Here is a 532118-nt window from a genome sequence, read left to right on the forward strand (position 1 = left end):
AGAAAAAAAATGTGGGGCTAGGAAGGGTTAATGATTTCTGATTTCTGAGCAACAGGCTCTGCATGGCAAACGCTATTTACTTCCTTCATGCACTCTTCCCCTTCCATATATATATATATATATATATATAATAAAAAGAAATAAAAAATTAAAAATAAGATTAATACGAAGATTTACCGAAAATACACGAATTAATTTAAATATTAAAAAGTACACGAGGATTGGAATGAGACACGAAATTAAGTACATACGTCATGTTTTTAATATGAAAGCTATTTATATTCTAAAGTTTAATGACATATTATGTGATGTGTGTTGAATTTAAAGCTTATAATAAAAAAGTGAGAGAGAGAGGGTTTTAAAAATTCTTTGAAAAGTAAAAATGGTGGTGGAGTGAGTCCCACGTGAGAACCTAAGTGTCGAAGTCTTAGTTGAAAGCTACCATTGTTGCCCATATAGAGTGAAGAAAATTCTATTCGATCAAATTTCTTTTAGATTGGATCGAATGAGATTGAATCAAAATTTGATGTTTACGGCCCTAGATCAAGGGACGTGAGATGTTTTGGCTAACTACAAGTCGACTCGACTTCTCGAGCTTTTGGTTTAACTCACCCATGCTCATTTGAGCCACGGGTATGGACGGCAGGGTTCGAAGTTAGGTTGGAATTGGGCCTGATTGAGCCAATATTTATAAAATAACGAGTATATCAAAACTATCATAATGTAACCAATTAAATTCATCATGTGCAATAATGTATAAAATGACGTTAATTAATTACATTTCAGCAATTAAACACATTTTCCTCGTACTTCAGACTTACACACTTGTATTTATGGATTTTTTTCATCGTACATTTTGCTTATTTGATTTAAATTTATTTAACATCCATTAATTCCATTTTTTGCTAAGGTGAAAAAAAATATATATATATATATATATAACTACCGGGTTGGGTTGGGTCCCAGTGGGGGAATGGGTCTCATTCGTATTAGCTGGCATATGGATGAGGGTAAAGGCAAGTTGCTTTCACCCATAACCAAAATATTTACTCTTTTACTTTAACCGACCGCGGTTGAAAACGATCAAACAATGCAGTAAAAACATCAAAATAAGTACCAAAACGGTGTTCTCGGGTTTGATGGTCGAATTATTTTTTAATTATTTAAAAAAAATCAAATATCAAACATTCACAAATCACAGCTGGTTAGTAGTATTGGTGACCAACGTCAAAAGTTCATAATAATCTTAAAAATAAGTAGGATGAAGTTGTAACTTTATTTTCAGATTGGTTGAATTGACCCAATAAAAAAAAAGTCAACCTACGAATAGACTCGAATTTCAATTTTTTATAAATTCAACCAAAACCAAACTAAAAATAAAAATAGAACCCAACTCAACTTTAGAGTTTGGATTGGTCCGTCTGAATTTGTCTGGTTATCGAATTATATGAACTTCACTAATAGTGAAAAAATATCTCAAAACATAAGAAGCGATTAATTTTTTATGGAATTTTTAAGTTATTTTCTATTTAGTTAAAATTTAAGCAAATATAACAAATTTTCATATTTTCAATTTGTATAAAATATGTCTTTAATTTAAAAATATTTGATAAATCTTGAGTCTTGCAGGTTGCAACAAAGGATCCATTCACTTTGGGCTTCATGTTTTGCCCCACAATCTAATGGGCCCATGTGGAGCCCAAATAATCACAGCTCGGCCCATCTGTAATCTCAAGAGTAATAACGATCTTTTAGAAATAACACATATTTACTATAAATACTATCTGTCTATAAAAATTAAAAATAATAAAAATTAGATTATTGTATTCCCAAAATTAAATTAGGACGTCAAAGAAATTATTAAATTCTAGATTATAAAAAAGAAAATAATTCTCTAAAATTGAGTCTAACTCAACGATAAAAAAAAATTATTAAGAATAAAAATGGTAGGTTAGACATGTCTACAAAATCTAAACCAATTTATAAATTGGTTTATTAATATTTAAATATATATAATTTATATATTTATTGTTGCCCTTTTCCAATCCAATAACAAACGTGACCGCATTTCCTCTCTCAAGTCCTACATTTGCGAGCAAATGATATCTCCACATCATTAATGATAATAACTAGCAAATGAAAAAAAAAAAAAATTAAGACAAAAAGGGTAATTTTTTAAAAGTTATATTAATAAACTTTTATTAGTTAAAAAAAAGGGTAAAAATTATTTTTATAAAAAATAGTTTTAAAAAGTTTTTACCGACGAAAATCGTTTATCTACATCTCATAGATCATTTACTTCTTCAAGTTTAAAGATATTAACGATAATTTTTTTTTTATAAAACTTATTAAGATCGCTTTTGGAAAATATTTTGAGCATATTTAAAATGTGGTATTAACCCTTTGGTTCATATAAAGTATTAATGGAACGGTTGAAATATTTTTGAAATAAAATATTTAAAATTTTGAAAGGGTTAAAAAGTCAAATTATAAAGCACAAAGGTCAACTTGTGAAGAAACAGTTGTGTATGTTTATAAGTGGAAGATTATGATATAACTACCATGGCCCACACTCCCTCCACCTCCATTTTCCCCCCTTATAAATTCTCTCCCTTTCTTTTCCTCTAAGCCCCCCCACCAATTTACAATATTCTCCTCCTCCCCCTTCATTTTCCACAAAATTCATGGAGAAATCTGTCAATTCATCCATCCAGCAATTCCCTCACCCACTCCCTTCCTTCTCCACCTCCTCCGCCGCCACCGCTGTCGAAGAAAGTGCCTGGACTGCCTATTTGGACGATCCCTCCGACGACGCCTACAGCCTCGCCACCTCCTCCTCCTTGCTCTCTGACGCCGCTTCTCACGCCGCTTACAAACTCTCCGCCTCTTCACCGCCTCTCTCCGACCACCTTAAAATCCCCAAAAAATTGTCTCTCAAGCCTAAAGCTCAGTTTTTTGTTGACACTTCTCTTGAAGATACCGCCAGCTCTCCCGATAATAGCCCCAAGGTGAATAAAAACAACAATTATTGTTATTATTTTTTTTTAATTTGGCCTTGAAATCATGTCGTGTGTTCTAGGTTGCTGATTTTGGGCCGTTCGATGGGAATAATTATCGAAGAAAAAGCTCTCTGGTAACGTTCTTTTAATCTTGAACACGACTCTCTGCCATCGTATGATATTGTTCACTTTAAACATAAGCTCTGATGACTTTACTTTTTACTCCGAAAAAGTTTTTTTTTTTTTTTTTTTTTTTTTTTTGACGAAGATTTCTTTGTTTTATGGGACAGGGAAATGGGAGGAAAATGGGAGAGAAATATAGAGATCATGAAATGAAGACTCATGAATATACGGACTTGAAAAAGAGAGGATTATGCTTGGTCCCTTTGTCCATGTTGGCCAATTACTTGGGTTAACCACGATCTTACTCGTACTCGTGTGCAGCCAATTCAAACATAGTTCAACAGATAGATCATCGACTTCCATTTCAAAGATGCGTGGTTCGATCTTTCACTGAAGCTCAAAAAAAAAAAAAAAACCCGTTTGTATATGATAGTGAAAATTATAGTATTTTCGTTGTAATCAACAACTACCCATCTGGGTTTTACAAGCACGGCTTTCTTAGTCGGCTTATATTCAATATGTAAATTTAATTTCATCTTGAATTACTAATTTAGAACTTCAATAGTAAAATTTTAAATTATCAAATGATAAAAAATTAATTTTGTTGGGGAAAAAGATAATTAATATAATTATTTAGGCAAATGGGGTAATTATAAAATTTAGGCTCAATTATAGCCCTATGATGATGGTTGGTCCAAAATTCGAATTAGCGTGAAAGTAAGGTACCAAATTTTAATTAATTTTATTTTTCCAACTAAACGTGGGTCCCATTTCCACGACCAATCAGAGCGTTGAAACTCAGTGTTATGCACGATTCAAATAAAACGCCGTCTGGAATTACCTACCAAATCCCTTTTTATTTATTTATTTATTTATAAAATATTATGAAATTAATTCCGTAATAATAAATAAATAAATAAAATTTTAATATAGACTACTTTTTAAGATTGAAATAAAACAAAATAATATTTAAATGAGAGAGAATATTTATGCAATCCAAGGTAATAATTGCTCGTTTTTTTCTTTAAAATTACTCAATTTATTTATTTTTTAATTAATAAATTGTCGCTGGTTTTATGGAGCGTCAAATACCAAATCGAAATAATAATTCTTTAATAGATTGATTTATTTATTTTCTAATTTTGATTTATACTCAATCTCCTGCAGGCCTAAATATTATTATTATTTTTATTATTTTGTCTATTATCTTCTAATTATAATCATTTTAAATAATTATTTTGGCTCATTTTATTTATAGATTGCATCAAGTAATTAATAAGTCTTTGTTTAACTATTTATTTATTTATTTTATTAACAAAATAAATAATAATTGATTGGAAATACGCAGGCCAAGTAATTAAATGTGGCGTGCTTGTGCATGCATATTTCTTGAATTTAATTAAAAGGAATTAAAAGGAATAACTAACGATCTCGAGATAGTTCGAACCTATTCGAGTACGTGCTAGTAGACAATCAAACTTTTTCGGAGAAAATTAGGTTTTAGCCTCGTTGGTCTCTCATGCTCGTCACAATACGGGTTTCAACAAAGCAGATTTAGTCATTAGTAAAGCGGAAGTTAACCAACGTACTATTGTGAAAGTTATTTAAATGTCGTAACTTAAGACTAATAGTTGGAACCGTTCTATTCGTAGTTCGAGGACTAGTTGGTAGACTTTTTAGTTCTCTTTTTGGGTCTGCTAATATCTCTTAAATTCATATTTATATTTGGTTGGTTAAGTCATTAATTTTGAAAAATTATTCAGGTGGTTGTGTGCTTCGTTTTTAGCTTATAACATTTATTCTTTTAAATTATTTTCAACATATTTTATCGCTCACGTTTTTAAAAATATTTCTCTCAAACATGACTCAATACTCGAGCATACGTCGACGTTGTCTATAAATCCAAAATTCTTACAACTGACTTGTTCACTAGGTTAGAACAAGTGTTACACAATTGATGTTTCGCTGCTTCAAGAGTGCGATTGTGACGATATATATATATATAACTATAACACGATGAATCAAACATGTTTCAAATAATACACACATAAATGTGTCGGTGAAGATTTTAACATAAATAAGTTATGTCGGCAAATCTCATTGATATTAAATCGAAAAGAAAACAATATTTCAAAACTCTACCTTTTTTTCAACTCTTAAACCAACCCGTTTTGAGTTTGAAAATAAATCAAGAGAATTTTGATTGATTTAACTCGAGACGATGACGATGAATTTGGTTGGAAAAAATAAAGCGTCTAGAACGGATTAAGTTAAAAGGCAGCTAGATTTTAGATTTATAAACATTGATCCTGGTTCACTAATGTCACATCAAAGTGTCACAAATGGTTAATATGGTTGCCACTTTTAAGACCATTATTAAATATCAGTTAATCACCAACTTAATTAGATAAGCCCTTTTGTTATCAAGTTTGGTGATCCATCCCTTACTCAGACTTTCAATCACGATGTGATTTATGTTACTTAATCTTTCGATTAGATTAGTTGAAAATCAAGACTTTATTATGTAAAAAGGACGTATGTTGTAATAGTCTAAGTCCATTGTTAATAGATACTGTTCGTTTTGATCTGTTATATATCATCGTTGTCTCTAAATATACGTAATTGACAAATAATTTTTCTATAAGATTAATTATCATAGTTTTTGGATTAGAGAGTTGTGGGAGCCAATCATTAATTAAAGCTTGTCCCTTAATTGTTATATTTATTTCTATAAGATTATTCATAGTCACGCCTTAATTAATACTCCAATTTCTTTTAATCATCTCAATTTCTTTCAAAGCATGAACTATTTAATTAAGTAAATTTGAAATTAAAAAAAATTCAACTAAATTTATTGGTTTAAATAAGGAGTCAACTTAATTTTTAATCTCAAATATGAAAAAAAAAAATTAAAAATATGTCATCAAACCCTTTCATTTTATTTTTAATTGTTTGACTACAAATTATGAACGTTTAACTTTTTAATTAAAAATACACGGCAATAAACGCCAATTATTATTGAGCTCAAGAAGTATATTAATTGGGGTAAAATCAATATTTTTAAATCTATTAAATGGTTGGAAATTATTATTGAGCTATTAATTTGTTTAATATAAATATACGTCGTCACTAAATTATTATTATATTGCAGTGACTTTTTATTTTATTTTATTTTATTTTATATCTTTTCGTTCTCCCTCCTCCATCTATAGTCGACATAATGGCCTTTGTATTTCTTCGTGGAACAAACCGATAGAAACAACAGACCTCGACATTAATATGATATTATCAACTCGATGGAGAAAATCTAAGGTTTTTTTTTTTTTTTTTTCAAAATTTAATTAATAAAGAAATAAAGAATCTAAATAATTGAAACCAACCAACCTCAATTAATTTTTTTTTTATTAACATGCCTAAAAAAATATATCGTAATTTATGGAGTTAAACTTGTAGATTTAATAATAATTTTTAATATATATATATATATATATATATATATATATATATATATATATATATGTTTAGGAAGAATTTAATATTTTAGTGAAAAATAAATTAAAATAGATGTCGGTTGAGCACCGCATTGGGGAAGGAAATTTTGAGCTGCCATGGGAATCTTTCTTTTTTGGCATTTTGGTCGGTATGTCTGTTAATTGACTTTAAAAAAAATTAAAAAATTAAAAAATTAAAAAATTAAAAAATTAAAAAATTAAAAAATTAAAAGAAACCCGTGAGCATATGGCAAGAATTAAGAGGCTAATCATCATTAAACTGCATGGTTAATTTTATTTAAATTTAAAACCCACTATATCCCATGAATTCGGCCTTCCTTTTCTCCCATTATTTATTTAATATTCTTTCTTTTTTAAAAAAAATATATAATGTTTACTAAACCATGTGCTCCTAATTTTAATTATAATGTTCATACATCTTTTTTTTTTTTTTCTTTTGCTTTTTGTATAAACAATTCCTTCGATTCTATTCTTTCCAATTACCCTAATATTTGTTTGTGGTTGTTGAGAGGAATTTCAAAATATATATATATATATATTTATTTATAAATATATTTAAGTATTTTTAAAATATGCTACTTAGCTGTGTTTCAAAAATTTCAATAATATATTTAAATTAAAAAAAATTTTTATTTCAAAAATATCCTTAGACTTTAAAATATTTCATTAATACCAAATTTTTAAAATTTTATGGGTATTTTTTAAATGTGGGTACGAGTATTTTTGAATTTTTTTAAAAAGTATACAAGGATTTTTGAAAAGAAGCTCAATAATTTGAGAATTAGTTATCTTATATATAATAATAAGAGAATTAAATTTATAATTTGGGAATGAGGTTCAGTCCAACCCCTTCCATTAACGAAATTTTCCTAGAATATAAATATTTTAAAGTTATAGAATAAAAGAATAAAATTCTCAAAATAAATAAATAAATAAAAACGCATGAAATGTGACGTCACATATTAAAAAAATATAGTCGTCATTTATAGGTTTTGAAAGAGTTTTGAAGCACCCATTCAAAATAATAATAATAATAATATCTTGGAAAGTCTGATAAATGAATTTAATTATCTAAAGTTTTTTTTTTCTAATTCTTAAAATAATAATTTATTTTTTCCATAATTTATTTATTTATTTAATTTTGATCTCAAAATTGTCTTAGTAGAAAAAAAAAATCTCTTAATTTCTTATTAGTGGAATGGGCAACTTTTTATAAAGTTAAAACTTTAATTTATTATCTCATATTTATTAAATAAAAAATATTTTTATCAATTTAAATGTATTCAACTAATTAATTATTAAAAAAAAAAAAAATTTCCTATTTTCCGGCCCGTTTCCATATCCATGTAAAAGCCCTTTGGGCTTTTACATTCTGAATTTGGGCTGCTGAGTTTTAGGCCCAAATATGTTTTAGAAGACCGTGCCGTACAATTAAGGAAAGTAATAATAAAAAAAAGATTTGTTAAAGAAATTTTGATAGAATTAATATTTTAAACAGATTAATTTTTCTATTATTATTATGACATAGTTTCCAATTGAAATATGTCATTATTTATTTTGCATAAAAGAAAATGTCATTTTTGCTTTCATTTTTTCTTAATTTTGGGATATTATTATAATTTTTTTTATTTCATTTAGAATAATTATAATTTTTTATTTAAACTGTAATTTTTTAAATTCAGTGTTTCGGTAATTAACATTGAGGTGTAATTTAATGATGTAAAATTATACTCGAAATACGTTGATTTTATGAGAACTATTTGAGGGACTCGACCCAACGCCTAGCACGTGGCCCAATCACTAATTGACTAAGTGAAACGACCTGATCGTGCAAGGTCGAAGCCACCCAAACCCAATACGATCTAAACCTTAGTTGTGACTTGGTTCTATTCATTTATGTCGGTTAGGCAGGACCAAACTAGTTCGATTCAGTTTGGTGTACATTTTTCCTGAAATTTGAGTCAAAACACTAAAAACTCTTTGCTAAAATCTTTTGATCGTACCTATGCATTGAAGCGTGTGTGGAAAGCACCTCATGGACATTAGATTTCCATTATTTGATACAGATTCTATTTCAGAAAATATTAGTGAATTATGTGCAAATCAAATAAAATGGACTACCGATTATCTGGTCTTATAATGATAATAGGTACATCCACTATATATATATATATATATAAAAAAGTCACGAATCAAAAGGGTACGAATAACAAACCTGAAAGGTATAAATTGCAGCTTGAACAACAAACCATTGTTCTTGAAGGCCAAATTGCAGAAGAAAAACGAAGCCAGTTCTCGCAAAGGTATAAATGGATTGTAACGTAATCGCTTTCCTCTGTGCTCTGTTCTATCTTCTATCTGTGTGGGGGCTGTCCCTTGCTTGACATCTCTGGCCTGGTATGGTCAAAATAGTAGAAATCAACGTTCAAACATAATAAATTTCTTCCCCAATTTCCCTCCCTTTTCAATCTTTGATTGGTTCAACCATCATTTGCTTCCATTTTGTGATTGTATTGTATACTATTATTGATTGTATTGTATACTTTGATCTCCCCTCCCTATTTCCCTCTTTTTTTCTTTGCGAGGCTGGGATTATGATCGTCATGAACAACTCGATTACGGTAATTTGTTCTTTCATTTGTGTGTTTCCTGTCATTTTTAGGGATTGAATCGAGTGGATTTTGAATCTTTGGGCTCTGTGTTCCATTAGGGCTTTTGGGATTTTGTTTGAGTTTATGATTTTGGTTGTCTCATGTCATAGTTTATTTTCCAGAATTGCAGCTTTTGAGAGGATTTCCACTTTTTCTTTAAATTCGAAAGATTCTCAAATTGATTGGTTCAAATTCTAAAAACTTGTTTCAATCCAGATCTTGTTATTAGTTCTTCTAAATTTAGTTGAAGTTGGTCGACTATTCAACTAATCAAAGATCTTTACTGACATGTTGTCGTGTTCTTTATCTAAGGAACCATTCCTCCGTGATGCCAAATGTCAAGCTTCAGAAGAAACTGATCTTGAGAATGGAACGCAAGTTGTGGAAAGCAATTCTGACTTTGAAATGGAGGCATTCAATAAGCAGGTGTACTCATTGAGTAATTTCATTTTATTTCCCCCTTTGTACAGTCATCCTTCTAGTTTTCACTTCTTTTGCCTACTTTAAATTCAGATTCAAGAGATTGAGATACAAGTAGATAAGCTTTCTGGACGTCTTGTTAACTTAAAGGTACGTACAGTCACCTTGTTTCATAAATCTATGGATTAGGATGAACCGAATGCTTATGACTGCAGAATTTGCTAAGGGATGCTAATGAGGAATCAAAATCTGTTACAAAAGCGTCGGAGATGATAGGTAAATGTTTCTTCTAATCTTAAGTCGAGTACCAGACCAGAGAGCCGGTGAGCTGAACTTTCAAAAGCATAGGAGATAATAGATACTTTTGACTTTTGAAGTTCTTAACTATGAGTTTGGTTCCACTATAACCGTCCAAGCTCATCACTAGCAGATATTGTCCTTTTTGGACTTTTCCTTTCGAGTTTTCCTTCAAAGTTTCTAAAATGTATCTACTAGGGAGAGGTTTTCACACCTTTATAAAAAATGCTTCGATCTCCTCCTCAACCGATGTGGAATCTCACAATTCACCCCCTTCGGGGCCAAGCGCCCTCACCAGTACTCGTTCCCTTCTCCAATCAATGTGGAACTCACCAATCCACCCCATTGATGGCCAGCGTCCTTTCTAGCACACTGCCTCGTTGGCACATCGCCCGTTGTCTAGCTCTGATACCATTTGTAACGGCTCAAGTCTACCGCTAGCAGATATTATCGTCTTTGGGTTTTACCTTTCCTTTTGGGCTTCCCCTCAAGGTTTTTTAAAATGCGTATGGTAAGGACAGGTTTCCACACTCTTATAAAGAATGCTCCGTTCTCCTCCTCAACCGAGGTGGGATCTCACATCCACATTCCACAATTTTAGCTTTTTAGCATATATTTCAATTTTAGTGCCAAATTACATGATCTACTGGCTCTAAGGGTTCTTGTCATTCCAGTTATAAAGAAACGGATGGAGAAGTATATTAATGATGTGGGAAATATTGCACGCAATGTCAACGGGAAGCTACAAGTTATAACTGTAGATGTAATACTGAACTTGCTCCAAGATTTTCCAAATTTGTTATTGTTTTTTGTTGTTGGAGTTTACACTTCGATTTGAATAGCGATATTGATGAATTTTCCTGTCTCCAGATCTTACTCCTTAGGCAGATGCCTGGACGTCAGATGGGAACTGCCTCAGACAGAGCAAGAATGAACATGACAAAGTTCGTTGGCAGTAAAATGTTTTAACCTTGAATGTTTTGGAATGATTATGTTTCTTATTGTAGAGTTTGTTTCTTTGAATGGCAGTGTCTTGACAAAAAAGCTCAAGGAACTGATGATTGAATTCGAGGTACTCACCATTAGTAGATATTATCCGCTTTGGTCCGTTACATATCGCCGTTAGCTTCATGGTTTTAAAACGCGTCTATTAGACAGAGGTTCCTTATTAGGGTGTGGAAATATAATACTATTACAAATGGTATTAGACATCGAGCAATGTGCTAGCGAGGATACTGGGCCCCCAAGGGAGGTGGATTGTGAGATCCCACATCGATTGAGGAGGGGAACGAAACATTCCTTACAAGGGCGTGAAAATTTCTCCCTAGTAGACATGTTTAAAACCGTGAGGTTGACGGCGATACGTAATGGACAAAAGCGAACAATATCTGATAGCGGTGTACTTGAGGCTTTTACACTTGGAATTTCTCCTTGTAATGATCAATATGATATTGATTTCCTTCTCCTCGAATCATGCTTCAGGCCCTTCGTGAAATAGTTCAGGACGAGTATCGTGAAGTCGTAGAAAGACGAGTGATTACAGGTTCAAAATGCTACAGTAACTAGATTGTCAAAATTGCTGGTTATGATTGATTGTGTGCTGAATACTTCCCCTCCATTGATGGCTTAGGCTAACTTTTTTTCTGTTTTGAACTTTGTCATGATGTAACTTAATTGAGCAGTCACGGGTAGCAGTCCAGATGAGTTGGTAAGCTGAACTTTCAAGTCTAAATTTGAAATTTAAGAACAAACCGAAATTTTGTTGTTGCTGACCAGGATTTTAATGACCATATTAGGTGATTGATCACCTTTTAGAAACTGGAATCAGTGAGCAAACGTTCCCGAATGCATTTGAACAAATGAGACAAGGGAAGGTACGCATGATCGAACATTAATATGTACATAGCTTCAAACTTTACAAAAAATGACTGCATTCTTTCAGCTTGTTTGACACTATAGCTACTTGATTGATTAACTATGAGCATTCCTAATTTTCTGATCTGTACACCGAGGCAGGTCGTAAGTACCATGGAAGAAATTCAAGAGCGACTCGATGCAGTGAAGGAGCTTGAGAAAAGGCTCTCGGAATTGCATCAGGTATATATTTTCTCCGGAAGGATAATGCAGGATTCCTCTCAGTAGTCTGATCAGTTTCTCCTTTCTTGGTCAGATTTACCTGAAAACAGCAACTTTAGTGGAGGGTCAAGCTAAACCTTTGGATAACCTAGAAAATCAGGTTGGTTTTGTTCTTCCCTTCCATGCTTCCAACTCCCTTCCTTGTTCTTCCATTTAGAAATGCTTGCTGTTACAGTTTGCTTGCTAGCCACCCCCAACCCAATCTTGATTGTTTGCTACCTCAATTTGATCAGAACTAGAACCTTTATTTGCTCAACATTGCCTTCGTTTACATTAGTTTTCCGTGCACAAGTTTACAAAATTCTAATTGTTTTGAAACCTCAACTCCTTGTGGACATAGGGGAGGAACGCACAAGACCGCTCTCAGTCGAGGATCAAAGCAATCCAGGCGGTAAAGAACTTAGAGAAGGAATCAAGAAAAGGCGTGATGTACATAATCATCACAGTGCTGGTAGTAATAATCTTAAACCTCCTCTCAGCTGATCAGCCATGAAAAGAGTAACCGATGAAGATAACACCAGAAAGTGAACTCAGTTTCATTGCTAGAAGAATGTGGAAAACAAAACCTTCTTTATAAGAGTGTGAAAATCTCTTCCTAGCATATGCGTTTTAAAACTGTGAATCTACTAACGGTGGGCTTGAGCTGTTACAAATGGTATCAAAGCTAGACACTGAACAATATGCCAACGAGGACGCCGGCTCCCAAGGAAGTGGATTGTGAGATCGAAATATTCCTTGTAAAGGTGTGGAAACCTCCCTAATAGACGCATTTAAAGATGACGTTTGAAATTTGGATTATCTTGTCATAAACATGGAGATAGCTTTCTTGCAGAGAGGGAAATTGATCAAAAGGAGCAGTTCATACATATATGATATAAAGAAGCATGGACAGAGAATACAACAAAACAAGAGTGCAAAATGCAGGTACTTCAAATTAAAACTAAGCAGAGTATTGTTTTGGTTTACATTCTGGACTTGGCTACCACCACGTTCCCTCCTTCTCCAAGGTTCACCGCTCCTTCCCTCGTCCATGACTCCTTGAACTGCTCCTCCGTCACCCCTGTAAACTCAAAAAACACACATCAATTAGTTCCTACGAGTCGGAGAAAGTTAGAATTTAGTCCCTTACCTCGTCCCATGGCGGCGGTAGAAGAAATGCCGCCCTGAACTGTCTTCAGATACCGATCGTAGTAGTTAGCCCCAGACCATTTCTGATGAGCCAGTGTATCAACTCCATTGGCTCTCTCTTCCCTTTGAATTCTCTCAACATAAGCCAGCATTCCCCGCCTTGCATAATCTCTAGCAAACGTATCGATCACCAACGCATCCGCATGGAAACCTGCGAGCGTGATGAACTGCCAGCAGAACCCAAGCCTCGCAATCCTTGGAATGAACTCTTCCATCTCCTTGTCGCTCATTCCCGATGCATCCCAGTTGAAAGATGGCGAGAGGTTATAAGCCAACATCAATTCTGGGTGCACCGATTTCACCCCTTTTGCGAAACTGGTGCACTCCACCATGTCGGGGCTTGATGTTTCCATCCAGATTAGGTCCGCATGTGGTGCGAACGCCCAACCACGAACAATCGCCGCCATTACCGACCCTTTGAACCTGTAAAACCCTTCTCTGGTTCTTGGTAAATCCCAGTCCCAGAACAGATTTTTGAGCCCCAATTTCTCAACGATTTCCCTCCCCTGTTCGTTCGACAGGCATTTCTCGTAACTCGAATGGCTCATCCACTCGTCCAGCTTCCTTCTCTTTTCATTCTCTGTTGCGTTCATATTCATGATCGCGTCGGTCACGCATTCTGAGAATGTCTTCAATTGCGCCATGGAAATCCATTGATCTTCAAGCGCTTGAAGTTCCGCCCCTGTTTTTCCAGCCGCCATGGCTTCAGACAATGCCCCAGCTAAGCTCTTCCCTCTCAAATTAGGATTCGTTGCACCCAAAATGAACTGATGATCTCTACTATCGACGTTGGTTTGAATCAAAGTGGCACCGACGGCATCGGTTCGAGCCACGAGAACCGTCTCGACCCCCATCACGTCGAACTGTAATCGAGCTGCGACGAGCCGATTGATATGCTCGCTAACCGCCACCAGCACTTTTCCCGCCATATGCCCGCATTTCTTCGTCACCGAGGATTGATCCTCAATGTGAACACCGGCGGCACCGCGCTCCACAAATAGCTTGCAGAGCTTCACCGTGGCGGTGGTGCCACCGAAGCCGGTGTCCCCGTCGGCGATGATGGGTTTGAGATAGTCAACATAAGGGGTTTTCGCTCTCTCCTCTCGGCTCATACTCATCCTCGCCTCCCTCTGTTTCCGGTCGTGATACTGTTGAGCGAAGAACAGATGCTCGACCTTGTTCGGAACGGTGTCATATGGGTAATCGGCAAGGTCCGGACCTGGTTCGTTGGTGGAGGTATGGGTGGAAGAGCATTGCCAGCCGGAGACATAGATGGTGTCTAAATGCTTAGCCATCATCGTCACTTGAACAGGATCTAGAGCGCCAAATGTTCTCGACGCCGTGCCATTGGCTTGGTGGGTTTTGAGCGTCCGCCATAGCTTCTTGGCCAACTCGTTCGAGGCGTAGCTTTGTCTTAAGCTGCCGCGTAGTGACACCACGTCTTTGGCAGAGTACGGGCGTCGTGTTAGCTTGAACCTCTCTGAATTCCACCATGCCTGTACCTCTGCAACTTCCGCTTCGAATCTCCCTTCTTCTTCCATTATCTGTTCATAAAAAAATGTGGATTGTTAGTCTTAGTTAGAACCTGCATTGGGAATTTGAATCGAAATTGCAACGAACCATTGATGGAACAGAGAAGGATGCAGCCATGGGTAGAATTGAGTTACTCTGCTTTTGTGGGTTTTTCGACAATAACGAGAAGAAGCTTTAGCTGAATGCAAGAGGTTGGATGGAAAGATTGTAGTTATAAGGAGTCTGATCAGATCCGTTTTGAGATCGGTAAAAGTGAAATAATTATCGTTATAGATAAGAAAAAGGAAGCCACGGAAACCAAGAAAGTTTAGGCTCAGCTCAATATGTTTTATCTCTTGTGCCATGTTCTATGGTTGCTTCGAAGTGAACACACATTTTGATTTTGGCTTGATTTTCATTGTTATCTTCTTCAGATGTCGATGAAAACTTGTACATTGTGCGGTGCATTTACAGGGCACGTAGGGATAACCCACCCGATACTAATAAATATTCTTCGATTTGGTTGATTACATATCGTTGTGTCTATTGGAAAAATGTTTCCACACTTTTACAAGACATGTTTTCGTTTTCACTCCAATCAATGTGAGATTTCACAGTCCACCTCCTTAGGGGCCAGCGTACTCGTTGGCACACTGCACGATGTCTAGCTTTATTATCTTTTATAAGAGTCCAAACCCACATTTAGTAGATATTGTCTCCTACGATTTTAAAACGCATTTACTTTGGAGATGATCTAACACTACTCCGACCAATGAAAGAGTCTAGCACTACTCTAACCAATGTCTCGTACTGTCTAGTGACTGGCTCTGATACCATTTATAACAGCTCAAACTCACCACTAGTAGATATTGTTTTTCGCCCTTTATGTTTCGCCGTCAGCCTCACAGCTTTAAAACGTGCATGATAGGGAGAGGTTTTCACATTTTTATAAAAAAAGGTTTCATTCCCCTCTCGAATCTCCTTTGCTCTCCAATTAATACGAGATCTCACTGCACAGACTAGTTTATGGAAAAAATAAAACTACATGCAAGTTTATGTGGGTGTGGAATTGAGAATGGTTAGTGGAATTTCCGAGATGAAATCTAGTGATCCACGTGGTGGATCTATTTATCAACACGTGGATGTGTGATGTGTCGTAACAAGCGTGCAAAGAGGCAACCAATTAAATTTCCTATAATAAAGGCTTACGTTAGCCTAAAATTTGTAAGATTGTGATTTTCTTTTTGAATTAAAAAGTTAAGAATGAAATGGATAAGGTTAAAAAAATTATTGGATTAGGAATGGATAATTGATTAAAAATTAAAAATTAAAAAATTGAAATGGTGACGAGGATGTGGAAGAGGGAGGGTATTATGGGCCTGAGGCCTCGGGAGTTGTGAGAACCGTATTGGGCCCTTCAAATGGGCCCACAAAGTGGGCCATCTCAGATTGGGTTACACTTTTTAGCACTTCGAGGAATTTTTTATTTAATTATATTAATTAATAATATTATGATGTAAATTTTTCTACTTGTTTTAATAATAGCTAAAATTAATTAATTTAAAAGATTTAAATTAATTAATAAAAAAACAAAGATTAGTAAAATTTATGTGATAAATATGTAAAATCTTGAAATATAAAGAATAAATAAAAATTAAGTTAAAATATTATTTCTTTCCTTTTCTAACAAATTTAACTCATTTCCAATAAATTGTTTTTTCATTTAAAAAAATAAATAATAAAAAGCAAAAACAATTGTATAATTTTTGTATTTTTACAATATCAATAAGTTTGGTTCGGTTTAATTCTCGGTCATTCTCTAGCTTTTCAGAAACGGGAAAATAAATGCCGACCGAACCGGTCCAAGTTTTCCTCCTAACTCTGGTTCATTTTGGTGGTTGCCCTCGTCCCTGTCGCGCCTCCTCCTTTTCCCTTTCGATGTCTGGAACTGCAAATCTTCATTTTGATCTCATGATTGATGATTCTGCGACTTAATTCTTTCGAATCGTCTGTTGTTCTTCTCATCCGTTCAAATTTCTGTTCATCGGGCTTCTCTGTTAATTGGTTCCTCTTGTAATAGCACTCACTCCGTTGAATTCGAAGGCTTACTCTACACCCTTCTTGCTATGCGATTGGATTAAGATCTTAATTTATGCCTTCGAGTTTGTGGCTTATCATGCTCCTAAGATTCTGGAAATGTTAAGGCTTGCACCGGGAGAACTATGGCTTTTATGGCTCTTAGAAGGAAGTTGGGTGAGAATGTTGTGCAGGAATTCATGCTTCAGCGATGCTATAGCTCTAAAGTCGACCTTAAGAAGCTCCGTCCGATGATTTTGAAGAGACTTCAAAATCGGGCCAATAACTATCCTATTAAGGGTATGATTCCAGTGGCACAGGAAGTCCTTGAAGCTAGGGCAAAGCTTATTCATGGAGTTTCCACTCTTCTCAAAACTTTTCCGGTTCTCTCTTGCAAGTAAGTCTCTTGGAAACCAATAATTTCTCATCTTTGTGTTATGATTCGTTTTCTTTTCATTTCTTTGTTCATCGTTTTTAATCTAAATTGCATATTGTTTGAACTCATCTATGTATTAGGGGAGTAACATTTTGTCAGAAATGTTGAGCGACCTTGATTTTCAGTAAGCTGAAGTGAGGTCAATGAATTCAGCAATTTACATTATGAGATGCTTATCTTGATATGCATGTTTGTGAACGCTGCTATTAAAACTCCTAGATTCATTGTATGCATCTGTTCTTTATGAAGTTTGCATTTGCCAATCTCAGCTATTAACATGAATACATGTTGTGAATTTTGCTTCTAAGACTTTTTGGGTCATTGTATAATTTCTGTAGATTTTGTCCAGAAGTATATGTTGGTGACAAAGGTCATCTAATACGAAGTTGCGGCGGTTACAAACATGGTGCGAAGAATCGAGTTCATGAATGGATCAGAGGTGATTTGAATGATATCCTTGTCCCTGTAGAATCATTTCACCTCCGTCACATGTTCCAAGATGTTATTAAACACGATGAGAGGTTCGACTTCGATCGTGTTCCAGCAGTTGTTGAGTTATGCTGGCAAGCTGGAGCCAATCCAAATGATGAGAATCTGTCTTCAAGCACTTGGAATTCAGATGGCGATGGCAATGGCAATGGCAGGGACAAACATTTGTCGAGTCATGAACTGATGGTTTTAGCAAATACAACTATCAGGGCATGGGAAACAGTTAGAACAGGCGTGCAAAAACTGTTAATGGTATATCCTACTAAGGTTTGTAAACACTGCTCAGAAGTTCATGTTGGGCCATCAGGACACAAGGCTAGACTTTGTGGAGTTTTCAAATATGAGAGTTGGCGAGGATCCCACTTCTGGGAGAAGGCAGACGTAGATGATTTAGTTCCTCCAAAGAGCGTATGGCATCGGCGAGCACAAGATCCTCCCGTGCTCGTCGATGAAGGGAGGGATTACTATGGACACGCACCAGCAGTGCTGGCTCTTTGCTTACAGGCTGGTGCCATTGCACCCTCTAAGTATCATTGTATGATGAAAGTTCAAGGCTTATCACATCATAGTCAACTCAAGTGGAGCTTGCCCAATTCAGGACCTTCAGGTGATCATGGCTAATTTCCTTTATATTTTCGATTTTTAAAGCATATAGATAGAGAAACATGATATATTATCAAGCATGGAAACTTAAGAAGGTTACTGAAAAGCTTTGTAGCTCACAAAGTTCAATAATTTTGAACCTGAGATTATAGTTGGAACTTCATAAAGAATGTTTTGTAGAATCACCTTCATTCTTTTCATTAGAAACACAAGTAATGGGAGGCACTTTATGGATGAACTGTCTGTAAGATTTCTTAGTAGAAATCTTTGTACTAATCACTACTAAAGAATTCATAGGTCGGATGGAGATTCTGATTAACCCTTCCACAAGTGAGTATTATCTCGATTTAGTTTGGAATTTGGATTCAGTTCTTTGGAATTTAATCTATACCGACAGTTTAGTCATGTGAACTCGACTGATAGTTTTGCACCGTTGAATCTTTATAAGACAAAAAATGTGAAGTATTTTGAGTATATATCAGATGATGATTGTTTAATCATGTAATAGTTGTTATGATGTGATTAGAACTTAAGATGAAACCTTTTGGAGGGTCGAAAGAAGACCAAAAAGTGTTGTTCTTGTTTCTTAACCGTGGGGGTTTTCGTCTTTGTGCAAGTAAAGCTCAAGAGTGGCCGAAATCAATGTTTGGGAGCATGTTCTGCTGGCATAACATCACTTTTACTTTTCTTTTGTCCTTTCTAAATTCGTTCCTCTTTTTCTTTTTATTCCCATGAATGAATAATTTATTTACTATCTTTTCATTTTTAATATCGAGAGACCCATGTGAGCAATTATCCGTCTATAACCAAGTTCATTGTTAACGGATATTAACAACTCAAGCTTACTGCTAACATAGATTATCTACTTTGATCCATTACCCTCACGGTTTTAAAAAACACTTTGGACCCAACTTGTCGTTAACAGACATGAGGTTTCCACACCCCTTTTGGGAGCCCAACTCGGTGTCTGGCTCTGATATTATTTGTAATGCCCAAACCTACCGCTAACATATATTATTCACTTTGGCCCATTACATATCGTCGTTAGCCTCATAGTTTTAAAACGCGTCTGTTAGAGAGAAGTTTTCACGTTCTTACAAGGAATGTTTTCTTCTCCTCTCTAACAGATGCAGAATCTTACAACATGACTTTGAAAGGTTTAAATTTATGATTTCTACTCTAGTATCGTTTTTTTTTTCTTTTGAAAACATACTCTAATATCACATTAAATTACCTTCAAACTAGAAAACTAATGTATAAAGTAGAATGTAAACCATTCTTTATGCATGTTTTTACCGTGACCTTACATATAAGATAATCGTCCCAATATATCGACTGTGTCTCATGTAACGAAGAATATTAAGAATATATTTTTTAAAAAATAATTAACATGTCATATTCCATTAGCTTAGTTTTAGAAAGTAATCTAATGACATATTTAAGTGTGCCCAATTAGTTTATGAAGAAACATCGCCATTTTAAGGAAAAGAATTCAATTATACCAAATCCTACGACTCAATATGCAAGAAATTCCATTGAATATCATCTAGGCTTCAAGGCTTGGAACTACAATATCATTATCTTTCTAGACCTAATCTATTCTAATCAACGTTTCTTTCTTTATTCCATTTCTGGAACCATCTTTTTGTAAGGAAAGAAAGCATTTCTCGAGTTCCGACATAAAGTTATTTTTTCTTCTCAAGCTCACTGCTAGCAAATATTGTCCGCTTTGACCCGTTATTTATCATTGTAAGCCTCACGGTTTTGGAACGTGTCTAGTAGGGAAATGTTTCCATACCGTTATAAAAAATGTTTCGTTTTCCTTTCCAACCGATATGGGATCTTACAATCCACTCTCTTTGAGGTCCTAGCATCCTCGCTGGTACACCGTATGGTATCTAGCTCTAATACTATTTGTAACCGCCCAAACCCACTGCTCGCAAATATTATCCGCTTTGGCCCATTATGAATCGTTGTCAGCCTTACGGTTTTAAAACGCGTCTATTAATGAGAGATTTTCACACTTTTATAAAGAATATTTCGTTCCTCTTTCCAACCGACGTGGGATCTCACATACCTTCTCTTGAAGCACATGCTTTGGTCCTTAATTTTGCTCCGATGCTTCCGAATTCAAAGGTAGGAATCTTTGAGGGAGCTGTTTAATGGCTCATCATCTGCTTTTCCTCTGGTTTTGTATTGGCCACGCATGTGCCTTCCACACTCTTCAACCATTAGAACCAAGTCTAGTAATAATAAAACGATTTCTCTTTTTATGTCATTTGTAAGGCGGACCTCGTTTCTAGCTGCCATGCATAACGCAATTATTGCTTGAAAATTGTCTCATAACGTGTGCCTTGATCCCAGAGCAGGTGAGCCTTCCAAGTCGTTTCTTACTTTTACGCATTGTTTATGGTTGGGGTTGCAAACTTTAGTGACGCCTGCATTCAACAAACCCACCATCAATTATAAAGAAAACATCATTGAGGTTTTGTAATAGTCCAGACTGCTAGCAGATAATTGGCTCGTTATATTATTGCCGTCAGCCTTACAGTTGTAAAACGTGTCTACTAGGGAGAGGTTTCCACACCCTTGTAAGGAATGCTTCGTTCCCCTCTCCAACTGATGTGAGATCTCACAATTCACCCTCTCGGAGGTCCAGCATCTTCGTTGGCACACCGCCCGGTGACTGGCTCTGATACCATTTGTAACAGCTCAAGCCCACTGCTCATAGATATTATCCACCTTAGCCAGCTAATATCGCATCAGCCTCACGATTTCGAAACACGTCTACTAAATAGAGGTTTCAACACACTTATAAATAATGTTTCATTCCCTGTGAGAGCTGAATGCAAAGTTTACCGGGTAAGTAACACATGAAGAGCCAGTTGGTTTTAGTGGTTGTTTTCACATCAATCCCTCAAAAAAGGAGAGGTTCTTTTCTTTTTCTTCTCATTAGTATTTCAAACATGAGTAACCATAAATTTTTGTGAAGAATAATGGATGGATACATGGTGAATGTTATCTAAGAATTTTCTAGACGGGCCCTACATTTAGCTGGATTTAATTGTATGCGTTGAAATCATCTCTCTAAGTGGGCCACTGATCCTTGATTTAACGATAATCTTCGCTAACTACTGCTATTCTGTAAACAATTATATTCAGACTAAACAATGCCATTGCGTTAAGAAAAAGAGAAGGAATTTTGATTCTTTGCTGTGAGCACATTCTACCATTGAACAGTGGCATAATAAAAGGAGCCTGTTCCTGTTGTCCTACAAGGAATGTGCCTAACTAATCAGGTCTAGATTACTCTAAAACTCCACCTAGAATATATTTTAATTGTATTCCAACATTTTGCTCCTTGTCTTGTTTGTTTTGTTAGAGTATATAAGCCTCTTCCCTCTGTTATGGAATGCCAAGTAAACAGGTTGAAGACATACTAACAGAAGTAAATTCTGAGAATGAAAATGGGGCAGCTTACCTCTTTGGTGTTGGCCACTATAGTTTGTCTGATAGGCCTCATAGGCTCCACTCAAGCTCAATTGCAGCTTGGTTTCTATGCCAATAGCTGCTCAAACGCTGAGAACATTGTGCTGGACTTTGTTCATCAGCATATCCATAATGCTCCTTCACTGGCGGCAACTTTCATTAGAATGCACTTCCATGATTGCTTCGTCAGGGTAAGGTTTCTTATCATTTCCATCTTGATCAGAATTCTCTCGTTTTGATGAGTTGCTTAACAGGGTTGTGATGCATCGGTTCTTATTAACACCACCTCAAATAACCAAGCTGAGAAGGATGCTCCTCCAAATCGAACACTCAGAGGCTTTGACTTCATTGATAGAGTTAAAAGCTTACTTGAAGCTGAATGCCCTGGAGTTGTGTCTTGTGCTGATGTTCTTTCCTTGGTTACTAGAGATACCATTGTAGCCACGGTAAGGATCCACACAAACCGATCGAATACTCTTTACTTTTTCAGTGTTCAAGCCTGTTATTACTCTGTTTTCTTGTCGAAAGATGAAAAAGAAAGCGACCCATTTCCCTTGTGTGATAGACATGTTCATCTCAATGTGCAGGGAGGTCCTTACTGGGAAGTTCCAACAGGGCGAAGGGATGGAGTGATCTCAAGGTCATCAGAAGCCACAGCCAACATTCCTCCACCATCTTCAAACTTCTCAAGACTCCAAACCCTTTTCGGAAACCAAGGCCTTGATGTTAAGGACTTAGTATTACTATCTGGTGAGTTAAAACTTGAAAAACTACTCATTTCTTCTCTCAGTACTTTTCTCAAACACCTTGCGTGCACTTATCACTACAGGCGCACACACAATCGGCATAGCCCATTGCTCATCATTCCGCAACCGACTCTACAACTTCACCGGCGTCGGTGACCAAGACCCCTCTCTGGACCCAAGATACGCCGCTAATCTCAAGGCCAACAAATGCAAAACTCCCACCGACAACAGCAAAGTGGAAATGGACCCAGGGAGTCGTAAAACATTTGACCTTAGCTACTACTCTCTTCTTCTCAAACGAAGGGGCCTTTTCCAATCCGATTCTGCTCTCACTAAAGACGCAACTTCATTGGGTCTAGTTCAGAAACTAGTCGAAGGACCCATTGAAGAGTTCTTCGCTGAATTTGCTGCAGCCATGGAGAAAATGGGTCGGATTAACGTGAAGACTGGTACTGAAGGCGAAATCAGAAAGCGATGCGGCGTGGTGAATAGTTAATCGGTTCATGGGTTGATGATCGTCTCTAAATCATAGTTCCTCTGATTTCTTGGCATAAGTTCGTGTGTGATGTGACCTTTGAATGATTTTGATTTAGAACTTTTAAGAGCTTTGGGAGATTTATGAATTGAATAATGGGAATTCCGCTGTAATGTTCCTTATTTTTCTTGTGGTGTTCATAAGATTCTGATTTGAATAAATTATCTGTGCATGAAAACAAACTTCATTATTGTTCTTCTTCGCCTTACCCTTTCCTCCAATGGGAGACGCAGCATTTCTCGCTGTTGCAATTTCTTTTAAAAATTCCTACTTTTAATTGGAAATAAAATAAAATAAATAGATGGTCGAGAATATTGACCTCGTGATGTAGTAGTAGTATGGTAGTTTAGACTCGGACCCTATCTCTTAAAGCTACAACACACCCCACGATCCTCGTATGGAACTTTATTAATTCTGAATTTGACTTCTCTTATATGAATGAATTACCTAAGACTTGTTGGTAAATCATTGAGTTGTGTCTGTCTTTGGTCAGCACGATGAAATTAGTAGGAAAGAAAGAGTAATACACGAGGTTAGAAAGAAGTTCACTGATTAGGGAACAAAGTATGCGGTTCTAGAAAAATGCGATTGTGATTTCTAATTTGCTTCAAGATCCCTAGGACCATCGACTTTTCATATTGACTAGTTGTGTCTCACATCCGTTAGAGAGGGGAATGAAACATTTCTTATAAGGGTGTGAATATCTCTCCCTGCATTAGAAAATTGTGAGACTGACAGCAATACTTAATGGGCCAAAATGGATAATATCCACTAGCGGCGGGTTTGGGCGGTTACAAATGATATCAGAGCTAAACATCGAATGGTGTGCCAGCGAGACGCTGGACCCAAGGGTGACGGAGATACGTAACGGACGGGCAATATTCACTAGCGGTGAGTTTGGGCTATTACAAATTGTATTAGAGCTAAATACCAGGCAGTATACCAATGAGGATGTTGGGCCTCAACGGGTGGATCGTGAGATTCCACATCAGTTGGAGAGAGAAACGAAACATTGCTTATAAGGGTGTAGAAACCTCTCCCTAGTAGATGCGGTTTAAAACTATGAGATTGACGATGAAATGTAACGAGTCAACGCATACAATATCTACTAGCAGTGGGCGTGATCTCGTCTTTTAATCTTAATAGTATTATGCATAGATAATAGTATAACTCTAATCATGCCCGATATTTTCAAATTAGTAGAGATCTTTGTCTGTTTGATTACTCCATGTTTTATTATTGTCACCTCAATTATTTTAAATATTAAGTCAAAATCATAGACTTATTTTAAATATTAAGTGAAATGTTATAGATTCAAATATTTAATAGGAATAAATTCAATGATGATGGTAGTATTATTAGAGCTTCAAATTCAATGCATCCCATTCATTTTATCATAAAGTACACAAATAATTAAGAAAAAATAATTTTATATGTTTAAAAAAATAAATTGAGAATAAACAAGAGCCAATCAAATATTAGGGAGAGGAAAATAAATAATGTAAGCTTTTAATTTGTCACTCAATTATATTACTCAATTTGGGTCCCAACATTAACCACTCATCTTGCAACCTTGTCAATTCCTCTATAGACCAAACATCGCGTGTGTTTGTTCGACATGTGCTTTCAACAATCTTATCCACAGTTAAAATGAAAATGTCTCGAACAATTTTAATAATTATCAACTATTTTCATAGATTCGATTAGGTTTGATGCTCCCTTCCACCTTATAGGGAGGGAAAATATCGATTTTTAGGAGTCGAAAAGAAAGACGTAGTGACCCATCTATAACTCTGAGACGCGTTTTTTGTGCTTGTTAGTTATAGAGCGCGTACTTACCCTTTTTCTTTACGCAACTAATTTATTTAAATATGATACACTGGACCACGAAGGTTTCATTAAAATTAATAGGTTTAAATTTCTACCCATGTTTGAAATTTTGAATAGAGGTGTTATATGATTTGAGAATATGACTAATCGACTAACCAACCCAAATTATAAAGATTAGTTGTGTTAGATTTTTTTTTGGTTTGGTTGGACTGCATTTTTTAAAAATTAAAAAATTCAGGTCGGTTCATGGTTTTTACCGGAAACCCGATCAACTTGAAAATAAAAGCTACAGCTCAATTATGCTTTTAAGATTATTATAAATATTAAGAAACTTTGACTTTTGCGATTGATGTTAGAAATGTGTTGTGATTGAGAAGACGTTTGATATTTGCGTTTTATGATATTTTAGTTATTAATCATTTAACGTCATTTAAAGAATTTTTTAAATAACTAAACAACCCGACAAACCCAACTCCAAATTTGAGTCCGTGGGCCTCTTTTAATGGGCTAAATTACTAATGTTGAGGCCCAGCCCAGCTCGAAGTTGGAATCCATGAGCCTCTTTTAATGGGCTAAATTACTAATGTTGAGGCCCAGCCCAGCTCGAAGTTTGAGTCCATGAGCCTATTTTAATGGGCTAAATTACTAATGTTGAGGCTCAGCCCAGCTCGAAGTTTGAGTCCATGGGCCTCTTTTAATGGGCTAAATTACTAATGTTGAGGCCCAGCCTAGTTCGAAGTTTGAGTCCATGGGCCTATTTTAATGGGCTAAATTACAATTGTTGAGGCCCAGCCCAGCTCGAAGTTTGAGTCCATGGGCCTCTTTTAATGGGCTAAATTACTTATGTTGAGGCCCAGCCCAGTGCTGCGCCGATGAAATCAAGAAAAACCCTAAACTTGCCGATACGGGAAACCCTAATTTCTTAGTCGATGGCCTATAAATTCACCATTGAACCATGTTCATCACATCGTCGATTTCTCCATTGTTCTTTTCCCCACTGCAGTTCGAGTTTCCATTCAAACCGAAGGTCTTAGTGCATATCTTACTTTCTCATTCTGCGTAGTTTTCAAACCTTTGTTCTTTCTCCTTCAACTTCGATGCTCGTTTTCTTTTCATATTTTTTATCTGCGCCGTGGTGCTGTGATGATGCAATTTTCGTGGACTAGAGTTTCTGATCTGGGTCAATTCCTGGGATCTGATTAATATACCCTTGGCTGTCTGAGCACTCTCATGAATTTGGTAGAATCGTAGTTTTGTTTGATAATTTTTTAATTTCGTGTTCGATTATACGGGCTTATGATGATATTTCAAATAATCTTAGCGGATTTCAGTGAGTTTATCAATGATCTGACTGTTACACACACTGAAGCCTGTTTTATATGATTTTGTGTAGATTCGTTTGAATGTTTGTGATAGGCCATTCATTCTTGTAGTATTCATATGCTTCCATTAGACGTATAGTTGATTCTACTGAAGAAGAAGCAATGATGATTTTAAACACTTGGACGTGTTGTGGGCAGTGGCCATAACTTTTGATCGAGTTATTCCGTGAGCCTGTATATTAAACGACTTCTCCTTCCACTGAGCTTCTTTGTTTGATTTAATTTAGATTAGCATTTTGTTTGATATATAGGCATGGAGTTTTTAGGGGTCAGCACAATGCGTCCATTACCAATTCTGGGGGATTTTTTCAGTTCCTCTTGGCATAATGGCTCGGACGCAATATCAGTAATGTGGCCATCCTGATTGATGGTTAGCCTCAATCCCATTCAATCGTGGAAACACCTCAGACATTTTCACTTTAGGAGCTAACCTCTTCGAATCCCATTACTTCACACTTGCATTTTGTTCATCAATATGATCCATTGCTTGAAATTGCTAATTGAATCTGAGTTTTTTTTATAATCTATTTTCCATTTTGGACTGAATGATTTCTCAACGAAGCATGGCAGAGATCGATAATTCATGTAAGATTCAGGTCAAGGATCGTGTCCTCGTTGCAGGCTTTCTTGGTGTCACTCTCGCTGTATCGTGACGTCCTTCTATTTAATTCTCAAGTTTTTGCAATAATTTGTAATTTATAATTTTTATTTATTTCCTCCATTGTAAGGATTATTGTTAATATCTAATAAAATTTATTATTTCTTTTAATTTTTCAACTAATTTTTTTATCAATATTAAATTATAGTAATTAAACTCATAATTTTTAATAATTATGTTTCCAAGCTGTATTGAGATTATTGATAGTTGTCTAGGGACCAAATTAATATAAAAATTTAGCATGTTATTTACTTTTTACTAATATTTTAAAAATTAAATTGTGTTTGAAGAATTATGGAATGTATTATTTTGAAATCTAATATAATTATAAAAAAATCATAAAATTAAATAGTTATTGAATTATCTCAAAACAATTAAAATGGTTATCAACAATAAAATTAAATGCGAGAAATGAGGAAAATATTTTAGATATTAATAAAAATGTCGAACATTTTAGAAAAAAAAAACATTAATTGCATACTATATTAAATGTGGTCATATTGTTCCTTAGGTATTATTACTTGTCTCCTAATATTGTGACTTTCCATGTATTATGACTCGAAAATAATTCAATTTTATTTATTTATTTATGTATATAATTGACCCCAAATTATAATTAAATAAAATATACTTTTTTTGTTCTTTATTATACAATTAATATCAATTTGGAATTATTAAAAATAAAATTGGAAATTCCATTACTAATTAATTCCAAATTGAAAAACTGATTGTCCAAAATAAAAATATATTAATTGTTTTTTACGGCTGATTCGTGGCAAAATAATTGCGTTGGACAACCAATCAGAACGTGACACGCGTGATTTGACACACGAAAAATGTTTTGGCATTTAATTGTATATATATTGAATCTTGAAGTGCGGGTAAGACTAGGTGGCCGAGGTATATGAATCGATTGACTCGTTTTGTAACTCAGCTCAACTCGTTCGAGTCACGATGGTTCTATGAACCCGCCACCGTCAAACCTCATCTCCGCCGTCCTAATCATGCCCTAGCCCTCAAAACCCACCGGCATTTTTCAACTCCACTCAGATTCGGATTTTTCTTGTCCAAAATTTCTGACCCTCCCCGTCGGCCTCCCCGTCTGCCCCAGGCGATGGACCCGGTTCCTCCGGAATCTGATTCCCCTGCTGTGGAAGATTTTGTCCACATCGAGAATCCCGATTTGGAGAGTTTGGTTCAGAGTATTGTTAGTACTACCGATGAACAGATTAATGACGAGGCAGCCTCTGTGATTTTGCCCGAGGCAGCCTCTGTGATTTTGCCCGAGGCCGAAGAGGGTTTGACGGAGCAGAGTAGAGTCCTTCCGGAGGAGCTTTCTAGAAGCGTGGTGGTATTGACTTGCGAGACCGCTGATGAGGGTGGCATTTGTGATGTCTACCTTGTTGGAACAGCACACGTTTCTCAAGTAACCTTTTGATTTTCGATTGTGATTAATTGGCTTGTATTTGTTGCATTTTCATTTTGTAATTTGGAGGGTGTGAGAAGGAAAATATGGATTGGTGTGAGATTGCTAGACCCCTTTCGGAATTTTGTTTGTTGTTAGCTGACAAGATTGATTGGAGTACTCGAGTTAGAGATGAATTAGATCACTTGTATGGGTGCAGGAATCGTGCAGAGAAGTTCAAGCTGTAATCAGTTATTTGAAACCTCAGGTGCTTCCTCTTTTTTTTGAAACTCAGTTATACTAGATTGAAAGATGGGTGATTCTGCAGGTTAGCAGCCCGCTTTCGAAAGGCGTTTTTACATGTTGCATTTGCTTTCGTGTTTGTTCATTGAATGCTTGGCATATGCAGGTTGTCTTCTTGGAATTATGCTCGAGCCGAGTGGCTGTTCTCACACCTCAGAATTTGAAGGTACGGTTGTAATTTGATTGTGGCGATTATTTCTAATTCAATCGAATAGCTTGTTGGTTTAGGGTTCTGAACATGAGTCTTGAATAATCACACTGGTTACTTAATAACATCGATTATACAAATTTGCTGGTGTACAGCATGCGTAGGCTTCTTGTTTAGCTCTCAATTTTTGCTCTTCCTGACCTTTAGTTCACCAGGTTCCAACTATGGGAGAAATGGTTGAAATGTGGAAGAAAAAGCATAACATCTTTGGTATTCTCTACAGTTGGTTTCTTGCCAAGGCATGTTATTTCTTTATGTTCTATATATTTTACACTTCATTTGTTTTACAATTCAATTGAAAGATTGTGTCTTATTCGAATTATACGTCTTGCTTTTATCTTAGGTAGCCAACAAACTTGAAGTTTTTCCTGGTTCTGAGTTTCGTGTAGCCTATGAAGAAGCAATGAAGTATGGTGGTAAGGTCCTTCTTGGTGATCGTCCAGTACAGGTATGATCTTCTTGGTGATGGGATTTCTTGAATAAATTATCCCTTTTAATCATCTTTATTGTTCTTTTACATTTGTTTCAAAAGTCAATTTGATTGTCCCAACTAATCTGCTTCTTTGAGAGTAATAGTCTGTTCTTAAGTCAATTCCTGGTCTTCTCAAGCCTCAAAGCACATTTAAGGGCTTTAATTATCGTATAATGTTCGCTTTAAAGGGGTGTTTTATATTGTGTTGGCCGTTGCATCCATCATTTCCATCTTATTGTCCATCCTCTTTGTGTGCTTTGGTTGGTCCTGCTTTTGTTTGAACGGATAATCATTTGCCAAATGTGCAGTTTTACGATTAGATGACATTCTATTCCTATTGCATTTTTCCTCTGTTAGTTTTTAAGCAGGACTTGTCTCCTTACCTTTTCTTTCTGGTTATTTCGATTTATATCCTTATCTCATATTCTTCAACGAGGTGACTTTCAGTTTGTTATTTTTATATACCCGAATGATCAGTAATATTTTGACGTTTACGCAACAGATTACAATAAGGAGGGCGTGGGCGAAAATGCCACTTTGGCATAAGATAAAATTGCTTTACTCCTTCGTTTTTCAAGCTTTCTTTTTGCCAGGCCCTGAGGAACTAACCAAAATGGTATCATTTCATATACCATCTCTCTCTCTTTTTCCTCACAAGTGCCCATTCTCCTCTATTTCTCTTTTTAATTGTGAGGCATTTAGAAACTGATTCCAAAACAAACCGTACTTTTGTCTTCAGTTGAAGGATATGGACGATGTTGACATGCTCACACTCATAATTCAAGAGATGAGCAAGGAATTTCCCACATTGATGGACACTCTTGTGCATGAGCGAGATCAGTTTGTACATTTACCTTTGTTCTGTTTGATGCTGATTACCCTTTTCCTTTTTCAAAATTCTGCTTTATTGATTATGGATTCAATGGGTTTTCTAAATTCAAACAGGAATAAATTAAGTAGATTTTTAGAAAAACATTTTCTCTGAATGAAGAAGTCTTTTTCTTTTTGTGCATAGAAATTCAACTAGTTACATGTTTGGGTGACATGTATAAAGGCACTTTTTCTTTAGTTTCCTTCGTTTCTTTCTCATGAATTACCATTTTTTAAGAATATATCAAGTTGTTTTCACTATGGAAATTATGATGTTAGCGACTTTTATGCCAAGGCCTCCTATTACAATTCTTAAAATTTGTTCTATTCAACAAATTGTCAAACAATCCCTAAAACTTAGAAGAGACATGATTCTCATTCATGCTTGAGTTGTTTCGTTGGACTAAGAAACATGGTTACAGGTTACATTATAAACTAAAGAATACTGCGTTCCCCCTTGATTTGTATTTCATGGAATTACAGGAAGATTCTTCATGGGATGTCCAACTCTTAAAAAAGTTCTCACCTTACAAATCAAAATCATTTATCTTCTCAATGACTGGTGCTCTGATTTCATATCATATATCCTTCATTATTGTTTGCATTAGGTTTTTTTATTTTTTCGACATCCATTTTTCACATTCTTGACTATTTTTTTGCCCCTATCTATACACGTTTCAGGTACATGTCCACTACGTTGCTAAGAGTCGCCAAGGAGCATCGTTCAGTTGTTGCGGTTGTCGGGAAAGGTCACCTAAATGGAATCAAGAAGAATTGGCAGCAGCCTGTTAAGGTAGGCTAGATTCTCCCATTTTTAAGGAACTCAACGGGGCTACTACCATCGTTCCTCTTTATAGTAATGATTCGAATGCAGCCTCACTCTGCCATGTATATTTTTCTGGAAATTGCAGCTCAAGGATCTTTTGGAAATGCCGGAGCAAAAACGAGTCCCTGTTGTAAAGATCTTTACGTCACTAGGCATTGCAGTTGCTGGAGTTGCAATCATATCTGGCATCTACCTTGCTTGCAGAAAATAACGCCATTGAAGGGGGCTTGGCCAATGACTCACCTGCTGCAATGAATGCTATAAAAATGATCAACAAATATGCAGTTTATACAGAGTCAGCTTCATTATAGAACCATTTTAGACTTGTTAAACGAGTCCACTTTGCTTGAGGTTTTGCTTTAGCAGAATGATTAAACCACAAACTTGCAATAACAAATCAATTTTTCTCATTATTATATTTTCTTTTCTAGGTGTCCGTGCGTGCAAATGTGGAATCATTTGAAAATTTCTACGTCTAAATTCTTGAAACACTTCTGTATAGATGTTTAAAACAGTGAAAGTTCATCATGGAGGCAATGCCACGGGGCTGGCTGGCTGGCTATGAGTTTACCAAGTAAAGTAGGAAGAAACATTTTAGAACACTCATATTAAAAATTATGAGAAAGCAATTCAGTCTCTCATTAATTGATCTCGTCAAGCATAGATTCTTAAGCTTATTTACAATAAGGTTCCTAATCTCAATGTTTTAGATCATACCACCATTTTAAACATGAAGATTATATCAGCTTAGTTTTCGTTGGAAAAGTCCACACTTTCAAGTTTTGTCCAAGAAAAGTGACATAAAGTTGGTGACCCAAATGGCATTTGTCATGCCTGAGAAGATCTAATAAATTACATCAGTTAAACTAGGTATCTATTAATGGGACATAAAGTTGCTCTGCCAAAGACAACACAATATCTTTGCAGAAACACAAAAAAGAAAAAAGCATGGTACACCTATCTTATCTAACACCAGCAACGGCGGCCTAGTGCAAATTGAGCTTGCTTAGTTCCTAAAGAGAACCAAATGCAATAACAATCAACAAGGCCCAAATAAAATGAGAAACTATATTTGAAAGTTAATTCCATTCTTGAACTGGTTTCAAGTCAAATGTTTCCAAAGAACTGTTCCAAGGATGGAGAGCAGTAAACGTTAGAAGCAGCTCGCTCGTGTTTGATTGGAGCTACGTGAAGTTGATATTTGATGAACCTCTGGTGATGAGTAAAGGAAAAATATCAGTGATCACCATGCATTTGCAGGTGCTAGAGAACAATAAAACTTGCTAACATGATGGATGGTTAACTTACAGCTAACTGAGAAATGATATCGTGATTGGAATCTATATGCCAATCGGGTTCCAGTTGACGCACAAAAGATGCTCGCCCGTTCTCCATGCTACAGAAGAGAACCTACAGAAAATCCTCAATTAATTAAAAGCCAAGGAAATTGCCATGTATGGTTGTCCCCTATTTTTCTCCAGGCTTTAACACCAAACAATTCAAAGGAGGATTTGCTTCTAATCAAAGCTTGTGCAATTACCAAGTCAACTACCTTTATGAGAAGTTCCAGTTAAGGGAGTCAGAGATACCAAAAGCTGTCTTCTGTTACATGTTTTAAGGTTGGAAACTGCAGATACCTAAACAAATTCTACCGTTTTTGGTTTTTGAAAATTGTGATTGTTTTCCACATTTTTTTAACATCTTTCTCAAGGAAATATTTGAACCCTAGCCAAATTTAAAAAATAAAACTACTTTTTTATGTTTTGAAAACATTTGTACAAAGTCGATAGGGAAACAAAGAAACTTATTGGCTTAATTGGGTTTATAAGATTAATTTTTATAAATAATAAAAATAAAAAAACAAAAAACTATATAGCTATCAAACGTGCCTAAACTTTACGAACCTTGCCTTTGACTAGACCATCAGATAAGAAAATAAAATAATCAGAATTGTTTCAATATTATCAAAATCAAAACAAGCACAGTTAAGAACCTTGTCTTTGACTAGACCATCAGATGTGAAAACCCCTGCATCTTCGAGTGCCAAAAGAACTCTTTTCTGCATAAATAGTTTATGTCTTAAAATAAAAACGAATAACATATGAGATCAGCAAGAAGAGAAACAACAAGAACAAAATATAACGTATCAAGAACCTATGAGTCTTAAGAAAGCATGTTTCTATGAAATGTCAAAAACAGGAAGAAACACAGTCAACCCCACCCAACCAACACCACAGAACAAGAGTGTTGGCATTAGCAACGCTGATGTGTGCTAGATCATGGGCAAGTAGCCTATATACACATAATTCAATAACTGGGGTGGACTTAGGATGGCCAATGGCATTGCTTAATGTGTGCACGCGCAGTAGTAGGGGGCTACGGTTCACAACTTGAAATGAAACAGACAGTGTGCATAGCATGAGTACGTAGTAAGCAAGGAAGCGGCAAAGGAGGTTTAGCGAGTGAATTAAAGGATGTTTCAGAAAGCAGAATGCCTAGCAAGGAGCAGCATGTGTGGTAAGCGTGTACAGAAATTGTAGTGCACAACATTGCAGGCTGGTGAGCAAAATGCACATACACGACCGGACACTTGAACAAAGTGAGTTTGATTTTTTAAGTTCCCATGTTCAAGGAGTATTCAGTTGGTTTCTAACAATATTGATTATGCCAGTTCGGCCAGTTTGATTAATTTTTCAACCTCTGATTTACACGAGTGGAGGGGAAAAAAAATAGCCTGACATCCTAACCACGAGAAAACATATACAAATCTTAGAATGTCAGAAAAGTAAACGTGAGCGGGAAGAGATTTTGTCTTCAAGGTGAAGCACAATAATCGATCGAATCATACCAAAGCTAACATCAGAAATCATATAAGTTTACCAAGATATTATGATGGAATTAAGAAAAATCATAAAATTCCATAAAGCATTGCACTTACTTCGCTCTCATCATCCAGCACTGTTTCCATGAGATAAAGATCACAATATTTTGTTATCTCCAACAGTACTTCCAACACTGAGGACCTCACAGTGGCTTGTTTCTGATGCAAAACAAAGTAAACGAAATTAGATATTCCCAAAAGCAGTTTCAACCACAAAATTTGTTAAGAGGAAAAGGCTAAATACCTGTAGATCCTCTGGACTGTTTTCCTCGAGAATTATTCCAAGCAAACGACATGTTACCTAGAGATGGAACATTTTCAGTACCAAAACTGACTCTTTCTTGCCTTATATAAGCTTCATACAATTTCATATATTGATATTTCACCAAAATTCCACATAACAAGGTAAAACTTCTGAGAAGATAAAGATGAATAACAAAGGTGGATATTGGTTACCTTTCTTCCGTCACTCAATTTTTGCCTCACTATTTGGCCCAGAGTTGGCTACATGGAAAGGTATGAGAGGAAATCTTAAACACGTGTCATATGAATGGAACAAAATTAAAAAGGTATGAGAAGATATAGGCCATAGTTTGAGCTCTAACCTTGACGGGCTGAAAGAATTCATCAACAACGTTGCGCGCTCTTAAATCCCCTGAAGATGAACAAACTCCAGAAGATATCAATTGTTCACTTGAATTTAACCCAACATTAGAAGTAGAACTACTTGCTGCAGGCGTTTGCCTTTTTGGTTGTCGCCTCTGATGTCCATTAGATGATCCCAACAGCTTCCATGTGAAAATTATTGCAACAGCAACTCCAGCAATAGCCCCAACAGACCGTGAATCCTGATAAAATTTCAAGACTTAGTCAGACACCAAATTACCCTTTTCCCTTATTTGTTGATTAGTATCAAAGGAGAAACAACATAATGTTCTATCAGACAAATCAGAAACGGTCAACACAATAAACATTTACGTTATTTAAGCCAAAACAGAAAATGAACTGAGCTATTGATTTCTATTTAAATTTGAACCAAGCAAGACCAAAAGGCACAAAAACTGAAGCACTTTCCAAACACCCAGACAAAAAGGACCATCAATATTTGAAACAAACTAGACCAGCAAAAGGACTGATTTGGCTCAGACCTTAAGTTTATCTATTTTTTGGATATTATGAACCCAATGAAAAAAAAAAAAAAAAAAAATTCTAATTTCCTAACACAGCTCTATTTCTCAGTCCCTAAAAGATCCAAAGACTAGAGTCCATTAAGAAGATCAAAAGAATCTTCAACATTCTTTTCCTTTTTTCTTTCTGTTTCTCCCAAAGGACTCTGCAATGACCCGACTTTCTATATATGCATCGGTCAATGCCATTACTAAAAACTGGCAATTTTATAAGTTAAAATCAATTAAAATATTCCAAAAATAGATAAGTGAAAACGTGCTCGAGAACCCCTTTAAAATAACTTTAGAATGTATGAAGTTTAACCAAAATAATTCAAAAATTCTAATAGCAATTGAAAGGCACCATCGTTTCAATCTCCCTTAGTTCTCATAAACTAGGAAACTAGGAGTCCTTCAACTACAAATCAAACCAATGAAATAATTCCAGGGTTCCTAACAAGTGGTCTCAGAGTCATGCCCTTAACTTAACCATGACGGTAAAATCCTCGAGAGTCCAACAAAAAAATCATGGATCTCGAATGGTCATAGTAGAGATCTGTGGTAAAGCTCCATCAAAGAGGTGAGAAGGAGCTTGCCTGTTTAAGTGTTAGATGGATAGATGATCTATTTGAGGAGAGACTCGGTGGTACATTATCTAAAGCGAGGATTGTTGAGGCACGGTGGTACTTCGTTCGAAGGGAGGATTGTGGGTGTGACCAAAATCCCATATTACGTTAGCTAAATAAGGAGAAGATCATGAGTATATAAGTGAGGGACATATATCCATAGATATAAGGTCTTTTGAGAAAACCTAAAATAAAGCCATGAGAACGTATGCTCAAAATAAACAATAATACATCATTGTGGAGGTCTCTTGTCCATAACAAGTGGTATCTATCAAATGCTTTATTGCTGTCCTATTCTTTGTGTGGGACAAAGATTTGGGATTAACAATTGGCATGGACCTAAATCTCATAATTGAACACAATATACCATCCTTGAAGCGTAAGTACTGCAGAATAAAAACAATAGTAACTATTCTGGTAAAACATACAACAGCTTCGCCAGGTCTAATAGAATCTACGCCAAGTATGACGAACAGACCTCGTAGCACAAAGCTCCAATTCGAAAGAGAAGTCTTTCCGCATCATTTGTCAGCGTGGTGAATTGTTGAATATCAATTACAGAATCGAAGAACATAAAGTATTAACCGTTGTAATCGTTGAAAAAAGAACAGAATACACACAAAAAAACAAAAAAAAAAAAAAAAAAAAAAAAAAAAAAAAGGCCGGAAAGAAAATTAGGTGATCAAAATATATCAAACATCCAGCGTGAAAAAACCCAGTAGCAGCAACCTAAAGCCGGTCAGATCCATCAAAAAACGAACAAAAGAAGAAAACAGGGTTAGAGATTAGAACCAGATTCTGGGTAGAGATCGGGAAAAAATCAGACATCTTGACAGTGAGATAAGCCCCGAGGCGCTTGATCAGCTGGAGTAAGTCGTCTTTGGAAGAACTTTCAGCCATTGGAGAACTCAAAGACGACCTCGCCTATGAATCTTCTCGTGATTCGAATATCCAATAATACAACCTGCAAATTGGCGCAGAGCAGAAGGAAGCGGATAGAACTGGGGAATTTCAATGCGGAGAATCGAAGTGGAATTGTTGATGCAGTAGAGAGATTTGGAAGAATTGCAGAAGAAATTGCGTCAACGGTGGATACAAGTCCTGAATTATTAACGCCTCGATTTTTCGACTTTTAGTTCCCTATTTTTCCCCGTCGCCCCGCGGAGGAAGAGAGAGGACACGGTGAGCCCGGCAAACGCCACCTCCTCCGTACCATTTATGGGCTTTCCGATACTGGGCTTGCTTAATACGAAATCTTAGACCAAAATAATAATAATAATAACTAAAATATATAATATTAAAAATAAATAGATTTTTTAAATATTAAACCTCCAATCGACTTTTTCTAGACTTTTATAAAATTTTATATTTCATTTTAAATATTAATATTGTATCTGTAATATTATTTAGTTAATTAATTAAATATTTATCTCGACCACATTCTTAGTATATACTAATATTTATAATATGAGCTAGATTTTTCATAATCTCATATGAATCTATACCGACAAAATTGTTACATATCTTATCTTATATATACTAAAAATGTAATTTCTGTCTCCAACTCAGAGTGTTTAATCGAAAAAATATACGTTACAACATAATGAAGTAGCTGAATTAGTGGATTACTAAGGTGGCGAAGAGGAAGCTAGAGTGTCGTCCACAGAAATTTCCGACACGTCGTCCAAGCTATTGGTAGCCATTAACGGTCTTTCAATCCTCTGCAACTCGCCATTACCATTCAACAACATCTCTTTCTCCAAGTGCAAGCAATAGGTTTCGAAAGCCCTAGAGCTAACCGTCACTCCAAAATCCAATAGAAAAAGCAGCTCTAACTCGAGCTTGTTCAGCTCCACTTTATTCACCCCTCCCACCCTCGCGTAAAACGCATTATTATAATGTCTGCAGTTAAATGTGGTATTTATGGTAAACGGTAATGAAAGCTAAATATTCTTAACAAATTTAAAATTTGGAATTTAGAGACTCACACGTCGTCGAGGATCTTAGAGGCAACCATGACGCTCGTGACAAGGAGCCTATGAACGTTCAAGGAGATGACTAGCGAGTTGGGGTGTCGATGGATTAGCCTATCGATGTAAACGAATCCAACCACGAGGCAAGAAGGGCTACAATTGGTGTATTTGTAGATTCTCTCTAAGTACTTCAATATGGAGATGGCGGGCGCTCGGACTCCATGGAAGGCGTTGAAGCTGTTACCGATATGGCTAGTGCCGCAGCTGCTCGACTCCTCGATCTGGTGAGTGATGCCATCTACGATGCGGTCGTTACGGGCCACTAGCCGGTCCAGCACACAGGCTAATATGATGAGCACTCTTGGGGTTGGCTCGGCCACGTTGTCGCCCTCGGCAAGGCCGTTGGCTGGGAAGTCGTTGCCGGTTAGCATTTACAAAGCCACCATATGATCCGGTAGTGGTGAATGGCTCAGAAGTAATGGAATGAGTGAATTGGGATTGGAGGTATTGGAATAATGTTATCGGGCAGGTTTGGACTGGTGACTGACACGTGTACGTACATGCTGGGCTGGCTGAGAAAGCAATAGGACATGGGTCCACCGGCCAAACTGTTTGAATGGGTAGATAAAGTGATATGGATTCTCTCCGAACATCATCAGCCATTCGTGGAGCTGGTGGCTGTGGCTTTCTTGTTTGTAATTGAATTTTGGCACCCCATTCCACTTTGGTACATTCGAATTAGGCCGAAGTCTAATCTAACTCATTGGTCGACTTTTAAAAACAAGAAATAATGGATACAATAGCTTATGAAAAATGATATATCATACGTCATAACAGCCCATATTATTAAAAGTCTTAAACTTTTTATAACGTTTTTTTTATAGCTATAATAGAGTATTTTATATTGTTTATAAAATATAAATGATTGTGACCGAAGAGGATGGGTTGGATTTTATACCACGGATTTAATTTTGATAATAATTTTGATTATTTTAGTTGCAATTTAATATTATCAATTATATTAAAAATTTAAGGTTATTGGTATAATCTTGAACCATTTTCATGGAGGATTATGTTCAAGAAATAACCTAAATTCGTTCGGAAGATTAATATTTCATAATACAACTATATATTATATATGTTAAATACAAAAAAGAAATAAATATATTTAATTTAAAGTATATAAATTAATATTTAATATATTAGATATATTAAATATGAAAGAGATAAATTTACGAAGATTTTATTAGGAAAGTTTTCTATCACGATAAATTTACATCCTTTATTTTAATTCTTAATAAAATTAAATTAAGATCTAAAGCGTTTTGCAAAGGAATAATCCATTCAGAAGAGTGAAGAAGATTGTAAAGAACGATGTAAACAAAACTACAACCGACAATATCGTCAACAGTTAGACACAAACTTAATATGCCCAATTCAGATGTTTGTACTTCAATCCATGACCTAACGATTTCTCATTTTTTATATTTTATCTCACTGTTAAATACTTTCTTAACGAATTCCTTTCATTTATACATGTGCTTCCTTTTTTTGTTCCATACAAATACGTTCATTAAATCACACAAAATTTGTAAAAAATCAAGTCCACCGCTAACAGATATTGTTCGCTTTAATCCATATCACCTTTACTCTAGTGATTTTTAAGAACATGGGATCTCATAATCTACCCATTGGGCGGGGCCCAGCATCCTTGCGGGCACACCATCAAGTATCTAACTTCGATATCATTTGTAACAATTCAAGTCCACCACTAGTCAATATTGTTTGTTTTTGCCTACTTACATATAGCTATCAGTCTCATGATATTAAAATTGTTTCCACACCCTTATTAAAAATGCTTAGTTATACTCTCCACCCATTTTAAAATTGTGAGGCCGACAACAACTATACATAACGAGCTAAAACGAACAATATCTAGGTAGGCTGACACGGTTACGAAATTCATTTTGGTTCATTTTTATTGAAAATTATAATATTTTATAGATTATACGTATTACATTTTCTTTGATTAAACCTTTTTGATTATTTTTCTTGTAAAAAAAAAAAAAAAAAAAGTGAAGGCTCTTTAGGTATAGAGTAGTCATCCCAGAAATATGAATGAAGGCACTTTTTCTGTTGGAAGAATACAACCATAAAGCCGAATTCCCGCCACGAGCTTAAATTCGGTAAAGCCAAGGAATTAAAAAATTAAAAAAATAAAAAATAAAAAATAATGAAAAATAATATATAAAAAAAATTATTATTCAATGATTCAAACGGAAGAGGAGTTAATTATGGAAACTCTCTGCGACTTCTGTGGAATGATGATAGCGGTTGTTTACTGTAAATCCGATTGTGCCCGTCTTTGTTTCACCTGCGATGGCTTCGTCCACTCCGCTAATTCTCTATCACGACGCCATATTCGCTCAGTGCTGTGAGATAAGTGCAACGCTCACCCCGCCATTGCCTGCTGTATGAATCATAAATGTCCGCTCTGTCAGGCCTATGGATGGAACTGCGACCTTTGTTCCTCCATGGGTCCCCCTATTCAGGATCTTCCTTCCTACTCTCCTTGCCCTTCCATCCCTGAGTTTTCACGAATTTGGTCTTCCGTTCTCGACGTCTCTTCCGATGCTCCCTCTCACTGGCCCACCTCCTCCTCCATCAATGCCGATTCCATTTCTTTCTCCGATGTTGATTCTCCTCAATTGCTCCCTGCTAAGTTCAATGACTGCTCTAAGTTTGACCCCTGGATCGCTGCTCCTGCTTCTTCCTTCACTCTGAATCCTTCTTATCACTTGCCTTTGTCCAGACCTCAACCCTCATTTCTCTCCGATGACTCCAATCTTCCCAAGGTAGGGTTTCTTAATTTTGTTTTATCTCTTGCCGATCTGATTAGATCCAAATGTGAATATGATTCTGCGATGTGTTTACTGTTGTAGGGTTGTTCCGATTTGAAGGATGTTGAAACTCATGAGAACAATGATATTTGCGAGGGTCTCAATCTTGGCGATGCTTCACTCAACTTGGAAACTGAGGAAGAGCTGTTTGGCTGTTCGCAAGGTACGATGAAATGCCATTTTGGAGCTGGAGAATTGGAATGTTTTCTAATGGGGAAAAACTTGTCTACTGAATCTAATGGCCCTGTTGAGAATACTGTTGAGAATCCTGTTGAGGTATGTATGTCTGTATGTATGTCTGTATGATATCAATGTTTGGCACATAATGTGGCTCCATCCATCGCATCTAAAAACATTCAACTCTGCTCTCTTGGTTGTGCTAAGCATTCGTTTTAATTTAGGATTCATTATCTGGGCAACAAGATTTTTTGGGATTTCAATCATCTCAAGTCGGTCTTTCCATGAACACGATTCAAAATGGGAATTCAAATTGTATGGTTATGAATCCTAGTTGCAATGGAAACCTCAACATTGGATTTCCTACTACTGCTCAGGTTCATTCAACCATATCACTTTCACTCTCAAATATCACTGGCGAAAGCAGTGGTACAGATTATCAAGACTGCGGTTTATCACCGGGGTTTTTGGGAGAAACGTCATGGGACCCTAGCATGGAAGCTATTGTTCCACAAGTGAAGGATCGAAACAGGGATAAAGCCAAGATGAGATACAATGAAAAGAAGAAAACAAGAACGTAGGTATCTTCTTTTTTAATTTTCTCCATTTTTTTTTTTTTTTTTTGGCATGAATTAGCCTTGCTCGTCTAATTACCATCGTTTTCATTCATCTCTTTAGATAGCATGTTTAGAAGGGTATCTTCATGCATCATCGTGGCTTCTTCCGTTGAGATAAAGATTCTGAATTGTGACAAAGAGAGGTACCTCTTTTGATGATCTTTGCACCTCCTTTATGTTCAGATTTGGAAAGCAAATACGATATGCATCTCGCAAAGCCAGAGCTGATACGAGAAAAAGGGTTAAAGGCCGATTCGTGAAAGCAGGGGAAGCCTATGACTACGATCCTCTCGTGACAAGAAACTTCGAGCCATGACCCATGAACACATCTCAAGGTCTCATTCCCAAAACGGAAGGCATATAGAACAAGGTATGTTTTTTTGCTCAGTACATCATGAAATTCATGTCCTGGAATTTGAATCTCAATGGGTCTCGAACATTTCTGTAGAGGTAAGATCTGTCCATTTGGTACAATCGTAAAAGCAATGTGGTACCACAGTTTCACCTTCACTAATTAAGAGGAAGATCATGAGTTTATATAAGTAAAGAACATTATCTTCGTTGATACTAGTCATATGAGAGCTTATGCTCAAAGTGGAGTACGAGTCATATGAGAGCTTATGCTCGGAAGTGGAGTACGAGTCATATGAGAGCTTATACTCAAAGTAGACGATATCTTCCTTCTCTTCATTTTAGAGGTAAATTAATGAATAGAAAGTAATTAAAACGAGTGGCTGATCATGCAGTGTCCACTAGATGAACAGCATATTTGAATATGAGTGATTTAACAACCATTAACGATGTGTTATGGCTGATAGGTTGTAAATAAAGATGTAGCTATAGCCAGTACAAGCTTCGTAAGCGGCAGACTGTCAGCAATCACTGTCCATAACAGAGGAGTGGTTCTAAATTGCCCGGAAGAGGTTGGGTTATTTTTGTGCTCAAATTGGTTGGTTCTTCGTTTGTTTAACAAGATTTTTGTGTTTCTCTTGATTTGTACAGTAGCAATGGTGAAATATATCCAGTTAGTAAGAGAAAACAGGTGATGAAGACCTTCGTGGGACAACCTTAGTCCATGTGTTTTAGCCTCTTTCCTTTCCACCCACGAAATCATTGCTTATTAGGCAGAGCTACAACATTTTTTTTTTTTTTTTTTTTTTTGGTGTGTGTGTGTTTGTGTTTGTGTTTTATCCCACGTAATCTGTTTTTGTCACTTTTGGCAGAGTTAATAGTGTTCCTGAGAGTGTAATAGCACCAATTTTGCAGCATAATAATACAATTTTCAGTGTCCTTCTATTCACAAAACGAACACCCAAACAGATTCTTGCAAGATGGGAATCAAGATGAATTCATCTTAAAATGATTGATACTAATAAGAATTTGAGACACAGAATCTTTATATCAGAAACATCCAAGAAATCTAAAATGATAAAGATCCTACTGCAAACATCTCAAGCTAGCTTAGATTGAGATGGAGTTTTAATGTCATATGGTTCCAACCAAGTATGCTTGACCTCAATAGTAGCAACAAAAAGATAAAAAAATCAAACATAAAATGATAGCGTGGAAACCTCTAAACCTCTCACTAGACCTTTTTTAAAACTGTAAGACCGGCGATACGTAACTGTCTAAAACGAACAGGGTTTGAGCTACAGACATCAAGGGTGTGCTTACCAAGGATGCTAGCCCCCTACGAGGTGAAATTGTGAGATCCCTTGCTAGCTCTCTAGAAGGTGGAATTGTGAGATGCTACATTAGTTGGAGGAGTAACGAAACATTTTGTATAAGGTTAGAGGGGAAACGAACTTGTATAAGGTGAAGGGGAAACGAACTTGTATAAGGTGAAACGAACCTCTCAAACATGCTTTAAAACCATGAGACGAATAGCTGTACAATAGTCAAAAGAAAAAAAAAAAATTTCACATTTTTTCTGTTCTTTCCTTGAATAAAATCTCATAATTTTACATTTTACCTTTCACCATGGATTGAAAACCCCAAAAATACTCAAAATCTCCGGCAAATCACAAGCTTTGGCCAGTTCTATTTCTTATACTGTTAATGCATGTGAATTAACTCTTCTTCCTTGCAGTCTCTAATGGCGATATCCAATCCTTCACCGCCATTGGAAGGCAATACATCACAGCACTGTCTTCTCGGAGCCTGCAACTGCATATTCATCATCATCAACATCAGTTTCATACCAAAATCACTACTCAAAATCTTACATCTCTGACAATTTCTCTTACCTGTTTGAAATCAAGGTCGAGTTTACGAGACAAAACTCTGACTTCCTCCAATCTTCTAGCCGAGTTAGGACCATAAGAGCAATTCACAAAAGCTTTCTCGTAATTGCTCTCAATTAATCCATTCCAATTAGAAGAAGCACGATCAAAATAGAAAACAATCGGCCGCCGACATGGGTCTTCATGAATTTCTCTCGTGTTCATTGCAAAAGAACCAGGCTCAACCCTCAATTCCCTTTTCCATGGCATGAATGTTCGTTGAACGCTAATGGCATCCGGCAAGAACACATTCCGTTCGTGTATTTGAACGGCGTAACCCCACGACACTGAAATAGTCCATGAGAACCACCGATCGTAGCACACACTCTGTTGCACGATCCTCTGTGAATCGACCTCGACGGCTTCGAAAAGATGTTGGAGTGATTCCTTGACCGTCATGTTGGGGAAAATTGGCTCGATGTGATCTAAATTATGCAATGAAACTAATGGAGTTAATGGGTGTGAAGCCAAAAGTCCAAAAATGTTGCCTTTTAAATCGACCTGATGGAAGCCCTGTTCGTGGGTTAATTTCACTCCGAGCTCTGTCAAACAAGATTGGATCCTCGAATCGCTTCCATAGAGATGTGGGTACCGTTCAATACACGAATCGAATACTTTTCGAAGAATTCTAGCTAAAGATTGGCTAATGGCGAATCCAGCTCCGCCGAATCCCATTTCGTAACCGAATACTCTGTTTTGGTCGGAAGTTTCAGAGTTGCTTCCGATATAGTACCAGAGCTCGTCGTCGTATTTGGACAGTGTCTTCACCAAATTCTCCGGGAAGAAAAACGTGTCATCGTCGCCGAAAACGTACCACCGGACATTTGAATGTCCGACAGCTATCGTTTCCAGCACCACTCGTGCGATCCTTATCGCGGATCGGTAACCGCCTCTGTAAGTATAACGGAACCGGGAAGTGTCGCCGGAGACGTAGACGGCGGGGAGCGAAGAAGCGTCGTGGTTCTTGGGATTTTCGTGTTCCGGAAGCTCGTCGAGGAAAACACAGCCTCGCATTAATCTGGGCTTCCACCAAATCTTGAGATAATCCTTTCGTTTGGGCCATGAGTTCTTGTCGGCGGCGATTCCGAAGACGATTTGATGGAGGGAGAGAGGGGAGGGAGGATGAGTAGAAGAAAGATGGGGCGGAGAGAAAGTTCGCAGCAGGAAAACAGAGGCTAAGAAATAGGCAGTGCATAAAGAGGAGGAGATTAAGAAGAAGAGGGTTATGAGTTTAGAAGAGGGTTGGAGCTTAATGGGTGAATGAAGAATCGCCATTGTTGTGATGAGAAGAAACAGAGGTTTTGAGAGATATAGAGAGGTTGAAAGTGAAAGTGAAGGGCGAAATCGACGGCAAAAGCTAAGTCACGTTGGAAGTTTAGTGTTATTTACTTAACTTCTCCATGATTGTAAAGTTCTTTATGTGAAGAACGTTCCGCTTGGACGGTTACCAACAGTATTAAAGTCAGACACTCGACAATGTCTTAATGAGTACGCTAGGATGATGTAGAATACTGTGACTTGAGAGGTTACAAATGATATCAGAGGCAGACACTGGACGATGTGCTAGCAAGGACACTGAGAGACTTGGACTGTTACAAATGGTATTAGAGTCAGACACCGGATGATATGCTAACGAGGACGCTGGGGACTTGGACGGTTAGAAATGGTATCAGACTCAGACACTAGACGGTGTGCCAGTGAGAACGTTGGAGTTTGAACTGATACAAATGGTATCAAAGCTAGAGATCGGAGAATGTGCTAGCGTGGACACTAGAGCTTGGGGCTATTATAAATGGTATCAAAGTCAAACACTGGATGGTGTGCCAACGAGAGTTTTAAGTTGTTACAAATAGTATCAGAGTCAAACACTAGACAATAGACAATGTGCTAGCGAGGACGCTGGGGTTTAGGCTATTACAAATGGTACAAGAGTTAGACATCTACCAATGTGCTAGCGAGGATGCTGGGACTCAAGGGTAGATTATGAGATGTTGGGCTCCGTCGGGCTACCTTGAATAATATATAATTAAAAATTAAAATGTATTTTTTACCGGGTGTTTTAACTATATCTTTTATTTATTACATTTTTTTTTTTTTTTTTTGTTGTTACATTAATAGTATAAGATATAATGGTCGTAGGTTTATATGTAGAATTGGATGTCATCAATTTAGAAGACCAATTAGAGGAAATATCGGTATAAACCCATACTTTTTTATTTTATTTTATTTTATTTTATTTTATTTTATTTAAATATATTAAGATGGATTATTTATGGAGCAGTCGTAACGAAGACGAAATTGGAAAAAAAGAAAAAAAAAATTAAATAAAAATAAAACAGAATTTTTGAAACGTAAAATTCAGTGGTTTTTCACGTGGAGTCTCCTTAATTACAGGCTCAGTCTTCCGTCCAAATCCATGTGATTTTCTCTTTTTTAAACTACCAATTCCTTTTTTTTAATTAATTAATTAATTAATGTAAATAATTTAAGCACCATTTAATAATAATTTTGTATCTTCGTAATAATTATAATTTATAAAAACAAGTTTTTATTATTGTAAAAATCTTTTTTATTATAATATTTTCGAGTTGAATTGAGTTACCAATTCAATTAACTAAAACTTTTGGGTTAGTTCGAATATTTTTTTTCAACTCAACCCAATTCCGACTAATCTAAAGACACTTTAATAATTATTAACTTGAAATGTTAATTTTCTCATCATTCGATGTCATGTGCAACAATTTTCATTATCTTTTTTTCCCTCGTTTTTTCTTCTTTTCTCTTTTCTTTCCTTCTCTTATATTTTTTTTATACTACGTAGGTCGAAAGGATTTTTTTTGTTGAGAATTATTAAGAGAGAGTCTCACATTGGTTAATTAAGACGATTGTGAGCTTTGAAGTTATTAGAGTCATGCCTTTAACTTATCTATGTTAATAGAATCCTCAAATATTGAACAAAAAACTTGTGAGCTTTGAAGTTGAACATCGAGGGGAGGATTGTCGGCTCTAGATATAGGAGTTAAACCTTAATTAAGGGGAAGCTGTTCAAGGGCTGTATAGTGTATTTTGTTCGAGAGGAGGATTGTTGGGAAGATCATAGATACTATTGTGGAGTTCCGTGATTTCTAACACTCTTTTCCATGCAAAGTTATAAGTAAATTTATTGGGTTTGAAAATTCACGTATTGCCCAAAAGAAAATCTGACACTTTGAAACTAGCCAATCCATAAACAATGAGTTTAAAGGAGCTAAAGAACTATCCCGCTTATTTCACTCCTCCCACATGATTCGCCATGACTTTGCTCACAACAAAACGCCTCGTGCTCGGCACCGCCAGCATCTCCAAAAAAGATGGCAAGTCATGCCTGAGCTGACTCATTCCAAATTGTTGTAGTCATATATGTTAAGAATCACAACTCTTCACAATGATATGATTTTGTCAACTTTGAGCATATGCTCTCACGACTTTGCTTTGACTTTGCTTTGAGCTTCCCACTGGTTTCCACACTCTTATAAAGGGTGTTTCGTTCTCCTTTCCAACCAACGTGGGATTCCCTCCCAACAATCCTCGACAATATATGCGACGAAACTTCGTGTAGAGATACTCAAATCGGGAGCACTACGGGCAAATAGACGATCAAGTGAGGCTGGCAGTGATGAATCAAGAGATCCTGAAATGAAACAGAGTTGGGGCCGTAAAATGTGCCTCGACAGTGCTTGGAGTCCCTGCGCCAAGCTCCAATTACTCAGTCTTTGTGGGTAATGAGTATTATTTATTAGAATTCAATCTTTCAAATGAACATGAAATGATAGCAGTTGGCTCCAGATTGTACCCGTTGACCTGGCCTCATTGATACCAATTTCCACAACGACATGGCCGCCACAACACCCAACACAAATATCAGTACTATGATATTCAAAAGTCTTCCCTTTTACCACTTCATTACGATCTAAACCAATTCCCCACATTAAAAAAACTCAATATACTTGCAGAACTCATCTGGGTTCTGCGAGGTTTCGCCCAAAACCAAATTTTCAATACCAAAAATGGCATCTTTGAATGAGCTAAGTTTGAGTCTGCCTTTCTGTATTAACAACGACTTCAACAATATTTAATATCTTGTTGGACTAATCATCATTAGCACGTCTTTTCCCACTTGAAATATTGATTTGAAAACGTTATATACATACATAAACAGAGATAAAAGGCAGTTCAAGTTCGTCTCTTTGGGTTTGACTTTCTTGCAAGAACAGATCTGCCATCTCTGCTTGAAGATGGCAGCTTCAAGAACGTTAATGGCGTTGGCAATTGCAGCTACATTGGTGGTTGAATTAGCTATGGCGGGGAATTATACAGTCGGAGATTCAGATGGCTGGGAAATAGGCACCGACGTGCAGTCGTGGGCTTCATCTAAAAGCTTCACCGTCGGAGATGTTATAAGTTAGTGCTCTATATATCTTCTTATTATTGTAAGAGTCTAAGTCCACTGTTAGCAAATATGCTCTATTTTCGCAGTCCATTAGTATCACCTCTCCTTAATAGACATACGTTTCGTAATAAGCTTAAATGAACATTTGCTAACGGTGGGCTTCGGCGGTTAGATTTTTGCTGAATTCTGGTGTGAGTAGTTTGTGGTTGAACCATTGACAGGTTTTGTGTATTCGGCGAACCATGATGTGGTTGAAGTGAAAGAGGTGGATTTCGGGTCCTGTTCAGGTAGCAACCCCATTGAGAAGCACACCGGCGGCAACACAGCCATCACGCTTTCGACTGCAGGCAAAAGATTCTTCATTTGTGGGGTGCCTGGCCACTGCACTGCCGGAATGAAGGTTCAAATTGACACCCTTGCAGCTTCGTCGCCACCGCCTTCCTCCACGGATGCACCTCCGTCTCCACCACCGCAAGCCACTCCATCTTCACCGCCACCTGCCTCACCACCGCCTTCCTCCACGGATGCACCTCCGACCCCACCACCGATAGTCGCTCCATCTTCACCGCCGCCTGCTTCTCCTCCAAAATCTGCAACGAAGCCACCCACAAAGTCTCCTCTGGCTCCATCACCTGGTTCTAACGCAAGCCCACCAGCGCCGCCCTTTAAACCAACTCCACCATCATCAGCACCGACACCGGAGCCTCCAATCCCTCCATTTCCATTTGATCAGCCATTGATTCCCTCAGCAGCCCCCACAACTCCACCTCCGCCTCCTTCATCAGCTTACAAATGCAGCTTCATGGTTCATTTCTCTCTTGGATTCAGCTTTGTTGCCATAATTCTTTTGGCCCTCTGAAAATTTTTCATTTTCCGCATACATTTTCCTGTGATCCTACAATATTTTGTTCCAATGCTTTTACTCTACAGGGTTCTTATGAATAAAAGGCCCTTTACCAGCTATCCATTTCAAAATATCTTATAGACATTTCAAATTCTGCTCCCAAATTCAGCAAAATACTTGATTTTATTCTATATAGAGTTAGCAACAACATCGCTAATTTTGAAACAAAGTTTTTACACCATCAGAAGCTTCTTCAACAGTTTAAAACCAAACACATGGTTGAAAAGAAACACAAACATATAAGGAAATTGTTAATAAGAACAGCACAGATAAACGAACCAAATCATTTGTGCTCACTTTTAAGCAACAGGTGGGCGGAGCACATGATCCTGAGATATGTCGACGGCTGCAGGTGGCAGGAATTGCCACATGGCAATGCCAGGATAACCAATGAAAGGCATCAGCTTGTTACCAGCAGCTTGGCCTTGTGCTGTGAATGCAGGTGACAGTGTAGGAGGACGACGGTGGATGTCAGCTGCTCGAGTATTTACCCCTTTGATTTGCAGCTCCAACTTTTCTTTCTCTGCTCTCAACCTTTGCTTCTCATCACGAAGCTCATTTTTCTCAACCTGCATCCATACTGAGCTTAGAGATCAAGGGATAAGTAAATTCCAGTTTGCGTGTGTATCGGATTTAAGTAAACAATTCAACATTGCAGTTATTAGAAGTATTGCTCAAATGCACATGAAAGATTAGATTATTGCAAGAGAAGATCAGATCAAACAAATTCACATTCAAGTTGGAAACAAGCTTGGTGGTGTTGAAGATTATTCTTCTCAAACAAATTCACATTCAAGTTGGAAACAAGCTTGGTGGTGTTGAAGATTATTGGGAGGGAGTCCCACATTAGCTAATTTAGGAATGATCGTGGGTTTATAAGTAAGGAATACATCTCCATTGGTACAAGGCCTTTTGGAGAAGCCCAAAGCAAAGTCACGAGAGTTTATGCTCAAAGTAGACAATATCATACCATTGTGGAGAGTCGTAATTTCTAAAAGGGAGGTCCATTCATTGCTCATCTCACCTTTAATTCTTTGATTTTTGCCTTCAAATCCTCCTTAGATTGTTTCAGCTTCTGGGTTTCACTTTGTAAATCAGTCACCATCCTGATGGCATCGCTCAAGATTGCAACCTTGTCTGTTTTGGGTGGTTTTCCAGGTTCAAGGACAGCAGCCAATTCCAAGAAACTTGGAATCATAGTAGACGGTGAATTAGTAGGAAAAGAAAAAGAAGGATGAAATTAATAGTTGATCAAATATGATACCTCTCATTCAGCTTATCTCTTCTCAATTTCTCTCTGCAAGCTTTGGAGGAAGATGCAGCAGCACCTGTTTCAGTCTTTGGCCTATATAACATTTGAGAATATAATAATTGATTCGTTCTTTTTAGCTCAATAGCTTAAGCTCTTCAATCTAGTGTTTATTCAGTAGAATGTAACTAAATCAGGGAATAAACATAATAACAGGGGAGTTTGGACCCTGTTCTTTGTGTCAAACTGCCACTAACATTGGATGCAAAAAAACACTAACAGTTGAAAGTTACATACTCCTAAAAGAGGTTAACTGACTAAATGCAAGTTCTTATAATAAAATCGGTAAAAACAAACTTTGATATGTCTTCTTCCGGCTTTTCCTTTCGAGCTTTTCCTCAAGGTTTTTAAAATGCGTATGTTAGAGAGAGGTTTTCATATCTTTATAAATAATGTTTTGTTCCCCTCCCCAACCAACATGGGATCTCGCAAAACTACTACTGCCCCACCCCCGGTATTCTTTCATCTTCTATCTTCTGTGTATTAGAGTTATTTGAAAAGTTTTTATCTTCCATGGCTACATGGTTCCAGTCACATATGAAGCTTATCAAGATAGGGCGACTATTTAGAGTGTGGAAACCTCTCCCTAATAGATACGTTTTAAAACAATGAGGCGGACGGCTATACGTAACGGGCCAAACCGTGAAGGCAGACTGTCCATGGTCATTTCTTCTAGTTTGAGTTCGAAGGGATTGGCAACGAGATGATGAAAATAGATTCTATTATAACATTTATGCTCAAGCTGAACTCCTAAAAGTCAATGCTTTCATTTATGCTCAAGACGAAGAATCAGTAGCCCAGTTGACATTGCAGCTCGCAAATAGTTCATAGAAATCTACTTCGCCAAATTTAGCTACCCCAAATAGATTCTTATCTGTTTTAAATCTTCAGTAGTTCTGATAGAAACTTACCGTTTTCGACCCACTTCCTGTAAGCCGTCCTGATCTCCATATGAGCAGTCTACCTCCAAGCTGAAAAAAGTGAATATCCAATGAATAAAAACCAAAATAATAAACTTAATTCATGCATGCAATCTCCTCCAAAGCTCTTACGAACTTTGACAGTTATATGGGATAAAATTTCTTGGCTTTCCTATGCTGCTGTTAAGGTAGCAACTCAACAGATCCAGCCCGTCTTGTCAAGGAAAACACACATAAAAAGAATAAATTGTTCGAAGGTTTATCCTTTTACACATATCATCATCAGCCTTACGGTTTTAAAACGCGTCTACTAGGGAGAGGTTTCCACATCCTTATAAAGAATGTTTCGTTCCCCTCTCCAACAGATGTGGGATCTTACAATCCACCTCCATTCAGGGTCCAGCATCCTCACTAGCACTCGTTTCCCTCTCCAACTGATGTGGGATCTCACACTAAGACCTTAGCTATTTACGAAACAAACGGATGAAGTTAGGCTACTCTACACACTTGAGTCAGCGTTAGCTGGTAACTAATGAAAACAAGAACTCTGAAATAATAATCCTCCCACCGGATCAGCAATTTTTTAATCTTGACCCAAAACAGCATGAATCACACCCCATCTAAGAGGCTCAGTAGCCATTTGATACCTTTGACTGAGCTCTCATTGACGTCATATCACCAAAATCAAACTTAAGAACAATAACATGATCCATAAAGAGACAAATTAAACCATTTCCCAAGCCAACTGAATCAGTATAACCTCTAGTGAATAGTTTATCCAATATCCAAGTTAAAAATAGAACAAGAGAGAGAGAAGAGACTTATAGATCCAACGAGTTCATCAACTAATGTTCAAGTGGGGTTATGGGGAAATGGAATGCTTTGTATCTGCATCAGAAAACAGAACTAATTGATTATAAACTTGGTTGCTAAAAGATTCTCCAGTTAATCACATGCTACAGCATAGTACTGAAGGCCAAACCAAAATTTAATTTGGTTTCCAAAGACCCAACACTGCACACAGTCCCAAAAGGCACAAACCGAGTTGCTCTGTCCCTAAAATGGCATCGCATGGCATTTAAGCAAACAGTTAAGATGCGCAGACGTGTAGAACAGTTGCAACAATCTTATCACAATTCCTTGCAGAAAAAAAAAAGCAATAAAGGGGGAAAGGAAAACCATAGATTAAAGCTGATGGGCTGTCCGGCTTTTGATGAACATAATAACCACAAACAGAGTAATAGAAACAAAGGGTATATAAATTTACCCACCTGTCTTTAGATGAAAAGTTGATGGAGGGATTGGACCAGCTGAAACCAACCGACTGTGGAGGGGAGAAGTTGCCGGCAGCGGCAGCGGCGACGGCGAGATCATCCACTGTAGAGTAATCGAAGAGCCAATTCCAGTTTCCTGCAGAGTAGTCCATCGGTCGTTTTCGAGAGGTTGAAGAAGCTGCATGAACTAAAAAGGCACAGCCACCAAGGATGGAGAATAGAGAGAGGCGACACTTTGTGGGATCGATCAAAAAGCTCCAATGGGACCAGAGTGGGGGCCATTGCGCTGATTTGAGAAAAAAAATTCTGGGTTTTCTCTGTTAAACAATTCGGGGCTAGGTCATTTCCACCCAATATAATAACCATAACCGATTAATTAATCAAAACAAGAGTGTGATTGGAGTTCATTCATCATTAATCATTCATCATTGCCCTAAGTTTTTAGTCATTACAGAAGAAATCTGCGAAGACTTGTTCGCGAATTTCGCATTCCATTATAATCGATCATACCATTTTTCAAATTTGCAACCCCATTTTCGAAACATCCATTAAATATATATTTTTCCGGAGATTTTTTTTTTTTTTTGTTCTTATCACTCGAAAAGCTTGAAATTTATTTACTTGAATAAAAAAAAATTGGGTTATGAGATAAGATTCTATTTGATTCTAATCGTGATAAAGTTAAACATGAGATCCAAATTGAGAGACCTAAAAAAATACATACAATATTCTTAAAAGGGCATTTTGGTAATCTAAATAAGGGGTTTATGTTTTGTCTTATTGTCTATGATTATTTTATTTTATCCATTAAAGATGGAGAAAAGTGAGGCTCCATAACAAGGACGAGTAACAATAATTAAAAATGTAACGTCTCATGTTCATAATTTATATTCAACGACTGAACATGACCACGTTATCTATTTGTTTTAGAGTGAAGTCTAAACATGGCCACGTTTCTAAAAAGATTTTTGAGAGGTCACTCCATAAAAAAAATATGCTTAATTTTGAAGTTCTTATTATGGAGCCACAAAGAATAAAGAAATCAATTCTTTCAGGTGTGATCAAGATAACTCTCATTCAAATGTGTTTTTGGTTGATTCGTCCTTTATTTACGGAGCATTACATGTCTACTAGTTTCTATCTTGGTTCATGTGAGATCCCACATTGGTAGGAGAGGATAACGAATCATTATTTACCCCAAGAGAGGTGGATTGTGAGATTCCACGTTGATTATTGAGGAGAACGAAATATTCCTTATAAGGGTGTGAAAACTTCTTCTTAGTAGACACTTTTTAAAAACTGTGAAACTGACGGCAATACGTAATGAACCAAAGCGGATAATATCTGCTAGTGGTGGGCTTGGGCCATTACAAATGATATCAAAGCCGACACTGTGCGATGTACCAACAAGGACGCTAGCCTCCAAGAGAGGTAGATTGTGAGATCTTATAGTGCTTGGAGAGAGAATGAAGCATTTGCTTACTCCAAGGGGGTGAATTGTGAGATCTCACCGTTCATCCTCGAACCACATTCTATTTAGAGATGTCCTACTCTAATAGCAATAGGATATAGTTCACAAACAAACTATAGCGGAAACTAGTGAACATGTGAAGTTCGAGTAAAGAAGAGGAACAAACATAAATGAACTGAGACCATAATTAATGAAAGTGATATTGAGGACAGGATAGTTTAAAAACACTTAAAAAATATTGATAGTTACTACCGATACCAACTTGGTGCAACTTGTTTATGGATGGTTGAATCATACAAACTTTTATAAAAAAACATTCCTAACAGCAATTCAAGGCGAAAAGATATTTCATTTTAAGCAAGAGAATCCCTTCTCCGTCTCCATTATTGAGCTTAAATGAGCTCCACCCAAGGCCCAAGATAAAAACGTTGCTTCAGCCCAGTCAAATATGAGAAACTGGGCCGAAGAAAGTTCTAAAAAAGAAAGGCCCAAGATAACGACTTTGCTTCAGCCCAGTCAAATTTGAGAAACTGGGCCACCAGAAAGTTTTAAAAAACAAAGGCCCAAGATAACGGCGTTGCTTCAGCCCAGTCAAATATGAGAAACTGGGCCGCCGGAAAGTTTTAAAAAAGTAAGGCCCAAGATAAAACGTTGCTTCAGCCCAGTATAATATGAGCAACTGGGCCACCGGAAAGTTTTAAGAAAGAAAAAGAACGAAAAAATATGGAGATGCGGGGTATCGATCCCCGTACCTCTCGCATGCTAAGCGAGCGCTCTACCATCTGAGCTACATCCCCGGTGTGTGACAAAATAGAATTAATATTTATATTAAATAATAAATAACCCATCTAAATAATAATTCATAAAACATTAAATACATCTTAAAACCTTTTTTTCAATCATTATTAGCGTGTATAATTAAATCATAATTGGCATTTGAATCCACCAAAATTCTAATTAAATTTGTAATTGAATGGAATATGAGCCGTCAAAAGATGAAAACAATATTTAAATTGAGATGGGTTAGTTGTAATTTAGGTTCACCATTAAACTCGAGGCTTTAGTCATAACTCTGATCCAACCTTGGTCTAAAGTCAAAATTTGATTAGCCCAACTCATGGATCGTAAGATTTGACAAGCATGACCCTTTTTGGAATGTTGATTTGACTAACTACAGTTAGTTACAGAGTGGCAGGCGATTAAAATTAATTGATCCATCCTTGCCCAGCCCGGTCTCTAATTAATTACCGACATATTATTTTCACTGGCACGACAGCCACTCATATTTAATTAGCAATTCCATTGGGTTGAAAAGAAAAGAAAAAAAAAAAGTTAAATAAAAAATAAAAAATAAAAAATAAAAATAAAAATAAAAAAGAAGGAAAAAGGAAAAAGGGTTTTCCTCATAGTTCCCGGGACGTCTGTGTTTAACGCAACATTTTTTTCCCTCCCTTTCGGATATCAAGAAAAGATATCTTGGAAATACAACGGGGGGAAAAGAATTCCACTTTTTTGATTTCGAAGGCAAAACCCAGGGGAAATTCTGCTGAGGAGGAACAAAAATATCATCCGCCGGCCAAGGGATTCAACCTCTCAAACCTCGTAATTTCGTCGATTTCACAACAGTTGTGTGCATGAGATTGAAGTAATTCCATCGTAGTGGACGATTGATTCGCACCTTTCAATTCAGGAACCTCTCTGCCTATCCCCAATTCGAACGAATGGGTTTGAGATAAAGAAATTCCTTCGAGTTCGATGAAATGAAAAGAGAAAACTACGGATGGAATGAGGGTTCAGACAGAAATGGAATTGAGAAGACCTGGTTATGTGGTTGTATTTGTGATCCTCCTCAGCGCATTGGCAATTTCCAGTTCAGAGGCCAGAACGAAGACCGTCGAAATGGTTCTCACCACTGCCGGCGATTGCCATTTCGCCTCCTCGGAATTCGAACCATATATGGTAATGCATCTGTTTTCTACAATTTTCTACAGTTTTCTGCATATACATATTTATATATATATATATATATATATATATTGAATGTACAGACAATCTAGAACATTTGAATTCAAACATAGATAATGACATAAAATTGCATGTAGCGTAGAATGGGAGGATGCAATGGTTTTTCTGAATTGCAGGGAATGGTGATTCGTACCTTTTTTGGTTGTTAGCTGCTTTCATTTCCATGGGGGAGATGTTTTTGATTGTTTGAATGCATATATCAGCTTCTCGCCATCTGCAAAAACATAACTAAATTCTGTAAAATAATGTTGGGGTAATAACAGGAAGAAAATCTGGCGTGCATGAAAGAATTGGGAGAGAGGGAATATGAATATGAAGATGAAGAATTGGTTGCTTGCATCCAGAAAGGGAACATGGATGAAGCTATAAGAATTCTGGATCCTGAGATGAAACATGAATTGTTGAATTGTTTAAGAAGGAGAAGTATGTTTTCTCGTGGATCTGAAGAAGCACGTCCTAACTTAATTGATGGGTTTAGAAGGTCAACTGAGTTCATATCCGGAGGCTCCAATATTCACAACAGACGTACAATTCTATCATCCCAAGATTCACCACCATCAGGCCCTGCTGCAGCTCCATCCCCTTCATCAGAATCACCAAACAATTCTCCATCATCATCTCCCAGTAATGCTCCAATGTCATCCCCTACTCATGTCCAACCCAAGTCTCCATTGCCAAAATCGAAATCGAAATCGAAATCGAAGTCGAAATCAAAATCGAAACAGAAACCGGAAGCAGATGACACCGACACCGACACCGACACTGGTAATTCGGATTCTACGGATTCAACAGATTCGCCTTCAGCTTCTGCAGGTCGCTCACCAAGTCTTCCACGTGGTTCTCCCAAGCGTCGCCCTACAATTACGGAGGAGGAAGAAGAAAACCTGATGATTATAATTGCTGGCATTGTAGCAACTGGTGTGGCAGTTGTTTTTACTGTTGCCCTGCTTTTGTTCTGCAGTTGTAGTGATGAGGAAAGTGAGCCTGATCCAAAGTTTAGGCAAAGGGGTGAGAAGCCTCTTCTTGTATCTATGGGCGAAGTACCAGCAGGTACTATCTTTTGGTTATGTTCTTTCATGTTTGCACTCGTGATTTTCATATGAACTTTGTAATTCGTGTACTTTAGGTTCTTCACTGAAGTCTTACAGCCATGGAAATTCAGCTACAAAACAGTTCGGTGCTGATAATGCAACGAAACCACCCTCTTTTGCTGGCAACTTGTCGGTGAATCCTGAAAATGTTACCTCAATGGCTGAGGCTCCAAGATTTGACGGTAAACCATCGGCAATGCCGCCTCTAAAACCCCCTCCTGGAAGATCAGAACCTCCGCCCCCTCCTCCACCAGCACCAGAACCAGAACCAGAACCAGCACCAAAACCAGCACCAGCACAAGCGGCGGCACCGGCACCGGCAGCACCTCCACCGCCACCAGCAACTGCTCCTAGAGCTCCACCTCCTCCTCCCATGAAAGGTGCTCGACCCCCACCTGCCCCACCGGCGGGAATCCCTGGTAAATCTCAAGCAGCGCCTTTGGGGCCAAATCAGCGTGGACCCAGTGGCTCAAATACGAATTCGGATCCAGGAAGCCACAAGACCAAGTTAAAGCCATTCTTCTGGGATAAGGTTCTTGCCAATCCTGGTCAATCCATGGTCTGGCACGAGATTAGTGATGGATCTTTCCAGTAAGCCAACTTAAAACTCTTAAATCTCATTACGGATTTGATGTGTATTACCGGTTTAATCATTATAACATTGGCAGATTCAACGAGGAGATGATGGAGTCTCTGTTTGGGTACAATCCTGCAGAAAATAACAAAGGCAACCGCAAGAAAGATTTAGCTTCAGATTCTTCCAATCAGTACATTCAAATCATCGACGCTAGGAAAGCTCAAAACCTTTCAATTCTCCTACGTGCATTGAATGTAACAACAGCAGAAGTTGTGGATTGCATTCAAGAAGGCACGCTCTCTGTTCTTTTTCTCTCCTTATAACTCGTTTCTATGTCATGCTTGAGATTCGATTAGAGAATAAATCAACAAATTATGTACCAGGAAATCCGGATCTTCCAGCGGAGCTTGTGCAGACATTGTTGAAGATGGCGCCAACAACAGAAGAGGAACTGAAACTGAGATTATTCTCAGGCGACCTTTCTCAGATCGGTCCGGCAGAACGGTTCCTCAAAGTGTTGGTGGAAACTCCTTTCGCTTTCAAACGATTAGAGTGTCTTCTCTTCATGATTTCAATGTCGGAAGACGTCGCTACCGTTAAAGAGTCATTCACAACTCTAGAGGTGACGATTCCAAAATTCAGAAAACAAATTCCATCAGTTCATAAACACACAGCATTTAGTTTACAAGCTACTTGTTAAATGTTAGGTCGCTTGCAACAAACTCAAGAGCAGCAGGCTATTTCTCAAGCTATTAGAAGCAGTTCTCAAAACTGGAAATCGAATGAACGACGGAACGTACCGTGGCGGTGCTCAGGCGTTTAAGCTCGACACGCTCTTGAAACTGGCGGATGTTAAAGGAACCGACGGCAAGACTACTTTCTTACATTTCGTCGTAACGGAGATTATTCGTTCGGAGGGCGTGAGAGCAGCCCGCTCTAGCAGAGAAAGCCAGAGTTTGTCCAGCATAGCCTCCGCCGATATTGTTTTGGATGACTTCACTGACGATTCGGCGGAAAATTATCGAAAATTAGGTCTTCAGGTCGTTTCTAGTTTGAGCACGGAGCTCGTGGACGTTAAAAGAGCGGCAGCCATAGATGCGGATGGGTTAACCAAGATGATAGCGAAACTCGGCCAGTCTCTGATGAAATCCAAAGCATTTATAAATGCCGAAATGAAGAATTTAGACGAAGACAGCAAATTCCGCCAATCGATATTGAAATTTTTGGAAGACGCAGAAACGGATATTACGTGGATTGCAGGGGAAGAAAAGAACATAATGGCGCTGGTGAAGAGCACGGCAGATTACTTCCATGGAAGTTCCGGAAAGGACGAAGGATTGCGATTGTTTACGGTCGTACGCGATTTCCTGATTATGCTAGACAAGACGTGTAAACAGGTTAAAGATGCAGCTGCAGCCAAAGCTGCAGCAGCGGCGGCAGCGGCAGTGGCAGCAGCGGCAACAAACAATGGGAAGAATTCCAAGAAAGAAACTCAGAAGTTGTCGGCTACTTCTAATCAGAGCTCAGAGCTACGGCAACGGCTATTCCCGGCGATTGTAGAACGACGGAAGGGCGAGGATTCAAGTTCTTCGGACGAGGAGGACGGCGACGGCGACGGCGACGGTGACGGTGAGAGTTCATCTTCATCATCCTAGATTCCACTGACTGTATTTTAATTCTACGAATCGGAATCCCTTTTTGTGTGAATGGAAGAAAAATCTTCTCCAATTCTGCAGCGTGACTTCTCAAGCAGATCATCTAACCGAACCTTCTTTGTCTTGACGATTTGTGACTTTATTTTATGACTGATTTATTTCTTAGAACTATATCTTGAATTCAAAATTTTGGTTAACCCTTTACTTTTGTACTCATAAAATTAGTAGAATTCTTACAAGTTTGAATCTAAAACGAAAATTTAATAAGCAGCCGTGGAAGAAACATAATAAGCAACACAAAACAAGCCATGAACGAAACACAAAATCCCTCCCATCGACAGAAAGTGATGGTGCGTTAATCCACAAGAAGTTCTTGATTTACTGTTCGCCAATGCCCCAATCACCAGCAACGACATTCCCACCGCTAGAATTATCCTTCAAAACAAAAACAAAAACACAAATTAAGACTCTTACCGTGATCCCATGACGAAACAAAGGGTGAGAAAATATCAGACTCGTTTTAAAACATTTATGGAAAGTGTAACAACCCACGCCCACCGCGAGCAGATATTGTCTTCTTTGAGATTTTCCTTTCGGGCTTCCCCTCAAGGCTTTAAAACATGTCTGCTAGGTGAAGGTTTTCACACTCTTATTGTGATGTCTCACATTGGTTGGGGAGGAGAGGAGAACAAACCACCATTTATATGGAAACCTTCCCACGCCTTTTAAAGCCTTGAGGGGAAGTCTGAAAGGGAAAGCCCAAAGAGGACAATATCTGCTCGCGGTGGATCTGGGTCGTTACAAATGGTATCAGAGCCAGACACCGGACGATGTGCCAGCCTTCTCGCTGTTCCCCGAAGGGGGGTAGACACGAGGCGGTGTGCCAGTAAGAACGCTGGCCCCCAAAGGGGGGTGGATTTATGGGTGGTCCCACATCGATTGAAGGAAAGAAAGAGTGCCAGCGAGGACACTGGGCCCCGAAGGGGGGTGGATTGTGATGTCTCACATTGGTTGGGGAGGAGAACAAACCACCCTTTAAGGGTGTGGAAACCTTCCCCTTCGCGTAGCAGACGCGTTTTAAAACATGAAAGGGAAAAGCCCAAAGAGGACAATATCTGCTAAGGATGGATCTGGGTCGTTACACTTATAAATGGTGGTTTGTTCTCCTCCGCAACTAAACTAATGTGGGACATCACACAAAGTCTTGAGGAAAAGTTTAAGAAGGACAATATCGTTTTAAAATTCTTACGAGAAAGCCCAAAGAAGACAATATCATTTTAAAACTCTTAAGTGCAAGTCGAAAAAAGACAATATTTGCTAACATTGAACTTGGGCTAGGCTATTACACTTAACCTAACATCTCGTTTCGTAAGCTTAATACGAACAAACTTACCAGGTGAAAACAAGGCATCCGATGGAGATCTGTTTGTTGGGGGGAGATTTCTCAAGCTCTTCCTTAGAGCAAATGCAATTGAAACCCCCCAACAAATTAGCAATTATGTGGGCTAATCCCAGCAGCCCTGCTGCTCCTAGCCCCAATTTGAAAGCCTGCTCACTTGGGTCTCTGCACTCGAATATCCACAGACGCAAGTGCTTTACCTACTCAATAACCACATTACAGAGTTCAAATCATCACCATTCAACTCATGGTTATGCGTTGTTTTCAAATGAGTACCTTGTTTTGTGCAATATCAGCTTCGATGGCGAGCAAGCCAGCCACAATATCCATAGCTACAACCAGCAGACAAGCCAACACGCCAACCAACTTCATAGTATCCTTTTCTTCTTTGTATCAAAGCAAAGGGTGTGGAACAAAAAGGTCTATTTATGGGGTTGAAAAGGCTCCTTTACACACTACAAAGCTTGAATTTTGGTCTTTTTTTCATGTTCCATCTTGGATTCCTTTCATGGGGGAGCAAGGAAAGTAGGGTATAAAAGTATAGAAAGCAGTGCAGATTAGATTATATGGCCCAGTTCATTCGGTGGTATAACCTTAATTCTTGGTTAACTTTTTTGACTTTTAATTACATACCCATACCCATAATGTTATTGGCTGTAAATCCACCAAAACTTATACTCAAAGTGGACAATATCATATCGTTGTACAAGTTCGTAATTCTTAAAAATTACATGTTCAAATGTTCGGTTGTTTTACTCGAGGAATAGGGCAATGCTTTGCTGGAAAATTTTGAGGCTTCTCAGGTACAAAAGGGGATTAATGGAATAGAATCACGGATTTAGAAACTTAATTAATCACTATAGCTATGATTATTCGTGTCTTTTTCCTTTGGGAAGGAAAAAGGTGGATTCTTGAAGGAGGCCATGTGGTTAGGCATCTGGGATTCTATGATGGAAAGAAATTGATATAGAAGGAAAAAAAAAACAAAAAATCCGACTTGCCGGATTCGAACCAGCGACCTAAGGATATCTGAAGGCTTAACCAACTACAGTCCTCCGCTCTACCAACTGAGCTAAAGTCGGATTTGTTCACCGTTCTGCACCTGGATTTATAGATTATATAAAGTAAGGAAAAAATGGAATTAAATTGTTTCATTTGTGGGGTGACTTTATTTGAATTTCAAACTCCCATCACTTTATGCATAAAATGTAATGGCACTTTGAAATAAGAATATGCTTGATTCCACTTTAGCCATAATTAAAATCTTATATCATTACGTAGTTTGAATGTAGATTCTTAGTCAATAATGAAATTTTTTGTTGCTTTCTAAAATTTTAGTTATTCTTTTTTTGGTCGATCATTGGTCATTTAGTAATTATCGTCATAATCATTCTAAGATAATGATATTAATTTTCGTGAAAAAAATACTATGTGGTGCGTACGAATAGCTATCCAATAAGTTCTCTCTAATTTTTTTTTTACTATTTATTTTAAATACTCAATTTTTTTTTCAAAATAAATTTTTAAATAATAGCAAAACAGTGGTTCGAGAGTGACAATTTGTGGTATAAATTTTTTAATTTACTCGTATTGTTTTACTAGTGATAGAGATAATATAGTTTTTGGAGGACATAGTTTAATGACATTTTGGGACCCAAATCATCATCCCATTATATAGATTAAAGTCCTACTCTACTCGAGATTTTTTAGAAAATATTTTTTTAATTACAAATTAAATTAGGTTGTTTTTGAGAATCAATAAAACTATATATTATTAACATAACTACAAAAATAAAAGTTTACTTAATTGATCTTATTTAAAAACAAAATTTAATAATGCATATCAAAATTATGTACGATAATCATAAAAAGGTAGAGGCTAATGTTTATAAATGATAATAATAATAATTTTTTATATATTTGTTGGGCAGATGGAGCTTTTTTTTGTAATAATTGCACCACCACAAATAATAATTTTGAGGAGACATATAATAAATTGAACATTATTATTATTTTTATTAAAATATTAAATACAATTTATTATACCTTTAATAATTTAGTTGCGTGTATATATATATAAATAATAAAAATGTCTGTCCAAAGCTGAACAATATAAGGACGAGTCTCGTGAAAACTGTAGGGATCAGAAACGGTGTCGTTTGGTGCAGAGAGATGATTGGACAATGATTAACAAAATAAAATAAAGTTAATTGCTTATTAGGTGTAATTTTCCCTTATTATCTTACACTAATACAATATATTTAGTATAATTTGTGGATCAAAATTATGTGGGGTCCACAAAAGGGCCCAACCGACATAAACAAAACTTCAATCTTTAAAAATTAAACATCATAAATGATAAGAACATAACAACATATCTATCCTCTTATTTATTTCTGATTATTACAATTAATCTTATCAATTATAATTTGGGACCCACACTGTTAATCTAGTCAATTCATCAAATGGTTCCACGGAGAACACCTTACTAGAGATGTTTATTTAACTTGCGAGATCAGAGTCTCAAAAGAACCTGGACGAGACGAGGATTCTCTATTTAGATGGAGACCCCACTAAAAATATCCATTTAACCTGCAAATTAGAATCTGAAAGGGACCCACCTAAAGAAGCGTGATGATTCTTCGACTAGACGAAAACTCCACTAGAGATATCCATTTAAACTCCACTAGAGATTCTTTGTTTAGACAGACAATAAAGGAGAGAGTGGAGAGAGACTATTTCCGGTCGAATAAACATAAATATATGATATTTAGAGTGTTATTTTTACTCTTAATTGGATTAATTTATTTATGTAGTTATTTTGTTTTTGTCGTATTCGTTTATATGGTTGTTGATTCAACTATTAATTTATTGATCGAAAAAAATAATTACTACTATTTTTCTTAGATTTGAAATCATATATCATAAGAAATTTGGGTCAGATCCTTGAAAAAAAAAATAGAGAATTTTGTGACGAGATGGTGACGAAGAAGAGACCTTTCTTATTCCCGTCCCATTGACACCTCTAACCCCACTTCGGATGGAAGGGTAACCTACTTTTCCCAACAAACTTAATACCATTTATGTCTAAAGTTAATTCTTATTATTATGTGTTTATTAAATAAAATAAAATAAAAACTCATAAATTGACAATATTATAAACTCAAACTCAGTTATATTTTAACATTTTAATTTAATAAAAATATTTTTATTCTTTCAAAAATTATAATAATATATTGGATCATCTCCATTAATTTTTAAAGTACGATTCAAGTAAAGTTAAAAATATATGGTTGACTGATAATAATTTAAAAAATCATCTTGATGAGTAATAAAATTCATATTGTAATAAAATTTTAAAATAATTTTAAAATTTATTTTTTTATGAGGTGTAGAGTGGACTATGAGTTTATTATTATTAACTACTTTTCTTGGGTAAAGATTTATATTTTTTGGGCAGGAATGTCAGTGGTCACACTTTACTTGCACTCATACTTCACCTAACTGTCTCTCTGTCTCTCTCCCTCTGAATTTGTGTGATATATTTGCCTTCCATTTCTATTTTCTTCTGCTTGTTTCTTGCACCACCCTCGAGAATCTCTCAGTTTCCTGAAATTTGTTCATTATTCTGAAGAAACCCAACCTGGATCGTCCCTTTCCGCTTGTCTTCTTCTCCGTTTTCACAATAAACCCCCTCTGTTCTTCCTCTGTTCTTCAATCTTTTACGTTTTGTTCTGGTTTGTGGGGGTTTTCATTTTCTGGGTTATGGAAGTTTGCTGCAATCTTGAAGTGGATGTCAATGGCGAACAGATCTTTTTCGTCGATAAGGTCATTCTCTGTTTTTTTTTGTACTTTAACCATTGATTCTGTTGTTCTTGTGTTTCATCTTCACTATTTGTTTTGACTTTTCTCTAGAGTAATTATTGGGCATGTTTTTTTTTCTGGTCTATTTTGTCTGCTTTGTACTTCCCTTTGCTTTAATTTTTCTTTTTTTGGGTTACTTCTGTAGAAAACTGTAGCATCATACTGTGGCAAGTTGAGCACGTTATTTGGTAGATCAAAGGGTAGTTTAAGGAATTTGAAGGTGATATTCCAGGGCTTTCCTGGTGGGGCTGAGGGATTTGAGTTAATGTTGAAGTTCTGCTACAATAATGGGAATCTGGAAATGAGTCCTTCGAATGTTCCTCTTTTGTATTCTGTAGCAGAATTCATGGAGATGAACTGTTCAATCTCAGGAACCCAGAATTTACAGGAACAAATTGAGAAATTCCTTGAAGATATCAGCGATTGGACTTGGTCTGAGCTTTTGAATGCTTTAAAACGATGTCAAGATTTGTGTAATACCCCTTTAGTTGTGGTTGATAAATGCTTGGATTGTCTTGTTGGAAGGCTGAATTTAGCTGTGGAAGCAAGTTCTTGTCCTTCCACCTCGTCGCCTGATAGCTGGGCCTTGCGGGTTTCTTGTGATACTAAAAGTTCTGAGAGTTTAAAGACAGGATTCTCTAATGGGTTATGGTGGTTTGATGAACTGCTAGTTTTGACTCCTGATTTTGTTAAAATGATAGTGCAGTTCATGCTCAAACGAAGTTTTGATGAAGTTGTTGTTAGTAAGTTTCTTATATATTACCAGAAATCGAAGTTCTCAACCGCGACGAGAGACGAAAAACGAAAGATCGTTGAGGTTGTGATCGAGACGCTTTATGTTCTTGAGCAAAATTCCATTTCCTGCAAGAGTCTATTCAGCATTCTACGAGTTGGGTTGGGTTTGAACATTGATAAATGTATCCGAAACAAGTTGGAGAAGATGATCGGAGCGCGGTTGGATCGAGGGTCGTTAGATAATTTACTACTTCCATCGCCATCCGGGATGAATTATCTATATGATGTGAACCTTGTTCTAAGATTTGTGAAAGCCTTTTTGCATGAAAAAACCAGTAGAACATGTCCAATGTCATTAAGAAGAGTAGCTAGATTAATGGATTTGTACATGGCAGAAGTAGCTCCTGATCCTTGTTTGAAGCCCTCAAAGTTTCTAGCTCTTGCGAAAGCGCTTCCGGAGTATGCTCGAAGCTCCCACGACGATATGTACCGTGCCGTGGATATGTACATAGAGGTAATGACTTGAACCAATATAGCTTGTCTTGTTCATTTGAATAGATAATACAATACAACGTTGGAGTTTAGTTAGGCTTTGAATCATGTTGTATAGGTTCATACGGAAATGACAGAAGAAGAAAAGGTGAAAATTTGTTGTGCATTGAACTATGAGAAGCTGTCAGTGGAAACATCCTTAAATCTTTCAAAAAACACAAGCTTTCCATCCATGTCTTCCTTACAAGCTCTTGTTTCAGAGCAAGTCAAGCTCAAAAGCTTACTTCAAACTGCTAAAAACTCTAAATCCATCACTCGTTCGTGTCATGAACTCGACGAATGTGAAGACAAGAGTACTGATAGAGCTGAAACGGGCAGCCGAGTCGTTCTCTATGCCGAAAAGCTCGATTTTCCAGACGACGATGAGAAGTTGAAAGCACATGTACAAGGAATTCAATGGAGGGTGATGGAATTGGAGCGAGTATGTACAAAACTTGAAGCTCAAATGGGAAAAGTGATGAAATCTAGAGTGACAAGTAGTCATAGTGAGCTGAAATCTCTGCCGTGGCTTTGTTCATAGTTTGGTTTGTTAATTTGAGTACTGTTGATGGTGATTAGGTGCTGTTTTTTCCATTGTAGATTCAAATATTGAGCTGTGTACAGTGATAGAAGATTGGAAAAAGAAAAAGAAGAAAGCTTTTTTTTTCTGATTTTCTCATCTTTTTTGGTTATGATTTGAATCTTTTAACCCTCTAAATGTGCAGTCCTTTTCCTCTCTTAACACTCACATTTCGAGATAATGGAATTTCAATCATAACTCTTTCGGGGAACGAAACATTTCTTATAAGAGTGTCGAAACCTCTTTTCTTAGCAGATACGTTTTAAAATCTTGAAGGGAAGCCTTGAAGGAAAACCCTAATGAGGACAATATTTGTTAGTAGTGGGGGTGTGCTGTTACAAATAGTATTAAAACCAAACAGTAGGCCGTGTGCGAGCGAGAACACTAGGCCCCAAGAGAGTGGATTGTGAGATCCTACGTTGATTGGAGAAGCAAACAAAGCATTTCTTATAAGAGTTTGAAAACCTCTTCCTAGTAGACGCATTTTAAGACCTTAAAGAGGAAGGCCTTGTTCGAGGGAAATAACGAAATTTGCTATTGGAACATTTTAAAAAAAAGTTTGGGAACAAATGGAATTTATCCAAACATGTTTGAAAATTTCACTACAAGACGATGAATATAGCCCCAAGATAAAAATGCAACATTGTGGGCTGGGCCGACTCATTAATACCATCAACGGGCTCTGATCCAAGCGTTTGTATCCCCCATCCCCATCTCTGCCACGTGGGTCGATTAGGGTTCGAACATTTTTTAGACTCATAAAATTTTCTAACTCAAATAATCGAACATAACTTAATTCAATTCAACCATAAAATATTTTAGGTTAGATTGATTAGGGTTATTCAGATGGTTTGTTTAAATTTTATTTTTAATAAAAGTAAAATATTAATCGGTAAAATATCTATTATTTTATTTTTAAATATTTAACATATAATAAATTAGTTATAATTATTATTTTCGAAAAAGAAAAAAAAAGTTATAATTATTATTTTTGAAAAAGAAAAAAGAGTTATAATTATTATTTTTGAAAAAGAAAAAAAAGTTATAATGATTGAGCATAATGTTTTTTCAATATGAATAATTTGTTTGTAGGTTTTTTGAATTTATTTTGTTTTCGTGTAAGTTATGGAAGCCTTGGGATCTGAGGAATACCCATCACAATCCACGACAGCCTGTGCAATTAAAAGAATGGCACGCCGTATTATTTCTCAAATTAAATTTTAAATTTACCCATATCTTACCCACGTGGCTACATCTCATTGGACTGTTAGTAACTTTCGAAAACTGGCGAGTAAGCTTTAACTTTCTAGGTTTCCGTGACTGCCTCATTAATTTTATCCTCACTTTACTTTTATATATATATATATATTTTTTTTTTTTAGTAATTTAAAATATTTCATTTTAACCGGACGTAAAAATAAATCACTTTTAATTTCAATTAAAAATAATAATTTTAATTAGCATTGACATTCGTAGATTGTTTGAAAATTAAATACAAAATTAAATTATACGAGAATTGACCATTTTTAATTATTTATTGAAAGTTATAAGAAAGTAGTAAGAATTTTGACTTTTATTATTGGGTTTAAAATAGAATAAATTTTTATCTCAGAATCAAATTGATTTAAATATCATTATGGCATTTTTATGGTGGGGACCAACTGCCAGCTGGCTCCACAGTCAGCAAAGTAAAACAAAAAACAAAGATGCAAAACTGTAAAAACAAAAGAATATAACCCTGGTCCCACCTCCTCTTGATTTTCTTGTCCTATAAACTACGCGCCTTATGTGGCATTTGGACGAGATTTTGTTAAAAATATCCATTTTATCTACTTGGGGTCCCACGAGATCTACAAACCATGGGAAGGGAATTTCAGTTCAGTGGCTCAGTTAGTCGAGCTTCGCTCTTGCAATTAGGTCGTTGCGATTACAGGTTGGATGTCTAATTGTCTAGGCGATAATGATAGTATCTTGTACTTGAATTCGTGGCTCACTTTTTTTAAGTAATGAGGAAGAAGACCGAAACATGTCAAGACTCTATTGAGACAAAAATGGGCTGTCAAGAACATAGATGAGGTAGGATGGGTAGTTAGTCAGATTTAGTATGGATCGTACATGGATGATAGTTGGAGTCGACAACTCTCTTAGAGTTCCCTTATATGGGATCCCTGTTATATACTCGGGGTCCCACGAGATCTACCCAATATGGGGAGGGATTTCAAATCGAAAATGGAGTAGAAAATATTTTTTTTTTCAATTAGATAAATGGAACTGAAGACATGATTATATTCCTCAATCATTGTCTCTGCCCATTCTCCACTTTATATAAATATATTGAGACTCTAATTATAATTTTTAAACCATTGTTATAATATTAAAATTTGAATTTTTAAAATTTATGTTAGTAATTTTTTTTATAAAATATATTAATTTATTAGGATTTTTCAACAAAATTATAAAATTTTAAAATAACAATTAATTAAAAATTTTACCGATAAAAAATAATATAGGTGACGTTAAAGGTTTGTAGACCACAGCGGGCGAGTGGGATTATTTATATAGTCGCGCGTGGGGCTTTAAAATGAGGCTTTGTGGAGGAAGAATCAAGTGCCTTAGCTAAGGGAAGGGAACCAATAGCTTTATGACTGCTATTCCCAGTGGCAGTGACAACTGGATGCATAAAGAAAACAGCTGTACAAAGCCACGTAGCGATATCCCATTGGTTTAAATTGGACCCCACATTTCAGAACCGGGGACAGCCGGTACCAAGCGCCACTACCACTCACCAAAGCTTCTTCCAGCTGTTCAGGCCAATAGTAACGGCTATATTCCTTTTAAAAAAATAAATACACCTTGGAAATTTAAATCCAACGTGGCATGATATTTGAGCTACGTGGAATGTTCGATTTTGTCTTTTAGTTGGTAATGGGAGAATTTGGGGCTTGTGTAAGAAGCTAAAAGAAAATGGCTATAAATAGGGTATGGTTCTGTAAAGATCGCTACAGAGTTTGCAGAGTAGAAGCTTCACCTTCACTATCCAATAGCTTCTCGTCTTCCATGGCTGCTTCTATGTCTTTTCCTTGTTTCCTTGTCTTCTTTCTTGGTTTTTGTTTGGTGGGTTCCGTTGAATCGAGGGATTTTCACGAGCTCTATCAGCCAAGCTGGGCTTTCGATCATTTCATCTATGAAGGAGAGCTTCTTAAGCTTAGACTCGACAACTCTTCTGGTACCCAGAATACCCAGAAAATCTATTCCTGCTCTTCGTTTTCTAATGGTTTATACTAAGAAATTCGTGTGTTGAATTGTTCAGGTGCTGGGTTTTCATCGAAGAACAAGTACATGTTCGGGAAGGTCACAATCCAAATGAAACTCATAGAGGGTGACTCTGCTGGAACTGTCACCGCATTTTATGTAAGTTTGGTTTATTGATTGTGATCGTCGTTTCTTGTCGGTTATTCTTGCGCTGTGATGATCATATTGTTTTTGATGATACAGATGTCATCAGATGGCCCAAATCACAATGAATTCGACTTCGAGTTTCTGGGGAATACAACAGGGGAGCCGTACTCTGTTCAGACCAACGTGTACGTTAATGGCGTTGGCAACAGAGAGCAGAGATTAAACCTCTGGTTTGACCCAACCAAAGAGTTCCACTCCTATTCCATCCTCTGGACTCGGCGCCATGTCATGTAAGCAATGAATGATCATGAACGTCTCTGTTTTTCTTAGACCAGAACGACTCTGTTCTTGTTAGAGCAGGGCGACTCTGTTTTTGTAATTTTTCATTTGCTCTGTTTTTACTGTTCAGGTTCCTTGTCGATGAAACCCCAATAAGAGTACATTCTAATTTGGAGCACAGAGGCATACCCTTCCCGAAGGACCAAGCGATGGGCGTGTACAGCTCAATATGGAACGCCGATGACTGGGCGACACAGGGGGGTCGGGTGAAGACGAATTGGGCACATGCGCCATTTGTAACGTCGTACAAAGGCTTCGAGATAGACGGCTGCGAGGCCCCGGCGGCGGGTGATGTTGCCCGGAAATGCAGTAGCGATGGGGAGAAGAAGTATTGGTGGGATGAGCCAACCATATCAGAGCTGAATTTGCACCAAAGTCATCAGCTGGTTTGGGTTCGGGCTAAGCATATGGTTTATGACTATTGTACGGACTCCGGTAGGTTCCCTGTTACCCCTGCTGAGTGCGTCCATCACACCCACCGCCATTACTGATGAGGATTGAGCTCCTGCATTTTAGCCATGGAAATGGGTTGTTGTTCACTGTACAAAGAAGCAGAAAGAAACATGGGCTCCATGTTTTTGTTTTCGAAATTTCATGATGGCCAAAATCCATTATCTAATCTGATTAATTAAGATTGATTAGCTTGTTCTAATTATGATCATGATTGATAGCACATTATTAATAACTCAATCATCGTTAATTACTAATTATAAACAGTTCAAACCTTTTAAACTTTATAAACAACAAAATGAAAGATTTAATAATCAATAATCATATCTTGGGTTTAAGCATTAATAATTATGACAATATATTCTAAAAAATTAAAAAAAGATTATTGAAAAATTGGGCCTTGGGTTATATTCGGCCCATAGAATAAATGTGGTGAATATAATTTGTTTAATTAAATTCGAGGTGTGGTGATTTGGGGCCTAGGGTTCTTCCCCGTTCGTCCGCTTTGTTGTCGTCAACGCGATCGTCTTGGTCCATGGGCTCTCTAGAATCGGAATGTCCGTTCTTTGTTTGACGTCGCGAATTTAGGGACTTCTCTTCCCCGCAGAAATGGAGGTATTTTTTTCGCGCTTTTCTAGATAAGATAAGAGCCAGAAAATAGAGGAATTCAAATTCTGTATAGCATGAAAACAGGGGATTTTCCTGTTGACTTTTGTTGTGCGAAATGAAGCCACTGGTATAGTTTGAGATGTATGCATTTTTGTGTCGGGAAGCTAAAAGATTTAGAATCTTCGCTTCCCGGCAGTTTCGCGCTATTTTTGCATTTCCTTACAAGTCAAATGCACGGATTCAACTTATTTAGAGGAAGAAGAACCTGATTGAATGGTGTGTGTTTTCTTTAATTAGTTTGTAAACTTGACTGACTTGATGAACATGTCCTATATCCTGGGCGTCAACGCCAATTTCCACTTGATTGGGAGGGCTTGGCTTTGAGAAATTATAGCTGGGACTGCGATCAGCTTGTTTTATGCCATAGACTCAAAGCACGTTGTTTTTGGTTTTCTTCTACGTAGAGATACCTTGAGCGGAAATTATAGTGTAAAGAGCTGAAGTTGCAGCCTACAGAATTAAACTTAGGAATCACTGTAGGGGCATTGGGCACTGAATGGTTAAGATTCTGTTGGAACCTTAGCCTAAGAATGAGTGCGTGTTCTTGGGCCGTAGAAACACAAATTGTTTTGATGATGGAACAAACAATGAAACTCCATGAGAGCTTTTTCATACATGTTCCTGTTCACTTGCATCACATACACAAGTATTATGTAGTGCATTACTATAGTCATGACGCATGCGTGAGATCCCACGTTGATTGGGGAGGGGAACGAAACATTTTTTATAAGGGTGTGGAAACCTCTCCACAGTAGACGTGTGTTTTAAAACCGTGAGGCCGACGACGATATGTAACGGGCCAAGACGGATAATATCTGTTAGCAGTGGACTTAGACTGTTAAACGCACCTATGGTTTAGAGAATTCTCTGTTTACAGATTTTACTTTATTATTGCATCTGATTGTTCATAGTTTTGATATTGAAATCCTCTTTTAATGGTGACAGTTTTTTTGTGGCCTTTCTGATTTGTTAAGCGCAATACAAACATTTCTTGGATGCCTAAATTAGAAAACTTACAAACTAGACGACCTGGATCCATATCCATGGCGGAGACGCTTGCAAGATGAAAAGATTACAACGATCACCTTGATACATGTAATGATGAGGCTAAACTCCCCCGTAGAGTTCCAGCCAAGGGATCCAAGAAAGGCTGCATGAAAGGTAAGGGAGGGCCAGAGAATTTGAGATGTAATTACAGAGGAGTTAGGTAAAGGACATGGGGGAAGTGGGTTGCCAAAATTCGAGCACCGAATAGGGGAAGTCGACTCTCGTTAGGTACATTCCCATCTACCGTTGATGCCGAGAGCTTACGATGAAGCACAAGGGCCATATATGGAACTTTAGCCTCAATTTTCCCAATATCTCAATCCCAACCTTGCTAAAAGAAAAAGAATCATCAACAAAGGATTCTCGTGAAATCAAGAGGTCCTCATTCTCTTCCTTGGGGTCAACCTCGTTTAGTCCGAGTTCCGAGTCCACAATATCATTGTAATAGCTCAATCCAACCATTAATGATATTGTCCGCTTTTGCCTATTATGTATCGCCGTCAGCCTCACGGTTTTAAAATGTGTCTTTTAAGTAGAGATTTTCACCCTTATAAGAAATGTTTCGCTCCCTTCTCTAACTGATTTATGATCACACACCAGCTTTGACCTTTAACCATTGTAAATCTTGTGAATTGCCCATCTGTGTGCAAGTACAAGTAGAAAATTTGAAATCTAGACTTTTCTAATTGAACCATTTGGTTTTATCTGATGGTAGATTGAACTGTGATACCTGGTGCCACCATATTAGATGCTTGCTGGATCTGAAAGTGATGCTTTTGGTTTAGGGCTGTAGGAGGTGTGGGTCTGCAGAATTAGTGTAAGAAATTCATCTACGAACGATATCTCGGATCATGGAAACCGTTGGCTGATATGCATTGCATCCAAGAAGCCAGACAAGCGTGGGGTTCGTAGTTAATACAACGATCGGCCTGGTTCAACCGCAACCTTGGGCACCATTTCAAGTCGGCTAAGGATTCGATAATTAGACCCCGTTTGATAACTATTAGAGTCAGGTAAAATATTCAAGGAAGGTTTGACTTGGTCTCAGTTTGAGCTGTTTCTGTCCCATGCTTGAAGGTTACATAAATGTCTGACTATTTATAGTTGGCAACTACCCTTTGACTCTTGAGAATTTATTATAATACGCGCTAAAAAGAAATTATTTATCATAATTTTTACTATAAAACAAGCTAAACTTTAATTAAGTGAGTTGATAATGTAAGCTAATAAATAAAAAGCGAACATTTTTGTTCCTATTTATAAATAATAACAATAAAATTCAGGTTTAGCCATCAGTATCTCTCTCTCTATATATAACCCCTTTGCTGTTTCCTTCTCACATAAATCTCCACAAGCTCAACAAATATGGCTGTGGTTCGACATGGTTTGCTGTGTCTGGTTCTTGTTGGGATGTGGTTGAGTCAGCTCACGGCTGCGAGCACCGCCGAGGCACCAACAGTTGCCACTGCGATGCCGTTTTTTGGGGCTGAAATTGGAAAGGAAATGGAGATGGAGAATCAGCAGGGAGTGGCTGCAGGTCCTGAAATCAGAAGGCTGGGAAAGCATCATCTTCATACGTCCATGGCCGGCGGCGGGGTGCTGCTCGGCGGCCTTGCTACTGCTGTTTTTGCTGTTGTGTTTTGCTATATAAGGGTTACTAGAAAACCAGACCCTGTCAAATAATTAACCCTTTCTTCTTTTTTCTTCTCTTTTCTTCTCCTACTTCTGTGGTATTGATTCGTAGTTGTAAATTAGTAGATAATTGATTACTTTTGTCAATGGTTTTGCTGTCAGTGTAGACTCAAGCATCCTGCTAGACTCTTAATAAGGAATGTTTCTATTCTTTTTTCAACCGATTTGGAGTTTTATAATCCACTCTCCTTGAAGGCCTAGCGTCCTCACTGGCACACTGTCCGATGTCTAGCCTTGATATCATTTGTAAGAGCTCAAACTCACCAATAATAGCAGATATTGTTCATTTTGGCTCGTTACGTATCGTCGTCAGCCTTACAGTTTTAAAACACGTCTACTAGGGAGAGGTCTCCACACCCTTATAAGAAATGTTCTGTTCCCTTCTCCAGCCAATGTAGGTTCTCATAGGTATAGGTCATTCATGTACCATTTATTTACTCGAGCATCATATGTCTATTAGCTTTTGCCTTGATTCGTCCCTAATCCACAAGGAGAAGTTTTGCTTTGGTATCATTTGTACTCTCTCATGTCCAAGATTCATACTAGAATTTGAATTTTGAATTCCCTGACATTCTTCTGCATCTCCTATAACATGTTTAAGCTATCTATTTATCTTCAATTACTTCTACGAGTGAAGACTATTGTTACTGACTAACACGAATTATTTTTCTCACTTGCTCACTTCTTAGAAAAATGTGTTAGAGGTAGCTCAATATACCATTGAAACAATTAAAGCCTCCTTAAAACTATGCAATTTTAGTTGTGCATTTCCAATAAATCTTGTCCACAAACCAAAGTGAAATACAATCAACGTATAACTAACCCTTTTATTATATATAAATATACATACATACACATACATGCATGCATATATTTTCATATGAGATCGTGACGTGATTAGAACGTAGAAATAAAACTTGAGAGCATATCCATGGCATAATCAAAACTTTGCATTATCTTGTCCCCATAATTATTAACAGGCGAAGCCTATATTCAATCCAAAACTTCGGATACCTTTTAAGTCATACTTAAATTCAATTCAAATTTTAATTTCAAATTAAAGAAAGAAAATACAAATTATTCATCCGAAAATGGGAGGAATCTTGTTAGATTATTGTAGGACCATAATATCATGTGCTTTTGACTATAACCTCTAGGATGTTAATGTGTTATTATCATAACTTGGCCCAAATCATTAATATCAATTATAAACAATGTAGGCCTTCAAATGCTACTCAATGCTTACAAATATAACCTAATAAAAAAGTTAAATAGTAAAAATGGTTTCGTCTACTAGTTCTTTTGATGGTTGAGACTAGGACGGTATCTGATCGTCTTTAAGCCCTCAACTTTTGTTCTTCATTAATGAAAACATTCTAGGCAGAACCTTCACAGTTGTTCGTCTTTCATAAATCTAAGAATTTCACTTCTAACTATGAAATACGAATGCTCACTGCCCTGTAATCATTATTCCGATTCCAAAGGGTCAACAGAATAAAATCGAAATCCTATGAAGTTTTATGTGTACGAAAAAGTTCAAATGTATTTTTAAAATAAAATATTGACTATTTGTTTAATCTAAAAGGGTATTATTAATATTTTTGAAAGAAAATGCAATGTTTATTAATATTTTTTATATTATGCAAATAATTATTTTGTTGATTATCTCTTTTTTTTTTTAAAAAAAAAAATCTTGGTTTCTCTAATCTAGAGATATTGTTGGAAAGATTATAAATATTATTTAAATTAATAAATAAAGAATTTGAAAATTTAAATAAATTTAAAAATGTTGTTATAAAATATTAGATTCACATTAATGATATTTTGTTAATAGTTATTTGATTTTTTTTTTTTTGAAATAATATTTTAGAAAAAGAAAATAAGGATTAATGAAACAAACTGAAACGACATCCTTATTTCACTGAGATTCACAAAGCCTTTGAAAAGTTCAAACCCTACAAATCTCACTCTCTCCCTCTCTTAACAACAAATCTCTCTCTTTCTTTCTCTCTCTTTCCGATAATGGAGACCAGATCCGCCCGTAGACGACGGCTCTCCAATTCCCACCACCAAACCGGCGTCGACTACATCAGCCACCTCCCCGACGCCGTCCTCCACCACATTCTCACCTTATTGCCCATCAAAACCGTCGCCCAATCCGCCACTCTCTCCTCCCGCTGGCGCTCTCTCTGGTTCACCTTACCGGACCTCGACTTCTCCAATTCCATCTTCAATTCCAATTCCAATTCCAATTCAAACCCAGCCGACATCATCGCCGGAATCCTCAACGCCCGCGACCACAAACACTCCAACGTCCGTCTCCTCCGCTTCTCCGCCACTCTGAGTTTCTCCCGCCTCAACGCTCTGTTCCGCATCGCCGTCCGCCACAAAATCCAACACCTCCACATCCAAGTCTCCACCAACGATTACTTCAATTTCCCACGTGGCATAATCGCCAGTGATTCCTTGAGGGTCTTCAGCCTCCGCTCCATCTACCCCGGGTTCCGATTACCGCCGTCGTCCATCATGAGCTCTGGCTTCCGGCTTCTGAGTTCCCTCTCTCTGGCTCTCATGATTCTAGACCGCCCCTCCTTGGTGGACCTATTCACCGACTCCTCTTTCCCCCTTTTGAAGAAATTGAATCTAGAGAGCTGCTCCGGGCTAATGAATCTCCGAGTTCAGTGCCCGGTGCTGCAGGATTTCAGCCTGGAGGGGTGCTTCCAGCTGCAGGGGCTGGACGTTTTGGGGGGGAAATTGGAGCGGGTGCGGATTTGTAGCTGCTTTGACGCGCATGGCTCGAGCTGGGTTAAGATCGTGGCGCCCAATTTGAAAACCCTGGTTTGGATCTATAATGCTGTAACGGATGAAGTTAATTTGGGGGATTTAAAGTCTCTGAATCAAGCCTCTCTTGGCTTGCTTTGTCAACATTTTTCCAATACCAAGCTCCACAGTGTCTCCGCTCTTCTCTCCGCCATCTCTCCCGCCCACTCTTTAACCTTCGAACCTTCCTTCCTTGATGTAAGTTTCAATTTCTTCCCCTATTTTATCAATATTAAAATTAAATTTCTTATATTTATAATATGATTAAAGGAGAATTTTTTTTTTTTTAATGAATTTTAAATTTTGTTATGGAGTATTCTCATACATATTTATAGCTTTTCTATTTTCAAAAATAAAATTATAAGATTTAACAATATTTTTGTCAAGAATATATATCTTTGAGATTTAAATGAGATAATTGAACTAATTTTATTGTTTTTATTTTTTGAAAAAATAAATATTATAAGGCAGATTCTATCCAGCAATACTTACTTTGCATGTTATTTGCCGGCATTCAACAACGTAAGATGTTTGGAGCTGAAAACAGTATCCAGAAAGCATAATTGCTCGGTGGTAGCAAATATATTCAGAAGTTGTCCCATTCTTCATACGCTCACGATCAAGATCGTTGACGCTAGTAGCAATGGAAGGAAGGTAATTACATTGACTAATTTAGGGAATGATCATGAGTTGTAAAGCTACGAGAGCTTATGCTCAATTGTAGAAATTCGTGATTTCTAACATAAGTAACATTCTGGTTCGTTTTGAATTTTTTTTTTTTTTTTTTTTTTTTTTTTTTTTTTTTTTTTTTTTTTTTTTGTTTAGGATTGGCGTAAGGAAAAGTGGGAAAGGATTGTTTCGGAGGAAGAACATTTCTGGGAAACCCAAATCGAGCCACTCGAATCCTTTCGTCTCCATCTTAAGATAGTAAGAATGGAAGGGTTCATGGAGTGCTTGAATGAAGTTAGCCTCACTCACTTCTTGCTCAAGTATGGGACTTCATTGCAAGAACTCTCCATTTTCACTAACAAAACCAACCATAGAGATTCCCTTAAACGTCGAGCCATTAAGTCTCTTATCATGGGATTCTCTCGAGCTTCTCCTCATGTTAAACTTCGTTATTGTTGACAACAACAACCCTTTTAACGTTTTCGTCGTCGTCTCTAAAAACGCTCACAATTTTATTCCTTTTTCCTTTCACACTCACATATTACTTACATTTCATTTATACACTAAACACGAGGTAAGGTATAAACATAAATACTTATAAAATCATTCCAAACTAGTTGTGTCTTAACTACGCTTCTTCGTGGACCATTCTTTTTGACCAGGGACCCATTTGGGACATCTCGGGCTGAAATAATTGGACACAACGTATGAGTTCAAAAGCTCGAGAATTGGTTCGTGTTTCACGCAACGAGGGGTTTTGTATTGGTTTATGGAAGATCCATGATTGATGGCATAATCCATGAGTTTGTCAAACGTCCCATTCTCGATAATCTTTAGCTCCAAAGGACCAATTGATTTATCCGAAACTCGTCCTTGACGATACACGCTGTTGAGTGATTCCTCGATGGTTAGGCAACAATTTTCAAATACCAAATCGGGAATGGCATTGGTTTCCTTTTGGCTAATTTCCCAATATATGACATAATGTCCTGGAACTGTATGAGTATCGGCGTAGCTCGTGTACTCGAGGAGGCTAGTTTCATATGGGATTAAGTTCTTAGAAGCTTCCATGACTGCGTTTTGAAGCTCAACTTCGTCTACTTTGTCGGAATCGATGCTGAGAATCACATTTTTCCGACATACAAAGTTGAATTGAGGGGCCTTGTTCTTAAATCCTGATACTCGAAGAATGTCACCAACTCGGTATCGATAAAGCCCTGCAATATCAAATAAGATAGGTTATCTTAGATACCTGAACCAAATATTATTCATTCATGTAGGAGTCTGTTGCATATTTATAGCTTATTCAACCATACAGGAAAACTATATACACTGTCATAGACATGAAAACTATACACACTGTCATAGGCATGAAAACTATACACACTGTCATAGGCATGAAAACTATATACACACTGTCATAGGCATGAAAACTATACACACTATCATAGGCATGAAAACTATATACACACTGTCATAGGCATGAAAACTATATACACTGTCATAGGCATGAAAACTATATACACACTGTCATAGGCATGAAAACTATACACACCATCATAAACGGAAAACTATAAACATTTAAATAAGCTATAAATAGGTCGTCTCTATAGGGTACAGGCTAGGGTCTAAACTAGGCAAGCTCTGTAGGGTCTAAACAATTGAGTCTACAGGCTTCGGGTACTGGCTCCGTAGGGTCTAAACAATTGAATCTACAGGCTTCGGGTACTGGCTCCGTAGGGTCTAAACAATTGAGTCTGCAGGCTCCTTAGGGTCTAAACAATTGAATTTACAGGCTTTGGGTATTGGGCTCCCTAGGGTCTAAACAATTGAGTCTACATGCTCCATAGGGTCTAAACAATTGAGTCTAACCGTTGTAACAATTGAATAAGCTATAAATAGGCAGAATACCCATAAACGCTCTATATCCCAACAAAAACATACCTGAATAAGTAGTGATAACGAGCTCATATTCTTTTCCCAGTTCAACGTCCACAAGATCAACCAATTCTTCACTCATCTCCCTATCAAGAGGTAAGAATTCAAAATATGCCATGGTGGGAATGAGCGTGTAAGAGACCTCATTTGGGTTACACAAAGGGTTTAGATTAACCCCAAAGTAGCACTCAGAAGAAGCATACATAGTGCAAACAAGAGGGAGGCCATTGCTATAGTAATCCAAAGTTGGGATATACTGTGACATAGTACCTGTCACAATAACATCAATATACTTTGTATTTGGCCACAGCCTAGGTATGATACCTGCCCACGTCCCTTTGCTGCACTCAAATTCAATCAAATCAGCCAGCACAGGGTCAGGTTTCAGAATGTTCATGACTGATTGTCTCACTAATGGGTCGCTGATTCTAGGGTTTATGGTTCCTGTTCTGATATCATTAGCCAAAAGGACCCAATGGGTTTCAAGGAATTTGATGGCCCGAATGAACCCAGATGCGAAAACTGAACCAACTCTAAGGACTTGCTGGCTCAGACATAACCCACAAAGGAATTGAGAGTACATGCTTTGATATGAGTCTGTGCAAAGAATTGTTTGGTTAGGGCTGGTGTAATCAGTGTAGAGATCATATGGGCGGTCCTTAAAGTGTGAGCTTTTGTAGTAGCTAGTGAGAACTGGTCGAGCTGGTAGTCCTCCAGGAGTTGTGGATTCGGATTTTACGAACAAAAAGTACATTCCTTTCCCTCTGTTCAAGCCTGGAATGAATTGGTTCATTACAGGCATCAAAAGGGAGTAAAGAAATGATCTTCTCTTCAGCTCTTCTTCGGTTGTCGGCATTAATTTCCGCTCCCCTCCCGATGTTCCCGAACTAGAATAGAAAAACACAAACAACAATTGAATTCAAACACAATTGGGAGGGGAGTACCACATCGGCTAATTGAGGGGTTGATCATCGGCTAAGTATGATGTCTTTTGGAGAAACCAAAAGCAAAGCCACGAGAGCTTATTCTCAAAGTGGACAATATCATACTATTGTAGAGAGTTGTAGTTCATAACATGGTATCAGAGTCATGCCCTTAACTTAACCATGTCAATAGAATCCTCAAATGTCGAACAAAGAAACTGTGAGCCTCGAAAGTGTAGTCAAAAGTGACTAAAGGGGTTTACTTTGTTCAAAAGCTCTAGAGGAGTCGAGCCTTGATTAAGGGGATGTTGTTCGAAGGCTCCGTAGGCCTCAGGGGAGACTCTATGGTGTACTTTGTTCAAAGGGTTTACTTTGTTCAAAACCATGAGAGCTTATACTGAAAGTAGACAATATCATACGATTGTGGATAGTCGTAGTTTCTAACAAGAATAACTACAATGGATTTGCTTACACTCACCTGGTTAAGAATTCCGATACGGGTTCGGAACATAGAACTGGAGAAGCATCGCCGTTAGCAATTCGATCAATATATGGCTTTAAATTCTCATAAGAAACAACGGGAACTATGTTCTTGAATGCCATCCTATCCATACACCCATCAAGCCCTTGTTGTTGTAGGTACTCAACATGGGCGTTGCGGGAGAGAATTTCAGTAAGAACCCTTCGTTGAACTTGATCAGCATGAGTTGTAATCTCTTCAATATGCTGCAATATTGCACCTTCATCTCTCTCCGGCATCTCTATGAGCTCTAGCTAACAACTCAAGCCAACCCAAATTGATGAAGCTGTATGCAAGTCTTGGTTATTTATATAGGGTTTAGGGTGCCGTCTAAGAAAACTCAATTTAATATAATGCTGCTGAAATTTGGAGCCAATGGTATTATTGAACTATGCATATAAAGCTTTCGTCACCTTGCAGGCACTTGAAATTCACTCCATATGTGGAATTTTATGCTTTTGTTGCTCCAAAAATCAAGGTGGTAGCCCTTTTAACCAATGAATTCCTTGACATCTTCTCAATCATCAATAATCTAATTAGCCATTCTATAAAGACACTAATTCCTCACTATCTTCATCTTCAAGTTTGATTGAGCGTAGAAGCTATCTAAATCTTCATTGTATTTTAATTCGATAACGTTTTGATTTTTGGTTGAGCGTATATGTCTAAACAAGTTAAATTATGGACTAGAGAGCGGAGAATTTGAAGGTTGACTTGTTTTTTTTGAAGGACTATACCCAAAGGGTTTGGGAGGCGTGTGAAGATGTGAGTGTTGGGTGTGGTTTAGGAGACAAGCGGAGGCAAAGTCGGGATGGGACTTCTAAGGTCAACTCCTTTGATTTGTTTATATTATCTCTTTCTCTCTCTTTGGTGGTGCAATGCTTTATCATCTCTCTATACATGCATGCATACATACATACATATATTGAAAACTAGGGTAGTTTTGTAAGTTGAAAGAGTAATACATAGTCACTTCAACTCATGATTTATAGGAAATAATTCCGTGGTAAATTATTACTAGTTATTCAAGCTCCACGGAAGTGGTGATAAAAGACGTCTTGATTCAATACTTGTGTCTTAAATTATTAGAGATTTTCATTTAAACTATAAAGTTGGTCCTCCCGAGGATTTACCCTAAATAGAATGGAAAAAATCTCATTCAAATGAGAAATGAAGAAGAGATTAGGGAGAAATTTTGTTTCCTGTTAGCTGGACAGAGCCTAAGATAATGGAAATTGAAATACGAGGCGGGGATGAAGATAGGTAACAACCAAAGTCTGATTCATTAAATTGCTGCCTTGTGACTCGAGCGTGATTAGCGTCTATGGACTATGGTCCCTCAACTCGAGTTGGATTGTCTCGGTAGGTTTGTCCTGTTGGGATGGCTTAAGGCGGTTTGACAAAGTTCAAAGCTTTTATTTTTTATTTCATTTTTCGCTTTTGTCTTTGTAGTCACGATTCACGTTTCCAAGTCTCGAAATTCGAATTATGATAAATTGATATAGAAAAATTAGGGCATATTTAAGAAAGTAAGAGGGGTTAGAACCTTCGTACAGTTAGGTCCATTAAGAAACATGTTGATAATGTCTTTATAATCACATATATTTACTTTATTGATATATATATATATATAATTCATTTAATTAGACGTTCTCTTTTCTCCATTGCTTTAATGATGTGCCCTATAAGTCGATTCGGAAAGAGACTTCCAAAAGAGAAATAATTATATTTGTCCCCAAAAATATTAAGACTATAGAATAATGTGGAAAAATAATACATAGATGGATATATACCAAATTATTTTTAGTGTATGTGTCTAATCAATTCAAGTTCACATTGATTAGAGTGGCAGAATTATAAAGAAAAGGGTAATTTTGGTAGATTATTGTGTTATAGTTTAGCCCAACATTCCACTTGCATGTAATCAATTTTTCGACTGCAAGACCCATCCATCGAGCAAGGAACGAACGTTAGCTTTAGTGATCCAATGGTGCTGAGTGGAAGAGTCGTTGCTCAACAGATAAAGTTACTCTAGGGATGTTGTCTCCACAATGGTATGATATTGTCCACTTTGAGCATAAGCTCTCATCGCTTTGTTTTGGGCTTACTCAACAGGCCTCCATTGGTACGAGGCCTTTTGAGGAAGCCTAAAGTAAAGTCATGAGAGCTTATGCTCAAAGTAGACAATATCATACTAGTGTGGAGAGTCGTGGTTCCTAACAAGGGATAATAGACTCATCTTCTTCAGGAGCTCACATTAACACAAAGGATTGACACCTCGATGTCGGCTCTCTACCACTTGAACGGTAGTAATTAGGTTAAGTGAATACCCCTGTTTAGACCCAAAAGAATATTGACCAAAAGAAAGAAAAATCTTATTTTGTAAAGTCGAGTCCGAATAAGAGATGAAAAAGGGCGAGATGAAAAAGGGCGACATGAAAGGTAGCTTTCTATCAATATTGAGATGCAGGCTGAATGGGTTACACAAAGAAGCAGCGATGATGGAATGTGCATAAAGTATCAAAAGATTAATACCAAGTTGATCACCTGAGACACTAAGGAGGGGACAGTTTGGTCTAATGAATTGGGCTTTCAAACAGATTTGTTTGTCGCTTTTAATTGTGTTTCTTTATCATTTGGGGAAGCACGCAACCATATCGCCAAGTTGAAATTCAAACAGAGCCTTCCACAAATAGTTTATACCCTTCCTTTCTTAATCACATTTCTCCACTTTGTTCTCGGCTCAACAAATAGTGACTTGAAGCACGAGGGGCGCTCGCTTTTAAGAGCTAAGATGACTCAAGATCAGAACCAAAAAGTGTCAAGGGTGGATCATCGAAACCAGGATAGTCACAAGAACGGCTAGGAATAGTGTCCTCTTCCTCCTTCCCCTCGTACCCCAAAAACATCTCTATTTGATCGGTTCAAAACATGGGCGAGAAATAAGTTTCACATAAAATTAGAATCCATTTTGAAGTTAACCTCGACCTCAAATTAGAACCCATTTTGAAAAAAATCAAATATAACATTTAGAAAATATCCAAAAAAAACTAAAATTATTGTTTTTATATTATTTTTTAATTATAAATTTAAAGTTTTTTTTTTTTTTCTTAATCTCAATCTCTCTTCTTTTTTTTCTCCAAAATTTAAACTTTTATAATGTTAATTTTTTCAAATAAAATAATTAACAATGAATAAAATTACATGGGTTTAGTTAAGCCCAATTCAAAGGGTCAATATGTGTAAGCTTAATCCAACATGGGCTTATTGAGTTAGGCCCATGGGCTGAACTAAGGGCCCATTTTAGAGATTGGGCTAAGATTATAGAGTGGGGCAGCCCAACCTAATAAAGCAAGCTCAATAATGACTTAATTAACCGCAGTGGACCAAAAACGGATGAAGAATTACGGGAGACCGGCTGTGCCGACATGCGTGGGTCAAACAAATTATTGAGTAAGCCACAGCAGCAGACGAGTGGACATAGACGCGGAAACAGCTAGACAAGAAGAAAAAGGAGATAAAATATCTGAATATCCGATCCGACAAAGCCCCGGAATCGAATTGTAAGAATGGGAAAGAAGGCGGTGCTGATCGGATGCAATTACCCAGGAACTAAGGCCGAGCTCAGAGGATGCATCAACGACGTTAAACGGATGCGTCAGTGTCTGATCGACCGATTCGGATTCTCCGAGGACGACATCAGCATCCTGATAGATACCGATGATTCCTATCCCCAACCCACTGGCAAGAATATCCGCTCCGCCCTTGCCCGTCTCGTCAGATCCGCCGAACCAGGTGATTTTCTCTTTGTCCATTACAGTGGCCACGGCACTCGCCTCCCTGCCGAGACCGGCGAGGACGATGACACCGGCTACGACGAGTGCATCGTTCCCTCTGATATGAACCTCATCACCGGTCAGTCATTTCTCTGATCTGATATGAACCCACTTATAATCGCAGTTACCCATTAGTTCTGTGTTGCGAATTTTGAATCTGTTTGGCTGAAATTTCAATTCCGACCCGTTTGATCTTGTGGGAGCAGATGATGATTTCAGGGAGTTGGTAGATCAGGTTCCGGCGGGATGCCGATTAACTATTGTGTCGGATTCTTGCCACAGCGGTGGTCTTATTGATGATGCAGAGGAACAAATAGGAGAAAGCACAAACTCCAAGAGCCAAGAAGAAGGGAGCAACTCCCGATTTGGTTTCAGGAGCTTTCTTCATCAAACTGTTGAAGATGCTTTCGAGTCGCGTGGGATTCACATTCCCTCGGCATTCCAACGCCGTCGCCAAGATCATTCATCGACGGAGGACGATGTGCAAGACAGAGAGATTGAACTTTCATATGGTGAGCGAGTCAATGTGAAAAGCAGATCGTTACCCCTTTCCACGCTTATAGACATTCTTAAGCAAAAAACTGGTAAAGATGATATTGATGTGGGGAAATTGAGGCCGACCCTTTTCGATGTTTTTGGAGATGATGCGAGCCCCAAGGTGAAGAAGTTTATGCAGGTGATTATGAACAAACTCCAGGGCGGTGGTGGTGGAAATGGAGAGTCTGGGGGAGGATTCTTGGGAATGGTTGGGAGTTTGGCTCAAGAATTCCTCAAACAGAAGTTGGATGAGAAGGATGAAGATTATGTTAAGCCTGCAATGGATACTGAACTTGGCAGCAAAACTGAGGCGTATGCTGGGCCATCCAAGCGCGCACTTCCAGATGGTGGGATACTCATCAGTGGCTGCCAGACTGACCAAACATCTGCTGATGCTACTCCTTCTGGCAACGCCGACGCCGCATATGGGGCTCTTAGCAATGCAATTCAGACCATACTGAGAGAATCTGATGGTTCGGTTACCAACGAGGATCTTGTTATGACGGCTAGGAAGTTGCTGAAAAAGCAAGGCTTCACTCAGAAACCTGGGCTCTACTGCAGTGATCATCATGTTGATGCTCCCTTCGTGTGCTGATTTTGCTTAATTACTTGTGTTTGTGTGTGCTTTCTGGAACTGGAAATTGCCTTTACAAATCACTTTTGGGTATTGGCGTGATCGTGTTGCTATGTTTTCCTTCTGAATCATTTTGGTTTGCGTTATACACTTCATAAAAGCTTGAACCTTACATTATCAATGAATGAATATCTGTGTGGGACAACATAGCTCGAGTACAGCCACAACCAATATTTGTATGGTCCTAGAGCGATGGATATATAATCTTAATCTTTTCACAGTACTTACGGTTGGATATGACCCACGATCGAAATATGCCGAAACAAATAAAATGGTGAGGTATTGTCACGACCTGCTCTGTCACCACGTCTGCGGCCGTGTCCATGACCTTTGCTTTCCTTGTTATAGCTGCCCCATCCCCTCGTACCTGAAAAAGAAAAGTCGATTGTATCATTCTTTTTCGTCTGTGCGAATCACTCCTTAAGTGTGAGTGAGAGGTGTTTCTCCTCCTCTTTGTCTTCGGAGCTACGAAGTCTCTCCTCATGGACCTTAAGACGACCAACGACCTCCTCAACCGACATGTTCTTAAGGTCGCCGAATTACTTAAAGGAAGTAACAATTTGCATGAATCTTGAAGGAATAGCTCGAAGGAACGACAAAAATCTCCTCCACCTTGTTGCCTAACGAATGGATACCGCTAACGATCGTCATCAACTTCATGGATTTATTGACTCACCGTCCTTCATGCAGATAGCCTCAAACTCACTCTTCAAGCTCACCTTTGCTTCTTCGACAAGTTCCACACCTACATGCATTGTTTGCAGCATCTCCCATGCTGTCTTTGCCGAATCCTTCTCTGCCAACATGAGCTCTTCTAGAACTGCTTGGTAAATGGCAGCAAGAATCATCCTATCCTTACGCTCCTCAATATCGTCATCATGCTCGAAGGTGTCCCACATGCCTTGTACTTGTAAGTTAACACACATCTTTATTAACCATGTTGCGTAGTTACTATCGTGAGTAATATGTACTAGAGCGTTACACTCTCCTTCCTCTCCTTATTATTGTCACATCTCCTCTGATAACTTTGTATAATGACGACATTTGTTTCGACTTCCTAATTTTGATACCAACTTAAAGGGAGAGATCTATTAAAACAAAGAAACGTTCATCATTAGCTTTGCTCCATTAAGGGTATACATCTCATAAATATTTACCCCTAACAAATACTACTAGTTTCCTAAACTTTCTCGACGTACTAACAATTATTAACCTATCAGCTCCCTTTGAAATGGATTTCCATGTGACATGACGGGTACAAAAGATAACCCCGACCCCATCAAGATCAATCTCAGCATTCATCTCTTATATTTCAACCCTCCATTCTGCAATTCGTTCTTCATTATCTTCACAAATCAGCGTTCATAGCCATGGACGACGTTGATTACACCGCCAAGCTCTTAAACCTCTACCGGATTTTTCCTCCGGCAGGTTCAGTTCCGACCACCCTTCTCCCCCTTAGTTTCCTCGACTTCATCTGGATGATTTGCAGACCCATGCGCCGCCTTTTCTTCTTCCAATTCCCGCACTCCACCAATCACTTCATGGACTCTGTTTTCCCCACTCTCAAAAACTCCCTCTCTCTTTCTCTCCAACACTTCTTCCCTCTCGCCGGAAATCTCATCCTCCCTCCTCCACCTCAAAAGCCCCACATCCTTTACACACCTCACGACTCTGTTCCTCTAACTGTAACAGAGTCAACCGGCGGCGATTTCAACACTCTAATCGCCGACTACCCTCGCGACGCCAAACACTTTTACCCCTTTGTTCCAGACATGCCGGAGTCATGTCTCTTGCCGGACGGATCACGTGCGATACCAAATTTCGCAATCCAAATCACGATTTTCCCAAATCAAGGTCTGTGTATTTGTATAGCGTTTCAGCACGTGGTTGCCGATGGAATAGCCATTCACCATTTTATCAAGTCATGGGCATCCATCTCTAGAAATGGAGGCACCTCCGATTCATTTGAAGGGCCATTGCCCTGCCACAACAGGGCAGCAATCAAGGACGTAAAAGGGTTAGAGTCCATTTTTTTACAGGAGTTGTCAAGTTGGGATTCATTATGGAACCCAGTTCCTGATATCGATCAGGCGCCTGTTGACAAGGTGAGGACGACGCTCGTCCTGACCAGACCCATAATCGAGAAATTGAAAACATGGGTCTCAGCTGAATCAAACAATGACAAAGAGTTAAAGCCTTTACGACTGTCATCGTTCATCATCACATGCTCCCTCGTTTGGGGGTGTCTTATTAAATCAACCCAAAGCGAAGCGAGTGGTTCTGAAGACGAGGATGAGCTCTGCTACTTGGGGTTCTTAGCAGATTGCCGGAATCGGGTGAAGGATCCATTACCTCCGACTTATTTCGGGAACTGCCTTGACTTTGGCGTTGTAGTATTGAAGAAGAGTGAGCTTGTGAAGCGTAACAGTACCGTTGTTGCGGCAAAGGCGATCGGGAAGAGAGTGGAGGAATTTGAGAGTGAGCCATTTAAAATGGCAGAGGAGTGGTTCTCATTGTGGAGGGCATGTGGGAAAGCTAAACACTTCCACACCATTGCAGGGTCGCCTAAATTAAGGGCTTATGATACTGATTTTGGGTGGGGAAGGGCGATGAAAAGTGAAGTGCTTCATGTGGACAGTTCCGAATCAATTTCTGTGCAGGATTCCAGAGATGAACAAGGCGGTATTGAAATTGGTTTGGGGCTTCACAACACTCAAATGGATCGATTTATGGCCATATGGAAACAGAATTTGAAAGAGTCATGTGGTTAATTCTTGTAACGTGTTTTTTAACCTTATTTTTAGGCCTATGATTGAGATGACAAGTTTAAAGTCTCATTTTTTCTTACACTCAGTGGTCTTCCTTGAGGTCTCCTTGGCTAAGATCATAAATCTAATGAAACATATCGATGTAGGTTGCACTTCAGTGATTTGAATTAGCCTTTGGTTTCTTTTTGGATATGTTCCTCAGTTCCTTTTTCTCCCGACCTATAGGTTTCTTTTTCACTTTGTTGCTGCCAACACCAATGGATACTTTTGGAAGATGTTAATCGTTTTTCAATAGTATCTTATACAGGTGGTTTCAGTATTGTTTTACCTTCATCAACAAAGCTATGTTTCTGTCATATATCTTGATGATCGTCGTTCTTACATTGGGACAAGATAGATCCTTTTGCCTTGGATCGATACAATTGATCCGTCGCAAAGCTTTATGTTTTCAGTAAACTTCTCATTTAAGCTCTTTGAACTTTACTCGATCTACAGTCGTATGGTTGCTCACTTAGTTGTCTACGTACCAGGTCTCTACTTGGTCTTCCCCATCTAAGAAGGGGTTTGCCATAACCTTCTCTTCATTAAGCATCAATAGGTTGAGCATTTTCTCGACCAACATCAATGTGGGCTCTTCATCATCCGTCAACATGAGGTTTGCCTCCTCACTTGTTGCCGCACTCTACCGCATAATGCCCGTGTTTTTCACAAGAGTAGCACTTGATCATATTCTTGTCCTTCCAAGGGTTGGCATTTTCATGAGTTTGTGAGGTATTGTCACAACCTGCTCTGCCATCACGTCTGCGGCCATGTCCATGACCTTTGTTTTCCTTGTTGTAGCTGCCACATCCCCTCGTACCTAAAAAAGAAGAGTCGACCGCATTACTCTTTTTCGTCTATGCGAATCACTCCTAAGTGTGAGTAAGAGGTATTTATCATCCTCTTTGTCTTCGTAGCCACAAAATCTCTTCTCATGGACCTTAAGACGACCAACGACCTCCTCAACCGACATGTTTTTGAGGTCGCCAAACTGCTCGTGGAGGTAACAATCTGCATGAATCTTGGGGGAACAGCTCAAAGGAACTTCTTGACGACAAAGATTTCCCCCACCTTATTGCCTAATGATCATCGTCAACTTCATGAAAAAGTTGCGTATTGACTCATCGTCCTTCATGCGGATAGCCTCAAACTCACTCCTCAAGGTATGCCCTTTTGCTTCCTTGACACGTTCCACACCCACATGCATTGTTTGCAGCATCTTCCACATTGTTTTTGTCGAATCCTTCTCTGCCAACATGAGAAGGACCTCCTCCGAGACCACATGGTAGATAGCGGCAAGAGTCATCCTATCCTTACGCTCCTCAACGTCGTCACCATGCATGATGCCATTCCACACGCCTTGTGCCTGTAAGTTAACACACGTCTTTATCGACCATATTACGTAGTTACTATTTGTGAGTAACTGGAGCGTTACACTCCCTTCCCTTCCGCTCCTTATTATTGTCACATCCTTTGAAAACTTTGTATGGGGCCGACATTCATTCCAACATTCTAGCTTTGATACCAAATGTTATGACCCACGACCAAAATATGCTGAAACAAATAAAAGAAGCAAAAGATGTTCACTTACCTTTTCAATTAGGCAGGGGAACATATATCTTATGAGTATAACTGTGGTGTAAAGAGCATACTTCAAATGGAGCCTTTTTCCTTATTTGACAAAGTTATTATTGACATGAATAATTGGTAAGAAATAGTTAGATTCCTTATTTAGGAGAATGGTTAATAATGGTTAAGGTCTCTCATTAGGAATAACACACAAATTAACCTATTAACAATTTTTCTAAACAAAATTTTCTTTCAAATTATTCAAGTCAATAATAACTTTACTAAGTAAAACAGAGAGCTCCATTTGAATTGTATTTCCATGCGACATGTTAGGTAATGAAAAGATATCCCCGACCCCATCAAGATCATCTCAACATTCATCTCTTTATATTTCAACTCTCCGTTCTGCAATTCCTTCTTCATTATCTTCACAAATCAGCGTTTATAGCCATGGCCGACGTTGATTACACCGCCAAGCTCTTAAACCTCTACCGGATTTCTCCTCCGGCAGGTTCAGTTCCGACCACCCTTCTCCCCCTTAGTTTCCTCGACTTCATCTGGATGATTTGCAGACCCATGCGCCGCCTTTTCTTCTTCCAATTCCCTCACTCCACCAATCACTTCATGGACTCTGTTTTCCCCACACTCAAACGCTCCCTCTCTCTTTCTCTCCAACACTTCTTCCCTCTCGCCGGAAATCTCATCCTCCCTCCTCAACCCCACAAGCCCCACATCCTTTACACACCTCACGACTCTGTTCCTCTTACCGTTGCAGAGTCAACCGGCGGCGATTTCACCACTCTAATCGCCGACTACCCTCGCGACGCCAAACACTTTTACCCCTTTGTTCCAGACATGCCGGAGTCACGTCTCTTGCCGGACGGATCACGTGCGATACCAAATTTCGCAATCCAAATCACGATTTTCCCAAATCAAGGTCTGTGTATTTGTATAGCGTTTCAGCACGTGGTTGCCGATGGAATAGCCATTCACCATTTTATCAAGTCATGGGCATCCATCTCTAGAAATGGAGGCACCTCCGATTCATTTGAAGGGCCATTGCCCTGCCACAACAGGGCAGCAATCAAGGACGTAAAAGGGTTAGAGTCCATTTTTTTACAGGAGTTGTCAAGTTGGGATTCATTATGGAACCCAGTTCCTTATAAGCCCATAATCGATCAGGCGCCTGTTGACAGGGTCAGAACGACGCTCGTCCTGACCAGACCCATGATCGAGAAATTGAAAACATGGGTCTCAGCTGAATCAAACAATGACGAAGAATTGAAGCCATTACGATTGTCATCGTTCATCGTCACATGCTCTCTCGTTTGGGGGTGTCTGATCAAATCAACCCAAAGCGAAGCGAGTGATTCTGAAGACGAGGATGAGCTCTGCTACTTTGGGTTCTTAGCAGATTGCCGGAATCGGGTGAAGGATCCATTACCTCCGACTTATTTCGGGAACTGCCTTGACGTGGGCGTTGTAGAATTGAAGAAGAGTGAGCTTGTGAAGCGTAACAGTATCGTTATGGCGGCGAAGGCGATCGGGAACAGAGTGGAGGAATTTGAGAATGAGCCATTAAAAGTAGCAGAGAAGTGGTTCTCATTGTGGAAGACATATTCGAAGGATAAACACTTCGTGACCATTGCAGGGTCGCCTAAATTAAAGGCTTATGACACTGATTTTGGGTGGGGAAGGGCGATGAAAAGTGAAGTGCTTCATGTGGACAACTCCGAATCAATTTCTCTGCAGGATTCCAGAGATGAACAAGGTGGGATTGAAATTGGTTTGGGGCTTCACAACACTCAAATGGATCGATTCATGGCCATATGGGAACAGAATTTGAAAGACTTGTGTTCTTGAATCTCTCATGTTTCTAATTCAAACAGAGTCGTCGGTAGTGGCAAACTTGAAATTTGGTGTTGAATAAAAACAATAGAAAATATTGTTAACGTTTGAAATTTTCTTTTGGATTGTATTTTATTTAAATTTGGTGTTGAATAAAAACAAGGAAATTATGTTCAAGTTGAAATTTTCTTTCTATGTATCAAATTCAAATTATTATCGATAGTTGGTTGTCCGGTTCGAGATAATCCTTTATTGTAGAGTCTCTTTTTATGATGTAACTTGCATTCACATTTATTAAATAGTAAAAAATTATATTTATTTTTGTTGGCATTTATCTATAATTGGAAAAAGAACCAAGATCCAAACCTAGAAAGGAAACAAATAAATAATTATAAATAGATGAATTTAAAGGTAAAGTATTAAGTTAATGTGTTAATAATGATAGTCTGATATAATATTAAGAAAGAAAAATACAAATGCTACAAATAAGAGAAAATATTTTATTATTATACCAATTATACTATTAATCGGATCTTGAAAATAAATAAATAAATATATATAATGGAATCTTGAAAATAATGAAAAAATGTAAGAAAGGTCATAAATAAATATATTTATGTTTCCAAATTGTACCAAAAATTACCAATTTTGTCCCCTCCAATGAGATTGAGATGGATTTTAAAATAATTAAAATTTATTTTTGTCCATATACTAAATCATATTTAGTTTTACACTTTTAAATATAATTCTCCTATAATTAAAATTGAATAATTAATGGCTTTTAAATTTAGACACTCAAAAGTTGGGTTTCTTTTAAAAGTAGACAAAGTAAGAGGAAAAAAAACAATTTTTAAACCAAGTAAATAAATTTATTGGGATACCCTTTTAACCTAAATTAAACCATATATATAACTTTAATAAGTTATTTGAAAATTGTATGTTAAGTGATGGATATAAATTTCTAGTCAATATTTCTACTGATAATATTTTTCCATGTATTTTTTATCAAGAGTGTGTGTTGTGCAGTCCAACACGGTTAGTCTTCACGAAGACGAATTTAGTTCTCATAAACTATAAATTTATATTAAAAAAGTATATTGTGTTCGATGTTTATAGACTATACATATGTTTAAGTTCTTGATTATTTTAGAAAAAATTAGTATGGGTGAGAATATTCTTGATTACTTTTAGGAGTTTTTGACACCTAAAATAGTGGATATAAAATTTGGATCGGTAGAAAATTAGTTCCAATAAATTTGAAGATTTTGTTGAGAGAGGTAAAGTTTAGGGTTTAGGGTTTAAGGTTTAGAGTTTAGGGTTTTAGAATTTAGGGTTTAGGGGTTAGGGTTTAGGGTTTAGAATTTAGGGTTTTGAATTTAGGGTTTAGGGTTTAGAGTTTAAAATACTTTATAGTATTTTATTTTTACCTTTGTTATTCATAGTTTATTTGAATTAATTATTTTTATTATTTTTTAATTTCTTGATCTATCCTTATATTTTTCTTAACTAACAAATTGTTCAAGGAGTGTCGGTATTTAATTGAGTTTAGTTCTACAACAACGTTGAACTATGTTAGGATATTAAATTTTTCGCTTATTGTTGGTGATGAATTTTGTTTTTTTTAATAACCCGACAACCCAACCCGAAATTTTTTAAGTTGGGTTGAGGTACCAATCCAATTCATCCGAACTTTTGGATTGATCCAAAAAATTCCTTGAGCCCAATTCAATCCAACCCCACCCATGTGCACACCATACCTGGGTGAAAAATTGATCCAAACCTAAAATACCATTTCTAGACCATAAAACTTATATATGGATTACATTTTTTTTAATATAAATTATATTAGAAAATAAACAAAATTTGAAATTCTTTTAAGAAAATATTTCTCACTTAAAATATTTCTCCAAAATTTATTGTAACACGTGTTGGAATAAATACTATTTTCCACCATGGTAAGATATTGATTTTACCAAAAGGCCTCATCAATAGAGTTAGTAAATACATGATCATTCCCTAAATTAGTTGGAGGTGAGACTTTCATTCAACACCTCCCCTCGAACAAACTACCTCCTCTTAATTGAGCCTCGGTTTTTTTTTTTTTTTTTTGAGTCTTAGTCATTTTTTACTATGCCTTCGAGGAGTCTAGACTCCCTTCTTTTCTTTTGGAGTTGTTTGTTCGACATTTAAAGATTCTATTGATATGCGGACCAATGTAGGACTTTCATCTAACAAAAAAGAATTAAAATAGAAAGGAAAACGGGATGGTTCTTGTCATAGTTATTAAATATCATAATAGTATAGAATCTTATTGTGTTCACTTGTGTAAACGATAAATTTAATTGTGACATTTTATTAAAATTAATCAAATTAAGAGATAGTGATGAGTTTAATTGATTATGTTCTTGGATCGGTAATTAATTTCAAGTTTCAGTTATTATTTAAACTGGTAATCCCTCCACACATCACTGCCCTGTTTTGACACATCTTTCCATTCTGCAAATTCGTGGTTCGTTTTCTTCAAAAATCTGGGCTTGTAGCCATGGCCGACGTTGATTACACCGCCAAGCTCTTAAACCTCTACAGGATTTCTCCTCCGGCAGGTTCAGTTCCGACCACCCGTCTTCCCCTGAGTTTCCTCGACTTCCTCTGGACTATTTGCAGCCCCATGCGACGGCTCTTCTTCTTCCAATTCCCTCACTCAACCAATCACTTCATGGACTCTGTTTTCCCCACTCTCAAACACTCCCTCTCTCTTTCTCTCCAACAATTCTTCCCTCTCGCCGGAAATCTCATCCTCCCTCCTCCACCCCAAAAGCCCCACATCCTTTACACACCTCACGACTCTGTTCCTCTTACTGTAACAGAGTCAACCGGCGGCGATTTCAACACTCTAATCGCTGACTCCCCTCGCGACGCCAAACAATTTTACCCTTTGGTTCCAGACTTGCCGGAGTCACGTCTCTTGCCGGACGGGTCACGTGCGATACCAAATTTCGCTATCCAAATCACGATTTTCCCAAATCAAGGTCTGTGTATTTGTATAGCGTTTCATCACGCGGTTGCCGATGGGATGGCCGTTCACCATTTTCTTAAATCGTGGGCATCCATCTATAGAAATGGAGGTGACTCTGTTTCATTTGAAGGACCGCTACCCTGCCATGATAGGGCAGCAGTGAAGGACCCAAATGGGTTAGAGTCCATTTTTTTACAGGAGTTGTCAAGTTGGGATTCATTATGGAACCCAGTTCCTTATAAGCCCATAATCGATCAGGCGCCTATTGACAAGGTCAGGACGACGCTTGTCCTGACCAGACCCATAATCGAGAAATTGAAAACTTGGGTTTCAGCTGAATCAAACAGTGACAAAGAGTTGAAGCCTTTACGATTGTCGTCGTTCATCGTTACATGCTCTCTCGTTTGGGGATGTCTGATTAAGTCAACCCAAAGCGAAGCGAGTGGTTCTGAAGACGAAGATGAGCTCTGCTACTTTGTGTTGGTAGCAGATTGCCGGAACCGCCTCAAGGATCAAATACCGCCGACTTATTTCGGTAACTGCCTTGACGTGGGCGCTGTAGTATTGAAGAAGAGTGAGCTTCTGAAGCGTAATAGTACCGTTATTGTGGCGAAGGCGATCGGGAAGAGAGTGGAGGAATTTGAGAGTGAGCCATTTAAAATGGCAGAGGAGTGGTTCTCATTGTGGAGGGCATGTGGGAAAGCTAAACACTTCCTGAGCGTTGCAGGGTCGCCTAAATCAAGGACTTATGATACTGATTTTGGGTGGGGAAGGCCGAAGAAAAGTGAAGTGCTTCATGTGGACAGTTCCATCGCAATTTCTCTGCATGAATCCAGAGACGAGGAAGGTGCGATTGAAATTGGCTTGGGGCTTCACAACACTCAAATGGATCGATTCATGGCCATATGGGAAGATAATTTGAAAGAGTTGTGAGGTTAAAACTGTTGAATCTGTCATGTTTACAATTCCAGTGGCTCTGAAAGCCGGTGGCAATGGCAAAGTTGAAATTTAGTGTTGAATAAAAACAAAGATACAATAAAAATAATTTTAACTATTTCAAAATCACTGAGTTATCGACATAGAACAGAGTAACAACACAGGGACGCTGGGATAATTGGAAATGCAGAGGCTTCCTATTCCTCGCTTAGCCATTGCCCAAGCCATGGCTGTCGGAGAGCGTGCTGAAACAAGAGAAATGATCAGCAGGTCTTAAACTGGTTGTGGAAAGCGTGTTGAAGGAAAGACAAAGAGTGTTCCATAAGCTCAGGGCTTAATCTAAACATCAAAACACAAAACTCCATCTGGTTCAAAGCGCCATCGCCATCCAAATCGCCCTCTGTCATCATGCTGAGAAGCTCCGCCTCTCCCATGTCCCGCAGACCCAAAAGGGAAGAGTTTAACCGGAGGCTGTCCAACGTGATGACGCCCTTCTCCTTGTCCATCAGCAGCTGAAACCCATTACACAGCTCGTTTATCAGGCCCTCTCCCCCTAATTGCTCTGCCATTACAGGCAGCAAATCGTGGAAAGCAGCACTCTTTCTGGCCATTAATTAAGAACAGGATGAATTTGGATTTGGGAACTTGGGAACTTGGGAACTTGGGGTTGGATGAAAGTGGGATTTATAAAGTGAGAAGAAAGGGAAGAAGAAAAGACGGAGAAATTGGGTTAGATGCGATCTCTTTCTTCTTCAGCAAAAGACAGCGCAGGGACAGAGAGAAGAGTCCGGTTGCCTCAACGGGACTGCAATTGCATCTCGCCTTCGTGGAAGCTTTGAGAAGGCTGTTGTTGTCATTTTAATGGCTGCAACAATCTTTGACTTTGCCTAAATCATGCCGTGGGGATGGCCTTTTCTCGTCAACTCACCTCTTTTCATTCCAGACTTGGCCTTGGCTTTGGCTTCCACCGACCCAATTTGGTAACCAAGCTACATCGAATGTTCAACAAAAAGAACACAATTTGTTTGGAATTGCTTAATAAAATTAATTTGTTGGTGTTCAGTGCTGTGGGAACATGTCTTAATTAAATGTTGAAGGCTGACTTTTCCATTGTCTATACATCTATATCTTCAAGTGTAAGTAATGCTGAACAAAGATGAAAATATAATATTGTAATTAGTGTCAATAGTAATTAATTTAGATAGTTTTTAGTGTTTTATTATAAAGCTTAGATATCAACCGAAACATGTGTTGTTTATTGTTTTATTTACTCTCCTTTGTATTATATCAATTATTCCCCTTATGCTCCAGTATTTTTACCTATAACTCCTATTAATTTTAAAAATCTTGAAGGAATGCTCGAAAGGGAACACCCAAAGAAGGCAATAGCAGCTAGTGGTGGATTTGGGCCGTTATAAATGGTATCAAATCCAAACACCAGGCATGAGCTAGTGAAAACGCTGGACCTTAAGGGGTGGATTGTAAGATCCAACATCAGTTGAAGAGGGGAACAAATCCTTGTAAGAGTGTAAAAACCTCTCCCTAGCAAAAGCGTTTTAAAATTTTTTAGAGAGCCCGAAAGAAAAAGTCCAAAGAGGACAATATCATCTATGTGGGCTTAGGTTGTTACACAAATAGTGAGAAAATAAACACACTTTTCAAATAATCAAAAACTCACATCGTGCTTCTAAATCGAATGAAATCCCTGTTAGGTTTAACTTATTTCAAACCTATACAAAAAGTTTTCATCACATTTTACAATGTCATTGAATGTTCTAACTCCCTTCTCACCAATCTCATCATAAGATTGTGTGTGTACATATATACATACATACAAAAGTGGGAGTTGAAATCTTTGACCTTCTAAAAGATTAATTATATCTCGGTAAGTTTGAATATAGCTCAAGTTGATCATAAATAGGTAAAGTTGAAACACTAGAAACTATATCATATTATTGCATATAATAAGCAACAGATAGAGTGAAAACGAGAAAAAAGATGGGGGCTCTGGGATACTTAAGAAGGTGGACCAAACTGAACAAGCTGCATAAACATGCGCCTAAATGCTTCGGAATAACCTTATCATGTCCAAGTTATTTGAAAGGCTCAAGAAAGATTAATTGGCTTACCACATAGCTGCGCCAATTCAGTTTCTAAAAGTCTCAACAGGTTTGCTTTGTTCCGCCTATAAATCCAAGCCTGTGAGTCCTGATCCCAATCAAACCTGGACGGACCACTGCAAGGAAGAACATAACATGGGTTGTCACATAATTTTTTAAAAAAATGAAGAGCTTTGCCAAACTATGTCTTGGGTCGTCACAAAATTGTGTACAATGCTTGTTTGAGCTCTTTGTTCTCTCAGGACCAAACTCAAAGTAGTTTCATTCCTTATTTTCTCCTTTAATATAAGACAAGACATCTAGGGATGGGTAAATGTTAGATGAACAGAAAAAAATTCCATTTTTTTTGGTAAAGATGTCGAAAGACGAGCGCAAAGCTTCGCCATGAAATTGAATCAGGGGCAATGTGTTGAAAATTGTTGGAAGAGGAGTCCCACGTCGGTTAATTAAGGGGTTGATCATGGGTTTATAAGTAAGGAATACATATTCATTGGTATGGGGCCTTTTAGAGAAACCAAAAGCAAAGCCACGAGAGATTATGCTCAAAGTGAAGAATATTATACCATTGTGGGGGTTCGTGGTTCCTAATATGGTATCAGAGACATGCCCTTAACGTAGTCATGTCAATAGAATCTCAAATGTCGAACAAATAAGTTGTGTTTTTTCCAAAGAAGGAGTCGAGCGTCAATTAAGGGGAGGTTGTCCGAGGGCTCCATAAGCTTCAGGGGAGGCTCTATGGTATACTTTGTTCAAGGGGAGGATTGTTGAGGATTGTAGGTAGAGGAGTCCCACGTCGGCTAATTAAGGGATTGATCATGGGTTTATAAGTAAGGAATACATTTTTATTGGTAGAGGCCTTTTGGGGAAACCAAAAGCAAAGTCATGAGAGCTTATGCTCAAAGTGGACAATACCATACCATTGTGGAGGTTCGTGGTTCCTAACACCACCTCTAGTTTACAATGGTCTTTGAAACAGATGGAATAGGTAAACATTGTAGATATTAATCATTCAACAGGAGAATGAGTCAATACTCTGAAGCATAATTCATACCTCAAAGGAGAAGAAAGCCAAATTTGTCTGTTAGGCGTTTGTTTGTTCAAGACGTACGTGCCAAGATCGCCGAGCCTTAGGGTCAGTACCTCATTCTACAAAATGAAAATCGGATAAAATTAAGCATTATCTATCATATGAAATGTAATGAACAAATTTTAGAGCTTCTAAGTCATTCTCACCCCATAATCCACGTCAAAGCCATCAATTTGGAGATCATCACCATATTCCTGCCAAGCAATGAAATATAGATAAACAAAATTTTAGCAGCAATGCCGAAATATGTACATGAAACATATAAGCTGTTACCTTCCTTTAGTTTATAAGATAAAATCAAGGGCAAAAAGATTTTCATTTCATTGATGCACAATTACCTCTAATTTCTCTTGCAGTCCATGAATTGTGGAATCAGCTAACCTATGAAACTCTCCCTCATGCATCAGGGAACTGTAGCAAAGATTAGTTAAGAACACTTGAGCCCTTCTCTACCAAATGCATTCAACTACTAAAGAAAACCCCATGGAAGGCAGTCGTAATTTGTTCAATCAAGGGAAATTGAACTGAATGTAAGACATCCACAACACTTCGTTGAAGAAACACGAACCTACTCTTAGTTTAGTTAGGACCAAAAATTCGAAAATCAATTACCTAATTTGAAAGGCTTCAAGATTGCAAAACAAAATTGGGGGAAGTGGATGAACTTACAAACTTCCGCTTCTTCAAAATCTCGATTCAAATACATAGTTTCTCTTACAAACGGAAAATGAAGAAGTTACCTATAGTCAATGGTGGCAGGGCCGCGAGAATCATCGCCGACGAAATCCAGAGGGCGGGAGCAGAAACTTCGAGAAAAAGACGGAGGATGAAATTGATGAACATTATCGGAGAGATCGAGGAGAGGTCTTGTAGGTTCTAGAAGATACGAATACTTCCTGAAAGAAGAAGAGGAGGAAGAAGATAAAAAAGACGGCACCTTCAGTATCCTTGAAAGCTTACGCAGAGGAAGCAGCTTGGTAGCCATTGTTACATCCTCCGAGTTGAAACTGCGGGCACGCTCGCTCCAGTTTGTGGAGAGCTTTGGATATGGGCCTCAAATAAAGCCCATGGATCCAAGACAAGGGCCCTCTCTGATTGGGCTTTAATTGGGTCGTGTCTCCCGCGTTTTTATTTATTTTTTATTTTTTATTTTTTAACGGATCCTGTAAAAATCCCTCTTCAGTAGATGCGTTTTGAAATTGTGAGGCTGACAACATATGTAACAGGTTAAAAACAGACATTATCTACTAGCGGTGGCCTCAAGTTGCTACAAATGATATCAGAGCCAGACACTAGGTGGAGTACTAGCAAGGACAATAAGCTCCAAGAGGGGTGAATTGTGAGATCCCACATTGGTTGGAGAGGGGAACGAAATCTTCCTTATAAGAGTGTGGAGACCTCTCTCTAATAGACACGTTTTAAAATCGTGAGGCTAACGATCAGACGTAACGGGCCAACAATTAGACGTAACCGAACCGTGCACACTCGTCGTACGATGTAAAACTTGTATGAAATAAAAGATTATTTTATAAGAATTAAATTGGTGTGGAAGATTTTTCAAAGTTTGTGGGAGGGGGAGTTAGAGGAGGACATTTAATTTAAGGTATGAAAAGTGAACCTCCAAACAAAAATCAATTGAATTATAGAGAATGAATCACTATTCAACGCCATTTGTTTTATTTCACATGGCAACTTTTAAAATATGTGGTCTCTAAGGACCATGATATTTTTGTCTTGCTAGTTTCATGGTATGTCCTTGTCGGGTTAGTTTGTTTGTGTCTGGAGAGGAACGAAAGTTCATCATTTCACACAACGAACAAGTCCGGGGTACCCACGTCATTGCCTCGAACATGGTTCGCCTTCACAAGTCAAATTCATTTAAACTCAAAATCGTACTCCAAAGACTTCCTTAAATTATAAATACCGTTTATATCTATGGCTAATAAGAAACCAAAAAAAAAATCTTATCACCAACATATAGAAGTACGATCATATTGTGCATTGAATTAATTTATTTAAAGTTGAGAACTGACGGAGTAGTTTAAATAGGGAATGAGGAGGAAGCTGAGAGACATTTCTCTTCATTAGGTAAATGGGTCGAAAAATTATATTCCCCATCCTCATTCCTACACATGGTTTGGAGAGAGGAACTAAACATTAAGGGTGTGAAAACCTTTACCCAAATATATGTTTTAAAATCTTGAGAGGAAGCCCAAATAGACTGTATATGTCCGTGGTGGGCTTGGGCTGTTATAAATACTATCAGAGCCAGACACCAATCAGGGTGCTAACGAGAACGCTGAACCTTCAAAGGGTGTGGATTGTGAGATCTCACGTCGTATTAGTATTAGAAGACTCTGTATAATTATTGGACTTCGGGTGGTTAGAGAAGATATTTTAACATAACATGGGAATGGGAAGGAGCTAATTGAAAGTGACTTAAGGTAAGATGAGTATGTTTTGTAATAAGTCCAACAACGATCACTCGTTTGTTTAATTTCGCACGTTAAACAATTGTTGCAGCGACGTTTGTGCATGTTCACACCCATATTTTGTCCATTTCAGCTTAACATATAGTTGAAATGACGACATGGATTTCGTAAGCTCGGGCCCTCAATCCACACCTTATCTATATATATATATATCTTAACTATGCATCTACCCAAGCCTCCCCATTCATCAACTCTCCCCGATTCGCATGCAATAACCTCTCCAACTCTCTAAGAAAATGGTGCGAGCACCGATTGTTGATAAGGATGGAGTCAAGAGAGGTGCTTGGAGTTCTGAAGAAGATGATAAGCTCATGGGTTATGTTCAGAAACATGGCCCTCGGAAATGGCGGCAGGTTCCCAGTCTTGCAGGTACTTCTATAAATCTTCCATAAGCAACCACGATTCTTCTGATATTGTCCACTTTAGGTCTATTGAGCCCTCGAACAGCTATAGTGAGCCCTTGAACAGTCTCTCTTGAATCGAGGCTCGACTTCTTTCTCTGAAACCATCGAACAAAGCACTTGAGTCACTTTTGACTACACTTTCGAAACCCACAACTTCTTTGTTCAATATTTGAAGATTCTAGTGACATAGTTAAGTTAAGGACATGATTCTAATATCATGTTACGAACCACGACTATCCACAATGGTATGATATTGTACACTATGAACATAAGCTCTCATGGTTTTGCTTTTAGTTTCCCCAAAAGGCCTCGTACCCGTAGAGATGTATTCTTTTTTATAAACCCATGATCATCCCCCTAATTAGCTAATGTGGTACTTCCTCCCAACAATCTCAACAAAGTACACCATAGAGCCTCCCATGAGGCCTATTGAGCCATCGAACAGCCTTTCTTGAATCGAGGCTCGACTTCTTTCTCTAGAACCCTCAAACAAAGCACTTGAGTCACTTTTGACTACAACTTTCGAGACCCACAACTTCTTTGTTCGATATATGAGAATTCTATTGACATGACTAAGCTCAGAGCATGACTCCAATACCATGTTAGGAGTCACAACTCTCCACAATGGTATGATATTATCCACGGTAAGCATAAGCTCACATGGCTTTGCTGTTAGTTTCCCCAAAAGGCCTCGTACGAGGGTAGATACATTAATTATTTATAAACTCATGATCATCCCCTTAATTAGCCAATGTAGTATGAAATTCTGACTTGGGTTTGGGCAATTACACAGGATTGGCAAGATGTGGCAAGAGTTGTAGACTGCGTTGGTTGAACTATCTCCGCCCCGGTCTCAAGAAAGGAAACTACACAGATGAAGAGAACGACTTAATCTGCAAATTGCATGAAATGCATGGCAATAGGTAGCTCTAAATGCCATATCTCTCTCGCTCGCAACTCTCAACTTTTTAATCAAGAGTCGTAATGTCTTGCATTGTGTTTTAGATGGTCGATGATTGCAACGAAACTACCCGGAAGAACAGACAATGAGATAAAAAATTATTGGAACGCTCACCTAAAGAAACAAGTAGAGCGTAAATCAGAATCATCAACTCAACCAAAACCGAAGAAATTAAGGCCCAACATAGCGTTTGATTTGGAAGCAAAAACAGAAGAGTTTACGGGCTATTGCTCCACCAAATTTGGGATTGTAGAGAGCTCTTCATTGTCGGTACAAACGTCTTCGAGTTCCAGCGATGCCAATTTTGGGAGGCTGAATTGGGCGGTGGAAGAATATGATCAGAGCGGCTATGGAGATCTGTGGAATGAACCATTTATTTGGGATGGTGACGATGTGCGCTATGTCCTTGACGGCTCCATGCAGTTCTCACCAGACAATGGAATGTTTTCACCTCAAGTGCATGAGACAACCTACGATGATTACATAGATTTGTTCTGCTCTTTGCTGTAACCCACCTTAAATAAATGGCACCCGTTTGAAAAAAGAGGTGACAATTAAAATATATTGACGAGGTTTAGTTAATTAATATATATATTTTTTTAGTGAATTGTAAATTTTTATTATTTTTCAAATCAATTTCAAAATTAAGCTACAAATTGGAAATAAGTTTAAATTTTAAAACGTTTAAAATTTGTTAATACCGGTGAGCTGTTACAAATGGTATAATGGGTCAGTGAGGACGATGACCCTTGAGGGGTGGATTGTAAGATATCATATCGATTGTTGAGTGTGAAATCCTCTCCTTAACAGAAGCATTCTAAAACTATAAGACTGACGACGATAGGTAATGAGTAAAAACGAACAATATCTGCTAGTGGTGAGCTTGAGGCTATTACAAATGATATCAGAGTCAAACACAGAGCGGTGTGCCAACGAGGACGTTGGGCCCTCCAAGAAGGTAGATCGTGAAATCCCATGTTGGTTGGACATGGGAACGGAGTATTCTTTATAAGGGTGTGGAAACCTCACCCTAATAGACGCGTTTTAAAACCGTGAGACTGATGGCAATACGTAACGGGCCAAAATGGGCTTGGGTTATTACAAATTTTATCAGAGTCGGGCAATGTACCAGCAAGGACACTAGCCCACACGTTTTAAAATCGAGCTATAGAAGAAACAAATATAGAGGTTGAGATCCGATAGTTGTAGTAATCAAAAGATAGATTGCAATTATGAAGAAATCATAATATAATATAAAGCTAGGAGGGTGGCAGAAGCTATGTAGGGAGCAATGCCTCCTTATGTATACACATATGTAGGATTCTAGTTTTGAGGCAGATCGTCCGTACTTGTCTGAGTTTGGGCTACAACAGTAAAAGAAGATTCAATAATGGGAAGTAATAAAACAGTGAAAAGCATTAGTAGGAGACAAAGCGTAGCCCCCCCTCAATGCATTTATGGAAAGCCTTGGATTGATTCAAAATTTGAAACCAAACCCTTGTGGCCCTATCACTGTGTCTCGGTTTCCATGTGACTTTGCTCACCCTGCATTCACATCATGGGACACCTAGCTATTACAACCCAACTTAACCCAAATTGTGGTCGTATTTATGGTCCATGGAAATGAAAGTAGGAGCAGAAGCAGAAGGAAGAAGAAGAAGAAGAAGAAGAAGAAGATATTGTGGTATTATGGTTTGGTCCCACCACACATTAATTCTCTTACCTTTCTCTGGGAATTTTTGGTTCTCATATCTCTATCCCTCTTCAGGGTTTCATTTAAGGTACTCTGATAACAGCATGCAGTCTTGTCCCAGCTAAGCCTACCACTGATTTCGAATGCGACTCTATATTACAAAGATAGAGCCTTTAGTCTTTGTAGTGCTAAACTTCATTTGTTTCCACTATATTCTTTTGTTTTAATTATTTAATGTGGAGTTGGAGTAAAATAGAGATATATCTGTCAGAGATCTCAGGTTGGTTGGGAGTAGAACAAAACATTGCTTATAAGAGTGTAGAAACCTCTATCTACCAAATGTGTTTTAAAAACATTAATGGGAACCCCGAAAGAGAAAATTCAAAGAAGATAATATTTGCTAGTTGTGTGCTTGAGCTGTTACAAATAGTTTCAAAGCCAGACACTGGACTATGTGCCAACGAGTAGGCTGAGCCCTGAAGGGGATGAACACGAGGTGGTGTGTTAGTGAGGAGGCTAAGCCCTAAAGAGGATAGACACAAGACAGTGTGCTAGTAAGGACGTTGGCCCCGAAAAGGGATGGATTGGGGAGTCTCACATCGATTGGAGAAGGGAACGAGTGCTAGCGAGAACGCTGGCCCCGAAGTGGGTAGATTGTGAGATCTCACATCGGTAGGGGGAGGAGAACAAAACATTCTTAGCGTGGAAACCTAAGAGGGTAGATTGTGAGATCCTACATCAGTTAAGAAGTAGAACAGAGTATTCTTAGTGTGGAAACCTCACATTTTAAAAACTATGGTGGGAAGCTACTAACAAGTAAACTTAGATCATTACGAGAAAAGCACACAAAATAATGGAAAGGAATCCATGTTTACGTGAAGTTCACTCCAAAGGGACTCGATCTCCAACCAAAAAGGATTCTAGGGCATCAATGAGAAGAACAAAGCGACTGTGCAGAAAGCTGATGAATTTTCAAGTCCAAACCCACTCATTTAGAGGACCTATAAAGTGAGATGAGCAATATATTATTAGAAGGAAAGCAAGATCAAATTAAGGTAAGTTGATGGATTGAATAAGGAGGTGGGTGGTGTTAATATCATCAAGCCCTGCCTGTATGGCTGTTGTGTAGTGTCCCATTCTTGAGTTGTGTGTAGTTGTTATCATGTTTTGGGTGCAGAGAGAATGGTGATCTTGAAATTTAAGAAATGGGTCCAGATTATATTTGATAGGGAAGTTTCATTACGGGGGACCATCGTATGTATGGGTTACCTAATTTCAAACATGTTATCTTTCACTAATCAACCCTTTCAAACCCACCCATTACTCCTTTTCTTTTCAACGTTTTCAACAGTGGAGAAACAAAGATTTGGTTCTCTTTTTCATGTTGTACAACCCCTCGTGGCTCTTAAACCTTGTATGATATTGTCTATATTGAGCATATGTTCTCGTGACTTTACTTTTGAAGAATGAATTTCTTAGCCTGTAGGACTCCCTCCCAACCATCTTCCCCTAGAACAAAGTATCCATAGAGCCTCTCCTTGATTGAGACTCGACTCCTTCTCTAAAGTCCTCGAACAAATTACACTATTTGGTCGACACTTGAATCACTTTTGATTATACCTTCAAGATTCACAATTTTTTTGTTCGACAATTGAGAATTCTATTGACCAAGCTAAGTTAAGGACATAAATCTAACACCATGTAAGGAACCACGAGGCTTCACACGGGTATGATATTGTCCACTTTGAGTATAAGCTGTGATGGCTTCACTTTTGATTCCAAAGGGTCTCATGATCCTCCCTTAATTAGACAATGTGAGACTCTTTTCCAACTATTGGACTATAAGTAGATTGAATGTGACTAAAAATCTTTAATTTTTTTTTTATAATTCATCATGACGTCGTGGTTTCATCTTCATATAAATGGGTAAGAGTTCGATTTGAAACTTGAACAACTGTAGACATGTTGGACAACGATTTAGTTCTTAAAAAATTGGACTTAAGCTCCTCACTATCAATCTCTTTGTTTTGGGTACGTCTTTCTTTAAAAAGCACATTCATATTCTTAGTCAAATTTCAAAATAAAATACGGTTCAAAGCTCTTTATTTTGGATTAGTATATACTACCGGAGCTCGAGAAGGAGATGTAAGTAAAATTACCAACTTGACCTTTGAAGTTGAAAGCCAAGCCATACTAAAACCCAAAAAAAAAAAAAAAAAAAACAAAAAAAAACACAAAAACACAAAATCCAAATCCAAACACCGCAGCTCCACTTCTAACTTCAAAGCTCTGTTTTGTCTTTGTTTTGGTCCCAAAATCCCAGCAAAAAGGAACAAAAATTCCCTCTTTTCCCCTTCCCCTGTTTTTTCTCCCTTACCAGAATCCCTCCATTGCTTACATACATACAAATCCCCTCTTCTTTCTCCTCGCCCCTCTGACGAGTCAGACCATTCAACTGTCACTTTCAGTCTTCCTCATCTCATCAACATTGCTGGATCTGAGACATCCGCACCGTCTGATTCTTGCAGTACCCAACCATTACTTTTCTCTTCTTTCCACCCTTATCTGCTCTGTGTTGGATGATGGAAGTCCCACATCGACTAATTTAGGGAATGATCATGGGTTTATAAGTGAGGAATGCTAACTCCATTGGTATGAGGCCTTTTGGGGAAGCCCAAAGCAAAGCCATGAGAGCTTATGCTCAAAGTGGACAATATCATACCATTGTGGAGAGTCGTGTTCGTCTAACATGGTATCAGAGCCATGCCCTAAACTTAATCGTGCCATTCAATCTAACATGGTATCAGAGCCAAGGTTTATTTTTTAAACTCCTCGCCATGTCTTCTTCCTCCTCTCCATCCACCATCTCCAACACCGTCTCAACTACCATGGCGACTTTTGGCCTTAAACAATATCCAATCCCTCTACACCATGTTGTCACAATTCGTCTAACCAAAAACAACTTCATCATATGGCGTGCCCAACACCTCCCCTCTGGCGTCAGGCAATGAATGATGAATTTCAGGCACTTCAAAAAAATAAGACATGGCACTTAGTTCCTCCTCGTGCTGGTCTTAACGTTATTGATTGCAAATGGGTTTTCAAACTCAAACAAAAGCCAGATGGCTCTATTGATCGCTACAAAGCACGCCTGTTGGGGGTTTTAAATATTATATTAGTTTCATTGATGATTTCAGTAAATTTTCGTGGATCTATTTGATGCATGATCGTACAGAAGCTCCTCGTATATTTTTGCAATTCCAAGCTCATGTTGAGCGCCTCCTAGATACTAAAATCAAGTGGGTTCAATCTGATTGGGGTGGGGAATATCAGAAAATTCACAACACATTTTTTCGTTCCCTTGGAATTGGTCATCGTGTTTCGTGCCCTCACACACATCAACAAAATGGGTCTGCTGAACGCAAGCATCGTCATATTGTTGAAACTGGCCTAGCCCTTCTAGCTCATGCTCATGTACCTATTAAATTTTGGGACGACGCGTTTCTTACAGCCACATATCTCATCAATCGTCTTCCTACTCGTGTCATCGATAAAAAATGCCCCTTAGAGCTTCTTTTTCATACCCCACCAAATTACTCCTTATTAAAAATTTTTGGGTGTGCTTGTTGGCCTCATCTTCGTCCTTATAACAAACAAAAGCTCTCTTTTCGATCAAAGGAATGTGTCTTTCTAGGCTACAGTTCTTCACATAAAGGGTATAAGTGTCTTGACACCGATTCTGGTCGTGTCTATATGTCTAGAGATGTCATATTTGATGAAAATGTTTTTCCATTCAAGAGAGCCTCACCTAATTCTTCCCCAATCATGCAGTCGACGCATAATGCCCCTGATTTGTGCACCTTGCATTTGGGTAATAGCAGTACTAATTTGGAGAATGATCACATGCATATGTCTGGGCCTACTAACTCTTTGGATGCAGAAAATTTGGTGTCTACATCAGCTTCGGAATTGCCGCAACAATCCTCCGCGTCGCTGCCATTCGAATCGGCGTTGGTTGTTCCGCCAATGATTGAGGCATCGGCTTCTCCGCCAGCAGATGATATTGCGCAATGCCCGGTCGAATCCTCGGCCGTTGGTCAACCAACTGCTGTAGCATCGGTTGCTCCCCTCGCAACGGCTGATACGGCCGTCCCCTCAAATGTGGATTCTGCACCTACTACTCATCCGTATGGTACTCGATTGAAGCACAATATCAAGAAACCCAAGGTGCGTACAGATGGAACAGTAACATATCTTGTAGCTCGGTCTTCTGCCTCTGAACCTACTTCACATATTACTGCTATGGAGCATCCCCTCTGGCGTCAGGCAATGAATGATGAATTTCAGGCACTTCAAAAAAATAAGACATGGCACTTAGTTCCTCCTCGTGCTGGTCTTAACGTTATTGATTGCAAATGGGTTTTCAAACTCAAACAAAAGCCAGATGGCTCTATTGATCGCTACAAAGCACGCCTGGTTGCTAAAGGTTTTAAACAGCAGTATGGCGTCGATTATGATGATACCTTTAGTCCAGTTGTTAAGCCCACTACCATTCGGCTCTTATTATCTCTTGCTATTTCTCGTGGTTGGGCTATTCGGCAGATTGATATTCAAAATGCTTTTCTTCATGGCCTTCTTAATGAAGATGTTTATATGAAGCAGCCCCCTGGATTTGTGGATTCTCAACACCCTGGTTATCTCTGCAAGCTGGATAAGTCGCTTTATGGCCTTAAACAAGCTCCGCGTGCCTGGTTTTCTCGCCTTAGCTCCAAACTATTACAGCTGGATTTTACACCTTCAAAGGCTGATGTCTCTCTTTTTATTTTTAACAAAACGGGCATTCAGATGTATATTCTCATCTACGTTGATGATATTATTATCATCAGCTCATCTTCTACGGCTACTGAGAAACTTCTTACACAGCTTCAGGATGATTTTGCCGTCAAGGATCTTGGTATCAGAGCCATGCCCTAAACTTAGTCGTGCCAATAAATTGGTAAATCCTCAAATCCTCAAATATCGAACAAAGAACTCCTAAAGAAAAGGAGTCAAGCCCCTCCTCGAAGGCAGTCAAAAATGACTAAGACTCCAAAGGAGTCGAGCCTCGATTAAGGGGAGGCGCACTTTGTTCGAGGGGAGGTGTTGGATGATGGAAGTCCCACATCGACTAATTTAGGGAATGATCATGGGTTTATAAGTGAGGAATGCTAACTCCATTGGTATGAGGCCTTTTGGGGAAGCCCAAAGCAAAGCCATGAGAGCTTATGCTCAAAGTGGACAATATCATACCATTGTGGAGAGTCGTGTTCGTCTAACACTCTGTTCATCAGGCTGGAGGAGCCTCTGCCCGGCATGAACGTATTTTCACTTTCAGAGCTCGAAAAATGGTGGTCGAGCACATTGGCCTCCGTGTCTGACCTCTCTTCCATTTCCAATCCCCTTTCGTACCCATTTATCACTATCTCCTGCACTCTCTCGAAGCATTTCACCAACATTTCCTCCTGCACCCATACCCTGTTTTTATCAGAATCTCAAAAAACGAGCTTGTGTTCTTCTTTTAAACTTTTAAAAGTGGGGTATTTACTGAATTTCCATATGAACACTCAAGGATTGCTTTTCTAAAGCAAGGATATTGAATTGGGAAGAGCTCGTGCGAGGCTGAAAGCAGAGCTGCTGCTGCAATTACTGATGGCTTGAACTCCAAAACCTCAATCCCTACAGTCAAACAAAACAAATGAAATGTTTGTTTGTTTGTTCATTGATGTTTCTTTTTTGAATGTTTAATGAATTACCATTTTGAGCTATGAAGATGATCTCTGTAGCTCTGGCTTTGAGGGCTTGTAAGAATGGTGGGTCTCTGAGTTTGAAGAGGGAAATGAAGAAGGGGATGAAAGAGAAAGGAGTGATTGAGCGCATTCGCCATTTAAGAGCACCCAAGATGAGAACTTCCATTCTGTGGAGTGTTTGAGGATCAAATATGAATCCCTCATTGCTCTGTTCCATAAAATCGAAGAGATTGTGGTCTGTTTGCTTCATTTTCGCAGCCAGAGAAACACAAGCAACGGCGAGAAGCCGCAAGACCCATGGCTTCGGTTGCTGTAGCAGAACAGAGAAGGCAGAGTCAAGCAATTAGCTTCAATTTGCAAAACAATGAAGAAACAGGGGAAAGGCTTACCGGAACTCCCTGAATGGAGAAGAAGCGGTCGAGATAGTTGACGGCGAGGTAAGAGAAGTGAGGGTCGATGTTGGAGTTGGAGGAGCAGTGTGAGATTAAAGAAATGGTGTCTCGTCGGACGGCGAAATCAGACGGAGAAGCTTGTAGAGAGTGAAGGTAAGATTGAGAGAGCATGTGATCGGATTCGATGAGGAAGAGAGAAGAGGCGTCGGAGGAGTGGAGATCTTGGAGATGGGTTAATGGGTTTTCGAGATCAAACTCCATGGAATTGGAGAGAGAGAGCTGAGAGAGACGAGCAGAGAGGGAGTTTCAGTTCAAAGGGATTGAGCGTGGAACACGCAAGGCATCCTTTTAAGGCTGGGAGGAGAGCAGGGGAGAAACATATTTTGTCTTGTATAGCGTGTATTTTAAGAAAATTCTACCAAATATTCTTTATAATGGTGTGTAAATCTCTTCGTATCAAATGTGTTTTAAAAACGTTGAAAATTCTCGAAAACAAAAATCTAAAAATGACAATTTCAATTCTTTTAATTTTTTTCTCAAGATAGGATCTCTTTTCATTCATCTATCAATTTTTTACTCATACGTCACACTTCCCCCGACTTCTAGCTTGGTTTGTCACTAAACGACATCCTACTAGGAGAATAAACCCTAAACCCTAGGAGAATACTGTTATGAATCCTAAACCCTAAATCCTAAAACCTTAAAGATTTGTAATGTCTCGTGTCCAAAAATTTAGATAATTTCTCAATTTGTGCATGTCATCGTTACTTGAAGGTCATGTTAATCTTCTCGGTATGTTAGATGATGAAAGTCCCACATCGGCTAATTTAGGGAATGATCATGAATTTATAATCAAGGAATATTATCTTCATTGGTATGAAGTCTATTAGGAAGTTCAAAACAAAGTCATGAAAGCTTACGTTTAAATTATTATTATTATTATAATAAAAAATGATGGTGTCTCATATGCCACTAGCATTATTAGTTTTATTTATTTAAAAAATAAAAAAGAAAAAAAGAAAAAAAGAAAAAGAAAAAGCAAGAAATAAAGAATTTGATCGGGTCTAAATACTTTCAAAGTTGTAGAATAAAGTTGCCCAAATAATATGTAGAATAAAGTAATTTAATATATTGAAAGAAAATGCGTTGAAAAGGGAAAAATAATTGCCAAAATTTATTTATTACATAATTATAATAATTTTAAATTACATCTAAAATGTAAAGGGATGAAAAGTGGATGGTCATTGGTCGAGACATTTTTAGTCAATATAATTTAACTATTCCAGTAATAAATTTTTTCAATCCAAATAATGAATTCAACACAATTCAACTATAAAATATTTGATTGGGTTGGTTCGAGTGGTTTAATCTATTCGAGTCATTTATTCAAAATTTTATTTTTAATAAAGAGTAAAATGTTAATATATATATATATATATATATATATATATATATATATATATATATATATTTAGTTTCAAACATAATTAAGATTTGTAACTTAATTTTAATATATATTTTAGAAAAATTCATGAATCAATATAATCTAGAACACACGACTTAAATCATACGAATTGGGTTGAGTCGAACACACAACTCAAATCTCATACAGGCTTAAGGGGCCCTTTGGGTCGAGGGCTAGCAGGGGCACAAACACAAGGGTCTACGTGGCATGCGCATGTATGAGATTCTACACACCTAAGTGCGCATGTTACGATCCATGCATCCTTCTCATTGACACCGAAATCCACGTGAATCCAACGCACCCATGCACTTAGACGATGTTGCATCAAAGCCCCTTTATAGGTAGTGAGGGATTGAGTTTTGATGTGTGGGTGTGTTGGTGTGCATAGATGGAAGAGAAAGTGTAAAGAAAGGGAAATAGAATGGTTAGTATAGTAAAGAATTGTTCCACACATATCCCCTCATGCACCCCTTTTACTACTTTTGGTGCATTCAAGTAGAGACAGAAATGATGAGCGGATATTTCACGCCGAAGCCCCCGATGCACAATACATAATCATCATCATCATTCAACACACCCACCCCTTTTGCTCTTTGTTGGACTCTGTTTTCGTTTCATTTGCTGCACATTATCAGTGACTAATTGAGTGTCGTCGAATTTGGATTCGATTCGATAAATGTTCTCGAATCTTCTCTTGAGTCGTATGTCTTGGTCTCTCGTGTTTAGGATTGAACTGCTTGTTGGGGTTAAGAGACATAATGGTTATGGTTAAAATGTTATAATGGCATTTGGTCCCGAGATTTTTGGGTTGATATTGAAGGATTGGACTAAGGCGATTGCAAGTCAAAAATGAGGATAAGCTGGTTTTTGGTATGGTTGGAACGTTTGAGCTCTACAGTAACGATATAGTCATGTTTTAGAAGTTGGGTCGTTATCGTTTTTTCATTAATCTTTTTAGAACATAGTAGGACGACTAAAAAGATTAAACTATAAAAATCAATTGAAATTGAATCTTGTCAACTTAAACATAACTCAACTAGTTAAGACATATATATTATATTAAAAGTTTAGGAATTTGACTATTCCTTCTATACTTTATACCATTGCACTCGAAAAAGAAACCAAAAGTAATATTAAGGCCAATTTGTTCTAAAATGTCCGAGGTTTGAATCAACCCGAGCTTTAAAACTAGACGAATTTATATGGACTATGGCTCAATTTAGTAGGGGTAATTGGATTATAGTGGGTTGGGCAATTGGGCCTTGCCACGTTTAGAAAGAAAACCAATCATGGATCCCTTCCATTTCTAATATATGGATAGGATATGAGCCCTATATAATCCGGATGAGGGTTTGATGGGGTCAGTCCAATTGACCTGTTTTTTAAAATCTTTAGTATATAGATGGATGTGCATCAACATTTAGCCTATCATGATGATCAACTTTTAATGTCAATGAACATTCAAAACATAATGACCTATAATAATATATTTTTTTCAATCAAATCTCGATAACAAGAATCCAAAGACAACATTAAAGATAATCTTTAGTGATTGGTGAAGAAGATAAGGCGACGACCCAATATCGTTTCGACCTTTCTCCGATCTTTTTTCAGTGACAAATGTTCCAATTTCTCATTTTCTATGAGAACCCATGATCAGATCTTTTCTTCCCCTCAGTTCTTTGTTCAGTTAGCAAAAGCTCAATGAATTTTCAGTATCTACAATTCCCTTTTCGTTAACTGTGGCTCAACTTCCGATGAAACTGTTGACGGTCCAAAATGGGTTCGGAGTGACTTTAAAGAATACGAAGATCAGGATGAGGAAACAATCATGAAGATGAGGATCACCGTTTATTGTTCTTCATCATTGCCGTGGGATTCAGCTTTCGATTCCTCCTCTGCTTGAAGATTTAGACAAAAAAGGTCTGTCCCTTGAGATATCTTAGCTTGTTTTTATTACCATCCATGTTTTCTATTGAAATAAAAGTCAATAGTTAACAACTTCCCGTTTCAATCGGTAGTGGGTTTGATTTCTTCAAGCTAGATATTATTTATGGGAAGTTAATCACGCCATTCTTCGTCTTCTTCATTTTGTTATTCTAAATTTAAACATTCTCTTATTATACTGCTCGTGGCGAAGAGATCAGGGGTCTTCTAAAAGCTATTGAAAGGAAGTGATTATGGCGGTGACGGATGAAAAAGCGGATGTCGTAAGGCTTGAGGTTTGTAATCAAAATCTTGGGTAGTAATGAAATTGTGAAATCTCTGATGGGTATTGTTATTTTTGTTGAAAGGGTAAATATACTGCAATGATTGTGTGTTGGCTTCTTGGAAATGGATGCCTGTTTTCTTGGAACAGTATGCTGACCATTCAAGATTACTATGGCTATTTGTTTCCGGTAATTTTCATTGTCTTGAGCAATTTAGTAGCCTTGAACTTGAAGGATTACAATGATGGTATTTCCCCCTTTTGAAATGTTCTACAGAACTACCATTCTTCAAGGGTTCTCACTCTTGTGTATCAGCCATTTGCGCTTGGAACACTCTGCATACTCGCATCTTGGGAAGCAAATATCAATACCAGAAAACGGAATCTCTTTGGATATGTTCTGTTCTTCATTTCCTCCCTCTCGGTTTTAGTTGTAAACACTGGTTTCTTCTTTCTTTTTGTGTTCTTGTGTTCTGAATATGTAAAAAGTTTATGAAACTGCCATTGTTAATGTTTTGTAGTTGGATTTAGCAACATCTGGAAAAGGAGGTCTGGGTCCCTTCATAGGAATTTGTGCCATTAGCGGTGCTTTTGGGATTGCAGATGCTCATGTTCAAGGAGGAATGGTTGGGGATCTTTCTTTTATGCAACCAGAGCTCTTGCAGGTTAATAATGCCACTTTCCATGGTTTGTTCATTGACTTGTCTGATGATCTTTCCCTGGCATCAATTTTGCTTTACCTTGTCTCAAATTTGTAACTTTTTTGGGTGTTTTTTTATCTTGAATTCCTCAGTCTTTTCTGGCTGGCTTGGCTGCCTCCGGCGCTCTTACCTCGGGTTTGAGGTTAATTACTAAAGGAGCATTTGAAAATTCTAAGGGTGGCCTTCGTAAAGGAGCTCGTAGGTGCTCTTGTTTCTGGTTTATGGTTTGTTTTAAAGCAAATTGGTGTGTGCTTGGATTATAACTTTGAACTGCTATTGATATAAACATATTGCATATGGGTTTTGTTTGTTGATCTCTATATAGTTGGCCAATGGCCGTATAAATTAAGACCGATCTATCGAATCACTGTTGTAACAGCCTAAGCTCACCGCTACGCTAGCAGACATTATCCTCTCTAGGGTTTGTAACATCCCAAACTCGCCGTTAAGAGACATGTTTTAAAACCTTGAAGGGGAGCAAGGAAGCCCAAAAAAGACAATATCTGCCGGCGGTGGACTTGAGCTGTTACAAATGGTATCAGGGCCAGATACCGTGCGGTGTGCTAGTGCTAGTGAAGATGCTGAGCCCCGAAGGGGGTGGACACTAGGCGGTGTGCCAGTGAAGACGCTGAGCCCCGAAGGGGGTGGACACTAGGCGGTGTGCCAGTGAAGACGCTGAGCCCTGAAGGGGGTGGACACTAGGACGGCGTGCCAGTGAAGATGCTGAACCCTGAAGGGGGTGGACACTAGGGCGGTGTGCCAGCAAGGACGGTGAGCCCCGAATGGAGGTGGACACTAGGGCGGTGTGCCAGCGAGGACGGTGAGCCCCGAACGGAGGTGGATACCGGGCGGTGTGCCAAAGAGGAGAATATTTTCTAGCAACTATTTTTTTTTTTTTTTTATATTTTCATTTGATGTTTATGAAGAAGTGGCTTCCTTTAAACTAGTGTGTAATATACAGAGAACACAGTTATAGCCTTAACGACATCTGACCCCTCCCTAAAGACTGATTCTTCTACCATTCTCTGCAGTTTTGTTCTTTGCAATCTCAACATTTTTTGAGCTTCTCTGTGTTATCCTCTACGCATTTACTTTTCCAAAACTGCCAATTGTGAAGCATTTTCGGGCCAAGGCGGCATTAGAGGGGTCAAAAACAGTTTCAGCTGACCTTGCTGCTGCTGGGATCCATGGGGTAGCAGATGAGGTATGTAACATCTCAAAACATCCAAGCATCTTCTTATCGAACTTGGTCGAATAACGCATAAGAATTACGTGTAGGCCATGGGGAAAGCAACCGAAGTCGAGCGACTAAGCAATAAAGAACTGTTGTCACAGAACATAGATTATGTAGTTGACATTTTTTTGATATATGCTCTCACATTGTCCATTTTTCCTGGATTCTTATCTGAGGACACTGGATCACACAGTTTAGGAACATGGTATGTGTTCTCATTTGCACAATTCATTAAATGTTTTATTCATGTCGAGGATTGAGCATCTCTTGCTTCTGTCAGGTATGCACTCGTGTTGATTGCATCATACAATGTTTGTGATCTTATTGGGAGATACATTCCGCTCATAGGATGTATAAGGCTAGAGTCACGGAAATGGCTTATGGTCTCGATCGTTGCCCGTATCTTACTCCTACCGGCATTCTACTTCACAGCCAAGTACGGCGATGAAGGTTGGATGATACTACTCACCTCATTCTTGGGCTTGACTAATGGCTACCTCACCGTTTGTGTGCTCACTTCTGCACCAAAAGGTTACAAGGTAAGCTTGGTTAAATAGAAGCTAAAAAGGGGAAGATTGAGAAATAGTTTGTGTTAGAAATTACGAACCTCCACAATGTTGTCCACTTTAAGCATAAGCTCTCGTGACTTTGCTTTTGGTTTTCTTAAAATGCCTCGTACCAATGGAGGTTTATTCTATGATGATTCCCTTAATTAGTCAATGTTTGACTCCCTCCCAACAATCCTCTCCTCAAACAAAGTACACCATAGAGCCTTCCCTGAGGACTATGGAGCCCTCGAACAGCCTCTTGAGTTTCGACTCCTTCTCTAGAGTCTTCGAACAAAGTACACCCTTTGTTGTACTTTGTTCGACACTTGAGTCACTTTTGACTACACCTTTGAGGCTCACAACATCCGTTGTTTGATACTTGAGAATTCTATTGACATGGCTAAATTAAGAGCATGACTCTAATACCATATTAGGAATCACGCCCTCAACAATGATATGACATTGTCCACTTTGAGCATAAGCTCTCATGACTTTTCTTTTACTTATAGACCCATGATCATTCCTTTAATTAGTCAACGTGGGACTCCATCCTAACAATCGTGTTATGCATTATTAAGTTTAATAATGTTTGTCTCACTTGTTGTGCAGGGACCAGAGCAGAATGCCTTGGGGAACTTGCTGGTTCTGTTCTTACTTGGAGGAATATTTGCAGGAGTCACCCTGGGCTGGCTGTGGCTTATAGGCAAGGGCTGGTAAAGTAGTGTGTAGATTTATAGGCTGTTTGGGAATGCTCTTTAATAATTGCTTCTTGCAAAGCCATTTTCATTATAAGTGATTCATTACAATTCTCTTAGATTTGGTTCTATATCTTTAAACGTTTGTCTGTGACTCGTGGAGAAACCCCATTTTTGTGAGAATATTTGAAACGTTTCACAGAATTCAATGCACGTCAAACTGGAATATTTACTGCTGTAAAAGAAAACAAAACTGAAGCAGATCTGTCCCACCAAACCCAATTTTACTGTAGGGTTAAGAAAAAAGACACAAAATCAACAGCTTTCATGTGACAGACACGACATGGTCTTTCCCTCCAAAATATCCCAAGAAACTACGGCCCAACGGAAGCTCATATTACGGATGTGTCAAGAACCAGATGAAGGGCACTGCTGTTAAGGGTAAGAATGGATACATGAAGGTCGAGGGTGATGAAGTGGAGGACTGTGTGTTGTCTAATTGAAGGGAATCAACGGCCAGTGGCATGTTTTCTTGATCTGGGCTGCACTTTGAGTCGTGAGGCGGGTGGGCACTGTACATTATGGCTCTTAGAACCGCTGAAACTGTTGGAATGTACGCCGTTTTGTTGCGAGCGAGCAGCCATGTTAGCCCCATCAGTTGGCAGTCTCTGTTGAACATTTTGGTTGCTCTTTCGGTGGTGCTGGTGTCTCTAGCTCCCTTCACCTGATCGGAAACATAAATTAAGGAGCAAAAAAAGCGAAAAGATCCCATTTTTTAGCTACCCATTTCAATGTGGGAGTCGATGAGACAAGAATCGTTACGGTTAAGTTGTTTTGCAGTACCTTTTGGAGTGCGCCGAGGCATTTGGTGCAACCGGAGTAGGATGCGTTGCGGCAATTCTTCTCCAGATCACGCACTGCCGGCGTTGGGGTGGCGTTGTGGAAGCCGGAGAGATTGAATGCTGCTGGACAAGACAGGGAACTTATCTGGTGGAGACGAATTCCACAGAAGCACAATACAGCGTCGCAGCTGGAATTGGGCTGCGGAATTCTGATATTGCGCTTAACCAACGAGTTTTGTAATGACTCCACGCATTTCTGGGAATCGTCTGGCATCAATGGCAGATCTATTTCGGCTGTTGGCGCTGGAGCCGACACTTCTAACGCCGACCTGGCATGAGCTGCAAAGAGCCATGCCGCTAGCACTGGACAGCACCGGCTCCGGTCTAGGTTCCCATTGCAGGCTTGGCTCACTCCCCCGAATAGCTCGTCGGATAGGTCCAGCCGACAGACTTGAGTTTCAGCTTCTACTGGGATGGCCGGAACAGAGGATTCCCCTGTTACGCCAGCAACAGAAACTTGGAACAGAGTCGATAAGATCATAAGGATTGATGAAACTACAACCATCAGAGAGACCATATTTTGAAGTTTCCTTGATGGGTTTTGTTTTTGATGATCGGGGAAGAAATGGGTTGCGCATACAAAGTCGAGAGGAAGAAGATATAGATTGATCGGGAGCACGAAGGTTGTTAAAAAGAAAGCATTCGAAAGCGGATTTGACTGAAAAGTGGATAGGATTTGATGTCTTTCTACAACCAAAAATAATTCTAAAGCAACCTCGCCAAAGGAAAGCGTAAAGATCAAGAACAAGAAGAAGAAACTGTGAGGGATTGAAACGAAGTAGAGTTTGGTTTGGTCCGAAAGATGGTCTCTGAGATAATGAAAACAGGACATGACCACATGGGGTCTAACATTTTCTAAAGCGACAGAGAGAGAGAGAAATGGGCTCTGGTTTAAACTTTATCTTCGTACAGAGGGCATCAAATAGTCGTCCCGGAGCACCATGGGACGACCACAGCGAACCGGCGAAGGACTAATTTCTGAACTTTCCGGCACGGCGGTGGAGCAGAAGTACCTAAACTAAACCAAACCCATGGTGGGTTTTCCTCAGAAAGGAACGAAGAAGAAGGAGAAACACCATGATGGGCATCTTATCCTCTTAAAAACTGACAAATACAAAACACACAATTGGGTTTGGCATCAAAGAAGAAAATGTGAACAGGCCACAGCGACAACATCGGTGGAGTTAACTTAAAAGACAAACTGGAAATGTCAATCAAGAAGAAATGATTCGGAGGAAAAGCTCCGGCTACGGCGGGGCCCTTGTCTCTGTCACACCATGAGAAAGGCCGCTGCTTTTTGCCTAACCTCCATTATTTTTCAATCATATGAACCTCTCTTTCAAAGTTATACCTTCATTCATTATACTCATCGCATAAAAGATACATCACGTATTGTAATATGAGAAGAAATTGGGTTTAAATTGAGATGAGTTGTTGAGATTGTTGTTGTTAATGAATATCTCAATCAATTATTGACGAAAAATATGAAAAAGTCAGCCCATCAGTGGAAAAACGGGGAAATGAGCTGAAAAACATGAGGATTCTACCAAATACATTTTTTAAGTCAAAGTTAATTTGGCCATTACACCAAATCAGTAGACTTTCTTCTCTCCAATTTTTCAAACCACAAAAATTTCTTTGATTCAATTTTGGTTCTTTTTCGGTTCGTTTTGACCTATTATGTATCGTCATCAACCTCACTTGACAATAACGAAAAAGTTGGTATTGAACTATTTAATAGTCAAACCCACCATGTGACTTCCCTAACCTCATTCCATTCTTTCCAGGAACTCCAAGGAGTTGCTTTAACTTGATCCATAATATTTTAGCCCTCTTCTGTGTATTATGGTCTTCCTTGCTGCTAGGAGTTTGGAGCCCAAGATTGGTTCAAACTATCGTTTAAATCTCTACGCTTGCAACTATAGCAACTATATTAACAATGGAAGAATAGGTGAGGTTGAGAATGAACATAAGGTGTAACAGTTCAAGTTCGACCGTTAGTAGATATTATCTTTTTTAGATTTTTTTTTTTCGGACTTTCTTTCAAGGTTTACCTCTCCAATTGATGTGAGATCTCACACCAAATGCACAGCTAAAGCAGCAATAATCGATCGTATTACAACTTTCATATGCATCAGCAAGTGATACTACCTTGTAGTTTGTAGCTTCACAAGCTGCATCAGCAGGCTCATAATCATTGTAAGGAGGATCTCTTGACTATCTCGAACATTAAAATCAATTGAATCAAAAGAAAATTCATTTTGTTCTTTAAGTTATCAATCCCTTCTGATATCAACCAAAAAATGTACTCAAAATCGTACTGATAAAGTGTTTGGCTCTCAAACTGCTACCTTTTGGAAAAGGTAATCTGTGCTTCTTCCCTTCTTCACAACTGAGGTAAAATTGAACAAATCATGAAATGCATCAAAGCTTTGTTGTTGTAATGACCAAAGTGATGATGTCACTTCGGCCTTTAGTACATTATGACATAAAGAGTCATTGTTCACAAAGAAAGCATTTCTAACCATGATGGCCCTTGCAATCTCTGCTCCTTGTGGGTCATAAAAATCATTAACTTGGTCCTTCCAAACCATGAAAATCTTGTTATGCAACAATTCAGCAAGTATATATAAAGTCGATACGTAACGGGTTAGGGGAATGCTTCATTTCTCTCTCTCAGTAAGGTCTTGTTAGAAATCAAGACTCTCCACAATAGTATGATATTGTCCACTTTGAACATAAACTCTCGTGACTTTGCTTTGGGCTTCCCAAAAGGCCTCGTACCAATGGAGATAATATTCCTTGATTATAAACACATGATCATTCCCTAAATTAGCCGACGTGGGAATTTCATCCAACAGGTCTTACAATTCACCTACTTGGGGGTCCAACATCCTCACTGGAACAATCCCAATGTCTGGCTCTGATACCATTTGTAACAGCTCAAGCCCACTGCTAGCAGATATTGTTCTATTTAGTTTTTTTCTTTTGGGCTTCCCCTCAAAGTTTTAAAACACGTCTGGTAGGAAAAGATTTGAACCTGTCCAATAGGTCGACTCAGTTGTCATCAACATGAAAGCCATAAACAATACATTTGCTTCTTAATTATTGTTGGTACAATATGTTTGCTCTTGTAGATGTTGGGCTTGGTTTTTCTTGACATAAACTTCTTCGTATAATCATTCTGGTTGCATAATCACAATGATAAACTTGCTTGTTTTTGGACCAACAGGAGCATGATTGGTTCTTTTCCTTTGCTCTCCTCATCTTTGGTTGTCTGTCAATCATCTTCTGCAACAGGTTTCTTGCCCTTTGGTATTGCCATGAAATGCACCCTCGACATGTTCCTCATTACACATTGCATCCCTTTGATCTTGAGCAAGTAAAATGTGACACAAACTTAGGGACTGAAACTAAACATACCCAAAACAATCAAAACAAAGATCAACGTAAGATGTTAAAAGTAAAATCTTTAGAGAACAGTTAGATATAACCATAAATGGTATTAAAGCGAGAAATCGAGCGATATGTCAGCGAGGAGGTTGAGCCCCAAATGGGGTGACCACGAGGTGGTGTGCCGGTAAGGATACTCAGTCTCGAAGGGAGTGGATTGGGGGGTGCCACATCGATTGAAGAAAGGAACGAGTGCCAGCCAAGACGCTGAGTCTTGAAGGGGAGTGGATTGTGAGATCCTACGTCAGTTGGGGAGAAAAACGAAGCATTGGTTGTAAGAGTGCGAAAGAAAAAGCTCAAAAAAGATAATATTTTCTGACGGTAGCTGGGCTAATACTAATAAAAAAATTTGGAAGAGGGGTCAGAACCACATGGTGAATGGATGAGTGATTTTCTTCTATTACTTGAACACCTAAGAGGAACACACTCATCTGATCTATACCATGGTTGCTAATCATCATACTCCTTACTGCATGCACTAATGTTGTCTTTCCAAGCATAGCTTTTTCAATTCTTTTCAAGCAAAAATAGCTCACTATGTTCCTGAAGAAACAGAAGAACAAGTGGAAAGGAAGAAAAAGTGGGAATTTAAGGGAGAGATGGTGCTGAAAATGATATCTTTTGGCCCCCCACCATTAAATTTCAGAATATTTAGGATTCATCTTCCTCAACCAACTTGCTATTTCTTCATTTACATTAACCCATTGATGGGACTGCAACTTTTTCATTGCTTGTTACCTAACAGTTCTTCTGGTTAAACATCCAAAGATTCGTAGTTAGCAGAGTCTCTTGTTTCTTAATAAAAACAGAGCAACTGTCGGGCAGGGCAGGCGTTGCCAACTAAAATGCAAGGATGATTCGAAGAACAGTACAATGGAACCGTATTCCTTGTCGGGTATGACATAAATAACCGCATCTACAGCTTCAGCCCATCAAACGATCCAAATAGAAAAACCCAAAATAGAAATGATCCAAACCGAAGTTGGAAGAGTTGTTTTCGGGAGGAGCGAGTAAGTAAAACCCCTTTTGTGATAAATCCCAAATCCATAAGCTTCTCGCCTAGCAACCAAGGAATCTACCGACTTCAATGGCTGTCGCTGATCAGAAATCAGACCTCGATGGCAAGGTTTGGAGCCTTTGTAGTATACCCTTTTGGCAAAATGGCAATGTCTCCTCGTCTTCTGGTTCTTCGTCGACTGCTATTCATCGCGTTAATGAGCAAAGTAATGGTCATAAGCCAACAGAGAACTCGGGCTCCTATCCTTCTGGCAAGGTTTCGTTCATTGCGAAATCTCTACTCCCTACCAGAAGAAGGCTTCGTCTCGATCCTTCCAACAAGCTCTACTTTCCATGTATGTACCCTATTTTCTCATCTGGGTCGCCATTTTTTTGGGTTCATAATGAGATTTTGTGGCCTTTTTCGTTTTGTTCTTAAAACTGTGGTCGTCCTCCCCTGTTCTCTGGCTTGATGCTTACCAAATCACTCCCTATAATCGATCTGTTCTTGCTTTGGTTTTGAGAATGTTTGTCCTTTTTGTTCATCTTTTCAGATTGTTTAGTTGTCTGATGCCCTTGAATTCCTCTCAGCTTGTGTTTTGTTTTCATTGTCTTTCTCTTAAAGATGAACCTGGGAAGCAGGTAAAGAGTGCTATTGAGATACAGAATACGAGCAAGAATCATGTGGCTTTCAAAGTATGAATCATTCCCTCACGAACTTTTATCAGTTTTGAGCCTACCCAATGCAGCCTTCTTACTTCTTACCCCCTTGAATTGTTCTAGTTTCAAACGACCGCGCCGAAGAGCTGCTACATGCGTCCTCCTGGTGGTGTACTTGCTCCTGGTGAAAGTATCATCGCAACGGGTAAGACATTCATCTTAGTTTTGAGCTGCATTCCTTGAACTGAACATTACAAGTATGAACAGCATTTGGAGTCTTTCTGAGGTTCTTGTATCTGTGACTTTACTTCAGTGTTCAAGTTTGTGGAGCCACTAGAGAACAATGAGAAGCCTGTGGATCAAAAGAGGAGGGTTAAGTTTAAGATTGTGAGCTTGAAAGTGAAGGGTAACATGGACTATGTGCCAGAGCTGGTATGTCTTGCAGCCTTAACTTCTGACTTTACTATGCTTTTCCATGCTTTGAGTTTGTGACCAATGCTTATATCATTATTGTGTAAGAATATGTAACAATCCAAGCCTACCGACACTGTCTTCTTTGAACTTTCCCTTCCGGACTTCTCCTCAAGATTTTAAAACGCGTCTACTATGGCGAGGATCTAGCCCTACTCCGACCAGTGTCTCGCACCTTCTGGAACCTGGCTAGACCCCTTCATAGTAGACGCGTTTTAAAATCTTGAGGGAAAGCCCAAAGAACAATATCTGCGAGTAGTAGGCTTGGGATGTTACAAATGGTATCAAAGTCAATCACTGGACGGTACGAAACACTGGTCAGAGTAGGGGTAGACCCTCTCCAACCAATGTGGGATCTCACAATCCACCCCCTTGGGGGTCAGTGTCTTCACTGACACACCGCCCAGTAGATATTGTCCTCTTTTGGGCTTCCTCTCAAGGTTTTAAAACGGTCTGCTAAGGAGAAGTTTTTACACCCTTGTAAGGAATGCTTCGTTCCTCTCTCCAACCAATGTGGGATCTCACGTTAACAAGCCATAATGCACTTCTTCAAGTGAAAGACCAATTATAATTCATGCTAAGAAGTTTCTGATGGTAATTTTAAATAATGGCATTTCACAGTTTGATGAACAAAGAGATCATGTAGCAGTTGAGCAAATACTGCAAGTTGTTTTTCTTGACCCGCAGCATTCTAATCCTGTAAGTATTAGTAGTAAGAGGAGAGAAACACACTATCAAGTATGGTCAAGACTATCAATCTCCTTATTGGTTTGGATTCTTCTCCTTTTTCAGGCTTTGGAGAAACTCTTCCGACAACTAGCTGTGGCCGAGGCTGCAACTGAGGTGCGTCAAAAGCCAGCAGAAGAAACAGACCCGAAAGTCGTTGGTGAAGGACTCGTCATCGACGAATGGGTGAGACAACGAAACTGTTCTCAACATCTTCTTCAAACCTTATTAAGCTTTGCATTCTCTGACATGCTATGGTTGTTCTTCATTTGTAGAAAGAAAGAAGGGAAAGATACCTAGCTAAGCAACAGGTTGGAGGTGTGGATTTGGTGTGAAATCGAGCTGGTCGTGTTATGAAAGTTGGAATCACATTCATGTGTGAACCTTTCTTTGAGGCATTCGTCGTCGAAGAGCAGTCATCGACATCGACATTAGCAATCAAAAGCGAATGGCTTAACGACTTGATTTGTGATGGCGTTTCATGATCTTGTGTTTGTTTGATTGATTGGGTTGCTGTTTCTGTTGGAGTTTGAAGGTTTTGAGGTAAATAGTGGGTGTTGTTCTTGAAAAGTGTTGCTGTTTGTGATAAAGTTTGGGGCAAATGAGCCAAAGAATCAAGTCTTCAAAATAGCATGTCCTGTTGAGAGGCATCATTTGTGAGCCCACTTGCTGTGTGGAATGGTATCTGCTTGGTTTATATCTCCCTTTCTTTGAAATCTTTCCCTTAGTGCTTTCCTATCAGACAAAGGCACAAAAATGACTGCATATTAGAGCTATTCCACATCTTATGAATATATTCCAGTGAATCGGGCGGTCGCATTATGATCAAAATACTAACTATGTTTTACTCTTTTGAACATTTCATTTTTATTCAAAATACTTTTATACTTTGTGTGAGATCCTACGTTAGTTGGAAAGGAGAACGAAGCGTTTTCTTATAAGGGTATAGAAACCTTTCTCTAGTAGACATATTTTAAAATTGTGAAGCTGACGGCGATATATAACGAGTTGAAACCGACAATATTTGCTAGCGATGGGGTTAGGCAGTTACAAATAATATCAAAATCAGACAACGAGCAAGAAAAACACGTAATTGAATAGTAAAATGAGGTTGATGTAATGCAATGATAGAGAAAGGATGATTTTGTCCCAAAAGGGATTTGGAAAGGCAATTATCACATATTTCCACCATGTTATGAGTTGGATAAGATATTAAAGATATAAGCAAATTAAAGATGTTCTTTTCGAACAAAACTGAAGTTTCACAACGAACCCTCGATGATTCTATAGATATGATTAAGTCAGAGACATGACTTTAATACCCCTTTTTGGGCATCATGATTGTAACAGCTCAAGCCCACCGCTAGTAGATATTGTCCGCTTTAGTCCATTATGTATCACTGTCAGTCTCACGGTTTCTTCAATTGATGTAGGATCTTATAATCCACCCCCTTGGAGCCTAGGGTCTTTGTTGGCATACTGCCCAATGTCTAGCTCTGATGCCATTTGTAACAACTCAAGCCCACTGCTAGTAGATATTTTCCTCTTTGACCCGTTACGTATCGTCGTCTTCTTCACGGTTTCTCCAACTGATGTGGGATCTCACAGTCCACACCTTTGGAGGCTAGTGTCTTCACTATCACACTGCACGTCAACCTCACAGTTTTAAAATGCGTCTACTAGATAGAGGTTTTCACATCTTTCCAATGAATGTTTCTTTCCCCTCTCTACTTGATGTGGGATCTCACAACAACCTTTTATATATCTCCACGATTGTATATATTATCTACTTTGAATATAAACTCTCGTCATTTATATTTGATTCATCCCAAAGTCATTAATTAGACACTTCAAATATAAAAATACAAATAATCCCTGAAGATTAATCATAGGCTGACCTGTCGAATTGCACAATGAGCCCATGCTGACGCCAAGCTGAGTTGGAAATGCCACAAATTTTAAAACATTGTCCTTTTTCTTTGTCAGACGTAGAAGAAAAATAAATAAATAAGTATTTAAGATACTTCCAATACCATACTGCACCCCCACGTGAGACCCATTGCCTGCCACGTGGTTGTGTATTTCTATGTAACACTGTATCTGGACTATAATCCCTAACGCAACCACGTGTATCCATCAATGCCTTGTCATCACAACACGACAATTTTAATACTACCATTCGAATCATTGCACTCTTTTTTATTATTATTATTTTCTTTCTTTATTATAAATTTGGTGACATGGCTGGAATTAGTCCATGCTGGATTAGCCACGCAATGCCACGTCGCTTAAATTTTTAAAATTTTAAAGAATAATTAAAAATAAATTCTATCGAGGCACTCGCAAACTATATAAAGTAAGCTTTGCCGTCGCTCCGCCGAAGCCGGAACGATTTCTTTTCCCCTCATACCGGAAGTTATTTGAAAATGAGTTATCTAGGTCGGGTATGGATGGCGGCGAGTGTAGCCGTAGTCCACGGCGGCCAATCGGACGGCCGCCACGGATCGGCTGAAGGAATCTTAACTCTGCACCGAAATGCAGAAACAACCGCCGTAGCCGTAGATCTCCGCCAATTTTCAACAGCGACGAGTCACTCGAATCGCGATGGAGACGAGAAGAGGCAAGCCGATGAGTCTCTCCGCCGAGTTATGTACTTCAATTGCTGGGGCCAAGGCTGAGATTTGAGAACGACGGCAAGGACATGAGCGATCGAGAGTTTTTGCCCTTGTTTAGGGCTTTTTTTTTTTTTTTCTGATCGGAAACGAGGATCGGCTCTGTGATTGTTGACCTTTTTTTACAGAACGATCTCATCCTTGATTGTAAATTACTGGAACCGGGAAGCGATTGATCGGAAACGAGGATTCGTTGTTGCCTTGCGTGTAATTAAAACTAAATGTATAAACGAAATCAAACTGTTCACGATTTCGGTGATTTTTTTTTTTTTCAATAATCATCAACCTTGTTTATGATCCATTTCTGTGATCCTTTCTGGTGAGGGAATTCATTGATCCAATCGATCTGGAATTCATAATTAAAATTGCTGAACTCATTCTTGACTGATGAATCGATCAAAAAGTGGTGACCCGAAATTTCCAGTTTCGGGTTTAGACAAATTTGAGATAGAACACTATAATGAGTATCTATTTATATGAAATTTTTGAAGAATTTCAATATTTTGAAGGGAAATTTTTAAATTTTTAATTCATTGAAGTTGTTGAAATCCTTTTAGATTTGATTATTGATAATTTGCACAAGAAATATTTTGAATATCTTTCTTAATTAGGTTAGAATGATGGTCCTGTTCGGGCGCCTGGTTCGGGGCCCCATCTTATCGATGAATCGGAGCGTGATACTCTCCTAATCTAATCCAACGGCCAGGAATCCATGCAAAGAAGAAGAGCGCATTCTTCCAACGTCTATATTTCACCAACGGTCAAAAACTCAAAAATATAGAGAATTTCACAATCCCTCCCGATCTCAAAATCTGCAGTTTATTGTGTTTGTGTTGTTCAAAATTTGCCCGTTCTTTTCTTCTTTTTGCTGTAAAAGTTCAAATTTTCATCAAAATTCGCCTACCCAGACACGAAACATGAGTGTTCTTGATCACCCTGATGACATCGACGCCCCAAACATTCAGGTCTGGAACAATGCTGCTTTTGACAAAGGAGAATCCGGTGTTAGAACACTTTCTTGGTCGATTATGCAAGATTTGTACAAGAATCCTTGTTCCGAATCGTTCCAGATTGATTGCGGTAAAGAGAATTTATGCCCTGCTTCTGTCAAGTACTCTGTTTCTGTGGATCCGCTCAATAACAATGGCGCCATTGAAAATTCACAAGGAAAGCCATTTAAAACGCCCGCCAAAAGCTATGGAATCAAGGGAAAGGAGGAAGAGGAGGAGGTAATTTGTAAGGAGAGAAATATCGATGAAGAAATCGAGGAAACAGAGAGGGAAATCAATCGATTGTCGATGAAACTTAAAGCGCTTCAAATTGAGAAGGCTGATCAGAACGCTGCAAGAACAACAGTCCAGAGGGGTGGAAGATTCGTGCCCACCAAATCAATTGTGCCGAAAATGGGTATCCAAAATTCAGATGGGGTTAAAATGTTTGAAGACGCTTCAGTTGAACGGAAAATTGGTCTCAGAGGGAAAAGTTTGGGGCCGTCGGAAATCTACGCCGGAGTTGGGTTTCGGCGGCAGGGAAAGACGGAACTAACACCAATTCAGCAGATGAAAAGCCGTCGACAATCCTGCCTTCCGAAATTGCCAGATATTGACGAAGCTAAGACGAAGAACAGAGGAAGAAACGGTATGAGCCTTAGCCCCAAATCGCGGAGGACATTGATCAAGGCGCAAACTGTGCGGCAACCAGCCACCACCATCGTATCGAAAAGGCCGGCGAAAAAAGATGGGGTTGGGGTTGTCGAATTAATTCAGCCAAAGAAGCTCTTTAAAGACGTTGAAAAATCAGCCCCACCCACCAGCACCAAAAAGCCATTGAGGACTGGTAGGATTGTAGCGAGCCGTTACAATCAGACAAGCGAAAGCGCCCAAGTAGCCACAGAGAATCGCAAGACATCTCTGCCGGGGAATTGCAAAGACGACGGAAGCAGTCGTTCTTCATCAGAGCTATGCCGGAGCAAGGCGCCGCAAAGCAGAGTGAAGAAGCGGTGGGAAATTCCAAGTGAAATAATGATACTCCAACAAGAAATGGAAGAGGGATGCTGCGAATCTCCAGTTTCCAAGCTGGGCGATATGCTTCCAAGGATCAGAACGACTCGTTGTTCGAACACAACTCCAAGGGACTCTGGACCGGCCAAGAGGGTGGCTGAATTGATTGAGAGTAACACAAATTTCTTTGCTGATACTGAGATGGAAGCATCGATCTGTCAGAAGTTAAATTTTGCAGAGGATGAAGAGATAAGCGAGTTTGGTGGGCTATAAACTGGTGGATCTGTTGTTATTGTATAACCAGATGAAGCATATAAAGGGATCAAGCTTTTGTTTTCAATAAGTTTTGTCTAAGATATTCAAGACTTCTACTACATGAGTACCAAAATTTAAAATCAAATGCAATGAAAGTAAAACAAAACTGGGATTTGAATGAATGTAAGGTTGGTTATAACTCCTATAGTTGAATTTGTAGAGTTAGGCTGCTATGAAGATGATATCAGATTCTGCTTGAATCCCTGCCAAATATGAATCTTCTACCCCAGTCTGATAGGACCAGAACCCTCGTGCGCCAGCTTACTAGCTTGCTGTAAAGATACATTCGTAAACAAAACATTAGTGTAACACTCCAAACCCACTGTTAGTAGATATTATCTATTTTGATCCGTTACGTGTTGCTAAGGAGAGGTTCACACAACGTGTCTAGGGAGAGTACCAAATGACGTTTGGGGTTTGTGGGTTTTACCTTGTATACACAGAGTACCAAAGCCACTGGCTGCTATGACCTATTGAGATCCAATCTCCAGGTAGTTGAGCTGCAGTTTGTTCTCCACCAAGGGGAGCAAACTGCCCAAAATGCTTGTACCTAAACACAAAAACAACCAAACTTTCAGTCTGAAAATACCAAAAACACACCCATTTGATCCACTGTTTATGGTTTTTACCTAAAGGGACGAAACCGATGTCGCCCCGTCCCTCTATATCGGAGAGGGCCTTCCGGGTACTTCTCACATTGTTCCATCTTGTTGAAGCAGGTTGCAAGATACTCACCTTGTTGAGCAGCAACCTACAAGAATTTGAAAACAACAACAAATTAAAGATTAGGATGAGAATAAAGATTAGGATGTATGAGCTCACTTGAGCAGTAGCAGGCAGATTTTTCATCTGAGCATCGACTTCGGAAAGTAAGGACGTAAAGCTTTCGATATCGAGCTCGGTCGACTGGTTCTGCGTGTCCGATTGCGACTTCTTCAACAAGGCTGCAAAGTTCTTCATCTTATTCTTCTTCAGATAGATCTCTACTTGAGGGTATCTCTCACAAATATCCTTTACTGCTTCTTGAAACTCTTGCAGGGCTAAACTTCCTGAATTGTCTGTGTCCGCCTTGCTGAATATCACAGCAATATCTTCCTGCAAGTAAAAGAGTATCAATCAAGAAGAAAGCAATAACCGCCCAAAGCCACCCACCGCTAGCAGATATTGTCTTCTTTGGACTTTCCCTCAAAGCTTTAAAACGCGTTTAGGGAAAGGTTTCTCTTATAAAGGGTGTTTCGTTCTCCTCCCCGTGGGGTATCACAAAAGCAAAGCAAAGGGAATGGAATGAAATGAACTCTGAAATTACCATGACTTTTCTTTGGTTTATTGTGGCACAATCACCAAAAGCATAGACACCATCACATCCTTCAACCCTTAGCCATTCATCAGTAGCCAAAGCTCGTCTGTTAGTCTGACCAATCTGCTTCATGAAGTCGACGACTTGAGGCCGAGGACCGATGCCGGTGGACCAGACAACCATTCCATAAGGAACAGACACAAACTCACCGGTTGCCCTTTCTTTTGTGGAGATTTCCTTATCAGTTACTTTCACAACCATGGAACCAGTTTTTAAGTTAATCCCATCTCTTTGAAACTTGTCTTCAGCAAAGGCTGTAATCCTCTTGTCAAACCTATAAAAACAAAGTGTCCTGAATTTGATGCTCCAAAGAAGCCAAAAAATAGCAGTAAGAACTCGCTTACATGTTCAAAATATGATCGCCTGCCTCTAAGAGGGTGATTTTCACGTATTCTTTCAATGAAGGATACAACTCTGCTAAATCCTCTGCAGCAAAGTCATGAAGTTCTGCTGCAAATTCCACTCCTGTTGGACCTCCTCCAACTATAACAAAGTGAAGGGTTCTCTTCTTCTCTTCTTCACTTAGATTTGGAAGGCTGGCTCGCTCGAAACAATCGATTACCGACTGTCGAATCCGCTGAGCATCTTCCACTCCCTTCAAGAAATGAGCATTTTCCTCTACTCCTGGTGTGTTGAAAGTGTTGGATTTAGCTCCCATGGCTACTATCAGATAGTCGTAGTCCACTGAAAACTCTTCCTTGCCACCCAAGTTCGTGTCTTGAGTTGATCGACAGAACACCTTCTTGTTCTCTGCATCTATCTTATAACACTCAGCTTCCCTAAATTCAATGCTCAATCCTTTCTGCAACGTAAAACATCAAATGGGTTACCTTAATCTTGGCAAAACACTGTCAAGAAGAACAGAGTCGCTACGAATTTCAGTACCTTCTTGGTGATGCTACGAATTGGTTCGACAATGCTGCGTGCCTCGACGGTGCCACAAGTGACACTAGGAAGCAAAGGGGTGAAAGCGAAGTAATTATGAGGGGATATGACATGAACATCATAAGAGGAGCTCTTGAGATTCTTCAAGAAGCTGGTGCCGGCCCATCCTGTTCCAAGCACGACCACCTTCTTCTTCTTCTTCTTCCTCCAATCATCATCTTGGTGGACTGCATCAGCAAATGCAGAAGGGTACAGAGATTTGCCATTAGTACTTGCCACCAGCCCACCTCCACTGCAGATCATAACAATGAAGATCATAAGATGAAATATAATTGAATTCAAAACAAGAAAACAAGAGAGGAAAGAAAAAGGGTCGGTCAAGAACCTGGCGGCCAAGACGAGGAGGAGCTTGGAGATGTTGGGATGGTCGTGATAAGCCTTAGAGGCTCTGTTGTAGAAGGAATTCCATGCCATTGTGACAGCCCTGAGTAGCTTCTTCTCTTGCAGGAAAAAGGGAGGGGAAGTTTTCTTTATACAGAAGAGCGACGACGAAGGAGTAACTTCCAAGTTTTTTGTGTAGAAAAAAAACGATTCACCGTTGATTTTGATATCCAATAAAGTGGGAAAGAAGGACAGGTGGGATTGACTGACACAGAAATCTCCAACGAATTAGGAAACTAAACACGTGGGATTTCATCTTCCATATATATTTCATTTATTTCCGAGTTTCTTGGAAATGTACGCTAATGAAAATCTCCCGACCATTGAATTAGGAATTAAAATCTCCATGGGATCAATTTACAAGCTAATAATATCACTTCTCCCAAAAATATATTCAATCCAAAAATATATCCATATTCCTTCATCCAGTATGCGTCCAGGGTTAGGTAATCTGTGGATTATTCTTCAAACCATTAAATTTCAAAAAATTGATTCGATCTCGTATTTTGGCTGAAATTAAAAAAAAAAAAAAAAAAATAGATTGAATAACAGAGTTGGTGTTTAAAACTATGTTACAAAAAGATAATTAATCAAAATGAGGTTGGTTGATAATGTGTTAACAAAAGCATAATTTTTTTTAATTATTATTAATTTATTCGTTAACAAATATAAATTTATTAATTTACAACAAAATATAAAAGATGGAATTCACAAAATTCATATTAGGAGATTCTCATTTTAAAGAAGTTATTAAGAGATTTCAACAAAAAATAAATAAATTTTATCTTTTCTAACAATAAAGATTTGATTTTATTAAAATTTTAAAAATTCCTTGTAAAAATTTACGGATTTAGGAATTAATGTCTTAAATAATAGAAAGTGTAATTATTAAAATATGTGAATATATAAATAATTCAAAGTACATAAAATTTTCAATATATTATAATACATTCATAATTCATACAAGTGCTAATAGAAAATTGATTATCGAGTCCATTTGTAATTATTAAAACATATATTGAGTAATAATACTGAATTTATTCCTTTCACCTTGTTTATGAACTGAACGAACTTAAGCTTGTTTATGAACTGAACGAACTTAAGCTTGTTTATGAACTGAACGAACTTAAGCTTGTTTATGAACTGAACGAACTTAAGCTTGTTTATGAACTGAACGAACTTAAGCTTGTTTATGAACTGAACGAACTTAAGCTTGTTTATGAACTGAACGAACTTAAGCTTGTTTATGAACTGAACGAACTTAAGCATAGTTATGAATTGAAGGAATTTTACAATTCACTTGATGCATTGATGTATATTTTCTATAGATCGGTAGAGAACAAATTTAATCTTAGTATTAACAAAAATACAATATCAATATCACTGTGACATCTGGGATAAAGAAACATGGGCCAATTAGCAATTTGGAGTTGAAATTACTGTCGAGAAAGACTACAAAGAAACATGAACTACAAATACAAATTCGAATACGATACAACAGGCGATTTCTTTTTTGCGACTTCCAACATCCCATAACTGCCACGCATTGAACTGAATCTGCAGAAGAACACAAAGACAAACAAACAAAACAAAGACAATAACGAGAACACATTAAGCCTACAAACAAATGAAAAATCGAATACAATGGTTTGGTGAATTTAGTGCTGTTATTTAACTCCGACCTCCTAATTTGGCGAGAAGAAGCTGATGACAACACACAATTTCCGAGTTTTTCAGACTACATTCCCACATTATAAAAGGGATGTGTATAGTTAAACTCAAATCAAGGAAACATGCTAAACAAAGTGAGTATTCAAGTAATAAAAATGGTAAAATAAACAAAAATTTGAATCAATATTAAAATTACATATGACTAAAAATAAGCCTCAGCGAAATCCATATAACTCGTACAAATGTTATTCCACCAAGTAGGTTCTCCCTGAAACAGGGTCTTGGCTTCACAACATCTCAGAAAGTTGGATTGTATCATCAAAGGCTAAAATCAAATAAAAAAACTCTAATATCAAATGATTTCAACACGAAATGGGTAAAAAAAATGTGCATTAAACTATATTATCTAAAATTGTGGTGAACCCTCAGTTAAATCCATTAATATCATCTTAACAAGGTTTCACCAAGTAGGTTCTCCCTGAAACAGGGTCTTGGATCCACAATGTCTCCGACAAACGGATTATATCATCATTGGAAAAATTATATTCACAAATGGATTAATACATAAACTATAACCTATAAGTGGACGATAGTAAAAAAATTGATAGTAAAATTTAAGGCTCAGATAATATGTAACAGCTTTATCAATCATCAAATTCTGAAGCAGAACTGGCATATAAGCTGAAGTTCGATCATCACGGCCAGATTTGAAAAAAGTAACTAAATTAGCGAAAAAAAAATAATGATAGAAGAAATGTGGCTCATATTAAGAAATTCAACCATTAGTTTTTATGTTTGCTTCATCGTTTAACCTCGGAAGCGCGGATAATGTGTAATCATAGCCAACAACTCTTATCTATCACCCAAATAACGAAACTTTGAAATAAGAAACAGAGCTACAAACCAGAAAGTCGATTCAAATTGGGATAAAAAGATAGATATAGCGGAAGTTTTTAGAGGCACAAACATTGAAAAGATAGGCCCCCACGTGAACACCGCCGAAGATTAGATCTCGGCCTCTATGACTAGCTTCATTTTCATATGCTTTATCTGCAGAAAACAAGCTAAAGGTGTAGTGAGGCCCCCAATAATCCAATAAATTAAACAAAAACAAATTCAAGATTTTAAGATGGCTCTATATCCATGATAAAGGAATCTTGCCGTTATTTTGACACAGATAAGCCGTGGAGGCAAGGCAAACCTGCAACACTAAACGGCAGCACTCTAGCACGAGCAATGGGGCTATCGCCGTCATGGAGATAATCAGAGTAGCCCGGGGTGCGTCGTGCAAATGTTAATTAAGCAAGTAAAAAATTTCAAGAAGCGCTAAACCTCAAGGATAAAGGAGATCGCCCGCTCAGCCGACGAACCCTAGATCAACCTCGCCCTGGACGCATACTGGATGAAGGAATATGGATACCTTGCGTGGCTTATATAGACTAAAACCCTAGAAAAGCTGGCGGCTTCTTGCTTCTGGATGCCTCCAATGTTTAATTGGGCCGTGGCCCATAATAACGATATGGCCCATGTATCCATGCCTTTTCTTTTCTTTTATTTAGCTTTAATTTTAATGCGTTAAATTAAATATATTCTTAAAATACAGTTTGATTTTTTTAAAAGAAAAATATAGTTTTACAAACCATATTTTTTTTATTCCAAAAAAACGATTTTTTTTCTAATATTCTAAAAAATAATTTTATTTTTAATGGAAGAAAACAATTATTTTTTATTTCAATATTATTTTTACAACAACTTTATTTTTATTTTTTATTTATTACTATTGAAATGAAAAGCATCACCTTCAAGTTGCAATTGTAATTGTAACTAAGAAATCAATTTGTTTTCTTTTTAAATATAAATATATTTTAAATTTGGTAAGCCTCTATGACTTGTATGGAGAGATCTCATATCGTGGGAGAGGAAAATAATTATTTATAAGAATTTGAAAATCTCTCCTAACAGACATGTTTCAAAAACTTGAGGAAAGCCCTTAAACATAAAGTAAAAAAGACAATATACGTTAGGGGTGGACTCAAGTTGTTAACTTATTATCGAAATTTCATATTTGTTGTACTAAAAAATATAACATATTAACGTACTCAAAATATTATCAAATCTCACATGTTTTTTGAAAGAAAATTTATAACGAAAATTTATAACGAGTTTAGAATCTAATTGATAGGTAATATATATATATATATATATATATTTAAGTGAATACGAGTTTGACAACCACGTTTTCAAATTGTTTTCGAAACATATAATGCATATAGTAGAAATGACGAAAATAACCTTTTGAAATTAAAATTTTAAAATGTAGTCAAAATAGTATAATCATTAATTTTTACTTTAAAATATTTTTAATATCTTATAATTACATGAAAATATAAAAGAATAATAATCCAATATTTAGAATAAAATATATGTTCATTTATAATAATACAATTTATAAATCCATTCCAATACATATATAAATAGAAGTCTATTTTAATTCAATCATTATTTTCAAAATTCCATATTTAAATTGTCCCACATTTTTGGGAGAATAACTGCGAGAAATACCGGGGCAGATTCGCCGTCGGAGAACAAATTTCGTGCCGATTAAAGATCGCGGCAAAGGATTTCTGCCACAAAGATAAACCCCATCTCTCCCTTCATCCTACCTCACCGGCTTCACTCTTCGGGATCTGTAAACACCCACTTCCAAAATTCAACTCCGCTGCTGATCAGATTCAGTTCTTTGCTTCGGCATTTTCGCCTCATTCAAGTGAAAACTGTATTCTGGTGGCGATCGGTACTCCTGCAAGAGGATGAGGCGGAGGCCCCCGGATTTCCGAAGGCCTGCGAGGAGAAGACTATCCAACGCGTTTTGGTGGACTCTGTGTTTCGTTTCGGTTTTGCTCTTCGTTTTTGTTCTGTGCAAAGGGAGTCGGATTGAGTCCAGGCCTGTCTTAACTAGGGTAACGATCTCTTCTCTTTTTTCAGCTTTCTCCCCAATTTTGGATGTGCGATTAGATTCGATTAGAATGTCGATTACCGGTTTTGTTAGTTCCAACAATTGGCTATGAATTGTTCAATATACTACTGAAATACGCATCAAAGTGTTATGAAATTCGGTTTATTCTTCTCAGCTACCCTGTGTAGCTCATGAGTTTTGTTGATTTATGTCGTGCTAATCTGACAAGTGGAAATGCCATCTATGATCTGTTTTTAAGTATATCTTCATATGTGATCTCATGCCTCTGATTGTCTGGCTTTGAAGCTAGTTTGTCTGGGTTAATTTGTGACATGAACCAATTGAAGAAACTTCAAGAAATTGATATTTCCATGAAAGAATTACGATCAACTAGAAGTTCAAGTAATCTGAGGATCTTGTGTGTCTTAGGTTCTTTGAATTGCTACTGCTACAGCAACAACCGTTTGCTAAATTTTGATATTTTTCTGCACTGTTATGTAGATGTCATATAGAAATGAAAGAATTGTGGAAGGCCTCAATGTTACTGAAGAAATGTTGAACCCCAGCTCTATAGTCCGGCAACTCAATGACCAAATTTCTCTAGCAAAAGCATTTGTTGTGATTGCAAAAGAGAGCAGCAATCTTCAGTTTGCTTGGGAATTAAGTGCTCAGATTCGGAATTCACAAATCCTCCTCTCAAATGCTGCAACAAGGAGAGCTCCTCTGAGGATTACAGAAGCAGAAACTGCAATCCGTGACATGGCACTGTTGTTGTACCAAGCCCAGCAACTTCATTATGATAGTGCAACGATGATCCTGAAGTTGAAAGCTAAAATCCAGACTCTGGATGAAAAAATGAGCTCAATCAGTGACAAGAGTTCGAAATATGGACAGATTGCTGCTGAAGAAGTTCCCAAAAGTCTGTACTGCCTTGGCGTTCGCCTGACCACAGAACGGTTCAGAAACTTAAACTTACAGAGGAAGCTTAATGAAAAGAAGCAAATAGATGCGAAACTTAACGATAACGATCTCTACCATTTCTGTGTATTCTCTGACAACATCCTGGCCACTTCTGTTGTTGTCAACTCGACTGCTTTGAATTCGAAAAATCCCGATAGGGTTGTTTTCCATCTCGTAACTGATGAGGTCAATTATGCAGCAATGAAGGCCTGGTTCTCAATGAACAGTTTTAGAAGGGTGACTGTTGATGTTCAGAAGTTTGAGGATTTTAGCTGGTTAAATGCTTCGTATGTCCCAGTACTCAAGCAACTCCAAGACTCGGATACTCAGAACTATTATTTTTCTGGCAGTGGTGGTGATGGTCACACTCCGATCAAGTTTCGAAATCCCAAATATCTTTCAATGCTGAACCATCTCAGGTTCTATATACCAGAAGTTTTTCCTGCCCTTAAAAAGGTTGTGTTTCTTGATGATGATATTGTTGTCCAGAGAGATATTTCTGGTCTTTTCAGTATTAATTTGAACGGTAACGTAAATGGTGCGGTCGAGACATGCATGGAGACCTTCCACAGATATCACAAGTACTTAAACTACTCCCACCCCCTTATCAGGGAGCATTTTGATCCCGATGCTTGTGGATGGGCGTTCGGGATGAATGTTTTTGATTTGGTAGAGTGGAGGAAGAGAAATGTTACTGGCATTTACCATTACTGGCAGGAAAATAATGTCGATCGAACACTATGGAAACTCGGTACACTCCCGCCTGGACTTCTTACATTCTATGGGTTGACAGAACCATTGGATCCCTCCTGGCATGTGTTAGGATTGGGCTACACAAACGTCGATCCTCGGTTGATCGAGAAGGGCGCTGTGCTTCACTTTAATGGCAACTCGAAGCCATGGCTTAAGATTGGGATAGAAAAGTACAAGCCCCTTTGGGAGAAGTACGTTGACTATACTCATCCTCTATTGCAAAGCTGCAATTTCCATTGATTGAACATAGAAATTTGTTTTCCCCAGCCAAGATTGTTGTTTATGAATATCAAAAGATCTGGGGACATGGTGCATCGACGTGCCATTTTATCACGAATTCAAGCATGACAGGTTGCTGTGACATGAATCCTTGAATATAGATAGCCTGATGTTTCGAAGTCAATTCCTGTCCTCGTAGGTTAGAGCGAACAACATTAGACCATTTCTGTTGTGCCACTAACAGCAGTTGATTCTATATTTGTATCAGTAGCAGTCATGCTCCCCAGGGATAGGCATCCTAACTTATTTGAATTTGGATGTCTAGTTCTACGGAAGTTTGCAGCACTCCCTGTTATTTATGTATTGATGGAATGCGTTCTTCATTCCCTTTCAGAAATTTGGCTATTTCTCTCTTAAAGATGATCTTGCAGAAGAGATATTGTCCTCGACTTTATCTTCAAAGGTCTACTCAAGGATCTCTTCTCCTCGACTTTATCTTCAAAGGTCTACTCAAGGATCTCTTCTCCTCGACTTTATCTTCAAAGGTCTACTCAAGGTTTTAAAATGGGGAGAGATTTTTACATCTACTCTACATGGGATCTCACAATCCACCTCGCACACCCCTAGTGTCCGGCTCTAATACCATTTGTAATGGTCCAAGCTTGTCGTTAGAAGATATTGTTCTCTTTGAACTTCTTCTTGAAAGGTCTGTCTACTCAAGGTTTTAAAATGGGGAGAGATTTTTACACTGTACGTGGGATCTCCCCCCTAGTGTCTGGCTCTGATACCAATTGTAATGGTCAAGCTTGTCGTTAGAAGATATTGTTTTCTCAGAACTTTTTTCCTTCAATGGCTCCCCTCATTGTAAAATGTATCCGTTTTTATCCATTTATAAGAAATGCTTAATCGGATCTCACAATTTTCACCTTATCTAGAAAACATTTACATTTTTTTAGTCAAATTCTAAACAAAAGCAACATTTTAAAGTCGACTTCAACAACTATTTGATTTTTTATGTCCATCAACTTATGTAACACGACAATGTTTACTAGACGAGCATGAGGTGAGACCAAAACTAACGATAATATATATTTTTAGACTTTTTAAATATTTAAATATTTTTTTATGGGTACTTTTCTTAATTTAGTTTTTTTTTTATAGGAAAATAAATAAACAAACAAGTGAGGAGGGTTAATGCGACGTCGTCTGCAGTTGCTTGTGATTGTTTTGAAGCGCTCGGGTCTCTATTTCTTTGCTCCGTTTCGCTGTATCAGCGTCCTTGATCTCTCTTTCTCAGTGTAGGGAAGAAAATCTGAATCCATGGCTACCTTAGCGGCTGCAGCAGTTCGTCAAGCCAGAGCCCTAACTCGAGTTTCCTCTCCTCAGTCAACCGCCACCCTTATTCAAAGGCGCGGTCTCGCTGGCGCTGCCGGTAGGTTTCATCTCTCGCTCACATTTTTACGCATTTAGATCATCTGCTTATACCAATCCCATTTTCGGATTTGTTCATTTTTTTTGTGACGAATTTTTGGTGTTTCGTTTCGAAATGGTAATCGTGGTCATATACTCCTCTCCCCGAGTTCTGTTTTAGGTTTGGCTAGCATTGATATAAGGATCTTGAAAATATGAAATGGATATGCGAATTAATTTAGTTGTTGGAATGCGTTTTCCTAATTTGAGAACCCGATTTTGTTAGCGTAGATTTCACTCTTATTCTTCGATAACGAGGGTTCGTTGTCTAGAATTGAAAAGTGTGTGCTACATATAATTTAACTCAATTATGCATTGGAAACTTTGATATGAAATTTAAGATCCCTTTAATAACCATTTCATTTTTGTAAATTAAGCGTCTACCTATGAGAATTATACTTTTTGCATTTTTTTTTATTTTATTTTGAAAGCTTGTTTTTTCCTTCTACAATTTGACTAAGAATTCAAACATTTATTTAAGAAAGGTAAAACCCACCATAAAGAAATGGTTTTCAAACGGGCCTAAAACTTGTATTTTTCTCGCACATGGTTACCTTATCGTTTGGTTCCATTGGGGACTGTCGCTTTGCTATCGCCCTTATGGTGAAGAATAGAACAGGTAAAGTGAAATATAATGAAGGCATATAAGTACTTTTTTCTGGGGAAAGAAACAATTCCATTTAGGCATGAAATTACCAAAGAAGGGAGAAACCTCAAAGGGAGATGATTACAATAAATCTCTCATGCTATGTAGGGAATGGTTGAGAGTGGTTTTAAGAACATGCCCATAGTTTGCTTTAAAATTATACTTTCAGGTTTTGTTTACAAGAATGCACTCTACACATGCATTTGAGCTCCTCTTGTAGTTCCTTTTGTAGTGTTTATATTGTGTTGGAAGGAAGATGAACCAATAGTCAAACATTAAAAGAAAAAAGGGAAACATCAAAAGATGAAAGAATAATCCTTTTTCTCGTAAGTTTGACTCTCTTTGTTGATATCTGCAGACCACCATGGACCGCCGAAGGTTAACTGTTGGCAAGATCCTATGAGCCCATCTAAATGGAAGGAAGAGCATGTGAGACTTATTGTTCTATATGAAATTAGTAGCTTCTTTTTCTTTTCGTTCTTTTGTTTTTCTGTCTTTTTCTTTTTTGACTTCCTATTTTTATCTTTACAAGTACTAGGATTTAATAATGAAACTAACAAAAATATTAACATTCTTAGGTTTTCTAACCAGGCTCTCTTTTTAATCTGTTATCAACTCAACAAAATACTTGATTTTATTGCTCAAGAGATAGGACGCAAGGGCACAGTTTGTAGTGTCAGTATTATAGACCAGTCTTTATTTGTTTAGCTATAATTCGGAATTTATGGGATCGAATTAGGGCTAAATGCAGCTGTTTGTCTCATGTATTACTTGTTCTCTTCGCTCTGCATAGGATTTGAAGTTGAAAGTTATAATTCCTTTAAGTCAATATTTACACTGAAACTTATGAGTTTTATGCAGTTATGCACTCTTCTCCTTAAGTCTTCCTGTCGTGGAGAATAAATAAATGACGTGAATATCATACCTGTGCCGTATTTAGCTAATGAGCAAATTGAACTTGTTCTGACGGGATTGTGGACTTTTGCAGTTTGTGATTGTCTCTCTATCTGGATGGGGTCTACTTTTCTATGGAGGGTACAAGTTCTTTACCGGGGGCAAGGGAAAGAAGGATGAGGTACTTCTGCACTTATTATCTATGCGCTCTTAATACTTAAACCCTCTTGGAAGTATTACAGGTGCTGTTAACTGAATATTATTTAATGATCATTGATTGTTGTTTATGTCTCATATTTCTGACGGAGTCGCCTTAAAAGTGCTGCCCTAGCGCTTTTCTTGGTTTTACCTTCGTTCTAGCTGAGTAATTTTCTAATTTCCATGTCAGATGTAACGTGAAATGTTAGAAATAGGAAATGTTAAACCCGCCTGGAGTATTCTGGAATATTTGAAAGTATAATACAAGGTCTAGAATTTATGTTTGTCAAGCAACATTAGACTACAATGGTTAGGCTCCTGTTGTCTGGTTCTTGGCAAGGTCTTGGCGGAGAGTAATATGCAATAAAAGGAGTAGTACAATGGTTTTGTTGGCTGGAAAATGAAAAACATTTACCCGATTTCTCTCCTTTAATAACGTTACAGGATTATATCGTTTGCAAGTACGTCTACTTTATGAATCATTTGGATCATTAGACATTGAGTATTCGTAACTTGTAACAGTATGAAGGTGGCGTAGTACAACCTAGATGTATCATTATGTAACTTTACACATGAAGTTTTTCACAAGCTTTTGCTTCTCTCCTAATTTTTTGCCCTTTGCTTTCAGAAACCTGTGGCAACATCATAACGAGCTGATCTATGGACATTTTCCGGCTGTTCTGGAGTTCTCCCTGAAATAATGTATACCTTAGACCTCTTGCTGTCTGCGGATTTCATTTCACTCTTGAATTGTTTCTCGTATATGATCCTATCTCGTAGTTTTTTTCTCTTGACATTTTAGTTGTTTCATGCACGAAAGTCCTATATCTAATAATACAATTTGCCCCAACACCTCATTCATAGAGTTCGAATGGAGGGAATTTGTGCTCCGGAGCTTGTGATTGAACAAGGCATTTTTTAGTGAGAAAAACTCAGTTGATTGCTTTATTTGGGATGACAGGTAACGAACGTAACGATGTGAGTTGCTTTTTGTTTCTTCAATTTCACATTTAATATGAAAGTTGTCGAGTAGAAAGTCTACTTGGTTTGATTACTCATAATTTAGTAACATGATCGAGCAAGCTCTATGCACTACAACACAACTAACACAACACCCATTTGCCTACTCAAATTATCAAAAAATAAACAACACTTGGGCATTTGATTTAGAACTCGTCCTCTGTCTCTTCCTTGTTTGTTTCTTCTTTAACGTCGTCTCCCACATCAGAATTGGATTCCCTATTGAAATGACCATCGTCCTCCTGTTCTTGTTCCTGTTTTTCTTCACTTTTCTTCACTTTTAGCTCATTCTCTTCATCTGGGTTTTGCTTAATGCTATCATCTCCCACATCAGAATTGGATTCCCTATTCAATTCTTCTTCTTTTAACCTTTTGTTTTCCTCATCTCTAGCTTCCTCTGGGTACTCTTTCATTTTCTCCTCATTGAAAGTCCCTCCCTTAATGAACTTCCTATTGGTCGTGCTAGTTGCCACACTGTCTTCCAAATGTCTGTTGTTTTCCTGCTTCCTTTTCTTCGAAATCAGTCTCCATCCGTTATCCCCCGACCTTTTCTTGGCGATGTATCTCCATCTTTTTCCTCTCATCTTTCTCGTATGCCCATATTTGCCTGTTTCTGTTTTCATCTTCATCCCATCATTCAGGATCTTATCAGCTCTCTGATTTTCAATTGCTTCAGAATCATGACCTTCTTCCCCCTTGTGATCGTTGGTGATCTTAGATTCCTCGCCATCGTCTTCAGAGCTCACTTGCTTCTGCACTTTCGCAGCCTCTTTCTCCCTTCTTTCAGGGGTTTCCTCTGACTTTTGAGTTTCAGTTTCAGTTTCAGTTTCATCTCTTTTTGAAGTGCTTCCCTCGCTGAAGTCTGGTTTACTCTCTCCTCTGTTATTCTTCGTTGATTCTAGCAATATCTCGCTTTGTTCTTCAGTCTTTGTTGAATCTTCATGTGGGTCTGATGGATCATTAGCAGCCACAGCTCCACGAGACTCAAGTCGACGTCTCAAATCCTCCAACTCATCTTCCTTTTGCTTGAGGCGTTGAGTTAGAACAACCACTTGAGAATTTTCATTCCCATTTTCAGTCTCTTTCTCCCTCAACATCTTGATCTCACTCTGCTTCTCTTGGAGTGCAACTTTTATGATCTTCTGCTCGTCTCTGAGCGAGTCGATGGTCGATTGCAACTCCAGCAGCCTCCTATCAAGTTCCATTTTCTGGGTTCGGAGCAAAAACATCGATTCTTTTATGTCTTCATTGTTCTTCTCCAATTCCTTACTTCGATCTCTTTCCTTCTGTTCATTCAACACAAGAAAAGTTAAGAAATGAAAGTACTACACCAGCGTCGCATTCATAGACACAGAGATAACACATGCATGAACGAGACAGACATAAAGAGTTGACCTGGAAGAGGAGTTGAAAGGAATGGAGATCTTCGTCTGTGCGCTTGAGGAGAAGGTTGCATATGCGCCTTTCTCTGAACTTATGAAGGAGCATGACTCCAAGCAAGGCTGCCCCAAATGCAATCAGCAGCATCAGAGCGTAAGGCCTTCCTCTGCTGTTGCTGAGTTTGCTGTGAACCCCTGCAACCACACCCATTTTAGAAGAAGAAGAAGAAGCGAAAGTTTGGGAATTTGGGGGTGTTCTTGAAGAAGGAGAAATGGGTTATTAATTTATATGGAAAATGGAGGTTGCTTTGCTTGTCATGTAAAAAGACTACTCTGTCTCGTATGCAAGGCAGCGGAGTTGACAAGGTAGAGGGAGCATGGGCACTGCGCCCAAACCGCTGATTTTGGATGCTATATTTCTCTTTGCTCCTTTCTTTTTCTAATCTTTCCATCTTAATCCCATTTTTATTCTTCTTTCTTCCCGATCAAACAAGGTCATTTTGAACTAAAAACGTTCAAAATGATGAATCAATGTCGACTATAACATGTCAAATGTGTCTCAAAAGCAAGAACACCAAACAAAACACACCCAAAAGTAATTCGATTTATTCACACCAAATCACAAATGTTTTGAATTCGCAAGAAAACATTATTTTTCTTAATTTGAATTGAACGGTGATATATAATTAGCCTATTTTCAACACCATATTTATAGTTAACACATTGTGTTCTTTTAAGATTTGTTTCGGGTTCTTGAAAAGCTACTTTTGTTGGTATTTGCATTTATAATTATTGGATTTTTTAGTTTAACAAAGTATATTGTGATGTAATGTAGAAAGGCATCAATATAATGCATCTATACGTTATTTCTATATATGAACTGAATGATCTTAATACTCCAAAAGATAAATAGCTATTTTTATGCTTTTGCTGAAAGCAATACCTCTAGCTTTTTTGACTTTTCTATTTCTTTCTTTTGAAGAAAAATCTATTTTTTAATTAATTACGGAATTCCATATTAAATTAAATTTATTCGACAATTCTTACACTAAAAGAATAGATATTAACAATCTATTGGATGAAACTAAAAGCTTAAAAAAATTGGAATTGATTCTCAAAAAAAAAAAAAAAAAAAAGATGAGTGGGCTGTCTCTGAAAACCCTCGGGCTAGACTACCGTCAAATCCCGCCAAAAGCACCCCAATTTGGAGACTGCGCGGATATCCCAATGCCTAGAGAGGATTGAGCTCTCTTGATTTTGGCGGAAGAGAACCGCCCTCGTGGACAAGACCCCCTCTTTGTCTAAATTGAAGCTACCCCAGCAGCCCCAACAGGTAAAATTTACAAATAAACAAGTTTTCCTTTTCCTTTTCTCGATAAATTAGTTTCCATGGACGACATCTTCGATTCCTCCCTCAATCTTGAAGAGACCCATTTGAAGGAAGGCTACGCCGAGGGCTACAAAGACGGCCTAGTCGCTGGCAAAGAAGAGGCAAAACAAGTAGGCCTTAAAGTTGGTTTCGAGGTCGGCGAGGAAATTGGGTTCTTCAGAGGGTGTGTGGACGTCTGGAAATCTGTTATTCTGATCGACCCAGAACGGTTTTCGAGTCGGGTTCAGAAGAGTGTGAAGCAGATGGAGGAGTTGGTAGAACAATACCCGCTTCAGGACCCTGAGAATGAGCAAGTTCAGGAGCTGATGGAAGGATTGAGGCTCAAGTTCAGAACGATTTGCGCCACTCTGGGTGTCAAATTAGAGTATAGTGGCCATCCTAAATCGGCTTCAGATGGAAAAGAGATCTTTTAGGAGACTTCACAGTTGGTGATGAAACGATTGGTGAAATTTGGGAGTTTTAGATGATTGTTTACTCTCTTCTTACACTTAAATAAGAACTCTCTGTTTCAGCTTTTGTGGAGACATCTTTTGGTTGTGGTGTAAAGGCGGGCTGTGTTGTTTGTATTCTTACATTTTGTTTCTGTTATAATTTGAAAATAGGAAATTGGAAAGATCATTCGACAGTGAAAAATATTTCTTGGAAGTTTCAAGTTTATCATAACTGATATGACATTCACACTTATTATATTTTCACCGCCGATATTGTGCACTTTGATCTGTTATGTTCCTCAGCCTCACGGTTTTAAAATGCATCTACTAGGGAGATGTTTCCAATCATTATCAAGAATGTTTTATTACCCCGAGTCATCGAGAGGTGTACCATTGAGTATGATGGTCCCTCAAGGAGTGGATTGTGAGAGACCGCATCGGTTGGAGAGGAGAACGAAGCATTCCTTACAAGAATGTGGAAACCTCTCCCTAGTAGACGCGTATTAAAATCATGAGGTTGACAGCGATACGTAATAGACCAAAGCAGACAATATACGTAAGCGGTAGGCTTGGGCTGTTAGATATGGTAAGCATTTTTCATTTCTTGCCTAGATGAACTCACGTGCAGCATTGCTTGACTGTTCAAATAATGTTGGATTGGCTGGATAAATGAGTTTTTTTTATTCAAAGATAAATTATAGGCACAGAGTTGCATCTTTCAGCTACTAGTTGTTACATGTTCATACAATTTTGTGCAGCTAGTGACCTGCAGTAAGGAGAAAGTAATGTCAAAATTGGCTCTTGCTTGCTGCAAGGTTTACATATCTGAAAGCAGAAACAAGGCTGCGCTGGAGTCAATTGAACAAGCTGCCAAGCTCGTCCCTGAAGCACCCATTATCAACAAGTTCACGAATGAGGTTTACAATAGAGTTGGGTATACCCTTGTTTCCAAGCTCCCATCAAAGCCATCTATAAAGCCATGTTCTCTGAGAAGTGCAGTCCTGAACATGGTTAAGGCTGCATTTTCGGCAATCGACTTGGACTCGCATTGTGGCAGCCACCCACGACTCGGAGTTGTAGATCATACATGCTTATATCCTTTGGCCTTTGCTTCCTTGCACGATGCAGCTGCAATTGCAAAATCTTTGGCTGCTGATGTTGGATGTGGTCTGCAAGGTTTGTACTTTACACACCATACTACAATGTTAAATTTTAGGCTGTGGAAATGAGAGGAATGCTAACTTCAGTGGCATTTCCATTCATATGATCAGCTGATAAAACAGTGACATAAACTTCTGCTCTGTATTTCTCTCAACTTTTTTCATGCGCTTCTTTAAGGCAGTGTTCACATGTTAGATATGATCTTGTTCCTTGCCTTTTTTCAAAGAATGCATTCGATTCTATGACTCCTAAGATTAATGTATTGAATTAAGGTAGAGCGTCAATGCTGTGCTTTCAAACTTTATGTAACAGCTCACGCCCACCGCTAGCAGATATTGTCTTCTTTGGGCTTTTCCTTCTGAACTTTCCCTCAAGGTTTTAAAATGTGTCCACTAGGGAGAGGTTTCCACATCTTTATAAGAAATGTTTCGTTTCCCTTTCCAACCGACCTAGTGGACGTGTTTTGTATAAAAGGTTTTAAAATGTGTCTACTAGGGAGAGGCTGTTACAAATGGTATCAGAGTCAGACAGTGGCAGTGTGCTAGTGAGAATACTGGGCTCCCAAGGGGGGTGGATCGTGAAATCCCACATCGGTTAGAGAGGGGAACAAAGCATAGCTTGTAAGGGTGTAAGGGTGTGGAAATCTCTCCCTAGTGGATGTGTTTTAAAACCTTGAGGGGAAGTTTGAAAAGTAAAACTCAAAAAAGACAATATCTGCTAGCGTTAGACTTGGGCTATTACACTTTAGAAGCTAGACTTTGTCAAAAAACCAAATATCGTTGCGTTACGACTATTATTTGTGATCTGAGAGTTAGGTTTTTCCAAGAGTTCCATGCTATCAATTGCCTTGTGTTATCCTTCTGTCAATTATATTCTGAGGTGCTGGTGATCTAAACTATAGCCTGCAGTCCCAACATTTCTATATGGAGCGGCTCATGAAGAGGGAAGGAAGCTAGCAACGATCCGAAGAGAGCTGGGTTATTTCAAGCCAAATTCTGATGGCTTATGGGCTGGAGGGATGAAATCAGATTCATTGCCACTAAAGCCAGATGAGGGTCCAGCTGAAGCAAGTAAAGCAAAAGGCATCGTCGTGATAGGAGCAACAGAGTGGGTTGATAACTACAACATCCCGATCTTCTCTACCGATATCGCCGCTGTTCGTAACATTGCAAAACAAGTCAGTGAGAGAGGAGGTGGGCTTCCTTCAGTTCAAGCAATGGCCCTTGCTCTTGATGAAGGTGTGATTGAGGTGGCTTGTAATTTGCAACAACCAAGTAAAGTGGGAGGAAAAATGGTTCAGCAGGAGGTTGAACGGCTTGCAGAAAGTGAGGGATTAGGTGTGGGGAAAGGTTACTTCACAAGCCCCTCGCAAGAGGCTATGATAGAAAGGTACCTCAAACTTCTTTCTACTATGTAATCTTGAAGTAACTTCAGATTTTTGCTTACCTCTTATATTCTGTGTATCTTATGCTTTGGATCTTATACGAGATCTTGATATCGAGCTGAATGTTTTGATCTTTTGAGTACAAAATACAAGCCCACCAGTAAAGTTGTGAAACCTTCCCCTAACAGATGTGTTTTAAATTTTTTTGAGGGAAAGTCCGAAAGAGAAAGCTTAAAGAGGACAATATCTGCTAGCGGTGTGTTTGAGCTGATACACAAATGGTATTAGAGCAAGACACCGGGCAGTGTGCCAATGAGGACATTGGGCCCCTAGGAGAGGTGGATTGTTAGATCTCACATTGGTTGGAGAGAGGAATGAAGACTTTGGACCCTAAGGGAGTGGATTTGTGAGATTCCACATTGATTGAAGAGGAGAACGAAACATCTTTTATAAGGGTGTGGAAACCTCTCCTTAGAAAATGTGTTTTAAAGCAAACATATCTAGTAACGGTGAGCTTAGGCGGTTACATCAGACCAAAAAAAATAAAATAAAATGTAAGCTGTACTTACCAAATTAAAACAGCCTTTTATCAGATTTATAACAGTAATTATAAGTTCTGTTAATAAGCAAACAGTGTTCATTGAATTGTCTTATTACAATGATTTTTTTGAATGGTCTTATTACAATGATTTTTTTTTAGAGAAATATGGACAATCTATGAATCTAAATGTGAAGCATAAGATGAACAAGAGGTTGAAATTGAAGGACACGACATCGGGAACATAAAGCATAATCTTATCTATTGCTGTTGAATGTCCAATGTATGTATGATTCGCTGTTATCCACATCGCCATCCACACACAGATGACTGTTCATTATTTAATGTAACTTTCAAGTTTAGGTTTTTAATTTTCATATCTTAAATAAATTCTCGAATTTTTTTAATTTTGTGTATGATAGATCTCGACATATTCTACATTATTTTACAAAATTGGGGGATTTATTGAATTTTGTGGCCTAAACCTAACACAACTGTCTATCCTTGCACAAGATTTCACATCGATTGGAAAAGGATGTGAAAAAGATATGGAATGGAAAAGGATGTGAAAAAGATATGGAAACATCTCTCTAATTGATGGGTATGCTAAAAAAGGACAATATCGGCTAGTGGTGAGATTGGTCGGTTACAAATAGTATCAAAGTCAAACAGTACGCTAGGCCTTGAAGGGGGTGGATTGTGAGGTTCCACATCGGTTGGGGAGGAGAACGAAGCATTCTTCACCGGCGGAGTGCCTGCGAGGACACTGGACCCTAAAAGGAAATGGATTGTGAAATTCCACCATCAGTTAGGAAGGAGAACGAAACGTTATTTATAAGAGTGGAGAAACCTCTAATTATTATGAATATGTGTTGAACAAAATGAAGCATTGAGCACGTGGGTGGATTAGAAAAATGAAGGAAAAGTCCTCTGTTTTTTTAGCAGACGAGGACGCCGAATAAGACTGGTAGCCGCTGCAGACATAGTCACTTAGGACACAATCGCAGCACTCCATTTGGGTGACTTTAAAGTTGTTAGAACTCACGGGTTCCCATCTCCCCCGACCCCCAAAATCCCCCTTTTAAAATCTCACCCCCTTCCCCCTAATCTGCAACAAACAACCACGCTATCAGATTCACACCTACAAATGGCTTTCAATCTCACCGCCAAGGTAAACACTCTGTTTCTCTACCCCAACCTCTGTTTTCTTTTCTGATCTTCTGTTCATTTCAGGACAAGAGAATAAGCTTGGAGCAAAAGGAACTTCTGTGCTGCAAATACTACGTTTCTGAATCCCGCAATCGCTCTGTACTGGAAGCCATCGAGAGAGCTGTAAGCCAAGACCCAGATTCTGTAATCGTCAACAAATTCGAAGACAGAGCTTACAACAGGACCCGATACACCATCGTCTCCTACGTCGTCCACGACGCTAAAGGAAACGCCATTTACAGCCCATTGCACCAAACAGTTCTGGCCATGACTGAGGTTGCTTTCGCTAACATCAACCTCGAGTCCCATTCTGGCGCTCACCCTCGTCTTGGAGTCGTCGACGACATCGTTTTCCATCCCCTGGCTCGGGCGTCACTTCACGAAGCCGCTTGGCTCGCTAAGGCGGTCGCTAAGGACATGGCCACTATGTTTCAAGGTCTCTACATGATTCAAAATCAAAACTTTTTAATGGGAATTTCGTGTTAGTGTTAAAATCGTTTGTGATTTTGTGCAGTGCCTGTATTTCTGTACTCTGCGGCTCATCCAAGCGGGAAGGCGCCGGACGATTTGAGACGGGAGCTTGGGTATTTCCGGCCGAATTACAAGGGGAATCAATGGGCTGGGTGGTCGATGCCGGAAACTTTGCCGGAAAAGCCTGATGAAGGTCCAAATTCTGTATCTCGAGAGAGGGGAATTACAATGATCGGTGCGCGTCCGTGGACGGCGATGTACAATGTTCCGATATTGTCGACTGATGTGGCAGCTACTCGGAGAATAGCGCGGATGGTGAGTGCTAGAGGAGGAGGGCTGCCGACGGTGCAAACCATAGGGCTTCTTCACGACGATGAGACGACGGAGATTGCCTGCGTTTTGCTGGAACCCAACCAGATCGGAGCCGATCGGGTCCAGAGACGGGTGGAGGTTCTTGCCGCCCAATTTGGGTTGGAAGTTGAGAATGGTTATTTCACCGATTACTCGCCGGAGATGGTTGTCGAGAAATACTTGAATTTGATCGCCGGAGATCACTGATTACCAATGATTTCTGTAATGGAGATTCGGATTTCGTAATAAAATGGAAATGGAAATTGTAAAAATACAGAATAATTGAAGCTCTACAATAATCTGTTTTTTTTTTTAAATGTTAATGTAAAAATAGAAAATAAAAGTCAATAATTTATCTTGAATTATTTAAACAAGTTCGAAAAAATAAAATGATAAATTATTATTATTATTTAATTTCTCATTTAATTATAAAAAGACCATTTGGGAAATAGTCCCTTTTTTATTTTTTCTTTTATGGAATTAATTTTATTGGAAACGTATTTTTTGGGTTTATTGATAAAGACTATTTAAAATTATCTTAAAACTCTGTTCTTGTGAGTCGTGTTTCTCTATGTTGAAAATAATTTAAATTATTTTTTAAAATAATTAAATTATTGTCGGTAGTATCGGTATAATACTTGAAATTAGTTAATATATTTTTTTTTTTTGTTTATTCTTTTTTGTCTTTTTCCATGTCATCAAGTAGAAGAAAACAAGTGTATTGAAAAAACAAATCCTAAAAAATCTAAATTAGAACGGTTAATTCAATACACAAAAAAAAGTAATTATTGTATATTATTTTTTAATGGAAAATTTTAGAATTCTAATTAATTAATTTTAAAATACTTCAAATTCATAAGAATTTATTAAAACATTTGATCATGACGAATGAAAAGGATTCCTCTTAAAACATTTTTTTTTTTAATTTATTCTATGAACATAATTTTTTAAATTTTAAATTTTAATATAAAAACATAATATTCCACTTTAAAAAATACAATGTTCTTATTCAAATGGAAACTATAATATATGATATTCGGTTGATGAAGATAAACTTCGCGTAAAGTTCAAGAAACTACAAAATTGGGCAAAAAATGGATATAGGGCTTGAGTTTGGCCGTGAGCTTGTCAATATCACAATGCCACACGGTTGAAAAAGTACACTGTAACAATCGGTATTAGAGCTATCATTTGGCATAAATGAGCTAGTTTGTGGGACAGTGAGCGCGAGCGTTTAGAGACGAGTGTCTTAGGCGACTTCTTTTGAAATAGTATATATATAATGGGGTAGAGCAAGACGAAAATTGAACAGGGACGAATATGACAAAGTAGAATGAGACGGAAAATTGAGCGGGAACAATGATGACAGAGGGAGACAAAAATTGAGTGGAGACAAAAATCCTCAAAATTCCCAAAAATCTCTCTTTATTCTCTCATTATTTTTTACTATATAGAAAATAAATCTCTCCAAAGGGTAATGGTAAAATTTGAGAGGTAAAAGTTAAATGGAAGATAGAAAATGGCGAGGAAATGAGAGGGAGGGTCAGAAAATTCAGAGGTTACAGATTGAAATGAATAAACTAGGGCCCATCAACTTACCCTGCTCCTGACCGCACCCAAATATTTCCCCTCCATTCACAATTTATGCACTCTATTCTTTTTTTGTGGCTAAAATTATGTAACACATGAAATCTTTTGTCCACACGTACTATGGAATTTAAAATTAAATTATATACTCAAATTATGCTATACCAATTCCCATAATAAACGGTGGAAATTAAACGAAACAAGAATCAATAACCTAGTTCGGTCTACACCTACATCTGTTATCAATGAGTGCACGTCTTGGTCCATGAAATTTTACACAACTCGACTCCCTCGACTCTTTTCCTCCGTTTCTAGGGAACTATTATTCAAAACTCTATTAAGTCTAAGCTCTCGATCTCAAAAAAGAACGTCTTAAAAAATTTAAAGATATCTCCATATGGCTTTTTTGTTCACAAAAAAAAAATACTAATTTATAAAAATAACATTATATCCAAATTTCGATTCGAATCTCGAAAATAAAATCAGGAGATTTTTTCAATTTTAAAATACAAATAAAATCTTTAAAAGATATTCTCTAAAAAAAAATGGCACCATTTTATAAATAATTGTGAATGTTTCTGAAAAGGTTATTAAAATTTGACGTTACAAATTGCTTAAAATAAAAATTTGATCCATAAAAATTTGAAATTTAGTCTTTACGATTTTACACGTTTTAATATCATGTTTATAATTTAATTAGATAATAAAAATTTAAATTTCTATTAAATTTGTAATTTAATATTTTTAAATAAAAAAATAAATATGAACCACGCGTACATTATAAAAATGATATTTTATTAAAGAGATCTATTTTTAAAATGTATTTAAGCTAAAGGAAACGTTTTTTTTTTATTATAATTTAAAAAATTATTCCACCCCATCTGGCAACCGTCATTTCCCTCTTTTTTTAATAATAAAATATCATAAACTTGTTAATGAAGGCAACTTTTATTTAAATTTTATCCATTTACATTTTCATATTAAATTATTTTTCTTCCTATCTATTTTTTTATTCACCTTTCAATTATATTATTTTTTTTTTCAAAGGAGAATATAGAAAATATGTAAATTAAAAAAAAAAACATTTTACTTTTTTTTTTTTTTTAATTTTAGAAATTTATTTAATCCTCTTTTTTTTTTTTTAAAAAAAAAAAAAGAAAAAACAAAATTTATTTACAAAGAAATTCTTCCCTATAAATTTATAATGTTTTTGTTTGAATTGATCACGTCAAAACCGACTCCATTTATAACTAAATTAATACTATTGATATCAGGCATGTTGGTTGGAGAGTATAACGAATCATTCCGTATAAACGTGTGGAAACCTCTCTGTAGTAGACGCGTTTTAAAACCGTGAGATTGATGACTATACATAACGAGCCAAAAGACAATATCTATCAACGGTGAGCCCAAAACTGCGACGAGACTAAATGTGGGTTTAGCCGGACAATACCATTCCTAATGATTTCAATCGTCTCAAAATTACTTCCAAACATGTAAGATGAATTTGGGCAGATAGAAGAAAAAAAAAAAAAAAAAAAAAAAAAAAAAAAAAAAAGTCTGCTCCTTTAAGGAGTGGTGAAGAAAGGAGTGAACACAAAAGCTATTGTTTTTCTTTTGAGCCCAACCCATTAGCAACTGTCTGCTTCATATCAAACATTGTAAAGTCTGCTCCTTTCTGTACTTTCTGCCAGCATAATACAAAAGAAAAATCATTCAACAAAACCGGTGGCATTGAAATTTTGGTCCTAATCCTCTTCAACTTCAATCAATCCTGCTACTGTTACTAACCCAGAAGCCCATTTCGCCTGTTTTCTGCCCCCTTCGATGGCCCTGATTGATATCAACCAAAATGATGAACACTCCAATTCTGGCCAGGAAACAGTATCAACGGCGGCGGCGACGACCAAGATTCCATAATCAATCAGTTTTAACCATAATGATTGGTTTCACATCAGATACAAGAAGCTAATCAGGGTGAAAGAGTTGCGCATTGCTCGATGTGCAAACAGGGCACAGGGCATCATGCAGCGATCAATCGCGCGCAGCCCAAGACAGGGCCACACCGTAACTGCATGGAAACAAACCCAAGTGCATTGTTGAAGACAAAGGTACCTTTTTTGTTCTGTAGAGGAACAAGAGTGAGCTCATCCGAGGAGACATCACTAATAGAAAATGCAATGCGGTGTGGATAACCAATGTGATTATGGTTGACAAGATTTGAGGTATGCGGCTGTGGGTGTCCATCATGCACCACTCCATGCATTGAACTCAACCTTTACCATTTACTTGCAACAAAAATTCATTTTCAACTGCCTTGAAGACCTCAAAACTCATATTTTCAGTTTCTGGGTCTTAAAAATGGTGGGATTTTGAAGACCCTATTAGCTAGAAAGTGAAGCTAAATGCTTAAAGTTTAAGGCAAATGGCATGGTGGGTTGCGTGGGTTGCGTGAGTTTGTGGTCTGTATCCGCAAGATTAATAGAATTGATAAGTTTGATTCAAATAAGTACTCGTTTGTGTACTGTCAAACTTGCTTTCAACTTATCGAAAAGAGTATCAGTTGCTAAAGTACATTTCCTGAAAACAGTGCGTCTCGGGAACAAATTCAATAAAAAGACGACAACAAATCAAAAGGGGGAAGGGGAAGAAGAACTGATAATAAGCGAGTGCCTAAAATTGAAATGAAGCGAGTGAGTGAGTGAGTGAAAGGCCCTCTTCTATTTCTGTTCTCTAATGTCATATCATGCAAATAGCCTCTCTAAACCCTTTAACCGCCCCCCACTGTTTCGCCCCACGACATTTGTTTTTCTGATAGCCAGCTCATTCTTTCTCTCTCTCTTTTTCTTTTTCCAACCCTTTTCTCCACCAGATCTCTCGGAGTGATCCATGGAGATGCGTGCTTATTGAAACTCTCCGTGGGTTTCTGAAATTTTCTCTTTATTTTTTACCCTTCAAACTTGTTTCCCCAATAACCCATTTCATAGCGAGTGCAAACCCTCTCATTCTCAAATTCTTTTGGGGTTTTCTTTGATTTCGCTTCAATATTCCATCTGGGTTTTCTGAGTTTGCATTGAAAGAAGCGTTTTCTTTAGCGAAAATGGCGAATGGAGTAGAAAGAGAAGTGGGGTTGAGCATTTTTAGCGATGAGGAGCTGAGTGAAATGAGTGGGATTAAACGAAGTGGAGACCATATAGAGGTTACCTGCGGATGTACGAGCCACAGATATGGTGATGCTGTAGGGAGGCTTAGGGTTTTTCTTAATGGTGACCTTGAAATCACCTGCGAGTGCACCCCTGGTTGTCAGGAAGGTCTTTCTCTCTCTCTCTCTCTCTCCTTCTATTCCTAGTTCTCTGTCTCTCCTCGCTCTTCCTTGGAATGGATGTTTTCTCTTTTGCATGTTAAATGCGCGTATATTAGAGTTTCAGGCGAATCTTTTCTCTTTTCGAGACAATATGGTTTTGGATTTTTATTGCATGTTGGGTTTGTGTAGTAGTATTATTTGTCTGAGTTTTTGTTCAAATGGGGTTTTGGGTTGATGGCCTTGAGTATCAATTGCTTCCATTTGTACCGTTTCTCTGCACACTCTTCCCTTTTTTCTACGTTACACAGCTTGAATGTACGTTGTTTTGTCTGACCCAATGAAGTAGCTCGCTACTCAAACATGGCGCTGCGGCTGCTTTTGGTTTTGGTTTTGGTTTTGGGTGCTTTTCTCTTTAGCTCACGCATTGTTTTGCTTGGTTACTGTGTTCTTCATTTGATTTCAGCATCTGTTCCTTGTGTTTGGCAGAGTAAGATGTTGTGTGACTTCTAGCCTTCTTGCTTCCATCGTTCTTGACTTCATGCTCGTGAGGATACTTTATTACAGCTTTTGGACTTAGTCTTATATCAGTATATCAGGTGTTCTTAACTTTCCAATTAGAATACAATCCATGCTAAATATATGGAGTTGTAGTAGTGATGTTGCTTTCCCAAGTGAATCCTACTGCTGATGTCTAGCTATTCATAAGCTTGGTCGTTGAGGATATTGTTAGTAATCACGAAGCTCCGCATTTGTATGATATTGTACACTTTGAGCATGTGGCTTTGCTTAGGCCTCCCATGGAGATGTATTCCTTACTTATAAACCCATGATCATCCTCTAAATTAGCCAACGTGGGACTTCCTCCCAACAATCCTCAACCGACATGATGTTCAATTCTGTGAGATTAATGTCAGATTGTTTGTTTCATTTTTATGTCTGAGTGCTTGGTTCTTTTGGGCGTAATTCCTTAAACGACAGCAGCTGTTTGACCTTAAACTCTGCTTTACATAACGAGGAGGATTCTGTCGTGTTTATATACTCATATGATGCTGTTTCCATGTGTTCTAAAACAACATTTAAGCTCTTTTATTTGTTTGTTTACCATGGTTTTGGTGATTTGAACACTAGGGAAGCTGACACCAGCTGCATTTGAAAAGCATTCTGGAAGAGAGACAGCTAGAAAATGGAAGAACAATGTCTGGGTCATAGTTAATGGGGAAAAGGTTCCGCTTTATAAGACGGTGTTACTCAAATACTACAACCAGTCATCGAAGACTGGTAATGGGTCAAGTAGATCCCAAAATGGACGAGTCGTTCATCGTGATGAATTTTTTCGCTGTAGTAGGTGCAGCAAGGAACGTAGATTCCGTCTTCGGCTGAAGGAAGAATGTCGGGCTTACCATGATGCCTTAGCAGACATGGATTGGAAGTGTTCAGATTGGCCTTATGATAAGTATATCTTTGTTCTAAACTCTTGATATTATTTAATTCATGTTTAAAGAAGAGATAGTACGTTTCCTATATTAGCTCTGCTAGCCATCGTAATGATATTGATTAACATTGTTAGAGGTTTAAACTCAGAAATTTATGCTGCTGAAAATTTGTATGAGGATACGATCTTTCATGTTCGTGTTAAGTATTTGAGCTAGGAGAAAAGACTTAATTCATACACGTCTCATTGTTTAGTGATGGCTCTACTGTTAGATATTTTCTGATTCTGCTGATGTTTTATGTTTCATGTTCGTGTACGTTTGGTTCGAGTCGAGTTATCAAAACTGTTCTCATAATGATAGCATTCCTTTGGACTTGGAAGCTTGACGTAGTTTAGGACCATACAAGTGATGAGCTTTGATCCTTAATTCTTTCACTTTAAAATGAGAGGTCTGCCTTCTAATGAAAGGTGACGTATCAGATACGAATCGAAAGGCGTAGCTGCAGCAAAGTAGGAATTTCTTAACTACGTATGGTCCTAGGGAGCAAAACTGAGAACGATTGTTTTAGCCACTATGATGTTGCTGTTATGTCTTAATTGCGGGTTATTTAGCGACATTAGTTGTAACAGCCCAAACCCACCGCTAGCAGATATTGTCTTTTTTGGACTTTTCCTTCTAAGTTTCCCCTCAAGGGTTTAAAACACGTTTGCGAGGGAGAGGTTTCCACACTCTTATAAAGAATGTTTCGTCCCCTCTCCAACCGATGTGAGATATCACAATCCACCCCCCTTCGGGGCTCAGCGTCCTTGCTGGCACTCATTCTCCTCTCCAATCAATGTGGGACCGTGAGATCCCACATCGGTTGGAGAGGGGAACGAAACATTTTTCATAAGAGTGTTGCGTGGAGATCTCTCCCTCGTAGATGGATTTTAAAACCTTGAGGGAAGCCTTGAAGGTAAAGTTCAGAAAGGACAATATATGCTGGTGATGGGCTTGGAATAACAAAGTACTGTCGGTTTGTATTTTATGTGCAGATGAATATATTAGACTAGCTTATCTTTTCCGAGTTTTGAGTTGGGCAGTATTCAGCTGCCACTTCCCTCTTCTGTTACTGGTCGATACTCACTTAAGAAGATATGTTTCTTGCATATGCTTATTCCAGAATGAATGGACTTTACTGCAAATCAAAACAGCTATCCTGTTGCATGAATATATGAACTTGTTGCACACAATTTGTGGTTTTTGTTTAAGATTTGATGTTATAGCTGTATACATATACACTAACTATACTGTTCTGTTGCTTAGAATAACATGTGATGACGACGAAGAACGAGCAAGTCGCAAGGTTTATAGAGGCTGCACTCGTTCGCCGACTTGTAAGGGGTGCACTTCGTGTGTGTGCTTCGGGTGTGAGACATGCCGTTTCTCAGATTGCAGCTGCCAGACCTGCATTGACTTCACAAGAAATGCAAAAGCTTGAGGCTTTTCTCACTCACATTTTCTTTTCCTATCCTGGATGTTCCCTAGGATTTATTTAAACTTTGAATACCGCCCAGAATTATGTCTGGCATTCAACGGATTTACCTATTATTGATTCCAAAATTGTCAGTCCAATCATTTGCAGAACTACGTAGCTTTAAGGAAAATCGTTTCTGTAATTTCTTGCAGTATCTTTGTTCAAGTAATATGCAGAAATGGAGCCAGGAAGTGATTAAGAACAGAAAGAAACCTCTTTAAAAGCGATTGAAATACATACTTCATAATTCTCATCCAACCTGGAACGGTGGAGGGTTTTACAAGATAGAGTAAATCAAAATGTAGTACTTGCAGATGTGATGCAACCTATATGAAACAACTGAAGGTTCATCTTGGTTGACGCCCACCTCCTCTTCTACCTCTAAAATGAGGTCCACCTCGACCATACGATTTCCTTCCCCGGTTCGAAGATGAGCCTTGGTTGAATTGCTGTGGTGCTACATTTCCTTGGAATGGTACAGGTGGGTGCGGGTTTGGACGATTGAATTGCTGTGTTGGAGGGTGCATGTTTTGATTCTGTCCAAACTGTACTCCACCGGAATGGATTCCTTGTGCCCCAACGGCTGTGAGGGGATTAGGTAGGGCGGATGATGTACCTACAAACCCCGGCGGATATGGAGCTCCAGCAAATGTATTCATCATAGGCATTTGAGGCTGAGGCACCTGCTGTACCGGATTCTGTAATAGCCAGGGCATGCCAGTCATTGGAAGACCGTTGGGAAATAATGGATTCTGCTGCTGCTGCTGCTGCTGAAACTGAAATGGCATTTCTGCTGGCCTAATTCCATTCATTGCTGGGGGAAAGCAGGGGTTGAACGCTGGAGGAAATGATGGCATAACACCAGGTCCATTGATAAAACGTTGTTCAGAAGCTGCAGGGTTTGGATAACCACCGTGATATACAAACGGCGCCAAAGGAGGGCCAGTGTGCTGATTCTGATTGGAGAATGACTGAGCCATATCCATCTTTACTTGTTGAGGGGCTGGCTGATCAAACTTGCTGCCTTCAGGAACTGTTGCTTGCTGGGGTATGGCCTGGCCGTAATTCCTGGACTTGTCATGTTCCTGCGGTGTCTCAAATGTACGCTGACCAAATTTCCTGGCTTTAGCATTGTTTTTCTTCTTCCTAGCATTATTTCTGTTTTCATTAATCTGTTGGTTGTCATTCATACCCCTCTTAGCCAGCTTTTGCATCTTCTTGAACTCAAGCTCTTTCTCATCATCTGAAAACTCGTTGTCGGACACCTCTTCATCATTCGCTCCAGATGCATCATACCCCTTCTTGTACAGGTCTTTGTTGTTGAGCACATAATCGGCAAACTCCAGAACAAAGGAGACGTGAGTGCCACTACTTATTCCAGTAGGGACTTCACTTTCAGAATTGTATCTTACTGAATAATAAGGATTTTTTACTGGTCCAAAGATCTCATCTACCAACCCCAATGGGGATCTAGCTACAGTTAGCCACAGGATAGAGCCTTCGTTTAGAGGATTGTGCTTCTCAACACCCTCTACAATGACTTGACTGCCAATTATCTGAAACGTAGAAATAGAACATCAAGTTCATCACAATTCACAAGCTTCTTATGGATAATTTAGTTTCACAAGCAGGGAAACCATGTAATGGGCAGACGTTGATAGAATGGGAGTACTCTTTGATGTATAATTCTATTCAAATTAAGGAACTTACCGACAAAACAACTCCAACAGGAACCATCTGGTGGTGTGGCTGCAGCGTTGCATGCACCTGAGGAACTGGAGGAAGAACCTACAAGGAAGCCAATAAGAAATAATGAACCTATTATTGATCAATTACCCCAAGCAACATCAGCCATGTGTCTCCAAAACTATTTGCAAGCTTAAGGATGAACAAAGAAAACTGACCTTAAGCTCGTTTTTAGAACTAATCGGACCTCCCTCAGGTCCAGCCTCTTCTTCTTCGTCTAGTTCCTCACCATCACCATCCCACGCAACCATGTCATCTGCAGAGGCCTCCTTGTCTTCATTATCAGCGTCACTTATCTCACCTTCTTCAAGTTCACCGATTTCTGTGTGTACATCCGCTTTTACAGAGTTCTCCTCCGTCTCTACATCATCATCGCAGCTGCTGTCGCCGCTACTTGAAGACGATGAACTTTCTTCCTCATCTTTTTCATCATCGCTGCTTCCGCTAGAGCTACTACTATCACTAGACGTTGAAGCTGAACTTGTGCCCTCGGACTCAACGTCACTGTCATCATCATCCTCTCGAGAATCCGACTCAATGTTTCCAGTGCTTCCTCCATCAATAACCAAACTAACCTTCGACATCCCTTCCTCAATGATGCAATTCAAATCCGTAGACTTACCACAAGCCTCACCTTCCGCCTGCGCAATCGGCTGAATTTCACCAACAATTGGAACAGACTTTTTGACTAGTTGATTCACATGGGATTCCACTTCAGGAAGAATCGTTTGTGCATCAGCCATAACAGGAGATGTAAATTCGTCAATCCAGTCGTTTAAGGAATCGTAATCAAGGAAGGAATCGGCAAAGGAGTAATCGACGGGCTTAGAATCAAAAGAGTCAAGCGGAAGCGGCTCCGAGTTCTTAAGCTTAGAAGAAGCGTGAAGGAGGCCGTCAGGCGCAGACGCAGTGGTGGAGTTGGATGAAAGCTCTACCATTGCAGAGCTACAAAATTGGGACTTGATTGAGAGAGAAGAAGCGTAAACATAGCTTTAAGAAGAAGAAAAAGACGGGCAGCGGCAGAACTGTAAATAGCGGTGGCGGATTTGAAGGCGGAGAGCTGGTTTCTTAAACCCTAGTGGACTCTGGAGAAACAGCCCATACCTGAGGTTTTTGAAGCTTTTCCATTTATGCGCCAACTTCCTTCCCTGTAATACGACGTCGTTCTTCGCTACCATAATTTTTCCTTTTTAGTTTTTTTAAAAAAAATACGGTAAATTTTTTCCTTAAATTTGTGATATTATTTTATGTTATATTGTTTTATCCTAAATTCTCAATTTCATGACTAAAAATCATTGAGACATATATGGTATTGTTAGAGGTAGAATTTAACCATAAGGTTGAATGTAAGTGGCACAATGAGAGTGGGTTATCATAAGGGGCGATTAGTCGTGACGAGATCGTAGAAGGCCAAATCAACTCATCATACCCGACCCTTTTGGTTGATTTCTCAAGGGTCTTTGGTCAACCCCTAAGTTGATTTGGCTCAGGCTTCACGATTTTAAAATACTTCTACTAGGAAGAAGTTTCCACGCTCTTATAAAAAAAATGTTTCGTTCTCCTCTCCAATCAGAGTAGGATCTTATAATTCACCTTCTTGAGCCTCTACATTCTCGTTGACACACCACTTAATGTCTAGCTTGGATACCATTTATAACAATCCAAGCCCACTGCAAACAAATATTGTTCATCTTGGCCCGTTACGTATCGCCATCAATTTCACAGTTTTAAAACACGTTTACTATGGAGAGGGGCACGAAACATTTCTTATAAGAGTGTGAAAACCTCTTATTGGTAGACGCGTTTTAGAATCATGAGGCTAACGGCAATACGTAATAGGCAAAAGCAGACAATATCTACTAGTGGTAGACTTGAGCTATTACACTATGCATGAGATAATCATTGAACAAATATCTTGATCTAGATCATAAACCGAGTTTCCACACATTTGCAGAGGAACTAGTACAAACATCATCACTATTTTCTTCGAGACTGATATTCATACTTCATTAAAATCAAACTGGAAACCTTGCAACTGGCTGATGAACATTGCAGACTTATTCTGATGATTACTGCTAGATGGACGGACTCAAGGGTAGGGTGTTTCTTTAACACCACTAATCTTGGCTGGGATTGGTACCTCAAATCCAGGATTTGGAATGAAATTATCATCCCCACCAGGAATATATTGACGTCTTGGAGCTGGGTTAGTGCCATATGAGCCTGCCTGCCCTTCTCCAGAGCTGCCTTTGTCATGTGGTGACAGTGTGAAGAAACCTATGTCATATGTCATGTGCCTTTGCCCATGTTATGGATAGATGTATGAAGAAACCTATAGAACGTATCTACTAAGGAAAGATTTACATACTCTTATAAGAAGTGTTTCGTTCCACTCTCCAACTTAAGAGATCAAAGTTGGATTGTGAAATCACACATCGATTGAAGGGAGGAACGAGTGCAATGTTGAGCTCCAAAGGGGGTGGATTGTGGGTTCCTACATCGGTTGGAGAGGGGAACGTGGAAACCTTTCTCTAGAGGAGTGCTTCGTTCCACTCTCCAACCGAAGGGATTGGAGTTGGATTGTGAGATCTTACATCAATTAGAGAGAGGAACGAGTGCAACGTTGAGCTTCGAACGGGGGTGGATTGTGGATCCCCATGTCATCTGGAGAGGAAAACATGGAAACCTCTTCCCAGCAGATACGTTTTAAAACCTGAAGAGAAAACCCGAAAAAGAAAGTTCAAAGAAGACAATATCTACTAGCTAACGGTGGACTTGAACGGGTATATTTACCATAAATCACAAGTAGAGAGACAATGGCAGCAGGAAATGTTGGTGGGTGGTTTTAATCTCTCAATTGGGAAGCTATCTAGACTGGAATGTCTCGTGGGTATGCTGTGACCACTGAAGTCTGCAACTATCATGATGAATTGGGTGAGGAGTGAGCGTGGGGGAGTGTGCTTTAGCCATGTGAAACAAGGTACTACCATTATGTCTCTGTTGTCACACTCGCTTTGGTTGAATAAACAAAAGTTTTGTTGAACTCAAAAGGTAAATTTTTTTGTATATTCTTTCTCTTTTGAGTACCAACTTGATTGTTTTTAATCTTAGTCACTCATTGTTTTTCTTGAATATTGCATACACACTTTAGTTTCATTGCTTTCTAAAAAAACTCATGTGACAAGCATGCCATGACTTAGACAGCATAGATAAGCCTCTACATAACGATGTCTATCAAGAATAAACGGATATTTATGAAGTATAGCACTCATATCAATCTTGTAAGTGTCGGGTAGTGTTCGACTTTCACATCTATAGCTAATGATTAAACCATCTACACCAAACATCTTTATGATTAGATTGAAAATGGATCAAATGCTCCCTGTTCATAGGGAGTTGAAGTTATGAATTGAATTCTTCCATGGAAGCTCAAACCAAGTTTTTGTGCATTGTAGTGATACAAAGTGATGGCCGGAATTGAGTTGTTCATCCGCCATTACAACCTTCTTCAACTATGTTCTTAGTACAAGAAAATCTAGGAAGTTGAATCAGGGAGTTTACTCTCGTTACACCCTCCAATCCTAACCAATTCTCATCTTTAGCACAGATTGATTCTCCATTCTCTTCGCTTTGTGAAGATCGCCCTCCGATTTGCTCTTTTTCTTCCGATGATCGGACCGTATTGTTCCTCTGTAAACTTGGCTCCAACCTCTGCTCTTCATCTGAATTTTCCGTGTTATCCATTTCATCGGTTTGAAGAGTTGCAAGAGATTGTTCTTCATTTTCTGAATTTGAATCCATTTTCCCGTCCAAGAATAAGCAAACGACTGCACAGTCGTCCATTTTTGAAGTAGGGTACTTGAGCTTCCATTCACGAGCAGCCGAGTCTACCACCATCCGAGCTGCCGATGAGCGAGTTGGGGCAGAATGAACTATCTCAACCACCTCTTGGTTGCTCAATACGTCCCAAACCTGCAAAGGAACTGTCTTGAATTCTGGAGATTGACAATTGAAATGAAATTCAAACACAGGCTTGCTTCTGCTTGCCTGCAGAATTAGAGAATTAGGGAAGTTACCCCATCGGAAGCAAGGACAACAAACAGATCGTTATCTGTAAGCACGCGGTGCGAAAATTCGGGAATAGAGATAACTCCATAGTCCTTCAAACAGAAGTCGCCAAACGCTCGAGCCATGGCTAAGCCAGGTGCATTGTCGAATGGCAGCCACACTCTTGGCACTTCTGGCTCATCTTGCAATGCAAACACCCTTCCTTTACACTTCTTTATCCTTTCAGCTTCTCCTAGAAGATGAACAAACAAGCAAATTACAATCACGTATTAGTTCGTAAAAGTAACGTAATGGACTGGACGTACTGGGTAAATCAGGCTTTAGATCTACTGTCAACTGGGTTGCTACAGGCGAATCACTGCTATCTTTCGATCCAAGAATTGCTCGAGAATCCCCGATACTTCCCACGAATAGATCGGAACCCTGTAGGTAAATCAAAATTACTGAAAGAAACAGCGAGCAAATCCGAAAACAAAGCTGCGAATTGGTTAGGATTTACGTGTACCTGCTTAACCAAAGTGACTGCAGTACAACCACTGCAGAAACAGTCCACTTTGGGATGAGATTTGAGCTCCTTATCCATGGCTTTATATGATTTGAGAAAAGCTTTTCTCCATAAAGAACTTGATTTATCCTCCTGCGAACCATCCATGTCGTGTCGTTCACCATCTGCTGAATTCTTCTGACTCCACCGGAAACAAGAAGTTCGATCTGATCTATTATGCTTTAACTGAGATGACTCCCAGGATGACTCCAGCTTTCTTGGAAGAACATCTCTAACCTTTCGTGCAACGACATGACCATGAGGGCCGTGACCATCAAATACCCCACAAAAAATTGCACCATCTGATATGAAGTCCTAGAGAAATCGAACCCCTCATAAGAAAACATGTAAAACAACAGAATATCGAAGCCGATACATTGATCTAACTAAATAGCCACACACATACGTTACCAAACTGAACAATCCAACAAGAACAGATAGAAGAACTTACTTCCCACACAACCATGGCATCCTGATTTATCCCCTTCCGACCCTGCTGAGTGAAAATGCAAGAATTTCGAGTCTTCCCGTTATAAACAAGCCTATTCGGTATAGAATTCAAATGCTGAATAGAAAAAGTATGATCTGAAAATGTTCTTTTTCTTTCAATCCGGCCAGAAACTCTAATCCCCAAACAGGATCCAGAAATCCTCTCTCCATTGGCTCCCCCATTGCAGCTACACTGATTGCCAGTAGACAAACAGATCCCCATTTACTCAGCTCCACAAATTAAGAAGACATCTGATTGACAACCTCAAACATATCAGATTGGTATCAAGTTTCTGATTTACTCAAGAATAATCAGTGAAGCAGAAGGGTCAAGAACTCAGGTTAATCAGAGACTCAAATGTTAAAACATTTGAAGTTAAGCTCAGTGGATACTGAGAACAGAGGAAGAGAGCTAGTTAAAGAAAAAGCATGTGGAGTAGAAACATAATATACTAAAAAGGGAGCTGGCTTCATAATTTTGTCGTTGATCAGAGATTCACGTTGACAGAAACGATATGGGCAAGAGAATTTTGTCTTAAAATAATGGATAGATCTCGGTACACGTTCACAAACACATATACAAGAAAACATATACAAACTCAGAACATGTCCAAGAGCCAAAACTCCTGTCCTTCTGCCAATGGATTATTATAATTGAACTACCAATTCTTAGCCTCAAAAGATAGAACAATACACAGAATTAGCGAAGCTTATACAATGAAAGCATATCAATTAGCAAAGTAAAAGGGGGAAAAAAGTGAAAAATAAGAAGTGGGTATGATGAATTGAAGAACGTAAAGCAAGAAAAAAGTGAAGTTTCAAAATGGAAGGACCAAACAAAGGCAATAAATAGCAGGCTCCATTTCTTAGTCAACAAAGCTCAAAATTGAAAGAGAAGAGGGGGGAAATTGAAAATGCATTAAAGCGGTGGAGCAGATCATAAGAACAATCAACAAATAAGGGAAGAAACAAAATGAAGGAGAACTAAGACACAAAGCATACCCAGAAAAGTAAAAGAAAGAAATGGAATTGAGTAATGAGTACGATGCGAAATGGGTTGAAATCTAAAAGACAAAGGGAAAGAAGTACCTGGAGAGGAGAGGAGAGGGAGGGAAGCTGTGAGCAATGGGACGGAACAAATGGAAGAGGAGTGAAAGCAGAAGGGTTTGTTAATTTTGTTAAGATTTTTTTGGTTATTTTGGTTTATGGAGAAGGTGGGCAGATGGTGCATTAATTCAAAAGCTGAGCATAAAGTAGAAAAGAGAGAGAGATGGGGCATTAAAAGCTCTCACCGTCTTCTTCGTGATTAAAAAGATTGCTTTTTTTTTTTTTTTTTTCTTTTTCTTTTTCTTTTTCTTTTTCCTCTCCTTGAAAAAACAAATAAAGGTCTTGAATTTGAAAAATGTATTTTGGGGTATAATAATGTTTTTCTTCTAGGTGAAATTGATAAAAAGAAAGGATGACCCATCTCACTAAAAGGGTACACCATACCATTTTTACTCAGATTAACATCATTCAACGTTGACTAAACAATAGAAGGTGTCGGGCAACAACATCGTATCTAGTGTAAGTATCCTCCTTATAAGTTTCTTTAGTCATCGGCTTAGAGATAAGCTACCAAAAACCCTATTTAGCTCTCTCGATGATTGTTGAAGAAAAATGAGAGAGTATAATATCGATTTGAGACGAGAATAGCCACCCCAACACAAAACCTAACTCAAACGTGTGGTCATATTCTCGATGTATGGACAGATTGTATTGATACCCTCTACAAATGTTGTGGTTTGGCCTTTTACCCTTTATCTTTATTCAACAGAGCTCCAAATTTCAACATTTTACGCACCATATATGCCTCTCTCTCTCTCTCCCTCAACATCACTACATAGTGGACTTATCCCTTTATGTTTTCCTTTTTATCTTCCATTTGTTCTCTTTAATGACTCAAATCATTCTTTTAAATATTAAAATTTTAATATAATGTCCACCCTTTCCCTTTTTGTCCTTTACTTCCCTATGTTTCTTTTCCAATTAAGAAGACTATGTAGCTCTCTATTTGATTTCAGAACTTTATGAGTACTTCAAAACCAAATAGTATTTTTAAGTTTGAATTAAAAAAAAAAAAAAAAAGGTTTTTTTTTTCTCGTCTCATGCTAATTAGTTTAAGCCTGTTTTTTCTCAGCCCATTAGTTTTATTAGGCCTGTTAACAATCTCGGCCCATTTTTTCAAGCCCGTTTATTGTCAGCCCATTAGTTTTATTCGGCCTATTAACAATCTCGGCCCATTAGTTGAAGCCCGTTTCTTGTCAGCCCATTAGTTCTATTGGGCCTATATACAATATCAGCCCATTTTTCAAGCCCGTTTATTGTCAGCCCATTAGTTTTATTCGGCTTATTAACAATGTCAGCCCATTAGTTGAAGCCCGTTACTTGTCAGCCCATTAGTTTTATTAGCCCTATTAACAATGTCGGCACATTAGTTGAAGCCCGTTTCTTGTCAGCCCATTAGTTTTATTGGGCCTATTTACAATCTCGGCCCATTTTTTCAAGCCCGTTTATTGTCAGCCCATTAGTTTTATTCGGCCTATTAACAATGTCGGCCCATTAGTTGAAGCCCGTTTCTTGTCAGCCCATTAGTTTTATTCGGCCTATTTACAATCTCGGCCCATTTTTTCAAGCCCGTTTATTGTCAGCCCATTAGTTTTATTCGGCCTATTAACAATGTCGGCCCATTAGTTGAAGCCCGTTTCTTGTCAGCCCATTAGTTTTATTCGGCCTATTTACAATCTGGGCCCATTTTTTCGGCCCGTTTATGGTCAGCCCATTAGTTTTATTCGGCCTATTAACAATGTCGGCCCATTAGTTGAAGCCCGTTTCTTGTCAGCCCATTAGTTTTATTCGGCCTATATACAATATCGGCCCATTTTTTCAAGCCCGTTTATTGTCAGCCCATTAGTTTTATTCGGCTTATTAACAATGTCAGCCCATTAGTTGAAGCCCGTTACTTGTCAGCCCATTAGTTTTATTAGCCCTATTAACAATGTCGGCCCATTAGTTGAAGCCCGTTTCTTGTCAGCCCATTAGTTTTGTTGGGCCTATTTACAATCTCGGCCCATTTTTTCAAGCCCGTTTATTGTCAGCCCATTAGTTATATTCGGCCTATTAACAATGTCAGCCCATTAGTTGAAGCCCGTTTCTTGTCAGCCCATTAGTTTTATTAGGCCTGTTAACAATGTCAGCCCATTAGTTGAAGCCCGTTTCTTGTCAGCCCATTAGTTTTATTCGGCCTATTAACAATGTCAGCCCATTAGTTGAAGCCCGTTTCTTGTCAGCCCATTAGTTTTATTAGGCCTATTAACAATGTCATTCCATTAGTTCAAGCCCGTTTCTTGTTAGCCCATTAGTTTTATTAGGCCTATTAATAAAGTCGGCCCATTAGTTGAAGCCCGTTACTTGTCAGCCCATTAGTTTTATTAGCCCTATTAACAATGTCGGCCCATTAGTTCAAGCCCGTTTCTTGTCAGCCCCATTAGTTTTATTAGGCCCTATTCACGATGTCAGCCCATTAGTTTAAGCCTGTTTCTTGTCAACCCATTAGTTAAGCCTGTTTTTTGTCAGCTTATTAGTTTAAGTTTGTTTCTTTTCAGCCCATTAGTTTAAGCCTGTTTCTTGTCAGCCCATTAGTTTTTTGGGCCGTACTAAAAAGATTAGCCCATTTGTATAAGCATGTCTCTGTCAGCCCATTAGTTTTACTGGGCTGTATTAACAAGAGAAGCCCATCAGTTTAAACCTGATCAGTTTTATTGGGCCGTATTAACAAGGTAAGCCCATTCTTCCATCCATATTGTCATCGGCCTTTCAGTAATAGTCAGTCTCTAAATGATAGCTATTTAATTAATTTATAAGATAAAAATATTCAAACGACCTCAATTTATTTTTTCTTATATTTCCATGGTCTCTATACTTGATATATGTATTTTTGCTCAGGATATATATATAAATATATTATTTATTTCTATAATAAGTTTTTTTATTATTTAATCTCCTACTGCTTTTTAAAAAATATATTTTTTAATTTTTAAAAATGTAATTATTAAAGTATATATTGAAGTTGATGGCAAACCTTAACTTAATGTTTGAAAATAACTAAATATTTTATTTTTACGGTTCGGATTCATCATTATTTTAATTGAAAAAATAACTGTTCGATTTTGAATATAGCTCGACCCAACTCAATCCAATTGAGAAACACCCATAGTTTTATCCAAACTGGAAATGTTATAAAAATAAAAAATAAAAGATGAAAAAGTTTTAAATGATTAAATGTTAGGATCTTATCTTGTTGAGGTGCTCGAAATATTGAGATTGGGCCCATATTTTCATGCAAGCCCATTGTTTGGTGTTTTGTTAATTACCTGAAGTCTTAATACACGAGTCACAGATTCTTTACATTATACAAACCGTGTCTAATTTTAATAATGTATTAACCACATTGAATTTCATAAAATATTTATATAACAAAAAGACAGAAAATACAAAGGTATGCTCAATTTTTAATTCAGACATTTAAAATTACGACCAGCAGAATTAAAATGTGCCGTGCCCTCTTCTTTTATATATAAAAATATAAAAATAAAATATCAACACAAATTGGTTTATATTATAAATTTAAATAAATAATCAAACAAATTGGACACAAAGATTTTTTTTTATAAAAATATTTAAATTAAAAGACATATCACACTCCTCTAATATATCATTTTGTACGATTAAGAAATGTTTTAAAAATTGAAAATATAATTTCATTTTATTTTTAGAACTAGGTTAAATATTTTTTTTTAAATAAACAAAAATTAAAGAAATAAAATAATTATAGAATATAGTCTAATAATTGACCAGGACCACTTTGTTAGGCACAATCCATATTTGACTTTCTCCATAATTTCCACCTTCACTTTCATCTAAATATCATAACATTTGGAAAGCTCAGCCTTGTTTCTTCTTTTCCTAATCCTCCCCCTTCTCTATGGTCTTCAAATATAATGGAATCCGTTAAAATTAGAATGTTACACGAGCTGTGTTGAGTTAGATTAGATAAATTTTTTGAACAAATCCAAAAGTTCGGGTTGATTGAGTTAGTGACCCAAACAACTCGAGTAGAGTTCAAATCCAACCCAACCGTCTATTTTCAAGTTGGGTAGGGTTATATCGTACTTATCCATAATACAATACATGTTACATCAGTAACTAAAACTTCATAAATTTCAAATACGAAACATTCACAAGTCATAACGAATCACTAACATCGGTTATAAACATCAAATATCTTCTATCTTCATAATAATCTTAAAAGTAAGTTAAGGTAGAGTTGAGCTGTAACCCTATTTTCGAATTGATCGAGTTGACCTGACCAAAAAAATGTCAACCTACGAATCATCCCAAATTTTCAATACGAAAAAAAAGTTAATCCAGTACCTAATTAAAATGTCCTAATTAAAATGTTGATTTTTTAATTAAAAAAAATACAGAAACAATTATGTAACGGTGGATTATATTTTCAAAATTTTTAATTTGACTTGAATTATTTCAAAATGGTTGTAATTAATTAAAACCTTAAATATATCAAAACAAATAACTCCTAGTTTTTTTAATCAGTCAAATCTAAAGTCTTTATATCAATTTTGTTTTAGAGATAACAATTCAACATTATTTTAAAAGTTAAAATTGTTACCATGGTAAAAAAGTTATTTTTATTTTACGACTAGTAAAATTTTATAAATTAAAAAAATACATTTAAAAATTAAAAAATATTAACTTTGATGATATGATGAAAAGGAAATTTTTGGATTGGAAATTGGAATTGTTTTTTCTTGCGTGAAGAAAAAGTAAAAGAAAAAAAAAAAAGATAATGGATGATAATTCGGTTGACAAAATGGAACGCAGGCATACACAAAATTAACTAAGTTTTATCCTTTAAAATATTTATTGAATTAAAAATTTTAAAAATGTTTAATAAATATTTATTTTTTAAAATTGACATAAATTTTAATTATATCTCTGATAAATATATTAATTCTTTTATTTTTTTCAACACGTTCAAGACGCTAAATACAGAAATTAATTTTACAAAACATTATGATCATTAATAATACAAATTTCATGTTCTTTTAAGGTCGGGGTTTAAAGTAACAAAAGAATTTATGTTTAACACGAAACATAAATACCGTAATATTAGGGGATAATGTTTTTGTTTTATGCATGGAAATTATCTTATGCCGCCTTCCTCTTTATTTATTTATTCACAAGACGCCTTTGAATGCGGGGAAAAGATTTTTTTAAAAAAATATTATATTAATAAAAAATAAAACTCACGTTATTTCATTTATTAATAATTAATAAGATTTGAATAAAAACAAAAAGCTATGTAATTCCTTTTTCATTTATCAAATGAAACATGTTTAACTCATGATAAAAATAATTAATTAGAATAATTGTTATTAAAAATTTAAAATTTCGAGAATTTAACCTAACATTCTATTTTCAAGTTGGGTTAGACCGTTTCATTGTTCTTATTATTATTTTAAAGAAATCTTATACATGAATAATTAAGATCTTATCAAAATCAAATATCAAATACTTATTAATCACATTAATGTCAAAATATTGGTAATCTTAATAACAACTTTAAAATAAGGTAGATGTAAGAGTCTAAGCCCACTATGAGTAGATATTGTCTGCTTTGGCCTGTTACGTCGACATCAGCCACACACACGGTTTTAAAACGTGTCTACTAGGGAGAGGTTTCTACACCTTTATAACAAATGTTTTGTTCTCACAATTCACTTCCTTGTGGCCTCGTGTCTCACAGGCACATCGCCCAGTGTATACCTCTAATACCATTTGTAACAGTCCATGCTCACTACTAGTAGATATTGTTCGTTTTGGCCTGTTACGTATCGTCGTTAGCCACACGGTTTTAAAACACGTCTACTAAGGAGAGATTTCCACACCTTTATAAGAAATGTTTCATTCCCCTTTCCAACTGAGATGAGACCTCACAATCCACCTTCCTTGGTGTCCAATGTCCTCCTTGGCACATCGCTCGATGTTTGACTTTAATACCATTTGTAACAGTTCAACCCTACCGCTAGCAGATATTGTCCGTTTTAGCTCATTACGTATCGTCGTCAGCCTCACGATTTTAAAATGCATCTGCTGGGAAGAGGCTTTCACATATCTATAAAGAATGTTTTGTTGCCCCCTCCAACCGATATGAGGTCTCGCAGATTCTTAGGTTTGTCGGATTGACGCAAGCAAAACGGTTTCAATTTCGAGAGTGAACCAAATTTTCAATTTTAAAAAAATTCAACTTAACTCAAATTTACTCAACCCCCACATTATTATTTGGATTAGATATAATATAATAATAGAATATTGGTGGATAAATATTTTCCGTACAATATTAAATTAAGTAATGAAATTAATGAATGGGATATGTGTATAATTATGAAAGAGACAACTTAGGTAGTGGGAGGGACAGGAAGGGGGTTAATTAGCCTAACTTATAAGCATATATTATTTTTAATTAATTAATGTAACCAAAATTTGTTTTACCATAAAGTGGAAATGTAGACCAAATGCATTTGTGATTGGATTAGATGTTTTGGAGTGGGTACCTAATTAAAACCACATGTATTGTATCCTATCCAACTTCTTTTCATTTACATTAACACCCTCATCAATTTCATTACTAAATTAATAAACCCCTACTAAATTCAAATTTATTAACCCTATTGTAAAAGGACCGCTCCTTCTAACTACGAATACACTCGGTCAGTAAACCCTGAACTTTGAAGGATCAACGAGATTAGTCGAAAATGACTAAGGTTACAATTGCACTCTTGTGGCAGTGGGACATCTATTGTGCAACGCTTGTTCTAACCCAGTTAACAAGTTAGTCCTATGAAAGTTGGACTTGTGAACAACGTATTGAAAAACGTGAGCAAAAAAATGCACGAAAAACAAATAAGCAACATGAATAATTGACAACTAATCACATTCCATATAATACATTTTGGGGCATTTTAACCCTAACGCGTGTAGACATGGTTTTGGTGACGGATCATACAAATTTTTTTATTTAATATAATATTTTTATTTGAAAAAGTCTTTTTATTTAAAATTCAACGTAACAGTTTTAGGTTAAATAATTGGATTATTGTCGCCTTGTTTCGCAATTAAGCAGGTGCCCCTTAAAAGAAACAAAAAGAAAATAAATGTTTTGACTTTTTGTATATATTTATCATAATAATTTAATAAATATTTTTCCTACGCACCGACAAAAATATCTCAAAAAACAAATTAATATATTTTTAATTTAAAATCAAAATGGTAATTTTTCGTCCTGCCTTAATTTACTTTTCCTCAATTAATGGGATTGCCATACTTACAATTTTATTTATAAAACAAATAATTTTTATTTTTATTATATAATATAAAAAAGTTTATAAATTTATAAAGATAAAATAATATAAAGTTTAATTTGTTTATGTGAATAGAAAGACTTTATGTCTACGTAAGGACATTCCAATTAAATTAAGCATATTCTTACCAAGCTTCTTAAAATCAATATTATTTATTATTCTCATTCAAAAATATTAATGGAGCTTGCTTTTAATGTTACTTATTTATTGTTCAAGTGAATTGTGTGTAAAATTTATAAATAAGGATTAAAATGTTATTTTTGAAAATATATGGATCAAAATAAATAATAAATGCAAGGATCAAAGAATATTTAAAATCTTAAATTTTTAATAATTAAAGAAAAACATCTATCAATTCAATATAATAACAAATAATAAATGAATTTTAACTAAATATTTAAAAATAAATAATAAATTTTATTTTTATAAAAAATTTGAATAAATGACTCCGAACAACTCAACTCAACTATAAAAAAATTTTATGGTTGAGTTGAGTTGGGTTAAATTCATTAGTTAATAAGAGTCATTTGAATCGAAAATTTTACAACAGAAACAATTGGGTGGAGTCTAAACAATGTTTCAACCCGACCCAACTCAATCCACGGAAACTTTTATTTATATAGTAATAATTCCAAGAACTAGATCAGCTAAGAATGCTCATTCTTAACACTTTAGCGACATTTTTTTTAGTTCAAGACAAATAAAAAAAATTAATCTCTTCATCCCAATAATAATAATAAAAAAAAACTGTATAATCCAAAAATAATAATTTTTAAATTAATAATTGAAAAAAAAATCTTTTGATTGAGAATATAAAAAAATTTGGTTGAATGGTAAAGGTGTAAATCTGAATATAATTTAAATTCAATTTCATTTCCTTCTGGAATTGTAAGTTTGAATTAAAAATTCAATAAGATTTTCCAAACGGAATCCAAATTGTTATATAATATATATTTTATTTTACTTAATCGTAGAAGATAAATATGAGTATTTTAAATTGAAACTACCCAAAATTAAATTATATATATATATTTATTTAATTTTCAAATGGGTATGAAAAATTCAAAGACCATATGCACCTTTTTGTTGAAGAAACTGACCAAAGACCCATTAAACTTTACAAAAGAGGTAAAGATAAAAATAATAAAATAATTTAAAAAAAAAAAAAAAAAAAGAAAAAAAAAGGAAAAGGGGTTTGTTAATTGGATGCTGATTTCCGGATACGCATTCTGGAAATCCAATTAAATCCCATTAAATCCCATAAATGAAAATCTGGAATTTGTGATGCCTTTATTTATATCTTCTTCTTCTCCTCTGCTTTGTGTGTGTGTGTGTGTTGTTCGTGGTGTTTGTGGGGAAATCTGAGGTGATCTTGATTGAAGTGTTGGGGGAAGAGTGGGCGTGTTTTGTTTAGGGTTAGTTAAAAGCAGAGGAGGGAGAACCCTGCACTTTACTTGCGGGAGTTGTTTCGATTCTCTGTTCGCTCGACGGGAACCAGAACGGCTTTGCATTTTGACGCCATTGACAGCCAAGACTCTCAAACAGAGAGAGTAGAGATTCTAACTTTCCCGTGAAATTTGGTGGTTTCCGTTTCTAATCTTAGAAATTCTTTCACACGTTTGTGGGTTTATCTCCATTTTGGTTCCTATTTTCTTCCCCAATCGGAAAAGCCTTTTGAAAGGAAAAAAAAAGACTCCGATTATTCCTCTTCCTCTTCCTCTTCCCTTTGTCTCTCTACTCTTTCCCGGCGCTCTGTTCTTCGCTTTGCTTTCCGGGAAGCCTCTCTGCTTTGCAGGGTTGGGGGGAAGGCTCTGAATATTTCATCTCTCTCCCTCTCTTCCAAGATTATGATTCTTGACAAAGGGTCAGCACTGCAATCCAATTTGGGTTGCTTTCTTCATGGCACCACGCCCCTTGTCAATTCCCAATTCTTGCCCAAGGTTTGTCGCTGTTCTTGCTTTCTTTCTTTCCTTCCTTCATTTCCCAATTCATGATTTATTGATCCAATCTTTGCTTCTTTTTCTTAGAGTGAGATTAGGAATCTGAATCGTCTGTGGCATCCATGGGAGAGAGAGAGGGTTGAATATTTCACCCTCGCCGATCTCTGGAATTGTTACGACGAATGGAGCGCCTACGGCGCTGGCGTTCCCATCGCCGTCAACAACGGCGAGACCCTTGTTCAATACTACGTTCCTTATCTCTCTGCAATCCAAATCTTCACCAGCAACTCCACCATCAATGGTTTCAGGTACTACCCTTTTCTTTTCATTCTGATCCAACCCTAATTCGATTCTGTTATCAAATTTTCAAGATCCATTCCATTGTTTTTGAAAACCCCAAATGAGGAATTTCCCCCTTTGTGTGTAGAGATGAGTGTGGTGACAGTGAAACAAGGGATTCGTTCAGTGATTCATGCAGCGATGAGAGTGAAAGTGAAAAACTATGGAGATGGGATGGAAGCTCATCGGAAGAGGGAGGTGGATTATTAGAACAAGACAGCCCTCTATCTCTCAGTGACAGATTGGGATACCTTTACTTTCAGTATTTCGAGAGATCAACTCCATACGGAAGAGTCCCACTAATGGATAAGGTATGAAAATTCCCCTTCCTTCTTTCACTTCTCTCAATTGTTCCTGTTCTTCATCTTTGTATTATATTATCATTAGAAGAAAAGAAAATGGTGGTGGTGGTGCTGCTGCTGCTTTTTGGATGCTCTGGAATCAAACTCTTTTTGACCCTCTAATCTGTGTTCTGATTCTGATTCTATTTGTTTCATGGGGTTTCAGATCAATGAATTGGCTCGAAGATACCCTGGCCTGATGACATTGAGAAGCGTGGATCTTTCTCCTGCTAGTTGGATGGCTGTTGCCTGGTCTGTGTTTGTCTCTGTGTGTGTGTGTGTGTGTGTGTCTAAATTAGAGTGTTTGTGTGTATTAATGGGCTGAATGGGTGCGATTTTCAGGTACCCAATTTACCATATTCCAATGGGGAGAACCATAAAGGATTTATCGACATGTTTTCTGTCTTACCATACGCTTTCATCTTCATTTCAAGGTATGAAAATGGATGGTTTTGAAGTAAAATGGGGTTTGAAATTGAAAGTGGATTGATGTTTGTTTGTAGATATGGACGTAGAAGATGAGTTTGAGAGCGGAGAAAGGAAGAGGAAAGAAGGGGAAGAGATGGCGCTGCGTGCATTTGGGCTAGCGACATACAAGATGCAAGGAAGCGTGTGGATATCTGGTAATTATGGGCGGGACCAAGAGCGAGTGGTGTCTCTTTTGAGCGTGGCGGATTCTTGGCTAAAGCAACTCAGGGTCCAGCACCATGACTTCAACTACTTTACGGGGATGATCCGTCGTGGCTAAACCAGAAAGGGGTTTTGAACCAAAAAAAAAAAAAAAAAAAGAACATCCAAATCCAAATCCAAATCCAAATCCCCCATGGATGGATTTGATTGATTGATTGACCTCCAAAAACAAAAACAAAAACACAAAACACAAAACAAAAACACAAAACAAAAAAACAAAAACAAAAAAAATCCTGGTTTTAGTTGGTTTCTCTGCTTTTGTGCAGTTCCCATGGAGAAAGTTCTGCATTTTTTTTTACTTCTTCTAACGTGTTCATCTTGATTATCAGGCGCAGGCATGCCTGAGTTTTTCATGTTTGTGTATGACTCTGTAATTGGCTGTTCTTTTCTTGCTTTTTTTTTTTTTTTTTGTTTTTTTTTTGTTTTTGTTTTTTTGTTTGGCTTAGTGATGGGGTGGTTGTGCATAGAAAACTACTTACTGACTACTCACCAGGCTTGTTCAAAGGGAGAGGAAAGCGCAGAGAGAGAGAGAGAGAGAGAGAGAGAGAGAGAGAGAGAGGGGCCAGAGAGAGAGAGAGAGAGAGCGTAGAGAATGTTATGATTCTGTGAACTGTGATGATCCATTTCCCCCATAATGAAATGATAAAACATTTAGCCCCCTACTGGCTTTGTTGTAGTAATTTTAGTGGCTCTGTTATTCTCTGTTCTAGTTCTTCTCTATCTGTGTTGTCAAAAGAATGAGACACCGACATGATGGAGCCAAGAATGGTAGCTTAGCTACTCAAATTCATTGATGATGGCTTGGAACAACGTGGCCTTCAATTTGATAAGATTGGATATTAAGAACATGTCCAAAGTAATAGCACATGTGGAGGCTGCCTGGTTATGCTAAGTCTTTAAAAGATATTTCAACGCTCTCGTGGATTGGCTTCGCACTTGTGTTTCATTTTGCAGATTGATTTGAGTTATAGCATCATCATTAGTTGGAATTCCCAACGTGATACTTTCTTGAAGAGCCCACGATTATTACAATATCTGGTAACAACGTCATATATTTAATCCCGCCCAAATATGTTTGCAAGTGAGATTTCAACATAGCGACATCCATTGTCGGAAGATGGTTGAGTCCCCCGTTCTCAAGTCCCTCTAGTTTCTCATCTATGCTAAATTATCTATTTATTTTTGTGAAGATTGGGATGAGATTACCCATAGAGAATTTGTGGGGGTCGGGTTCTACATGGATTTTTTTTTTCATTTACTATTTTCTTTTAAAATAGCAAAACTTTTAAATGTTAATTTTCGTTTATCAATATAATTAATGTGTAAAAATCTTAATAAAAGAATTAGTAAGTCTATTTATATATATTTTATATTAAGTAGGGTAGGAGTAGAGGACGGTGAATATAAATCTCTGTCTCGAGCCCCATTTATTTAAATGAGAGAATCTCTCTTTACTCTCTATCTCGGACCCCATTTTTTTAATGGAGAGAAATCTCTCCCAATTCCCTTCTCATTTTATGCCCTAAATGAACATTTCTAATATAACTTATCTTAAAGCTGTCTCAAAGTTGATGTAGTACAAGTATAGATCACGTGCATATTAAAGATTTTTTTTTTAATAATGCAAAGACGGAAACATATTTTATTAAGAAATTAAAAAGTGAAAGTGAAAAATCCATTTTGAATATGTGGGATAAGAGTGATTATATAAGAATTATTAATTAATAGGTCTAGTTGAATAATAAAAACGATTAATTTATTTAGTCTCTTTAAAGTGTAAATAATGGATATGGTTATGACATCTCATTCTAATCCATAGGAATAGTAATATTTCGGATCCCCATGTTTTTAAATTTTCCGTTTTTGAAATGTTACCTGACTGATGATTAAGAAAGTGAGCATAACACATGACTTTAACACGAACCCGAACATGTCCACTTTATAAGTATGAACGTAGAAAAAAAAAAATGAAACATTTAAAGAGTCCTATAACAAAAGGAAACCCATAATTATTTAATGACTTAGGTGTTCCAATACCCACAAACATCACTACTTCCAACACATGGGTCTCTCAATTTTGTTTACAAATAATAATAATAATTTTTATAAAAATCCTAAAAAATATTTTTTTTTAATATTACACTTTCCAAATTAATAAAAATATCCATAAATTTTATACTTGGTCTAAAAAAAATATACATGAACTTTTGAAAGTTTCAATAACATCGCTCAACTTAAAAAAAATAAAAAAATAAAAAATATCTTAACGGTTTTAAACTTTTTATTAAGTTAAAAGGTAATTTTTAGATTTTTTAAAAAAATTTAAAGGTATTATCGAAAATTTTAGAATATTTTTGAAAGTTTAAAAGTATTTTTATTTTTTTCTTTCTTGAAAATGAGAAAATAAGAAATTATAAATAAAAATAAACTGCAGAAATAGATGCATAACTAAATGGGCCTTACAAATTCAAGCTTGCAGATCTGCCAAAGCTTACGGCCCAAACTCCGAAAAATAGAAAAATTAAATTTGGGATAATGGCTAATTTAAATTATATCCGTTTTAAAAATGCCAAAGAAAAAAAAAAAAAAGAAAGAAAAAAAGAAAAAAAATAGCCAATGATATCCATTTTAACACCATCAATCTAAGACTTCATACGGTAAACGAGAGGTACATGAATGAATCGATACCACATCCGAATGAGAGCGATTATGAAAGCAGGATAACTAAGAAACACATAAAATACCTGACACTTTCCTTTTTGGTGGCTCAATCATAGAAAATTCATGGTTAAATATGATTTATTTGAGCAGTTCCGTGAGATCTAACATTGGTTGGAGAGGGGAATGAAGTATTCTTTATAAGGGTGTGAAAACTTTTCCGCGTTTTAAAACTTTGATGGAAAGCTCAAAAGGGAAAGTACAAAGAGGACAATATGTACTGGCTGTGAGCTTGAGCTATTACAAATTCTATTTTGGGTGACCTCTTAAGAATTATTTTTAAAACCTCGAGGGGAAGCCCAGCAGGGAAAACACAAAGAGAACAACATCAGAAGGCCAGCCCAAAGACGATAATATCGGAAGGCCGAAAGGGAAAGCTTAAAGAGTATAATATCTACTGTTACAAATTCTATATTGGGTGATCTCTTAAAAATTTTCTTAGGATGCAGGTAAGTGAACATACTAAGAACTCGGATAGAAAAACATGCTAAAAAATCTTGTGTGAACTGTCAAATTTTATGTTGGGCGACCTCCGAAAAAATTTATTGGACCATATTTTGTGTCCTTGAAGGTAGTAGCAATTAAGCATGAAATGATAGAAGCTAAAGGAAAATGAACCCAACTTTCTCAAGATAGCTATGATTATGAGCACTTTTCCAATTTTCTGATGCACATTATTTTATTCTGACCATATGTTTATATATTTTAATGCACAAAATAATGGGACTTTTGAACTTTGGTGTGAATATAATTGAGTTGGGATGTGACAGCAGTTGAAATATTAATGTTGCTAACTTTTAAACAATAACATTGCTACCAATTGAAAATGTTGTCCCTTCATCGTCACGATGTTTATATTATAGGGTATTGAAAAATACGAACAAATCTCTCGTCATGTGCCTTTGGTGTCGAGTAGTCAACGTCCTTAAAAGCCAAACTTTAAAAAGAAGTCTCCACGAATTCTTTCTATACATAACCTTATTGTATCGTTTTATCACACTATCATAACAATAACGTTTTCTATACATAACTTTATCGCAAGTCAAGACTGTGACACATGCATAGGATAGTCGCATTTATTTTACTTAGACTTAGGTTAAAATAGGGTGTTTTTAATTTAATCGTTCATTTATTTTATTTAGTCATTTGTGGTGTCGTTCTAAAAATTCTTCGAAGCATAAGTTAATGACTGTGTTTTAAGATCAAAGTTATGTTTTATGAAAATTTAAATGAAGTATTTCTACATTCAACTACGTATACAGTAGCGACTTTAAATTAAGTAGAAAATTTCAGATCGTTACATACTACTTCTAAGTTTCATTAACATAGTCAATGTGACCGTTGTTTTTTTTTTTTTGGTTGAAAAAATGGGTTAAATTCATAAAACTTAAGCATCCTACTACGAACTTAGACATTAGTCTTGGAAAATGAATAAATGTGTTTGGCATTACTTTAACGACTCTCGTGTTAAGTAAGTTTGCATTTGTCACATCGTTCTGGTCCACCATGAAAATAAACTTGAGAACCTACCAATTTACAACTTCAAATTTGGAAGATGTTTTTCGTATTTTATTTCCATTTGTGTTATAAAATCGATTGAAAATACTTTTTCATTTTTATTCACTTGCGTATTGTAATTTTGAAGCTTCGACCACCCAACTAAGAAAATAAGAGATGACAATACGTTTAAATCAATTATAACTCAAAAACTATAGTAAGTTAAATCAAAACCTATTTTTTTGTATCCTCTTTTCTGTATAACAAGTTAATTATATGTTATTATCTCAACCAATATTATTATAACTTACAAAATAATAATAATAAATAATATAATTTAGTTTTCTTCAAAGGAATGTTTTTAATAAAAAAAAAAAAAACAAATTTCATGACACGTTAAGTTCTCTAATATGATCAACCTAAATTTATTTCTAAAATTAAAATATATACCTACATATATTTGTTTTATTTTTATTTAATTTTATAATTTTTTTTTTAAATTTATTCTACAAATTTTAAATATTTAAAGAATAATTTTTTAAAATATATATTTAAAATGAGTTGTAAATTTTAATTAAATATTTGATAGCATTATTTTTTTTGAATAAATAACCTTAATAATCTCAATTGTGTAAAAAAAAATTATGGTTGGATTGAATTAAGTTTATTATCTAATAAAAGTTATTTCAGTTAAAAAAATGTACGTCCCAACAATTGAATTAGGTATTAAAAAAAAAATCTCAACTGAATCTAACTCATAAATAATTTTATTCATTAAATTATGCTCTTGATCGTTGTGACAATTAAGAAGATTTTAACCGAAAACGTATATCTTATTTTATTTTAATAGTTATAAATTTAATTTTCTTTCATATGATAAAATAAATAATTTTATGCACCAAATGTTTCACAAGCATATTTAATAATTATTTTAATAGATTATAAAATTTAATTATTTTTGTAAATTAGATTAGTGGCCATCATTATCTTATAAAATTTAAAATAAAATTCAAAGGATATTGTTGTAATTTAACTTCTTATTTATTTATTTATTGACAGAATATTGTAATTAAAATGCTTTTAAAACAACTTCTAGAAACTTGGGTAGTTGAAATTGAAAAAAACAACAAAGCTTATACCAAACAAACCTACTTTTATCACAAACTGATTTTAATAAAATAAATAATAAATTCAAAATATTATTTTCATATGTTTATAAAATATTATTAGAGAATTTTTAGACAGTTAAATTTGATTATTTATTCTTGTAAAAAAATATTTTTTTTTTGAAGAATTTAAACGTTGAAGTGTGACGCTCAAGTAAAAGAAAGGTACTATATTCGAACGAGAGTGAAACTTAAAAATAGTTTGGTTTCATAAAAGTTCAGGAATTAACGTGCTTAGCTTAGAGTAAATCATCTTGAAAAGACCGTATTCGTTATGGTCATGTCGTAGAGAAATGTCAATGCTAACAAGTTCCATACTTAGATTTCAAATCATCGTTTGAATCTTGAACGGAACCAATTTTAAAATTCAAAGATATAATTTTATATAAAAAAAAAATAGAATTGGAGATTATCACAAATTGGGAAGTGACAACTACCCCAATCAGGTATCACTATCGGTGAGCAGCCAAAAGTCAAATTTTTTAATTGGTTGGTTCATAAAGGGGATTTTATATATGAATATTTATTTTCTTTTATATATATTTTTTTTATATTATTAGACAGCTAGTTATTTTTATATTATCCTTAATTTATATAATCTTTTTGTATTAATAATTTTTTTTTTTTTTTATCCATTTAGTTTATATTAATTTGATAGGTTGAACTTATCGTGAGTTGAGATGACCATAGAGATGGAGATGAAGTGCCCCTCCTATTTCAATTTCTCTTTATGTATGAATATATATTATATTCGTCCGAAACAAAATAAAAAAAAGTAGAGATCAAAAGTGATATGAACCACGACCAAGAAATTTCCATACCTCAAAGTTCAATTATAAGGACGAGAGCCAAGAAGCTACAACAAACCGTATACACTTATATTCAAGTTATGATGAGCCCATCAGAAAGAAATTTTAGAAGACATTAGAGACCTCCCTTATATATTGTGCAAAGTTGAGCTTCGAGAAAGAGATGAATTAAATGCAAGTTGCATTTAATGAATCATTCATTTTTTTTTAGGTTGTAAAGGCTAGCATTCCTTTCTTTAGCGAGAGACATCATATTTTAGAATTAAGAATAAAATTTCATTTTAGCCTTATCCAGAGCTAATTTTTTTTTTTTTACAAATTCTTGGGTTTAGAACTACCGTCGTCGGTATTGATTAAACCTCTTGTGAAGTAATTCGAATCACGAGTTTAAAAACAAGTTTTCTTTACTTTTGACCTTGATCATCAAGATAATCGGTTCCATACTTCCGGTAGGATTGATTTCCATATCAAAAAGTTAAATTTTAAAATTAACATGTAAAATGATTACCTTTTAGTAAAAAAAAAAGAAAAAACAATAATACATCATTGATGAACTTACATGTGATACCTTGAATCATAACCAAATGAAAGGAAACAGAGTGATGATATGAAATCATCTAAATTTGAACAAAATTTGCAGAAAGTTCAAACTTATTATTAGTGGGATAAGCCGGAAACAACAAGATTCAGGATGGATAAGCTTCAATAATGGAAGTTATAGCAGGAAGAGCAACAACTCTGTATCGAGGAAACCCAGCTTCTTCCAATATGTTCTTCCACTCCTTCTCTGTCCTCTCTCTTCCATTGGTATGCGCCAACATTAACAGATCAAAGTAGAATCGAGTATCGTCAAATGGGTCAGCTCCATCCGCCTTCAAAATCACTTCTACTAGAATCACTTTCCCTGTTTTCTCCGGTATCGCTTTCTTGCAGTTCTTAAGAATCCTCACGCACTCCTTGTCATCCCAATCGTGCAATATCCACTGTAATCACCCATTTCAACACAAATTACACCAAAAAAATTCAAACTTTAGGAAGCAATCAAATCAATCACCTTCATAAACACGGCATCGGCCTTGGGAATGGCTTCGAACATGTCCCCTCCGATGTGGGTCACTCCTTGATACGGCGGAGCTGTGCTGATTACGTGCGGCAGGTCGTAGTTGATGCCCTTGATGTGAGGGAATGCTTTGACGATTTCTGAGATGACTCCGCCGATTCCACCGCCGACGTCGGTTAGTGACTCAATCGAGCTGAGCCCATCTTGGTAAACGGAGAGAATCGCTTTCATGATGACTTTGGAAGTGGAAGCCATGGCGTTGTTGAACAATTGGTTGAATTGAGGGTTTATGGAACCGAAGCTCCAAATGTCAAGGCCGTTGGCTTTTTGGAATTGGTCGCCGCCTTCTTTAACGCCTTGGGAGAAACAGAGCCATGGGTCGACCAACCATTTGTGAAGCTCCGCTAGCACCATCGGAGCGAGGGTGAGCTCGGCGTCACGTAGGAGCCATTTGGAGGAGTGGGTCAGTCCATAAAGTGGCTCTCCGCCGTCTGATGAGTGATGAACGGCGAAGATGTTCCGACGGACCAACAGTCTCATGATTCGACTGAGGTAGGAGATCTCCGGGGTGGCTAAGGGATCGGAGGCGACAATGGAGGAAGCAATTTGAGATAGCGATATGGGAGAGCCATGAGAGTTGATGATATCAGCTAAGTGAAGCTCGACGGCGCATTTTAAGGCCATTGAATCAGCAAAACAGAGCATATATTTCCATATCTCTGCTTGGCCTTTAAGCAGCTCCTCTGTTTCCTCTGTTTCTTTGGTTGCCATCTCTCTGTGTCTCTCCGATTCAATCTCTCTGGTTTTATTTTGTTTTAGAGAGATAGTTGAGAATTATAAAATGGGGTTGGTGTAATGGGGGTGACATTCACAAAGGGTGACAATATTTATAATGATTTGTTATGGTTGCTTTTTCAAACGTCTTATCTTGCCTTTTTCTGTCCATAACCAAAGGGTATTTATGTCATTTCACTTTTCATAGTTATACACAAATATATAATGTATTTTAGTAAGCTTAAATATTTAAAAGCAACATTTGAAATCTTATCATAAATTAACTCACCAAAATAAAAATTTGATTGAATGGTTCAAATGCAACCTACGACAATAAGATGCCATCTATTATAATAATTCCTTAAAAACTTAGGAATGACAAAGATAGTCTCGAGAGCTCAATTTTATCCATAAAAAAAAAATCGGATTTTTACGTATTAATTCGTGAGTATTTATAGTCTTCCCTAAAACAAACTCTTCCAATACCCACTAAATTCTATTCAGTGGCCATGATTATTGACAAGTTCTTCTCACTCTCGAATGTCCGCTACAAAAAGTTATGACGCCAAATGTCTATTAAAAAAATTATAAATGAAGCGTGCAGCTCCACTCCAAATGATCATTTCTCAATCGAGTCCGCTTGTAACTCATGAAATTGAGGTTGATGACCAAACTTATTCAATTTTGTAGACGAAAAAGTAATGTTTGTTAAATTTTTTTGGCCTTATATCATATGTCTAGTTGGAACATTTAGAACATCGTACCCTAACGCTTGTATTTATGGATTCAAAAAAGAATAATAACAATCCCTACGAAACGTTAGTAGAGAGAGACGTAAAAGATAAGTTAGAGAGATATAAGAGATTATAAGATGGTAGATCTTCTATTGTGTGAACATCATCCAGAGATAGCTCTCTTTCCAGCTGCGCTCTGGTTCCTTGCAGCACCTCCTGATAGTTACAACAATCAAAAACTTCCAACACTTAGCGAATTATTGATGGATTCAAGTTTTAGGAGTGAAAGAGGAGGAGCATACATTGAACTCCATATACGAAGCATGCATGGCAACCCACTGAGCATCCATCATTTTGAACGCTACGCAATATAGTATGTCGAATGCTTCTTCGTTTTCTGTCACGACCAACGAAACGAGATGAAACGAAACGAAGGATAAGTTTAGCAATGAAAACATGTGTACGAATCAATATGAAACAAACCCAGTACCTCCTAATAGTCTCACAAAATTGAGTCCGGGAAGGCACCTTGGTCTTTCTGTAATGAGATGACAAGATTCTATCAGTTATTAGAACAAATTTCGAAATATCTACACCGCTAGTAGATATTGTCTGCTTTAACCCATTTGTGCTAGAGAACAAGGGAGAGTATGTTTGTAACAGCCCAAGCTCACCACTAGCAGATATTGTCTCCTTTAACCCATTACGTATCATCGAAACCTTATAAGGAATGTTTCGTTTCCCTCTCCAACCGATGTGAGATCTCACAATCCACTCTCTTGGAGTCCCAACGTCCTCGCTGGCACACCGTCTGGTGTTTAACTCTGATACCATTTGTAACAGCCAAAGCTCACCGCTAGCAGATATTGTCTGTTTTAGCTTGTTATGTATCACTGTCAGCCTCATAGTTCTAAAACGTATCTGCTAGGGAAAGGTTTCCACATCCTTATAAGGAATGTTTCGTTCTCCTCTCCAATCGATGTGGGATTACACAGGCTATTTTCTAAGATCTATGCCCCATCAAGAATTTGCGCCCGAGAGCCCATCTCTATTTGGCCTAACGAAACCTTAACACATCTCCATTACCTTTTGGAAGGCCTATAGCCCATAAAAATTGTTTATCGAGGCATACGTATGTTATTCAGGCATTTGAACTTGCTTCGATGACAAATCGAAGTGAGACGAACAACAATATGGGTACGCATATTGGCCCAATGTTAATTAGGGGTCAAGAATGTTGTATTGCTTTCTTTTGGGAGGAGGATAGCATCATCATATCAATTCCCAGTTAAGCCTCTAATTGCTTCATCTAGAAAAGCAGAGCTCCAAACAAATAGGAGAGTTCAGTAGAAAACATCAGACACACACCTGAGTTTAAATCCAACATTTGTATCAACATAAATGAAATGTTTATGCCAGCAACAGCAAACGGATATTCCCAAGTTGCTCGATTACCACCTTCCTTCAATAACAACCTACGAAAAGATGCCTTCATTTTTTGAATTTGTATGTGATTAGTGATAATTCAGGCATTTAGGGAAATGAGACACAGAAAAACAGCAGTATACGACATACCGGAAACGTCCTGGAGAAAAACAGCAAATTTTCGAGCGAAATGAGACCGCAACCCCTAAGAAATCAGCTCACTGTGAGAAAAAAATTAACTTTAAATATGAAAATAAAGTATTGATACAACATATGAACATACTAATATGAGATGTTGGTTTGGAGTGTACCTAAAGTCAGTGGATGGATTAGGTCCTTGCCAACCCATGTCTTTCCATTGCTCAGATACCATCCCTTTAAGCTCAATATTTGGAAAGGCAGCATCCCACAATGCTTTCAGGGCTTCCTATCATCAATGAACGATTATTAGCTAGACTAACAAGAACTCATCTCACAGCTGTTGAAAGTTAAAACAAGAAAAATACTTGATGTTCAAGTTGTGTCTCATCAAAAGGTATGGGAATTCGATCTTGTAGCCTTTGAAACCTTTCCTCCTGTTTGCATAAATCCCATGTTAGAACAAGCGATTAGAAGAATAGTTTTAATATAAAACTGCATTTACTTTAGCTTTTAGAAGGTCTCATCCAATAAAAAGGGGATCACAAGTTTTAAATTAATGAACAGAGGACATACAGAAACCAATCATCCGTCCATTTTGTGGGATCTCCATTTTGTGAGATCTCACGTTGATTAGGGAGGAGAATGAAACATTCTTTATAAGGGTGTGGAAACATCTCTCTAGTAGATGCGTTTTAAAATCCTTGAGGGGAAGCTCGAGAGGGAAAGCTTAAAGAAGAAAATATCTGCTACTGGTGGGCTTGAGCTGTTACAAATGGTATCAGACCCAGGCACCGGAGATGTGTCAGTGAAGAGGCTGAGCCTTGAAGGAGGGTGGATACGAGACGGTGTACCAGCAAGGACGCTAGGCCCTGAAGGGGGTGGATTGTGGGTCGCACATCAATTAGAGAAGGGAATGAGTGCTAGCGAGGATGGTGGCCCTCGAAGGGGGTGGATTGTGAGATCCCACATCGGATGGGGAGGAGAACGAAACATTCTTTATAAGGGTGTGGAAACCTCTCTCTAGCAGACACGTTTTAAAAACCTTGAGGGGAAGCCTGAAAAGCCCCAAAGGGAAAGTCCAAACAGGACAATATCTGATAGTGGTGGGCTTGGCCGTTACAAATGGTATCAGAGTCAGGCACCGGGTGATGTGCCAGCGAGGAGCCTGAGCCCTGAACGGGGGTGGACACGAGGCGGTGTGCCAGCAAGGACGCTAGGCCCCGAAGGGGGCGGATTGGGACCCACATTGATTTGAGAAGGGAACGAATGCCAGCGAGGACGTTGAGCCTCAAAGGGGGGTGGATTGTGAGATCCCACATCAGATGGGGAGGAGAACAAAACATTCATTACAAGGGTGTGGAAACCTCTGCTCCTTAAGGGGATACTCGAAAGGGAAAGTCCAAAGAGGACACTCCTTAAGGGGATACCCGAAAGGGAAAGCCCAAAGAGGACAATATCTGCTAGCGGTGGGCTTGGGCAGTTACACATATGGACATTCTCGGGAACACAAAGATCTATTGTTCTTTTTTTCCTTTTAAGAACATTGCATCACCCATGGGGGGTTGGGATTCAAGCCTATAACCTCTTAGAGGGAGTAAAGATGCTCTCATCACTCACCTATGCTCATGTTGGCAGGAACACAAGCATCTATTACAAACCAATGGCCTTTCCAACACAAAAGCTACTCAAGATGTAAAGCTTCCCTCACACTTACAAACCAACGTTTAGCCCATTCTACGAGTGATGTAGACCTTCCAACACTATTTTTACCTGAAGAGGATTCAACGGGTACTGAACAAACTTATCATTCTTTCTGTTGCCTGAGCGATTGAAAAGTCCTCCAATCCATGTTCGTGGTCCAACCATAGCATTAGCTACATTTACCACAAGCTAATTTGTAAACAACAGGGTGACACTGAGACATGTCGAGCATATAAAAGCACGTGTGAATTCCACAAGTTCATCTCAAAAACATAAAAAAAAAAAACATTCAAACAGTGCTCTATTCTCACTAAAACATTGAGCTAGCTGTAAAATTACAGGGGTGGAACGATGTGACCATTCTAACTCTTCGTCACCCCTTCTCTGTCTCCAATATATTTCATCTTCATCAACCTACAATAATTTTCCACAATTAACTGTCATAAAAACATCAGTGCCTAAGACTGTCAAAAACAAGAACACAATCATCGGATCTTCAAACAGTAGTTCCTGTTTTCAGACAAGGAAAACGACATGTCCAGCAAATTGGGAATTGATCAATACATTGAATTTTAGTTTCAATCTACAAACAAATGATAAAGGGAGGTGAACACAGAGAAATTGATGGGTGGATTACTTCATGGAGGGAAGAACAAGATGGAAAGCATTGTCTTCTCCTCCTGAATCTCATTAAGAAACCAATTTTCCTCCCAAAATGAAGAACAAAGCAAAACCCATGTATAAATATAAACATAGGAGGAGAAGCTAAGAAGAGTAAGACATTTGAAAGAGAAGAACATGAAAAGATTACAAGCGCAATTAAAGGGATCCTTTAGGCATAAGTTTATAATGTAAAAAAGCAGAGGAAAATCATGAGCATTGAAAAAATGGGAAAAGGTAGAACTAGATGTCTCTTCAATGAGTAGCATTATTAGAATTAGAAAGCAAGACAAAAAAACGAAAACCCGACAAAAGGCAGCAAGAAAGAAAGCAATGGGGGGGAAAAAGAACAGTACTCGCTATGGCATCTGAGGGAACAAGTGGGCGGTGCAGAGAGGCGGCGGCGGCGGTGGTGGTAACCTTGACCGTCCTGGTATGTGGGTTCGGGCGGTGGGCACCACGGGAAGAAGGGGTTTGAAGGGGAAACAATAGGAACCAGAGAAGAAGAGGAAGAAGATTGGATTTGGGGGAAGAAAATGAGTGACATTTCTTCGGTTTGATCTGTGTTTGTCTGCCTCAGGCATTGAAACCAATCAAGCTCCTATCAAACAGCCTATTCCGTAGCACTCGGGGTTGTTCTTCTTCTTCGTGTCTCTCGCCGCCCCCTCCTTTGGAAGATTGTGTATGAATTATTATGGTATTTCATTCTCTTATTTGTTACGTTGCATACATCAAAAATTGGGTCATTGCTTAAACTATAACAATGTTCATATTGGCTTATTAATTATGAATCTCAATATTTTGTGATGAGATTATTCTTAGATTTTAGGATAAGTTTCAAGTTCATTCCTTTACTTTCTTTTTAGTTTTTACTCTTAATAAACAACCTTACCTTAAAAATTATGTAATGCATGCCAAGATTTAAATAAGAATTTGGAATACATTGGATGACCCTATCATTTTTTCATGATATTGTGAGATTCCACATCGATTGGAGAGAGTAACGAATCATTCTTTATAAAGGTGTAGAATTCCCTCCCTAGTAGACATATTTTAAAACCATGAGGCTGAGGGCGATATATAATAGGCCAAAGTGTACAATATCGGTTAAAAGTGGGTTTGAGTTGTTACAAATGGTACTAGAGCTAGACATCGAGCGGTGTGTTAGCGAGGATGTTGGCCCCCCAAAAGGGGTGGATTGTGAGATTCTACATCGATTGGAGCCAGCGAGGACTCTAAGCCTCCAAGGGGGTGGATTGATTAGAGAAGAGAACGAATCATTCCTTGTAAGGGTGTGAAAACTTCTCCCCAGTAGACGCATCCTCGAGGACGCTGAGCCTTCAAGGGGGAGGAGAACGAATCATTCCTTATAAGGGTGTGAAAACCTCTCCCTAATAGACGTGTCCCCCAGGACGCTGAGCCCTCAAGAGGGAGTAGAACGAAAACCTCTCCCTAGTAGATGCATCTCCAAGGATGTTGAGCACTCAAGGGGTGGATTGGTTGGAGAGGAAACCTCTCTTTAGTAGACGCGTGACAATCTATGGTGGGTTTGAGCTATACAAATCAACATGGGTCATCGAAAAGGAAGATGAACGACCATTCCTTTATTCGGGTGTCACAAATTCAACATTATCAAAGTGGATAGTAATTGATGTACCGCATATCTTTAAAAAGTTGTAGGTGATAACACTTATATGTAAAGATAAATTGATGTTACATATGTAACCAAGAAAACATGCATTTCTAGTACTAAAAAAACTCTTACAAGATGGCTGATAATAACAAGAAGACAACCCAAGACCGATCCTAAAATGAAGCTATGAGAGAGAGAAAAGGCATTATTATATATGATACACACAGCCCAAAGATAGCTACAAATCTGATACAATCAAGGAACAGGGAAGGACTTGTGGCTGCACATGCACTTGTAAGCCAAGGGACAAGTCTCCGAGTCTTCAACCGAAGAACAAAAGTATCTAACCATCACAAGCCTGCATGGCGCGCACGACCCACAAGCGTGAGAACAATCTGGTAACCTCGACCCTGCAACTTCCACCGTCTCGCCCCTCACTCGCTTTGGACTATTATCTGCATAGCCAAAAAATTGACACTTTTTTCAATAATGGGCACCAAATAAATCTACTTTTACCATCTGGGTTTGTTTAAGAATGTGATCTTTGTATTGGGTTTGAGCTAGATTCTTACGAGACGGGAGGTGTCTGGCGGGCATGGCTGTGGGAACTTGAAGGATGACAATGAGAAGAACAGCGACGACCAGAATTGAAGCCTTTGTGGGTGTCATTGTTTCTTTCAATTTTGGTTAGAAAATTGGTGAAATTGAGAGGATGAAGCAAAAGGGCATATAAAGGGCAGCTCATATTGAAGCGAATCACAGGAAAGATGGTGGGAACTGGGTTTTGTTCATTAGAGACTCACATGAAGAAGAAGAAGAAGAAGGGTTTAGGGTTTGATTGCGAAACTCGAATTTCATGTGGTTGGATGAGACTGTGTTGATGTTGATGAAAGAGTGCACAAAAACTGCTCCATTTACGTGAAATTGGGTGCAAGTTCTTGGCTTTGGGTGTCTGTGGGCATTAATGGAGTGGGGGTCTTCTAAATTTTGTCACATCGTTCAAGGTTGTGTTGTAAATTGTAATAAATTGAGCTGTGGATGTAAGAATGATTGTCGTGACTGTTTCAACAAAGGGGAATATTGACATAAATATTCATTAGGATTCCGATTATAAACACGGGTGTCACGGTTATACTTGTACAAGACGTGTTATCTATACATGACTTGTCAAATCCCTTTTACTTTCGTGTTGTATTACTTTGTTATTTCATTTGGTACGACTCTCTGCTAAATCGTATATACTCATGTCAGACTTGAATCATATCAAAATATATTATAGGAAGGACCAAGTACTCATCAAACCTTCTCCGACCAAGTATTGTAATCCCTTTCGCCTACATGTTTTCAAATGTAATTGACTTTCGCAATTTTAACTTGTTTTCAACGATTTTCCTCGCAATTGTTTTTTAAAACATTTTCTCTCAAAACGTGACTCGAGGGTTGGCCATATGTCCAAATTATCCACGGATTACAATTTTTACATGAGTAACTTGTTTTCTAGCCTAGAACAAGTGACACACAATCCCGAAAAGAGTGTAATTGTGACATGGGACAGGAAGGAGACAAAAATATAATCCTTATTTTTAACCACGTTTAGCTAAGAGAAAAATCTCTACTCGAGCTAGAAGAGCGGATATGGGCATGACTGCTTGTCAACGTTAGGCCACCACACCGATTATCCATCTCTATTGGCTGTCGCTCTTCATGTGGAAGATAACGACCTCTCAGCTATTCCTTACTTAAAAACACTTGCTTTTTGTTGCATTAGGAGATGACTATGGGCGACACACCTAATCTACCTCAGCTTCATTTCTGTCCATAAAGACATAACAAGTCAACTAAGAGTCCTATTTTTTATTAACCCAAACTCTCTCTCTCTCTCTCTCCTTTAATCTTCTTTTTTTTCCTCACGGGATAGAGTTGGTAGGGATCCCGCATCGATTGGAGAAAGTAACGAGTGTCAGCGAGGATGCTGGGCCTCGTAAGGGGTGGATTGTGATGTCCCACATTGGTTGGAGAGGATAACAAAATACCCTTTATAAGGGTGTGAAAACCTTCCCCTAGCAGACGCGTTTTAAAGCTTTGAGGGGAAGCCCGAAAGGGAAAGTCCAAAGAGGACAATATCTACTAGCGGTGTGTTTGGACTGTTACACACACAAAAAAGGTTCATATAATTTATGGAGGGGTGGGATTCATTATGACCCTCATGCTTTCTCCCTCCTTTTTGCACCCTTTTCATATGAAAAAGGTCACCTTTTTCAATACTCCATCTTCATCATTTACTTCAATCACAAGCATCTTAGCAGAGGATGCTCTTCTGTTCATCAGCTTTTTGTTTAATATAATGTAGGAAACCATGTTGTTCTTCCTGGTTATGTGTGTTATCTTTGTTCTTTGTCTTCACTTTTTGTCATTTTTTTTTAGTGCGATGACTTGTTTCGGAAAAATTAAACCAGTATAGATGAAGTTCTTAAATAATAAAAACTCGATTAACTTGATTTTAAAAGTTGTTACACCTCAATTAAGCACTTCAAAAAGGGTGAGATTTCACATCGGTTAGAGAGGGAACGAAAATTTTCTTATAAGGGTGTGTAAACTTTTACCTAGTAGACGTGTTTTAAAACTGTGAGGTTGACAGTGCGGGCTAAAGCGGACAACATCTACTAGCAGTGAGCTTGGGCTGATATAAATAGTATTAGAGCCAGACACGACACTGTGACAGCAAAGACGTTGAGCCTAGATGAGGTGGATTGTGAGATTCCACATCAGTTGGAGAGGTGAATGAAAATTTCTTTCAAGGGTGTGGAAACCTCTCTCTAGTAGATGCGTTTTAAAACCGTGAGGCTGACGATGATACGTAACGGGCCAAAGAGGACAATGTCTACCAGTGGTGGACTTGAGTTGTTACAAATGGTATCAGAACCAGATACCGAGCGGTATATGCCAGTAAAAACATTAGGCTCCAAAGTTGAAGAGTGGACTTTGAGATTCGAAGAGTGGAACCAATAAAAGTTAACAAGTTTTTAAGGTGGTTGTGAGCAAAAAAGTGGGACAGAGGAGCTGCTAAGCTTATGATTTGACATGTGTTAAAAAGGGGTTCCAACTAGAACAAAAACTGTCGTTTTTTCCTTCATTCTCTCCCACTACCCTTTCTCCTTTTCTACAATTTCCTACCCACTCTCCATAAATACAACTCCCCCTCTTCTATCAGCCCAACTGTCACCACCAGTCCTTTCATTCTTCCTTATCCTCCTCGAACTAAACCATATAATCACTATAAATCTCAACTTCATTCCTTAATTCCCTCATAATTCCTTCAAAGATTCTCATAACTTTCACACCAACATGTTTGGGATCTTCTTCGGATGGCGAAAAGCTTCCAAATGGTAATGAAAATGTTGCAGACTTTCAAGCTTGTTCTTGTTACATGGGTATGTCGTTTTGATTTGCCTGTCTTGGCTGCAGTAAGAAGCTGATCAAACAAGTTCAATGCCGCCTCAAGCTGCTGAAGAACAAAAAGGGTATAATCACGAAGCAAATGAAGGAAGATGTCGTGCAACTCATTAAAAATGGGTATGATCAAACCGCCTTCAACAGGGTACGTCAAAAACCAACCAAATTGTTTCAAAAGCTTCCAACTTTGATCAAATTGTTTGATTCCAAAGAACACCCATGAATTAAAATCCTCTGTTTCAGGTGGAGCAGATAGTAAAAGATGAAAACAGAGTGGTGGCGTATGAAATTTTGGACAATTTCTGTGAATTCATACTCCTAAATCTATCTTATATACGCAAACACAAGTACAGTTTTTACAGTTTGATTCTCGAATGAATTCATTAGCTTTTTGAACTGTTTCTTATTACCAAGATTTGGTTTCGTGTTTAGGGACTGTCCCAATGATGTTAATGAAGCAGTTTCAAGCCTCATGTTTGCCGCAGCGAGATGTGGGGATCTTCCGGAGCTGCAGCATATAAGGAAGCTGTTTGGAGAGCGTTATGGGCGTAGGTTTGAAAGTTCTGCCGTTCAGCTTGGTCCAGGAAACCTTGTAAATTGCCAGGTGCAGTAAAGTTCATATTATGCTCTGTTTTGGTCCCAGATTAGTTTGAGGATTAGCTAATTAGCCAACTAATTTTGTTTACAGATAAAAGAGAAGCTCTTAATAAATTCTGTGTCGGATGATGATAAGCAGAGAATGATGAATGAAATTGCTAGAGATTGCCTCCAACCTCAGCTTTTAGCTCTACATTACCGTTCAGATTGGCACCAAAATCAGGTCGGTTGAACCCGTTTCACCGTAGTTTTCATATTTCTTAAGAGAACATTTGAAATTCTTGGACAAGACAATAAGAAAACGTAATCGTCCAAGTCTATAGCTAGTAAATATCGTTCTGATATCATGTTAAGAATGATGTCTTGATACCATGTTAATAATAATGAAACATAAGTGGGATCGAAAGTACAAGAAATGGTATCGATCCCACTTCTATTTCTGGGACTTTCGATCCCACTTATGTTTTATTATTCTTAACAGTTACGTATCGTCGTCAGCCTCACGGTTTTAAAATATGTTTGGCTAGTAGCGATATATAACGAGTCAAAACGGACAATATTTGCTAGCGGTGGACTTAAACGGTTATAAATGGTATCAGAGCCCGACATCTAGCGGTGTGCCAACGAGAACGTTAAGCTCCCAAAAAAAGTGGATTGTGAGATCCCACGTCGGTTGAAGAGGGGAACGAAGCATTCCTGATAAGGGGTGTGGAAACCTCTTCCTAGCTGCATTCCTAATAAGAATGTGGAAACCTCTCCCCGCAGTAGACACGTTTTAAAACTTTGAGGGAAAGTTCATAAGGGAAATTCCTAAGAAGACAATATCGGCTAGTGGTGAACTAGGCCGTTACAGAAAACATTTCAAATTTTAAAACATTTTCTTGTTTATTGGTCATTGTGGAACAACTCAGGTAGTGGCAAGGATTGCAAAAGCTGATGAAAAACCAGACCAACACATAAACCAAGCTAATTCAGGAACAAGCAGTTCTTGTGACAGTTTGCCTCAGTTCCCAGAGGAAAGGATTGTTTATCTTGACGATGTGGTTGAGCTATGTTCTTCAACCAACATAGAGGGAGATCAGAGACTCTTCAAATTCAAGACAGCCGCCACTCTCCCAAAGACAGATATTACCCAACACAGTTCCAACCAAACTGACACTGATCCAACTGAATCTCGTACTGACATAGAGAATTCCAGCTCAAAAATCTCTGTCAAAGGATCAATGGGGACTGAGGGAAAGCACCAAATCAAAGGCAAAAACTTTACAACCGTTCAAAATGGATCAGAAGGAGCAACAGATAAGGAAATGGAATGGGCAAGTTTCTACAAGAAACCAGGAAGGAGGAGGACAAAGAGAAGTGAGCTGCCATCAAGCTCTGATCTGAGTTCTACAACATATGATGTCTTCACTTATAATGGCAACAAGAAAGTTGCAGCAAATGATACAAAATCAAACGCCATGGAGAATTGTGAAGAGATGAAGCTTTCAAGTTCATTGAGGAACAAAAGGGAGGCTCTTTATTTAAGGGCAGAGACAATGCCAACAGAACGACCAAAAGAGAGCCAGAAAGTGAATTTTTGTCGTACAAATTCATGCCCGGATAAGAAACCTACCCATGTTCATCCAAAGTTGCCAGATTATGATGATATTGCAGCAAAGTTCATGGCTTTGAGAAGACAACACCTTCAAAATAATACCCTCAAATCTTAGTTTTGGATTCAGCTAGCAAAAGGGTGTTAATTTCCCTGCAAATCATGTAAAAACATGAGGATAATTGAACTGTACATTCGTGTAGTTGAAGGAATTGATTCATTAAAGCGTATGCCAAGATGGGTCTGGCTTGTTTTAGGCAAGTGTGAGGCTTGTTTTGGGTTTTGGGCCTTGGTGCTCTGCCCATTGCACATCAGTCAGTTCGGACATACATTTAGTTTCACCTAGTTATGGATTGTTCACGTTGAATCCTCGAGTACATAAAGACTTGCTTTTGAGATAATTTTAGTGGGTTTATATAACCGAGCCACTACCTATGAGTTATTAACTCATTCTTCAAAAATCACGCCAACAGAGTCTTGTCTCCTCCCGTTGCTTGAAAACTTATAATGTCATGCTTTATTTTACTCTCTAATGGAGATACTTTTCACATTTTCCTCGCAATACCACTTCATTATCGATCACCTAAACACAGATCTCAAGTAAAAAAAAAAAAAAAAAAAAGCAAAGACCACCTCACAAGGTAAATACTCATAGGTTGTCTTTGCTTATTCATGTGCCTCCTCTTGTGCTACTTAGGCCATAAGTGCAAGCTAGTGGTACTTTCGGCTATTGAACTCACTGTCCTAAGGTGCTCTGTTCAGTAGCAAACGCTTCCTGCAACCCTTTATTTTTGTCTGAAACCAATCCTTATATCCAATATATATGCATGAATTCCATAGCTTCTAGTGTCACTCATTCCATGTTTGAGATGAACAGCTTAGGAACATCCTTTGCTTGGTTTGTGGCTGTTGATGTTATCTAAGAGACAATAACAAGCTAATGGATAAAGGCTAATGTGTTCCTCTCTGCTTATGTTTTGATTCTAATCATCACACAGTATGCATAATCTTAGCTTTGTGGCTTTATGATTTAAAAGCATCTACATTTTGCTTTTGCTTCAAGACTAAAGATTTCTTTTCTAAACTAATAAAAAATTTATACTTTTTTGCTTTAGTTCATCTCGGTCTATATGCTTTCTTTGAACTGACCAAATTGATTTACCTTCGATCTATGTAATGGTCAAGCCCATCGCTAGCAGATATTGTTCTCCTTGTCCTTCATGGTTTTTAAAACATGTTTGCTAGGGAGAGGTTTCCACACCCCTATAAAGAATGTTTCGTTTTCCTCTCCAACTGATATGTGATCTCATAGTCTAGCTGCCTTGTCTTATCTCATCCTTTTAAACTACCTTTCCTTACGTTAGGATTAGCTTTTATGCCTTATGCCTTCATACGAGATGCCCTAGCTAGTTGTTGCTGACAGCTCGCATCTTAATGTCTTGTTTCACCCTAAGGAGACACCAACTAATAGGATTGTCGACCGGAGAAGGCATATCGTGCTCGAGACAAACTCTCATTTTCATGCTCATCACTCTCTTCTTTCTAGGTCTAGACTAATACTTCCTTATGTCTGTCATTAGCCTATTTTCTAAAAGTAGTGAGATCAAGATGAACCATAGTTAAAAGTTGTAACAGGCTAAGCCCACTACTGGCAGAGTAGATATTGTTCGTTTTGGCTCATTACATATCATCATCAACCTCACAATTTTAAAACGCATCTACTAGGGAGAAGTTTCCACACTCGGAATGTTTTATTCACCTCTCCAACTGAGATGGGATCTCACAATCCACCCTTCTTGAGGGCCAAAGTTCTCGCTGGCACACTGCTCAATGTCTAGCTTTGATATCAATTGTAACAGCTCAAGCTCACCACTAGGAAACTTTGGCTCGTTACGTGTCGCCGTCAACCTCTCGGACCATAGCAACGAAAACAAATAAAACTTGTTCTATCGAATAACTTCTTGGGTTCGATCTCAAGCTTTCTTATTCTCCATTTCTTAATACATTTGATTTTCAAGTATTGAAGAAGAAAACGAAATGACAATGAAATTTTCCATTTTCCAAATCTAGAGCACTCCTAACCACAAACACCATTCATTACTGTTCACACACTTTCTGTCTAATTGGAATTGCAGAGCTAAAGAAATGGCAAGAAATTATAGGAACGACAAGGCCTAATTATTTCATTCTTAACTTTGTCAAAACTCATGCATCGTTCCTTGTCATTTGGGTTGAAAAAAGCACCCAACAAAAACAAGGAGTGGTTGGCTACGTGCCCACACAAAACGCACCAACCCCTTGACTCCACGACAATCCATTAATCACAATATCGATAAAGATTTAATGAAACTAATCTAACCCACCTCATTCAAACGTATTTCTGTAACAGTTAAATCTCATTGAAATGGACTACTCCAAAACTTTCAAAAATATCTCGGTAACAAAAACTACGAGAAACTGTATTAACAAGAACATGTAGGAAAAACCGGTCCAGAAGTCGACTCCGAGATTATTTTTGAGAATACATAATAATAAATAAGTCAAGAATTGGCTCTAGGTTAGAATTTTAGATTATTTTTCCTTTTTTTTTTTTTTTTTGTGTGGAAAAAAGGCTAACTCTTTCAGCATGTTTTTTGACCGAGTCAGAGTTTGAAGGGCATGGGAAAAGGGAACCTAAAATGATTGTCCACACCGACACGTGTCAGTTACATCGCCGACATTTCTTTTTTCCTCTCTTTTTTTGGTTCTTTCTTCTAAAGAGAAGGATTGAACGCTTCCACCGAAAGCAAAGCCCCAGCGGCTTCATATTTTGTTTAAACAATACGTAATAATCATAATTTTGTTATTTATTTATTTATTGGTAGAAAAAGATTAAATTGAATGATAAATGAGTTAGAGATATTGAAATACAAATAATTCCATCCAAATTATTGGTTTTGGATTATTTATGTTTATTATTGTTTTTTTCTCTTTTTTAATTCTCATGATTTGAGAATAATTATCTTATATTGGCTGAAAATCTATTTATTAAGGAATGAAAATTAAATCAATTCATTTAAAATATTTTAATAATTTAACCTAATAAAAATAAATTAACTAACACCATTTAATTAAAAAAAACATTACTCAATAAATAAATTTGGATAACATTCCAAATATTTTTTAAAGCTTATAATTGTCTGATAATTTGATAAAATTATCATAAATTATCGTAAATTCTACATTTAAAACTATAGACCAAATTAGCAACTAAACCAAGATGGGAAACTTGTTGTAAGATTCTAAATCAAAACATTACTTATAAGGGTGTGAAAACTTATGTAAAACTGACAGCAATACGTAACGGATCAAAATGGACAACTAATCGAACTGTAACTAAGCAAGTGTTTTCAAAACATAAAAGAAAAACAGTGAAGGAAGTGTTTATTATTGACTCACTAGCTCGTACTTTTTGTTGTGTGCTGCCATTGGTTTAAGGCTTAAGATAACAGAGAGTGGGAGAGAAAGATGCGAGTTGGATTCGTGGGTCCAAGCATGTCCAATCCTCTTCCTTTTTCTTCCTATTTATAAACGCATTCCCTCTTCTGATTCTTCTTCACCTCTCTCAATTCCCACGTGCCCTCTTCTTCTTCTTCTTCTTCTTCTTCTTCTTCTTCTTCTTCATCTTCTTCTTCTTCTTCATCTTCTTCTTCTTCTTCCTCTTCTTCTTCTTCTTCTTCTTCTTCATGACATCTTCCCCTCCTCTGTTTTGTTCCATTTATAATGTCCCATTTCAAATCCAGTGACTGCTCCAACTTTTCTCTCACCCAAACTGAACAACATATGGATGAGGATAAACAGATTGATCACAATGATCTCGAATCGAGTTTTCGCCGCCGACAAGGCAAGCCGGTGCAGGATGAGACCTCTGTTTCGCCTCGGCCTTTTAAGAAGATCCGTGACCCTGAAAACCATGACCCAATTCACCCATTGGATTCTACTTCGCAGCAGTCGTTTCCTTTCTTGAATCCAGCCTCCTCTGTTTCTCATGCTTCCCCTTCTTCTGCTAGAGCTTTATTGCCTTTTGCTCTGGAAACTCCCCAATTTTCTCATCAATTCAAAACAGAGTCTGTGGCGCCTATGCCTCATCGCCCATCTCTTCTTCCAACGCATAATCAGCACCAATTGGTGCCACCTGCTTCGACCCCATACGGATTCGGCTACCCGCCCTACTTCATGGGAGAGTTCGCATCGTTTCAGCAGCAGCAGCAACAACAACAACAACATCAGCAATTTCTTCAGTTTTGGAATGAGTCTCTTGATTCAAACTCAAGGGGAGGGTTTAGGCCTCAAGTGCGGCCTTTAAACACCACGAAGCTGTACAGAGGAGTGAGGCAGAGACATTGGGGGAAATGGGTAGCGGAGATTCGTCTTCCTCGAAACAGGAATCGACTATGGCTTGGCACGTTCGACACTGCAGAAGACGCTGCCTTGGCCTACGATCGTGAGGCTTTCAAATTGAGAGGAGAGAATGCAAGGCTTAATTTTCCTGAACTATTTCTGAATAAAGATAAAGAAGAAGCCTCACAGACTTCCGGTGGAGAGCTGCCTCCTCAAAAGGAACTAAACAATAACAACAATCTCGACAATGACTTCGAGTTAGAGCCGAATAACGAGACCGTGGCAGAGGATAATATACACGAAGACGAAGCAGAGGATGCAGGGGAGGGTGTCTCAAAGTCACAGGAGATGGTTTGGAGAGAAATGGCAGAGGCTTGGCTCAATGTGATGCCAGCCGGTTGGGGCCCTGGTAGCCCTGTGTGGGACGATTTGGACACCACCAATAACCTCCTCCTGCAGCCACATCTTCCTTTTGCTAACCCAATTCATCAAGAATCATTTACCTCTGATCTTCAGATGCAGCAATTCAACTTAACAGCAACTTCCCCTTCTTCATCCTGCTCCATGAAGCCATTCTTTCTCAAGGATGAAGATTAAACATTTAAAGCTTCATTCTTACGTAAATTCAGTAGTCCACTTAGCACTGATATTTACCAGTCTTGTGGGGATGCCATCAAATCAAATCTAGGCAGTGCACCCGTGGGCCTTTTCTATTGTTAGTATCAGTCGATCAATATGTCAGTAAAGGCACAAGATTCTAGAGACTATCACTATCACTGTCAAGCATGCGTCTGGTTTAGTTTTTCTTCGGCTTTTTTGCTTTTTGTTATGCGTTATGTTCAGTTTCAGCGCCGGCCAGCCTAGCAGGACACAGTTCGTTGATTGAGTCCATCATCCATCAGGGGCTCTGTTTTTCAGCCAAGACACTCTAATTCTCATATTTGACAGCAACTTTAGCTTCCCACCTTACTGTAATATAATATTAATCATTACATATCATATTCTCTCTCTATTTACAAAGATTTCGCTTGATGAATAACTGATATGATGAGCTTTCTGTCCCACATATGTTCTGTTGCTTCACTGGTTTTCCCAAAGCAACTAAAACTAAACTAAGACTAGAAGTAGAGCAAAAAGCTTACCATAACTTCAGCTATGGTTACGAGTTCGTTTCGCAAAAGGTTTTGCGTATTCCTCAATATCATGATGTAAAATCCAAAGCAGTTAAAAGTGTTTTTAGAATGCTTTTGAGTCAAGTATTCGATCGAAACGCCCTTCAAAAGCATTTTCAATGATATAGAATCAAACATCAAAATGATTTCTTAGGAATGAAAAAGTAGCTACATTTAAAGTACTTTTGCTAGAAATGTTTATTCTAGAGCTCCCAAACACACCCTTTGTGAGCCTATGACAGCCAAGGATATTTATAGAAACAATACTATATTGAACTAAATTAGGCTTGGTAACTTTTAGATTTAGTCTATACCTTTTGTTTTATCACTTTCAGTTTTGTTTTGTTTTATCAGAACTCACTATTTTCACACCCACCCATGTATAAACAATATATATATTGTCCTCTTTGGACTTTCCCTTTCGGACTTCACCTCAAGGTTTTTAAAACGTGGCTGCTAGGGAGAGGTTTCTACACCCTTATAAAAAATGATTTGTTCTCTCTCACAATCCACCCTCCTTTGGGGCCCAACGTCCTCCTAACACTCGTTCCCTTCTCCGATCGATGTGGGACCCCCCAATCCACCTCCTTTCGGGGCTCAACGTCCTTGCTGGCATACCGCCTCGTGTCCACCCCCTTTGCACTTAGCCTCCTCGCTGCACATCGCCGGTGTGTGGCTCTGATACCATTTGTAACAGCCCAAGCCCACCACTAATAGATATTGTCCTCTTTGGACTTTCCTTTCCAGGCTTCCCCTTAAGGTTTTTAAAACGTGTCTACTAGGCAAAGGTTTCCATACTCTTATAAAGAATATTTCGTTCTCCTCTCCAACCTACGTGGGATCTCACACATAAGCTCATAATAACTTCAAAGAATAAAACATCCATGAGAAAAGCCAAAAGAAAATATCTTTTGAAAAGCAATTTCCCAAACTGAGTCGGAGCTCAAAATCCCAAGCTTTTAGCACGCATGGACACAGTGGGCGCCAAATGAAAAGCATGAAAAGCAACAATACCTGTAGCCAACACATGAACACTAGCAACCTCCAATTCCAGATCCCTCCCTTCTTCGTAGCATAACCTACAACAGTAGCAGAAAAAAGTGAACTCTTTTGTGTCAAGTCCAACTTAAATGTGTTTTCATCGACTTATTATCCTTAAAAAAAACTCAACAAGTTCTATGATCAACATTCAAATGAAGAACATTATCAAGCTGACCCTTGTCCTTCATTGCATCTTTGAGAGACAGTTCTAACCAGATCAAACCAATAATCAACAACTCTCAAGTATATATAATTTCAATATTGAATTGAAACGTATGAGCGTGTCAAGTCGGTATCCTTTTTACTTTTCCCATCCCAATAATAAGTTCAAAGACAAAAACAAGGAAAGAACAAAAAGCATGGTTAATAACAAACTCCCAATTAACAAGAAACAAAGATAAAGTAAAAAATATGAGAAGCTTTTTGAGAAAGAATGGACCCCAGCAGCCGGCCTATGGGATGATATCCATTTCTTATCTGTGACGCCAAGATAGATTACAAAAACATGACATTGGCAGTCATAATAATGTAGTGTGCAGCTCCAAATAAAGGACCGAAAGTGTTACCATATCATATAAATATAACATAGACTATTAAGGTCCATCATTTCTAACTGCAATTAATTACCTTCTAACCAAATTCAATATTAATTTCAACGTCAAGTTCAAGCTCATTTTGATTTTGGGATTTACACGTTAAGTTAAATGTTCATGTTAAAGGATAAATAGCGATGTAATTACACCTACTCATTGTGCAAACAGTCATCACCCTTTCCTATTTTTCCAACCTTTAATTATGATCCACCAATAATGAGTTAGTTTATTGTAAACACCGTTTTGATTATAATTATTAGATGCATAAGAGGGAAAGAAAATATTTATTACGCATTCGATAATTACAAAGACGAACACCATATTGTAACAATCCCTTTTGAATGATTTCTTGTGTGTGATTGTGTGATGAGGATAACGAAGATCTATTTTCTTTTCGTTCAAACGATGTTTTTCCTTTGAGATGAAAATTAAGTTCTTATCTAGATGAACATTTAAGAGTAGTTATATAGGACTTTGAACTCATCCTCCCAAAATTCCTCTACTTTTTCCACATGCTCTAATGTCCCTAGGTCGACTCATGGTCGTTCGTCCAAGAGACAATAGATCACCCCATATATCATGAATGAATAAAATACGTCTATTGTTATGAGACATGTACCAAACCCTTCTATTTTTGGTTGTCAAAGGCATTCCTAGGATATTAAATCTTAAATAGGTGGGTTTTAAAAATCACCATGATTATGTAGCAGTCAAATTGTATTAAGCTTGTTATTGGAACCACATGCTTGACTTAAGGAAGTTTGATGAAAGTTTCATTAAAGGTTTTAGAGTATATAAGGAAGTGGTCCATTCCCACAACTTGTCCCACCGCTCCAATTTGTATGTGGTGCCTTTTATTTGACGTAAAGGAGGACTATTTTGTTCAGGACCTCAATACTTTTGAGAGGACGTCTGATCTTAAGCTCAATTGGGACAAGTGTTTTGTGATTGGGCTTAATTTTGACAGGTCTGTTCATTCAACAGAGTGTAAGGTTTTTCCATTTTCTTGTGTTCTTAGCACATTTGATTACAAAGGCAAAGGAAGATCTTACAGATGTTCGAGAGATCTTTGGAAAAAGTTTAGACTTTACCCAAAAGCAACCCAAGGTCTCCATTCTGCAGATCATGACATTGATATCAAAACTGGACCATTTGAACCAACCTAACCAATCTGGGTCTCCAGCTAAATGGCCCATAATTATTAGAATAGTTTAGACGACTGACCTTCAACAAGTATAATATGCAACCAAAAAAGTATATCTAGAGAGAATTCCAGTGACGAACCTGGTTAGATGGAGGTCAACGTGGCAAGTACAGGAGCAAGATCGTTCTCTACCTCCATAAGAAACAGATACCAATTTTTCAGTTACTTTCATTCCGTAATCGCTCTGCTCTCCACAACTCTTTCAGCCCCTCTACTCTTTGCTTCTCATGACTCACAAGCAGCCTCTTTTTCTCCCACGATTCCATCCACAAAGAAGTGTACGCCCCTGGTACTGTTGTTCTGAAGGACAATGGACCTTCATCAGGAATTCCACTTTCTGTACATGTGAAGTTATAGGAAATGTCAAAATCACAGGAGCTCTCCCAGGACTGGGTCTAGCCACGGCCAAGGCTCTAGCCGAAACAGGAAAGCGGCATATAATTATGGCATGCAGGAACTTCCTTAAATCTCAAATGACAGCAAAATCAGCAGGCATAGCTAAGGTAAACAATACTGTTGTGCATCTAGACTTTGCCCGCTTTTGACAGTGTGAGGCAATTTGTGGATAGCTTCCACTGCTCGGGTATGCCTCTTGATTTGCTTGAATGCAATGCTGCTGTCTACCTGCCGACTGCAAAGGAGCCAACTTTTACCGCTGAAGGGTTTGAACCCACTATTGGGACTAATCATCTTGGTCTCTTCATCCTCACACGGTTGCTACTTAATGACGTAGAGCAATCAGATTATCCATCCAAACGTGTTACAATTGTGGGATCCATCACAGGTACTAATTGAGCGCATTCAACTCGACATCTATTTGGACTACTAGAACTTAAACATGACCCAGAAATCACACTTAAAGATCTATATACAACAAGATGTAGTATCACAAATTGTAAGTTCAATTCCAGGAAACACAAATACATTGGCCAGGAATGTGCCCCCTAAAGCATGCATGAGTGAAGAAGAAGAACTCATCCTTTTTCCAAAACCAGCTACTGTAAGAGAAAAAGCTAACAGTCTCCAAGTATATAAGGTAGAAAGCACCAAAAAAGTACACAATTAAGTAACCCTGAAAGTTTCGTTTGAGAAAGTGCAAAGATGCATAGTTCAAGTTACCCTGAAATTATGTTTGTAACGTAATGAATTAATTGTAAGCGAGAGGCACTAGATATGTATGCGCACGTAACAGTAAAGAATTCAACATATAACATCCAAATATTAAGGTCCCAGAATACGAAGCACCCAAGCATCCAAATATCCAAACATTAGAATATACTAATTGAATAGTGAAATAAGTAAAAGAAGTTACAACAGCAGATCCATCATCGACAGTCTATGAAGGGTTAACCATGTGTACAGCAAACCAGATAACAAGACAATCTCAATATGCCACAAATTTTCAGCCATTGATTAATAAATCAACAACAAAACTCAGGCTGTTCTTATAAATCACACATGCCTTAACCAGCAAAGAGGCTCGAAAATCTGAGATATGTTAAAGCTAATTTCTGCTATTTTCAGCAGCGCCCTCTTCCTTACCTAGGGCAACTACTACTTTTTTCAAGATTGCCTCAGTTGGCTGATGGGAGTTCTCCACGGCCTTTGAAATCATTTGCCATTTCTCACCATGTTTGGGTTCTGCAGCAATACATCTCTTCAGTACGTCCTTCTGATTCTCATCAGTACCATGCTGTAGTTCGAATTTGTAGTACAAAACCCAGAAATCACCAATATCAGGAGCAAGAGTTACTGCCCTGTTTAGCCATGTTCTAGCTTTGTCAACCTTCCTGTCATGCCAGAATAACTTGGCCACAGCAGCAATAACGTGTGGATCGTGATCGCATTTTTTAAGTGCATCCATGCTCTTGGTTTTACGTTGTGGACGAGGTACCATCTCTATTGAGGCTGCCCACAATATGCCACTATTTTGACATTCTTGCAGTGCCTTGGCCATCAAAATATCGGATTCTTTCTTATTGCCATGCCTCAATTCAGCTCGCACTGCAGCAAGCCAAAGTTCAGGGTTTTGAGGATTCTTCTTCCTGGCCATGGTCAACACTGCTCGAGCCTTGCTCAATCCATTCATTTTCTCTTCCAGGTGAGCAAGAGAAAGCCAAAGCGGTATGCAGCTAGGACAGTGCTTCAAACCAGACTCATAAGCTTCCTTGGCCTTCTCCAGGTGCCCAAGACGTTCCTCCAACTGCCCAAGCATTAACCACAATTTAAAGAAGGATGGAAAACGTTTAAGCCCTTCATTCAGTAACCTGCTCTCTTCCTCAGCGTTGCCTAGTTCTCTCTCAACAATAGCAGATTTCATCCACACTCGTTCCGTGCCTCCTCTTTCCCGAGCTTTAGCAAGAAGCATTCTAGCTCTCTCAGGTTCATGATTCTCAAATTCAAGCTTGAATGCTGCAAGCCAAATCTCCTCAGAATTGGGAATGGCTGCATAGGCTTCTTGAAGAATGGATCTAGCAGCAGGAACATCCCCAGCAAGCCACTTCTCTTTGGCACCCATAAGCCACAACACTTCAGCCTGTGGCCTATAAGTAACAGCCTTACGAAGTAAAGCATCAAGAGACTCCCTGGTACCATGGCTCTTTTCAAGCTGTGCTGCTTTAAGCCATATACTCTTTTTAGTCAAGAAGACAGTAAGTGCATGTGCATAAATTGCTCTTGCTGTTTCAATCGAACCCCTCTTTTTACACTCTTCCGCATCAGCTACCCAGGTCCTCTTCCTATCTTCTTCCTCAACCCCAACTCCTATAGTGTTATGGATAATTGCTTGGCAGGTAGCAACCGACCCTGCACGTTCTGCAGCCTCAGCCTCCTTCATCCAAGCCTCTCTATCAATCACCACGCCTACTCTCTGTAAAGCTCTAATACCCTTTTCTATAATCTTTCCAACCATGGCAGTATTCCCATTAGCTTCTTCCAATTTGGCGGCTGTTATCCATATAGCTGGCTCCTTGGGCAACTTCTCCCTTGCACTATTAAGAACCTTTTTCGCACGATCATAAGTTTCCAGCCTCGCCAATGCAAGCCACAATTCAACATGCAAAGGACAACACTCAACAGCCCTATGAAGCAGAAGCCTGGCATCCTCTTCATTAGCTAGCTCCACAACTGCCTTCCACAACCTAACAGAATCTGGAATATGTTCCAAACCTTTCCTCAAAACCCTACTCTTATTGGCATTATCATGCTCCAGTTTTGCAGCCTGCAACCATAATTTCACTGAATTTGGTATTGACTTTGCCCCCCTAGCAATCACAGCCTTCGCCTCATCTGGGCTAGCCAGCCTACAAGCCTCCAACCACACATCCTCGTTCTTGGGACACTCTTCACATCCTTTCTGAATTAATTGCCTCGCCGCCTGAATCTTTCCAGCCACCTCCTCTAACCTGGCAGCTGCAATCCAACCAGGCGGATGTTTTGGATTTGTTTGGGTAACACTCTTGAGTAATAATCTTGCCTTTTTGATATCAGATATCTCTGCATCACTAGTTATCTTCATACTCTTCAAATCAGTGAGATACCCTTTTGGGTCTACAACCGTCAATCCTGAAACAGAATCAGATAACCTATCCAATTTCAACGACAACACTGTACCTCTACCCTCACCGACGGCAGTCAAGTCCGTAACTGGGGTCTGTGCCCAAGGCGTCTCCGTCCCGCCTGCAGCTCTGCTCTTAGGATCCAACGCCGTCACATGTTCTTGCTCTTGCCTAGCCTTCTCAAGCAAGGTATCTGGCACAGGTACAAAGCTCTCAAATCTCTTCTTCTTGTTTCTCAATGAATAATCCCCAATTTCCGGAATGCTTTCCCACTCTTGGGCCGATAGAGTATACAATTTCCGCTTTAGGTCTGCAAACTGCTCGGTGATTTTCGGGTTCGAAGCTCGATACTTCTCGATCTCCTCCTTCAATCTCGCCTCTCTTCTATCCTTTCTTCTTGAATCCATCCGCTTATCGATTGCCTCCCACACTGCATCAGCCTCCTTATCGTCCTCATCATATTCAGCCGATGCGAACAACCCTACATCGTTACCTTCAAATTCATCAAACTTCTGATTCTCATCATATCCCTTGTCCTCTCCTTCATCTTCTTCCTCTTCCTCCCCGCCTTTCCCCCGCCCTCTACCAGCCGGAGCAGCGGCAGCACCACCAATCGTCGTCGCCGACCTATCAGGAAGGTCCGGAGCAGCCCGAGCAGGACCAATATCAGACCTAGTCGTGAATCCAGTCGCACCACGTCCCAACCCAGCAACATAATTCGGTGGAGGTTTAGAGTTCAAGAAATCCAATCTTGGTTTCGGTATAACCGGAGCTTGCATACCTCCGTATAAGGGAACGTGAAGGGTTATAGTTGAATTCGGATGGACTCGAACATGGGAAAGCAGCGTAGAATCATTCAAATCTGAAACTTGAAAGCTTTGAGACAAGAACAATCGCTGAAGCGAAACGGGTATGTGGGAAACCTCCTCGATTGCCCGCTTCAGGTTAAGAATGGAAGTAGACGAAGGGTTTACGTTAAGGAATAGGGTTTTTTGATTTGGGATCGAAAGGAACACCATGACTGATTTCAGAACGAATCAGTTGACGAAGGGAAGACGATCGGAAAAGTTGTAAGCAAATATCAAACCGACTTAGCGACGCAGACTCATATTTAACCCCCGATTCTGCGAAAGTGGACTCTCAAACGCGGCCCATGAAATATGTAACAAATGGGCTTTAGGCCCACTTATTACTTATTGGACCTTGAACTGGGCTTCTACTTGAGGCCCATTAATAGAAAATACGGTAAAAAAGCAAATAAATAAATAAATATATATATATATATATATATATATATATATATATATATATATATATTTTTTTTTTTTTTTTTTTTTTTTTTTTTTTTGAGACAAGAAATAAAAGAACAAAAAAGGAAAGGAAACAGTTTAATTAGTCTAATTACAGCAGCTGTTCTTTGGATTAGTCCAAGGTCAATGCCATTGAATACTGCACTAAGCAACCAATTTGCAGATTAAGAAATTCAGACGACCCAATTCTCGAGTTTCTTTCAATCTTGTCTCCTTTCTTTCAGATCTAAAATCCCCTGCCGGCTTCCGATCCGATCGCATACTCATGGGATTGGTCGGCGTCCAAGAAAATGGGGCCGGAGATTTGGGATTCCCGGGCGTTTCATTGGGCGCGAAGAACAAGTACAAGAGAATGGATTCTGAGCTCAATGAGGATCTCGATGACCATCATCATCAAGGCGATGCGAGTTCCAGTGCGAGGAAATATGTATATGCCTGTGCTGTTTTCGCTTCTCTCAACTCTGTTCTTCTCGGATACGGTATGTTTTCTTCTTCTGTCGGTCGCTCCAATCGTTCTCGACTTTTGAATAGCTTTGTGCGCGATTTTTCCGATTAGTTTCATGATTTTTGCTGCTTGGATTGAGACATAATAGCGTCGATTCAGTTAGATACTTGTTTAGATTTGTTAAAAATACCTCGAATCATAAACTTCTTGTTCTGATTCATTGCCATTTCATACGAGTATTGCTGCTTAATCGAGCTTATTGATTTTTCTATTTGCTTACTGGAAATGGAAATTCTAGAATAGTTAAATTTCATATGTCTTTACATCTTGTTTGGATATCCAGACGTGGGTGTGATGAGTGGGGCGATTATCTTCATTCAGGAAGATCTAAAGATAACTGAGGTACAGGAAGAAGTTCTTGTTGGGATTTTGAGCATTCTTTCCCTTCTGGGAAGCTTAGCCGGTGGAAAAACATCTGATGCCATTGGAAGAAAATGGACAATGGCCTTGGCTGCTCTTGTCTTCCAAATTGGTGCAGCTATTATGACACTGGCACCTACCTTTCAAGTGTTGCTGATCGGCAGAATATTGGCTGGAGTTGGAATTGGGTTGGGCGTTATGATTGCTCCTGTTTACATTGCAGAGATTTCCCCCACCATTTCTAGAGGCTCACTCACTTCCTTCCCTGAGATCTTCATAAACCTTGGCATTTTACTTGGCTATGTCTCCAATTTTGCTTTCTCTGGTCTACCTGCCCACACAAATTGGAGACTCATGCTTGCTGTGGGCATTCTTCCCTCAATCTTCATTGGATTTGCACTCTTCATCATCCCTGAGTCTCCCAGATGGTTGGTGCTGAAAAATCGAGTCGACGATGCGAGATCCGTGCTTCTGAAAACCATGGACAATGAGAAGGAGGTGGAAGAAAGATTGGCAGAAATCCAACTAGCTGCTGGAATTTCCAGTGCTGAAAAGTATGAAGAAAAGGCTGTTTGGAGAGAGTTCTTGAACCCTTCTCCTGCACTTAAACGAATGCTAATCACTGGCTTTGGAATCCAATGTTTCCAACAGATCACCGGCATCGACGCAACCGTATATTACAGCCCCGAAATCTTCAAAGAAGCTGGAATCCATGGTAACTCCAAGCTGCTTGCAGCAACCGTGGCAGTCGGACTTGCAAAGACAGGTTTCATAGTGGTTGCCATTGTTCTTATTGACAAGCTAGGTAGAAAGCCATTGCTGTATCTGAGCACAATTGGAATGACTGTTTGCTTGTTCTGCTTGGGCTTTACGCTCACTTTCCTTGGGAATGGGACAGTTGGTGTTGGCTTAGCCATTTTTTGGGTGTGTGGGAATGTGGCCTTCTTTTCAGTGGGGATTGGCCCTGTGTGTTGGGTTTTGACGTCTGAAATCTTCCCATTGAAGCTGCGAGCCCAAGCAGCCGCGCTTGGAGCTGTGGGCAACAGGGTTTCTAGTGGGATTGTGGCCATGTCTTTCTTGTCAGTTTCTCGAGCAATCACTGTTGGTGGAACATTCTTCATCTTCTCCTTCATATCTGCTCTGTCAGTTGCCTTTGTTTACAAGTTCGTTCCAGAAACCAAGGGGAAATCTTTGGAACAAATAGAATCATTGTTTCAAAACGATATTGGTTGGAGAGAACCTGAAGTGGAACTTGGAGATGTGGAGCAACTTGTTGATAAGAATGAACAAAAATGAGCTAATACCATTCCCTTCTCGACCATGCAAACGCTTGAAACTCGAGTGGCCCCTGCACACCACCATGGCTAGCTGCGGCTCTCTCACAAGGATCACCACAACTCATCTCTAATATTGCTTTTTTCAGGGAAGAACAGATGGAGATTTGGCTGTATGAGAAAGGTTCTTTCCTTGATCTCTACTTACTATCCGAGTAAATTTTTTAAAATAATTTCATTGAATACCATTACATAGATTGAATGTGCCATGGATGCGAATATCGACCTTCAGTGCACGTGAATCTGTGCATGGAAGTCTCCTTGCACACATGTAGGCTCGTGTAAAGCGCATGAACTCGGTATCGTTGTAATACTCCATGTATACTTGTGATTTAGATAAAGATTTGGAATTTGAATTCGGCACCTGTGTGTCCCAACTGATCCCTGTATCCCCTGCGACGTAGTGTTATTTACTTCTCGTGTTTAAGAGTGGAGATTATCTCCACAAACTAGCACAGGTTTTTTCAACATGCTTTGTATACTCATTCACAAGCTTCTTAGTAAAATGTTCTGGAGATTACCCAACAAAAAATCACTCGGAGATTACTCAACATAAAATTACTTCATGCCAAACTTGCTTAATTTTGGAGTTCTTATGATTGAGCCACCTTCACTTTAGACTAACTGTTCATGCATAACAAGATAGTTTTATAACCGTTCAAGCACACCACTAGCAAATTCGTCTGTTTTAGCCCACTATGTAATCACCGTCAACGTCACGGTTTTAAAACGGTCTGTTGCGGAGAGATTTTCACACCCTTATAAGAAATGTTTCGTTCCCCTCTCTCCTTATGAAGAATGATTTCTTACAAGGGCGTGAAAATCTATCTCTACCATACACGAACAATAGCCTGAAAGGGTAAGTCCATCGACTAGCGGTGAACTTGAGTTGTTACAAATTTAGAATATATAATTTATGGAAAAAAAAAAAAAAACAAATCAATTAATGTTTAGAAGCATGTGATTGAAGCTTGAAGTCTAAAAGTAATCGGTCACTTTTTAGGTTTCGGTGTGAAAGTTTATTTACTCGATGCAAAAAAACACTTAAAAATCAAGACCTATGGTCATTATATAACATAAATTATTGGGCACAGTGACTTACACAATGAATTTGATGGGGAAAATATTAAAATATTATGCTTTTAAAAAATAATTAAACTTAATGTGAAATTAATTTATGCTTACAAATCACGTCTTCAAACACACAACTTCAATGTGTAGGTGAGTTTATCACATCCTACTTAAAATTTATATTAAAAATAATATTGGACGGTAAAAGTAATATTGGATGTTGTCGATAAATGGTTTTTCATCTATATATTGACGGTAAATTTTTTTTTCTTTAAATTTTTTATCAAGATAAATAATGTTAATGATACTTTTAAAATTTTATTGATATTTTTTTAAATTAGGTAATTATATTTTTAAATATTTTTAAAAGTCGAAGGATATTAATATTTTTTTTTTTAAATTGAATTATTGAAACTTTTTAAACATATGGTAAGGGTGATAGGTATTATATATATATATATATAATTTAATTTAATTTAATTAATTAATTAATTAATTTTTTTTAATGGAACTGAGATCACGTCCAACTAATATCTCTCTTTATTATGTGATTTTCCTGATTACTCTTTCTTGATCCGAACACTGCGTTCATCACCGCAAGAACAACTCCGTTCTCCTTCTCCCTAATCTCAACAATCTCAGAAATCAATCCGACCTCGGAGATCCAGAGGAAGAGAATTCACGATAATGGCTTCCTATGATACTTTCAGCAACGACGAACACCAAGAACAACAGCAACAGTCGCCCACATCGCGGCCCTTTGACGACGATGGCTACATCGGTTACGACACTCATCACCCCTCCCAGAGCTTCGACTCTTTAGCCACTTTTTCTCCCAGCACCGACCAACACCCTCATGCTCCTCCTTCCTTTTTCGAAGACGATGTCATTTCCGACATCCACAGCGCTGGAAACACGAATAACCCCAATTTGTCTGACGTTTATGACTTCGGAGTTTCCAATCCTAATCCGGGCTATGTTTCTCCCTTCGATCCGGTTGAGACTGATGTTGATAATGGCAATGCTGCCGCCGGTATTGGTGTCATTGATGATGGTTTTTTTGCCTCCGATGGACCGGTTCTCCCGGACCCGAGCGAAATGCGGGAGGAATGCCATGCACGACGCGAATGGCGACGGTGCGTTTTCTTTTTTTCTTAATGTCATTTCTTCCAGAGAGATTGGATTAGTCTTAGATCTGTGATTTTATCATTTGGTGCCGGATTGAAATGTTTCCCCCTATGGCCGTGACATGAATCTAAAACAAGCCCTTTTATCAATTTTGAGGTCATTGGAGCCGATGGATTCAGTTTTCCGCTGGAATCTGAATTGAAAGGTCTAGAGATTTTCTGTTCGCCGCATAATGACATTAAAAATTTACTCAATATCCTTAGTTGTTAGCGCAAACGATGGTTCAAACCTTCTTTGTTGCTAAATTTCATTCCGCCACTCCCATGCTTCCAATCGTTGAGCTCTGTATTAATGCACCGCAAGCATGGTCTTATAATTGATAATTGATAAAGGGGTTTCGTAGTTTTTATAATAATTACCATCTGGCTTGTGTTTATAGTGATTTTTCGCTATTCACATTATTGCATCCGCTACTGGTGAAAATTCTGGATTCTCATTTGCTTCTGGAACTTTGAATAGTTTGTCATGTGTTGCAATATGTCCAAATAATGTTGTTCTGTTGCTGGTAAAAAGACAGATATTTGCTGTACATTTGTCCTAACATCACGTGTAGGCATAAACGTATAACATATTAGTAGGACCAACTAGATGAAATTTTAGTATATTATAGCAATATGGACAGGCAAAAGGGATATGCTTATTTCTGTCTGCTTGAAGAAGCTATTACCTGATTGGTTGTGAAGTTTGATGCTGCCAAAAATTCTTATCTCTATTATGTATCCTTTTTGTGAGCTGCCTTCATGGGCAACAGTAGTTTCAACTCTCAAGTTGCAGGGTAGTAATGACTGCCCAGGTTCTATTTGTTTAGGAATTTCTTCTTGGATCCTGGCTAATTGTGAAGTTTAGCGCTGTGATAATTTCGTTTGAATGTTCTGCCTTGTTGCAAAATCCTAGTCAGCTTAGGTGGAAGGGTAATTTATTGGGAACCATATTTCTGTGAGATCCCACATTGGCTGAAAAGGGGAACAAAGCATTCCTTATAAGGATGTGGAAACCTCTCCCTAGTGGACGCATTTTAAAACCTTAAGGGGACGTCCGAAACAAAGCTCAAAGAAGATAATATCTGCTGGTGGTGGGCTTGGGCTGTTACAAATGGTATCAAAGCCAAGCATCGGACGGTGTGCCAACGAGGATGTTGGGCTCTAAGGAGGTGGATTGTGAGATCCTATATTGGTTGGAGAGCGGAACGAAGCCTTGATGTGGAAACCTCTCCTTAGTGGACACGTTTTAAAACATTGAGGAGACGCCCAAAAGGGAAAGCCCAAAGAGGACAGTATCTGCTTTCTCTGCTCAGAGAAACTATATTTCCCATGCATTTGAATCTGTTGGTTAGCTTTTGTTTGATAGTGGCAAAAATTTTATGGTGCAGTCAAAATGCCATAGACCTTGCGGAGAAAGAGAAGAAAGAAAAGGAGATGAGAAATCAAATAATTAATGAAGCTGAAGAGTATAAAGCTTCGTTTTATGAGAAAAGGAGGATCAATTGTGAAACAAACAAGGCTCACAATAGAGAAAGAGAGAAGGTGAAACCTTTGAAAGAATTTTTTATCTACTCTTTTTTTTTTTACCCTGCATCCTGTCAAGGTAGAACTTCCTGTCTGTTGTTATTCATGTTCCAATTTTTTTGCAGCTTTACCATACAAACCAGGAAAAATTCCACAAAGAAGCTGACAAACATTTCTGGAAAGCAATTGCAGAGATCATCCCACGAGAGGTCCCTAATATTGAGAAGAGAAGAGGAAAGAAAGATGCTGAAAATAAACCTTCAATTGTGATCGTTCAGGGTCCAAAACCTGGAAAACCAACTGATCTGGCACGAATGAGGCAGATTCTCTTGAAGTTGAAACAGACTCCTCCACCTCATATGATGCCTCCTCCGCCCAAACCAGATGACAAAGACGCCAAAGACGGAAAGGATGGCAAAGGAAAGGATGGCAAGGACGGCAAAGATGGAAAGGATGGCAAGGACGGAAAGGATGATAAAGATAAGAAGGAAGGGAAGGAGGAGGACAAAGGTGGAAAAGAAGCAAAGGAAGGGACAGAAACCAAAGATGCTAAGGAAGGGACTGAAACCAAAGATGCTAAGGAAGGAGGGAAGAAAGTTGAGGACAAGAAATCTTCTTCACCAGCTGCAGCTCATTCACCTAGATCTCCTGCAAAAGATGTGGATGCTAATGGTACTCCCGAGCAACCGAAAATAGAGATCGAAGCTCCTACTGCAGCTGATGCTGAACAACCTATTCTGTTGGTGTCACCTGCAGAGTAAGAAATTATCAAAACATCTCATGGTTATTGTAATTGAATCGTTTTTTTTTTTCCTGTCCACAATTTATCAGAGGGAATAAGGAAGCTTTTGTCGTAGCCTTGCTGCATGCTCTGCAGCGTGGGATTTAACAGCTCCCTTCTTGTCTAGACTTAGAATTTAGGCTGATTTATCATTGAATTTTATCTTCTCTTTGACTTCCCCTTGTCTCATCTTAAAAACACATTAGTCCTCTTTTTACAAAGACAAGAACGGTAAGCTTCTCTTATATTCTCCTTTGGTATCTGAGGATAGAAGAAGTTAATATTCAGACTCGCAAAGTTGTAGTAGAGCAGCCAATAATTATACTAGGGAACATTCACAGGTAGCAATGATGACTGAACCAATTACCATGGGATATGACCTGAGTGGGAACAGGATAGGCTCCTCCTTTACCCGACCGTCTATTCATCCCCTTGCTTTAACATCTTCTTTAAATGTTTATGGGAAGTTCGACCAACCGAAGTTTACCTTTTTAGGGACAGAAAATAAGGTAAGAAACACACTTGGTCTGGCTGGTCAAGTAGTAGTTGGATCAGAATTAACACAGAACTTAGATGGGATTAGAGTCCAAAGCATTTCTAGTTATATTATCGTAACAATCTATGGTCTACCTAATAGGGAACTATAACGGCTCAAGTCTACCGCTAGCAGATATTATCCTCTTAGGGCTTCTCCTTTCGAGCTGGAGAGATTTCTACTCTTATAAAAAATAATTCATTCTCCCCCAACCGTTAGTAGATATTGTCTCCTCTCTTCAACCGATGTCGTTTCCCTCTCCAATCGACGTGGGGTTACATAGGAACTGAATTTCATGTAAGAGTGAGCAAGTCCAAATTAATTAAGCCTGTGGAGTTTGCAAGGCTGCAATATTCAGGTATTGTAGGTATTGGGCCAACAAGTTAAAGGATTGTCCAATGTAACACAATACCAACCCAACAACTAGCTCTTCATAAGGAGAAGAAGATCAGTCAGCACCAAAAAAGGGAGTAATATGATACATCATTGATAACATGTAGTGTAGGCCATAATGCACAGTGCCCTTTGAGCGAAAGTAATGTCTGGTGTGTTCGTTTGTTATATGTGCGTCAGTCTGCCTCACACTGCACCAACTAGCAGAGAATTCTATTTTGAATGAGGACGGGCGTATGGGCGGAAAATCTTTGTTCCCATGCCAAGTTTGGAAAGGCTATAATGAAACCACTTGCATTCAAATCATGTGGAGTTTGGAAATGAATAGCTTTCACATTTCAGTTGAATTCAATTTAGAAATTTAACTGCGGCACCAACTTGAGAGCGTAGTTTATACTCAATTGAGCATAGTTCGTTTATATGCGATTAGTTAAGATGTAACAGTTCAAGTCTATGTTCGTAAATATTGTCTTTTTTTAGCTTTCTCTTTCGGACTTCCCCTTAAAAATTTTAAAACTACTAATGTTTATGAGATCTCACATAAGACATATTCTCGAACAAAATATCTCTCTTCAATATATTGTGAAATGGAAGTGTTTTGATTGCACAAGTTATGAAAGGAACACGGCTTCCAAGGTCCTGAAATCTCATGCTATACCCTTATTTAGACAAGAATAGTAAGTCTCGAGTTCAAGTTCATTAAACAAACAAGCTTGATAATATAGCAAACAAATTACACCACGCTCTCTCTCCTCTTTGGAGAGGGCTATCATACTCAATACCCAACCACACAATAACAAAAAACAAGAACACACACACACTGGATGCCATTTCGCACTCACAATGGTCACTTTTGCACTAAAGAAAACGGATAACGGCTACTTTTCCCTGCCATGGGGTATGAACTAAGAGATTATTAGGAGAGAGGGAGCTTCCTTTCGGCATAAAACAAAAAGGAAGTAAATGCTTTTGTGCATAAAAAGAACAAAAGAGTGCTTCTTTTGCTTCCTTCTCCTCCTCTTATCCTTCTTTATCAAGAGAAGAAATTAAGGCGGGAAGTGTAAGTGGCTTTTGGAGACCAATTCCTCGGAATTATATCCCTAGCTGACACTGTTCTTCCTGTAGATAATGTCGTTAATCTCACTGAAAATGGACCCTTTAAAGGCCCTCCAATTATGCACCAATTTGCTCCCCACAAATGCTTCATTTCCAGCCACTCCCTCGAGTTCCCCTGCCATTTTTGTTATCATCATCAAACACGACGTGGGAAACCAAAGTAAACTTAGTCAACAAAGCTTCACTATCTTTAGTCAACCACAGTTTTATAATCATGTGGGAAAGTTCATGCTTTTTCTTCTTAAAGACGCTTCTTTTTCAAAGATTCTTCGAGTGGGATTAGACTTTTTACATGTAATTAGGTACCATCTCGATAAAAGATCAAGCTTTTCTGTAAGAGTTCAAGCCTACCGCTAACAAACATCCATTATGAGAGAAGAACGAGACATTTGGAATATGCTTGAGTAATTAAGTTGGCTAAAAGGGTTTGTAGACTTACTTCTTTTATTTGCATTGCACCGATGTCTCCATCCCCATCCTCGAATTCAACCAAGACAGAGAGCCAGTAATCTGTGGAGCCTTCATTGACATGGAAGGCAATGTTCTTGCCTCGATACTTACAGGGAGTTCTACAGATTTACGACAGCAACAAATAAGCGACAAAATAGATAAAAGAAACAAACAAATCATGGAAGTGACGAAAAACAGAGTGCAGCAACGAATTTATACCGTCGGTAAATTATTGGGATTTCTCCTCTGTTTCTGAGCTGCCCACCTTCACCGGCGATGGCCATACGGCCAAAGGCGGCGCCGCTGAGATCGAAGTGGGTATTTCCATTAGAACAATACCCACCGGGGCATTCGTCGGTGATGATTACAGTAACGGCTCGTCTAGAGCAAATCCTCTGGTCTAGACATTTCACCTTGTAACATGCTCCACACCCTTCACCGTTTTTGAACAGAATTGGACTCACAGCCCCAACTCTGGCCTTTAGAGGCCTCACATCCACTAAATTTCCATACCCACATGCTCCACCTGCAATTTCACATTGTCAGATCCTAAAAATTCATCAGCAAAGAACTCAAGAACAGCGGAATTCCAGTTGAGTTTTAAACGATTTATGACCTGGGTTATGGCTAATTCGAACGAATTGGCTCAATGACAGTATTTCACAAAAACAGAGCAGTCCCATTATCTTGACAGACTCTAAGAACCCTAAAACGAAGAAAACAGAGCAAAGATATGTAGGGAAATGGAACCGCCGTACCATCGCTACCGTCGCCCTCAGGGCTTCCGTACCACGTGGCGGTGGCAGGAAGCCAATGTAGATCCAGCACACGGTGTTGGAGCTGAGCCACCGCCGTGAACCACTCAAGGACGGCCATGGCAAAGAAAATAGCCCCAATGAGGCCAAAACCACGGCGGGGGAGAAGGAGGTGCATTTGCGTGAGCATAGTCGGCGACACCGCTTGCTCCGCTGACAATGTCAGTTTCCGGCGGGCACAGTGATCGAGAAAAACAGTTGAGACAGAGAGAGGATTGGAGGGTGTAGCCGACGATTTTTGTTGCAGCACGAGCACAAGTATATGGTGCTGCAGTCTACTGATTTTGAAGGGGGCCGTTAAAGTAAATATATAAAAGTGGTCGGGGATTATCAAATGAGCCACTTATTTTGACTTATTTACAGAAAGTGCCCCTTACGTGGGACCCCTCGATACTTGAGGCGCTAATTTCGCATAATCGTAGTAGTTTTATAAGAATTATTATTATTATTTTTAATAATTTTATCAAATTAATCTCGTGTTTTGATTTTTGAAATATAACATTTATAATTAATTCTATTGGTTCAATTTTATTGATAATAATTATTAATATTATTGCTAAATAAATTTTAAAAATACCTAACATTTAAGTCATATTATTTATAATATACTTATAATTGAATGAAAATTAAATTAAATTTAATTGGTTTAAATTATTTTAATAATTTGACTTAATAAAAATAAATTAACTAACAATCATGAATTATCTAAAAGTGATTACGAGAACTAAATTTAATATTGTAAACATATAAATAAAAAATTTAAAAGAATATATACTTCTAATTAGAGAAAAAATTACCTTTCTCAATTCTTAAATATTATAAAAAAAAAGACTTTTAAATTACTGATAAAAAAAATTTATCAAAATCAAAATGAATTTTATAATGAAATTTGACGTTGTTTAAAGTTTTTTTAATTTCAATGATTAAAAGTGGACAAATAAATCCAATATCTATACCAAAGTGCACAACTTGATTGGATGTTTGTAATCAAAATTTCTAGGCCCCTCTTTTCCATCCCATTCCACTGGTAAATCTACCGCTAGCAAATATTATCCGTTTTGGTCCATTACATATCATCTTATGTCAATCTCACGATTTTAAAACGATCTGCTAGGGAGAGGTTTTCATACCCTTACAAGAAATGCTTCGTTCCCCTCTCCAATCAACGTGGGATCTCACAATCCACCCCCTTGAGGGTCAGGAAGAGGTTTCCACACCCTTACAAGAAATGTTTCGTTCCCCTCTCCAACCAAGGTCGATCCCTTTGGGGTCCAACATCCTCGCTGACACACCACACGGTGTATGACTTTGATACCATTTGTAACAGTCTAATCCCACCTGCGTTGGTCGGTCATGTATCGCCGCCAGCTTCACGATTTTAAAATATGTTAGGGAGAAGTTTTCACACCCTTAAGGATGCTTTGTTTTCCTCTCCAACCGCAAACAAAAACAAAGACAAAGACAAAGACGGAGGAAAATCTAAGACATGATAGCAAGCACGGGTGGCTCAGTAAATGAATTTTTTTAAGAACAGATACCATTAGGATTTAGGAAACTGCTTTCAGAAGAGTACATGAACCACAATCTCTATTAACATGATTTACATACAATGTTGTCACATCTGAACCCATCACGAGTATTTTTCTGCGAGAAAAAAATTTCTGGTTTATAAGAATCATATTCAATTCTACTGATATGAGCTATAGTGTTCAGAAAGAAAATAGCTCACTGTAAACAATAGAGAATGAAATCCGTGCCAAATTCGCGCTTTCGATCAACTTCTTTCCTGATAGGAAAAGGATGAAAAATGAATCAATATATAGCTGATTACATATACATATATGAATTAGCCCAGTACAGGAAATGACGCACCTAGTATGCAATGAGAGTATTCAATGCAAGTTAATAGGCTGCTTCTGTTGCAGGCTTACTGCAAAGGTCAAAGAGATGGATGAATGAACGGTTCTTATCAGCTTAGACAAGATTTAAGTCGCTTCTAGGATGGGAAATCAGCAGAAAAGTTGTTCTAATGACAAAAAAATAGGGTAGAAATTGAGACCAAAAGACTAACGGTAGAACATATTGTCTGCTTTGGCCCGTTACGTTACGCCATCAGCCTCACGGTTTTAAAACACATCTACTAGGGAGAGGTTTCCACACCCTTATAAGAAATGTTTCGTTCTTCACTCCAACTGATGTGGGATCTCACAATCCACCCCCTTGAGGGCTCAGCGTCCTCACTGGAACACCGCCCAATGTTTGGCTTTGATACCATTAGTAATAGCCCAAGCCCACCACTGGCATATATTGTCCGTTTTGGCCCGTTATGTATCGTCGTCAGCCTCACAGTTTTAAAACGCATCTATTAGGTAGAGGTTTCTATACTCTTATAAGGAATGAATGCTTTGTTCCCTTCTCCAACCGACCTGGAGTCTCACACTAAATAAAGGTTATTGCAGCAACAAAAGGACAACAATTTCACGGTCATCATGTATAAAACCAGCCTCACAGATAGGAGCATGATTGTGTATTTATACCTCATCGTCAGTTCGTTTGTTCCACGCGTCGTTTTTGGATGGAAAGACGGGGTCTCCAATAACACATGTACTTGGTGAATGAAGAGCATTCTTAAGAAGCGGAAGCCTCTCAGGTGCATAATCGTCATCGCTGTCATAATATCGACGCGATCCAATTGCTTTTAGTAACATAGCCAACAACAGAGACAAACCCTGAGACAAGCCAATCCACATTACAGGTTAGCCAGAAGGATTCCCTACCTTAAGACAGGCCAACATGACAATAGAGAGAAAGGGAGAGAAACAGACCTGAATAGACATCATTGAGATCCCTATCCATTGGCAGATATCGAAGTTCAATCTGATGAACTGCTTGAACTGATCAAAACTTCCACTCGGATCCATTGGAAAGTCCTGGTGTAAAGTTGAAAATGATCAGCTAGAGGTATAAATATCTGTTAGCAGCCAGTTGCATCGGAGATAAACGACGCGTGAACGCTTTCGAATGTAAAATGTTCACCTCCTCCCAATCACGATTCAGAAATACATCAGTAGCCAACCCAGCCTCCACCATGAGAACCACAAAGACAAGCATCACATACTGCATCCATTGAAGGACAAACATACTCATTTGTCAAGTAATCTATTGAACAAAAGGGAAAAAATGGGGAAGGGGAGGTTCATATCATTTAGTCAAGTAAGAACACCGTACGATATGAAGGCAACAACCACGAGCAGTTTCAGCAGCAATATGACCCACGCATGTGATCACACATAGAAGAATGCCCACGCCAAAAAAACTGTACATGAACCTGAAATTTAAGCAAGACCAAGTATGTAAGCTACATCCCAGTCTAAGTGGCACCCATTAACCAACTGCCGGAGAACCCAAATCTAAACCATATCAACAGCTATAATACTCTAAGGGTTAGGAATCACGACTCTTCACAATGGTATGATATTGTCTACTTTGAGCATAAGCTCTCATGGTTTTGCTTTGAGCTTCCCCAAAAAGCCTTGTACTATGAAAATGTATTCCTTACTTATAAACTCAGGATCATTCGGATTCCCGTCAACAATCCCAGTAACAAGTTTGTTTAAATTCATAGACTCGTCTTAACCTATTCTCCTTCATTGAGGGAAAAACTAGAGGTTTAGAACCCATCCTACAAAGAATCATAACGCAGAAAGAATAAAGAATACGAAGATAATTCCTACATTTTGTCAGATTAATAATGAAATCGATGGATTCCAATACTCAGTCTGACCCCTGCACAACATTACAAGAAACAGAAAGAGACCCAGAAAATAGAAGGAAATCCCAGATTGTAAAGTCTGCAAGAGAGCCAAAAGGCAATACCATGGAATTGGGTCATCGGGTCTTTCAAAGGGAAAATGGCCCAAATGCCTCTGCCAAGCCCTCATCAACCAAATTCCATACAAAATCATGGCGATTCCAACCAACCCATTTCCAGAATTCACAAACTTCAACAAAGATTGTATGCACGCCCTTATCATTCTCACCATTTGTTGCCAATACACAATTGACCAGACAATACGCAAACAAAAAATGAGAAAGCAGATAGCGAAGAAAAGCCTAATGAACGTAATATTCAACTGCCAGAAATATCCGCTGCGCGCCAAGATTTTTGCGCTTTTTCTGGCTTTAAGGGACTTTTGCGATTTTTGCGCTCCTTCCTATTTCCAAGGAACAGTTTACCCATTTTCATCGAAGCCCGTTCGTCCACCGTTGGACATATGACGACGGCTTCTTTCACCCAATGAAATTTAAAAACTGAATGTGGGGAATAAAAGTATTAGAAGACGAATAGCTTAAAGGAGAAGGGAAAACCTTGTAAGAGATTATAGAAATTACTTGTCAGCGTTACAACAAAATAATAATTTTTACTTCAATTAAAGTTTTTGTTTTTACCCATAGAAAAGAACATAGAATAATTGTTTATCAATGAGAATAACTAAAAAAAGCTTATTTATTAGGATGCATATGATGAAGAGGATGTTAAAATGTGAGATTTGATGTTGGTTGAGGAGGAGAACAAATGGTAACACAGCCATACATGGGTGGATGTGTTAGCGAGAAGGCTCAGTCCTAAGGAGGGGTGGACACGAGGCGGTGTGCCAGCAAAAACGCTGGCCCCGAAGGGGGTGGATTGGGAAGTCCCACCACGTCGATTGGAGAATGGAATGAGTGTCAACGAGGACGCTGGGCCCCAAAGGGGCTGAATTGTGAGATCCACATTGGATGGGGAGGAGAACGAAACATTTTTTATATAAGGGTGTAGAAACCTCTCCCTATCAGACGATGACACTGGATTCGGGGGTGAACTGTGAGATCCTACATCAGATGGGGAGGAGAACGAAACATTTTTTTATAAGGGTGTAGAAACCTCTCCCTGTCAGACAAGGACGATGGGCTTCGAGGGTGGGTTGTGAGATCCCACATCAGTTGGGGAAGGGAATGAGTGCCAGTGCGCTGGCCCCGAAGGAGGTGAATTGGGGAGTCCCACATCGATCGGAGAAGAAAACGAGTACCAGCAACGACGCTAGGTCCCAAAGGGGTTGGTTTGTGAGATCCCACATCGGTTGGAGAGGAGGATGAAACATTTTTTATAAGGGTGTGGAAACTTCTCCCTAAAAGCACGTTTTGAAAACCTGGATGGGAAGCTTAGGGAAAACTCAAAGAGAGTCATATGTGTTAGCAGTGGGCTTAAACATTGTTAGGACGTCTCCATGTTTCTAATTAATAACGACAATAACGACAAGTTACATCATGATAAGAGAGAACTAGGAAAGAATTACCTCTTTATCGCCACAATTCTTTTGATGTAATCAATTGTTCATTGTTCTTATTTCAGTTTGTGCCTGCATATGATCCATAAACTCATCATCATCATCATCAAGTTTTTACCCACAGGCATGATAAAATTACAACAGAAGAGCCCAACACTTCTCTAATATAAATATATCATCACGATATCTGAAACTTAATTCAGAAAATGTCATAAACCGCATCAAAAATCCAAGTACATCCTGTAGGCATCTCGATCAGCAGAGTAGTATCCTTCAATCAAGCTATCAACTTGGAACCCAAGTTTCTTGTAGAGAGTCACAGCCGCAGTCCTCAGGGGATCAACATGAAGACCTATGCGTTGAATGTTTCTGGTTCTGCATTTCTCAATGGCTGCCTTCAGCAGTGCCTCTCCATGACCTTGTCTTCTATAGTTCTCCTTCACTGCACTTCGTTTACAACCCACATGCCAGGAAAGCACACAATGGGTGTTGATTAGCAAGAGGGATACAAACGTTTGAAATTCACGCACAATTCACCAGTCTTAAAAGCTTTCCTAGAAACCCCAGATGGAAAAGGGGGAGATTTTCTCTCAGCCCTTTTATCAAACAGGTTATGTGCACAAAAAAAGTTGCAAAATCAACAAGACTAGGATCGATACATTAAGCTAGCCAGATCGCAAATTTATAGCTGAAGTTCATCTAAACTAAATCAGATCATTTACGAGATGAATTAAAAGTACTAGATAATCCAAAGCATCAGCAGATCTCGCATTCAATTCAACATATACAATATCCACAAAAATGGGTGTGAAGATAATTCAGGGGAGGGAGGAAAGAAAACGAGGATAGAACCTGCGAGCTTGGCGATCGTAGCGTAGAGGGAAGAGGGCCAAGAATACATGACATAGCCTACGACTTCACCATCCAAGTCCAGGAAAAGCAACCCTGAATTCTTTTTCTTCAATTCTTCATCGAAGAATCTGGCAAGAGACTCATGTTTTGGGAATATCTTCTTCTCGAGCTTCACAATGTCTTCAACTACCTTAGCACAGTTGGGGGAGTTTCTTTGCAGTTCAACGATGACCCCATTACTCATTGATGAGGACTCTGGCTTTTGGTGTTTCAGAAGATTTTCTTTGATTTCTCAACACCTATGTATATATATTACACACAAATGGTAAGTTGTGACCCAATAAAAAATCATGAAATTTTATAAAAATATTGGGATTTTTTTGTAAAACTTTAGAATAGTTTTTTAATTAATAAATTACTTAATCATATTAAAGATCGAAAAGTAAATGAACGGAAATTTATTGTCATATAAGTCATGGGTCATGAATAAGATGACCGTGTTAAACTATAGATCCCACATTGGTTTATGAACGTATGATATTGACATAAGTTGCCATGGTTTTGCTTTGGTATTCTCTAAAATGCCTCATAACAATGAAGAACCCTAACCTTCAAATTGGGTTGGGTTGGGTTGGGTTTGCGTTTTTTTAATAATCATTTTGAAAGATCATACTTTTATTACAGATTTCAAAAGGTTTAAATGTCATAAAAACCTATAAGTATTCAATCTTAAAAAAAGAAGCCCAATCCAAATTCCACACTATGAATGAAATGCAGCGAGAGGAAACACGGAGCAGTATCGCGCTTCTTGGGAATTGGAGGAACATAAGTCCACCATGCTCTCCACTATAAGGGCCTTTGCCCCCTCTTTCAATCGCTCTCCATCTCGCGCGTTTTCAACCAAAACCCAGATGGATTCCATCACCAAAAACCCCGACGCCCGCATCTCGAGGTGCGCTTCCAACTCCATGTCAACAGAATCTCGCGGAACCAGTGAAGATACTCCGATCACGTTGCAGGAATGGCAGGGTTGGGGCTCCACATCTCCGATGCCTACAATGGTAACGGAAATTATCGAGGAATTGAAGGCTTTGGAGAAAAATATTGATGCCCAAATGAGTTTTGGTGGTAATGGGGGCAAGCTTCAGGTATGCCACAAATTCATTCAATATGTTCATCAGTTCTTCGTTACAAATGCAACGAATGTGTTAAATCTTATACCCATTTGCTGTTTCTCTATCTCTTGCAAGGAATTCATCTGGATAATGTTTTTGTATATTTCTGTTTATGCAAACGATTGCCCTTTTAATCTCCAAAATTCCAGGGATACTTTAAAACTCAGGAGGACAAGAAACACCGAGCTACATATCAGGCTCTAGGTAGTTCTGAGCAGAAACTCCAATTCTTTTCAGCTCGACAAATAGCATGTCGTTTGCTTGGCAGTCGGGATTATCTTTGTCAGAAGGTATAATTTGTTCTAAATGGTTCTTTATTTCTTGGGGTCCTTGAGTATTTACAGAGCTTAGTTATTATGAATTTAACTTCTCTAGCTTTCTTGGATTCTTTTGGAGACTGTTTAGTGCTGGCTTCCTTTTGAGGATTGTATGTGTTCAAGAGTCAAGCATTGTCCTCTTTGGTCTGGAGCACGGTTTTGGCTATATATGCATCCAAAGGTTTGTCTAGTGTTGATCAATTCTGGGTCCTTTTGATCTACTAAACTTGACTTAATGTTGTGGAGTCATTGTGCAGGATTTTCTGCGGCAGAACAACACAGGGAAGTTGTTGCTGCAAGTCTTTGGTGTAGAAGCCACAACTTTGTGCCTCTATGGTATCTCAGAACATGAAGATATCATGTGGAGTGCATTCAAGTCAGCAGGTAATTGTGTTCCTCGTGTAAGCTTTAACAAGACTATAAATGTATTTGTAATAGCTTAAGCTCACCGCTAGCAAATGTTGTTCTCTTTGAGTTTTTCCTTTCGAACTTCCCCTCAAGATTTTTAAAACTTGTCTGCTAGGGAGAGGTTTCCACGCTGTTATAAAGAATGTTTGTTCTCCTCTCCAATCGATGTGGGATCTCACAATCCACCTCCCTTCGAGGCTTAACATCCTCACTGGCACACTGCCTGTTGTTTGGCTCTAATACCATTTGTAACGGTCCAAGTCCACCGTTAACAGATATTGTCTTTTTTGGGTTTTCTCTTTTGAGCTTTCCTTCAAGGTTTTTAAAACACGTCTGGTAGGGAGAGGTTTCTACACCCTTATAAAGAATGTTTCGTTCTCCTTTAACCGATGTGGGATCTCATAATCCACCCCCTTCGGGGCCCAGCATTCTCGTTGACACATGTTCCTCTCTCCAATCGATATGGGATCTCACGATATTTTATTATAGCAAAAACTAAATATAATGTCTTACGCTATGACTAAGAAATTATGCATTTCATGAGGTGATTTATGGTATTCCTCTTCATCTATGAGAAATATATACCGATCGTTGCTGTCAGATTTACAAATTGTTGCTCATTAGCACAGTTGGCATGGCTTGTAATACCTATTTTCTTCTTTTGTTTACAATATTACCCAGGTAAAAGCAAGGTTTGTTGCCTTTACCCCAACAAAAATGCAACTTCAAAAAGTGTTCAGGAGGCCTTCAGCTCTGAACTCTCGACTAAGCAAGAACGCACGCAGCAAACGGTACATATTTGTCTGAAACAGTGTTGTGATTGTCCCTTTCTTGATTGAGTTTGATTTCATATTATCAATTGGTACTGATACAAATCAAGACATGGTAGAAGAAATTTAAACACACCAGAATTCACAAATCATTTCTCTAATTTGGTGCACTAGTTCACGTGCATGCATGGCTTATCATATTACTTGTAACAGCCCAAGTCCACTACTAGCAGATATTGTCCTCTTTGAGCTTTCCCTTTCGGGCTTCCCCTCAAGGTTCTTAAAACGCGTCTGCTAGGGAAAGGTTTCCACACCCTAATAAAGAATGTTTCATTCTCCTCCCCAACCAATGTGGGATCTCACAATCCACTCCATTTGGAGCTCAGTGTCCTCACTGGCACTCGTTCCCTTCTCCAATCAATGAGGGACCCCCCAATCCATCTCCCTTCGGGCCCAGCGTCCTTGCTGGCACACTGCCTCGTGTCCACCCCTCTTGGGGCTCAGCCTCCTCGTTGGCACATCACCCGGTGTCTAACTTTAATACCATTTGTAACAGTCCCAAGCGCACCGCTAGGAGATATTGTCCTCTTTGGGCTTTCCCTTTCAGGCTTCCCCTCAAGGTTTTTAAAACGCGTCTGCTAAGGAGAGGTTTCCACACCATTACTATTCTTGTGTGATCATTATGGCTGGGCTACCTATTTATTCATCATTTATGGAAGACTTCTAGGCTCAGCTTTTCAATCCTTGCAGTTTCAAGTACTGTAACTTGGTATTCTGGCTGATGTTATGTTATTTTTGGCTATGGTTTTCGTTTCGTAAAATCTCGTGTTCTTCCAGTTGAACAAGGTCATAATGTTCTTGTTGATTCTACTCATAGACTGATGGAGATGGAATTCTGAATTTTATTTTGATTGATGGTACATGGAGCAACTCTGCTGCAATGTTCAACCGACTCAGGGTAATGTTAATGTAGCATTTTTGAATCTCTATCTTCTAGTTGGATCTTTGCTGGGTTATTTCTGGAGAAAGCCAATGTTTCGCCTATAACACAGAATGACTGACTAGTCTGATGATTGTTGCTATTACGCAGGAGCAAGCCAAATCAGTTTGGGGGGAGGACCTTCCATGCATATCCTTGACTACTGGCTCGTCTGCAATGCATAAACTCAGGTAAGAACTCAAGCCAGCAATCCATTATATTATCGAACACTTTTCGATTCTTTTCCATGGCGGGGTAGATCATTTGAGGTGAAAGCATGATTCTTTTATAGAACATTAAACTCTTTTTACTATTCTACACACGGCCCATACGAGTATGAACCCACCTGGGCTAGCATTCTCTGGTGCTTTTGCCGGACACCCAATAGGAATAGTGACCGTCGTAGTATTATGATAAACATAAGAATCATTTTCCTTTTCGTAATGTACGCGATGGTAAATGGAGAAATTTCCTGATGCTCGAGGACCCAACCTTTCTTTTGTGAATGTGAAGGCCTCAACCATCATGGGACCGAACCTGCACAGCAGCAGCAGCAGCTAGCCTGCTGTTTGAACTTCAACTCATTCCAAGATTAAGTTCGGTTGGATTGGAAAAACAGGGCGAAGCATTGGAAGATTCTCTGGAAGTATTGTTAGAAGCTCTCACTTCTCGACGCATTCGGATGGGGCGATCGATCACTCGTAAAGTTAGACATGCAACCAGCTTTTGCTAGTGTCAAGTATGATGTTCTTGAAACCCCTTATAGTCCTAGTCTTAGGATTAATTTTGAATATCAGTGATTTCAATTTTCGTAAGAACGATCTTTTTTCTCCGATCTTTTTTTATACATATTTATTATTGTTTATGGAGACCGTATTCTTTGCCCTCACTCTGTTGCTATCTTTTTTTACTGTTCAACCCGGTTGGAGCGTTTGAACCTTTAACCTTTTGAATTTGGACGTGTATGCATTATTAGTTCAGCTATTTTAAGGTTATCCCATTCAAAGAACACTCAGACTGGAGGTAGATCAAATTCGTCAGACAAGATTGCAATTTAAGGTTGTATTGTTTGTAAATTTGTAAAAAAAAAAAAAAAAAAAACAACCTTTTCTCTTTAGCCTAATTTAAGGAAAAGACTTTTTTTTTTTTTTTTTTTTTTTGTCGTCCGAAATTCTCAATTTTCGGCAATAATTTTATTAAAATAATAAGAAGCTAAAAACTAAAATTATTATTTAATCTATTTTTTAATGTACAAAATAAGAGACTTTTAACAACTTTTTCCATCATCTATCCTTTCTTTCCACAAGAAAAATCACATTTAAAAAAAAAAAAAAAAAAAAAAAAATAGACAAACAGAGTTGCGGCCGAGGTGGTTCCCGCCGTCGCATCCATGGTCGTCCCCCGGCGGAGCTCATCTGTGAGCCGTCACCAGAGTTTCAATAAATCTCAACCCATCAAATTTGGGAGCAAATTTATCCGCCGAAGACGAAGAATTCTGTCCTAATTCCTTTTCCTCCTGCAAATTAAACTCTCCAGATCTCAAAAACCGCGAAAAAGACCCGAAATTTACGAGTCAAATTCAACAAGATGGAATCTTTTAATCGACGATTTGTGGATCAAGGCTTACCTGACAAGGGAGCTGAATTTTTGGGTCGCAGAACAGAGTAGAGGAAGAAGGGGAAGCGGAGACGGCGGCGGAGGCGGCGGCGATGGAAGCGGCAATGATACCAGATTTCTTCATCTTGCAAAAATGGAGGAAGCGTGGAAGAAGAAGAAGAGGAAAAGAGAGCAATTTCGGTGAAGCAGCGACGGCGTCTAAATTAAATAAATATATATTGTGGAGAGAGGAATTTTTGTAATTCACAAATAATTGGCGCGGTATTGTCCGCCGGTTCGGTGTCGTTAAATTACCTTCTTACCCCCCTTCTTTTTCTTTTTTAAATTTTAATTTTGCTTTTACATCTTGTTATATGACGTAAATACCCCCCTTCTTTTTCTTTTTCAAAATTTTATTTTATTTATATCAGCTACGTTATTGAGCTCTTCTTAGGCAAAATTGAGCTTTATCTATGACAAAAATATTTTAAAATAAATAAATAATAAGCTAAATTAAAAAAAAAAATCATTAATAGACTTTTAAAAAATTCAATAATACCATTTTTTTAAAAAAATAAAAAATAATTTTCAAGACACGGTTTAAAGTTCAACCGTATTTTTGAAACAGAATATTAATGATTTTCATAAAAAAAATTAATGGTAAAAACATTTTTTAATTTTTTAATTTTTTTTTATGTTTAAGGTTATTTTGCAGACAAAATGTAAAGTTTGGGATATTTTTATTAATTTAACTTAAATAATAAAAACAATAAAGCTTTATCTAGAAAGGGTAAGTTTGTCAAATGGCATAGAAAACGAGAATTAAAAAAAAAAAAGTTTAATTTGGAAAATAACCTTAAAAAAAAAGGCCTCTGCGGCACACGGACGTTGATTCTTTCGAGGCAAGCGGTTGGGAGTTAGTCCACTGGCCCTACTCTGATTGGTCAATTTTTCCTTACATGTCCAATAAGGCTTCTCCACGTGTATGGTGTCGATTACACCACGTAACAGTACCTCCTTCACTACCTACCCATCCCCATCATCCCCGCCTTAGATATTTAGAACACCACCGGTGGAGGAGGAGGAATTCCCGTCGTTCACACTGTGATTTGACAATTTTACCCTGTAATTTTGAAATTCAAATATTAGTATAATTATTTATTAATGTGATCTAAATAAATCATTAAGCAACCATCAACTTATCTAATTTTCTATAATTTTCCTCAATATCGTGTCATTTTAAAATTATTAATTAATTTTTCTATTACAAAAAATAAAATTAATTTTGTTTCCCTTAAAAGCCATTTTCCCCACGAAATAATTCGTTGGTTAGTGGAAAAAAGTGATTTCGTAAGGGCAGTGATGTCAAAACGACTTTTTTCATGGGAATATTTAATAAAAATTAATAGCCACAAAAAACATAACACGTGTCCAACCCCCTGCATTGTCCACCACTATTTTTTTTAATCCAATTCAACCCACATTAAATTGTGTTTATCTTCAAATTTAAATTTGAATAAATCGTATTAATTGTTTTAAACTAAAATAAATTAAGGTGAGCCATTGAATTTTTTTTTTTTTTTCGCTCAAACTACATGTGATGGAAGTCTAAATTTGAGAATGGTTGAATTTGGGTAAGAGTCGAATAAAAAATCTATATCATGTCCCATCACTAAAGCTTGACCCGACCTTGACCTCGACCTCCTCAACTCCGACCTCTCATTGTCTTACGTCATGTGATACTAGTTGTCGCTCGGTTATTAGGTCAGTGGTCGAATTATTTGTGTGAATGTAAGTAGTTCCATGTGGCACATTGGCTCCAAATATCTGGCTTCTCCACAACCTCATATCAGAAAAAACCAATGATCTTCCCATGCCAAGTCATTCAAAAGGATAATACTATGTACAACTATGGAAATTAAAACTAAGGCTAAATTAATATAAAAATAATAATAGACTTGACTCACCTCCTGCTTACCCGTGGACATCTCTATCTAGTCATTCACTGTTTAGCAACATAACTCCTCTTCCTGTCCCTGCCCGTGGACGTTCCTACCTAAGTCACTCATCATTAGGCAATAGAACTTCTCTTCTCCGTCCCCACCCGTGGACATCTCTACTCAAGTCACCCATTGTTTAACAACAAAAACTCCCCCATTTGAGAGTTTGGTTGCCAAAACTCATACATGATCAATTGAAAGTTTTAAACTAAGACCTATATTCAAGAACGTATGTATAATTTAGCTCGTACTTTACTTGTACATGTAAAGATCCTATAATACGCGTCAGTTAGTAAAGCACGAGCCATGTTGTGTATGCCTTGTTGAATAAACTCTTATCTTCCCCTAATCATGATGAGCCAACCCTACTCTCAGACAATAATAGTAGCACCTATTAGAATGGAATGCAAGTGTAACAGCCCAAGCCCACCGCATTTTGACCCGTTAGGTAGAGTCGTCAGCTTCACAGTTCTAAAATGTGTGTGCTAGAGAGAGGTTCTCACACTAAGAATGCTTTGTTCCTCTCTCCAACCAATGTGAGATCTCACAATCCACCCCCTTTGGCACCGAGCATCCCTGCTGGCACTCATTCCCCTCTCCAATCGACATGGGACCACCAATTCACCCTCTTCGGGACCCAGCTTTCTCGATGGCACATCGCCTGGTGTCCACTCTTTTCGAGGTTCAACTTCCTCGCTGGCACATCACTCGACGTCTCGTTCTGGTACCATTGTAACAAACAAAAAATCTAGAAGAAAAATTGGAGAAATACAAAAAGGACAACATTCGCTAACGATGAGCTTAGGCTTATATAAAATAACAAAGAAGTCGATCTAAATTGACAGGGACAATAAAAGACGAGACAGTAGAAGACCATTAGACCATTTATTCCTCCCCAACCCCAAGTTGATAATGGCTAAAATACATAGCATAACAAGGCAAGTCAAAGCTTTTAAGACCTTATTTTCAGGCTTTTACTGTCAGTGAGACTCGATGGAGCCGATGGCACCATTGGTGAGGAGCCGCTGCACATACTTGCCAAGAATATCAACCTCCAAATTCACCAAATCCCCAACTTTCTTCAGTGGAACCACCACAGCATTCTGAGTATAAGCAACCAACATGAAGTTAAAAGCCTTTTCCTCATCAAAAACATCCACCACAGTCAAGCTAGTTCCATCCACCGCAATGAATCCCTTTGCTACAATATAGTTCAGCACAGCCTCCGACGTCCTCACCTTTACCCACAACGAGTCCCCCTCAGCATCCATCGACACTATCTCCCCTGTCCCATCCACATGCCCCTGCACAAAATGCCCACCCATTCGGCTGATTGGCTGAACCGCCCGCTCCAAATTCACCGGAGAACCCGGCACCAGCTCCACCAACGATGTCTTCCTGAGCGTCTCCGGCGCTAACCCCACCTTGAATTCAGATAGTTTGTGGTCAAAAGCCGTCACCGTAAGGCAAGTTCCATTCACAGCAATACTGTCTCCAAGGTTAACGCCTTGAAGAACAGTTTTCGCTGTAATTTCCAAATCAAAACCCCCATTTTCAGCAATACCCAAGTTTTTAACACGCCCCATTTCTTCAACAATGCCGGTGAAAAGGCATTGGACGGAGCTCCTCCGCCGAGATTTGCACGGAAATTGGGGCTTCTGACTAGAGGTGAATACAACGAACAGAGATCTTTTGGGATTGAATTTCAAATTAGGGCAGAATTGAGACGATGCGGGATGAACATTAGGAATTGGGTTCCTCGCCGGAGAAGCCATTTTCGGGATGCTGGATAGTGCGGTCGCCACCGAGAGCGAAGAAAAAGTTGCCATTTCCTCTGTTTTAACTACAGAGCCGGAGGATTGAAACCCACGAAAGATCAAAAACCCTAAAGCACCCAATAGAATTTGCAGAGGATCGAACACGGAATAGAAAGAAGATGAACGTACAGCAACGGTGATATCGCCAGAGATGGAATTTGTTAATAAATTGTTCATCGTTGAGGTTGAGGCGTGGATGGTTCCTGCTGCTGCAGACTCAGACGGCATGCTCTGTAACATGGCTTTATTATTAGTTTTTCTAAAGAAAATTTTAAATTTTAAAATTATAATGATATTAAAAATTTATTTTTCAATAATAATTAAAAATATATATCGTTATTTATCAAACAAAAACCTTAATCATTCAAAAATTCAAACAATACCCTTTAAACATTTTTTTTTAAAAAAAAATTAAAAAGTATCTTTATAGTAATTTTGAATGAAAAGTAGTTTTCAAAAATACCTTTAATTATTTAAAATAATTAAAAAAATATTTGGAGCCATAAAATTTTAATTTTTTTTAATATCAATATAGGGACGAAAACGTCTATCAACACCCTATAAATTATTTAATATTATTTTTAAAAGTTTACCATTATTTTTGAAACATCATATCCATGGTAAATATATTTTTTAATTTCTTAAAAAATTTAAAATTATTTTTTAAAGTTTTTAAAAAAGTTTAATATTAATGAAACTAATTATTAAAAGTTTTGAAAATAACATTTTTAAATTATTATTATTTATTAAGTAAATAGAGTCCTCAAATATAATAAAACAAATCTAAATTATATTGGAAAATTAATACGGCATGATACATGACAATAATATTTAATAATGTGAGAGGCGGGGTGGCCTTAATTCCGGAGTTTTTTTTTTTTTTTTTTTTTTTTTTTTTTTTTTAATTATTATTTTTTCTTATCATTTTCATTTTTTTAATTAAAATATTTGGTAGACTAATTAAAATAAATGAAAAACGCAGCTTAAAATAAAATAAATTTAAAAAGATCCATAATTTGTGTTACTTAGACTCTTAAATTAATATTTATATTAATTAAAATTCTAAATTTTCATGAGTTAATTAATTTATACCCGTGTATAATAATAGAATGCATTAAACTCTATGCATATGGTAGCACATGGTACTTACTTAAATAATAGTTGAATGACTTCATTGATACGTCAATTGATTAAATCTCATATTTAGTGTCACAATTACTTCGAAATTGTGTATAGTATTCATGATGAGTCATATATGATAGCTATATGCCAGGAGGAACGAGCAATGTTTGCATTAAATTAATAAACAAATTAACCACAAAATAACTTTATTTATGATATTGTCCGCTCAATAATTCTCTTAACAAAATATATCATAAAGCCTCCTCTAAGGCCTCATTCTCTAGAGCACTCGAACAAAGTACATAATTTATTCAATATTCGAGAATTCTATTGACATAGCTAAACTAAGAGTGCGTGAATTTGATATTATATTAGAAATCATGTACCATCTACAAAAATACGATATTGTCCACTTTGAATATAATTTTATATTCGTACAGACAAGTCATAGGGTTGTCCACGTCAAAGTCCCAAAAGCTACGCGTCCGTCTCCCCGCCCTTTCTATTCTTGAATTACTGCACTTTGATTTGAATTTTGAAAATCATGACCGCCACGTCATATATACAATTTGAATAAAATATTAATTCTTTTCTTCTCTTCCCCCCTTTATATAAAGTAAAAAATTTAATATTAATTGATTTTTATAATAATAATAAAAAAATTATGTCGCATTAAAAATTGACTTTTAAACTTTTTGACAAATACACGTAATAATTCAATATTTATAAAACAATGAATGACTATAATTAGTTTATGGGTTATTATTACTATTTAATAAATATATGGCGTAGTCAACTAATTTACTAATTTCTATAGGCGAGTAAATACAATAGTTTTTTTCTTCGGAAAACTCGAACCTCCCTGATATAAGAGAGAGCGTTTGAAATATCTTGAACCCCTTAAACCTATCTTGATAATGAGAACGATATACGTATTTTATACAACGTGCCAATAATTAAGTACGTAAAATCTCAACTTGATAGAACCGAGATCTAACTTCAGATACCCTAGTTTTTATTTTATTTTTTGAAATAGTAATTATAAATTATAATATTTCCACGATGGATCGTGGTGGGTCCCTCCATAATATTACTTAACCATTAAGGTGCATTTTGGGAAATGAAATTCAAACCAAGCGGGTCGTTTAGTCAACTTCCCATCACAGAAAAAAGGCTTCTTTCCCAACTCCCGACACACGTGGCAAACGCTGATTGGATATGTGGAATCTTTTTTAAAAAAGAAAATGTAAAATACATATTATTTTAATTCCTAGGCTTTGAATTCGCTCCATACACTTTTGAATTTTAGGATTCCCTAAACTTCACTTTTTATTTTAAATCAAATCATTTCCACTAAATTCTGAATTACATATTTACCAAAATAATAATAATAAATCTCAAATTATATTCTTTATATAATTTATGCTAAATTAATTAAAATATTCTTAAATTTTGTATTTTATTTAAAAATAACCTTAAATTTTTAAAAAAATTTTAAAAAATATTACTTTTCGAGAAAACAATTAATATTTTATTTAAAAAATATTCGTCAATTTTCAAAAAATTTATTAATATTTTTAAATTAAAAAGAATAGCTATAAATTTTTTTTAATAAATAAAATTTTTATCGTTAGTATCCCATTTCAAATATATCAATAAACTTTTCAAAGTAACGTTACAACATTTTATGGATAAGTCGATAGACGATTTTTGTCATATATCGACAATATGAATTGTACATTTTTTTAATAGAGGTAAATGACGTTAATGTTAACTTTAAAATTATTTTTAAAACGTTATTAAAAGGTTCGAGAGTATTTTTTATATAAATTTTTGTTGAATTTAAAAATATTATTCAAATCTTTTAAAAATTTAAAGATATTTTTGAGATAAAATTAGGGATATTTTTATTAATTAAGTCTCTAAAAATAAATAAATTATTTATTTAAGATTAAAAGATATGGTCCATTACAAGGATTCACATTCGGTCAGTATATTTTAATTGAACTTTAATTAGTAACTTTACAATTATGGATTAAAAAAAAAATTAAAACTTTAATTAACTGTTTTCTAAAATTTGGAACTAAAAATACTGATTTTAAGATATTTTGAATTTCACGGCATAGGAAAATCGCACGAAACGAGTAGATGAGACGAACAAAACGGCAACGCGTAGAGCAGGAGTCTTCTCCTTCTTCGGCCTCCATTTCTGAATGCGAGAGGTTGTCTTGTCTTTGGATCTTCAACCTTTTATCTCTCTACTGTTAAAGATTTCTCTCTCTTCTCTTGGTCGGAATCTGAAGCTGTTTAGAAGCATATTGTAGTTGTTTCTATTGAATCTAACCTTGATTTTGATGTCATGAGTACTCGCCAGCGCCCTCAGCCGCCGCCTGATGAAAATGAACCCTACAACATAATCCCCATCCACAATCTCCTTGCTGATCATCCTTCACTTCGTTTTCCGGAGGTACGCGCCGCCACTGCTGCCTTGCGGGCGGTTGGTAGCCTCCGGAAGCCGCCGTATGTTCAATGGCTTCCTCACTTGGATATCCTCGATTGGCTTGCGCTTTTCTTTGGGTTTCAGAAGGATAACGTTCGGAATCAACGGGAGCATCTTGTGCTTCATTTGGCCAATGCTCAGATGCGTTTAACCCCTCCTCCTGATAATATTGACACTCTTGACGCCGCCGTTTTACGGCGCTTTAGGAAGAAGCTGTTGAAGAATTACACCAATTGGTGCTCGTACCTGGGGAAGAAGTCCAACATTTGGATCTCGGATCGTCGTGAGGCGGATCAGCGCCGCGAATTGCTGTATGTTTCGTTGTACTTGCTCATTTGGGGTGAGTCTGCAAATTTACGCTTTGCTCCTGAATGTATTTGTTATATCTTCCATCACATGGCCATGGAAATGAATAAGATTTTGGAGGATTATATAGATGAAAATACTGGACAGCCGATATTGCCCACTTTTTCGGGCGAAAATGCTTTCCTAAATTATGTTGTTAAACCCATTTACGAGACCATAAAAGCTGAGGTTGAGAGTAGCAAAAATGGAACTGCCCCGCATCGAATTTGGAGGAACTATGACGATATTAACGAGTATTTTTGGAGTAAGAGGTGCTTTGAGAAACTCAAATGGCCCATTGATGTGGGTAGTAACTTTTTTGTGACTTCTAGCAGGGGTAGGCATGTGGGCAAGACTGGATTTGTAGAGCAAAGATCTTTTTGGAATTTGTTTCGAAGTTTCGATAGTCTATGGGTCATGTTAATTCTATTTCTTCAGGCCGCCATTATTGTTGCATGGGATGGTAGGCAGCCATGGTTTTCGTTGAGGGAGCGAGATGTCCAAATTAAGCTTTTGAGTGTGTTTTTCACTTGGAGTGGCTTGAGGTTCGTGAAGACATTGCTTGATGCAGCGATGCAGTATAGTTTGGTTTCAAGGGAAACTTTGGGACTTGGAGTGAGATTGGTAATGAAATCCATTGTTGCTGCAGCATGGACCATCTTGTTCGTAGTTTTTTACGTGAGGATTTGGACGCAGAGGAACCGAGATAGAATTTGGTCTGCTCAGGCTAACAAGGACGTTAGCAATTTTCTTATTGCAGGCGGTGTGTTTATTGTTCCAGAGGTTCTGGCGTTGGCTCTTTTTATCCTGCCATGGATTAGGAATTTCATGGAAGAGACCAACTGGAGGATCTTTTATATGTTATCGTGGTGGTTTCAGAGCAGGACTTTTGTTGGCCGTGGGTTGAGGGAAGGCCTGGTGGACAATATCAAGTACAGCTTGTTTTGGATTCTGGTGCTTGCTACAAAATTCAGCTTTAGTTATTTTCTGCAGATCAAACCCATGATTGCCCCTACAAAATCACTGTTGCAATTGAGGGACGTCACGTACGAGTGGCATCAGTTCTTTACGAGAAGTAACAGATTTGCTGTCATACTACTTTGGCTTCCTGTTGTCTTGATCTACCTCATGGATTTGCAGATTTGGTATTCAATCTACTCCTCTTTTGTTGGAGCAGCTGTTGGGTTGTTTGATCACTTGGGTGAGATACGGAATATCCCACAGTTGAGGCTAAGATTCCAGTTCTTTGCCAGTGCCATTCAATTTAATCTGATGCCTGAAGAGCAACTTCTGAATGCCAGAGGGACACTGAAGAGCAAGTTTAAAGATGCTATTCATCGGTTGAAGCTTAGATATGGTCTTGGCCATTCTTATAAGAAGCTTGAATCTAACCAGGTTGAGGCCACTAAGTTTGCTATAATATGGAATGAGATAATAACTATTTTCAGGGAAGAAGATATCATCTCTGACCATGAGGTTGAGCTATTGGAGTTGCCCCTGAATTCTTGGAATATTAAAGTTATTCGCTGGCCATGTTTCCTTCTTTGCAATGAGCTATTGCTCGCACTCAGTCAAGCCAAAGAATTGATAGATGCTCCTGACAAATGGCTCTGGCATAAGATTTGCAAGAATGAGTATAGACGTTGTGCTGTTATTGAAGCCTACGAATCCATCAGGCATTTGCTACTCCAGATTCTTAAGCATAATTCTGAAGAGAAATCAATTATGACAGTTTTATTCCAAGAGATTGATCATTCTATCGAACTTGAGAAGTTCACAAAAACATTCAATATGAATGCATTGCCAGAGCTCCATACCAAGTTGATCAAACTTGCTGAACTATTGAGCAAACCTAAGAAAGACACAAACCAAGTTGTAAACACACTACAGGCACTTTATGAAATTGCCACTCGAGACTTTTTCAAGGAGAAGCGAAGCGGTGATCAACTAATAGTTGATGGATTGGCTCTCCGTAACTCAACCTCAACCACTGGGCTTCTTTTTGAAAATGCTGTTAAGTTTCCTGATGCTAGTAATGAGAGCTTTTACCGCCAGGCTCGTCGTTTGCATACTATTCTTACCTCTCGGGACTCTATGCATAACATACCAATCAATCTTGAGGCAAGGCGCCGACTCGCTTTTTTTAGTAACTCCTTATTCATGAACATTCCTCATGCGCCTCAAGTTGAGAAAATGATGGCTTTCAGTGTCCTGACCCCCTACTACAGCGAGGAAGTATTATACAGCAAAGAACAGCTTCGTACTGAAAATGAAGATGGAATTTCAATTCTGTACTATCTGCAGACAATTTATGTTGATGAATGGAAAAATTTCCTGGAGCGTATGAACCGAGAAGGAATGATGAAAGACGGTGAAATTTGGACAACTAAGCTAAGAGATCTTAGGCTTTGGGCGTCATTCAGGGGACAGACACTAACCCGAACTGTGAGAGGAATGATGTATTATTATCGAGCCCTCAAGATGCTGGCATATTTGGATTCTGCTTCAGAAGTGGACATTAGGGAAGGATCACAAGAGCATGGTTCTTTGAGACAAGAAGGTAGTATTGATGGTTTTGCCTCAGAAAGCTTACCTTCATCTAGGAACTTTAGTAGATCTGGCAGTTCAGTAAGTTTGCTTTTTAAAGGCCATGAGCATGGGACTGCTTTGATGAAGTATACTTACGTGGTTGCCTGTCAGATTTATGGGACCCAAAAGGCCAAAAAAGATCCTCATGCTGAGGAAATTTTATACTTGATGAAAAGCAACGAGGCCCTGCGAGTTGCCTATGTTGATGAGGTTTCTACTGGGAGAGGAGAGAAAGATTACTACTCTGTTCTGGTAAAATATGATCATCAGCTAGAGAGGGAAGTGGAGATTTACAGGATAAAGTTGCCTGGTCCCTTGAAGCTTGGAGAGGGTAAACCGGAGAACCAAAATCATGCTATTATCTTTACACGTGGTGATGCAGTGCAAACAATCGATATGAACCAAGACAACTATTTTGAGGAGGCACTCAAAATGAGAAATCTCTTGGAAGAATATAGGCACAATTATGGAATTAGGAAGCCCACTATCTTGGGAGTTAGAGAGCATATTTTTACCGGTTCTGTTTCATCACTTGCTTGGTTTATGTCAGCTCAGGAAACTAGTTTTGTCACATTGGGTCAACGAGTTCTAGCTAACCCATTAAAAATTCGTATGCATTATGGTCATCCAGATGTGTTTGATCGTTTTTGGTTCTTGACTAGAGGTGGAATCAGTAAAGCATCCAGAGTGATTAACATCAGTGAGGACATATTTGCAGGCTTTAATTGTACGCTGCGTGGAGGTAATGTTACGCACCACGAATACATCCAAGTAGGCAAGGGGAGGGATGTTGGATTTAATCAGGTGTCCATGTTTGAGGCCAAGGTTGCTAGTGGAAATGGCGAGCAAGTTCTCAGTAGAGATGTATACAGGTTGGGTCACAGGCTTGACTTCTTCCGTATGCTATCGTTCTTTTACACTACCGTCGGATTTTTTTTCAACACAATGATGGTAACTTTAACTGTGTATGCATTCTTATGGGGGCGACTTTATCTTGCTCTTAGTGGTATTGAAAATGCTATCGCAAGTGAATCTAATAATGGGGCACTTGCTACAATTTTGAACCAGCAGTTCATCATCCAACTTGGTCTTTTCACTGCACTCCCAATGATTGTAGAGAACTCGCTTGAACATGGTTTCCTTGAATCAATCTGGGACTTTTTGACCATGCAACTCCAGCTTTCATCCATATTCTACACGTTTTCAATGGGAACTCGTGCTCATTATTTTGGAAGAACCATTCTTCATGGTGGTGCGAAGTATCGGGCAACAGGCCGTGGTTTTGTTGTGCAGCACAAGAGTTTTGCAGAAAACTATAGGCTTTATGCTCGCAGCCATTTCATTAAAGCAATCGAACTTGGTTTGATTCTTATAGTTTATGCATCACATAGTGCAGTGTCTTCTGACACGTTTGTTTATATTGCCATGACCTTCACAAGTTGGTTCCTCGTGGGTTCGTGGTTGATGGCCCCGTTCGTATTTAATCCTTCTGGTTTTGATTGGTTGAAGACTGTATATGACTTCGATGACTTCATGAACTGGATATGGTACCGTGGCAGCATATTTGCAAAAGCTGAACAGAGTTGGGAAAGATGGTGGTATGAAGAACAGGATCATTTAAAGACAACTGGGTTTTGGGGAAAGGTGCTGGAGATAATCTTAGACCTCAGATTCTTCTTTTTCCAGTATGGTGTTGTATATCAGCTTGGAATTTCTGCTGGCAGTACGAGTATTGCTGTTTACCTGTTATCTTGGATATACGTGTTTGTGGCCTTGGCAACTTACGTGGTTGTAGCGTATGCTCGGGATAAATACGCTGCTAAAGAGCACATCTACTATCGGCTCGTCCAATTCCTCATTATTATACTTGCAGTTGTCATTATAGTCGCCTTGCTTGAATTCACAGCATTTAGATTCATAGATATCTTCACTAGTTTGTTGGCATTTCTTCCTACGGGATGGGGATTATTGTTGATTGCCCAAGTACTCCGGCCGTTCCTCCAGTCGACAATACTTTGGGAAGTTGTTATTTCCGTGGCACGATTCTACGATATATTGTTCGGAGTGATCGTCATGATTCCCGTAGCAGTGCTATCATGGTTACCAGGGTTTCAGTCAATGCAGACGAGAATCTTATTCAATGAAGCTTTCAGTAGAGGTCTTCGTATATTCCAGATTGTTACTGGGAAAAAATCCAAGGTCGACCAAGATTGAGGTAATTGCTTGATCTCCAATGTTTGTATATACCAATTTCCAATAGGCAGCATTGATATAGTTAAGTTCCCATTCATTTCAGGGTTAGAACGTCAGCAGATGTAGAAAAATCATAGAACTTGGTAGTCTGTCTTCATGCTTTGATCTGCCGAGGTTCTCTGCTCGATAAAATCGCTTTTCCTCGTCTGAGGCAGACGCGAAATCTCGCTTGTGATTATATTTGGTTCGTGTTACAGATCTATGTATGGATAAGCTTTTCGTAGGTAATTCTGGGGAAGTTTTATGTATTATACCCTCCCACAGCATGGTTACATCCACGCAGAAAGTATATGTTGTAATAGATTTGTTTGATCTGATGATTGCTTGAGGTATTGACATTTTTTCTTTTGGAAATGCAGTGATTTGTTGATGTAAAAATGAACATAATGCTTGTAGCTTTCCATAGCCATTTCCCAGTACTTCCAATTATTGAGATTATACATACATTTTTGCGGTCAATCCTGATATCTGCTGTCATTGTAGACTACTATAGCATGGCCTGCATGTAAATATTAGTTGTGTTCGAGAATCATGATGCACTCATCCATCGATCACATCATGACACTTTTCAATTTGGGGTTTTTAATTTGGGGATGGGCTCTATCTTGACGTGTGAGGGTCACAACCTACTTTCTCTTAGTGAAGTTGTAATACTCTCCCTCACTTAATCTGACTTTCTCAAGGGCACAATCGTACTACCGATTGTGACACCACTCTCCCTCACTTAGACTTTCTCAAGGGCACAATCGTACCGCCGATTGTGACACCGAACAAGTTACATAATTGTTATTCAGATCCTTACCATTGCACTGATTTATAGCTTACAAGTTACAACATCTTAGTTCTCAAACTCGTTCCTCTCATGTATTGATGAAGTCGATGGTGGGCACAGGCACGACTCAAGCTCTCGAGACTCCGAGGAGGCTTGCTAAGCAGTAAGACCCTCATATTATGACCTAATAATTCAATTTGCAGCTTTGGAGAGGAGTTGAAAGGCAAATAGGTATGACTTATATTTTTGCTCAAAAAAGCATTACAGGTACCAGTTCATGTATAGTCTGGTTTGAAATTCAATACTGTAGGTTAAGCTAACTAATCTATTTTGAATATGTATCAACAGCAAGAAGCAAAGTGTAGAGGGACAAAATATGGCAGCAACAAATTGAATTCTCTCAAATCAGATAAGACTCACATCACCATCTCCCACCACACACATATTTCAATTCTCTTAGGTGTAGGGTGTCTCCCCCAACTCTTGCCAACCTGCATGATTGCTCTATAATAAGCCTATGTATCGATCGTCTTTCCCACGGGACAATCCCAAAATCATCGTTACTCTCGTCCATTCCTTCAACTAGGAACTGCCATGCTAAGGAGCCAGCTCCCGACCGGTTCCTCTTAGCAGCTTTGTAAATCACGTCGTAAACAGTTTTGTAAAATCTATCTCGCTGCTCTGGCGTGAAGCCCTTGTTCAGGTTTGACAGTCCAAATTCAGTAAACATGACTGGCTTCTTAAGTACTTTGTCACCATCATCAATATGAGAGATCATCCACTTGGAGACAAATCTCATTTCGTCTTCAAAATCTTGATCATGGAACCTAATCGACACAGAATGTTAATTTCGTGATCAAAATAAGCATAGATATGACTAGAATCATTGAGATATTAGGAATTGGATGTTCTGTAACCAAGTTTGCTGTTGCGGTTCAATGCTCACCAATGGTCAGGGTAGATATGAACAGAGGCAAAATCGACGTATGAGACCGCAGAGTTGCGGATGAAATCAGATCCAAGTCTCGACGCCCACTCTTCAGGGTTCACAGTAGACCTCTTGAGGCTATTTGGACCATAAAATCCTTCCAACCCGACCGTTAGTAGATGCTTCTTGTCGATTGATTTAATGTAAGCTGACATTTCTTCAATCCAATCCTACAATTTCATTCCTCACCATAAGTATATGCATGGAAATCTCCCCTTAAAGCAGAGTGAAAAAAAAGAACATGATTTTCATATATTCCACAAGTGCAAAATTGAGCTATCAATCAATAGATTCAAACTGAAGTACAGTAGGTTCAATGAGGTTCAGCTTTCAATTGGTTTGCCTAATTCTTTCCATTCTACCCACGAATAATCTATCATAAGTCAGCTAATCCAGATCGACTAATTGTTCTTGTATAGAACCTACTCTGATAGAAATTTCTCAATTTCGAAGATCAGATTTCATATTCGAATGAACCCCACAATTGTAAGAAAGCAGGTTCTTAAGCTATAGGTAAGAAGGAAGGTCCGAGAATAGAGTCAAAGGTTCCGAAGTGGTACTAGTTTTTGCTTTCATTTCCTCTCCTGTAAAGGAATATATGATTCTGATTCTTTCATTCGGTAAAGGTTCTGGTTCAAGTTCAGTTCAGGAGAGGAGGACGATGATTAAGCTTTTCCATGCCTAGTCCTAGTTTCGGTTAAAAACCATCTTACAACTTACAAATCTCATTTGGTTTAACATCCAGAAATCAGTAAGAATCAAAACCTTACAACTTACTTGAAGAGTATCGCCCGAAGCATCGGTCATGCAACGTGGCTCGTTCATCAATTCCCATCCAAAGATGGTGGGATCATCTCTATATTGAATTCCAGTGATAGAGTTCTTTCTTGTCAGGATAGTCTGCAAAACATAGAGCACATTAGAACCAGATACAGGTTCATAAAACCGATGCCTTGTTCGGAAATATGTTGGACGACACACTATGCTAAAACGACGACCTAGCCATAAGGTCAATAAACTCAGAATCCATAGCATATCTTCAGGATGAATACCCAAAACATCAATGTTATGAAAAACATGGGACGAACTCATTGTTAAATATGGAATGTACCTTAATATAGTTCTTAAAGTAAATGCGTATCGATGGATCATAGAAGAAGGAATCATTGGAAGAGCTTAAACCAAGACCCTCTTGCCATGCCCACTTCACATACTGTGTCTTTCCACCATAGGCCTGCAAGTTGTCGACTAAGCTAAGAAGAAGCCTAATCCCATGTTGTCTTGCTTCTGCAATGACATGATCCAAAGCCTGCCACCAAGAGAACCTGTTAAAACTTGAGCTGATAACAATACAACTTCACGACACATTCAAGCAAATCAAAGATATCATCAAACCAATACAAATCTGTCAAGACAAAACATATAGACATAGACATATATTTTCCTCGGATAGAGTTTGGATAATGTGTTGTTTCCCTTGTTTCTTAAATAGAGAGACAGATAGAGAGATTATAACAGCTCAAGTCCACCGCTAGCAGATACTGTCCTCTTTGGACTTCCCTCACGGTTTTTAAAACGTGTTTGCTAGGGAGAGGTTCCACACCCTTATAAAGAATGCTTTGTTCCTCCTCTCCAACCGAAGTGAGATCTCACAATCCATCCCCAGTGTCCTTGCTGGCACACCACCTCATGTCCACCCCCTTCGGGGCTCAACCTCCTCACTAGCACATTGTTCAGTGTCTGGCTCTAATACCATTTGTAACAGCCCAAGCCCACCATTAGCAGATATTGTCCTCTTTAGACTTTCCCTTTCGAGCTTCCTCTCAAGGTTTTTAAAACGCGTCTACTAGGGAGAGGTTTCCACACCCTTATAACGAATGCTTCGTACTTCTCTCCAACCGATATAGGATCTCACAATCCACCCCCTTCGAGGCCTAGTGTTCTCAATTTATGAGCTAAAAACTATGGTTCTTCCTTGAATTCTAGACCTCAGTTTATGAACTAAAAACTATAGTCTCAAGTAAACATGAAACCAGCTTGATCTTTCACAGAAATACAAGTTGTATTGCTTTTCAATCAGCTTATTCCATGTTGTTTTATGACAACCGAAACATTTCTGTCGGTGGTAGCACCGAGCTTCCATTCTAAAACAGACATTCAAGAATACAGAACCAATCAAAGCATAGGAGAGACCAAGAATCAAACAAGAGTTCAAGAACAGAGACAGCAGGAATCTCTCAGATGTATATCAGAAAATGCAGCTCAACATGAAAATCAATACCTTAAAGACACGTTCATTAAACCTGCCGGGAGAAACCTGAAGGGCATTATAACCGCCGTCGTTGAAAGCCCAAGTCCGGCAAACTGTAAGCCCCATCTTCCTCGCCGCCTGCAGCATCGCTCTAACTCTGGGCTTCCTATATTCCTCAACGGCATGGTCCATAAACCAGTAAGAATTCCATCCATTGATATAAAACGGCTTCCCATTCACCATGAACTGCGTTCCACTTCTCTCCACAAAGTCCATTTTAAGGGGCTTAGTATCCTCAATCCTCCAGTTCCCAAACGACATGTAAATGAAAGCCAAACAAGATGCAAATCCAAGAATCGGGTAAAACAGCCCATTCCCAGCCATCATTTCCTTTAACGAACACCAAAATCAAAGAATCCAGATGATTATTCAAATCAAAATCAAAGAATCGCTCATACCCAGATGCGATTTCAGAACAAAAAACCTCAAGATACGAGAATGTCGGCGAAATCAGCCGATCTTATTGCAAACCCAGATCCCTATTTCCTCCACAAGTTAATAACAATCCCACTTCAAGCTAAATACCATCTCGGATATTGGAAATTTATAAAGAGAGAAAGAGCAAAGAGGATATGACAAAAGAAATCACACCAATCAAGGAAAATCAATGAGAGATTAAGCAAAAGAAGCAAAAAGAGGTTGAGATTGAACGAGTATGGTAGAATGTTGGTATCCTTTCGATGGTTTAATTAGATCTACAAACCCTCTCGTTTTTTCTTTTTTTCAAGCTTTTCCTTCACGACCTCAAAAAGCAACCGTCTGGTTCAACCCACGTAAATGGGCAGCCGTTCCCAAATTTCAACAAAACCAGCAGATTAAAATATTCCCGTTTCCTTTTCACCGTTCCCTGATTTGAACATGAAAAAGACAAGTTAAAAAAAAAACCCAACAAATTCTGAAATCTGAATCACTCACATGTAAGAGTTCTTCCTTGTCTCCCACCTTGATTTCGAAATTTCTTTAAGTTATTGCATTTGCAATAACTTAAAAAAGGAAAAAAACCCAATTAAAATAGACAGCAATTACAACATTTGCAAATTGAAGACCAGAAGAAGATCTAAGGAGCAATTAAACATGGAAGGCTAAAAGAATCCAGCTTCATTTAGTAAATTACTAAGCATTGTTAATTATGGTTAAAGTAATGAAAGAAGAGCCTTAAAATGCTGACTAATTGAGAGGTTCTTGATTAAGAAATGGGGGAATGAATTTGGAGTATTAGAGTGGATTTTACTTGATTAATCCGACAAAAATGATGAACTCGTAATTTTAAAACAGCGTTTCTGTTGTGAAAGAGGAACCGAAAACAAAGCAATTATTATTATTTGGAAGAAAGACGTCCACAGGCCCATATCAAAAGGGAAACCCCAAATTAATTAATTAATTATTCTTCAATTATTGTTTTAGAACTAAAAAATTTAAAAGTTCTTTTTATTAATTAATTTATTCTTTCGTTTTAGTTGGGCTGAATCTTTTTAGTCGAGTTAACCCGCTCAACTCGAAAAGTTACATCCCAACCCTACTTTTAAGATTAGATGTTTGTAGCTGATGTTAGTGATATGTTGTGACTTACGACGGTTTAATATTTGAGTATTTTAGTTATTAATGTAACCCAACTCAACCTGATAATAGAAAAACGAGCTGGGTTGGATTGTAAACTCTGTTCAAGTTGCTCGATCAAGAACTTTTTAGGAGTGATTAATTTAGGGTAATGCTACCGACATCCGCTATAAGTACCAACTTTATTCTAAATTAATTTGGTAAAAGGGTTTTCAAATGCTTAACCAAACAATAATTAGATTTGGTCAGTGATGTTATATTTAATAATATGTGTATTTCTGGCCAAATTATCATAATCCCTACTTCCAAAATTTGGTCAGAGATTTAATCATAAACTATTTGGTGGACCTAATCTTACCTCTCCCTTTCTTATATGTTATATGTTTCATATTAGATTAATCAATTTAGATTCCGTTCGAGTTTTATTTGAGGAGGTGGAAGGAATCGAATCGGTTTATGACTTTTGTTAGTAAGTCGTTAAAAACTACCTGTTTAACTCGATGTTGAAACTGACCATTGTCTTACATTTTTTGTTATCAAGATTGACTATTGAAAACACTTATTAAGTAGCTCCTCTAACGGGGCTAAACATACAAATACATATAGCAAGATCATAGAACGTGCGTTTTGGGACCTGAATATGGTATGTATAAATATGTCATTTTCTTTTCTTGTAGCCTAATGGTGAGATCTCACATCGGTTGGAGAGGAGAACGAAACATTTCTTATAAGGGTGTAGAAACGTCTCTCCCTCGTAGATGCATTTTAAAACCTTTAAGAGAAAGCTCAGAAGGGAAAGCCTAAAGAGAACCATATATGTTGGCAGTGGGCTTGAGTTTTTACAAATAGTATCAGAGCCAGTCACCAGGCTGTATGCTAGCAAGGACGCTAGGTCCTCAAGGGGGTGGGAGGGCAATATCTACTAGCAGTGGACTTGGATTTATTACAAATGGTATCAGAGCCAGACACTGAATGGTGTGCTAGCAAGAACGTTGGGCCTTCAAAGGAAGTGAATTATGAGATTTCACATCGGTTGGAGAGGGGAAGAGAGTCATGAGAGGGTTGAGATGTTACACTAATAGACCATTATCCTATGTTTTGAGTTATCCCAATTATCTTGTAATGCTAAAACAAGTGTCACGAAAGATTATACTCCAACGGATAAGAATTGGCATCCAATCAGTGACATCAAATCAAACATATCACAACACCTCACGAAAACAAATAGTTAACCGTCACAATTATATGATCGATATAACATTGTATACAATCAGTGCATGCGCAACCACCTCAAAACCGGGCGAAAAAACACTAATTCTGGATGCGTGAACAGATGATTAACAACAAGAAACAGTGGTTCCACTGAATAATTATGATCTAGAAAGAAAGGCACCAAACAAAAAATGAATAAAAAGAAACCCCAAAAATATAATAGCAACCTCATTTAAGCTTATCTACTTCTCCACCAAACGCCAACAACTTGATCCTTAGACAATCACCAACCCGAAGCGGCATAATAATGAGCAATGGGCAGGGATGGACCCCAAGCTACCGCCAAGCAGCCCAAAACAGCACCGCAAAGCCCACCCAAAACCTTGCCTTCCTTCAACAACACCTTCACCACAAGCCCCACCATTATCTCTTTACTAATCTTCCTCCCCTCCGCCACCACCCTCTGCCTCGACCTCCCAATCAGGACCAGGAAAACCACCACCGTGATCCACGTGACCACCGCCGCAGCCGCCGCCATAGCCAAGGAAACCAACAAGCCACCCACCACAACCAAAGTGCAATAATGCCCCAATTGCACCAAACAAAATGCAACCACTCCACACCCCAACGCTGCAGCCCACAATTGTGGTGGGAAAAATGGCGCCTTTCTTGCTCCTTCCATCTGGGTTTGGTGGGTTTCAGGGAATTTGGAAGTGGGTTTCTCAAAGTGTTGAAGAGATTTATGAGTATACCCCTAAAGAAAGCAATAATTGTGTCATTGATTGGGGCAGCGATGTTGCAGAGCATAGTGTAAGTTTTGTAGCTGTGGATGAGCTTTGTTTTTATGTTTTTAGGTTAACTTTTCTTCTACCAAAATGGTCCACCTTCCACTACTTTTTTTTCGTATGATTTTTAGGATGAAATTAACCCGTTGTACTATTTTTCGTCGAAATAGGAGGTTACACACTCTCCAAAATGGTATGATATTGTCCCGTTTCAATATAAGCTCTAATGACTCTAATTCTAAGAATTAAATGTACTTTCAGCTTTGAGCCTTAGATCGGGTTAGCCCATGGGCCTCAACAAAATTAAAATCAATAAAGTTTAGGATTTAATTTAAAAATTTTAAAATAAATAGAAAAATAAAAAACCAATGGGAAATCAAAATCAATGGCCCCAAGAGAGTAACCACACAGTTGACTATGACTATGATGAGAGGACAGCCAATAAGGGTTAAAAATTCAGCCTATTTTGACGTCAATTATTCAAACATAAATGACTAACATATCTTATCCTTTTCTAAAATGTCTATTTGACTACGTCACGAAATTACAAATGAAAGAAAGTTATGGTAATCAGAAACATTGTGTTTCATGTCGGTACGATACAGTTTTAGCCATTAGACTATATTTATCGAGACTACTTAAATAGTCACCATTTTTTCGTTCTTCGAATGACGCTAGTAGAGATAAAATTCTGTTGGAAGATATTATTTTTGGACCAACTTGAAGTTTTAAGTTGGTTGAATTGGTAACCCGAATCACTCGAATAGGGTTCACAATTCAACTCAACTCAATCCTCTATTTCTTTAAATTAGGTTGAGTTAGGTTCTGTGTTAATTAATTCGATAAAAATGAAATATAAAAAATTCATAAAACTAATTTTCTCATGCAAATAAATAAATAAATAAATACACCAAACTATACTCTTTTTAATAGTCCTACATGTTGGAATATTTGAACATGAGGGTAGGTCAGCTACTAATGCATGTCCAACAATTACGGCTTTCTCATTGTCCCCCCATTTTATACGAAATCTCCGTATCATTATAAGTTTGAACGTAACTTTATGAACCAGTCACTTATCTAACCACTATTATCTTAATGTAGTTAAACGGTAATATATTAACTTTCAAACGTAATAAAGTCCACGACGAGTAGATGTTGTCTGGTTTAGCACAATACGTATCAACATCAGCCTCGCGTCTGTTAGGGAGAGATTTCTACATCCTTACAAGAAATGTTCCGCTCATTGCTAGCAGATATTGTCTGCTTTCGTCTATTACGTATCACCATTAGCCTCGTGGTTTTAAAATAAAAATGCTTCGTTCCCTTTCCAATTGATTGTGGGACCTCACAATCCACCCCCTTAGGCTCAGCGACGCTGGCACGCCGCCCGGTGTATGGCACTGATGCAATTTGTAACAGTCAAATCCCACTGCTAGTAGATATTGTTTGTTTTGGCCCGTTACGTATCACCTCAAATCCCACTGCTAGTAGATATTGTTTGTTTTGGCCCGTTACGTATCACCGTCAGTCTCACGGTTATAAAACATGACTGTTAGGGAGAAGTTTCTCATTCTTCTAAGAAATGTTTTGTTCTTCTCTCCAACCGATGTGGGATCTCATAATCCACTCCTTTGGGGCCTAGCGACGCTGGCACACTGTCCAGTGTCTGGCTTTGATATCATTTGTAACAGCTCGAGCCCATTACTAATAGATATTATCCAGTATTGCCATCAACATTAGGGTTTTAAAACGTGAGAGAGGTTTCCACACCCTTATAAGCAATGCTCCATTCTCCTCCCCAAGGGATATGCGATCTCACAGTCCACCCCTTGGGATCCAGCAACACTAGCACCGGGGAATAGTGAGAGTTATGTCGGGCGGGGAATAGTGAGAGTGATATCTGTTGTCGGGGGGAAAATATTGATTAGGAATGGGTTATGTCTAGCGTTTGAGAAGCGAAAAGACGGTGATTAATGGCGGATTTGGAAGAGAAAGAAGGAAGAAGAAGAAGCAGAGAGCGTGGGGTTAGTGTTAGTTCAATCCATGAGCGTTGAATCAATGCTGTATTCATAAAATCTCAACGACCTCTTTGAAAATCCAATACCCAATACGCCAACTGCTTCCTAACATCTTCGCCCTCATCTCATCGCACATCATCCGGACACTGCGCCTCTCAATTCGCCTGTAATTTTCTTCTCATTAATGACTCTCTTAATTTCTCCCTGCCCCATTATTCTTTGACATTTTGAATTCTGTTTTCCCCTTTCTAGACGCCTTCCTTTGTTTTCTTCTGATTATTCTTCGCTTTTCATCACTCAACTTCATGTTTTAATTCATTTCTACTGCTTTGAACCAGTCCATGATCCATTTGTTCCACTGTTTATGATGTTTATCCCTTTCAATTTCTTTTTCGTTTGCGCTTTTAGATTTCGGATGTCTTTTTTAACACTTCAACGCTTTTTGAAGTTTTATCTACGCATCTTCAACCTCCTACTTTTGAGGATTTGAATAGTAAGAGTGGCACTGCTTGATACTTCTGTTCTAGATTCGTTCTTGAATAAGAACACGAGACATTGGGTTGAGTTTTGATTTGGGGGTGAAGGGTTTCTTTCATTTTAGGAAACGAAGGGATTTGTATATGTGAAATTTAATCTTGATTTGTTCTAGTTTGGTTTGCAACATGGGCTGTATCTGTTCTAAGGTTCTAGCCGATGAGTGTAGTGACCAGGAATATGATATCTCCAAAAGAGCTTATTCCGCCAGGAATCATCTCTCTGAATTGAAAATTTCTGGAGCTGGCTCTCTGAAACTGGAGAAGAATTGGGAAAATGATAGACTGGATTGTGGTGATGTTAAAGTTATGTTGTTTGATACGAAGGTAAATGGTGAAGTTCCTGACATCCCTGATGCTACCATTGTCAATCATCCATGTATGGGAAAGATTCCAAAGGCTACTGAGGCCGAGCAGGTCGCTGCCGGGTGGCCGAGTTGGCTGGCTACGGCAGCTGGTGAGGCTATCAAAGACTGGTTGCCAAAATGTGCAAGTAACTTCATCAAGCTAGAGAAAGTATGCTCTCTCTTTGAGACTTTTAACTTACTAGCTGAAAGATGTTCTTGTTTCTTATATATCATTCTTGCAGATTGGGCAGGGAACTTATAGCAGCGTGTATAAAGCTCGTGATATCATTCGAGATAAAGTTGTGGCGTTGAAAAGGGTCACGTTCGACAATCAAGATACCGAGAGTATCAAGTTTATGGCAAGGGAAATCCTTGTTTTGCGAAGGCTTGATCATCCAAATATAGTTAAGTTGGAAGGTTTGATCATTTCACAAGCATCATGTACCATGTATCTTGTTTTTGAATATATGGAACATGATCTTACTGGACTTGCATCACGCCCTGGCACGTCGTTCACCGAACCACAGGTAGCGTTGTAGCTCACAAATAGTAGTGATCCAACCATAACTATATGTCTATAAGAAATTTGATCATAAATTTTGAGCCCTTTCCGCCCTGTTTCAGATGAAGTGTTACATGAAGCAACTTTTGAGTGGACTTGATCACTGTCACAGCAATGGGGTTTTGCATCGAGACATAAAGGGCTCGAATCTTCTTATCGACAACAATGGCGTTTTGAAGATAGCGGATTTCGGGTTGTCAGTTTTCTTTGATTCACAGTCGACAGTTCCCATGACGAGTCGTGTAGTAACTCTCTGGTATCGACCACCGGAGCTTCTACTCGGAGCATCTCAATATGGAGCTGAAGTTGATTTATGGAGTGCTGGTTGCATTCTAGGAGAGTTATATACCGGCAAGCCTATCTTGCCAGGAAAAACAGAGGTGAGATCGTCTTCCCGCCTTCAAATATGAACCGTTTAGATCGATCAAATGTCGCCTTCAATGTTTTTATTCCATGTTTCAGGTTGAACAACTACACAAGATATTTAAGCTATGTGGTTCCCCCTCCAAGGAATATTGGAACAATTCGCACTTGAAGCATTCAACAAGCATGAAGCCTCCACAGGCGTACGAAAGATGTCTTCGAGAACGATATAACGATTTGCCTCGTGCTGCTGTTGAGCTTATGGACACTTTGCTGTCTATCGATCCTGCAGGGCGAGGAACTGCGGCGTCTGCACTCAACAGTGAGGTACATAACATTTCTTACTCTGTGAAATCCCATTATCCAATAAGATTCAATTCAGTTGAAACTGGAAAGTGATGATACTCATCCTCCAAAACAATGGTTCTATTCCAACAGTTCTTTACCACGAGGCCATTACCATGCGATCCTTCAAGTTTGCCAAAATACCCTCCCAGCAAAGAGATCGACTCGAAAATGCGCGAAGACGAAGCAAGGAGGTAAAATATATACGAAAATTAATACTTAGCTTCAGCTTCACCATTTGCAGACTCTTAGTTCTATATTTTACGCAGGCAACAAGGAGTAGTCGGTGGAAAAAACCGAACAGTTGACTCGGAAACGAAAGGACTGAAGCAATCACGGGTAGTTCCTTCAGCTAAGGTGAACGCTGAGTTGGTTATGTCACTATTGGTAAACTCCAAATGAAGTTTGTAATTTATTTATGATCAGTTGCCTTTCTGCTTCAGAAGTTATCATCTCAGTCTCTTAATTTTCTTCTATCTATTTGATTTCTTTGGATTATAGAGAAAACAAAGTCGTTCGAGCTCGACGTGTTCTTACAGTTTGGTGTCCAAGAGAACCTCAAATTCCGGACCTATAACTCAGGGACCAAGATTTCCAAACTCTAAGAGGGAGAAACATGTTTCTTCGATTCCGAGCGAGTATCTAACGTCATCTGGTTCTATTGAATTTGCTTCTTATACAAACATGTCGAAGAAGGAAAGCGAGTTCCAAAGCCAGAATCGTCGAGTCAAGACAAAAGCTCTGCAGACGAGCTCATGAAAAAGCTGCACAGAGACCAACTTGGCTCTTGTAAGTTGGAACATTCGAAAGCATCAGCTCTGATAGTTAGCTAAAGTTCTCCGTTCGTTCACGACGCCATTTCAATTGAAGGCTCTCGGGTTCGTCAAACATGGAAACAGGGAACACGTTTACTTTTCAGCATCGTTTAGAGTCGAAAGCAAAAATCAAAATTTATGTGATGTAGAGGCGACAATCATTTTTGTATCAAAATTTATGTGATGTAGAGGCGACAATCATTTTTGTTCATTGAGCTATGTATATAAAATGCCAATCTCGTCTTTGAATGTATAATGTATTATAAATTCATTTTAAACAATAGATCGCAAAAATGAAAAAAAATGCGGTGAGCGTGGATCGAACACGCGACCTTCAGATCTTCAGTCTGACGCTCTCCCAACTGAGCTATCCCCGCTAGATAGTTTTGAGAGAGAGAATAGATTATATTTAAATGTTTAACTTGAGTTTGTATTGTGTTAGTAGCTTAGTGGCTGGCTTTATTATTATTATTTTTTAATGAGACACATAATATATTGTTTTATTGTTTTATGGGCAAAAGTCTTTTAAATTTTTGTTTATGATACCTAGAAAAGATTGTCTCGGAAAAGAATCTCGCTAACGCTGAATTGGTTATGTAACTACTGGTATCGATAAACTACAAATGAAGTTTGTAATTTATAAATGATCTTCTTTTTTCTGCTTTTGAAGTTATTATCTCAGTCTCTTTATTTTCTTCATCTATTTGATTTTTGGATTATAGAGAAAACAAAGTCGTTCGAGCTTGAAGTATCAGAGTGAAACATGTTGCGACAACCGAATAAAGAAGGGGTACACGAATGAACCATGACGATATCCGAATAAGAACAATATTGAGGATAGGATGACTAAGAATGACTTAAAAGAATTGAAAGTTAATATTTATACATACAAGGTGCACCTCCTGTTTTGGTGGGCTGAATTATAAGAACTCCAAACTTATACTTGGAGCAATTTTATATTAGATGATCTCTTGGAAATTTTCTTTGGAAACATACGAGTGAGGACAAAGCATACTGAAAGGACCCGTGTTGGTCTGTAGGGTTAGTCTTCACGCTTAAAAGCATGAAGTAAATAACGTGAACTTTAGATGTTCAGTCTATCGCTCTTCCAACTGAGTTATCCCTGCTTGATATCTAACGTCATTTCTGAGAAGAAAATGGAGTTCCAAAGCAAGAATGAAAAAGTTTGTCGTAACTTAAGTTTAACTAAATAGAAACAACGAACTTTTACAATGATATAATATTATCCACTTTAAGTATAACTCTCTCGTAATCTTCCCTTTAATTAGCTAATATCGTACTCCAACAATCTTCAATACACAAAGAACGACAGAAAATTGAAGTATGAAATGGAATTGAAATTTCAAAGGGTCGAGTACAAAAACAAAACAAAACAAAACAAATAGTTTCGTTGGATCGTGTGATCTTCGAAGTACAAAATCAAAGACTTTCCAAGCTTAAGTCGGGTTAGTTTGTTGGATTGTTCGGCCCCCCAAATTATTAGTGAGGAAGATTCCATCCAAGTGGTACCACCTGCCTCTCATGCCTTTATTCCTTGATGGCTCCTTCACTGACTTACACTACCAACCATTTGGAGTGATTCGAAAATTATTGTTGTTCACACCCCATTTCTACAGATAACATGTTTACGTAACACATTCCCGTTACCCGTTACGTTTAGGGTTAACTCGTTTTATATCGAGTGGAAACGATGGAATGAGAGAGAGAGAATGGAGGAAGTTTTCTCTGAGTTGGCTACACGGGATGGAGACTTGAGTGGGAAATGAAGGAACGAGAGAGAGAATGGAAGGAGTTTTCTTTTCATTGGCTACACGTGATAGAGGCTGGATTATATTCCACGTCTCTGTCTCTACTCACTTAGAACTCATGTTTATTGAACATTATGATTATGTTTTTAATTGAAAAAACAATTGTTGTTGGGGTTGAGAATAACTTTTAATATATATATATAATATAAACAAAAAAAAAAAAATCGTAGATAATCTAATCTCCATGAAGTTTATGTGGGGATTTCTCGCTCCAATTCATACAAAAATAAATGAAAAAGAACAAACCATTTCTTATAAATGTGTGGAAATCTCTCCCTAGTAGAGGTGATTTAAAACCGTGAGGCTGATGGTGATACGTAACGGGGCAAAACGGTTAATATCTGCTAGCAGTGAGCTTGAGGATAGAGAAGTCTTCTCTGTCTTCGTCCTACCCCATGGACATCTCTAGACATGTGTAAATGACGGGTGACAGCAATACATAACGAGCCAAAACAGACAATATCTACTATCAAAAGACTTAGAAATAGAGAAGTCTTCTTCGTCTCCGTCCTACTCCGTGGACATGTCTACGAACATCTCTAGATACGTGTAAATGTCTCGAGAGTCGATAACTTACTTTTTCGTTTTCAAATCAAAAAATGGTTCATTCTAGTCAATAACTCACGTGGGATCTCACGTAATTGCTAAATTTTTATTCCTGGGCGTGTTTAACATTTTTTCGTCTTAAAATTTTCCAATACCAGAGCTTTGTTTCCTTTGAAACACACTTATTAATTATGAAATATACATTGTAAAATATTCTACATTATTAAATATTTTTAAAAATATATTTTATTCGAAGTCACTTCTGACCCATTGAAATTAGAAAAGCAAATTGTTGACTCTCGAGACGTTTTTTCAGAAAATAAGTACAAATCATGTTATTTACGTGCATTTGAAGATGTCCATGAAGTGGAACAACGATGGAAAAACTTTCTTATCCGATTGGAACAAAGAATCCCCATAAGAAATTTACGAAAACTAGAGAGCTGTGGAAAAAATTTAAGAGGACAAAACGTTAAACACGTGAACCGTGTTGAGTATTGTTGATGGTCATGGATTTATAAAGGAATATATCTCCATTGATACGAGGTTGTTCGGGGAAACCAAAACCAAAACTATGAGAGCTTATGCTCAAGATGAACAATATTATACCATTGCGGAGATTCGTGGTTCTTAACATGATATCAGAGTCATGCCCTTAACTTAGTCATGTTAATAGAATCTTCAAATGTCGAACAAAGAAGTTGTGAGTCTCGGAGATATGGTAAAAAAATGAGTCATGAGGGTTTGAGTGATTTCTCGAGTCTTCATTCAAAGGGGTGTGGTCAAGAGTTCTACCGAATTAATTTGGAGAAGAATCGATGAAGTCTTTAGAAAAAGAGAAAACAAAACGAAGAGTGAAACGAGGAAGGCATGGTCCAAATATTTTAAGACTTTAGTGCATAATTTACGAATATGATCGATGATTTAGTTATATAATTTAAGGTATTTCACTCAAAAATAAAGGTAATTTTATCGAGTTGTCACACGAGTCTGAGCCTCTAATGCTAAGACCTACATGAATCCATGTAGACGACCTAAGTCACACGTAATTCACCACAATTTTTCGATTTTTTTTTTTTGTTAATAGTATAATTAAATAATTTAATTTTATTATTATTCTAAAAGTTATTATGAAACTGAGTTGCCATAATTTGTTTGAGAGAAAATCCTTGTATTTATGCATTTACTTGTGTGAACACGCTGGAATTAATGATCGCTTTGCGGCTTCCGTGGACGCAGACGTGGACGCAGACGTGGACGCCCAATGACTTGGTACACAAGCTCCACCGGAATTTTGTTTTTATATATATAATTATCCTTTTTAATTTATTTAATAAAAATTTGTATTTTATAAATCTTAAATTTTATATTCTTAAACATATATATATATAATATATACATATGGTCTGTTTTAACGTTGTTTGTGTCTGAAATTTCAGTGATTATTCGATGGAGAGAGGTCGGGAAGCAGCTGGGAACCAACAAAATGGAAGCACTAACAAAGTTGAAAGAAAGGTTTTGGAGAAGAATCGAAGAAACCAGATGAAATTGCTGTATTCCAACCTCAATTCTCTCCTCCCACCCAATAAATCCACTGTTTGTTTCAATTTTTCGATGTAATTAAGGTTTTTAAGGTTTGTTCTCAAATGGGTTCTCATCAAAATTTGAAATTTTTGTAGGATTTGCCATTGACGGTGTCGGATCAGATCGAGGAAGCCATTAAGTACATAAAATCACTTGAGATGAAGCTGCAGAAGTGCAAGGAGAAGAAGGAGAGAATTCTGGCAAGGTTGAATATGTCGTCGGCGCTGTCGGACGGAGCGTCGACGAATAATAACTCGCCTGAATTGAGAATCAAAGAGATGGGTTCGATTGTGGAGGTTGTTTTCACAAGAGGGTTTGAGGATCAATCTTTGTTTAATGAGCTTATTGGCGTCTTTCATGAGGAGCGAGCGGAGATCATTAATCTTAATTATTCCGTTCATGAGGACATTTTCTTGTATTCGATCCATGCAGAGGTATATTGATCGTAATTATCGGTTTAAGCTTTTGAACATAGGTTTATAAGTAAGGAATACATCTCCACTTGTACGAGGTCTTTTGGGAAGCCCAAAGCAAAACCATTAGAATTTATGATCATACTATTGTGGAGATTCGTGATTCCTAACATGGTAGAAGAGTCATGCTCTTAACTTAGTCATGTCAATAGAATCTTCAAATGTAGAACAAAGAAAGTTATGAGTCTCGAAGGTATAGTCAAAAGTGACTTAAGTGCCGAACAAAATGTATACTTTGTTCGAAAACTCCAGAAAAGGAGTCGAGCCTCGATCAAGGGGAGGCTGTTCGAGAGCTCCATAGGCCTCGGGGGAGGCTCTATAATGTACTTTGTTCGATGGAAGGATGGTGGGTTTACAACTCCGTTGGAATGAGGTCTTTTGGGGAAACCCAAATCAAAGCCATGAGAGCTTATGGTCAGAGTAGAGTAGACAATATCATAATAGAGATTCGTGATTCCTAACCTTGAGTTCGATAATGATTTGGTATGTTCAATGGTTATTAGATTGAAGACGTGGTGTACGAATTGGGAGCGAAGAAACTAGTGGAGAGGCTGAACAAATTAGTTTATGAATGGAAGAGTGATGCTGAAATGCTGGCCGGAGGAGCTTCTTCAAGCGGCCATGGGGGAACCCATCCGCCGGCGAACATTCCAACGATGAGTTCCGGTCGCCATTTCTAGCTTCACTAGACTGAACCAATTGGAGTGAAATTTTTTGTTGATGTTTTTGCCTCAAACTAATTCATTTAAATTTGTTTGAGTACGTTGTATCGGTTTTCGAGCCATAAATTTTAGATTACTACTTAAGTTTCTACGTTTTCAAGTAATTAAATTCTCGAAATAATGCAATCCCTCGAGAGTAGCTAGTAGGCTATTCTCGTCACAACTCTTATGTTAAGATAGTACAACAACGCACACACTCGATCTAAATGAACACAAAAAATAGGAAAGAAAAAATGCAATGAGTAATATTAGCTAAAGTATATAGAACGGTAAAGAATACAGAAAATAAAGAAAATACATCTTTATGGTTTCAGTTAATTATATATAGTTTTATCACATATATAACTATCTACTCTATATAAATATTTATTATATATTATTTTTAATATAAATAATCATTTATTATATATTTTCTATATATAGCAACAGACATATTACCATAATTTCATTTACCAACATTATGTCAGTCAAGCATGCACACAAAAGTCGTGTAAAGAGGAACTGCCTAAACAACTTTCTTATTATTGAAATATTTAAAAATGGTAGTCATCCAAACAAGAACATGTCTTATTATTGAAATGTTTTTTTAGTGACAAAATCCTCCATTTTCAAGAATTTTAATCCAAATCTGTGAGAGATTTCATGTCTTTTTTATAAGAGTGTAGAAATCTCTCTCTATCTGACTCATTTTAAAAACATGAGGCTGACAGCAACAGGACCAAAACTAACAATATCTACTAAAGTTAGTATCCAATAGCAATGTCTTAAAATTAACTTCAACTCTAACATCACAATTAATTATTAAGTGTTTACCGTATTACTCAAGTTAGTTCTTACTCCAAATCTTGCCCTCAATGAATAATTGGCTCCCAACTCGAATAGGTTAACTCGTTAGGACGTTAACGACAAAGATATTGAACCAAACACGCTCCAAATGTCAATAAAAAGCCAAGAATGGCCGCCCTAAGCCCGCTATAACTCGAGTAAAATCACCTAAATCAAGTATGAATGGAAGAGAAAACCAACCTAGATTGAAGAACCCCACTAAATTGACTAAAAATGACCGAAAAACAAAGAACCAATTATGAATCGGACTAAACTAAGTTAAATTGAATTGAACGTAGTGAACTAAATTGAATCTAAGTTGGACTACATCTTCAACCTAGCATTCCTCCCCGATCCTTCACATGAACACTAGAAATGACGAAACGATAAACTTAGATCTACCAAAATTCACCCGTCGTGATAGATTCGAAAAATTCACAAAAAAAAATAAAAAGTTGAATCTTTTACAAAAAAAAAAAAAAAAACCACACCAAAATACAAGAACATATGAGATATAAAAGAGTTGTGATTATGATTCTTCACCATCAACCAACCAAAAAGAAATGAACACAAACTTCAAACGAATTCTTGAATGGATACAAAGTCTAAACCCAACACGAACCACAACAACAACCCATCACCAAAAATTCAAACTTTCATTCAAATCAAACAAAACCCACAAAAAAACTGACTAAAACAACACCCAAACTCAATGCACTAACAGACCCTCCAAAAGCAGAACTTTTCGCCGGAGCTGGAACCGGCGCTGTGAATCCAACGCCGGATTCCGGCGAACCAGCGTTTCCCGGTGACTGAGCAGTCGGGGTTGGAGCTTGTGGCGACGGAGCAAGATGCTGTTTATGCCTCACAGCAAGAACCACTACAATGAGACGTTGACCCTTCTGGCACCGATCAGCGTCTCCACTTATGAAATAAAACGGACCCGAATGTCCAAATTTGAAGATTGATTCACCATCTTTTAAGGTAATTACTGGGTTTTTGGTATTGCAAGAGAAATAATCTTCCTTGCTTACAACCAACACAGAATCCGTCCCGTTTTTATACTTGAAATCTGTCCCACAAAAAAAAAAAAAAAAAAAAAAAAAAAAGAAAAAAGAATCTAGGTTAAAAATCTTAGCAATAACTTGATATTGTAAGTATGAGCTATCTCGAATCAAATAGGTACTGTTTATGCGTCACAGTAAGGACCACAACAATGAGCCATTAGCCCTTATGGCACCCATCAACTTCTCCACTGATGAAATAAAAACAGACCCAAATAACAAAATTTGAGCATAAGTTCTCGTGGCTTTATTTTGCTCAAGGACCACAACGATGAGCGGTTGGCCCTTCAAGCACCGATCAGCGTCTCCACTGAAGAAATAAAAACATACCCAAATGACAAAATTTGAGCATAAGCTCTCCTGACTATATTTCAGGCAAGGACCATGAGCAGTTGGCCCTTCTAACACCGATCAGCATATGAAATAAAAACAGACCGAAATGACAAAATTTGAGCATAAGCTCTCATGACTTTAGTTCGGGCAAGGACCACAACAATGAGCGGTTGGCCCTTACGGCACCGATCAACGTCTCCACTAAAGAAATAAAAACAGACCCAAATGACAAAATTTGAGCATAATCACTCATGACTCTATTTTAGGCTTCCCCAAAAACACCTTGTAACAACCAAGATCTAATCTTTACTCATAAATTCACGACCATTCCATAGATCAGCCAAAGTTGTACTCCCTCCCAATAACCAACCGTGGACATAATAGTATGAAAAGATTCTTACAAAGAGTATCATTAACTTGGAACCGGTTGCGCTCAGCCCAGTGATTGAAGTTCTCAGAAGGGTTTTGAACCCAGCCATCTCTGCCGCCGACATAGAATTTGTAGGCATGAGAAGAGGAAACCATAGCAGCAAGTAAAGCGAGGGCGAGGAAGGCAGCAAGGGTTGGAGGCGCCATAGCAGCGAGGGGAAATTGGGGGAAGGTTAGATGAGGGGAATTGGGCGATGATGGATGGAGGAAAGATGGTATATTTATATATATAAACAGAAATAAGCGTTATGAAATGGTGGAGTTATGCGTTTTAAAACAGAAGGGGTATTAATAATTTAGGAGATTATTCAAAGGCTGTGAATGCCTTACACTTGACAGCATGCAATTTATTCAACGCTAACTATTTGGTATGCTGCTTGTGTTCTTTTCGTGTTCTTAGCTTCATTTCTGCTTTTTCTTCGCCGCCCTTTCAATATTTTGCTTTATCCCTTTTAAATCAATTCAAAACAACATACCCTTAATTTCTTTTTTCTTTTGTTTTTTTTTTTTTTTTTTTTTTTTTTTTTTTTTTTTTTTGTTTAAAAAATATATTTTAAAAGAAATTTGACCGATAAAACTTAAAAAATACCTTTAAACTTTTTAAAATTAGATTTGGATAGAAACTGTTAATATTTATTTTAAAAATATTCTCGAACTTTTTTAGAAGGTTTTAGAAATACCCTTTACCTTTTATAATACTTTTCTAATTTTTTTTTTAAATTTCAGAGATATTTTAAAAAAAGTTTAGAAAATACTAATGAACTTTCAAAAGTTATGTTACAAAGTTTGGAGATAATAAGATTTTTTTTTTTTTTTTTTTAAAGTAGAAAGTGTTAATGCTATTTTCAAAATTTCGTTAAGATATTAATGATGGTAAGGACGTTTTAATTTTTTTAAAAAAAGTCAAAGCTATTAATAAAACTTTTTTTAAATTCAATGATATATTTTTAAAATATTAGTAAAAATTTTAAAGTATTTTTGAAATAAAATATTCTTGTTTCAGGGTAATTTTTTAGATTCTTCAAAGTTTAAATTTATAAACTCTTATAAAGTACAAAATTTATGGGTATTTTTATAATTCAACCTTAAAAATAAAATAATCTCGACTCGAGCATAGACATTAGATAAGATAATTATTACATCATTTCAAAGACAGATGGTTTGATGTCAACTTGAGCTTATTATTGATTAAGAGATCAAATATTTGAATCACACTCCGAACTCAATTATTCATTTCTTATATTATAATTAATAGCAACATTTTTAAAAGTTCGATGACATCTATAATTTAAAATAATGCAATCAAGCTAGAAATTGGTGTGCACGTATTTGACCTATTAAATACATATTAAAAGCGGATAACGTTTCAAACATTTATTTTTTAAGTTCATGGACCAAATAAAATCATATTTCTTGAGTAAGTTAAATATATCAATAAATAAAAATTTGAATGTCAAAGCTTTTGGGTTGAAAAATTAGTAAAAAAAAAAAAAAGAGTAATAATTATATTACTTTTTAAGCAATGAATTTAGGTTATTATTACCATAAATGAAAAAAAGTCATTTTTTTTTTCTTACTTAACGGTAATAATATGTATGTTAATCAAATTATTTAAATTAAAAAAAGGAAATAAGAAAAAAAGAAAAACAATAGTTAGAATTATCATTAATGTGTGAGACCAAAAAGATTTAATGTATTAATTAATTTGATTTCATCCTTAATTATATGAATTAAACACTTTACCAGAAATCATGCCCTAATGATGCATTTCATTTTAAATCCAATATTGCTATTAAATAAACATTCAAATTTGTCTATATATATGGAAATTATTTGTTTTTTTTTTCTTTTTTCTATTTAATCCCTAAAATTTTAAATTATACTCAATCAATCAATTAATTTTTAATTTTGTTATATATTTTTTTGAGTTATAATTTTTTTTTTTTTTTAATGAGGTGATGTTAATATATATATATATATATATATATATATATATATATATATATATATATATATATATATATATATATATATTTGAAAGTTATTATGAACACAATAAAGTTGTGTAATGTAATATTTGGTAAAAATTAGGAAGGAAGAAAAAATTGAATGACTTGGAATACAATCTCATTTGCATGAATCTTTATAATTAATATTGGTTGGTAAGATGTTAAAAAAATGTTGGTAAGTAATAATGAGGGTCCGGTGGTGTTTGTATGGAAGAAATACATATCAATTATCGGGAGTGTGAAGTATATTAGTATATTAGTTGCAGTATCGTTCTTGGCTTTTATAAATGTTTCAAAATTATGAGTAAAATTGTGGTTAAAGTGTTGGACAAAAATTGACGTGTGTTAGTATTGTTCTTTCAGACTTGATACAAATCAAGCGCTCTAGCTATCCTATGTTTCGAGATGTTCATTTTACTCGTGGAGTTGGGGCTCTGTGAAGACTCGCCCTGAACGGGGAGGGGGTTCCTCGTTTAGACAAAGAATGAGAGAGGGAGTGTGAAACATTTTTTTTCTAATAGATAAATGGGGTCGAGGAAGGAATTGTATCTCTATCTCCGTCCTAGCTCAATTCTCGGCCCTACCTAATATATATATATATATATAAATTGTGAAGGAGGCGTTGTAATAGTAAAATTTAAATTTTTAGAAATTAAGTTCTAAATATATTAATTTAGTAAATTTTTTTCACAAATTTTTAATAAAGATTATATAAAAAAATGAAAATTTCAAAATAATTATTTTTTTAAGAAAAAAGAGCGGATAAAAATTATCTGTGGAGAATTCAATTCTTACAAATTTTTCAGGTAATCTTGCACCCGATATCTGTAAAAATAAATGTGGAATTTCATGAGAATGAGGAATGAAATAGATGACAGAGATAAGAAAAGCTTTTCCATTGGCACGGGTGACATCTTGATTTACATTGCTTTTGAGAGTTCGTTTATTAATTTTAATTAAATATTCTAATAAATTTTTATTGTTTTGAAATATTTAAAATCGTACTCAATTTTAAAAAATTGAGATATTTTTAATAGGAGTCAACATTCAAATGAAGTGACGTCACCCAATTGCCATCCTACGTGGCAGTCAAGACTTGTATGGCGGTTGTCCGACGTGTGATCGGCGGAAGGATGAAATATTTTGTTCATCGGTCTCTGAAATCTGGAATCAAGGGATCGTCTCTCCCAATTTATTGGAAATTCTGTTACTTTCATGTCGTTTCAGAGTCTGAAAGAGACTCTTAAACCCTGCAAAACCCTTTCCTCATCGGCCTCTGCACCCACTTCTCCTATTTCTTCAAAACCCTCGCTCTTCCAAGGTTCTGAGGTTAATTTCCTTAGAAAACCCCCAAAATCCTCGCTCTCTTTGCAGCTTCTTCGCCTACAGGATTCCTTTCCCCCTCCTCAAGATCCAACCCAATGTCGAAGCCAGCAGACCCAGGTTGGGGTTGAGAAAGGGGAAAAGGAAGAGAAGGGCGTGGAGGGGCCAGAACCAGACGTGTTGAAGAGATGCCAATTGGGTCAGTTCCAATTTGATCATGCAGGGCCATTTGAACCATTGATTTTGTCATCGAAGGATGAGACCCCGCTCGTACAGGTTCTTTTTCTCTTTTCTTCTTCAGTCAATCCATGATAGTTCTTCGTCTTGAATCAAATAGGTTGAGGAAACCGAATGTACAGTTTTATGCAGAGGGGAAAAGGGTTGAAATGAATGTTATGAGCTATAAATTGCTAGAAATTGAATTTTACATATTCATTAGAATATGAACATTCCTGAATTGGGGAGACTTCCTGGTCTATATTAACCAATGATGTGGGCGATGCTTGGATTTTGATTTTAGATTGTTCCATGTGAATGTGTTTGAAGATAACTAGATTGTGTTTTAACAGTATGGTTTAAGTTGTTCTTAATCTATGCTCCCCTGTTCTTAGATTCTACGTTTGCTGTATGTCAGATGAAATGCTTGTTTCTGGTTTGAATTAGGTTAGTTTCTTCTAGGAGAAACTCCCCAAGGACTAAATGAATCTCTCTTTTTCTCTTTTCGGTGCATTTAATTGGTTGCAGGTACCTTCATCCATTAATTGTAGGTTGCTTGAACATCAAAGAGAAGGTGTCAAGTTCTTGTATGGTTTATACAAGAACGGCCATGGTGGCATTCTTGGAGATGACATGTATGTATAAATATAAGTTTCCTTGTCTTAGTTCTTTTTGTTTCATATGTACTTCAATGTTCCAAAATATGCCCCATAATTTGATATTGTGAGATCCCACCTCGGTTAGAGAGGGGAACAAAGCCCTCTTTATAAGGGTGTGGAAACCTCTCCCTAGCAAACACGTTTTAAAAACTTTGATGGGAAGGCTGAAAGGGAAAACTCAAAGAGGACAATATCTACAAGTGGTGGGCTTGGGCTGTTAAAGTTGGTATTAGAGCCAGACATTGGCAGTGTACCAACGGGACACTGAGCCCCGAAGGGGGTGGACACTGGGCGGTGTGCCAGCAAGGATGTTGGGCCTTAAAGGGGGGTGGATTGTGAGATCCCACATCGGTTGGAAAGGGGAACGAAGCCCTTTTTATAAGAGTGTGGAAACATCTCCTTAGCAGACACGTTTTAAAACCTTGAAGAGAAGCTAGAAAGGGAAAGCCCAAAAGAGGACAATATCTACTAGCAATGGACTTGGCTGTTACAGATATGTTCCATGTCTCAGTTGACATTTGTTCTTTTTGTCGAACATTTCCATTCAAATGGAAAAGAAACGGGAATGAAGATGTCTGAAGTGAGGCATTTAAAAACACGCTGATGAATGAGACTCTTGTACCTCCAGAAATTTAGATTTAGAAGTATCCAACTTCTAACTTTTGTTCGTTATAACAGAACGTCAATTTAGAGTTAGAAGTAAGCAAGAGTGTTGTTAGACTTATGTAGTTACATTAGATTCTAATGTTCGGCTAAATGCACGTAGTTTCAGTACTTGTCAATGATACCCATGTGGACCGAACTTCGCAAATTTTACTTTCTTGTCTAAAATATTTATAAGTTCGATGCTCCAACGTAATTGTTGCTCATATTCTGAAATGGTATCAGGGGGCTTGGAAAAACAATTCAAACTATTGCTTTCCTGGCTGCTGTATATGGCATAGATGGAGATGGAATCCATAAGGAAATTTGTGGAAAGAAAAAGGGTCCTGTACTAATAGTATGCCCCACTTCAGTAATCCATAATTGGGAGAATGAGTTCTCCAAATGGGCAAACTTCAGTGTTGCAGTTTACCATGGGGCAAACCGCGAGTTGATTCATGATAAACTAGAAGCAGGTACTGTCGAGATACTTATCACTAGCTTTGATACGTACAGAATCCGTGGTGGTATTCTTTCAGAGGTCACATGGGAGATTTTGATCATTGACGAGGCTCATCGGCTTAAGAATGAGAAATCGAAACTCTATAGTGCATGTGCAGGAATAAAAACCTTGAAGCGCTTCGGTCTTACTGGAACTATAATGCAGAATAAGATTATGGAACTATTTAATCTCTTCGATTTGGTTGCACCTGGATCGTTAGGTACTCGGGAACATTTCCGTGAGTTCTACGATGAACCCCTTAAACATGGCCAACGATCAACTGCTCCTGAAAGATTTATACGGATTGCAGACAAGAGAAAACAATATTTAGCCACAATTCTTAAGAAATATATGCTAAGAAGGACAAAGCAAGAGACTATTGGGCATCTTATGTTGGGAAAGGAAGATAACGTTTTATTCTGCGCCATGAGCGAACTACAAAAACGGGTTTATAGAAGAATGTTACAGCTACCAGATATCCAATGCCTTATCAATAAAGACCTTCCTTGTGGCTGTGGGAGCCCTCTCACTCAAGCAGAGTGTTGCAAAAGGACTGTACCAGATGGAATTATCTGGCCTTACCTTCATAGAGACAACCCAGAGGGCTGTGATTCATGCCCCTTCTGTATCGTTCTCCCGTGTCTCGTCAAGCTTCAACAGGTAAATATCTTTTTTCACTTGTATCACCATTACAATTGCTGCTTGATCGATGTGATTCGCACGTTCTCTTTCAGATAAGTAATCATCTGGAGCTGATTAAACCAAATCCTAAGGATGACCCTGATAAACAAAGGAGAGATGCAGAATTTGCTTCCAAAGTGTTTGACGCTGACATTGATCTTGTTGGAGGCAGCGCTCAGAATGAGAGCTTCATGGCCCTTAGTGATGTCAGACATTGTGGAAAAATGCGTGCTTTGGAGAAACTATTTTCCTCTTGGATTTCACAGGGCGACAAGATTCTTCTATTCAGCTACTCTGTCAGGTTATATGCTTCACTACTCTGTCAGTTCCTCACTCCTTACCAGTTTCTGATGCTTAAATAGCCATTTTCAGGATGCTCGACATACTGGAGAAGCTACTTGTGCGGAAAGGTTATTCCTTCTCGAGACTTGATGGCTCCACTCCAACCAACTCGCGTCAAACTCTTGTTGATGACTTCAACTCAAGTCCAAGCAAGCAGGTAAGCACTGAACCTTAAAATTTGAACCTAGTAGCTTCAATATTGGTGATATTTCCAACATGTTTTTTTCAGGTGTTTCTAATATCTACTCGAGCTGGTGGCCTTGGATTGAACCTTGTCAGTGCAAACAGAGTGGTGATCTTTGATCCAAATTGGAATCCTGCCCAAGACTTGCAGGCACAGGACAGGTCGTTTCGGTTTGGGCAGAAGCGGCATGTTGTCGTTTTTCGCCTGCTTGCTGCTGGTTCATTAGAAGAACTTGTATACTCTCGTCAAGTATACAAGCAGCAGTTATCGAACATTGCTGTCTCGGGGAAAATGGAGAAGCGATATTTCGAAGGCGTTCAGGTAAATTCTTCATTTGTGAGTTCGAATTTTATGGTTAAAAGTTAAGCCCCAACTTAATGCTTGTGATTCTCCCATTTTGAAGGATTGTAAAGAATTCCAAGGTGAGCTTTTTGGCATCTGCAATTTGTTCTCAGATCTCTCCGACAAGCTCTTCACTAGTGAGATCATTGAGATGCATGAGGGACGAGAAACAAAAGAAGGGCACGCCCCGAACCCGAATCAGAACATCTCCAAGGCTGGTAGTTCTGTTCTTTTTAAAGAAACCGACCCATTCGGTTCTATAGAAACCCGAAAGCCAACTCATCCAGGGAAAACTGCCACAATTAAACCTACGCTTGAAGACTTGGGTAAGATCCCAGCTTACTTTATCAGTATATTTGGACGACGTCATAAACATGAAGTGTGGTCTTGTTTCATAAATCTGTTGAGTTTGTTAAGAGACATGCAATTCTTATAATGAAGAGCATCGGTTCGCAGGTGTCGTATACGCACATAGGAACGAAGACATAGTCAATTATGGACCCGGAACGCAAGAAAAAATGGCATTGCCAACGACACAAGATTGTGTACTCGAGCAGCCACGCGTTCCTGAGATAAAGAAGAGAAAACTGGATAATATTGGTGAGAAAGATGATGGTTTCTCGTCAACCATGGATCGGAAGAAGATCCAATATCGAAAGCTTGCTGGATTCAAGGGAATGGGGGAGCTGGAATTCAGCAAATGGTTACTATGTGCAACTCCATTGCAGAGGGAGAAAGTACTTGAAGACTACAAGAAGAGAAAGGAGAAGATACCAAATGGCTGAGGTCGCTCTTCAAATGCAGGTTTCATCTCTGTCTCTTTGTACAAATTAGCCATAGTTTAGCTGATGTAGAGAATCAGGTTAGTTGTAATAAGACTAGACCAAGATAATAAAGAACCCCTGAATTTAAGTCTAATATTTCGTTCACTTTGAGCACTGAACTAGACCGGCAATACTGAATTTTCGTTCACTTTTTCTAATATTTATAGTATAACTAATTCATTCAGGCGAGACATTGTAAGATGTCATGATGCCCCATTCCTATGACCATTCCTTTAATCCTTCTAGCTCTCGAGAGTCTCTCCCGTAGCTAGTAACGGGAGAGGGAGTGGCGGGTACGGAAGAGTGGGAAATAGGAGGAGGTAAAGATATAGAAAATAATATATATATATATATATATATATATATATATATATATACTTTATTCTATGTTTTTTTTTTTTTTTTTTTGAGTACTTATTCTTCAATAATTTTCAAAAATAAAAATTTAGTATATATATCGAAACTTAATTAAAATTTTAATTCAATATTAATAAATAAATAGATTTTTTTAACTATAATATTATATTTTTATGAGAAGTAAAATTGTAATGCAAATATTTTATGTATGGGTTGAATTTATTGTTTAAAAGAATTTACTAACTCAACCATGGTTGAGTCTAGAAAAAACATCTTAACCCGACTCCCTGGCCCAAACCCAATAGTACACCAGGCCCACAATTGTAATACGATATTTAGCGATGCAATTTGCATATAAAAATTGGAACTTTCTTCCATAATCTGAACATTTAGCTTAAGAAAGGAGAAGTATTTGACCACCGAAGAAGCGAACATTATTTGGGCAGTCAAACCCATTGGCCGACTAATCCATCCAGCTTAACATCGATCAAAGAGAAAGTCCCAAGATATATAATAATCAAGTAATAAATTACTGTACTTGTAGACGAATTCCGAGGCTTTGTAACTTTTGTGCAGGGCTCGAATGTACTCTTCAAGTAATTCTGGATCAGAAAAATCGTCTGGGTGAACTCCAGGGCTTCGATTTTGATTTTGCTCTTGCTTCACAAGCTTTGTTAGTCGTTCAGCTTTCACCATCTGTATCCGACTGTGGGTGTCGTGCTTCTTGGTGGTGGTTCTTGTGTTTGACTCCATTTGAAGCAACCCAATTATCTTTTAACCTCTGTGCTCTGATGGGTTTTGTTGTATTTCTCTTGGGTTTCTGTCGCCGATTGGAATCATTCCGATTTATGGTTAATAATTGGAGTTGAATTTTAGGAGTCTTTTCTTGATATGATGAGCAGAGATGGTTTTGGTTGTTCGGAGTACCAGAGAAGTGGGTTTGGATGTTTTTCCAGAACTATTTTTGCTTTGTGGGCTGTTCATATTTTGGTTTTTCAGCCTGTGGATGGTCTGAGACCATTGCGGGAGAGGGCTCGATCATGGGGCGATGAGGTTTGTAGAGTTCATTTTTTCCTTTTGAGTTTATCAATTTTGTTTGGTTATGTTCGTTGAAAATTCATTGTAGTCTTGTTTGTTGAAAATTTGATTACCCATATTCGTTGCAATTTGACTTGATTTCTTGAGCTTTTGATGATTCTTGCGTTCTTCGAAATGTCTCAATAAGCTGCAGAAGTATGAGTTGTTTGAGGGATTGTTTTCTGAAAATAACTTTTGAACGCCTTACAACAAATACCATATCCGGATATCCCACGTCGATTGGAGAGGGGAACGAAGCATTCCTTATAAGGGTGTAGAAACCTTTCCCTAGCAGATGCATTTTAAAACTGTGAGGCCGACAACGATACATAACGGGCCAAAGTGGACAATATCTACTAGCGGTGGGCTTGGGCTGTGACAAGAAGTTCGTTATTTGGACAAAGCATTGGGAAAGTGGCAACGTTGCATCAAAATCTAGGGACCGGTCTACTTGCTTGTTGTGCTAAACTTTCCCATACGCAATTTGGAAACCAAATGTCATATTTAGAGACTCAGCTTAGCTTTTGTGGATATCAGTTCTTAGCCTCAGGCGTACAATTACCCGACGCCTCTTTATCCTCTATTGATAGGATTTCAGTTCTTCTTTAGCATTTAGCTTCTCCATTTAATTAAGTCCAAACATTTCCTTTCCAAGAGGTATGGTTTCATGTCTTGATGTGTTTATTTATATACATATGTATATATAATTGCATGGATTCTATATGTTAATATGTTATAGTGATATGATATCTTTTTTGTTTGCAGTGGTTGTTTGTAAGAAAAGATAAGAGTGATTTGGGTCCATTTTCTGAATGGAATATTACAGGAACATATAGAGGTTTGTACTTATCCTTCATGGTATAACGATCTTATCATATTAAGTGTCAACTATTGTAAGAACTAACTTATTGCATGGAAATGCAAATTGCAGGCAGTTGGAGTTTTCTAGACTCCAAAAATAACTCTTCCATGTTTCCAGATTTCAGAAACTCCAATGGCAATTCAATCATTGAATTAATTAGTACACCAACCAAAATATCTGGTGTTCATTATGTTCAGGTGAGGACACTTCTTCTTCTTCTTATAAGAAATGCTTTGTTCTCCTCCTCAACCGATGTGGGATCTCACAATCTACTCCTTTCGAGGCCCAGCGTCCTCGCTGGCACTCGTTCCCTTCTCCAACAAATGCGGGACCCCCCAGCGTCCTTGCTGGCACACCGCCTCATGTTCACCCCCCCCGTTCAGGGCTCATTCTCCTCGCTTGCACATTGCCAAGTGTCTAGCTCCGATACCATTTGTAATAGCCCAAGCCCACCGCTAGAAGATATTGTCCTTTTTGGCCTTTTCCTTTCGGGCTCTCCCTCGAGGTTTTTAAAACACGTATGCTAGGGAGAGGTTTTCACACCCTTATAAAGGATGCTTTGTTCTCCTCCCCAACCAACCAATGTGAGATCTCACATTTCTTTTCTGCATGCATCTTACATTTGTGCTTGTACCTGAGGGTTTAGATGATATTGATTTTATCGCACCATTTTTTATCTGGAGGTTGTTTTATGTCTTTTAATAATTTGCTGATAACAGGGGGTTGTTATTTTTCATGATGTTATTGATAATGAACATGATGTTAGTGGAGTTCAAATTAAGGTCGAGGGTGTATATATTTGGCCTTTTAGACAGCTTCGGATGGTAGCTAACAGGTAAACTTTCCAGTCACTCATCTTTTGACTGTCATCTTCATATTCTTGGTATGCACTTTTTACAACATTGTGAGGGAGGGTTGCTAAATGTCTCCAATTTCTCTCAGTTCATCTTTATTTTACTGCTGTTTTTCTAGTTTATCATAGCGGTGGTTTCTAAAGCCGTTCTACTTTTGTTCTTCGAAAATTTATCGTAATCTTAGTCTCGGTTTCTATTTACAGTGGAAAGGGGGGAGAATATGAGCAAGAAGTTGACAGTATCTTATCCAATCCTTATCATTTAGTAAGTCTTTCTCTTTGGAATATGAATGCTGTTTTTCTTGAAATAATACATTCGATTTCATCACGCGAGTCGTTTTTACTGATGAAGCTTCTAAATAACTTCTTAACAGCTTGGAGTTTTCTCCTCCCAGGTGCTCCAAGAATCACCACAGGATAAGATGTGGAAAAGAAGCCACTGTAATTTTCTATGTCTTGGACTTCAACCCACTTTCAATTATGTGGGTACTGATTTTGTCTTGCCTTATTGCAGCACCAATTTATGAAATGGAGAAGCATTGCAATATCGAAATAGCAGCTCAAATTTCACATTTATCTTCTGCACAAAATGGTACTTTATGTCTCAGCGTTTGATTTGTGCTTTCTTATATGCTGTCTTCTCCTAATCATGATCTTCTCAAAAGGCATTATTATACTTTTAGTTTTTAATAAGAAAGGCAATATTGTGTGTGCCTAGCTATATTTGTTTTGCCCATTATATAAGAACTTGCCATGGCAAAGTTCTTGCATTTTCGATACGTTAGGGGCCAAAGCGGACAATATCTGCTAGCGGTGGCCTTGGGTTGTTACAAATGGTATCAGAGCTAGATATCAAACGGTGTGCCAACGAGGACGCTAGACTCCCAAGGGGGTGGATTATGAGATCCCACATCGGTTGGAGAAGGGAACGAAGTATTCTTTATAAGGGTGTGGAAACCTCTCCCTAGTAGATACGTTTAAAACAAGCTGACGGCGATACGTAACGAGCCAAAACGGACAATATCTGCTAGCGGTGGACTTGAGTTGTTACAAATGGTATCAGAGCCAGACACCAGGTGGTTTGCCAGCGAGGACGCCGGACCCCCAAGGGAGGTGGATTGTGAGATTCCACATAGGTTGGAGAAGAGAACGAAGTATTCCTTATAAGGGTGTGGAAACCTCTCCTTAGTAGACGTGTTTTAAAACCGAGAGGCTGACGGTGATACGTAACGGGTCAAGGCGGACAATATCTGTTAGCGGTGGGCTTGAGCTATTACATGTATGGACGAACACTAGGTTAAGAGCATGTAACAGGGACTCGCTTTATTCTTAATCTTTTCCTTCTTTCTTAACTTCTCTTGTTATTCGGTTTTTCACCTTTGGACTTGTATATCTCGCAGGAAACGGAGAACGTGACCATTACCATCTCGAAGGATTAATGGAGAGTCCTGCGGTAGATGATGATGGAGATTGCTTTTCTCCCTTGGCGTTAAATGCCACTTCTGTCAACATTGAAATCTACTACAACAAAGCAGTGAATTACACCTTAATGGTCACTTTTGTATCCTTTTTATGATTGTTGGATCTTTTCCTTACATTTATACATTGGATATCATGAAAATATATATGTTTCGATCGGATTTCTTAACGAAACTTCATTAGGTCTCTTTCCTTCAAGTACTTCTCTTAATCCGGCAAATGGAACATAGCAACACTCAATCTGTAAGAACTTTTACTTGCAGCTCTCATGGATTCTGATATTGTTGATGTTCGGATTTTGATACCGTACTTATCCATCTATATCGTGCAGGGTGCTGCCAAAGTTTCGATACTAATGATCGGGCAACAAGCTATTATGGATGCTTATCTATGTCTGCTGCATCTGACAGCAGGAATATTAGTCGGTGAGTTTAAATTAAATTACGATCGGGCAACGGGCTTCTATTTTGTCTGAAGAGTTTCTTTGATAATGTGTCCACCCTCCCCGAAACAAGACGTTCTGTAGTCTCTGTATGTTTTACATTGCCATATCAGACACATAGAACTTTATAAGTTGAAGTTGCTACTTAACACTTGGATTATTCAAGTGTAGAGATCATCGTTCTGTTGCGTGTGGTAACCCCTCGTGATTTGGATCATTTCTGGTCGTAGTTTGATTTAGCCTCTGTTATTTGTGTATAGTTTAACGTTTATATCAATTATCGTCGGTTTTGTTCCAGTAAACCTTATTAAGTTTACCTTGCTGCTGGCTGTCCTTTTCTCAGAATCGTTATTTAATGCTTTTGCAACTGCTGCGTTTTTCAAGTTTGTCGTGTTCTCGATTTTTGAGATGAGATACCTTCTTGCAATATGGAAAGCCAGCAGGCCTATGAACAATGGCGAAGGTTGGGAAACGATGAGACGTGAACTTTCGGTTCTATATAGCCGTTTCTGTGAGTATTACATCTCAACCAAAGTTTATGCAAGCTTACCTGATTGCTGGTTCTGTTTAAATTTTTGGACCTCTTAGTCAATCTTTCATGACTATCTGCAGATGGAATCCTTTTGGGAGGCATGTTTCTTATGTACGAGTTGCATCGTTTTATGAGACCGATTATTTTCCTCATGTACTCGTTTTGGATACCTCAAATAGTCACCAACGTTATTCGTGACTCGAGAAAACCTTTGCATATATACTACATCTTAGGAATAACTATAACTCGGCTCGCCATTCCGTTATATGTCTTCGGCTGCCCCCACAATTTCATGCGTATTCAGCCTGATAAAACTTGGTGCATCTGTTTGGGCATCTTTACTTTTCTCCAAGTCGCCATTCTTCTTCTTCAGCACTATTTCGGATCCCGGTGGTTCATCCCTCGTCAGGTTAGGATCGACAATTATTTTGTAGCTATCACGTCGTGTTCATGGTATATAATTCTTTATCATTGTTTCTGCACGATTTTATCGCAGATTCTACCCGAGAAATACAGCTACTACCGGAGGGTAGATCAAAATGGGAATCATACCACAGATTGTGTCATTTGCATGACCGCCATAGATGTTTCACGTCCTAACGACTGCATGGTATGCCTTTTCCTGCTCGGTTTTTCGTCGTACAATATATGATGATGAATTCTTACTGGGTTTGCCTCATATCATATATAGATTACTCCATGTGATCATTTCTTCCATTCTGGTTGCTTACAAAGATGGATGGATATAAAGATGGAATGCCCGACATGTCGCCGTTTGCTGCCGCCTGTCTGATCGTACCTAGTCGTCGTCGTATCAACGTTCCTTTACGATCATCCCGCATTTCCTCGTCCCAAAAATTTTGGTATGCATAACCTTGTTCTCTCTCAGGCTGAGGAACACATGGGCAGAGTTGAAGCAGCAATGTAGAGAGAGTTACAAAAGGATGAGCTTCAATGAACACATCCAGTAGCTGATCTGCATTGTTTGTATAATGTATATCTTTTCTGTACATTGACACAAAATCTGTAGTTTGGTAGAGTAGAACTCACTGAATTTCGTTCTTCCTTGGATGATTCGAGTTATGCTTAAAGTTTAAAGTTCAAATAGATACAACTCGACAAGTTTAGGGTCGGTGTTCTTGTTTTGACAATTTAGAAATTGGAGAAAGATTCGTGTCAATAAGATTGTTTGTTATAGCGATGAGGAAGAGTTTCGAGTTTAGGGTAAGAAATCCAAAAAGAAACTTTATGGACGTTGAATTATGACGGCATAGATGCTAGAAGTTAGGTGTTTGGTCATCTAATCAAGTCAAAGTTCGTTGGTTGTATGTGTTAGGACTTGGTGTTAACTATGTGGGTTCGAAAAATTTGTTGACTTGTAATGATCGACCCAAACCAATCTATACGGTTCATTTTGAATTCAGATTGGAATGATTATTTTAATTTTATTTAATTTCATAATTTGTTTTCATTATTTATTCTCTAACATATTTAAAAAATAACTTTTTTTTTTAATCTTTGAATTGAAAATTTAAATTAATGTTTTGAAAATAAATAAATATATGTTTTATCTATTAATATTTTATGTTTATTAAAAATAAAAATTTAAATAAATGACTCAACAATTGAATTTGATGTTAAAAAATGAACTTATATTTACATTTAATAGACTCCATAAAATTAAAATTTTGAAAATAGGTCCACTTTTGGAATTTGCAACTAAAATGACCAATTTTCGATTTCTAGAGGAGAAGAGTTTGAAGAAAGGGAGGGCATAAATGTATTTTCACATTTAATTTAATGGGTAAAAAACAGTAAATTTCAGAAATGGAAGCTAGATCCATTTTTTTGGAATCTTTCCCATCTTCCTTCTTCTTCTTCTTCTTCTTCTTCTTCTTCTTCCTTCACAAAAAAACCTCACTGCTCGAACGCCATAAACGAAATCCTTCTCTATTCGTGAAGTTGTCAATGCCTGCACATAAACGTTCTTGGTCAGACAGCCTTGTCGGAGAAGAGCTTAGTGACGAGCAATTCAGCCATCAAGATGCCAAGCAATGTCGAGCAGAACGACAGCCGAACACTGAAGTAGAAGAAGAAGAAGAGGAGGAGGAGCAAAAGAAACCGAAGGAGGAAGCAGAACGAGTAGAAAAGCAACACAAGCAATTGGAAGAAGGGACTGGAGCGAGAGGTTACGTCACGTCTATTGCATTTCCTTTCGTTCGCTTCGTTGTTCTGGTTCTTGTTCTTTCTTGGTTTTCCGTTTGCTGAAGCTGTTCCATGGTCTTTCAGATTCCGAAGAAAGCCAATCCTCTAGCTCTGAAGAGAAACCGGAGTACTTTCTCTTGAATCCTTCTACTTCCTTTTCTCTGCACGATTGCCATTTCGTTAGTGTTTTATTGGCCTTTCGGAGATGGATTATGGTGGTTTCTCACGACCGTTTTTCTCTCATATTGTGTTCCCTTCATAGACATAGAAAAGAATGCGTGTTTATAGAACTGCTATGCTCTGTTATTCATTTCCATATTTCCCGTAAAACGGCGCGGTTGACTTCATGTTCGGCAAGTAGCTGCATGTTGGGATCCGGGTCTAGTTAATGCGTGTCGATTGCTCCTCTTTTATGATTTTTCAGGTTTTTGTATCTTGTGATGGGCTGCGAGATTTAGTTAAAGTCTCCGATTTACTATGTAGCTACAGCCCGATCCACTGAGTTGGAATGAGCGCGGTTCCTGTTCCATGACTGGCAAGTTTTATGGTGTTTGATACTTTAAGCTTTTCTACCCGTGCCATTCATAGGCAACCGCATCGGAACTTAGTTTGCATTCGTATTGTTGTTCCCGGAGCCTCTCGTTAACTTTTGTACTAACCTGCTCGACCATCTATTAGAACTTCAGAAGGCACTTTGACTTCCAATCCTGCTAGAACCCCATTATTTGTAATCTATGATCACCTTACTAACGTGGGTGGCTCATACTTCAATTACATTTGGAGCACAGAAAGAAATTAACATTCGGGTTATTTCATATGGTTCCTATGACCTTCATTTCGTAGACAAATCAGATTTGCATTCTCAAACCTTTTAGCACCAACTTCCGTAGAGGGAAAGAAAATCAGCCTTTGTGCTTGCCAATTCTTTAATTTGGTAAAAGATAGAATGTCAGATGACCTGTAAACGGCTCTAGTTTTGGGCAATGGAGTTGTCTGGATGATTTAGAGTAAGAAATGCGTTGAGTTAAAGTTTTCATGGGGACGTTGGTTATAGGAGGAATTAGTAAAGCTGATACAGTGTTGAAGAGGCTCTCATCCACGTATCTTTCTCCTGCTGCATCCTTCACAAATGCATGACAAATCTTAACTACGCTGCTATAGAAAAAAATTCATTGGGTTTTGGCCTGTTTTTTTCTATAGCCTTCTTTGGTATTAATTCTACTTCACAAAGGCCAATTTTTCATATCAAATAAGTGAAGTATGGTTTGAAAGGATTCTTAGAATTCCAATTTTTACTTCTATGAAATCAGGTACAAATTCACTGTATTACCAGATCTACAGCATATTGGCTAGTGTTTTGCCATTTTTTGTAGTATTTTGATCATCAACAACGAGTTCTACACAGAAATCAGGATCAATTTTTTGGTGTGAATTTTTTCCTGACATCTGGAATTTTCTGTGTAACAACCTATATGTGTACTCTCATTCTTATTAGAGTTTGAGGATATTTCTAGATCGATCACTTTCCTTTTCCCCGTCATTGCTGGTAGGTAGACAAATATACTTGTCCTTACTAGAGCTTATCTACAATGTAATTATGTAAGTTGTCACAAACTAAGTCTACACTTTGAAGTTCTAATCCTGCATATTTGTGGTGCAGATTTATTTTTGTGGAGCTGTCAGGCATTCGAAAAGATGTTCAGTGCCCAATTTGTCTTGGTATGTTTGCTTTAAATTGCTCAAGTCTGTTTCTGTATGATCTTTTACCTTTGGCACTTACATTATTGGTCTCTCTGTTTTTAATAAAAAAATAAAGGACAATGACAACAGAGATAAGAAGTACATGATAATTGACTTTTGGGTGGCATATGCTTTATGACAGATTTAGATAAATCAGCATTTGGCTTCTGTTAAGAACTAGATAGTTGTAAATAGTAACCGAAGAACTCCTTTGGCTGTTTTTATTGGATTTTTGAGGTAGACCAATTTGTAACTTTTCTGCCTTTGTTTCTTATCAATCTAGTAAAGAAACTAGCAACCTTGTTGACCTTGACAGGGATTATTAAGAAAACGCGAACTGTAATGGAATGCCTGCACCGGTTCTGTAGAGAATGCATTGACAAATCAATGCGGCTTGGGTATATAAATAAGTCCTTGTCGTTTCATACTATTCTATTTGAACTTTATTTTGGTTTCATCTGCTTGCCTTATTGTTGAGTCTATCATGTTGAACTAGAAAAGTTATATGCCTATTGAGTTCATTTATGTAATTGTGTTCGCAATTTTAGGAACAACGAATGTCCTGCTTGCCGCACACATTGTGCCAGTAGACGTTCTTTGAGAGATGATCCAAATTATGACGCACTGATTGCCGCCCTATATCCAGATATTGATAAATATGAGGAGGAGGTGTTTGTCAATTTTTCCTCCCCTTTTTTATCCCCCCTTTTTATCCCCTTTAAAGGAAGCACTTCTTTTCTTAATTTGGTCTCAGGAATTAACATTTCACGAGGAAGAAAGGACTCGTAATAAACAGGTCAGGTTCCTTCTCAGGCTACATATCTTTACGCGGAATTTTGAGATGTTATTTTTCATGGATGAGCCTTTTCTAGCTGACTTTCTGAACTGCATTACCTTTTTTTTATTTTATTGAACAAACATTTGAATTTATGCAAGTACGGAGGAATTAGACAACTGAAGGTCATAATACTGTTTGTTTGCTTTGGTCGACAATATCGATTCTGATACTAACAAGTAACAAATGTTGCCATGGAATGTCTTATTATCATTTAGTTAAACCTACCTATTACATCGTTATTTTATCAATTCTAAGACAGCCTTCTCAGTAAACGATATGGTGCACTGATTTTGAAATTATGAGATTCTATCAGTGCATTTCAAATCCAGATACCATTTTTTTCAAGAGGGAAGAATATAGTCTTTTTGTCCAAGCATGTGTAATTTCATGTTCTGTAGTACAGATTCAGGAATCAATTGCGCAGACCTTTCAACGACAATCAGAAGCACTAAGTAAGAAGCGTATGTTGGGCAAGGATATGCCTGGTATGATTCTAACAAGATCACGTCGCAATCATAGGAATGTTCATCTAAGGAGACAAAATGGCCGAGGAGATGAACTGTTGGGATATGAAGATAATGAAGATGAAGATGATAATAGTGAGGGCAAGGATTCATCGTCTGCTGATGAGAGATGTGCAAAAGTTAGGCAAAGTAGGAAGAAGAGGCATTCCACTGTTCGATCCTTTCAGCCTTCTTCGTCAATAGCCAGTGTAGATTATGGATGCACCGATGGATGTGCTGAAAGTGATTTAGATATGAGCAGAGAAAATCGTACAGTTTCTCCTGGTCTTGTCTTGAACTCTGAAATGCTCGGTTGGGGGCGTGGTGGTGTACGTAGTAACACACGGTATGGCAATGCTGGTGGGTTGAGCAATAAAGGTTCCAGGAGCGGTCGATTAATGAAGTTAGTCAATTACCTGCGAGGCCTTGAAGAAAATAACAATGAGGTATGGAACAATATATTGGCTATTGATTGTGAAAGAAAGGGCTGGTTTAAGTTTCAACATGGTTTAAAGCATGAAAATAGATTGATGTTTCGATATACAAAATTAACGTACTAATTTGATGACTTATGTTTGATTTTTTTTCAAGTACCTACTCCTTGAGTCATTCGACATATGTTACCATGTGTATTTTGATTTATTTTTTTGAAGAGTTACTACGTTGTTAGCCTATAAGTAGCAACTTGTTTCTTCATTTGGAGCTTCATTCAATTGAAGAGTTCTCCTCTCCTCTCTTTATTTTTTATTTTTTTATTTTTTGATCTTGAGTTGAGAGCGAGGATCCAAGAATTCTGTCAGTTTCGAACTGTTCAGGGTTGTTGCTCTACAAGAATTAGTCGTCGTATCCTATTGAGACAATCATTGCATTCTGCTTGCAACCGTGCAATACAAATAATTGTCTTCAGGATTACGTTTTGTTAGCGTGTCTCAACTACTAAGTAACTTTATCTGTAGTTATTGCAATTTATAATCTTTGTTTTCCATTTGGTTTGCTTCTTGTGTTTCAAAATTATTGTTACATACAGCTTTATGGTTAATTTACACTATAATTGTTTCTAGCCAGTGAAGGTGCAATCACTTCACTAGTGTTACTTAGTTCTTATATACATCAAATTTTCAGCACATTGTCTGTTCTTGCGAGTAGTTCAGTGTTTGTCATACAAAGCCAATCAAGTTCTTTATAATCCTTGGCTTCTCTTTGGACACCTTAACCGCTTGCTGTGCGCCAATGATCCCCGTTCCTCCTGGATCACAATGATCTTCTTCTTATGAAAAATTATTCTTTACTGCAGCTAGATGTCCATATCCTTCTTATTTCAGTGGATTCAGAAAGTACTCCAAGTTTAAAGCAGCCACATCTCCAATGCCGTCCAAGTTTGACTGTCAAACAATTGCGTGAAGTAAGTGCCGTTATGATATTTTGCTCAATGATTTCTCCATTGACTGACAACCACCATGCTTTCTCTAATTTCTAATGTATTGAAAACAGTATGTCTCGCGGAAGACACCTCTCCCAGCTGATGATGTTGAATTACTATCGGTAAAAGATCGTTATGGCACGAGCGATGCTCAATCAACCCCAAGTTCGTCAATCTTCAATCCACTCAAGTATGAGCTACAAATTTTGGGAGGCGAAGAAACATTGGCAGGACTTCAAGCAGATTGCACTTATAGTAGGGAGCACTTGGTGAGTACATTAATTATCTGAACATTATTTTGAAGTTCATTTGCTGGTTGAATGACTGAATTCATCATCCTTAATATGATTTCAGATTCTTGGATATCGTTGGAAGGGGCGGAGTTAAACAAGTAACTTCTAAAACTCATACGCATATCTTATTTTAACTTGTTGTTATTCAATTTTTCATACCTTCTTTAGTTTTAGTGATAGGAACAGTTTTTAGTTCTACCTGCTGATACAATATGAGGAAATCTGTAGATATGAATCCTAGAGGGTTTGTTATTACAGCAGCATTACAGTAGCTACATTTTTGAATTCTGGTTGTTGAACGGCATATTGGATGCCAATTTGGTTGAGTGAAATTAATAAACTCAAACTGTTCCTGCCCACAAACCACCCTTTCCTGACTGTCAAAACTCCCTATATCTCCAGCCCTGCTCCTCCCTATAGACCCCGCCAGGCCCCAGTGAGGATCCCATTGGTGATAATTCATCTGATTCAATCAGCTGAACACACGCGACCTTGTTCGTACCTTTTGTATTCCCGTTGCATGGAGATATCCATTGTATCTATTTGGCCTCTTAACTTTTGGGAACTTTTAGATTTTTTTTTTCTATTTCGTCACTATAAAGTGGCTAACATAGGTCTTTAAACCTCAATTTTGTATGCAGTAGGTCCTCGACCTATTCAACATTTTTAAGTTATCGAGTTTATGATCATTTTAGATTTAAAATTTGATTCTCTCATCTTTTTTTCTCACTTTTTTTAAGTCTCTTAATCTCATTATTTTGTCTCTTAATTTATATTACTTTCTTTAATTCTCTTTTTTCTTTTCTCTCTTCTTAAATATCATAATTTCAAATAAAAAATTGATTTTTTTGTCTTTTTGTCTGTCTTTTTCTTTTTTTTTTTTTATTTATAAATTTTAAAACTTAAATATAAGAAATTTCATTTGAAAAATAACCCATAAAAAAGAAAGGGTATTTAAAGATTGAAAAGCTCATTTAACTAATACTCCCCTTTATTTGAAGTTCTTTCAAGCAAAAAGAGAAATAAATTCAAATTGATTATTAAATAACTTAAAAAGAAAACTAAAATTTAAGGCATATTATGTATAAAAAAAAATACTTCATAATAATTAAAATTATTTTAATAATTTGAGTTACTAAAAATAAAATAACTAATTAAAATTATTGTAAGTACTAATCAAACAAAAATATTATTTATTTGTATAAAATCTTGATAAATTATTATAGAACATCGAATATTCCATTTATATACAAGTTAATTACAAGAGTATTAGTAAATTTTTTAAAATTTAAACGTATTTTTTTTTATTAGTTTAAGTATATTAATGAAATTTTAAAAAATTAAAATAAATTTTTTGAATTTAAAAAAGAAAAATTATATCGCAATATTCTTCTGTTCGCTTGTCCCATCATCTCCCATTTCTTTTCTGTTCATCGTTCTTCTTCCAAGCTTCACTTTCACGACGACGTCTGGTAGATTGGAACCTCCCGATCACTTTTCTCAGTCGCCGAAGCTTTCTCTTCATCTTCTCATTCCCCTACGCTGCATTCCGTAGCGGGTATTTCGAATTTGCCAGAGGCCATGGAAAACGCCTCAAGAAAATGGCGTTTCCAAGTCGATTCGGAACCCAATAAGTCCATCAATCTCTCAATCTATGCAGTTCTCGATATGATTAGGCAGAGCCTCGACAAAAATGACCAGAGGATAGTTGTTCCCCTTGGCTATGGCGACCCTTCCATTTTTCCTTGCTATCATACTGATGTAGCCGCTGAAGACGCCATAGCCGATGCTGTTCGCTCTGCAAAGTTCAATTCCTACTCTCCCAGTCTTGGCATGCCCGAAGCCAGAAGGTCTCTCTATTTTAACTGTTTCTAAGTTTGATCCTCACTTTCCTCGTTTTTTTTATTGTTTGAGTTGGATTGTAGAGTGGTGTCGATTAGTTGAATTAATCGACTACGAAATGGTGATTTCAGGGCGGTTGCCGTTCATCTATCTCGTGATCTTCCGTATAGTTTGTCGGCAGATGATGTTTATCTAACAGCTGGGTGTGTACAAGGAATTCAAACCGTATTAACGGCTCTATCTTTCTGTGGCCCAGGCGCCAATGTCTTGCTTCCAAGGCCTGGGTTCCCAATCTATGAGATGCGAGCTGATTTCGCTCATATTGAAACTCGCCATTTCAATCTTCTTCCTGAAAGGAATTGGGAAGTCGACCTCGATGCTGTTGAAGCTCTAGCAGATGAGCGAACTGTTGCGTTGGTCATCATCAATCCAGGAAATCCATGCGGTAGCGTTTACTCTAGAGAACATCTGCAGAAGGTTAGTCTATCCATTTTCTGGCTGATAATTTGATCAAAGAATGAAAAAATAAGTGAAGTTCTTGTGGTTTGTTTCCTTTTAGATTGCAGAAACAGCTAGTAAACTTGGGATTATGGTAATCTCTGATGAAGTTTATGCCAATCTCACTTTTGGCTGTAACCCATTTGTCCCAATGGGAGCATTTTCATCAATTGCTCCTGTTGTTACTCTCGGATCAATATCTAAGAAATGGGTTGTGCCTGGATGGCGATTTGGTTGGATTGTTCTTAATGACCCACATGGGATTCTTCATCAATCTAGGGTCTGATCTCTTTCTTTATCATATTTCTTCATGAGAAAGAATCATAATCTTGTTGTTGCCTGTGTTCATTTGTTTTCTCGGCCTTATATTTGCTTAGATTGTTGAGCGCATCAAGAGCTATATCACTTTCACAATGGTTCCTGCAACATTCATTCAGGTTTGTTACAAGCAATTGAGTCGTCAACATAAACTCCCTTGGTTTGTAATCTGTTATGTGCGTTTATCAGGCAGCCATTCCTCAAATTTTAGAGACAACGAAGGATGATTTCTTCTCCAGAATAAACAACATGCTGAGAGAGGCTGTAGATACTTGTTATGAGGGAGTTCAGGAAATCCCCTGCATCAGTTGTCCCAAAAAACCAGAAGGCTCCATGTTTATGATAGTAAGACCAAAACCAACATTATTTCTCAACATGTCTTCCATGTCTTTTATGATCAACCACCACATAGTTCCAACTATTGGAAGTCTTCATGTGTTCGTGTTCATGTTCATGTTCATGTGTTTGTGTTCAATTTTGTATGCGTATTTCCAGCATCTTTGTTAACTGATCATGCCTGTGATCATCTAAGTGTTATTAGGAATCACGAATCTCCATAATAGTATGATATTGTCCACTTTGAGCATAAGCTCTCATGGCTTTGCTTTTGGTTTCTCCAAAACGCCTCATGCCAACGGAAATACTATTCCTTACTTATAAATTCATGATTTTCCTCTTCCTTACCCAATGTGAGACTATTTCTCTCAATAATCCTCGACACTAAGAACTTTACAGTTTAACAAAACAATTCCATTTCCGCTTTTGCTTGCAGGTGAAACTTGATCTGTCTCTTCTGGAAGGCATTGAAGATGATTGTGAGTTCTGTGTTCGGTTGGCTAAAGAGGAATCTGTCATTATTCTTCCCGGTACGACTCTACAATGAAACTTCTTCAGTTTTGTTGCAGAAACTTATGCAAGCATCAGTTTAACTATAAGACCTTTATATTATAAATCCAGGCGCTGCGGTTGGGTTGAAGAACTGGTTACGAATATCTTTTGCCATTGATATCGAAGCACTTAAAGAAGGCATTCGGAGGCTCAAAGCCTTCTGCCAAAGGCATGTTAGAGGCACTCAAGCTTGATTCAATCACGTAAGATTTGAAATAATACCCAAAACAGAGATGATAGGTTGGTAAATTCTCTAGTAGTACTTCTGTTCTAAAGTTTCTTTCAGCGTTGGTTAATATATTAAATAAGCCAATTTGAACAACTTCGTGAGATACAACGGTTCAACCAAGAGGTCAGAGATTCAAATATGTACTCTTTGCGGGTATGAACATAGATTAGCGGTTTAGACACTCCTAATTCTTCTTTGACTTTGTAGATTTGAGTTTCGTTCTTTATTTGCGATAAAAATATATGACAACATGGTAGGGAAAATTGATCTAATAAGGTTCTTAAACTTTCAATTTTGTCGGTTAGATCTCGTACTATTCCATCTAAACTTTTTAATGATATGTACTATTTGACAGATATGAACATAGATTAGCCGTTTAGACACTCCTAACTTGACTTTGTAGGTTTGAGTATCGTTATTTATTTGCGATAAATATATATATGAAAAAAGGTTAGGAAAAATTGATGTAATATGATTCTTAGACTTTCAATGTTGCATAGTTTGATCGGGTAAGATTCTACCTAAAGGTTTTATTGTATTTAAGACCTTAATTGTTAAGTTAACCTTCTTTTTCCTAAATAATTGCATCATGATGCTCATTGAATTTTGTATAATACTCCCCCTCCAATTGTCACTATGTAGGGAATGCTCCCATTTGACACGGAGACATCGTAAACCAATCTCCATATAGACACGCTCACGATCAGTTTTAAGAGGAACTCAAATCCCATATTCAATTTTTGCCTGATTTCGTAGTTTCGTTGGACCTTAAACGAGGTTTGTCTTCGTTAACCGAATATTCAGGTTTGTGCGTGCATGTTCAATCGTTTGCGACATAGCCGACTTGCCTCTACACTAGGTCAAGTCATTTAGTTTGACCTTGACATCGCATCTTATCTTGTCATCTTGGTTCTCAATTAACATGACCTATATGTCTTGATGTCATCTCAAGTTAAGGTGTGTCATCGGCCATCACAACTCACTCGGTCATGTCATCGAAAAGGAACTCACATGTCGCTCATAATCTTGGGACATCCTATGAATTCTCGACAAAATATATATTTTTAGTTCAAATCTCCTACCTCCAAATATTTTCTACAACGACAAAAAGAAAAAGACACATGGACGGTTTTATTTTGTTTTTTTTATAAAAAAAGTTGGGAGAAATTTCATTTATTAGGGATAATGTGAGGATTAAATTAAAAGACCCAATTCCATTATAATATTCTATGAACTCTTCCATTTTTGTCACTAGCAACGCACTAGGAACCAATTATTTATTTATTTATTTATTTCAAAATACGACTCTCTTAAATTCTCAGCCGTTGGATTAAGAATTCCAATCAGATCAAATTTGACGCTTAATAACTCCTCCACCGTTCCCACACTTTTCTTGGCCCGATTGAAAAGCCCCTTGCAGCTGCTGCCACAAAGCATTTTGTAATCTTGTCTCATCTCCGGCCCCACCATCCACCGGTTCCGTCGTCGTCTCCGCCTGCATTCCTATAAATTCGCATAGATTCCTTCTGAGAGAGAGGAAGAGATAAGAGAGGGATGGAGATGAACGGAAGGCAGCGGTGGAACATCGAGGGGAGCGAGGAGATGAATAAATTGTCGGTTACAGTCCGCGGTAGTCTGAATCAGATCTCTAGGTATCTGAATAGTGAGGATGATCGTCCGGTGATTGGTTTTGGGCATGCGGATCCTTCTGGCTTCCCTAGCTTTCGGACTTCTTCTGCCATTGTTGAAGCCCTAGTTGATGCTGTTCGATCCTGGAAGTTCAACTCGTATCCTTCCACGCAGGGCCTTCTTCCCGCCAGGAGGTAACTCATTCTCTCATTCTCCATTTTACTTGCTATTACCATCCCTTCTGCTTCTCTGTTTCTGTTTTCTCTGTAATTTCTTTCCGATTCTAACAACTTTAGAGATGTCCCTCTCTAAACCATTACCAGTGTTCATAAGAACATAACAAACTCTAACAAACTTAAACCGTAAAAGTTCCATTAGCTTTTTCCTTTTCTTTTTTTTTTTTTTTTTTTTTTTTTTTTAATTTGAGTTGAAAATGGAAAATTATTTTCCACACGTGTGTTCACACACTTTTATTTTTTATTTTTAATATAATTTCAGTAGCTTTAAATAATTTAAATTATTTCAAATAGACCATTCAACCCAACTGGAATTGAATCGTGCCTACTCAATCAACTCGAAATTTCAAATTATTTCAAAAGATATTTTTAATCTAACCCAATCCATTTATACGCCTCTAAACCCCACCACCTACCTATTTCAATTTTCATTTTTGCAAAATTTTTTATTTTTGATCTATTTGGTTCATTTTTGTTTTTTAATACATTTTATTAAAAAAATTTAAACATCTTAATAAGTAAATAAATTAACATTATATAATACTTTGAATTAATTTCTAAAAATTTAAATTTGAATATTACAATATATTAAATTTCAATATTATAATATAATTTTCATCTATATAAAAAAAAAAAAAAAAAAAAAATATATATATATATATATATATATATATATATATATATATATATATATATATATATATATAATAAAGTAATTTTATATTTTAATTTTAGTATACATTAAACGGGATAGGAACGGAAATATATATATATAAAATAAAGTAATTTTATATTTTAATTTTAGTATATATTAAGCGGGATGGGATAGGAACGGAGATAAATAATATAATATTTTCTCTTAGTTAACTAGAGAAATCTCTCCCCCTAACTCCATATTTTTCATTTGGAGTAAGCATCGATTGGTTAAATAGATGTCCCTAACCTTGTTTTGAGAGAAAAATAACACCCACAAAAAAGAATGGTCCTAGATTGAAGTGTTAATTTTAGGAATGATTCGTGTCCTGTGAAACTTGAGTTCAACTTTTAAGTTGGATTTCATTAAAATACTATTAGTTAATCCCGACACGTCTATTTTTTATTTTAGTCTCGTGGCGTGAATGAGCCATGCTCGATTAGATACTCATCCAGATTCTTCAACCACTTGGGGCTGCCTGCATGCAGTCCTATCGGTATCGTAAACAACAACAAAAAGGCCTCAATTTCATCTTAAACACAGAACAGTAGTAGAAAGAAAACGTGTAAAAATTTGGAATGGGCTTTCCTCGAAATCATGAATAAAGCATCTTTATAATATGCATGGCTTGCAGAACCAGCACGCGTCGAGAGGTCTATTCCATTAACGTTGCAGACAAAGTTCATATCTTTGCCAATGGATTCAGACCTTTCGTTTATGGAAATGATTTCTAATATCTAAACTCGACTATTATGTTGAGAATTGTTGGGAGGGATGTCCTTACGTCGGCTAATTAAGGGTTGATAGTGGGTTTATAAATAAGGAATACATCTTCATTGATATGAGATGAAAACTAAAAGTAAAACCACGAGAGTTTATGCTTAAAGCCGACAATATCAAACCATTGTGGAGAGTCGTAATTTCTTATATGGTATCAGAGTCATGCCTTAACTTAGCTGTGTCAATAGAATCCTCAAATGTCGAATAAAAAGTGTATTTTGTTCGAGGGCTCCGGAGAAAAGGAGTCAAGGAGACTGATCAAGGGCTCCATAGGACTCAGGGGAGGCTCCCCTATGGTGTACTTTGTTAAAACAAAGTAGGATTGTTGGGAGGGGTGTCCTTAAGGGGATGATCATGGGTTTATAAGTAAGGAGTACATCTCCATTGGTATGAGTTCAAAAGTAAAGTCACAAGAGTTTATATTCAAATGGACAGATAATATCACACTAGTGTGTGGAGAGACTGGAGAGACTTGATTTCTAAGTTAGTTGGAGATCAAGTTTTGTATTTGGAATTGAAGGGCTTTGTTTACGACAAGGGTTGAACATGATATGTTTTGTGAAGAACAGGGCACTGGCAGAGTATTTCTCCAAGAGTCTACCATATCAGTTATCCTCTGATGAAGTATTTGTCACTGCCGGTTGCTTACAAGCCATTGAAATCATAATATCTGTACTAACTCGTCCTGGTGCCAACATCCTGATTCCTAGACCAGCATTCCCACATTATGAAACGAGAGCAATTTTTGGAGGCCTTGAAGTTCGCAATTTTAATCTCATACCACAAAACAACTGGGAGGTTGACCTTGAAGCTGTCAAAGCTCTAGCAGACAACAACACTGTCGCTATAGTTATCATCAATCCCAACAACCCTTGCGGCAGTGTCTACACATCCCAGCATCTGAAAGAGGTAAATAATAGCTTATAACCAATGTTGATTCAGATTATCCGTAGTTCCTTCAAAGCTTGTTCTTGTGGTTGTTGAATTTAGATTGCAGAAACAGCAAGGAAACTTGGGATTTTTGTGATCTCTGATGAAGTTTATGCACACATGGTGTTTGGGAAGAAGCCCTTTGTGCCAATGGGCGAGTTTGGGTCCATTGCGCCGGTGCTAACCCTTGGATCTCTATCAAAGAAATGGTCTGTTCCTGGTTGGAGATTGGGTTGGATTTTGACTACTGATCCTAATGGCATCCTGAAAAAACATGGGGTTTGTTCAAATTCTCTTCTTTTATTTTTTGGTTAGATTACGAGCTTGCTGCTTATTTATAACTTAATTAATGGTTATGCATATAGTAAATGACATGGTCATAATAAAACGCTATATCTAGTTATATATAGTAGATGACTATATATGTGTAAGAATCCCACGTTCATTGGAGAGGAGAACGAAACACCCTTTATAAGGGTGGGTGTGGAAACCTTTCCCTAGCAGACTCGTTTTCAAGCCTTGAGGGAAAGTCCAAAGAGGACAATGACAATATCTACTAGCGGTGGGCTTGGGCCATTACAAATGGTATCAAAGCTAAACACGGACGATGTGCCAACGAGGAGGCTCTTCCTCGAAGGGGGTAGACATGAGGCGGTGTGCCAACAAGAACGCTGGCCCCTGGATTTTGTGGGGTCCCACATCAATTGGGAAAAGGAATGAGTGTCAGTGTTGCTCTTCCCTGAAGGGGTAGACACGAGGCGGTGTGCCAACAAGAACACTGGCCCCTGGATTTTGTGGGGTCCCACATTAATAGGGAAAAGGAATGAGTGTCAGTGTTGCTCTTCCCTGAAGGGGTAGACACGAGGCGGTGTGCCAACAAGAACACTGGCCCCCTGGATTTTGTGGGGTCCCACATCAATTGAGAAAAGGAATGAGTGTCAGTGTTGCTCTTCCCTGAAGAGGTAGACACGAGGCGGTGTGCCAACAAGAACACTGGCCCCTAGATTTAATGGGGTCCCACATTGATTAGAGAAAGGAATGAGTGCCAGCGAGAACGCTGACCCCATTTTTGTATTGTCTCTTCGTGAAATTCTCTCAATTCTATCTGTGTTCATCTAGATCGAGTGGGATCCTAACACTTTTTCCCATTAGTCTTCATATTCTTGGATATCACACATATCTTGTTGTTAGCAGATTCTGGAGAGCATTGAGAACTATAAGGAAATTATCCCCCCTCCCGCAACCTGCATCCAGGTGCTCTACGAATGGAGGACTATATATATATATATATTAGAACCTTGACATTATATAACTAACAATCCACGATCTTGTTCATTGTTGTAACCAGGGAGCAGTTCCACAAATTCTAGCGAAAACCAGCGACGAATTTGTTTCAGGTCTTCTTGATTCACTGAAAACAAATGCAGATATTTTATATGAAAAGATCAACAAGATCCCTTGTTTCACTTGCCCAAACAAACCAGAAGGATCAATGCTTGCAATGGTACCACCATTAAAGAACATCCAAGAACAGGGCTGTGTCTCATTTTCTTTAATGTTCAAATTTTCATTTGAAACAGGTGAAGCTGAATCTAGAACAACTTGAAGGGATCCGCGACGACGTAGAGTTCTGCAGCAAGGTCGCGAGGGAAGAATCTGTGGTGATTCTCCCAGGTAATCAACGAATTAATATTATTAAAGATATTTAGTCATGAATTATAGTTTACCATATATATCATATTTGATATTTTATTATAACCATAGGTATCGTGTTTGCTTTTATTATATGCTCCTTCCATTTATTATTATTTTCATATCACTTCCACCCCATTTAAGTGGAGTGGTTTTAGCAAATATTCTCAGTTAATTTGAATTTGAACTGGAGTTTTGAATGGAGTTGAGGTAAGTAATTAAAGACATGAATGGCTATAGGTGTTGCCGTTGGGTTGAAGAATTGGCTGCGCTTCAGCTTTGGGATGGAGCGTTGTGCCATTGAAGATGGCATGGCAAGGTTGGAAAGCTTCTACCAAAGGCATAAGCTCCATTAGACACAGAATGGCGTGACGTACCTATGTCGAAAGTTTCAAGATAAAAATCTCATGCTCTCTCAATCGTTACTGAAAATCTCTTGTTTTCAAACTCAGACATGTTAAATCCTGAATGTTTTTTTTGTCTTGTTTTAGTTTTCAACTAATTTGTTCATAGAAAATTGTCGTGTGTGTCACTTTTTTTTAGTTAAATCTCTTCTTCTATAATAAATAATAATAAGGTGATTTATAATTTAATAAAATAATATAAAATTAATATAAACTAAATGGAATTGTGGCACGTGATTACGTGATTTCATAATGAGGATTAAATTAAATTATAATGAACATCAGAGTGAAATTACCATCATACCCCCACTTCCATTATAATATTCTGGGTCCTCTTCCATTTTTGTCGAAAAAATGATTGAATATGTTTTTTTTTTTTTTTTTAATTTCAGTCTTAAATTATGAACCGTTGGATTTAGATCTCAAAATGTGCATGATTTTAGATAATTATTAATTCAAATTTCTCCGCCAATTGGTAAATTTTTTAATCGATGGAAAAAGTTTGTTGCCGCCGTCACCATGCATTTTGTAGTATTCTCTCCGTCCCCACCAACCACCGCTTCCGTCTCATTGCTTGTTTGCATTCCTACAAATTCCATGGCGGAACTCCATTGCGTCCTGAGATTGAGATAGAGATTGAGATAGAGAGCCATGGAGATGAACGAAAGCCAGCACTGGAACATCCACGGGAACGAGGAGCTCAACAAATCCTCCGTTTCAGTCCGTGGTACTCTTAATCTCATCTCTACTTATCTCAATACTGATGATCATCGTCCGGTTATTGCTTTTGGCCGTGCCGATCCTTCTTCCTACCCTAGCTTTCGGACTTCTTCTTCGATTGTTGAAGCCCTTGTTGATGCTGTTCAATCGCGGAACTTCAACTCGTATCCTTCCACGCAGGGCGTTCTTTCTGCTAGGAGGTAATGTAACTCGCTCTCGTCGCTTTTATGTGTGCGAATCAGTATTTCATTTGGCTTTTTAGTTAGTAATTTCTCTGCGGCTTCTGTAGTTGTTACCGTCCCTTGTGATTTTCTGTTTCTGTTTCTGTTTGCTGCAAGATTTCTTTCCGATTTTGCGAAGTTTTGCTAAGAAAATGCTGAGAAATGGATCTAAACACCTTGTTTTGTCGACGTAGAAATGTTGGGAGAAAACTATTACACGCAAGCAACAAAGAAACAAAAAGTATTTATTTCCAGACAAGTTTGAGATAGAATGGGAAAACTTCACTGAAAGGGACTATATTCAATTCATGTAACTGTAGGTTCTATTCAAATCTAAAAAAATTACAGAAATCCTTAACTTACCTACAAACTAACACTTGAGCGGGTTTCACTTCTTAGAATTTTCATGCGTGCATCTGAGAATGGAGTTGATCCTCCTAGAGTGGAGATTCTTGTAGCAACTCTTTTATCTTTTTGACAGCATCGAGATGCTCTCTCAATGTTTCGACACTGTTCTTTCGATTCAACTAGCTTTTTTAGCGGTTCTGTTGCCACATAAATCAACAGTAACTTCTTTAGATCTCAAACCCAACCAATACCAAATGATTATGGAACCATAAAAGTAAAACCAGGATTACTTAGTCGACTTCTTTTTTCTCTGTTGGGATTCAAAACATATGACATTTAGATAGGATAAAGCCTCATCAATTTAGCCAAAAAGATACTAAAAAAGACACCAGGAATTCTAGAACGAACTTGTTAAGCTGCTAGCCAAGTGCCTGTAATCTTCCAAGAATAAATTAAGGTTCTGTAAAATAATTTGAAGTAGATTGAAGTCTTAAGTTTATGAATGGCTTGTGTCGGTGAAACTTGAGTTCAACTTAAAAGTTCAATTTCATTAAAAATACTTCTCTAAAATTCGACACGACTATTTTTCTTTTGAAGTGGATATTGCATGAACAAGCCAGCTCGATCAGATACTCAACCAGATTCTTCAACCACTTGGGGCTGCCTGCCTGCAGTCCTATCAGTATCGTAAACAACAACAAAAAGGCCTCAATTTCATCTTAAACAGAGAACAGTAGAAAGAAAACGTGTAAAAATTTGAAATGGGCTTTTCCCAAAATCATGAATAAAGCATCTTTAGGCTAGCAGAACTAGCACGCAAGTGTTGGGTTTGCTTCTATGTTTCCTAGTCTGCGTGCACGCGTCCAGAGCTCTATTCCATTAACGCTGCAGACAAAGTTCATATATTTATCAATGGCAGTGGACTCACTCTTAAATATGTCTGAAGTCTATACTCCTCGACGCGTGCATTTTTTTATGGGAATGATTACTGATATCTAAGCTCATATGGACTATTAACCCAATGTTTTAGAATTAAGTGCTTGGACATCAAGTTTTTTATGGAGAATGGAAGAGCATTGTTTATGACAAGGCTTAAACTTGATATCCTTTTTTCTAGTTCAGGGCATTGGCAGAGTATTATTCCAGGGGTCTGCCATACCAGTTATCCTCTGATGAAGTATTTATCACTACTGGTTGCACACAAGCCATTGAAGTCATAATATCTGTACTAGCTAGCCCTGGTGCCAACATCCTGCTTCCTAGACCAGCTTACCCGCATTATGAAGCGAGAGCAAACTTTGGACGCCTTGAAGTTCGCAATTTTGATCTCATACCAGAAAACAGCTGGGAGGTTGACCTTGAAGCTGTCAAAGCTCTAGCAGATAACAATACCGTTGCTATAGTTATTATCAATCCCAACAACCCTTGCGGCAGTGTCTACACATACCAGCATCTCAAAGAGGTAATAGCTTATATGCAATGTTGATTCAGATTATCTGTAGTTCCTTTTAAAGCTTTTTCTTGTGGTTGTTGAATTTAGATTGCAGAAACAGCAAGGAAACTTGGGATTTTTGTGATCTCTGATGAAGTTTATGCACACATGGTGTTTGGGAAGAAGCCCTTTGTGCCGATGGGCGAGTTTGGATCCATTGCGCCGGTGCTAACCCTTGGATCTCTATCAAAGAAATGGTCTGTCCCTGGTTGGAGATTGGGTTGGATTTTAACTACTGATCCTAATGGCATCCTGAAAAAACATGGGGTTTGTTCAAATTCTGTTCTTTTTTTCATTCGTCTTCTCATGAATCAAAAAGGGTTATGAACCATCAACAGTTATAAACTAACTTAAAACAACACATATCTTGTTCTGAGCAGATTGTGGAGAGCATTCAGAACTATAAGGACATTTCCCCCGATCCCCCAACCTGCATCCAGGTGCTCTACGAATGGAGGACTATATATATTAGAACCTTGACATTATAACTAACAATCCATGATCTTGTTCATTGTTCTAATCAGGGAGCAGTTCCACAAATTCTAGCGAAAACCAGCGACGAATTTGTTTCAGGTCTTCTTGATTTACTGAGAACAAATGCAGATATTTTGTATGAAAAGATCAACGAGATCCCTTGTTTTACCTGCCCAAACAAACCAGAAGGATCAATGCTTTCAATGGTACCGCCATTAAAGAACATACAAGAACAGGGCTCTTATGTCAAGGCTATAATACTGTCTTTAATGTTCAAATTTTCATTTGAAACAGGTGAAGCTGAATCTAGAACAACTTGAAGGCATCACCGACGACGTAGACTTCTGCAGCAAGGTGGCAAAGGAAGAATCTGTGCTCATTCTTCCAGGTAATCAACAAATTAACACCCATTGCTAACTTGAATTTAAATGGAGTTGAGGTAAGTAATTAAAGACATGAATGCCTACAGGTGTTGCCGTTGGGTTGAAGAATTGGCTGCGCTTCAGCTTTGGGATGGAGCGTTGTTCCATTGAAGATGGTGTGGCAAGGTTGAAAAGCTTCTACCTAAGGCATAAGCTCCATTAGACAGACAGTTCTTGCAGAAGTTTCCTTCAACGTTTGAGATGTTTCAGTGACTATAAAATAAATCAGACTACTAGAGGAAAAAAAAAAAAATATATATATATATATATATATATATATTAGCTTCTTATATTTTTAATATTTCTTGTTTAAATGTTAGGTTAAAATTAGATTACACTATTATTAATGAATTGATATGATTATAAGATGGAACCTAAAATTTTAATTTACCGAAAAATGTTGATTATTATTAATGAAGAATAAAATAAAATTACTTTTATTATACACAAATTATTTTCGCTAAAATTAGTTTATCTAAAATTAATTTCAAATATATTCCTAATCATACCCTCACCAAAAGGGCCCACGTTTATAACGTTGTCGATACTCAAAATACATGACAAATCTGGATGGGTCGAGCACACAATTTACAATTTAGTTTATGTACTTTTAATAAGTTTTCATATTTATATTATTTCTATCAGACATCATTGCCAACATTATACATTGAATCCAACTCCAGGTGAAACTCCAGGTGAGTTGTCACATGCGTTGACTTATCTCCTAGGCCAGCATGGTGTGACAATCACCCTGAGACAATAATCGTATAATATGGAAATGAGTGGTATAAAATCAAATCCAATTTCCTCTTGGAAATTTGTGTTGGAAGATCCCTCCTTCAACAACGAGACAATAATTATACAACATCTGTTACAAAATCATATCTAATCTTCTCTTTAGAATCTGTGAGATTATCTCCACGAATGCAATCAATATTTAGGAGAATGAGAGACCATTGAGAGAAACACAATGAAGCTATATTTGTAGCCATTACTTACTCACGGCTGCCACCACTATTAGTGTCATCCCCTTCGTCACCAAAAATAAATTGATCTGATTGGAGCTGATAGAGAGCGTCATGGAAATGAACGGCAAGGAGGAGCAATGGAAGTTCAGGGGCAACGAGGAGCTAAACAAGTCGTCCATTTCAGTGCGTGGAACTCTCAGCCTCCTAAGTAAGCATCTCAATGCCGACGACCCTCGCCCCGTCGTCCCTTTCGGCCTTGCCGACCCCTCCGTCTACCCCTCCTTTCGCACTTCTCCCTCATTTGTCCAACCTCTCGTCGATGCCGTCAACTCCGGCAGTTTCAACTCTTATCCTTCTTCCCATGTCATTCTTCCTGCTCGAACGTAAGTAGCTTGTTTGATAACGTTTCTATTTCCTAGATCTTGTATGATTACTACGAAGGCTAAGTTTGATAGCTACTTCTATGAACCAACCAACATTTCTATCTCAAAAACAACCTCGAATTTTTTTTTTTTAATTTGAAACTTATATGATTAAACATGGACCAATTCAATCCTAAACAATTTTATGTTGGATAACCTCTTATAAATTTTACTGACATATAAGTGAACACAAAATCTGTGTTGGTCTGTTTGTTAGATTACCCACCTCCTGCTTATTTATATTTTATTCAATTGTTATATATGGAAAATAGTCATATAAACTAGATCTATGATAATATATATCATAATTATATATAGAGGTAAGATAATGCTTTAAAAATGTAATTTCTCCAATATTTTCTTTATTTTTGTTCTTTACGTTCTTTCGAGTGTATGGGTTGTTGTGTGATGAACGCTGTTCAATTCATTTAAAAAAAAAAAAAAATCTAAAAACTAAATAAAAATTTGGGTTAAAATTAAAATTTTCAGGGCATTGGCAGAATATATTTCAAAGAATCTGGCGTACCAATTATCGCTTGAAGATGTTTTTCTCACAATTGGTTGCTCGCAAGCCATTGAAGCCATAATCTCTGTGCTATCTCGCCCTGCTGCTAATATCCTTCTTCCTCGACCCTTCTTCCCGCTCTATAAATCCCGAGCAGATTTTCAGCGCCTTGAAGTTCGCCATTTTGATCTCATTCCTGAGAAGAATTGGGAGGTTGACCTAGAAGCCATTCAAGCTCTTGCCGATCACAATACTGTCGCCATTGTCGTTATCAATCCCAACAATCCCTGTGGGAGCGTTTATACCTACCACCATCTGAAACAGGTAAGAAATGTTCATTGTTTTAGACTTTTACTCGATTTTCTCTGCTGGTGGATGATACATTTTCTTCTGATTAATGGATTTAGATTGCGGAAACTGCGAGGAAACTTGGGGTTTTTGTGATATCCGATGAGGTTTATGCACATATCGCGTTTGGGAAGAAACCGTTTGTTCCTATGGGCGAATTCGGATCCATTGCCCCAGTGCTGACCCTTGGATCTCTATCAAAGAGATGGTCTGTTCCTGGTTGGAGATTGGGTTGGATTGTCATCACTGATCCTCATGGCACTCTGGAAAAACATGGGGTTTGTTCGAATTTTCAAATTCTTTTCTCTTATTCATCTTTCAATGATCTGATATTATATTGAGACGTGTTTGGCACAACTTTCAAGTGTTTTTAGATGCTGTTAAAAAGAAATTTGTAGCGTTTGGTTAAAAATTGATTAGGAGAATTACGGGCACAAGCATTCGATTAGTTTAGACTTGTTTATAGTTGAATTGGGACCGAGACAAAAAATGAACTCTTCTATCAAAGAAGTTCGTTCTTCTTTTGTTGAAGCCAGTACACGTCTGATTCGAAACTAAGGTCGTTCTTGACAACATGAACTTTGTAGGATTGTAATACTTTAGTTTTTTTATATGGAACACGATTCTTCTAGATTTTCGAGTTTTTTAAAAGTAGATTCTTATGTTTCCTAGTTTTCTACTTCTTCCTAGCTAGTAGATATTGTCCTTTTTAGGCTCTTTAGGCTTTCCCTTTCGGGCTTACCTTCAAGGTTTTTAAAACGCGTCTTTCAGAGTTACATAGCGGAACCGGTGCTCATCCAGATACTGTCCTCTTTGAACTTTCCCTTTTGGGCTCTCCCTCAAGGTTTTGGGGTTTTCCCTTATGAGCGTCCCCATTACGCGTATGTTAGGAAGAGGTTTTCACACCCTTTATAAGGGTGTTTCGTTCTTCTCTCCAACCGATGTGGGATATCACACTAAGATATAAGTGGTAGTTTTCCTCGGATCGATGAGTGTTTCACTAAAATACTCATTCCTTTGACGTTGGGGCTGACAATCACTTTGAATGCTTTTAGTTTACACGTTATTCATTTGTTGAGTATCACATCCATCTTGTTCTTGGCAGATTGTGGAAAGCATCAGGAACTATCTGAACATCACCCCCAGCCCACCGACCTTCATTCAGGTGCTCAAATTACACTTTCTTACAGTGAATGAACGCATATTTTCAACCTTGACACATTATACAACTAACAATCCTAGTTATTCAGGCAGCACTTCCACAAATTCTTGCGCAACCCAGCGATGAATTCTTCTCAGATCTTCTTGGTTTGCTGAGAGAAAATGCAAACATTTTGTATGAAAAGATGAATGAAATCCCTTGCTTTACTTGCCCAAACAGACCAGAAGGATCAATGCTTGCAATGGTACCATTATTTAAGCTTAAGAACATACATGAACAGGGCTCTTTCTGTTAATGGGATGCTCTGTTTTCTGATGGGTCAAGTTTTAATTTGAAACAGGTGAAGCTCAATCTAGAACAGCTTGAAGGCATCAGTGATGATTTAGACTTCTGTAACAAGGTGGCTAAGGAAGAATCTGTGCTCATTATCCCAGGTGGGTTACCAACGTAAACAACTTCGATATTAATTAATGTAACATCCTACATCGGTTAGGGAGGAGAACGAAACACTTTTTATAAGGACGTGAAAATCTCTCCCAAGTAGATACATTTTAAAAACCTGGAAGAGAAGCCCAGAATAATATTTGCTAGTAGTGGTGGGTTTTGGCCGTTACAATTAGAGGCGTGGAAGTTATTAATGAAATTACTGGCCACAGGTAGTGCTGTTGGGATGAAGAACTGGCTGCGGTTGAGCTTTGGCATTGAGCGCTGTTCCATTGAAGATGGTGCGGCGAGGTTGAAAGCCTTCTATGAGAGGCATGCAAGACCCAACAACCCTGCTGCTTCCCCACTTGTTGAATAAGACCTATTTCGGCTCGGGTTGGATAGTCATTCGGTCTCATGACGTTTCAACTTTGTATGTCTATGATGATTCGATTGATGTTTCGTGGGGGCAATAATGTCTTTGAGGATGCCTATAATATTTAAATATAAAAAAAAAAGTTAATAATAATAAAATTTTGGGCTCCATAAATTTAAAAAAGTTGATGAAAAATAAGACACAAAGTTTAAAATTTAGGGATTTATCAGTTATTAAAGAAAAATTAAAATTAAATTTAGGTATTGGAGATTCTTATCTGTCAGATATTTTTTAAAATTTATAGAACTTTAAGGGCTAAACTGTAATTTGAGTAAACAATTGCATTCTTATAATTATTACTCGACAGTAAAAAAACATTAAAATTCATAATTATTTCTGTGATTTTATTTTTAAAAATCTTATTTATATGTATATTATAATAAATTTTGGTGGGTTTAATTTAACGGAAATTAATTTCAGAAAAACGAGAATTGACCTAATTTATAAAATTTACATTTATGTAAATGAAATCTATGTTTAATCCAATTATATTTATAATTCTGACCTTACAAAGAAAATGCTTAAAATTATTCCAATTATAAAAAATGTTACCGTTGGCGCCGTTTCTAGCGAGGTGGGTCCCACGTCACCACGCTGAAAATTTGAAAAAGAAAGGACAAAGTGAAACGGTGTCGTATTAGGACTGCCTCCAACGGCTCGATGGGGTTCAGTGGGTGGGCGGGCACTAGCAAGATCTCCCTTTTACAGAGTTCTTCCTTCACAATCAAAATCAAAATCAAAATCAAAACTCCAACAGTTCTCAAAATCAAAATCAAAATCAAAACTCCAACAGTTCTCAAAATCAAAATCAAAATCAAAACTCCAACAGTTCTCAAAATCAAAATCAAAATCAAAACTCCAACAGTTCTCAAAATCAAAGACCCTCTGATCGTTACGATTGAGAAGTAAATTGTTTGAATCTTCTCCATGGATTTCACTCCTCCATCTCACAGATCCGAGCCTCGATCTCGCACAAAATCAGCCTCTCGCCTCGCAATCGAAGGCGACGAAATACCCCATTTCTCAGTCGACGCCATTTCTTCACCGCCCAAGAAATCCCCTTCACCTTCCATACAAGACCTTTTGCTTCTCTCGCCTTCCACTCTCAGAAAATCCAGGTCTCGTCTCGTGGATCGCTTCGAAATGAACGACGAGGTTACAGACGCCGCCGCCGCTGCCGCACGCAGAAGGTGTAAAACTCGCGGCCCCCAAATAGGTTGTGCTTCTCCGAGGAGTGTGAGAAGGTCTAGAAGACGATCGGAATTGGAGATAAGAGAAGAGAAGGATTTGTGTTTGGCGGAAGAGTTCGTGAAGGCTAGAAAACGAAGGCCGAGTGGGAGATCGAAGAAGGAGAAGCTGAGTTTGGTTCCAGTTCCAACGACGCCGATAAATTCAACTCCAAGTAATTCAAAGATTTCTCTATTCTCTTTTACTTGATTTTCTCGATTGATTTGCGTTCTCTGTGTTCTGATTTGGCTCGTATGTATACTATAGAACTTGATAATGATGAGAATGGTAATCTGGATCGAATTGGGCAACTCATAACTGATCTGATCATGTGGAAAGATGCGGCGAAATCCAGCCTTTGGTTTGGATTTGGCTCTTTGTTTTTCTTATCCTCTTGCTTTGCTAGAGGAGCTAGCTTCAGGTCTGGCTCTCTAATCCTTAACCATTATAGCTTTCTACGAGTATATGATCATTCAAGAACAGTTCTAATACCGATAATTACAGCATTTTCTCAGCGATTTCCCAGCTTGGGCTTCTGTTTTTGGGTCTTGCATTTGTCTCCAATTCAATCTGTCGAAGGTACAGTTTCTTGACTATAATCAATCGCATCAAAACCCCACCAATCTTCGTTCTTGATTGAATATATGATTTTGTAGGAACAATGTGGAAAAGAAACATAATGACTTCAAGCTTAAAGAAGATGACATCCTACGCATGGCGAAATTGATTCTTCCAGCTGCAAACTTCGCCATTGCTAAGATAAGGGAGCTTTTCTGTGGAGAGGCAGAGATGACCCTGAAAGTATAACCACAAAACTCCTCATCTTTGATCATTCAATAATGTCTATTAACCAATCATTTGGACGCTTAAATGATCCAAAACTTTCTGGGATTGCAGGTAGCTCCATTCCTCATTTTAGGAGCTGAGTATGGACATCTTATTACACTTAGAAGACTTTGTGCAATTGGTATAAACTATAACAAAGACCATTTCAAAACCTGCTTGAAATTCTCTGTTGATTTAATCTCCATATGAATACAGGGTTCTTTACCAGTTTCTCTGTGCCAAAGCTATACTCATGTTACCAAATTCAGATTAACAGCAAAGGTAAATAGAAATTCTAGGAACACCCACTTAAAACCATTGCTGCTTCTGCATTTTGTGTTGTAATATGATGCTGATGAAAATCATGGGGTTCGAGTTTTTATAGTCGATGTCGTGAAGCGACGGTTGTTTGAAGCATGGAAAGCTTGCTCACATAAGAAGGTTGTGGTAGGATCAGCAGCCACAGTGTTTTGGAACCTTTCTTCCCTAAAGACCAGAATTTTCACAGGTGAAATTCTTTGAGATGTTGTCAATGTGTTCATTTTCCATTCAGGAAATAATGATTGGTTAAGCTGTGTAAGATTTTCTTGTTGCAGCTTTCATAGCTGTAGTTATAGTTCGATACTGCCGGCAATTTCTAGTGCTGGCACCGGAAGTTGTAGAAGCACAAGAAGAGGAGAACCAGGCGGTGGTTCTGGTAGAAGGGAAGGAGGAGGAGGAGGAGGAGCAGCAGAAGCAGGCTCGGGTGGTGGCGGAAGCCCATGGCCAGCCTTGATTTTGGCTTTATCATATTGTAATAATAGAAATGGCTGTGTGTTGTGTTCGAGCTTAAATTTCATTGATTGATTCAAACAAACATCTTGTGCTCAGATCAGCAGAAGCTGTACTCTGTCTAAGAAAAGGAAAAGTTCTAGAGATCGAGTATGAAATGAATGGTCGGTTAGGATCATCTTAACGAGTCTCGTTTATTGATACTCGATCCCTTTATTTGTTTATGTAAAAAGCAAAGCTCGATTTATTCATATTTTGTTTTAATGAATTGAGAGTCGAGAGGAAGTAATAAATTTCTTGATATTTTGTTTATTGATACGCGTTTCTTTCCCTTTCTTAGGTGTTTTTTGTTCTTTTATTTCTATTCAACTATGTACAAATAGTTCTATGATTTTAATTTAAGGGATAGTGGAACTTGAACTCGTCTTTGAATAAATAGAAAAGAAAATAGATTGATTGATCCAACCTATTTTTTCTTTTCTGGTACACAAACTATCAAATTATCACTAAGTCTACTCATAAGAAATTTTGAACCAAACCATTTTGCACTTACTTCAACAAAGGAAGCACAGGTTTCTTGGATAGAAAAGAATCGAACGAACAATCTTAATGTCTTACATTTGGTAATTCTTGAACGAAGATAGGTATTTCAATCACAATACCAGAAGGGTGTGTTTTCTCCATTCCTAAGAAAAAAAAATCACTCAATTTTGTTAGACAGTTGAGCTCAATTTTTCAAGAAAAGAAAAATCAGAACAGTTTTTCTTGAACAAGAAAGACCACTTTTCATGTCAAAAAAGGTCAACTGAGTAATAACCAATTTTCTTATACCTTTTTGGTTCACTTTCCTTCTTAGTTTAGAAGGATGAGGATAAACAACACTAAATATGATTTGGAAACACAGTAATACATACAGAAAAACCATGGAAAAACTAAATGAAGAAAAGTAACCTCCAATACTAAATATTTCGTCGTCCAGTAGCGACAACCGTCTTTTTGATTGGTACCGCAGTAGCCCTTTGATTGGGTATTGGAGCAACATTACCGATTGATAAATTAATACATACAGAAAACTTATCAGGACAAAATAATTCGAATTCCAAGCTACCAATAAGCTCCACGAACTCCCACTAAGCATTTTTTTGGAGGCACTGCCTAGCTATGAATGGCATACCTTTTCAGTCATACTTCCAGCTTTCTCAGATCTTATGGATCAATAAACGGAAAATCTAGACATGGGAATACAAAATCAATATGTATAGGCTAAAACAAAGTAGTTGGTCACCATTTTCCACGCTAAGTGAAACAGCCAGTGGTATGTTCGTAAATCTTCGCAGGGCAGAGTTCGGCCAAGATACTCGGTTATCTAGACTGCAAGGAGCTTTTGTGTGCTTCTTTTTCACCCATTAGACGAAGCTTATAGGTTGATTCGTGTCTTCACTTTATGTACTTGCTTGATGTTGAAAACTGAGACCGATCTGTCTTCGCACGTATTCTGGTAGCAGCCTGCTGATCAGTTCAGGGGATGCTCCAGCTAACTGCAATAAGGTAATAGATTGAAATGTCAGTTTGAAATGCTTCCCGGAAGGGTTATGTTTGCATTTGAAAGTACTAATGTTCAAGTGCGAGGACAATTCACAAAGGAGCAGAACAATGTTTCCTGTCAATTGAACAAACCCCACATCCAGGTAAGCCTCACAAGTTACCAAAACTTGAGGACGTAGAAGTTACAGGTGAATGTATTTTTATCCCGATGTAGATGAGAATACACATGTGTAGCTTAAGTGTCGCAAGTCGAGCAAAAAGAATCTGATGGGTGGGTGAACACGTTAACAGGCAAGCAAAGGAGGCTTTTGAACGGTAGAAAATAGTATTCAACAGTCTTGTAATTAGATATCCTCCACGTACATGATGAATTAGTTGTATGAAATTTAAATGAGATCGTCATAAACAAAGAACAGCCTAATGGCTTATTATCTCCATCTCCTAAAGAGAAGTCTGGATTTAACCTAAGCAGTATCTTTAAGTTTGTTAGCAATAGGAAATAAAATAAAAGGTTAACGTACTTCTTGCTTAAAGTTGAATAAAGGGGGCAACGGACGGTTGTTAGGGAGGCGGACATTAGGATCCCGTAGCTCATCAAAGAAAGGATGCGCACATGCTTCCAGCTGCAGTAAATAGGAAGAAAAGATAAATAAAAGCCAACAACCATCATCAGTATCACGAACAGAAATTCCCTTGATATCCATATACCAAAACTCCTGATGAGGCATATTTTTAGCAATATAAAAACATAATTCAATGAAATATGCAAACTGCAAAAATCTGTTTCACGAATTGTATAAGACTGAAATATGATGAGAAAAAAAAAAAAAAAACATTGGCATTGCATGTAACCTAGAACTATAATGAAGAAGAGTGAAAAATGGTTCAACTCACAGCTGTGCAGCGAAGACTAGGAGAATACTGAAGCAGACGTGAAGCAAGGTCAATAGCTTCAGGAGGCATTCGTTTGTGAAAAACCTAAACAAAAGAGAATCATTTCGATTGGAGAAATGTTGGAGCAAGAGATAGGCAACACAAAAGTATTCTAGACAATAAAGATAGGGAAAATACTGCAGCGCAAAACCCATAACGATAAATCAATCAGAGAGGAATACAGAATACGAGGAAAGATTTTGGGAAATCCGAACACCCACATCATGTAAAGTACTGAGCTTATATCTAAATTACATGGGTACATGGATAGGTAACTGGAGCTACATGACAGTGCAACTAATATAAATATAGTGAAGTTATTTTTAAAGGAGATTTAAACATCTCTTTGACCACTTAAGTTTTCTTATGATATTTACGAGCTCCATACAGATGTTTCTAATCATATTTCCATGTCAGAGAAAAACTAAATTAAATTGGACCCACTTGATTGAATGGGTCAATACCGAAATGTATACCTTGTGCCATGGATGGGCTTTAATCTGAGGGAACCTGAAGTCTGTGTAATTTGGATTCATGCATCGAATTTCTTCACGAGTTGGAGTACCAAGAACCTATAAGAAATTAAAAAGAATATGAGATGAAGCTTCATTTCTGTGGTTTTAAAATTAACTTACAACTAAGGTATCACCTTGATTATCTCTACAAGTTGGTCCACTGCATTCTCCCCAGGAAACAATGGCTGTAACAAATCAGAAAGATTAAGAAAAGGAGCAAGAGTAGAAATACCGATTGAGTGAAATTATAAGAATTATTTCTATCCCTACTTGCCACCAAAGTCACTGACCTGGCCTAGAAGGAGTTCGGCAAGGACACAGCCAGCCGACCAAATATCAATGGAGGTTGTGTATTCTGTTGCACCAAATATGAGCTCTGGAGCTCGATAATATCGTGAACATATATATGATATATTGGCTTCACCCTTAATCTGAAAACAGAAGAGTAAGGAAAAGTGTCATTGGAGCAAAAACATACGGCAGTAAATTATTCAAATGGCAGTCCTAAAATTTCACACTAAGAGGATGAAGGGAAACAACCAAACCAATCAACAAAGAATATGAGACTTTTCTATGAGTTCCACCCCCGCCCCCGATCTTATCCATAAAAAGAACAAAACATAAGCTCAAGAGCCTTTAAAAGCTCAATAATGATGTTAGTATCTTTATAAGCTGTGGACTTGTGGAACTCATTGCTTAGCTTTTAGAAGTCCAAATATTGTTTCTCACTTGGCGGTGGTTCCTCTAACATGGTACTTATTTTTAGATGATATTTATAGAAGACATTATTTAAATTTTGTTGATGTTTTTTAATGTTATTTTATTATTTTATTTTTTTCTCTTTCTAATCATACACCAAGATGAGTCAGATGATGGACTAATTTATAGTTAAAAAAAAACTAGTGCTCGGAACAGTGGACTTTTTGCTATTATTACCAACCATCAGTCTATTCATAATATATGAAAATATTGATAAATTATGTCTAACAAGAAATTTTGAAATTATAGAGGCAGAGCATACCAGTACTTTTGCGCTTCCAAAGTCACAAATCTTAACCTGATGTGTTAGAGTATTAACCTGCAATTTCCAAAAGTTTCAAATGCATTGTTCCACCTTAGACTGAGAAGAACTAAGGGGGAAAAGGCATACCAAAAGATTTTGCGGCTTCACATCCCTATGGCAGACCCCAGGAACCGAATGAATATATGCAAGGCCCCTAAAGATCTGAAAATTTTATTTACAACTGTGTGTTAGCGTATAAGCAAAATCCATCCAAAAATCATACATTGTAAATTAAATGATATGTTATACTTGATATGTGTAAAGTTTGACGTAGATGAGTGGCATCCTCTGGTTCATGCTGTTGTAGTGCTTGAGAACGTGATACATATTTTGGGGAACATACTCCATAACCAAATTCAAGAAAAGTTCATCTTTACTAGTTGTAGAGAAGAAGCAATGCTTAAGAGAAACCACATTTGGGTGATCCATCAGACGCATTAGTTGCAACTCCCTGTTTTTATAACGCTTATCCTGCAAAACCTTCTTTATGGCAACTGTTTCTCCTGTTTCCAAGCATTTTGCCTGAACAAGGGATGACAAACTTCAAACATACAGAAAAAGCCCAAACTTTGTCATGTGGTGATATATAACTATATCTTACCTGGAATACAACGCCAAACGAACCACTACCCACCACACGCTCAGCCATGTAACTGATTGTCTACATTACAAGCCAGGAAAAGTCAACATCTCAGCATTTCAATATTTCAAGATTAATTTTGACTACATTTAAGATTTTTAGATCGCTATAAAGTTGTATTAAAACAAATGAACCATATGTTAATAAAGTAGGTTAATAAGGATATACTGCCCCATAATAAATTTTGTGAGGTGATGGGAATGAGATTTTAACCTGTTTTGGTTCACCGTTTTTGCCACCGATTGTAGTGGAAATGATGTGACCAGTTACTGCATCATTCCCTTCAATCACTGCAGCTGACATTTCCTGGAATTTGTAGCATAAAGCATTGTAAATAAGGTGATATATACTAGATGCATAAGGAATACATGAAACATAGAGAGCTCATGAACGTGTAAGCCTGTGAGAGTAAAACGTCAAGCCTATTTTATTGTGAATAAGAGAAGAGAACAGTTTGTAAATAAAACCTTAGTGCCCTTGAAAAATTAAGTATCAACATTGTTTTACATGATTACCTACATTTAACGAAAAGCATACCTAATATCAAGCAACCTGAGTAGGAACTCCAACTACTATTCTAAGAAATAGAGTATTTGTTGCTCTCAGTTCCTAGAATCCCATGCGAGGAACCTCGTCTATATTAAACGAGAAGGGCAATGTACACAAATACAAAACTAACTTTTACAGTAATTAAGTAATTGGTGTGTCAGCTGAAAATTGATGATGGTGTTTTGGGATTTGTGATAAGGATCGGAATGCATCTGTAAGAACTGAGGACGGGTCTCAAAATGTAGGGTAGAAGACAGATTAATGTATCCAGAGCAACGACTTGGGGAAGCAAAATAGATAGCTATGACTTACAAGAAAGCATCACATGCTAGGAAGAGCTCGCATCACATGCTAGGAAAAGCTTGCATCTCCACCCAAGGAACTAAGGAGAGAATCAGCCATTAACGACTTCCCAAAGCAAATTATAATGGTTTTTAAAAAGATTTATGGAAGAGACCAACCGTAATTAAAAGAAGTAAAAAGAAAGAATCAAAATTACAGAAGATGAAACTATGACCAAGACTACTAAGTTCGGAAAAAAATTGGAGTGAGCAAGGTGTTTATGAAACATCAATTAGATGATTAATTTACCATACGAAGATCAATTCAGACACCGTTAGCACACAGTTCCAGTTAATCATCCAATCTATGACGTTAGAAGGGGGAAAAAAAGCTAAGGATGCAATCCTACAAATCACTCCTCGGTTCTCAGAGCAATTAAACTAATAGAAGACAGTTCGAGAAAATTGAGCTCAAAGCTTAGACGCAAGATCTCAGTTAAATACTCGATCAAATACTAGACTAAATATTTCACCAACAATTTGGCAACAGATCGAACAAACAAAAATGAGCCAGAAAATATCTCGAATCAGTGACGTAAACAGGTCAATAATCGCCGGAGAGAACTTCCGGCTACTCATCCAGCCTTCCAATCGAGCAAAGAAACTACCAAATCACAGTAGATCGCTCTTAACTTAGCAAGAAACAATGATCTCGAGCTGGATCGGGCACAAACAGAGCATCAACAGAAGCAAAACATCACATAGAGAAAAATCACCTATCACACACAGACTACAACAGACTCAAAGCAAGAAAGAGGAAGAGAACCTTATCGGTGTCCATTGCTGAGGCACGGTGAGAGTTGAGATTTAGACGGTCATTTTCAGGTTGAGAAAGTTGTAGCAGCTGTGCTTGTGGCTGTGACTGTGACTGTGACGGTGGCTGTAGTGGAGGTTAATGGCGAGGCCCTAATGGCAAGGTAGCCATGTGAGAGTAGAGCTCTCTCTCTCGTTCTCTTCCTCTCTCTTACTCTCTCTCTCTTTCTCTCCCCCTCTCTCTCTCCTCTATCAAATTCTCTTCCTTTCCGATTTTAGTTTTAATATTCTTTTATTATTAATTATCTAATTTCCTCGTCTCGTTAGGAAATATATAGTGTAGACCCACGCGCGAATTTTCGCGGCAGAATCAGCACGCTCCAATCACAGACCTCCATTGCTGTCTTATCTAAGTCCGAACCAAAATTACAATAATCTACTGCAACGCGGTGTACTGCAACTCCCATACACCCTCCCCGAAACCCTTCGACAACTATCACATGGAAATGGAACCCAACGGTTCATTTCACCACCAATCATTCCTTCGTAAACAGTGACCCAAATAGCTTATTAATATTTTAATTAAATTTCTCTATTTTCTTTCCAATTCAAATTTCACCCCTTTTTTTTTTTTAATTTCCAAAATTATAATTAATAATATTATGGATTTTGATTCACATGAAGTTCATTGCTAGCAGATATTATCAACTTTGGCTATCTCGGACAGTCTCACGATTTTAAAATACGTCTAAAGACGTTTCCACACGCATATAAAAAATGTTTTATTTCTCTCTCCAACGGGAAGGTGTGCCAGCGAGGACGATGACTCTCATAGGGAGTGAGTTGTGAGATTACACGTCGATTGGAGAGAGAAGCAAAACATTCTTTATAAGTGTGTGGAGGCCTCTAGCTACTACATAAATTTGGATTGGGTCGCATTGGATTAATCTCATTTCATAATTCTTAGAGTTTTTCTTCGATATTTCTACTAAGCGTACGTAACCAATTGTGGTTTCATTATTCGAGTTGCTTTTAGACCCACATTGAAAATATCAATGGGACATCAACCTAACTCAGGTTAGAAGATACCAAAAGAAAACTTTCATGACCACGCTAAGGAAAGAAGCCATTAAATATCTGTATTTGACCTGCCCCGCAACTAAAATTACTGCATAGAGCTTATTCATCTCAAAACAACACACTAAAATGGTCAAAATCAACACAATTTCAAATTATAGAGATTAAAATAGATATTTTTAAGGTATACGGACCAAAATGAACCAATTAGGGCATATATTCTTGAAGTTTTATATTATAAAATGTGTATTATTTTATTTTATTCCACTCGAAATGTATGATATTAAAATGATTTAGAGAAAAGGGAGCACCTGAAATAATTAGAATTTGGATGCAAAAATGTTAGAAAATAGGGAGAGAGGAGCCCATTCATTATGCGTTCCATGTGCCTAATGCATGGAAAATGGACCCATGTGCTACTCTTCTTGGTACCACTTTGTTAGAATGAATTAAAGAACATGTCAACCATATTAGATGTGCATATTTTGATTACCTTGACTAAAAATTCCACAATTTGAAATCTTCACATGCATTGAAATGATTTGTTCTTCCTATAATCATCTGTCAAAATAGGATAAAAAGGTTCTTATCTGCAAGACTTAATCATTATGTATGAACTAAAGACCGTCTGCTAGGGAATGTTTCCACACCCTTATATAAACAATGTTTCGCTCTCCTCCTCAACCGATGTAGGATCTCACAATCCACCCCTCTTCCCCTCTCCAATCGATATAGAATCTCACAATCCACCCACCTTCGGGGCCCAACGTTCTCGCTGGCGCTCGTTCTTCTCTCCAATCAATATGAGATCTTATAATTCACCTCTCCTCCCTCCCCCCCCCCCCCCCCCTCTTTTTAAGGCCAACGTTCTTGCTGGCACACCACTAGGTGTCCACCCCTTCAAGACTCAGCACCCTCATTGGCACGCCGCTCGGTATCTGACTCTGATACCAATTGTAACAGCCCAAGCCCACCACTAACAAATATTGTTTGTTTGGACTTTCCCTCTCGGGCTTCCCCTCACGGTTTTAAAACATGTCTACTAGAGAAAAGTTTTTACACTTCTCCCTCCAACCGACGTGGGATCTCAGATACCTGATAAATACATCAATAATATGTCATTTCAATGAATAAAACTTATTATAAACTACTTTTTGTCTTGATTTTTTTAGGAAACTTAAGGTACAAAGGTGGATGATTAGTTTATTGGTAGATGATAGGAAAAACTTCAAGCTTACCATATTTCAGGGAAAAAGAAACTTGGTGCCCACTCAACATAAGCCTCTAAAGCCTCAAAGGCTTGGAAGATGAGAGGCGTAAATTATTTTAATGCCTTGAATTTCCTTAAGCAGCCTAGAATGTTAGGCCTTTCGCGCATTTCACGCATCAAGGAAAGAATATGTAGACAACTTGGGGATAAAAACAAGCACTCAGCTCTTTTTCCTTCAACGGCTCAACATGAAAAGGAGAGGAGCGAGCAAATGAAGGGTATGGCAGAGAGTTTTGATTATTCTGTTTGGTTAATGTCATCTCTAGGTGTCAGAAATGGCAAAGGGAACATATGCCTTATCAAGTCTCTGTTCTTATTATTCAATGCCAAAGAGAACCTATGCTATGCCTCACACGACAAGATTACTTTTAGTTTGAGCTTCGAACAACACTTGGCTATAACAAGAAGCTATTGTAAAAGGCAATCTCTATAGAATATTGAGTATGGAGAGCCCTTTTCTTAGTATCAGGTAAAATGGGTAAAGCTAATAGAAGGCATTCAAGATTTTCAGAGTTGGTTTCAAACTAGGGAGAGATCAGTTATATCACTGAACGAACGAGAACCATGTTTATTAATTTGGGCCAACACCATTCCATCCCTTCCCTAGTGCAGTTTTGCAACAGCATGAGCAGCTACAACTGCTCGATCTTGGACTAATCTTTTCAATCAGAGGGGGGATAGGGGAGTTATGGGGTGTGTATTGTCAGGGCCCAAGTCCATCCCTAGACGCTAGTAGGTATTGTCCACGTTGGCCCGTTATGTATCACTATCAACCTCACGATTTTAAAACGTGTCTACTAGGAAGAGGTTTCCACACCCTTATAAGGAATGTTGCGTTCCCCTTTCTAACCGATGTGAGATCTCACAATCCACCCCTCTTGAGAACCCAACGTCCTCGCTAGCACACAGCTCGGTGTCTGGCTCTGATATCATTTGTAACAACCCAAGCCCATCGCTAGTAAATATTGTCCACTTTGGCCTGTTACGTATCACCGTTAGCCTCAGGGTTTAAAACTCGTCTACTAGAGAGACGTTTTCATACTCTTATAAGGAATGTTTCATTTCCCTCTCCAACTAAAGCGGGATCTCACATCCAAACTGGACCAATGAACGGTTTAATCTGACAATTTATTATGGCCCATTCCAGTCAAGAAGAGGATATATGTGCAGACCAATACCAACCTTGTCTAGGTCAGTTCAATCGGATTGTTTACCATCTAATTCAAATAAGCTTAATTCTGCTATGGAAAGTGCACCCAAAACATCAAGAAACTAACGCAACATGACAGGCATGATGTTTATTTATTTCCAGGTAAGAACTTACCAAGACACTGCAACAATACTTATACAGGCACACGAAAATGGTCAAATATAATTACACTTAAAACCATGGTAGGGTATGAATTTTTTTGGGCATGGTTCAAGCAAAGGCTTATCTAGAACTCAATATTTAACTTTCTAGATACTATTTATTTCTTCCCACGCAGTTTTGCTCCAAGAGCTCTCTCAAGTTTGGTTATTATTTGTTGATTTGGAATAGCTTTTCCAGATTCATACTCCTGGATAACTTGAGGCTTCTCATTAATAAGCTACAGGGGATGAAAAAAATAAATCAGGCAATCACTAACACATACGTAGAATAGGGGACACGAGCAACAAGAGTGTGGGACAAACATACTTGAGCAAGCTGAGACTGAGTAAGCTTCTTCTCCGTTCGAGCTTGCATAATCGCTTTCTTCAGCTCAGTTGGTACTCGGTCATCTAGGGTCGAAATAGAACATAGTTAACAAAATAATATGTATCTATTTGGTTCCTAAACTTCAAAAAGTGTCGCGTAAGTCTTTGATCTATTCATTATTTTCTAAAATTCTTGGTCTAACTAGAATTGTTTGAGGTCCTATTCATTTCTTTGTTTTGTTATCTACTTTTAGGAACACTTTCAAAATCTGACTAAGTTTCGAAACCTAAAATAAGTAGTTTTGTTCTCAAATTTTGGCTAACCATTCAAATCTTTCCTTAAAAAATGACTAAACCATGGTAAGGAACTTGTTTTCACAAGTACAATTTGCAAAAATCAAAGGGTGATCACACAAGCTTTTACTCCTAAAAGTCCTAAAAGTAAATGAGATTGTATACATATAACGCTATGAAACCAGGGAAAACAATAAAATTTATCCAACTATGCTACGCAAGTGTAATATCAGAAGAACTCACGAGTAAGGTTCTCAGTCTCTTCGTCAAGCTTCCTGGTGTTCAAACTAGTACTGCTAGAAGCAGATTTGTTTGAGCCAGCAGCAGCTGCAAAAGTCAAGAAAAGTATCATTGCAATGCAATCCAATCCAGTATTTTACTCAATAAAACAGACTCCTTATGAGTTTTAAACAAACATGAGGAAATATAGGGGGCTCAGCAGATAGACATAGCCAATCCCAGTGGCCTCCCAAGACTCATTATCATCACATCCCCACTCAACAGTTATCAACTCCCGCAAAAATAGAGTTCAATGTCAAAACAAAAACAAGAACACAGCAATTGGAGTTTCAATAAGAAAATCAAGGAGACTGAACGCACATTTCTTTATGGTCTCAATCTCCGCCCCGGCTCGCCTAGCAGCATTGACGGCTTTCTCATCCTTCTTGGCCGCCGCGTTCGGTGCCTTCTTCCTGAGGACCACCGGTTCCCAATCCTGTGAAAGTGGTACGATTCCAGCCATTTCTAGTCTCCTTTTCTCCTTTCCAAGAGGTTCCTCGCTCGATAGTACGCAGAATCTGGCTTGGGGACTTCTAGTCGGCCATATAAAAACGTCTGGATAGCTTGGAGGGCACGCAGTCAACTCACGCCATTACTCATTCGCGTGATGAACAATTAAGAAAAAAACACGTCGGTCTCGCGGGTCCAAAGAATCGGGTTCCCGTATTATCCGAACCACCGGTTTTCCAATTTCCTTTTCGAGCCCATCGTTGTCATTTCCATATTAGGTAAGACGTTGAAAATTCTCAAAACATTTTTTTTTTTTTTTTTTGTCAATTTACCCTCAAATTTGTTATTTTTATAATAAATAAATCTATTTTCTTTTAGTAAACACTAAAATGTTCGGTTAAAGCCATACGAACCAAGCATTGAGCACTCGCGTGGTTGGGTGTCACGGTCATACTTTAGTCTAGGCCCTTGCATGCCTGGAAGTTGCAACGTTATGGTCACAACATATTCTCCTTGTAGTAAGATTTGTGATACTCAGTGGGGAGACGAGAGTGACTATGCCCATAGATTAGACCACTCTACAACAAAAGAAGGACTGGACAACGTTTTAATTGTTAGACTCGAAAAACAAAGAGAAAAAAAGCTAGTCATTTGAAGAAAAACAAGCCTCGTGTAGCTCGATTAGGCCTAAAGTCAAATGATTTTTCTATTTTTCACAATTAAAATAATTAACTTTTATTTAAACCTTTAAAATGTGATAATCGGTATAGAATAAAATATTTAAATATAAAATAAAAATGACTTTAAATAAATTATTGAGTGTAATATTATGATGAAAATGTAACCAATAGAACAAAATATAATTGAAAATTTAGTAAAACAACACTCACTCCTTAACAAATGACTAAAATGGACATTTTGAAAATTTATGCATAAATTAAAACCATTTAAAAATATACTTAAAATTGAATTAATTAACTTTTAAAATGAATTTATAATTAGTATCGACAATAATTAGAATTTTAAAATCTATTTAATAAAATATTATTTTTGAACTTAAAACTATTTATAAATTAAAAATATTTGAGGGTAGAATCGAGCGGACATTCTCTGAAATAAAATTAATTGTTTTGGTTATAAATCTTTTTTAATTTAAATAATGAATCGAAACCAACATCAAATTTGTTTAAATTTTTATTTTTAATAAATGTAAAATATATTTTATTTATTTTTAAATATTTAATTAACATAAATTTTAAAAATATATCTTATAAAAATTGAGTCCAGGCAAAAAAATAAAAAATAATGAAAAAGGAACGGTATTAATGACGTAATATAAAGCCATTCCGTCGTCTTCCTTCTTCTGATTCTAAGCTTGGGTGCGATCTCTCAGCTCGGTGCAGCTCCTCAGGTACCAAATCCTCCGACGACTTCCTTCTTTTTTCACTTTCTAAATCTCTTCCTCACTATTCTCCTTCGCTTTCCTCGCTCCCTTGGCTGGCCTTTTCAGACTATGGTTCTGTAAGTTTATGATGCTCGAAATTATACTACTACTGTGCTCTTTAATCCGTCTTTCTCTTCGATTCTTGTTCTTTTACCTACCGACTGAATTTCACATTTTCTAGTTCGTTTAATTGCTCTCTACTTCATCAGAATTTGGTTTTCCTCCTTGATGAGGTTTTCTAATTGTTCATATGGCAAGATGTTTACTGTTTTCCACTGTTCTTTCTTTATATCGCACTTGTATTGGTTCTTGAAATATGATGGAGTACTCGAGACATCTGGTTCGTGCTTAGGATATGATTTATTGATTTCCGGAAAACGAAGAACCACGGTGTTTAGTTTCCTAATTCTTTAGTTTTTCTTGCACTATCTTAGCTGCGATAGTGATAATTGATGCAGTGAATAACTCAATTTGATTATCCTGTTTCTAAAGTTGATGATCTACTTGACGAACTTTATTGTTCCTTTACGCGTGGAAGTACTGTGGATGGTTGTGGTTTTAATAACTCTTGTTATGCTCTTGAGCTGGTATTTCTATTTCGAACTTAGCCGATTTTTTTTTTTTTTTTTTTTTTTTTCGTTTTTAGGGGCAGATAAGTAATGTTAAAAGAGAGGATCCACTGCCATGCAGATCTATTGCTGTTGGCTACGTATGCAGAATAAGTTCGAGTTACCATCCTGTTATAGTTTTTATCATCATTATAGTTGATAAACGTCTTGTAAAGACGTTATCAGCTTACTGGCTTCGGGCTTCAGTCCTCTCAGTTAAGTTGGTATCGTCTTTGCGTCATGCCATATTACATACAGAGACTCTATAATACTTGTAAATCTGCGTTGTCTCCTAATGGACCCGTGTCGGAAGAAGCCCTCGAAAAAGTTCGTGCCATGTTAGGTATGATATGATTTCAGTTTACATCCAATTTTGAACTAATCCTTCTGTCTCATCTTATTTGACCAATCAAGATTTTAATTAGGATGTTTCATGAAATGGATTTTACTTTTTATCACTGTCTTTGGAACCCTTCAGTGATATAACTATTATAGGATAATCAGAATTCAGGCTGTAGAGTTTTTAATGCACAGGTTCTACAATTACTTCATGAATTGGTTAATTTTAGATTTTAGTGTTAGCATGACCACAAGTCCAATTGGCTTACATTTACTTCGAGTAGTGGATTGAGTCCCATTGAGCCAAGTGAAATTCTGCATTTCCTGGTTTTAGGAGTTTTAACTTGTTAGTATTATGGTGATTCTGAAAGCCATGCATCGTACATGGGGCATGCAACACACTTACTGTTTGGTTAAGTACTTTGGTTTAGGCTTAAAATGAAATTACTTACAAGCATAGCTTGAAATACATTTGTTCGAGTAATCTCATTAATGGCTTGAAGTGATATCGGAAATACAATGCTGCTATTTATGGTTCATGTGATTTACTTTATGGGTCGTAGTGAGGAGGGTTAATGTAACACATTAGATATGTTAGTGGAGTAAACCAAAAAAAAAAAAAAAAAGAAGTTCAGTGATACTATCTTTGTTTTCATCTTCACAACATGGTAAATATATTTCTAAAATTCATTTTCTTTGAAAGTTGCATCATGCGTTAGGTGCCCATCAATTGCCTATTTTGCTGTTAGTTTTGCACATTTAATCATAGACCATTTGATTGCAGAAAAAGTCAAGCCCTCTGATGTAGGTCTTGAACAGGAGGCGCAAGTCGTTCGTAATTGGCAGGAACCTGTGCAGGAACGTAATGGGAGACGGCAACCATTGCCACCAATTAAATACTTGCATTTGCATGAGTGTGATAGCTTCTCCGTAAGCATCTATTTTCCAATCATTTTATCATTGGGAAGTAAAATCCTTGATAATTACTTATTTATTAAAGACTTTTTCTATTGGAAAACAACTAGACTTATTCTTGGATGGTAAGGACTAAGTGAAATTCCTATTATGAACTCTTTTGCAGATAGGTATTTTCTGTATGCCTCCAACTTCTATCATACCTTTTCATAATCATCCTGGAATGACGGTGTTGAGCAAACTAATTTATGGTTCCTTACACGTCAAGTCATATGACTGGTTTGATTTTCCAGGACTTGATGATATTTCCGAAGGTTTGTTACTATTACTTATTGTCATCCCATCCTGGCTTTGATTTTGTCGATTTCCTTATTCTATCTACACATGCCTAGAGAATAAGCGTAAATGGAAGTTACCATTAATTCTCCCTTGTATTAACCAATTCATGAAGTATACTCTTTTAGCATAGTCATACCTTTCTTTTTTTTGATAAGGGAAAACATGCCTTCACTTTTTTACTCGGATAAGAAACAATTTCATTTCATTGATGTATAAAATTACAAAAGGGATGAAAAATCCAGGAGAACTACGAAAAACATTTCTAGTTGATTAAAAAGGAAGCATAACTATATGAAGCAAAGATGTTAGACAATTTACACCAAGAGATAGGATAATAACAAACAAAATCAAAGAAAACATCCAGATGAACTTCAGATAGGATAATAACAAACAAAATCAAAGAAAACATTCGGATGAACTTCCTTATCGAAGAACATACTTTGATTTATTTCCCCAAAAATCCCTAAAAACAAGCCCAAGACACGTTCATCCAAAGAGTAGCTTTGGCTTCTTTGAAGGGATGGACCACATGGACGTGATTGAGGAGATCTCTCAATCCATCGGAAGAACCGTTATCCATCCAAAGGAACTAAGAATTATGCTCCAATATTTAGTGAACAAGTGATTTTGAGTTTCTTCATTGGCTTTACACAAAGAGCACAGCTGGGGGAGATCGGCTCATAAGGCATACATTTTTGGAGGAGTTAAATACCAACAATGAAATGAAAGTTACTATCAATACCAACAAGGTGCATCTTCCTTTTCAGTGGCTCAATCATTGGAACTTCATAGTTAAGCGTACTTTACTTTGAGCAATTCTATTAACTATGTTGGGTGACCTCATCGGAATTTTCCTGGAATGCATGTGAGTGAGGACAAAACATACTAACAGGACTCGTGTTTGTCTGTGGAGATAGTCTTCACTCTTAAGAAGGGAGAAGTAGGTAATGTAACCATGTCGTAGGGGATGCAGGGGAATGTTGGGGCCATCAAGTGCCAAATTTGGATTTCAAATGTTGATCTAAATCCTAGGCATGGGTCGTTACAAATGGCATCAGAGTGATATTTTCCTAGTAAGATGTGGTTCAAGGATAAACCAAGGCAAAAACTCGTAGGCATGTGACACGCGAATAAAGGGTTACATGAATGAACTGAGACCACATCCAAATGAAAGTGGTCCTGAGAATAGGATGACTAAGAAAGGTTTAAAGGAAATGAAAGTTACTACCTATACCAATAAGGTGCATCTTCCTTTTCGGTGGCTCAATCATAGGAACTTCATGGTTAATCGTGTTTTGCTTTGAGCAATTTTATGTTAGGTGACCTCTTGGGAATTTTCCTACGAGACATGTGAGTGAGGACAAAGCATGTTGAAAGGACCTATGTTGGTCTGTGAGGATAGTGTTCACTCTTAGAAGCGAGAAGTAGGTAATTGACCATATCGCAAGGGATGCAGGGGAATGTCAGGGCCATTAGGTGCCAAAGCGAGATGCATGTGAGTGAGGACGAAGCATGTTAAAAGGACCTATGTTGGCTATGGGGATAGTTTTCACTCTTAGAAGCGAGAAGTAGGTAACTGACCATGTCGTTGGGAATGTAGGGGAATGTTGGGGCCATCAGGTGCTCTGAATCTGGATTTCGAATCCTAATCCAAATCCTAGGAGTGGGTTGTTACAAGTTTTTGGTATTGATGGTGGAATGAGAGACCTTGGTATTGATGGTGGAATGAGAAATTCCCATAAGAGAAATTTAATATTTTTTTGGGTACCAGTGCCTCCAAATAGCTCTAGCCAAAGATGATTCCAGTATTCACTGGAATTGTCAGACGTGAGAGATTTGCCGATGAAAATACCGTGTGCGCTAGACAACCAAATCCATGAATCTTCTCGCTACGCCCATTCAGAGGCTTCTTCATCCTTCAAATTCTGATCAAGTTTAAGATCCCAGTGAAATAATAGTGAGTTCCATACATCCTTGACAGTGACCTAGTCAGCCTATATAAGAGGGGGAATTGTGAAGCCAAGGGAGTATTGGTTAACCAGGGGGCTGTCCATAAAGGTGTTGATGCACCACCTCCCCCAGTCTACTAATAACAAAGACTTGGCGTTTGATAATAATTTTCGAAGGATCCTTTGAAGTGTTTAATGAAGACCATTCCAAGTGGATTGTAGCACCATATTTACCATTAATAAGTTTCTTTCAAAGAGTACCTTTTTTCATTATTGTATTGTCAAGTTCATTTTGGAAGGAGCGCTCTATTTTTATCTTTCAATGAATGAAGGCTAAGAGCACCTTTATTCAAGGGGAGAAGAATTTTATCCTATCTCACAAGATGGATTCTGGATCCAGAGGCCGACCCCTACCATAGAAAATTCCGAAAGGTCTTTCCACCTCATTAACTATCTTTCGAGGCATGTTAAAAGATTGAGAGGTAATAAATTGGGAGATCGGTGAGTGTGGCTTGGAGAAAAGTAAGTCTAACTCCCTAGGAGATAAAGTAGGATCCCCATGCTGAAAGCTTTCTCTCAATTTTCTCGATAAAATGGGGGCCTAACTTAATTGTTCGTGGATTTCGATTAAGTGGAAGGCTCGGGTATGATCTCGGCCAGCTTCCACATACCCCTTAACTTCAAGGTTGTATCAATAAAAAACTTTAAAATAGTAATTGTGTCAATATAAACTTTAACTTTAATAATATATCAATTTATACGCCTGTCCGATTCTATTCATAAAATGTTGATTTACATGTGTGCAAACTTATAATTCTATGAATTAAACTTGTAAATTGTCATAAATGAATCAATTGAGACCTGTCTGTGTAGACTTAATCTAGACTCCCATTTGATAATTGTCAATTATTTGAAATAGAGTTTTAAATAGATCCACTTATAAAAGTTTAAAAGTTTAATGGATGTAGTTCTAATTTTGCACATGTATAAACTAACATTTGACTAAGTGATACACTTATCGATTATATTGGTACAATTTTTACTTTAAGATTTTTATTGATGCAGCCACTAAAATTTAGGGATATTAATTAATTTTTCCCTAATTTTTACATTTCAAACCTGCGCCATTTATTCAGCCTGATTTATGTAGGCTAATGCAGGACAAATGTACAAAGCCAAATTTTAATAGATAAAAGTGAGTGGAATTCTATTAAGTACTGAAAAGAGAGTTCAAAACCCATTGAAACATCTAAAATAAATTGAAAACTAGTCAAATTAAGAGTTAAAACAATTATATAAATCAAATCAACACATTCCCAGCAACGATGCCATCACTAGTAGGTGCTAAGAAAAGCTTTTTGGTTCTTTTTTTTTTTTTTTTTTTTTTTTTTTTGTGGTGACCAAGACTTACTGGAATGCCTTAAAAGTCATGTAAAACTTATTGGTATTGATATATACTCAATGGTTTTACTTGGATCCAAACTAGGGGCCCAGATTTCTGAAAACTAAATTTAGTGGATGAACTTTCACGCTTGATACTAGATGATTATATAAAGATATAAGATTGTTTGCTGGAGCAAGATGATAAGACTAGAAACTTTGCTTCTATTAACTTTATTGTTTAGGGTCAATTTTTGCAACTCCCTGTTCCATTACTCTCGAGGTAGATGCTCTTAATTGTTTGATTTCCATTTTTAGATTTATATGCTAACTTTAATTGGTGTCCTCACAGCTCGACCTGCAACGCTTGTAAAAGATACAGAAATGACGGCACCTACTCCAACCACTATTCTATATCCTACAAGTGGAGGCAATATCCATAGCTTCAAGGCCATCACACCTTGTGCTATTTTTGACATCCTTTCTCCCCCTTATTCATCAGAACATGGACGGCACTGTACTTATTTCCGGAAGTCTCATAGGAAGGATCTTCCTGGTAATTTCATTTGTGATTTATAATCCACAACTTGTAATACCATCTCTCTTAATTCTTGGTGTTGCTTACACACTTCTTACTGGATTTAGGTGATCTTGAATTGGATGGAGATGGAGTTTCAGTTTCTGAACTGACATGGTTAGAGGAATATCAACCTCCCGACAACTTAGTGATCCGGAGAGGGCTGTACAAGGGACCTGTGATTAGAACTTGATCAGTATTCCTGTTTTAGCTGTAGCATGCATTTGAAAAACTGCATCTTCTAACTATGAATGATTGAGCGAAATTCCGGTATATGGGCTGTTCATAGTCATTAAAAATAGCGATATTGACTCGACTTAGCTGGATATATTTGGCTTGCGCATATGTTGCATTGCACCTAATTGACCTTTTTCATTTATCTACCTCACTTTGTTTGATGATATATTTATGCAGGAATGGATTATGTTTTGGGTGGAGGAGGAGAATTTCTAGGTAACTCATTTATTATCTGTCACGCTATCATATTTTTAAGAACGATGTGAGATCCATGTGTATGAAAAAAAAATATATATATTTACACTGGCAAAATCATTGTGTAGACCAATAGAATATGACACTCTCGTAGGTATTAGAAATTTCTGGTGGAAAAGTTGGCTTCAGGGGTGTCATGTGGGTTTATTCACACCGTTGCTTTCAGCAGGTAAAAAACTAAGATGCAACTAGGCTATAGCCTTTCAACTAGATTGCTAATCCTATTGTTGAGATTTATTGGCCTTCTCATTTGTAGTCCTTTTCTTCTTAGAATGCACATGGAACTCATTACAATGCTAGTAAAGCTAGAAATCATTTCTGGATGATCAGTTTGGCCTGGAAAGATTGCTTCCTTCATGTGTTTGGTGTCTTAAATAGTCTATAACGAGACAAGTTCATGTGAACTTTTAAGTTGGCCACAAAAAGAGAACAGTTTTTTCTAGTAATTACTTCCTACAAAGCTGTTGGGAAAAAATAGAGTTGATTTCACTAGGCACAACTCAACAAAGCACACCCAATACTAATTTGTATAAGCTAGATCTCGGGAGGTTTTGTTAGCATAGTTGTAGTAGTTCCTCCATTAGTGCGCTTTGCTATTGGTTTTTCAGGCCTCATACCAACGTAGATGTAATCCTTACTTATAAATCTATGTTTAGCCTCTTAATTAGTCGATGTGGAATTCCTCTCCCAACCATTACCAACTAGAAAGAGAACCGAGAATTAGATCTTAAACCGAGAACTAGAAAAAGAAAAAAGGGGTGAAATTGGAGAGGTTAGGGGTTTAGTTTTGGTGAGATATAATTGGTAAAAAAGGGGGTGAGGAGGAAGCTAATTGATCCTTCTCTTCCATAAAACATGGACATGTGATCTCCAACACTGACATTCTAAAATACAAAGCCACTGACACTCTCTGTGTGTTGAGATCTCACAAAATGGCATTGTTTGCGGCGGCTCTTTTGCCAATGCTCACAAATTAGATTCCTTTTTTATACATCTTACACACACTCTCTCTTCAAAATTATGCCCTATCAATAATCATCCTTAAATCAGATATTATTCCACACAAAATTATTACCCCATTAAATTAGTGTCTTCAATAATAATTCATTTCCATTTAATATCCCAATTATTAGTTTAAATTACAAATTATTTGTATAAGTACGTCTCACTCTCGTTTTTTTATTATCGTTATTATTTTGTTCTATAATTTTAAGTTCTCTCCTTCTTTTGTTTAGTTCAACAATATTGAGGTGGGGATTCGAATTTCGACTCTTGATCGAAGGTACGTCCCATCTTTGTTCTTGATTTATAAGGAAAATGATTAATGACAAATCACTGACCGAGTCTTGGCAGGTTTACACAGGAACAGACTAATAGTTTTAAACATCAATTATATGTATATGCATGGGCAATATGGGATATTATGATCGAGACTTGATTAGATTAATAATTAGTTAATTATATAATTAAGGGTTATAGATCCAGCTAAGTATTTAGAACAAAATCATTCAAATCTTCACTCTGTATAATCTTAATTCCAAGTTGGAAGTGTGTATATATATATATATATATATATATATTATGTATATATAGATATTGCCAAAACTGATAAGCTTAGGGTTTGATTCTCAAAAAAGATTCCTTTGTCGCTTGGAAACTGTACTGAATTACTACCAAAAATGAAGAAAAATGTCAACTCTGATGCCTTAATTAATCACCCAATTAGTAATTAATCTTAATTAACATTGTTAATCTGTTTTAAATATTTATTAGAGATCATGAAATTATGAAATTATTCCTTGTTTTATTCACCCACACGACTCCCAATTCCTTTTCTCATAATTTAATTCTATGAATATTTGTCTTTCATTAATGAACTAAATACAAAACGCCCACCTCTCCCCCCCTAACAATTTATACCAATTAATATCTATATTTTTAATATTATTGGAAAAATAAAATAAAATAAGATGTTTAAATTTATAATTAAGCTCACAAAAATCCAAGTCAAAATTAGGTCTCTTGTAGCTAAACCTAATCCTTTAATAGGAAATATTATTTATTTATTTATTTATTTATTTATTTATCTTCAGACAGCATTTTTTTTTTCTAATAAATAATAATAAACAAATAGGGAGTGGTCTTTATGCAATGTTGTGTGAAGACAAAATGTTGAAATTCTTTAGAAGATGCTTTGGAAAGTAAATTCTTGGACAGGAAAAGAAATAAAACATACATATTTTATTACATAGTTTTTTTTTTTTTTTTTTCATTTCATCTTCATCTTCATGGATAACTTAGGATAAATTTTATATTTTTAATATTATTGGGTTTGAATTTTAACTCGAGACCCATGCGGGTTATTATTTTTAATACTACACCGAAACTTTTGTCTCCATTGAAGACTGAGCAAAGGGAAGCGTGTGAATTTTCTTGACGAGGTTTAACTAGGGCTCGAGTCCAATGGATCAAACCCTGGTGCCCAAATGAGCCTAGGAAACCATACTTTGGAGAGTCAAGTTGATCCACGGCTGACTTGACCTTCCCATACTAGAATGGTTCGAGAATGATCTAATCCAAAGAGAAACACCGACAACACTAAACTAAGTTTCATATGAATGCATCACTTCAGACTCTAATGAAGTACAGGAATGTATGTGACAAATACCACGTCAATATTTAGTTTTTCATATTCAGGTTATCTCTATATCAACTAAATAAATTTACGGCTAAAGCACATGCACACCCTTCATCTAGATTTCTACATCAACGTCAATACCTTTTTAATTAACGAAAACTCATCATTTAAATTCATCACAACTACATATTAAAATCTTTATAAAAAAAAAAAAAAAAAATCTAAAAGCCACGTTACAATATTGATAAGACTAACCTCGAAAGTCGTCCATAGTGCAAATTTAGTCCCAAACAACTTTAACAAAGTTGCAATTTAATCTTTATGATTTTAAACGTAAGAATTAGTTTCATGAATTTCTAAAATTCCAATAAAACGTCCTTACCATAGGGACTATCTACGAGAATTTTTTACACGAACGAATGAGGTAGAACAAAGAGAGTAATAAAAATTGGATGTTTAAAGACAAAAACAGATGGGAGAGTGTTGTAGTTGCAGAGGTCAACTATTAAACATTATCACGAGACAAAGACAAAGAGAAAGACAAGCTGTCAAAGGAGAACGAAGTAACAAAACAAAGGCTTTAGAGATCACATGATTTTTGACACTCCAATTTTTTTATTTTTTTTTTCCAAAAAAATTAATAATTTATAGAAGTTCATATCATTACGCCAAATTTTGACAACAACAACTTAAATTGTAAAAATAAAAGCTTATAATCAATCAAGTTGGGCATCCGACCATTGTCTTCCTCTGAGCTCTTTTGTCCTCAAAAATTTATTTATATCAATTGAATCAGATACCCTTAGAATATTTTGGTATTTGTTTGTCACTCTCTCTACCCACAACTTTCATTCAACATTTCCAAATCTTCTCTCTCTAACCAATATGATTCACAGACATTAAAGGGTGTCTCAATCTGTATCCATCAGCTGGTGAGTTTCTTTCATTTGGATCTCTTCAAGTTCATCTTTTCATAGCTTAATTTTTGAACTTTTTTGTTGTCGGTGGATCTTTTGATGGACGAATCTTTAGAGAAATCATGAAAATCTCATCTGGGTTTGTTTCAAAATTTGATCTTTTTTGTTGTTTTGATCGTTTTTTTAAGCTTAAATTTGGTTTGAAAAGTTTCATGTTAGCTAGTTGTTTCTAGGGTTTTATGTTCTTAGAGATTTAAACAAATTCTAGTTTGATTTTTTTTTTTTTTTTTTTTCAGGAAAATCTGAAGAGAAAGTGAAAGTAATGATGATAAATGGGTTTGATTTGAACGAGGAAGCCACAGCCATTGATGAAGAGAACTCGAGCAGCAACAATGGAAGCTTGGAGGAGGAGAAAGAAGAAGAGGATCAGAGAAGAAGTGGCGGTGTTAGAAAATATTCAAGGTCCAAAATGCCTAGGCTTCGTTGGACTCCTGATCTTCATCTTGCCTTCGTAAACGCCGTTGAACGACTCGGCGGACAAGAACGTAAGATCGAGTTCGAATTCTTGACCTATTTAAACAAATGCTTTCAACCCGTTCGATAAATATTTGACTTTTTAAAAATTATGTTTGTCGAACTAAAAAACTAAATTGTTATCAAACCCGTTTTTATTTTCGAGTTTTTTGATCGGAAAACGATAAAACGTCGAGCTGATTTCGTGAAATTGAATGGATAATTTTCAGGAGCAACTCCAAAGTTGGTTCTTCAGTTGATGAATGTAAGAGGGCTCAGCATTGCCCATGTAAAGAGTCATTTGCAGGTATCCATGCACGGACATCGATTTCACAACGCTTATGTCCTCTTTCTCCCTTTACTACGACGATGTTATTTATAAATCAAATTATTTCGTGGATTGAATTTTACTTGACTGCCGATATTCCCATTACATGTGCTCGGGGTAGAAATTTTGAACTATTAAGTATTACAGATCATCGTCTGAATGCATTATACGTCCTATAATAGGTCCCGTTCTTCTACTTTTTTTCGAGAGTCGATGAATATTCATAGCACTTATTATTATGGATTTAAATGTTGGGTTTGTGAGTGCAGATGTATCGAAGTAAGAAGCTGGATGAGTCTGGACAAGGTAAGAGTTTCTAATCAGTGGCCAGCTAGCTAGCTGGGATTCTCTTAGGTTTTCGTGGAAAAATATGTTTTAATAATATGTTTTTTTTTTTTGTTTGGTTCTAAATTACTGAATTTTTATGAACAATGATTTTGATATGTTATTATAATCTGCAGTTTTGTCTCAGACAATGTTTGGTAGAAATCACATTGTGCAAATGTACCAAAGATTGAATCACCATCACCATCACCATGGACACTTCAGACCCCATCTCCTAACCCCTAACTCTTCGAGGTAATTTTCATTTACCCGTTAACGTTAACGTTAACATACTCTCTCTAATCGGTCGTTTTCGAGCTAGAGATGTCTATCGGGATGGAGAAGCCTTCTCTGTTCCCGTCCCTGCCTCCTATTTCAATTCTTATTCTCGTGAAATTTTCTATTTATTTTTCTGAAGATTTAAACAGAAATCTTTCGTAGGGATCCGATTCCTAACAGAGAATTTTTCTCATATTTTTATATTTTTTTTAAAAAAATATTTTACGGATGATTTCCATCTTTCGATATAGTTTCAATTAAAAATATTAAACATCTTAATAAATTCAATAATATTTTATAAACAAAAATATAATAATAATGTTAAACCTAATTTCTAAGAACTCAAATTTAAGTGTATACTTTTATTTATATATATATATATATATATATATATATATATATATATATAAGTCCTAAAGGGTTAAATAGATATCTCTGTTATGAACTCACTTTTTTTTAAAACGGAGCATATCTTAATGAAAATGTTCACTGTTAAGCTATACGTGTCGAGACGGTCGAACTCTTGAGCTGGAGAGACTGTTACGATCAAATCCAAATTTTTGTGGAAGGATTGCGACCAGAAAAAAACCCTAATCGAGTATTTTGTGTGTCAAATTAAAATGTTAGGTTTGGAGAATGGGAAGCAATAGATCCATTGGCAATGAGGGCAAGTTCTAATCCATGGAGAACAGAGAATTCAAAGATGGAGAAGTTATGTAACGAGAGGCCACCTCCCTTTCAAATGGGTACCAACTTGATGACCTCTCATATCTATGAAGTGGCTAATGCAATATCAAGAACCACACCCATTAGGCCAAGCCGCTTCCTTGAGGACAAGAAATGGCCACCCCATGAGATCATTTCTAGACACCATTTTCGTATCAATAACAACAACAACAATAATATTACTATTCAAAAAGATCACTTTCGACCCTCCAACAAACTCGGAAGCTTCGATCACGATCTTCTTCACCCTCCAACGCCCTCCTCCCACGTCCCTATGGAGCCTGACCGTCCCTCGACCGATGTAAGTTTGTTTCTTTCAGTGCATTTGGCTTATAATTGTCTTTAAAAGTAATCTTGAGCTCACGTTTTAAGCGCTTTTGTGATATCCCACATTGGTTGGGAGGAGAACGAAATACCCTTTATAAGGGTGTGGAAACATTTACCTAGTAGACGCGTTTTAAAGCTTTGAGGGGAAGCCCGAGAGGGAAAGCCCAAAGAGGACAATATCTGCTAGCGGTGGATCTGGGCTGTTACAAATGATATCAGAGCCAGACACCAGACTATGTGCCAGCGAGGAAGCTGTTCACCGAAGGGGTAGACACGAGGCGGTGTGCCAGTAAGGACACTGGGCCCCAAAGAGGGGTTGATTTGATAGGGTCCTATATCGATTAGAAAAAGGAACAAGTGCCAGCGAGGACGCTGGACCCTGAAACGGGGTGAATTGTGATATCTCACATTGGTTGAGAGGAGAACGAAATATCCTTTATAAGGGTATGGAAAGTTTTCTCTAGCAGGCTAGTTTTAAAGCCTCCCGAAAGGGAAAGCCCAAAGAGGACAATATCTGCTAGCGGTGGTGGGCTGTTACAAATGGTATCAGAGCTAGACACTGGGCTATGTGCCAGTGAGGAGGCTGTTCCCCGAAGGGAGTAGACACGAGACAGTGTGTTAATAAGGACGCGGCCCCAAAAGGGGGTGGATTTGACGGGGTCCCACATCAATTAGAGAAAGGAACAAGTGTCAGCGAGGACGTTAAGCCCTAAAGCAGGGTGGATTATGATATCCCATCTTGGTTGGGGAGGAGAACGAAATACCCTTTATAAGGGTGTGGAAACCTTTCCCTAGTAGACGCATTTTAAAGCTTGAAAGAAAAAGCCGAAAGAGGACAATATCTGCTAGTGGTGGATCTAGGCTATTACAGCTTAACTTCGAACATTATGTTAATAAGATTTCGTGTTTGGAATTTGCAGCTACGGTTGAGTTTACGCAATAGCTTCGAAGATGGTGTCGGGATGGCGATGAACGATGAGGATAAGAAAGAAGAAGAGATCAATACAGTACTTTCTCTATCACTGTCTAGCTCTTCACCAAGACAACAGGAAGATGAAGATTGTAAACAAACATCATGGGCTGAGTACTTAGGATCTGACCATGCAAAATTATAAGGCATAGGAGTGAGATCTTGTAAGTACTTGTGTCCTCTCATCTTCATTTTTTTTTTCTTAATGCAAAAATTTTACATTAATATTTCTTCATCTTCGATTTTCGATGTTTCAAAAATGCAATTTTGTAATAATCTTGTTTTGGTAAAATTTTAAGATCTTTCAACCAGCTGACCTACTCAAAACAAAGAGAAAAACCCATGAACGAGCTATAAAATAGAAGGAAAACCAACTTAGAATGCATTAAACTAGTACGAAAACGAGTTGAATGTTAGGATCGCACAAGAACACACACTCGATCGAGATGAACACAAAAAGCAGGAGAGATAAAATGCAATGAGAAATATTAGCTAAAAGTTTATATTGATGATTTCAAATATGTACACCAGATAACATACAGAAAATGGGTACATATATGGTTTCGGTTTACTATATATGAATATCTACCATATATCTCTACTAGATATTTATTATCAATAGTCTGCATGCTCTATATCCCAACATTGAATCGAAATGAATTGACCTACTTAAAACAACTCGAGAACCCCATGAACGAGCTGAAATAGAAGGAAAACTAACTTAGAATGCACTAAACTAGACCGAAAACGAATTGAACCGGATCGAATTGAGTAGAACTGTAACGATTCAAGCCCACCGCTAGCAGATATTGTCCTTTTTGGGCTTTCCCTTACGGCTTCCCCTCAAGGTTTTTAAAACACGTCTGTTAGAGAAAGGTTTCCACATGCTTATAAAGGGTGTTTTGTTGTCCTCCCCAATCGAGGTGGGATCTCACAAGAACTAATTTGAAAACGAACCGAATCGGTCTAAAATCATTGAAACTATAAGAACATTGCATAACATTGCCTTTTATTTGGTAAACATTACATGAATCGAAATAAGCACAATAACTAAAAACAGCCTCCGCCAAAGCCGTCACAACCACCGCTGCCGTAGCAGTCGACACAGCCAGAACAGGCAGCACAGCCACAATCTCCGCCTCCAGCTGCCACGTCAGCTTTCTTTTGAGAATCATCGGAGTTCATACCAGCAAAAACGATCATTAATATGAAAGAGATTGACATAAAGATGGCGGAAAGTACAAAGAAGCCGCCGGAGCTGACGACGGCGACATCTTCAAGGCCGCCGCCATGGGAGGCAAGAACAGGCCTTCCCATTTTATTATATTCAAATTTTACATGATTTTTCATTATAAGTTGGTATTTATAGATTATTCCAAACAAACTTTGGTGCAATTTCAAATGCTAACGCAACTAAACATTAAGTTATTCATGTGGACATTGTCAAACAACCAAGTATATATATATATATATATATTAGCCCATTTGGATTAATTCTAAGTTGACGTTTGGGGTACAAACTTGGTTTGTCGGGGTATCAGATCATATGACTTAATAACAGACCAACTTGGATTACCTCACTCAAACCATAACGTTGGACTGGGTTAGTTTTTTTTTTGTTCGGTTGAATTTTTGGAAAATTATAAATTTTGGTTTCGTTTGCGAATTAGACTTTTTTTTTTAGTCGGGTAAATCTAAAAATAGGGTTACTGTCCAACCGAGAGCTCAACCAATTTATCGATATTAGTAATGCATTTTGAATTGTAAAGGTTTTGTATTTGAATTTTATGAGATTTTAGTTATTCATATAATATGTACGGTGGATAAGTAGAATTTTTTTCAACCCAATCCAAACCAACTCGAAAATAAAAGGTTAGGTTGGGTTAGGTTGGGTTGGGTTGAGTTGTAGACTCTATTCGAATTACTTAGGTCACCGGTCACCACAAGAAAATATGACCGTTGATATGAGAGATGGCTACGAAAATCACATAAACCGAAAATAGCCTGTCGGAGCTAACATCTCTGAAGCCACTACGGGCGGCAACAAGGATTGGTTTGTTTAAGACAATATCACCGTTGTAAGTCAACTTATTTAAAATAACGTCTGTCATCATGACCAACTTTACGAAGAATTTCTGTCATGTATACTTTTTTTTCTCCTTTTTGTAGCTTCGTCGTATATTTAACTAGGTTTTTCTTCGCTAATCGAACATGAAATTAATACAAATTAAGTTAATTACACGTCCATATAATATATGTAATATAGAATAAAACGTAGACTTCAACATCGATATCGACATCAACATCAACCTCCACAGCCACCGCAGCCTCCACCACAGCCACCCCCTCCGCCACCATCACCGCCACCACCGCAACCTCCACCGCAACCTCCACCGCCGTCCTTTCTTTTAGGGTCATTAGAGTTGCCGCAAGCAAATATGATCATTGATACGAGAGAGATAGATAGAAGGATGGCTGAAAGCAAAAACAGCCCGCCGGAGCTCACCAAGGTGACATCTTGGAAGCCGCCGCCGCCGCCGGCGGCAGCAGCAAGAATTGGCCTGCCCATTTTCTTGGTTTATAAATTTGTACACACAGCCTGCATTTATATTGACTGCCTCACATCGTAGATGAAGCTTCCTAGAAAATATCCATTAATTCTTAATAATGGCGTCACTGTTTCTTGCTACACAAGGCTTAGGTTAAATTTCATGTGAATTTTCCTCTCCATTAAATTATTACACGAAAGATTGTGACGCTCGAGATATCATATCTGAATAAACGTGATCAAAAAATGCTTAACTTATATTAATAAGGTACATATTCTTTTTTTCGTTTCTTAATTACAGAACTTCATGGTTAAACGTGTGAGTGATCTATTGTAATGTTTTTGAAAGCGTGTGAGTGAAAATGTGAGATCCCACATCGGTTGGAGAGGTGAACGAAACATTTCTTATAAGGGTGTGGAAACCTCTCCCTAACAAACTTGTTTTAAGACCTTGAGGGAAAGCTCGAAAGGAAAAACTTAAGGAAGATAATATATGCAAGCGATGAGCCGAAAAGCTGACAGACATGTGAGTTCGAGTAAAGAAGAGATATATAAATTGAAGCGTTTTTGTACCTCGTTCTACCTATTATCGTTCGGTTCCATTCAAGGTTTTTTTTTTTTTTTTTTTTTTTTTTTTTTTTTTTTTTTTTTAATCATTTTTATGGACAAAAATAGCTTAAAAGATATATTTGATCAAATTAAGGAGACCAAAAAGTCTTGATTAATTAGAATATTTTTTTAAAACATAGGAGAATTGGAGAAGTTATTGTTATTGACCAAATCAAACCAAATTAAACTATTATCATTTGATGTATCAATAATTTTTTAAACTGAAGTTGAGAAAATAATATTTTAAAACATTTTATTTTGGAAAATGTATAAAATACTTTGGAAATATTTTTTTTTATGAGTTGACAAAAATTTTAATTAAAAAATAATATTATTGTCCATATCAACTATGCTAAAAAGTTATAAAAGAAAATAATTTTAAAAAATACCAATAAAAAATAACTTTAAATTTTCAAAACTTTTATTAATATTCTTAAATTTTGAAAAGATCTAAAATTATTAATTTTGGATTAAAGAGTTAATAATTTATTTCAAAAACTTTTAACATGGTTTTAAAACTACCTTTAATTAAAAATACTCAAATTTTTAAAAATTTCATTAACCCTTCAACTTATTTTTAAAAACTTCAAAAAAAAAAATTTAATTTTGACGTTTCAAAAATATTAATAAACTTCTTAAAATAACATTAAAACATTGATAGATAATCTATAAAGTGTTGATAGACGATTTTTGTCTATATATTTAATTTTTTAATTTTTTTTGTTTATAATAGTAAAGGGTGTGAATGCTACTTTTAAAATTTTATGATTATTTTTTTTAAAACGTTACAAATATATTTTTTAGTGAAATTTTTTAAGTTCAAAGGTATGTTTGATATAATATTATCCAAAATTAATGATAAAGATTTTTTCTAGATTTTTTAAAATTTTAAAAATATTATTGAAATTTTTTAAAGTTAGATAAAATATAAAATTTAGGGATATTTTTATTAACTTAGAAATATATAAATACAATAATAATCCATATATAAATTTGACTTTAAAGCAAATTAGGTGATGACTTTATGCATAATTATCAATAATTTATGACAATTAAACTAAGCCATAATACACCTAACTACCTGATCATAAATGCTTATGTGGACACTTTCCCATAATTTTAGTCTTTTTTTTTTTTTTTTATTACAATAATTAAATTAATATAATTTATTACTTCATTTTAAAGAATTTATTAGTGTAGGTTTTATTGATATTTTACTTTCAATAATTCTCAAGAAAAAAAAAGACTTAAAAGACTTTTTGAAAAAGAAAAGGAAATTAGTAATGAAATATACTTTAGCAATGCTCTTATGGAATTTGGACAAAAAAAAAAAAAAAAAGAACAAAACCGATTCGAGAGCTAAGGAAATGAGAGGGAATTGGGTCACAGAGACTGTGGTTTTGGTAAACAGTCGTTTAAAACTCATTACTGCAATCCTCCTGTTGTAAGGAGGTACAGGAGGCACCCCTTCTCTCGAAGTTACGAGCTATGTTGATGAGTTTCTAAGTCATATTTTCTCCTCTTCCTCGACATAAGCTCGAGCAAGTTTTTTTCCTCTACTTCCACCGTCGCAGCACCCCTTCTCTCGAAGTTACGAGCTATGTTGATGAGTTTCTTAGCCATATTTTCTCCTCTTCCTCAACCTAAACTCGAGCAAGTTTTTTTCCTCTACTTCCACCGTGGCAGCCTCTAACTCTAAATCATTAGTATATATAAAGAGCGGGTCAAATAGGAAGAACTCGAAGATTCCACCTATGAAAAGCGCCTACACCTAAGAGCTTAAGTTACTGTTCCCAAAGCGTGAAAAGCCATTTTGGGAAGATAAGAGCTTAAGTTACTGTTCCCAAAGCGTGAAAAGCCATTGTGGGAAGATCGTTACTGTTCCCAAAGCGTGAAAAGCCATTGTGGGAAGATCGATAGCAGAAGACCGGATAAGATTGAAGTATGAACCCTTCCCTCTCTTTCACCTGAACAGGTCGAGAGAGATTAACCCTACATAAACGTGACCAGTTAAAGGGAAGGTCCACCAATGATTGATAGGTCATTCCCGAACCAAAGCTACAGTCGGCCTCCTAAGAGGGGATGTCTCGACGCGTTGGTGAGGTAAGCACCACATCGTGCATTTTCTTTCTTTTTTACAAACCTCGATCAAACAAATTTATCGTTGATAGCATGTAAAAGTTAGGTGCATTTTCTCGCAACGAGAAATATATTTTTATTGCAGAAAATATTTACAATCAACCTAAGTTGTTGAATTCTTTCCTTTTTCCTTTATGACGAAGTGGCTGAAGATCGTGAACAATTGTGATCTTGATGACCAATTCCAGAAATACAATGTTTTACCTTGTTTGTGAGCAGCCAGAGTAGACTGCGTCGTCATGTCGTCATGTCGAGTCGAGTTTCAGGACAATGGTTGACAATGTGCGCTTAAGCCAAGACTCCGATGGGGATCTCGGTAGAGGAGGAGAAAGCTCACGTTGTGAAGAAATGGGCACAGAACTTTTTCTGCAACGAGCGATTTCGAGATCGGTTCTTCCCCGAGCTGAGGCTTCATGACAATGCTTATGGCCTTTAGTGTTCTGTTCAACATGTGATCCCTTTGGCACTTTGTTAGAAGTTTCTGAACTTGTGAATGACACAAAGTCCTGAGAAGAATCATCTGAGATTGCTTCTTGACTTGATTTTTCATGATGAAGGCTTCCTAATACTGTAGCATTCGGGTTCGAGTTTGCATCGGAACAAGACGAACATGAACCACTAGACTCCATACTTGTAGAGCTCAAGCTTTTGGTCTCACCTTCAACCTTTGAAGGCTGGACATGTCGAGGAGAAGAATCCAAATGAACTCCACGAGCTGCTGCGGAGCATTGCCTTCTCATCCCGGGAACTCGATGATGCCGAAGGCCAAAGGAACCACTCAAGCAAAAACGAGCGAGGAACCGACGAGCTTTAGTAGCTGAGTATTCAGGTTCATCAAGATCAATATCTTCATCTTTGCTAGTTTCTTCGTCGTGAGTATTCGGAGGAGCGTAATTCGATGGCAACAACATTGGAATCGAATTTACTCCGTGCTCGATATCCATTTCTACAATTTTCCTTGCTTCTCTCTGCTGCACTCCTTGAACATCTTTCTTTCTATGATGAACAACTTGAGATGTTTCTGAAGCCAATGCCTTGGCAGCAGGCAGGAATCTTCCCATCATGAGCTCATGAGTTTGCTGATCTTTTAAGAACGTTCCTGATGGCTTAACATCACCTCCATCCAATCCACTCGAACCAGTTTCACTACAGTTCATCGAGAATGACTTAGATCTCGAAAGGGTGTCGTTTGCTTCGAGATAAGTCTCGTCACCGTCACCGTCACCGTCATTGTCCGAATCAAAACTTGAATCCCTCTCAAACGTCTCCCTCAAGGACATAAATCTAACAATGCTTTTATGAGAATGGTAATCATCTCCTCCTCCTGTGCTACAAAGATGATTTGAATCTGAAGACGTCCCCGGAGGTTGTTTCGGGGCAGCCGAACGCGGTATCAAACCTATGGTTTGTGATTCTCTACCATCCTTAGGCTTTCCTGGGGAATGCTCCCATACAAAAGGAACACTCCCCGGATTCGATACCGGCCCAGATTTCAATTCAGACTTGTAGACAGGAAGATGCAGCCAGCGATTATCCGTTCTCGCTAGCTCGTTCGCTTTCGATGATGTTTCGATCGATGAAACACGCCTCACCGACAGAAACGGCTGATTTAAATCCAATTGCTTGCTCCCCATCAGATTCTTCAGCTCCAAATGAACAATACTGCATTGTAGGGAAGGGATGATCAATGAAAAATCAGTCCAAATCCAGCAGCATTGAGAAACAAGAGATCAAACATGGACAGAATGAATCAAATCAAAACAGGAAGTGGGAATTACATAGAACAACAACAAAAACAACACAATTGATTAATACTTACAACCTGAATTTAACCTCTAATAATGTAAACATTTTCAGAATTTTCCACTATCATCCAATCAGTTCAATCAAAACAAGACGAACATGAAGAAACAATCGTTAAGCCTAAAGAAATCTCAATCAATTCTTGTTTTCCATCACTTTCTCAGAAACCAAACAGATTTCTCAGAACAGTACAACATCAAGAATATTGGAATTCAACGTAAAACCTAAAAAATCGATACCCATTTCAAGAGCCATAAACAAAGCTCTGTATATCAGCAGCAAGACACAATGAATCCAAAATCCATAGAAACAGAAACAGAAACAGAACAAGAACATAAAAAATTCCAACAGAAGCCAATAATTTTAAAGAACAACACCAAAACAAGAGATACCCATCAATCAGAACAAAAACACGATCGACCCAGAAACGAAGACGAATCTTGTTTCCGAAGAATCGAAAACATAAAGTAAAAATCAGTGAAGAAATGAAGAACAGGAGAGGTGGGTATTAAGAATAAACTTGTGTGCGCGGCGGAGAGCTAAATTACTCGCGTTTACAGAGCAAAACAGGGCTTCTTTTCCTATTGCAGATCAAAACAGGGGTTTCTTCGTGATCTGGGGATTTGCTTCAGGGTTGAGATCATGGAAGTTTATGTCGAATTATGAACAGCCGTCCATTCCATGCAGAAGCATAGCCGTCACTCTCCTCTCGTAGTTTCCATTTCCATTTCTTATTTCTTCTTATATTCATCTGTTAGTTAAGAACTAAATTTTTTTTATATAATTTTTTTAGTAAAAAAAAAATATATGGTTAATATTTGATATTAATATCAAGATATTTTTTAAAGAAAAATCTTAAATTTCTTCTTCATTTGGATGCCAAGTAAGCGTGTGGGGTCAAGATTGCGTCCACGTAGGCTTGATAAGTTCATATTTTAGGTTAAAAAAACCAAAAATTTTAATTTTAGTAATAATCTCGTTCTTAATTTTTAATATTTTATGATATTATGATAAAAAATTTTAAATATTAAATTATTGATATTTTATTTAATTATAATTAATAAATATTAGAATATTTAATATATATATAAAGATTGGTATGCCTCGTGCTAGGGTAGAATACTTTTTAACGAGTGCTTTTAGTCGGGTTTCGACAACCCAATTTAAAAAGTTGTACTTGTCTCGGTCGGGAGACTCGTACCCTTGATTAGTATTGTAGAAGAAAGAAAATTCCTCTATTGGTCCGTTAACATTTAAAAAATAAATAAAATTGTCCACTGAATAAGACATATATGTGATTGGCAAGGTCACGTCTTGATGTTACCTATGGTAGCATATATGTCTAAAGTTTACTCATCACTTGAGATAATATCAGCAATATTAGGTTGGTCGGATTAATGACACGAACGACTTGAATATGATTCACAATCTCACCCAACTCGAGCTGGGTTGAGTCGTTGAGTTTTTATTTTTTTAATTATTAAAAAAATATACTTATCCACAATACATATCACATTTATTTATAAATTATCGTACAATCCAAATCTCATCATTCACAAGTCACAATGCATCAGTAATATGAGCATAATAATAAGTAAGGTACGGTTGGGTTCTCGATCCTATTAAAAAAAAAAAAAAATCTAACGCGTAAACTGAACCTAATTTTCCCGACCCAATTCAACTCTAACAATTTGAGTTACGTAGTCATAATTATTCGAGTCAATAGGTCATATGAACAGGAAACATAAAATCTAAAAAACGCATCGCCCATTTCTACACGGGCTAATTGTTGCACCTGATCATCTAAACTTTTGTTTTTGTTATGGTACCTATAATTTGTTCGATTTCACATTATTTAATTTAATTACATATTAAAATAAAATAATAAACACGAAATTATAAAACTATTTATTTGAATATATTAAATGTCTACTTTACGTCATTTTAATTTGAATTGAACATGTTTGAATTCAAACTTCATTCAATAAAGCATAAAATAATACAACATTTTAAACGTCACATCATTATTTTGAACGTCACTTCATAATTTAATTTAAAATAATTAAAAAATATAATTTTGACTATTATATTTATTTAAATTATTTCAATTTCTAGCCACCAAAAATAATATACAAAAGTCATACATTATATTCCATTTCCATAAATATCTAAACTTATTCCATATTAAAAAAAATATATTTAAATTCGGTTATTTTTGAATTCATATTCTAAATTTATTATCTTATAATAAAAAAAATACACTTAAAAATGGTAAGTCATATTCCACCAAAGTCATTAATAATTAATAATGAGATTAGAAGTATCTAATAAAATATTATATATTCATAAACTATTAAATAATTAATAACGTTTTAGAATAAAAATAATAATAAATGGGAAATTAAAAAAGAACCCACGTGTGGACAGGATGCATTGAAAATAACTCCATTGACTTAATCACGGCCGTCGGTTTAATTGGAAAGCAACCTCACAAATTAATTTTGGGTTAAATTATAAATTTGATTTTAAAAAATAAAATAAAATAAAAGATTTTTAGGAGTGAAATAATTTTTAAATTGAAAATGGATAAATAGAGATTTAAAGTTTTATAACCACAAAATTAATTGAATATGAAGTAAATAAAAGAAAAAAAAAAAAAAGGAAAAAAAAGGAGGGAAATTAAAAGGATTCACGCGGAGGAAGGAGGGGGCAGAGCCGCCCTGTGCGCCAGCTGGCTGTCGGAGAGAGGCGTCCCGGAGGGAGAGAGCCTTTGATTTCTTCCATTGCACGTGATTCACCATCTCCATTTCTCTCTCTCTCTTCTCTCTCTCTCTTCTCTCTCTCTCTCTGCTCTTAGAGAGAGAAACAGACTCCATCGCTTTCTTCGTCGATCAAATCCCTTCTCCCTCTCTTACTCTATCCTTCCAATCTCTTCGCTTCCCGATGCTCCGATTTTAATGCGCTCTCTCCCTCTCACGGGATCATGATTCAAATGGCTTGGATCCGCTCCTGGTAATATCCCTCTTCTCGATTTCCCTTACTTGCTGCCCTTTCTTACTTCATTTCCATGGCGAGAGCCCTTTGAATTCTGTTTTTCTACGTTTTATTTACGTTTCTTAATTGTGGGAATGTGGGATGGTCCTTGATTGCAATGTTGGGTTTCATACATGCTCCATTTCCCCTCCTCAGTTTCGATACTGTGTTATTATGTTCATTTTCGATTTTTTAATGTTTTTTTTATGTGGTTGTCTTACTAAGTAAATTCCCGATTCCGCTTTGCTTCTGGAAGTCTTTGTTTTTTATTTATTCGGACCGAGGGTCTTCGCGGTCTGATTTTTTTTTTTTTTTGTTGAATTTCTTGACGTCATACATAGGATAGGTTCAGCGTTTCCAATTTGTTTCCTTGTTTATTTTGAATTTCCTTTTGGGTTTCTTTAAATTGAAGCTGTTGATTTAAATAAAGGTCTCAAAAAATTACGATGAATCGAACAGTTCTTGTGTCAAGGGTTTGGAGTTAATTCATATTTTGTGGTTTGTTGTTCGCGAGGTGCGTGATTGATTATCTTCTTGTACTTTTTAGGCTATTGCGAAATGGGTATTTCTAGATTCTCAGGGTTATTGCTGTGTATGTAGTAGAGGGGGGACTTTTTTGGTTTGAAAGGGGATGCGAAATTTTGACTTTGACGATTAGACATCAGAATATTTGTGGGTCTTGCGTCTTGTTTTGTTTTCCTGGGATCTATGATTTATTGTGAAAACATGACCTTGTTAATGATCCCTTCTATTTTTGTTCCCTGTAGTGCTTATGGCCAAAGATTTTGACGCTCCTGTTTCTCGGGTATTATGCCCTCCAGCTTGAAGATATTGCGAGGAGCTTAAGGTGTTGATATCAGTCGTTTTGTTGACTGAGGATATCTGTAAGTTCGATTAGACCTTTATATGGGGTAGGGAAGTACTCGGTGAAATGGTTTTATATTCGAAACATTTAAAGGCATGGAGGATCAGCGAGATGATGTTGCACAATCAGAGCAAGGGCCTTCCAATGCTACCTGGTGGTCTTCTGATTTCGTGGAGAAATTTGGATCTGTTTCTTTGGGCCCTCGGGAAGATACTGTAAGTGAAAAGGAAGAGCTCATCAATTCTGACCAAGATGCGTTGTTGTCGCCTCAAAGAGCATCTCAAATTCTCTGGCGTACTGGAATGCTTTGTGAGCCAATTCCAGATGGTTTCTATTCTGTTATTCCGGTACCGTGTTCTTCCCATTCAAGTTTTTCAGTCCAGTAAATTAACTTTTGCTATTTTATTTCACTTTCACTGGAGAAATTATGTGATTCTGATGGATCTTGCATCATCTTTTTCTTATATATACAATCATAAATTAAATGTATACATTTTCACCAATATTTTTTTTCCATCTAATACTTAAATTTTAGAATTGACATTTGCTGTAGCTTTTGGCACCTGCTGTTATTTATGATAATAATTTTCATCTTATATATTTGTTCAACAAACTAGAGCCTAATTGAGTTCTATAATCAATTTACAGGACAAAAGGCTAAAAGAGCAGTTCCACAGTATTCCTTCGCTGGATGAGCTTCGTGCTTTGGAGGCCGAAGGTTACAAAAACGATGTTATTCTTGTGGAGACGGAGAAAGATAAAAAGCTTTCTATGCTGAAGCAACTGATCTTGACACTGGTTAAAGGATTGAGTTCAAATCCAGCTGCAATTATCAAGAAGATCGCAGGACTGGTGAGGAGCAGTCATATTTCTTGCTAATACCCCCCTATCTAAAATTTGCAACTGTTTCTCCATTGAACTGAATTAAATTTCCCTTAAAAAATTGGTAATGATATTTCAGTTGTTGAAAACATCTACAATGAGGTTATCTGAAGATGCTGATTAATGGAAAAATCTGGACTAGACCCCTAATATTTTTATTCCAAGTTCAAAATAGTTGGTGTTTAATCTCTGTGGTTCAGAATGTGTCAACTTGTGGATTAAATGTAGTTGATTCAATCCTCTAACATTTGGAACCAACTTATTGGCATGAAAACAAGGAGATTTTTTAATAGGTATTCACGGGTCTCCAACCTGAAATTGATTTTGTAGCATCATGGATAATTTATTCTAACCTAATTTACTCTATCCTTCGGTGTCTAGTATTTTACCCAGTTAGAAACCATTTGTTACTCGATCGCATGTGGATTAACTGCTAACTTTTGGAGAATTGCTACCCTGCAATTGTAACTTTCTAGCTGTAGCAATTTACTCTTTCTGTAAGGGTTTCCTAATTTGTTTAGCTAACTGTTTATAGTAGCGATTAAGATAGATTGTATTGGTGCAGGACCCTTTATCTTGCAGTTTCTTTTTAGGAAAGGAAAAATTAGTTGCTTTCAAACTCGATGTCATTAACCTTTTCTTAAGGCATTTCTTATGTCTCTCGATGGAGTCTTGTTTTTCTTTTTCTTGATTACTGACAGGTGGTTATTCCTGTTTCTGATTCCACCTTTTCAGGTTTCTGACTTTTATAAACGACCAATTTTAGAAAGTCCAGCAAAAGCCGCTGTAGAAGAAACCTCCCACTTGTTTGAGGATAGAGGCATTCAATTACTTGGACAAATAAAATTTGGTTCATGCCGTCCAAGAGCCATCTTATTTAAGTCTCTGGCAGACACAGTAGGGCTCGAAAGCCGTCTCATGGTGGTAAGCTTAGAACTTGATTTTATTTATTGAAGTAGGTTGTTCCTTCCTATAATTCCCCCCATTTTCTATTTGTGAGTTATCGTTTGATTTTTGTTTTCAGAGGGTGACGACAGAATAGAGTTATCTGCTTGTCAAACGCCATCCTGATATTCCCTCATTCACTTTTTTTTATTTTGTTCAGGGCTTGCCAAATGAGGGGGCTATTGGGTGCGTGGACTCATACAAGCATATGTCTGTGACAGTTGTGTTGAATTCTGTGGAACTAGTCGTTGATCTTATGCGATTTCCTGGCCAGTTGTTACCTCGGTCAACTAAGGCAATTTTTATGACCCATATTTCTGCTGCTGGGGAAAGTGATTCGGCAGAAAACGACTCCTGTGATTCACCTCTGGAACCTAATAGTCCTCTTTATGGGTTCTCAGAGAGAGTTGATCCCGACAGGTGGGATGTTGCTTAAAAGTTAAACCTTTGATTCCTCAACATTTACAATCTTATATAAAATTTTAAGTTTTTGGTTTATGTATGTTTTCTATTGTTCCTTGTTGAGGTTCATCATTTTTTTTTTTTTTTTTTTTTTTTTTTTTGTGGACAGTGTTGAAAAAGATGAGAGCCTTCAATTCCACAGAAAATTTGATGCAGCTTCTAATGCATATGGTCCTAAATTGCGCAACTGGATGTTGCGTTCAAGTACAACACTTGACAGCAAACTGAGGTAAAAAATTGTTCCTATAAGCAGTCACAAATGATATAGTTACAAAAACCATTTATTTCTTGATTACTTCTAAAGAGCTGTTTCCTTTTTGTTTCCCCGAAAATTTCTTTCTGATGCAAACATGCAAGAAATGCACTGAGATTTCTGTTATTGTATCTTATTTTTCAAATCTCTCAGTTTATCACATAGTGAACCTAACATTGCAAATGCATTTTGGCGACGTAGTCGGAGAAAGGATATTGCTGAACAGCGGACTGCTAGTTCAAGGTATTTCTTGAATTCTTGTTCTTGGATAATATGGCCATCTTTTAAAGGTGTTAAAAATGTGTATTCCTTTCAAATAAATTCTATTAATCATCTATATTTTTTGACCCACCGTAGTAAGGCTGCCGTCAGGTTTACAATGGTTGATAATGTATAGTTTTATAAATGTTGTTCAGGATGGCTCTTTCTCAATAGTTTAACAATAGATGTAATTAAACTGACATGATGGTCATAAGCTTGTAAATTTAGGTTCTGTGGAGCTATGGCCTAAGGTAAATAAGATCATGTAGTTTATGTTTGATTAATTTGTCCTGTTTATACCCAATACTTTGGGAGCTAGCCTTGGGAGGGTCTTGATTGAAAATAAAGAGAATTGGTTAGTTTTTTTTGTTTCTATTTCCTGCCAATTAAGAGAATCTGAATGCTTAAAAGTACATTATGCTCAATTCTACATATTTGAAATTAGCTCTGGAACAGTGAATCTTTGAAATATTTGGTTTGTGAGCGTATTCTTTTATGCCCTCTTGAAAATGTTTGAGGAAACATGGTCTTTTACTATATCAGTTCGGTTACGTTCTCATTTGCCTTTTGTTCTGCAGTCCAGAGCATCCTTCATTTCGGGCGCGTGGCCGGTCCATGCTTAGTGGGGATAGGAAAGTCTTCAGAGATTTTTCTGATGATGTCTCTACTTCAAGGTTTTTATTTATTTATTTATTTTTTATCTTCATTATTACTGGATTATCTCTTATCTAACTTTTATACTATCATCAGGTCACTGCCAGTTTTGGCCCCAATATAGCATGTACCTGATTTGATTTAGGTTTTGGTCACGGCCAGTTTTTATCTTCATTCATGTACCTCAAACTAGTTTATTGGTTTTTGTATAGCATATTTCTGTTTACATATAGAAACACCCATTATTTCTATTATCATGTTATCTATTATTATTTATGATAATAATATTTTTCTTTTTTATTTATCTACAGATCAGATGGCGCTTCAACTTCAGAAGCACGTCGAATAAGAAGAAGGAGCATCAGCATTACTCCAGAAATTGGTGATGATATCGTGAGGTCAATCTTTGCTTTTGTTTTTCTCATTACTTTCTTTGTTTCCCTTTAAATGGTATTCAAACTTTGCAATTCTACCTTAATATGTTGATGTTGAAAAAATCTTGCTTTTCATTGCCTTGTTCTTCTTAGCCAACATTAGTATCACATTCAAGCCACCGTGCCATCACCTTTTTTCAATCGAGGATTATTGAATAAATCATTCAAATTAGATTGTTGAACTTCAAATTTATCAAGCCTGCACTTGTTAGTATTCCTCTCAACTTTATTGAATGACATTGTTCTGCTTGGGTGGATGGCATGCTATACTAGATATATATATTATTGGATGAGGACCTTATTTATTTGTGTAGTAATTGTGTGTTGTTGTTTTATGATTGCTATTTTATCATTAAACGGCATAATCAACCAGAACTCCGTAATTTTATGCCTATGGTTCACTTTTCTGCTTTGACAATTTCAGGACTGTGCGAGCAATGAATGAAACAATGAAGCAAAATCGTCTTTTGAGAGGACAAACAGATGACAGGTCGTTCTCCCACCCTTCAAATGAACGAAATAGTAGTTCAGATGTTCGGAGAAATGTAGGTTTCATATGTCCTGGTAATTGAGGACTGACTTTTTTTATGTTCATTGTCATATTGCTTTCTGGCATCACGTTGAAATTTCATCTATTCTCTGGGATTTATTTAGGTTATATTACGATGATGATCTTCCTATAAGTTCTACTTACTTACGTTATAAGGAGGGGTGAGGACATCGTTATGGGCTTGCATACTGAGAATCAAAAGGACTGTGAGGGTAGAATGATCTCGGCACAAAAATCATGTTATGGTTAGTTGGGCAGTGGGGTTGAGTTTGTAAGGACTGCTGTTAACTAGAGAGGTGACATGGGTGAGGAAGGTAACTGCAGTATTCGGTCTTGTAGGAGAGTGGTGGGAGCCACTGAAATCTCCTGGGAGGGCTTTTTTCTTGGCCTTCACCATTCATCATTAAAACAGGATTTGTAGGATTCCAATTGGTAAGAACTTGTCATACATCTGGTATTATAAACGAAAATAATACTTGTAAACAAATAAAGGAAGGTTGAGTGATTTAGAAAATACGATGAGAATGAATCATGCGAGAGAGAAGGTAATATTTATGCATCGGGGAGAAATTTTATAGAGGTTTCATTTTGTGTGATCATGACGAGGCATGTTCGTTTTGACATTCTCTGGAACTGCTTAAATAGTAAAAAATGGATTTTGTCTGTGAATGAATTTTTTCTTTATTTTCTTTTCAGGATCCACTGGGTTCTCAAAGAGCAATATCATTACCAACATCGCCACATGAGTATAGGGGTCAAACCTCTGATAGAAGTGAACATTCGGCATTTGCGAATGATGATTTAGCCTCAAAATGGACTAAAGTTCTTGAATCTTTCTCCATGAACGACAAACCACTATTACCTTACCCAGAATGGAACATTGATTACTCAGAACTCACAGTTGGAATCCGTATTGGAATTGGTGAGCATGATTTTATTTTATCCTGTCGTTGGCTAAAATTCCAATATTTTGAGCATGTCACTTACTATTTCTTGACCTAAATCTAATGTTCCAATTAGATTCTTCGAAAACTTTTGGCCCAAAATATTCTTTTTTATTGCATTGAGAGGCCCTTACTTCGCCAATATCCAGGGTTTTTTGGAGAAGTTTTTCGTGGCATTTGGAATGGAACAGATGTGGCGATCAAAGTTTTCCTAGAGCAAGATCTAACTCCTGAAAACATTGAAGACTTCTGTAATGAGATATCAATTCTTAGGTACCTTTTTTTTTTGACGCACTAACTTTTTAATCTATCTCCCAATGACTTTCATTAATCTTACTCCATTCTCTTTGTATTGGTGCATGGGGTTTCTTCTTGCTAGTCGTCTTCGACATCCTAATGGTACTTTCTTATCCTCTAGTTGGAAACTATAACATCACCGTGTTTTCTTTGTTTTAGATTGCATGTATCACTGTATTTTCTTCGTGTAAGATTGCATATACTGATTTGTATGGGATACCTTATTTGATGCAATTTATAAATATCTGATTGATTTCTTTTCTTTCTTGTTCTTTTACTTCCGTTTTAAAAATCGAAGTCTCACTACAAATGGTGCTTATATTGCTGCAGTTTTGTTGTTTCTGGGTGCATGCACAAAGCCGCCACGATTATCAATGGTCAGTGAATACATGGAAATGGGCTCCTTGTATTCCTTGATCCATTTGAGTGGTCAGAAAAAAAAACTAAGCTGGCGGAGAAGACTAAAGATGTTGCGTGACATATGCAGGTTTGTTTTGCTCATAACGGAACATAGTATAATACTCTTTTCCTTGCTGACCCTAGTAAAATGAAGGGTTTTCCTTTTCCTCTGGCTTTATGCACTATGGTTTAAAGCTTATGAGTTCGAGGGATAATGGAACTAGACCCACCAGGGAACCTGGGGAGATTGTGCAATGTTATTGTCTAAGAATCTAATTTGACTTCGAAGTTTTCTGCTAGTGATTTGCTTCTGACTTGCTCTGGATTATGATATAGTAGTTAAAGGGTAAAGGAGAAAGATAAGATTCTGTTAAAGCGTTTAATTTTTGTCAGCGCTTATTGTTTCCCAGATGATTTTGGATGATGCAACTAGTAGTGTGCTTGAAAAAGTACCTAAACCTAATAAATGGTGCCCTCTGAAAAATATAATACATTTTACTAACCGGACATTTGGCTGGATTTTCAAGGGGTTTGATGTGCATACATCGAATGAAAATAGCTCATCGGGACCTAAAAAGTGCAAATTGCCTAGTGAACAAGCATTGGACTGTCAAGATATGTGATTTTGGACTTTCAAGAGTATTGACCGAGGCTCCAGCAAGAGGGTCTCCATCTGCAGGAACTCCAGAATGGATGGCTCCCGAGCTCTTCCGAAACGAACCCTTCACTGAAAAGTGTGATATTTTCAGCCTGGGGGTCATTATGTGGGAGCTATGCACGCTAAGTAGACCGTGGGAGGGTGTTCCACAAGAGCGGGTACGTCGATCTGCTACACTTTTAATCCATCAACTTTAATTGTATCTGGTGGCAATCCCATTTTATTTGAATGAGTAAGAGATTAACTGGTATACCCTTTTGGCATCCAGGTAGTTTATGCTGTTGGCACCGAGGGAGCACGCCTAGAGATTCCTGAAGGACCCCTTGGCAGACTTATATCAGGTTTTTGATCAGTGGGAAACATTTTAAGTTCTGTGAGGCTCTTGTTGAACTAATGAAGTTTTCTGTCTGGATTGCAGATTGTTGGGCAGAACCAAATGAACGGCCAAGCTGCGAAGAGATTCTCTCACGCTTGCTCGACTGCGAGTACTCGCTTTCTTGATATAGTTTGCTTTGTTTTGTTTTGTTTGTGTACAGAAAAAATGGTAGAGGTGCTACTTCGATGTTCTCGGCTCCCATTGTGAACTCTTGTCGATTTTTCGAACCATTGTATACGATCAAAAAAGAAAAAAAAAAAAAAAAAAAAAGCAAAAAAAACCTGTTGGTTTTGATCTTCCAATGGTTTCTGTGCTATATAAGGCAAGACCATTTCAGTTCTGAGTTCAAAGTTTAATGCCTTCTTTCTCCAGGTTCCATACTTACCTCCATTTTAATTGCTTTACGTGTAAGAACTGTGAAGGATCTTGGTTTATTGACTTGCTGCATGTCTTTGGAAGGGCTCACTAAATGTCTTCCAGATCTTAAATCTATCATAGGTTGCTCTGTGATTGTTATGATTCTTTTCAGGAAATCCCTTTCAAAATTTACGATATCAGTTACTCTACTTTATTCCATGTCCAAAACTTTGGATCAAGATTTGGAACATGGATTCAATGCTTGATGGCTTTGACTATTCTTTACCTATTCCTCGTTTTTTAAGAGAAAACTATCTCTATAGACTAACACGAGTCGTACTCATTTCTTAAGAGTGAAGACCATCTCTATAGACCAATACAAGTCATTTTAGTATGTTTTGTCTTCACTTCTATACATCCTATGAAAATTTCTAAAAGATTACCCAACTTAGAATTCTTCGAAGTACACCTAATCATGAAGTAATTATGATTGAGCTATCGAAGAATAAGGTGCACCTTGTGCTCCTTATTAATATAGATAGTGATCAGGTGACTTTTGTAATAAGGTACAGTGAGTTTTGTATTTCGTATGAACGAGAAAGTTGTCCATTTAAGTGAGTATGAGTGTTTGGTTGACAAGGATCAATAATTTTTTTGGACAAAGATGAAGATTCTCTTTTCCCAAGTGATTGGTGTTTCCACTTTGCATAAAGTAATGATGTTGAGTTGGTCTCAATTCTCTCTTGCTTTTGGTCTCACGATATGGTCTTTGCCTTTTATTTACTTTACCATTAAAAAGGCAAATAGAATATCAATATCTTCCCTTTACTATTATTGTTACTATTCTAAAATACCATATCACTCTACCAAACCATGCACATATACTATGCTCTCTAACAACTTCTCATCTATGTTTCAGGATTCATATCGAGATTTAGAATTCGTGTTCGACACTCGATAACCTCAACATTCCATTGGTTCTTTTTGAATGCTTTGTTCTCATTCACATGAACGTGTTGAAGATCATTTTATAATGTATTTCTTTATTCAAATGTAGTATCGGTTCATTCATATTTCTTCCTTTACTCGAACGTTATTTCATAATGTATTTCTTTTGAGTTCAAATTTAGCTAGAAGTTTATGATGTTTCATATTATAAGATAGTACAAGTATTGATTTATGTGTGTTGTAAATTTATATTAAGAATAAATTTTAAGAATCAAATTGGAAACATAGCATAGGTCTGTTTTGGCCCGTTACGTATTATCGTCAACCTCACGATTTTAAAACGCGTCTACTAAAGAAAAGTTTTCCATATCTTTATAAAGTATGTTTTGTTCTCTTCTCCGACTAGTATGGGATCTCACAATAAATAATGAGATGAATAAGATGGGAAAGTTAGATAATCAAGTTTGAGTCTAACAAAGGAAAACGAGTTTTAATAATCCATTTCATGCTTGCTTTTGATGGGTAAGACTGTGACATTAGTTCATATAAGTGGTGAAAACGAGTAAATGAATTTTTCTCTCTCGTTAAGTTCAATAGCAGTGAAATTGGAAAGATCGAGTTATCCACTTTAAAGATGATAATAAGTACGTAATCTATAGGGTCGTTAGACTTCTCGTTGCATGATATTAATGGTAACTTCGGTATAAGATGTGCTCAACAACGAGCGAAATAAAGTACAAAAGGGGGATGTAGAATGCATACCCTTAGCTAATGGTATCTTCGGTCCGATTCCGTCATTTCCTTACCCAATTCGCCATGAGCACTTAAAAAAATTATTGTTGAAACAAGTGAATGTCAAATAAGATTTCATCTAAACCAGATATTGACGAACAAATTTCTTAGAGAAAGAATAGAACATTTCATTAACTTTTCAACTCGAGAGAGAAAACGTCCAATAGTTTGCATAAAAATTCATGAAATACATAATAAAATCTTACACGGGAAAGAGAAGATGCAACAAATGTAATATAAGGGCATGCATATAATGTATACACAAACTTAATATATAGTTCTCCCAATGTGATATATATTGTAGACATAAGGCCAAGGTAAAGCAACGTCTAAGCTTCAGCCTTCAACACATTTATGCTTTTCAACACACTTCTTTCTCTTCTCTTTCATTCTCTTACTTCCAACCTTTGCTCCTGCATTCAATCATTAAAACTCAAACCTTAATCCGTTCAAAAACTCGAAAACCCGACAAGGACAATGTATAAATCAATATTGAATCATAAAGTTTCGATTTTTTTGAAAACGATATTGCAGAATAAGCTACGTAAACCTAAAAAACCAGCTCAAGTTGGGTTGAGCTCATCTCTATGAACATAGCTCGACGGTTAATGCATTTACGTCTTCTTTTGAAGTCAAGGGTTCATGCATAAACTTCAAACAAAATGTGCTACGTAAAACCTAAAAGACTAGCTCAGGTTTGGTTGAGTTCATCTCTATGAACATAACTCGATGATTAATGCATTCACCTCTTCTTTTGAGGTCAAGGGTTCATGTATAAACTTCCAACCTAATAAGCTATGTAAAACCTAAAAACCCAACTCAAGTTTGAGCTCAAGCTCATCTCTATGAACATAACTAGACTATTAATGCATATACTTCTTTTTTTTGAGGTCAAGGGTTCATGCATAAACTTCCAACAAAACGAGCTACGTAAATCTTCAAAAACTAGTTTATGTCTGGCCTAACTCGTCTCTATGAACATAGCTCGACGACTAAGATATAGGCTTATTTTTCAAAAGTCGAGGCTTCATGCATAAACGACATTTGTTTGAGGAACGTTTTCCAAACGTAAGATATGATTAAAAAGGCAAAAGAAAAATTCCAAATTCCAAATTCCAATCTACATGTTATTAAATTAATGAACATCCTTAGGGACAAATGGAATCCTTGGTAATTGAAGCTAAGAGGGAGAGACAGCCATGGAATATATGAACTGACAAACCCCAAAACCCTGAGCTCAAACTTACATAAACACATAATAATATGCAAAAAAAAGAAAATCCCACGTGCAAAAAGTGTACAAATTAGTAATATATATTAAAAAAGTGAAGTGTTTGGGAAGAACAAATGAAATAATTTCTCTTCATTCAAGGCTATTAGAAATATCTTGATGGGGTTTTTTTTCGTTGAACTTCCCTATGAACCGACAAGAACATGTGAGACATTAGGGCAACGTAGTACAACAAAAACACTTGTCTTAAAACCAAACACAAAAATGAGGTAAATGGGAAGCACAAAGTACGAGTCTTTACTTACTTCCAGCTGAGAAAAGTGTCAAAAAACATAAAATTTCACTGTTTCTTACAAAACTTATGACTTTTCAGACATGGAATCCAATCAATATACCAAATGTTTGATGAAATGGGAGAATAAAAACTTAGTGCCCCACATAAATCCATTGGAGACAGCCACAGAATCTTCAAAAATATGGCCTTTACCATAGATTTTCTGCAGCTCAGACCCAAAAACACTTGAAAAAAGCAGTCCCCTTGTGAAAGTTTTTTAATTTTTTCTAACCCAAATTCAAAAAGCACTTAATTTTTTTAATCACCAAATGGCTCTCTCTCCTTACACTATACTCGAGAGATTCTATTGAAAATGATGAATTCTAGTTCATTGGTGTAATAAAATAATCAATATGAGGTGGAAGGGATGGGAAATTAAAAAAAAAACAAAAGGGTTTTGCTAAAAAGCATGTAAAAACAAAAACCCATCAAAAATTTTCGGTAATTAATGCTAAACAAACCTTAAACACTTAACTTAATCATTCCATTCGTGAATAATCATTCCATTCGTTAATCAGAATTCAACGGTAATGATCTAAACTTTTCATTTGGGTTTTCTCAATTTGATATGAAAAAAAGTGAATATCTGACATGACCATTAATCAGTGTTGCACTATCTACATAGAAAGAATCTTAAAAGAACTATATAGAATGATCAGAGATTAAAAACTGCAATAATCAGTACTGTTTTTCTTTTCTTTTTTGGGTGTGTTTTCTGAAGTGGGAATCTGTACGGTCGAGAAATGGAGTATTATAAGTTGGTTTTCTGTAATTTTTCTCTTTTTTTTTTTTTTTATGATTTCTTATCAGGGTTTTGTAGTAAGAGAATGATTCGATCTGGAAATGGTGATCTCCATAAACGAATATTCATTTATGATACGAAACTGTTAGTATGATTTATAAGCAAGCCACAATTATTCGTTGTTCGTTTATGACAATTATGGTAAACTTTATCAAACATTTGAATCAACCCATCAATTCATGAAAATTTAAAACAAATAAGATGAATGAATAATGAAGATCTATGAGTTTAGAAGAGAAAATTACCATAATTTTGATGTGGATGGAATTTTGTTAGAAGTGAAGAGCTAAGGAGTTGAAAAGTGCATCATCCCAGAAGAAGAAGAAGAAGAACAAGTATTAGTAGTTGAATCATCATGATTTGTATTGGTATTGCTTGCCTTGTTGCTTTTCTTCTTCTTTTTATAAGGAATCCCTCTTGCTTTTGCTTGACACTCCCTTACTTCTCTTAGATAAACCCTTATTGAAGCACTTGCAAAAGGGTTGGTCTCAGGGGAGCCACCATGTTCTTCATAAGCAGCTCTCAACCGCCCTATCAGCGCATCAAGGCTGCCCCATGCTTGCTTGAGTGGGCAGGTGCATGGCGCTGGTGGCTCTGGCTGTCCATAGAACATACAACCTTGGACATGAACCTTTGTCTTCCCAAATTGATCCAAATATCTTAGAAACTCCAACACATGGTTGAAGTTGCACTGTGCTAGTGCCACTGGTGGTCTTTGATTCTTCAAGTATTGCCCAAACGTGTTCCAATCTCGCCGCTTTTGTGACTCGTAGCGACTCGGGGTTGTTGTTGTTGTCGGTGGCGAGCTCGACGATCCTTCTCCATACTCCTTGCCTCTTTCACTCGACATGCTCTCGTCCCCCTCCTGCTCCTGTTCTTGTTCTTGTTCTTAGTTTACTCCACTCCGCTCGATGAACGAAGCACCCGAACACACAATACTTATGATCAAAAGTAGAGAAAGAGGGCAAAGGAACAGAAGTAAAGGGAGAGCCTTGGAAGAAGAAGATGAAAAAAAAAAAAAAAAAAAAAAAAAAAATTGAATCACATCATGGGCTATACTGAGAAGACATGTTATGGGCCATATGATTTGCTTTCTCTCTTCATCTTTTTCTTCTTTTTTCTTATCTTTTATTATTATTATTATTATTATTATTATTTTGTTGTATACAAATAAATTAAAATCTATAATGGTTGTTTAAGAGGGCTTTGTCAATAGACACCTTATCATTTTGTCTTTAATTTGATTAAGGTAATTAGTATTAAGTTTCAAATTAGTGGCTTAAGTAATCACGTTAGTTGGTAAAAATGTAGTAGACACGTTTTAAAACCGTGAGACTGACTACGATATGTAACATAGACTAAAGCGGATGGTGGGTTTGGTGGATTTTTAGATCCCACATCAGTTGGAAATGAGAATGAAACATTTCTTATAAAAGTGTGGAAACCTCTCCCTAGTAGACGTGTTTTAAAACCGTGAGACTCACCGTAATACGTAACATGAACCAAAGTGGATGGTGGGTTTGGTGGATTGTTAGATCCCATGTAGGTTGGAGATGGGAACGAAACATTTCTTATAAGGGTGTGAAAACCTTTTCCTAGTAGACGCGTTTTAAAACCGTGAGACTCACTTTGATACGTAACATGGACCAAAGTGGATGGTGGGTTTGGTGGATTGTTAAATCCCACGTCGATTGGAGAAGAGAACAAAATATTCCTTACAAGGGTGTGAAAATCTCTCCCTAGTAGATGCGTTTTAAAATTGTGAGGCTGACAACGATATGTAATGGGCCAAAACGAATAGTGGGTTTGAACTGTTACATTATATTTTGTATTTGAGTTGTATTTATCGACATGGATATGGGAATAGATTGTTAATAGTGTACAAACCCTAGCTACATTTTCTCGTTTACCCTAATGTTCGTTCTTTCTGAAAATGAATAGAAAAATCTTATTTGTCTCGATCTAGATCATACATAAGTATTGTATACGTAAGTGTAGTAATAGACGGTAAAAAATCGAAAGAATCGAGTTGCGGTTAGCTTACGAGTGACGGGTTTTGGAATAATTTTTCAATTTAGAAAAAGGAAAGAAAAAAAATGGTGGGATTTGGAGGTGATTTTTGGATTGAATTCTTTAAGAGGTATAATTTGAAAGGAGAGAATGCACGTATGTCCAAAGTGATGGAGATGATGGCCAACCAATCTTACCTGGTCCCACTCTCAAGATATCCCTCTTGGTTCAACTATCTATATCCTTCAATCTTAGCCCTTCATCTTCACAACAATTCTTACCCGTTCGATTCATTCCATCCACGAAACTTCGAACTTTCCCGTACATATCTTATTTAAGCATAGTTTAACGCATAAGATAAATGGGTGTACAGAGCCTGAGTTGGGTTGGATTGGAGAAATCTTTTGGACCAACCTAAATTTCGGGTTGGTTGGAGTTTGTGATCCGAGTAACTCGAATAAAATTCACAATCCAACCCAACATAACTCTCTATTTTCGAGTTGGGTTGTCGGGTTTTTTAGTTATCGAAAAAAAAATCATACTTATCTACAATACATGTTACATCAATAACTCAAATATCAAACATTCATAAGTCACAACGCATCACTAAGATCAGTTACAGAGGTACAATATTCTTAATCTTCATAATAAATAGGGTAGGGTTGAATTGTAACCCTATTTTCGAGTTTGTAGAACTGACCCAACCAAAAAAGTTCCAACCCACGAACCAATATGAATTTTCGATTTTTAAGAAATTCAACCCATTTCAAATCGCAAAAATTCTAACCCAACCCAACCCTTATGGTTTGGATGGAGTAATTTGAGTTACTAGGGTTCTCGAGTCATATGAACACCTCTATAAAATATTTTTTATCTTCTATAAAGTTGCAGGTTGTCACAGGACATAACTCAGTAGATAATCACAAATTTACAATCTCAAAGGTCGATGATTCAATCTTCTACTCTACAATTGCTGAACTGAAATAAAAACGGTCGCAGGTTTGATACTTCACTCTCACATACGTCGAAATAGTATACAAGTTACTAATATCGAGAATCCACGCCAGTATCACTTTCATTTGAATAGAAAAAAACAGGAAGGTGGCATTGGCATCGAATATTGGAAGTTTTTGTGTAAATTAAGGTTATAAACATATATACATCATAGTTTAAAGAAGTAAATTTTCTCTTATAATTCTTTCTATTTTATTCCATTGCTGAAATTGTATTGAAAATTTCTTGTTTTTGGAAGAGTTAGGTGTTTATAAGATAAATGAGCAAAAACAATAATAAAATTACATTTTTCATAATTAAATTTAATTATTAAACTTCATAATTAATTAATTAATTAATTAACAAATTTATAATGAAAAATTAAAGGAATTTTTATGATTTCATTTCTCTAGGTGGTCAAGAAAGCATGATTAAGGATGGACCCCATTAATTAATTAATTAATTAAAATAAAATTAGAGCTTGATTAATTAGGCTATAATCATTTATTTTCCTCTTATTTAATTTTCCATAAATAAAAATAAGCTATAACCCACATTTTATTTAAATTATTTTTCCATTTTTCCATTTTTATCCTTCTAACCACATTTCAAAATTTACATAAAGGTCTCAAATTTGGGGTAAAAGACCGGTTAAAATGTCGGTCGAAAAGTTTTCGACTAATGTTCTTTTAGGTTTAGCCCGAGCAAGTGTCTGAGGTCACGCGAGAGTTGCAAGCCTCCTCACTTTGAATTTTCTTTTTTTGATTAACGGAATTAAAATGGTATATCAATAATATTTACTATTCTTTTTTGTTTGGTGATTGTTTGTATGCTCATTTGTTATTAGATCTATCATCAACGTATCATGTCGATTTTCAATTATTAATAGACGTAAAAGGAGTCTATTAGCAATTGATATCTGTGACTATGATAAAAGTGATACATCAATGGTGAACGAGGTAAAGTATCAAAATTGAGATCAATCACTACTAGAAATACATCATCGTACTATTTTGATATGCAATTTATCGAGCTATTTTGATATGGATTGTTTGCTCATGAAATACATCATCGTGTGCTGTTTGAATGACTCTTATTTTTTACAAACGAGAATAAACATAGTAAGATGATATAACAAGTGATTCAAATGACTCAAGTAGTGAGTTTGGATATCTACACATTAGGTTAAACTTATAATTTTTTTTTTCGAGTACTCAGTAAAATCTCTTGAATACCCTTTAAAGAACATGTTTGAAAGTAATGATATAATGTGAAAACATCATAGATATTGTCCGTTTTAGTCCGTTACGTATCGTCATTAGCCTCACGGTTTTAGAATATGTTTCCTAGGGAGAGGTTCCCACACCATTATAAGAAATGTTTCGTTCTTCTCTCCAACCGATATGAGATCTCACAATCCACCCTTTGGGAACCTAACGTCCTGACTGGCACACCACCTGATGTCTTACTCGAATCAGATGAAAACGTCGAACGAGTTATAAAAAAGTTACTAAATTTAGGGAATCTAAAAGAGGGGTGAAAGGACAGAATTATGAAACATTAATGTTGTTTGATTGAAACGAGGAAAGAGGTGTTTTGTGGTTAGGTGACAACCAAACGTGTTTTCTTCTTCCTTCCTCTTTTACCTTATTTCATTGCAATCTCACATTTTAGGGATTAAATTTTGGGGCAATTGTCTTATCAGACAGCCTATATATCATATTCCAATTCCTACAACCCTTTCTCTTTTCCCCTTATTTTACGTTCTCCCACTCATTAAAACTCCATTGCCCCCACCCTCTAAAATCCCTGTTTCAACATTATATGTGATAACGAGAGAGTATCTGATGACACCGAGAGGAGACGAGGTCGAAGATGTCGTCTTTGTTAGGGGTGTACACGGTGGGTTATGTTGAAAAAATCTTTCGGACCAACCCGAAATCTCGAGTTGGTTGAGTTTGTGACCTAAGCAACTCGAGTACAGTTCACAGCTCAACTCTCTATTTTCTCATAACGTATCACCAACATCAGTAACAAACGTCAAAAGTAGGGTTGGGTTGTACCCTATTTTCCGGTTAGTCACCGAACCCAAAAATTCAACCAAATCCAAACCTTAAAAAAACTAACCCAGATTTTGATTCAGTAGTCTGGATAGGTCGGGTTATCAGGTTATATGAACACCCCTAACCTTCCTTTCATTTTCATCTCGACTATATTCTCTGATTTCGAAGAATTTGGACGAGTTTGGAGTATTCTTTCAATGGAAACCCATATCAGATTTTGGTATCTCTATTAACGTATTTCATTCGAGCATGAATTAAAAAAGGAGAATTCATATTAAGGTGGTTGAGAGTTCGGAAATTATTTAGATTCGAAAGAGAAAAATAATAGAGGACAACAACATGTCCAATAACCTATATGATAGGAATGATTTGATTTCAAGTTTTTCCTCTTTTTAAATATGGTTATATAACTTTACGTAAAGAAAGTATCACGAATTCTTTTAATTTTTTCCCTATAGTTTCAATGTTAGGAATCATTATGAAATGACATCAAAGGTATAAGAAGTATTATCAAATTAATCATTTTATTTAAATTATGTTAGTAAATACTAGAGCATCCAGATCCATACTAACAAAGTAGAAAGTAGACACGTCCTTCAGAGTTAAATGGAAGGGTAACGAGATTCAGTCAGATAGTCCTTCCTCTTCGATTGAGATCAAGAACAAAGCCACGGGAACACCTTATTGCTTAGTTAGAAGCTCATATCTCGCTAGCTAGAAGGTGATATAGAGTTTTCCTTTTTGCTTATGAATTGGTTCAAGAATGAGTATAGAAAGATGGAATAGGACAGGTCCTCTAATTAGGGTAATGAAGGGTAAGGTTTGTCCTAAAGTTGGAGGGTAACCAAGTTTTGGCATTTTGTACCGACTAATGGAGAGCTGCTGCTCAGCCAACCTTGTTGCTGTCCTTTTCCTTCGCTGAGTGCCATTCTTTTTGGGTTCATAGAATCATTCAAATCTGGATTGGTTTTAGTGACTTTGAGAATATTTTCTGCTTCTCTTTGGCACCAAGCTGCTAAGTTGCTGTAGGGCACCCTACCCCACAAATCTTTTCTCTTTTCTTTTCTTTTTCCCCCTCCCTCCCTTTTCTTGAAAGTGAGGGGTAACCTTGGACCATACCCACATTCATTTTACTTTCTATCGTCTAGTTTTTCCTTCCTTTTCATCGAATTTTCTGCTATACTGATAGGTAAACGTTTTCTAATGGATATTGTATTGAGGCTTATTGGGAGAAGAGTCCCACATTGGATAAATAAGTAAGGAATATATCTCCATTGGTACGAGGTCTTTTGGGAAAACCAAAAGCAAAGCCACGATGAGAGCTTATGCTCAAAGTAGACAATATCATACTATTGTGGAGAGTCGTGATTCCTAACATGGTATCAGAGGCATACCTTTAACTTAGCTATGTCAATAGAATCCTCAAATGTAGAACAAAGAAACTGTGAGCCTACTTTGTTCGAGGGCTCCAAAGGAGTTGAGCCTCGATTAGACCTCAGGGGAGGTTCTATGGTGTACTTTATTCGAGGGGAGGATTGTTGAGGATTGTTGGGAGAGGAGTCCCACATCGGCTAGTTAAGAGGTTGATCATGAGTTTATAAGGAATACAACTCCTTTGGTACGAGGTCTTTCGAGGAAACCAAAAAGCAAAGTCACGAGAGCTTATGCTCAAACTGGACAATATCATACCATTGTGGAAAGTCGTGATTCCTAACATATCGAACCATTCATAGTCTGGTTTGATTGAACCAAAACCATACTATTTGTCTGTTTTGATCATTAAGATCAAAATTGGAATCTTATTATGCCATTTCATTCAAGAACTAGGGCCACAGCCACCGTAGCTCACTCACTTTTCCCCTTTTTCTTCCTCTTTCAGTTTTACCCTTAGCCCATTTCAGTGTTGTTGTTGGAACATTATATGTCAAGTTAGGCAGGCATTGTGACAGCTCAAAACCACACAGGTTGATCAGAAAATGACATAAGTTGGTACTTTCAGCTGTTGCCTCATCACCAAACATTCATGTCTTTGCTACCTTTGTCTTTCTATCAGCTGAGCTAACTAAGAGAAAAGTAGGTGTTTGGGCAACAAGAACAATGATCAATATGGTCAAAGAATACCTTACAAATATATATGTATACCACGGGAAAATATACGAGTATATCCTAGGCTTGCGGTTCGTTCTTGGTGACCTTAAGCGCCTCCTCTAAAGCTTGAACAAAGGTAGCTACCTTGTATGTGAAGAACCCAACTAGCATTGGTATCAACTGTAATTGCATAACTCCATAATCTTCAACAAGAATACTACAGAACAAAAAGGGGCAGGCTAAAATACTTTGTTGAATTCAGTCAGTCCAGAATATGAGCACAGCCAGTAAATGATGTATGTTTTCATTTGCTAAAAGCTTTTTCGGTTTCAAAATAACGCTAGATGACGAGAAATGAAATGAATGTTCGAGTAAGGGGTGTGAAAATAAGGTTTGGTGATGGCAGAATTCAAGGTAGGGAGCGTACTTACCCGTTCCAACGGTTATATACCATCACTAGTATAACTGGAACTAGTAACCGTGGTTGTGCAACGGCTCCCCTGCAACGAAACATAAGAACGAACAACACAGTAGTTCATCATTGCTTATATATCAACGCTTAAATGTAACAAAAAAAGTCGAGTAATACGTACTTGACAAGTCCTCTTGCTCCATCTGCCAGAGAATCTACGCTACTCCCGAGCATTCGTACGTACACGAGAGAACCAATTAGCCCAGCACCAAAGCTGAAATCGGGAAAGAAATGTCGAATAATGTACGAATACGAACGAAAGTATGACGGAGTCTTAGTTTCATCCCCATTGATTTCATTATAAATGCTATTTATTTTTTCTTCTCCTCCAAACCAATCTTAGTAAATGGGTCTCAGTTCTTAAGAAAAGTGGAAGTTCTGATAATTCCTTCCTTTGTAAATATGACTATTGAACTTGATTAGTGCACCCACTTCCTTGCGTTGGTTAAATATTTGTATCAGCCCAAGCCCACCGCTAGCGGATATTGTCCTCTTTAGGCTTTTCCTTTTGGACTTCCCCTCAAGATTTTTAAAACGTGTCTGCTAGGGAGAGGTTTCCACACCCTTATAAAGAATGCTTCGTTCTCCTCTCCAATCGATGTGGGACCCCCCAATCCACCCCCCTTCAGGGCCCAACATCCTCGTTGGTATATCGCCCTATGTCTAGCTCTGATACCATTTGTAACAGCCCAAGCCACTGCTAGTAGATATTGTCCTCTTTGGGCAAAGTTTTTAAAACACGTCTACCAGGAATAGGTTTCCACACCCTTATAAAGAATGTTTCGTTCTCCTCTCCAACCAATGTGGGATCTCACAATATCAGTAAGCTGCAGCGCTGCATTGATATTAAAAATATGAGGTAATTAACATCAAACGAACCTAGCAGCAACTTGCGGGGAATAAGAAACATAAGCTGAGACCAAACCAACACCTCCTATTGCCAGGGTTAAGGTTTGCAGCTTCTCCTTTAACTGAGAAGACAAAAGAGAACAACAAGGAACCAAACGACAATCAATGTATGAGACATAGGAGTGTTACTATTAATAGAAATACCACAGAGCCATTTTGCAACAAAGAACCTTAAAGTACTGTTCCCTCGATAAGGCGGCCAATACTTCGGGATCCCCTTGAGGCCTTCTCAATTCTCGAAACATCACGTCCTACAATTCAGCATTACAATGATCTTTGAAACAGGGTAATCTCTTGCAGAAATATGTCATTCTAAATATTAGAAGTGTTCAATAGTCTCCTAAAGCTCCAAAGAAATTCAAATCAAACCATAAAACGAACACTATTTCAATTTGGAAGCACTATATGAAAGGGTGGTTTTGAGATGAGACTTTAACCATAAGCCATGAGGGTCAAAAGGCTTACACTGCCTCCAGTAGCTGCCTTATATGCCCTATCCCACTTCTCTTGCTCACGCCTTGTTGGTGCCAATCTCCATCTGGGTGACTTGCGGTTATCGACCTGATCCCTCGTTTCATTGCAATTTTAGTAAAAGGGAGAGTAACAAACTAAAGATATTATGAGACTAAGTATGTAACAATCTAAGTCCACCGCTAGTAGATATTGTCCACTTTGGCCCATTACGTATCGTCCTCAGCCTCGTGGTTTTACAACGCGTCTACGAGGGAGAGGTTTCCACACCCTTATAAGGAATGTTTCATTACCCTCTCCAACCGATGTGGGATCTCACAATTCACCCCCTTAGGGGCTAGCGTCCTCACTAACACACCGCCCGGTGTCTGGCTCTAATACCATTTATAACAATCCAAGCCCACCACTAGTAGACATTATCCACGTTGCCCCGTTACATATCACCGTCAGACTCACAATTTTAAAACGCGACTGCTAGAGAGAGGTTTCCACACTCTTATAAGGAATGTTTTTTCCCTCTCCAACCGATGTGGAATCTCACAATCCACCCCCCTTAGGGGCCAGCATCCTCGCTGGCACACCGCCTGGTGTCTGGCTTTGATACGATTTGTAACAACCCAAACCCACCGCTAGTAGACATTGTCCACTTTGGCCTGTTACGTATCACCGTTAGCCTCACGATTTTAGAACTCGTCCACTAGGGAGAGGTTTTCACACCCTTGTAAGGAATGTTTCGTTCCCCTCTCCAACCGATGTGAGATCTCACAAAGTATACTTGGAGTTGGAGGGGATACTTAATTGTCAAAGCATCATACCTGAATCTTTTCCTCAACAACGTTTTCCTTCAGAGGCATCGGAGGAGCCATTAGTTCTTTGCTCAAATCGACTTCCAAACTGTAATCGCATAATCCAAAAGTCGAAACATGCTTTAAAAAAAACCGTGATCGCAGTTAACATACAAGTAAGAAGTGAGAACCAACCTATCAAGGGTCATGACTCTATTCAAGCTAAGAAATCCAGTAGGCTCATCCTAATACAATAAGATCATTTCATCAGCCATCACATTATCATAGACCAACATATCACAGATGGAACCATAAACAACATTCTGTATAATTTCCAAGACAACCAAACAATCTAGCAAGAATTTGATTCTCAAACAGGAAGAATTGAAGCAGAATACTTCATATTGCTAATGGGTAATACTTAGTTCAACACTTGCATGAACATTGATGATAATCCATGATGAATTAAGCAGGAACACGCATAAATGTTACAGAAATGTAAATTTTCTTAGAAACCGAACAATCTCTAAAGGAGAACAAGAACAATAATGGTATTGATAAGTTAATATAGAACAGAAACAGGAAAACTAAATGAAACCTTAGCTTTATTGACCCGAACAGATGAATCATCAGGTTGGTCCTTCATTAACTTTTTCATCCGACCCATGAATTCTCTGTTCCAGATATAATCATCGGAGGTTAAGGGGTCGTCTTTTTCACCACCCCAGTACTTACGGAGCTTGGTTGTGGTAGGGGGGCCGCCGTAGTCGCCGGGAGCAACCCCAGTGGACCATTTTTCCGGCTTCTTTTTGGGGAGAATGACCTTGGTTTGCCTTGGGTCTGGTAATGGAGGTGGAATTGAAGAATCCTGGGAGATGGGAGTGGAGGTAGCTGAGATGTAGTTTAGTATAGCCATTGGAATTAGAGATGAGGATTGGATTGAAGATGGAGCTTCAGAATTTGCTTCACTCCGCTTTGGCTTATCGAAATAATTTTAAAAATAAAAATGAAAATCGAAAAATTGGGGGAAAATATCTGCGATTTTTTGTGGGAATGGTAGCCATAATCAAAGAAAAAGTATGCTAGATTTTTTTTCTTTTTTTGGGGTCGGTTTCATTTGAATTGAGCACATGCGCTCAAGATCAATAAGGTCGGTCGAATCTCTAAGAACAAGTTATTACAAGTCTATCATGTATTAGGAATTCGAACAAAGTGACCTAGAAGAGGCTTATAGCCACTCGACTTGTGATGTTGGGGCGGCTAGTTAACGTAGACTTGATTTTCAATATTCTACTTGTGCATCTCATCCTACCGAGGAAGGTCAAAGGGAAGGGATCAAATTTGATGAGCATTATGTTGTGGATGCAATCACATGGGATGCCGAAGATGACCTTGAGGATGATCGCTTTGATAAGCTCATTAAGTGGTATGTGCGGGATTCAGCCTAAGGTCGTGGATGACATGCAAGTTGGGAATGGAGCACAGTATGACAGAAGACCATCGTGATCATCTTGAGTAGGTATTGATGTCAAGGAGTTACACAAAGAGCTATGAGTATGCCACTATAACAGCCCACACTCATCGCTAGCAAATATTGTCCTCTTTGAGCTTCCCCTTTTTCGATAGTAGATACGAGTATGACATGGAAGTTGGGAGTGGAACACGATATGACAAAAGACCATCGGTATCATCTTGATTGGGTGTTGATGTCAAGGAGTTACACAGAGACATACGAGTATGCCACTGTAATTGTCTAAACTCATCGTTAGTAGATATTGTCCTCATTCAGCTTTTCCTTTCGGGGTTTCCCTCGAGGTTTTTAAAATCCGTATGGTAGAGAGATGTTTCCACACCCTTATAAAAAATGTTTCGTTCTCATCCCTAACAGATGTGGGGATCTCACAATCCATTGGGAGGTCCCACATCAATTGGGGAGGGGAACGAGTGTCAGCGTCCCGAAGAGGGATGAATTTCGAGATCCTATATCGGTTGGAGAGGAGAACGAAACATTCTTTATAAGTGTGTGAAATAGTATACGCATCTTGAAGTCCGAAAGAAAAAAATCCAAAGAGGATAACATCTACTACTAGCGTAGGTGGAATTCTAAGCTCCAAACGACAATTGTCTTGCTACTCATATTCCATAATACATGTTATAGCTAAATGTCGACATGTCGACTTGGGCCCAACAAAACAGAAGCCCATAAAGGCCAACAGACACGAACGTCCGTTCATGCCTGGTAGCAAGCGCCGATTGCCGATTTCCTCGACCAGACAAGTTTCATCTCCTTCGTATTGCTTCACCGTTCAAATTCTGAACGGAGCCGTCGTCTTCTTCTCATTTCTTTCCTTAATTCCATTTCTGGATGGCGCGAAAACTCAGGCGTTCACCGCCGCCGTTGCGGCGGCGTAACTACGCCACCGATTATGATGCTTCCCCATCTCAATCTCTCAACGCATCAAACGAAGACGACTACGACGCTTCTGAATCTAATAACTTCCAAACCAGCGGCCACAAATCAAAATCCCTAGAAATCAATGAAGAATCCGCCACGAACAGTCCAACGAATTTACAGAGTACAAACGCCGCCGCAACAGTATTTCCATACATTAATATCGCACCGTTGCCTGTTTTCCACGGCGGCTCCGATGAATGTCCGGCTACGCATTTAAGCAGATTCGCCAAAGTTTGCCGTGCGAACAACGCGGCCTCCGTCGAGATTATGATGAGAATCTTTCCGGTAACGTTACAGGGTGAGGCTCTGCTTTGGTACGACTTGAACATTGAACCGTACCCTCCAATTTCTTGGGAAGAATTGAAGTCTTCGTTCTTGGACGCGTATAACAAAATCGAATTGGCTGAGCAGTTGCGATCGGAGCTTATGACGATCAGTCAACGGCCGGAGGAGAATGTTCGTTCGTATTTTCTGAGGCTGCAGTTGATCTTGAAGAAATGGCCGCCGGGAAACGAACTTTCCGATGGGTTTTTGAAAGCGATTTTCATGGATGGATTGAGGGAAGAGTTTAAGGAATGGGTGATTCCACAGAAACCGGATTCTCTGAACGAGGCGTTGCGACTTGCCTTTGGGTTCGAACAAGTTATGGTCATCCGTACTTCCGGCGGAAAGCGGTTTCTCCGGTGTGGGTTTTGTGAGGGGCGGCATGAGGAATTGGTTTGTGAGGTTAGGGAAAGAATGAGACGGTTGTGGAAGAGTAAGGAAAAGAAGAATGGCAGCGATATGGCGGAGAGCGAGGGGCATAATACGGCGGAGCTTGTGCGGTCGGTTTCGGCGATAAGCAGAAATGAAGCGGAGGTTGGGAAGGACGGCGGGGAAATGGTGGGTTTGAAGAAGAAAGGTCAGTGTCAGTGCTGGAAGCATCAGTGTGGGATGAAGAAATTGGATCGAAACCTTAGCATGCTATCCAAAACTTCTAAACCCTAATTTCAAAACTTTTTTATTTCTCCCTTTTTTTTTTATTTTTTATTTTAAGTCTCTGTCTACTTTGTCTCCCAGTATATCGTCCTTAGTCTCATAATTTTAGATATTTCAATTTATGCCCTAGTGAAGAAACTGATGTTTCTTATTATAAATTTTGGATAGTAATTTAGAGTTATTGTATTTCATTAATGTATTTTGAGACTTTTTATTTACTTTAGATCACAATTACATAATGATTAATTATGACATTCAGTATGAATGTTACCACTCTTGTATATAAAGCCATGTATGTTTATATGTAGGTAGACTGGTAAAATGTAGTAAAAGAAGCATGTGTGCTCTTCTCTAGCCAAGGGCTAAGTTTCTGTGCAATTCTATGTAGTTTAGGTTGCATGTAGAATCATTCAAGTTCGACATGATCAATCTTGCTTGTGGAGTGATTCGAATCTCAATCAAGTGTTCTTGTCTTGAGATATTTGATCAACAAGAATCATTCAAGCTAGATATGATCGATCTTGCTTGTGGAGTGATTCGAATCTCAAACAATGTTCTTGTCTTGAGATATTCGATCAACAAGGTAATCCGAATCTTACTCCCCTTGTAGTGATTCCTTATCTTATCAAGGACCCAACGTCTGACATTAGATCTCATAATCCACATTCTTTAAGGGGGTCACCCTATCGACATGCATAATCCTCCACCCTTCTTGAGAGCCCAGTATCCCAATGTGAGATCTCATCATCCACCCCTCTAAGGGGCCAACGACTCGACATGCATAATCCACCCCTCTTGAGGGCCCAGTGTCCTTGTCCCATTTTATAATAACTCAAGCCTATCATTAACAAAAGTTGTACACTTCAGTCCGCGACGTATCGTCATCAATGTTCATGGTTTTAGAACACCTCTACTGAGGAGAGGTTTTCATACTTTTTAGAATGAACATTTCGATCACTCTCGTGAGAGAGATCTCACAAAAACAATTGAGTTGAGTTAAAATGCACCGATCAAAAAAGTGATTTTTTTTTTTTTTTTTTTTTTTTTTTTTTTTTTTAAGAAAAAAAACTAATGGAGTGGGAATATTTGGTAGCTAATCTTTTTTTCTCAAAAGTGGAGAGCAATATTAAAAAATAAAATAATAAAGTCATTACTTTATTGGGCGACTCGCTAAGCTTTGAGTAATTAAATTAATGGTGTTTGATTAAGCCACGCCACCAATTGAATTTCAAATTGGACTCCAAAATCTTTATGATAATTTTATTTTATTTATTTATTATAAATTCACCACTTTTCCCTAACCTTTTGTCTTTACTCTTTAACTTTAAATTATCCAAAATACAACTTATACTTAATTATCTTCTTTGAATTATAATTTAGTATATTTAAGTTTTAAATAAATCAAATAAAAACTTTTAATTTTCTGTCTAATATTTTTTTTATCTTTATTATTGTCGTTTCAAAAAAACAAAAAAAAAATATATATATATATCGTCACATATAGTACCACGTTTAAATAAATGTTTATGAATTTTTTAAAATAACATTAAAATATTTATAAATAATCTATGAAGTGTAAATAATGGAATTTGGTTAAAATATTTTGTGGTATGGGTAAATAATTTATGGTTGAAAGTTGAGGCGATCTCATGATTTAGTTGCAGACATTATTAATGGATTCCGGTGTTAAATCACACCTGGTAGTGTGACCTCGATCAAGACTTTTTTGCTTCCCTTCCTTTCTTTACCACTCCACCCACTACCCTTCTTCCCTATTGCACGCTGACTCACCCGCCATTAACGCCCCCTTCAACGTCCCTCCCTCTCTGTTCGCCACCCAATTCTCCAGCCAACACGCCCCACATTGTCTTCAAACACCCCTTTCATCCTCTTCTTCTCTAACTCCACCCATCTTCACACCATTTCCCCCTCATGGGACACTTCTCGCGGATTCACTCCTACGATGGGTTTTGTGCGGCTATCAGAAATGGGTCCGCCTCAACTTCTTCATTGGTGCTCGATTCCGATAGAGGCGAGCTCGTCGAGGCTCCATTCAACCTTGACGCTAAAGGGGTTTCGGCTGAGAGAAGCGCCGCCGCTCTGAAGAATCACAGCGACGCTGAGAGGAGGCGTAGAGCCAGAATCAATGCCCATCTTGGGAGTCTTAGAAGTCTTGTCCCCGGTGGCAAGAAGGTGGGGTTCTTTGTTTTATACCCATTTTTATTTACTTTCCATTGTGATTCATCTCTGTTTCTGTTTTGTGTTCATCTTGAATTTGGAACATATGTAGCTAAAGAGGTTTGTCCCAGACACTGTTTAAGGTAAGGATGTCTTTAATGTCTTGAATGTCCTGATTTGGATGCTTGTTGGGTCATTTCTGTCTGGGGTTTGCTCTAAATGGTGAAATTCATTCTAATTTGGGAAAACGGTTGCGGATCATTGAGAGTAGTAGTCGTAGTCCAGTCTCACATAAGCTAATTAAGAGGAAGATCATTGGTTTGTTGGTACGAGGCTTTTTGGAGAAGCCCAAATCAAAGCCGTGAGAGCTTAGGCTCAAAGTGGCAATATCATACCATTGTAGAGATTCCTGATTCCTAACATGCTATCAAAGCCATGTCAATAGAATCCTCAAGTGTCAAATAAAGAAGTTGTGTCTCGAAAGTATAGTCAAAAGTGACTCAAGTGTCGAACAAAGAGTGTACTTTGTTCGAGGGTTCTAGAGAAGTAGTCGAGCCTCGATGAAGAGGAGGTTGTTCGAGAGCTCCAGAGAAGGGGGCCTCAAGGGAGACTCTATGGTGTACTTTGTTTGAGGGATGAGTGTCGAACAAATGGTATATACTTTGTTCAAAGGCTCTAGAGAAGGAGTCAAGCCTCGATTAAGGGGAGGTTGTTCAAGGTCTCCAGAGAAGGAGACCTGAAGGGAAACTCTATGGTGTACTTTGTTCGAGGGGAGGATTGTTGAGGATTATCGAGAGAAGTAGTCCAATCTAACATGGGCTAATTAAGAGGAAGATCATGAGTTTATAAGTAAGGAATACTATCTCCATTGGTACGAGACCTTTTGGAGAAGTCCAAAGCAGAACCACGAGAGCTTATACTCAAAGTGGACAATATCATACCATTGTGGAGATTCGTGATTCCTAACAAAAATTTTCTTTCGAGTTTTATTCATTCATTTGGGTATTGGCTAACATGATCTATATCCATTGAATCTTTATGAACTATAAGCTTTGTTTCATTAACTTCATGTTTCAATCACCAGATGGACAAAGCTACACTCCTTGCTGAAGTTATTAGCCATTTGAAAGTTCTAAAACGAGCTGCTGCAGAAGTAAGTGATGTTCATATCATACCAAAAGAAATAGACGAAATAACAGTTGAACAACAGGAGGATGGATTAGAAGGAGTACCATATTCAATCAGAGCCTCGCTATGTTGTGATTACAAGCCTGGCCTCCTGCCTGATTTAAGACAAGCACTTCATGCTCTTGACTTGATCATAAAGAGGGCAGAGATTGCTACCTTAAATGGAAGGATGAAGAACGTGTTCGTGTTAACCAGCTGCAAAGGAGGCGACATCGAAACTACTGAATTGCGACGGTTCCTCGAAACGTCGGTACACCAAGCCATCAAATCTGTTCTAAACAAGTTCTCTGATCCACAGGAGTTCTCGTTCATGACGTTTCCGAATAAGAGACGGCGAATTACCATGTTCAATTCGTCGAGTTCGTCGTCCATTGGTGATTTCTGGTGAGCTTTTGATTGCTTTATGTGTTTATAAAACTCAAGAAATAGTCATGTGGGGAATAAGTGAACTAGAGATGAAATGATAACCATAATCTTTGTGCTAGAATAGTACAAGAACATATCATAAACACTGATATGCTAGGAGTGACTTCATAGATTATGCTACAAATCTGTATCTTCTGAATTCAAATTGTATCTTTTTTTCTCTGTGATATAATGTAAAGAACTGATAGTAACAATGATCAACATTTTGTTTTAACGATTTATGTTTCCTTTCTTCTTTAGCTTCTCGAGATGAGATCCCACGTTGATTGGAGAGGAAAACGAAGCCTTCCTTATAAGGGTGTGAAAGTCTCTCCCTTACATACGTGTTTTAAAATCGTGAGGCTGATGGGATATGTAAGGCCAAAGCGGACCATATCTGTTAACGGTGGGCTTGGGCTGTTATGAATGCTATCAAAGCTAGACACTGGGGGGTGTGTCAGCAAGGACGTTGACCCCCATTAGTTGGAGAGGGGAACGAAGCATTCCTTATAAGGGTGTGGAAATCTCTTCCTAGCAAACGTGTTTTAAAACTGTGAGGTTGATGACGATACGTAACTGGCCAAAACAGACAATATCTACTAGTGGTAGCCGTGGACTGTTATAAGTGGTATCAGAACCAGACATCAAATAGTGTGCCAGCGAGGACGCTAGGCCCCCCAAGGGGGTGGATTGCGAGATCCCACATTGATTAGAGAGGGGAACGAAGCCTTCTTTATAAAGGTATGAAAATCTCTCCCTAACAGATACGTTTTAAAGCTGTGAGGCTGATGACGATACGTAGGGCTAAAGCGGACAATATCTGCTAGCGATGAGTTTGGGCTGTTAAACTCTTTCCTTTCGAGGATTGGAAATGGGATCATAGTGACAAACAAATGTATGAATATACTGAATATTCTGATCTTTCGTGTTCGAAAATGTGTCGAGGAGCGCCCGAAACTTGTCGATAAATTTATTTGTGTACTAGGTATGAAGGATTGGCAGATAATAATGTGATGGTGGGACAAAGTTGAGGTGCATAATGACAGGTTTGTGCAGACTTTACAGTGAAATAGTTCACTACCTTGTTCATACCATTCTTTCCATTATTCTCTTTTATCTTCTGCCCTTTTCTTGTCCTTGTCATCTTTTTGCTTATCTTCGGCTCGGTTCGGTTCGGGTCATTTGATCGTATATGTCTCAAGAACTTCCAAATCTATGGCGATAATCGAATACTGTCTGATGTTGAACTTGAGGTTTTTGAGATAGCTTTGAATAGCAGATGAAGTGACTTTACGTACTTTATAAAGTTTGTAACCATTAAATAGTCGTTGTGTTGTTAAATGAGACTAGTCGGGTGAAAATTCAAATCTCTAGCCTTTTAGGCGATCATATAATGTCTTAGCCCGTTGAATTATCATATAATGAGATTAGTCAGGTTTTTTAGATAGTTTTGAGACTCACGAACCCAGGACTCAAGACATGTTATAATAACAATCATTCCACTTTAATGGCCTAGAAAAGGTCAGTGGAGCAATAAAAAAATACCTGCTTTTGACGTCACGTTGTGCCTACTCAGACTATCAGAGATAAGTTCCGATCACTTTTTTGATGTCATGCTATTGTGGTGGCACGTGAACCATTGAATGTGGGCGGTTTGAATCTTATTGCTAGACATAAGAACAACAGCTTCAACAAAACAGGCCAACCAGGGACAGAATCTTACGTGTGGTAGCTGTTAGAACAAATAGTTCCACGTGAAAAGGAAAAGGATAAGAAAAGGCGAAGCATTCGGTGGTTTTACTAGGCATTTACCTAACTATACTAGGTTGATATCGAAACACGAGAGACATTAAAACCTAGAAAGGTGACCATCATGAATTAAACTCATTCCGGAGGCGATTACGATCCCTAATTTTTTATTTTTGTTTGGATTAAATATTTATAATATTTATCCAAATTATATAGATTGAGTATCTTCCAAACCATTCCAAGTCCTTTTAGTTTGGTGTTCCAACCAACAAACCATTTCTTGTGACAATTAAAATATTCGAATATTTTTATATTCTAAAAGAAATTCCTCTTCAATCAGGGCCGTCCATTTATCCGACTTTCTAATCCCAATCCATGCCCTAGGATGGTTTGACTATCCCGATCCCGTGTAATCGAACGGTGTATGTTGTTGAACAATACGGCTGCAAGTGATACCGAACGCACAGGATTATGGGTTGCTTCGTCCGTGTCCGATTCTTCAACCTTCATTGAAGCAGGGAAGCGAACTGAAAGCGAGTTGTTTCTCCAGGCAACCATTTTTCACATCCAATCCACTCAGCTCATATGAAATTTCTTCATTCATTTCGATTTTATCAATCCCGGCTTTAGTATTAAGGAATTCCTTATCGTATTTTTCTGATCTCGATTTTGATCTCACGATCTCCCGAATCGCGTTCTTTTTTCTCCATGGAGGAGCAGCAGAAGACGGCGAAAGATCAGGAACTCAAGGAGGATCATGAAGAGAATGACGCAATTGAGCTTGTTCTCTTTCAAGTTTCTGAATGTTATGTCTATTTGGTGAGTAAATTAGCCCGGCCTATCTCACAGAAATCTAAGTTTTTAGTTCTGATGCAGAAATCTAAGCTTTCTTGTGGCCTTCTTTTGCGATTACTCGAATGTGAAGTAGTTGTTAGCACCATAGTTGATTATATTCTCTTCGAAATCGCTGATATCGTGTTTGGCCTATTTTGTGCATTTGTCTTATCAATAGGTTCCCTTTGTGAAGGGTTCTTCTTGTGCTTACGTACTATGCCTACTTCTGTAAAATCATGCAATTGAAATATATTAGTAATGGAGATGTAGGTTGTCACTATTTGATATCTATCCACATTTTCCCTCTTAGTGGGATTATGTTTATATGAATAACGATAGAAAATTAGTGTTCTGTATCTGCTGGTTCTTCACTGCCGTGTAGTAAAACTACAAGATATTTTCCTGTGTATGATAATATTAGCCTTTTCTGGATATTTTATCTCTTCAATTCAATTGATTTTTCTTCATCTTGTTCTTAATCTCATTTTTATGATCTTTTTGCAGATACCCCCAAGAAAAAGTGCAGCTTCCTACAGGTTTTAACCGTAACTTTGATGGATAATGGATATAACTGTGAATTGTAATTTGATCTTGATATCGTACAGAAACTTTATTGTCGGCTGATATTATGTCCCCTAGATCAAATTGATGATTTCATTGTTTACTTATAATTCCAATTTAGTTTAGTATTACGAAAAGTAACTACAAAAAAGAATTTGATAGTACATATCAGCTAGATGCCTGAGATTTAGCTTGAATAGATCTAAAATCTCCCCCCAAGACATGCATATCTTTGAAGAGTCTGATGTTCCTTTCAATATTCTCATGTAAGATCTTTTATCGAATTGGCCCACAAAGTCTTGGCCTTTTTTTCAAAGCTCTGCCCACGCAGTAGCTGTTCAATATTATGTTTTGTAGGGCCTGTTAGCAACCAACAGACATTGAATAATGGGAACACAAAGGACCACACTTTAAGAGCTATCAGCACCCAAGAATCACTAAACTATTCTCACTCTCAGTCATTATGATCTTGCCTGTAATATTTAATGACTAAAAAATAAGTATTTGTCTGTAAAGATTTATTCCTAGCTGTGAAGAACAGATAATGTATCCTTGTATGATGGTTAATGAGTAAACACTATATTAGATGTTTATTGTTGTAAAAATTCACTATCTATGCTTGCCATTTACGACTTAGTTTTGAAAATCCACTATATATACTCTGCCAACTTAGTTTTCCACATGTGCTTTGATTACCTTAAGGGCTGATGAATGGGATGTGAATAAATGGGCCTGGGAGGGAAAACTGAAAGTCCTTAGCAAGGGAGAAGAATGCATTATTAGACTTGAAGATAAGAGCACAGGTGAGATTATCTCTTAGTTGCTACAAAAGAAGTATTGTGGATCTGTGGTGTTTAAATGGTAGGTGAAGTATATTATTGCAGATGAGGTATATTTGGTGTGTTGCTGGCTAATTAGCTATTTCTCATTATAATAGGTGAATTATATGCTCGGGCGTTCTTGAGAGATGGAGAACCGCATCCAGTTGAACCTGTAATTGATAGCAGCAGGTTGATTTCATTTTTAATTGAACTCTTACTCTAATCTTACCAGTATTCTTTGTTGGCCTAAACTTCGGTGTCTAAATTGTAAGTTTGGTTGATCTTGTTACTCCAAGTAGTTAACAGTCAGTGTCTAAGTTAGAAGTTCAGCTCAGATGAATATATTTTAACATCTTTACCTTGTTTTAACGCTTCATTTGAAAATGTCTGATGTGATGTTCTATTATTGCAGATATTTTGTTCTTCGCATAGAAGAAAATATCGGTGAGCTTTGGGGGCTCTCGCCTACCTTTCTACACCCTGAATTGACTTCTAATATATCTCATTATGATGTGATATTTATTTGTGAAACATGCGACCAACTGACACTTAGAGGCTGTAGAATAGAAACAATTTGAGTTGAACAGTTAATAATTATGAATGAATACTATGTAGATGGTCGCCGTCGGCATGCCTTTATTGGCTTAGGATTTCGAGAAAGAACTGAGGCATATGACTTCCAAGCAGCTTTGCATGATCATATGAAGTAAATGTCCTTCTACTCTACAAATATTCTATTTGCATGTACTTGTTCATCCAAAAAATAGAATTTTCTTGGGAAGAATGCGCTTTCTATATTTTTTTTTTGAAAAAGGTATCTCAATAAAAAGAAGAGTGCAGAAGAGATGGAACAACAGTTCCAGAAAACATCCTTAGTTGATTATAGTTTGAAAGAAGGGGAGACTATTGTACTACAGTTAAAAAGCAAAGTAAGCTGATTTTCATTTCATTTCATTGATTTCTGCATCAACTTGTTCATTGCTCCCTTATAATAGATCTCATCTCATCTTTACTTTACACATTTTTTGTGACCAACAGAAAAGCTTTAGCAGCATCAAGAAATCTTCTGAGCTTGATCTGAAAGTCTCCTCCTCATCAGAAGAAGAAGAGGGCAACACAAAAAAAGAGTCCATTTTTTGTATCAAACCACCCCCACCTCCACCAGCACCACTTTCACCTGTTCCAGCTCAGGAGTCTCCTACAAGTTTTCCGCCAAACATCAATCTGGAAGAACCTTCTAAGCACAAGGAAGACTCCAATGCTGCTGAAGGTCAAAGCACAGTGGATTTACCTGATGACGACTTTGGAGATTTTCAGACAGCTGGGTGATGACATGGACTGTGACATGGAACTTGTACATTCTCGAATTCCCTAATCGATCTTCGGTTTTCAATAGATTGCGTGGTACAAACTGCTTAGTTTTCACAAGAGATCTTATGTACTGTTGTTAAACCTAGTTTGTGAAATTAGCTTGAAGAGTTGCCAATAAAAAGTGATCCCAAAATTCAGCAGTCCTATGATATAACTTTGATGATGAAGCTCAAGTAAAGAGACAAAAGGGAATATGGAATATCATGGAAATTTATTTCTTTCAAGCTTTATCTTGCTGTGTTTCATTTCAATTATGCATTACTGTTTCTACTTCATTTCGAAATGATGCGAGATAGATGAAAGTATTTTGGTTCACGAGAATTTGAACCTCCGACCTTCTCGGGTTATATTTTTTTAAAAAGTTACAAATCGCTAAAATTAGGTATACATTAGTGATATTTTGTTCTCAAATTTTTTGTTGTAGGATAGAAATGTCGTTTTGTCTGTTTTATCTCGCCATCTCGACTAGAGCATAGCTATGCTCATAATTCTCTGTTTTGTCTCGCCATTTCGACCCGAGCATAGCTATGCTCATAATTCAAGGATTTGTTTTGTTTTATGTTTTGATAACAAAGATTAAGGAAGTAGTTTTGTTTAAAAGTAATGTAATCTACAATGAGATTATATTTGATAAGTAGGTAATTAAGCCAAAGTTCTAGAGGATAATAGAATTTTTCATTTCCTCTTGTATTGACACGTGGAAAATATTAAGGCTATAGCAATTTCACCCACCTACGCTTCCACGTTTCTCTCTCTTCTCTCTCTTCTCTCTCTCTCCTCTTTGCTTTTCCGTCCCGGCATTCTTACTTTTGCGCCTCCGAAAGCCGAAATTGTGATCTTCCTGCAAGGTTTAATCCTCTTCTTAAGCTTTAGGCTTCTAGGTATCGGGGTTTTGTCCCTATTCTGCAATTACAAAGTTCTGAAGTTTCGAGGATCGCCTAAAGGTTTTGCTCTCTTCATCGTCTTGTTTTTCTTTCTATTGTTTATGAACTCTTTTGTTTTTCCTTGATCATCTGAATTTTGTTTGATTGAGTTTCCTTGATCATCTGTTTTTAGTTATCTTGATGTTGTGTTATTGAATTGCAGTCCTCTTTGCTGATAGAAATGTAGTTTTTGAGATGGGTTTTTAATGATTAGTGTGAATTTTGCTGGAAATTTCTCGAAATTTTCTTATGGAACTTTGTTTTTATCATTTTTGTTTAGTGGATTGGCGATTTTAGGCGCTGATAAATTTGAAGAACCAAAATAATTTATGGCTTGAATTTGTAAACTAATGAGGATGAGAGTTGAGAGTGAGTTTTCTGTACAATTACTGCAGCTACCTTGATTATTTTCAAGATTTTGGTGATTTGAATTTGATGCTCTGGTTGAGGCAAAACTTCTGCTGGTGTTCTGTTTATATGCCTTGAGGAACTAATGAAAGGTACTTTGGTCTATTAAAATTTTGGGGTTGGTTCTTCCTCCTTCCAATCCATTTCCCATAGCAATGTGTTTCCTGACTCCTTCAGACTCTCGAATGTCGAAAAATGTTTACTGAAACTGAATGTATCTGTAACGGCTAGCAGATATTGTCCTTTTTGGGCTTTCCCTTTCGGGCTTTCCCTCAAGGTTTTTAAAACGGGTCTACTAGGGAAAGGTTTCCACACCCTTGTAAAGGATGTTTTGTTCTCCTCCTCAACCGATGTTGGATGTCACAATACACCCCCCTTCAGGGCCCAGCGTCCTCGTTGGCACTCGTTTCTTTCTTCAATCGATGTGGGAGCCCCACCAAATCCACCTCCCTTTGGGGCCCAATGTTCTTACTGGCACACTGCTTCGTGTCTACCCCCTTCCGGGAACAGCTTCTTCGCTGGCATATCGCCCGGTGTTTTGCCTCTAATACCATTTGTAATGGCCCAGGCCCATACCCTTGTAAAAGGTGTTTCAGTTTCCACACCCTTGTAAAGGGTGTTTCATGCTCCTCCCCAACCGATGTGGGATGTCACAGTATCGCTTTCGGGACACGCCCTTATGTGTAGCTGGCATTGGTATATTGAGGAATCTATCTTGGAGAAGAGAATTGTACTAGGATGTGACAATAGTGTATGCATTTCTTATCAGAGTTGGAGGGTTTCTCTTACCAGATATGTAATCTTTCATGTCAATATGGCAATAGCACTTGTATTGGTATTGAATGATCATTTCTAATTGCACATTACTTGCCTTGGTTGAAACCTTTCCCCTAACCTCAAGGCTTCTGAAAACACAACCAAATTCCTTGCTTATGATGAGATTCAGTTGTTTTTATGGATTTTTGTTCTTCTTGTGATCCTGGCTGTCAGACCTACTACAATGTTAGTTAGCTAGTTTAGCAACTTGTTGGCTTACATTATTTGATCTGATATGATCTTTCTTTTTGTGAGATCCCACATGATTGGAGATTAGAACTTTTAAAACCTCTAGGATATTCCTCGAGAAGGACAATATCTACTAGCGGTGGACTTGAGTTGTTACAAATGGTAGTAGAGCCAAGCATCGGGTAGTGTGCCAGCATGAACGTTGGCCCCCAAGGGGGTGGATTGTGAGATCCCACATCGGTTGGAGAGGGAAACGAAGCATTCCTTATAAGGGTATGGAAACCTCTCCCTAGTAGATCCGTTTTAAAAACCTTGAGGGAAAGCCCGAAAGGGAAAGTCCAAAGAGGACAATATCAGCTAGCGGTGAGCTTGGGCGGTTACACTTTTCTTGCATGATCATCTATCAGAAAAGAAATATCTTGTGGGTGGTATATTGACCATCTAAATTGTATGATTCATCTTGCAGAAGAGTACAATATCATCCTATTGCCTGGGTTTGGCGATTAAGGAGCTGGCACAATCATCTCATCTCTCAAAAGCTGTCGTGGTTTCTGAGTCGTCGAATCAAAATTCGAAATGGATGCAAAAGGCATTGCTTGGGTCGGGCGTTTGTACCAAAAGTTCGAAACTATGTGCCTTGAGGTAGAAGACATTATATGTCAGGTATGCTTTTTGAAAGTTTGATATTCAGCTTTCTACTCTCACACTACAGTCAGATTCTGCTGAATGTTTGACTTTAATTTGTTTTGTGTCTGAAAATGTCACACTCCTGTTGACTTGGTCTCTCTTTTGACCTGATCTTGAGACAGGACACTGTTAAATATGTTGAGAATCAAGTGGAAGTAGTTGGGGCAAGTGTCAAAAGGTTCTATTCTGATGTCGTGCAAGATTTACTTCCCCCAGCTGAATTGAATGATGAGAAGAAAGTGGCAGTTTGTAGTTCAGCTCTTGAAAAATATGAAAATGTTGTTATAGTTAAGAAACCCGTGAGGGGTATGAAGATAGAGCGTTCTAAAGCTGATGAAGAAAAGTCTACTACGAACTTAAAAGTCACTACCGACACCAAAAGATATATTGTCCATAAGCTGCCTCTTCGAGACAACCATGCCAATAGTCCCTTATTGGCGTCCTCTCCATATTCTGCTAGCAGTGCCCAAATTGATGGGTATTCCAGAAAAAAGGATGATGATAATATACGTCATAAGCTTGACCTAACAAAAGGGTGCGAGTCTCTAACTGAGACTACTACAACAATCCTTGAGAAGAAATCTGCAAATGAGGTATCATCATGCTGTGTAATCTCGAATAGACAATGTGAAGCTTTGAGCGAGCTAGCAGGTAATACGGGAACCATGTTGTCGGTCGAGGACGCAAGGTGTGATTCGTTGGTGCAGAGTTTGAATGAGACTGGAATTGAGTCGGACAACGTATCATCATCGAAATCCGTTGGGGACGATAAAATGGAGACAAGACCTCTATCGTATGGTGATTCTTCAGCGGAGTTAGATGGTAAATATATCTTCTGCTTTATTATGTCATACCCTTACGGAAAAATGTTTTGTTTTCCTCCAACTGATGTGGAATCTCATAATCTACCCCTTTGGGGGACCAGCGTCCTCGCTGGAACACTGCCCAATGTCTAGCTCTAAAACCATTTGTAAAAGTCTAAACCCACCACTAATAGATGTCCGCTTTGCCCATTGTGTATTGCAATCAGCCTCACGGTTTAAAACGCGTCTGTTAGAGAAAAGTTTTCATATCCTTACAAGGGATACTTCTCTCCAACTGCTGTGAAGTTTTTACATCCTTATAAGCAATGTTTCGTGTTTTCATACCCTTCAAGGGATACTTTGTTCCCCTCTCCAACTAATGCGAAGTTTTTACACCCTTAGAAATTTTCGTGTCCCTCTTTAACTGACGCGGGATCTCATAATTCAACTATTTGGTGAATTGGCAACTTGATGCACATTTCTTCTCGAGTAGTTCCAACATCCGTGGTTGTAGATTCATTTACGTGGTTATAGTAGATTCATTTACGATCAAGGATAGTTATTGGTAAAATACTAGAAGACTGACATCATTCATAGAAAATCTGAAATAATATATTTCTAAGTAATCTTATTTTGTTTACACAAACTCTGCAATGATGATTTAGTTTTATTTGAGTGTATCTGATAAACATGGTTGTAACCATATTTTACACAGGAAGATCAGGTTCATGGAGTCTTGATGAAATTGAGCATGAGGCTACTGTCCTTGAACATGTAACAGACGAAATTCAACAAGCAGATGAAATGAAACTAGACGAAGCCTGCGTATTAGTGAACGGAGTTGACTTTCCTTTCGATTCGAATGAAGAAGTCGAGCATAGAACTTACAAGGTACTCTATTTGCTCTCCCCATAGCATAATCCAACCCCAAGTTGCAGGTTGGTTCCAGTTTTACTCCTCATTCACTCTGTTCTCTGTTTTGCCCCACAGAAGAAGATAGCTGGAGCATTCTCCTTCACAAAGAAGTCAAAGAGGAAGCAAGAATACAAAGAGCTAGCGTTGAAGCATGGTTATGGCTCCGGTAAGTTCCCGAACGAACAACATGAACAGAAACTACTAACTGAAGATGTTTCAGAACACGATTGGCAGCTTCTCTAAGCTTGGAATCTGCAAGAACAGATTCCATGGTTGTTAAAGCACTTGAATGAACCTCATGTATAAAAAATAACCCCCCAATGTGAGAAATCTGCAAAAACAAATATCAGAATCTCAGTGTGCAGAAAGCATTATATATTTCATTATATGAAAGTGGCAAGAACCAGTTGTTGTACCACTCTCTGTATCAGAGCTAATTACATCTTATAAGCTTGTTACTTCGTAGTCATGATGAAAGCTTGTGCATATTCTTTCAAGATCGAGTTTGCTTTTGCTTCTGGGTCCTTCCTGAAAGTGTCATTTTACATGATGAAGGAAGCCATTGGAGGAAACCATCAAGAACTGCACTTTTGAAACTGTTTGTGTTTGATAACAATGGATGATACAACAAGGATGGTCCAAACATGGCCAAATTTTAATTTATCCTTTTCCCTCTGTTTTTTTTTTTGATCTTTTGTGCTAATAATACATATTTAACTACAAGTACAACTATTCTTACAAAATTCATAGACAAAAAAGATGAGTTGAAACAAATTAAGAAAATCCCAAGAAGCAAACTGGGATCTTGATCCAAGTACAATTCTATCCTAAAACGAAATGTGGCAAATGAGCAAAAACCAATCTTCGTAGACAAAACAGATGAGTTGAAGCAAATCAAGAAAATCCCAAGAAACAATCTAGGATCTTGGTCCAAATAAAATTCTATCCTAAACCGAAATGTGGCAAATGAACAAAGAACCAAACTTCGTAGACAAAAAAGATCAAGTTGAAACAAATCAAGGAAATCCCAAGAGACAAACCGGAATCTTGGTCCAAGTAAAATTCTATCCTAAAACGAAATGTGGCAAATGAACAAAAACTCCACCTGTCAAGAAGTTGCTTAGTCACCCCATTCAGGTCGGCTACTTCCATACCACCTGGCCATTCACACCCACACGTCCACCTCCATTCTAGACCCTCTCTTAAAAAAATACCGACCCTCTCTGTTATTTAACACCATAATCCATTTCCATTTCCTCAGATCAAATCTTCAGCAAGAAAGAAAGAATACAAACACCACAAACAGAAAAATGGCGACAGAGCAACTGAGCCGCAGAGATGACACCACGAAGGAAAAAGAGACTCAGGTGGAGAGAGAAAGAGTCCCACAATTGGCAAGCCACTTTGAGGCCATTGCTGTGCACGGCAAAGCGACTGACCCCAGTAATGAAAAAGCTACAACACCAGAACAAACGAAGGCGAGACAAAGGAGTGATGCTAGTGGAGTGGGAAAAGAGACGTATGGCACCGGCATTGCTAGAGGGACAGTTCAAGGAAGGGAGGAGGAGAGACAGGGAGTTGGAGGCGAGAAACCAGAAGACAGCCATGAATTGGCCGCTCAATTTGAGTCTCTTGCTGACAAAGTAAGAGACAAGAGAGAGACTAATACAGAGAATGAAAGGGAGAGACAAGCACGAGTTGATAAAGAGAGAATTGCTGCTCGTGAGAGAGAGCAAAAAGGGTCTCGAGCAGAGGAAAAACAGAGAGTTTCAGAACAGGCAAAAGAGAAAGAAGGTGAAATAGGATCTCGTCAAAATCAACCGTCTCTTGAAGAAATTTCCAATTACAGAGCTATAGCACAGCAGAAATCGAACGAGGCAATAATGGCGGCAAAGGAACGGTATGACAAAGCAAACAAAAAATCACTCCAGCAAGGAGTTGAAGCTGGAACAGGGGAAGCAATACCGAGAGGCACAGAAGAAGCTGAGGACACAGTCGAAGAGGGAAATCAATATACAGGTCTAGAGACAGTGAAAGAGACGCTTACAAGTGCAGCCAAAACAGCGAAGGATTACACAGCGCCAATAGCAGAGAAGGCCAAAGATTACACAGTCTCTGCAGGTCGAACAACAGCTCATTACCTTGGAGAGAAGGCAGTGGTGGCTAAGGATGTTGCAATAGAAAGTGGGAAAGTTGCAGCTGGGTATGCAGGTAAAGCAGCAGAGGACTTGAAGGATAAGACGGCGGTTGCAGGGTGGGGCACGGCCCATTACTCATGTGACACGGCGGTGGAAGGGACTAAAGCAGCAGCAAGGCTCGTGAAGGGAGCTGCAGAGTATGCAGGAGCCATTGCAGCCAAGCCCTTGTCTGCTGCAAAGAATGTGGCTGAATCAACAGGGGAGACTGTGAAGGACTATACAGCCAGGAAGAAAGAAGAAGCACAGAGAGAATCAATGTACAAGCAAACTGAGAAAGACTCCATGTATGAGAAAACTAAGGAAACTTTTGAAGGGGGTATAGAGGAAGTGAAGGAAAGGGGAGGAGAGAACAGAGTTGAAGAGGATAGAAGTGATGGGGGGATATTGGGGGCAATTGGGGAGACCATATATGAGATTGCACAGACAACAAAAGAGATAGTGATTGGGCCTGGGGACGAGACTGGAAAACAGAGCACATTAGGCTTTGAGCTTGGTCAGGAAGAGGGTGAGGAAAAAGGCCAAGAACATGAAAAGAAAGAGCACTATGAAACTCCAGCCAAGAAGGAACACAGAGCCTGATACGAAGTTGACTGTTTAAAGTGGTTTGTGAGTTTTTATGTTTCGGAATTCCTGGAGAAGGGTTGTGGGAAGAATGGATAATGTGTTTTTAAGTTTGTTCGTTTATGAGGGGTAAATAAAATTGTGTGTGTGTGGATCCTCTTTGTTCTTTTGAAGTGGAATTTCCTTGGTACTGTGTAGAGTCCTGTAAGGGTGGAGTTTTCATAGAAAGTAAAGGCTGCTGCCAAAATAAAATGAAACAGTACAATAAAATTCACACTCTGAACAAGAGCTGAACAGAAACTCAAATTAAATTTGAAATTATAGTGATAAGTATTAGTTTGACTTAGAATTTATAATTCTAAAATTCACATAAAATTCTGGGCTCAGAAAAACCACCTCTTATCCATCAGACAAAAATAGTCGGTCAGCATTACTATATCACACAACAAGAACGCTACCCCAAATTTCCACACATTTTCTATACCATCCATGTTCCCAGAATTTATTTTTGGGAGAAGAAAGCCTTACAGAATCCATGACGAAGAGGAGGTCGACAATTCAAGATTCTTAGGCAACTGCAACTGCTACTGCTACTACATAATTGCTAGAGAATTGTCACATGCTGTGACCTGCAGAAGTAGTAATGGAAGTAAGCAATGGATATTTTGTACGGCAAAACTACGGGCATCTAATTTCTAATCAAATTCTACCATATGTTACAAATTATTACAATGGAAGTTGATCCTTCCTCGTCCAGAGACTTAACTCTAACATCTACTACCACCTAATAAATAGGCCACTACTTTTGGTTCGCATTCACAAGGATTGCTCCATTCCCCATTCGGAATCTTTGCACTGTACACCAATTACATATTCGAGATCCATCATCTGAATTCCTCTGTAGTAGTAGACAAGACAGTGGATCTACCTTCGTTCATCCCATAAAATATCAGACGATCGTTATTCAACCTGAGATGAAATAGAGATTCTTAGAATGGCAAGACTGTCAGCAGCGAGAAAATAATTGAAAATGTAACCATAGCATAATCAGAAAAGTGTTTGGTATTATATAGAATCTATGAATGAGTTTATGACGTCAAGGCTGTTATTTCTACATTAAACTTCAATAAACTACTTGATTGCTCTAAACTTGTAGTGCGTGTGTTGTACATAAAAATCTAATGAATGATTTCGACAGCTACAGATAGCATTCAATAGAAGAAGTCAACTGTAAGCAAAGGCACAAGTTGAAGACACCACAGAACATCATCATATATCCCCGTGTAATTTATCATTATACACATATACACAATAAGTAACTAATCTTAAGCTTAAATTGGATTCCTCCTAATGATTTGGTTTTGATAGCAGCTGTATCAAAAAAAAAAAAAAAAAAAAAAAAAAAAAAACTTAAATCATGGCATGTAACAACTTAGTTATGTCCATTATTACCTGAATAGAAAGTCAATGCGATAGTGATCCTGCATCAGATCCTGATGCTGAAGAGCTGTCACTTTCAGAATCTGAAACACAAAAATGAAAAAGAAAACTGCTGATATATGATACATACCATGTAGGCAAACTCTCAATGAAAACAATGGTACGCCATTTTATAAGAAAACCTAAGTAAACAAATGTTGTACTTACCACTAGACGAAGATCCCGAATCACTGCTAGAGCTACTTGAGCTGCTGGACTTACTTGAATGATTGTTCTGTTGTCCCCCTCGAAAGGGTGAGGAAGAGGAAAGAACATTTTCATCTGCTTCAGAATAACATAAACTTTAGTACCTCTGTTCACTCGACAATTAAAAACCAAAACCCCACCATATTCTGTACATAAACAGACTGACCTGTTCTATTTTCTCTAAAAACCTTTGAATCATCAGGGGCTGGGGTCTATAAGACAGAACAACAGAACTTTAATTAGCAAATAACAGTTGATTTCAATTAAAATAAATGCAACTGGAAAGTCATATGTAGGGTTTACCTTCTCCTGGTCATTACGCTCAGCTTCTGCTCGAGCCTTCAACATAGCGAGTTCAGCCTTCCTCTTATTCTTGCTCATACTCTTCCTGTAGTTCGAAACAAGTCTGTCAAGCTCCCACAGAGTCTCAGTGTCGACATTATCAATGTCTACTTCTATTTCATCATCTTGTTGGAGAAGTTCAAGGTTTCTCTTTTTAATAATCTGTAGAATGGTATCTAGCTTCTCAGAGGGCAAATTCTGAAGGTTCGTACTGAGCCTTTTCTTTTCATTGTAAGTCATATCCCTTTTGAATGGATCTTTTGCCTGGGGTTTCTTCAGTGAAGGTGTTGTCGCTGATGGAGTCACGCTCATCGGCTGTGTCTTGGAATCAGCTGGATTTATCAATGACTCTGACCTCCGTAGAATCTTTCTCATGTCAGGAGGAGGAACTGGTGAAGAAAGGTGTCTCATTGAATTAGAAGATGGAAGAGTATCCCGAAATTCCATTCCCAACCTCATCTCCTGATGATCATTTGATTCTATAACAATCCACCTGTCCTCAAAGATTTTCAGTAATTGTTCTGCCATTACGTGAACATCTTGCCCTTCTGAATTATAAGTCATAGCATTATGAAATGTAAGTCTTACATCCTCCGCAAATTCTTTTGGGGACTTGTACCAATTCTTGTGTAGCCTCGTTTTCACCGTACCCAAGTCCATTGGATAACTGATAATGCTACAATAATCATGCAAACCAAAGCCCCTCTGCGTCCATAGGAGTATTAAACACCCAGCCATGCTTATGTTTCATCAATTTCTCAAGTAAAGAAACACAAGCATTGAAAATTTTAATAGCCATGCCAAAACCATGCTTTAACTTTTTACTACTATGCTTTTTCCCATTTAATTTGGACTTTTTATTGCTCTCAGCCGGAGGAATCTTATCTTTTGCAAGCAAGAATTCGGAATTCTGATAGAACTGGTTTGCTTTTGGGGTCCTCTTCTCCCTTTCCATGAAATCACGCGTCCCTTTACCATTCTCTATAACTGATATGCTTAACTATGGCAGTGGTCTGCTATCATCCGTCAGAACACCTACGGAACCAACTTCTGAATGAACATGATAGGCTCCACGAACGTTATCAGCCATTTCGATTGTTGAAATGTGAGAACTTGTATGTTCGATATTTAACTGCTTCTGTATGGCTTCAATCCTCTTCACCAAATTTCTCACAATTTCAAGCTCACTCTCAAATTTCCGCCGAATCTCTTGCATTTCCTGCTTCGGCTTAAATGCACAATTGACCTGATTCTGGACGCAAGAACCTGTTTGAATGACCCCATTATCAGCAGGAAGCTCTGGAGTAGCTTCCGCAGTCTGCCCAACAGCTGCCTGTCCATCAAGCCTCGTCAAATCGTCAGAGGCAGCGTTCGGTAAAGGCTGCTGCTGCAATAGATCCGCATTTTCCAAAGCTTCTAAATGCGGCACTGCCTGGCCTGAACTGTTATTGAAGCCTTCAACATTGCTAAACAAGGCGGTAATGGTATTCCCATTCTTCAAACAAGTATCCTTGTCGGTGGTGGTGGTGGACAAAGTGGCGGTAACGGTATTCCCATTCTTCACACCTCTGAACGTTTTCCTTCTGTAAACCTTACTCTCAGAATGCTGCTTAATTCTATCTTCATTTCCCCCTCCAGATATAGGAGCTGAAGCCATACAAACAATCAAAACACCCAAAACCCTTAAACCCTCTTTCTATCCTCAAAAAAGTCGAATTATCCGTCCCAAGTGTTTCCCTTTACCCAAAAAAAAGTTGAAACAAAACACCCTAAGAAACTCAAATCTCCAGGTAATTAAACGCCAACGCCATTCAACAAATTAAACCAAACAAACAAAGAAAAAAGTACATCAAACATACCAATCTCTAGAGTTCACAAAGGATCCAAGAACACCGCATCAAATAAGCCATACAAACAAAGAAAAGACGTCAAACGGCACAAAAATTTAGGGTTTAGTGTGCCGGAGAAACCAAACTTCCGGCCAGATCCGGCTCCGTTGTTCTTGAGAAAAAAAAAAAAAAAAAACAAAACAAAAAACAAACAAACAAAACCCACCTGGTCTCTAAAATTCACCGCCTCCCGATGTCGTAACGTTACAGGTGTACGGCAGAAGCGATGATCGTGGCCCGCAGCGTTTTATACGACGCGCTGGGATGGCATCGAAAGGCCCGTGCGAAGAACTGACGATAGTATCCAGCGTTTACGCGCGATGGTGGAAAATGTAGCGCACGGTCCAATGGAAAGAAAGGAGAGAAGAATATACCGGCGAGAAAACTGGACGGCGTGGATTATTGGTGGGGGCGGATCAATGGCGAGGGACTGGTTTTAAGAAGCTTCAAAGTGTTTGATTATTATGAAAACAACGAAGAAGATTATGTTTCGAAGCTACAGAACGGAAGGACTTTGCCGCCAAAATTCTTCCGCCGGTTCCGGCGACAATTTTATAGCATAAATAACTTAAGCCCAAGCCCAAGCCCAAACCAAAGCCCAAGACCAAGCCCAAACCCAAACTCAAGCTCAAGCCCAAGCCCAATAATGAGTAATTCCAAATTCAAGGTTTTTTTTTACTGATATAATTCTCAAATTTTGTGATATTTATTTTAATCTATAGATTTTTTTTTCGTTAAATAATATCTGAAATAGGGATTGATAAACAAAATTGATCCGAATATATATATATATATATATATATATATATATATATTTTTTTTTTTTTTTCTAAAAAGATGAGTCAAATTAATCAATATTTAACGTTTACGGTTATAAAATTTAAAGAATATTGATCATACCTCAAAATAATATTTTGTCGAGTCATATTCAACATTTTTAAAAGGATATCATTGGTCATTCTTCGTCGGTTTTTAAAGGTATCACTTGAAAGCTCTCAAAAACTCCTCTCCCACTCTGATATTAATCGTAATTCTTTATCAGTTTTTAAAGGGTATTATTGGAAAGTTCTCAGAAACTCCTCTACCACTCTAAAAAACATTAATCATAATTCTTTGTCGGTTTCTAAAGGGTATTATTGGAAAATTGTAAGAAACTCCTCTCCCACTGTAATATTGAAAAATATTGATCACAATTCAGTTTTTTCTAACATATATTATCTTCTTAGAATCTTTTCTTTCGGGTTTCCCCTCAAGGTTTTTAAAACGCACAGGGAGAGGTTTCCACACCCTTATAAACAATGTTTCGTTCCCCTCTCCAACTAATGTAGGATCTCACAGTAGTTTTATAATATCTATTCGTCTCGCCCCAAACTTGAAAATCGAAGGAAAAGTAGGGAGACCTAAATTTTTGGTATGACCAAACAAAGCGAATAAACAAACAATACAACGTGTGACAGCTAATATATATTTATAATAGCAAGATGTATGATATAATATATGATATCCATACATATGAAAAGGCTATAAAAGGCAATCCAAGTAGATTCCTAGTTTTTTTAATTAAGAAAATTAAATAGGAAATAAATTAATATGATTATACACAAAAGTACAATATTGTTGGTCAAATTTAGAATTAAGCACTCATAAGAATCTTTTCCACTTATTAATCATTAAAATGAATCTTGATTTGATGATTAAATTAATAGTTTTAATTAATAGTTGGGATTATGTAAAATAACGAGAATGAAATGAGCACTAATCGATTAAATTAATAGTTTCTTTTAGATTACGTCTAGCTTTCAACCTATATTTATGGATTTTTTTTTTATAGATGAATCTCGGTTTGTAACAGCTCAAGCTCACCGCTGGTAGATATTATCTGTTTTGGCCTGTTACGTATCGTCATTAGCCTCACGATTTTAAAACGTATCTACTAGGAAGAGGTTTCCACACGGTTATAAGGAATGTTTCGTTCTCCTCTCTAATTGATGTGGGATCTCACCCGATTATGAAAACGAAAAAAAATTAAGAGAAAAAAAAGTATCGAACTTTATATTATAAATATGTATATGTGTGTATAATATCTCGAGCTGATTACAACAAAAGCTTCGGGGAGGAAGATAATGTTTGCATTGAAACAAACAAACAAAGCTCCTCCATTTTATTATCAACATGGAACACACATACATATTAATGTACCTTCCTCGACTCAAACATGGTGTTCGGGGTCAGGTCCACCGGGGACGATCCTCTCCGAGCCAACGAGCGATCGCCGCGTGCCGTGTCGGAGCTCAGAGAGGCGAAAGCCGATCGTTTTACGAAGAAGTAAAAGTCGGGTCGTTTCAGGTGGTGCAATAACGTCGCGTGTGTGAAGAACTCTGGCATGAGAGCAAAGGCAGAAGAGGAGGAGGAGGAGGAGGGACATGGGTGCATTGCTAGGTCGAGCCATTGGTGCAATTGTGGTGCTATTCAAATTGCAGGGGTTGCTGACTGATGCAGCCACGGTTGTTCTTACATATTTATAGGAGTCGTCCATGCTTATCATTATGGTTCAATCCATTCAAAAGTGGGTTTTACTTTTCTTTTTTTATGGCTAAATGTCAAATTTAGTGCTCTAATTTTTTTTAAAAAAGCTTTAGTTCTTTCGTGAAAATGTCACGATATTATTTAAATGTTAACGTGACTTGTCGATTCATAAGTTGATATGATATCAAAATAAATGGCATAAGAAAAGATCAACGTTTTTCCTGTTGTTTCTCGCTAAGTTTTTGCTAAACCTATTTTTTTCGATCAATTTATGTCAAATTGTCGTTTAGAGTAAATTTTCTAATATCACGTGGTAGGGATAATGGTCCTCGACATATCTCCACAATAGTATGATGTTGTTCACTCTGGGTATGAATTATCGTAGTTTGTTTTTGGTTCAACCCAAATAGCCCCGTACTGCTATAGATAATGTTAAATTGTGACACTCGAGTCGAATAGGAGTACGTGAAGGAATCATGACCACATCCGAATGAGAGCGATTATGAACAACTCAAGCCCACCGCCAACAGATATTGTCTTCTTTGAGTTTTTCCTTTTGAGTTTCTCCTCAAAGTTTTTAAAACGCGTCTGCTTGGGAGAAGTTTCTACACCCTTTTGTTTCGTTCTCCTATCCAACTGATGTGGGATCTCACCATCCACCCCCTCCAGGGCTCAGCATCCTCACTGACACTCGTTCCTCTCTCCAACCGATGTGGGATCTCATAATCCACCTTCCTTCGAGGCTCAACGTCCTCGTTAGCACTCGTTCCCCTCTCCAATTGGTGTGGGTTCTAACAATCTACTTCTTTCGGGGCTTAGCGTCCTCGATGACACTCATTTTTCTCTCCAATTAATGTGGAATCTCACAATTCACTCCTTCAAGGTCAGTGTCCTCGCCAGCACACATTCCTTCCTCCACTCAACGTGGGATCTCAACTTCACTTTTAGAAGCGAGAAATAAGTAACTTAATTATGTCGTAAAAATAAGTTGAATATTATTTATTTAGTAAAAATGAAAGTGTAAAAGATATCATTTTACATTTAATTATTTTGTTTTACCAAAGATTAAAGTTTCCATTTAAAAAAAAATGAAATTTTTTATAAATTAATAAAAAATCTATTAGTAAAGGAGTGGAAGTGAACCGACAAATCGACACAACGGCAAGGGCTGTCGTTTTCTCCATGCAATCAGGATTCAAGCTTTTTATTCCGTGTGTAGCTTCTATTACTTTATCTTAATTGTCTTTTTCCTTTTATAAAAATAATATTAAAAAAAAAACAATTAGTTAGTAATTAATTTATCCGATTAATCAAATGCTTATTATTATTATTATTATTATTTTTAAAAATTATATTTAAATCACTTTATATTTTTAAAATTTTATTAGTGACAATATATCATTAATATTTTGATGTAAAAATGGATAAATAAATAGGCTGAGACTAAATGTAAAAAAATAATTTATTTTTTTTTTTGTATAATTTAAGGTAATAATAATATAAATATTCCATAAATGTTGGAACCATATAATTTCATTTTACCTTGAAGATTCTTATTATTTTTTTTTTTCCACCATAAAATATTAATTTAATGTAAGAGATAATGGGAAAGTCTTTTGAAGCTTAATGGAAAACAATGATCATCAAACATAGTTTATATGAATGGAAATCCCATGCCAACATTCACAATTATATTAATTATTATAAAACCTTTACCTCAAAAGCCTTACAATTAAATTAAATTAAATTAAATTATTCGTATTTAATAAAGTCTTCGACTTTTAATTTTATAAATAAATAAATAAAATTGATACGGGAATAAAGGAGGGGTACATGAACTTTATGAACTTTATGATTAAACGTGCATTGCTTGAAACAATTATATGCTGGATGACTGGATTTTCCTAGGATCGAAGTATGTTGGTCGGTAGACGTAAGTAACTTGACCATATCGCAGGAGAATGTCGGAGCTATCAGATGTCGAATTCGAAATCTGAATCCTGGGTTTGGGTCGTTACAAGTTTAAATATAAGAGGTCACTAAAATTTCAAATTTGTGTTTTCGTATATATTCTAACATTTTAAAATTTGATAAACCTGTATTTGATGTTGTTAGACGAACACGACTCTCCACAATGGTATGATATTGTCCACTTTGAGCATAAGCTCTCATGGCTTTGCTTTGGGCTTCCCCAAAAGGCCTCATACCAATGGAGTTAGCATTCCTCACTTATAAACCCATGATCATTCCCTAAATTAGTCGATGTGGGACTTCCATCATCCAACACCTCCCCTCGAACAAAGTGCGCCTCCCCTTAATCGAGGCTCGACTCCTTTGGAGTCTTAGTCATTTTTGACTGCCTTCGAGGAGGGGCTTGACTCCTTTTCTTTAGGAGTTCTTTGTTCGATATTTGAGGATTTGAGGATTTACCAATTTATTGGCACGACTAAGTTTAGGGCATGGCTCTGATACCATGTTAGACGAACACGACTCTCCACAATGGTATGATATTGTCCACTTTGAGCATAAGCTCTCATGGCTTTGCTTTGGGCTTCCCCAAAAGGCCTCATACCAATGGAGTTAGCATTCCTCACTTATAAACCCATGATCATTCCCTAAATTAGTCGATGTGGGACTTCCATCATCCAACAGATGTTACACGAGAATGTTATCGAAAAGCAACTAAAAGAGTCTGTGATACATCATGACACAAAAGCAGTAGATACTCGTAAAATTGTTAGATGGTATTGTACATCTAGCCAAAGTTACTCGAGTTCAGCTGTGATAGAAAAACCGTGTCTTGGTACCAACTTGTAACAAAAAAAATGTATAGACTCGGTGGACAATTGGGCATAGTAACATAATATTTTGAATCGATTGTTTTGACCAAAAACGACCAATGTGGAGCACAAGTGTGAGTATACAAATCTAAACCTAACCCTAATTCCTTTAATGGACATTTGTTTTTAGTCATTTTTGAGAACTTGTTTAAGAACAAAACAAAAACTTTGTTAGGCTAATTATTTTTATTAATTATTTAATTAATTAATTTATATTTTGTTTGGCTAAATTATGAGTGGCTTTGTTTTTTTGACCAAAAGGAAATTAATTAATTAATTAATTAATTAATTTCTTTTGGTTTCAAATTATAAATTGACAATACATAGATTCTCTTCTCCAATTGGAAATATTTATGCATATAGTGGAATCTACACCCAACCATAATTAATTAATTAATTAATTAATTATGTTTTTTTTTTTTTTTGTTTAAAATAAATAAAATATAAAATAATTTCTATTTGCTTTATAATTTTATAGGTCAAATTTGGATTCTTTTGTGGGGTTGAATCTTATCTTCAAGATTCTTTATTTGGTTTTGCCACTCCAACAATAATTATTTTTTATTCCTTTTTAATTTATTTTATTTTTTAAAAAAGTCTTCAATTTTTTTGAATTTTTTTTTTATTTTAACATAATTATTAATAGTAAAGTTTTTTTTTTAAATAAAAAAATAAATTTGACCTCTCGACCTTCGTAAAGGTAATCATTTAGGCTCTGAACTTTATCATTAAATATCGGACTTAGTGTTTGTGATTTTTAATCACATTTGTTTCCTAATCTTAACAATCTACGTATTAAAAATATCAAAAATAATTTTAACGATAAGGACTAATTTTCGATAAATAGATTCAAAAATGTCAACAACAAATTCAAACCTACCCAAACAAACTCAATAGATTTCAAATATGTCTCCACATCAACCTTGATGAGAAAACTTTATTTTTAATTGTATAGAGTCGGGATTAATTCTAAGTTTCAAGCAATTCTTGTGGTAGAATTGCATCTTAGTCTGAACAATCAACTCTTGATCTAAGTTCGATTGTGGAGTAATTTAGAACAAGGTTCTAAATCTTACTTCTAGATTTTCGATCGTAAGACTTCTAGATCTTCTATCGTAAGAAGTAATCTAATTCTAGCCTTATCTTTTGGTTGATTCGAATTTTGTATAAGGAGGTGTTAATTTCTTTAATTTAAGAGTTGTTCATCAAAATTTAGATCGTTCGGCTGAGAATTAGGGTTGTGTTATCGTATACGACTAAATGTTATATAAATTATTACAAAGTTGAATTAATTCTTTCTAATTTTCTATTAATTATTTTTAAATAAATGGAATTCTATGAATCAAACTATAATGGATTCTTGTGCTAAATAAAAAATTAGAAAGTGTATTTTTCTATTTATAGGATTTATTTCTTTAATTCATGAATTTTTTTTATATGATTGAGAGTGGTATCACTATGTTATTTTTTTTAATTAAAATTTTAATGTTTGATTTTGGATGGATCACTCTATCCTATATAAATCGAGATTCGTCCTTAATTTTATATTGTTTTAATTAGATTCTAATTAATTATATGATAATGACCACTTTAGATTCCACTCAGTTAAATCTTATCTTTATCGCCGTATATTATTTTAATTAATGGCTCCATAATATCAACATATTCAAGCTTAGATACGAACCGCGTTCAAATTAATCATTTTGCACATTAATGAATGGAAACATGATATTAGTTAAGTTTTAAGTTTTGAGTCACGACGTGCATCGTGGAGCCATGATATTTGGTTGTAGTAGCTTATTCGATTTGTCTATCGGGTTATACGAGTTTTGGTCAAGGAGTGTATATCACTTTTGAATGATATCTGGTTGTAGTAGCTTCTTGATTGGTCTTGTCGAGTTATATGAGTTTTGGTTAAAGATTGTGTAACACTATTGATTGAACGTGCTTAGTTTTATAAACACTTGATACTTCTTCTCGACACTAAATTAAGGTATTTTTTCGAGATCCCAAATGAAACAATCTTATTTTTCTTCGAGATCTCATAATTTCTTTTAAAAATAACGTCACGTCATGCATGTAATAGCTAAACTAGGGACTGTAAGTCAAACCGTTACCTCTCATCTCTTAGCCAAATACGCATCTTAACCAGATTAACTATACTCAAATTTGTAAAATTTATAATAAGTTTAATCGTAAAATTTAACGGGACTTATTAATGCTACAACAATCACAATCTCACTTATTTCAAAACTCGAAGAATCACAACATAAAATAAAACACGACGAACGAGATAAGAAACAGTTAATTTAACTTCGTATATTATTAAGCAACACTTGTAAACACAACAACAACATAATAATATTACACGATAATTTGCCAAAAACACACAAAAAAAAGGTGAGGCATCAGCGTTCATCTTGAGCTCAGGATCGAACTCTCCGCATTACTTATAGCTTCTTCGTTCGTAGAGAAAGAAAAAATTTATTAGACACAAAATGTTTTATTTTCTTAATCGAATGTATTTAGTGATGGTGCTTGGGATCTGGTCCTCCAGGAACAATTCTTTCTGAATTAACGAGAGATCTTCGATCTACCTTAAACACATCAAACCTAAATTTCTTCAAATGACAATGGCTGCAGCTTGCATCTTTCTGTTCTTGAATATGAAGAACACGTCCTTCTGATATCATACCAACACACCAAATTATAAGAACAAACACCAACACACGACCAGACATGGAAACCGCCGCCATGGAAAATGTTTGGATTGGATGCCAAATTCTTGAGATGATGGGAACTTGTTCATATCATATCATATATATATATATATATATATATATATATATATATATGATATGAGAAATTATTTAAATTTTGGTTATGGAAATTGGTTTTCTTTTTTTTTAACATTTTAGTGGGAATAATATGTGGAATGAAATAATGTTTGAAAGGCCAATTTGGCTTTAGTGTTTGTCTTGTATCGTTTTGATCGTTGATTAAATAAAGTTATTGTTTTGAAAAGATATCCATCACTGCTAAAAAGGTTGATTCTTCGATTCTCCACTTCATACTTATTCAATTGTAATATATAATGTACGTAGTACCGGTCAATCTTATCTGAATTTTTCTTTAAACGTCACGATGTGAGTTTGGTCGTAAATATTTGTTTTGAAAAGGTGAACTGTATGCTACTACATAGTGAACGAGATTCCACCCACGAATCGTATGTTGCTACGTAGTGAATGAGATTCCACCCACGAATTGTATGTTGCTACGTAGTGAATGAGATTTCACCCACGAATCATATGCTGCTACGTAGTGAGCAAGATTCCACTCTCGAACCGTATGCTGCCACGTAATGAACAAGATTCCACCTATGAACCGTATGTTGCTACGTAGTGAACAAGGTTCCACCTACGAACGTATACTGCTACGTAGTGAATGAGGTTCCACCTACGAACGTATACTGCTACGTAGTGAACGAGGTTCCACCCACGGATCGTATGCTCTACGTAGTGAACGAGATTCCACCCACGAACTGTATGCTACTACGTAGTGAACGAGATTCCACCCACGAACTGTATGCTCCTATCTAGTGAACGAGATTCCACCCACGAACTGTATGCTGCTATAAAGTGAACGAGATTCTACCCATGAATCGTATACTGCTACATAGTGAACGAGATTCCACCCACGAATCGGTTATTGTTGATTAAGCTCCTACGACCCATCCACGATTTTGAAGCTATACCGAGCTATCCTCATATCTTTTCGATTCAATAGTAAATGACAGATACGAGGTCAGATGATCGAATCTTTGTATCGATAGAATTCAATATATAATATAAAAATATATAAATGAGGAGAATAGAATAGGATGGGCAGTTGTCAGTGTATCAGCCGCAAAGGCTTAAAAGGCAATGCAAGTGGAAAATGCAACTTTTTTGAATCAATTTAATTAATAATTTTAATTATGTTTTAAATATAATATCTTAAAAGTCAAAGTTATTATAATTTATAAACGCCAAAAAAATATAATATTTTATCAATAAAGAAAAAAATGTAATGCTTTGGCGGCTGCTTAGACTTTAAAAAATTAGAATATTCTAATTCCTTTTTAATTAATTAATTAATTAATAATTGTCTGGAAAACAATAATAATATAATTATGATTCAAAGACAAAGCTTTTCAAGAATGATATAATGGAGTGGGCGTGGCTCCACGTTTGTTTGTGATGATTGATCATCTCATTTCTTCCTTTTTTGTCCTTTTAAAATATTTTCCTTCAATTATGATTATGAAATATGATAAGAAATTACGTTTTAATCCCTGAAGTATAACGTTTTATATTTACGATTGAGATCGGAATTTGGAATTCGAATTTGGACTTAATGGCTCCGACATTCCTTGGGACAAGACCACGTTATCTACTTGTCTGGAAGAGCTTCTAAGAGTGAATATTATCCTCACAAACTAATAGATGTTTCCTTGGTAGCTTAATCATAAGAACTCTAAAATCAAACGTGCTTAGCTTGGAGCATACAACTAAGAACAATCGTAAACCATAGGATGTGAATTGAGGACGAACCAAGGTGGAAGCTGATAGACACGTGACGTCCGAGTAAAGGAGAAGTACATGAATGAATGAGACCACATCCAAATAAGAATCACCACAAGAATATGAAGTTATGGTTAATAAATGCTTAAAGAAATACAAAGTTGCTACCTATATTAGTAAGATGTACCTTCATTTTCGGTAACTCAATCATATGAACTCAAAAAATAAGCATAATCTTACGTTGAGTGACCTCCTGGATATGTACCTATGAAGCATGTTAATGAGAACAAAACATATAACAGCTCAAACCCACCGCTAGCGGATATTGTCCGCTTTGGCCTGTTACGTATTGCTGTCAGCCTCACGGTTTTAAAATGCGTCTACTAAGTAGAGGTTTTCACACCCTTATAAGAAATACTTCGTTTCCCTCCCTAACCGTAGGATATCACAAAGCATATTAAAAATACGTGTTGTGAACGTACCTTTCACTCTTAGAAGTAAGATAAGTCAAGTATATAATGTGGTCAAAACCTAGTCAGAATCCAAGACATTGGGTGTTAATGAACAATGATTTTATCCTAGATAAGTCGAGTATTGTGTTTTGTAGGCATGAGCAATGATTATACTATTTCATTCCTCTCCAGTAGAATTGAACACAATAATATCAATGAAGACAGCCATTTCAAAGATTTCACATTGGTTGAGAGTTGTTCCTCCACATGTTTAAGGTTTCCAGCTAATTGATCTAAAGAGCAAAGATTTTAATACTACTTTTTGAGGGAAAATATTGTTTTCCTACGCTGCATATTCAAGTGGTTTGCCTATACAGGCATCAGGACCTGGTTGGTCTGTTAAAAGCAGAAGACTATAGTACCATATTAATTAAACTTAGATAAAGTTTGTCTTACTTACCATCGTCCCATTCTTGGGTGAGATTCTTCCGAGTCAAGAAGCCACTTATTGGATAGTGTGTGTGACTACCAATGACTGTGTTCCAATCTCCTCAAATAATTTCCGAGGATTCTGGTCACCTAGTATTGCCTGACGATCAATCAAATAGTCGGTTGATGGGATAGTTTTGTCTGACTAGTTTCGTCGAGAGAGTATCATAAGACACTACCATGGTAGATGTCTAGTCAAAGTTATTATAACAGCCCAAGCCCACCGCTAGCAAATATTGTTCTCTTTGAGCTTTCTCTTTCGAGCTTCCCTTCAAGGTTTTTAGAACGCGTCTGTTAGGAAGAGGTTTCCATACCCTTATAAAGGGTGTATCGTTCTCCTCCCCAACCAATGTGGAATCTCACAGTTATTAGGACTGATGCTTCCAAACTAATTGATGATTCCAATGTCCCGTCTCCTCCTCTGATGTTTTGAATAATATCTCAGTAGGAGAACAAGATTCCACCCACGAATCGTATGTTGATTTACTTCTTTGGTGGTGAGAAGTATCCCTCATCATCAAGAATAACACGACAATTCATGTCTCCCCTTAACTTTAAAGCCATACCCCGAAAAGGAACGAGCCATCGACTTATCTTCCGCTTCAGCACGAAAAGAATTCTCATAACGTCCTTTCTCTTTTGCAGCCTTCCAGGAAGCTACGCCATAGAAGAGCATCAGGGGGGGAAGGCATGGAGCCAATAACCTTCTCTGCTTCCACAACATATCCATGTATAGAAAGCAAGTCAACCAAACATTGATAATGATCCATTTCCGGTTCGACCCCATATTCAACTTTCATCTTGCCAAACAGCTCCATTCCTTCTTTTACAAGCCCACCGTGCTTGCAAGCTGTAAGCACTGCACCAAGAGCTACCCCATCAGGTTTAAGCCCTGAAAGCTCCATTTCTGCAAACCTTTCCAACGCTTCATAAGCATGGCCATGTAGTCCAAGAACAGAGATTAGAACAGTCCATGTGATTAAGTTTCTATCTTTCACATCATCAAATATTTTCAAAGCACATCCAATGCTTCCACATTTTCCATACATATGAATTAACAGATTGCACACAAATGTATCAAAACAACATGAACCAGTCTTTATCATAACGCCATGAACAGAACTACCCAGAGCAAGATTGCACAGTTTAGCACAAACACTAAGAAGGGAGATGAATGTATAATTATCAGAGTAGATTTGGAGCAGCAGCATGCATTTGAAAAGTGCTAGAACTTTGAAATAATTACCCGTTTTAGCACAAGATTCAAGCAGAATATTCCATGATATAATGTCAAGTACCTCAAGAGAGCGAAACAATTTCTGTGTCTCATCGTATAGGCCAACTCTGTTATAATATCCAGCAACTATGTTAGAAAGCACAGCAGAAGGCTGAGAGATGTAAGCCAGGACATCAGATATGAGACCATGTTTGGCATAGGAAGAAGCAAGAGCGCTTGATACATAACCATTCTCCTCATAGCCCATTCTTATAATCAAGCAATGAATTTGAAGCAATTCTGAAGCTACAAGTCTCTTCATAATGGCTGAAAATGTAAATTCGTTCGGTCTATAACCAAAATGGAGCATTTCTATCAGTAAATTCATGCAGGATGTGTAGCAATCGGTCGAGTAACCCGAAATCAAAGCATTCCAAGATACCAAATTCTTCTCAGTTATCTCATCAAAGCAATGGCGGGCTTCCTCCAACTTTTTGAACTTTGCATAAAAGTCAATCAAGGCGGTACCCACAAACACATCAGACTCGAAAGCAGAACGAATCGTTTTTGAGTGAAAATATTCTCCATAAATTGAACTTTCCATAGAACTACAAGAGTTGACACAGTTTACAAATGATGCCTGGGTAGGAATTAGTCCCTTTTCTATCATATTGTAAAAGAGTTCTAATGCTAATTCGGGCTTGTCGACTTTTGTCCCCGCGCTAATGATTGAATTATATGTCACAACATCACGCACAGGCACCTCTTCAAACAGTTTCTCAGCTAAGTAAAAGCCTCCACATTGTAAATACATGTTCATCAGAGAATTTACAACCAAAACATCATAATAAAACCCAATTTTAAACACAATACCATGCAATTGTTGCCCAAATTTCAAGTCTTCTTTGCGTGAAAAACAAGACAAAACACTCACAAAAGAGAACTTGGACAGTTCCATCTCACCATACATAAGCTCACAAAACAGAAGCTTACATTCATCCACAAGTTGGCTACGACCAAGTAATGACAGTATTGAATTCCATGTCACCAAACTTTTCCAACTCATATCTTCAAAAACCCGTAAAGCTTCCTCAAAGCATCCTTCCCTGCCATACAGCCCCAACAAGCCCGTTCCCACAATAGCATCAGCATCAAACACTCCAATTTTAACCGTTAACCCCTGCAACTGAGCGCCCTGCCAAACATCCAACAAGTCAGCTGATAATAACCCACCAAATGTGAATTGGGTCGGCACAAAACCACAATCTCTCATCTCCGAAAACAAATCCCATGCTTCCTTCACAAACCCACGTCGGCTATAAGCACTAATTATCGTGTTATAAGACACAACATTTCGGTGGGGCATTTCGTCGAACAGGTTACGTGCCATCAATAACACCCCAAGAGAAGAATATTGGAAAATGAGATTATTATGCACAAATATAGCCTGGTTTGGAACAGGACCCATTGTAATTGTGAGAGCATGAAGGGGTCTTGTGGTTTTGATGGTAGGAGCCTTGGAGCATGCTTGAAGCAGCTGGAGGAGAAGGCGATGGCGCTTAATGATATCGCCATTGAAGCTCATATAGTTCTGTAAGGAACTTGCGCCGACTATGTCGTCGATTCCTTACCTGCTATAATACATCAAAGAAATTCCTTACCTGCTATCAATTTCGCAACTGTCGTCCAAAAAACACGAAAGAGCGACCTTGTCGTCGATTCAACGGAAGCAAATCCCTGTCCCGAGTGAAAAATTTAGATACTTTTGACTTTTGATTTGACTTTTGAGAGACCATGAGATGATCGAAGAGCTTACTCAAAGAAAATTAAGAGGATTATTCTTAAACTCTTAACGATTCGTGCATTGAAGTGAGTAGTAACGAGTAATGATCAAACGTATATTTAAAATAATGTTTTATAATTGATTGTTGTAAGAATTTGATAACAAGTCCACTCAAACTCTTTGTCAAGGATCAACGTGTCGAGTTGAGCTAAGATTGCAAAACGTATCCAAATAGTAGAAACGGGTCTCGATATGTGAGATCTCCCTTCGATTGGAGAGGAGAACGAAACATTTCTTACAAGGGTGTAGAAACTTGCGTTTTAAAACTATGAGGCTAATGACGATATGTAACAAACAAAAGCAGACAATATCTACTAGCGGTGGGTTTGGGTTGTTAAAAATGGTATCAAAGCCAAACACCGGGCGGTATGTCGGCGGGGACGTTGGGCCCACATCAGTTGAAGAGTGGAACAAAACATTCCTTATAAGGGTGTGAAAATCTCTCGCTAGCGTTTATAAGATTAACAATAATACGTAACGAGCCAAAGCGGACAATATCTACAAGCAGTGGGTTTAGGATGTTACAAATGGTATTAGAGCCGGACACCCGACGGTATGCCAGCACGGACACTGGACCCATATCGTTTGGAGAGGGGAACAAAGCATTCCTTGTAAAGGTGTGGAAACCTCTACCTAGCATACGCGTTTTAAAACCTAACAACGATACGTAACGGGCCAAAGCGGACAATATCTAGTAGCGATGGGTTTGGGCTGTTACAAATGGTATTAAAGTCGAACACTGGGCGGTGTGTCAGCACGGACACTAGGCCCATATCGTTTGGAGAGGGAAACAAAGCATTCTTGATAAGGGTGTGGAAACCTCTCTCTAGCAAACACGTTTTAAGATCATGAGGCTGACGGCGATACGACAGACCAAAGCGAACAATATCTACTAGTAGTAAGTTTGAGCTGTTACACGGTATTTATAGAGTTCACCATTGTCTCATGAAAAACCCATACTAGACATAACAATGAGAATTCCGTCGGTGGCTTGATTGAAAACCAAGTATAATAGGCTAGTAAACGTCCATGAACGGTCTTGCTAAGCTTATCGAGTCTCCGTTCATGGACGTTTACTTATTTTCTTTACACGGGATTCTGTGTTACCCGAATGACAACGAGGTCCCTATTTTAGAACATTTTATATGCATAGAAGGAGACAAACAAAAGGGCATGCGTAGTCCAAACACCAAATTCTTGTGGATTGTTGACAAAAGAAAAAGAGTGGAGTTTTGCTTCAAAATGAATGCAGCTGAGAGTGCCTTTCAATAAAGGTGAAAACAAAACAATATAAAGTGTGCATGGCTATGCCTTTGGTGCAGGCTTGGCCTTACCCAACACACAATAATAATAACATCACCACCTTTTTTACTCCATTTTTACCACTTTTTACCGCTACCTTCTTCCCCGCTGCTACCGAAAACAACCTTGTCTCGTGCTCGGTTAAGGTTAAATTACGAATTTGGTCCTACTAATTTGTCTCCATGATCGTGAAAGTTTCATAGGTTCTTTGAATATAATTTAGAGTCTCGGAACTAGAAAAGTTGAAACTTTACCCTTAACTATGAAACGATAACTCGACAAGTTAACGGTAAGTGTTAATGTAACAATTCAAGCCCACCGCTATCAAATATTGTCCTCTTTAGGCTTTTAAAACACGTCTAAGGAGAAGTTTTCACACCCTTTAAAGAATGTTTCGTTCCCCTCGCCACCGATGTCGGATCTCACAGTTAGGGATAACGACCTTCTACGTAGTCCACAACCCTCTACATATATGCTTCATATCAATGAAGATGGTATCTCTTATTCGTATACTCATACTCTTCTCGTCCTGCAAACATGGGTGTAACAACACATGCGCGTGATTCACATTCGAAATTCAAATACAACACATTTGGAGATGGTGTCCCTTATTCATATACTCGTGATCTTTCCGTCACACAAACGTAGGTATAACAACCCAACATAGAATTAAGATCAAGATTTGACACGTCTATGTCCCGACATTCCCCAACTGAGTTCTTCTAGTATGTTTTGTCCTCACTCCCATGCGTCAATATAGAACTGCTCCAAGTAAAGCACGCCTGACTATTAAATACTTGTGATTGAGCCATTGAAAAAGAAGGTAGACGTTGTTGGTATAGATAGTAGCTTTCAATTCTTGTAAGTTTTTCTTAGCCATTCTATCTTTAGAATTGCTCTCATTTGAATGTGATCTCGGTTCATTCATGTACTCCTTCTTTACTCGGGTGTTGCTGTAAGGCTCCTAAAGTCGTTAAAAACTTTCAAGGTTTGAATGATGAGGGGGAGAAAATTTGGTGTATTTTTATTGAAAGATACAAGCATGCGCCATGTCTTATCTAATATCTATTGCTTCGTTTACTTTTTTATAATTTGAAAAGAAAAGCAAAGCAAAGCAAAACAAAAACAAAATATCCGACCACTCTTGAAGTTGATTGACGCGACTTCATGTACCTTGGTCGGTTTTCAACATTCTAGGATGAAACGAAGGGTTATTTTCCTTTGTCTTTTTAACTTTTTTTTTTTTTTTAATTAAATATATTTAATAGTCCTTTAATTATCGGTCTTTAATCTTCGGTTGAGAATTGTTGGGAGTGAGTCGTCCATATTGGCTTTATAAGATTCCTTGGTACGAAGCCTTTTGGGAAAGCTGAGAGCAAAGCCACGAGAACTTATACTCAAAGTGAACAATATCGTACTATTATAGAGAGTCGTGGTTTTTAACATTTTAATCTTAGAATCAATTTACCTGTCAATATCGTCATAATTATAGTCCATGGATTAAATTCTTTTGTCGGTTTCTCTATTTTGAAAAAAGGGTGAGATTAGATATATAGAAATTGTTTGGACGGTTCAGCTTTAGCGTAACGTCTAATTTGAACCACCTTGGATCATGTGTATGTATGGTTGTTGTCAAACTTTCATGTATTTATTTATTTATTTATTGACAAAGAAAGAGATGGAGAGATTTTTTTTTATCCAATCTCCTCACCTAATAATTGTGGTATTGCAATATTATAGAACTTAAGTACGAGAGAGTGTTCGGTTCAGTGTCATATTGTGCACGCACAAGAGGGTGTTAGGCTCAACGCCAGTCTGTGAGATCCCACATCAAAGGGCTTTGAAGAGGAGAACGAATCATTAGTCTATGTCTAGTAGACGTCTCTGTTTCGACAGAATTAACAAATTGATTACCTAAATTAATCAATTGAGCATTAGAATTTTCTAAGAATTTGTATATTTAATGAAAAAAAATAATTAAAAGAATTAAATTGGGTTGGTTTTATTTTAACTGTTCTAGTAAAGTGAATGTGACTTATAGTGTGATCAAGTATGAAATTAGATGAGAACAACAAATCGTTTTTATCTGTTACGTATAGTCGTTAGTCTCCTCCAAGGGTCTAGCGTCCTCGCTGGCATACCGTTCGGTGTTTGACTTTGACACCATTTATAAATGTTCATGCTCATTGCTAGTAGATATTATCCGTTTTGGCTCATTACATATCATCATCGGTCTCACAGTTTTAAAACGTGTCTTCTAGGGAGAAGTTTCCACATCCTAATAAAAAAATGTTTTATTCCTCTCTTCAACTTGGATCGGGTCCGTTCAAGTTGTTGTTTTTAATAAAAGTAAAACGTTAGCTCGTAAAACATTTATTTATTTATTTTCAAACATCTAATTAAAATTTGCAATTCAATTTCAATATATATTTTTTTAAAATTATATTTCAAATAGTTAAAAATTATTTTATAAAATAAAATAAACATACGGTACACATTGTAACTAAAAATGTATGTTTTAAAATTAACAATAAATTCAAATTTGTATGATTCAACTCAATCTAGTGGGTAACCCAAGAACCAACTCAATCCATAAAATTTTCATTTATTTGAACTCGACCCAACTCAAAATGGTTTGGGTTGAGTTGATCGGGTTTTTTTGAACACTTCTATATTTAAGTGATTACAGCTGTTTGAGTTGAGTTGATTGGGTTTTTCCGGTCATCGAATTTTTTGAACGTTCCTATATTTAAGTGATTATAGCTAAAATACAGTCATTGAAACTCGCGTGACTCGACCTAATTCTCGTTCATCCAACGAGTTCTGTCTCAATTGGACGTGTGATAATTGTATTTGTTTTGAAGTAGTTGTCAATATGTATATATAGATCATATGCTTTAGTCTTTGTCATGTGATGATGGGGATGGAGAGATGTAGTACAAGCACTATACAATAATTTTGAAATTTTCTCTTTATTGGTTTGTACCACGCTCAATCCCTTTCATCAACTTGCACCCCCATGCTTACCCTAATAATATCAACCTTCCTCTTCTTCCTAATTTTTACAACTTTAATTCCACTTTCACTTCAATTCCGACTCCGTTCGAGTCGCTTTCATTACTCTCGAGCAGACTAAAAGTTTGCAACCCGACCATTAAATGCCTGACGTTGAGATATATTGAACTCAACACGCAAAACGATTCGTTTTATTGGTTTGAATCTCGTGGTTGAGCTGACCTACTCAGAATATTAATAATTTTGTAACGACCCAGATCCACCACTAGTAGATATTGTTCTTTTTAGGCTTTCCCTTTCGGGTTTCCCTCAAGGCTTTAAAACGCGTCTACTAGGGGAAGGTTTCCACACCCTTATAAACGGTGGTTTGTTCTCCTCCCCAACCAATATGAGACATTACAAATTTTGTGAGTTTTTCGATAATCAACTTTAGTGGGGCCTAGCAGAATGTCTCGTGAACTTAGTTGAGGTGTGTTTTTGGTCAAAATATTATCCCGATCAACAAAAATTCATACGTTATATTTTGAACTACGAGTAGATGTTGTTCACTTCGCAACAAAATTTATGGTTTCTAAATGGCCTAAATGTCTCATATGTTCGTTACTTCATAAAATTATACTTGCTTTGAACTCACGACCAATGGTCGAGAACTTTTTAAAAAGAAATTTGTAGAAATTTTCTGTGTCGAGAACTCGTATATGGATTCCATTATTCCAGTCTGCAAATCATGTTTCCAGCTCCCTATTTAGTCAAGTCTTCAGAATAATAAGCTTAATAGTCGCTATTTTCTCGATAAATTACCAGTTTTACAAGAAATAAATAAAGTATTAATATCTGACCGCTCGAGCCAACCTAAAATAAATTACGAATTAAGACACAAGTTGCCCTTTTGCTTACAAATTTCCAAATTAAAGTGGTCTACATCATATTAAATTTAATAAATGTAAATATAATTACTTTATCTATATAAATTTAATTTGGAGGCATAAATATCATATAGTATAGCATGATTTAATTCGCTAGGCTTAATGAAAAATAACAAAATAAATAAATGCTCTCGTAGCTTTTTTTCTGTCTCATATTTAATAAAATTTGATTTTAATCCCTAACTACCCAACCCATTGAAAGATTTTTTTATTTTTTTATTTTTTATTTTAAATTAAGATAATTATAAATGGACTCATAATTGAATCATTTATATTCACCTAATTAATAATTTACATAATATTATTTATTCGAGATTAGTCTAAACAAAAAGCTGGATCAATATGAAGATCATAGACAGAATCAATAGGTCGACTGACTCGTTTATTTAAATTATAGGTTAAATTATAAATTGACCTGATTCTACACATGGTTGCCTCGACTTTCCTCTACATCCTTGCAACGTGATCAGGGTAGCTACTTATCTTGAAGTGCTTCTAAGAGTGAAGACTATGTTCACGAACTAACACGGGTCATTTTAGTGTATTTTGTTTTTGAAGGTTACCGAACGTAGAATCGGTCTGGGTTTTTTTAGCTTATTTTGAAGTGGTTCTAAGAATGAAGATCGTTCTTACGAACTAAACGGGTCGTTTTAGGATATTTTGGTTTAGAAGGTTAGCTAATATAGAATGGGTCGGAATTGATGTTATTAGTACGAGCCAAAAATTCTTATATTCCCATGTGAGTTGATGTCAACAATTTTGACCACTTTTTTTTTTTTTTTTTTTTTTTTATGACCAAAACCATAGAAAAGGAAAGGGAATAGCTTTTTCTTTTCCCTAAGAATGGAAAAAATATTAATAGTTGAGGTGATATGATGAAGATAGTAATATTACTAATTATTGAAAATGATGTAATTCTTTTCATGAATTTGTGTTTTTTTTTTTCTTTAATATAAAAGACAAGGAATATTTAAGAAATAAATATATTTCTGTTTTGAACAGTTAACGTGTGGGTTAGGGCCCTACTGGACCTCCTTCGAACGAAATCGAGAATCTTCGATTGGGGAGGAGAACGAAGCATTTTTTTATAAGGGTGTGGAAATCTCTCTCTAGCAGACACGTTTTAAAAATCTTGATGGGAAGCCTGAAAGGAAAAATTCGAAGAGGACAATATCTGCTAACGATGAGGCGGGTGGACATGAGGTGATGTGTCAGCGAGGAGGCTGAACCTTGAAAGGGATGGACATGAGGTGGTGTGCCAGCAAGGGCGTTGGATCCAGAAGGGGAGTGGATTGGGGATCCCACGTCGAGAAGGGAACAAAGCTTTCATTATAAAAATGTGGAAATCTCTTCCTAGCGGATACGTTTTAAAAACCTTGAAGAGGAGCTTGAAAGGGAAAACCCGAAGAGGACAATATCTGCTAGCGGTGGGTTTGGGCTGTTGTTACAGCTTATTGGACCTCACTCGAACGAAATCGAGAATCCTCGTATAAACAGGGGAAATTGAGTTAGGAATGAGAATTGTATTCTCGGTCCTCATCCCAACCCAATTAAAATAGGTGAATGGGGCACCGGCTACCTCATGGACATCTCAATGGATAAGACAACCGAACATGATAATACATAAAACATAGCTCAACTAGTAAAGACGACAGGATCGGGTCGGACTATTCCTACACACTTCTGTTTTAAGGGCAGTGTCCAACCACTGACTTACCTTCCTTCTTTTTGCCAAATATCATCCATTCAAAGGCCAAAAGGCTCTGTTCTGTTCCTTCTTTATTCCCTTCCAAATCCATTGTCCCCCACTTCCTCTCTCTCTCTCTCCTCCCTCTCTCTCTCTCCTGTTCTTCTCCGACAAGCCCACTTCTGCAACAAAGCCTCTGTTCTCTCAATCCTTCTCTTTGCTTCGCTTTTTTGGGATCATCAAAACCCAAATCCCATAACCAAAAATGTGGCTTCTTACCGGAATTTAACCGTCTTTAATGGAGAAGAAGCCATGAATTCCGACGGCGGCGGAGAAGAGCTTAACAAAACTGGCTTACACCAAGGAAGACGAAGACCCAGAATGGGGATGCAGAGTATTGGTGGAGGTGAGATCTTACAAGTTCCTGGCGGCGGCTGCGGCGGCGTCATTGTCCGAGCTACTGGTCGGAAGGACCGCCATAGTAAAGTCTTCACCGCTAAAGGACTTCGCGACCGCCGTGTTCGTTTATCCGCTCATACTGCTATTCAATTCTACGATGTTCAAGACCGGTTGGGTTATGATCGACCCAGTAAGGCCGTGGATTGGCTAATCAAAAAGGCGAAATCCGCCATTGATAATCTCTCCCACCTTCCTCCTTGTCCCTCTGAACCAGACCCAAATGGAACCGGTGGTGTTACAGAGCACTCTGAGTCTTCTAGGTATAATGATTTCTTGTTTCAGAGCCAATTGGGTGAAAATTTGATTCCGCCGCCGTTGGATTCCGCCGCCGGTTTCCAGAGCTACCAGAATCTTGGGCTGTCTCTGCAGACACAAAATTCGCCCCACCATGATCAGAATCAGACTGGTCTTTACGCCGCCGGTTCCGGGAATTCTGGTCTTGGATTTGAAGATGGATTTGAGAAAATTGTGGCCTGGAATAGTAATGTCTTCGGTTCGCATCCGAGTTTCAGCCAGTGCTCCGCCGCGTTCCCGCTGAGGGGGCCCCTTCAGTCCAGCCTTGAATCTCCGGTGCCGCATTACGCTTGGAATGAACTCGCCGTCGACCCCGCCGGCAAACGCCACCCGATTCCGATTCATGATAACTCTTCACCGTCAAGTCCCCGGTTTATATCCGGCGGGTTGCCGCATCTTGACGTCCATGGACGATTTCAAAGCGACGGCGGGAAAGTTCCGTCTCATTCCTCTTTGTATTCCCGCCGATGATTCGCCGGAACTCTGTTCCTCTTTGAATCGGAACATTCCAGCGGTAAAATCGTCGAATTTGCCGGCGGTTTGGGTTTTCAGGTATTGCAACTTTCATTCAATTCGGTTTTTTTTTTTTTTTTTCTTCTGTTTTTCTGTGTTTTTTTTAGTCCGGCGGCACGGCGGCAGAATTGAGGAGGAAGAAGATGATTTTATGAACTCCATTGTAATATTTTCTGGTTGTTTTTCTATAGACTTGATTTTGAGTTCAATTTTATTATAGTTTAGAAGTTTTGAGTTCACGAGTGTTGTATGTTAACGTTAATTAAACGGTTAATTTTATCATAATTTAAAATCTCGAGTTATATGGTGTTTGTTGTCACATAGATGAACATACTTGTTTGAAACCCGGAACATCCAGAAACCCAAGTTTAGTGATAATAGGTCAAAAAGGATTCTGGACAACCCCACGAAAGGTGTGGGTGAACCCTTGAAGGTTCGATCAGAGGCTGAGGTGGTTGAACCTTTAAGAATTCGACCAAAAGCCAATCTCGAAGGTTCGATCAAGAGTCGATACTATTATCCCAACAAAACGGCTATTTTAACCGTTAACCTAGACAAGTAAAATAAAAGAAAAACTTTGAATAGGTTTATTAGTGGTGGGTTTGGGCTAGGCGGTGTGCCAGCAATAACGCTGGCCTTCAAGTATTTCTTATAAGAGTGTGGAAATATGTTCTTAATAGAAACATTTTAAAACCGTGAAGCTGACAGCAATAAGTCAAAGGTTCATGAGTTCACTCTCATTCATAAAGAGTTCAGTCTTAGTTTACCGGTCAAGTTCAGTAGCTCCTTTGATTTACTCGACTGGAAAGTTCAAGTTACTATATAGAAATAATAGAAATAGAAGATACGTAACGAGCTAAAGTAGACAATCTCTTCTAGCGATGGGTTTGGGCCCTTACAAATGGTATCAAAATCAAACATCAGGACGTTGAGTCCCTGTGGGGTAAATTGTGAAATCCCACATTGGTTGGAAAACTTCTATTTAGTAGATGCATTTTAAATCCGTACGGCTGACGACAATATGTAACGGTCGAAGCAGACAAACTAGCAATGAGGTTGAAATGTTTATTTGAATATATAATTTAAATTCATAAATTAAATATATAATAAAAAGTTAAATTTTGATTATACTAAAAACTAAAATTACAAGATAGAAAATTAAACAATTAGGAGAAATAAATAATTAATTTATACAGGAGGGTGAATAAAATAAAATTAATAGATATATTTAAAAAATATATGAACATATTATGTAATTTTATAATATTTTCTCTAAATAACGTTTGGATTCAATTGACTGGATGGAAAAGGAATGTGAAACGACACGTCGTCTAATAGAGTAGAGAGATTTAAGCGATTAATGGATACGTCATGTCGGAGCTTCTTGACGTCGACTCCTTACTTTGTTTCGAGCCAATTTCAATGGCGATTCCCGCTCTTTCTCCTCCTGAACCTCACTTCGAATACCAAGAAGAAGAAGATACAGTCTCTACCGCTCAAAACCCTAATTTCATGGACCAGCAACAACTGGAAGAAGGAGAAGGAGAAGTAGAACAGAACCAGTTTGATCCGCCTCAATCGTCTGAAACCTTAACCCTAGAACTGTCGGATCCCCGACAGAACTCCCCCCAGGAGGATCCGCAAGATCCAGAACTTCAAGTCAGTGAAAATTTCGTCAATGACCACGATCCTAGCGACCAAGGTGAGTCTAATGCTCTCTCTTCTCGAATCATCGATATCAATGCGTTGGTTTCTTCCGCGGTTGTTTCTCGACGGCTTCCGAAGGGGAAGAAGTGGTCGATGAAACGAAGATTCCTTCAGGAGAAATCTCAGAAGAAGCTTGAGATTCTGGTTGGTACTTTCAAACCTATTCCTTTTGTGCCGGATAAAATCCTGGATTTTTCTAGTCACGAGAAGCTGTTGAAGCGATTGGGGTTGTGGGAATTTGTTCATACTAAGTTCGATAGGTCTGTTCGATTTGAACTTCTTTTGCAATTAGTTGCTAATTTTAACCACAGCCAGAGGTATAGTTATGTCAATGGGGTCAGAATCATGGTGAATAGGGCTGATTTGGCTCGTGCCTTGCGGTTGCCAGTGAAGAAATCGATGATAATGGAGGATGACGAGGAATATCCCATAGCATCTGAGGAATCGATCGCCTTTATTGAGGATTTTGTGTCCAACTGGTTACTCTTACACGAAGATACTTGGATGATGCCCAATGAGGTTTTGAATTGGACAAAGGCGATCAAGATTGGGAACTTTGAGCGGGTTGATTGGGCTGGTTTGATTTGGTTTATGGTGGAGAAGGAGTTGATACAATCTCCACAATTGGTGAACTGTTACTATGCTTCACATTTGCAGTGCCTGATCCGGTCACAGCGGGCAGATTTATTGAAGAAAGAAGTATCAAAGGTAGAAGAGGTCAAAATCAAGGAGGAGGTGGAGCAGGAACCAGAGCAAGATCTAGATGAAGAACAGGATGATGAAGATGGGGTTTGTAATGAGAGTCCAAAGATGGTAGGGAACGATGACTCCATGGTTAAGAACTTGGAGGAACACAGTGTTGAATTGTGCCTCCGGCGAGACAATGTCGACAAAGTCAATGTTCAAAAGGAGACGGCTAGTGTTGGGGATATGATGGATTTATTGGATAGCAAAGAAGAAGAAGAAGAAGAGCAAGGTCAGTGGCTTTCGAATGGAAATGACAATGGCCTTGAGCTCTTGTTAAGGAGGTGCCATACAAATGAATTCAAGGAATTTGATTTTGGAGATGATAAGAAAGTCGCATTAGAAGAAGGGGATGATCAAAGAAAGGAAGAACAGGAAGAACAGGAAGAACAGGAGGAACAGGAAGAACAGTTCTGCCTGTTGCCAACGAGCAATCCTATTGATGGATTTCCTTCAAGCCAATTTGTTCAAGAAATGGAGACAGAGCCAATCACTTTTAACTCAGAATTTGAATTACATTGTCCTCCATCTGTTGAATGTGTACCATTTGTTAATAGCAACAAGAGAGTGATTGACCCTGATGATATTGACAACCCAGCTCAGTCTCTCAATAAGAGGTTAAGGAGCGAAGGTCCTCTTGACTATGGTAATTGTATGGATAACGTACAGCAGTGGCTTGATAAAGCTCGGATGATTTCCACAGAGAAAGAACAGGTTCATCGGCAGGCCACTATGAATCAGCAATACTTGCTTCACGAGCTGCAGCAGAGAGACACCTTCATTGAACATTTGAGAAGGACAAAGTTTGAGGAGCAACGGAAGATGCAGACTGATATTTACGGGCTTGAGCGCGAGCTCTACGTGATGGGAACTTTATTGGATGACTACAGAAAGGCATTGAGGGAAACACACAAAGCATTTGCAGAGTATAGAGCCCGATGCCCACAATTTGATGAACCACTTTACAGAGATGTTGCTGGTTCTGGTGGTCTTGTTCTCAGCACCATGGAACTGGAGAGGATGCGTCTGAAGCAGGCAGAGGAAGACAAACTAAGCCGCTTGGTTATTGAAAAGAGGTTCAAATCCTTGGAAGACAAGTTTGTTGATGTGTTTCATGGACATCTTGAGGAGGTTAGTTCACTGGATAGTAGGCTGCTAGAAGTTTTTGATCAAGTGCAAACCATGAGAGAATCATTCACAAATAGGAAAGCTTCAGAAGCTTCGGAACCCATTTCAAATGAGGGATATGAAAACCTCGGGACTCTTTGTAACCGCCAAGCCCACCGCTAGCAGATATTGTTCTCTTTGGGCTTTCCCACAAAGTTTTTAAAACGTATCTGCTACGGAGAGATTTGCAACCATAAAGTATGTTTCGTTCTCCTCTTCAGGGCCTAGCATCCTCGCGAGCACTTGTTCTCCTCTCCAATTAACGTGAGATCGTGTATAGTTAACTTGTGAATAATCGGTGTTGTTTCCAAGATTTGCATCTCTGGTTGTGCAGATTCAAACAGGAAAGGTAATCCATTTTTATTTTCCTGATTCAAATTAATGGGTTATGTTCTTTATCTGTTGTTGTTGGAGAAGAAAAGGGTGTTAGTGTTGCGGTGGTGTCCTTTCGAGTGAGGGCCATTTACTGAAGAAAGTTGGGCACAAAAAGTAAAGAAGTGAGAAAGGAAAGAGAGAAAGGCAATTCATAAGGATAGAAGAATCCTCCTTATTCTTATGCTCTCTCGACCCTCACTTTATTCCAAAACATAATTAAACCCAATGTACCCCTCCTCCCAGTCACCACCTACCACCTACGATTTAATATCTTGGGAGACCAAAATTTCTTGTTCTCATGTAGTCTCTGCTGCATATGATCATAAAAAGATTTGTTCGTAAATAACTATTTAACGTTGTTGAATCTCATATCATTTCTAAACAATTCTGCGTGGCAATCAATTAATGAATTTGAAAAATGTCGATTATACCTCGTGGTTTTAATGAGTTAATTAAGGGGTTTTTTTAGAAATAATTTTCTTTGTGTTAACGTGTTTTAATTGAAAAAGACGTGTTAAATTCATTAAATTTTAACATCTCTTATTATGAATTTGAAAAATGTTGATAGTAACTAAGTTTTTTTTTTTACCACGTGCTTTAGTGAATATAGTTTAAGAGTAAATGACGTATATTCTTGTAAGAGTCTAAATTCACACTTGTATAAGGAATACTTCATTTTCCTCGGTAACTGACGTGGGATCTCACAATTCTTTCATGAGATCGGGAGCTCAGCCCTACGTCTCAATCTACCATTAAAAAAATCTGTAACATGTTCAAACACTATACAAACAAACAAAGGTAGATTCTTTCCTTGCTGCATTAGTGATTGGTTTAGAGTTTGGAAGTTTCTTTTTATTAAAAATAAATAAATAAATAAAAAAGGGTTAGTTTGAGTCTCACTTTTCTTGTTTTTTGAGTCTTTCATGGGAATCAGATATTATGGGGATGCCATGCTATCAGTGAGGGAGGAATATTTGTTTCTATAAAAATTAATTTTTTCAAAAGGTACTAATTTACCATTTTACCCTCCTCCCAAGATTTGGACTTCCCATTAATTAACCTAGTAACCCAACAAATGCTCCGGATGCCATCATTCAATGCTTCCATCAAACCCTCTTTCATTTCTTCACTATTTCCATCTGTTCTTGCAGTTCTCATCAAATCATTCAAATTTAACCAAAACCCATTTTATGGATTACTAAAGTTTTGATTTTTATATTCATCCGATCGTTCTTCCCTTTTCATAAGAGCTTCGAGAACGTTTCATGTATTATGGGTATCCCACGAGAAATTATTCGATGAAACTGTAAGTCATATGGTCGTGTTCCCATGAAATTGGATCAGAAACCATTTGAATTAATGGATGGCTATTTCGTAGTTATGAGCATAAATGAGGCTATTATGTGTCAGGAGACTCCAATTCAGAGAGAGAAGAGAAGGAATAAGGAAGAAGCTTCTCAACTACAGCAAAGGAAGCCTTGGCGTTGGAGGGTTTTGCCTTTGCATATTATTCCTCTTCATTTTTTTCCCTCTTGCTTTTGCCGTTCCCTTTATATCTCTATACTTTACCTTCTTCTTCTTTGTTCTGATCGTCTCTTCCTCGACTGATAGCAGCTCTGACTGTGGCGAAAAGCCATTACAATGGCTGACATTACTCACCCTCCCATGGAACAACTCCAAGACCTTGAGTACTGCATAGACTCCAACCCTCCATGGGGTAAACCCTTCTCCCCCTTTTCATTTCGCCGCTTACTTTTTTACAATTTTCATGTTCTTCTCTCTGTCATCTGTGAATCGTTTGCGAAAATGACTCATTGGCCTTCATCTATGAGTAATTACGTGAAAAGGGTTGGTTCGTTTTAAGGAAATGATAGCAATGGTTGATTCTGCGATCGAGTTTTCACTCCATTTTTGTATTGGTCTCTGTTTTTTGTTCCATTGTTCTTGTTTCTTTTGGCTTGAATCAAAATGGTACCACTGGAGGTTGCTTGGGGTTTGTTCGACGGAATGTGGACTCCAAATTTTTGTCATTGTCTTGTTGCTGAGATTATCTTAAAAGAAATGGAAAGGGTTTCTGACAAATGTCTTATGATTCCAAGTTTCTGAACCTTTGTTCTTCGTATGCTAAATTGTAATCCATCTTTCAAACTTCAAGTTGATTCATAAGTGCTGCTAACCCATTTGATGATTTCTGATATACACTGATAAATCTTCGTGAAAACTCTGTATTTCTTGACGATCAGTCACACCATACCTTGTAAAATCGGATAGATATTATCCGCTTTGGCCTGTTTGTTAGGGAGAGGTTTCTTCGGGGCCGGCATCTTGCTGGCACACTGCCTCGTGTCCACCCCCTTCGGGGATAAGTCTCCTCGCTGGCACATTGCCCGGTGTCTGGCTTTGATACCATTTGTAACAGCCTAAGCCCACCGCTAGTAGATATTGTCTTTTTTGAACTTTCTCTTTCGGGTTTTCTCTCAAGGTTTTTAAAACGTGTCTATTAGGGAGAGATTTTCACACCCTTATAAAGAATGCTTTGTTCTCCTCTCCGACCAAGGTGGGATCTCCCACTAGCACTTTTGTTCTTATTGCTATCTCCCTTAGCCATTGTTTGTGAAACAAAAGTAAATGGATGTGCCTGAAGGATCAGATATTGTTGCTTGCTCTTCGTTTCGAGTTTACAAAACGATGTTGTTTTGCAGGCGAAACGATACTACTAGCTTTTCAGAATTACATTCTGATGCTGGGCACCAATGTGATGATTCCATCCTTAATTGTCCCTGCAATGGGTGGAGATAATGTAAGCTAGTTCCTTTCGTTTCGTTCGTTCCGAGTTCAAGTTAATCTTTGTTTGATCTTTTTATTTCTCGAACGTTCAGGGCGACAAAGCACGAGTTATACAGACGCTTCTTTTCGTAGCTGGCTTAAACACGCTTCTTCAAGCACTTTTTGGAACTAGATTACCAGCAGTTGTTGGAGGCTCCTTTACCTATGTTATTCCAATAGCTTACATCGTTGGTGACTCTTCACTGCAACGGATTACTGATAATCATGAAGTAAGCCTCTCAACTTCATCTATCTTAGTTGTTAGGGACAGAGGAGCCATGTTTTCGAAAAATTTTCTTGATATTGTTCTTCACTTGATAGGGTATTGAAAGAGATCTTCCCATGTGATTCGTTTGCAGAGATTTTTACATACGATGCGAGCTATCCAAGGAGCTCTTATTGTAGCATCCAGCATACAAATCATCCTCGGTTACAGCCAAGTTTGGGGTTTACTTTCACGGTACGTTATTTCAACGAAACAACTATACGAAGTTTTGTGTCACTCATCAATTGTGAGATCCCACATTGGTTGGAGAAAGAAACGAAACCTTTCTTATATGGGCGTGGAAACCTCTCCTTAGTGGATGCGTTTTAAAACCTTGAGGGGAAGGCCGGAAAGGACAATATCTGCTAGCAGTGGGATTGAGCTGTTACAAATGATATCAGAGCTAGACACCGGGTAGTATGCCAGCAAGGACGCTGGCCCCCAAGGGGGGTGGATTGTGAGATCCCACAATGGTTGGAGAGGGGAACGAAACATTCCTTATAAGGGTGTGGACACTTCTCTCTAGCGGACACGTTGTAAAATCTTGAGGGAAGCCCGGAAGGGAAAGCCCAAAGAGGACAATATCTGCTAGCGGCGGGTTTAAGCTCTTACGTCAATGTTGTTGATAATTTTATTGCTTTATGTGTGCAGATTCTTCAGTCCATTGGGCATGGCGCCTGTTGTTGGATTGGTTGGCCTCGGGTTGTTTCAACGAGGATTTCCCGTGGTATGTTCTTCGGGAGAAACGTATTGTAGTCTCTGGTTTACGTCCCGAACCCTTCCCCATTATCACGTCCTTAAAGATTTGAAGAAATTTTTTTTTTTTTTTTTTTCAGCTAGGAGAATGTGTGGAAATTGGTCTACCAATGCTGATACTGATCATTGGACTATCACAAGTAAGTGCTGGTTATTTCTTTCGGAGTCGGCCTGTCTTGGTATATTCATTACTTCATTAACCGGGCGGGCATCGTGCTCGTGAAATTGCAGTATCTAAAGCATGTGAAACCCTTCAGAGATCTTCCCATTTTTGAGAGATTTCCTGTGTTGATCTGTGTCACAATTGTTTGGATCTACTCTGTTATCTTAACTGCAAGCGGGGCTTATCGGAACAAGCCGATAAAAACCCAACTGAGTTGTCGAACCGACCAAGCGAATCTTATTACTACTGCCCCGTGGTGAGCTAAAGCCTTCACTGTTCTTGATATTGGCTTTATAAGATGCTGGTTGTATATAAACATGTCTGCTGTTTCAGGTTTAAGTTTCCATATCCTTTGCAGTGGGGGCCTCCTACGTTTTCAGCTGGCCATTCATTTGCTATGATGGCTGCTGTTCTTGTTTCAATGGTTGAGGTATTCTCTTGAATGAACTAATGATCAAAACTTGGTGTGTATTAAAGTTGTTACTGATTCTGAAATCTTCGTTACAGTCGACCGGGGCATACAAGGCAGCGTCTCGTTTGGCTATTGCTACTCCTCCTCCTGCATACGTTCTGAGCCGTGGCATTGGTTGGCAGGTAAGCTCGGTTAACCTGGTTGCCTAATGTGTCGAGGAGTTCCTTATGCACGAAACTGATCGAAATGAGGATTTGGAATACTGTCTTCGTAGGGGATCGGCGTCTTGCTGAATGGTCTCTTTGGAACAAGCACTGGTGCTACTGTTGCTGTGTAAGGACTTTTATAGTTTATGAGTGTCCTACTTGTTGTGTTCTTCCGTTTTCGGACGAAAATGAACTCGACCGATGTTGCCATTGTGTGCTACAGGGAAAATGTGGGACTTCTCGGGCTTACCCGTGTTGGAAGTCGAAGGGTCGTCCAAATTTCTGCTGGCTTCATGATATTTTTCTCTACGTTGGGTACGTAATAACATTCGTAACTCTTTTGGATACTTGAGTCCCAATATCTGTCTATCGAAACGTTTTCCGAATCGAGTTTCTGATATCATTTGTAGGTAAATTTGGAGCTGTTTTTGCATCCATACCTATCCCGATCTTTGCTGCAATCTACTGCGTTCTCTTCGGCCTCGTCGGTACACACCAAAACTCAAACCAACTTCATTCGTTCATTCGTTCGTTAACGTGTCACATTACACTCGTGTTTGCTTTTTTCAGCTTCAGTTGGATTATCATTTCTCCAGTTCACAAACATGAATTCAATGAGAAACCTGATCATCACAGGACTCTCATTGTTCCTGGGATTATCCATTCCCCAGTTATTCAACGAGTACTGGAACCCAGCTCGGCGAGGTCTCGTTCACACAAACGCAGGATGGGTAACTCCTTTTAACCACAAACGCGGGATGGTTCGTGTTAATAGTGTGTGTAATTCATTTGGTTTGATTTGGATCTTTTGCAGTTCAATGCATTCCTGAACACAATATTCTCATCGCCGGCAACAGTGGCATTGATAGTGGCAGTGTTTCTTGACAACACGTTGGAAGTAGAAAAATCAAAGAAAGACAGAGGAATGCCATGGTGGGTGAAGTTCAGAACCTTCAGAGGAGACAACAGAAACGAAGAGTTTTATACTTTGCCCTTCAATCTCAACCGTTTTTTCCCGCCAACTTAGAATTTCAAATGCCTTTACCTTTCTTCTTCTTCTTCTTCTTCTTCTTCTTCTTCTTCTTCTTCTTCTTCTTCTGATTAACAACAAAAAAAACCCTAGGAGGCGGCTGATCTCGATCATTTTTTTGTCGTTCATTACATTTTTTGTGAACAATTTGTAAAGGGTTATGAGTGATCGTCGGTAATTTGATCCATGCTTTTGTAGAAAGCAATAAAATAAGTAGGAATTTAGGGTTTCTTCGTCGGAAATTAGGGTTTGTTCATGGGAAATTAGGGTTTGTTCATGGGAAATTAGGGTTCTTCAATATCTGGAGGAGCTTTGTTTAGCGACATTATTGGGAAACCAGAGTTCTTTCCAGTCGTTCAACAATGAACACTCAAATTTGTTAACTCACTTGTATATTTATTTCATGTCTCCATAATTATGTTTTTTTTTTTAATTTTTAAATTGTCTATAAATAGTATTTTGTATTATTTACGAGCGATTGATAAATAAAAAATATAATATAATATTATAGGTTACTAATATAGTTTCCGGAAAGATTATGGTTTGACAAGTTTCTGGTTAGGATGGTAGAACTCTTGCTTGCCGAAGAGATAAGAACGGATGGCTGAGAGTGCTTTGTCAGGTCTGTGAGACGAACATGACTCTCCACAATGGTATGATATTGTCCACTTTGAGAATAATCTCCCATGGCTTTGCTTCCATCATCCAACACCTCCCCTCGAACAAAGTGCGCCTCCCCTTAATTGAGGCTCGACTCCTTTGAAGTCTTAGTCATTTTTTACTGCCTTCGAGGAAGCTTGGCTCTTTTTCTTTTGGAGTTCTTTGTTCGATATTTGAGGAGTTACCAATCTATTGGCACGACTAAGTTTAAGGCATGACTTTGATACCATGTGAGACGAACATGACTCTCCACAATGGTATGATATTGTCCACTTTGAGAATAAGCTCTCATGGCTTTGCTTCCATCATCCAACAAAGTCTTTCTCGGATCATTCATGATCTTATTACTAGAATGGAATGGCATAATCCTCCACATCTTCGTGATTCTCGCCAGAATCTCAACCTTGATGCTCGAAGTTTCAGAAAAGGATGTATTGAAGTTTTGATAGCTTAATATCATAAGCTGTAAGTTGGGAGCCGCCAAATTTAATAATTTTTTTTTAGTGGTTTGTTATATATGTTGGATGATGGAAGTCCCACATCCACTAATTTAGGGAATGATCATGGGTGTATAAGTGAGGAATACTAACTCTAAGTGAGGAATACTAACTCCATTGGTGTGAGGCTTTTTGGGGAAGCCCAAAGCAAAACCATGAGACTTTATGCTCAAAGTGGACAATATCATACTATTGTGGAGAGTCGTGTTCGTCTAACAATATATATATATATATATATATATATATATATATATATATATATATATATATATATATATAGAAAAAGCTATGATTTATTTTGTATATAAAAAAACTTATTCATTTTATTTTAATTTTATTGAATTGTTTATGTGGTGTTGTGGACAAAATTCTATTTTTTAAAAAAGAAATTATAAATAAATCAGGAGATTTAAATATTTTAGAATCAATTTGGAGGCAAAGCCCAAGCCAAGCCAAGCCAAGCCAAGCCTGGGCTTGTGGCTGATTAGGATTAGTGGTAGAACGTGGGATGGCAGCTTGAACTTGAAGTTTGAAACTTAGAAGTAGAAGAGGCCGGCAGCTGCATTTCAAAATCCTCATCTCTTCTCTAATTCTCAATTCATCTAATTCTCAATCTCTGAATTGAGAATTAGAGAGTTTGAGCTATAAAATTTCAGCCGCTTTCTGCTTTGCCTCTGTCCAAGATTGTCCGACTGTGTTCCAATGTCGATGGGAGGCGACACCACTTGGGTTGGAAAGAAACCTCTTAGGCGAATCGGAGGGATGTCCGATGCCCTCTCAATTGCCGCCGATCTTGGTTTCTCTGTTGCTCCTCCGCCGTCGCAGGTCACTGATCACTCCCCCCTCTCTCTCTCTCTCTCTCTCTCTGTTCATACCTACTTTTAAGTTTTATGTTTCATGGGTAGATCTTCCATTTATCGCTCTTCCAAGTTGTTTGTATGCGTTCTCGCGATCCAACTAGGTTTCAGCCATTAAACCTGTGGCGACATTCTGTGTTATATATTGGATGTAGATCACTTGAAGTTTGAAACCCTTGGCTGGTTTTGGATATCTTCAAGTGGTTCGTAGGTAATGTGTGTAGAGCTCTCGATTGGAATTCTTTTGGGCCGCCTTTTGAATTGGAGACATAGGCCAGCACCTCAGGGAAATTAGTCATAGCTTCGATTTCAATTCATATAGTCGAACTTGGTAAAGTTATATATATATATATATATATATATATATATGCCCTCTTCGTAATTGAATGTTAGCCTTTCATTGGTTGTCCGTTTTGAGTGAGTTATTTCAGCTCCACGCTTTCGTTTCCTTAAAGCAAAATTCAACACCCAAGATAAAGATGCACACTCCTCCATGTGAAATATTCATCTTCATTGGAGCTTTTTGGTAGTAGTTGTGACCAATAGTCATTAGCTGACCCGAACCTAGGTGATCTATCCATGATTAGGATGAAACTTGGGTGAAACTAAGTGGAGGTCTGAACCGACTGATGTTGAAGAATCATTGGATGAGTAAAGAAAAACTTCACTCTTCGTGGAGTGAGCTTATAGATCCGAACCGACTGATATTGAAGAATCATCGAATGAATAAAGAAAAACTTCACTCTTCGTGGAGTGAGCTTATAGATATCCCGTTTGGGCAGTACATTCCCTAAAATTTTGAATATATCAAGAAACCATGTGTGGGGTTCTTTGGGACGGGTGGAATTTAGGAATCTAGGAATGCAAGGGGTCTTAATCAACCCATCGGGCTACAATTTCTTATCCGGAAGATTTGGGAAATCAAGGCCTCGACAGTCTTCTTTTGAAGAACATTACTTTCATGGATGTTTATGACTATTTATACAAGTTGTATTTATAATCATTGCTACGTTAATGGAACCATGACTCAATCATAGAGGATCATCCTCCTAAAAACTAAGAAAATAACTCAAAATGAGAAATGAAGGTGGTGGACTCCTCCATACAATACGGAAACTGAAAACAAAATTGCATGAAGAAAAATTCAACCAATGGGTTCCATAAGCGATTGCTTCTTTCTGTGTACACTTTTAGGACTATGTTAATTCTTACGCATTAAAGATATTTCAATCTCAAAGTTTAATCCTCTCTTTCAGTTTTCTCCTGGCTTGTTGTTGTGGATTATTTGAGATCTCTAGTTTAATATTCTACATTGTAACTTAGAATTTGAAGCTTGATAAATTGAAAACTCAAATGGGCTAATCTGTCTCTTTTAGGAAGAACTACAAAATATATCTTCTGCTACTGGTGAAAAGGGTGATGATCTAATTCGAGTTCTACGAGAACTTACTGCTGTTCAAAGGAAAATAGCAGATCTTCAAGTGGAACTTCAAGGCCGTAAGGTGCGTGTCCTGCGTCAAAACAAGATAAAACGATACTCGTTCATCGTTCATCGTTAATTTTTATGTTTTCTCTATCTGTTTGGAGTTTATTATTCTACTAAATGAATTGAAATATGATTTCCTTAGGATGACAAGAATGTAGCTCATTTGACCCATGTGAGTGAAATGGAAAAGAAGATTGAGACTTTATCAAGGATTACTACCATATTGAAAGATGTCATTCAGAATAAGGTGCTTTCTTGAACTAACCCTCTCAAGTTTGCATATTCTTCCATCTCGTCTTGGATTTGATTCATAATGCTCGTGTTTTTAACCATGTTTTCCCCTTATAACTAACCTTCAAAAGGGGAAGAAGAACTTCAACTAAACGGTGTCGCTTACGGGTTATTATGTTGGTTTAAAGACTCCATTTGTATTGATTTCACGTTAATTCTCGATTGCTTCGATGCCCCAATTCATCAGTTGCACCTTCTGCTTTCTTTATAGAAACTGAGGCCTTTATTATGTAAAAGTATTAATGCTTTTAGGGCTTGAAATGTAGTAGGTTTAGCTGGAGACTTTCTGTGAGATCCCACGTCGGTTGGGGAGGAGAATGAAACATTCTTTATAAGGGTGTAGAAACCTCTCCTTAATAGACACGTTTTAAAAACATTGAGGGAGGACAGTATCTGCCAGCGGTGGGTTTGGACTATTACAAATAGTATTAGAGCCAAACACTTGGTGATGTGCTAGCGAGGAGGCTAGCCCCGAAGGGGGTGGACACGAGGCACTGTGGTAGCAAGGACGCTGGGCCCAAAAGGGGGTGGATTTGTGGGTCCCACATCAATTGAATAAGAGAATGAGTGCCAGTGAGGACGTTGGGCTCCAAGGGGGGGTGGATTGTGAGATCCCACATCAGTTGAGAAGGAGAACGAAACATTTTTTTAAAAGGGTGTGGAAACCTCTCCCTAGCAGACGTGTTTTAAAAAAGTCTCGAGTGGAAACCCGAAAGGGAAAGTCCAAAAAGGACAATATTTGTTGGAGGTGGGCTTGGGTTTTACACTTTCTATATGCTTTTTTGTTGCTCCTTGTCCTTACATTGACGGACCTAATTTGTGAAGATGATTGCTGTATTCTCAAGGATATGTCATGGATCTACCTTGAGAGAAACTTAGCCAAGAATTTGTAGGTCATTAGTGATTGTGAAAAGTAAGTGCCGCCTGCTCCGTAAAAAGTGAACTTGCCTTGCAAAAAAAAGGTTTTCAATTGCTTAAGCTTTTCCTTTGCTGCATGTTGAGGATTTGACCATCATGACCGCTACTAAAGTCATTACCTCATTCTCCCACTCTTTTTACCTTTTATGGATATGTGACCTTTTATGGATATGTGAGATCCCACCTCGATTGGAGAGATTGGAGAGGAGAACGAAGCATTCCTTATAAGGGTGTGGAATTCTCTCCCTAGTGGACGCGTTTTAAAACCTTAAGGAGAAACCCAAAAGGGAAAACCCAAATTGGACAATATCTACTAGCGGTGGGCTTGAGCTATTACAAATGGTATCAGAGTCAGACATCGGGCCGTGTGCCAGCGAGGACGTTGACCCCCCAAGGGAGATGGATTGTGAGATCCCACATCGGTTGAAGAGAGGAACAAAGCCTTCCTTATAAGGGTGTGGAAACCTCTCCCTAGTGGACGCGTTTTAAAACCTCGAGGGGAAACTCGGAAGGAAAAAACCCAAATAGGACAATATCTGCCCGCGGTGGGCCCGCTATTACAAATGGTATCAGAGCCAGACACTGGGTAGTGTGCCAGCAAGGATGTTGGGTCCCCAAGGGTGGTGGATTGTGAGATCTCACATTGGTTGGAGAGGTGAATGAAGCATTCCTTATAAGGGTGTGAAACCTCTCCCTAGTGGAAGCATTTTAAACCTTCAGGGGAAGCTCGGAAGGGAAAGCTTAAAGAGGACTATATCTACTAGAGATGGACTTGGGCGGTTAGAGGATACCTTTTTGCCTTGGCCCTAATTAAGTATTATAATTACACCGGATGCAGATACTTGTTCGTTTCAACTTGTATTTGATAGAAATGTCTTAATCTTGAGCGTGCATGACTCAAATGCCATGATCTTATACCCTCCTTTCCTCATTTCCAAATATTGCAGGATCGTATTATAGCTCGTCTTCAGCAACCATATTCGCTCGATTGCATTCCAGTGGAAGCAGAATTTCAGGTTTGTTCATCAACGAAACGCTCACCATTCTTTTAAAATCTATATCTAAATCATTCCTGATGTCTGAGAGAACTGGATTTTATAAACATCCCTGAAAACGGCACATGAAATGCAACCAAAACATGAACTCTAATACTTTTTTTTTTTTTTTTTTTTTTTTTTTTTCCAAAAACCATTGGATTGATCCATCTAAAACAGCCAAAACTAGAACAGCTCACCATTCCATATACTTTTGTCTGTTTCAAAGACAAACTCTTCATCATGAATTCATGACCATGTGATCCAAGTAGTGATATGAAGCTTGAAATCTGCGTGGCATTGTTTGTACTGTCTGATTCTGATAAGATTCAGATTCTGCACATCTCTAAACACTCGTTTTTGCATATCCGAATCAAGTTTGAAAGAAACTGCACTGCTCGGGAGTTAACCGATCATGTGACTTACTGAAAAACGACAATGCTTGATGATGTCAATATTCTGCAGAAACAATTTTCGGAGTTATTAATGAAGGCTGCTAGTGATTATGGAGCTCTAACAGCTTCAGTTGCAGACTTCCAATGGAGTCAGAACTTTAAGGAGTCGCCTTCAGTGTGGGGGGTAAACCTTATACTCATCTCTTTCTTGTCTAATTTGACATTGACAAACACTAAAACCAGCATGAACTCAAGTAGATAAGGATCTGATGCTGTTTTAATTGCCCATTTGGATGTAAATCATTTGGATCTTACCCAATTCATAGGATTATATTATAGTTCATGATCTTGAATCTGTTATGTAGGAAATGCTTAGGCCTATCCCTGTTGCTTTAGCTTCTTGTACAAGATTCTTTGAAGCCATGAGTGCTATGAGGGAATCCTTTGCAACTCTACAAAATCTCAGAGTAGGTAATCCCAATTCATCTCTCCCTACAACCCCACCCGTCGATTCGTCCATTCGAGTGGCGGGTGATTCCAACTGCATCACCCCGCCTCCATGGCGATCAGAATCGAGCTTCGATGATTTAGCCATTAGAAGCGTTCATACGCAAGAAAATGGTCAACAAAAAGCTGAAGATGAACTAAACGACTCACATCAAGTCGATGGCTCAAGCCACCGAAGATTGTCGTGGCCCCCTTCTATTAAAAAAAGTGGCATTTGATCTCGTTGTAAAGTCAAATCTAATGTCTTTTATATTTGTTGACGTTGCGGTTCTCTGTTCATTCAAAGATTATCATTTTACGGTGTGTAAAATATTCATTAGATTAATCCCAAGACTATTTTTGAAATTACGTTAAGAACAAAATTATGGATTCATCAAATATCTTACTAAATATCTAACTCGATTCCTAATTATGTGTGAAAATGGAAATGTTAATGGGAATCGAATAAATAAAACACAACCATTTAGTGATGTGGATGTTTGGTTTATATTTTTCAACATTTAATAATGTTCTTTTTTCAATTTAATTACGTGGGACATATGTTTCTGTCTTGTCTGTTTTTCTAAATATTTTGCATTATTTATTAATTATACAAGGAAAAAAAAAACATTAATTTCCCATGATTGGAGGAAGCATTAAAAAAAAAGAAATGTTTTTTTTTTTAATTATTAAAATAGAGCAGCCGAATATGGAGGCACATGCACCCACGATTCTGTACATCTGCCGCATAGTAACAAAACCCAGGACATGACACCTCATCACCTTAACTGCCACGTGGACCTGACGATTTACTCTGGAGTTTTCCTCGATTTACTACTGGATAAAGCCGTATTTTATTATTTTAATTTTCCATCTTTTGTGGGCCCCACTCGTGATGATTGGTTCTTCTAGCGGGCAGTGGGACCCACCACTTTAATTCATATTCGCCTTCGCACCTCTCCTTTTCAAATTATTATTATTATTATTATTTACGGAAGAAATAATAGGCTTAGCGTAGAAAATCAATCAAAGCCTAGTATTGTAATTTCCTTAATCTTTTTATGGTAGTTGGATTTTTTCTTTTTATTTTTTTATATGATTCACTCCATTAAATAAATACTAGTTGTACTCTAAAAAAAATAGTTTAATTATGGAAGAAACTAAGAATAATATTCAATATTCAACTCAAAAAAGGAAAAAAATTAAATAATTTAATAATTAGTGAAACTTAATTATAAACAAGAGTGAACTGTAATTAATAAAGCTACAAGAGTGAACAGTAATTAATAAAAAAATTAAAAAAAATTGTCGGAAATAACAAATATTTCGATAAAGAATAAACAGACCGAGATTCTCAAATTAATTATAAATATTATCGATTCTTCGATTTTATGAAAATTTGTATTTTCATATCATCTGGGGCATTCTCTGGTTCTCATGTATTCTACAAAAAAAAAAATAAATAAAAAAAAATAATAATAATAATAAAATTAAAAAATTAAAAAATTAAAAAATTAAAATGTTTGAAATTTGATTAGGAAAATTAAGATTAAATTAATATATATATAAAAAAAGAGAGGAAGAACTAAATATAGAGTTTGAGATGGCGTGTTGCTAGACTTGTCCGCACCCGATCGAGGCGGTGAAGTTCCATGGCCAGCGCCACCCGACCTTCCCTCTCTCCTTCGCCATTATCTCTGATTCTCTCTGTTTTATCCATGGCGGGAACTGCCAGATCCCAATGCTTCTCTCCTTTCAACTTCCTTTAGATAACCAACAGATATGCCTGGCTTCCACCTTTCGCCCTTTCTTCTCGCCTTCCAATCAAAGCAATTCTCTCGGTTTCTTTACTCTTTTTCTTCTTCCTCTTCTGTTTTCTGACCGCCTCGCATTTTGGGGATGAAATTTGGCGGTGGTTGTTTTTTTTTGTTATGGAGTCCCCTCTGTTTTCGTCTTTAATTTGTTGCGTTTCTGTTTGTATTATGATGCATAACCATGCGTTGGTTGCATGCGTTCGTCTTTATAAATTGTGTGCCGTTTGCGAGAGCTGTAATTGGTGGTGATTGGGGAATCAAGCGTGGTGTTCATGGGGAATACTGATGAGGCTCGTTGTGTGTTTCCTTTGACAAATTTGCAAATCGGGTACGGTTTTTGTTTCTTTGGCTTGATTTCTTTTGCAGAAACGGAATTCATTTGGTTTGTTTGTTTTGCTTTGAATGAATTCTCGTTCGTCATGTTTGATTTTCTGATTCTCTCTCTAATTAGTTCAATTGTATTGATTTCTAGACAAGTTTCTGTATCTATCCGATTAAAATGGTTGGTGAATAGTATATTTGTTCAATGTCTAACTGTTTTCCCCCTTTTTGGTTCACGCGTTCCTCAATTCAGCGACCTGCAGGCTTATCTCTCTGATCTTAGCCTCTTCTTGGCGGCTGAGAGTAAAAAGTTCTATGTCTTAGTGGACAATCGGCCATGGTTGAGAGAATTTGGTTCGCGCCCTGCTCGCTTGTGGCAGCTGATGGTTACGAAGGTCTATATCAACATCAATCCTGTTAAGCTTAGTTTATCGATTTGTTCTTATGGTCAGACCTAAAATACTCTTTCATTTTCAGTCGAGGCTGTCTCCTTTTGCAAACAGGAAAGCACGGAGGGATAGGAATAGTGAACGGGTGGCTTACCAGAGGCCCAAAAAGACTAAACCAAAGAAGTTTTTGCGATGGTTTCCATTGATTAATGCTGTAACATTGTCTCAGAAGAAGCTTCTGCTTCCTATGCCTCCTGTGAAAAATCTTGGAAAATCTTTTGTTCTAAACAATGAACTGCATAGGACATTGTATGGGTTTATTGTTTTTGAAGTTTCATGGAACAATGTTAGAGGTATAAACTACTTGAATGAGCTTCAGGTACCAACATTTCCTTCTCATGCTTTGGTATTGGCTGTCGTGTAGTTGTCCGTGTTCAATGATTTACATTTCACCTGCAGACGGATACCTCTCTGGCCATAGAGGCTAAATATATGCAACGATGGGAATTTGATTGCATATCTCAAGCTGCTGGGAGCATATCTTCTTGGTTCACGGGTTTAGCTTCAGATGGGCAGCTGTTGAAGACTTATTTGGAATCAGTCACAGGTAGTTGTTTGTGTTTCTGGTTACTTCTGACCCAGATCATACTAGGAATGAGAGTATGTTTGTTCTGTTGTTCATGTGGAGAGGCTTAGAACAGTGCTTTAGTGTGAGATCCCACATCGATTGGAGAGGAGAACAAAACATTGCTTATAAGGGTGTAGAAACCTCTTCCTACCAGACGCCTTTGAAAACTTTGAGGGGAAGCCCGAAGAGGATAATATTTGCTAGTGGTGGGTTTAGGCTGTTACAAATGGTATCATAGCCAGACACCGAGCGGTGTGCCAGCAAGGACGCTGGAGCTCCAAGGGGGTGGATTGTGAAATCCCACGTTGGTTGGAGAGGGGAATGAAACAATTCTTACAAGGGTGTGAAATCCTCTTCCTAGTAGACGCGTTTTAAAACCGTAACGCTGATCGACAATATGTAACGGACCAAAGCGGACAACATTTGTTAGCGATAGTATCGGGCGGTTACGTTTAGTCATTTGGTTGTTTTCAATATCAAGGATGATCTACTGATAACGTTCTGAGGGTCTAGTGTTATTTCTAGTTGGTGAGACTGATGTGTAGCACACTCCCTATACCTCTTCAACAAATTGTTTTTATTTGCATCTCTAGATTAATATAATGAATTATATATTGCCTGCAAATGATCGTAAAATAGTATACCGTGGGTTTTATCCCGTTCTTATTTAGAAACTTCATTAGTATGCTAAGCACATCTTTGCCCGTAGCTACCGAGAAGCAGATGGCTGCTGCGGCTGGCATCTGTGATGGCCTAGAACGTTTCCACTTATACATTTCATTTTCAATGCCATTTTTCAGGAGAAATTTTCTATGATGCTGAAGAAGATGTCCCAGATGTTGAAGACAATTACGAGGACGAGATTATCTCCTACAAGAACTCATACATTAATAATGATTCGACCACAGCAGTAGACAGCACAAATTCGCTACAGACACCTCCTGCGACTGGACCTAATAAGAGAAGAAAAGTAACACAATTTATTGACCCAATGAATGAAGATGATACCCTTCGGGAAGAGATGGAAAACAGAAATAGTGATTTGCTAAGTGTCTCAGAGGCTTATGATTCCGATTGTCAAGATGTAGTTGAGGCTACACAATACAAAGACGTATTAATTTTGTTTCGGTTTGACGATCGAGACCTTCCATTTAAGTTGAAGGAAATAATAATGTCTGATCTACGGTTGCTCACGTTGTTAGAAGCTGGTCTTCCATCTTGGGTGATCTTCCTTCAATCTTACCCGGTGTTTTGTAACATCTATCGGCCTTGGATGTGCCCTTTTGCAAGAGCTCTATATGTTCTCGTATCAGTAATCACTGTTCTCATAGGATTCTATGATTTATACAAAAACGTCCCACTTTTGAAGGCAGCAGCCTCTCGTTTGTGTGGACCGTTTTTCGATTGGATAGAGACTTGGGAGATGGTATCGAGGATTAAGTACTTGGGAACAATGTTGTTCTTACACAACTTTGAGAAAGCTATTAAGTGGTTTCTTACTATTTCGCGTACCACAAGATCTTTCCTTTCAATTATGGCTCAACCATTGGCAAGTCCTGTCATGGAACTTCTAGGATTCCTTCTTCCTGTTTGTAGTACTTTCATCGAAGTTTTCGGGAACTTCTTTTCAGTGATCTGGGATGTGGTTGAATTTTGTTGCGGCCTAGTTGTTGACATAATTGAGTTCTTGCTCTGGCCATTGTGGTTCATTTCCTCGACCTTATGGAGCTGCGGTAAGTTTATATCGTGTAGGACACGTAGTCTTTTTCTTTTCAGTGAAGACGGTCTTTCATGAGATTTCTGATCCCTTTTCTTTTCTTTGCAGTAACAATGATTGTGCTTCCTGTGTTGTGGATCATTTCAGAATTACTGTATGCTCCGATCCGAGCAGTCCTCTCATTAGCTAGTTTGGTCGTGTACATATGCTCGGGCATTTATGAAATGTTCCGAGACGTACAACATTTTATCAGTAGTGTTTTTCAAGTTGCATCTGTTTCAGAGGTAACGGTTGTCGCGTCTGAGGTTTCCATGTGGCGTATGCTTTGGGATGATCTCTTCTCTCAGGTACTACACAGCAAACAATTACCACTCGTGTTATTTATCGTGGCAACTTTGCAATTATTGTGTCGATTTCTTTGCTTCAGGTCTTTCGAGCTCTTAGAAGCATATTAAATGGATTTGTTGCGTTCTTCACTGCTTGCAACAGACATCGGCTCAGGTAGGCTTTTCTGTTCTATTGTTGATTAATAGGATAATCTGATAAATTTTCCTTTTGGAACTTGGTCTTTCATGGGATGTTCAATAAAACTTCACACTGACCATCACTTCTTCCGTGATGCAATAGCATCTATAATCATTTACAGGAATGTTTTGAAAGATTAACTGGTCCAATAAGAGGCTCAGAGCAGGAAGCGAGCAGCCGTAGACGCGTATCAATGTCCCAACGCCTGAATCGTATGTACGGCAAGGTTATTTTCTATCTCATTTGCTGAAAATAAGCAGTAATGAATGAATGTAGTTCTTTGTCCAATGATTTTACTGTGATCACAGTCCATGGAAAGGCGCAAAGTTCACATGGATTAGAAGTGCAGATTTGGTACATTTCAGTCGAAAGACACCACACACGAGCAGCACATCTTAGCCGGAGGAGGCAGTCTAATTATACCGATACGGAGTAGTTCGAGTTGTACAGCTTTATACTCTGGTCCTTCCCATAACCTTCCCTCGGTTACCGATTGAGATAACGTGAAGATGTATATAACCGGGATGTAGATAACATGTAAAACTAGTGTTCGTATATAACATCATTGATTGATTGAAGGATATAGAAATTCCTACACTTTTCGGACACTATGTTCCTCTGGAATCATGATTGTCGCAATTGCGCTGGATCTACCTTGAATGAGAATAAAAACCATTTCAAAGTCTTGTTTTTTTTTTTTTATTATTATTGTCTAATTCTTGAAGTCTTCTAAATTATGAAACTACAAGAAAAGAAGAATAAAAAGAGCCTTTAACCATTAAACTAAGTACAAAGTTCAAGTAAAATACACACCCATGTACCTCCAAAGCTTTAAAAAGAACAATTGATCCGAGAAGATAATATAGACCTCAAAACAAAAGATTAAACTTAGATCTTCTCCCTTGTCAACGAAAGTGTTCACATTTTAAGTTACTACTTCGGGAAGTCTTCTGCGAATCTACAGAGCCGTAGAACATGTATTCCAAAGGGTAGACCCACCGGTCTGGTGCAACATTGCATCAATCTCATCTCCATCCTCCATCTCTAGCTGGGAAGTTGCATGCTTTTGTTAAAAATATATGAATTTGGTATTGGATATCTGTTTAAATTAGAGAAAAGTATACCTCATCGGGAGTTTGCTCGGCACGAAGACGACGACCATCAAATAGGAAGGCAATGGAGTTCAGATCCACGGATTGTCGATCACAGTAAGCATTCATCAGTTTCTTCAGCTGAGTGCTCCTTTTAATCCTAAAGAAAACCTCATTTCCATCCTATGGCACATCAAAAAGCGATGACTAAGAGAGGTTATTATGCCTTTCATGCATACAAACTGGTTTCTTGAAGATAAATGAAAAAATGTACAAGAGTGGTACAGTAAACAAGCTAACAAAAGGAATCAATATTACAATCTTCCTAAATCAATATCTCCAACCATAAATTGATTTCAACTAATTGGTGTAAATAAGAACTAGAAAGAATAGGAAAAAGGAGCACGATCATTGCAAAAAGAACTTGATAAAGTGGAGTGAGGGTGAAAAGAAACGACAATATATGTAGTGAAACAAAGAAGATAAAGGAAACTGGAACATGTGTCAGAGGGAAGACAGAAAGATCAGAGAGCATGAAAAGGACAACTCCCTGGAAATTTGATGGGAGACAAGAAAAAAGATTGTGTCAATCACTCCTGGACAGAAGAAATTGAGACAGAACGGAGCTAAGGATTCATAGGAACTTCAATCACCTTTCTCTCCCTGCCTTAATAAGAAGGAACACCAACTTCATCCTTTGTTTAGAAAATAATTATATTATTTCGAAAGTTGAAATATTACTTTTGACATTTAATAATGATTACAAAACTAGCATAAGTAGAAATTCTTTAGAATATTGGATGGAAAATCAACATGATAATTATTAGAAACGACATGCTAGCGGGACACTTCTATGGATTGATTAAATAGGAAAGAACTATACATCCAACACTCTTAATGATAATATTAAAACTTTTAAAAAATATATAGGTATTTTTTATAACAAATGGCAAAATCAAGGAATTTTTTTTATATAATTTAGCCTAATAAGAAACAACACAACATTCCAATTAAATCACCATCATTTGTATCAATAATCACAACAGAGACCACAAGGCAGCACGTTTCGGTAATAATAAAAAAATGCACAGATGTACAACTCCCTGCCATGTGTTTGAGATGGCTGCAGAATGTCTTACCTCTTCTGCTGCTTAGGCATGTGTCAGATTTCATCGTATTGTCTTTATGGGAAAACAGAACCTTTCACTGAAATAGTGAAAGACTTGTGATGAACCCTACTCTATTTTTCAAGGGTTTGATTCAATTGAATCTTTAAAATACACCAACGCCACTCCATTGGACGTGATATTAAAAAAAAAAAAAAAAAAAAAAAAGACATTTCTCAATGCATTCCAACAAAATGAACAAAAGAACACTACCCAGCTTCAGAGAAAACCCCCAAATGCTTTAGTGTTCATGGAAAACAAACACCCCAAAAGCATTATTTAGAAGGAAAAGAAACGGTAAATGCGCTGTTAGTACTCAGTAAGGCTACAGCCCAGCAGGTATTCAATCCACAAGAGCATATACATCCCAATGAACATTATACTAGAAAGACATCAAAGAACCATTAGCTTATCCGGTGTAGGACATGAGGACCAGTACTCAATCTTGTCCATCCACGGGAAACACACTCCCAGCTCCCAGAGTGAGTAAAAAAAAAAAAAAAAGGAACAGTCTGAATGCCAACAAATTGCAAATATTGCTCCAAAAACGGAAAGTAGAATGCTAGATTCTGAGAACGAAAGTAAAAATAATAAATTTTAAAAAAACCAAAATTTAAACATCGCACCTGTCATCGCAACTGTAACATATAATTGCATATATAACAAGAAACTTTTTTTTTTTTTTTCCATTTTCCGGCTTCATTCTTGCGAACAACCGGCAAGCGATTCAATAATAGAGAACATAGAGCGAATTATAGTGATCAATAAAACCCTACAATCCTATAATTTACACTCCTACTTCATCGTCCACTACCTAGCCGACCCAGCCGAAAGTGATATTAAAAGAGAACATAAGAGAACCTAACGTCAAGTAACCAAAAAACATGAAGAAAAAAAAAATGATCAAAATCAAAGCCTTAGAGCATGAAAATTTCGCAAAAACCAACCATAAGAAGGCCATCGAACAGAGTAATCAAGAAAGAAACCAACCTGGCCTTTGACCTTCAGGTTGATATGCGCCGATTGATCATTAGGCTTCTTGTCTTCCTCCTGCTGCGTGTTTGCAACACCCGACATTCTTCAATCTTGGCCGATTTTACCAGAAATTAGGGCTCAAATATTCCGATTTCCGCCTCGTGACAAGGAGTAACAAAAATAATTCATATATCGATGTAAATAAATATATATATATAATATCAGAGCAACTTAGTGATAGTGGGCCGGTGGGCCGCCCGGCTGAAACTATTGGGCTCTATACTCAACTATGGGCCCAACTAGTAACTAAGGGTGTGCCAGCCCAAATAGGAGATTCAAAATTTAAAATAAATAAAAATAAATAAACTAAATACTGTCTAAAATGATGAGTAAATAATGTGACCATGTCATAGGGAATGCACAAGAATGTCACGACCATCAGGTGTTGAATCTGGATTCTGAATCCTGATCTGTATTCTAGTCTAGAGTCACAACAAGACGATTAAACCATGTCACAAGGAAAGCATAGGAATGTCACGGTCATCGAGTGTTAAATCTAGATTCTAAATCTTGATCCAAATTCTAGGCAAGGGTCAGTTAAACCACGTCACAGGGGGATGCACAGGAATGCCATGGGCATCGGGTACTGAACCCAGATTCTGAATTATGGGCAAGAGTTATTACAAGACTGTTTTAACTTGATTTGATTTTTCTCAACCTACTCGAGATAAGGCCCACATAGAAAAAAGGACCGAATGGATTTTTTCTCCCTTGTTTTAGGGCGTGATGGGTTCGTAGACGAATAATAGAGACACGGATGATCGAGACAATATGGCATTAAACTATTGGGAGGTGGTCCATATGTATTATTTAGGGGGAAAAGAGTTAATGAGAAAGCAAAGGGTGTGGTCCTTGTGATTCCCACTTAGGCTTTGCTTAGGCAACCAAACATAATCAATCTCAAACCCATTCCCCTTTGCTTCAGTTTTTGAATCCGCAACTTTCGCCTTCCCCACGTTGCTCTCCACTCTCCATTTCATCACCCCATGCTTCTAAATAAATAAATAAAAATAAAATGTACTTATAAGATATTAGATTGATTAGACGTCACAAATAAACATATTAGAGCTTATTAGTCGGTCTATTTTATTCAAATCGTTTATAAGATATTCTATTATTGTCAACATAAACATAATTCCACTGCTCTAAACTAAGAGCTCGGTTGGAAATGGTTTGTAAGGGTAAAAAGTAATTAGGGGAGAATTTAACAGCCTAAATTATTTGGTAAAACAAATCGTTTATTAGTCTGTCTATACCCACCACTAGCAAATATTGTCCTATTTAGATATTTACCTTAATGGGTTTTCCCTCGCTCGGTGTTTTTTTCTAAATGATTTCTCCCGCTCTGTGTAAGCCCACCACTAGCAAACATTATCTTTCTGAACTTTCCCTTAAAACTTTATGTTTTAAAGCGTATTTATCAGGGAGAGAGTGGTTTTAACTTTTATAAAAGGTTATTTTTATCCTTTTAAAGAATTTCCAAATGCAAAAATCTAGGCCACTCTCTTTCCATATTAATCTTAGCTTGGAAATATACTGGTTGAAATATCACGAAAATGACTATATTTATGAAATAATTAAAATCTATTTTGTTTTATTTATAAAATTAAAAACATATTTTCTTGACCTAACGAGTGACACAGACATTTCAGAAACTAAGAAGTTTCCGAGCAAAATGGTAGCCATGATTTTTCTTGGCTCACAAGTTGAAATTTTGACTATTTTCATTGACTACAGAAAAAAGTTGACCATAAAAACAAACAAATTAATTAATTGCAAATAAGGACACAAAAAACACATAATTTAACGAAGACCCACACCTAATGTTTAAAAAATATTTTACTGAATAACAATTTTAATTCGTTTTGTTTTTATCCTTATAATAGTCAAATTTTACATATTAATTAAGTATACATTTTAAATATTTTACAATTTAAATAAATAAATATATATTGGTTATATTTTGGGTCGGTCAAAAATAAATAAATAAATATTTTTGGCGTGATTAGTAATTTTCTTTTTATTTTTTTCTTTAAATTATGAAAACATTTAAAATATGTTTGTCAATTATATGATTTAATTTATTATTATTTTTTATAATGTTTTTAATTTCATTTAATTTAATGTACTGTTCTTGAACTGATTTGAAAATGAAAACCAAATTGAATAAATGCTGTCAAATAAAAATAATAAATAATTAAATAACAGGTGAAAGAATATCGGTCAAATGCTTATAAATAACTGTTTTATTCAAAGGGAAAGTCTAAATTTGGTTCTAATTTCCAATTTTGAATACATTACTATTAATTAAAAAAAAAAAAAAAGTGTTTATTTGTGAAAAATAAACACACGTGTCACCTCTAGATACATCTTAATTTCTGAGTCCAAATATATTTTTTTATATTTATATCTTATTTTCGTGTAGATTTTAACTTTTTTGAAAAATATAGTTTTTTATTGTATAATAATTATTATTTAATTAATAAAATGAAAAAAAATACATTAATAAAAATAATATTTATGGAATGGGATTTAACAATTTTTAAATGGACGTCAATTTCAATATCATAAGACTATACATGAAAAAAGAATAATAATATTGAATACGGAACTGAAAAATATAATTAACTTTTGGAGAAAATAAAAATAAAAATAATAAAAATAAAAAAAGAAAAAAGAAAAGAAAATCACAGCCCCATCTTTTGCACGTTCCTTGTCTACCTCTTCCAACAATACAAACGGAATAAGAAAACCTTTCAATTTTTAAATCATTATGCCAATTTTATTTATTATTTTTTTATTATTTTTTTTTTTTTTTTTTGTGATACAGATTAATCCACTCGAAAAGAAAATTCTCGTTACAACGGAAAGTAGATACAGGGTACCTGACCCAATTTTTAAAAGTTGTTTGCTTCAAAAGACGTTATCGACTCAAAAATTAAAATTTTAAATTCTTCCCTTCTAAATATTGTAGAATTGAATTACAATTTTAGTTCATAAATTTTTATTTAAAAATAAATAAATATAGACAAAATGTTGAAAATTTTAGATTCAATTAAATATATAATAAATTTTATATTTAATATAGCTGTTATTTTTTAAAATGTCAAATATGTTGAATAATTTACGAAATTAAATTTAATATTTTTATTTTTCTACTATGGTTACTTATACGTATCAAAAGCTAATAAATGTCTTCAAACGAGTTAATGTTAGGATTTTTTAAAAAAAAAAAACTAAAATAATTATAGTATTTATTAATATCCTCAAAGATGTTTACGGTGACATTATAAAGTCATATATAATATGTTACGTATCCTATTTCAATACGAAATTAATTTAAAGTTAATGTCGAGAAATTATCAACTTTAGTTAATGAGAATGAGCGAGACAGATCCTCTAAGTAAAAATTAATCAATGTACCAAGCTTAATTAAATTCTTCCTATCTAACCATGTAAAATAGTCAACCAACGAAAAAACGACTAGGTAGAGTATGCCGTAAATCGAAAGATGACGTTAAATTGTTCATTTTGGGTCGAGAAATTATTTGAGGAAATCGTAATAAAGTGGCTGAAAGTTTTGACTGAAAGATCATTGGTTCGATTTGGTCGAGTTTGATTATTTTTTAGACCTAAATCATTTGTTCGAGTCGTAAAAACTTTAGATTATCGGAAGAAATGGAAAGAAAATTAGAAAAGCATACAGTGAGTTTGCAGGCTTCTTTTGTGGCCAATGCTAATCCACTGCACATGGGAAGCTTTCCGATCAAATACGTCCAATCGAACCCACAAAATAAAGAAATAAAGAAATAAAGAGAATAATAATAAAAAGAAAAAGAAAGTGAGGGCGAAAGCATAAATGGCTGTTGGGTCCAATATTGCGGGGGACTTGCACTCTCGATCTCGTTCTCCTAATCCATATTCAAGTAAAATTGAGGTATATGAATAAATCGAGACCATGGTTAAAAAAACTTATAAGAATTCGTAGTTACTACTTATACTATCAAGACACACAAAACATTTCTGATAAGGATGTGGAAACCTGTTCCTAGTAGACACGTTTTAAAATTGAGAGACTGACAACAATACGTAACAGGTCTGTAACAGCCTAGATCCACCGCTAGCAGATATTATCCTCTTTGGGCTTTCCCTTTCGGACTTCCCCTGAAAGCTTTAAAACGCTTCTGCTAGGGGAAGGTTTTCACACCCTTATAAATGGTGTTTTGTTCTCCTTCCCAACCAACGTGGGACATCACAGGGTCAAAGCAGACAATATCTGCTAGTGGTGAGCTTGAGTTGTTACAAATAGTATAAGAGCCAGATAACAGGCGATGTGTCAATAAGGACGCTAGGCCCCAAGGAAGTAGATTGTAAGGTCCCACATCGGTTGGAGAGGGGAACAAAATATTCCTTATTAGGGTGTGGAAACCTCTCCCTAACATACGCGTTTTTAAAACGTGAGACTGATAGCGATACGTAATAGATCTTGGGATGGATTGTAAAGTCTCACATCTATTGGAGAGGAGAACGAAGCAATAGATAAAAGTTATATATATGAAGTTTCAAATCAAATCGGGACATTGAATTATTGAAAGAAGAACGAAAAATTATAATTTAAATGAAGCAAGGTAAGGTAATTTTGTTGGATTTATTCATATATGAATGGAATATGTCAGAGTTTTATTTTTTATTTTTTATTTTTAAAAATAAATTCCATTTTCTAATCATTATAGATCTTGTTGCCTCCAATTTTGTTGTTTTTTTCTTTCATAAGGTGCGACAAGATCTGATTTATTTTATTTTAATGTATCCATTTCTAACTCTTTTTATTTTATTTTGGTCTATGAATTCCTTAAATATCAATCTTATATTATATATATATATCATATATATTTCATATTCTCTCTATACCCCGACCATCATCAAACTAAAATGAACTATTCACACGCTTAGATCTAGCATCTAGCGAGACCCATGACGAACGAACAACACACTCCCAACATGAATAATCAAGTCAATCTAAATCTCGAGAGACCAAACCAATATTTTAAGCAGAATTAACAACAAATTAAATCGACATGGCCTACAAGTTCATACACTCGTTTCTAGCGATTTCAACCAAGATCTATGCAAGACCCAAGACCTACGATGACCGATGACCACCTACTGAGGATAGACTAAATTTGCAAATTTTCAGCAATTTTATGCAAGACTCGAACGATCTACGATTTCACACGGTATCAAAAACTATAAAATCCAACTAAATACAAACATGGTAAAAAAAATTAATTTGAAAACCCATGAACACAAATATATAACCAAACTCAAATGATGCATTCAATTGTTTAATTGTTCATGTATATTTATGTGGCCCCTATATCATAATTCAATTTTATCTCCTTTTTTCTTGGCTTTATATATATATATATATATATAATCAACTAACACATTTATGCACTCAACTTTATCGACACGGCCGACCTCAACAATTTAGTAGCCATTTATTTCTTTATCCGTTATTGGTTCGATTTTTTTTCTTCATTCAAAATGTAATATTTTATTATTTTATAGATGGTTCTCCTTATAATTAATAAATTATCAACATGAGTATAGTTCAATTGAGACAATATTAATAGCATAGTTAAATTTTATGGAGCATAGGGTCGGAATTTGATCAATTAGAAATAAGCTAAAAACAAAGTACAAAATAAAAATTATAATTTAATTTATAATATATTATATTAGCTTTTTAATATTGCTTTGGTAGCTTTCCTAAATTTAATAAAGTAATGAAGATGAGTCTTTTTGTCTTAAATTGAATGGATCTAATAAATAAATAAATAAATAAATAAATAAATAAATAAATAAATAAATAAATAAATAAATAAAGCAATAAGCATTGTCTGCAAAAAAAAGCAGCCACTCTGATCTCGTAATGCTCATAAAATTAATATTAAATTAACAAAAAGAGTATCTTTTTTTTAAATATTCACCTTTTTATTAATATATATTATTTACTTATAATTTTAGAAAAAAAAATAGATCTATTAATTTTTTAATAAATTTTAAATTTGTTTAGTGAGAATTTATTTGAAAGCTTAGTATATATTCGGTATGAGAGGCTATTTATCTTTGATTGTGAGATATTATATAAATTCATTCCTACCACTTTTTTTTTTTTTTTTATATTATTGTCATTTTTTAAATATAAATTATCCAATATTTTCAAATATAATCCGCCTTTCTATTTCAACTATTAATATAACAGTCTAAGCTCACCACTAGCAGACATTGTCCTCCTTTTCCGTTTCGAGCTTCCCTTTAAGGTTTTTAAAACATGTTTGTTAGGGAGAATGTTTTCACACTCTTATAAACAGTGATTCTTTCCCCTCTCCAATTGATATGAGATCTCGTAATCTATTCTCCTCCAAGGTCTGACTCATCGCTGTCACTTGTTTCTCTCTCTGACCAACGTGGGATCTCACAATACGGACCCCCCTTTGAGACATAACTTCCTCGTTGGCACTCAAGGGCTTGACCAGTTATAGTTAGATAGAACACAATTTATTTAAGGTTAGAGATTCAGATAGGCTTACACTACATGTTAAACCAATAGGGTTAGTCATCGTTTGCAACATGAACATAGCTCAATGATTAAGACATCTAATCGTTTCTGTGTACATGAGGTTCATTCGTTGGACTAGACCAACATTCAAATCGAACCCTAAACCTTAATTAAAAACGAAATCGTTATCAAACCGACCTAGATATTAATAGTAAGCGGGGTAGATTCTGAAGAGGTCCCGAGAACAAAAGAAGGGTTTAGCGTCGTGAGGGAAGTTATTGTAAGTGGTTGGGGTGGATGGGAAATGGCATGGGAAGCTAGGTTGGTGCAGTCATTTTCAAAGCAAATCCCCATTGGCATCCCTTCAAGGCTTCAACCCAAACAAACTCCATTGGCTTAGTGAGTCAAAATGGCTTAGCCATCGGGTGTGGGTCCTCTCCCCTGTGGATATTGTTGAACCAGCCACGCCCCAACTTGTCGTTTTATGCTTTCACAAATCTTCCTATTATTCCCATTTCCACTAATCATCCTTCAAAATTCCCCTATAAATACCCTTCGCCCCTCCTCCAACAAACCCCACACAGAGCAAAACAGAGTGACACACAACAACAACAACAACCAGAAAAGCTCTAATTTTGCACCAATGGAGTTCCCAATTATCAACTTGGAGAAGCTTAATGGCGAAGAACGAGCCCCCATCTTGGAGAAAATCAAAGACGCCTGTGAAAATTGGGGCTTTTTCGAGGTAATAATCTCTCGTTTACTCGGGTTTTTTTTTGTATAGTTCAACTGATTAAAACACGAGTAATTTTTGCAGCTTTTGAACCATGGGATTGAGCCAGAGTTTCTGGACAAAGTGGAGAGGCTAACGAAACAGCACTACAAGAAGTGTATGGAACAGAGGTTCAAGGAGCTGGTGGAGAGTAAAGGGTTAGATGGGGTTCAGGTGGAGGTCAACGATCTTGACTGGGAAAGCACTTTCTTCCTCCGCCATCTCCCGGTTTCCAACATCGCCGACTTGCCGGACTTGGACGACGAATACAGAGCCGTCATGAAGGAATTTGCTGCCAAATTGGAGAAGCTTGCGGAAGTGCTTTTGGATTTACTTTGCGAGAATCTTGGGCTCCCAAAAGGGTACCTCAAGAATGTGTTTTATGGATCTAAAGGACCCACTTTTGGCACCAAGGTTAGCAACTACCCACCTTGTCCTAAGCCGGATCTGATCAAGGGCCTCCGAGCCCACACCGACGCCGGTGGCATCATCCTCCTCTTCCAAGACGACAAGGTGAGTGGCCTCCAGTTGCTGAAAGACGACCAATGGGTCGACGTGCCACCGCTCCGCCACTCGATCGTCGTCAACATTGGCGACCAGCTAGAGGTAATCGTTAGGAATCACAACTCTCTACGGTAGAATAATATTTACACCTATGATCATCAATACCCATGAGTAAAGAAACGCTTAAATGGGATGAACGTTGCAGGTGATCACGAACGGGAAGTACAAAAGCGTGCTGCACCGAGTGATAGCGCAGCGCGACGGGGAAGGGAGGATGTCATTAGCATCGTTCTACAACCCCGGGAGCGACGCAGTGATATACCCAGCGCCGGCCCTGGTGGGGAAAGAGGGTGAGGAGAAGAATGAAGTATTATACCCAAAGTTCGTGTTTGAAGACTACATGAAGCTGTATGCAGGGCTGAAATTCCAGGCCAAGGAGCCAAGGTTTGAAGCCATGAAAGCTGTGGAATCCAACTAATTGATTCATCAACTCAGGGGAATATATGACCATAATTATGTGTGTTATTTTAAACTTAACTCATTGGAATAAGAATATATATAATATATATATATATATATTATATAATATATTGTATGGTGAAAAATGGGGTTTGTTTATGTGTATGTTTAAAATGAGTATTTGTAAGCTTGAAATGGAATGGATTGGTTAGTGATTTAATGTAAAGTTTTGAAATGAGTGTGGTTTTTATTTAGTATATTTAAGATTTTTTTGTTTAATTATTTAATACTGAAAGTGAGTTGACGTGGAAAGTTCATCCAAAATTGAATGTTTTCTGTTATAAGTGGGGCTTTTGGAAGTGTATAGAAAAAGAAAGTTCAACTCAATAAATAATACATAATTTAATTATTAAAACTTTAAGGTTAAAGTTCTCTTTTTTATCTGTCTCTAAAAGGTTTTATATATACACACATAATATGACTTAGCTTTTCTTTTTAGTATTATTACCTTTATTGTTTCAAAATAAAAAGGCTCTTCATATCATCATTTTTTTTTTGTAGACCGGTGACCCGACCAAAAAGCTTGTAGCTACAGAAGCAAAAAGTGACTTTCATATTATCTGATTTTAGAAAACAAAACTCATTTTAGGCTAAATAATGATATCAAAATCTTTTCCACTATAAATGACACTAATAAACTCGAACCAATAGAATACAGTTTTAATTAATTTTTGTTGGTATTTTCCCTATTGATGAAAGGTGGCTCGTTAGTTCTACATACAGATCCATTGTTTGTGCGGCAATACGGAAAATGTCAAGTCAATTTATTGGTAAGATATAGGCAGGAAAAAATTCCAAGATCACAAAAGTGAATTTTGGCCTAACAAATCCTTAATATTTTTTAAAGACAGGATGTTTCTATGTTTCAAGAAAGTGTTATTTTAATGAAGAAAAATTACAGGTCGATAGAATTTGAGTGAAGTTTACACCACATAAGCTTGACTTTGACCGAATATTGCAAAGGGCAAACAAGCAGAAGTAAGTAATCATTATAAATTGGCAAAGGTAGAATACAACTCATCAACACTACCAACTATGCAATGATTGCCCGTGATCATTGGCATCAAACCTAAAAATGAAGACAGTCAATATGGTTAATGGAATTCCTACTCATTGGCCCTAAACTAAGCCACTATCCACTTAAGAGATGCCTCTCCAATCATTCATCAAGATTTAACTGAAATTCATAATGTTCAGAATAATCATTTCATATGAAGAACACGGTTCCCAGTGCAATGAATGGATCCAATAAGAGTTCCATAAGAAATCAAGATGAGAGGAACTATTGGTTGGTGGGTATATAAAGTGTACCTTTGGTTAAGTGGTCGTCGAGCTTTTTCCACTGACACTTCCAGCTGCTTCTTCGTCTTGGAACGAACCAGAGATGATCATACAGCTGAAAATTGTAGCTAGCATTTTATTGTTCCAAATATAACTCAACATTACATTATAGTGTTCTTCAACATGCAAATTGGCTTACCTTTTATAATAGTTAAGGAAAGAAACGGTTAGGAATCATGGATCTCCACAATGGTATGATATTATCTACTTTGAGCATAAGCTTTCATGGTTTTGCCTTGCACTTCCCCAAAATGCTTTATATCAATGGAGATGTATTTCCTTACTTATAAACCTATGATCATTCCCTAAATTAGCTAGTGTAGAACTCCCTCCCAACCATTAATAGAAACAACTTGGAAGGTGATGAATGAGAATATTTGTTAAAACCATCCCACCTAAATGATCGTGAAATTCTCTATTTATAATCATAAAATAAATTACAAAAGAAGTAGAAAGAACCGTAAATAGATACAAGATCTTTATCTATAATAAAAGGTCAAATATAGTACCTATGGTAAACCGTGATTGAATGTTAAAAATATGCTTAACTTGAGAACTTTAATTCCTTTTACCTCAACTATTAGATTAACCTCACTATGACTTTGAGGTGTGTGAATGTTTTCTGCTGCTTCCCTAGTCGTCTAATGAATGCCACCCGAACCACCAAAGAAATCTTTACAAAAACAAACAGACTGATATAGAACAAGAGTTTAGAATACCTAGAAGTGTACAAATGTAAACATGCGTCATTACTCTAAGGGTAAGAAAAGAAAAGAAAAGAAAAGAAAATTCTCTAAATTACTAAGAGGAATTTCAGGAGTTACTGTCTTTTTCATTTTATTCCTCCAGCACAAGTCTGTCCTCTGCATTTGCCAAAGAACAAACAGAAAGCATTTCAGTACAATAATTTTTCACCTCTTTGAGCATGCGAATGACATGGGAAGATGCCTCAAGTCGGAGACATCGAACAATTCCATAAACCTCTGGTCTGAAATTCTTGCTTTTGCAGCTGCAAATCTCTGGTACTCATCAAACACAGAAGTGAGGCACCACCTCTGCAATTTTCTCAGGCATCCCACAAGGCAACCTGTACGATGCTGGACAGAGAGAAGGGTTTCTAGGTAAAGAGAGTAGTGAACTTGGATTCATGGGATGTGGAAGCATAGAGGGAAACACAGTGACTACCTTTCCTCTCTTGCAATGTATGAGGATTGGATGATTTCTATCGTCTGCATTGAGAAAATTTAATTAAGAAACAACAATCTTAAAAGACTAATACTCTAGTCAATCACTTTTAAGATGATATTCAGTAGTACCAAGGACAACTTTCAGTGCTTCACGAATCATATCATCTGGGATATTCACAAAAGGCTCCTGAAAACCCAAACAATAATACCAATATAAAAGACAGAAAACTAACTCCAAAAGCTATATTGGTATTTCTGTGCAATCCAGCAGAGTCAGACATATTTCACTCGTATTCTCATTTCAACGGGAACATAATCATATAGCATCACAGTATACCACTTAAAGAAACCAGAAAAGATCACAAGCAGGCTGATGCAACATTATCATAAATCAGGCCTCCATAACTGAGGCATAAACAATGACAATTTGATCAAGATTGAAGCACTGAGGCACTAATAGGATGGATTAAAATGATGTTGTAACAGTTCAAGCCTACCGCTAACAGATATTGTCCTCTTTGGACTTTCCCTCAAGGTTTTTAAAAAATGCGTCTGCTAGGAAGAGGCTTCCACACCTCCAACCGATGTGGGATCTTACAATCCACCTCCTCCCCAACCGATGCGGGAACTTACAGATGTTCACTCACAGCATAGTGAGGATGCAATGAAGTAAATGTTCAAATCACAAATAAATGAAAAATGATGACCAAAATCCTCGAATTTCCTAAATTTAGAACACATTACACAGTCAGTATTTTCCCAAGCTTAAGATCACATGAAACCGTTAGTAATCAAACCAATCAACATATGCTAGAACTTACGATACAGCTAATAACACTAGTAGATGAAATCGATATCTTCTTATTGCCTGAGAAAATTAGTTTGCCGATTCAAATCTATTGTCATTCATCATAAATCTTATATCTTCAAAAGGTAACCCATGGCATCTAAGCATTCAACATTTTCAAATTCCAAATATCAATCTCCATCAGCTATATCGATGGTCTAGCGTTGATTAGATTTAACGTTTGGGTGAAGATGCAGAGATGAAGAACTAAAACCACGTTCCATCATTTCAAAATGCATTTCTCCCGACTGCATCTCAACTTAAAGAGACTGTGGCCAATTAGAAATTTTCCTTAATGAATTTTCACTTCTCATAAGCGACTTCTGATGCTTCTTTTGAATTTTTTTCATCAATCTGATTCTAAATCAATTCTTTGGTAAGCACAATTCCCGCAATTAGAACAGCTTTGCAGTGTGAATATCAAACATAATGATTAGACAAAATTTCAGACATAACTTAACCTTAGACATATACTTTTCATCACAGAAATCGAGGACTAAAGCTTAATATTAAAATCATGCAGAAGATCGAAACAAATATAAGTTCAAAAAGCCTCCAATGCCCGAGACATCTAGACTTCTGCCCTAATGGAAGCTTATAAACTTATTTGATACTCAACGATGCAAACTCTTAATCGAACTTCGTAATTGTAAAGGAAAACTGAATTATGCGATAAACAACTCCATACCGAATTGCGCCATGCGTTCCCTGGTGAAATTCCATATAACTTAAACTACGTGCTGTAATGTAAACGCTGAACATCTACAGTTAACGCAGTCATTTCCTAATTCAAATATAGCAGTTTTTATCGTTGAGTTGTTAACTGAGATCAGAAATTCTATAATAAAGGAGAGTCCAAAAATGAACGGAAACGCACCTTATAGCTCTCGATTCCAAATTGATACAATCTGATTCCGTTAGACTTGAGAAACTCCATGTTGTGTTCCGGATACGGCTCCGGACATAGACATCTACATCCATAAGTCGATGCAAATTCATCAATCCGTTCATCATAAAGACAGAAAATCCAAACATAGAAACTCAATCGTAAACAAGCAGAACAATACATACATAATGGAACGGAGGCCTAGGGTTTGGAGAAAGGAGAAGTTAGCAGAATTAGGGAAGCCGGAGCGGAAAATGCCATTATCAACCATGGAAAAGTTGAGGGGAGGAATATAGAGGCCGTCACCATCCGGTCCATCCCTCTCGCAATCTTCAGAAGCTTCCAATTCGACCAGCGACGATGCAGTGCGATGGTGATCAATTACGTCGATCTCAACAGTCTTGCATATCTGTTCCGACTGTTGCTTCAAGCTCTGCTCTACAAATTTCATTACAGCTTAAGAAGAAAAAGATGAACAGAAAGAAACTGAGAGTGTTCAAACTGCGGCTTTATAGGGAAGAGATGGCGCGGGAAGGAAGAAGGCTTTGGGATCAAGACGGATATTCCATTTCTTCCTTTTCTTATTCTTTTTCTTTTTCTTTTCCTTATTTCTTTCTTGACAGTGAAGCTAAAAAAATATGGCAACGATAACGACGTCGTACATGCCAATGATCACGTGGGGCGTTGTGACCCTCACAAACACTAACATGGGTCCCATTCTTCATCTTCCATTCACTCTCTCTTCCCGCTTTCCACTCTCTCTCTCCTACTTCGCTCTCCCTCCGACAGCTCGGTCCTCAGAAAGGTCGATGGGGGAGGGATCAACCGGAGCCTTAGTTCCTGCGGTGAAGTCGGAGCCAGCTGCATCGTCAATTCCCGATTGCTCACTCGCCGAGGCTCCGACTCAGCTGGATAAGGACTTCCTCTGCCCGATTTGCATTCAGATCATTAGCGATGCGATCCTCACTGCTTGTGGCCATAGCTTCTGCTATATGTGCATCATTTCATCTCCATAACAAGAGCGATTTCCCTTGCTGCTCTCAGCATCTCACCTCCGACCAGCTGTTTCCTAACTTCTCGCTTGATAAGGTTTGTTTTCTGTAATTCAATTGTTTTTGGCGTTTTTATGTACCGTTTGTTACGATCGATGGATTTATACTGTGTTTTGGATTACTTAATTTTCTTACTTTCCGTCTTGAGGAAGAAACTATTCGAAAACTCTGAACAAAGTGTCCTGGCAAGGTCTGAGATAGGAAAATTTTCGATCACTCTACTTATATTGTGCGGTTTCTGTGCCTTGCTTTTGTGTCTGCTTATACAATCGTGTACTGGTCGATGAATAAGATTACTACCTTGTGGAAGTTCAGTGAAATAATAGTTTCCTATTTTTTAATCTTCTTTGGCGATGAGTTGAACATTATAGTTTCATATAGCAATATCATCCTGTTATACAAAGAAATCTTCTGTTATTTATAATTTTCACTTTTTGGCCTGTGATTTCTTTTTTCTATTAATATTCTTGACTAATTTCATTGATGATGCAGATTAAGCATTGAATTTTATAAAATTTGTAGCAACCATTAAAATGTTAGAATTTAATGAAGCAGGTATGCAGATGCCGATCTCATTATTCTTTTTTTAGAATATTATTTTATCAGATAAATATACTTAATCCATGTATGTTCTCTTACTGTAATCGAAAGTGAGTTCTAGTAGTCTAATGTATACAAATTGGCGAACAAAGTATGACCATCTTTGTCTTAAAATGATTTATTTGAAAATGCAGCTTATCATGATACGATTTTTCTGTACCACATTGTAGATACTGAAGAAGACTTCAGCTCATCAAATAGCAAAAACTGCCACCCCCATTGAACTCTTTCGTCGTGCTTTACAAGGGGTTAATCATCAAGGGTCAGTGCATCTGTTTTGCATTTACATAAATTCTAAATTGGAAGTTTCTTTGCTATTTTGTGTGGGATTTGGGTTGAAAGAAATAATAGAATTTGTAGATATTTGGAGCGGTCTGTGATGAGGACTAGGAGATGGTTAAGTTTAATGGCTCTTTGTGGGTCTTTCTGTAATTATGGTATTGACTTGATATTGTTGGATTGAAGTTCTTTTCTGTAGCTTTTGGGACGTTTTGTTCTGTTTCCCTTGTATATTCTTTCATTTTTCTCAATGAAAGCTTGGTTTCTTACTTTTAAAAAAATTAGCCTAGTTGGTTTATTTTACTCCTTTGTGTGCTTATAAATTGCAAATGTTTCTGAATTCTTTCGTTTCTTTGGTAGGAATTGCAAGCTAAAATGTCCTGGGATTTTTATAAGGAGGAATAGGTTCGTACCTTTAGACGCCATACAAATGAGAAAAACTTTGTTGGTCTGACAGTAAATAACCAATACATTGCTTGCGGCAGTGAAACAAACGAAGTCTTTGTCTACCACAAGGTTATTTATATTCAAAACCGTGGCTCTCCATTCTTTATCTTAGAACATAACACAAGTGTTGCCTCTTGTCTCAGGAAATCTCCAGACAGCTGACTTCGCATAAATTTGGTTCACCTGATGCAGGTGATGTGGAGGATGATGCGGGATCTAATTTCATCAGTGCTGTTTGCTGGAAGAGTGATAGTCGTTAGGCTCCGCTGATACTTATTTATAGTTTGGTCAAAAGATTATATGGGTAAAGCTATTTGGTAAAGCTATATATGGTAAAGCTAAACTATATATGTAAATAGCTATATATAGTAGATGGCTAAATCTGGTAAAGCTATATATAGTAAACTATATCATATATATATATATATATATCTGGTCCGGTAGAGCTTTGAAAATGCTTTCTATTCTCTGTACTCTCTTGTTGTACATACCTGAAGTCATCAATAAAAAAAAATCCTTTTAGCCAGGGAACAATTAAGGTGCTGGTTCTTGCGGTTTAATTAGTAATTTAACCATTTTAGAATAGAAATTATGTAGGGATGCGTCTTTAGCTCAAATATATGTAAGTAATGCTCACGATAGTGCATGTGGTAGGGAAATACAACACAGATGGGTCTTTTTTAGTTAAGGTTACGTGTACCCATCAAGAAGCTGGGGGTATTTTATACCTAGCTCCTGGTGATCATATATGATGAGGATTGTTGGGAGGGAGTCCCACGTTGGCTAATTTAGAGGATAATCATGGGTTTATATGTAAGGAATACATCTCCATTGGTATGAGGCCTTTTGGGGAAACCAAAAGCAAAGCCATGGTATACTCTAAGTGGACATCCGTGGAAATCCGTGATTCCTAACAATCTAATCCTCTATCCACACCCTATTCATTATAGTCATTATGTCCTTGAACCAATCATGCTCTGGAAGCTTGGATTGTGTTCTTTAAATTGGTTACGTTGAACTACTGAATAGAATGCCTTTGTCTGTCACAAGCCTTGTGATAGCATCTTCACTTGTGTACGAGTCTAACTTTGAAGTGAAAGACAATGGAGTAAATGGGGTGGTTTCTGAAGAGTGAGCTGTGAGGCAGTAAGAGGAAGGGCTGACTAATGCATCATCCAAGTATTTGATTTCAATCTTGTTAACATAAACTTAACTTCGGACGATACTTCACTCTAAAATGTAGGAAATTCTTGATCCTGGTTCTGTTTAGAATCATCTTGATAGTTACTACAACAAATTAGTCTCCAAAAACTTTGTACATTCGGCTTCTGCAGTTTCATGTTGAAATTCTCATCTCATTGTCAACTTTTCCGTCCCATTTCGCTTGTGGAAAAGAAAAATTAGGTATTCAATATTGGGATTCAGCAGGAGCGCCAACACAGATATGTCTCAGCCTGCTTTTGACTAGAGGCAATAAAGTTTGTTGGATGACCCATCCTAGATCTTTTTGGTTAATTTTGGTCTAAAGTTTTGAGGACAATAAATATCGAATATCCCTATAGTACCAAAGACTGGTTTGAAGGCGACCTTTATTATGATTATTTTTTTTTTACCTTCATGCTTAGTTGAGTACTGACTTCTGCTGCTTTACTTGACCTATTCATTTCAATTATTGATGCTTGCTTTAACTTCCTTGACCAACTGCCAACTGCCTGCCTTTTTACATAACGATGCTAATCATGCTTTGTCAGCAACTTCTTCCTTTCATGTCATTTCATACCTTAATCCTTTTCAATTTGATCGTCCTCAAAAAATCGCCTCTTGGAGGCGGTTTGCAGCTGAGGAGAACACTTTTTGTATTATGTTCGTAGTATAGAAGAATAGTTCTATACTACTGTTCTTTTTTTTTATAACTATATCATTATTTATTTCACTGTTTTATTCCCTACTCTACCATTCCTGTAGTATTGAAGTTATTTATTTATTCTTGCCTTTACTGGCTCGAAGTTTGGATATGAGACTGGCCTAAAGTGTCTCGAATTCAAACCTCTTGGTGAAATGCTTAATATGTTGTGTGCTATACGAATGAGATAGAGATTTAGTTCGGATCAGTTTGTGTTTTGTTTTTGAACTTCGTAGTTGTATAAAAAGTAAGTTTTTATGAATGTAAGCTTATGCTTTCTATTTCTCAACTTCAGGTTATACAAGCTTAACTTATGAATCGAATTTCATTTGTTATCTCGTGAAATCAGCATTGTGGGCTTGGATAACTACATGTGTTCATATTACCTGAACAACTCGGACTATTCAATAACCATTATAAGAGGTATGGATTACATCCCTCTACGATTCATCCCCTCCCTATGCTGCCAAAAATAAAAGAATATAATAATTAATTAATGAGCAATGGAAAGGAATAGAGGAAGAAAACAGAAAAGCTTTCTTTATTGCCTGTGAAGATTGTCAATAAAAATAAAGAATGGGAATAGGTATATGTACGTGGCACAAGCGTAGGGGACGGGGTGCTTGGTAAAACAAGATTCCCCATAAAGAAATAGAGAAATCGAGAGTTCGTCAAATGGTCAAAATTCAAACCTCTTCCTTCCCTCATTATGAGAGCCCTTAATAAACTTTCAACAACATTCAACCAATATGGAAGCTCATCATATGATTTCGCATCCACGTGTTGTGTCATCTTTAGTGGCAAACCGTAACTATATTGGGCACAATTTATTTAGTTATTCGGACACATAGGACATGAGTTAGATTAATTATGGTATACGGTTACACTATTTTTCTAAAATGCTTTTTGACATTACCCTATATTTCTTTTTATTTATTTAAATTATATTATTTCTATATTTAAAAAAATATCCCATCCGAGTTCAGCTGTAAAAATAGCAGGGGATCAATGGTGGCGTTCATCCAAGATTCACGCACATTATGGGCAAAGAGAAGCTCGATTCGCGACACGTGGCTAGAGGCGAATGGCGCGTGGTCAACAGACAAAAAAGTTGACGCGTGAGGGAGACAGGAGGACGAATGAGAGCGTCCACCGATAGTGAGAGAGTGAGAGAGAGAGTGTGAAAACAAAACTAAAAAATAATAATAAATATATTTATAAATAAAAATTAATTAATTAAAAACTTTTTTTTTTTTTTTTTTTTTTTTCATTTTCTTCCTTTCTCCTATAATTTTGTTGGTGAGTGGGGGAGGCTTAATCTGTCCCTTTCGTGGGCCCCACTCTCGATTTCCCATTGTCTCAGTGTTTTCGTGGGCTCAAATTAATCCCCCTGACCATTTTACCCCTCCTTTAATTATTTTTTCTTTTACTTTTATAATTAATCAATTCATTATAATCTCCAAGAAATTTTAATTTCTAAACAAAATAGATTCTTTTAATTCCTTAATAAATAAATTATTATTTTAATTAATAAAACTTTAAAATATTTAATTCAGTTACGGGTAGCCTTCCACTACCTATATTTAAAAAAATATTTCATAATCAAAGTATGTGCTTTAATAGTTAGATACAAACCTTACCATACTCATATTTAAAATCATATTATATATTTATTAAATAATTAACGGCATCCATGTATATTTTTAATTAAAAATAATTAACTATAAAATAATATTGAGAATCACATATTATTTTTTAATTTTAGAAATCAAAATATGGTTCATCTACTAAGTATATTTGATAAACTTGATTTTCTTTTATTTATCTAAAATCAAATTTCAATTTATTCCATAAGAAATGATTTTTTTTTAGATTTTTCAGATTGCAATTTAAATTATATATATTTTAAAAAATATCGATATAAAAATAATTAAAATAATATGTCTACTTCATTCTTAATAATCAAGCCATAACAATTGCTTTTGAATTTACATACCGCTAATATGTTTTCGTATGATATCTGATTTTCTTAAGTCGTCGTCAATTATTTTAAAAGTTAGCTGGTCGGGATATCGAAAGTGTAGATAATAGTATACACAAAGACGATGGAAGTCTAAGTTCAAGGACACTCACATCCGTGGACCATAACGACAGTCATTTTAGGGTTTGGTTTAGCCTCCCATTTTAGTCTGGTTCAACCTGAGGGCAAGCACGTGACATGGCGCCTTGTCTCTGCCAAAATCTAAAAAATTTCTCTGATGCCCCTCTGACGGCGACGATTTTTCACTTTTTTCCAAAAAAAGTTTTAAATAATTCGAAAATGGCACATAGATTTAAGAAATTCCAGTGACGACAGAATGACGCTTCTACCCTTCTAATCTGGAAATAAAGTTATTTTTCTCATGCCATTTCCGTCATTTCACACTTCAATGGTTTTTGGACAGTTTATGTGGGCCCGACCCTTAAATTCTGGCCCACATTTCTCCACCGCCCCTCCCCGCTTCGCGCCCTTTCACGTCGACAATTTTTCGCCAACTTAAACGGCGAAAGAAATAGTCTGCCAAATTACTAAACTACCCTTCATCTCATCTCATTGTTTTATAATTTCTTTTAATTCAATAATAAATTATTCATTCTTTGAAATGACGTATTTGCCCTTTCTTATTATTTTGAAAATGCCTTTTTCAAGTCAACTATAGTCTATATGGTCTATGGTCTTTGGTCTTCCTTCCCTTTATAATGGTGGAAGAATTCACCCTTGACTTATGGACTTATGTTAATTCTAATATTATTATATTTAAAGTAATTTTTTAATAATTATTTTATCGAACGAGTGCGCACAAGAAGGTTCAATTGTGCTTTTCTGTGTCTACACTGCAAGTCTCGAAGATCAAGTCCGTTAGTAAAATAGCTCATAAATAATACGTCGTACTTATAGTGCGAGTCTTGAAGACTAAGTGAAAGTCAGTACCGAGAATAAAATTATAAATAGTGTGCAATTTACATTTCAACATATTGTTACTCTAACCGTGACGATTCTTGGTCTTCGTTTCTATCACACGTTTATAACTCCATGCAATTATTAAAGAAAAATAATTAAAAAGAAGCAAGAAATTTCAAAATAAATAAAAATAAGAAAGAAAAAAGAAAAAGGAATCGTGGATTCTTGAGGCCCACTCTAATTTTAAAAAAAGTGAAAAAAGAGTAAAGACAATAAATAATAATTTCCTTGAAAATAAAAAAAATAAAAAATAAAGAAAATACATTTTACACTTTATTCTTCATCGTAATTTTCAATATTAATACATTAATAATTAGATTCTAATTCCCATAAAAAATTAGTTAAATATTTATCTTCGTCGGATTGTACTTTAAACTCGAATAAATATTGCAATTTAAATATTAAATTTCAATTATTATTGTTATTATTATTATTTTGTAATTTTGAGCTTATAATAGGGTTTAATAAATAAAAATGAGGAAATTAATGAATTTATGGGAATTAGTAGGCTTTATTTATTATTATTATTATTTTTGTGAATGAATTTATTTACATTACAATTAGTGATAATGAGCAGAGCAACCAAAAATATGAAGTAATAATGGTGTATTAAATAATTTGTTAAATATTAAGTTATAAAAAAATGGGTAAAGATAAAAGATAATAATGGAAGCCAACACGCCCTGGTACTAATGAATTAATTAAGGACGTAATTACACTCTTAATTACGATCATCGGCGAACAATAAAGGGTAAAATGGTCATTTCCACATACTTGCCGTATTTATTATTCGTACACGAGCGTGAAGAAACTTGTTTTATCGTTAATTGGGGAGAGAGAGAGAGAGGGAGAGAGAGAAAAAAAAAAAAAGTGAAAAAAAAAAAAAAAAAAAAAGGAATTTATCGAATTGGAATAATAGTGGATTTTACATTGATTCTTCACAATCTATCCGCGATTCCCTTCTCGCCTTGGTTCCTTAATAAGATTTCTAAATTGGTTTCTCTCTTCAATTTCCGACTGGGATCATCTTTTTCATAAGAGGAAGATCACACCATTTATTGGAGTTTTTTATTTGTGAAAGAGAATTTCTGAGCGATTTGGGGGCGTTTTTGTTGTTTGTTATCTGAATTTTCCCGGGAGATTTGAGGAGCTTCTTCAGCTTTGATTGGTTGGATTTGAAAAGCATTTGAAGGGGTTTTCCTTTTTTGAATATCTACGACCGATGCCAGATAATCTGCAAGTTCAGAGGAATGCTGTTCCTAACCAATCCCCTGGTAACACTGAAGCTTCAACGATTTTTTATGCACTTTTGTGTGATTGTTAGGATCTGATCCTTGTTTTTTTCGTTATAACCATCTAATGACTTTGGATTTTTTGTGATCGGGTTTTTTTTTTCTAGTTTGAGCTGTCTTCCAAGTGTTCGAGTGTGTAAGAAATTTCGTGTGATTAGCGATTTTATTGTTTTCTTCTGTTTATGTTTCTTTCTTCATTGAAGATGATTCTGGTTAAATGTATTCAAGCCTCATCGGTTCTCTCGTTTTGAAGAACTTCTGTTGTGTTTTGATGCATTTGAGGCATGGAGAGATTTCGTTTTCTTCGTGTTTGGCTATATCGATTTTGTTGCTTGTAGTTATTTAGCGTTGGAGCATCTTCTGACGGTTTATAAAACGAAGGATGTTAGTTCTCGGTGCTGTGTAGATCATCGTGTTGTTCATCACATTTTGATTTCTTGATTTCTATTTTCCCCTCTTTGAAATCAGATGTCTCGGAGGCGCTCTGGCGGTTGGAAATTAGCGATAATCAAGATGGAGGCGACGCGGCAGAATCAAGCCCTTACCCTGATCGACCTGGCGAACCTGATTGCTTGTATTATATGAGAACTGGCTCTTGTAGCTATGGAAGTAATTGTCGCTTCAATCATCCTGTCTACGTTGCTCAGGTATAAGTTATTTTGCTTCTGCAAGAACATTGGAATCTCTCGATTGACGCCGATGTCGCACAATCATCTATGATATACATGGTTCCTCATGATCTTCTATCTACTGATGATTGAGTAACGCATTTCTTTCGCTATTTGTTGATCATACAGGGTGCTCTTTATAATGGGGAATTGCCAGAAAGAATTGGGCAACCCGACTGTGAGGTATTATTGTTGGGATTAAGTTTCTTAGATTTCGATGGAGTCGTGTCGTAATTTAACCTACACGATAATCCTTTTGAAACTCTTTGACAGCCTTGATTTGAAAACCATCTAGAGCCGTGAAATGAGATAGACCCTTTAGGGGAGATTCATCTCAGGGCTATTTGGTGACAATTTTTGCAGTTTCTTATGACTTTTATTACTAATTTTCGAACGTGTTTGCAGTATTTTCTGAAGACGGGGACCTGTAAATATGGAGGATCATGTAAGTATCATCATCCAAGAGATAGGCGTGGAGCTGGGCCTGTTACATTTAACATTTTAGGTCTTCCCATGCGACAGGTGCGCGGTCTTGGTTTATCAATTTTATGCTACCTGCGTATCGATATCTTAGATAGTTGGAATGATTTTGATGAGCCTAGTGCTTTCTCAGGAAGAAAAGTCGTGTTCTTATTATTTGCGCACGGGATCATGTAAATTTGGAGTTTCATGCAAGTTTAATCATCCCCAGCCAGCACCAGTTGGGAATATGTTACCTCAAGCTAGACCTGGTGCTTTGGGTTCTGCAGCCACTCCATTCATGCCTTCATCTGGTTTACCATATGCTAGTGGAATTCCTGCTTGGTCATTGCCTAGAGTGCAATACATGCCTGGTCCATGTGTACAAGGCCAACAATCTTATGTGCCTGTCCTGGTTTCTCCACCACAGGGTGCCATAGCTGCTCAAGACTGGAACACTTATGTGGTAAGTACCCGTTTGAATGAACAAGGTTTAGCTTAATTCTTAATGCCTTGCATATTTATAAACGATTTGTTGCGTGAAATATGTGAGAACCTTGCGGTTCTGCCTTATCCTGGAGCCATTGAGGACGGCTGCTCAGCCATTATGATGCACATTAGTGATAAAAATTGGGATGTTCAGAATTTTCTAGTAGCTGTTTCAAGCTCTTGAGAATATGTGTTGGTTGTTTCAATTTTGTTTGTAGATCTGCTTGCTTGTCTTGTACATTAGCATGCTTCTTTCTTGCCTGATAGAAGGTATTGATCTTCCCACTGTTTCAGTTTAGATGTGCCTGTCGTCGTGATGGGTGGGCTAGATAGTGTTGTCATTTCAACATTTTTCTGTTGGCCATGAATATCTTGTGCTATTAAACTTTTGACATATAAAGGATTAGAGATGTGATTTTCCAGCAGACGTGTTTCTTTTTTGTTCTAACTTCTGTATATTTATCAACTATGTAGAAAACAAGGTAATTTTTTTTCTTCTTTTGGGTAATTTTTTACTGATAAAGTTGCCTAGGTATGTAGTTTGAAATCAAATGAATAGAAGTTCTTGATTTACTGATGGTGTGTACTATTTGTGATCATTATCATGTTCTATCAGAGCAATGTCAGTCCTGTTCTTCCCAATCTTGGTTATAATTCTGTCAATTTGGAAGACTCGCATTCTAATGGGCAGTTGGCCTTATCAACATCAACTCTAACGCTACCCGATCGACCCGATCAACCAGAATGCCGTTATTTTATGAACAATGGCACATGCAAATATGGATCTGATTGCAAGTTTCATCATCCGAAACAAAGAATTGCACAATCAGCAACGAATGTGCTTGGGCTTCCTTCAAGACCCGTAAGTGTTCATATTCTTAATCATACAAAAACTCATGAAATTCCTTTATAGTAGAAATTGGATCATGAATCATTCCAATCACAATGAAGTGTTAAAAGACAGATCAAGTACATACTCTAAATCTCTGCAGCTTGTTGAGTTCCTTTTTGAAATCCATTTAGCTGGTAATCAATCAGTTATATCTTTATTCCTCATCTCCTACACAGTGATTGATTTCTTACTTTGCTGCTTCATACAGGGGCAAGCTGTATGTTCATACTACAGTATGTATGGGCTCTGCAAGTATGGCCCAAGTTGTAAATTTGACCACCCATCTGCAACATATCCTTATAACTATGGCTTCACTCTGCCTGTGCTCAATTCATCTTTCATGAAGTATCCCAGCAACAACTATACGTTGTCATCGCACGATACCTTGCCCCAGACGATATCCAAATCGTCTGAATGGGTTCAGAAAGCTGATCCTCCGAACAACAAACAGCAAACTACTGATACGAAAGTCGATGATGGCACAGCTGAAGAGGTTTCCTCTGTTTCATGCTCATTATCAGGTGGTTCTGAAAGTTTACAAGATCAATCTGGTTGAAAACCATGGCTATTTTGTTTTATTTTGACTCTGTTGTTTAGTATGTTGTCAAGGAATTACAAATTTTCTTTACTTTATACCTCCCCTATGCCCCAATTTCACCTGTGATAATGTGGGAGTGAAAACAAGTTGCTTGGAGATTTGTTTACTTGAGTCATCTGTTGTGGGGCAGGGGAAGGCATTTTTTGTGTTGAATAAAGTGCAGGTGAAATTAAACCAACCAATCCCACCCTTTTCTGCTGTTTATCCTTTCTCAGTTATGCTTATATGACTTAAATTTAAGCTTGCAATCTGATGAGATTTTGGTGCTTAAAATTTCTCATTTCATTTACTGTTTGATCTTTATCGGTTTGAAAATATTATTCAATGTAGCTGTCACGTTGTGGTAACTTCTAGGATACTTGAATAAATGCCTAGAATATATATATATATATATATAATCTCTATACCTTTAGAAACATTATCCATGGAAGAAAGTTCTTTGAATCTTGAAAAGTTGGAAATTAGTGGATGGTTGTGAACCAGACATGAACAACCAACATGTTAGTTGTTAAGGCAGCATAAGATTTTTTTTTTTAAATTGTCTTGTTTTCCCAAAATTTTTCTTTTTTTAAAATACCACAGTAAATCAATTTCATCGACTCACAATCTTGTTAACGAAGGTTAAATCGACCCGAAGCCTTTTATAAATCTTAATGACCCATTCATATATAGCTCACCCGTAACAAAGGGAAGGATTACATGTCATGTTCTTTGAAAATCTCTAATAAAATTAATCAAATTCCGATGTTTATATCGATATTTTAATGAGTTAATTAATTAAAATAATATTTTATATATAGGAGGAGAAATAATTTTTTTAATATTTTAACTCATTAAAAATTAAGTTACAAGGCGTGCTTAGTTGAGTGTATCACATAAGCAACCTTTTCTCCGGTTTAAATAAATTGATTTTTTTTTTAAATAAATAAAACCTTTTGCTTAAATAAATTGATTTTTTTTTAAATAAATAAAATAGAAATGGATATGACCTATCCTTGATATTTCTTTTTTTTTTTTTTGCCCTTTTATTTATTTTTATTTACTATAAGTGTCGGTGTACTCCTACCCGTATTTTATGGATTTGAAAATAAATAAATAAATAAAATGTTTCGATCCGAAAGTAATTCCCTATTTTATAGATTTGAAAATAAATAAATAAATAAAATATTTCAATAGGAAAGTAATTCTAAAATATCATTAAAAATGGATAATTATTAAGAATTTGAAAGTTAAAGGTTTTTTTTAATTAAAGTAATTTATATATATTTATATTATTATTAGGCATTGATTTTCCTTTATTATTATTATTATTATTTTAACCTTTTATATATATTTATAATTGATAAACTATTATTTGATATTCATGGAATAATTAAGAAAATTCAATTCATCTTTCTAAAAAATAATTAGAATTTAAATTAAGATTAATTTCGAAATGGTAAAGATTATATATTTTTTTTTACCAATAATAATAAATAAACTAATTTAATCAAAAGAAATTGGAGGGCTTAATTAAATGAACATAAAAAGAGTGGGATATAAGGTGGCGTCTTATTTATAAAGAATAGGTGGGGCCCACGAAAACGCCACACACGCTGTCCTAGCGCGTTGGAGAACTCTGGTGGCAGTGGGCCCACCGAAGCCAGTCAAACGGATGCGGACAAAGAACTTGATGACGTGTCCATTTTTCTATTGGATTCCCTGGTTTTGATTTCCGGCCCAACCGGTTCGGTTATTTTCTCCCGAATTACCATTTCATTTTATTTTTTATTTAAAGGCATGTACATACATGATACAAAAATGTGATTTTAAAATAAATTAAATACCATTATATCATTAAATATAAAGTTAAACTTCTATTATCGACTGCAGTAAATATTTGCATTTCTTCCCTATATATGGTAAAAAGTAAATATGTGTGGTTTTTGTTCAAATAATATTTATCGGATCACAATTTTTTTTGTCGTTAATATCATTAATTGTATTTGGTTGTATAAAAGATATGTTAATGACATTTTTTAAATAAAAAAGAATTATATGTCTATTTAGGTCCTTCCCCTAACCTAACATGCATGTAACCTAACATTTTTAAAATATTAGGCTGACTCGAGCTCTTACATATGGTAACTGACCTAGCCAAAATATTTATGATGTACACGTAGATAATTGTTTTATATTCTAACGTAATTCTCGTACATATAGATAGGTAATTACTACAATTTCTATACACATATAGACACATCTCGAGTTTCTATATATAAAAAAAACTCACAGTACTTAATATAATCAATTATAATGTTGCAACGCGTCACAATTCAATACACAGAATAAGTACATACATACATATTTGGCAGTTGAAAAGCGTTTAAAACCAAAGTTAACCAATAGGAAAGTGTAACTCGAATCCGAGCTCATCAATAGGCTATTAACGCTCCAATCTTCCTTAAATTTGCAAACTACTCGACACTAGATTGAAACATAAAGGGTGTATAGGATGTCAGCAAAGAGACATACCAATAATAATTTTTTTATAAAAAAAAAAAATAGAGAAAAAAAAAAAGAAATGGGTGTTTTTATCGAGGGATATTGGTTGAGTGTACGTATATGACAGATGTGTACATGGCTTGTCTTTTAGCTCTTGCAGAGGCAAGGGGTATTTTGGTATTTTGGTTATCCTACCTATATTTTTATTTTTTATTTTTTAGTTTTACCGCATATCTCCAATTAATTAAAAAAAAAAAAAAATGATAATTACACGAAGCAATTAACCTCGACCCGGATCTCTCATTCCGAGAGGGATAAAACCGGCCGTATAGAGGTTGGAGGCGAAGAAGAGGAAGAAGAAGAACAAGAAGAAAAACCAGAGACAAAAATGGAGGTTCAAAATTGACAGTCGGATTCCAAAGGAGGTGGTAGCCGTCGCTCTGAGCAGATCAATTCATTTTTTCTCTCAGCAATCTGCCATCTTCTGCAATTTTATTTTTTATTTTTTTTTTGCCTTCTTATTTTTAGTCTCATTTCGGTTCGAAGATTTTTCCTCTTTCATCCATGCGGCGAGGCAGGCCCTCAGATCCATTTACAGCGACAGAAGTGCCGAAATCTACCGTTCAGCGCGAGAATCCTCTCAAAGAGATCCGATACCGAGGCGTTCGGAAGCGTCCTTGGGGAAGATACGCCGCGGAGATCAGAGATCCCTGGAAGAAAACTAGGGTTTGGCTCGGTACGTTTGATTCCGCTGAAGAGGCTGCTCGTGCTTACGATACTGCTGCTCGGTCCCTCCGTGGAGCCAAGGCCAAAACTAACTTTCCTTTACATCCATCGACGATTTCGATTCAGCAACCTATTCCGTTTTATCAATCGCCGCCGGATTTGATCGATTCGAACGGTTTTGGCAAGATTGAGTGTGTCCAGGCTAATAGGCCTACGTCGAGCAGCTTGAGTTCCACTGTTGAGTCGTTTAGTGGGCCGCGGATTTCTAACCCTTTGTCGTCGTTGTCGATGGTTCCCCGGAGGCCGGTGCAGCCTGTTTCGCCTGACGACTGCCATAGCGACTGTGATTCCTCCTCCTCGGTTGTTGATGATGATGAGGTCTGTGTTCTCGCTTCTTTCCGTAGAGCCTTGCCGTTCGATCTTAACTTACCACCTCCCATGGACGTCGTGGATTTAACTGGTGATGATCTTCAAGCTACTGCTTTATGCCTCTGATGATCCTGTTCTTGCTTCATATCATCGTGGGTTTTACAATGATCCTCTCTCATTTTCCACATTTCTTCTGTTTTTTCTATCTTATTTTCTTGGGAAAAAACACTAAACTGAAAAAAGAAATTCAAATATTGTGGTAAGTTGAAGAGAATTTGCTCGCTCCCTCCCTCTCCCTCCTGTCTGTCGACTCTTACTTTCTTAGACTTTTAGACTGGGTTCCCTTTGACGGCCATGGCCGATATAATCTTGTCTGTGTTTGATTGAAGCTTTTTAGCATCGTTTAAGCTATGCTATGCTGTGCTGTGTATCTGATCTGGGATTTTCCTTTCTTGATCCGATTCACATCATCAATCCATACTCTTCTGTACAAAGATTACCCATCTAATTTAAAGACTCTGCAGTGGTCTTATTGCCATTCTCTTCGCTTAATCATCTATCTCTAGTTATTATGTTCATATCTATTTGACTTGCATTCTTCTCTGTGTGGTGATGGTGATTTGATCTGAAAATTTGTTGGGGAAGGCACTGATAAGGGGCATGTTCTTCCTGATTTTTACTTCTAAGAGGATAGAAAATTGAGTGTTTAGGCTTTGGGGCTTGGTTCAAAAGGGGGGGCTGATGAAGGTGGCCATTCATTGATTTCTCTGATAGGGTTCTTGATAAGAAACATTTATTGCACATGTGATGCTGCCTGCTGATTCTTCTTGCCATACCATTTCTGATTCTGATTCTGATCTCAACGTGCCCTAAAGCCAATAGAGAGGCAGGCACCCTTCCCAAGTTCTTCCCCCCTTTAGTAGGCCTTCACCAATTGCATTACTTTGCTCAGTTTTCCTTCCCAATGCCATGTGCTTGCACCTCTCATATTGGCAAAACCCAAATCAGTAAAACTTGAAAAAAGGAACCCAAAACTGATTCAAAGGGTTTTTCCCAATTTCCCCCAACTGTGTTTTAACATGTTTTGTTTGCATCTACAACAAGCTAAGCCTAGCCAAGCCAAGCCACACACCCTCCTTATGATCATCATGGTGAGGCTGGCTGACCCTTGATCTTAACTTCTAGCTATCATCCTTTCCTTTTTCCCTTTCCTTTGAAGCTCTGTTTATATTGCTAAGTTTTAATTTTTGTAATCTTTTCTTTTCTTCGACGTTACTCGAACATGATATGGTGTTCTTGAATTTATCCTGCAATTGTGTCTTAGTTGAATCCGATAGCACGTGTCGTTAAGATATTGTTATATGCATGCACTAAACCTTATATTATGCTAAGATGTAGAGATTGAAATTGTGATTTAAAAAGAAAAAATGAAGTGGAGTGAAAAATTGAACAAAATATTTGAGATTGATTTGAAAGGAAGGCCCAGCCAATAAGTATGATACAGGTGTTATAATTTTGTTCACTTTTCTTTCATTTTTACTCTCAAACATCTTGGGCCATGCAATTATGATATAAACTTCCAACCATAACATATGGGAAATTTAGGCTATATTTTCGTTTGCTTTCTTTCTTCCTTTTGGTTCCTTGCTTTTAGATCTTCTAATTTTAACCCTAATGTATTAATTAAAACTTCTTCTTAAAATATATTATACTCATAGGTGTCTGAGGCGTGTTGTTTGTGGTCGGGTGTTGGATGTCAAGGCTTAGTGTCATGGTCATACTTGTCTAAAACGTGTTGCCTGTGATAACGTGCTAGATGTCACGGTCATACTTGTGTAAGGCGTACTGCCTATGACTACACGTCTATTCCAAATCTCTTCTACTTGCTTTCATGTAGACCAATCTTTATCATTTTTGTTAGGTTAATACAAGAGTGTATATACTATTCACTAGAATCATGTCAATAGGAGACGTGACTAGTCGTCAATTCTTCCTACCCTTATCAAAGTCGTGGTTGTTGCTTATTTGCTGGCTAGCCTATAGCTTTCATAAAACCAATTTTCAAATGTTTTTCAAATGTCAATGAGGCTAAGGGTTTGAGTATATGTCGGTCACGTTAATGACGACTGGAAGTCTAGTTGGCTGACTTACTCGAAAATGAAATAAGTATCGATCGAGTTCTTGCCGGCATGGGTAGGGGTAGGGTGCATGGCCGCCGGCGATTTTTGTCTCTCTATCAACCAATCTGATATTTGTTTTCAATGCTGACTGTTCGGTGGATATGGCCAAAATGGCACCATTCATCCTTCTACCTAACAATATTCTTTTCATTTAACACTTTTTCAATTCATTGTTCTTTTTATATTCCTGGAATTTTTGTTACTATTTAATTTTGATTTTTTTTTTAATTTAAAGAAAATTCTATTTTGGTCTTTGTTCACTAGAGAATATCAATCGAAAAGTGTCTCTGGATGAATTCGAACTATTCAATGCACCTAGTATAGATCGAGTTGTATGGGTTTGAAATTTTTGAAAAACTAAAAATTTGGTTATGTTCGTGGATTGTAACTTTTTTGGTCGAGTCATCCTGACCAACCCGAAATTAGGGTTCATAACCCAACTTAACCTAACCCTATTCTACTTTTAAGATTCTTATAAAAATAAAAATATTTGATGCATGAACGTGTTCGTGATGTATTATTGAAAGGATAAAATAATGTGAAATTTTTGCTTATATTTTAGGTACATAATTTAACAATCCATTTAATTTAATTGCAAGGACAGAAATTCTAATATTTTAGAGAATCGGGTAAGTTTTGTAAATAATTTTCGGAAATGGTGTAAGGTGTAAATACCCTAATCTTTAAACTTCGTTTAATGGGCTAAGTTGCTAATTGGCCCAAAATTTTGTCGGGATTCAACTTTTGGCGGGCCGATCATCCTCGAAGGGGAATTGGATTCTTGAAGGGAAACAAAGGCAGGAGGATCGCGGTCTTCTCGAATTCTTTGGCGGAAATCGTCGAATTTCAGAGTATTCAATCCCGAAATCTGAACCACGAACTGCTTAGAATGCACCATGCAGAGATTAAAGGCCTCGGGAACTTCGATTATACGCTCGATTGCAGTTCCTAGGTTGAAGAGGAAGGCCGTGAATTCATTGACGGCCATTCAGGATACTTTCTATTCTACCAAGGTGATTGAATTTTCGGATGCTGAGTTTGTTAATGTTTGTAGATTATTGAAATTCGATGTTCTGAATGCTTATGGGGATTTTTTGTTCAATTTTTTTCTCAAAGATGTAATCAACCCCTTTGTTCTTCTCCATTGTTTTACATTGTGGTTCTGGTCTTGCGTGTTTTTAGGATGTATTCGAAAGGCATAGGGTGGTTTTTACAGTGGGGACTTCTATTGCATCGGTTGCAACTGCCTGGTTCGGTGAGTTCAGTGATTTGAATTTTCATTCCCCTTATTGTTTTTCCATTGAATTCTGCATTTGATTATCCTTGTAGTGTTAAAGAATCAATAGGCTTAAGAGGCCAAACGTTAGATTATGATATGATATTGTAGCTTTGCTCCCTATATAAGAAGAAAGCCTATCTCTAATAGAAGCTGTAATGGATACACGTTGAATTTTTTTTGTCAAGCAAAGCCTTCAATTAACATCCAAACTAAACGAATGAGAAGGGATTGGTATCTTTAAATTGAAGATACCTTATTATGAATTATAAAACATTATGACAATCTATTTAGTTTTGTGTTTTGGATTCAATGAATTGTCTGTTGATTGTATGCTTTAGAGGTTAGCAGAAGTTAAGGTTGCATTGATTCTGCTGCAGGTTACACTTTACGCCACTATCATAATGTTCAAGTTGACCGAAGGCTTGAATCTATTGAGGAAGCTGTAAGCATTATCGTGTGAATCTGTTAATTTATTTGAATGTAGTCCAACCATAATTGCATAGCCATTGTGTTCTCTTTTGTTTCAAGGAAGTTAATGGCTACTTGGCACAACCGTGCAAGCACTTTCTTCATCCATTTTTTCCTGAGTGTATGCATGGTTAGGGTTTGTTTTAGGCACTAAAAATTTGAGAGATTCATGCCCTATCAAACATACAGTACACTAAAGGAATTTGTGCACTGCCACTTCTGAGCCCGTTATTTCATTTGCGCATGAATGCACTAGTTACGCCATCTCCCCTACACGAATAATGGTTAGATTCACATTTATGTTTCTGTTTCGTGGCAGATGAGAAAAAAGCATCAACTTGAGCATTCGGAAGTTGCAAAGGCTGTTAATGTTGGAAAGATCAGTACTCCTGCTTGCTTTGCAACTGCTGGAACTTCTTTGATCATTGGGTCTGGTTCTGCGTTCTAATCCCTTTTTATGATGCAATTGTTTTCATTATCATATGGACTTTAAACTCTTAGGGACATATAGTTTCATTCTTTGAGGCGGATTAAATGCAGAAAAATAGTCTATCCTCCTCCCTGTCATGAGATGGTCACTGGTAGTTGTTACTTATTCGAATGAGATATGACTCTTTTGTGATAATAAGGGCCACTTAGGCCTCTTTCATTAGCCCTGATAAATCAACAACTAATGTAACCGTCTTTCAAGTATTTTGTATAAGAGCTCAAGCTCAAGCTCACTGCTAGCAGATACTGTCTACTTTAGCTTGTTACGTATCGTTGTGAGCCTCACAGTTTTAAAACGCGTCTGTTAGGGAGAGGTTTCCACACCCTTATAAGGAATGTTTCGTTTTCTTCTCCAACCGATATGGGATCTCACATTTTGTGACTTAAGAAACTTGTGATTCATTCCATAAACCTTTCGTTCCCTTCCCCTAATGGGTTGAAAGACACCAAGTTTTCTATCTTCATTACTTCGTAGCTCGATCATTGAATTCTGCACTTCAATACACTACTATCTGAACTTTTTTTGTCCATGCTCCATTCTCTAAGGTAATCATTACCCAATGTGGATTGTGCAGATATTGCTTGGGATGGCGAGGTGGAAAACGTTACGCCAACAAGCAATTTAGACGAGAGCAGATGAAGTTATTGGGGGAGGCAAAACCTAGATGGCAATTGCTCACGAGGCTAAATCCTAAAGGGCTGAACTTTCCATTCAGGAGATCATCAGGCAAAGCTGGGAAGCAAGAAAGCAGCAGCAGCAGCAGCAGCAGCCAAACAAGGAACAAAACTCCAAAAGATGCTGCAGCACAAGAACGTGAGGAGACAGTCACCAGTTCCAAGCAAGCAATAGCATCATGAGGAAACGGCGCAATGTCTCTTGAACTTTCACTTTTGTCGTCACCATAACCAGGCAGGTAAAGTGTTTACCGGTAAGGCCTCATTCTTCTTTTGTCAAGTAAAAAAATGGAAAGAAAATGTGAGTTCTCCCTTCCAATACAACACATCTTAGTTTGGTAACTTATTATAAGTTTTCAATTCTGTTTTCTAAATTGTTTCGATTGGATAACTTGTAAAGTTACATACGCATTGAAATCATTAGTCCCAGTTTTGAGATTTTTTTTGGAACGAACAGAAAGCAAAAGCCTCAGTAACAATCAGAGCTTCATTGGCACTAGTGCCAAATTTTTGTATTGGATTTGTCCTGAATAAGTTAGTTATCTTTGTTTCAAGCAAGCAAACGACCATAGGGATGTAACTTTCTTTTTTACTGTTATTTTGAGGGAATGGTGAAAAAAATTTCATCTTCAACGACCAAAGTCAACCCAAATTATTTTATCAGGACAAAATTTTATAGTTTAAAATTAAGATGATCAAATTGTTTTTATATAAATTTAGATTTTTTTTATAGAGTAGCAATTATTAATAAATAAATAATGTAGGTAGCAATGCGAAACTACCACATATCTTTACTAGCAATTTATTGAATATTCTATAAATTAAATTTTTGGTTTGTATCAAAATTTGTAATTTAATTAATTAATTGGTGTTAATTAACATTGTTTTGGATTTTTTTTCTTACTATTAATTCTCTCAAATAATTGTTTACTTTTAAAAAAATTATATACTTTATTTGATATAACGTGAATAAAATTGAGATATTCTATAAATAAATAAAAAAATAAAAAAATAAAAATTATCTTGGGTTTGGCCTTTTCTTACTAAAATACTCGGAATTCTGTCGTTAAGAGCAATCAACAAGCATCAAAGAAATTATGATAAAACCACGGATGGAGGCATTAATGGTGATGAACCATGATTGGCATTGATTATTACAATAAATACCAAATTCAATGGATAATATCAAATGTTCATCTTATTGAATTCAATGGATAATATCAAATGTTCATCTTATTGAAATCGACCTGCTGCTGAAATTGGCATTTGAAGCAGCCTAGGAACTTTCTTGTTCGATTGTGGAATCTTGTCGCCGATGAACACTAAGGCTTTTCCCTTGAGCGTAATGTTAATTTGACAATGGAACGACTTGTCGGCCCCACTAGATGCCCTCGATCAGTGGCTTCTGATGGGCGGAAGCGGATACCAATTCTTGTGATTGCTCAATTCCTGTTTGTTTCTGCTCCTATTCAGCCAGCGTCGATATAAAATTCCTAAACTCCTGTGTTACACCATGAATCAAAATGAACTCGCCCGATCCCTTCAATCCGATCGTTCTTTTACTTCTGCTTTGTGGATTCATAATAGTTTCTGCATTGGAACCTGGCTCAGTCGATGGTATCTGTAAATCGTTAGTGGAGCCTCACAACTACGCTTGCGAAGAACATCTAGTAATATAGCGACTTCTTCTTCTTCTTCTTCTTCTTCTTCTTCTTTTTTGGAAATACCTAATTGATTCACAGAATGATCTTCCATTTGGGTTTTTCAGGTGATTACAAACGATGGGTTTATACTCAGCATGCAGAGAATCCCATCGGGACGGACGAGTTCAGCCAATGGGCCTCCAGTTCTGCTACAACATGGTCTTCTAATGGTTGGTAATTTTGATTTTGGTGCCGTAATTTCTTGTGAAAGGATGATGTGTTTATGGATTGGTTTTACGAACTTTTTGTGATGGTAAGGATGCGGCAACATGGCTGTTGCTTCCTCCAGAAAGTTCTTTGGCATTCGTTTTGGCAGATAAAGGATTTGATGTGTGGCTTGCCAACACCCGTGGAACTAAATTTAGCCAAGGACATACCTCACTAGGCCCTGATGATCCTGTAATTGCTTGTTTCTCTTGCTTCCATTTTGATTTGCTTGCTGCTGAAATTGATATTGAGTTGTTCTTTAGGGCTTCTGGGATTGGTCATGGGATGAATTGGTAGCTTTTGATCTCCCTGCCACTCTCCAATATGTTCATAATCGAACTGGGCAGAATATGCACTATGTTGGACACTCATTGGTTAGTTTAAGCATTGCATTTTCTTTGCATCTTCGTGTTAGAGTATGTTTATCTGTATCTGAGATGGAGAACTTCTTGGATTGAAGGGAACATTGATTGCTCTTGCTGCATTTTCCAAACACCAATTGCTAGACATGTTGATATCAGCTGCTTTGATTAGCCCAATTGCCCATTTGGGTGATGTAACCTCCCCAATTGCGAGAAACGCTGCTGATAACTTTCTCGGTGAGGTACAATATTCGATTCTACGTTTATTCGTATTACTGTCGAGTTATGTCGTGTTGCCGATTCTTTTTATCCGTCGTAACAGGTCTTGTTCTGGTTGGGTGTCAAAGAGTTTGATCCAAGAGGGTAACTACTTGACCATTTCTCTTTTGTTAAGGAAACTATTAGATTAGTGAAACTAGTTCATTTAGTTCTGTACTTACTTTGAATGAACAAATAGGAAGGCTGCAATTCAGCTTCTTGTTGAGGTCTGTGCAAAGCCAGGAGTTGATTGTATCAACTTGTTGACATCTTTCACAGGTTCGAACGTTGTTTTAGTTCATTGTTTTATTTTCGAACCGAGCTCGTAGAGAGAATTATCGCTATTTTGTTTCGATTATAGGCCAGAATTGCTGTCTCAATCCATCTGTATCTCAAAACTTTCTAATCCATGAACCTCAGCCAACGGCAACAAAGAACATGATCCATCTGTCTCAGAGTAAGGATCAAGGCTCTTCTGAGTATATTTGAATCTTTGTTGTTGTTTTGTGCGGTCTAAATATTGTTTTGGGGATTATGGGCAGTGATCAGAAGTGGAACCATAGCAATGTACGACTACGTTGACGTGATCGAAAACATTAAACACTATGGGCAATCGACTCCTCCAACGTACAATATGACAAGCATTCCTAATGACTTCCCTCTCTTTCTTACCTATGGAGGTGCTGATGCCTTGTCCGATGTCAACGATGTGCAACTCTTGTTGGATAACTTCAAAGATCACGACGGAGATAAGCTCGTGGTTCAGTTTAGAGAAGATTATGCTCATGCTGATTTTGTCATGGGAGAAAACGCTAAGCAAGTTGTGTATGATCCTCTTATCGCTTTCTTTATGCTTCAATGAATATGTTCATGTTGTGTGAATATCATGTCTATACTCGAATATATCTAAGTGCACTTAGTCATTGGTGTCGATGGACTTGTAGAACGATGACTAGTAGGAAATATTGCATTGGTCGACAGAGGTTATGGGTCGGCTTTAGATTGTTTGTAACTTATTATGTAAGTATAGAAAGAATGATTTTTGCTGTTAGTGTTGGCTTTATTGAATGATAGTCAAGGAATACCAGAGGCCTTTTACAGCTCTCTCACACAGATAAACCGACGAGGAATGTCGTTTCCCTCATTATCATTCGACACGAGCAAAGAAAATAGAAGGGATTGACCAAAATGACGACGTTTAAACGAGATATCTCTTAAACCAGGTACTATATCATAGCAAATTGTAAGTTGAAACAAAACCGACCGTTCTCTCTCAGAGATAGACGTTTGGCCTGAGACTGAAGTGACCCTGTGCTGCAAGACGAGCTGCTACAAAAGGATTGCGATCGACGTCGTTGCTAACAGAACCGTAACACTTTTTCCTCTTTGATGACAGGAAAAGCTCTTCACAGAAAACAGCACACCGACGCGAAGATGAAGCCGGAGTCTCCTGTTTGTGCTTCGTACCGTGTGAGGACACCAGCATTTTCTTGAGCTTCCTGAAACATTTGACAAGCTTCTTCATCCTCACCGAGCTGGTTGGTTGGCTTGTCGGGTTGTATCTCTTATATATTCCATGGAGCTCTCTAGTGTGCTTTTATGTATGGTTCTAATTAGTGTTACTTCATTGCAAGAAGGATAAAGCACCTAATGTGTTTGCCCTTTTGTTGCTTTAGAACCTCAAGAGCTTGTGTTGTATGGAACTTAGAGAGTACTTTATAAAACTTATGATTTAAGTTTTGGATTGCTTGAGCTTATTAAAGTTCAAAATTATTCAATTTGATAATTGATTTGAATACAAAAGAAACTAGACTCCACACCGGTTGGTGAGGGGAACGAAACATTTTTTGTAAGGGTGTGGAAACCTCTCCCTAACAAAAATTATGATATAGGCTGGTGATCTCGGAAGATAAGATTCGTATTATTACTTAAATGTATCGTTCATGTTCATTGTTCATCTTGCAAACATTTAGTAGTAAATCATGTATAACATTAGTGTAATCTGACTCGTTAAACGTATTTCAAAAATACTTTTAAATGTTAAAATGTTTTATTAATATCCGACTATTTTAAAATTTTTAAAAAATACTTTTACTATTAGTACTCTATTTAAAAAATACATGAAATTTTAAAAACATTATTAATATAATTTATATTTATAAAAAAAATATTAAATATTTTTGCTATCCATTACAAATCTCTATTTAAATGACTTTGATATATTTTTAAAAAAAATAAAATACAATTTAAATCTAGAAGATTGAAATATTATTTTAAAAATTATAATAATCTAATAGAAATTAAATGAAAATCTTAACTACTAATTTTCTATTTTCGTTGAAGAAGTTATAAAATTAATAAATTATTACTATTAAAAATAAAAAAGAAAATCAGTAAATTGGAAAAAAAGAGGGAGAAATTAACTGGGCCGGGTGATGCAAATGCAACCAAGAACAACCTATCAAACCATTCCACGTAATTAAGAAATCGCAGCTTGAAAATTTTCGAAACTTCAATGCTGACGTGTAGGTCTCTCATTGGCTGTCACACGTAACACTGCAAAGCCAGAAAAAAAAAAAAAAAAAAAAAAAACGAGATCTTATTCAATTCAATTCTGGAGGGTTTATCAGTCTCTGCGAGCGTGTTCATCGAGAGGTTTCTGCCTTGATCCAGAATAAGAGCGAGAGAGAATGAGAAGTTATCGATCGACGATTTTAACTCTTTTCGTTTTCATTTTCTTTCTTGGTTTCGATTTCAGCCACGCACTGTATGGGGCCTCGTCTCCAGTTCTTCAACTAACTCCTTCCAACTTCAAGTCGAAGGTTTGTTTTCAATTTCCCTGTTGTTTCGTTTTTCATTTTCTATCTTAGTGAATTGTATTGTTTCTGGTATTTTTGTATTTTCTTCTTCTTGATTCCTCTGAATGGAGGAATCGCACTTTGTGATGTCTCTGTGGATCTCTTTTTATTTTTGAAATTCTACTTTAGCTGTTGTTTTTGCTTTTTTGAAAGCGATTTGATTGTTTTTTCGAGTGGCACTGTATTTGTGAGGTTCGGAAATATTTGGTGCCTTTCTTCATTAGCTGATTTCACGTTTTAGACGATCGCACTATTTTATGCGTTAATATGATGTGGTTTGGAATCGGATGCGAATGGTATTTGTACGAGATAAGGTTCTTATGAAATCGATGTAGCGATCTCTTTCCATTCTTCTTTTTGCTAATAGTATTATGTTGTCTTCCTCATTTCTACCGTTGTCCGATGTCATAATTGTGGAAATTTGTTTAGTTTTGAAAGTCAATGTCATGTATTTTCATATTTGAACTTTGGATGTAACCCAAAGTTTTGCGATGTAATAGGTATTGAACTCAAATGGCATCGTTCTAGTCGAGTTTTTTGCACCATGGTGCGGTCATTGTCAATCCCTCACGCCTGTATGGGAGAAAGCAGCTACTGTTTTGAAAGGAGTTGTTACGGTAGCAGCTCTTGATGCAGACGCGCACAAGTCACTTGCTCAGGTTCATCCTTGATATTATAATCAACTCCATTCAGTGGTTATTTCAAATTCTGTTCTGCATGTCTTTGCTAGCTTGAGTTTTTTGTGTTTTATTTCTTTCATCAATCAACAAACATGCGGTAGTTAATTATTCTCCAAAGGTCTAACCTATTAAAATATCTGTAATTGAAAGTCGATTGTAACATTTTTTAAGTGGACCCAATTACTGTGGATCTCACTGTTATTGGTGGGGATAGATGGAGTTTGATGCCACTTAACCTAGTCTTGTTTTTCCTTATCCATGGCCTTCCTGGAAAGAGGCAAAGGCAAGAGAAGGCGCCGAAGATAGATGCTGTATTTTCCATGATGTTTTCCTTTTCTTATTGGGAATCTTTCCTGTCGTATGAATGCACTTGGTTATTATTGTTTCGATGGTTTGAGCATGAATAAGACGCCTTGGTTCTCTAGATGAAAATAACTGGTTAAGTTTTAAAGTGGTTGTTTTGTTCCGTTGAAAAACTTTAACTGCTTAAACTTTAAAGGTTTTGTTCCATCGAAAAAAATAGCTGCTTAAATTTTTGAGTGGTCAGTTTGAGTATCATTGGTGCATCTTCTCTTTCTTGAATGACATTCTTGCATTGATGTTTAAAATCTTAGGAAGAGTTTGGTTGGATGTGACAATTGATACACTTCCGTTCGGCTTATCTTCTCCACTCAATGACCTTTCTTTTCATCGCAAATTCCTCTAATTATGAAACACTTCTTGTTCACTATGCTACTCTGAGTTTCCTTATATTCAGTGGGTCGTTCATTTCTACAGGAATATGGCATTAGAGGATTTCCGACCATAAAAGTCTTTGCGCCTGGAAAATCTCCAGTAGACTATCAAGGAGCTCGGGATGTTAAACCCATTGCCGAATTTGCTCTGCAACAGGTTTGCATCGGAACTTGTTGGGATAACTTTCATTTAGAGCATTAACTTTCTTATTTTCCTTTTCTTGTTTTTGGCTTTGTCGTTAGCTTCAGAGAATCATCAATATCCTTGTATCTTGTCATGCAATTGTGAAAATACTTGTATCATTCATATTTTGAGACGTGCATTTGATATATTGCATTCATTTTCTTTTTCTCAGGTAAAGGCTCTTTTGAAGGAACGTCTAAGTGGAAAAACAGCAGGAGGAGGGTCAAATGAGAAATCAGAACCCAATGCTTCAGAAGAGTTGAATTCTCGCAACTTTGATGAGTTAGTGATAAAAAGTAAAGATCTCTGGATTGTGGAGTTCTTTGCTCCTTGGTAAGTGTTTATTATTATTTTTTACTTTAGAGCATGATTGTATTCTATATTTTGCCAGAACGATTATTTTTTTTTCTTTTCCCATTTATCTTATAAGGTGTGGACACTGTAAACGATTGGCTCCAGAGTGGAAGAAGGCTGCTAAGAATTTGAAGGGGAAGGTTAAATTGGGCCACGTAGATTGTGATGCCGAGAAGGTTAGTCAAAATTCAGCTTTTAGGTATTTTAACCAATAAATTATCTGAAACTTAATTGAATCTGTCAGCTAATTGTAGAATTATATTGGGATCGATTTGGATCAGATTTATATAGTTTTCATCATCAGGTTGATTTGACTACTTGAACGATTGTTTTGTCTATCATATGACTTCAATTGTCTGCCTGCCTGATGATGTTTTGTTGGGTTAACTATTTGAAACCCGAGGAGGAAAATAAGGCTGTTTGAATTTGAGTTTAAAAACTGTTATTTTTTTCTTGTGGATTTTTAGAACAAAAATGAAGTGGAAACATATTTGATATCATTCTTTAAAACTTGTTTTCCTTTGAATTTTTTTTATTTATTTTTTTATGAATGACCTATTTTTATAAGTTGTTGAGTTTATTCTTCCATTGAAAATGATGAATTTGGACATGAATGATAATTTCAACGGCAACCCAAATTTTTATGAGTAACTTGATTCATCAAGTTGTTGAACAGTCCCATTTCTAGTTTCCATTCATTTTACCTCCAATTCGAGTCTTGCTTACTTTACTAATGATTAACTGAGGTATCTAATCGGCAATGGCTCGCCAGTCTCTAATGAGCAGGTTCAATGTTCAAGGATTCCCCACCATCTTGGTATTCGGTGCTGACAAGGACACCCCAGTTCCTTATGAGGGTACAAGAACTGCGTCAGCAATCGAGTCATTTGCTTTAGAGCAGCTAGATACAAATGTTGCACCCCCAGAAGTGACGGAGCTGACTGGTCCTGTAAGTTGCTTTCTTGATATGCTAATTGGTTTCTAAAATATTTTATCATACGCGTGGAAGTATGAATCTTATTATCTCACTCATGTAGGACGTGATGGAAGAGAAATGTGCCTCGGCTGCCATATGTTTTGTAGCTTTTCTGCCTGACATTTTGGATACCAAGGCCGAAGGAAGGAACAAGTACCTCGAGCAATTGTTGTCAGTTGCAGAGAAGTTCAGACGAAGCCCCTACAGGCAAGTATCTAAAATCACATGCTTTCACTCAAGTTAAATTCTTCACTCTGGATATCATATAGTGATCAGTATATAAATGGTATAATACAATTTTATAATGAGACACTACACGAATCTGAATCTACTATGTATACTATTATGCAGCTACGTTTGGGCAGCTGCTGGTAAGCAACCAGATCTCGAAAAGCGCGTTGGAGTTGGTGGATATGGATACCCTGCTTTGGTAGCTTTGAATGTGAAGAAAGGAGCATACGCCCCCCTTAAGAGCGCATTTGAGCTCGCACATGTTGTGTAAGTCAAAACTGTACATCCCATCCAATACCATTTCAGAAATGTACAAAATTGCCTATGAAATGATTGTTTGTTTTTACAGGGAGTTTGTAAAAGAAGCTGGCCGTGGAGGAAAAGGGAATTTACCACTTGAAAGCTCCCCCGAGATCGTGAAGACCGAGCCATGGGACGGTAAAGACGGGGAGGTAATCGAAGAGGACGAGTTCTCACTCGAAGAGCTTATGGGAGGTGGTGAAGATGACAGTGTGAGCAAGGATGAGCTATGAACAAATTGAAGTTTTTTTTAGTAAGTAGTGAAGGAGAACGTCTAAATTAAGATTATGATTTCTGAGGTTAATGGGGACAGTTTGCTGTTCGTCTTCCTAATTTAAATTTAAATGACGTTTCACTTTCATGGTTGAAGTGTTTATTTTTCCCTTCACTCACTCCTTTCGTCTCGCTGATCTACGATAGCTCGTGGTAGAATTCATTAAATAATTAAGAGCTCCTATTCTCTATCCTCCATTAGCCATTCTTTCCTCAAGTGGCATCCTCAACTAATTAATCAGTTTATATTAAGCTCAAAATATAAGCCAAAAAAAATGATGCACCTCCGATATGCTAAGCATTTCATTTTAATGGACAGACCTAAAAGGGTGAGCAGTTCACGAGAAACGAAGCAGCTTCTACCGCCCTTCTTTGGACGTTACCAATAGGTTATAAACACATGAGATATGCTTCCAACCGACCTTCTTTGGACGTTACCAATAGGTTATAAACACGAGATATGCTTCCAACTGACATACTTTGGACGTTACCAATAGGATATAAACACATGAGATATGCTTCCGGATTTATGGAGTTGTTGAGAAGTATCCTATATTAACTAATTTAGAGGAGTTTATTTAAGATCCTAGTTATAAGTTAGGGGACTGTCTGTCTGTATTATACGAGACTATTCCGTATAAAAAATTATCGGTTTGAGACATTATTACAATTGTTGGATGAAATATATAAGAAACAAATCATATTTTTATAATGCGGAGAATACCCAATATTGCACACTAGGTAGTTCAATTGTGTTGTTCAATTTAACTGAATAATCTCTCAGGTCCCACATTACAAGCCACGTGTCAGCCTTTCATGGCTAACATGCCTTGAGACCAGATCAATTCAACACAATCTCATCAACAAAATAATAAAAATAAATAAATAAATAAATAAACGAAAATGAAAAAGCAAAACAAATCCGTTTCTCAATCTTATATATTTAGGTGCCCGCGACGCTCTTCACTCCCATTAGCACCTTCAAACAATTCATCCGTACAACACAAGCCCTAATTATGGCTGTTTCGAGACGCCTGGCCCTTTTTTCCCTCGGAACGATCCTTCTCTGCTTCTTGATCACCAGAGCCGCCGTAGCCGACTCCAACCACGGCGACAACGTTCACGTCGTCAGGTACTCCTCCGCCGCCACCGACGAGAGCGAAAAAGCTCACCAATGCAGACAAGAAAACGACGACGTTGACGACGATTTCGATGACACGTACAAGATCGTGAACAACATCGCCATAACCCTATCGGCATCCGGCAGAATACTCAAGGAGGGGGCGGCGTAATCGGAAGACGAGCCGGCGTCGGAGGAATACAAGGGCACCAGGTTTACAGCGGGGCATTGAGCGGCGGCGAAATCACACAGTGTTTTTATATCCTTCCTTAGCGCCTGAGAAAAAATTTAAATGTGTTTTCTATTTCTTATTCTTAGTTGGCAATTTTGTTATGGTCTTTGGTTTCTTCTTCTTGCGGCAATAGGCATGCCTTCACGGTATCTCATCCGCATGCATTGAATTTGTTAATGATTTAGTGCGATAGTTGCATTTTGTTTATGATTTAGTGCGATAGTACTTATTCTGCCTTTCTTTCTTTTTTCTTTTTTTTTTTTTTTTTCCTTAAAAAATTATTACTAAAATATGATTTAAATTAGTTAAATTTTTAAAATTCATTTGCAAGTTCCTTTATTTTGAAATTTTTTACTTCAAAAATAAATTAAGATTATTTTTAAATAATAAATAAAAAAAACCAATAAAAATTATAAAAAAAAATTTATTCAAAATTCAAAAATTTCAAAATATTGCTTTTTAAAAATTTGTCTTGATTAAGATATCTGGAGCTTCAATACATTCGAATGTAATAATTATCCGAATATAGTATTAAAAAAATAATTATTAATGTTTCTTTGAACCAGCGTAAAAATGGGCGTCCTCGTCATCCGTCTACTAGATTGCCGCCATCTGCACAAACTGCGACCTTCATTTTCATTTCTCAACGCGCATAAATCTCTTCTAATTTCGCATGCAACCAGTTCTTGGGCAATATTGATTTTCCTTTCGCACAGGCCACCGACCAACTTCTGGTAAGTCATCCATGCCTTCAAATCTGGGTTCCGATCGTCCTTTCAAAAGTTTTGAAACCATGGTTTTGATTTCCTTTTGTTTCGATGGAATTCGATGCGTGAAAGAGTTGTTTTAGATTGCTAGGGCTTGTTACCTCACCTCTTGATTTCGATGAGAAGGTATTCTTCTTTCTGGACGCGTTTTTCTTTGAGAAACAATCTGATTGTTCAGCTTTTAAGAATATCGTGGATTCCAACGTTCAATTTTGTCAATTTTTTCCACGAGCTTAGCGATAATTGATGAGATAGATGTTAGTTTTTGCTCCTTTTCGCATAGGGAGAGATGGAATTTCGTTTGGTTGGATCGATCGATGACGGACTTTCTTGGTCTTAAACTAGTTTCTTCTATTTTCTAATAGCTACCCTGTTCAGAATTTGAATATCATAATTGTTGTCAGCAGTCTTGGCTGCATAATTTTACGTGGTTTACTTAGGGTTCAATTACCGTTAATTCATGGGAAGTTACTCTCACTGGATCGTTGATGGCAACCATGAAAGATTCCCAATTGCTGCAGTCTGAATTTATTAGCGATAGTTCATTGGTAGTCCCCACCTGTAAACAATGAAAATCGAATTGGATTTAGCCGTGGGACGACCTTATGTTTCCTTCTGATATGTTCATTAATCCATGTTGGTTTTTGTATGAGCCAGCTTCTTGTTAAGATGAGCACGAGAAGCTGCAGCTCTGACAATCTAAATGTGATGTCCCACATTGGTTGGGGAGGTGAACAAAACACCCTTTATAAGGGTGTGGAAACCTTCTCCTAGTAGACGCGTTTTAAAGCCTTGAGGGGAAACCCGAAAGGGAAAGCCCAAAGAGGACAATATCTGCTAGCGGTGGATTTGGGCTGTCACACTAAAATCTTAATGCGGAGTATACTGAGTGTCCTGATAATAGCTTGTTATTTCTTTCAGGAGAGCATGGAGCAGCAACACAGCATTTATAATTTGCCCGTCTTATGGAGAGGAACGAAGTATGTGGTGGAAATTAGTTCAGATTCTACTCTTCGGGACCTCGGTGAAAAGCTGCTAAAATTAACAGAAGTTCAAGCAGATACTATGCGGCTCATAGTCCCACAATTTTCCAGCAAAAGCTCTAAAATGTTATATCCTTTTTCTGATGAAGATGGATTCTTGGCTTTGCATAAGATATCCATTTTTAAGGTGCCATTCATTTACTTATATCTATGACGTAGAGTTTTTTAGGTTGTGTGCCACAGCTACTAGTTGGTTTTTGATTTGACGGGTTATTTGAAGTAGTATGTTCGTGACGCGTATGAAGTTCTGATATTAAGTTTGCTGTTTCGATCTGTCTGGAACAATATTTTCTCTAATGATCCACCAAAAAACCGTCATTATGCTGCTAGTTCTAGGCAACTGACTATCAGCTCTGACTGCTTCAGGACAACAAGCCCATCAGAATGATGGGAGTATCTAAGAATGAGGTAGATGAAGTTTTGAAGAACGAAAAGAAAAATGAACGAATTGCTGGGTTCGACGAAGAAGAACAGAGACTGAAACAACGAATGTCAAGTAAGCGACAGGGCTTACTGAAACTACCAGAAGGACCCTATGTATTTTGTGAATTTCGGACGCTTCAAATTCCAGGAATTGAGGTGCTCTTTTCCACGCTCTATAGTGTTTTTTCAGTAATTTAGTATTGCATGCATAAATGTCAGCAGGATTGCATTTTGCAGGGCTTATGCCCTTTAAGATTTCCTTTGTTGAGAATTATATTAATCTACATGTCTTAACTGGTGTTGAATGGCATCCTTTCATTGGCTGTAGTTGAACCCTCCAGCTTCAGAAGCTTTGAAAAGAATGCATATGCTTGCAGCTGATCCTGGCATTGTTGCAATCATGAACAAGGTAAAGCAATGATTAAATCTGGATTTAATATGTGATTGGCGATAAATAACCTGGTGATTGGCCTTCTTTTAGCATCGTTGGCGTGTGGGAATTATGACTGAGATGGCCCCTGTTGGCTATGTTGGTGTGAGCCCGAAATGTATTCTTGGCTTTAATAAGGTATGAACGACTACTTCAGTGTGTGGAAAATCTTAGAATATTATTCTCCAAATTCGAATTTTGACTGTGCTTTCTGATCAGAACCATGGAGAGGAGATATCGCTGCGACTTCGGACAGACGACCTGAAGGGCTTCAGAAAATATGAAAGAATTAAGAAAACATTACTCCATGAACTTGTGAGCTCTCTTTGTTTTTTCTTTTTTTATGCATGCAGAGGATAATAGTACATGGTAATTGATTCTCGAATGAATTTCGTAACATATTGTGATTTACAACTAGGCACACATGATTTATTCCGAGCACGATGCCAACTTCTATGCTTTGGATAAGCAGGTAGTAGGTTTTATGATTAAGATTGTTTTCTCATTTATGGCATATTTACAATTGTCGCTTTGCATTATCAGTCTGTAATTTGGTTGTTCTTTCAATCTTATATTTCTTAGCTTAATGAGGAGGCTGCCACTTTAGATTGGACAAGATCAAAAGGCCACACGTTGAGCGGAGTTAGTTATTCCCAATATCATGATGAAAGCGATGATGTTCAAGACGGCTTTGGTGTCTCACAGAAGCTTGGTGGTAGCATGTCGTATCAGCTGGTTAATCCCCGTGCTTCTTCAGTTTCCGCTGCTTATCACCGTTTGTCACACTCTTCAGATTTCAGTTCAAGAGTGTCTCCAGTAAATGGAGAGTCCAATCCGGATGAAAATTCTAATTGCCAAAACAAACTGGAGCCTGATCCTGATGTTGATGCTTATCAAAAGAAGATCGAGCCTGACCCAGATGACAGTTCCAATTATCAAAAGAAGCTCAAGCCTGACCCAGATGACAATTCCAATTATCAAAAGAAGTTCGAGCCTGACCCGGATGACAGTTCCAATTATCAAAAGAAGTTCGAGCCTGACCTGAATGACAGTTCCAATTATCAAAAGAAGTTCGAGCCTGACCCAGATGACAGTTCCAATTATCAAAAGAAGTTCGAGCCTGACCCGGATGACAGTTCCAATTATAAAAAGAAGCTCGAGCGTGACCCAGATGACAGTTCCAATTATAAAAAGAAGCTCGAGCGTGACCCAGATGACAGTTGCAATTATCAAAAGAAGTTCGAGCCTGACCCAGATGACATTTCTGATTATCAAAAGAAGTTCGAGCCTGACCCAGACGACATTTCCGATTATCAAAAGAAGTTGGAGTCTGACCCAGACGACAGTTCCGATTATCAAAAGAAGTTCAAGCCTGACCCAGACGACAGTTCCGATTATCAAAAGAAGTTCGAGCCTGATCCAGATGACAGTTCCAATTATCAAAAGAAGTTCGAGCCTGACCCAGATGACAGTTCTAATTATGAGGCGAATTGTCTAGAAGCTGGCTTAGTCACAGAACCTATGCAGACAGAGCCTGACCCTGATGAAAGTTCGGTACATCAGGCGGATTTATCTAAAATGGTTGTTGATGAACCCGATCCTGATGATCAAGAAATTCAAAGAATTCAAGACTCTGTTTCTGTTGTTTGCATTCGATTGCGTGAGGTTATCGCAAGGCTGCTGGCTGAAGTTCGACCTTCTGAATCCGCCGCAGTTTTTCAAACTCTGTTCAAGATTGTTAGGTAACTTCTACTGTTCTTTTCCTTTTGTGCTCTCAGTTCTTGATGGAAATGTTCGACTGCTTGTCCTTGGCTACTGACACTATGGCTTTTGGCATCTGGTTATTATGATTTAATCTTCAATGGTAAATTGTTTGCTTAAATTTCCTCTTATCTGCAGGAATGTTATTGAACACCCTGGTGATATGAAATACACAAAGTTTCGCAAGGCAAGGCTATGAAATACAGAAAGCTTTGAATAAGTTTTAGTAATTTTTATTGTTCCCTTGAGCTAATAAATGAAGCATTGCAGGCTAATCCCACTATCCAGAAGAATGTTGCCAACTACAAAGGTTAGTTTTGTATGCGTTCATATGCAACATGCTCGAAGAAACGAAAGAACTGTTCTAAATCACTATGATCTTCTGTATCAATTCTTTTAACATTTTTGAATGCAGCTGCACTGGAGATCCTCTTCTTGATAGGTTTCATTGAAGATGTACTGCTAAACGAAATGGGCAACGCCGAAACATTTCTCGTACTGAAGCGTAACGATCCTGGCTTATTGTGGCTTGCCAAATCCACCCTTGAAACGTGCAATGCCTTGTATATAGATTGAAGAACGTAGTTAGTATGTTTAGTAGAACTGTAAATGATAGTGTATGATGATACTATATACTAGTTCGACTTACCGTTTCAGACTAGACAACACGAAACTCAGGACTGTAGGTCCATATCGTATGTCGGTTTATTTGTTTATGCAAATGTTCAATTATAAACTTGGTTCTTAAGATTTTAAAAAAGTTAGAATTCAGTTCCTATATTTTTAGGTTTCAACTAAAGATGTTCGTTTAAACCACGAGATCGAGATGAAAAATAAGGAGAGCAAGAAAAGATTTTGGGACAAAAATTATATTTTCCATCAATGTGGTCTTATGTCTATTATATATTTATATAATATTAGGTTCCTTTATATATTTTTAAGAAAGTAAAGAAAAGCAAAGAAAAGCAAAAAAAAAAAAAAAAAAAAAAAAAAAAAAAAAAAAAGAGAGAGAGAGAGTGAAATTACAAATGTGTCCCTGTAGTTTAGAAAACGCAAGTTTTAAATTCTACGGAAATTGTATTTAAGGAAAGAACAATTGAAGTGGTGAACTGCCGCGAGCCATTCCTTGCAAGTTTCGATGTTCTTACTGTGTCTTCCTCAATCTCTGAAGGTCTGTTCGTCTCCAATCCTCAGTGAAGGTGATCACTAACCGGCGATGATACTTCCGTCTGTCCGTCGCTTATTTGCCAAATCTCGTTTCCCACTGAGTCGCCATGTTTCTTCTTCATCATTTTCGGCGATTCAAGCTTTTGATCCTCCTCCTGTCGTTCATACTCGAAGAGTGGTCGTTACTGGTAATGCTTTCCTAATTTAATTTATAATATAGCAATCACGCTTGTCTAATATCTCCAAAGGAAATTTGTAGCGTCCAATAGAGTCGAGCTGCATTTTCTGCAAACTTTAGCGTTTTGCCGAGATAGTAAATGAAAATGCGTAGATTGAAGCTTTTATCCATTTATGTGATCATTCTCGGTTGGTTTTTTTTTTCTATGTATCTAAAATATCTAATAGTTTGTTCTTGCTGGCACTTAGCTTATCGGGAGTAAGCATCAACTTTCCCTCGTGTTTCTCTCGTAATTGTTTTAGAGTAATTTGTAGTCTTTTTTCATGAATATGCTTATATTTTTTACTTTACCATCTCTTACATGTTTGCCATTTCATTTCAGGTTTAGGAATGGTGACTCCACTTGGTTGCGGCGTGAAATCTACTTGGACGCGCCTAATAGAAGGGGGATGTGGGATTATAAAATTAACCCCAGAAGATCTCCAAATTAATGCTTTTGATCCAGAAACTCAGTTGCACATATATGACCAATTGACATCAAAAGTTGCTGCTGTGGTCCCTCGTGGAACAAAGCCTGGTGAATTTAACGAAGAATTGTGGCTTAATTCTAAGGTCAAAGAGGATATTTCTTATTGACAAAATGCTTCTCTTTGAACATAATTTACGTTGATTGTTACATTTTTATATAGCTTGATTTTTTTTTCATGTACAAAAATTGAGAGTGGAGGTCTAATCTGCTGGATGGGTTCTTAAGACATAGCTTTTTCTCTGTTGCTTTTATTAGCCACAGCTCAGATGATTCTTATGGTGCCTGAATTAGTGAAAATATAAACCTACTTGTGGGACAGATTCTTTAGATGATTTTTGTGAACATCTCTGATAGTTGTAGGTATTCCCTCAGCTAATCGTGTTTCAGATTATTGAAATTGTCAGGAGCATCGCTCAATTTCAAGGTTTATAGGCTATGCTTTATGTGCTGCCGATGAAGCCTTAAAAGATGCGAATTGGATGCCATCTTTGCAGGAACAGAAGGAAAAGACAGTATGGTTCTTTGTATAGTGATATGTACAACATTTTTCTTTTAATTATTCAGGAAAATATGAATTTTTTAACGTGAAAATGCCAGGGAGTCTCTATTGGTGGTGGAATAGGAAGCATCAGTGATGTGCTAGATGCAGCACAACTAATTTGTGATAAGGTTAATTTATGATATTTTTGCTCTTCATATATTGAGAAAAAGAACAGAAATCTCTCTCGTGCCTCTCATCATGGGGGGTTTTTAAATGAATTTGTTTTCCTCTTTTTTTTTTTTTTTTTTTTTTTTTTTTTTTGCAGAAGCTACGTCGCCTTAGTCCATTTTTCATTCCGCGAATACTAATCAACATGGCCTCAGGTCACGTGAGCATGAAATATGGATTTCAGGTACAGAAATATATTCTAAGATTTTTGAGAATTTGCTATGCTATGAGATTGATCAGGATACATGGCATTTATGCTGTTCTTCAATTCATGATGCTAGTTGTCCATGTCTGATAATTTTTTAGGGATCTTTTTTTTATGGGTAATCAGTATTTTTAAGTAGCCATGAAGCTGAATTGAAATGAGATATTGGTGCACTGTGATTAAGGGTAAACTTCTAGTTTTAGTTGAGATTGTTAATTGTTAGTTAGTAGTCTCTAATTGGTATTGGCTGTTGATTTGTTGGTTATTTTATTAGAAATTGGTTTACTTAGTGGGTTAGCATTCTCTATGAAATGCGAGTTAGTCTTCTGTATTTGCATGACTTTTTGAATAATAGTAAAGGCTCCTGTTGAGAATTGTTAGAGCTCTGTCTCTTAGGTGTAGGTTGCATCAGATATCTTGGTTCAATTTATTTTGGAGTAAGTGATGTTTGCTGCAAAAATGGAAAACTGGAAAACTGTGAGATCCCACATCGGTTGGAGAGGGGAACGAAACATTTTTTATAAGGGTGTGAAAACCTCTCCCTAGGAGACGCATTTTAAAACCGTGAGGCTGACGACGATACATAACGAGTCAAAGCGAACAATATCTGCTAGCGGTGAGCTTGGACCGTTAAACTTAGGCTGATATCCGGCCAGATATGATCAATATCAACATGGAAGTGTCAGTGTTATTAGCAGATGCCCATATAATTATCTGTTTCTGTCTGTTCAATTTTAACACATTCAGCCTTTTAGCATAGTCGATGGAACTTCTTAATAATATCTTTCAAATAAAGCTGTCTAGTGTGTTCTTATAGGGACCAAACCATGCTGCCGTGACAGCTTGTGCAACTGGAGCACACTCCATTGGCGATGCTGTTCGGATGATTCAGTTTGGAGATTCTGATGTTATGGTGGCTGGAGGCACAGAGTCCAGCATTGATGCTTTATCAATAGCAGGATTTTGCAGGTGATTAAAATACTGAATAAAATGCCTTTGACTAAACTATGTTGTACTGAATGTGACTATACTTTTTGAGTTCTAATCATACCTAATTAATTATTTTCAGGTCGAGGGCTTTATGTACAAAATACAATTCAGCTCCACAAGAAGCTTCTCGCCCTTTTGACTCTGGTCGAGATGGGTTTGTGTGCGTACACATTTCATTTATTTTTATTTTACATCCTTTTTTTTTCTTATTCTCACTTCCGCCCCCCTCCTTGTGACCCGCATTCAGTATAGGGGAAGGTTCTGGCGTCATGGTGCTGGAGGTCAGTTGGATGCTACTTAAAAGCTCGTTTGGAATGAATTTTTAAGTGCTTAATGTGCTAACAAAAGTGCTTTTAAAGATTTGGAAAGTCATTCTAAATAGGCCCTTAATGAGATACAACAGTTCCTTTATTCTATTTGTTGATTGAGGTAGCTTTGTTACAAGGTTAGTTCTCATTTTCTTATACAGGAACTTGATCATGCTTTAAAACGTGGAGCTAGAATATATGCAGAAGTTCGTGGCTATGGGACTTCAGGTTTGATTTAATTTGAATGAGCTGGCTTCGCTGACTATTTTGTAGATTTCTCTAAGGGCAATGTCTTTAAGTTTATGTGGTAATAAAAATAATGATGATCTTTAGGCGATGCTCATCACATTACTCAACCACACGCCAGCGGAAGAGGTGCAGCCCTCGCCATGACACGTGCTCTAAAACAGGTTAAAGAACTAATGATGGCTTTAACTGCTTATTTATTTCAGATTAGTCTACGAACACTCTCTTTTTCCATTTTACTTGTTTAATTACTTTTAATTAAAAACAACCTGCCATCGGGGCAGGATAAGAGATCCTCACCACTAACTAAAAGCTCCCATGAATGCTCTCTAATTTGTGAGATCCCACATCGGTTGGAGAGGGGAACAAAACATTTCTTATAAGAGTGTGGAAACCTCTCCCTAGCAGACGCATTTTAAAACCTTGAGGGGAAGCCTAAAGAAGACAGTATCTGCTAGCAGTGGGCTTGGACTGTTACAAATGGGATCAAAGCCAGCAAGGACGCTGGGCCCTCAAGGGGGGTGGATTGTGAGATCCCACATCGGTTGGAAAGGAGAAGCATTTCTTATAAGGGTGTGAAAACCTCTCCTTAGAAAACACATTTTAAAACCTTGAGGGAAGCTCGGGAGGGAAAGTCCAAAGAAGATAATATCTGCTAGCGGTGGGCTTGGGCGGGTACAATAAATAACCAAAAAGAAATATAATAGCAATGTTATTTAACAGACCTTGTGTTTGGAATAACTGCTTAAAAACACGGTTTCCTTTGCACTTAAAATAGTTTTTTAAGTACTTAGAAAGTCATTCTAAACGGACCCTTCAACAATAAAACATTCTCTCAATGCTGAATTTGCAAGGATTAACTTGAAATTCACTTTGGTTTGGCACAAATTTATAACATGCTTGCTGTTTTTTTTTTTTTTTTCCTTTGATGAATTGCAGTCTGGATTTCATCCCTGCCAAGTAGATTACCTAAATGCACATGCTACATCTACACCCTTGGGTAAAAATTTCTATCTTTTACAAGTTGCTTAGTGTGATTTTTGTGTCAATGTTGTATTATAGATGTAATTTATGTTTGTGGGTCTTTTATTTAGGTGATACAGTGGAAGCCACTGCTATAAAATCTGTATTCGCTGACCATGCACTATCAGGTGCTTTGGCCTTTTCATCCACAAAGGTAATTTATTTCGAGAGTTCAAGGACCAAATAGACATAAACCTCAAAGTTTAGAGACGAAATTGTAATTTATCATATATTTATTATAAATTTTTTAACTAAAGCCAAATATATTGTTCTACTGCTTTGGCATTGTTTGATAATCATTTGAATTTTGAAAATAAAACTTATAAAACTTCTTCCACCTGTAGACCATATTCTAATAATATAACTGATATTCCACGATCTGGAAAGTGTTGGATTATTCTACGAATTATCCAACGTTTGGGAAAGAAGTTCATTCATACGCAAAAAAAACAGAGTGAAGGGCAATTAGGTCCATTTTGAGGACGAGTATATAACCATTATGCAATGTTGAGACACAATATATGCACACAACTAGTACTCCACTGAGTTCAGTCTTTGTACAAATTTGTCTTTTGCCAACGTTTCGTGATAGTTATACATGAATGAAAATCGAGTTTCAGGGTGCAGTCGGTCATCTTCTTGGAGCAGCTGGTGCTGTTGAGGCAATTTTCTCTGTTTTGGCCATACACACTGTAAGCAGAATTAGCTCTTTCAATATGTTGTTTTCTTTGACATCGACTGTTACAAGAACTGGCATCCCTTTTTAAGATGCCTAACTAAGCAAACAGCAGTACTCTTTGAGCCTAATGGCTGCTTTGTTGTTTTATGCAGGGTGTAGCACCACCCTCTCTTAATCTGAAGGAACCAGACCCCATATTTAATGACAACTTCATGCCTTTGACCTCTTCGAAACAGATGCCAATTCGAATAGCTTTGTCGAATTCCTTTGGCTTTGGAGGCACAAATGCATCCCTACTTTTCGCTTCTGCTGCGTAGAACAGACTGATTACTCCAAATGGATCTCGTTCGTTGAGGAAACTGGTAAGTTATTTAGTCCAAGTTGTAACTTATTGTGGAGATTCCATTTTGCACCATTTTTGAGTCATTGTCTATTTATTGTGACAAAGATGGGATGATAGGCTACATGTTAGAAGAGGATATTGAGTATTAAGAATTCCATTTTGTCGTTCAAAGCATAATAGCCTATATTCTGAGTGATCTTGTAACGGTTTTCATAGTGATTTAATAAGATTTTAAAATTGAATGCTTTGTACCAGATGTTGAGAAACGTTCATTCTTAGTATGACTTGGTTATATTGATTCTCTTTTGAGTCGGATGAACACATTAATAGGCTTTTTCAACATAATCCTTCGGATTGTCAACCTCATGTTTGAAGACTTCATATTGGTGAATGGGTCGAAGAGTCCTCGTGGTGGAAATGACCATCTTCCATCTTCTTTAGGGCACAGACGTTCTTGGATACAAAGTCTATAAGCTCGAACACATGGCATAGTCATGTATTTGAATCTAGGAAACAATGCCATCTTTATAGCATCCTCGGTTGGTAAATAAGAAAGAATATCAACAAGTGCAGACTCTGAAAGCTAATTAATCCTATCATTTTGAGTCCCTACAGCTCAAGCTCTATCCTCAAGCAAAATTAAATCACTAATGTTCTTCAAACTCAATGTAACTAATATAGAAAAGTCGAATCATAAATAACCGAACTCTTTAGTGAGCAAGGCCAGTCGACCACCCAAATGCTAAAAAACACCATGAAATTACAACTCAAATCAGCCCTCGATCGAAAAACAAACACAAACAATGGAAGAAGAGGAGGAGGAGATGATCACATAATACGAAATATGAATCCGAACTAAGTCAAGAGCCAATGCACGCTGACTCGACCACGCTTTTCTTAGGTAAACAACTCTCATCAAACTCAATAGGAGCCATTCAAGGCTTTCTTAGATAAACAAAACTCTCGACTCGACCACGCTCATCTCTCCTTTTTCTTTTGTAAAGTTTGTCGTCCTTCTTCAATTTTGTCTCATTCAACTGATCAATCCTCTCGTATTTTATTCTCTCCTATTGTACATAGATATCGTAAAAGTACAAATTTTATAAGAACAACATATTAAACCTTCTAATATGATATTCCCGTTTCATATAAAGAAGATACGCAACATTAAATTTGAACCTTTCCGGAAGAGAATGGTAATGAATTGTAATGTGAACAACAAAGAAGGAACTCTAAATCATTTACAAACACCTAATCTACCTTAAAACATTACTCCTTCTATCCAAATAAACTTCCCCACCATTGGAACACCCCGGAACCTCTGTCAAAAACTGTTCCCAAAACACATCATTCACTCCATTTTCCCCTCTCTTTTCCCCTTCTTTCACACCCTTACCCTCCATTTCCTTCCTCTTCCCGCTCATCTCTCCGCCCAGAACCTCCGCCACGTTGCACAGCAAATCCTCACACAACCCCAACGACACTTCCAGCTTCCCCATCAGCTCCAATGCCGGAACCTTCAAACCATTCTTCAACCCATTCCTCTCATCTCTCTCTACTTCCAACCATTCCTCACCCAAAAACTCACTCAATTTCCCTATCTTTCTCCTTTTCCTCGACTGATCCTTCTGCAACTCCGCCGCCATTATTGCTATCAGCTGCTTCTGTTGGTTCCCCATTCGCCATATCTGCTGACACATTGTTTGAATTTGACGCCCGATTTGTTCCTTTTCATGTTCGTGTTCTTGCAGCTGGGTTTGGAGAATGGTCTTTTCTTGATGAAGGGTTTTGATTTTTAGCTCCAGTTCTTGCCTCTCCAGCTCGGACAATGGAGCTCCACTGCCATGGCTCTGGCTCTGGCTCTGGCTCTGGCTCTGGCTATGGCTGAAGATTGGTTTGCGTCTATGGATGCTTTTTAGAAGATGGGTTCGTCCTCTTATGAACCCCTCGTTGGCGAATTCCCATTGATCTCGATCTACCTTCCTGAACCCCTATTAAGAGATACCAGAATTTTTCTCTCAGGATTTTTACTAAAAAAACAGAGGAATCAATGTCAGGGAAAAAGATGATTTGATTTTGGAATATGATGTTTTTTTTTATGTTGGAACTTACGTAAGTGTTCAATTGACGAACGAAGCTAGAGAAATTGTTGTGTTTGAAATAAACTGGGAGCAATTCTTTGGCGAATTCCGGTGGATTCCAAACCACGAAGCTGTAACCACTTTTGCTCCATGACACGACGGAGTTGGTCATCGGATCATCCACCATCTCGTATGTTTTGGTCAGAAATGGCGGCGGTGCGCCGCCATAGCTTCCATCTGAGCCCTCCATTTATTTGACTGAACAGTAGGAGTTTCAGCCAGCGCCGCCGTTGTCGCCACCGTGATGTAACCAGAAAAACAGGGGAAAGGGAAATCTGGTGAGAACAGAACGAGAAGTTGAAGAGAAATTTTGCGGATTGATGAAGCAATGAGAAGGATTTTGAATTTGGATTGAGCTGAAAAATGAAGAAAGGGGAGAGGGATTTATAGAGGCGGTGGTGGAAAAAGTCAAAAGAGAGGCTTAAAAAGGCGTTGACCGGACCTTGTAGCCATGGCTGAATTTTCAACTCTCCATTCTGAGCACAAAGTCGTATGTTTTTCTATTTTATGTTTTTTTGAGAGATCTTTGAATGAATTTTAGGTCAATTTGACTGGATTATGATGACCCATTATTTTTATTTTTATTAATATATATTTTTTATATCTTCCTCGATATTTTAGTTTACTTTTAACGAAATTATCAAACTTCACTGCTATTGGAAGTGATTTGTTTCACTCAATCTCACATTCTATTAAATTATTATTGTTATTTAATAAATTTTGACAAAAAAAAAAAAAAAAAAAAAAAAACTAATTTTAAGATTTATTTAAAATAGAGAAGGTTAAATATAAATATTTAATAATTTAATAATTTATTTGTTTGTTATTATTATTATTGGAATCATTATGACGTAATATAAGGAAGGGCAAGAAAGTCATTGAATAAGAACCGCACAACATAATGGAAAAAGGACTTATCTGGTCGGACGGCTGTCATTGGTGAACGCACGCAACGACGGGAATCTCAGTTAACAAAAAAAGAAGCGATAATATTTTAAATGTTCCGATGTTTTTTTTTCCTCAATATACCACGTGGTTATCTATTTCTTAATTAATTCTCAATTTTATGCTTACTCTTTTACTCTTTTTATTATTTTTTATTTTCTTATTTAAATCCGTCTATATAAAGAAATGATAAAATTTGTTCATGAGGTTGTATCAAATGGTGAAAGCTCTTATTAATGGACTCGTGATGTATATGAAAGAGTACAGTTTGTATGATAAATTCCTGCCACGACATAACTTTTACTTGTTCAAGTAACGATTAAGGTGAGGTAGGGTTAGGAACAAAGATAGTCGTGTCAAAGGTCGCGCAACAACTTCCTGTAGGGCTTCTTGTAGATCATTAGGTCTATCTAGTTTGACTCAACCCCATAGAAAGGTTGAGTGAACGGGAAAGGAAGGTCTTTCATCGGCTGATGTCTTCCAAGGAATATCAGGGAGTAGACTGACAAATGAACATTTTTTAGGATCGAGCCAAAGAGCTAAAACGAAAGGCCGAAGGGTTTGTGACTCGTCGTTCCATTCCAGTGGATGAAGAATTAGATGTGGGGCTAGAAATTCCTCTAAGGCGATGAAGGTGGTGGTTAAGAATGGCAAAAACCGTTGTTAGAAAGTCTGCTTCCCTCTTTGAACTCAAAGGATTAAACTCAAACGTTCACTGAGACCCGAATGATTCTACAGCATAGAAACGCTCACCAAGGAATATCAACGAGCGGACTTTAATCTTTTACTAGTTTTTTTTTTCATTTTTACTAAAAAAAAAAATTTAGAAGCTATTTATTTATTTCACTGAAATTAACACAACTTAAATATTATATAATTAAACCAATTAGTAGCTAAACATAAATCAATTGATAAAGATGAATTGATGTAGAGCCGTTGACTTTTCTCATTGAATGTAATTTCAAAAAAACAAAAAAAAAAAAAAATACTAATTAATCAGACAACATAGACTTTGTATAAGTCAAATATCAATGTCTTTTTATTTTATAATATTTTCAGATAAAGAAAAAAAATTATATGAACTAATTTAATTTTATCAAGATATATATATAGCCCAGTTATTCTTAAGATCAGTTCATGAAGTTCAAATTTGTGTTTGACAATTATTCATAAATAATAAAAATAGTGATATTTATTAATTAAATATTTAATTAAATCTCAAATATTATTAAGTAATTTATTAACATATTTGATTGTAGAAATTATGTTCAATAATCAGTTTTTGTTAAATTAAAAATATATTTTATTCACAAATATTTAAATTTCTAATAAATTTTTTAAATTTTAGTTTCTGGAATTTCCACGAATTGAATCACATCATGCAAAAACGATTTTTTTAAAAATAAATAAGTAAATAAATCCACCAAAGTCGTAATCGCTGACTTTATTTGATTGAGAAACTTAATTTGAAACAAAAAAAAAAAATGATAGGGTAATTTTCTTTTTTATTATTTCTTCTAAAAAAAATATCATGAAAAATCAATTTTGACGTTTAAAATTCTAGATTGTTTTATCTAAAATTCAAACTTTAAAGATATATATTTTCTCAGTTAAATTATACTCTTTTTTAACAGTGGGTTAATGTGAGATTATTTTAAAATAATAATAAAAAAAGGAATATTTAACTTTTAGTTTAAAAAAACTTGATATTTTGTTATATTAACCCCTTAATTGAATAATTTTTTTTTGGTTGGATAATATTGGACTGGAAATTCGAATTATTTTTAATTATTATTTTTTTTTTGTTTGTTAGGTGATAATTAATTTTGTGGGTATTATTCCTTTAGGTATGTGGATAATTTTGAACCGTATTTAATTATTGAGAAATAATTTTGGTTATTTATTTTAATGATTCAGTTTAAATAATGATTTTTTTTATTATATATGAAATTTATGTTTAAATTTTATAAATATAGACTAAATTTGTCATTTTTTAAAAGTATAGGGACTAAAATGAAAATTTTGAAAGTGAGTAACCAAAACGCGTCTAAAATTAAAATGGAATTTAAATTTGAAAAAAAAAAATCTCTAAAGTGATTTTATTTTGACCAAATCTGTGAATGTTTTAAATAAAACTAAAAAATCGGTATTTATCGGAAAATAAAATAAATAAAGGGTAAAATGATTAATTAAAGAACAGAATTAAAAAATATGATCGTTTATTTATATATTTTATTTCGAAGGATTCTTTATCACTGCGCAAAATAGCAACTTGGGGAAGAATATCGCAACATAGAAAAGGGAAATTACCAGATTGATCAAGATGACGATTGCTGGCCAATTCGTTCGTATCTAGTTCAACGATCGTGCTTCTGTTTCAACGATTCTCGTCTCCGTCTTCTCAGACTGTCGGTAAGGTCCTTGAGATCTCAATTTCTTGATCTATCTATGTTCGTATTGTATTGAAATTGAAATTGAATCAATTTCTTCTTTTTGTTTTCTCTTTTCTTTTAATTTCTGCTTTCTTTTTAGGACGATCTAATAGGATTTCTCTGATCATCATTTTCTTTTTATTGAATACGATCTGTTTTTTCTTGCGTTGTAATACCTACCGGATGAATTTAGGATTGGTATAAGGGAATTATTTTGTGCTATTATATTCTGACATGTTGCTTAAAGCTAAGAGATGTATAATGAATATTCAGGTGCTTCTTTTTGAAGTTTACGGAATTTAGTGATTCAGGGCCAGTTTTTGGTGAAAGAAGTGCTGATATATGAGACGCTTGATTTTTCATGTAGAGCAGTTGGTTACCTTGAGCTATATTTACCAACTTGTTTATCGAATCAGTATTTTGTTTATTTTTCAAAGGATTTGCTGTTGTGTAAATTGAGCGGTTTGTTTTCTTCTTTCTTGTTCTTAGCTTGGCAACCTGAGAAAGAAGAGATGTATCCAGTAAGAAAAGTTCCATCGTTGGTTGATCTTTGCGTTTACAAAGCTATAGATAATCTGAGGTTTCTTGGGGATGTTGGCGAAACTGATTTACATCTTCTAGAGCGGATTTTGCCACATTGCACTGTTGATCAGTTGATGCATGTGGAGAAAAGTTCAGAAGTAAGATTGGATGAATTTGCTTCTTATTTAACTATCTGGTTTCTTTGGTATATATGCTAAATTGAGCATGAATTTATTTTAGGGAAGAGATCTGACTCCAGTTACAGATAAATTGTGGAAAAAATTCTATGAAAGACAATTTGGTAGAGAAAGTACCAATATTGTATCTGAGAGGATGCAGAAGAAAAAAGTGGCATTTAGATGGATTCAATTGTATGAGGTAACATTCCTTGTACTTCTTCTCTCCCGCTATTTAATTTGAGATTTGAGTAGTGAATGATGGTTGACATGATAATGATCTATCTGAGGAATTACCATTAAAATGAAGCTATCTACTTTCAGGCGAAAATGAAGGACATAGAAAAGAATGAGAGCGAAGCTGCAGATCGAATAAAGCAAAGCTACCTAAAGGAAAATGCTCGTATGTTCTATTCTATTATATTTTCACTCTCTATAGGATTTCCTCACAATTTTAAATTTAGACTACCAAATAGCTAGATCATGTGATGTATCACGCATTGTCTGGTCATTGATGCCCACTCCCATCAATTGTCTGATATTAGAGGTATGCTATAGGTTCATTATGAATAGATGTTCTTGATTTTTTACCTATATTTTAGGAATCAATAATTTTATTGTTATATCAAGTAAATATTTGTTACGGACTGCAACAGCGAAGAGAAACTACTATATAACAATAGCCTTTGGAGGGATATCTCTCTGCCAAGTCCCGCACTAGACACTTCACTAAAATGATTCACACCTTCTAAGATCCTTAACACTCCTATTTATTACCAAGACACCTCCGAACTAATTACCATTGTGTCCTTGCTAATCCCCCATGTATAACCCATAGCATACCGTACTAGTGTACAATATTTTCTTAACATATGATATTTTGAATATTGTCTTGAACATTTTTAGGGAAACAAAGTCGTCAGATACAGATTTGCAGTAAGGTTCCCCCTGCAAGCAATAAGAGAAGTTTTGGAGGTAAAATCTATCGCTCCTTACATTTGGCTTGGCTTCTGGGTAATGGAGATTTTAAATCTGGCAAGGCTGCGGCTGGCACCATGAAAAGGGAAATTATTAACATGTTATTTTTCTCGTGATTTTCTTAGCAGCTGGATATGGCCCCAACGTGACAAATACTAAGAACAAGCTGCTGAAGAAGTCAAAAATAGAAGTGCTTCAGAGGTAAGACTATTGAATTTGTTCTCTGAAAAAAAAAAAAAAGAAAGAAAAGAAGGCTATTGAATTGATATCTCAGAGTGGCCAGTCTGAGAATATTGTGAATTTGGTGCCTCAAAGAAAATTAAACATTAAATTTGATCCTTCTCCGCTTAGAATCTGATCGGCTGATCAAAGACATTAATGAAATGGATGGCTTTTTCTATCTATTTGAAAGCTTCTTTACTAAAATAATTCTTGAGCGGCTGCTTTTTGCATGCTTCAGAACAGAAGTAAATGGATGTTGTTCTAACTAGCCGATTTGTAGTTTAATCATGGAAGCACGTATTTGTAGATACTTTGTCACGAGCTCAACCTGACAAAATTTCTAGAAACACTAGTTCTCATTTATATACTGTACCTACCCCTCCATGCAAGCCCCTTTTCCATCTATGTTCAGTGAAAGTTCTCCAATACTGATACTTTCCCTTCTTTGGACAGTCAAGAGATGAAAAATATAAAAGCCTGGCGAAGAAATGCAGTGCAGAAGACTTGTGAGTAAGTTGCATTTCTTAGCGCTATAACTCAATGATTTTGAAACCACCTATTCACTAACTCAATGCTGACGTTCACGTTCCCCTCTAATCTGCAGTATTCCTTCCACAAAGAAGCCAATGTTTTCTGGAAGGGATTCCGCTTCAACTTCTAAAAGCACTACCACTCATATGGCCAGAAAGTGGTAGCACCTTCATTAGCTTTGCTTTGTTTTTTTTTTACCAATTGCAAGGATCTGTTCTTTCACTCAGCTCCAAGGCTGTCTTATCTTTAATTTAGTTATTTCACATCTCCGGACACTTCTGAAAAGTCATGCCCTGTGTATAACTTTACATTTCATAGTTGTTTTCCATTTTAATGCAATATTGTTTATTTTACACATTTTTTCTCCTTATGAACTTCGTGATGTGGCATGTTATTTTAATGACGTGATGATCTTCCAATCAAGAAGAGAATGATAGCTAATCTTGTTTTGATAAATACGCATTGATTCTTTTAGAATATTATGAACCTTACTTTTGAAGTTCATTCACTTAAAAACGTTGAGATTCCTCGTTTGAAGAATATCCGAGGATGCTTAAGAGGTCTCTGGAATTGATGCATCCTTCTACCGAATTTTGGGGCTTCATCTGAATTTTTGTTTACTCAAACTTTCAATCATGTTGTTTCAATAATTGAGTGCACGTTTATGGTTCCCATTGATTGTGGCCTCCAGAGTTGGACGACAGGCAGTCAATTTTAAGCCAAGATAAGTCAGTCTTCAGAGCTCTATAAGAGGCTGTGACCTTTAAGATCATACAATATAATGGCACATTTTCTTTTTGGCTCATGTTGGAAAGGTGTCCTGCCAAAGCCAGCTTTTTGAATGTGGTTTAGACCTCGACAATGTTCAGAGTTAGCACCATATAGTTGACATGATGACCATGAGAGAGTGAAAACAGAGAAGAATGTTAAGGGTATGAGAAGAGAGGTTTGGATATGAGCTTTTAGAACCCATTTTTTCATCTTACAATGAGGAAGAATATAATAAGGGTACAACAGAAGTTCTTCCAAACTGCTGGAAGTGGAAGTTACAACAATTGCACCATCCCAGTAAAACAAGAAACTTATTCTTTGTGAAATATCTGTCTTCTATATCTCTAACATTCTACTATCCAACATTGTTCATCAGATTCAGGCAGTGCTTGGACCAACCAACAAGTTTTGTTTTCCTTGCGAATCTTGCATCGTTTTATTCTCTCCAAATAGCCTAGATCCCTGATCCAGACAGTCGTCGCTTGGACGCGTTCGAAACCGAAACCTGAGCGAGCCTGTCTGCTTTGGCTGGTAGGAGACGTTCTTTGGGTGGAATATAATGACGCAGCCATTCCCCGGTGTAGACCTGAGTTTCATGAATGCACCAAGAATAAGGTTAACAGAACTAATTGTGATTGTATGCATTATGCGAAGGAAATCAGACCGATCTTTAGTTTACGAAGTCGACTTTTAGCCAACTTAGGACAGATGTCTCGATTCCCGGGATCGGTAAGAAGGGAGCTAACCTGCTGGGGTCTAATTATCTTAGTGTCAGGATCATCCAGGGATTCTCGCCAATGTGCTAAGTATCCAGCCATTCGAGGGATTGCAAACAGCACTGTGAAAAACTCAGGTGGAAATCCCATAGCCCTGTGATCAAACACATCATCAGTTATCGACTCTCACATCTCTTCATTAGAAAACTAAGATATCCACCTTCCTACCTATATATTAATCCAGAGTAAAAGTCAACATTTGGATATAACTTCCTCTTCACAAAATACTCATCTGAAAGAGCAGTCTTCTCCAGAGCAACAGCCACCTATATGGCATGAGGAACGTTGTTAGAGGAATTGTAAACCGATTGCATTTTCACATGGAAACATAACAGTTCCGAGACAAATACCTCGATGAGAGGGTCCCGACCGACAATGGAAAATACTTCTTCCGCAAGTTTTCTTATGACCTTAGCTCTAGGATCATAGTTCTTGTACACCCTATGCCCAAAGCCTGACATCTTCCTTTTCCTGGAGAACTAAGTAATGTGAGCAATATAACCACTTTACACCAGTCCTTTCACACTTCATTAAGAGATCAAAGTGGCAATTACCTGTTTTTAACACCCTCGATGAATCCTGGAATGTTCTCAACAGTTCCAATCTCACTCAGCATTTTAAGCACAGCCTACAATCAGGTAAAAAAGGAAACAACTTTAAGCACACCCTACAAGGATCAGGAAAACTAAAGAAGAAATAAACCAAAAGTAATCCAGAATGTCATAAAAATTCTCTCTACCTCATTGGCCCCACCATGAAGAGGGCCATACAGTGCTCCGACAGCTCCAGAAAGAGCAGTGAACACATCAACACCACTGAAAAGCCAAAAAGAGCAAGAATCAGACTATGCACTAATTAAATGTTATTGGTGGTAGAAGCTGTCTACCTTGATGCTAGATGACGAGCAGCAGATGTAGAGCAGTTCATTTCATGTTCTGCATGAAGGATGAATAGAATGTCTATGACTCGAGCTAGCCGAGGGTTCGGTTTATAAGACGTATTACCCCTGAATAGATAATTCAATTCCCAAATTCAGTTCATATATTCTCTTGGAATATGATGGTAAGAACAATGCTATAAACCTAACGCAAGTGTTAGCATATTTCAAATAGAAAATAAAATCTGTCTTCGTATATTATTGAAAGCAAAAGATATGTAGGCAACTTACAAAGAATCAAGCATGTACAGAAAATTCTCCGAATAAGAAAGGTTGCTGGAAGGAAGAACTGGAGGTCTTCCAGCCAGTCTAAGATAAGCTGCTGCTGCAATGGTGGGAGCCTATAAATTCAGAGAAAATACCACTCAATACAAAATTAAATTGGCAAGCAAACCAAAAAAAAATTAACACGATCATAACCGAAACGCTAATAAAATTATCTTAGCTGATAAAATGGTCATAGAAAGCATACCTTCCCTATAACTCGTGCTATTTGTTTGTCTCTCACTTGCTTAGACTTGTAAAGATCTTGTCCCTACAACAAAACAATGATGCACAACTAAATACAAAAGTCCTTCCACATTAATCACAAGCCTACAAAGATAGATACACATAGTAACAATGACATCGTGGCTCGTGGCTTATTCAGAGAATGAATTAAATGTCTATTTAACTCTGTGGTAGAGTAGCGCCATGGTAAGGTGCAAGTCATCGGTTGAAATCTGATAAGAGGCTTTGGCTTTTTTCATAAAACTCCTGGCGTAATGTTCATATTTGATTGAAGGGAGAATAGACGACATATTGTAATGTTATAAAAGGCCAAACTTAGGTTATAAATGGGACTTTTGACTGACGAATATGTGAATTTTCTGTCAATGAAGGTTTTTCCCCTTTTTGGAATGGATTTCCCATCCACTCATGGCCATTTTAATCTGCTGCATCAAAAGATAGTGAAGGTAGTATGAACTTTGACCATAGTATGCCCTAACAATCTTTTCTAGAAAAGCCACAGGGAACATATGGTTTCCCATTCATTCCTTGTTGGAACCCAACTGTAACAGCTCAAGCCCACCGCTAGCAGATATTGTTCTCTTTGGACATTCTCTTCAAAGTTTTAAAACGTATCTATTAGGGGGAGGTTTCCACACATGTCCTCTTTGGACATTCCCTTCAAGGTTTTAAAACGTGTTTATTAGGGGGAGATTTACATACACTTAAAAGGAATGTTTCGTTCTCCTCTCCAACCAATGTAGAATCTCACAATCCACCCCCTTGGGGCCCAGCATCCTCGCTGGCACACCGCCCGATGTCTGGCTCTGATACCATTTGTAACAGCTCAAGCCCACCACTAGTAGATATTGTCCTCTTTGGGCATTCCCTTCAAGGGCTTCCCCTCAAGGTTTTAAAACGCGTCTATTAGGGAGAGGTTTCCACACCCTTATAAGGGATGCTTCGTTCCCTCTCCAACCAATGTGGGATCTCACACCAACTTCTAGAAGGGAAAGGAGAGAGCCAATAAACTTCCCTTTTTTCCATATAAATAACAAGTTATGAAAATTTCAGGCTCCACCCTCTAACATAAATATGCAATAAACAACTGAGAACCAGGAAAAACGAACTCACTCTAAGGGCAGGGTTGGCATCTGGATGAAAGATAGATAGCGCGCTCATTGCACTAACAAGAACACCCATGGGATGTGCATCATGAGGCATTGATTGAATGATATCCTATTGAGATAGACAGAGATTCAACTCTATCAATAAGAAGTCATTCAGACATTGAAATTTATATAAAGAAATATGGGCAGGAAAAGTCGATACGACGACCGGATCGTACCAAAAGTCCCTGTGGTACGGCCGAATGCTGAGAAATAGTAAATTCCCAGTCTTCCAACTGACTCTGAGAAGGCAAATTCCCATACACTGAAACAAACCAAACATTATATCAATGATTTCAGACCAACAAAATTGATATTATGATAGCTCCTCTAGGACTTACTCAAGAGGTATGCAACTTCCACAAAGGTACTACTCTCGGCCAGTTCCTCGATCGGGTAGCCTCTGTACCTAAGAATTCCCTCGTCGCCATCGATATAACTGATCGATGACCGAACCGGAGCAGTGTTGAGATAGCCGGGATCATACAGCTTAAGCCCCTTGTCATTTGGTCCTGTAGTTATCTGCAAGCATTACGAGCAAGTTCATTAGACTAAAACTGGTGCCTACAATTATTAACACCACGAAGATTTCAAGATTGATAAGAACACAACAAGAACGTCATCGAACACATCCAAATGAATAAACCGATTCAATTGATGTACCTTCTTCAAGTCATTGGCCTTTATTGTGCCATGTTCAGATATCTGGATCTGGTACCTCTTCCCAGTCCTCTCATCAACGACCGTCAAAGAACCCTTCAACATTTCAGGCGGCGGAACCGTAGTCCGAGCTGACACGCAATGAGCCACGAGGGACGAAGCCATCTCCGACGGTTCCAAGGTGGCAGCAGCGCTCAGATGCGCAGCCAGAATGGCCAAGCGACTACGAGCAACGATCGCCGACGACGATTCCATGTCGGAGGACATCTGTTTCCGTTCCCGATCGACGGAATTGGGAATCTAAACGAGTGAGGATCACAGCTGAACAAGAAGGCAAGTAATCCAACGAGCCTTCAAAAGTTCGTAGCTTCTCTGATTCTGTAAAATCCTTTTGGTCTCTTTCGCGAACAAACTTCGTCGTCCTCCTTTGGCTCGCATTTTAAAGATGTCAGAAAGTTCTTTGCAACTAATCGGATAACTGTAAGCCCATGCCACGTGTACTTTTGTCGGTCGTTTTTAGAATTATTTATATTTCCAGAAAAAATATGAAGTCATTTATGTATAAAATGGATAGAATAAGAAATAATGAAGCTTGGGATAAAATACAAAGAATTTTTGGTTGGGATACAAGCAACTCAAACACGTAACTTTTGGATAATAACTTGGATCAAAATATAATCTCAATGTTGTCACATAATTGAGGAATATTAGTAATATCAATATCGACAATCATTTCTAACAAATTTTCAAAATTATTCCCAAGGCATAGATAGTTTATCAAAAAGATTAAAACATGTAAAGTTTTTGTTTTATTATTATTATTCCCGTCTATTTTCATTTTTAATTATATTCTTATCAAATACAAATATATATATATTGTCGTATGATTAGAGATGTTCACGGGGTGAGGACTCCTTCCCCATCCCGTGGGTAATTATTTATTTATTTATTACTTTAAAAAAAAAAAATAGTTATCTTACAGTTTTCATTTCTCGGTATAATCTAATTTTAATATTTCAATATGGTCTTTAATAATTAAAAATATCTCCCACATATTATTTAGCTTAAATATTATAATTGAAGTCACAAAATTAATTAATTTTTTTTAATAGAGTAAAAAAAGATGTTGAAAATATATTAATATTAAGAGGAGATAGGGAGTGAAATTAACCAATCTTTGTAATGTACTGTCCGAAGCCCGAGGAGCTATCTTCTGGTATCTTCTGGAAAGAGTTCCCTGTCTTGGGAGGCTCAAAAAGGTCGATGATGATGTAAAACATCTATTATGAATTCTGAACGACAAAGAAAATAATAGGACCGTATATATATATATATATCAAGACAATGCATAGACAGGGAATCATAATAAAAAATTGCAACCCCAGCTCCCATCCAGTACTCGATATCCATGCCAAGGAAAATATTCACAACCAAATGCAATTCACAACAATTTTTTCTTCCCTTTTGCGCTCAAAATGAGGAGTCTGCCAAGATCATAAACCTCAAACAAATTTGGTTTATGTTATACGAGATTGAAAGGTCTTATTGCCACAAAGAAAAAGAAGCTTTATGGAATGTTTAGAGGGAAGCTGATTGAGAGTAACCATTCAGTTTTCAGGGCAAAATTAATTTAGCGACAGAAATAATACCTATTGCGTGAGAACTAAGATTACACCTTCGTCAGTCTGTCTTCTGGCTGACTTTTGTACCAAATGCGATGTAATTTACACTGGTATCATCTGAAAGGGACCATTGGCCGGTTAAGGGATTATACACAAATCCGGCTATCTCCTCCACCTAAGGGAAAAAACAATCATACATGAATTGGGTGTTTGAACATAGAAAACAGTGCATGTTGGAGAAAGAATTAGTAAGAACATAAACATATGAATATTTAAGCATTAGTCTTACTGAAATAGAGGCGCGTTGTAATATCAGAACCAATTCTTCAGGGGTAAGTAAGCTTGACCATTGATGCGTACCTCTAGGAAGCTGTAAGTATAAGAAAATATAATAAAAGTAGCTGTGTCGTCTCAAGAGAAATTAGATTAGAAAAAAAGAAAGTTGATAATAGTATACCCAACGAAGAATGTATTCTGCTGCAACAATGGCAGTTGCGAATGACCTCATAGAACGATTAATTGTAGAAACAACTGTAGCTCCATTTGGCACTGTCAATGCTGCCAAGGACTGGCAAAATCCTGCAGGATCTGCCACATGCTCAATTACCTATTGAAAGGTTTTGCTTAGAAGAGCTTGGATATGTATCTAACAGTTAATTGCAGTCTAAGGGTATGATCAGGCTAACAAATAAAAGGAGTGCCCCCAAAAGGGGTACAGCTCGCCTTATGTTGCATTTTGAAACCAGGTTTATGAAGAAATTTTGATAAATAATGTCTAGTCAATTTTCCACATGTTGAGTGAGAGTGCAAGCAAACCTCCGAAGCGATGACGGCATCAAACTCTTTTTGCTGCTCTACCAGCTTTTCTGTGACAAAGTGGTATTGTAGAATATTCAATATTCAATGATAAACAAGCATAGGATTTCTCAATTAAACATTAAAGTGATTTAAGTGAAACAAATAATTTGAGCATACAAGGATAAACAATAGAGGTGGAAGATACGTGTATCCATAAGAACAGCATGGTACACTCTTTTTCCGTCATAAGAATAGTGTAACACAACTCTCTCTCTCTCTCTCTCTCTCTTACTTAGAAGAAGGTGTAATGCCTTTGGAAGAGAACAAGTAGGTTGGAGGTAGTCAACCAAAAGATAGGAATCTGGTATCTTTTATAGCACTCTCAAAGGGAGTTGAAGGTAATTTTGCTAGATTTTTCAATTATACAACATGGCAAACTCATCTGAAGTTCAAACACATAATAGATATAAAAATAACAGAGGTTTGATAGTGCAGGAAAGAGGTCATGATGAGAAAATCAAGTTTTTGTACGTACCAGCTGTGGTACAACAATATTCAATTGTTGATGTCACAGGATCCAGGTTCTGCACATACAAGTATGTCCAGAGACCAACAAGTTAAATTCTACATAGATCTTGCCAAATAAACAATTTGTTTGACTTCAAGAATAATAACCATACCGCATGCACACGGGCAATCTTGATATTTTTATCCACAGCGTCAATTCCTGTCACAGTTGCTCCCATTCGAGCTAAAGGCTAAAATAACAGAAAAAGAAAGATATTGAACATGGGATCAAGAACATCTTCCAAAAGTTAACACATACCAAGAAAAATAATTTAACCTAAGAGAGCAGGATGGCACTAAAGAGTATGGTTTTAAGCCTACAAATTAGTGAACGGCTCAGTTTTTTAACTCTAATTTGGACTGATCTTATTTCTTTTGACAATATGGGACAGGACAGCTCAGCTACCAGCCACAGGACTGGAGCTTCAGAAAAGTTTGTATTGAGGGAGAATATTATTTTACAGCACACATGGGTGGTCTTTGCTCTCCTCTAACCTCAATTGAATGTCATACTTCAATTTTGTCTTTATATTTGACCAAAAGAGGAGGAGGAGGGGGGGGGGGGGGGGGGGGGGGGGGGGGGGGGGGGTTGGGGTTGTGGGGGTAAGGACTTCTAAAGTACAAAGATGACATACGCTGACAGAGAAATTGTGTGGCTTTTGTACTAATAAGTTGACAACTTGTAAATCTATTATTAATAATTATCGACTCATTTCCAAAGAATAGATTTAAGAATTATTGCTTTAGTTAACAGATATAAATTGGGGAAATGAATTTGGAAAACCCCAAACTCCGGGACTAGACAAATGGTATCTATGAAGGAAAAAAAAACATCCATGTTGTACTGGACTTGTAATAAGAATACAGCAAGACCAAAAGAAAACTAGAGACCTCAGAGAGAATTCCACCACCACAACCAACGTCAATAATTTTCAGTCCTTCAAAAGGCCTAATAGAACAAGGGTCCCTCCTGCAACAAATTTAACCAATCAGAGATTCAGAATTCCTGGAACAGTATGAGGTGAAGAAAAATCAAATTCACAAGTATTTGCACTGAATTGTAAACTTTATATTTCAGGAACCAAAAACATGCTAGATATTAAAAGCATATCATGTCTGATACCATTCTATACATATAATTTTACTAAAATTCTAGGGAGAATCTCAGTTTCATATTTTCAGCACAACTGAAAGAACCAGAACCATCAATAAGCAATCAGGTTTTGAATACTACTAACTAATATAAAACAGATATAGAATGAATTTGCATGGACCCAATTTTTATGCAGTTGACCTTGGTCTAGGAAGAATACATTGCTATCCATGCATTGTGTTGTTCTTAATTAAAATTATCATTTATCCTGCTATAGAATGGTGGTGGTGGTTTGTCCTAAAAATAACTAAAAAGGTTCCAAATCTACATGGTTTGGGTAAAAACCCAAAAGAGCTAATTTAAAGTCAGTAGCCAGCCATCATGATAGTTACTGAACCAACATTCATCAAATGTGCTTGGAAGATCCAGAATAAAAGTGGGGGGCGGGGGGTTTAGTTGCCGTTGAAAATAAACCAGAGAAGTACCTGAAATGCCGGCAAAGAGTGGATCTGATGAACGAGACTCTTGCAGGATTCAGCGCATGTAATGGCTTAAATGGCCCTTCAGAGTCCCACCTAAAAATCACAGCTTCAGTCTTCACAAAGTGACCGAGTGCTTTAATGCTTATTATGGCATGAACTAAGTTCTAGAATGAAATATATTCAAAGAGAATTGAGCAAGAACAAAAATGATAGCAAGACAAGGATGATATTAGGGACATAGAGAATTCGAAAGTTACCCAGCACATTAGATACTTTTTTGATGAAGAAACGAATGAGATACTTTACATATAGCACTATACAAACAAAATGACGGTTGAATACTCTTTCTTACTTCTCCAAACCAAAGACAGAGAGAAACACTATCTATCAAAAGCATGTGCGACCAAGATATGATCCAAAAAGCATATGCAATCGAGATCATATCAAATTAAATGATGATCTCGAACAACCATCAAAACTCCGTTCTCAGACACTTGCATGAATACATTCGCAGAGCAAAAGCTTAACGTGAATTGGTTAACTTTTGAATAAGTATCAATAAAGGTTATACATGCCATTAATATAGAACCTTCAAGCATTTCGATTCGTTATGCAGTGATTAAAAATATTGTGAAAGTTTCATTGCACAGATACGTGTGTGTGTGTGTGTGTGTGGTCAAAAAGGTCAAAAAGCTCAAGATGCAAGACTTAATAAGCGTTATTTTCTAACTCCTGAAACTGCCCTTAAAGCGTGCGAGCGCCCACACAAAATGATACCCAGTAGGAAAAGAAAAAAGTACTCCACACAAAATGATACCCAGTAGTTGTAAGTGTAAGTGTAAAAGAATCTAACCAAGTAACAAAGGATTGATTTCCAGGAAAATGGAGAGCAGCCTCAAAAATCTCCAACCGTCGAAATATCATACACCGTACATTCGCAATAAGAATTGAACCCCAGTGAGACACTAAATACTTTCAAATTTCCAAATCATCAAACCCTAATTTCCTCCGAAACCATCCCAACTAAACAACGAAAATAATTCAACAAAAAGAAACCATCTAAACAATGCATATTTTTTAGAGAATTCGACGATTACCAGGTGTCGGCAATGGCGGAGAATTTGGCAAGCTCGAATTGATTCACAGACGAGGTAGCAGAAGCATTTCTTACTATGCCCTCAGGTCGATTCGTGCTTTGGAGCTCTGCATTTTGAGGCGGTGCAGATGAAGAAGCGGCGGGAGATAGCGGCGGAGACGACGCATCAGAGAAGTGCCTGAAATGGTACAGAGTTTGCAGAGATCGATTTGCATGCAGATAATAATAATGGCAATCTCCGATGCCATGGAAAACGGTGGAGCTTAAAGCTCGGAGCTGGTTGATGCGGAATTTGGAAGCCATGAGTGAGAGAAACTGGAATGGTGAATTTTGGACTCGGTCGAGTACGATTTGAAATTCCACAATTTTAAAAATTAAAATTTCAATTAGATAAATGTTTCCAAACTATAGAGTAAAAATTTGTTATTACGACGGTTATTCCTTAATTTGGTTAATTTTTGAAAGTGAATATTAAGGCGTTTTTGATAGTGCACGATGTATTAGGTACGAGAGCATTGTGCTGCATACTATGATCAACTATTCACTGAAATATTTCGTTACAAGGTAGTTTTCATAACCAGACGCAGATTAATAGTCGTGTCAAGTTAGGAGATTCACATTAATTCTAACGTTTTGGTCGAGAGCAACTCGATAACTCAATTCGTAAACTCTATCTAGGTTGTTCGTGTCACTAACTCAATCAATCCAAATTTTGAGTTGGTCTAAAAGATTTCTCGAACTCAACTCTAAGACATATATTTTAACTCTCGGGACATATCTCGAAAATAACGAACACTTTAACTGGTTTCCCACGTGGGGTTTCTGTGTTGTTCATTCATAAACCTTTCTATTCCTCTAGCTCTCATCCATGAATGGGCTAATAATGGATAGGCTGAGTGATGCAAGGCAAAACTGCATTTACTTTTGCTTTTTCCCTCTCTAGGGGTTTCAGTGTGGGGATGCATAGGATCATGAATGGCCCTTTTTAAACCTTATTTTCAGGGGTTTGTTTGTTTCCCGCTTCGAAAAAAGAACAAAACATTCGTTCTAAAAGTATGGAAACCTTAAACGCGTTTTAAAATTGTGAGCTTGAAAGTGGCACGTAACGGGTAAAAGCATACTATATCTACTAATAATGGCCTTTGGCTGTTACAAATGGTATCAGAGCCAAATACCGAACAGGGTGCCAGTAAGAATGCTAGCCTTCAAAAATGTAGGTTATGAGATCTCATATTGGTTGGAGAGAAGAACAAAACATTTTTACACGAGTTTGTAAACATCTCCCTAGTTGAGGTTGACAACTATATATAACGGGTCAAATCGAATAATAATGAGCTTGTTTTGTTACACTTTCTCAAGGACATTTGTTCCTTCATAGCCAATACAAACATAATTCAATTCAATGGATGGATTTTGTAGTGAAATGAGGTAAAAAGTAAAAGAAAATTCTGGTGAAAAGAGGGTAAAAGTTTCAGAAAGTAAAAACTACAGAGGAGAGTAGTGGAATATGTGTGGTACTATATATATATATATATATTTTAACAGTGTATGGTAAAATGTTAAAAGTAAAACTTGTTTTGAGTTTGGTAGGTGCTTTCCAGCTCTCTTACAATGTTCAAGTGTCCTTTTTTGGACTCAGTTTTCTTTCTGAACGTCTTGTTTCATCAACTGCTACTGTTTCTGTCCAACCAAGCCCCACTTTGTTGCTTTTTTTTGTAATTTTTTGTATTCCCTTTTCATGTAATTTTAAAAGGTTATATTATGATCCTAGTCTCGGTAGCCTCTCAGTTTAAACCTCCGAGTTCGAGGGAAGAGGGTAAAAAATTAACTGGAGCTACGACGGTGAAGTGAGCTATAATACTATGAACTGAGAATTATGATGGTCGGTGAAGTCAATGAGTGCAATGGGAGCTATGAATTCTTCAATCAGGTGACATTTATAGGATTTTCGAGAAAATGTCAGAAGAATAGCATTTTCTCATCGAAAAGATGCAAAGACGTGATGAACTTCAAGTACTATGAAAAGAACATATGGCTTTGAACATCGAGAAAAACGTCCCATTCATGTTAGACTTATAAGTCATACTCTCGAGGCTTACTATAAATACGATGTCGTATAACACTAAATTTGATGCCTTATTTGGGAGAGCTCCAGCCTTTAAGGAATTCAAAGAAATGTCACACAGACTGTCGAAATTTGCACAAGCGTGTGGAACCATCACTGAGAGCGACATGTCGTTTTGAAACCAACACTAACTTTATGGTGGAATTTTGATCAACTTAATCCACTCCAAAGACTCCTTTTCACACTGTCCTTTGGATCCTCCAACTTTGACTTTGACCCCATTTTGAATTTGGATCTTGAGTTCTTGGTTATGTCCCAACGTCGGTCAACTAAGTTTAGAAGCCGTTAGAACTCGTTGCTTAATTCGATGGGTTACTGTAAATTTAATATATATCAATAACTAAACCTTAAACACGACATTTCAACTCGAGTTTATACATGCCGAATCAATTTAAACAAGAACAAACAAGTAACAAAAGCAAATGGATTACATAAGCTTGGTTTAGCTGGAGATTGGTTCATTGGTTGGATCAACGAGCCATCTTCCTGATTGGTTCCACAGACATTGACACCAAATTTTTGGACAGTGGCTTGAGAAGGGCTAACGCAAAGGCCTGGATTTCCACTGAGATCCATGTTTTTGCCCAATCTCTTCAAGAAACTTGAGCTGAAAGGCACAGTGCCACTGAGGGAGTTTCTGCTGAGATTCAGGTGATAAATGCGAGATAGGCCACTGAATTCAGCTGGGATTTGGCCGGTTAAGTGGTTGTTTTGCAATGATAAAGTGGTCAAGTTTTTAAGCTGTGAGAAGCTTGGTGGGATGTTGCCAGAATAGCCAGAACTTGCAAGCCTGAGTTCTTGCAGTTTCACTAGTTTACTGAATACCAACGGCAGAGGAATTTGCATTGGATTGTCATCCATGATGAAGTACTGCAAGTTCTGCAGCTTTCCTAATCCTTTTGGTAAGTGCCCACCAAATTGGTTGCTACTCAAAGCCAAAAACACCAATGAACTCAGCTTCTCAATGCTATCAGGGATGGTGTCTGTGAGTGAATTGGAGCTCAAGTCAAGTTTCTGAAGCTGACCCAGTTGCCCAATTGTGGTTGGGATTGGTCCAGTGAGTGAATTGTAGCTCAAGTCCAGCCCTTCAAGGCTTGTGAGGTTACCCAACTGGATTGGTATGCTGCCTGTGAGCAAATTGTAGCTGAAGTCAAGGTGCACCAACGACACCAAGCCGAAGATCTCCGGTGGGATTGAGCCAAAAAGACAGTTTTGAGACAATGTGAGGATCTTCAAGGACTTGAGGGAAGAAAGTCGAGTCGGGATCGGACCAGTCAAGGCAGGATTCAATCGGAGGCTCAGCTGTTGCAAGGAGGAATTTGTGAAGGCTGTGGGGGAAACAGAGAGGTTGGTGTTGGTGTGAGTGAAGCAATTGAAAAAGAAGGCAGACTGAAGGTGAGGGAGATCAAATATCAATGAAGGGAAAGTGGCAGTAGGTTTACAAGTGGGGTTTGGGGAGGTTCCAAAGTCAAGCCTGGAGACATGAAGCAGGGCGAGGTTAGTGGGAGCTGCTTTGCACTCCAAACCAGGCCAAGAGGAGCCAGGTTGACAAGGGTTGGGATAAGAGACCCTCCAGTTTTGGTCAGAGGACATGGACTCCATGATCTTGAAAAGAGTCTCAGCTTCAAAGGGAAGCATGGAATTGGGAGCAACTTTGTTGGCAAAAATGGGGGAAAACAGAGGAAGAAGAAGAACAAAGAAACAGTACATTGTGTTTGTGGAGTGGTTTTACGGGACTGTGGTCAGCTGAAGAGGCCTTGTTTGTTTGGGGTGGGGGGTCTTAGGATAAGAGAGAGCGTAGGGGAGGGTAAGATGTGACTGAAGTGATTTGTGGGGCAGTGGTAATTATAGTATTTTTGAGACATTTACTTCGATTGGGAATTTACAAGTGAAGAGAGCATATGTTTCAGCTTTTTGGACACACATCATTTTGTTTTTGTTTCTTTTATCAGATCAAAAAAACAGAGCTCTTAAACTAATCAATGGTCAAACTCCCTAATAGCTTTTAAATAATCTTTATCTATTACAAAAAGAATTGAAGAAGCTAGTGAATATTATTATGATCTTATTAATCAACCAAAAATGATCATACAATTAGTGTAAACAATTAATAAACAAATACATGATTAATTTGATTGTAGTTCCAAGAAACAGAGCATTAAGAACTTTGCCACAGTAATCAAGGAAGACGCCTTGTTTTCATTTCTTTTGCTGGTCATTGCTTCAATCGGCCACACTTGAATTCACCATACAATGGGTTGGGTAGCATCCAACACATTGGAACTTTACCCTCACAAAAGTTGTTAATTGTGATTTTTGTCTCTTTAACTTCAAGTCCCAAATCCAACAAAAAGAAAGCCTAAACCATCACAGAAAATCATGGTCATTTATATAAAAATCAAAAGCTGCAGTTCAAATTTCATGCAGCTCAGTAAAGATATGTTAAACTAATGAATCCCTGAATTCAAGGCCTGAGTTTGAACAATATTTTATCAAACATGAGCAATAAAATGGTCGATACTCAATTACCAACATTAGCATAGCTCAACCGATTTAGGCAAACACCATGTTCGAACCCCACCTAGAGCTGACATTGAACTAAAAAAAACTTGTTTATTCAATTTACTTGGAATAGTGGGCGACTCTTGCACATCGTTTAAAGTCAACATTACGTTCCAAAGTACCTAAGTTTGAAAAAAGGAATTATGCAGAATTCGGCCATACTCTCTACAAGACGTGGATTCGGATCATTTTTTGAAGTGAAAGGACTACCTAGAAAACAAGATATAGAAAAGGATGATTGGTCTTTTGGAAAGAAATTGCCTCCAACAAATGCAAGACTAATTCAGGGTGATTAAAAATCTGACCAAGAAAAAAAACTAAGACCCCGAGAGTCCAGCAATCAGATTTATGGGTCCCTTTGGCCCTAACTTTTTTTCTGGTCTGAAGTGACAAAGATGATAAAAACAGAAGAATCAAATAGGAAACTTTTGAAGCTATCCATATATTTGGTGGTGAACTATTAGTATCCAACAAAGGGAATCAAACACTCCAGAAATGAACAGAAAAAATTGAGCAGAAACTGACATATCAACGGGTCCATCTGTTTACTGCAGTACTTCAGACCGACCCAAACACAGTATAGAAAATATTCAACATGAGCAGAAAACAACTTCAAGCAACAGTGACTATAAGATGCAAATTATTGGGGATTCTTCAGGAAAAAAATTTCCTCACCGGCAGTCGTAGCAAACGATTGTTTCCTTTTTTTGGGCTACCCTACTTGTTTCAAATACTTCCAAGGTCTGCTCTGTAACAAGGGAAAACTTGAAATCAATTCAAGGAATGTATTTCATCATGAAACCAAACTTTAAAAAATAAAAAGTAAAATGAAGATTAAGTCACTCATGAAATATGATTAATGGAGCAAACCAAAATATTTTAACCTATCAGTATAAAAAAATTATATCCAACAGCTTCAAATGACTAAGCCTATCATCCAGCGTGAAATTTATGCATTAGCCTTGGGCCGCACATTCATCTGTCAAAAAAGAAAGTGAAAGCCGTTTTAACCTTGACAGAAAGGAAAGAACTTGAATACACAACAATTGCATCACAAAGTCAACCAGCATTACTAGGGCGGCAATTTTCACAGACCAAAGCTTGTCAAAATAATAATACCTCTGTTTTATATAAACACTGTTATTCCCTTTCTGCACCATAGCCTCATGAGGCACAAAAGATGTCTCTGAAACAATATCAGCAGGTAGTTCACCGGTCTGCGGAGAGCTCTTAAAAGAGCCATGGCAAAGCTCTGAATTATCAACCTTGTTAGCTGTGTCGGGGAACTTTGGCATGTTAACTTCCTCAGTTAAATGATAAAGCTGTGAGTCCTTGGCTTCCTCAGATGTAGGGAAATGCTGTCTATCAACAGTATCCATTGCACTACAAATCTGGGCATCTGTAACTTCATTGATTGTATCAGATAAATGTAGGTCATCGACATCCTTAGGCGTGTCACACAGCTCTGCTTCATCAAGTTTAATACCAGCATGGCTTAACTCAGCCATATTTCCCCCAGCAGCATTATGGATCATGCCAGGATGGTCAACCCCTATATTGGCTCGACACAACTGCATGTTTTCATCCTCATCAACTTCATGAATAAGCGGTAAATGATCCACCTCCACATCAACAGAACATAACTCTGGATGCTCCATCTCTCTGTTCATGTGATGGAGCTGTAGTTGACCAACCTCAATGGCAGATTCGCAAAAATGAGATTGATCATCCTCACTAACTGCATTGTATTGCAATTGTTCCTCCTTCCTTACACGTTTTCCTATACCTCTCCTTCTGACTCTCTCTTTTCCCCTGACTCGTTTCCCAAGTTCAATTTGGGGGGTGGAGGACAAAATAATTGGACCTCCAACTTGATCTCTTAAGCAATCATGAGCAATGCATCTTATCCTTGAAATCAAATCAATTTGTTGCTGATCCAACCCTTTGGTTGGGAATGTATCTGCTATGTGTGCGATGTCCCTCAAACCAGCATTCTGTTAAAACTTAAAAAGATTAAAACTAAAAAACAGATTCAATTTGCATAATAATCTAAGAATTATGGCCTTACCGTCCTCTGAAACTCAGATGAGAGAGATATGGGCCTCCCAACAAACCTACGAGTAATTTTCAGGTACCATTGTATGTATTCATTCTCATCTATACTCTCATCACAATCAACAATTTGTCGTCCACGGTCTCTCCATTCATTAAGCTCGACTTCCATTTTTGCAGACAGATCAACTCCTCCATCAACACCCCGGCTCTTTCTCTCCCACCGTGGTACATCTTCTGGGATTGCCTGAGGAATACCATACTGCCTTAAGCAACGGTTAGGAAGATGCCTCTCTGCCTTATCAAAGCATATCAACATTGTCCTTGCCCTCCCAAGGTACAGAGAACTTTTAATATCTTCTGGAATTAGCATACTATCCATATTTTTATAAGGTAGCCACTCCACCTATAGGACAAAGTCAATTACAAACCTGGTCACACTCGGGTGTATTACAAATAATGCTCCGCTGTTCTAGAATTAGATGAGAAAAAATTAAAATATAGAGATTACATCACAAGGTTTCAGGGAATCCAAAGCCTTGCGGTAAAATACTACATCACGATTTGCTGTTGGACCACTTTGTTTTCCCTTCCATCTAAGCACAAATGGAAAGCGATTGTGCATTGGATCTTGATTTAGCTTTGGGCGCCCAATATTAAGGTGAAAGTAACTCCAGCACTGGAAAGTAAAACAAAAACAAAGCCGATGTTCAATTAAAAATAACAATGCAGCTAAAGAAGATAAACGGATCACATGATGAAATAGGGGATAGGAAAGAGAAAAGGACCAATAATTAACCTGTAATAAGGTTAAGCAACCGCTGATGGTACTTTGTGACCTTAAGGAAGCATTTCCAAGAGCTCTGTACAAAAATGCTAATGCAGCTGCTCCCCAAGCAAACTTCCCACAGTGGTCAAAATTCTCAAATAACGGAAGGTACATGACAGGCACTTTATTCCCAGTTGTGGTGGAAAATATTGTACTGCCTACGAGGTAAAGAAGATAAGCACGTGTATGCCGTTCAATAATTTCCATTGGAGCATCTTCATGGCACCGAGAAAAGAACTCTTTCAACCAACTAAGCTTAACCATTCCACCACTCGTATACCCAGGATCTGGGGCTCTGCCCAGATATCTCTCACATACAGAGTGGCAGGTTGTATATGTTAAACCAATAACAGGGTCTCCATCAATTGCTAGTCCCAGTAAGAGAGCAACATCTTTCAGAGTTACAGTCAACTCCCCAACATTCAAGTGGAAGGTATTTGTTTCTCTTCTCCACCTCTCAACCAAAGCAGAAATCAGTGGGTTATCCAGACTGATTGCAGGAATCAATCTCAAGTACCCAAATCCAGCTCTCTCTACTAGTTCAATTTGTCTGGCCGTAAGTGTCCACTGATCAAGCTTGGAAGTGTGCTCATGACACCTAAGAGCACCACGCTCCTGCACGGCGCACCCATTAGTTCAAACCATCATTTATAATATTGAAAACTAAGACTTGAACTGTAACAGAGAAACAAAAAATGCAGATGAAAATAAGAAAGTTCATCGGATTATAAACTGCACCTGACCATCCCAAACTGCTGAGGAGACGTGCTTCTCTTGGTCATAAAGAACCGAGCTCTCAATTGGTCCAGGATTGGTCCCATAAGGACCCATTAATGACACTTCCATCACTCCCACTGATCGGAACAGCAAAATGAGAGAAAAAAAACCAACCATTTAACTCAAGTCCAACATCTCCAAGTTTACATGACACTGAGTATACCACATGATTAAAAATACAGAAATGACTAACCACAATCCCAGCTTGATCATATTTTGTACAAATATGCATTAAACATGTTAATGCGCTGGAGCCCTGATCAGCTTAATAAACAATATCAAGGAAGCTTCACCTAAACTAAATGGAACATGCACAAACATGACCAATCAAGAAGTAACAGATTTTCTACTCTCACAGAACCAATCCTTGAACGAAACTAATAGAGCTACATTAGAATACTGTTCAAACACTTAAGGAACGGATCAATGCGCCAGAGAACTGATCGTCATTCTAAATAACAATATCACGTCAACATGACCAATAATTAAAACAACGCTGCAAACAGAACCAATCAAGAGTGGATTTCCTTTTAAGATCCCTGAGCATCTCTGTCTGGGAATTAGGATTAGAAGGGGAAAAGGGAATTCCCACAAAATCAGCATCATCATCGAAGAAAGTTTAGCCCCAAAAATCGGCAATTCATAACAATTACAGATACGCAATGCGCTCGGAATTGGATATTCATTCAAGCTCCTCATTCGTTCAGTAAAGAAAAAAATGAATTGATTGGTAATTGGTAATTGGTAATTGGTAATTTGGTTTTGGCGCGCGTTGAATAGAATCGAATACCGCGAAAGAAATGAATGGAAAGGGAAAGGAAAACCCTAAGCAAAGACGCAGATTGAGCAGCGTATATAAATGGCGGGGAAAAGAAATAAAACGCATAAAGGGATTAAGAAAAGAGAGAGGGCGTTGGAAGCTGGTGAATGAAGTTACCTCAAAACGACGACGGAGGCGACCTTCGCACCGAAATGGAAAAACAAAAACCCTCGAAACGACGACAACATCGTCGTAGAACGCTGGACAACGACTGTATAAAATACTTTTTCAATTTTTTCAATTTATTTATTTATTTTCTAAATTTCTATTTTTTTTAATTCTTTTCCTTATTTCTTTCTTTCTTTAATTTATTTTTATGTTCATTTCTTTAATAAATGATAAAATCATACGCCTCCAATATGTTGTACGTATGTACATACATACACATATATACATACATATAGATACATACATACACATACGTACATACATAAACTTCGCTGGTAGGTCATGTGTATGAAGGCAAATGAGAGCATGATCATTCGAGATAGTACTAATAAATGGAATGAATATTCTAGTTTAGTAAGTAACCTATAAATACTCACACTTCGAACTGTGTTAACTTGGAAGATGCACTTCGGACCGGGCAGTGTGCTAGTAAAGACGTTGAGTCACCTATATTTCTTATAAGAGTATAGAAACTTCCATAAAAAAAAACTTTGAAGGAGAAGTTTAAAAAGACAATATATGCTAGCGGTGGGGCTTAGACAGTTACAATTTGAAACCGAGTCAAAAGTGCCCGTTTTAAGAAGTCGAAAACATTTTGGGCCATTTTTATAAATTTCCCCTTTTTCAATGGTCTCAAGGAAACTTAAAACCCCGAAGGCATCGGTCAGTCGTTAGACTTCACTCCATCGCCCTTGTACGTTTTAGAGAAACCGAACGCCCCCTCGGGATCGATTTGCCGATCAAAACTAATCTCGCCGCCGCTCGCCTTCCCACCTCTCCCCGCATCGTCTTCTCTCCGTCGCCTCTCGGGTTGGTTGTCTCTAGATTGCTTAAACCCTAGCCCTTTAGGGCGCTTCTCCATCGCTTTTGCGTTGCCACTGTTTCTGCAATTATCGTCTCTAAAATCTTGTAGTTCTGATATTTGATTTGAAGTCGCAGACATTCAGGTATTTTTCCTGGTTTCCCTGTGAAATTGCTTGAATATCGATTCTTAGATTATTTTATTTACTCCTCATTATGAATATATAAATGATTTACGCGCATATATATCATCTTGTTTTTGGTTTTTCTGATAGTTCCTAGCAACCATTTTCTTAACGTCTCTGCGATTGGCTTGTTCTGCTAAATTTACATATGATCGCTTCTCAATTTCTCACTTTTAGGTGCACGCGAAAGAAGAAAAATTGTGATTGTGATTGTTCATTACCTATACTGCAGACCAAACTCAACGTGGTTTTTTCATGATTTTTTTGGGATAATTGTTCATAGTGACACATATCATCAAGAACTCTCAACAAAAATCTTTATGGATTTGAAATTGTTTTCCTCAAGTTCTATAGTTTTGGAAACAGCATGCTTCTTTTTTTTTTCTTTTTTTCTTTTTTTTTTGTGCATATGAATTGTTGAATAAAGTGCTCCTTTGTTGTTTATTCAGTCATCCCGTTTCCAAGGCACAGTTGTTCTCTCAGCTCAGCTCAGCATCATTTTCAATTTCCTTAATCACATCTCTAACAAATCTTCACGTTTCCACATCATTTTGTTTTTATCAATCTCATTATGCACATATCATTTAATGTTAATAGGAATGAGCAGATCACAAGGGCCTTCATCACTCAAAAGAAAAAGGCCAGAACCAGCTCATGGCCATGGAGGAGCTCTCATTGAGCATGAAAAAGTGCTGTATGACCTGATTTGCAGCAAGCAAAGCATGGGGATTTGGATTGGGGACATGAAAAGAGAAACAAAGTATCCTGACAATGTGGTAACTAAATCACTCAAGGCCCTTCAAGGCAGAGGCCTGATTAAACTAGTTGAACACTATCAAAACAAAGGGAAGAAATTCTACCTGTCAAAAGATTTCGAACCATCGAAAGAACTGACCGGCGGTAATTGGTACAGCGATGGAAAGCTCGACAGAGAATACATCAGTACTCTTAAAGGGTTCTGTGCTAGAATGATACAGAAGATGAAGGTGGCTACAATTGAAGGGATCGTGGACTCATTCAAGAAGAGCGGAGCGTCCAAAGTGGACTTGTCTAGGGAGCAAATTGAAGAGATTGTAAATGCTTTGGTGTTGGACAATGAAGTGATGGAGGTGAAGAGCACTGGCGCAGGGGAGTTTGATTTTATTCCTGTTGGGAAGATTTGTTATAAGAGCTATGCTAAAGGAGTTAAAGGGGAGCCCAAAACAGGGGCTATGGCTTCTACTCCTTGTGGAGTCTGTCCAAGGATTAATCATTGCACCCCAAATGGCATCATTTCGCCTAGGACTTGTGTGTATTACACCAAGTGGTTAGAATTTTAGGTTTGAAGCTTTCTGAGGTTGGTTTTAAGAGAACGAATGGCCGAGAATTTCCCCTCTAACCATACGAACTATTCTCGACCTGGCAATTCTAGAAAAGTTTTAGCTGTCTATTCTTTATTGTGTTCATAATCTGATGCGGCTGCTGTTTCAATATTGACTCCAATCCCGCCTCATAGCTGAGGTCGAGTTAAAACATGAGCTTTTATAGGTATTATATGCTATGTGTCATGGCCATCTTTATCCAAAGGTGCAAGTGAGTACTATTTTACATGAATCGTTCAACAAAACAGCCTCAAATGGGTACTATTTTACTTCAAAAGTTTATGAATGGTTCACGCAACCAAACGACCCACCTTTTCATAAAAGGGTGAAAATGATAGCTTTGGTGCTTTGGGGGAAACCCCATTTATGGTTTTTCGTCAAAATATCGATCAAAAGTCCATTCACGATTTTCTTATTAGAATAATCTTTTATAACGTTTTAACAGGTTGGTTACATTATAAATAAGTATTATTAAATATAAAAAATTGAACAAAAAAAAATAGATATTTAAAAAAAAAAAATAATAACATGAATTCATAATTTTACAGTTATATATATATATATGTGTGTGTGTTAACTAAAATTGAATAGTTATGTGGATAAGTATGGACCTTTGGATTATGGTTGGTTTAAGATCTGATTGTTTCAATAAACTGATTTTAGTTTAGTATTTGAATTTAAATACACGGTAGAGACTCGACTCTATTCGAAGAGGTGCGTATCCTTTTGACTTTTAAGTTCAAATAAACTATTATTACGTTTTCATGATCTGTTTACTCTGTTTATGTTATATATATATATATATAGATAGATAGGTTCGATTCGCGATTTAGTGAATTATAAACAATTTTGAGGAAAGTTGCATACGATCGAACGAAAACGTGATGGCAGCATCAGAATTCTTGTTAAAACTCCTGCAAATTTCTACTTTTTACGGCCTGACTCAGTCGTAGTTCGCTGTTCATCGTCCAAAGTCGCCGTTTAAGCGATGCAGTCCCAATCTCAACAGTGTCACCAGCGAAATGTTTCTGGATTTTTGTTTTCTTTATTCTAATTATCCATCAGAATCTTTAAAATTTGCGCATAAAGCTTTGTTCCGTGACAAAGGGGGAGAGGAATTCGATTCCTTTGTCGAACTGAGCTTTCGAGGAATGTAGCATATCAATTTTGTCTGCTGTAGTGTTTTTTGAGGTGGTACCAATTTGTTTCTTCTCTGCCTTCATGGATTCTAATGTACGAGCTCGTTTCACACTCGGCAAACAGTCGTCGCTCCAGCCGGAACGGCAAGGCTCGACAGCGGTTGCCGAGGAGTTGGATGATTCGATCGCGATTGATCCTGGGATTAAGCTGATGTACCTGTCGAATGATGGCGACTCGGATGGGATTAGAGAGCTGCTGGATTCGGGTGCCGACGTGAATTTTCGCGACATTGACGGCCGAACCTCTTTGCATGTTGCTGCTTGTCAGGGCAGGCCGGAGATTGTTGAGATACTACTCGAAAGAGGAGCGGAGGTCGACGTTCAGGACCGATGGGGCAGCACGGTGAGTTTTGGGATTCTCTGTTTCTGGTAATACTAGATTCAAATGGCTTCTATGTTTTTTGAGATTTCGAGATTTGCATATTGAGTTTATTCAACTTTTCTTGCTTCCAAATGCAAATACAAAAGGGCGTAAGTTAAATGCTTGTAATAAACGATTCTTTTTTTTCCCAAACGATACAAAGAGGGGCGGAGATTAAAGCCATGACAAGCCTTTCTATTGAGAAACTGACGGATTGTAATTTTTAACAGTTCATGCATCTGTCTATTCAAATCTTGTTAGTCTTTGTACTTAATCTCCATTTTCTGTTTCTATATAATACTCAGGGTTAAGAAAAGGGAATGGTAGAAGAATTTAGAGTTGTAGAATTTATTTTGTGTTTAATAGCCTCTTGCAGATGCCATATATTACAAGAATCAGGACGTGATCAAGCTCTTAGAGAAACATGGTGCTAGGCTACCGGTAAGAAACTGTAATTCGCACAGGTAGTTGCTTTTATTCATTATGTGCTTCTCACCTTGCTATGTTCTCATTGTACTTACAAGTTGCTGGGAACATTCCCTCTTGTATTATCCCAGATGGCTCCAATGCTTGTGCAAAATGCTCTTGAAGTTCCGGAATATGAGATCAATCCAAATGAGCTTGATTTTTCTAAGAGTGTGAACATTACAAAAGTAAGTTGTTGCCTACTCCTTGCATTCACGCTAAATTATCGGATTTCTTTAATACATATTTTTAAAATTTCTGCTAATTTTTTTTTTTTTTTTTTTTTTTTTGTATATTGATATCATAGCAAATTCCATAGTTTAGATAAGATTGAGAAAACTCTAAATGAATTGGCTGTTTGATTGTAAATTGGTATGTGCGAAACAGAAAATCTGAAACAGTTTCAGCCAATTTTTGGATTCATCCTTTGGGAGCCTGAACTTAGTAAGAATAAAAGAATTTCAACCACTTCCTAATCCAGCATGCATAACACAATGATTACATTCTCACTCCAGGCCTAAGCACGGTGGCAATGTCTTCGCTTGCTAAGATTAGAATGCCTCCATGCTTGGATATCAATTAAAACTATGTCAATATTATCTAGCTTACGATTCTCATACTTGTGGTTTGACTTTTGCTTCTGCATATTGATGAAATCTCTTACAGTTCAAAGCAAAAATTGAAGGATATAGCAAGTTTATTCTAATTATTGCTTAATACAGAACCCTGCTGATATGTACGTAGTGAATTTGTATTTATCAAGAAATAAGAAATCAATTGACTTCACTTTTGCCAGTCCTCTGAATCCATTTAAATTTGATTACACAGGGAACTTTCTGCATTGCATCATGGCGGGGAATTGAAGTTGCTGTGAAGACACTAGGAGAGGAAGTTTTCACTGATGAGGATAAAGTGTAAGTTTGGTTTTATGACTTCAGTGTTTCTGTTTCTTATGTTTATCATACTTCCACTAACTCATCAATATTGGAGGTGGACTCATTAGTTCCTCACAGTATCTCATGGTGCCCCTTTGCATCAGATATTGAAATGAAACTTTAACCTCTTGGTATCTATTTTATAGTAAAGTTCTAATGTTACAGGAAGGCATTCAGGGATGAACTTGCTTTACTTCAAAAGATACGGCATCCTAACGTTGTCCAATTTTTGGGAGCTGTAACACAAAGTAGTCCAATGATGATTGTCATGGAGTATTTGCCACAGGTCTGTCCTATTTTACAACTTTAAAACATGAAGGAAATTTGACCACATTCTTCTTTGGAGAAATTTGCAATAGTAAATCACCGTATTCCTTCAAACCTTGTCATTTAAAACGCTCAAGTGACAAATCAACATGGTGAAATAGATAGCTGTCATAAAACTTTAAGATTGCATGTTTCAGTTTGTGAATACATTAATGTTATGATCAAAATGTAATCTGTTTACATTCTTAATGATTTTGTTTAGCACAATATGTTTTCTTTCAAACTGTTTCTTAGAAAATCTGCTGAGCAACATTCCTTTAGAGTACCATGTTGTAAGATTCAAGTGGAGCAGTTGCCTTGATATGTTGAAATCTTTCAATAATGTAAAAGTTGATGTCAACGTTGAAATTGGTCTCGGTATAGTGGATGAGGAGAAAGAATAAATGAATATGATGGTCTATTTGAGTAGGAAAGAAGTGTTTTGGTTTCTCATCTTGGTGTCTCAGATCCAAATTTTTAATACTCCCTCTCTCAATACCACATTTTATTGAATTTTGGCAATGCTTGTACATTTCATATATCACTGAATTATTTTTTGTTATAATTTTTTTTTTCCAGGGAGACCTTCATGCATACTTGGAACGTAAAGGTTCCTTGAAGCTAGCAACAGTTGTTAAGTTTGCTCTTGACATTGCTAGGTCAATTCAGTTTTATGCTCCTTAAACTTGTTTGAAAGGTTTTTTTTGGTCTGGAAAATCTTTAATTGATCAATTATTATAGTAAAAAACAAATTTGAAGAAGTTGACGGTATGTGCTAGTATTACTTCATATCACTCACGTTGCCAAGAGCTCATATTGATCCTTGCATTTAAGGTGTGTCTTCACATAGTTCTGAAATTAGATTATCTTGATGTGATGGCTACTTAAGATGGCTTCGTCATGAATAATGACATATACATATATTTACTTGGAATTTCAGAGGAGATCACTTTTTCATTAGAGAGGTCAAGAGATCAGGTGAGGAGGTTTGTGAGGTGGCTAGGTTTAATGTCTCCTTGTGGGCGTCGTCACAAAGTCTTTTTCTAATTATGATCTTGGTCTTGTTCTTCTAGATTGAAGTTCTTTTTTGTAGTTATGGTTGAAATTTTTGTTGGAGCTTGTTTCTTATATTCCCTCATATATCCTTTCACTAAGAATTTCATTTTTCATAATGAAAGTGCAGTTTCTTACTGGAACAAAAATTTGGATAGTGATTTCAACAAAAAAATAACTAAAAATGCCCATGATTGATGGAAGGTGTACATGAGATAGAAGGTGCACATAAAGATTTGCACATAAGAGAATCTCTGCTTACAAAGAATGACATTAGATAGATTGCATTTTGGCTCAAACATTTTGTTTTTAATCAGTTCAAATTCTATTTAGTGTTGGACGAATTCTTTTCTTTGAATTGGATATAACTGAAAAAAATTTATCGACCTTGGTCTAGATTTCTTCTACCCAAACTGTATTGTGGGTTTGTTTGTTCTATTTCTAATACGTCGTAGTTTTGCTAACATAATTCTAACATGTTTTACAGGGGAATGAATTATTTACATGAGCATAAACCTGAAGCAATAATTCATCGCGATCTTGAACCTTCGTATGTTTTTGTCTCTTCTCCTTACCATTTTATCTTTAGAAATAGTTGTAGGAAAAAACAGATTGGAAATGATTAAGTAGAACATGTCATGTGCCGATGCATAGTAGAGCTTTGTGCCAATATAACAGGCATCAGAAGTGACAGGATCCAAATTGAAATTACCATGCCTGAATTCCTTTTGTTTATAGCTTCTTCAAGACGGTGAAGAAAAAGAGTAAAAGCATCTTCTGATGCAGGCACTCTAAGATTTCATGCAACTATTTCTGTTGATATCTAATAATCATTGTATCCTTTATGAAGCGCTATTTGTTTGGATTAATCGGTAACTATCATGTAAACTGATACAATAATATAAACTCTTGAAGACGGTTTAGACTGTACAACTATAATTAATTTCAACAATAGATTTAAGTGTTTAATATTTTTTTCATCGGTGTACTTAAATCGTTAGGCTTCCATTGGCATGAGTTGTAAATTATCAATTGCTACATAGTATGACACGAGATGTAAGTTATCAATTGCTGAATAATTTGAACTTTGAAGGTTGCTTATTTGTTTATGAGTAAGACAACAGAAACATACTGCGGGATGATTCTATGCACCTGAAAGTTGCAGACTTTGGAGTTAGCAAACTTCTGAAATTGTCAAATAGGGTCAAAGAAGACAGACCTGTGGCTGTGGCATGTCACGATACTTCATGTATGTTTATGCTTTGACTAAAACTAGTGTTACTTTTCTCTTGATATGTTATGCAGTTGTTGTCGTGTATTTACACAATGTTCAAGTCTTATGTATGAATGCGCGCGCGTGTTAATTGTACCCTTTTATGGAAGTTTCCATTTCTCTTGTACAGGGCGATATGTGGCGCCTGAGGTTTATAAAGATGAAGAATACGATACGAAAGTGGATGTATTTTCATTTGCCTTGATCTTGCAAGAGGTGAAATCTCTCTACATAATCATTCTCTTATATGTGCCAGTGTTCCACTTGTGGTCTAGTTCATCTTAATTCTTCTTGATCCTCCTATAAAGAATCTTTGCTCTAGTGCTGTGTTTAATATTCATGAGATTTTAGCCTTTTGGATTTATAATTCATTGATAATATTGATGCCTGAAAATTTCATGGGATCATTGTAGATGATAGAAGGCAATCCACCTTTTCCAACAAAGCCAGAAAACGAAGTACCTAAAGCTTATATAGCTGGTGAACGCCCACCATTTATGGCTCCAACTAAGCGTTATGCAGATGGAGTGAAGGAGTACAGTTTTTTCCCCCTCTCGTTTACATAATATTTTCTTGCATATTAAATATATTGGCACGTCCTATTTTGGAAATTTTTCGTTTCGAGTTGGCTCATAATAAGGTACGCTCAACTTGTTAATGATTGTCGAGTCAGTTTGTGTACAGGCTAATCGAGGAATGTTGGGAAGAGAAGCCACATAAAAGACCCACATTTCGGCAAATAATAAGAAGGTTGGAGGATATCAACAATGAAATTATGCACACAAGGAGCTTGAAGGTGCACCACAAACCCTCTCTCACTCTTTTTGCTAGCTAGTCAGTGATATTAACAATCAATCATCGTATCTGAAACTTGCCCATTTTGGTCGCATTAATCGTTTACAGGTGAATCATTTCTGCAATTGTTTCGGGAACCTGACAGCCTTGTTTAAAAGGGAAAGGACTAGTCCAGGCAGCAGATCTTTCTCGAAAAGCAAATGAGTTAGTATTCATTTATACATTCCCTGCCTTTTCCTTCTCTCTCTCTTCCACACATGTTATATATATATATATATATATATATATAGATATATGCCTTGGAAATTATGCTCAAACATTTGTGTATTCTTCTGTTGTTCTTGGATGGATGAGAGAATTGTTAGCCCTGCCTTTAACTCCATAAGTCTGCTTCCTCATTTCAATCGTACCATCCTTGTCTGTCGTTCGTTTGTCGTTCACTTAAGAGGTCAAAACATAAGTCTGAATATTGTCGGTCGTTCACTTAAGAGGTCAAAAGATCGAATCTATATGTTAGATTCATAAGAACCAAATCATGAAGTCTGCATTTGTTGCATATGCTACATTTAAACAAATGTTGTCTTTTCATTTAACTTAAAAAGATTTTTGATAATTTCCTTTCTGAGCTTTTCTAGTTACTGGCCTGTCTAGAACTTTAATTTGAAGAATAATACCAGCAGGCCAAGAGGCATTGTCCCTACGCGAAGTTCAGGGGCCCCTAGTTTCACATGAAGCTTAGCAATTATGGGGGAAAGTGATCCTATTGTTGCTGCTATCAGTTGGGAGACCATCCAAATGGGCGTATTTCAGTATTGATATATCTACGTCACAATGAATGTTGATGATGATGACAAGTTCCTATTATATCTTTGGACACAATTTTAGACTTATTACTTGTTAATTCTTATTAGAACTTGGTTAATTAGTACATGTTTCTATATTGTTTCAAATTAAAGGGGCTTTAGTATTTGGTAATTAGGGGTTCACAGATCACTAAGGCTTTCACTTCTGTTAGTACTAGAATCTTTTATTTTTAGGGTGAGAACTAAAATGGTTATTTTTTTTTAAGTCAAAACTGAATTTTACTCTTATTTTCTCTCGCCATCCAACATCAATTGGTTTATACAAACTCTCTAATGTATAATGTTTAATCCTTCGGTTGTTTAAATGAATAGTTAAAATATATTATTGTAATCTATCTACTCAACATGAATATAACTCAATTGGAATCAAACATCTTGTGAGATTCTATATCGGTTGGAGAGGGAACAAGCAGTCATTTGTTCTTTATAAGGGTGTGAAAATTATGAGACGAGAAACGGCCACCCGATACGACTGAGGAGAATGGTGCATCGGATATGGAAGACAAGTTGAGACATGAGCAAGATAGAGACGGCTTGTTGAAGGGTTGGGTAGGGTCCTTGGCCTTAACCGACGCCTTTTAAAATCATGAGGCTTACGACAATACGTAACGGGCCAAACCAGACTATATATGCTGGAGTGTTACAAATGGTACGGGAAAGTTCTTCCTAGTATATTAATGTTATAGGACAATTTTGCAAACACATTTGTGCAAAGAAAAAAAAAAAACATTGAGGGTTAGTTTTACGAAAAGAAATGGAATTTCGTCGCTGATAGTTCTGATTTCTTTTCTAACGTGCTCCGCTTTTGTGGAGGCTCAAGGAATATTCTTTTCCATTGCTCTCCTTTCATCGTCTCCCAGGTTCTTCTTTCTTGTAAGCATTCTTTGTCTGCTGAGTTTGTTTATGTTCTTCCACTCCCGCTTTCTTCTAGGTTCTGTGCTTACTAATTCCGTTTTCTCAATCGTTTTTGTTCGATAACTTACTTCCAGATCTGTTTTGGTTGTTTCTAGTTTCTGATGGATTTAACAATTGGAAGAATTATCGTGAAGCGTAAATAAGTTATGATTATCTGTTATGTTTAAACAATGAGATTTAAGCTAATGAGTGAGCTGCGCTATATTTTAAGTTGGTGAGATTTAAGCTAGTTACGGATACCCGTAAGAGGACGGGATTGAAGGAGCAAATGATCCCATTTTCTGAATTCGAGGACAAGCTGTAAGTCTCTTTCAAAGTTAATTGTTTAGAAGCGCTTATAAATTTGGTTCTGATTCAGTTGTCTGCTCCGGCTTATGGAATTGCAGCATGCATGTTATGATATTTGTTCTGTGTATCATTTTTTTTTCCTTAGAATGATTTGTAAAGAGTGCTCAAACCTTTTGTTCTTGATCTGTTTTTCTTGTTTGGATGAGAGCATTGTTAGCCGCTTTAACTGGTTTCTTCGTACCATGTCTGCTTCCTTATTTAAATCAAATTTGCAGGAAAAAGAGTATAGGATTTAGTTGTCTCAGTCGATTGCCGGGAATTTATAAGAACATTATTGTTTGGTAGAAACTCTTTTCTTCACAGCTATTATCCACAGGAAAAAAATAGATATATATATATATATAGAAACACCCTTCAAACTTTTTCCTTCTTGTGCAGAATACATAAATACAAGTATGCAACATGAAATCGTACTACTAGCAGAACTCAACTATTGTTCCAGCCTTATAAATTGAAGTGTCCACAATTCTTTGACTTCATCATATTAGGATTCTCCTCAGTGTCTCCTTGCTTCTCTTTCAGCCTACAAAATCAAGTATTTACAGAATTAGCATCATAGATATCCGTATGTATGGTAGCTATATTTGGATGGATAGAACCAGCTTACAGCTTTGACTACTCGTTCGAAAGCATCAGGTCCATATCTATCAATGTAACGCTCCACTGATTTCCTAGAATCCAAAGTCATCATCTGGATCACTTTCTTTTGATTCTCTGGATAGTTTGGGTTCACGTAAGTTCCAATCTTAATGTACTTCCTCACTACATTCTCGTAGATGTAAGCTGCCCCATTGAAAATTGGTAGAACCAACCATAAACAAGCCAGGAGCTTAAGGTATCCCCAAAGTGGAATCCTGCGTGCCATTCCATAGCCTTTAAAATGCAAACTTGAAGAGAAAAAAGAGCCTCAAAGAACAGTTTTGTTTATGAGTAGAAGAACTATACCAAGCCAGGATTTTCCAAAATGTTAGTTCAAAGAGGGTTATGAAGGAGTATATAACCCAATAAGTCAGCCATTGCTGGTCATCAAGACTTGAAGGGCTCTCAATTGCCCTTATTGATGCATATCTGTTCATTCATTTCTGCATGAATCATGCCTTGGAACTAGGAAAGAGAAGAGAAAGAGAGAGGTATGTAAGATGTAATGAAAATGAGTTATGTGCACTTACAAAGGAAAAAGAAGCATTACTCCAGGCCTGAATCAAGGAAAAGTTGAAACTGGTTAAGCAAGGAGATCATAACCCACTAAGGCAAAATTGAGATAATAAGCTTAAACAACCAAATATTTGGGATTTCCCCCACAAAAGATTAGTACCCAATTATAGAATCCAAATGTTTAGCAATAGCTCCAAGAACACCCATGTTTGACAAACTAATTCTTCCTTGTTTTCAGCTGCCAATCAAACTTTGGATTATGCTAGTTCTTTTAAGATGATGAAATGAATGAAGGAGAAGTTTGGGTATATAAGCTAGTCCAATATATCTGAAGTTGAATAATTAAGCAAGGTAAAGAATGTCTGTTCCAAATGATCTTCTTTACCCACACAACAAGCAAAAGCCAAAAACTTGGAAGGAAATTAGTCAATATATAAGGGACTGTTCCCTGCATTCCTTTCCATGCTTTTTAACCTTTCCAACTTGCATATAACCATAGAAAGGTTTGTAGATATATACCTTCCTTTTCTTCCTTTCACCTTTATCACTTCTTGAGGTTTTCAATCTTATCTTACTTTTTGATATTTTAATAGAATCATGATTATTCAATGTTAGACATAGTAAATACGTCGAGCTTTGTATCTCGTCATAGTAATACCTCAGAACTTTAAAAGACTGCATTAATACCCTCGACTTTTTCACAAAATTTCAGAAGTACCTTAATCGTTAGTAGGGGATGTGAAAACCCCCACGGGGTTCGTGTTTCTTCTTCTTCCTTACTCTACAAATTCATCTTGCCTAGCCACTTGTGCAAAACCACCCCTTCAATGTAGTTAAAACAAAAA

The 532118-nt window shown here is 37.4% G+C and overlaps 104 protein-coding genes, 7 long non-coding RNA genes, 14 other non-coding genes and 2 pseudogenes across 203 annotated transcripts in view; 75 read left to right on the forward strand and 52 right to left on the reverse strand.

Moving 5' to 3' along the window:
* Positions 1-2635: 2635 nt before the first annotated feature.
* On the forward strand, positions 2636-3664 carry LOC111795692 (vascular-related unknown protein 1). The gene is made up of 3 exons (XM_023678247.2): positions 2636-3008; positions 3080-3133; positions 3290-3664. The coding sequence occupies exons 1-3, from the start codon at positions 2685-2687 to the stop codon at positions 3413-3415; spliced, it is 504 nt and encodes a 167-aa protein (XP_023534015.1). The 5' UTR covers positions 2636-2684; the 3' UTR covers positions 3416-3664.
* Positions 3665-8822: 5158 nt separating this feature from the next.
* Positions 8823-13004, forward strand: LOC111795772 (syntaxin-132). 5 transcript variants are annotated; one of them, XR_015421169.1, is made up of 14 exons: positions 8833-9255; positions 9598-9711; positions 9799-9855; positions 9921-9981; positions 10677-10765; positions 10873-10946; positions 11032-11074; positions 11485-11545; positions 11682-11710; positions 11799-11876; positions 12019-12099; positions 12173-12238; positions 12479-12881; positions 12971-13004. XR_015421169.1 is itself a non-coding variant. In XM_023678347.2 (14 exons), the coding sequence occupies exons 2-14, from the start codon at positions 9229-9231 to the stop codon at positions 12629-12631; spliced, it is 933 nt and encodes a 310-aa protein (XP_023534115.2). In that variant the 5' UTR covers positions 8833-8937; positions 9220-9228; the 3' UTR covers positions 12632-12739. The 5 variants fall into 5 exon arrangements, 4 of the variants coding, with proteins under 4 accessions (XP_023534117.2, XP_023534116.2, XP_086980275.1 ...); XM_023678347.2 differs by lacking the exon at positions 12971-13004 and having other exon boundaries at positions 8833-8937; positions 9220-9255; positions 12479-12739; XM_023678349.2 differs by lacking the exon at positions 12971-13004 and having other exon boundaries at positions 8823-8937; positions 12479-12739.
* LOC111795771 (isocitrate lyase) lies at positions 12980-15088 on the reverse strand. Its single transcript, XM_023678345.2, has 3 exons — positions 14947-15088; positions 13268-14870; positions 12980-13198 (listed from the first exon to the last, which is right to left on the reverse strand). Exons 1-3 carry the CDS (start codon positions 14974-14976, stop codon positions 13101-13103), a joined length of 1731 nt encoding a protein of 576 aa, XP_023534113.1. The 5' UTR covers positions 14977-15088; the 3' UTR covers positions 12980-13100.
* Positions 15089-16668: 1580 nt separating this feature from the next.
* LOC111794352 (APO protein 4, mitochondrial) lies at positions 16669-18676 on the forward strand. The gene is made up of 2 exons (XM_023676310.2): positions 16669-17311; positions 17689-18676. The coding sequence occupies exons 1-2, from the start codon at positions 17061-17063 to the stop codon at positions 18458-18460; spliced, it is 1023 nt and encodes a 340-aa protein (XP_023532078.2). The 5' UTR covers positions 16669-17060; the 3' UTR covers positions 18461-18676.
* A 2928-nt stretch (positions 18677-21604) lies between these two features.
* LOC111794712 (peroxidase 3) lies at positions 21605-23394 on the forward strand. 2 transcript variants are annotated; one of them, XM_023676825.2, is made up of 5 exons: positions 21605-21741; positions 21825-22122; positions 22186-22377; positions 22519-22681; positions 22761-23394. In XM_023676825.2, exons 2-5 carry the CDS (start codon positions 21904-21906, stop codon positions 23171-23173), a joined length of 987 nt encoding a protein of 328 aa, XP_023532593.2. In that variant the 5' UTR covers positions 21605-21741; positions 21825-21903; the 3' UTR covers positions 23174-23394. The 2 variants fall into 2 exon arrangements, with proteins under 2 accessions (XP_023532593.2, XP_023532594.2); XM_023676826.2 differs by having other exon boundaries at positions 21870-22122.
* Positions 23395-26174: 2780 nt separating this feature from the next.
* Positions 26175-26272, forward strand: LOC111796285 (small nucleolar RNA Z157/R69/R10). Its single transcript, XR_002815330.2, has one exon. It is a non-coding gene; the product is annotated as a small nucleolar RNA Z157/R69/R10 (small nucleolar RNA).
* A 60-nt stretch (positions 26273-26332) lies between these two features.
* On the forward strand, positions 26333-26414 carry LOC111796288 (small nucleolar RNA R11/Z151). Its single transcript, XR_002815333.1, has one exon. It is a non-coding gene; the product is annotated as a small nucleolar RNA R11/Z151 (small nucleolar RNA).
* A 106-nt stretch (positions 26415-26520) lies between these two features.
* On the forward strand, positions 26521-26632 carry LOC111796289 (small nucleolar RNA Z152/R70/R12). Its single transcript, XR_002815334.2, has one exon. It is a non-coding gene; the product is annotated as a small nucleolar RNA Z152/R70/R12 (small nucleolar RNA).
* Positions 26633-26712: 80 nt separating this feature from the next.
* Positions 26713-26838, forward strand: LOC111796296 (small nucleolar RNA snoR80). The gene has a single exon (XR_002815341.1). It is a non-coding gene; the product is annotated as a small nucleolar RNA snoR80 (small nucleolar RNA).
* Positions 26839-27962: 1124 nt separating this feature from the next.
* LOC111795178 (uncharacterized) lies at positions 27963-31579 on the forward strand. Its single transcript, XM_087123941.1, has 9 exons — positions 27963-28508; positions 28708-28755; positions 28897-28956; positions 29154-29241; positions 29346-29446; positions 29973-30086; positions 30210-30310; positions 31022-31133; positions 31252-31579. The coding sequence occupies exons 1-9, from the start codon at positions 27987-27989 to the stop codon at positions 31375-31377; spliced, it is 1272 nt and encodes a 423-aa protein (XP_086980067.1). The 5' UTR covers positions 27963-27986; the 3' UTR covers positions 31378-31579.
* Positions 31580-31976: 397 nt separating this feature from the next.
* Positions 31977-37069, reverse strand: LOC111795179 (ubiquitin-conjugating enzyme E2 enzyme activator PEX22). Of its 3 annotated transcripts, XM_087123942.1 has the most exons (9): positions 36632-37069; positions 35810-35951; positions 34653-34895; positions 34504-34551; positions 34292-34348; positions 34105-34206; positions 33160-33225; positions 32475-32576; positions 31977-32378 (listed from the first exon to the last, which is right to left on the reverse strand). In XM_087123942.1, exons 2-9 carry the CDS (start codon positions 35939-35941, stop codon positions 32274-32276), a joined length of 855 nt encoding a protein of 284 aa, XP_086980068.1. In that variant the 5' UTR covers positions 35942-35951; positions 36632-37069; the 3' UTR covers positions 31977-32273. The 3 variants fall into 3 exon arrangements, with proteins under 3 accessions (XP_086980068.1, XP_023533231.1, XP_023533232.1); XM_023677463.2 differs by lacking the exon at positions 35810-35951 and having other exon boundaries at positions 36632-37067; XM_023677464.2 differs by lacking the exons at positions 35810-35951; positions 36632-37069 and adding an exon at positions 36318-36472.
* Positions 37070-37352: 283 nt separating this feature from the next.
* Positions 37353-38308, reverse strand: LOC111795759 (cyclin-U1-1-like). The gene is made up of 2 exons (XM_023678329.2): positions 37828-38308; positions 37353-37741 (listed from the first exon to the last, which is right to left on the reverse strand). Exons 1-2 carry the CDS (start codon positions 38241-38243, stop codon positions 37468-37470), a joined length of 690 nt encoding a protein of 229 aa, XP_023534097.1. The 5' UTR covers positions 38244-38308; the 3' UTR covers positions 37353-37467.
* A 1780-nt stretch (positions 38309-40088) lies between these two features.
* Positions 40089-42796, forward strand: LOC111794790 (putative zinc finger protein CONSTANS-LIKE 11). The gene is given in 6 exon segments (XM_087123753.1): positions 40089-40667; positions 40755-40988; positions 41114-41466; positions 41690-41876; positions 42325-42429; positions 42509-42796. Coding segments are annotated over 4 exon segments (1281 nt in total). The 5' UTR covers positions 40089-40106; the 3' UTR covers positions 41823-41876; positions 42325-42429; positions 42509-42796.
* An 81-nt stretch (positions 42797-42877) lies between these two features.
* LOC111795766 (uncharacterized) lies at positions 42878-45164 on the reverse strand. The gene is made up of 2 exons (XM_023678339.2): positions 43753-45164; positions 42878-43672 (listed from the first exon to the last, which is right to left on the reverse strand). The coding sequence occupies exons 1-2, from the start codon at positions 45061-45063 to the stop codon at positions 43562-43564; spliced, it is 1422 nt and encodes a 473-aa protein (XP_023534107.2). The 5' UTR covers positions 45064-45164; the 3' UTR covers positions 42878-43561.
* Positions 45165-47807: 2643 nt separating this feature from the next.
* Positions 47808-49226, forward strand: LOC111794591 (uncharacterized). The gene is made up of 2 exons (XM_023676641.2): positions 47808-48228; positions 48439-49226. The coding sequence occupies exons 1-2, from the start codon at positions 48063-48065 to the stop codon at positions 49074-49076; spliced, it is 804 nt and encodes a 267-aa protein (XP_023532409.2). The 5' UTR covers positions 47808-48062; the 3' UTR covers positions 49077-49226.
* On the reverse strand, positions 49226-52955 carry LOC111794592 (transcription factor ILR3). The gene is made up of 5 exons (XM_023676643.2): positions 52622-52955; positions 51342-51401; positions 50386-50466; positions 50146-50308; positions 49226-49690 (listed from the first exon to the last, which is right to left on the reverse strand). Exons 1-5 carry the CDS (start codon positions 52774-52776, stop codon positions 49421-49423), a joined length of 729 nt encoding a protein of 242 aa, XP_023532411.2. The 5' UTR covers positions 52777-52955; the 3' UTR covers positions 49226-49420.
* A 1864-nt stretch (positions 52956-54819) lies between these two features.
* TRNAA-AGC (transfer RNA alanine (anticodon AGC)) lies at positions 54820-54892 on the reverse strand. The gene has a single exon. It is a non-coding gene; the product is annotated as a tRNA-Ala (tRNA).
* A 580-nt stretch (positions 54893-55472) lies between these two features.
* On the reverse strand, positions 55473-56791 carry LOC111795301 (uncharacterized). Of its 3 annotated transcripts, XR_015421158.1 has the most exons (4): positions 56650-56791; positions 56254-56334; positions 55915-56090; positions 55473-55797 (listed from the first exon to the last, which is right to left on the reverse strand). It is a non-coding gene; the product is annotated as an uncharacterized LOC111795301 (long non-coding RNA). The 3 variants fall into 3 exon arrangements; XR_015421156.1 differs by lacking the exon at positions 56650-56791 and having other exon boundaries at positions 56254-56394; XR_015421157.1 differs by lacking the exon at positions 56650-56791 and having other exon boundaries at positions 55915-56080; positions 56254-56387.
* On the forward strand, positions 55794-59647 carry LOC111795297 (uncharacterized). The gene is made up of 6 exons (XM_023677628.2): positions 55794-56054; positions 56384-57170; positions 57247-57802; positions 57880-58079; positions 58172-58410; positions 58496-59647. The coding sequence occupies exons 1-6, from the start codon at positions 55881-55883 to the stop codon at positions 59441-59443; spliced, it is 2904 nt and encodes a 967-aa protein (XP_023533396.2). The 5' UTR covers positions 55794-55880; the 3' UTR covers positions 59444-59647.
* LOC111795298 (protein VASCULATURE COMPLEXITY AND CONNECTIVITY) lies at positions 59619-61379 on the reverse strand. Its single transcript, XM_023677630.2, has 3 exons — positions 61119-61379; positions 60837-61042; positions 59619-59878 (listed from the first exon to the last, which is right to left on the reverse strand). Exons 1-3 carry the CDS (start codon positions 61212-61214, stop codon positions 59704-59706), a joined length of 477 nt encoding a protein of 158 aa, XP_023533398.2. The 5' UTR covers positions 61215-61379; the 3' UTR covers positions 59619-59703.
* A 454-nt stretch (positions 61380-61833) lies between these two features.
* Positions 61834-61924, reverse strand: TRNAY-GUA (transfer RNA tyrosine (anticodon GUA)). The gene is given in 2 exon segments: positions 61834-61869; positions 61888-61924. It is a non-coding gene; the product is annotated as a tRNA-Tyr (tRNA).
* Positions 61925-64300: 2376 nt separating this feature from the next.
* Positions 64301-66639, forward strand: LOC111796163 (BTB/POZ domain-containing protein At3g22104-like). The gene is made up of 3 exons (XM_023678885.2): positions 64301-64670; positions 64852-65955; positions 66052-66639. The coding sequence occupies exons 1-3, from the start codon at positions 64608-64610 to the stop codon at positions 66511-66513; spliced, it is 1629 nt and encodes a 542-aa protein (XP_023534653.2). The 5' UTR covers positions 64301-64607; the 3' UTR covers positions 66514-66639.
* Positions 66640-69536: 2897 nt separating this feature from the next.
* Positions 69537-70922, forward strand: LOC111794667 (xyloglucan endotransglucosylase protein 6). Its single transcript, XM_023676768.2, has 4 exons — positions 69537-69778; positions 69863-69963; positions 70048-70241; positions 70361-70922. Exons 1-4 carry the CDS (start codon positions 69610-69612, stop codon positions 70779-70781), a joined length of 885 nt encoding a protein of 294 aa, XP_023532536.2. The 5' UTR covers positions 69537-69609; the 3' UTR covers positions 70782-70922.
* Positions 70923-72355: 1433 nt separating this feature from the next.
* LOC111794654 (dehydration-responsive element-binding protein 2A) lies at positions 72356-73817 on the forward strand. Its single transcript, XM_087123979.1, is given in 2 exon segments — positions 72356-72750; positions 72753-73817. Coding segments are annotated over 2 exon segments (495 nt in total). The 5' UTR covers positions 72356-72404; the 3' UTR covers positions 72902-73817.
* A 4-nt stretch (positions 73818-73821) lies between these two features.
* LOC147792748 (uncharacterized) lies at positions 73822-74139 on the forward strand. The gene has a single exon (XM_087124193.1). It carries the CDS (start codon positions 73822-73824, stop codon positions 74137-74139), a length of 318 nt encoding a protein of 105 aa, XP_086980319.1.
* A 1923-nt stretch (positions 74140-76062) lies between these two features.
* Positions 76063-78120, forward strand: LOC111795711 (Protein with RNI-like/FBD-like domain). Its single transcript, XM_023678273.2, has 3 exons — positions 76063-77166; positions 77440-77622; positions 77794-78120. Exons 1-3 carry the CDS (start codon positions 76171-76173, stop codon positions 78094-78096), a joined length of 1482 nt encoding a protein of 493 aa, XP_023534041.2. The 5' UTR covers positions 76063-76170; the 3' UTR covers positions 78097-78120.
* On the reverse strand, positions 78112-81279 carry LOC111795163 (indole-3-acetic acid-amido synthetase GH3.6-like). Its single transcript, XM_023677438.2, has 3 exons — positions 80977-81279; positions 79582-80462; positions 78112-78854 (listed from the first exon to the last, which is right to left on the reverse strand). Exons 1-3 carry the CDS (start codon positions 81255-81257, stop codon positions 78262-78264), a joined length of 1755 nt encoding a protein of 584 aa, XP_023533206.2. The 5' UTR covers positions 81258-81279; the 3' UTR covers positions 78112-78261.
* A 3196-nt stretch (positions 81280-84475) lies between these two features.
* LOC111795308 (metacaspase-4) lies at positions 84476-86170 on the forward strand. Its single transcript, XM_023677640.2, has 2 exons — positions 84476-84933; positions 85061-86170. The coding sequence occupies exons 1-2, from the start codon at positions 84588-84590 to the stop codon at positions 85984-85986; spliced, it is 1272 nt and encodes a 423-aa protein (XP_023533408.1). The 5' UTR covers positions 84476-84587; the 3' UTR covers positions 85987-86170.
* A 1087-nt stretch (positions 86171-87257) lies between these two features.
* On the forward strand, positions 87258-88988 carry LOC111795307 (coumaroyl-CoA:anthocyanidin 3-O-glucoside-6''-O-coumaroyltransferase 1 pseudogene; annotated as a pseudogene).
* Positions 88989-90684: 1696 nt separating this feature from the next.
* LOC111795391 (coumaroyl-CoA:anthocyanidin 3-O-glucoside-6''-O-coumaroyltransferase 1) lies at positions 90685-92429 on the forward strand. The gene has a single exon (XM_023677790.2). The coding sequence runs from the start codon at positions 90741-90743 to the stop codon at positions 92265-92267; it is 1527 nt and encodes a 508-aa protein (XP_023533558.1). The 5' UTR covers positions 90685-90740; the 3' UTR covers positions 92268-92429.
* Positions 92430-94667: 2238 nt separating this feature from the next.
* LOC111795392 (coumaroyl-CoA:anthocyanidin 3-O-glucoside-6''-O-coumaroyltransferase 1) lies at positions 94668-96201 on the forward strand. The gene has a single exon (XM_023677791.2). It carries the CDS (start codon positions 94795-94797, stop codon positions 96199-96201), a length of 1407 nt encoding a protein of 468 aa, XP_023533559.2. The 5' UTR covers positions 94668-94794.
* Positions 96202-96299: 98 nt separating this feature from the next.
* On the reverse strand, positions 96300-100434 carry FH (frataxin-like protein). 6 transcript variants are annotated; one of them, XM_087124072.1, is made up of 7 exons: positions 100152-100434; positions 100024-100044; positions 99750-99822; positions 99558-99605; positions 99376-99470; positions 98334-98440; positions 96300-96716 (listed from the first exon to the last, which is right to left on the reverse strand). In XM_087124072.1, the coding sequence occupies exons 1-7, from the start codon at positions 100394-100396 to the stop codon at positions 96544-96546; spliced, it is 762 nt and encodes a 253-aa protein (XP_086980198.1). In that variant the 5' UTR covers positions 100397-100434; the 3' UTR covers positions 96300-96543. The 6 variants fall into 6 exon arrangements, with proteins under 6 accessions (XP_086980198.1, XP_086980199.1, XP_086980200.1 ...); XM_087124074.1 differs by lacking the exon at positions 96300-96716 and adding an exon at positions 96825-97193 and having other exon boundaries at positions 100152-100433; XM_087124075.1 differs by lacking the exon at positions 96300-96716 and adding an exon at positions 97204-97350 and having other exon boundaries at positions 100152-100432.
* A 1654-nt stretch (positions 100435-102088) lies between these two features.
* Positions 102089-103894, forward strand: LOC111795165 (transcription factor MYB10-like). Its single transcript, XM_023677441.2, has 3 exons — positions 102089-102272; positions 103101-103230; positions 103313-103894. Exons 1-3 carry the CDS (start codon positions 102140-102142, stop codon positions 103776-103778), a joined length of 729 nt encoding a protein of 242 aa, XP_023533209.1. The 5' UTR covers positions 102089-102139; the 3' UTR covers positions 103779-103894.
* Positions 103895-107191: 3297 nt separating this feature from the next.
* CYCD6;1 (Cyclin D6;1) lies at positions 107192-111466 on the reverse strand. Its single transcript, XM_087123835.1, has 5 exons — positions 111137-111466; positions 110754-111057; positions 110546-110676; positions 110279-110462; positions 107192-107529 (listed from the first exon to the last, which is right to left on the reverse strand). The coding sequence occupies exons 1-5, from the start codon at positions 111398-111400 to the stop codon at positions 107444-107446; spliced, it is 969 nt and encodes a 322-aa protein (XP_086979961.1). The 5' UTR covers positions 111401-111466; the 3' UTR covers positions 107192-107443.
* Positions 111467-114099: 2633 nt separating this feature from the next.
* On the forward strand, positions 114100-118204 carry LOC111794600 (equilibrative nucleotide transporter 3). 3 transcript variants are annotated; one of them, XM_023676652.2, is made up of 10 exons: positions 114100-114527; positions 114745-114826; positions 114899-115003; positions 115091-115246; positions 115335-115478; positions 115607-115712; positions 116546-116718; positions 116793-116953; positions 117029-117287; positions 117906-118204. In XM_023676652.2, the coding sequence occupies exons 2-10, from the start codon at positions 114785-114787 to the stop codon at positions 118011-118013; spliced, it is 1254 nt and encodes a 417-aa protein (XP_023532420.2). In that variant the 5' UTR covers positions 114100-114527; positions 114745-114784; the 3' UTR covers positions 118014-118204. The 3 variants fall into 3 exon arrangements, with proteins under 3 accessions (XP_023532420.2, XP_023532421.2, XP_023532422.2); XM_023676653.2 differs by having other exon boundaries at positions 114752-114826; XM_023676654.2 differs by having other exon boundaries at positions 114100-114525; positions 114742-114826.
* LOC111794602 (putative GPI-anchored protein At4g28100) lies at positions 118201-120128 on the reverse strand. The gene is made up of 2 exons (XM_023676656.2): positions 118835-120128; positions 118201-118715 (listed from the first exon to the last, which is right to left on the reverse strand). The coding sequence occupies exons 1-2, from the start codon at positions 119723-119725 to the stop codon at positions 118389-118391; spliced, it is 1218 nt and encodes a 405-aa protein (XP_023532424.2). The 5' UTR covers positions 119726-120128; the 3' UTR covers positions 118201-118388.
* A 2929-nt stretch (positions 120129-123057) lies between these two features.
* Positions 123058-126005, forward strand: LOC111794621 (vesicle-associated protein 4-2). Its single transcript, XM_023676693.2, has 7 exons — positions 123058-123698; positions 123968-124038; positions 124126-124207; positions 124316-124434; positions 125095-125172; positions 125266-125385; positions 125475-126005. The coding sequence occupies exons 1-7, from the start codon at positions 123434-123436 to the stop codon at positions 125532-125534; spliced, it is 795 nt and encodes a 264-aa protein (XP_023532461.2). The 5' UTR covers positions 123058-123433; the 3' UTR covers positions 125535-126005.
* A 2777-nt stretch (positions 126006-128782) lies between these two features.
* LOC111794779 (uncharacterized) lies at positions 128783-130227 on the forward strand. Its single transcript, XM_023676917.2, has one exon. The coding sequence runs from the start codon at positions 128789-128791 to the stop codon at positions 130142-130144; it is 1356 nt and encodes a 451-aa protein (XP_023532685.2). The 5' UTR covers positions 128783-128788; the 3' UTR covers positions 130145-130227.
* A 92-nt stretch (positions 130228-130319) lies between these two features.
* On the reverse strand, positions 130320-133053 carry LOC111794778 (external alternative NAD(P)H-ubiquinone oxidoreductase B3, mitochondrial-like). Its single transcript, XM_023676916.2, has 8 exons — positions 132814-133053; positions 132429-132720; positions 131888-132345; positions 131493-131817; positions 131009-131281; positions 130816-130937; positions 130617-130736; positions 130320-130458 (listed from the first exon to the last, which is right to left on the reverse strand). The coding sequence occupies exons 1-8, from the start codon at positions 132900-132902 to the stop codon at positions 130371-130373; spliced, it is 1767 nt and encodes a 588-aa protein (XP_023532684.1). The 5' UTR covers positions 132903-133053; the 3' UTR covers positions 130320-130370.
* Positions 133054-134202: 1149 nt separating this feature from the next.
* On the reverse strand, positions 134203-135949 carry LOC111795775 (uncharacterized). Of its 2 annotated transcripts, none has more exons than XR_015421006.1 (2): positions 135508-135949; positions 134203-134865 (listed from the first exon to the last, which is right to left on the reverse strand). It is a non-coding gene; the product is annotated as an uncharacterized LOC111795775 (long non-coding RNA). The 2 variants fall into 2 exon arrangements; XR_015421005.1 differs by having other exon boundaries at positions 134203-135396.
* LOC111796294 (small nucleolar RNA snoR97) lies at positions 134524-134629 on the reverse strand. Its single transcript, XR_002815339.1, has one exon. It is a non-coding gene; the product is annotated as a small nucleolar RNA snoR97 (small nucleolar RNA).
* LOC111796279 (small nucleolar RNA Z278) lies at positions 134753-134866 on the reverse strand. Its single transcript, XR_002815324.1, has one exon. It is a non-coding gene; the product is annotated as a small nucleolar RNA Z278 (small nucleolar RNA).
* On the reverse strand, positions 134963-135076 carry LOC111796278 (small nucleolar RNA Z278). The gene has a single exon (XR_002815323.2). It is a non-coding gene; the product is annotated as a small nucleolar RNA Z278 (small nucleolar RNA).
* Positions 135155-135247, reverse strand: LOC111796276 (small nucleolar RNA Z223). Its single transcript, XR_002815321.1, has one exon. It is a non-coding gene; the product is annotated as a small nucleolar RNA Z223 (small nucleolar RNA).
* LOC111796302 (small nucleolar RNA U36a) lies at positions 135298-135385 on the reverse strand. The gene has a single exon (XR_002815347.1). It is a non-coding gene; the product is annotated as a small nucleolar RNA U36a (small nucleolar RNA).
* Positions 135693-135831, reverse strand: LOC111796303 (small nucleolar RNA snoR134). The gene has a single exon (XR_002815348.2). It is a non-coding gene; the product is annotated as a small nucleolar RNA snoR134 (small nucleolar RNA).
* Positions 135950-137063: 1114 nt separating the features above from the next.
* LOC111794910 (putative galacturonosyltransferase 10) lies at positions 137064-140347 on the forward strand. Of its 2 annotated transcripts, XR_015421014.1 has the most exons (3): positions 137064-137500; positions 137998-139891; positions 139933-140347. XR_015421014.1 is itself a non-coding variant. In XM_023677102.2 (2 exons), exons 1-2 carry the CDS (start codon positions 137351-137353, stop codon positions 139447-139449), a joined length of 1602 nt encoding a protein of 533 aa, XP_023532870.2. In that variant the 5' UTR covers positions 137064-137350; the 3' UTR covers positions 139450-140347. The 2 variants fall into 2 exon arrangements, 1 of the variants encoding a protein (XP_023532870.2); XM_023677102.2 differs by having other exon boundaries at positions 137998-140347.
* Positions 140348-140635: 288 nt separating this feature from the next.
* On the forward strand, positions 140636-143584 carry LOC111794912 (uncharacterized). The gene is made up of 4 exons (XM_023677104.2): positions 140636-140860; positions 141903-141973; positions 142533-142619; positions 143265-143584. Exons 1-4 carry the CDS (start codon positions 140749-140751, stop codon positions 143283-143285), a joined length of 291 nt encoding a protein of 96 aa, XP_023532872.1. The 5' UTR covers positions 140636-140748; the 3' UTR covers positions 143286-143584.
* Positions 143585-143658: 74 nt separating this feature from the next.
* LOC111794911 (uncharacterized) lies at positions 143659-145260 on the reverse strand. Its single transcript, XM_023677103.2, has 2 exons — positions 145052-145260; positions 143659-144942 (listed from the first exon to the last, which is right to left on the reverse strand). Exons 1-2 carry the CDS (start codon positions 145244-145246, stop codon positions 143803-143805), a joined length of 1335 nt encoding a protein of 444 aa, XP_023532871.2. The 5' UTR covers positions 145247-145260; the 3' UTR covers positions 143659-143802.
* On the forward strand, positions 145172-151110 carry LOC111794914 (formiminotransferase cyclodeaminase-like protein). 3 transcript variants are annotated; one of them, XM_087123719.1, is made up of 4 exons: positions 145172-146368; positions 147615-148032; positions 148926-149406; positions 150453-151110. In XM_087123719.1, the coding sequence occupies exons 2-4, from the start codon at positions 147642-147644 to the stop codon at positions 150478-150480; spliced, it is 900 nt and encodes a 299-aa protein (XP_086979845.1). In that variant the 5' UTR covers positions 145172-146368; positions 147615-147641; the 3' UTR covers positions 150481-151110. The 3 variants fall into 3 exon arrangements, with proteins under 3 accessions (XP_086979845.1, XP_023532875.1, XP_023532876.1); XM_023677107.2 differs by having other exon boundaries at positions 150362-150464; XM_023677108.2 differs by lacking the exon at positions 150453-151110 and adding an exon at positions 150102-150344.
* On the forward strand, positions 146367-147058 carry LOC111794915 (uncharacterized). Its single transcript, XM_023677110.2, has one exon. It carries the CDS (start codon positions 146425-146427, stop codon positions 146836-146838), a length of 414 nt encoding a protein of 137 aa, XP_023532878.2. The 5' UTR covers positions 146367-146424; the 3' UTR covers positions 146839-147058.
* LOC111794913 (formiminotransferase cyclodeaminase-like protein) lies at positions 150977-152242 on the forward strand. The gene is made up of 3 exons (XM_023677106.2): positions 150977-151110; positions 151173-151584; positions 151663-152242. The coding sequence occupies exons 1-3, from the start codon at positions 151087-151089 to the stop codon at positions 152175-152177; spliced, it is 951 nt and encodes a 316-aa protein (XP_023532874.2). The 5' UTR covers positions 150977-151086; the 3' UTR covers positions 152178-152242.
* Positions 152243-156211: 3969 nt separating this feature from the next.
* On the forward strand, positions 156212-159952 carry LOC111795254 (protein ULTRAPETALA 1). Of its 2 annotated transcripts, none has more exons than XM_023677559.2 (3): positions 156212-156868; positions 157990-158314; positions 159600-159952. In XM_023677559.2, the coding sequence occupies exons 1-3, from the start codon at positions 156658-156660 to the stop codon at positions 159772-159774; spliced, it is 711 nt and encodes a 236-aa protein (XP_023533327.1). In that variant the 5' UTR covers positions 156212-156657; the 3' UTR covers positions 159775-159952. The 2 variants fall into 2 exon arrangements, with proteins under 2 accessions (XP_023533327.1, XP_023533329.2); XM_023677561.2 differs by lacking the exon at positions 156212-156868 and adding an exon at positions 156904-157348.
* Positions 159953-160002: 50 nt separating this feature from the next.
* Positions 160003-162672, reverse strand: LOC111795253 (uncharacterized). The gene is made up of 3 exons (XM_023677558.2): positions 161715-162672; positions 161521-161598; positions 160003-161366 (listed from the first exon to the last, which is right to left on the reverse strand). Exons 1-3 carry the CDS (start codon positions 162492-162494, stop codon positions 160158-160160), a joined length of 2067 nt encoding a protein of 688 aa, XP_023533326.2. The 5' UTR covers positions 162495-162672; the 3' UTR covers positions 160003-160157.
* Positions 162673-164923: 2251 nt separating this feature from the next.
* LOC111795809 (putative protein phosphatase 2C 52) lies at positions 164924-167910 on the reverse strand. The gene is made up of 6 exons (XM_023678400.2): positions 167747-167910; positions 166620-166909; positions 166130-166483; positions 165930-166047; positions 165633-165856; positions 164924-165528 (listed from the first exon to the last, which is right to left on the reverse strand). Exons 2-6 carry the CDS (start codon positions 166878-166880, stop codon positions 165043-165045), a joined length of 1443 nt encoding a protein of 480 aa, XP_023534168.2. The 5' UTR covers positions 166881-166909; positions 167747-167910; the 3' UTR covers positions 164924-165042.
* An 8442-nt stretch (positions 167911-176352) lies between these two features.
* Positions 176353-178548, forward strand: LOC111794328 (uncharacterized). Its single transcript, XM_023676277.2, has 6 exons — positions 176353-177077; positions 177165-177385; positions 177505-177727; positions 177924-178009; positions 178100-178191; positions 178261-178548. The coding sequence occupies exons 1-6, from the start codon at positions 176985-176987 to the stop codon at positions 178503-178505; spliced, it is 960 nt and encodes a 319-aa protein (XP_023532045.2). The 5' UTR covers positions 176353-176984; the 3' UTR covers positions 178506-178548.
* A 6635-nt stretch (positions 178549-185183) lies between these two features.
* Positions 185184-186567, reverse strand: LOC111794730 (xanthohumol 4-O-methyltransferase-like). The gene is made up of 2 exons (XM_023676855.2): positions 185692-186567; positions 185184-185620 (listed from the first exon to the last, which is right to left on the reverse strand). The coding sequence occupies exons 1-2, from the start codon at positions 186466-186468 to the stop codon at positions 185324-185326; spliced, it is 1074 nt and encodes a 357-aa protein (XP_023532623.2). The 5' UTR covers positions 186469-186567; the 3' UTR covers positions 185184-185323.
* Positions 186568-187199: 632 nt separating this feature from the next.
* LOC111795888 (ELMO/CED-12 family protein) lies at positions 187200-191864 on the reverse strand. Of its 3 annotated transcripts, none has more exons than XM_087123700.1 (10): positions 191489-191864; positions 190784-190886; positions 190542-190645; positions 189137-189205; positions 188942-189057; positions 188781-188835; positions 188574-188694; positions 187696-187743; positions 187508-187602; positions 187200-187421 (listed from the first exon to the last, which is right to left on the reverse strand). In XM_087123700.1, the coding sequence occupies exons 3-10, from the start codon at positions 190635-190637 to the stop codon at positions 187281-187283; spliced, it is 741 nt and encodes a 246-aa protein (XP_086979826.1). In that variant the 5' UTR covers positions 190638-190645; positions 190784-190886; positions 191489-191864; the 3' UTR covers positions 187200-187280. The 3 variants fall into 3 exon arrangements, with proteins under 3 accessions (XP_086979826.1, XP_023534284.2, XP_023534283.2); XM_023678516.2 differs by having other exon boundaries at positions 190542-190686; XM_023678515.2 differs by lacking the exon at positions 191489-191864 and adding an exon at positions 191110-191386.
* Positions 191865-192854: 990 nt separating this feature from the next.
* On the reverse strand, positions 192855-193763 carry LOC111796112 (uncharacterized). Its single transcript, XR_002815290.2, has 2 exons — positions 193338-193763; positions 192855-193220 (listed from the first exon to the last, which is right to left on the reverse strand). It is a non-coding gene; the product is annotated as an uncharacterized LOC111796112 (long non-coding RNA).
* Positions 193764-195922: 2159 nt separating this feature from the next.
* LOC111795916 (Ist1p) lies at positions 195923-198665 on the forward strand. The gene is made up of 6 exons (XM_023678556.2): positions 195923-196151; positions 196231-196363; positions 196462-196565; positions 196651-196822; positions 196907-197038; positions 197727-198665. Exons 1-6 carry the CDS (start codon positions 196111-196113, stop codon positions 198525-198527), a joined length of 1383 nt encoding a protein of 460 aa, XP_023534324.2. The 5' UTR covers positions 195923-196110; the 3' UTR covers positions 198528-198665.
* A 3090-nt stretch (positions 198666-201755) lies between these two features.
* LOC111795746 (uncharacterized) lies at positions 201756-203853 on the forward strand. The gene has a single exon (XM_023678312.2). It carries the CDS (start codon positions 202172-202174, stop codon positions 203384-203386), a length of 1215 nt encoding a protein of 404 aa, XP_023534080.2. The 5' UTR covers positions 201756-202171; the 3' UTR covers positions 203387-203853.
* A 4204-nt stretch (positions 203854-208057) lies between these two features.
* On the reverse strand, positions 208058-211440 carry EMB2770 (pre-mRNA splicing factor-like protein). Its single transcript, XM_023677199.2, has one exon. The coding sequence runs from the start codon at positions 211373-211375 to the stop codon at positions 208304-208306; it is 3072 nt and encodes a 1023-aa protein (XP_023532967.1). The 5' UTR covers positions 211376-211440; the 3' UTR covers positions 208058-208303.
* Positions 211441-211758: 318 nt separating this feature from the next.
* Positions 211759-214228, forward strand: LOC111796178 (Major facilitator superfamily protein). Its single transcript, XM_023678915.2, has 2 exons — positions 211759-212145; positions 212455-214228. The coding sequence occupies exons 1-2, from the start codon at positions 211932-211934 to the stop codon at positions 213825-213827; spliced, it is 1587 nt and encodes a 528-aa protein (XP_023534683.2). The 5' UTR covers positions 211759-211931; the 3' UTR covers positions 213828-214228.
* A 1265-nt stretch (positions 214229-215493) lies between these two features.
* LOC111794361 (clathrin light chain 1) lies at positions 215494-218586 on the forward strand. Its single transcript, XM_023676324.2, has 3 exons — positions 215494-216072; positions 217494-217647; positions 217755-218586. Exons 1-3 carry the CDS (start codon positions 215624-215626, stop codon positions 218388-218390), a joined length of 1239 nt encoding a protein of 412 aa, XP_023532092.2. The 5' UTR covers positions 215494-215623; the 3' UTR covers positions 218391-218586.
* A 1447-nt stretch (positions 218587-220033) lies between these two features.
* Positions 220034-222014, reverse strand: LOC111795590 (expansin-B3). Its single transcript, XM_023678103.2, has 4 exons — positions 221663-222014; positions 221124-221430; positions 220894-221023; positions 220034-220569 (listed from the first exon to the last, which is right to left on the reverse strand). Exons 1-4 carry the CDS (start codon positions 221847-221849, stop codon positions 220372-220374), a joined length of 822 nt encoding a protein of 273 aa, XP_023533871.2. The 5' UTR covers positions 221850-222014; the 3' UTR covers positions 220034-220371.
* Positions 222015-223448: 1434 nt separating this feature from the next.
* On the reverse strand, positions 223449-227193 carry LOC111795820 (Tetraspanin family protein). 5 transcript variants are annotated; one of them, XR_015421130.1, is made up of 8 exons: positions 227056-227193; positions 224948-225047; positions 224756-224836; positions 224545-224649; positions 224257-224448; positions 223791-224158; positions 223592-223649; positions 223449-223505 (listed from the first exon to the last, which is right to left on the reverse strand). XR_015421130.1 is itself a non-coding variant. In XM_023678413.2 (6 exons), the coding sequence occupies exons 1-6, from the start codon at positions 225760-225762 to the stop codon at positions 223647-223649; spliced, it is 648 nt and encodes a 215-aa protein (XP_023534181.1). In that variant the 5' UTR covers positions 225763-225898; the 3' UTR covers positions 223591-223646. The 5 variants fall into 5 exon arrangements, 1 of the variants encoding a protein (XP_023534181.1); XR_015421129.1 differs by lacking the exon at positions 227056-227193 and adding an exon at positions 225596-225898 and having other exon boundaries at positions 223791-224145; XR_015421128.1 differs by lacking the exon at positions 227056-227193 and adding an exon at positions 225596-225898.
* LOC111795822 (Acyl-CoA N-acyltransferases (NAT) superfamily protein) lies at positions 227059-228196 on the reverse strand. Its single transcript, XM_023678414.2, has 2 exons — positions 227899-228196; positions 227059-227488 (listed from the first exon to the last, which is right to left on the reverse strand). The coding sequence occupies exons 1-2, from the start codon at positions 228140-228142 to the stop codon at positions 227268-227270; spliced, it is 465 nt and encodes a 154-aa protein (XP_023534182.2). The 5' UTR covers positions 228143-228196; the 3' UTR covers positions 227059-227267.
* A 440-nt stretch (positions 228197-228636) lies between these two features.
* LOC111794368 (DTW domain-containing protein) lies at positions 228637-232436 on the forward strand. The gene is made up of 8 exons (XM_023676337.2): positions 228637-229046; positions 229223-229363; positions 229479-229571; positions 229648-229774; positions 230480-230589; positions 231446-231526; positions 231659-231738; positions 232061-232436. The coding sequence occupies exons 1-8, from the start codon at positions 228735-228737 to the stop codon at positions 232278-232280; spliced, it is 1164 nt and encodes a 387-aa protein (XP_023532105.2). The 5' UTR covers positions 228637-228734; the 3' UTR covers positions 232281-232436.
* A 320-nt stretch (positions 232437-232756) lies between these two features.
* LOC111794370 (uncharacterized) lies at positions 232757-233307 on the reverse strand. The gene is made up of 2 exons (XM_023676340.2): positions 233175-233307; positions 232757-233063 (listed from the first exon to the last, which is right to left on the reverse strand). Exons 1-2 carry the CDS (start codon positions 233286-233288, stop codon positions 232959-232961), a joined length of 219 nt encoding a protein of 72 aa, XP_023532108.1. The 5' UTR covers positions 233289-233307; the 3' UTR covers positions 232757-232958.
* A 2687-nt stretch (positions 233308-235994) lies between these two features.
* Positions 235995-237194, reverse strand: LOC111794369 (riboflavin synthase). Of its 2 annotated transcripts, XM_023676339.2 has the most exons (2): positions 237090-237194; positions 235995-237028 (listed from the first exon to the last, which is right to left on the reverse strand). In XM_023676339.2, the coding sequence occupies exon 2, from the start codon at positions 236970-236972 to the stop codon at positions 236124-236126; it is 849 nt and encodes a 282-aa protein (XP_023532107.2). In that variant the 5' UTR covers positions 236973-237028; positions 237090-237194; the 3' UTR covers positions 235995-236123. The 2 variants fall into 2 exon arrangements, with proteins under 2 accessions (XP_023532107.2, XP_086980383.1); XM_087124257.1 differs by having other exon boundaries at positions 235995-237192.
* Positions 237195-240213: 3019 nt separating this feature from the next.
* LOC111795837 (callose synthase 12) lies at positions 240214-246228 on the forward strand. The gene is made up of 2 exons (XM_023678440.2): positions 240214-245731; positions 245813-246228. Exon 1 carries the CDS (start codon positions 240442-240444, stop codon positions 245728-245730), a length of 5289 nt encoding a protein of 1762 aa, XP_023534208.1. The 5' UTR covers positions 240214-240441; the 3' UTR covers position 245731; positions 245813-246228.
* On the forward strand, positions 243371-243451 carry LOC111796280 (small nucleolar RNA J33). The gene has a single exon (XR_002815325.1). It is a non-coding gene; the product is annotated as a small nucleolar RNA J33 (small nucleolar RNA).
* Positions 246229-246757: 529 nt separating the features above from the next.
* Positions 246758-251088, reverse strand: LOC111795838 (mannan endo-1,4-beta-mannosidase 2). 2 transcript variants are annotated; one of them, XM_023678443.2, is made up of 6 exons: positions 250756-251088; positions 249811-250687; positions 248641-248838; positions 248307-248429; positions 247488-247699; positions 246758-247368 (listed from the first exon to the last, which is right to left on the reverse strand). In XM_023678443.2, exons 2-6 carry the CDS (start codon positions 250165-250167, stop codon positions 246963-246965), a joined length of 1296 nt encoding a protein of 431 aa, XP_023534211.2. In that variant the 5' UTR covers positions 250168-250687; positions 250756-251088; the 3' UTR covers positions 246758-246962. The 2 variants fall into 2 exon arrangements, with proteins under 2 accessions (XP_023534211.2, XP_023534209.2); XM_023678441.2 differs by having other exon boundaries at positions 249811-251088.
* A 4525-nt stretch (positions 251089-255613) lies between these two features.
* LOC111794556 (Protein kinase superfamily protein) lies at positions 255614-258721 on the forward strand. The gene is given in 9 exon segments (XM_087124180.1): positions 255614-256464; positions 256538-256822; positions 256920-257237; positions 257320-257547; positions 257659-257759; positions 257835-257952; positions 258067-258240; positions 258243-258531; positions 258572-258721. Coding segments are annotated over 8 exon segments (1767 nt in total). The 5' UTR covers positions 255614-256077; the 3' UTR covers positions 258399-258531; positions 258572-258721.
* On the reverse strand, positions 258685-258757 carry TRNAF-GAA (transfer RNA phenylalanine (anticodon GAA)). Its single transcript has one exon. It is a non-coding gene; the product is annotated as a tRNA-Phe (tRNA).
* Positions 258758-262117: 3360 nt separating this feature from the next.
* LOC111795166 (transcription factor bHLH162-like) lies at positions 262118-263609 on the forward strand. Its single transcript, XM_023677442.2, has 3 exons — positions 262118-262351; positions 262435-262773; positions 263316-263609. Exons 1-3 carry the CDS (start codon positions 262205-262207, stop codon positions 263490-263492), a joined length of 663 nt encoding a protein of 220 aa, XP_023533210.2. The 5' UTR covers positions 262118-262204; the 3' UTR covers positions 263493-263609.
* A 1258-nt stretch (positions 263610-264867) lies between these two features.
* LOC111795702 (early nodulin-like protein 3) lies at positions 264868-266411 on the reverse strand. The gene is made up of 2 exons (XM_023678262.2): positions 266158-266411; positions 264868-265431 (listed from the first exon to the last, which is right to left on the reverse strand). The coding sequence occupies exons 1-2, from the start codon at positions 266330-266332 to the stop codon at positions 265025-265027; spliced, it is 582 nt and encodes a 193-aa protein (XP_023534030.2). The 5' UTR covers positions 266333-266411; the 3' UTR covers positions 264868-265024.
* Positions 266412-269306: 2895 nt separating this feature from the next.
* On the forward strand, positions 269307-274978 carry SWI2 (switch 2). Of its 2 annotated transcripts, XM_023677270.2 has the most exons (9): positions 269307-269793; positions 270262-270368; positions 271281-272196; positions 272271-272518; positions 272590-272716; positions 272789-273064; positions 273147-273411; positions 273542-273889; positions 274843-274978. In XM_023677270.2, exons 1-8 carry the CDS (start codon positions 269410-269412, stop codon positions 273868-273870), a joined length of 2652 nt encoding a protein of 883 aa, XP_023533038.2. In that variant the 5' UTR covers positions 269307-269409; the 3' UTR covers positions 273871-273889; positions 274843-274978. The 2 variants fall into 2 exon arrangements, with proteins under 2 accessions (XP_023533038.2, XP_023533037.2); XM_023677269.2 differs by lacking the exon at positions 274843-274978 and having other exon boundaries at positions 273542-274003.
* LOC111795044 (transmembrane E3 ubiquitin-protein ligase FLY2) lies at positions 274672-280712 on the forward strand. 2 transcript variants are annotated; one of them, XM_023677273.2, is made up of 14 exons: positions 274672-275319; positions 276109-276181; positions 276275-276402; positions 276925-277040; positions 277263-277323; positions 277454-277499; positions 277573-277650; positions 278459-278619; positions 278721-278780; positions 278869-278962; positions 279323-279490; positions 279592-279920; positions 280008-280121; positions 280203-280712. In XM_023677273.2, exons 1-14 carry the CDS (start codon positions 275158-275160, stop codon positions 280302-280304), a joined length of 1692 nt encoding a protein of 563 aa, XP_023533041.2. In that variant the 5' UTR covers positions 274672-275157; the 3' UTR covers positions 280305-280712. The 2 variants fall into 2 exon arrangements, with proteins under 2 accessions (XP_023533041.2, XP_023533040.2); XM_023677272.2 differs by having other exon boundaries at positions 274674-275319; positions 277433-277499.
* Positions 280713-281367: 655 nt separating this feature from the next.
* Positions 281368-286873, forward strand: LOC111794677 (putative E3 ubiquitin-protein ligase RING1a). Its single transcript, XM_087123656.1, has 10 exons — positions 281368-281699; positions 281801-281843; positions 283377-283435; positions 283773-283854; positions 284005-284125; positions 284211-284252; positions 284698-285243; positions 286092-286199; positions 286289-286486; positions 286572-286873. The coding sequence occupies exons 1-10, from the start codon at positions 281480-281482 to the stop codon at positions 286602-286604; spliced, it is 1452 nt and encodes a 483-aa protein (XP_086979782.1). The 5' UTR covers positions 281368-281479; the 3' UTR covers positions 286605-286873.
* Positions 286874-287898: 1025 nt separating this feature from the next.
* Positions 287899-290466, forward strand: LOC111794585 (tyrosine aminotransferase). The gene is made up of 7 exons (XM_023676633.2): positions 287899-288360; positions 288484-288829; positions 288912-289130; positions 289228-289287; positions 289358-289513; positions 289941-290034; positions 290126-290466. Exons 1-7 carry the CDS (start codon positions 288092-288094, stop codon positions 290248-290250), a joined length of 1269 nt encoding a protein of 422 aa, XP_023532401.2. The 5' UTR covers positions 287899-288091; the 3' UTR covers positions 290251-290466.
* Positions 290467-291672: 1206 nt separating this feature from the next.
* Positions 291673-296763, forward strand: LOC111795278 (tyrosine aminotransferase). The gene is made up of 7 exons (XM_087124108.1): positions 291673-292108; positions 294194-294533; positions 294615-294833; positions 295749-295808; positions 295903-296058; positions 296135-296228; positions 296487-296763. The coding sequence occupies exons 1-7, from the start codon at positions 291840-291842 to the stop codon at positions 296600-296602; spliced, it is 1254 nt and encodes a 417-aa protein (XP_086980234.1). The 5' UTR covers positions 291673-291839; the 3' UTR covers positions 296603-296763.
* Positions 296764-297144: 381 nt separating this feature from the next.
* Positions 297145-300609, forward strand: LOC111795279 (tyrosine aminotransferase). Its single transcript, XM_023677594.2, has 7 exons — positions 297145-297570; positions 299062-299401; positions 299480-299698; positions 299812-299871; positions 299956-300111; positions 300200-300293; positions 300375-300609. Exons 1-7 carry the CDS (start codon positions 297302-297304, stop codon positions 300488-300490), a joined length of 1254 nt encoding a protein of 417 aa, XP_023533362.2. The 5' UTR covers positions 297145-297301; the 3' UTR covers positions 300491-300609.
* Positions 300610-301232: 623 nt separating this feature from the next.
* LOC111794734 (tyrosine aminotransferase) lies at positions 301233-304617 on the forward strand. Its single transcript, XM_023676860.2, has 7 exons — positions 301233-301678; positions 302207-302546; positions 302630-302848; positions 303676-303735; positions 303821-303976; positions 304073-304166; positions 304389-304617. Exons 1-7 carry the CDS (start codon positions 301407-301409, stop codon positions 304532-304534), a joined length of 1287 nt encoding a protein of 428 aa, XP_023532628.2. The 5' UTR covers positions 301233-301406; the 3' UTR covers positions 304535-304617.
* A 707-nt stretch (positions 304618-305324) lies between these two features.
* LOC111795601 (reticulon-like protein B17) lies at positions 305325-307724 on the forward strand. Its single transcript, XM_023678124.2, has 8 exons — positions 305325-305993; positions 306086-306239; positions 306323-306397; positions 306475-306619; positions 306716-306785; positions 306860-306925; positions 307029-307151; positions 307240-307724. The coding sequence occupies exons 1-8, from the start codon at positions 305519-305521 to the stop codon at positions 307416-307418; spliced, it is 1287 nt and encodes a 428-aa protein (XP_023533892.2). The 5' UTR covers positions 305325-305518; the 3' UTR covers positions 307419-307724.
* Positions 307725-308351: 627 nt separating this feature from the next.
* LOC111795426 (shaggy-related protein kinase zeta) lies at positions 308352-313904 on the reverse strand. Its single transcript, XM_023677854.2, has 12 exons — positions 313767-313904; positions 312324-312416; positions 312072-312131; positions 311720-311992; positions 311558-311632; positions 311429-311485; positions 310698-310838; positions 310542-310592; positions 310369-310464; positions 309854-309937; positions 309481-309582; positions 308352-308952 (listed from the first exon to the last, which is right to left on the reverse strand). Exons 1-12 carry the CDS (start codon positions 313779-313781, stop codon positions 308857-308859), a joined length of 1143 nt encoding a protein of 380 aa, XP_023533622.2. The 5' UTR covers positions 313782-313904; the 3' UTR covers positions 308352-308856.
* Positions 313905-317373: 3469 nt separating this feature from the next.
* LOC111795588 (multiprotein-bridging factor 1b) lies at positions 317374-318942 on the reverse strand. The gene is made up of 4 exons (XM_023678100.2): positions 318672-318942; positions 318315-318398; positions 317779-317861; positions 317374-317689 (listed from the first exon to the last, which is right to left on the reverse strand). The coding sequence occupies exons 1-4, from the start codon at positions 318811-318813 to the stop codon at positions 317570-317572; spliced, it is 429 nt and encodes a 142-aa protein (XP_023533868.1). The 5' UTR covers positions 318814-318942; the 3' UTR covers positions 317374-317569.
* Positions 318943-320104: 1162 nt separating this feature from the next.
* On the forward strand, positions 320105-328431 carry LOC111796081 (plant cysteine oxidase 5). 6 transcript variants are annotated; one of them, XR_015421167.1, is made up of 10 exons: positions 320105-320211; positions 320891-321195; positions 321976-322121; positions 322273-322420; positions 326127-326330; positions 326420-326621; positions 326766-326804; positions 326938-327012; positions 328079-328125; positions 328197-328431. XR_015421167.1 is itself a non-coding variant. In XM_023678768.2 (6 exons), the coding sequence occupies exons 2-6, from the start codon at positions 321093-321095 to the stop codon at positions 326542-326544; spliced, it is 726 nt and encodes a 241-aa protein (XP_023534536.1). In that variant the 5' UTR covers positions 320105-320211; positions 320891-321092; the 3' UTR covers positions 326545-326752. The 6 variants fall into 6 exon arrangements, 2 of the variants coding, with proteins under 2 accessions (XP_023534536.1, XP_086980261.1); XR_015421166.1 differs by having other exon boundaries at positions 328079-328431; XR_015421165.1 differs by lacking the exon at positions 326938-327012.
* A 1756-nt stretch (positions 328432-330187) lies between these two features.
* Positions 330188-334118, forward strand: LOC111795167 (uncharacterized). The gene is made up of 7 exons (XM_023677443.2): positions 330188-330413; positions 330695-330943; positions 331142-331218; positions 331509-331545; positions 331701-331818; positions 332470-332869; positions 333816-334118. Exons 2-7 carry the CDS (start codon positions 330721-330723, stop codon positions 334008-334010), a joined length of 1050 nt encoding a protein of 349 aa, XP_023533211.2. The 5' UTR covers positions 330188-330413; positions 330695-330720; the 3' UTR covers positions 334011-334118.
* Positions 334119-339203: 5085 nt separating this feature from the next.
* LOC111794847 (uncharacterized) lies at positions 339204-341698 on the reverse strand. 2 transcript variants are annotated; one of them, XM_023677012.2, is made up of 2 exons: positions 341513-341698; positions 339204-340823 (listed from the first exon to the last, which is right to left on the reverse strand). In XM_023677012.2, the coding sequence occupies exon 2, from the start codon at positions 340793-340795 to the stop codon at positions 339407-339409; it is 1389 nt and encodes a 462-aa protein (XP_023532780.2). In that variant the 5' UTR covers positions 340796-340823; positions 341513-341698; the 3' UTR covers positions 339204-339406. The 2 variants fall into 2 exon arrangements, with proteins under 2 accessions (XP_023532780.2, XP_023532779.2); XM_023677011.2 differs by having other exon boundaries at positions 341485-341698.
* A 2068-nt stretch (positions 341699-343766) lies between these two features.
* Positions 343767-352353, forward strand: LOC111795263 (serine/threonine-protein kinase EDR1-like). Of its 5 annotated transcripts, none has more exons than XM_087124082.1 (18): positions 343767-343976; positions 344765-344881; positions 344956-345209; positions 345511-345714; positions 346480-346668; positions 346850-347109; positions 347261-347380; positions 347558-347647; positions 348244-348339; positions 348631-348717; positions 349178-349298; positions 350000-350225; positions 350397-350520; positions 350627-350646; positions 350875-351031; positions 351471-351759; positions 351870-351942; positions 352020-352353. In XM_087124082.1, the coding sequence occupies exons 3-18, from the start codon at positions 344958-344960 to the stop codon at positions 352100-352102; spliced, it is 2391 nt and encodes a 796-aa protein (XP_086980208.1). In that variant the 5' UTR covers positions 343767-343976; positions 344765-344881; positions 344956-344957; the 3' UTR covers positions 352103-352353. The 5 variants fall into 5 exon arrangements, with proteins under 5 accessions (XP_086980208.1, XP_086980210.1, XP_086980206.1 ...); XM_087124083.1 differs by lacking the exon at positions 343767-343976 and adding an exon at positions 344363-344511; XM_087124084.1 differs by having other exon boundaries at positions 344765-345209; positions 347606-347647.
* A 1865-nt stretch (positions 352354-354218) lies between these two features.
* On the reverse strand, positions 354219-357530 carry LOC111795819 (protein LIGHT-DEPENDENT SHORT HYPOCOTYLS 10). The gene is made up of 2 exons (XM_023678412.2): positions 356687-357530; positions 354219-354487 (listed from the first exon to the last, which is right to left on the reverse strand). The coding sequence occupies exon 1, from the start codon at positions 357289-357291 to the stop codon at positions 356728-356730; it is 564 nt and encodes a 187-aa protein (XP_023534180.1). The 5' UTR covers positions 357292-357530; the 3' UTR covers positions 354219-354487; positions 356687-356727.
* Positions 357531-363447: 5917 nt separating this feature from the next.
* LOC111796080 (ATP synthase protein I-like protein) lies at positions 363448-367258 on the reverse strand. Its single transcript, XM_023678767.2, has 10 exons — positions 366831-367258; positions 366428-366477; positions 366263-366341; positions 365442-365537; positions 365147-365227; positions 364947-365038; positions 364189-364281; positions 364027-364095; positions 363665-363812; positions 363448-363569 (listed from the first exon to the last, which is right to left on the reverse strand). Exons 1-9 carry the CDS (start codon positions 367146-367148, stop codon positions 363674-363676), a joined length of 1017 nt encoding a protein of 338 aa, XP_023534535.2. The 5' UTR covers positions 367149-367258; the 3' UTR covers positions 363448-363569; positions 363665-363673.
* Positions 367259-371332: 4074 nt separating this feature from the next.
* On the forward strand, positions 371333-374506 carry LOC111795842 (transcription factor bHLH30). 2 transcript variants are annotated; one of them, XM_023678447.2, is made up of 3 exons: positions 371333-371858; positions 372928-373415; positions 373698-374506. In XM_023678447.2, exons 1-3 carry the CDS (start codon positions 371598-371600, stop codon positions 373708-373710), a joined length of 762 nt encoding a protein of 253 aa, XP_023534215.2. In that variant the 5' UTR covers positions 371333-371597; the 3' UTR covers positions 373711-374506. The 2 variants fall into 2 exon arrangements, with proteins under 2 accessions (XP_023534215.2, XP_086979853.1); XM_087123727.1 differs by lacking the exon at positions 373698-374506 and having other exon boundaries at positions 371335-371858; positions 372928-373671.
* Positions 374507-375669: 1163 nt separating this feature from the next.
* Positions 375670-379002, forward strand: LOC111795843 (Adaptin ear-binding coat-associated protein 1 NECAP-1). Its single transcript, XM_023678448.2, has 8 exons — positions 375670-376004; positions 376524-376555; positions 377283-377383; positions 377518-377590; positions 377814-377845; positions 378017-378107; positions 378216-378330; positions 378440-379002. Exons 1-8 carry the CDS (start codon positions 375894-375896, stop codon positions 378728-378730), a joined length of 846 nt encoding a protein of 281 aa, XP_023534216.2. The 5' UTR covers positions 375670-375893; the 3' UTR covers positions 378731-379002.
* Positions 379003-379573: 571 nt separating this feature from the next.
* Positions 379574-383931, forward strand: LOC111795846 (uncharacterized). 4 transcript variants are annotated; one of them, XM_023678451.2, is made up of 5 exons: positions 379574-379716; positions 381575-381771; positions 381918-382617; positions 383314-383489; positions 383589-383931. In XM_023678451.2, exons 2-5 carry the CDS (start codon positions 381685-381687, stop codon positions 383754-383756), a joined length of 1131 nt encoding a protein of 376 aa, XP_023534219.2. In that variant the 5' UTR covers positions 379574-379716; positions 381575-381684; the 3' UTR covers positions 383757-383931. The 4 variants fall into 4 exon arrangements, with proteins under 4 accessions (XP_023534219.2, XP_023534220.2, XP_086979947.1 ...); XM_023678452.2 differs by having other exon boundaries at positions 383592-383931; XM_087123821.1 differs by having other exon boundaries at positions 379587-379716; positions 381578-381771.
* On the reverse strand, positions 383189-390708 carry LOC111795847 (uncharacterized). The gene is made up of 3 exons (XR_002815260.2): positions 390356-390708; positions 386801-386901; positions 383189-384041 (listed from the first exon to the last, which is right to left on the reverse strand). It is a non-coding gene; the product is annotated as an uncharacterized LOC111795847 (long non-coding RNA).
* Positions 384788-386445, forward strand: LOC111795845 (uncharacterized). Its single transcript, XM_023678450.2, has one exon. The coding sequence runs from the start codon at positions 384824-384826 to the stop codon at positions 386288-386290; it is 1467 nt and encodes a 488-aa protein (XP_023534218.2). The 5' UTR covers positions 384788-384823; the 3' UTR covers positions 386291-386445.
* On the reverse strand, positions 386902-390324 carry LOC111795844 (transcription factor GTE4-like; annotated as a pseudogene). The gene is made up of 5 exons (XR_015421060.1): positions 388262-390324; positions 388125-388170; positions 387920-388036; positions 387725-387795; positions 386902-387241 (listed from the first exon to the last, which is right to left on the reverse strand). The product of XR_015421060.1 is annotated as a transcription factor GTE4-like (transcript).
* A 9926-nt stretch (positions 390709-400634) lies between the features above and the next one.
* LOC111794870 (Pentatricopeptide repeat (PPR) superfamily protein) lies at positions 400635-404159 on the reverse strand. The gene has a single exon (XM_023677042.2). The coding sequence runs from the start codon at positions 403857-403859 to the stop codon at positions 401679-401681; it is 2181 nt and encodes a 726-aa protein (XP_023532810.2). The 5' UTR covers positions 403860-404159; the 3' UTR covers positions 400635-401678.
* Positions 404160-411074: 6915 nt separating this feature from the next.
* Positions 411075-412522, forward strand: LOC111795168 (transcription factor TCP3-like). Its single transcript, XM_023677444.2, has one exon. The coding sequence runs from the start codon at positions 411360-411362 to the stop codon at positions 412269-412271; it is 912 nt and encodes a 303-aa protein (XP_023533212.2). The 5' UTR covers positions 411075-411359; the 3' UTR covers positions 412272-412522.
* A 1090-nt stretch (positions 412523-413612) lies between these two features.
* Positions 413613-416329, forward strand: LOC111794559 (uncharacterized). Its single transcript, XM_023676591.2, has one exon. The coding sequence runs from the start codon at positions 413685-413687 to the stop codon at positions 416052-416054; it is 2370 nt and encodes a 789-aa protein (XP_023532359.2). The 5' UTR covers positions 413613-413684; the 3' UTR covers positions 416055-416329.
* Positions 416330-417435: 1106 nt separating this feature from the next.
* On the forward strand, positions 417436-421998 carry LOC111795551 (nucleobase-ascorbate transporter 1). Its single transcript, XM_023678044.2, has 15 exons — positions 417436-417612; positions 417717-418023; positions 419009-419106; positions 419186-419362; positions 419492-419592; positions 420049-420124; positions 420234-420293; positions 420385-420572; positions 420650-420746; positions 420824-420910; positions 421003-421061; positions 421158-421249; positions 421345-421422; positions 421505-421665; positions 421749-421998. The coding sequence occupies exons 2-15, from the start codon at positions 417948-417950 to the stop codon at positions 421959-421961; spliced, it is 1563 nt and encodes a 520-aa protein (XP_023533812.1). The 5' UTR covers positions 417436-417612; positions 417717-417947; the 3' UTR covers positions 421962-421998.
* A 1703-nt stretch (positions 421999-423701) lies between these two features.
* Positions 423702-428934, forward strand: AUG2 (HAUS augmin-like complex subunit). The gene is made up of 6 exons (XM_023678047.2): positions 423702-423946; positions 425355-425480; positions 425607-425711; positions 427621-427689; positions 428173-428286; positions 428468-428934. The coding sequence occupies exons 1-6, from the start codon at positions 423824-423826 to the stop codon at positions 428825-428827; spliced, it is 897 nt and encodes a 298-aa protein (XP_023533815.2). The 5' UTR covers positions 423702-423823; the 3' UTR covers positions 428828-428934.
* A 1241-nt stretch (positions 428935-430175) lies between these two features.
* On the forward strand, positions 430176-434593 carry LOC111795550 (uncharacterized). Of its 2 annotated transcripts, none has more exons than XM_023678042.2 (9): positions 430176-430730; positions 430977-431118; positions 431201-431491; positions 431572-431719; positions 432541-433473; positions 433566-433804; positions 433885-433958; positions 434085-434208; positions 434291-434593. In XM_023678042.2, exons 1-9 carry the CDS (start codon positions 430675-430677, stop codon positions 434321-434323), a joined length of 2040 nt encoding a protein of 679 aa, XP_023533810.2. In that variant the 5' UTR covers positions 430176-430674; the 3' UTR covers positions 434324-434593. The 2 variants fall into 2 exon arrangements, with proteins under 2 accessions (XP_023533810.2, XP_023533811.2); XM_023678043.2 differs by having other exon boundaries at positions 430987-431118.
* A 146-nt stretch (positions 434594-434739) lies between these two features.
* On the reverse strand, positions 434740-437395 carry LOC111795555 (small ubiquitin-related modifier 1). The gene is made up of 3 exons (XM_023678057.2): positions 437230-437395; positions 435107-435256; positions 434740-435030 (listed from the first exon to the last, which is right to left on the reverse strand). The coding sequence occupies exons 1-3, from the start codon at positions 437314-437316 to the stop codon at positions 434941-434943; spliced, it is 327 nt and encodes a 108-aa protein (XP_023533825.1). The 5' UTR covers positions 437317-437395; the 3' UTR covers positions 434740-434940.
* Positions 437396-444408: 7013 nt separating this feature from the next.
* On the forward strand, positions 444409-445831 carry LOC111795552 (1-aminocyclopropane-1-carboxylate oxidase 1). The gene is made up of 3 exons (XM_023678046.2): positions 444409-444584; positions 444657-445217; positions 445321-445831. The coding sequence occupies exons 1-3, from the start codon at positions 444483-444485 to the stop codon at positions 445591-445593; spliced, it is 936 nt and encodes a 311-aa protein (XP_023533814.1). The 5' UTR covers positions 444409-444482; the 3' UTR covers positions 445594-445831.
* A 714-nt stretch (positions 445832-446545) lies between these two features.
* LOC111795554 (inositol diphosphatase DSP4) lies at positions 446546-450476 on the reverse strand. Of its 19 annotated transcripts, none has more exons than XR_015421035.1 (8): positions 450081-450476; positions 449887-449980; positions 448292-448349; positions 448161-448204; positions 447891-448072; positions 447548-447667; positions 446946-447030; positions 446546-446703 (listed from the first exon to the last, which is right to left on the reverse strand). XR_015421035.1 is itself a non-coding variant. In XM_023678053.2 (7 exons), the coding sequence occupies exons 1-6, from the start codon at positions 450344-450346 to the stop codon at positions 446952-446954; spliced, it is 723 nt and encodes a 240-aa protein (XP_023533821.2). In that variant the 5' UTR covers positions 450347-450476; the 3' UTR covers positions 446546-446703; positions 446946-446951. The 19 variants fall into 19 exon arrangements, 9 of the variants coding, with proteins under 9 accessions (XP_023533821.2, XP_023533823.2, XP_023533819.2 ...); XR_015421034.1 differs by having other exon boundaries at positions 446546-446811; XR_015421033.1 differs by having other exon boundaries at positions 447115-447667.
* A 169-nt stretch (positions 450477-450645) lies between these two features.
* On the forward strand, positions 450646-452561 carry LOC111795556 (uncharacterized). Of its 2 annotated transcripts, XR_002815218.2 has the most exons (4): positions 450646-450984; positions 451682-451809; positions 452187-452342; positions 452417-452561. It is a non-coding gene; the product is annotated as an uncharacterized LOC111795556 (long non-coding RNA). The 2 variants fall into 2 exon arrangements; XR_015421037.1 differs by lacking the exon at positions 451682-451809 and having other exon boundaries at positions 450652-450984; positions 452417-452556.
* Positions 452562-452794: 233 nt separating this feature from the next.
* LOC147792750 (uncharacterized) lies at positions 452795-455424 on the forward strand. Its single transcript, XR_015421038.1, has 3 exons — positions 452795-452812; positions 454472-454599; positions 455163-455424. It is a non-coding gene; the product is annotated as an uncharacterized LOC147792750 (long non-coding RNA).
* A 2615-nt stretch (positions 455425-458039) lies between these two features.
* LOC111795328 (zinc finger CCCH domain-containing protein 3) lies at positions 458040-461753 on the forward strand. Its single transcript, XM_023677671.2, has 7 exons — positions 458040-458451; positions 458938-459116; positions 459267-459320; positions 459543-459659; positions 459751-460062; positions 460702-460947; positions 461186-461753. The coding sequence occupies exons 1-7, from the start codon at positions 458400-458402 to the stop codon at positions 461531-461533; spliced, it is 1308 nt and encodes a 435-aa protein (XP_023533439.2). The 5' UTR covers positions 458040-458399; the 3' UTR covers positions 461534-461753.
* A 2571-nt stretch (positions 461754-464324) lies between these two features.
* LOC111795753 (ethylene-responsive transcription factor 3) lies at positions 464325-465692 on the forward strand. The gene is made up of 2 exons (XM_023678318.2): positions 464325-464484; positions 464588-465692. The coding sequence occupies exon 2, from the start codon at positions 464624-464626 to the stop codon at positions 465278-465280; it is 657 nt and encodes a 218-aa protein (XP_023534086.1). The 5' UTR covers positions 464325-464484; positions 464588-464623; the 3' UTR covers positions 465281-465692.
* A 2363-nt stretch (positions 465693-468055) lies between these two features.
* On the forward strand, positions 468056-470695 carry LOC147792751 (uncharacterized). The gene is made up of 5 exons (XM_087123693.1): positions 468056-468347; positions 468517-468589; positions 468991-469055; positions 469401-469510; positions 470146-470695. The coding sequence occupies exons 1-5, from the start codon at positions 468231-468233 to the stop codon at positions 470426-470428; spliced, it is 648 nt and encodes a 215-aa protein (XP_086979819.1). The 5' UTR covers positions 468056-468230; the 3' UTR covers positions 470429-470695.
* A 774-nt stretch (positions 470696-471469) lies between these two features.
* On the forward strand, positions 471470-473826 carry LOC111795627 (triacylglycerol lipase 2). The gene is made up of 9 exons (XM_087123692.1): positions 471470-471915; positions 472014-472118; positions 472207-472347; positions 472419-472529; positions 472616-472759; positions 472840-472880; positions 472975-473054; positions 473137-473232; positions 473318-473826. The coding sequence occupies exons 1-9, from the start codon at positions 471769-471771 to the stop codon at positions 473635-473637; spliced, it is 1185 nt and encodes a 394-aa protein (XP_086979818.1). The 5' UTR covers positions 471470-471768; the 3' UTR covers positions 473638-473826.
* Positions 473827-475389: 1563 nt separating this feature from the next.
* On the forward strand, positions 475390-479453 carry LOC111795866 (protein disulfide isomerase-like 2-3). Its single transcript, XM_023678478.2, has 9 exons — positions 475390-475597; positions 476134-476292; positions 477091-477204; positions 477404-477564; positions 477662-477761; positions 478358-478534; positions 478623-478768; positions 478913-479059; positions 479142-479453. The coding sequence occupies exons 1-9, from the start codon at positions 475466-475468 to the stop codon at positions 479323-479325; spliced, it is 1320 nt and encodes a 439-aa protein (XP_023534246.2). The 5' UTR covers positions 475390-475465; the 3' UTR covers positions 479326-479453.
* Positions 479454-481113: 1660 nt separating this feature from the next.
* On the forward strand, positions 481114-485877 carry LOC111795294 (uncharacterized). The gene is made up of 11 exons (XM_023677622.2): positions 481114-481451; positions 482406-482654; positions 482894-483106; positions 483279-483359; positions 483432-483518; positions 483600-483695; positions 483799-483852; positions 483963-485122; positions 485280-485328; positions 485412-485451; positions 485557-485877. The coding sequence occupies exons 2-11, from the start codon at positions 482412-482414 to the stop codon at positions 485715-485717; spliced, it is 2184 nt and encodes a 727-aa protein (XP_023533390.2). The 5' UTR covers positions 481114-481451; positions 482406-482411; the 3' UTR covers positions 485718-485877.
* Positions 485878-486210: 333 nt separating this feature from the next.
* LOC111795858 (Beta-ketoacyl synthase) lies at positions 486211-494272 on the forward strand. Of its 4 annotated transcripts, none has more exons than XM_023678467.2 (15): positions 486212-486496; positions 486869-487098; positions 487420-487527; positions 487613-487684; positions 487822-487908; positions 488747-488898; positions 488999-489079; positions 489167-489200; positions 489389-489455; positions 489561-489637; positions 490413-490473; positions 490568-490650; positions 491117-491188; positions 491328-491537; positions 493270-494272. In XM_023678467.2, the coding sequence occupies exons 1-14, from the start codon at positions 486358-486360 to the stop codon at positions 491490-491492; spliced, it is 1428 nt and encodes a 475-aa protein (XP_023534235.2). In that variant the 5' UTR covers positions 486212-486357; the 3' UTR covers positions 491493-491537; positions 493270-494272. The 4 variants fall into 4 exon arrangements, with proteins under 4 accessions (XP_023534236.2, XP_023534235.2, XP_086979939.1 ...); XM_087123813.1 differs by lacking the exon at positions 493270-494272 and adding an exon at positions 491894-492114; XM_023678468.2 differs by lacking the exon at positions 493270-494272 and having other exon boundaries at positions 486211-486496; positions 487825-487908; positions 491328-491682.
* On the reverse strand, positions 492705-493849 carry LOC111795859 (heat stress transcription factor A-4c). The gene is made up of 2 exons (XM_023678470.2): positions 493631-493849; positions 492705-493509 (listed from the first exon to the last, which is right to left on the reverse strand). The coding sequence occupies exons 1-2, from the start codon at positions 493847-493849 to the stop codon at positions 492775-492777; spliced, it is 954 nt and encodes a 317-aa protein (XP_023534238.2). The 3' UTR covers positions 492705-492774.
* A 2566-nt stretch (positions 494273-496838) lies between the features above and the next one.
* Positions 496839-499822, forward strand: LOC111796229 (transcription elongation factor B polypeptide). 3 transcript variants are annotated; one of them, XM_023678988.2, is made up of 8 exons: positions 496839-497021; positions 497526-497716; positions 497799-497936; positions 498059-498137; positions 498641-498709; positions 498838-498913; positions 499388-499444; positions 499539-499822. In XM_023678988.2, the coding sequence occupies exons 2-8, from the start codon at positions 497549-497551 to the stop codon at positions 499627-499629; spliced, it is 678 nt and encodes a 225-aa protein (XP_023534756.1). In that variant the 5' UTR covers positions 496839-497021; positions 497526-497548; the 3' UTR covers positions 499630-499822. The 3 variants fall into 3 exon arrangements, with proteins under 3 accessions (XP_023534756.1, XP_023534755.1, XP_023534757.1); XM_023678987.2 differs by having other exon boundaries at positions 496840-497016; XM_023678989.2 differs by having other exon boundaries at positions 496841-497016; positions 498841-498913.
* A 576-nt stretch (positions 499823-500398) lies between these two features.
* LOC111795857 (citrate synthase, glyoxysomal) lies at positions 500399-504680 on the reverse strand. The gene is made up of 13 exons (XM_023678465.2): positions 504271-504680; positions 503949-504129; positions 503787-503872; positions 503573-503677; positions 502422-502484; positions 502181-502290; positions 501899-502018; positions 501752-501827; positions 501567-501640; positions 501363-501483; positions 501181-501278; positions 500983-501106; positions 500399-500822 (listed from the first exon to the last, which is right to left on the reverse strand). The coding sequence occupies exons 1-13, from the start codon at positions 504532-504534 to the stop codon at positions 500691-500693; spliced, it is 1554 nt and encodes a 517-aa protein (XP_023534233.2). The 5' UTR covers positions 504535-504680; the 3' UTR covers positions 500399-500690.
* Positions 504681-505702: 1022 nt separating this feature from the next.
* Positions 505703-510290, reverse strand: COQ3 (coenzyme Q 3). The gene is made up of 9 exons (XM_023676769.2): positions 509927-510290; positions 508833-508922; positions 508146-508224; positions 507368-507445; positions 507223-507271; positions 506706-506755; positions 506347-506496; positions 506179-506259; positions 505703-506064 (listed from the first exon to the last, which is right to left on the reverse strand). Exons 1-9 carry the CDS (start codon positions 510226-510228, stop codon positions 505948-505950), a joined length of 996 nt encoding a protein of 331 aa, XP_023532537.2. The 5' UTR covers positions 510229-510290; the 3' UTR covers positions 505703-505947.
* Positions 510291-511973: 1683 nt separating this feature from the next.
* LOC111795881 (uncharacterized) lies at positions 511974-513836 on the reverse strand. The gene has a single exon (XM_023678507.2). The coding sequence runs from the start codon at positions 513758-513760 to the stop codon at positions 512423-512425; it is 1338 nt and encodes a 445-aa protein (XP_023534275.2). The 5' UTR covers positions 513761-513836; the 3' UTR covers positions 511974-512422.
* Positions 513837-514085: 249 nt separating this feature from the next.
* Positions 514086-519328, reverse strand: LOC111795491 (protein MAIN-LIKE 2). Of its 4 annotated transcripts, none has more exons than XM_023677947.2 (8): positions 519208-519328; positions 518232-518347; positions 517464-518108; positions 517176-517343; positions 516681-517070; positions 515732-516606; positions 515288-515360; positions 514086-514409 (listed from the first exon to the last, which is right to left on the reverse strand). In XM_023677947.2, exons 2-7 carry the CDS (start codon positions 518337-518339, stop codon positions 515339-515341), a joined length of 2208 nt encoding a protein of 735 aa, XP_023533715.2. In that variant the 5' UTR covers positions 518340-518347; positions 519208-519328; the 3' UTR covers positions 514086-514409; positions 515288-515338. The 4 variants fall into 4 exon arrangements, with proteins under 4 accessions (XP_023533715.2, XP_086980399.1, XP_023533716.2 ...); XM_087124273.1 differs by having other exon boundaries at positions 518232-518423; positions 519208-519290; XM_023677948.2 differs by lacking the exon at positions 519208-519328 and adding an exon at positions 518464-519201.
* Positions 519329-519887: 559 nt separating this feature from the next.
* LOC111794689 (DNA binding / DNA-directed RNA polymerase) lies at positions 519888-521714 on the forward strand. The gene is made up of 2 exons (XM_023676798.2): positions 519888-520205; positions 520842-521714. Exon 2 carries the CDS (start codon positions 520844-520846, stop codon positions 521561-521563), a length of 720 nt encoding a protein of 239 aa, XP_023532566.1. The 5' UTR covers positions 519888-520205; positions 520842-520843; the 3' UTR covers positions 521564-521714.
* A 718-nt stretch (positions 521715-522432) lies between these two features.
* LOC111795678 (Integrin-linked protein kinase family) lies at positions 522433-528967 on the forward strand. 3 transcript variants are annotated; one of them, XM_023678229.2, is made up of 13 exons: positions 522435-523147; positions 523532-523606; positions 523723-523818; positions 524459-524544; positions 524731-524851; positions 525451-525530; positions 526412-526474; positions 527049-527173; positions 527328-527413; positions 527611-527732; positions 527882-527993; positions 528101-528196; positions 528670-528967. In XM_023678229.2, the coding sequence occupies exons 1-12, from the start codon at positions 522827-522829 to the stop codon at positions 528194-528196; spliced, it is 1383 nt and encodes a 460-aa protein (XP_023533997.2). In that variant the 5' UTR covers positions 522435-522826; the 3' UTR covers positions 528670-528967. The 3 variants fall into 3 exon arrangements, with proteins under 3 accessions (XP_023533998.2, XP_023533997.2, XP_023533995.2); XM_023678227.2 differs by having other exon boundaries at positions 528673-528967; XM_023678230.2 differs by lacking the exons at positions 528101-528196; positions 528670-528967 and having other exon boundaries at positions 522433-523147; positions 527871-527993.
* Positions 528968-529537: 570 nt separating this feature from the next.
* LOC111795680 (uncharacterized) overlaps positions 529538-532118 on the forward strand; it is a 3396-nt gene continuing 815 nt past the window's right edge. For both annotated transcript variants that reach the window (XR_002815234.2, XR_002815233.2), the window contains exon 1: positions 529538-530070. This is a non-coding gene — a long non-coding RNA (uncharacterized LOC111795680). The remainder of the gene's footprint in view (positions 530071-532118) is intronic.
* Positions 530455-531573, reverse strand: LOC111795679 (HVA22-like protein f). 2 transcript variants are annotated; one of them, XM_023678232.2, is made up of 5 exons: positions 531434-531573; positions 531288-531314; positions 531064-531186; positions 530726-530972; positions 530455-530641 (listed from the first exon to the last, which is right to left on the reverse strand). In XM_023678232.2, the coding sequence occupies exons 1-5, from the start codon at positions 531478-531480 to the stop codon at positions 530615-530617; spliced, it is 471 nt and encodes a 156-aa protein (XP_023534000.1). In that variant the 5' UTR covers positions 531481-531573; the 3' UTR covers positions 530455-530614. The 2 variants fall into 2 exon arrangements, with proteins under 2 accessions (XP_023534000.1, XP_023533999.1); XM_023678231.2 differs by having other exon boundaries at positions 530455-530972.

This window comes from Cucurbita pepo, chromosome 5 (genome assembly GCF_057944985.1).
Source record: "Cucurbita pepo subsp. pepo isolate OVF chromosome 5, ASM5794498v1, whole genome shotgun sequence".
Classification (NCBI taxonomy): Eukaryota; Viridiplantae; Streptophyta; class Magnoliopsida; order Cucurbitales; family Cucurbitaceae; genus Cucurbita; species Cucurbita pepo.

Bases quoted from the DNA above. Each gene is read 5' to 3' on its own strand.
- LOC111795772 (XM_023678347.2), top strand. From the start codon at position 9,229: ATGATCGTCATGAACAACTCGATTACG. The intron at 9,712-9,798 runs GTGTACTCATTG...CTTTAAATTCAG, and splicing joins TGGAGGCATTCAATAAGCAG to ATTCAAGAGATTGAGATACA. The intron at 11,075-11,484 runs GTACTCACCATT...ATCATGCTTCAG, and splicing joins AACTGATGATTGAATTCGAG to GCCCTTCGTGAAATAGTTCA.
- LOC111795278 (XM_087124108.1), top strand. From the start codon at position 291,840: ATGGAGATGAACGGAAGGCAGCGGTGGAACATCGAGGGGAGCGAGGAG. The intron at 292,109-294,193 runs GTAACTCATTCT...TGTGAAGAACAG, and splicing joins GGCCTTCTTCCCGCCAGGAG to GGCACTGGCAGAGTATTTCT. The intron at 294,834-295,748 runs GTTTGTTCAAAT...TGTTGTTAGCAG, and splicing joins GCATCCTGAAAAAACATGGG to ATTCTGGAGAGCATTGAGAA.
- LOC111794600 (XM_023676652.2), top strand. From the start codon at position 114,785: ATGGCGGTGACGGATGAAAAAGCGGATGTCGTAAGGCTTGAG. The intron at 115,004-115,090 runs GTAATTTTCATT...AATGTTCTACAG, and splicing joins ACTATGGCTATTTGTTTCCG to AACTACCATTCTTCAAGGGT. The intron at 116,954-117,028 runs GTATGTGTTCTC...TGCTTCTGTCAG, and splicing joins TCACACAGTTTAGGAACATG to GTATGCACTCGTGTTGATTG.
- LOC111795166 (XM_023677442.2), top strand. From the start codon at position 262,205: ATGGAGAGAGGTCGGGAAGCAGCTGGGAACCAACAAAATGGAAGCACT. The intron at 262,352-262,434 runs GTTTGTTTCAAT...AAATTTTTGTAG, and splicing joins TCCCACCCAATAAATCCACT to GATTTGCCATTGACGGTGTC. The intron at 262,774-263,315 runs GTATATTGATCG...AATGGTTATTAG, and splicing joins TGTATTCGATCCATGCAGAG to ATTGAAGACGTGGTGTACGA.
- LOC111794912 (XM_023677104.2), top strand. From the start codon at position 140,749: ATGGCTACCTTAGCGGCTGCAGCAGTTCGTCAAGCCAGAGCCCTAACT. The intron at 140,861-141,902 runs GTAGGTTTCATC...TGATATCTGCAG, and splicing joins CGGTCTCGCTGGCGCTGCCG to ACCACCATGGACCGCCGAAG. The intron at 141,974-142,532 runs GTGAGACTTATT...GGACTTTTGCAG, and splicing joins CTAAATGGAAGGAAGAGCAT to TTTGTGATTGTCTCTCTATC.
- LOC111795391 (XM_023677790.2), top strand. From the start codon at position 90,741: ATGAAAAGATATCCCCGACCCCATCAAGATCATCTCAACATTCATCTC.
- LOC111795179 (XM_087123942.1), bottom strand. From the start codon at position 35,941: ATGGGATTTTGGTCACACCCACAATCCTCCCTTCGAACGAAGTACCAC. The intron at 34,349-34,503 runs GTAACCAATATC...TTCCATCTCTAG, and splicing joins AATTGAGTGACGGAAGAAAG to GTAACATGTCGTTTGCTTGG. The intron at 34,207-34,291 runs GTATTTAGCCTT...GTTTTGCATCAG, and splicing joins ACAGTCCAGAGGATCTACAG to AAACAAGCCACTGTGAGGTC.
- LOC111795858 (XM_023678467.2), top strand. From the start codon at position 486,358: ATGATACTTCCGTCTGTCCGTCGCTTATTTGCCAAATCTCGTTTCCCA. The intron at 487,685-487,821 runs GTTAATTTATGA...TTTTTTTTGCAG, and splicing joins CACAACTAATTTGTGATAAG to AAGCTACGTCGCCTTAGTCC. The intron at 489,456-489,560 runs GTTTGATTTAAT...GATGATCTTTAG, and splicing joins TCGTGGCTATGGGACTTCAG to GCGATGCTCATCACATTACT.
- LOC111795759 (XM_023678329.2), bottom strand. From the start codon at position 38,243: ATGCTAACCGGCAACGACTTCCCAGCCAACGGCCTTGCCGAGGGCGAC. The intron at 37,742-37,827 runs GTGAGTCTCTAA...ATTTAACTGCAG, and splicing joins TCTAAGATCCTCGACGACGT to ACATTATAATAATGCGTTTT.
- LOC111795298 (XM_023677630.2), bottom strand. From the start codon at position 61,214: ATGAAGTTGGTTGGCGTGTTGGCTTGTCTGCTGGTTGTAGCTATGGAT. The intron at 61,043-61,118 runs GTACTCATTTGA...GTTATTGAGTAG, and splicing joins CTGATATTGCACAAAACAAG to GTAAAGCACTTGCGTCTGTG. The intron at 59,879-60,836 runs GTAAGTTTGTTC...TTTGTTTTGAAG, and splicing joins GGATGCCTTGTTTTCACCTG to GATAATTCTAGCGGTGGGAA.
- LOC111794591 (XM_023676641.2), top strand. From the start codon at position 48,063: ATGGCAGCTTCAAGAACGTTAATGGCGTTGGCAATTGCAGCTACATTG. The intron at 48,229-48,438 runs GTTAGTGCTCTA...AACCATTGACAG, and splicing joins CACCGTCGGAGATGTTATAA to GTTTTGTGTATTCGGCGAAC.
- LOC111796080 (XM_023678767.2), bottom strand. From the start codon at position 367,148: ATGGCTATACTAAACTACATCTCAGCTACCTCCACTCCCATCTCCCAG. The intron at 366,342-366,427 runs GTTGGTTCTCAC...ATGCGATTACAG, and splicing joins AGAGTCATGACCCTTGATAG to TTTGGAAGTCGATTTGAGCA. The intron at 365,039-365,146 runs GTTCTTTGTTGC...TTGTCTTCTCAG, and splicing joins CGAGGGAACAGTACTTTAAG to TTAAAGGAGAAGCTGCAAAC.
- LOC111795916 (XM_023678556.2), top strand. From the start codon at position 196,111: ATGTTTGGGATCTTCTTCGGATGGCGAAAAGCTTCCAAATG. The intron at 196,152-196,230 runs GTAATGAAAATG...TCTTGGCTGCAG, and splicing joins TGGCGAAAAGCTTCCAAATG to TAAGAAGCTGATCAAACAAG. The intron at 196,566-196,650 runs GTACAGTTTTTA...TTTCGTGTTTAG, and splicing joins TCTTATATACGCAAACACAA to GGACTGTCCCAATGATGTTA.
- LOC111795588 (XM_023678100.2), bottom strand. From the start codon at position 318,813: ATGGCTGGAATCGTACCACTTTCACAGGATTGGGAACCGGTGGTCCTC. The intron at 318,399-318,671 runs GTGCGTTCAGTC...TGACTTTTGCAG, and splicing joins GATTGAGACCATAAAGAAAT to CTGCTGCTGGCTCAAACAAA. The intron at 317,862-318,314 runs GTGAGTTCTTCT...TTTCGACCCTAG, and splicing joins AGAGACTGAGAACCTTACTC to ATGACCGAGTACCAACTGAG.
- LOC111795820 (XM_023678413.2), bottom strand. From the start codon at position 225,762: ATGGTGAGAATGATAAGGGCGTGCATACAATCTTTGTTGAAGTTTGTG. The intron at 224,837-224,947 runs GTACGGTGTTCT...CAATGGATGCAG, and splicing joins GTGGTTGTTGCCTTCATATC to TATGTGATGCTTGTCTTTGT. The intron at 224,449-224,544 runs GTCTGTTTCTCT...GGCTTGTCTCAG, and splicing joins TCTCAATGATGTCTATTCAG to GGTTTGTCTCTGTTGTTGGC.
- LOC111795845 (XM_023678450.2), top strand. From the start codon at position 384,824: ATGGCGACAGAGCAACTGAGCCGCAGAGATGACACCACGAAGGAAAAA.
- LOC111795859 (XM_023678470.2), bottom strand. From the start codon at position 493,849: ATGGAGGGCTCAGATGGAAGCTATGGCGGCGCACCGCCGCCATTTCTG. The intron at 493,510-493,630 runs GTAAGTTCCAAC...ATCTCTTAATAG, and splicing joins TTCGTCAATTGAACACTTAC to GGGTTCAGGAAGGTAGATCG.
- LOC111795678 (XM_023678229.2), top strand. From the start codon at position 522,827: ATGGATTCTAATGTACGAGCTCGTTTCACACTCGGCAAACAGTCGTCG. The intron at 523,819-524,458 runs GTAAGTTGTTGC...TTGATTACACAG, and splicing joins AGAGTGTGAACATTACAAAA to GGAACTTTCTGCATTGCATC. The intron at 527,414-527,610 runs GTGAAATCTCTC...GGATCATTGTAG, and splicing joins TTGCCTTGATCTTGCAAGAG to ATGATAGAAGGCAATCCACC.
- LOC111794621 (XM_023676693.2), top strand. From the start codon at position 123,434: ATGGCTGTCGCTGATCAGAAATCAGACCTCGATGGCAAGGTTTGGAGC. The intron at 124,039-124,125 runs GTATGAATCATT...GAATTGTTCTAG, and splicing joins AGAATCATGTGGCTTTCAAA to TTTCAAACGACCGCGCCGAA. The intron at 124,208-124,315 runs GTAAGACATTCA...ACTTTACTTCAG, and splicing joins TGAAAGTATCATCGCAACGG to TGTTCAAGTTTGTGGAGCCA.
- LOC111794559 (XM_023676591.2), top strand. From the start codon at position 413,685: ATGTCGGAGCTTCTTGACGTCGACTCCTTACTTTGTTTCGAGCCAATT.
- LOC111794913 (XM_023677106.2), top strand. From the start codon at position 151,087: ATGGCTTTCAATCTCACCGCCAAG. The intron at 151,111-151,172 runs GTAAACACTCTG...TGTTCATTTCAG, and splicing joins CTTTCAATCTCACCGCCAAG to GACAAGAGAATAAGCTTGGA. The intron at 151,585-151,662 runs GTCTCTACATGA...GATTTTGTGCAG, and splicing joins CATGGCCACTATGTTTCAAG to TGCCTGTATTTCTGTACTCT.
- LOC111795746 (XM_023678312.2), top strand. From the start codon at position 202,172: ATGTCCCATTTCAAATCCAGTGACTGCTCCAACTTTTCTCTCACCCAA.
- LOC111795165 (XM_023677441.2), top strand. From the start codon at position 102,140: ATGGTGCGAGCACCGATTGTTGATAAGGATGGAGTCAAGAGAGGTGCT. The intron at 102,273-103,100 runs GTACTTCTATAA...GCAATTACACAG, and splicing joins GCAGGTTCCCAGTCTTGCAG to GATTGGCAAGATGTGGCAAG. The intron at 103,231-103,312 runs GTAGCTCTAAAT...ATTGTGTTTTAG, and splicing joins CATGAAATGCATGGCAATAG to ATGGTCGATGATTGCAACGA.
- LOC111795822 (XM_023678414.2), bottom strand. From the start codon at position 228,142: ATGAGTAATGGGGTCATCGTTGAACTGCAAAGAAACTCCCCCAACTGT. The intron at 227,489-227,898 runs GTTCTATCCTCG...AACGAAGTGCAG, and splicing joins TACGATCGCCAAGCTCGCAG to TGAAGGAGAACTATAGAAGA.
- LOC111794592 (XM_023676643.2), bottom strand. From the start codon at position 52,776: ATGGACTACTCTGCAGGAAACTGGAATTGGCTCTTCGATTACTCTACA. The intron at 51,402-52,621 runs GTGGGTAAATTT...CACTTTTTTCAG, and splicing joins AACTTTTCATCTAAAGACAG to CTTGGAGGTAGACTGCTCAT. The intron at 50,467-51,341 runs GTAAGTTTCTAT...AATGTTATATAG, and splicing joins CAGGAAGTGGGTCGAAAACG to GCCAAAGACTGAAACAGGTG.
- LOC111795601 (XM_023678124.2), top strand. From the start codon at position 305,519: ATGGATTTCACTCCTCCATCTCACAGATCCGAGCCTCGATCTCGCACA. The intron at 306,620-306,715 runs GTATAACCACAA...CTGGGATTGCAG, and splicing joins AGGCAGAGATGACCCTGAAA to GTAGCTCCATTCCTCATTTT. The intron at 306,926-307,028 runs GTAAATAGAAAT...GAGTTTTTATAG, and splicing joins AATTCAGATTAACAGCAAAG to TCGATGTCGTGAAGCGACGG.
- LOC111794779 (XM_023676917.2), top strand. From the start codon at position 128,789: ATGAGTGTTCTTGATCACCCTGATGACATCGACGCCCCAAACATTCAG.
- LOC111794361 (XM_023676324.2), top strand. From the start codon at position 215,624: ATGGCTTCCTATGATACTTTCAGCAACGACGAACACCAAGAACAACAG. The intron at 216,073-217,493 runs GTGCGTTTTCTT...TTTATGGTGCAG, and splicing joins GCACGACGCGAATGGCGACG to TCAAAATGCCATAGACCTTG. The intron at 217,648-217,754 runs GTGAAACCTTTG...ATTTTTTTGCAG, and splicing joins ACAATAGAGAAAGAGAGAAG to CTTTACCATACAAACCAGGA.
- LOC111795297 (XM_023677628.2), top strand. From the start codon at position 55,881: ATGAGGGTTCAGACAGAAATGGAATTGAGAAGACCTGGTTATGTGGTT. The intron at 56,055-56,383 runs GTAATGCATCTG...GGGTAATAACAG, and splicing joins CGGAATTCGAACCATATATG to GAAGAAAATCTGGCGTGCAT. The intron at 57,803-57,879 runs GTAAGCCAACTT...TAACATTGGCAG, and splicing joins ATTAGTGATGGATCTTTCCA to ATTCAACGAGGAGATGATGG.
- LOC111795857 (XM_023678465.2), bottom strand. From the start codon at position 504,534: ATGTCCTCCGACATGGAATCGTCGTCGGCGATCGTTGCTCGTAGTCGC. The intron at 502,019-502,180 runs GTAAGTTGCCTA...TTATCTATTCAG, and splicing joins CTGTACATGCTTGATTCTTT to GGGTAATACGTCTTATAAAC. The intron at 501,279-501,362 runs GTATTTGTCTCG...CATGCCATATAG, and splicing joins GTCGGGACCCTCTCATCGAG to GTGGCTGTTGCTCTGGAGAA.
- LOC111795753 (XM_023678318.2), top strand. From the start codon at position 464,624: ATGCGGCGAGGCAGGCCCTCAGATCCATTTACAGCGACAGAAGTGCCG.
- LOC111795819 (XM_023678412.2), bottom strand. From the start codon at position 357,291: ATGTCGAGTGAAAGAGGCAAGGAGTATGGAGAAGGATCGTCGAGCTCG.
- LOC111795328 (XM_023677671.2), top strand. From the start codon at position 458,400: ATGCCAGATAATCTGCAAGTTCAGAGGAATGCTGTTCCTAACCAATCC. The intron at 460,063-460,701 runs GTAAGTACCCGT...ATGTTCTATCAG, and splicing joins AAGACTGGAACACTTATGTG to AGCAATGTCAGTCCTGTTCT. The intron at 460,948-461,185 runs GTAAGTGTTCAT...TGCTTCATACAG, and splicing joins TTGGGCTTCCTTCAAGACCC to GGGCAAGCTGTATGTTCATA.
- LOC111795554 (XM_023678051.2), bottom strand. From the start codon at position 450,346: ATGAAATTTGTAGAGCAGAGCTTGAAGCAACAGTCGGAACAGATATGC. The intron at 449,981-450,080 runs GTATGTATTGTT...TTATGGATGTAG, and splicing joins CTAGGCCTCCGTTCCATTAT to ATGTCTATGTCCGGAGCCGT. The intron at 447,668-447,890 runs GTGAAAAATTAT...GTTCTATATCAG, and splicing joins TCATTCGCATGCTCAAAGAG to TCTGTTTGTTTTTGTAAAGA.
- LOC111795044 (XM_023677272.2), top strand. From the start codon at position 275,158: ATGATGAGCAGAGATGGTTTTGGTTGTTCGGAGTACCAGAGAAGTGGG. The intron at 279,491-279,591 runs GTGAGTATTACA...GACTATCTGCAG, and splicing joins GGTTCTATATAGCCGTTTCT to ATGGAATCCTTTTGGGAGGC. The intron at 280,122-280,202 runs GTATGCCTTTTC...TATCATATATAG, and splicing joins CACGTCCTAACGACTGCATG to ATTACTCCATGTGATCATTT.
- LOC111794352 (XM_023676310.2), top strand. From the start codon at position 17,061: ATGGCTTTTATGGCTCTTAGAAGGAAGTTGGGTGAGAATGTTGTGCAG. The intron at 17,312-17,688 runs GTAAGTCTCTTG...TAATTTCTGTAG, and splicing joins TTTCCGGTTCTCTCTTGCAA to ATTTTGTCCAGAAGTATATG.
- LOC111795551 (XM_023678044.2), top strand. From the start codon at position 417,948: ATGGCTGACATTACTCACCCTCCCATGGAACAACTCCAAGACCTTGAG. The intron at 420,294-420,384 runs GTAAGTGCTGGT...GTGAAATTGCAG, and splicing joins TGATCATTGGACTATCACAA to TATCTAAAGCATGTGAAACC. The intron at 421,250-421,344 runs GTACGTAATAAC...TATCATTTGTAG, and splicing joins GATATTTTTCTCTACGTTGG to GTAAATTTGGAGCTGTTTTT.
- LOC111795263 (XM_087124082.1), top strand. From the start codon at position 344,958: ATGGAGGATCAGCGAGATGATGTTGCACAATCAGAGCAAGGGCCTTCC. The intron at 345,210-345,510 runs GTACCGTGTTCT...ATCAATTTACAG, and splicing joins GTTTCTATTCTGTTATTCCG to GACAAAAGGCTAAAAGAGCA. The intron at 348,340-348,630 runs GTTTTTATTTAT...ATTTATCTACAG, and splicing joins GATGATGTCTCTACTTCAAG to ATCAGATGGCGCTTCAACTT.
- LOC111795491 (XM_087124273.1), bottom strand. From the start codon at position 518,387: ATGGTTGGTTTTTTTTCTCTCATTTTGCTGTTCCGATCAGTGGGAGTG. The intron at 517,344-517,463 runs GTTAATTATTGG...TTTACTTTCCAG, and splicing joins GTTGCTTAACCTTATTACAG to TGCTGGAGTTACTTTCACCT. The intron at 515,361-515,731 runs GTATTATTATTT...CCCTTGTTACAG, and splicing joins AGTGTTTATATAAAACAGAG to AGCAGACCTTGGAAGTATTT.
- LOC111794667 (XM_023676768.2), top strand. From the start codon at position 69,610: ATGGCTGCTTCTATGTCTTTTCCTTGTTTCCTTGTCTTCTTTCTTGGT. The intron at 69,964-70,047 runs GTAAGTTTGGTT...TTGATGATACAG, and splicing joins GAACTGTCACCGCATTTTAT to ATGTCATCAGATGGCCCAAA. The intron at 70,242-70,360 runs GTAAGCAATGAA...TTTACTGTTCAG, and splicing joins TGGACTCGGCGCCATGTCAT to GTTCCTTGTCGATGAAACCC.
- COQ3 (XM_023676769.2), bottom strand. From the start codon at position 510,228: ATGGCTTCCAAATTCCGCATCAACCAGCTCCGAGCTTTAAGCTCCACC. The intron at 508,225-508,832 runs GTACTTCTCTGG...AATTTGTTGCAG, and splicing joins ACTCTTTGCCGGCATTTCAG to GAGGGACCCTTGTTCTATTA. The intron at 506,065-506,178 runs GTAAGACTAATG...TTTTTCCCTTAG, and splicing joins TACAACGCGCCTCTATTTCA to GTGGAGGAGATAGCCGGATT.
- LOC111795627 (XM_087123692.1), top strand. From the start codon at position 471,769: ATGAACTCGCCCGATCCCTTCAATCCGATCGTTCTTTTACTTCTGCTT. The intron at 471,916-472,013 runs GTAATATAGCGA...TGGGTTTTTCAG, and splicing joins ACGCTTGCGAAGAACATCTA to GTGATTACAAACGATGGGTT. The intron at 472,530-472,615 runs GTTAGTTTAAGC...CTTGGATTGAAG, and splicing joins ACTATGTTGGACACTCATTG to GGAACATTGATTGCTCTTGC.
- LOC111794585 (XM_023676633.2), top strand. From the start codon at position 288,092: ATGGAAAACGCCTCAAGAAAATGGCGTTTCCAAGTCGATTCGGAACCC. The intron at 289,514-289,940 runs GTAAGACCAAAA...TTTTGCTTGCAG, and splicing joins AAGGCTCCATGTTTATGATA to GTGAAACTTGATCTGTCTCT. The intron at 290,035-290,125 runs GTACGACTCTAC...TTATAAATCCAG, and splicing joins ATCTGTCATTATTCTTCCCG to GCGCTGCGGTTGGGTTGAAG.
- LOC111795279 (XM_023677594.2), top strand. From the start codon at position 297,302: ATGGAGATGAACGAAAGCCAGCACTGGAACATCCACGGGAACGAGGAG. The intron at 297,571-299,061 runs GTAATGTAACTC...TTTCTAGTTCAG, and splicing joins GGCGTTCTTTCTGCTAGGAG to GGCATTGGCAGAGTATTATT. The intron at 300,112-300,199 runs GTACCGCCATTA...CATTTGAAACAG, and splicing joins AAGGATCAATGCTTTCAATG to GTGAAGCTGAATCTAGAACA.
- LOC111794915 (XM_023677110.2), top strand. From the start codon at position 146,425: ATGGACGACATCTTCGATTCCTCCCTCAATCTTGAAGAGACCCATTTG.
- LOC111795178 (XM_087123941.1), top strand. From the start codon at position 27,987: ATGAATCGATTGACTCGTTTTGTAACTCAGCTCAACTCGTTCGAGTCA. The intron at 30,311-31,021 runs GTTTGTACATTT...TACACGTTTCAG, and splicing joins CTTGTGCATGAGCGAGATCA to GTACATGTCCACTACGTTGC. The intron at 31,134-31,251 runs GTAGGCTAGATT...TGGAAATTGCAG, and splicing joins ATTGGCAGCAGCCTGTTAAG to CTCAAGGATCTTTTGGAAAT.
- LOC111795771 (XM_023678345.2), bottom strand. From the start codon at position 14,976: ATGGCTGCATCCTTCTCTGTTCCATCAATG. The intron at 14,871-14,946 runs GTTCGTTGCAAT...TTTTATGAACAG, and splicing joins CCTTCTCTGTTCCATCAATG to ATAATGGAAGAAGAAGGGAG. The intron at 13,199-13,267 runs GTAAGGGACTAA...TTGAGTTTACAG, and splicing joins TACCGCCGCCATGGGACGAG to GGGTGACGGAGGAGCAGTTC.
- LOC111795711 (XM_023678273.2), top strand. From the start codon at position 76,171: ATGGAGACCAGATCCGCCCGTAGACGACGGCTCTCCAATTCCCACCAC. The intron at 77,167-77,439 runs GTAAGTTTCAAT...ATTATAAGGCAG, and splicing joins TCGAACCTTCCTTCCTTGAT to ATTCTATCCAGCAATACTTA. The intron at 77,623-77,793 runs GTAATTACATTG...TTTTTTGTTTAG, and splicing joins CTAGTAGCAATGGAAGGAAG to GATTGGCGTAAGGAAAAGTG.
- LOC147792751 (XM_087123693.1), top strand. From the start codon at position 468,231: ATGCAGAGATTAAAGGCCTCGGGAACTTCGATTATACGCTCGATTGCA. The intron at 468,348-468,516 runs GTGATTGAATTT...GCGTGTTTTTAG, and splicing joins ATACTTTCTATTCTACCAAG to GATGTATTCGAAAGGCATAG. The intron at 468,590-468,990 runs GTGAGTTCAGTG...ATTCTGCTGCAG, and splicing joins GGTTGCAACTGCCTGGTTCG to GTTACACTTTACGCCACTAT.
- LOC111795809 (XM_023678400.2), bottom strand. From the start codon at position 166,880: ATGGGGATCTGTTTGTCTACTGGCAATCAGTGTAGCTGCAATGGGGGA. The intron at 166,048-166,129 runs GTACACGTAAAT...ATTTACCTACAG, and splicing joins CAGTCACTTTGGTTAAGCAG to GGTTCCGATCTATTCGTGGG. The intron at 165,529-165,632 runs GTAACTTCCCTA...GTTCCTTTGCAG, and splicing joins TTGTCCTTGCTTCCGATGGG to GTTTGGGACGTATTGAGCAA.
- LOC111795846 (XM_023678451.2), top strand. From the start codon at position 381,685: ATGGATGCAAAAGGCATTGCTTGGGTCGGGCGTTTGTACCAAAAGTTC. The intron at 381,772-381,917 runs GTATGCTTTTTG...ATCTTGAGACAG, and splicing joins TAGAAGACATTATATGTCAG to GACACTGTTAAATATGTTGA. The intron at 382,618-383,313 runs GTAAATATATCT...TATTTTACACAG, and splicing joins TTCTTCAGCGGAGTTAGATG to GAAGATCAGGTTCATGGAGT.
- LOC111794778 (XM_023676916.2), bottom strand. From the start codon at position 132,902: ATGGCATGGAATTCCTTCTACAACAGAGCCTCTAAGGCTTATCACGAC. The intron at 131,818-131,887 runs GTAAGCGAGTTC...TTGTTTTTATAG, and splicing joins GGCGATCATATTTTGAACAT to GTTTGACAAGAGGATTACAG. The intron at 131,282-131,492 runs GTAATTTCAGAG...TTTTACTTGCAG, and splicing joins TAAACCAAAGAAAAGTCATG to GAAGATATTGCTGTGATATT.
- LOC111796163 (XM_023678885.2), top strand. From the start codon at position 64,608: ATGGAAGTTTGCTGCAATCTTGAAGTGGATGTCAATGGCGAACAGATC. The intron at 64,671-64,851 runs GTCATTCTCTGT...TTACTTCTGTAG, and splicing joins AGATCTTTTTCGTCGATAAG to AAAACTGTAGCATCATACTG. The intron at 65,956-66,051 runs GTAATGACTTGA...CATGTTGTATAG, and splicing joins CCGTGGATATGTACATAGAG to GTTCATACGGAAATGACAGA.
- EMB2770 (XM_023677199.2), bottom strand. From the start codon at position 211,375: ATGGTGTTCCTTTCGATCCCAAATCAAAAAACCCTATTCCTTAACGTA.
- LOC111795552 (XM_023678046.2), top strand. From the start codon at position 444,483: ATGGAGTTCCCAATTATCAACTTGGAGAAGCTTAATGGCGAAGAACGA. The intron at 444,585-444,656 runs GTAATAATCTCT...TAATTTTTGCAG, and splicing joins AAAATTGGGGCTTTTTCGAG to CTTTTGAACCATGGGATTGA. The intron at 445,218-445,320 runs GTAATCGTTAGG...TGAACGTTGCAG, and splicing joins ACATTGGCGACCAGCTAGAG to GTGATCACGAACGGGAAGTA.
- LOC111794911 (XM_023677103.2), bottom strand. From the start codon at position 145,246: ATGGGTGTGGTTGCAGGGGTTCACAGCAAACTCAGCAACAGCAGAGGA. The intron at 144,943-145,051 runs GTCAACTCTTTA...TTGAATGAACAG, and splicing joins CCTTTCAACTCCTCTTCCAG to AAGGAAAGAGATCGAAGTAA.
- LOC111795843 (XM_023678448.2), top strand. From the start codon at position 375,894: ATGGAGGAGCAGCAGAAGACGGCGAAAGATCAGGAACTCAAGGAGGAT. The intron at 377,384-377,517 runs GTGAGATTATCT...TCATTATAATAG, and splicing joins ACTTGAAGATAAGAGCACAG to GTGAATTATATGCTCGGGCG. The intron at 377,591-377,813 runs GTTGATTTCATT...CTATTATTGCAG, and splicing joins CCTGTAATTGATAGCAGCAG to ATATTTTGTTCTTCGCATAG.
- LOC111794369 (XM_087124257.1), bottom strand. From the start codon at position 237,188: ATGCCGTCTGAGTCTGCAGCAGCAGGAACCATCCACGCCTCAACCTCA.
- LOC111795294 (XM_023677622.2), top strand. From the start codon at position 482,412: ATGGAGCAGCAACACAGCATTTATAATTTGCCCGTCTTATGGAGAGGA. The intron at 482,655-482,893 runs GTGCCATTCATT...TGACTGCTTCAG, and splicing joins ATAAGATATCCATTTTTAAG to GACAACAAGCCCATCAGAAT. The intron at 483,360-483,431 runs GTAAAGCAATGA...GCCTTCTTTTAG, and splicing joins TTGTTGCAATCATGAACAAG to CATCGTTGGCGTGTGGGAAT.
- LOC111795590 (XM_023678103.2), bottom strand. From the start codon at position 221,849: ATGCTCACGCAAATGCACCTCCTTCTCCCCCGCCGTGGTTTTGGCCTC. The intron at 221,024-221,123 runs GTATAAATTCGT...GTAAATCTGTAG, and splicing joins ATCCCAATAATTTACCGACG to AACTCCCTGTAAGTATCGAG. The intron at 220,570-220,893 runs GTAAGTCTACAA...CAAAAATGGCAG, and splicing joins GTGCAATGCAAATAAAAGAA to GGGAACTCGAGGGAGTGGCT.
- LOC111795866 (XM_023678478.2), top strand. From the start codon at position 475,466: ATGAGAAGTTATCGATCGACGATTTTAACTCTTTTCGTTTTCATTTTC. The intron at 477,205-477,403 runs GTTTGCATCGGA...TCTTTTTCTCAG, and splicing joins CCGAATTTGCTCTGCAACAG to GTAAAGGCTCTTTTGAAGGA. The intron at 478,535-478,622 runs GTAAGTTGCTTT...TCACTCATGTAG, and splicing joins TGACGGAGCTGACTGGTCCT to GACGTGATGGAAGAGAAATG.
- LOC111795253 (XM_023677558.2), bottom strand. From the start codon at position 162,494: ATGGTAGAGCTTTCATCCAACTCCACCACTGCGTCTGCGCCTGACGGC. The intron at 161,599-161,714 runs GTCAGTTTTCTT...GCTTCCTTGTAG, and splicing joins GTTCTAAAAACGAGCTTAAG to GTTCTTCCTCCAGTTCCTCA. The intron at 161,367-161,520 runs GTAAGTTCCTTA...TCTACGTTTCAG, and splicing joins CTGTTGGAGTTGTTTTGTCG to ATAATTGGCAGTCAAGTCAT.
- LOC111794328 (XM_023676277.2), top strand. From the start codon at position 176,985: ATGATTCTTGACAAAGGGTCAGCACTGCAATCCAATTTGGGTTGCTTT. The intron at 178,010-178,099 runs GTCTGTGTTTGT...TGCGATTTTCAG, and splicing joins AGTTGGATGGCTGTTGCCTG to GTACCCAATTTACCATATTC. The intron at 178,192-178,260 runs GTATGAAAATGG...GTTTGTTTGTAG, and splicing joins GCTTTCATCTTCATTTCAAG to ATATGGACGTAGAAGATGAG.
- LOC111795426 (XM_023677854.2), bottom strand. The intron at 310,839-311,428 runs GTATGCTCTGCC...TTCTGTTTTCAG, and splicing joins TTGGAAGCGCAAAAGTACTG to ATTAAGGGTGAAGCCAATAT. The intron at 310,465-310,541 runs GTGATACCTTAG...AATTTCTTATAG, and splicing joins AACTTGTAGAGATAATCAAG to GTTCTTGGTACTCCAACTCG.
- LOC111796229 (XM_023678988.2), top strand. From the start codon at position 497,549: ATGTATCCAGTAAGAAAAGTTCCATCGTTGGTTGATCTTTGCGTTTAC. The intron at 498,710-498,837 runs GTAAAATCTATC...TGATTTTCTTAG, and splicing joins CAATAAGAGAAGTTTTGGAG to CAGCTGGATATGGCCCCAAC. The intron at 499,445-499,538 runs GTAAGTTGCATT...TCTAATCTGCAG, and splicing joins GCAGTGCAGAAGACTTGTGA to TATTCCTTCCACAAAGAAGC.
- LOC111794730 (XM_023676855.2), bottom strand. From the start codon at position 186,468: ATGGCAACCAAAGAAACAGAGGAAACAGAGGAGCTGCTTAAAGGCCAA. The intron at 185,621-185,691 runs GTGATTGATTTG...GGGTGATTACAG, and splicing joins CCGATGCCGTGTTTATGAAG to TGGATATTGCACGATTGGGA.
- LOC111795837 (XM_023678440.2), top strand. From the start codon at position 240,442: ATGAGTACTCGCCAGCGCCCTCAGCCGCCGCCTGATGAAAATGAACCC.
- LOC111795167 (XM_023677443.2), top strand. From the start codon at position 330,721: ATGATGATAAATGGGTTTGATTTGAACGAGGAAGCCACAGCCATTGAT. The intron at 331,219-331,508 runs GTATCCATGCAC...TTGTGAGTGCAG, and splicing joins ATGTAAAGAGTCATTTGCAG to ATGTATCGAAGTAAGAAGCT. The intron at 331,819-332,469 runs GTAATTTTCATT...TTAAAATGTTAG, and splicing joins CTAACCCCTAACTCTTCGAG to GTTTGGAGAATGGGAAGCAA.
- LOC111794712 (XM_023676825.2), top strand. From the start codon at position 21,904: ATGAAAATGGGGCAGCTTACCTCTTTGGTGTTGGCCACTATAGTTTGT. The intron at 22,378-22,518 runs GTAAGGATCCAC...CTCAATGTGCAG, and splicing joins GAGATACCATTGTAGCCACG to GGAGGTCCTTACTGGGAAGT. The intron at 22,682-22,760 runs GTGAGTTAAAAC...TTATCACTACAG, and splicing joins GGACTTAGTATTACTATCTG to GCGCACACACAATCGGCATA.
- LOC111795692 (XM_023678247.2), top strand. From the start codon at position 2,685: ATGGAGAAATCTGTCAATTCATCCATCCAGCAATTCCCTCACCCACTC. The intron at 3,009-3,079 runs GTGAATAAAAAC...CGTGTGTTCTAG, and splicing joins CTCCCGATAATAGCCCCAAG to GTTGCTGATTTTGGGCCGTT. The intron at 3,134-3,289 runs GTAACGTTCTTT...TTTATGGGACAG, and splicing joins ATCGAAGAAAAAGCTCTCTG to GGAAATGGGAGGAAAATGGG.
- LOC111794602 (XM_023676656.2), bottom strand. From the start codon at position 119,725: ATGTCCTGTTTTCATTATCTCAGAGACCATCTTTCGGACCAAACCAAA. The intron at 118,716-118,834 runs GTACTGCAAAAC...GTTTCCGATCAG, and splicing joins GCCTCGGCGCACTCCAAAAG to GTGAAGGGAGCTAGAGACAC.
- LOC111794870 (XM_023677042.2), bottom strand. From the start codon at position 403,859: ATGAGCTTCAATGGCGATATCATTAAGCGCCATCGCCTTCTCCTCCAG.
- LOC147792748 (XM_087124193.1), top strand. From the start codon at position 73,822: ATGGCTGTGGTTCGACATGGTTTGCTGTGTCTGGTTCTTGTTGGGATG.
- LOC111796081 (XM_023678768.2), top strand. From the start codon at position 321,093: ATGCCATATTACATACAGAGACTCTATAATACTTGTAAATCTGCGTTG. The intron at 322,421-326,126 runs GTTTGTTACTAT...GTGTCCTCACAG, and splicing joins ACTTGATGATATTTCCGAAG to CTCGACCTGCAACGCTTGTA. The intron at 326,331-326,419 runs GTAATTTCATTT...TACTGGATTTAG, and splicing joins TCATAGGAAGGATCTTCCTG to GTGATCTTGAATTGGATGGA.
- LOC111794914 (XM_023677107.2), top strand. From the start codon at position 147,642: ATGTCAAAATTGGCTCTTGCTTGCTGCAAGGTTTACATATCTGAAAGC. The intron at 148,033-148,925 runs GTTTGTACTTTA...TATAGCCTGCAG, and splicing joins TGTTGGATGTGGTCTGCAAG to TCCCAACATTTCTATATGGA. The intron at 149,407-150,361 runs GTACCTCAAACT...TGTGTATGATAG, and splicing joins CAAGAGGCTATGATAGAAAG to ATCTCGACATATTCTACATT.
- LOC111794370 (XM_023676340.2), bottom strand. From the start codon at position 233,288: ATGAAGAAATCTGGTATCATTGCCGCTTCCATCGCCGCCGCCTCCGCC. The intron at 233,064-233,174 runs GTAAGCCTTGAT...TTTAATTTGCAG, and splicing joins AAATTCAGCTCCCTTGTCAG to GAGGAAAAGGAATTAGGACA.
- LOC111795168 (XM_023677444.2), top strand. From the start codon at position 411,360: ATGAATTCCGACGGCGGCGGAGAAGAGCTTAACAAAACTGGCTTACAC.
- LOC111794368 (XM_023676337.2), top strand. From the start codon at position 228,735: ATGCTCTCCACTATAAGGGCCTTTGCCCCCTCTTTCAATCGCTCTCCA. The intron at 229,572-229,647 runs GTTTGTCTAGTG...GTCATTGTGCAG, and splicing joins GGCTATATATGCATCCAAAG to GATTTTCTGCGGCAGAACAA. The intron at 231,739-232,060 runs GTAAGAACTCAA...GTGAATGTGAAG, and splicing joins TCTGCAATGCATAAACTCAG to GCCTCAACCATCATGGGACC.
- FH (XM_087124072.1), bottom strand. From the start codon at position 100,396: ATGGCTACCAAGCTGCTTCCTCTGCGTAAGCTTTCAAGGATACTGAAG. The intron at 99,471-99,557 runs GTGAGAATGACT...TTCATTTTGTAG, and splicing joins GCTTTGACGTGGATTATGGG to AATGAGGTACTGACCCTAAG. The intron at 96,717-98,333 runs GTAAGCCAATTA...AATGGGTTTCAG, and splicing joins TGAATTGGCGCAGCTATGTG to CTGCTGATGGACAAGGAGAA.
- LOC111795308 (XM_023677640.2), top strand. From the start codon at position 84,588: ATGGGAAAGAAGGCGGTGCTGATCGGATGCAATTACCCAGGAACTAAG. The intron at 84,934-85,060 runs GTCAGTCATTTC...TTGTGGGAGCAG, and splicing joins TGATATGAACCTCATCACCG to ATGATGATTTCAGGGAGTTG.
- LOC111795888 (XM_023678515.2), bottom strand. From the start codon at position 191,226: ATGTTTATATTTATACATGGGTTTTGCTTTGTTCTTCATTTTGGGAGG. The intron at 190,646-190,783 runs GTGAGAATAGAG...TGGTAAATGTAG, and splicing joins ACAGCTAGCTCAATGTTTTA to CTAATGCTATGGTTGGACCA. The intron at 187,603-187,695 runs GTACTGGGTTTG...TGGTCGTGACAG, and splicing joins TTTTGTGAGACTATTAGGAG to AAAACGAAGAAGCATTCGAC.
- LOC111795881 (XM_023678507.2), bottom strand. From the start codon at position 513,760: ATGTACTGTTTCTTTGTTCTTCTTCTTCCTCTGTTTTCCCCCATTTTT.
- LOC111795254 (XM_023677559.2), top strand. From the start codon at position 156,658: ATGGCGAATGGAGTAGAAAGAGAAGTGGGGTTGAGCATTTTTAGCGAT. The intron at 156,869-157,989 runs GTCTTTCTCTCT...TTTGAACACTAG, and splicing joins CACCCCTGGTTGTCAGGAAG to GGAAGCTGACACCAGCTGCA. The intron at 158,315-159,599 runs GTATATCTTTGT...TCTGTTGCTTAG, and splicing joins TCAGATTGGCCTTATGATAA to AATAACATGTGATGACGACG.
- LOC111795555 (XM_023678057.2), bottom strand. From the start codon at position 437,316: ATGTCGGGTGTTGCAAACACGCAGCAGGAGGAAGACAAGAAGCCTAAT. The intron at 435,257-437,229 runs GTTGGTTTCTTT...GATGTGCCATAG, and splicing joins ACCTGAAGGTCAAAGGCCAG to GATGGAAATGAGGTTTTCTT. The intron at 435,031-435,106 runs GTATACTTTTCT...GCAACTTCCCAG, and splicing joins CCGAGCAAACTCCCGATGAG to CTAGAGATGGAGGATGGAGA.
- LOC111796178 (XM_023678915.2), top strand. From the start codon at position 211,932: ATGGGATTGGTCGGCGTCCAAGAAAATGGGGCCGGAGATTTGGGATTC. The intron at 212,146-212,454 runs GTATGTTTTCTT...TTGGATATCCAG, and splicing joins CTCTGTTCTTCTCGGATACG to ACGTGGGTGTGATGAGTGGG.
- LOC111795842 (XM_023678447.2), top strand. From the start codon at position 371,598: ATGGGACACTTCTCGCGGATTCACTCCTACGATGGGTTTTGTGCGGCT. The intron at 371,859-372,927 runs GTGGGGTTCTTT...TTCAATCACCAG, and splicing joins TTGTCCCCGGTGGCAAGAAG to ATGGACAAAGCTACACTCCT.
- LOC111795702 (XM_023678262.2), bottom strand. From the start codon at position 266,332: ATGGCGCCTCCAACCCTTGCTGCCTTCCTCGCCCTCGCTTTACTTGCT. The intron at 265,432-266,157 runs GTAAGAATCTTT...TTTGTGGGACAG, and splicing joins CCAAGTTAATGATACTCTTT to ATTTCAAGTATAAAAACGGG.
- LOC111794689 (XM_023676798.2), top strand. From the start codon at position 520,844: ATGAGCAGATCACAAGGGCCTTCATCACTCAAAAGAAAAAGGCCAGAA.
- LOC111795163 (XM_023677438.2), bottom strand. From the start codon at position 81,257: ATGCCGGAGAGAGATGAAGGTGCAATATTGCAGCATATTGAAGAGATT. The intron at 80,463-80,976 runs GTGAGTGTAAGC...TTTCTATTCTAG, and splicing joins GTATCGGAATTCTTAACCAG to TTCGGGAACATCGGGAGGGG. The intron at 78,855-79,581 runs GTATGTTTTTGT...TTGATATTGCAG, and splicing joins CGTTATCACTACTTATTCAG to GGCTTTATCGATACCGAGTT.
- LOC111795766 (XM_023678339.2), bottom strand. From the start codon at position 45,063: ATGGCGATTCTTCATTCACCCATTAAGCTCCAACCCTCTTCTAAACTC. The intron at 43,673-43,752 runs GTAAGAGAAATT...ATGAATATGCAG, and splicing joins TCGACCTTGATTTCAAACAG to TTGCAGGCTCCGAGAAGACA.
- LOC111794847 (XM_023677012.2), bottom strand. From the start codon at position 340,795: ATGGGGAGCAAGCAATTGGATTTAAATCAGCCGTTTCTGTCGGTGAGG.
- LOC111795679 (XM_023678231.2), bottom strand. From the start codon at position 531,480: ATGGGTGTTCTTGGAGCTATTGCTAAACATTTGGATTCTATAATTGG. The intron at 531,315-531,433 runs GTACTAATCTTT...TCCTTGATTCAG, and splicing joins CATTTGGATTCTATAATTGG to GCCTGGAGTAATGCTTCTTT. The intron at 531,187-531,287 runs GTAAGTGCACAT...ATGAATGAACAG, and splicing joins GTAATGCTTCTTTTTCCTTT to ATATGCATCAATAAGGGCAA.
- LOC111794734 (XM_023676860.2), top strand. From the start codon at position 301,407: ATGGAAATGAACGGCAAGGAGGAGCAATGGAAGTTCAGGGGCAACGAG. The intron at 302,547-302,629 runs GTAAGAAATGTT...TAATGGATTTAG, and splicing joins CCTACCACCATCTGAAACAG to ATTGCGGAAACTGCGAGGAA. The intron at 303,977-304,072 runs GTACCATTATTT...AATTTGAAACAG, and splicing joins AAGGATCAATGCTTGCAATG to GTGAAGCTCAATCTAGAACA.
- LOC111795550 (XM_023678042.2), top strand. From the start codon at position 430,675: ATGGGGAATACTGATGAGGCTCGTTGTGTGTTTCCTTTGACAAATTTG. The intron at 431,119-431,200 runs GTCTATATCAAC...TTTCATTTTCAG, and splicing joins GGCAGCTGATGGTTACGAAG to TCGAGGCTGTCTCCTTTTGC. The intron at 433,959-434,084 runs GTAGGCTTTTCT...GTGATGCAATAG, and splicing joins TGCAACAGACATCGGCTCAG to CATCTATAATCATTTACAGG.
- LOC111795392 (XM_023677791.2), top strand. From the start codon at position 94,795: ATGGCCGACGTTGATTACACCGCCAAGCTCTTAAACCTCTACAGGATT.
- SWI2 (XM_023677270.2), top strand. From the start codon at position 269,410: ATGTCGTTTCAGAGTCTGAAAGAGACTCTTAAACCCTGCAAAACCCTT. The intron at 272,197-272,270 runs GTAAATATCTTT...GTTCTCTTTCAG, and splicing joins GTCTCGTCAAGCTTCAACAG to ATAAGTAATCATCTGGAGCT. The intron at 273,065-273,146 runs GTAAATTCTTCA...CCCATTTTGAAG, and splicing joins GATATTTCGAAGGCGTTCAG to GATTGTAAAGAATTCCAAGG.
- LOC111795838 (XM_023678443.2), bottom strand. From the start codon at position 250,167: ATGATGGCTGGGAATGGGCTGTTTTACCCGATTCTTGGATTTGCATCT. The intron at 248,839-249,810 runs GTATTGATTTTC...TCTTGGTGGCAG, and splicing joins TTAATGAACGTGTCTTTAAG to GCTTTGGATCATGTCATTGC. The intron at 247,369-247,487 runs GTGAGCATTGAA...TGTGTCGATTAG, and splicing joins CATATCTACCCTGACCATTG to GTTCCATGATCAAGATTTTG.
- AUG2 (XM_023678047.2), top strand. From the start codon at position 423,824: ATGTCGATGGGAGGCGACACCACTTGGGTTGGAAAGAAACCTCTTAGG. The intron at 425,481-425,606 runs GTGCGTGTCCTG...TGATTTCCTTAG, and splicing joins TGGAACTTCAAGGCCGTAAG to GATGACAAGAATGTAGCTCA. The intron at 428,287-428,467 runs GTAAACCTTATA...TCTGTTATGTAG, and splicing joins AGTCGCCTTCAGTGTGGGGG to GAAATGCTTAGGCCTATCCC.
- LOC111794910 (XM_023677102.2), top strand. From the start codon at position 137,351: ATGAGGCGGAGGCCCCCGGATTTCCGAAGGCCTGCGAGGAGAAGACTA. The intron at 137,501-137,997 runs GTAACGATCTCT...ACTGTTATGTAG, and splicing joins CCAGGCCTGTCTTAACTAGG to ATGTCATATAGAAATGAAAG.
- LOC111794677 (XM_087123656.1), top strand. From the start codon at position 281,480: ATGCCTGCACATAAACGTTCTTGGTCAGACAGCCTTGTCGGAGAAGAG. The intron at 286,200-286,288 runs GTAAGTGCCGTT...TATTGAAAACAG, and splicing joins CTGTCAAACAATTGCGTGAA to TATGTCTCGCGGAAGACACC. The intron at 286,487-286,571 runs GTGAGTACATTA...ATATGATTTCAG, and splicing joins CTTATAGTAGGGAGCACTTG to ATTCTTGGATATCGTTGGAA.